General features: G+C 33.2%; 28 protein-coding genes, 2 long non-coding RNA genes and 1 other non-coding gene across 47 annotated transcripts; 14 read left to right on the plus strand and 17 right to left on the minus strand.

Moving 5' to 3' along the window:
* Window positions 1-713: 713 nt before the first annotated feature.
* On the minus strand, window positions 714-36,877 carry LOC124533990 (huntingtin-interacting protein 1). Of its 7 annotated transcripts, none has more exons than XM_047109586.1 (25): window positions 36,548-36,685; window positions 22,947-23,037; window positions 18,884-18,994; window positions 17,975-18,127; window positions 16,286-16,443; window positions 15,196-15,257; window positions 12,999-13,176; window positions 12,757-12,877; window positions 12,116-12,223; window positions 11,466-11,554; window positions 10,887-10,983; window positions 10,752-10,815; window positions 10,114-10,223; window positions 8,864-8,964; window positions 7,983-8,391; window positions 6,878-7,651; window positions 6,335-6,676; window positions 5,721-5,871; window positions 5,021-5,175; window positions 4,587-4,707; window positions 3,257-3,483; window positions 2,639-2,880; window positions 2,293-2,522; window positions 2,051-2,208; window positions 714-1,709 (listed from the first exon to the last, which is right to left on the minus strand). In XM_047109586.1, exons 2-25 carry the CDS (start codon window positions 22,980-22,982, stop codon window positions 1,680-1,682), a joined length of 4,227 nt encoding a protein of 1,408 aa, XP_046965542.1. In that variant the 5' UTR covers window positions 22,983-23,037; window positions 36,548-36,685; the 3' UTR covers window positions 714-1,679. The 7 variants fall into 7 exon arrangements, with proteins under 7 accessions (XP_046965542.1, XP_046965540.1, XP_046965543.1 ...); XM_047109584.1 differs by lacking the exon at window positions 36,548-36,685 and adding an exon at window positions 35,125-35,225; XM_047109587.1 differs by lacking the exon at window positions 36,548-36,685 and adding an exon at window positions 23,850-23,893.
* Window positions 36,878-39,287: 2,410 nt separating this feature from the next.
* LOC124534242 (FACT complex subunit Ssrp1) lies at window positions 39,288-47,537 on the plus strand. Of its 2 annotated transcripts, none has more exons than XM_047109976.1 (13): window positions 39,288-39,486; window positions 40,251-40,436; window positions 41,135-41,350; window positions 41,620-41,798; window positions 41,879-42,118; window positions 42,359-42,487; window positions 43,818-43,979; window positions 44,381-44,528; window positions 45,256-45,431; window positions 45,869-45,977; window positions 46,179-46,376; window positions 46,752-47,042; window positions 47,351-47,537. In XM_047109976.1, the coding sequence occupies exons 1-13, from the start codon at window positions 39,436-39,438 to the stop codon at window positions 47,444-47,446; spliced, it is 2,181 nt and encodes a 726-aa protein (XP_046965932.1). In that variant the 5' UTR covers window positions 39,288-39,435; the 3' UTR covers window positions 47,447-47,537. The 2 variants fall into 2 exon arrangements, with proteins under 2 accessions (XP_046965932.1, XP_046965933.1); XM_047109977.1 differs by having other exon boundaries at window positions 44,381-44,513.
* A 9,621-nt stretch (window positions 47,538-57,158) lies between these two features.
* On the plus strand, window positions 57,159-59,475 carry LOC124534262 (high mobility group protein D-like). The gene is made up of 4 exons (XM_047110011.1): window positions 57,159-57,315; window positions 57,959-58,121; window positions 58,224-58,367; window positions 58,494-59,475. Exons 2-4 carry the CDS (start codon window positions 57,972-57,974, stop codon window positions 58,563-58,565), a joined length of 366 nt encoding a protein of 121 aa, XP_046965967.1. The 5' UTR covers window positions 57,159-57,315; window positions 57,959-57,971; the 3' UTR covers window positions 58,566-59,475.
* Window positions 59,476-60,571: 1,096 nt separating this feature from the next.
* LOC124534430 (target of rapamycin complex subunit lst8) lies at window positions 60,572-64,708 on the plus strand. The gene is made up of 7 exons (XM_047110303.1): window positions 60,572-60,742; window positions 61,005-61,157; window positions 61,807-61,868; window positions 62,165-62,318; window positions 62,493-62,683; window positions 63,314-63,456; window positions 63,933-64,708. Exons 1-7 carry the CDS (start codon window positions 60,611-60,613, stop codon window positions 64,046-64,048), a joined length of 951 nt encoding a protein of 316 aa, XP_046966259.1. The 5' UTR covers window positions 60,572-60,610; the 3' UTR covers window positions 64,049-64,708.
* A 122-nt stretch (window positions 64,709-64,830) lies between these two features.
* LOC124534338 (ADP-ribosylation factor-binding protein GGA3) lies at window positions 64,831-70,232 on the minus strand. Its single transcript, XM_047110110.1, has 8 exons — window positions 70,072-70,232; window positions 69,695-69,993; window positions 69,339-69,608; window positions 68,118-68,328; window positions 67,498-67,779; window positions 66,915-67,041; window positions 65,997-66,591; window positions 64,831-65,576 (listed from the first exon to the last, which is right to left on the minus strand). Exons 1-8 carry the CDS (start codon window positions 70,106-70,108, stop codon window positions 65,364-65,366), a joined length of 2,034 nt encoding a protein of 677 aa, XP_046966066.1. The 5' UTR covers window positions 70,109-70,232; the 3' UTR covers window positions 64,831-65,363.
* A 258-nt stretch (window positions 70,233-70,490) lies between these two features.
* Window positions 70,491-71,322, plus strand: LOC124534447 (essential MCU regulator, mitochondrial). Its single transcript, XM_047110334.1, has one exon. It carries the CDS (start codon window positions 70,584-70,586, stop codon window positions 70,848-70,850), a length of 267 nt encoding a protein of 88 aa, XP_046966290.1. The 5' UTR covers window positions 70,491-70,583; the 3' UTR covers window positions 70,851-71,322.
* Window positions 70,947-93,463, minus strand: LOC124534448 (protein flightless-1). The gene is made up of 23 exons (XM_047110335.1): window positions 93,304-93,463; window positions 93,101-93,211; window positions 92,775-93,013; window positions 92,064-92,225; window positions 91,710-91,924; window positions 88,909-89,131; window positions 87,102-87,343; window positions 85,498-85,660; window positions 84,238-84,370; window positions 83,761-83,874; window positions 83,512-83,694; window positions 82,936-83,069; window positions 82,348-82,522; window positions 81,544-81,707; window positions 80,625-80,751; window positions 79,821-79,942; window positions 78,593-78,806; window positions 77,940-78,215; window positions 76,815-76,927; window positions 75,452-75,602; window positions 74,770-74,934; window positions 73,851-73,964; window positions 70,947-73,279 (listed from the first exon to the last, which is right to left on the minus strand). The coding sequence occupies exons 1-23, from the start codon at window positions 93,364-93,366 to the stop codon at window positions 73,145-73,147; spliced, it is 3,738 nt and encodes a 1,245-aa protein (XP_046966291.1). The 5' UTR covers window positions 93,367-93,463; the 3' UTR covers window positions 70,947-73,144.
* Window positions 93,464-95,852: 2,389 nt separating this feature from the next.
* LOC124534416 (mitochondrial import receptor subunit TOM22 homolog) lies at window positions 95,853-97,551 on the minus strand. Its single transcript, XM_047110283.1, has 5 exons — window positions 97,241-97,551; window positions 97,113-97,175; window positions 96,941-97,038; window positions 96,615-96,756; window positions 95,853-96,281 (listed from the first exon to the last, which is right to left on the minus strand). Exons 1-5 carry the CDS (start codon window positions 97,355-97,357, stop codon window positions 96,216-96,218), a joined length of 486 nt encoding a protein of 161 aa, XP_046966239.1. The 5' UTR covers window positions 97,358-97,551; the 3' UTR covers window positions 95,853-96,215.
* Window positions 97,552-99,354: 1,803 nt separating this feature from the next.
* Window positions 99,355-135,596, plus strand: LOC124534445 (inositol hexakisphosphate kinase 3). Of its 5 annotated transcripts, XM_047110327.1 has the most exons (9): window positions 99,355-99,722; window positions 111,651-111,727; window positions 125,559-125,726; window positions 129,202-129,328; window positions 131,927-132,050; window positions 132,407-132,483; window positions 132,761-132,936; window positions 133,047-133,255; window positions 133,340-135,596. In XM_047110327.1, exons 3-9 carry the CDS (start codon window positions 125,592-125,594, stop codon window positions 134,001-134,003), a joined length of 1,512 nt encoding a protein of 503 aa, XP_046966283.1. In that variant the 5' UTR covers window positions 99,355-99,722; window positions 111,651-111,727; window positions 125,559-125,591; the 3' UTR covers window positions 134,004-135,596. The 5 variants fall into 5 exon arrangements, with proteins under 5 accessions (XP_046966283.1, XP_046966284.1, XP_046966282.1 ...); XM_047110328.1 differs by lacking the exon at window positions 111,651-111,727; XM_047110326.1 differs by lacking the exons at window positions 99,355-99,722; window positions 111,651-111,727 and adding an exon at window positions 112,962-113,331.
* Window positions 135,597-136,183: 587 nt separating this feature from the next.
* Window positions 136,184-140,576, plus strand: LOC124534150. Its single transcript, XM_047109845.1, has 12 exons — window positions 136,184-136,298; window positions 136,520-136,646; window positions 137,142-137,700; window positions 138,026-138,243; window positions 138,344-138,668; window positions 138,733-138,816; window positions 138,922-138,957; window positions 139,141-139,368; window positions 139,562-139,765; window positions 139,819-139,960; window positions 140,179-140,280; window positions 140,374-140,576. The coding sequence occupies exons 1-12, from the start codon at window positions 136,202-136,204 to the stop codon at window positions 140,523-140,525; spliced, it is 2,274 nt and encodes a 757-aa protein (XP_046965801.1). The 5' UTR covers window positions 136,184-136,201; the 3' UTR covers window positions 140,526-140,576.
* Window positions 140,577-140,621: 45 nt separating this feature from the next.
* Window positions 140,622-141,710, minus strand: LOC124534375 (transmembrane protein 203-like). Of its 2 annotated transcripts, XM_047110179.1 has the most exons (3): window positions 141,514-141,710; window positions 141,267-141,435; window positions 140,811-141,183 (listed from the first exon to the last, which is right to left on the minus strand). In XM_047110179.1, the coding sequence occupies exons 1-3, from the start codon at window positions 141,661-141,663 to the stop codon at window positions 141,074-141,076; spliced, it is 429 nt and encodes a 142-aa protein (XP_046966135.1). In that variant the 5' UTR covers window positions 141,664-141,710; the 3' UTR covers window positions 140,811-141,073. The 2 variants fall into 2 exon arrangements, with proteins under 2 accessions (XP_046966136.1, XP_046966135.1); XM_047110180.1 differs by lacking the exon at window positions 141,514-141,710 and having other exon boundaries at window positions 140,622-141,183; window positions 141,267-141,441.
* A 959-nt stretch (window positions 141,711-142,669) lies between these two features.
* Window positions 142,670-143,756, plus strand: LOC124534489. Its single transcript, XM_047110390.1, has 3 exons — window positions 142,670-142,864; window positions 143,126-143,253; window positions 143,488-143,756. Exons 1-3 carry the CDS (start codon window positions 142,803-142,805, stop codon window positions 143,703-143,705), a joined length of 408 nt encoding a protein of 135 aa, XP_046966346.1. The 5' UTR covers window positions 142,670-142,802; the 3' UTR covers window positions 143,706-143,756.
* Window positions 143,757-144,053: 297 nt separating this feature from the next.
* On the minus strand, window positions 144,054-146,633 carry LOC124534412. Its single transcript, XM_047110277.1, has 6 exons — window positions 146,039-146,633; window positions 145,776-145,839; window positions 145,543-145,667; window positions 144,859-144,981; window positions 144,672-144,753; window positions 144,054-144,274 (listed from the first exon to the last, which is right to left on the minus strand). Exons 2-6 carry the CDS (start codon window positions 145,823-145,825, stop codon window positions 144,115-144,117), a joined length of 540 nt encoding a protein of 179 aa, XP_046966233.1. The 5' UTR covers window positions 145,826-145,839; window positions 146,039-146,633; the 3' UTR covers window positions 144,054-144,114.
* Window positions 146,634-148,592: 1,959 nt separating this feature from the next.
* Window positions 148,593-157,351, minus strand: LOC124534331. Its single transcript, XM_047110102.1, has 10 exons — window positions 157,092-157,351; window positions 156,920-157,017; window positions 156,652-156,837; window positions 155,193-155,307; window positions 154,593-154,665; window positions 152,445-152,592; window positions 151,411-151,546; window positions 150,810-150,962; window positions 150,129-150,289; window positions 148,593-148,811 (listed from the first exon to the last, which is right to left on the minus strand). The coding sequence occupies exons 1-10, from the start codon at window positions 157,179-157,181 to the stop codon at window positions 148,640-148,642; spliced, it is 1,332 nt and encodes a 443-aa protein (XP_046966058.1). The 5' UTR covers window positions 157,182-157,351; the 3' UTR covers window positions 148,593-148,639.
* A 453-nt stretch (window positions 157,352-157,804) lies between these two features.
* On the minus strand, window positions 157,805-168,363 carry LOC124534384. Its single transcript, XM_047110196.1, has 12 exons — window positions 168,201-168,363; window positions 167,367-167,440; window positions 166,307-166,431; window positions 165,701-165,889; window positions 165,286-165,400; window positions 164,644-164,695; window positions 163,431-163,533; window positions 162,873-163,011; window positions 160,149-160,283; window positions 159,849-160,006; window positions 158,932-159,071; window positions 157,805-158,360 (listed from the first exon to the last, which is right to left on the minus strand). The coding sequence occupies exons 1-12, from the start codon at window positions 168,340-168,342 to the stop codon at window positions 157,840-157,842; spliced, it is 1,893 nt and encodes a 630-aa protein (XP_046966152.1). The 5' UTR covers window positions 168,343-168,363; the 3' UTR covers window positions 157,805-157,839.
* Window positions 168,364-168,471: 108 nt separating this feature from the next.
* Window positions 168,472-178,427, plus strand: LOC124534439. Its single transcript, XM_047110317.1, has 11 exons — window positions 168,472-168,615; window positions 169,005-169,072; window positions 169,818-169,927; window positions 170,433-170,663; window positions 171,836-171,950; window positions 172,059-172,119; window positions 172,462-172,585; window positions 176,541-176,676; window positions 177,005-177,151; window positions 177,660-177,796; window positions 178,144-178,427. Exons 1-11 carry the CDS (start codon window positions 168,522-168,524, stop codon window positions 178,331-178,333), a joined length of 1,413 nt encoding a protein of 470 aa, XP_046966273.1. The 5' UTR covers window positions 168,472-168,521; the 3' UTR covers window positions 178,334-178,427.
* Window positions 178,428-178,783: 356 nt separating this feature from the next.
* Window positions 178,784-187,955, plus strand: LOC124534151. Its single transcript, XM_047109846.1, has 11 exons — window positions 178,784-178,877; window positions 180,485-180,552; window positions 180,958-181,067; window positions 181,736-181,966; window positions 183,112-183,226; window positions 184,166-184,232; window positions 184,303-184,426; window positions 184,941-185,076; window positions 185,288-185,434; window positions 186,125-186,261; window positions 187,605-187,955. The coding sequence occupies exons 1-11, from the start codon at window positions 178,784-178,786 to the stop codon at window positions 187,864-187,866; spliced, it is 1,491 nt and encodes a 496-aa protein (XP_046965802.1). The 3' UTR covers window positions 187,867-187,955.
* A 645-nt stretch (window positions 187,956-188,600) lies between these two features.
* LOC124534152 lies at window positions 188,601-196,311 on the minus strand. The gene is made up of 4 exons (XM_047109848.1): window positions 196,191-196,311; window positions 190,184-190,276; window positions 189,546-189,727; window positions 188,601-188,939 (listed from the first exon to the last, which is right to left on the minus strand). Exons 2-4 carry the CDS (start codon window positions 190,254-190,256, stop codon window positions 188,601-188,603), a joined length of 594 nt encoding a protein of 197 aa, XP_046965804.1. The 5' UTR covers window positions 190,257-190,276; window positions 196,191-196,311.
* A 10,133-nt stretch (window positions 196,312-206,444) lies between these two features.
* LOC124534320 lies at window positions 206,445-341,557 on the plus strand. The gene is made up of 4 exons (XM_047110091.1): window positions 206,445-206,608; window positions 305,761-306,024; window positions 338,564-338,782; window positions 339,180-341,557. The coding sequence occupies exons 2-4, from the start codon at window positions 305,890-305,892 to the stop codon at window positions 340,278-340,280; spliced, it is 1,455 nt and encodes a 484-aa protein (XP_046966047.1). The 5' UTR covers window positions 206,445-206,608; window positions 305,761-305,889; the 3' UTR covers window positions 340,281-341,557.
* On the plus strand, window positions 220,505-222,198 carry LOC124534153 (prostatic spermine-binding protein-like). Its single transcript, XM_047109849.1, has 2 exons — window positions 220,505-220,572; window positions 221,802-222,198. Exons 1-2 carry the CDS (start codon window positions 220,505-220,507, stop codon window positions 222,196-222,198), a joined length of 465 nt encoding a protein of 154 aa, XP_046965805.1.
* On the minus strand, window positions 318,166-329,185 carry LOC124534321. The gene is made up of 7 exons (XM_047110092.1): window positions 329,085-329,185; window positions 325,210-325,334; window positions 323,943-324,059; window positions 322,514-322,689; window positions 319,841-319,954; window positions 319,041-319,471; window positions 318,166-318,536 (listed from the first exon to the last, which is right to left on the minus strand). Exons 1-7 carry the CDS (start codon window positions 329,132-329,134, stop codon window positions 318,257-318,259), a joined length of 1,293 nt encoding a protein of 430 aa, XP_046966048.1. The 5' UTR covers window positions 329,135-329,185; the 3' UTR covers window positions 318,166-318,256.
* A 16,495-nt stretch (window positions 341,558-358,052) lies between the features above and the next one.
* LOC124534315 lies at window positions 358,053-366,042 on the minus strand. Its single transcript, XR_006966732.1, has 3 exons — window positions 365,886-366,042; window positions 363,922-364,040; window positions 358,053-358,140 (listed from the first exon to the last, which is right to left on the minus strand). It is a non-coding gene; the product is annotated as an uncharacterized LOC124534315 (long non-coding RNA).
* An 8,445-nt stretch (window positions 366,043-374,487) lies between these two features.
* LOC124534050 lies at window positions 374,488-378,356 on the minus strand. Its single transcript, XR_006966715.1, has 3 exons — window positions 378,247-378,356; window positions 376,058-376,227; window positions 374,488-374,538 (listed from the first exon to the last, which is right to left on the minus strand). It is a non-coding gene; the product is annotated as an uncharacterized LOC124534050 (long non-coding RNA).
* A 2,539-nt stretch (window positions 378,357-380,895) lies between these two features.
* On the minus strand, window positions 380,896-382,771 carry LOC124534154. The gene is made up of 3 exons (XM_047109850.1): window positions 382,713-382,771; window positions 381,767-381,897; window positions 380,896-381,324 (listed from the first exon to the last, which is right to left on the minus strand). Exons 1-3 carry the CDS (start codon window positions 382,769-382,771, stop codon window positions 381,119-381,121), a joined length of 396 nt encoding a protein of 131 aa, XP_046965806.1. The 3' UTR covers window positions 380,896-381,118.
* Window positions 382,772-390,775: 8,004 nt separating this feature from the next.
* Window positions 390,776-465,931, plus strand: LOC124534476 (glutathione hydrolase 1 proenzyme-like). Of its 3 annotated transcripts, XM_047110374.1 has the most exons (11): window positions 390,776-390,982; window positions 397,671-397,748; window positions 430,589-430,810; window positions 446,347-446,567; window positions 451,648-451,837; window positions 454,851-455,054; window positions 461,394-461,643; window positions 462,419-462,609; window positions 462,881-463,121; window positions 463,495-463,608; window positions 464,053-465,931. In XM_047110374.1, the coding sequence occupies exons 2-11, from the start codon at window positions 397,684-397,686 to the stop codon at window positions 464,200-464,202; spliced, it is 1,848 nt and encodes a 615-aa protein (XP_046966330.1). In that variant the 5' UTR covers window positions 390,776-390,982; window positions 397,671-397,683; the 3' UTR covers window positions 464,203-465,931. The 3 variants fall into 3 exon arrangements, with proteins under 3 accessions (XP_046966330.1, XP_046966329.1, XP_046966328.1); XM_047110373.1 differs by lacking the exons at window positions 390,776-390,982; window positions 397,671-397,748 and adding an exon at window positions 421,715-421,906; XM_047110372.1 differs by lacking the exons at window positions 390,776-390,982; window positions 397,671-397,748 and adding an exon at window positions 429,445-429,769.
* On the minus strand, window positions 401,602-401,674 carry Trnar-ucg. The gene has a single exon. It is a non-coding gene; the product is annotated as a tRNA-Arg (tRNA).
* Window positions 434,083-434,790, plus strand: LOC124534477 (nuclear protein 1). Its single transcript, XM_047110375.1, has one exon. The coding sequence runs from the start codon at window positions 434,182-434,184 to the stop codon at window positions 434,380-434,382; it is 201 nt and encodes a 66-aa protein (XP_046966331.1). The 5' UTR covers window positions 434,083-434,181; the 3' UTR covers window positions 434,383-434,790.
* Window positions 465,932-470,123: 4,192 nt separating the features above from the next.
* On the minus strand, window positions 470,124-479,818 carry LOC124534329 (sec1 family domain-containing protein 2-like). The gene is made up of 9 exons (XM_047110100.1): window positions 479,312-479,818; window positions 478,973-479,224; window positions 478,376-478,681; window positions 477,631-477,803; window positions 476,355-476,581; window positions 475,577-475,746; window positions 472,973-473,256; window positions 472,062-472,223; window positions 470,124-470,415 (listed from the first exon to the last, which is right to left on the minus strand). Exons 1-9 carry the CDS (start codon window positions 479,480-479,482, stop codon window positions 470,211-470,213), a joined length of 1,950 nt encoding a protein of 649 aa, XP_046966056.1. The 5' UTR covers window positions 479,483-479,818; the 3' UTR covers window positions 470,124-470,210.
* A 2,506-nt stretch (window positions 479,819-482,324) lies between these two features.
* LOC124534212 (cytochrome c oxidase subunit 6A1, mitochondrial-like) lies at window positions 482,325-484,356 on the minus strand. The gene is made up of 3 exons (XM_047109924.1): window positions 484,180-484,356; window positions 483,925-484,073; window positions 482,325-482,488 (listed from the first exon to the last, which is right to left on the minus strand). Exons 1-3 carry the CDS (start codon window positions 484,268-484,270, stop codon window positions 482,405-482,407), a joined length of 324 nt encoding a protein of 107 aa, XP_046965880.1. The 5' UTR covers window positions 484,271-484,356; the 3' UTR covers window positions 482,325-482,404.
* Window positions 484,357-486,268: 1,912 nt separating this feature from the next.
* On the minus strand, window positions 486,269-553,890 carry LOC124534347 (autophagy-related protein 101). 3 transcript variants are annotated; one of them, XM_047110135.1, is made up of 10 exons: window positions 553,705-553,890; window positions 553,371-553,483; window positions 551,487-551,715; window positions 546,087-546,210; window positions 541,479-541,586; window positions 540,985-541,143; window positions 536,149-536,237; window positions 487,416-487,513; window positions 487,111-487,306; window positions 486,269-486,642 (listed from the first exon to the last, which is right to left on the minus strand). In XM_047110135.1, exons 1-10 carry the CDS (start codon window positions 553,792-553,794, stop codon window positions 486,535-486,537), a joined length of 1,314 nt encoding a protein of 437 aa, XP_046966091.1. In that variant the 5' UTR covers window positions 553,795-553,890; the 3' UTR covers window positions 486,269-486,534. The 3 variants fall into 3 exon arrangements, with proteins under 3 accessions (XP_046966091.1, XP_046966093.1, XP_046966092.1); XM_047110136.1 differs by lacking the exons at window positions 486,269-486,642; window positions 487,111-487,306; window positions 487,416-487,513; window positions 536,149-536,237 and adding an exon at window positions 540,635-540,907; XM_047110137.1 differs by lacking the exons at window positions 486,269-486,642; window positions 487,111-487,306; window positions 487,416-487,513; ... (4 more) ...; window positions 553,371-553,483; window positions 553,705-553,890 and adding an exon at window positions 537,821-540,907 and having other exon boundaries at window positions 540,985-541,127.
* LOC124534348 (protein bangles and beads-like) lies at window positions 522,691-532,091 on the plus strand. The gene is made up of 2 exons (XM_047110138.1): window positions 522,691-522,859; window positions 530,529-532,091. Exon 2 carries the CDS (start codon window positions 530,530-530,532, stop codon window positions 531,817-531,819), a length of 1,290 nt encoding a protein of 429 aa, XP_046966094.1. The 5' UTR covers window positions 522,691-522,859; window position 530,529; the 3' UTR covers window positions 531,820-532,091.
* Window positions 553,891-560,745: the final 6,855 nt, after the last annotated feature.

Consider the following 560,745-nt stretch of genomic DNA (forward strand, 5'->3'; position numbering starts at 1 on the left):
AGATACTCATTAGTATGATTAACGTAATATAGTCAAAAGTAATCATTTATAACTCATTGTTATCGTAAATAAAATTATTATTTCTAACTGAACATGTGGACACTTAAAGAAAATTTCACATATCTCTCAATAATTATTTGCTCATATTGAGCGTTCAGTTTGTATATTTACTATAAATTATCAGGCAATAGTTGGCTAATGAGCTTGCCTCAATTGTTCGGAGACTGTCATAATAATTGATCAAGTAAAGATGTATGGTTCTGTGGTGTCAGTATAATAAGTTAACTATAAATTACTATTTAAATTAGAAAGAACGACGAAAACTACTAAAAAGAATATTTATCGCTTGTGAGTAAGCAATTTGTAACTTTATTTTAATGCCGCATCCATACATAGAGCAGGTTAAATACAAGAGTGCAATATTTCTATTTTTCTAATATATAAAATTTTTGTAAGTAATTTTTTTAAATAAAAATTTAAAGTTTACATTAAGAGTTACAAGCACTTATTTAATTTTCTTTGTTCTGCGATAAATTATTCAAACATCGTAAAAGTTTGATCAAATAAAACCGTCGCTATTTTTAGAGATAATAAACAAATTTAAAACACTTGCAACAATATGTTCGGATGTGAATTTTTTTTTATTTCAGATTTTTAATTCATGAATAGTCCATAGGTGAATATTTGGTACGGTAAATGAGTAAGAAAAATAATAATTTGTAGACATTTTATTAGTAAACACAATATGTATATAAATATTTAAAACACTTAAGGCTAGAATAATTCCATCAATGTCAATCACCATTCTCGTTACAAATACAAATGTAGATTTTCATAATATATTATTTAGTGAAGTTTTTAGGATTAAACAAGTTTCTCTGTAATTACATTGACATGTGGTGTTATCAACGAAAAGACACTGATAAAAACAATTATTTATATTTAGCAAGTAAGTTGTAATAATATCATACATAGGTATATAAAAAAAGTAATTTTCACATATTCTATAACTTAGTCTCATTCTTAAAGCTTAATCTGAAGACAAGGCAAGAACAAACTTAGAACACCACTAGCATATTTTTAATAGGTAACGATTTCATTTAATATTTAGTGGTTTGTTTTTAATTGTTATCGACATTCATAATAATTTATTGTCATTAATAATTAACGAGTCCGTTATTAATTTAATAAAAAGCAACTGTTTTTTTTTATTGTGATTTTTTTTTTAGTTTGTTCTAAGCCTGAACATTTACGTTCTTTTAAAATGCATTCGATATTCAAAATGTATTACTCATTTTTTTTAGTAAATTATAAAAATAAATAGCATTGATTTTATTTGGAATGGTATATTAAAAAAAAAACGATACTCTTAAATGTGATTAAGGATGATTTTAATCGTAAAGTTTTCGAAAGTGCTTTTAATGTATCTTTTTATTTAGTACCCTTTTCTAATTTAAATTGAGCCTTCTACAAACAGGAAGACATTCACTCTTGTTGTCAATAATTACATACTACGGTGAAATGTTATGAGCAGTTTGGTTTTATTTATTTTTTTGGTAAAAAAATCGTTGTAAACAGTTTAAATGCATCTTTAGAATGTTTGTCAAAATAAAGTGCTTTTCGTAAATCTTTAAATTTTGTCATGTACAAGTAAGTTTTATGTGTTTTTCATGGTATGTTCACTCTTCTCCATTTGTCACTTTCCCATTCTGAAATAAGAAAAACACAACGTTACCGGCTATTTGATGAAACTGACTGCTTGGCTGCACATTCATGCTATAAATCATTGCTCTGGACAAGAAAGGAAATCTTAACAAATAACAATCTCATAAATAATTGATTCCATGACATAGAGCTATAAATAGAATAGTTTTATGCTAATGTCAATATAACGAATATCATATCCGAGAACGCCGCAATAATAACTATCTAATCTAAAAAGCGGTAGATAAGATAATGGCTTAATGGGAAAATTATGTGTCTGCATAGTTAAATTATACAACTACTTTAAAAAATAGGTTCTAGTCGATCAAATGTAGCGCGAGGTCACCTCATGCAGCTGCGCGAGGTGGTAGTGCCGCTTGCGCAGCGCGGCGAGGCGGGCGCGCTCCGCGTCCAGCGCGCTCTCCAGCTCCAGCGCGCGCACCTTGCTCTCCATCTCCAGCCGCCGCGTGGCCGTCAGCGACAGCGCCGACGTGTCTAGCGCCTCTGCACGACACACAACCAACTAGCTCACTGGCACGCTACGACTAGGCGGGCGCGGGACACACGGGACACGCGGCCGGGACTCACCCTGGTCGCGCACGAGGGCGGAGGCGCCGCGCACCGAGGCGACGACGGCGCCGGCGGCGGCGGCCACGGCGCGCGACGCGGCGGTGAGGCTGGCGAGCGCGGGCGCGGCGGGCGGCGCCTTGGCGCGCGACGCCGCCACCAGCTGCGCCGTGCTGGCCGCCACCTCGTGCGCCGCCGCCGACACGCCCTCCACGCGCCCCGCCGCGCCCACCGCCTCGTCCGCCGACGTGCTGCCCGGAGAACATTCCGAACATAACACATCCGATCCCGTACGTTGATGGATATAGACTACAACTGCAACTCATCATTAAGAAGATATGATTTGTGTAAATAAAACTTTACTCACACCAGGAGTTTGGCAGCGAACACGACCGCTTTCGAGGCAGAGATGAGGCCCTCCGACCACTGCGGGTTTCGTCTGTACATTTTCTGGCGAGTCTTCGGATCGCCCAGCTCGTTCTGCAGCTTCCTGCTATCCTGGACGAGGATCTTGACTGCGGCCATCAGCGTAGTGCAAGCGTCCAGGATCTTCTCGTTCACCTCCAATTTAATGCCCGTGTCGCCGGCTCGACTGGCCGCCAACATTTTCTGTAAGGACACGAATGTTGCAGCACTTACTTGGTGGTAGGGCTTTGTGCGAGCCCGTCTGGGTAGGTACCACCCACTCATCAGTTATTCTACCGCCAAATAACAGTAGTCAGTATTGTTGTGTTCCGGTTTGAAGGGTGAGTGAGCCAGTGTAACTACAGGCACAAGGGACATAACATCTTTGTTCCCAAGGTTGGTTGACGATGAAAGGAATAGTTAATATTTCTCACAGCGTCATTGTCTATGGGTGATGGTGACCACTTACCATCAGGTGGCCCATATGCTCGTCCGCCAACCTATACCATAAAAAAAAAAAAAAACACGGATACATAGTAGACGAGGGGGCGGGGGGGGGAAATCTAATAGTGCGACTCGCCTCGATCTGCGCGGCGGCGGCCTCGATGGCGCGGTCCATGTCGGCGAGCTCGTCGTCGACGCAGCGCGCGCGCGCGGCGTGCGCGTCGGCCCCGCGCGCGGCGTGCAGCGCGCTGTGCACGGCGGCGCGCGCGTGCGCACAGCCCGCCGCGTCCACGGCGCCGCCCGCCAGCGCCTCGAGGCACAGCTTCGTCGACGTCAGCATGTCGCGGCACTCCGTGTTCAGTTCTAAGTACATACAATATATCTATATATAGTGGAAGTAGGTCCGAGTGGGCTCGCACTGTGCTGGACGTTCGATTCAGCAATAATTTTATTTAATTCTGATAATGTTTTGTGTATAATGTTCATGAATGTGTTCATGAATTAAGAAGACGATTTACCATTATTATTTATCATATTGCATATCAAAATCAAAAATAAAAATCAAAATAAACTTTATTCAAGTAGGCTTTTATAAGCACTTTTGAATCGTCATTTTACAATTAAGTGAAGCTACCACCGGTTCGGAAAGTAGATTCTACCGAGAAGAACCGGCAAGAAACTCAGTAGTTACTCTTTTTTTAACATTTAAAAAATACAGCGTCATGTTAATTAAATACAATTATTTCAATTAAAGTATCCTGCTTGGAAGTCAACAGGTATTAACTCCACGCTTTTTTATCATCTACAAAATCTTGTATCGAATAGTATGCTTTTTCTACCAATGTATTTTTAACAAACGATTTGAATTTACTAAACGGCAAAGTTAAAAATTTCTGCGGAATTTTATTATAGAAACGGATACCTTGCCCCAAGAAGGATCCATTGACTTTGCGGAGTCGGAAACTTGGCGTTATAAGTTTATCCTTACTTCTAGTGCATATACAATGATTATCACTGATTTTATCAAAGTGATCAATGTTACTGTGAATATACATGATATTGTTGTAAATATATTGCGACGCAACAGTAAGTATTCCTACTCTGTTAATATGTATCAGTTGCAACTGATACAAGGGTATGCTATTTTATAAATAGCATAAAGAAAAACAGACAAAGTTCATTTGTCTAGTAGTTTATTTATTAGACTGCAGATCCCAAAAAAAAAATTGTTGAAAAATTTATAAATAATGTATCTGCTAAAAAATTTATAAACGCATCTTTACCAGCATGTAACACCGTTTATCCTGCACGTGGAATCTCTCCCGTCAAATTAGCGATCTCATCGCGTCATAAGAAAAGCACATATTATGTACTTTTTAATAGTCCTACTCCGACTTATGATTGTATATAAATCGGCTAAAGGCACATTCTTATTTAAGAAGAATTTCTTTCGAAGAAACACTTACTGTCTGACAGCTCGATGTCTGTGGTGATGTTGGATAGGTCTGCGAGGTATGCGGAAAGCTTCGCCGCGTTGTGCGCTGCGAAAATTGCTGATTTTGCTACGACTTCTTCTTTGCCTTCCATCTGAAACATATCATGTGACATCAGCAGTTTTTTATGATATAAAAGCAAATAGTCCCCTTGGTAAGAAATGGTCACCAGCGCCCAATAATATCGGATTTGTGAAAAATGTAATCCTTACATCGCCAATTCGCCACCAACATTGGGAACTAAAATAACATGGCCTGTAGGCTAACCACTCGTAAAATTGAAACAACGACACCAAATATCAATATCAATATAATATTCAACGACCGTAGAATATCTCGTATGAGGGAATTTATTCAAATGGTGTATATATGTAGGTGAATAACAAAATTGATGTATAGGATCTAACCTTTGCGTTATCTGTGAGCTCCTCCAATGACTTAATAGCTAGTTCCGCGGCTAGGTTATTTGCATCTTGAGCATTCGAGTTTTCAAAAGCAGACAGCGCTCCGTTCATCACCTCTAATGCGGTTTCACTGGCGCATGAAACCAATTTAGACGTCTCTGAAAAGAACGAAAAAAACAAATGCAAGGTACATAAAAATAAAGTTCAGAGAAAAGTCAGAATCTTTGTAAAACACTCAATTACATTTGCTTTAACATACAACAACATCAGCCTGTAAATTCCCACTGCTGGGCTAAAGGCCTCCTCTCCCTTTGAGGAGAAGGTTTGGAACATACCACCACGCTGTTCCAATGCGGTTTGGTGGAATACACATATGGCAGAATTTCTATGAAATTTGTCACATGCAGGTTTCCTCACGATGTTTTCCTTCACCGCTGAGCACGAGATGAATTATAAAGACAAATTAAGCACATGAATCAGCGGTGCTTGCCTGGGTTTAAACCCGCAATCATCGGTTAAGATCCACGCGTTCTATCACTGGGCCATCTTGACTCGTTGCATAACATAAGTCGACAAAATTCAAAAACTATAACTGAATTATAAAGAAAAGAAATATTAATAATAACAGCAAAGAGTAATACGCTAAGTGTAATAAGACAGAGAGTCTGTTTGGTTTGTCTGTCTTACGAAAAAAACAACTCACGTTTCTTGATGGCTTGCTTCGCTTCCTCCAGCTGTATTTTGAGCGAGCCCATGTCTGCCTCCAGGATTGTATTTTGTTGCAACAAGTCCTGCAATTCACACTCGGCATTCAGTCGTTCGCTTTCCGTATGCTCTAATCTAGCTTCAATCAACTATATCATCGAGAATATACTTAACGTAGCGCCGTCGTAGTCCAGTCCGAAACGTACAATAATAGGGCACCAGAAGTATTCCACATGCAGATATTTGTAGAGATGCAGAGATAGAGCGAAGTCGGAAAATAAAACATGCCATTAGATATCATGCAACTAATTTCTAAGAAGACACATTGACACCACAATTAAGCTTAGACTACACTAGATATGACGAAAGGTTTATTATACAGAAGACAAAGTATTACATATTTCGAAGCAACGATCATTAAGATTAAGGTACTAAGATAAATTATTACCACCGAAATTGCAAAAGTTTTTTTTATTTTGTAAATTGTACACTTTTGTCTGTTTAAAATTAAAAAAAAGGTATCCATTTCGTAATTATAAATGTTCGTCCACCACCAAAGCATCTTGTTTGATAATAAAAACACAAAAAACACCAGTCACCAGTTAGTCTAACCTGAACTTTAGATTCTGTTTCAGAAATAGTACGCGTGTATTCTTCTCTTTCTTTCGTTCTTAATTGTTCAAGTTCCTCTATTTGTATTTTATATTTATTTATTTCTTCTGTTTGTGAAAGGCTTATCGTTTTAAAATTAACTTCATTACGTTCCAAATTCTCAGTTAATGTTTTTATTTCATTGTCTTTTTCAGAACTCGTACATTCATATTGTAATTTTATGTTTTCTATCTCTTGTTTAAACTTTTCTTCCAATTCAGTATTTGTTTTTAAAGCTTGTTCGATCTGATCACGTGACTTTTCTTGTGTATCCTTCAACTCCATCACAATATTTTCAAGATCCTGATAAAACGTTAGAATTATATAACAAATTTAATGCACACAATAAGTACTAGTTACTTTAAGAATGATGATTGGGTATATAATATATTTGATTTGACATTTATAAAGCAATCAGCATTGTTTGACAAATTGTACTTTAAACGATATTTATAGTTAAAGCCGGTAATTACTATTTGAGTATACAATTGAATGAACACAAACCTGCTTTTCAGATATTAACAAATCTCTCTCAGCTACTGTTTTCTCATTTTCAAGAGATAATTGTTCAAGTTGCGTTTCCAACGATTTTTTCTCATTCGAAAAATCATTTTTAATAGTATCAATTTCTATTAATTTTTCTTCAAATCTCGTAGTCAGTTCTTGATACTGTAATGTTAGTTTCTCAATTATATTATCCTTTGATTGAACAGACTCTTCCAGTTGTTCAACTCTTGTGAGCTGATCTTTTAATTCCTTATCTTTTAAATCTTCAATTTCTTTTATCAAAGTATCTTTATTACTAAGATTTTCTAATAAATTTTTGATTTTGTTTTCTAGTTCTGAGACCTCTGTATATCTCTCAGTTAAAACATTATTTAATTTTGTTTTCTCAAGATTTTCTTCTTCAAGTTTATTATTTAATGTCAAAATTTGTTTTTGGAAGTCTGCAATCAACTTTTCCGATATTGCTTCATTTTGCGTCAATACATCAATCATTGTTTTGAGACCATTGATCTCAACTGTTTGGTTACTGATTACTTCATCATTGTTACTTTTAATGCTTTCTATACTATTTTGTAATAACGTAAGTTTACTGACAGCCTCTTCAATTTCAATATCTTTTTTCTTTAAAATACTTTCAAACTCTTGATTTTTGTTGGACAACTCTTCATCTAATTTGTGACATTGCTGTTCGAAATTACTCTGCGATTCATTTAGCTTCATTTGAATAGTTTCTAAATCGGCTTGTAAATTGTTAGTATAATTAATTTGCTCCTATTGAAAATAAACCTTTTATCAAACATTAGAACATGCAGTGTAATCTCAATCAATTAATAAATTATTATTAATTGACGGGTTACTTTATTATATTAAGCATTTTTAGTAAACATGCATTAGCATAAATAACATCAGACCAGTAAATAGACTTTGCCGCTAGATACAACTACACTATTTAAAATAAATCTCTTCCCTAGTTTTAAAAACATACCATCCTTCCACGATAGTAATAATTTGGAATACATATATAAGAATTACTACAGACATTAATACTATGAAACCAATGCATGCATTTTGTGAACATTAAAAACATACGAAAATTACTGACCTGTTTCTCGTGTTGATACTGCTGTTGAAGTTCAGCGAGCTGTTTCAACGCATCCTCCCTCTCTTCGACCGCTTTTTTATATTCATCCCCACTCTTTTGCCGGAGACACATCAACTCATCTCTCACTTTACTGTACTCGGCGTCTTTTTCACTAATTTCTTGTTTGATTTTCTCATTGTTTTCCGTGACTTCCTTCAGTTCGTTGGTCACTGCTGTGAGTTTCACTTCAAGTTCGGTTGTTGTGGTCTTGTGTTCGATCTCTAGAGCTTCCATGGACGCTCTTAGAGACTCTAATTCGACTTCTTTCTGCCTGGCTTGTTCGAGTTCCGTTCTGAGGTTGGTCAGTTCTGATTTGTAAGCTTCGATTTCTTCGCTCGATGAAGCGCTCTGCTGGAGTAGTTCGACATCTCTAAAACAGTTAATTACTTTACAGAGAATCCTACATTTTCAAAAAAATGTTGTTTATTGAAGGACCTGTTTAATTGCCACATAAGATAATCGTTAAGTAAAAAAGGGGCCATTCATTTATTACGTGCGACTATTTTCACAAATTTTTGACCCCCTCCCTCTATTATAAGAGAAAATACGAATAGGGCGTACCCTGTATAATAATAATTATGTAAGAATCTAAGAAAAAAGTGAATAAATGTGTAGTTTATTTTACTTTAAATATCAAAGCAACATTTTTTAGAAATGTTTAATGGTAATTTCAAAGGTTCTTAAGGTATTCATTCGAGCGAACCTCGGCAATCGTGTGGTTTCCCGCTCTTTTTCAAAGAACAAAAATTTAGTTAGTTAAGAAAACATAAGACATGCTCCCCTCCCCCCTAGACCGTCTAATGTAATAAATGAATGCCCCCAAAGTAATGTTGGTAACGTACTTCATTCGATCATTCAGCTGTTGCTGCAACATTGTTTTCGCACTTTCGTGTTGCGCGGCGGCCGCTCTTAAGCTTGAAGCGTTTTTATCGACCTCGGCTTTCTACAGTAAAAAATATATATATTCATATACATGTATAGTACGACACAAATTAGATGTAGCATCGGAAAATGCAATGCAATGAAAATAAAACCGATTACTGCCGATTTACACAACCAATAGAAATAGCTCCCTATCGCGCCATTCGACGCTATTCGTCGCTATAGATTCACGCGTCAGAGAAAGCAAGTGCATGTAAATTGAGGAATATATTAGGTCATGTGATATTACAAGTTATTACGTTTGTGCAAAGATCATATTCGCATGAAAAAAAAATTAATAATTTAGTATCGCGTACTCAATTCGGATGTGATCGGATTTGCCGATGCGACGTTTAAGTTGTGTCGTACTATACACCATATTACAAAAAAATAAAGATATTATTTACAAACATATATAGGCACATTATGAGAAAATATTGTCTTCTTTCTGACTAGCGATTTTTATTAAACAATCTTTGAGTTAGATTATACTTGAAAATTGGAATAAGTTAGGTCGTATGACTTTTTACTTATATACGTCCACACATAACGATTGCTACATAGCAGTACGTAGTAATATAATAGGCTATTTGACAATGCGATAAATTGTGTATTATTGTAATCAGTGTATATTATGAGTTTAAAAATGGCTATTTACTAACGAAAGTCGAAAATAATACTTAATTTATTCAAAAATCCATAAATAAAAATGCATTTTTTCAAACGTTTGTCACGTGACACAAAACGCTCCTGACTGGCCGGACTTATGATGAAGTCACTTTCTTGTAAACTCTGCCTTTCTACTATATGTACCACAGATTAAATACAGGAAAGTGATGTCACCGACCCCATAGCAGCGCCATATTGTCCAAGTAGCATATATATTTAAATATGGAATTTTTAATATGATATTTTTCGGCAAATATGTACTAGTAATAAAAAACACAACTTTTACTGGGTTCCTTAACTTCTACTAAATAATTTAAAATGGATTTTAAAAACCAGTCAAATAGCCTATTGTATATAAAATATATTGATATATAATAAAATATATAATTAAAAATTGTGTAATTCTATATCGCTGAATGTTGACGAGATTAGCTAACTCTAAGCTGAAAAACTTAACCCCAACTTATGTATAGTGTGAATATTCATGAATCAAATCATTAACCTGTCTAATTAAGGCGATGTGTTCTTCACGTAGCTGAGTATAAGCACCCTTTAACTTCTGAAATTTCTCATCTAATATCTTCGCTTTTTCTTCAGTCTGTGTCAGTTTTTCTATGAAACATAACAATATGATATATTAAATAATGATAATAGCCAATAAATTATTTAACAATTTTTCATATTACATTTGTTTCTTTAATACTAAATTTCAATATTGGGCACAAGTTTGGCCAAGATGCTCTTGTTTCCAGGACACACAGTAACAGCCTGTAAATTTCCCACTGCTGGGCCTTCCCTCTTTTTGAGAAGGTTTATAACAGCATGTTGCTCCAATGCAGGTTGGTGGAATCAGACACATGCAGGTTTCCTCACGATGATTTCCTTCAACGCCGAGCACGAGTTGTAAATACAATTAAGCAAATTGTCTTCCTTTTCTTTTGTATTGTCTTGGATACCAGTCCTTGTTCCAGATTTTTATTATGTGTTAAGATAAGATTTATTATTGTTATATATTGTTTAAGTTACAGGCTACTGTCCTACTGCCTAAAGACAAAAAAAATAAAGGAATATTTTTGGAATAATTTTCTTTATGGAATATGACCGTGATTCATTTGACTATAAAATATATAATAAACATACTTTTAATTTCCGGCGTTTCGACTGATATAATATCCATTTTCTGTTTCTCCTCTTCAAGCTCGTTCTGAAACAATAACATTGTATTTAGTTGTGTGTGTGTGTGTGTGACGTCACGTTTAAATAGCGCAGTATTACTTTGGTCGCCCGCAGCTGTGACTCCATCCTCGTACAGTGCTCCCTCATAGATCCCAGCATCGTATTCCTCTCTTGTATTATCTGCGACACTTCTGACCTGTACATGCATTATTTTGATCACTAATGTTTCATCACAAGCTGTTAAGTAAGGCAAGATCGTTTACATATAACGTTTATATATTGTATGAATACAGATGAGACGGGACTTGGTGCTGAGCGAAGGGTTCTGGGCACACATCAAATCTGATATAATAGTATAAATATAATATAAATATGAGACAACATCACATACATTACTCTGATCCCAATGTAAGTAGCTGAAGCACTTGTGTTATGGAAATCAGAAGTAACGACGGCACCACAAACATCCAGACCCAAGACAACATAGAAAACTAATGGTAATCTACATCGACTCGGCCGGGGATCGAACCCGGGAACTCTGAGTGTCGTACCCATGAAAACCGGTGTACACACCACTCGACCATGGAGTTGACTACCTGCAGGTAGGCTAACGGGAGAATCGTCGACAAAAAAAATCAAGTTCCAAATTAAATACGACTTGGTATAAGTGGCACGAACCTCATCCTTTTGAGCTCGTTCTGCAAATGGTCGATGAGGCGATCGCGCTCCACGATGGGGTCGGGCTCCACACGCTCGGGGCTCGCCCGCTGCACACACACACAACACACACACACACACAGTTAACCTTTGGTATTTCTTGCACTAAACACTTTCATTGTATGTGTACTTGACATTAGTACTGAATCTGCTTCGTAAATCAGAAATAGTTAAAGGCCAATAAAGTGTTACTAAATTTTGCATACATAAAAAAATCATCCTTGATACCCGGCCGAATCGAACATATTGTATTTATAATATAATTTATCAGGTATATAATTGATGAAAAAAAAATTGTACCTAATTGAGAATAACATACATACCATGAATTAAACAATAGCATTAAAATAATGATATAAACATTTTTCAAATACGGGTTGCGATGTCAGTACTTATATTTCAAATTTTACATGCTAACTGTACAAATCACGTACAGTTAGCATGTAAAATTACTGTCACGAAGGTTGTAAATGAAAATGCATGTAAGTCCGTCCTTTGTACATGTTTGATCTGTGCAATAAAGAATAATATAAAAAAAAGGTTCATTATGAAACGTACGCGCTTGAATTGGTTTTTCTAGGGAATTAAAATAATATCGTCGTTTAAAATACCTGGCTTATAGTATCAGATGTGTCGATAAGGGATCCCACAGCATCCACTTCGTCCGGAGGCTGCTCTGGTATAGACACCACTGGGGTTACGTATGTACCGAAGTCGCTCTGGAATGGGATTATAGATTAATAAAAGATACTAATTAATTTTTAAATTATAAAACGTCTTAGGCACGAATGCTTACGAACTAGTATTATCTGTTGGAAAACTTTCCTGGGATAATTTTTAAACATAAATGAATCCCCTGTTAAGTGATTGGCATTCATTCACCTCGTGATTAGTAGCGAAAAAACGCACCGTCGGAACTTATCCGCGTGTTAAATCAAATACGCCATTGAAAAGCCATATCAGAATAAATTTCAATACAAGAGAGGAGGCGGATAAACGACCAAGCGTGATATATCATATTAGGACACAATATCAGAATTCATTTTACTGTATTTAATATTATATACTATATTAATAAAGAATTAAAAGGTAAATGCCAACAACCAGGCTAGTCTAAATCACGCAGTCTGTATTTGGAACTCTAATTTAAATGTTTTTAATTCATCTTCTTCTCAGCGGCGAAGGAAAACATTACGCACTCTATTCCCCTCATGAATTACAGGAGGCGGATGTACAAAGCGTATACTGTTACCTGGAGCAAGAAGTTAGGCGGATTTGAAGGCAGCACTGGCAGTGTCAATAAGTTCCGATAGTATTGCAGGCTACTGGCGTGTTTGTAGAAGGAGCTCAGCTTTTTGAACTGCTGCCGAAACCTGATCAAAGAGATGTGTTGTATTTAGTATCGTGTAGCATATAGGGGGGCGGAGGGGGGATTTTGCTCGTATTTAGTATCGTATAGTAGAGCGAAGGGGGGGCTGTTGTATAGGGCAGCACCTCTCACGGTGTCCGGCGAGCACGTCGGGCGGCAGCGCGGCGTGAAGTCGGAACAACAGGCGCACGTTGCAGTCGTAGATGTGCGAGGAGTCCTGCGCGCACGGGATGAGCGCGGCCAGGCGGCACTGCCCGCTCGCCGTCATCGAGTTGGCGCGCGCGTTGCCCAGGCTGTCGAACACTGCGCACGGCACGGATCATCACGAATGCGCATTAATGTATCAGATTAAACTGGTTCTAATTAATTTCCTCAATAGAAACTAATGAACAAAGGTCCATACTGATCGAGAGAAGGATATTATGAAGAAGTGGTACAGTCAGTCTGGGTAACTTTGGCCTTCAGTAAAACATTGGCCCACACTTAAACACTGCCAGTTTTAATTGATTTACCGCTACAAGGCATAGAATATGTATTTAATTTTTTATTTATTATATTCTTTAGCTATCTTCGTAAATGTTCACATTTATAACTTGACAAGTGTCATATCGACATTTCGTGTACAGACCAAAAAAATAAAATTGTTTTTGGCGCGCGTATTTCGAACCCTCGAAAAAGTTATCTCATGCGAGTGAAATAAATTATTTCCTGCGAGTTACTGACTTTGATCCCATTATTTTATGTTTCACTGAGGAGATGTATGTAAGTATTTTTTTGGTCATTTATTCAGTATTTCGGCGGAAATTTCATATTTTCGTTGGAACAAGGGATGAAATAGTTGTAAAAACGAATAAGCCTGATAATAAAGCCGAGAAACAAAGTAAAAAGAAGGCAATCAAAGATACAACCAAACAACAAGGTCAACAGGACAATGAATCTTTTTGTATTGTGAGTTACGAAGATTGTCTGTTTCCTGGTAAGGTCATCAAGAGCCTGGGACAGAACCTAAAGATTTCCGTAATGCAAAAAGCTTCAGATGGGTGGAAATGGCCATCTAAGCCTGATTTTCTGAATTGTAACAAAAAAGATGTTGTGAAGTATTTAGATCATGAGCAAATAGTTGTGAAAAGGGGATACTACGAAATACATGATGACTTTTTATACATGGAATGGGGAAATTAACCTATAAGTTTCAGCATCTTTCACAACTACTTTCTTATGTTATTTCCTGTTGATTAAGGTATTTGTTTTCTCCTGTTACTAAGATATTGTATTTCTAATTTTAGATTTAGGTTGATTTAAGCACATTTTTTTTTTATTAAAAAACCTTGTTTCTCAAGGATCAGTAAAAAAATACACTTATGTACATTTTTTAGTTAATTTTATGGCAACCCTAACCTTTCTGTTATGTTTTTATTGTCTATGGCGTAAGTTTGCTTCTTCCTAGCTCTAAATTACGAGGTTAGTTACCCATAATCCTGAAATTAAAACATACGTAGTGAAATCCAGATCCAGACATACATGGTACAAAGTTACCCAAGTATCCGCAAAACTTTGGCCCAGCCTAAAATCGCAAAATTTTCCTTGCCTGCTTTTAACTAAAATCAAAATCGGTTGCAAATTTTACACAGCAATGGTTCAATCCTACTGATATTATATTACTTGGAGAGCAGTATACAAATTAAAACGATTATTTTCTACAAAAAGTGTCCTGACTGGGCTAAAGTTACCCCGAGTGACTGTATCGCTCGCGGTGAGATCGATGAGCCATTAAGGGCAAGAACCGTCTTCAAATATTTCTCGATGAAAAAATAGGCCATTTGTAACGGTTCTACTAAGACAGTGAGTACCATAAACGGCATCTATCATCTATCTCACTCTTTTTGCTTCTAGATTTCATGACATTGCAAATTTGATATAATCTTATTTAAAACATAAGGTCACTCAATTTATCAAAACAATCAATGTTACTGTTGTTGAAAATAAACAATATGAATTCCCAGTTAGGATGAAAATTATAATTTTTTTATTTATGGTACTTTGTATTTATTTTCTATAGCGATGTCTATAAGAAATAAACACATCAAACAGTTTTTATACAGCGCAGGGCAGGTGTAAAAAGTCTAATAAATGATTGAATCTGAAATAGCAAAGTTGAAACGACGAAACTTTATCGAATCAAATTAAAGTCTATTCAAACATTCAAATAAACTAAACCGACAAAAAGCAACTCATGTTCACACGCTGTATAAATAATAATGAACTGTAAAATTTATAATCGATTTTACAACAACGAATAAAATGTTAATTGGTCACACTAACCTGCAGCTTGGAGACTGAGTATATCTTCCATATAATCGAACAACTCGACACATAGTTGGAAACTGAAAAAGTTTATTTATTTGATGATTACAGATTACACTCCACCACAATGATATTCTAATAAACAGATATGTTATACCCATACTAAACAACAGAAAAAAAAGTGTGCCGCGCCGGGGACCGTTTATTTTACATTTCGTTACAAGTAAAAAGGATAGCTTGATAAAAAACAGTAAAAGGGATAACTAGATGTTTTAATTACGCAAAACGTATTACTGCATAATTATGATGTATTATAACGTATTACTCGTCCCAATTATGACGTTTTCTAGTCTTCACTTTTTGCGCGTTAATGACATATCTGTTTACTAGAACATCATTGCTCCACTACAAAGATAACATACTATAGAAGAAAATAAGAATTATCTAATTGACGTTTAAAAATGTTCACTGTTATCTGTAAATGGTATGGGTATGTTATGCTGAAGAATGTGAATCATATTGTGAGGTCTTGAGCATGGATGTGGATGGATATAGAGGCAGGGAACGAGCAAAGATATGATGGATGGATTGTGTGAAAGACGATGTAGCTGGAAATAATGTTACTTGTGAGATGACATCAGACAGAAAAGTATGGTGGAAGACATGCTGCGCTGACCCCAAGTAAAATTGGGATGCATCCAACTATGTAATTACTATATCCTACGTTAATCTGATCTATATATTGTAAGTTACACCTGGTAGACAGGGCCGTATTTAGGGGAGGGCAACCGGGGCAACTGCCCTGGGGCCTCCACATTAGCGGGGGCCACAGTTTTCAGCAAGTTAACAAATACCGAGATATAGTCAAATTATAACAATATTACTACTAAATATTTTAAAAGTTACCGATACAAGAAAATAAATCATGGCTTACTGATTGAAATAAAAAAAGTAATAAATTCATGATAATATAATTATTAGGTTGTTTACGCTTCTGTTTGTCTGGGGCCCCCACTGCTTTGTGGCCCGGGGGCCTCCAGACCTTTAAATCCGACTCTGCTGGTAGACAAACCGTCTATCTATATTACGTCTAATTATTGTTACTCACTAATTGTTGACGTCGTTCTCAGCGATGGCATCCAATTCATCGGCCGTCAAGAGCATATTACCAGGAAATCGTGGATTACGCGCGTGGAACTTCAACTTGGTAACCAATAAGTTACTATACAAGTGTATTAATCTTCCGTAGCCTTCACGAAGATGAACCTACGAAAATCAAAAGTGAATTTATATTTTTGTCTATTATTACTTTTTAACCCCCGACGCAAAAACGACGGGGTGTTATAAGTTTGACGTGTCTGTGTGTGTGTGTGTGTGTGTGTCTGTCTGTACCACTCTAGCCGCCGAACGGATGGACCGATTTTGATTTAGTTTTTTTTGTTTGACAGTAGAAAATGTCGAGAGTGTTTTACGTAAGTTTGATGAAAATTGTTCCAAGATGGCCGCCGCCACAAAATGACAGATTAGATATTTTTTTTAAACTCCATCAATATGGGTATCAAATGAAAGGGCTTGACTAGTAGAATACTATTAGATATGACAAATTTAAAATACAAGATGGCTGCTTCTACAAAATGGTGCTTTACATTTTTTTATTACAACTTGATCAATATGGGTATCAAATGAAAGGGCTTGACTAGTGAAATACTATTAGGTATGAAAAATTTAAAATCTAAGATGGCTGCCTCGACAAAATGGCGCTTTATGGATATATTGATATCATTTGATATCCATATCCATATCCATCCATTTAGACTTATAGCGAAACTATAAGCATAAGAGGGGTGTTATAAGTTTGACGTGTCTGTCTGTCTGTCTGTCTGTCTGTCTGTCTGTCTGTGTGTCTGTCTGTCTGTGGCATCATAGCTCCCGAACGAATGAACCGATTTCAATTTAGTTTTTTTTGTATTATAGGTGTTTTACGGGCGAGTGTTCTTAGACATGTTTGATGAAAATCGGTTTAGCCGTTTTAAAGTTATGGGGGGTTAAAGTGGGGAAGAAAAACCGAATTTCTGCAAATATGCTCAATTCTGGTATCAAATGAAATGTTATGACTTGTACATCACAAAAAACATTAATTAATAATTAAATAAAATTATTAGATAAAAAAAATAATTAAGAAACAAAAAAAATTAATTAGTAACTAAAATAAAAAAGAACAAGATTGACCTTAAAATGTAATCTTAACTTATATGTTCTAAATCAACAAGAACCAACGTATTTACAACTTAACCAGATATATTATAGGGATGCTTACCTTTAAAAAGTATAAAATAAAAAATTAAATTAAAAATTTCAGAAACCCCCGCCACAAAAAACATAAGCTACCTTTAAAAAGTAAAAAATAATAAAAGAAAATTAATCCTAAAGTACCTATATGCATAAGTATGTATTAATATTAAAAAAAAAAAACTTCGCGTTGGGGGACCGCACCTAATTAATTAGTGTCACATGCTTACCTATCTCATCTTTTATATAACACTTAATATTATTTTGTACAATAGCGCTCGGTCCCCCAACGCGAAGTTTTTTTTTTTAATATTAATACATACTTATGCATATAGGTACTTTAGGATTAATTTTCTTTTATTATTTTTTACTTTTTAAAGGTAGCTTATGTTTTTTGTGGCGGGGGTTTCTGAAATTTTTAATTTAATTTTTTATAACATAAACTCACGAAACAAACAAATCCCGAGGTAGAATATTGAAAATATATAAATAAAAACAGTGATCGTACCCACAGTTTGCCAAGATTCTCGATCATCCCAATGTGACGCTGGGAGTCGTCGAGACATGTGGGGTGACCCTCTCGAAGCAGTTTGTGTGTCACGTGACAGAATTTCCACGACACGATCCTGTTGTCCTGCAGCGGCAGCCGAATCGCCACCATCTATCAAACCATACACTTTAATCATCATTGAACATTTGAATACCACAGCGTTATCAAACTCCGTAAGATGTGGCCAAACTCTATCACCTATAGACTTTCATAAATGTCATAGTCTGCCATCAACGTATCAATATCGACAGAGCCGTATTTAGTGGAGGGCAACCGGGGCAACTGCCCTGGGGCCTCCACATGAGAGGGACCCTCCACATGAGAGGGACCCTCCACATGAGAGGGGGCCACAGTTTTCAGCAAGTTAACAAATACTGAGATATAGTCAAATTATAATAATGTTACTATTTAATATTTTAAAAGTTACCGATACAAATACGAAACAATTCATAGCTTACTGATTGAAATAAAAAAAAACTAATTAATTCATAATAATATAATTATTAGGGTGTTCACGCTTCTGTTAGTCTAGGGCCCTCACTGCTTTGTGGCCCCGGGGCCTCCACACCTTTAAATACGACTCTGAATATCGAACCTAATCATTACAGACAAAAGACTAGAAAACGTTCAGACATATCAGATAATGAAATGTCCGTCATAAATAACTTTACTAACCCTTTTTCCTATAGGAAATATAATCAGGTCAACGTTCTTCAATCTTTTGTCTGCCCTGTCATATATAATAAGGGACCTTATAGACCTAAAAGAGATCAGTTAAGAGATATTTTCTAAGCAAAGTAGACCACGTCTTTATCTTCAGACCGAATGGTCGTCGAAAGTAAATCTAAATTAATAAAATAAACATACCCAGTAGGTGACCGCGCTTTGCTCTTGAAAAGTACCGATGATCGTGCTTCGTACATGTTTCTCTTTAACTGGGGTCTCGATCGAGTTTATGGCCTTCTGGATGGCTAATGTCTGGAATCATAATTAGTTTATATACTATATAATTACAGTGTGAAATTAACAATATACTTATAAGCAATAAAAGACTTTTTCGTACCATATAGTGAGCTAACAATATAAAAATATATACAAATAATCAAACTACAGACACATCTACCAACCCTAATTAACAAGCTTATAATAATTAATTTAATACATGGGTATATCAGGCGATTTTTAAATATGTAATAAAAGTAGCAACTGAAAGTTGAATTAGCAATTCTTGGTAAGTATCGTTTGCAATTAATAATTAAATAGTAATTTCCTATTTTATGTTTATCACAAAAGGCAAAAATATAAATGCAGTCTTAAAATACACGTATGCGATGAATCTTGGAATCAAAAATAAAACACGCACGTGTTTACTTCGCGTTGATCTTGGATCTTATTATTAATAACAGCACGGGAACAAAGATCTAAATAAAATCAATGTCAACACCCTCAGGCTGGTAAAAGGGCATAATGAATAACAATATTAAATATGAGACAACTTCACATACATTACTCTGATCCCAATGTAACAACATAGAAAACTAATGATAATCTACATGGACGCAGCCGGTAATCGAACCCAGGAACCTCGGAGGGGCGTACCCATGAAAACCGGTGTACACACCACTCGACCACGGAGGTCGTCGAGGAGGAGGTATTAAACAAACAACAGAAAATATAATGCAAAACATATATGTAACTTAAAATTAATTAAAAGTGTGAAACATATTCATTTTAATACGATATATTTTTTATTTTAAGGCATAGGCGCAAGGACGTATAGTCTACTTAATAGCAAGTATATATTATAACATTGCCAATAGATTGGACCGTAAAAAAAACTATTCCTTACATCGCCAATGGACCAAAAATCCTGGTAATTGAGAAGTTATGTGCCAGTTACAAGTACCCCGGGTCACTCACCCTTCCAACATTATAGTGGAATATCTACACTATACAAAATCTCTGTTTGAATTGACTTTAGTCAAATTTCGAATGCTTATAGTTTGGCTTCAAGACTACTACATTTATATTCATGCTGTCCACGTTATATTATTTGTTTAGTTACACATTTGAGAATCGAAATATTTACAATTATATCCATATTATTTAATTAAATGAAATAGACAATTTAAACATTACTGGATGCATGTTTGTACAATTGATTTGGTCGGTCCTTTTTGCATCTAATCGTAGGTATTGTATCTACAATTTAATATTATTTACGATGATTTATACATTGAACTTCATATCTTCGTAAAAGATAAGATCAATATTCAACTATAAATATTGATATGTCCCGTGCCTATATTCGAAGGAAATAATTCCTTGAAAAAATATTTCAAGTTGACTCATGTTATTATCTACAAAATAATTTTAAAAGATTAACAATTAACAATCATCTGTTTACCATTCTTATCGTATTATCTGGGCATCCACCTATTCGAACAACACACACAACCAATAAGCACATATGGATATATTATGTTAAAACCAAACGTTAATTTGCATTATCTATATAAATATTATATATGTGAAAGTAGCTCTGTCCGTCTGTCTGTCTGTCTGTAGCTCTTTCAAGATCAAACTGAACAGAATTTGATGAGATTTGTCATGAAGCAAACTTGAATTCCAGGTCATAGACTACTTCTTTGCTTACGTGACAATCTACAACACGAGCGGAGGCGCGGGAAACTACTAGTGTATCATACATTTCTATATAAGTACCAGTTACATATTCTACACTAATTAATGATTTGTATGACGTCATCAGCCACGTGTTTACGTGTAAGGAATACCTGCACCGTGCACGTTTACTAAGTGTGACCCACTAGACCTAATTAAATGCCGTGCTACACGCAAAGTATAACAATATAAAAATTTTAACAAAAAGAAAAACCGACTTTAAGCAAAACACTATTTTAAAATAAATAAATATGCACTAAAAATTAATAAAAATAATTGCTTATTCAACGTATTTTTTAGAGTGCTCCTAAGTAAAATGAAATGAAAAATATTAGACTACTTAAAAGTCGATTAACTATTATATAACGTAGTTAGAATCATCAAAATTTGTTGGCGATATTTTGGGTTATTCACCTATTTATCGCGCACATACATAATGCAAATTTAAGACTTATATCGTTTTCATATGGATACCATAATCAACATTGGACTTAAAAAAAGGACCACATGGGAAGCACTAGCTTACAAATAAATAAAAAAATCGGTCCTCCCAGTGAAAAGTTATGAGGTAACAAACATAGGAAAAAACACGACGAATCGATAACCTCCTCCTTTTTGAAGTCGGTTGAAAATTACAAGTGACAGGAATATTTACTTGCCATAGCAAAAAAAAAGTCACAGTCACGACACACGTCTTCAGTTTAAATGCTAAAATAAATAACTAGGTGTGTATGGCTCACACGGGTGTCACCGACGTTAAATTGGATTACACACGCCTGTTACGTTTACGTGATGAGTTGTATACAACAAAGTGCATCTTGTTACCGAAATACCAGTACGGATTGCCTGATTGATTGATGATTATGACACTATATCGCATCTTTGTAAGGTAAATAAGCAATCTAAAGCAAAACATTTATAATATCTAAATTAAACTAATACACAGTTTCTTAAATAAGGCGGCAATCTTCGAAATTTTTAAACTTTATATTTTTAAATAAAAAGTAAAAGTAAAGTAACAGCCTGTAAATTTCCCACTGCTGAGATAAGGCCTCCTCTTCCATTAAGGAGAGAGATTGGAACATATTCCACCACGCTGTTCCAATGCGGGTTGGTGGAATGCACATGTGACAGAATTTCGATGAAATTAGACACATGCAGGTTTCCTCACGATGTTTTCCTTCACCGCCGAGCACGAGATGAATTATAAACACAATTAAGCACATATATATAGTGGTGCTTGCCTGGGTTTGAACCCGCGATCATCGGTTAAGATGCACGCGTTCTAACCACTGGGCCATCTCAGCTCTTAATAATATAAGTGTAATTAACCAGCTCCGCCTCATGGGTCGTTTGGATATAGCTAATTGAAATAGCAGGAGTCAAAATAAATAAACAACTATGACCTTGAATTGACCTGACATATGACAATAATCTGTAGTATTATATGTATATTCATTCTAGATCGCTTAAATTCAATATATAATATAAAAAGAAAAGTTTTATAGTGAGATTTTATTTTACTTACATGCAAAACGTTTACATATACAAGGCTTCTAAAAGTGCAACGAAGATAAAATGAAACGAAGAATAAAGTCACGAGATCTTACAGGATTTATTGTCACCGGTTCAATTGATGAGTCAAACTTTTGATGTCAATTTTATTTATTTACACTCCAAGAAACAATGCAAAGTGAATCACTTATTAATAAGATGTTTGTTATTTTGTGAAAAGTTAATGTTAAGATTGGGGTATGAGTTAATTTAAAACACCATGAGGATTACACTGACATTGTTATGTTAATAAAAATTAAAATGTTCGTGAGGTATTTAGATATGAATGTTAATTCAAAAGAAATCGTCCAATACTCAAAACGTCTCGAAATTTAAACAAAAATATCGATATGTTAATTTCGACATCTGACTAAATCGATTGATGTCTACAATAATCAAGAAATAATTAGTTTTGCTTTTGTAAGATAAAATTGCCAACGAGTAGTAATTCAAAATGTATCGCATCCGATATATATACATACGTATATATTAGCAACTATACATATATAACCTCTATAGTTAGCTCATTGTAATTGTTCGTTGCTTAAAAATAATCAGTTACTAGACCAATAACGACAAATACGACCATTAATTCGGATAATTGGATAATTAAATTACACGGATGTTTCGACATTTGTTGATTTTACTACGTAGAGGTGGCGATCGTGAAATACATTAATGTTATTAAACTTACCAGCTGGTGGAAGCGTTTTTCTGTAGGATTGGCCATAGCAAGGTGTTAGTGCAACACGAACTCAGCATGCATTAGTAAGTGCTGTACCAGGCTGAAATGAGATTTGGCGAGGAGAGTTAGTCTAGTTAGTGTTAGGGCCATTACGCACAAATATATCCATCCTGACACCTTCCTATTTATGTTAGACTAGTAACTTGCCAACGATGAAATAAGTGACCACTAATAACTATTCATATTAATATTAATTTATGTATGTACAAAGTTACTTTTTTGTAATATTTGTTAGAGAATGAGCCCATACAACGTAACAATGTGCCACCAAAATTGTAAGCTAAGACTTTACGGCTTTTGTGTCTGTGACTTTGGCTCAATAAACCTAACCTAACAAACTAACCTGAACATAACAATACTAAGCATTGCAGTTTGGTGGTATAACATATGATGAGGGAGTGATAGCCTGACGGGGGCATACACAAAACCCAACCACTAAACAAAACAAAATAATATTCATATTGAAACATTTACTTTTTTAATATTTATTTTTCTTACATAGAGTCTATGCCCACTCAAATATCTATGGTGTCTTTGGACTTCTTTGTAAAGCGTAATGGCGTTATGTAAATAATGTAAAAAGTCTGACAGTTGCAGTTTTAATGAGAAAAATGAAATTAGTAAAATTAGGGATAATTCATTCATACGATTTAAAAATGATACGAGATTTGAATATCATGCATTACTTTTAAATATTTTAATACATTTCATCATGGTTGTGTTCATGTCATACGATATATGTAATCTATATTCTATATGTAAAGCAGTGAACCACGGCGGTCCCGTTATAGGTCAATGCGATTAATGTAATAACTGCATTTATGTAACGACGGAGCTAGAGAAACTGTTTACCTGATATTTATTACAATCTTACTTTAAATAGAAGCTTGTATTACCTGTAACAAAAAAAGATTTAATTATAATATGATATAAATAAAAAAAAAATATTTAAATATAAAAAATGACATATTTAGTCATTTGAATTACTACGATATTTTGTCAACATAATTATGTCCGTCCGCTTGTGGGTTCGTTTTTTGTCATAAATGGTCAAAATCACTATATTTTATTTCTACGTCACTTCAAGGACACACGCACATTTGATTATAAATTTAATATAATGTTCTTAGAATTTAAACGTTATCTATTCATCATATAATTCTTATAAATATTACATGTACTATAATTTATCGAGGAATACTCTTAAATTCCTGACAAGCACAAGGGCATAACATATTAGTTCCCAAGGTTAATATTTCGTACATCGCCATTGTCTATGGGTGGCCACGTACCATTAGTTAGCCCGTTTGCTCGTCCACCTGCCACTACCATAAGAAAGGCTATTTAGTAGCTATTTTTTTATTTTTTATTTGAGACATAGTTTAGCATTTAATAACAAAAAATATTATCATGGCATGAATGAAAAGTTTATCTTCTGTATAAAAAATGTAATCAACGTAAACAAAAGGTTTTTAATGAGTACTAGATACATTTAATTCATAGTACTCTGCGTCACGAACGGACGTACGGATTCATTATCTATAGCAGATATACATATATGATTCGAGGTTGATATTTACATAACATAAATTATTCGCGTAATAGTCATTACACAACTAAACTCTTGTCAACATTTTCATTAGTTAAAACTTTTTTTTAAAGAACTTCTTTGGCCAATGATATTAATCTCTATGCCTTAGCCATAGACTAAAGTAAGATTAAAAAAAAGCATATGATCAGATAGAACAATTCAAAAGTGACAATGTGCTTAAACTAGGTTCTCGTGTCGGCGGCCGACAGTTGCGATTAAATCCGGAAACATCACTTTACGATCTCATCCGTAGGCCGCGGGCCGTCACTCGTTTTGTTTATACACATGTTCAGTGTTGTAACAATTGCGTGTACTTTTATCTGACGAACATTTTATCTATATATAGAGTTTCCTGGATCGAATATATTATGTTATTCTTTTTTTAAATGTCGTTATTGTCTACATGCACAATATTCTGGCTGTGTTTTTGTCACAACGGCTGATTGAAAGCGATAAGTCACCTACAAGCATCCAATCGAAACAAAGTACAAACTAGCCTTTGATTTCATATTTCATGCGATTTGCTAATAGTTTTGCTTTATTGTGCACTACAAACAGAACTTGATTAATATTTCTCACAACAACTGACAAACTTTATTATAGATATAACTGTGTCGGTTTATTTAACTTCCAAAGTTCCTATAACATCTTCGTCGACATTCCAAATCAAAATCATTGATTATTCAAGCTCTCGATAACAAATAATATTGCATTCTCTCGATGTCAAATGTTGTCTTTTTATTTATCTTGGTTTGTAGATTAGAATATGTCATATGTACTCTTATTAAATTGTTAAATTATTAGGCTCATCCTGTTCTATGGTGCTGTTTTGTAAGCGTGTACAATAAAGTTCATAAAAAAATAAAATACTTAATTAGAGACGTGAGAAATGTAATGTGTGATAATTAAAATTAATGTTTACGTTTAAAATATTTTTGCAAATACGTATAAAACGGGCACAGCAACACCTAGAAGGTGTCACATCCGGTGCATTATTAATCCGGCGACAATGGCGCACATTACACAACTAACCTTTTGTTTCTCCTTGATTGTCTTTCAAACAAACGACTTCCACAGATATTACATTGCTTATTTTTGTAGATTTTAGCAATGATAGACACAAACCATGCTATTCAACATATTGTTATTGTGTTAATATACTCAGCTTGTAGGTTACATGCGTTTGCTACTCATGTTATTAAACTGCCGTTAGAACTTTACTGTTTCGTTCTGTACATTACATGGAAATTGCTTTCCATTTTCCCCTTTAACATTGAGATACTAATATTCCTATCATGGATTTTCGTAGCTAACGGCCAGTCTTAATAATTCTAGATCTATGTCATCTTGTAGCGCTCTTATGGTAGGAAATCTTTGGAGTAACACTCACACCGCGACGGATACCAAATTAAAAATATACACAAATAAGTTTTTGCCATTTGACAAAAGTTGTAGTGAAATTTCCAGATGTATAGTGGCACATCGTGAATTTGGTCATCTTGTTACAAATATCTTCCAAATATAAGTGATACCGTTTTACATAATTTTCTTTCTCCGCTCATTTGCGGGAACTTTTAAATAAAGAAATCTGATTGCCAAGGCAAATCAATTGCTTATAGAAGCATTTGGTGAAGCTCGAAGTAAGATAAGTCGTGAGTAATTTCAAGAATTCTTAAAGTGTAAGTTTGTTATAAAAGACAAAGAATGTAGAAGAAGGCCGAAAATATACGAAGACTCGGAATTGAAAGTATTATTGGAGGAAGATTCATACATGGTCTGTTTGACTTTACACCCATAGAATATTAAAAATATTGGGTCGATTCACTCATACGAAGAAAGGAACAAGCTAGTGTGTCGTTCTTTTAAAAAGAAAAAAGATTTCTAAAGAACAAATTCCTATTTCTTAATTTAAACGACGAACATTTTATTCGTAACCCACGTAAATATTCGCACGAACATGCGGTTAGCACGCGATTAGTGGCGATATATTTTATAATCTCATAATTTGTAGTAAAACCTACTATAGTTACATACACTAATAACGTTACTACTAAAAATATAAGCACCAAGCGTCAGCCACTTTTGACTTTATTCATGTCGACATACTTGAAGGAGACTTAACTATTTTTAGAACCCTATCAATGAGCCGTATAAGGAGACACGTGATAATAGCAAAATAGATCCACATCTATACTAATATTATACATGCGAAAGTATCTCTGTCCGTCTGTACGTCTATCGCTCTTACACAACTAAACCATTGAACTGAATTTGATGAAATTTAGTATACGCAAATTTGAACTCCGAGGGAGGACAGCAACAACAACAACAAAAACAGCCTGTAAATTCCCACTGCTGGGCTAAAGGCCTCATCTCCCTTTGAGGATAAAGTTTGGAACATATTCCACCACGCTGTTCCAATGCGGGTTGGTGGAATGCACATGTGGCTGAATTTCTTTGAAATTTGTCACAAGCAGGTTTCCTCACGAAGTTTTCCTTCACCGCTGAGCAAGAGATGAATTATAAAGACAAATTAAGCACATGAAACAGCTGTGCTTGCCTGGGTTTGAACCCGCAATCATCGGGACTCATGGGCTACTTTTTTTCCTAACACATGGCAACTAAACCCCTAAAACGAGAACGTAGCCGAGGGCGACAACTAGTAATCTATAATTATTTATTGAATTTTAATAAAATCCATTTAAAGCTTCTAAGGTTATACGCATTTATATGAAGGTTCAAATAATGAACACTGACAAGTTATGACTTAAAGAAATACCCTCAAATACGTACTGACCTAAATAAAGTAAGTACAGATTCGATGTTGCATACAAAAAACGCTAAGTGTAAGTAGGTCTTACAAATTCACTTGTCAAATACAAATTACGACCTCCATCTAATGTCATAAGATGTTTTTTTCTCGCCTTAGGTTATGACACCATTTTAGAAAAGTAAAAAAAAATTATGACTTATTTATATGAATGTTTTTTTTTTATCACGTAACTTATTTAGATTTGGATAATTTTGTTAATTATTTTAGTAAAATTGGAAATAACAAGGAAGTAAATAAATAAAACTGAAATAACATCAAAGTTTTTTTATTAATTATTAAATGTTAAATTCACGCCTTTTAAAATATTATCAATATATATTTTTTGTAATTTGCCATGAAAACTTTGTTTGCTGATCTAAACCCATAAATGACGTACACAAATATGGAGACCATATGTTTGCATGCTTCACCTTTAACATTAAATGGGGTTGCCTTCGTACTTTTCACGTCCTTGGTGTCAGGGTGAACACCAAGTTTCAATGCCTGTTCCAATCGAAGAAAGAATATAATAATAAACAAATCTCAGATTTACGTATTCTACGTTATTATTCTAATATCACGGCTATATGGTTTACTACTAACATTTCTTGATAAATGTTTTATTATTATATTTTATTTATTTATAATCTTGTCCGCTTAAATTTTACTTCTAAAGTTCCAATAACATCTTCACCGACCTTCAAGACGCTACTTTTTCAAAAATTCATGATATCATAGATTATTCAAACTCTAGATCTATAAAATCGTTAAATTTTTTGTCAAATGCTTTATATATAGAGTATGTCTCTTTGTATATAGAGTCGAGATGGCCCAGTGGTTAGAACGCGTGCATCTTAACCGATGATTGCGGGTTCAAACCCAGGCAGGCACCGCTGATTCATGTGCTTAATTTGCCTTTATAATTCATCTCGTGCTCAGCGGTGAAGGAAAACATCGTGAGGAAACCTGCATGTGACAAATTTCATCGAAATTCTGCCACATGTGTATTCCACCAACCCGCATTGGAACAGCGTGGTGGAATATGTTCCAAACCTTCTCCTCTTCTCCGGAGAGGAGGCCTTTAGCCCAGCAGTGGGAATTTACAGGCTGTTGTTGTTGTTGTTGCTTTATATATCTGTGATAGGCTTTATAAAATTACAAGAGCACAAACTAACAACTAACTCTGTTTTTAACCAAAAAAATACCTACAGACGTACCGTTGAAATATGATTTTTACACCGAAAAATAAGTATAGTTAAGTGAATGATGATCAATAAAATGTATAAAATACTACAGGAAAACTATTTAGACTTTATCAATGCGAAGAGGAAAACGTTGTCGAAAAGAAATCGTCGTATTGTATTCACACAATGCAGTCTAATCTTCCGTTATTGGTAAGGTAGCAATGAGCGAATTTAAGAATACTCAATGACATTGATAACGATCTTATTCAGTATCTATTAATAAAAAAGTTTATTTATCTAGGTAAATAATTAAATATCGAGCCACTTATAATGAGGCTGGATTGATTTTTATGACTTCGTTTGACTGGAAAATATTGGACAGCCAATCTGTATTCAGTATTCACGCATGCTATTTCATCATAACTAATTATTTAAAACAAATCTATCAAAATGTTTCTACTAAAACGCTTTCTAAGAAACGCTCGAACGGATTTCGGAAATAATGCCGTTCTTATCATTTTGATGATATAGACATCGGAACATACGGAACTAGTAATTAAACAAGAATTAATATTAATAACATTAAGGGCTTAAATATATACGAATATGAATTAAAGAATACTGTATAAATCTCGACCGCGTGGAATGGTGACTAGATTGCTAGCAGCATTTCCCCGTAAATAATACTTTATTAAAATAACAAAAATTACAGCATAAGACGCATAAAGCTTAAAAATAAACATAAAATATGTATAACTGAAAAAAATACTATGCGTTTTACGCACTGATTGTTCTTGTGTTGTATTATCGGTTACGTTCGACTGTTACAATGAAAAAAAAAAAAAAAAAACAGCAACGTTAAATTATGCGTTGCGACGTAACTGTCGATAAATAGTATCGATGGTAGGTAGTACCGATGATAGGCCTGTTTGCAAGACCGTGTTTGTTACAGGTAGGTTTGTACCTAATTATCAGTTATTTATTCTACAAGAATCAGTGTTATGGAAAAAAATACACAGGAGACACAAAACCTTAGTTCAAAATTATATCTCTAGAGCTAAACAATAAGAGCTCTCTCCTATGTGAGTACTTCTCATATGTCAGATACATTATACATTTTAAATCTCGTTTATACAGCGTGATCGGTAATTCGACGTATTCCCGTTAGAAGGTGATTACTACTATTTGCAATAATTTTGCAAAAAATGTACCATTTTGTAGTAATTAAGTTTTTTAGGTATTTCAAAATTTAAAAAATCTAAAAAACGCAATAACGCTAAAAAAAATTCACTGTGTATGTATGTATACTCATAAAAAAAAATTTTGAATTAAATTAATATAACATATAAATAATTATTCTTCGTCTTATTTTCCGTTTCAGTCAAAAATTTTAATCGTGTATAACTTTTTATTAGATCCATTATACTCGCTAGAATATCGATATCGATAATATTTGCGGTACAACACTACGAGATTCGCTTGGCAAGGCTATGATAAAAGTGTTTTTATACGTACAGTTTTACTTTTACGAAAAATGAATAAAAACATTTTGCAATGTACTCATATAAAAAAGAATACTCAAGAAATACGATTGAATTTTTCTCGTTAATGTCTACGATTCAAGTTATTAGATACAAATATATCCTCATACATTTTAAATACTATAAACTGTGTATTCTATATTCAAATTATTTGCCGCTTCATGTAAACTGTCAGAATTTTTGAACTACCCACGATTTATAAATAAATTATTTAAACAGCTACATCCAATAATACAATATTTTAAACAAATAGTCTTTCATAACGTACAATATGAAATAACGTAGTAATACAAGAAATATTTCTTTTTAAATGTAAGCTCAAAATTAGAAAAGTGAACGTATAAAAAAAATATTAACTTTATTTTATTTGTAGGTAATATCCAATTTAATTACAGTAAATGTATTGTATGCTTAATGGACCACGAGAGAGATGAGTGCGGACGAGGACGCAGCGGTGATTGCCCTTCGCATCATTTCCTATGCCCATCGTCCGGGAGATCTTAGGTCGGTAGTCACTAATCAAACTTGATGCGATTTGTAAACAACGAAAGTATTTATTTAAGGGAAACGCTTATGAAGTTAAATGAAATCCAGTATTAAAGAAAAAAAAACATAATTAACGAAAATAGATGAGGTAAATGTTACATCCATCGAAAGAATTATATGCATAGCTATTTTAAAAAGGATATTGTATAAGTAAATGATAATTATATCAGAATTAGTCAAGGTTTTCACTTAAAACTGCAACACAGATAATTTACGACCAAGATAACGATCATCATACGTAGTAAAATAGGAATATTCACTAATAAGGACATTCAGTACATAGGATAAAAAAGAGTACTTATGTGTTTTTTGAAAAACAATTTCCATGTGTTAATCCATGTGTTAATCCCTTAGAATATTAATTTTGAAAGTTAACCTACGTGCAATAAGGAATTCATGTGCCTGAATATCTTCTTCTCCTGAGCCCCTGGTTAAGGCTGTCCGATGAATATCAACGTATTTATAATATGTAGTTTTAAAGGGCAGAGGACAGAGAAATAACGAATTTCGTCACAAAATCCTGATTTACTTAAAACAACAACATACATATTTGAAATTTCATTATAATAATTTGTTTAATTATTACGGCAAACCATAAGTGTAAGCGACGCATTGAAATCATTTGCGTATAACGTAAAGAGGTTTCTACAGTAGTAAAAACTATCTAACCGACTTAGATCTTGAGTGACCAGTGAAATTGCAAACCATGGACCGTTCCATATTATCTCGAGATGGGCGAAACATTGACGAATGAATAAATGAATGGAGCAGTTTATATTTCTAGCAGTTTCAATTTGCTAGACTAGCTCTATTTCAATCATAGGAGGAGAAAAGCCAAATAAACAACAAATGACAGCAAATTTGCTACATAACATTGGTCGAACTTTGAATACGCGCAAAAGATAGCATTTTGAACGTTGACGAAACTGTTATCATAATTTTTGAAGTAAAATTTAAGTGTTAATCAATAGTTCAGTGTAATAGTGTTGGGTTAAGAATAAATACATATTAATCATATACCTAGTCTTGTTAGGGCACAATATAGCTGAGTTATTAGAGAATCGCATTAAATGAGTCAATCTAAGTTTTTTTTATATTTTTTCCGACTTCCATTGAAATAGGCTATATGCACATTTATATACTAATCTCGTTCTTAAAGATATCCACGTTACCTACCTCTTTTAGATTTTACATTTTCTTTTGACATTGTATAACTAAATTCATTGAATCAGCAAAATACATTGTAAACGAAAATGCGATGGAAAGTTACAGTTAGATGAGAAAACTGCGGCCAGTCGTTAAACGAGAACTGTAACGCATACACGGCACTTTCTTTTTTACCGTGGGAATAGCTTGCAATACGCCAAGGTCGGAAACCTTACGGAAATTATGCTAAACCACTTAAAGAATTGGGTTAAATCTCCGCTTAAGGAGGGTAGTGTTCAATTTCAAAACAATATGCATTTCCCTGTTTTAATTAATACTACGTAATTTATACGCTTAATAATAGTTAAAGTTTAAAATATCATTAGGGCTTATTCATAAGAACACTACCTTTTTAAATCGTTTTTTTATTTACAATATTTATAAAATATATTTTTTAAATTAATAATCTTTTAATTCAATTTAAACAATCTACCCCCATTGAATTTTATTTACGTTAAAACGTAAATAAAATGGTGTGAAAAAAATAAAAAATAACACTTGATAGTGATATCTTCGATGTGAACTTTCTTGTGCACTTTTATTTATTGTTACGCATTCAAAAAAAGATAAAGATACACATCAAATACTTCATATAACGCATATTTTTGTACGTGTGTTTGTTATGCATGAAAATACCAAGAAATAAACCCATTTACGGTACAGTGTTTACCATTCGGGTCAAATAACCGATTTTACGTTGCATTATCATAAAACTCACGTATACAAGTAAAGGAATGGTCTCACGACCTCATCATGAATGAAATATCAAAATAACAACTCTTATTATAAGGACACTTATTTAACTATGAAATGTACTGTTTATTTGGTCTTGCATAGACTATGTATCAACCAATACGTACAATGGTCGACACGTACTAGCAATCCTTCATATATAATGTTACATTATAATTATGTATAAATATCAATTACGAAAATATACTGTTTGTAAGTATAGCAGTTGAATTTGTTGATTTTTTGAAATCAAAGATAGGGCAACTGTAACGCATTGTGCGTTACAGTTGCCCTATCAATATACAGAGAAAACATACAATTATAAATATTCTCAGACTGCTCTGTGTCATAAAGACGTCAAAGTTTTTTTTTTTTAATGTTATGTTTAGACTGTTTCTGTTATTAATTTATTAGTGTGCAGTCAATGGGCACAAGATTTCTCAGTTCGCTCCGCCGATATTGTATACGATAATATTTAAATAAACAGTTACATTAATCAGAACTCAGCTATTAATTACAAGGTCCAGTAAATATCCGTCATGATAAATTATGCACATGCTTGGAACAATCGAGTTGTATCTGAATACCTCACGAGTCTAAATAAGATGCGTATTGTGACTCATGCGCAGGTGAACTAAGTACATAAATGTATGATGAACGAACGCTCAGAAACATAACAGTAATTACATAAGATAAACTACTGTTGCGATTCATTAATTTAATCATCTTTCATTAAGATAATCAATTCATCTTAACAGAAAAAGATTTCATATGTTGATAAAGATAGACAGATACCTAATAACAAAATAATATTTGCCTCAAGCTTTATGTTTATACGTAATTATATTATAAATATTACATGACATAAATGTTTTTTAAACCAACACTACAGACCAGTTTTTTTATTTACTATTTGTCGTTCTTTAATTAACTAACATATGTTTTATTGGTACCAGTAGTAGCTATTTGTAAAATAAAAACAATGATCAACCCACGAAGTCAATGTGTAGGTACTTCGTTTTACCATAAAAAAAAATTGCAGAACTAGTCTTTTATCTGGCTCTCTCGTCCTGATATAAATCTTCCCACGTAATTATAACACACGACAATATAATGCAGATCCAAATCATAATAAAATATATTAGGTAAGTAGCTAATTAGTACTTTAAAATAATGTAACTTATCTATCTTCCCGATATAAGACTATTATTGTGTATTATAACATTTTATCTATTGAAATAATATAAATTATGTAGGCTTATATTGAAGTGCCTGCATTTAGCACTTCAAGTATTTATCGTGATAAACTTGAAAGAGCGCTATGTACATACCCGAGGTAAAACAGAGTGCAAAATTACTTAATTAAATCTATACATATTTAGTATGTAATCAAAGTGTAAAAAGGAGACTTGGTGACGTATGTCAGTTTAGACCCAGGTCGGGTCTCCTAGGTTGGACAATTGTAAACTATGTAATTGAGTTTTAAATTTTATACAAATAATTGAAAGCTTTATTTGATTGTATTTTCAAATACGTATAATTGTATTCAAATAGGTATACAGTATTTATAAGTGACTTTGTTTTTGTCGTTTTAGTAAATAATATTTATTGACGCATGAATAATTTAAGATAAATACGTGACTGGAAATACTCAGTAAATTATTAACAATAATCATCAATGATGAACTTACACGTATCTTGGACTAAGTTGTGTCTTACGATACCAACTCTGCTCCAAGTGATGATTAAAAATTTGTTTCACCGTGATATAACATAACATCGCAAACTTACAACGGCCTCACCATAATATATAAGTATATATAAGTAGGTATGGAAATTATTATTAAGAATCTGGCATTCATAAATTCATTGAGCATGAAAACATAACGGGGGCAGATATAATAAATGAAGTGTTGTGGGCGGAAGATAACAATCTCGTCGTCTGACCAGTACCGGCTTTCCAACACAAAACTATATTTTCGAGCATACAAATGAAATGCAAATTATTAGAACGAAATTTGCATCGAATGTTGTTATATTTTCCAAATAAGCAACAATCTGCATCGTATCGGCATTAAGAAACTGCAAATATAAACTATACCTTACGCTATCTTTTCTTACATTTATTATAGATGACGTATTTAAAAAAAAAAACAATCGTAACTTACTTATTGATAGACAATTTTGACCACCAATGAAATAAAAAAAAATACAGACTAATTGATAACCTCCTCCTTTTGGAATCGGTTAAAAATAGAACACAGCGATATACTGGCGAAAGTAACTCTTGTTATTAGTATTATACTAAACATATTTTGTGAAAAATACATATATAAGACAGTTTTAATAATTGCGATAAAATAGGTAAGCATTAATGAAAGCTATTATGGAAATACGTAAGACTAAAATGCCATCATAGCAGAACAAAATTAATCTGAAGTAGAAAAAAGCACTCGTAATTTTCTCGCGGTTCATTCACACTATCCATGGGTTAAGCTATATTTAAAACACTCACCTAATTTTTAAAACAAACACTGAGCTTATAAAACTTCAACAAACGAATGTATTGTTAACATAGATGAATCACAACTGAGGTGAAACGGATAAAGCCCGATAGATAAGTTATCATGTGTTTCGTTTTCGCTATTATCTATTAAAAGATAAAGATATATGTAATCATACATCAAACTCGTAATCAACATACCGGCGAACTGTTCTACCTTTTATGTTTAGTCTTAGCCATATGTGTAACTAATTAACAAAATTAAATAGACTTTATGTCAGAATAAGAAATTGCTCTTAAATTAATTATTAATACAAAAAAAATATTTCGAAAATATGCTATTATAATGGAAAATACAATTTTAATCAACGCAAAACCTCAATTAATCGCTAAGCATACAAAGTAATGATCACAAGAGATAATAATTGTAAGACTATGTACAAAGTGTAGCCTGCCGATTATTTGTTTACATAAGCAGCTGGTAAACTACATTGTTTGTATACACAAGTGAGAATTAGATTGACGTAATGCAGTGTTGTAACAAAAGTAACTATGTCATGATATTGTTGCTACAATTGTATGAACACATTTTTATACCTTACCGAAAATATACTGACAGAAAATCATATGTAAATGACAAATAATTTATTTTTATAGGTTCCGTGGACAAAATTGGAATCCTTATAATTTAGTAATCGATGAAAAATATGTATGTTGACACACTTTTGTTAAAGTTTTCACACAAATACAGCGAAACCAAAACAAAGGTCATAAATTGTGTGTATGTTTTACCAATTAACAAGAATATACTTTAAATTGTGGTTTCCTTTAATAAATATGTTAGAATAACAAACTTTAGTCAATCAATGTGTTATATTATAAGTACATATTGCAATGATTTTAAAATTAATTTTATGTTACCTTGATTATTTCTTGCATGTTTCAAAGCCATTAAAAAAAATTTGAAACGAAATAAGCAGTATTCAATTAATAGAGAAATTTTGTAATATAAAGTCATCATTGTATTATGCAACCAAGTCTACTTCGCTTAATTAGACATCCTATTTACCATAAATACTTCCTTATTAATTTGTGTATATTATTAATATGAAGTAACAAAATATATAAAAATATGTTAATCAATGAATCAATCTATTAACAATTAAATACATATATGTATGACCCTGGTGAAATTCACATTAAATATAATAAAATATATGTGAAAGCTACCAGGCACTTATATTGATACATATAGTCCGTAAACTTTATATATGTAGATAATTAATGCCATATTAGTATATATATTATAAACGAGAATGTTATAGTTAATATAATAATAAACATTTTGTTCTAAAATGTATACTTTGCGAAACCGGAAAAGTATAAGCAACAATTTTAACAATTATATTTATACGACTTTACTAAGTTCTCTTACCTGAAACTTTTCGAACTGCTCACGCTCAGCATCCAAGCTGTTCTTCTTTAATTGTAGTACTCGTGGTAGTGATAATGACGCCATATGAACTGCACATGCAAAATACACCTACGAAATAGTTATAATCAAGGACCACAGATTTAGATTGAATGTTATTTTGTTTAAGTTACTGATAATTTTTAAATATTGAACACTGTGTACAGACAATCACTAAAAATGTACTATAAACCTAATTATTTATGTAGTATGTAGGTACTATTATTTTAAAAAACACGTATATTTGACAATTTTGAGGACAAGATAACTCCAAACGTCAATCCACAAAGAGTTACTAATATAAACTATTATTTAATTAATTATCGTACTCTGTGGCAGTGTTGTCAACAACGAATTCTCGATTACCCTGATTATACTATATACATAAATTTCTTTGATACAAAATCATCCATCTAAAAAGATATAAATATATACGAAACAAAATAATAAAAATTAATAGAAGTTAAATTTATATTATGGAATCATGAATTGACATATATCGTTTTACATTTACATGAAAAGCAATCTTCTTCTGCCTGTCATTTATTAATCCCGGTTATATCCAGGGCCTTCCAACTAAGTCTACTCCACTTGGCACGGTCTTTACTATCGTTCTGTGTGAGTCCATTGGCTCTCATGTCTTGCTTCACGACATTCAGCCATCGTTTCCTTGGGCACCCGGGAGGCCTAGTTCCAGGTACAAATATGTCATGGCACTTTCTCCCGATATGAGATAAGAGAATTGCACTTCTACTATATCCTGAGACAATCTAACTGAACATTTTCACATATCAAAATGACGCAAATTAAAATATTGCAAACTATCCAAAACCGATTTCTCCGCATTGCCATGGACTCGCCGTGGTACATCTGTAACGTCGATATACATAAGAACTTCGTCATCGATTCGATCGCGAAGCATCTGAAAATACTATCGAGGGCGTATTTTGAGAGAGCTAAACAACACATCAATCCACTGATTGTTCAATCGTGTCAGTACACCTCTCGCAGAGGTAACTTTCTAGATAGACTCAGGCGACCTATGCACGTCCTGAACGACGAAGACGATAGCTTCACTATCGTAAACGAGCCATTTGTAGGTAAAACCACCACACTACACAACCCACACTCACAGCGTTTACGACGGTGGAAACGAGGACCCAGATTAGCGACGTCTCGGAGGCGGCCGAGACGTCAGTAAATTCATTCACTCCCCACCGACTTTGTTCTGAGCCGAGGTGCGATCTCATAGGAGACACCCTCAGGATGAACTTTAAATTCGAGCCCCGCGCTCAACCTCAGGGCAGGGGACATTCGTTCTCGCCTGAAAGTCCGGCGACGCTGTAAGGCAGGGCCAGCAGCATAGTCCTTTGGTCGCCGCGACATGACCATCCCACCTCAGACGACGCTCTTGGAGCTTATCCGCTACGTCACGGACCCCGAGACTGCCTCTGACGAGTTTCAGTTACTTTTACGGAACTCATCCACCCCAGCATTTTCATTTCCATTCTATTTCGGTACCACAAACACCCAGACCCAAGACAACATAGAAAACTAATGGTAATCTACATCAACTCGGCCGGGAATCGAACCCGGGACCTCAGAGTGGTGTACCCATGAAAACCGGTATACACACCACTCGACCAAGGAGGTTGTCAAATAAATAATAATAATGTTATTAATAATGTCATAACGAACCTAATTATCGTTTTCAACATTTTGAATAGATTCTATGACTACTCCTGTGGATGTTTGCAGTTTAGATTACATCTCATAATAGCAATAAAAATATCCAATTCAGAAATACCGATGATTTCACAGGGGGAATGTAATGAATGTACCATAATAATCTGCAGCGTTAGTTTGGACCATCAAGGATTTATTCTTGGTCTATTACTCTTCGTCATTTATATAATTGACCTGTTACATGGTTTAGGCAATAAATACGAAATAGTATTGTGTGATAATGATTATTATAAAAGCTATTTTTTTTTTAATAAAAATAATCAATAGACGACGATAAGAACAATGGGCTTTCAAAAATAGTAATAGTAGTTTAGAGTTAATAAATTTCTTTTTATGTAATAGGTGGCAAATAAACAGGACACTCACTTGATCGAAAGTGACTTCCATCCCAAATTGATATCTGCAATATGAGATAGGCTTGAATTGGCGTTGCAAGCTCTATTATTTCATATTTACTATTAAAATTTAAAAAATATTAAATGCACTTCTCCGAAGATAGCATCTGTGAATACGAATAACGTACTTTTAAATGGGAAAGCGTTAGATCTTTAAAAGATCTAATGCTTTCAAAATTAAAAATTATAAACGACAAAATGTTGGCATTTCTATGCATTCTAAGCTCAAATGGGCCCTTTATATAAATAGATTAGCGAATTGAATGAAATTTGCATTTAAATATATGTAACATATATAAGTCATTTTGTGTACCTAAATAAATAGATAAAAATGGTGCAAAACTTGTGCAGACTGAACATGAAAAAGCGAAAACAAGAAAAACCTGAATGTCGTTGGGAAAGACCAATAACCACCAAGGCCATAACTTAAAAACTATAATGAAAAATAGTTTACATTAGCTGCGTGTTTAATTCCCTTTAGTTCGCTAAATCGTACAAAAAATTAATCGTACAATTTGATGTCTGTCAATACTTAAATCATAATGTCAGTGTCAAATGTCATTTTCTGTTGCTTGGTACCGATTTCCGCGCCCCGCGGACTGCGATTGAATTTGAGTCCGGCATCACATGTGCAAAACGTTGAATTTCATTTAACGTAAAACGTTTAATTGTTATAATATAAAAGTATATTTCGAAATAATTGTGTGAAAAATGGAGTTCTTAGAATATAATGATGTAACCGCTGAGATAAAGGGGACTATGGCAAGTAACAACACATTTTGTCATCGCTTGAGACAAACAACTGAAGAATTGAAATTCCTTATTTTTATTTTACTCGAGTTACATCTCATGATGTACTTTAATTATATCTTACATATGTATATTAAACTCATACTAAGTCATGATTGTCTAACTTGTATTTGTGTGTTGTCTATATTTGAAACATTTTTTTGAAATATGAAATTATTCATACAATTTTGATGTCGTATGTTTTAGTAGTTTGTCACTAGTTACTGACGTTTATTTAACATGATACATTTCTATAAAATATGTAGAAAAAAACCCTAAAATGTTACTCAACATTTAACAATCATAAGCTCATTTAATATAAATGTGACAGATGCAAGTATGTATTGTCAGGCATTAAGTAAAAGTCATAATTTATTATATAGATAATAGAATAAGAAATCTCAAGATGATAGGAAACATGATGCAAACTATATTCTAAATATGATTGTGAAATTAGCTCAGTTCAAAGTTCACTTAATTTTAATACCATAGGTACCATAGGTATTAAAATTAAGTGAACTTTATTTGTGAAAATTTACCAGATTCATACTAGAGAAAACTAAGAATAACTTAACACAACTCTCCAATGCTTGTACAGTCATAGAATTTATGTGACTTTAAAGTTCCACGAATAAATATCTCTTATGTTTTAATGAACTTGCTAAAATGACTGTTGAAATGAAATGAATGTTATTATAACATGTAACCTCAACATTCAATGAAAAATTATATTTCAGGTTCCCGGGAGGTTAAAAATGACAGATCAAAATATAATATTCAAAAATAGTAAAACAGGCAAAGTTGAACAGATTTCAGCCAATGATATTGAACTTGTTAATTTTCAAAAGTTCATAGGATCGTGGGGCTTAAGATTGTTTTTGAAAAATGGCACATTACACAGATATGGAGGCTTCAAGGATGGGGTAATGAGTATTTTTAGGCTATTTTCTTAACATTAAATCCTATTTCTATTTCACTATTAAATCATACTAAAACAAATCTTAATAAGAAACTTTAGTATTTGTTATAATAATTTATTATGCTCCATGCACATGTCAATAGACACTCTTCTTTGTTATAAGAAAAGCTATTTGGCATAATAGATTTATTATTTAAAACATTAAGCTCAGCATTTTTCTTTGTCTCACATATGTGTGTTTCTTTCACAATGTGATTCCAGGCTGTTTGACCTAATGTACCTTATGAAATAATGTCTTATATTAACATACACTGATAATGCAAATAACAGTACTCAGTATTGTTGTTTTCCGGTTTGAAGGGTGAGTGAGCCAGTGTAACTACAGGCACAAGGGACATAACAACTTAGTTCCCAAGGTTGGTGGCACATTGACAATGTAAGGAATAGTTAATATTTCTAAAAAAAAAAATGTTGGGCAACTCATCAACATGTTGATGTGATTGTGAGTGCTCATTTATAATAATTAGATACACTATCTTGAGGTAATTTTTCCTCCTTCCTCATGTAAATGACAAGACCCCTTGGTTAAATGTAATATAAAATAAATATAATATAAAATTTAATAGAAATAAATTTTCTCAAATGCTATTTTACTTATAGGTAATATAAATATAACACAAAAATAAACAATTACACTTCCAGGAACAAGAGAAGGTTGCAAAGTTTTTCAAGAGCAACTACCATAAAGATATGCTGGAAAAGGAACTTTCACTCAAGGGATGGAACTGGGGTACAGCTAAGTTCAATGGAGCTGTACTAAGTTTCAATGTCGGAACCAACACTGCCTTCGAAATACCTTTACACTATGTGTCACAATGCAATACTGGAAAAAATGAAGTAACACTTGAATTCCATCAGGTAAGAAAAGAATAACATATCATAAGCTTCATGGTTCATACACTACTTATCTTTTTTTATAAATATACTATAATAAATCTTTGCAGTGATATTAATCTATGATTTATTTATGGACATAACTAAAATATTTTAATAGATTTTTTCTTTCACTGGACCATAGTGAACAAATTTGCAAATTTTTGTATATAAATGAATTTTTCTTTTAAGAATGATGATACACCTGTCTCATTGATGGAAATTTTTGTATATAAATGAATTTTTCTTTTAAGAATGATGATACACCTGTCTCATTGATGGAAATGAGATTCCACATACCCACAAGTGAACTGGCAGGTGACATGGATGCTGTTGAAGCATTCCATCAGCAAGTCATGAATAAAGCAAGCGTTATCTCTGTCTCTGGGGATGCTATTGCCATCTTCAGGGAGTTGCAGTGTCTTACTCCTCGGTATGATTATTTTGCTTAAGGAACTATCAAACATATTGTATAAAAAGAAATACTCACATGTTTTATTTTTTTTTTTTCAGTGGTCGCTACGACATTAAAGTATTCCAAACATTTTTCCAACTTCACGGTAAAACGTTTGACTACAAGATCCCAATGTCGACAGTGTTACGACTATTCTTACTGCCGCACAAAGACACGAGACAAATGTTTTTCGTGGTATCACTGGACCCTCCCATCAAACAAGGTCAAACGAGATACCACTATTTAGTATTGTTGTTTGGTATTGAAGAGGAAACAAGTCTGGAGCTACCTTTTACAGAGTAAGTTTAGTTTTGTATATAAATTTCTTGTGTTGTAAGTATTATAAGTATACATTATTAATATAATAATAATAGATTTAAATGTTGAAGATGCTGAGTTATTGCAAAGTTTTGTAATCCTTTCTATAATAAATGATTTAGTGTTATGTTTTCTCTTTACTGTATTTATTTGAAAAAATATATGAAATTAATTCTATTAGATATATGTATGTATCTTTTTAAAAAGAAAATCGTTTTCAGGGAAGAATTGAAGGAGAAATATGAGGGGAAAATCACAAAAGAATTATCAGGACCAACTTATGAGGTGCTCGCTAAAATAATGAAAGTTATCATCAACAGAAGAGTCACAGGACCTGGAGACTTCTTAGGGTGACTCTCATATAAACTAATAGCCATTAAAAATTCTATATTTAAATATAACTTATAGTGCTATGGATATTTATATAATTTTTATAGAATCACTTGTATGTGTAAATGTAACTGAGTTCCTCAACATTTGCATTAACTTAGATGAAATTTTTGGATTGAATTTGGTAGGAGGCACATAATTTGGGAAGAAAATAGAACTATCATTTACTTGGACAAAGTTGGGGCGAGCACTATCATACTATTATAACTTCATATTATTATTTCACAATACTTTATAAGACAAATCAAAATAGTCCTTAGAACTAATTATTGCATGGTGTATTTCAGAACTAATTATATAATAGGGTAATTTGTACATGGTACACAGCTATAGTCTTAGACCAGCGATCGGCAACCTTTTGGTAGGCAAGGGCCACAAGGTGGCAAAATAAAGTATAGGCGGGCCGCAGTCATGATATTAACCTTAGAAGCCCAATATACCTACGCACAATTAGTGTTAATTAGTCATATTCCATAGATAAAAGATAAATGCTATTGAAAATTGTTAAAAGATACAGATTTTAAATCGTACACATAATACTAACATTATGTTGTTTGAGCAAAAATAAAAGAAATATAAAAAAATGAAAACTACAAACGACCTACGTAGGAAACTGACTTTACTCAAATTTTAGTGTGATGTCTGAGGTTGCATTTGAGATGCTATGTTTTGTATGTTTAATATAATTGTCAACTTTTTTAAAAAACATTCACGGGCCGACCGCTGACTTGATGGTAAATTGTATAAATAAATAAATAAATAAATATGAGACAACATCACATACATTACTCTGATCCCAATGTAAGTAGCTGAAGCACTTGTGTTATGGAAATCAGAAGTAACGACGGTACCACAAACACCCAGACCCAAGATAACATAGAAAACGAATGGTAATCTACATCGACTCGGCCGGGAATCGAACCCGGGACCTCAAAGTAGCGTACCCATGAAAACCGGTGTACACACCACTCGACCACAGAGGTCGTCAAATTGTATGATTTGAACATTTTTTTTTTCTGTTATATTATTTAGTTATAGTTATTATGTTTATAAACGACGAAAGCATAGGTCATTTTTTTTTTTTTAAATTGTATAATATGTATTGTATAATATATTTTCAACTTTAAACAAATATGTTGACACGATACACTATGAATGTTATGTACACTTGTAATCGATGTACATATCAGAAGTTGTTTTTCTTTTTTTGGATGTTGTGTAAGCCATCAATTAATATGTATATTGTTAGTGTACTTATTAAATAAATAAATAAATAAACATTATCCGCAGGCACCACAAGACGCCGGCCATAGCGTGCTCGTACAAGGCGGCGGCGGGCTACCTGTACCCGTTGGAGAAAGGCTTCATCTACGTGCACAAGCCGCCCGTGCACATTCGCTTCGAGGAGATCGCATCCGTCAACTTCGCCAGAGGCGGCGCGTCTTCAACCAAGTGAGAATCTTTTTTAGCAACAGCTTTCCTGCGAATTTGCTTTTATATTACATAGTCGTCCTTCCCGTGTGATGGCTGTGAAGAAAAACTGAAATTATAAGACGATTATTTTTTAAAGGGGGATTATGTGTACAAGAAAGGAAATTATAATAAATGGCGCTTAAAGTATTGAAATAAGTTTCAATTTTAAATTAAAATGATTTTTACTTATTTCTTGTATAAGAAATTAAAAATATCTTAAAGCTATATAAAAATTATAATAGCGTTATTGAAATCATTACTACCAAACACTTACACTTACTTGTGTAAGAACACACAAGATGACAATAATGGATAGTTAATTAGTTATTATTAATAATAATTATCGAAGTATTAAATAATAATTTTATATAATTGAACAGGTCCTTCGATTTCGAGATAGAACTGAAATCCGGCAGTATTCACACATTCAGCAGTATAGAGAAGGGAGAATACGACAAACTATTTGATTACATTACATCCAAGAAGCTCCATGTTAAGAACACTGGAAAGAATGTAAGTAAATTTACGGTACGTTACTTTTTTTACACTTTTTTTTATTTTATTTTTTTATTTCGTTATTTTTTTTATTTATTGGCACAATAACAACAAATAAAACTAATCTGTAAATAGTATAAAAAAATTGCTGTCTGTATCTTGATTATTCTATATATAAATGTTTTTATAATGGTTATCAATAATAGAAAAAATTATAAAGGAGAAATGTTTATGTGGAAAAATTTGTACTGTAACAGGAATTTTTAGAAAAAAAAAAAAAAAATTGTGTGGTTACTTTTCCAAGGTTGGCTAAATCTTAGGAGATAAATTAAAACAATAGATTAGAAAATTATAGACCTTAGAAGACCAACCATTACACCTACAAACAATACTATTTTAACCTAGATTAGTGAAAGATTAACACATGAAGTTTGTAAAGGCATTCTTACCAGTTTATTATTAATTCTTATTCACTTCATAAATAACTTACTTTTGGCATTTATTATTGTAATCTTTTACACTTTTTTAATAAATAAAAGAATGTAAACTTTATCCGAGGGCAATTTCTGATCTATTTTGATATTATTTATATTTTACATTACCTACTTAACATTTTCTTGAGAATGTCACCTTTTTTTATTATTATTTAATTGCACCCTTGTAATGGCGGGGAGTTCTAAATAAAATAAGGAAAATTTCTGAAGTAAACATTTAGTAGTGTAAAATGTCACAGTATCTAGTACCTAAAATACGGTTGCAGGACAAGGCGCTGTACGACGACGACTTCGGCGACTCGGACACGGAGAAGGAGCCCGACGCCTACCTCGAGCGCGTCAAGGCCGAGGCCAAGGAGCGGGAGTCCGACGACAGCGACGACGAGAGCACCGACGAGGACTTCAACCCCGACAAGGCCAAGGAGAGCGACGTCGCCGAGGAGTGAGTGCCGAGCCCAGGGCTCCAATGTCACAGCTCTGCTACATGTGAAAGCCGCATTGGAACAGCCTGGTGGAACATGTTCCAAAACATTGCAAAGGGAGAGGAGGATCTAGCCCATTATTGGGAAATTTACAGGCTGTTGTTGTTGTTGTATTGTTTTATATATTCTACCATAACTTCACCATCTGTTTATGACACCATCAAGTACAAATTTTAGTGCCTTACGGTCGTCTATTATTATAATATAAAATAGCGAGTACATATGTGAACTTTGTAATCATATCTCGTAAATTATGAAGGTATCCCAAAGTTAGTCTACTATTAATATGAATATAATGTAGATCATTTCAATTTTCAGATTTATCAAAAACAATTCCAAATTTAAATATTATACACGCAACAAATATATATAAACAAACATTTTATTTAAATCACAGGTACGACACGAATCCGTCATCATCCGAAGACTCTGACGCATCGGGTGCCTCTGCTGACAGCAAAAAAGAAAAGAAGAAAGAGAAAAAGCCTAAAAAGACCATCACCATTGTAAGTTTTATCATATATGAATAATAACCAAAGTAATTGCAAACATAAACTTTAGGCTATTTTTCGTTCATTAAAAGTTATCATAGTAACTATAATTAAAAACAATTTGTGATAATGGGTACCACAACCAACATAATTTTTAGACCCTATCTAGTATGATAAATAAAAAACCATATAATAACCTTACCTTTCAAAATGTAGTCGGAAGCTCCGCGCAAGCGTAAAGAAAAGTCCAAGAAGCGTGAAAAAGATGCGAACGCGCCGAAGCGGCCCTCGACCGCCTTCATGCTGTGGCTCAACGAGAACCGCAAGGGCATACTGGAGGACAACCCCGGCATCAAGGTCACGGAGATCGCTAAAAAGGGCGGCGAACTGTGGCGCGACCTCAAGGACAAGACTGTATGTATGCCTTGTGTATTGTAGCTAAAACATTGTATATCATATTATATACAAAACAGTCCTTTTAATGTACAGTCGGTAAGAAAAGCTTCGTCAGTTTAAATTCGTTACTTTATCAAATCATAAAATCTAAGTACCTTTGGAATCAAAACGTCAAAGTCATTCTCAATCGGTAACGCAGATTATCGCTCATACTGAGCACACGAAAATAGATCTTAGGTTACAAACTTTTTCTTACCCCGACTGTACAGTGACAATTCAATTATTATTTTAATAATTTGTCATGTATTTATTACCTTTACAATTATTTTGATACAATATACATTTTTTTTATTTAAAACGGAATATATTTTCTTTATTATGATTTGTCCTCAGGAATGGGAAGAAAAGGCTAATAAAGCAAAAGAAGAATACAATCAAGCAATGAAGAAGTACAAGGATAGTGGCGCGGCAGACGAGTTCAAACAGAAGAAGAAGCAAGCTGAGAAGGAACGTAAAGCTGCAGACAAAAAGACTAAAGCTCCAGCGAGTAAAAAAGTTAAAACTGTCGCTGCAAGCTCTAGTTCGGGGAAGTTTACCAGCAAAGAGTACATTGATGATGATGACAGCTCCTCTGACTCGGACAAGGAGAAAAAAGACAAGAAGGATAAAAAGGACAACAAAGAGGTTGGTACACCTATAATAGACATTATATATTTAAAGAAATATATGTCACTGTAAGATTACAAAATTCGTTAGATTACAATCTAACTCGTCAGATTGTAAACTGTCGAAATATTGTGAACTGTGAAATTAATTGCAATTTAAAGTATTATTTTTCGCTATATTGTAATCTATCGAAGTTAAAATGTTAGATTTCATCTGTCCCGCGTCAAATTGTCAACTGTCAAAAGCTCTTCCTAATTGGCCGGTCTTATTGTAAGAGGGAATTATTTTGTAAAAAAAACCATTGTTGATTTTCTTTTTTTTCACAGAGTAAAGAATCTAAGAAGGAAAAAGCTAAACATTCCTCATCGGAAGCTGCGTCGTCGGGTTCAGACGAGACCGGCAGCGGGAGCGATAGCGATTAATGTCTAACAGCAAAACCCCCCAATGCGATATCGTGATATGATTACCTAAGTTAAGTTTTTGTTATGTACGAATAAATGTATAATGAAAGAATGTAAATTTTAATAATCTAGTTATAGAAATAGTTTTTTTGGCTCCATTTAATCGTGACGAGTTAACCTGTTGTCCTTTTTCTTTGCAATACCTCTTTATTATAGGATGCGTATTTTTACACAATCTTTACAAAACTTTACACTTACTATTCAATATAAAAATAAAAGATGTTACTCCTGTTTGAAGTGAATTATTGTAACAATGTATTTCTACAATTTTATAGGAGGTAAATAATGCGTTTTAGCTATAGACATAATTGTAACTGTTATGACAAGAACCTTGATTTAAAAAACAAAAACAGTATGTTATGTTTAAAATTGAAATGATCACGAAACACGAAATTAATGATAAGTTATATTAAGTAATGCAGAATGTTGTAATAGGCTATTTGACTGGTTTTTAACATCCATTTTATATTATTTAGTAGAGGTTAAGGAACCCAGTAAACGTTGATTTTTTTATTTATTGTACATATTTGCCGAAAAATATCATATTAAAAATTCCATTTTTAAAAACGCGCGAAAACGCTACTTGGACAATATGGCGCTGCAATGGCGTCGGTGACGTCACTTATACTATAGTAATATACTACTATATTAGTAATATACTAATACTCACGTCACACTATAGTAGAAAAGCGAGGTTTACAAGAAAGTGACTTCATCATAAGCCCGGCCAATCAGGAGCGTTTAGTGTCATGTGACAAACGTTTGAAAAAATGCATTTTTATTTATTGATTTTGGAATAAATTAAGTATTATTTTCAAGTTTCGTTAGTAAATAACCATTTTTAAACTCATAATATACACTGATTATTATGCGATTCACATTGTCAAATAGCCTATTGTTGTCAGGATTTTATAGCTTTAGTATTTTTTTAGAATCTGATAGCATAGTCCGTTCGTAATATTATCATAATAAAATATGCCGTCTCGTATTTTGTCATTCAAATAGTTATCTACAATTCTTAAGCAAGACTTACTTTAATATATCATTACAATAAATATATTGGATAGTATCACATACATTACTCTGATCCCAATGCTAGCACAAACACCCGGACCCAAGGCAACATAGAAAACTAATGAGCATTTTTTTACATCGGCTTGGCCGGACATCAAACCCGGGACCTCGGAGTGGCGTACCCATGAAAACCGGTGTACACACTACTCGACCGCGGAGGTCGTTACAAGAACCAATAAATTATATTCAAAAAATATAAACTCCCAGTATTACCTTTTCCCAATGCTGTTAGTTTTTTACCATTATAGTGAAGCCGCAAAGGCTACATTTGCCTTTGAAATAATAATTAAAATCTATACGTCAGAATATTTATAAAACCACTAGAAGGGACCATTAAGGCAACCGCATTATTCCGAATGTATAGACTATTCACTAATAAAATATTAATAATTTATATATTCATTGTTCAATTTTTAACACAATTTCGTTACTATTGATTTATTATATACCTATAAAAATAGTAAGTTAGTAATAAAATCATTCTCATGTACATATAACAATTATTGTGTTTTAAATTATAAATGTACGTTTTTTTCTAATAAAAATAAAGTACTTAAGGTATTATTAACTTATTTAACTTCAAGCGTTAATATTGCACTTTTCTATTTTCGTTATTATTTTTTTGAATATTGGACATTCAACATCACAAAATGATGCGTTCGTATCCTAAAGTTTTTACTAAAGGCTTGGACGAACGAATCATTTTTAAATAAGGAGTCTCAATTAAACTTTTATATGAAGGAAAATAATAGAAAGTGTTTTTTTACGCCAATATCAATTGCGTACGCAGAATAATTCAACATGCATCTCAATCATATGATTGGTTTAGAAACGCCTAATATGAAGATCATTTTATGGATACTATAACATCATCAAACCAATTCTACATCGATAGATAGGCTGGATATCCCTTAAAAAACTTTTTTTTTATTTTTATGGTAAAGGTTGGCGGACGAGCATATTATGGGCCACCTGATGGAAAGTGGTCACCATCATCAATAGACAATGACGCTGTAAGAAATATTAACTATACCCTAAATCGTCAATGCGCCACCAACCTTGGGAACTACGATGTTATGTCCCTTGTGCCTGTAGTTACACTGGCTCACTAATACTTTAATTATTTACTTATTATTTGGATAACCAACAAAAGAAAACATTATTACATTCATTTCATTATCAAACTATTAACAATGACTTAAATGTCCTTTTAATTATAGGCTATCACATCATGCAAAATATAATATTATAGAATATCAAGATTTAAATTAAAAACAATAATAATAAATTACACGTGAAGTTACCCTTCAAACCGGAACTCAAATATTCTAAGCTTTGCTGAATAATCGAGGGCGGTACCTACCCAGGAGACTAGCACAAAACCAAACAAATAATGGTAAAACATGATTTCCAAACTTTTATTGCTCTAAATTGTCAATTAATCCATAAATATATTTACAATTCAGTCTCCACTAGAAGACAATAAATTATACGACTAATTAAGTAGACTAACGAAGAATAAGTAGGTATAACTTCGTCATAAATATATTCACCGCACTATATTTTCAAAATCTTTTAGTTTATGTGTCGACCTGTAAAATGGACACGATCTATCCTACAAGCATTTTTAGAATAAAATATGCTAATACTACATGTACATTCAGAAACAGTAGTTGCTATAACTTTATCTATTACAATTATTAGGATTTAAAAGAGTAACTATCTTCTGCAGCAAATATTGGTTTATAAAAAGAACAAAACATAAGACAAGTTTTGATGTTGTGTATTATTTTTTGTAGATAATTATAACTCAGAATAGAGCGTACTTGCTTTTTTTCGGACATATAAGTAATATTTTCAACCGACTTCCAAAAGGAGGAGGTTATCAATTCGTCTGTATTTTTTTTTTTTTTTTTTTTTTTTTTTATGTTTGTTACCTCATAACTTTTCACTGGGTGGACCGATTTTGATAATTTTTTTTTTGTTTGAAAGGTAGTGCTTCCCGTGGGGTCCCATTTTTTTTTAATTTTTTTCCGATGATGGTATCCATATGAAAACGACATAAGTCTTAAATTTGCATTATGTATATGCGCGACAAATAGGTGAATAACTGAAAATCACGTTAACCAATTTTGATAATTCTTTTTTTATTATAAAATATATACTTCAAGGGTAATTTGGTGAAAGTTTGGTAAGGTTCTGAGCACAGGATCCATGACAAAGTAACGGAACGGAAGGGAACGGAACAATTCTGAGGAGCACGTTAGCGATACTCGGTCGAATCTTTTATTTATAGGTTATTTGGATATTTGAGTCACCTTCCGTAATGTGGTTATGTTTATGTAATTATCATAGTCGAATATTATAATCAACTAGCTACCCACCCCGGCTTCGCACGGGTGCAATACTGATGGCTGACACCGACTCCAAATATACCAATAACTATAACTACATGATATAATCGATAATCGACTTTTAAGTAGTCTAATATTTTTCATTTCATTTAACTTAGGAAGACTAAAAAATATGTTGAATACGCGATTATTTTTATTTCTTTTTCGTGCATATTCATTTGTTTTAAAATAGTGTTTTGTTTGAAGTCGGTTTTTCTTTTTGTTATCTAAACAAACCGTGTATGCAATATACGATTCGAAATGTATTTATATAAACACCAACACACTGCATGTGGCAACACAAGTCTTTATCTGACTAAAGAATAATCTCTTCTGGTCTTTTTTTTTTTTTTTTTTTTTTTTTTTTTGGCATAGGTGGCAAACGAGCAGGAGGCTCACCTGATGGAAAGTGACTACCACCGCCCATGGACACCTGCAACACCAGGGGACTTGCAGGTGCGTTGCCGGCCTTTCAAAAAGGAGTACGCTCTTTTCTTGAAGGTTCCTATGTCGTATCGGTTCGGAAAAACCGCCGGCGAAAGCTGGTTCCACAAAGTGGTTGTGCGAGGCAGAAAATGTCTGAGAAATCGCGCTGTTGTGGATTTTCGGACATCAAGGTGGTGCGGGTGAAACTTAGAATTTTGGCGAGATGTCCGAAGGTGAAATTCAGCAGCCGGGATTAATCCGAACAATTCCTCGGAACATTCCCCGTGGAAAATTCGGTAGAAGATGCAGAGTGATCCGACATCTCTACGCAAAGCCAAAGGATCAAGGAGATCGGAAAGAGCTTGATCGTCGATAACTCGAGCCGCTCTACGTTGGATGCGGTCAAATGGAAGGAGCTGGTACTGGGGAGCACCCGAACAGAGGTGAGAGCAGTACTCCATGTGAGGCCGAATTTGCGCCTTGTAAAGTTTAAAGCGATGGGCCGACGTGAAATACTGCCTCGCCTTGCTGAGCACGCCCAGCTTTTTTGAAGCCAATTTGGCTTTGCCTTCCAATTGACCGCGGAACTGAACGAGGCTCGAAATATCAACGCCAAGTATTCCGATACTACCTGTAGCGGCTATCGGAATGTTCTCAAATCGTGGAGATACGACAAATGGTGTTTTTTTAGCGGTTAACGCGCAAACTTGCGTCTTTTTGGGGTTGAAATGGACTAGATTTAGCCGGCCCCAATTCGAGACTTCGTTTAATGAAGACTCGATTTCAGACACAAGTTTGTTCCGGTTCTCTTCGACGTTTTCCCGAGAAATATTAGCGCGGCCGGTGTATAAGGTGTCAACGGTACTGTCGTCTGCATAGCAATGAATGTTCTCGATTTGCAACAAATCATTGATATGCAGAAGAAACAGAGTGGGTGATAGAACGCAGCCTTGTGGAACACCAGCATTGACGTATTTTAAGTCAGAGCATGCACCGTCGACAACGACCTTGATGCTCCGATCTGCCAAAAAGCTGGTAATCCAATTGCATAATTTCCCGGGAAGCCCATAGGAAGGAAGCTTCGAAAGAAGCGCTTTGTGCCATACACGATCGAAGGCCTTCGCTATGTCCAAGCTGGCTGCTAATGCCTCCCCCTTGCTCTCAACTGCTTCAGCCCACCTGTGAGTAAGGTAAACTAGAAGATCACCGGCTGAGCGACCCCGACGGAAACCGTACTGGCGGTCACTAATCAGCTGATTCTCCTCTAGGTACCGCAGGAGCTGGCAGTTAATAAGGGACTCCATTACCTTGGAGAGCAAGGAGGTGATGGCTATAGGCCTATAATTGGACGGGTCTGAGCGGTTGCCTTTTTTAGGGATCGGATGCACCAAAGCTGTCTTCCAGGAATTCGGGACGACGCCTAATGTGTAGGATTGCCGGAAAAGACGCGTTAAGACCGGTGCCAACTCGGGAGCACATGTCCGTAGCACGATTGGAGGGATACCATCGGGTCCGCTCGACTTATGAATGTCCAAGGAAAGAAGTGCTTTACGAACTGCACTTTGCCGGAATTTAACCTCCGGCATCGTGGTATCACACCGCGGAATTGTTGGTGGAGACTTTCCTTGGTCATCCAGAGTCGAGTTCGACGCGAAGAGAGAGCCTAAAAGATCAGCTTTCTCTTTCGCGGTATGGGCCAATGACTCACCGTCTCTGTGCAGAGATGGAAAAGATGGCTGACAGAAATTCCCTAAGACAGCCTTAGCGAGAGACCAGAACGCTCGTGTTCCTGAAGGGAGACGCACCAGTCTCTCGCCAATTCTGCCAATGTACTCCGTCTTCGCCCTAGCAATCACGTTTTTGAGGGACCTAGAGGCAGAGTTGTATTCCTTTTTAAATGCGCTGGTATTTACATCACGAGACGCAGATGCATTAGCCCAGGTTTGATAGCGTTCCCACTTTCGGCGTGATGCCGTTTTGCAGAAGCGACCAAACCAAGGCTGGGACTTGCCACCGATGGGTACTGCAGAGTAAGGAATGAATAGTTCCATACCCTGAAGCACCACATCGGCAACAGAGTCAGCAGCAGCGTTCGGATCATCCGGCGAGAAACAAATCTGCCCCCATGGGTAAGATGCAAAAAAAGACCGCATCCCATCCCAATCCGCTGACTTGTAGTGCCATACTCGGCGGCACCCAACAAAGCGAGGCCGTGAGTACCGCACAACCGGCACTGTACTCCGGACGAGACAGTGGTCCGACGAGCCCAGAGGGGGATCGACGGTAACCTGATAGCCATCCGGATGCGAAGTCAGCAGAAGGTCCAACAGGGAAGGTGTATGATCCTCCACATCCGGTATTCGCGTTGGCGAGTTGACCAGTTGTGTCAGATCATATGCTAGAGCGAAGTCCAGAACAGATCTACCCGCATGATCGGTGGTGCGTGAGCCGAGCCATTCTGCGTGGTGAGCATTAAAGTCACCCAGAATAATGATCTCTGCGGATGGAACCTGCTGAAGCACGGAATCTGTAGCCATTTGGACGTGCTCAACCAGTCGGTCGGTTTCGGCATTACCGCTATGGGACCTATAAAGGCACGCATAGATTCGCGGATGGTCATCGCAGTCTACACGCAGCCAGATAATCGATAGGTCCTGTCCTTCAAGGCTGCCGAGGCGTCGAGAACAGATATCATCTCTGACGTAAACGCATACCCCAGCTCGTGGTATAAAGGAATGTTCCAATTTGTACCCAGGGTACGAGAGAAAAGTCGTATCAGCAGGAGAAGATATCTGGGTCTCGGTTAGAAAGAGCAAGGCCGGCTTCGCCGTTTCCAGATGGTAGTGAACGGCGTTGAGGTTGGAGTTGAGTCCCCTTATGTTGCAGAAGTCCACAGCGAGGGTGGTAGGGGTTGCCTTATGATGCCTGCTCCGCTTGCCCCGAACAGTGGCGAGCGCAAAATTGCCCCCCCCAGAATTCGGAGGGCAGCCTGGGCATCCCTGCTCAGGTGGTGTATGTCCTGAGCATGGATGCCCAGAGAGGGATTCTCCACCGCTGTCGCTGATGGTACCCTCCTGGGGTAATTTAACCAAATTCTGCACAACCATCAAGTTTTGGGGGGGAGGGGGATTGGGCCTCCGGAACTCTCACTTACCGGACGAAACGCGGTAGTATAACTACCACTTTACGCCGATTTTAAGTGAGAGAGTGGTACTTCCCCGGGCGTGCCGGCCCATTCGGCTGTAACCCGAAGGTATACAGCGTGGCACTACCACTTTAAATCTACTCTCTATCTTTTAGTCTACGCTCTACAACCACATCCAGCATATCACGATGCATAATCGCATAACGGAATGATTTACTTCACCAAACACCAGTCAAATTGATAAGATTCATATAAATTAAATGAATGAATGAAATATAATTTATTGTACACCACAAACAAAAAATAATAAAAATAGACGGCTATTATTAAAAAAAAAACTTCTATAACATTTCTCAGTAAAAAAATTAAAACAATCGCAAAGGACCTTTCTAAGTACAGTTAGGCAGAATCACAAAATGAATTATGATTAAGTTCATCTTTTGTACAAGGTTTTTGCAAAAAATAAAACGGTTAGGATGACTTGTAGACAATTTACTGCACTTACTGGGAGATTCACACAGTGTTCATTCTATGAGTAGAATAATTTTGTTCTACAGATGTGCGCGATGCAGATTAGGGTACCGTATTATATTTAGACCAAGACCAACTAAATATACGAATTGAAAATAATGGAAATTTCGGATTAACGCTATATATTGTAAAAGTTATATAAATAAATTCTCATACAAACTTTTACAAACAAATTTCAAAAATAATGAATATGATTCAAAAAGATTTCTTCAAACAAGGAAATTAAAATTAATTTCTATAACAAATAATACTTTATTTACCCAAACGCTAAAAGACTCGGCACACTTCGATTATTTTCAGCTAGAAGTTTACACTCTTAGTAAGAGTTATTATAGTTCACCGTCTTGGAATTTTTTTTGTTTGGAAATTTTAATTATTATACCGAACCCACGGTTCGTGTACTAAACTTGCCCTGGGGTTTTTTTTTCTAAAAACTAAAAACGCGCGAAATTCGCCTTACGCTAGCTCTCCCTTTTCAAAAGGGCTCGCATTAAATAACTTACAATAGCACAATAGTGCCTATTATTATTATAATGAGGAGCATTTAAAGTGTGATGCAGTTTAGTATTGCTTTACATACTTTTCTGTTATGGTGGGAAGCTTTAACGACTTCCTAGATGTCATAAACCCTTATTTTACACTTTTTTATTTATAATACTTTCTTGTAAATATTTTATAACTGTGTGTTATATAATTCTTGTAGGTTTGTTTTTTATTGAAAATTCAATACCTTGTTAAACACGATACATTATAAAGTAGGAATAAATATATATCACAAAGTTAGAAACAGTAAATTTACTTATAAAACAAACGTATGTTCATAATGTAATAAATGTAAATCGGGGTATTGATATCGTTCTACGAAATGAGTTAGTGGACAGCGCTTTTGTTTTGTTGTATACTACTAAAAAAAGCGATTTAACGATACCGTGGCGCAGCAATAGACCGTAGGATGTCAACTGACTCAACAAAAACTAAAATTAGAAAGTTTAACTTTAATTTGAAGAACTAATTCAAACTACAAAAATGAATCAAACGGGGACTAACTCATAACTTTAATTAAGTAATTTTAATTTAGTCATATTCTAAGTTAAAATAAATGTATTAAACATCATAGTTACCTAACTAGTACCTACTAACTCATTCCCTAACGTGTATTACGATTATTTCTGAAACAAATAAACCGTGCAACAAGACCAACAAATGTACTATTTTGTTAGAACTAATTAGAACATGACAGTATAATTTTGCTTTGTTATTGTTGAATTAAAACTGTCTCAATCTTCTATAATATTTTGTGAAATAAATAACTGACTTTCTTGTAAAGCTATATATATCTGTAATATCAAAATAACATCGTATTTACTGAACAAAATCATAGCTCATCCGAATAGGTATATTAGGTTAATACGTCAACCATTTGTTACAATACTTGTTGATGATGCTTAACAGTATATACAATGGATTAAAATACTATTAGAATATTCTAATAACTATGTAATGTATACTTTTATCCATGGTTCACTAACAACCGAAGATCTAGAATGTATTTTATTACTAACATCTTAAGTGCTACGCCCTTATATGTCAAGAAATAAAAACTATTTCTCAAGTTCCTTCAAAATATCAAATCGTAAACAAACGCGTTCACAAACGTTATGTTTTATTGGCGTCCCTTTCTTGCTCACGTTTGCCGCGCTTTTTACTTTTTCGAAATAAACGTTGGCGGCATTTAAAATCCGGCGCGAGGTATTTTGTTAGAGTCTCGTAAGGGAAACCTAAAAGAGGATTGGACCACATTTTGACATACTTATTAAATTAATTGCTCAAAAAGATGATTACAAAATATTTATTTATATATTAACCATTTCATGTATATGTTATTTGGTACAATTTCAAGTTATTTCCTTTAATTTAAGGCAAAAACATTAATTGATAATAATGTAAGGAATTGAAATATTCAATACAATCTATACTTAGTATCCTTGTAATAGAGTCTAATTTGTCATAACAAAATTATTCGGAGAGTCGCGGATATACGTAGTACAAGATGCTCGCCTAGTTTCTGAAAGTTGGCCCTATTGATTTTGTCAGCCAATAGCGAACGAGATAGATGGCGCTTCTGTAGCGACGCGAGACTAACCCAAGCTAGCTTGCACTGGGAACATTACTTCGAGCTCCATACATTTTCTTCTGGTTCTCTACGTCTGCAGTTTGGTTGTGTACCAGTTCAAAAATTATTTCAAAATTTTTGCCATCAGGTAAGTCTAATTAATTTTCTAACTATTCTTACGTGTTTTAGTATGCTTAATAGTGATTATCACAGTGCGTTTTAGTAAATTATGTTTTAATCCACGTTGGAATTCTGAGTCAAACATGGCTATAGGCTTCGTCGTACTTTCCTTAGTACGCGTGGGTATAAGAAAGGACGCCCTATTTTAAATAATTAATTTCTCGGATGTTTTCCATTGAACGACTGAAACAGTTCTTCTACAAATCGTAGTTAAATAGTTTTAGTATTATTTAGTAATTATGTCATCTAGAGATAATGCGTATTTTCAACACAATATGAGAAAACAAAATGGCTCGTTCGACTCTGTATAGGCCAGTGAACTCGTTGTAAGGGGCGATAACTAATTTCATCGATTTAATACATGAAACGTAATGGAAATTGCTTGTTTTAATTGGATTTGCATTAAATATTTATCGGAATTTATTATTTTTAATGCATTAAGCCGTAAATAGGTTTCCCGCCAAAATGTCTCCTAAGAACGCTTCATAGTCGCGTGGAAGCACGTTAGCACGAAAGATAGACCGTGCTTGAATCTTATAACCTATTTAACGTTTATTTGTTTATTATTTCTTAATAATTTCCTCTTAATTAAGTAATTTTATAACTTTCAGGAAAAAAGTTAAAATGTCGGACAAGCCGAAGCGTCCTATGTCAGCATATATGCTTTGGCTAAATAGCGCAAGAGAACAAATAAAAGCCGACAATCCAGGTCTTAAAGTCACTGAAATAGCTAAAAAAGGAGGTGAAATATGGAGGTCAATGAAAGACAAGAGTGTAAGTATATTTAATAACACATAAACTGGAATCTTTAATTTAGACTTTATCATTTTTAAATATTTTTAACATACGATTTTAATTTTTTTTTTATTTTCATAGGTTTGGGAGGAAAAGGCTGCCAAGGCAAAGGAGCAATACACAAAAGACCTAGAGTCATATAATGCTAATGGTGGTGGTGGTGAAGGAGGTGGCAAAAAGGCACAGAAGAGAGGAAAGAAGGGCAAGAAAGCAGCAGCACCAGCCGTAAGCAATATTAATTTATTCATTTTTAATCATAAACTTAATCATTTCTAACATATACAGGAAGATTTTGTCACTAATACAAATATTGTTTATTACTATGTTTAACTTTCTTATTATTTTTTATAGAAGACAAAGAAGAAGAAGGATGAATCAGACGATGAGGAAGGTGCTGAGGAGGAGGAGGAAGAAAGCGAATGATCTCCCAACCTATAGGCATTTCTGTTCATATTGAATAATTTACTTGGACTTAATTTATTACAAAGTAAAATGGGACTGACTTTCCAAAGTCTGTATTGCATTGTCTTAATTTTTTATACAAGTATTAGAGATATTTTTTAATTCAAAGAATAATTAATGACGCACTTTAATGTATTTATAAAATTTGGATCGACATAATGAAATTGTTGATTAATTGACAGGTGTTGTTTACTACTTATTTACCTTACTGTAGTATTGATTAGTTAATAGGTTTTAAGAGTGCAGAGTTTGGAAAGTTTCACCACAGGCTAAGGTCTCTAGGTTTCTAAGCCTTTTTAAAAAAAAATAATGTTTAAGTGTTAGCATGTATACACTGGGGAATTGTACAGTTAGCCCTCCCTCGTTAAGTTCGCTGTGACTACTGGATGCTCACCTTTGTAATGTACCTCAAATGGTTTTATCAAAACTGTATGTCTACATCAAACTCTATTTGCCGTAAAGCTGTGCTTTGATATGCCATAAGTATAATTTACGCTAATTTTTATTTGCCCTACAGACATGAGTTTTGGTTGAACTATGTCAATATGTAAAATTAGAGACGATTTCATGAATGATGTGTCGGCTTATTGTTAATTAAACCTACCTCTCATTGTAAATTTCAATGCTTATAATGGTACCAAACTCTAAGCTAAGAATGGACAGTTCGGGACTTAGCCCGCACTGAGCAATTTAAATTTAGGAAATTGATGTGTATGTTGTATTTTTAGTTAGTTATAGGTAGGTTTTCAATGTGATTAGTCTCTGAAATTTTACATTTGTGTTATTTTGTAAATGAGAATTAGCATTCCTCATGTCAATACGGATTTTACATGTTCAATAAAGTAATTTCATATAAGATTCTATTTTTCAATTTGTCTTTTCATTCTTCTATTCCTATCTTTTTCTATCGTTACACTTAAATTATTTTCTATCATAGAGCTTCGTCATACATTTTGTATTTGTTAACAAGACACGTTTCATAACCATTAATACGTCATAATCCTAAGCATTAATGACGTAACAAATTAGTATACAATAAGAAGTCTATAAATGAGGCATTTCTAGTTAATACAATAAAATTAACCATTATTTCGCAGCTTATGATTTAGATTCGCGTTGCAATAAACCCCTAAACATTATTTTTAGAAAAAGACATTTGTAGGCTAACGCATATTGAAGTCATTTTGATTTTAGTCCAGCATTCGTCAATGTCAAATTAAATAATGTTGCCTGTACTTTTTATGTTCGAATATTTATCGATGTTTGATATAATGGCGCAAATCCAATCTTGGTTTTATTTTGTTGCGTATTGTATTAATCTTTTTTAAATATAGAGGATTGCACCTGACATATAAGCATTATTTAAGATAGTAGCTTATAACAGAAAATTGAAAACAATATTTATATTTCCTAAACTAAAAACCCGCAAAAAATAAATAATGTAGTAGTTTTATATATTCAGTATTTTTAGATATCAATAACGACAGCTAGGATTTACAATTAAAGTTTAATTTTTGTCCTATGTAATGTATTGTAGCTTTTATTGTCAGGATTGCTGATATGATGAGCATTGTGCAATGTGCATCATAAAAATATGATAAGTGGTAACTTTACGCTCGAGCATTTGATAAATGCTCTAAAAAATAAAAGGTTTTGCTTGAATTTGGAGAAGAGAAACAAATAAAAATAATAACTATTCAGATAATTTTTTTATTAAGAATTACTTAAAATTGCTGTTATTTTAAACCGCTGTACCCCGCTCTAGTTGTTATTAATAATGTTAATCCTTATTTCTTGTCAAATGTCAAAGTCAAAGTGTAAGAAAGTGAGGTTATGTTACTAGAATAAACATTAAACAATAATAATATAAATATTATTCAAATAAAAATAAAGTCAATCTAAATATGTCTAAAACAATAAATTGAAAAAGTAGTATTGTTATAAATTGTTGCGTTACGTTAATATTTATTTTTTAATGTAAAACAAACAAACTTTGCTTCTTGAAAATGTCGGGTGAAGGAGCGAACGCCGGTGCTGGTTCCCAAGTGGCACTGGTAACTGGGGGATATGATCATACCATTAAATTATGGCAGGCTCACAGTGGCGTCTGTCTAAGGACTATGCAACACCCTGATTCGGTAAACTATAATAACAAATGTTTTATACCCGTATAAACGGCCTTTCAACCTTCCCTAGTCGGAGAGGTGCACAAAGATGAAGCATATATGAATATTTAAACAATTGCTTAAAACCTTCAAGGCGACTATATTCTGAATACTTACTTACCATGTAAAGCTGTATACAAAATATCCATATAAAAAATACAAAAATTAAATAATGTGTATAAAAAATCAAGTAGGTTTTTTGTTTTATCTTTGTAATCGTTATTATTTTTTTCAGCAAGTAAATGATTTAGAAATAAGCCCAAATGGACAAACGGTGGCTGCTTGTGGATATCAACATATTCGGACATATGATCTGGCCAGTGCTAATCCTGACCCTGTCTTGAATTATGAAGGTGTGGTGAAGAATGTGTCAAGGGTTGGGTTTCAGGTATATCACATTAGTATTTTTATTTTTCTGATTTATAAAAGGATTTGAGATGTTACAACTAGTGAAATACCAATAAATCACTATTCTTTGTTTTCTGTGTATTATATCAAATTACAAGGCATTATTATTCAATATAAATTTAAGAAATACGAGACTTGTGTAAGCCACAATCAACATAATCCCAATAATAAACGAAAATTATAGTAACAATTTTATTATTATGCTCTTTATATTGCCTTACACAACACATAAATGGTAACACTTAATACCAAAAGGTTTTTAAGGAAATTAAAGTTTGGTTATTGGTATAGTTTTTTTGTTCACTTCAACGTTTTTTTTAAAACATCTATTTACTACATTTTGAATTATGCTAGCTTATATTCGGAATCAGATGCTAAATAATAGATAAAATTAGTGAAATGATTATTCGTTTATTACATAAGGAAGGATACCTTTGAAATGATAATGTATATTTCTCTTCAACAGTATTAATAACAAAGGTTTAAATTTTGTTTTACACTCTTTTTTTAAATCAAAATGGGACTGTATTGTAAGGTGGTATACACTATAGCTGGTTATTTAGGGCATGAAAACATTTTCTATTATAAAAAAAAAAAAATGTTATTTATAATTAAAATTATTGTTTCAGGAAAATGGTCAATGGATGTACACAGGTGGAGAAGATTGCACAGCAAGGATATGGGATATAAGGTACTTTTGCTACTGATATACATAACAATTTAGTCCTTTTAGACAGTATTCTAAAATGCATACACTGGCACAGTGATTATAAAAATTATTACCAATGATCACTATTACATATTCCAATAAAGAGCTTGATAAATATTTCTGTAACCTATGTTCCTGTGTTTCTTTTTCCCTTTCACAGAGGTCTTACTGGGGGAGGAGTGAATTAAGCCTATAAATTTTATAAAAAAAATACTTGAAATTCTTTCCAATTCACTTTTAAGGTAATTGTATTGATTATTATGTGCTTTATATTTCAGAATTGGTCATCCATTTCAATGCCAGAGGATATTTCAAGTGCCAGCACCTGTGAATGCGGTGGTACTTCATCCAGACCAGTCTCAGATCATGGTTGGAGGGCAGAGTGGTATCATCCATATTTGGGACTTGAAGACTGATCATAATGAGCAACTAGTAATTAAAATTATGTTTTTTTTTTACATAAAGTCACATAAGATAATTTTAATTGAAATCATATCATGTATTATTCAACTGGTGGAAAAATAAAAATTCGAATGATGACTTTAATGATTCATAAGTGTTTATGGAGTCTACTTAATTTGTATATATTTTGTTTATTCAACAAAGATTCCGGAAGCGGAAACCAGCATCCAGGATATAGCCATCGACCCCGAGGGGAAGATGATGGCTGCGGTTAACAACAAAGGGAACTGCTACGTGTGGTCGCTTGGCGGGTCTCCCCCGCGACCTGTGCCGCGCAAACATCTGCAAGCCCACAAGAAGTACGCGCTGCGGTGTAAATTCAGCTATGATTCCACGTAAGTATGTTTAATATTACAGAAAATGCATACAAACTCGAGAAAAAAAACATTTAAAATATATTTATTGTAAAAGTATTTCAATTGTTTTTGTCTTGTTTGATATGATATAGCTTTTAAAAGTTGTAAAATAAATTGTAAGCAAAAGTTTTTATACTATATTTCAGTGGCAGTTAGAGATAACAAATTATTTTTTTCTATTTTTTATGCGATTTAATAATAGTTTGGTTATATTATCAAATCAAGTTCCATTATTCAGTGTAGAAGCATTACACTTATTCATTGTCAAATCAAACACAACCGATTTTACATAACAATTATATTTCATTTCAATAACTAGACCTTAACCAATATTTAATACTCCATGTTCTGAAGAATACCGAAGTTTTAAATAACGACCAAGCACGTTATATTAGTTCAAGGTCAAAGCAGTTTATTTTTCTAAAGATAAACATAGACAACATAGGAGTTTACTCCTATGTTGCCCCTGCCTTGTGTCTTACACTACGGACTTCAGCATACGGTACGTGGAGGCGTCATAGAGCATTCGGCATTTGCGACACATGGTATCACAGGCCCAGACTAGCAATAGATCGTTTTGCCTCTCTTCTAACCAGATATGTGTGTTAGGATGCTGGTGACGACGTCAGGCGACTGCTCGGCGCGCGTGTGGCGCACGAGCGACTGGTCGCTGATGCGTGAGCTGCGACACGAGACCCAGCGCTGGGTGTGGGACGCCGCCTTCACACTCGATTCGAGATATCTCTTTACCGGTAATATACGCCACACTATATACATTATTCGTCGCATCCACACGTTGAAAACAACAATAAGTTATAATGTTTACTTTTATTGAATATTCAATTAAAGGTCAATAACCTAATGCCTAAATTTCATGAATTACTCGAATTGCATGATGAGAAAAATTTAATTAATGTTAATTCTTTGCAAGATAATACAATTATTTTGCAAGGTAATAAATAAAAGGTATCTTCCTTTTATTAAATTATAGCGATAGTATCGATAGTATGTCGATAGCATTGTCACGTGCCAACACTATTGGTAATATCGATAGCTGCTTCTGAGCAATACTAGTGATACTATCGATAGTCAAGATATCGATAGTTCTACAGTGCAGTGTAAAGTTTAAGCATATTTGGTGAATCAGAGAACTATAGCATCATTTGTAATCTCGGTAATTGTTAACAAGTCAAATGGGCTTAATATTAATAATCCTCAATGCTTGCAGGCTCGTCCGACAGCTACGCCCGTCTGTGGGACCTGGAGAAGGGAACGCTGGAGCGCGAGTACTGCGGACACCAGAAACCGATAACCGCGCTCGCTTTCAGAGACCAAGCCGTATAAGATTTACAAATAATTGTATGTATGTGTTCAAATATTGAGTTCTAATATTTGAAATCTACACATTTGTAATCGAAGTGTGTTTCATGGGTGCGTTATTTAGGTTTCATACGTTGAAGAGTTAGTTGATGATGAAAAATATTTAATTAAATTAAGCTAAAGTTATCACCGCTTGAATCTTTTTCGCGCCAAATTAAGTTATAACAGACCCATTCACTCTGTTCACTTAAGTGTTTTTGTTTAGATTAGATAACTTCAAAGTTAGTTCACTCGAGTGAAAGAGCTGAATGAATGAAAAAGGAACTAAATGATTCCATATTTACAGTGTTAGTAAACATTCATCGATTTCTGCATGTATAATATAGGGCAAGTATTTGAGAATTATTTTGATATATGATATGTGTAAACTAAAAAACCTTTTGTCAAATAAAAATAATGTAACCTATATAACTTATCTTTAAAAACTGAAATATTTAATCAACAATAACGATTTCTGACAACACTGTACACTGACAATCAACGACTGATTTTGCCATCTCTTTTTCTGTTGTAAATATTAAATACTAGAAGAACATGTGTTCAATGCATTTACTGTGTAAATGATGTAGCCATACTTGTAAATATATTTTTTTAAATGAATAAATATCTACTTGAAGTACTGTGCTAGTTTTCATTTCTTTAATTTTTTTTACCTAATAAGTTTTGATATTCATGTATAAGGTTTAGTGTTTAAACACAAGCGCGTGCTTCATGTATAAAAAAAGCTTTCAAATTAAACATAGAACCAAGCGAATACCATTTATTCTTGCAATATAAATAATGTAAGTCATATAATTCTATTAAGTATCGTCTATTGCACATTGACCGAAATATAATCAAATATATTTTATACTTAGCAAAAATAATATACAAAATAAATGCTTTTTTGTGACATCTCTTTGACAATCGCACATCCGAATCGTCATAATACTGTTTTCAAATAAGTCAAATCTCAATTTTTTTTTATAAATTATAATAATAATATAGTTAATATCGGAATGTCGAGACTTAATCGCAGACTAGAATAATAGGTATAAATGCAAGCGGTTATACGTATAGAACTATTTGCAACGCTCAGTAGACTCGCAATGTTTAGACCGAGCGATACGTACGATACGTCCACTGACAGAAGATAACGTTCAGTGGACGACATCCATTACACAGACGTCGCCGCAGAGGTCGGTCCACTGACAGAAGATAGCGTTCAGTGGACGACATGCATTACACAGACGTCGCTCAGTGAACGCAGCCGACGTCCTGTGGCCGCAGAGGTCGCAGGTCAGTAGTCGCGGGCGTCCAGCGGCGGCAGCGCGGCCTCGCCCATCTCGGAGCACGCGTCGCCGGCGAGCGAGTAGGACAGCACGAAGCGCAGCGGCGGCGGCGCGGCGGGCGCGGCCAGCAGCAGCAGCTGCGTCAGCGCCGGCGGCGGCAGGAACGGGTTGTAGGCCGGCAGCGACGTGTGCGACGGCGACAGCAGGCGCACCTTGCAGCCCTGCGCAGCGCGAGACTTACACCAGTGCACATCAATGGCGTAGCTATCGTAGGGCACCGGCGCCCTGGAGTGTAGGGGGCCCTCTAAACTAAACCTTAAGCGTCTGAAGCTAGAAAAACACGACCCCGAGCACAAGATTTATTTGGTATCTATAATTTTAAAGGGTAATTATTAGTTAAAGAGGGATGGGAAAGAGGGGGTGCTGACCCGATTCTTTTTTATGCACCGGGGCCCTTACTCAACTAGCTACGCCACTGGACTGCACATACACAAGTTCAATAAATTCGACCACTTATTTATATCACCTTTTTTACATTATATTCGCAATTATATATAACCTCTTTTAGCATGGAAGATGACTAAAGCGATGAACAAATAATATTATAAATCAAATAACAATATAAACTTGTCTAAAGTTACCTTTGGGACGACCGCTTGGAACTTGTAATCTTCTATGGGCGAAGTATTTTTACTTGTCGTCGAGACTACGATAACGCTCACGTCCGGTCGCGGCTTGTCTTTACAGAAGTGCAGCACAACTGTGAGCCCGTCGTCCTCCTCGAAAACCGTCAGCGGAGGGATTTTACTCGGATGGACGCTCTGTAGAGTCAAGTTGATGTCGGTCAGAGGTTGCACGTTGTTAGTTTTGTTCATTGTAACTCCTTTCTCTTCAGTTGTTACATTTTCTACCGCCGTGGTGATGATTTTCGTGTCATTTTCCACAGGTAATCTCAAGTCCAGTATATTGTCTAGAGAGCTATCGGATTTTACTCCGAAATTGTTATTTAAAATATTCGGCGATGAAGATTTCTCATCGGAACTGATGTCAACCATGACGTCATCGTTGGGGGTCACTGACTTGGAAGACTGAGCCAGAGGTGACAACTTAGTTTGTTCTTCATTCCTCTTTGTAAAGAAATCCAAATCCAGCAGTGCGGTGTTGTTAGCTATTTGTACCTCGTGTTTCGGTGAAGATTTCTCCAGAGCATTCATTGGAATCTTTTTTGTATGTTTGCTAGAAAATATCAAATACCGAATTATTCAAATTTATTAACGAGTGTTAGGTGTTTAATCCTTTTGAATCATAAATATCTATAAGCATAAAATGAACTTAAAATATATAAAGATAAGATTTGTTTTCATATCATTTTCATACTTAAAAATGACTACTGCTTTGCTTGTTACTATTTTAACGTCAATTTGATTGAGCTCATACATTTTACGATGTCCCGCTCATAATGTTTATGTTTTTTGGATATATTGGCTAAGGTTGTATAAATATTATTGATTTTTTTGGTTATATAAACTGGTACTTATTTTAGGCATACTTTTGCTTACCTATTAAAATTGTCTAATCGTTTCAAATTATCCGGTAACGATTGTTTCAATAATTGTTCTCCGAGCGAGTCCAGTTCATGCCAACCTTCAATTTTTTTATTTTTTTCTCCTAATAAGTCTGCGTCCTCTGAAATAGATAGATTGTAAAACTTATGTAGATGTTATAAACGATGATATTTCGCAATAGGCTATTTGACTGGTTTTTGCCGATAAATATCGTAGTAAAAATTCCATATTTAAATAGCGCGCAAAAACGCTACTTGGACAATATGGCGCTGCTATGTGGTCGGTGACGTCACTTTCCTGTATTTTAATCGGTGGTACATATAGTAGAAAAGCAAGGTTTAGGTTAGTAGAAAAGAAAGTGACATCATCATAAGCCCGACCAATCAGGAGCGTATTGTGTCATGTGACAAACGTTTGAAAATTTGCATTTTTATTTATGGATTTTTGAATAAATGAAGTATTATTTTCGACTTTCGTTCGTAAATAACCATTTTTAAACTCATAATATACACTAATTACAATAATTCACAATTTATTTTTCGCATTGTCAAATAGCCTATTGGTGAGTCAATCTTACCAGTGGACATTAAATTAACGGGTTTCAAGGGTTCCGCTATATTATTGGCACTCTCATTGGAGAAAATATCTCCTAATTCATCTATCACAGTATTGTTTGCATTCTTTGGTTTGTCGCACTCATGTCTGTTAACGCTGGCTCCCGCAAAATCTAATAAGCTATCACTGTTTGTAGTTTGTACTTGCGTCTTGGATCCTTTAGATTTCACCTTCATATCACTAATAAATTTGTTATATTTATCAAACACTTCATCCAGCACATCACTAGCATGTAGTATGTCACCTGTAATTAAAAAAAGTGGTCTTGAAAATTTCTGAACAACGATTCTTTTTTTTTTAATGATATATATGAATTATAAGGGATAACTAGATGTTTTAATTACGCAAAACGTATTACTGCATAATTATGATGTATTATAACGTATTACTGGCATACATAATTATGATGAAAACGACTAAGGCAAACGTCCCAATTAGGACGTTTTCTAGTCTTCACTTTTTGCGTGTTAATGACATATCTGTTTACTAGAACATCATTGGTTTATCGGTTAAATTAATGAGCCGATATCATTCATTCCACAATAAAAGAACATTTACAATAAATTATTAAAAAAAATTTACTTAGATTTTCGGTTGGTGTGTCAGTGGAAGCCAGGTGTTGCAGCACTGGACGGAGTCTCGCGCAACTGGCATATAGCTCATGAATTAGTTGCTCTTCATCGGAAGATGCGTCCTCTGCGTGTTCCAACATATCTCTCAGGAGCCCCGCACTGTCCAATGCTGCACTCACTTCTTGAGCTCGGCGACTGTTAGCTTCAGAGCGACGTTCTTCCTGCCACCAAACTAGTGGATAAGCTATCCAACTCATAATATACTTTTGTTCAAAACTATGCTTACATCATAATTAATTATGTAATCATCAATGGTAAGGGTGTGAGAAGAGTGGAAGAAAAGACAGAGTGGAATTATAACTAAAAGTGAAACTTCATTGCTGAATTCATTGCAGAAATAATAAATTTAAAGTCAATGATTTCATTATGATTATGTTATACACAAATGAATTTGTAATTTTGACAGTTTATTTAAAGCAAAATTGACAAGGCATTAATTTACTCTTCTGTCAAAAATTAAAAAGAAAATCACTTTATCACACCACTTGTTGAAATTAATTGGTTACTAAAAACTATACCCTCACATACTTAGATCTTATAAAATATAATACACGGAAAATATATGTGTATGTGTGTAAGTTATGCTGCACCTTCACTAAATTTGAGATAACAATTTTTATTTTTTGCAGTTTAATTTTTACATAAGCACAATTAATTGTAAATTTTTTCTTTTATAATGAAAAGAATTTAATATTTTAATATTTGAATAGAGTTAAATGTAAGAGTCACTTTGGTAATAAATATGTTATACTACTGATCCTTCTTTTTGTAAATGGACATAGACAGAAATAATAATACCAGAAGACATGCATTTTCCTAACTCTGACCCAAATATGAAACAATATTTCAGAATTCATATGCACTAACTATAGAATCTGTAACATTGAAGCCTTGATTATATACAAATGAAAAAAATAATAAGAAATCACTGTACAAATTCAGGGACAGTGGCAAGAATGATAGCATCATCTCTAAGATTTTATATCAACATCATTTTACACAATACTGAATACAAATTAATAAACATAAGGAAAAAGTGAAATATATTAGTAATGTCTCATTAAATGGTAGAGATATTTTATTAATAGGTCTTATTATACATACTCATAGTTGAATAATGAATGATATCTGTTACAGATCCATACATATACAAAAGATGAAAAAAACTTACTTCTCGGACCATTGTTTTAATCAACCTATTTGCGTGCTGCAGATCTTCTGGTTTTTTACTCTGTAGAAGTTTTTGCAAGAGCTTAGATTTTTCTTCATCTTCAAATATAGCACTTTTAGTTCTTGGCTTAGACATCATGGTTGTGTCCTCGGGAGGCAAAGGTGGAGGAGTCTCTTTTATTACACCTTGATTTTTGAGCATATCGAATGCAACCTTAAACTTTGTTTCTTTTGGATATTCTATGGACCAGGCATGAAGCAGTTGCAGGACCTAAATAGATGATTTTTTTAGGTTACATAAGTCAAAGGTATTTATATAATTATAGCTTTAACAGTATTTATGCACATTCCACCTACCCTCGTCCGAACTTCGGGTGCTGTTCTATCTGCGAAATATTTGGGTGATACTAGCTTTATCATCTCATTTAAGAATCTAAATTTTCCAACTTCAGCGTGAAAGTTGGCATCACAGCGCCGCATGCATCTGTCGAGCATTGTGAGTGCCAAGAGGGCTTCCCGGGCATTTAATGAGTGAATACGAGCTGCTAGTGCCTGAGCAGCTAACTGAGGACCCTCTGCGGAATCCTGCATTACCACGCAAAAAGCTTCCACGGCCGCAGCATCGGGTTGTGGCAAAGTTTCATAAGTTGCTTTCACTAAAGAAAGATAAAACACATAATATGCATAACTTCGATGTAAAAATATAAAATGACGATAGGATATGACATACTTACAAATCAAAGCTTCCAAGCTAGTAAGCGTTACGTTCATTGTGTTTATAATTAAGTGAACCAAATAACCAATACCTATTTTTATTACTAGTTTTGTTTAAAATTTGTTATTAGGTAGATGTCATTATCCAGAAGCCATTGACATATTCGACATACTTCGGAAGTTCGGAGACCTATAATATGTAAACATTACCCATTATCAAAAGAGAAAACCGGTATTTGTTAAATATTTTGACATTTATTTTTTATTACTACTTTTTGAAAATTCGTCAAATCTTTTATTACAAAAAAATTGAGGTTTTTTTGTGATATAAAAGAAATGTACATAATAAGCTGACTTTAATTGAAAACTTTACAATATCTTGTCTTAATAAGATATAGTTGCTGACATAACTTTTACTCATTCTATCATAATCTAAGTCTGTCAATGTCAATTTGACATTTCGCATTTGTGACTATAAATTTGTTTCAGCTGCTAAAAATAATTTTACAATTTTTACAGAAGTCGCGCTAAAATGGCTATTTCTAGATTAACCCGACTTGTGGTACAATCTAAAAACATCTCAAAACATGAACAGGTTATACCACGAAGAACAGCCACTACCACTCCGACTGGTGCTATACTTCCAGAACCAGAAAAGACACCATTCGGACTCCTGAGTATTGTTTGTGCTGTCGTTCCAGGACTATTAATCGGAGCTGCGATAAGTAAAAGCATTGCCAATTTCCTGGAAGAGAATGAATTGTTTGTTCCTTCCGACGACGACGATGACGACGACTAAGTATTAACCAGGATGGATTGACAACGATGGTTGACGTGAAAGTATTTTATTTTTTAACTAATAGATCTAATGCGGGTATATGAATAATAAACAAGCTTGTTAAATACAAATTTATTGTGTTACAAAAACCACATTACGTATTTAATGACTTTGTGCTAAGTTATTAAATATAACTAACTTAATAATTAGGTGGTTACTCAAACATCATTTTAGTTGTTACAAAACTTTAAGTAATACTTATTTACAATGTAGATATAAGTACATATATTTATACATGATAAGCAAGCTATATACATTAATTTGAATTTCTATCATAAAAATCACAATATTCGTAAATATATCCCGGGTAACAAATTATACAGTCTGTGCTGAGCTAGTCAAATGTTACTCTCAATTTAGTTGTATTCAAAAATCTCATTGCACTTGTGCTTAATATTAAGAAAATGTGAATAAATGTCTTCTGAAAATGGCATATTCAGTCTTATTTTTTTTAATTCCCATTCATTCAAATCCTCTGATGGAAGACTTATTTAATATGAGTTTGTGGTACATAATATTTAACATTTATAAAGTTTCCATAATTCAATTGCATATTGATCAATTTCTGTTAAAAGAGGTTTTGCTTAAATATAAATGATAGTTTGGTCTTATCCTAAAAACATTTTCATTACTTTTTAAATAATATCTCCTTCATCAAACTTCAGACATGTATACTTGTCTGTGACTAAAAATGTATATATTTAAAATAATTAATTATTATCATGTCTAAAGATATAGTGTAGTTCAGAAAGGCGATACTGTTTGCTGTCAAATTTTTTAACTTATATAAATAGTAACTGATCAATGATTAGTCTCAGTTGAGTATGTACCTAGTAGTTGTCTAACCAAATATGTGTCGCAAAAAAAAAGTAGAAGATTGAAAATCTATTCCAAGTGTAGGAGTAAAGATAAATAAAAACGAAAATATTTATTTGTTATGAAATAATTGCAATAGATTATTATCTGTGGTACATAGAAAAAATCAATTTTGAATGTATTTTTTATAAGTAGTTATGTGGTACCGACATTTTATTAAAGATAGATTATATGATAGATAAACAGACAAGCTGTTTGTAGTGCATACTACAGCAGAGATATTAGCAAATAGCATGGAAGATGTTGATCTAAGGTTAATTTACCTTTACTCCTCCAGTCTTTGGATGTAAACATGTGTACAATTGAACAATAATTTTAATGTGGTATCACAAAAGTTATCTTCATAACTCGAAATCAAACATAATTTCTTTGAAAGTGTAATAAAAAGCACTGGTGCGGTTTTGGATAACTTTTTACTAGGTGGCACCTCTTTGGACTAATTTGCCAGTAATTATATATAATAGCAATGATGTTCTGTAGTCCTTAATATTGAGTATAAAAATACCAGGACTAGCGTGTAAGGAAAACCTCACAGTCCAAATGTTTATGCAGTGGCATTATTCAGGAAAAGATTGTCTATATTGTGATTTCTTAAATCAACTAACTAGATGTCAATTTACATTGATTATAAAAAAATAATACTTAAATGCAAAAAAGCAGTAGAATTTAAATGTATGTCAAATATTTAAATGTAAAAATTAAAAGGTATCATAATATAGTTTTATGACATGAGGATACAAAGATATATAGTTCTTAAGAATACATATTGCACACCAGCAACCTACTAGAAAATTTATTGAGAAAAGTAATTTGTTCCTGAAAGCACTTGTTATATTAACTTTATCACAAACAAATAAGTCTTATTGGTGTTTCTCAGTTTCAATAGTTGCAAGTAGTACAATTTGTTCTAATGGAGAAGATTTAAAGTGGGCAACTTTAAATCTTGGCCTCATGTTTAGTTTACAAATCAAGTATTTCATTTTTGGTTTATATATAAATTTTGAAAGAAATCATGATGATAATTTAGTAAGAGCAACAATGTGTAACGTCACAATGCGGCCAGTCAACAGTAAATATGAATATTAGCTGTTGCACAATATTTATGCTGAAGTACTATAATTGATTTTATATCTTTGGTGTCAAATTTCATAAATCATCATCAAAATGGTTTCGATTCTGTTATGTACGAATTACAAATTTAACAGGGAATTTCCCTGCTACATTTGCTGTTTATTTTGAGTCCAAATAAGGTATATCAATATTATTATGTCTGTAAATTTACAGATAAAGCAGACCAATAATATAATTACTTTTCCTTGTTTGTTTGATGTAAATATTTTAACATGGACTTTCATAAATAATGAGAATAATTTAGTGTGTTATTCAGGAGGTCTCTTGTGCTCTCCCCAACCGTGGAAGCACTTGGTGAACCGCCGCGACTCCTTGTCCTTCAGTGTGAGGAACAGTTTCCGCGTCCTGTCTGGTTGCATTGTCTTCATGTGTTGGATGTATACCTGTGATGTTTAATTGTAATATTAGTGATATAAAAGATGATATAGATAATAGTATATCCTAGGGAAACATTGATGAATAGAATTAAATGTTGGAATAATGCCATTGCAGTGACTAAAGCAATATTGTGTATGATATCCGTTTATAAATTTTTACCATTTTCAATTTATAACTTAATTAGATAGGTAAGATAGCTTAAGCTACAATGGGTTTGACATGTCGTCAGGGTAAAAACTATTTTGATATAGATAAAAAATATATGTTAATAACTATTGATACACAAGTTGTTTCAACTTTTTAAATGGAATACATTTTAATTTAATACTTTTTTGTATCAAGTAAAATAAAATGAATTTAATTGAATATATGGTCCCAATATAGTTTTTAATCACAAATTTAACATGATAAAAATAAAAACAGCTTACAGGCAATTAAGGAATTAAACTCAACAATACAAAACTGAACTAAAATAAGAATTTAGTCACTGTTAAAATATTCAATAATTTAATATTTGAAAGTGACCTATAGACCATGTTTTCATATATTACAATAATACATTTTTTATGTATTTACCTGAGCCGATTTGTATGCCAGTTTGATTTCAACCTCGGAACACCGCGCTCCAAGCCACAGAAACACTTGCTCTCCATTGTCCAAGATCATAATATCGTCATCTGCTAGGTCGTCCTTTTAAAACAAATAATATTATAATTTTGACATGATAAATAAAATTTTCAAATGAAAACTTTATAATATATGACAAAGCGCACTTATGTTTATAAACTCTCTTGCAGCATATTATCTTATGCGCTGTTTAGGCAACAGCCAGGTGTGTCCAGAGATATATAAGAAAACTTTCTGTTTAGGCAAATCCGAGACGATCTAAAACAGGTATATAAATACTTGTGCTTCGAGGTAAAAGGTATAAAAATCTCAATCAAAAGTGCTCGTATAAGCCTACTTTAATTATATTTTAATTTAATTTGATTCATTAACAGTCTCAAGGACTTGTTTCGGCATGACTTGGGGTTTTAACATAGAACCTCGGGCAGTTTAGCAAATATGTAATAATATATTTTCAACAAACTTGAAAGTCAGTAACAGAGATGGCCCAGTGATTAGAACGCGTGCATCTTAACCGATGATTGCGGGTTCAAACCTAGGCATGCACCACTATGTATATGTGCTTAATTTGTGTTTATAATTCATCTCGTGCTCGGCGGTGAAGGAAAACATCGTGAGGAAACCTGCATGCGTCTAATTTCATCGAAATTCTGTCACATGTGCATTCCACCAACCCGCATTTATACAGCGTTGTGGAATATGTTCCAAACTCTCTCCTTAACGGAAGAGGAGGCCTTATCCCAGCAGTGGGAAATTTACAGGCTGTCACTTTTACTTTAAACTTGAAAGGAACTGGACACCTATTGTTATTTTTAAGGTGGTTTTTATTTTAATGTAATAAAACTGTAATTCTATTCATACGGCATACCTGACAAAAATCTGTACATTTCTCGGATACAGTGAAGTATCCCTTCTCGTTGGAACATCGGAACAGACGGGTGAAGTTGAGGTAGTCGGCGTCCGAGTCGTAGGGCTTCCGTCCGCCCAGAGCGACCCAGAAGAAGTTGTCAGGCTCACTGCCTTCGGCTAGGACCTGTTAAAATCAAATATATTTAATTCTTTTTTTAATAATCATAACTTAACGTAATTACACGTAGGCAATGATGTTTTAGTAAACAGATATGTCATTAACGCGCAAAAAGTGAAGACTAGAAAACGTCCTAATTGAGACGTTTGCCTTTAGTCGTTTCATCATAATTATGTAGTAATACGTTTTGCGTAATTAAAACATCTAGTTATCCCTTTTACTTCTTGTTTTTATCAAGCTTTCCTTTTTACTTGTAACGAAATGTAAAATAAACGGTCCCCGGCGCGGCACACTTTTTTTTTAGTATGGGTATAACATATCTGTTTATTAGAATATCATTGCACGTAGGCTAATGTTAGTAGAAGAATAAATCATTAGTTAGTTAATGTACAATTGTCTATTTTAAATCAAATACCGCCATATGTATCCGTCAATCCACATTGGAGTAGGAATAGCTTTGAATAACTTTGTTCAGATGGACATAAATGAAAGTCATATTGTATTGTGTATTATTTTTACTTACTTGAAGGCTGACCCAGGGGTTATTGAACTTCTCGTCGGCGATTTGTTCGATGAGTCGCGCGGAGTCCGCGTCGCTCTTGCTGCCGATCCACGCGTACACGATCGCCGAGGATTGCTCCTTGGAGCCCTCTAGCGGCACGTTCAGGATGTAGCTACACGTAAATAATTTTGATATACTAATTGTTACATAAGTTGAAATATTTGTTAAGAAAAAGTATTTTCTTTAATTTGAATTCCACTTATGAACTGTCATCGAACGCATCATGACAACTAAATTTTTTTAGCTATGAAAAATATTAATATAGAAGCAATCTCAGAAAAGTAGAGAATTTGGTAATTTAGGAGAAGACATTGTTAATAGTAACATTAAATGTCGTTCTCTTACAGAGACATTTATTTTCTTTAATTTGAATTCCACGTATGAAATGTCATCGAACGCATCATGACAGCTAAATTTTGTTAGCTATGAAAAATATTAATATAGAAGCAATCTTAGAAAAGTAAAGAATTTGGTAATTTAGAAGAAGACATTGTTAATAGTAAAATTTAATGTCGTTTCTCTTACAGAGAAACTCAATTATGTTTCATTAACCGAGTTATTCTAATAAAAATAATAGAATCTTATTTATTTCCTTAATTATGATATGAAAAAAGACAATTATAGTACGACACAACTTAGATGTCGCATAGGCTAAATTCGTAAAACCGATCACATCCGAATTAAGTACGTTATCCCAAATTATCAATATTTATTCCTCATGCGAATATGATCTTTACACAAACGTAATAACTTGTAATATCATATGACCTAATATATCCGTCAATTTGACGCGTCGATATACATGCACTTGCTTTCATTGACGCGTGAATCTATATCGACGAATAGCGTCGAATGGCGCGATAGGGAGCTATTTCTATTGGTCGTGTAAATCGGCAGTAATCGGTTTTATTTTCATTCCATTGCATTTTCCGATGCTACAACTAATTTGCGTCGTACTATACGATGTTTGTGTAATATGTAATAGCTGAGAAATAGCTCCCTATCGCGCCATTCGACGCTATTCGTCGCTATAGATTAACGCGTCAGAGAAAGCAAGTGCATGTAAATCGACGCGTCAAATTGACGGATATATTAGGTCATTTGATATTACAAGTTATTACGTTTGTGCAAAGATCATATTCGCCTAAGAAATAAATATTGATGATTTGGGATAGCGTACTTAATTCGGATGTTATCGGTTTTACGAATTTTGCCGATGCGACATCTAAGTTGTGTCGTACTATATATAGATAAGGATATATGATATATGGCTAAATGTCATTGTAAGGGGGAGGATCTCTGACGTGATTGGTCGGGCGGTTACCAGAAGGCGCTGTTGAGGTTCGCGGCGTCTGCCTTGACCTGCACGAGGCGCGTGCACAGCGCCGAGCCGTTGCTGCGCAGCTCGAACAGCTCCACTGCTGGGCGCTCGCCCGTCTGCGCACACACACACACACACTGACGTCACACATAGGGCACATACGGCGTGCCGCCGTAGACTATGCTATTGGCTACTTTATTTCGTGACTTACAGGCATACAAGTTAGCCAATGAGTAAACAATAGTTACGTAAATCATTTGAAGAGCATGCACTCATCACTTTTTAAGAAATAGGGAAGATGCAATATTTTTATTTTTGTGTTTATTTTAAAGAACTCCATATAGCATAGACCACAACTATATTAAAAATCTAAAACACTGTAATTTAAGGCAAAGAATGAGGTTTCAAAATGTCAATTTAAATTTTCGCGCGAAAACGGCACTATATCTCGTATGACGTCACTGCTGTCTGTGAATGCCCTTTGATCGTACTTGTCCTCGCTGGCTTTCATTCTTATGTATTTTTCTCGACCTATGTGATACTTTTTTGTAAAAATTTAAAACGGGCTGTCGATACAACGCAAATAAGCTTTGTTGACATATGTTTGTGCCTATTTACTTGCATGAATTATTCAAATAAATGGTTTTTGACAGGACCTTCTGACACAAACAGAGATAAAAGTGGTTTCAAGCTGAAAAGAGGAATCTGGAGTCTGCTTTCACAAACCCAACTTCCATTTTAATTCGAAAAACGCAATTAATTTTCGTTTCAATGTTCATTTTTTTACAACTATAACCTCAAATACGTAGTCATCACAGGAGTGACGTCACTGAACGCTCTATTAGTGTTTTAAAATACGTTCCATTTCACGTTACTTTAATTCGTAATTATTGTTAAAAAACAAAACTATATCAATTATTAACCTTGCAGTGGCCCTTCTTTTATATTTTTTTAACATTTAGATAGCAATTCTTTCATGAATATTATATTTGCATGTTCCCTATTGAAGAATATCAAAGACATATTTTATTCATAAAACAAATTGAGATACTTAACCAAACGAACGTGAAGTTAATATTGAAAAAGGAGTAGTAGCGATTTGTGCACTCTTAGAGAACAGTATCTCACCGGCTTCTGATTCCTCTTCCCGTCTCGTATGATGAATCGTCTCCGGAAGTGCGCCATGAACTTGAGGCTCTCCTGCTGCTGGTGCGTGCGCACGACGTCGAGCCGGCGGCACAGCTGCTTGAACTTGCGCTCCAGGCCGAAGGTGAAAGTGAGCCAGCCCATGTTGGGCGCCCGCCGGCCCTGCCAGAAGTACACCACCCACGACGCGCTCTCCGCCTCCGCTTCCGCTTCCGCCTCCGCGTCCGCCGCGCCCGAGCCGGAGCTGTCGTCTTCCGCCTGCAGCGTCAAATGTTTAATGTTTCATGCCATTTTAAATCCAAATCCACAAATATTAATACGATAGATTTTATCATGTACTAACCATGCAAGCACGTTATTTATTCAAGAAAAAAAAGTGGGTATATTAATTTTACAAGAATTATTTATTTATTACTTTATATGGGTATATCATATTTGAGGAATATGATTAATAAAAATATAATAATAAATTTAATTTTTTATTGTTATAGAATAACAATAATTAATTTGTGAAAACATATACGTATATTTGGCACACTCTTGATAATAATTTATGAGAGGAATACCGAGGGGTCATCTATAAATTTTATGACCTATAGTATAGGTCCTATACTATAAGCATGATTTGAACAAACCTCGGCGGGCAGCACGTATCTACACAGGAACACGTAGCAGTCGCAGCTGTAGAAGATACCCAACTCCTGGTCGGGCAGGCGGACGAAATGCCGACCCTCCAGTACGAAAGCTTCCATAGCCTCCAGATCCTCGTTCCATTCATCAGCCAGGGTCTTAGCTTCCGTCGCTGACATCGCTGGCTGTCGGGGCGTGAACAGCGCTGACAGATCCGTCCTGTTTGAAACAAAAAAAGTAGAATTATGACATTTGACTAATCGAGCGGATCAATTCTAAAACCATTTTGTTGTAGATTCTCTTGCAGATAGAATGTACAGTCGGGGTAGGCAGGGGTGTATTTAGGGGAGGGCAACCGTGGCAACTGCCCTGGGGCCTCCACATGAGTGGGGGCCACATCAGTTTTCAACGAGTTAACAAATACCGAGATATAGTCAAATTATAATAATGTTACTACGTAATATTTTAAAAGTTACCGATACAAAGTAATTAGGTCATAGCTTACTGATTGAAATAAAAAAGTAATTAATTCATGATAATATAATTATTAGGTTATTCACGCTTCTGTTTGTCTAGGGCCCCCACTGCTTTGTGGCCCGACTTTAAATCCGACTGTAGGAAAAGGTTCGTCACCTTAAGGTCTATTTTCGTGTGCTCAGTATGAGCGATAAATTGCTTTACCGATCGAGAATGACATATTGTGTCGCAATGATTTGACGTTATTCAAAAGGTACTAGAGGTAAAGACTTGATAAGGGAATTAATTAGAAAACTGATGAAGGTTTTTTTTCGACTGTACATAACTAAACGATCAAAGCTTGCGTTTAATTAATTTCACGAAAAGAGAAAATACTAGTTAGCAACTTGAAAAAGTAAATAGCTGTTCTTACTTTTTTTTTAAATTGACTATTTAATTAATATGTGTTCTTATTTAAATAAAATATAAATAAATATGAGATAACATCACATACATTACTCTGATCCCAATGTAAGTAGCTGAAGCACTTGTGTTATGGAAATCAGAAGTAACGACGGTACCACAAACACCCAGACCCAAGACAACATAGAAAACTAATGGTAATCTACATTGACTCGGCCGGGAATCGAACCCGGGACCTCAGAGTGGCGTACCCATGAAAACCGGTGTACACAACACTCGGCCATGGAGGTCGTCAAAATTTAAAATTCGGTCATAAAATATCATTTCTTAAGATAAGTTTATAACAAGACCAACTTGGTCTCCTGTTGTTTAGCCCAGGAGGCGAGGTCGGCGCCCGTGCGAGCCACGGACTCCGCCGTGCGAGTGAAGTCCACAGCGATGACCTCCTCCCAGCCCAGGAAGTACGTCTTGAACACCTACACAACACGCAAGTATCAATTTCAGTAAACTAGACTACTGGTAGTGTTTTGTAGTATAAAGATTATTCCAACCATAAAGGGACAGAAGCCAAATAAACAATAGTTGACATTTACCGGTTCTTTGATAATCGATGGTCCTTATGGATTTGTAAAGACATGGGGTTTTGAATGACGATCGAGCTGTTATTGGAACTTTGGAAGTAAAATTAAAGCACATTAAGTGTATAAGTGCAATAGTGCTGTCTTTTAAATAAATATTAATCAAGAACTGTTAGTTGTGTACAATATATGAGCTTTAAGCAAGTCACATGGAATACGGAAATCTAAGGTTATTTTTCTTCCTTTCTTCTTCAATTGGTACAGTCTATATCGGTCGGCAACACGCGGCCCGCGAACACCTTCTTTGCGGCCCGTAAATGTTTTGTAAAAAAAGTTAACAAATATGACAGGTAACATACAAGGAATGGAATCGAGATGGCCCAGTGGTTAGAACGCGTGCATCTTAACCGATGTAGTATGAAGATAAATAAGGGCATGGTGTGTGCGCGTGTGCGTGTGAGTGTGCGCGTACGTGTGTGTGTGTGTGTGTGAGCGCGCGTGTATGTCTGCGTATGTATGTGTGTGTGCCTGCATGTGCTTGCGTGTGTGTGTGTGCGTGTGTGAGTGCGTGTGAGCGCACCTGCGTCTCGGTGCCCTCCTGCAGGCGCGTGACGAGCGCGTGCGGCAGGCGCGGCGCCATGCCGAACAGCTCCTGCGCCAGCTTCACGGCCGCCGCGCGCACCAGCCGCGACGACTTCTTGCCGAACCTGACACGATACAACACAATACCCAATGTATTTACAAAAGGGCTTTGAATGACATTTCTATTAATTGCTTGTGATCAATGATGTTTTAGTAAACAGATATGTTATTAACGCGCAAAAAGTGAAGATTAGAAAACGTCCTAATTGGGACGTTTGCCTTTAGTCGTTTTACGTAGTTATACGTTATAATACATCATAATTGGGTAGTAATACGGTTTGCGTAATTAAAACATCTAGTTATGCCTTTTACTTATTGTTTTTATCAAGCTGTCATTTTTACTTGTAACGAAATGTAAAGTAAACGGTCCCCGGCGCGGCACACTTTTTTCTGTTGTTTAGTATGGATATAACATATCTGTTTATTAGAATATCATTGCTTGTGATCCTAGGATTTCAGTGGTGGGTAAACCCGTCATGCCTTCGTTCGGTTGAACACAATTACATTCTCTAGCTGTTTGTCACTACTCAGTACTATTTTTTTTTTTTTTATGGTATAGGTTGGCGGACGAGCATATGGGCCACCTGATGGTAAGTGGTCACCATCACCCATAGACAATGACGCTGTAAGAAATATTAACTATTCCTCACATCGTCAATGCGCCACCAACCTTGGGAACCAAGATGTTATGTCCCTTGTGCCTGTAGTTACACTGGCTTACTCGCCCTTCAGACCGGAACACAACAATACTGAGTACTGTTATTTGGCGGTAGAATAACTGATGAGTGGGTGGTACCTACCCAGACGGGCTTGCACAGAGCCCTACCACCAAGAAAGCTAGCTCGAGGATACCTTACCATACGAACAAGTCCTGGTGCGCGTCGAGTATGTAGACGTTCCTGGTGGCGAGGATGTTCCGTTCCAGCACGCCGCCAGCCTGCGGCAGCTCCAGGTAACCCATGCCGAGCTCCACGCGGTACAGCCTCGGGGGCGACCACGTGAAATCTTCCGGCACGTGCTCCTGCGAAACGGATACTTATTGCTATGTGCTCATGGGACAACATCACATACATTACTCTGATCCCAATGTAAGTAGCTGAAGCACTTGTGTTATGGAAGATCAGAAGTAACGACGGTACCACAAACACCCTGTTATATGCTCATGGGACAACATCACATACATTACTCTGATCCCAATGTAAGTAGCTGAAGCACTTGTGTTATGGAAGATCAGAAGTAACGACGGTACCACAAACACCCTGTTATATGCTCATGGGACAACATCACATACATTACTCTGATCCCAATGTAAGTAGTTAAAGCACTTGTGTTATGGAAAATCAGAAGTAACGATACCACAAACACCCAGACCCAAAGACAAGATAGAAAACTAATGATTTTTCTACATCGACTAGGCCGGGAATCGAACCCGGGACCTCGGAGTGGCGTCCCCATGAAAACCGGTGTACAGACTACTCGACCACGGAGGTCGTCAAACGTCGACGTAATATGTGTTGGTACTTTAACAAATACTGTAATCGTTACAAAATATATTATATTATTTCATAATAACTTTTATCGTAACATGGTGTTATTTTTCGTCTATTTTAAATTTGGTCAAAAGTATATAATGATATAAAAATTGTCTTAATCATATGAACCTCGGCTACAAAAGGTGCTTCGTCCGTATATTCCAAAATCTGCAGGAATCCTTTTGATTCCTTGCCGGGCAGCTCCGATATTAACTCCGCCTTGTTTTTCCTCTCCTCCTTGTTTATCTTTTCCGCGAAAAGTCGCGCTTTCGATTTTAACGTGTTCTTTGCTTTTTTTCCGGTCCTGAAAGTTAATACACATGTAACACATGATTTTTTTTTAATTTGAATATGGTGTCAGGCTTAATAGCTGCGTATAGTAAGACACAAATTAGATGTAGCATCGGAAAATGCAATGGAAAACCGATTACTGCCGATTTATACAACCAATAGAAATAGCTCCCTATCGCGCCATTCGACGCTATTCGTCGCTATAGATTCCCGCGTCAGAGAAAGCAAGTGCATGTAAATTGACGCGTCAAATTGACGAATATATTAGGTCATATGATATTACAAGTTATTACGTTTGTGCAAAAATCATATTCGCGTAAGAAATAAATATTGATAATTTGGGATAGCGTACTCAATTCGGATGTGATCGGTTTTACGAATTTTGCCGATGCGACATCTAAGTTGTGTCGTACTATATAAACATACCACAAGTATATGACGAGGCCGGTGTCCAACACGAACACGTATCTGGGGTCGAGCGAGTCGGCGCGCACGGCGACTGGCTCCAGGTGTATGGAGCTGCCGGCGCCGTGCACGCGGTACAGGCGCGTCACGTAGTGCTGTGGGACACAAACCATATCAGTTCCAGCTGCAAACACTTAACGACAACTTTTACAAAATTCTTTGCAACTGTCCCAGCATAAGCCTGTATATGGCAGTACAGATAAAACATATATTTTTTCTAGTTGGGGAGATTGTCTCTTGACAAAATGAACAGCTGCTACTTCTGCCATAGTCAATGTCAATGGCAGCGGTAAATGTACATAAATAACAAACGTTTATCTCGAATAACCATGACAATATTTAGCTACTTCTAAAATAGTCTATGGTAATAGACAGAGTAATTGCCATTTTTAATAACGGATATAATAGACAATTTATGTTCGTTTATATACTATATAGTGTAATATATAATGTGAGCATGTAAATCTAAGGTCATGTTGATGGTCAGTCAGTCAGGTCAGTAGCACTGGGATACATTTCAGGTATGGGGTGTCTCACCGGGTCGTCGACGGTGAAGAATCCCGAGGGCGTCCGGCTGCCGTTGATGTAGACGGGCGGCGTGGGGAACAGCGCCAGGAACTCCGGCGACTCGTCGCTCTGCTCGTGGCGCTGCGTGCGCCTCGCGCCCAGCAGGTTGCGTAGGTTGACGGCGTGCATCGCCGCGCACGCGCCCTTGTCCAGCTGCGAACGCACTCACTGTTCAACGCTCCCACGAGTCAACGACGGGAACACGAGCGACACACTTACTGTTGCCTTGGAACCGATCCAGAAGTGTATGTCCCACGACAGCTGCCCCTGTTCTTCGATGGATGTCTTCAGAATAATGTAGCAATCGCCCTCAAAGAATTTTCCATGCGCGACCTGTTTTTATGGAACATTATTAAGATCTGTTATTCTAATTATTTGTAATACTTTTTTACTTTTTTATGGTATAGGACGAGCATATGGGCCACCTAATGGTAAGTGGTCACCATCACCCATAGACAATGACGCTGTAAGAAATATTAACTATTCCTTACATCGTCAACGTGCCACCAACCTTGGGAACTAAGATTTTATATCCCTTGTGCCTGTAGTTACACTGGCTCACTCACCCTTCAAACCGGAACGCAACAATACTGAGTAATGTTATTTGGCGGTAGAATGAGTGGGTGGTAACCTACCCAGACGGGCTTGCACAAAGCCCTACCACCAAGTAATACTTCTATTTTAGTAACAAATCACCTCATCGACGGGAGCCGGTATGAAGTTTTCGATTTCCCAGATCTGTAGCCCCGGCGTCTGTCCGGTGTCTTCGTCGAAGAATTCTGAATAGTCCAACGGAGGCTTCTCTAAGCTCTCGTCCCAGCGTTTTGGTCTGTTAAATAGAATACTCTAGAATAAATTTTATATGTACTAGTACAGGCATTATATCATTCCTCAATTGTATCGTTAACACTCGTGGAGTATTTGTAGTAGAATGTCATGCATCACCAAACGTAGTACTTACCAGTGCTATATTGATATTATTGATACAGCGGTGTTTTATGTTTAATAAACAGGCGGATGTGTATGTATATGTATATATTTTGGTTTGAATTTTTCAAATCATTACATTTTGATCTCAATTAAACAATTGACAATCGGCTCTGTGTGTTTTTCATTGGTCATACTTTGTAATTTAAAATATGTGTTTTTACAATAAAAATATCGTCATTGTATATTAGCAAAACAAATTCGCTCCCTACTGTCTGGCCCTATGTATGCTGAGATCTTTAAAATTACGCAACGGATTTTGATGCGGGTTTTTTTAATAGATAGAGTGATAGAGGAAGCTTGGTGTATATAATACATGGACAATATAATAAAGACACTGATAATTTTATATGTTTCAAAATTGATGTGACAATAAACAAATTCTTTAGAATGTTTGGTATCAGTCTTGCACCGGTGCGAAGCCGGGGCGGGTTGCTGGTACCATTTATATAACGTGCTTTGTTATTTCTGTTCATTAGCAGTATGAACGTAAGCTATGAATGGTTTATATGAGTTATTTGTGTGTTTAAAATAATTAAAAAATATCTCATGCATATTATTTATGACGACCTCCATGGTCGAGTGGTGTGTACACCGGTTTTCATGGGTACGCCACTCTGAGGTCCCGGGTTCGATTCCCGGCCGAGTCCATGTAGATTACCATTAGTTTTCTATGTTGTCTTGGGTCTGGGTGTTTGTGGTACCGTCGTTACTTCTGATTTCCATAACACAAGTGCTTCAGCTACTTACATTGGGATCAGAGTAATGTATGTGATGTTGTCTCATATTTATATTTATTTTTTTATTTAAATAAAATCAACTCCTTATATATACACATAAAAAAAGTCGTTTTTATTTGAAAATAGAATTTTGTTTTGAACGCTGGGTCCTATTTTGCCGATTTATGCAGTTGAGTAACTGGAATACCAAATGAGTGTATTTTAGACGAGGTATAAGTATGGCACTGACTTGAGCTCGCTGTGCGGCAGGTCGGCGTCGCGCGCGGCGTGCTGCGTGTTGGCCTGCTCCTGCATGCCGCGCAGGATGAGCGCCGAGTCACGCTGCTCGGGCTCCGCGCGCCCGCGACGCAGACGCAGCTTGCGCGCTATGGGGTCCGACTTCGAGCCCGACACTGAACGACACCGTCGTACACAACATGTTATACGATATAGGCTACGTGCAGGGCCGTATTTAGGGGGCAACCGGGGCAACTGCCAACTGCCCTGGGGCCTCCACATTAGCGGGGGCCACAGTTAACAAATACCGAGATATAGTCAAATTATAACAATATTACTACTATATATTTTAAAAGTTACCGACACAAGTAAATAAATCATAGCTTACTGATTGAAATTTAAAAAAAAAGAATTAATTCATAATAATATAATTATTAGGGTGTTCACGCTTCTGTTGGTCTAGGGCCTCCATTGCTTTGTGGCCTGAGGGCCTCCAAACCTTTAAATCCGACTCTGGCTACGTAATAAATGCAAGTGTGGCAGAATACAAATTGACGCTTTCGAGAACAGAATAGTGTAAACTATATATACCAATATATCTACCGTTAAGTATATGAAACATCATATGCTTCCATGGATCAATGTCATCGGATACAATCGGAATCTCTATAGGGATAAAACACGAACATTTTGTTTTTTTGGTAATGGTATAGCTTGCTAAAATTTACATTGCGTTAGGGGTTTGACCAGGTTTGTATCGGTACCACCCGCTCAATATTTAATATTGTTGAGTCCCGGTTTGAAGGGTGAATGAGCTAATATGACAGGCACAAGGGATATGACATCTCAGTACCCAAGGTTGGTGGCGCATTGGGCAGGTAAATATTTCCAACAGTGCCAATGACTATAGATAGCAAGGCTATGCCTACCTTTATCATAATAACTAAACGCATTGGCAGTTATCGCATTCTGCAACGCTCTGATAACTTTCAACTATAATGTTATCTGACATTCTTGAGACACCTTTTGTCTGTAATACACGTAAACACATTTTGAATACAAAACTAAAATATTTTCTATTTTCTCGCATATACTCAAATTTATTTCTACTTGGATAAGAGACAATTATTGAGATTTAAATTATTATGATAGGGATGACCGACATATTTCGATACGACGGTTCCCCCCATCCCATCAATCGTAATTGTGCGACAGTAAATAACGTGAATGTTACCGGAATAAATAAAAGCAATGGCCGTAAATACCTCGCAGTTGGACTGGGTTCGGAGCTTATTGCATCTTGCTGCCCGAATGCGGGTTGTCTCATTTTGTTTTCCCTCGCCACGAGCACGAAATGAAGTATAAAATCGAAATGCTTTATGGAAGCATTATACTTACTTATATATGTCACTAACATCCCTAACACTACTCTAAAAAGAGATGAAGTATCAAAATAAACACAGCGGGTTTTCGTTCTTCTTATATTTTTTACTCAAACATAAATTAATCAAATGAAAATCGAACCCGTAATCATCAATTGATATTAACGTGTTCCGACCACTAGGATGTTTCTGCTCACATCGGAATAGCTAAAGTTAAGTAATATTTGATACTTACAGCAGGGCGCCGAAAGCTCCGGCGTCGCAGCGCCCGCCAGCTGCAGCTGGGTTTGCAGAGAGAAGTCGATGTTGTAGTACTGCAGGCCGGCGCCGCGGGGCCGCTCCACGGGCTTCGGCGGCATGACGAGGTCGGGGTTGCCGTGCAGTTGTAAACTCTCAAGGTCGCTCAGTAAATGTATCGCGTCCGGTAACGTGATCAGCTTGTTACAACTCAGATTGAGTTTCTTTAAGGATCCGCATCTGTACAGACGGGTCATTTGATACAATATTGTTTTTAAACAATAAATAAAAATAAAAACCAAAAATACATATAATATAATCTAATAACATGTGTTTAGTCCGGTTTCTCGTATTGGAGCGTCTCGTGTTGCGTTTTTTCCGACATATTGACGGAGGGAAATTTGTGCTATATCAATAATAGAATCTAACCTTACCTACACATAAACTTTATATCAGCGATTGATAGTTCAACACCTATTATCAATACAAAAGTCACTCTCGGCTGTGTGTCTGTTGCTTCTTCTCGGCTAAACCTCAGAATCAATTTTCACGACATTTAGTATGAAGGAAGATTTAGGAATATGATCTTTATCCAAATCCGCAACAGATACTTGGTGGTAGGGCTTTGTGCAAGCCCGTCTGGGTAGGTACCACCCACTCATCAGTTATTCAACCGCCAAACAACAGTACTCGGTAGGAATACTTAATATTTCTTACAGCGTCATTGTCTATGTGTGATGGTGACCACTTACCATCAGGTGGCCCATATGCTCGTCCGTCAACTTATAACATAAAAAAAAAGATATTTGACAGCAACAGTTCCTATGCAACAAACGTAATAACACCACTGATCACTTGCGGAGTGTTTAATTTCATTGTTGTATTTGTTTTGAAACGGGTTCAGTTTTACGTTTATGTTATATTTTCTAGATAATTAGGACCCAGATGGATTCTCTGTCACATTATAAAAACTCGAAGTAGAGCAAGGGTAACGACACGTTATTATCAATCTTAGGTTACAACATCATTTTTGCCGTAACCAGGTTACGCTAGTCATTGAAGATCTTATATTAATAGCTTTAATCTATTTACGTATTATATATGTTTAATTATTATCAATAGCTGTCAATTACATTAAACACATATTGATAATTGATGTATATATTACGTGTATTATAACAGCGATTATATGTCTTTTAAGTAACATACTACACAACTCGAGTATCCTTAAACGGTTTCTCCGTTTCTCTATTAATAAAAAAAGCAATTAACTACATTTAATCTGTGAAATGAAAATATACAAAAGTAAGGACTATTTTATCTATAACTATACTATTGATGAAAGCTGTAGAGCTTGTTTGTTTATCACGCGAATATTAGCACCATCTCATCCCATTTATTGATAAAGATAATTAGATAACACCACGCTATGAGTGGAGTAGGAACGTTAAACGCCGATGAAACCATATAGTCAATACCTAGCTCTTATAATGATCTTAAATCAAACAAATTTACATTTTGGTTAAACATTTCAATTTTATAATCCATATTCATTTTATAAATGCGAAATTAACTGTCCGTCTGTCTTGCTTTCACGCCAATACTACTGGACTGATTTAAATGAAATTTCGTACACAAATAGTCTAGAACCTGAGAAATAAAATAGGCTACTTTTTTTGCAAACAAAGAGGACCTCTTTGTATATTAATCATCGAGGTAATATTTTAAGTTAATTTATAAATATATTCATATTCTACGCTAGCAAAGCCGTGGGTAAGAGTTAGTCGTTTCTAACAAGTACAAACCTGCACAGTCCTTCGGGTATCATTTCTAGAACATTATTAGCAGCTGAGAATACTTCCAAGTTCCCGAGCTTGCCTATACCGGAAGGTATGCCCTCGAAGTCGAGTTTGTTGTCATCCACGTGGAGTCGTCTTAAATTCTGTAGTTTGCACAACGAGGCTGGCAGTACGGTCAACTTATTTCGTGACAAATTAAAACTTTCGAGTTTTTGCCAAATATCCATCGCTGGAAGAGACATTACGTTGGTTTTTTAATGGATAAAGTTTTAATATTTGTTTATTGTCACGTTCATTCAAAATGCAGATGGCCCAGACACGATGATGGAGGATTCCAAATAAGCCTAACAACAGTTCTTCTTAAATGCAGTATAATATCACATACATGCAGCCACGGATCAAATTTTGCCACAATTCAAATCAAATTAAAACTTTCTTGATTCAAGTAGCTGTATGCTCATAATGCAAAAACACTTTTCAATCGCAGGTTACGGTTTTAAATTAAATACGAAGCTACAGAACATATTATCAACCAATTTGGGTGAAATTTACTAACAAAAGCTGTAATATAACACGTTTCTGTTCTTTGTATGAAAACAAATTCGACCACGAAACAAATAAACTCAGAGTGCGTAATACCTGAACTATACTGAGTGTATCTAGTATTCTACGAAGATAATAATCTGCTTTAATTATACAGAAAAGCGCAATAAATATACATAAGTGAAAACACTTTCGTAAGAAAAATTATTGTTTGGCAGCTTTAATGCTATTCATTGACTATTACATGCGTGAATGAATATCGAGCGAAATATAAGGCATAGTGTCCATTTTATGTATGGTATTTTAGTTTTGTTATTCTTGAGAGATAATTATAAAAAATCTTGTGTACGATAAACTTCAATTTTAATAGCGAGATTTTATTTATTCTTTTTTGGGGACTTTTTACCGGTAGTCTCATCGTTCCCTAAATAACATTTCCACCGACCGACAATAATAATGACCACAACTAATAATCATAGCTGATTTTAACTTAAGCTGGTAAATCATTATAGCCATATCCGAGTCGAGTAAAGACAATGCGCTTTGAAAAACGCCGACATCCTTTAAGTTGACGTAGAAACTTCGTCAAAACCTTATTTTTAATATTTGTAAAGGTGACTTTGAATAGAAAGAATGTCTTTATTCAATAACCATTTATCCTGCGATCAACGAATCAACGAATGCTAAGCCAATACATTTTATCATCTACATAGTTTTTAACGAGTATTATGCCTGGATTATACAATTTATTAATTGGTAAAGGTAGTAGATACATATATAGTTATTGTTCCAGAATAAAGTTCTGCAACATACAACGTGCAACTTGCCTTTCCTTAAAATATTTTATTGAAGCGTAAACTTTGCGTGTTACAATAATCAATAATATTAATTTCCATCGCAAATATCAGAACACTGCTCTGTGTCTGTCTCGTTAGTCTAGTGGCTAGACATAAGATCACACAATCCGGAGTCTTGGGTTCAAACTCCAGGTTCCGACCTAAAGAGAGGCATCCTACGTCTTCCCACTTTCCCGTCGTATTGATATTGTCATCCCATCGGATTATGGGGGCGAAGAAAAAAAAAGAGTACAACTGTATTTGCGCAATATATTGCGCAAATACAGTTGTACTCTTTTTTTTTCTTAAAATGTCTTGTAAGCACGTGAAAATTCAGTATTGCCTGGATTTTAATTCGCAATCATCGATAAGGATGCATGCGTTCTAACTACTGGACCCACTCAATGGAGTTGAAAATCGTATACAATATATTTCTATCTAGATTTATCTATCAGTATCAAAGCAAGAATTATTAAAATATATGCAACTCCAAATTAATCAAAGAATAATGAAACATTTGATAACTTCTATTTATAAAATACATTTAATAATATATATATTAAACGTTCAAAGTTTTAAATCACGTTTTAGTAGAGTAATATGAAACCTTGATCTAAACACGGCAAAGCAGGTTTTGAACGCAACTTGAAGAGGAAACCGTGCCAAAGGTAACTTTATATAGAAGAGAGAGCATGTTTAATGTTAATGTACCTTTTTGTCAGTTCAAATAATACGGGAGCAGTATCATGTTCTTTTGTTTAACTCGTTAATATAATCCTATGTAATATTATAAATACGAAACTTAAATACAGAATAGGGGACATAGAGTACATAACAACATTTGCAGGTGAAACCGCGGGCTTTCAGGATACTACAGCAATATAAACTAAATCTAATAAATGTCGCAGATTTTTGCATTATTTATAATGTTGAAATATTCGAACTTATCGCTGAACGCATGCTTTCCAATGCGAGTTTGAGTTTAAGAATATTAAGTGCATGTAGCAGATTCTTATTCAATAATAAGCACACAAAATTTCAGTTCTCTTCCGGATATGGTGACCAGACACATAGAAATTATGTAGGAAAAAAAAAATTACACGCAGTTAAATGAAATGTGGAAACAGATAAGATAAAAAGTAACGAAATTCTTAGTTTCAAATCAACTTTAAAATATTATTTGTTAATTAAAATATGCTTCAGGCTTTTTAAAATGAATATCGATATACATAATGACAATTTTATATCAAACTAACTGAATCTGATAGATCTCTTGACATATACATTTAAACTATTAAATACAAATCTTGTTATGATGATCGTTAAATGTTATGGTTGTATATGTACATAAGCACAATCAAGGATAACCATCTTTATGTTGGGTATAACATATTTACAAATGTCAGCTAAAAATTAATTGTTCCATACCTGTCGAAATTTCAGTGATTTCATTATCACTTAGATTGAGCCTTTTCAAATTCTGTAAGGAGTAGAGTGCGTCAGGTACTTTTGTCAATGCATTTTTAGATAAGTCCACATCGGACAAGTTGCAAAGAGTGTCCAGTGACGTTGGCAGATTAGCGAGAGTTCTCTGTGTATTTCTCATGTGGAGAGTTTCCAGACTTTGTAGTGATGGTAACTGCCTAACAAAATAAAAAAAAAAAATTATTGATATTTATTTAAAGGTTTTATATAAATCACATATTGTATATGTGACATGAATTTTTTGTAAATAATATAAATATAACAGTTCACATAATAGTAAATATAGATCATAGTTACCTCAACTGAAATAGTCCAAGTGGGTTGTCATTAAGTATAAGAGTCTGCAGGTTAGCCAGTCTTCTAGTTTGAGGAGGAAGAGTCTCCAGAGAATTATTAGAAAGATCTAGAAATAATAGATCTGTCAGCTGTACAAACAGTGTCGGTGGTATACTTTCAATTCTAAAACAAGTTATTGCAATCAGATCAAATTTACCAACACAAGAATTTTAATTGATATTTAAAATAAATAAGCATATTAAATATTCAACATTAATCAACATTTTATTGGATAACTTTTTGTAATATCAACGAGTAACTCTAGATATGACAAAGCATTCCTTACAAATATTTAATTTGATTATATTTTAATTTGTTTAATAAAAGTAAGAAGCAACTGTAACCATTTGATAATAAGTTGTCATCGCCTAAGTTAATGTATTAAGTATAAACTTGTTTGTACATTTAAATTTTAATGTTATGTCTATTGCTCATGTAGTTATAAAAACACACTTATCATTTCAAATCTACAACCATTAATAGAAGTATCAGTATTTGTGATAGCCCCCCAAAAAAGGTTGCACAAAGCCACCAATATATTTTTGTTTATTTAGTTTTAAATTATTTATCTATTAATTAAGCAAAATTGTTTATGCTCATTTGAAACAAAAAGAAAATAATGAAGAAATAACTATTGTTGTCCATTTTTATATTGAAAATGTTTATACTTACTTATTATTACTAAGGTTTAACACAAGAAGGGATTTGGCTTTTTCTAATCCTTCAGGTACTTCTTTTAGTCTATTATGTGATAGGTCTAAAGTTGTCAATTCTTCTAAACGAAACAATTCGGCAGGTATTCCTGAGCTTTTCACCTTGTTGTGCCTTACATTCAATGAACGCAAACATTTTAATTCTGTCAGTTCTCCAAATAACTTTTCCAAGTTATTCTTCTTCAATGATAAATTTTCCTACAACATTTTTACATTTTTAACACAGTAAAACAAAGTTTTTAAACAATGTCAATGTTGATAAAAGGTAAACAATATATTATTTACCAATTTCATAAGCTTTCCTAATTCCTCAGGAATTTCCTCTAAATTTGTTTTATCAAGTCTGAGCCATTGAAGCCCGGTCATGTAACGAATTGCATCGGGAAATTTGTCGCCCTGTAATTAAAGTAACATTTAGGCCACATAACATAGGAGGTTAGTGATGATATCATAACGAAAATAAAAGGCACTAATCGCCTCAAACTTACACTAAAGTCATTGCAAGTGAAATCAACACCACGCACAAAAGGCAATAAGCCTGTATTTGCCATGTTTATAACTATATTGAAATTTTAAAACATTGGTTTCGTCTGTGCTCCATGAAATACTCTGATTCAATGAAAAATAAGAAATGTCTATATGAAAATGACAATTGACAACGGCTGTCGTAGAATGATAGATGTAAGCTATGGCAGTTTAAATAACAGGTAATATAATTTTTTACCTCAAAAACCATGAACAAGGAAAATGTAGGATATTGTATTAGGTTTGTGGGTAAGGCAAAAGTTAAATATACTCCTTCCATTTATTTTTATCATATCATAATACATATCATTCTACTATTTACGGCTTAACAATAAATCAAATATTTTTTTAAATGGTATGCGAGGCTTAAATTTCAATAGAGATTATTAGATTATAATAGAAAGACAGCAAAATCATTGGTTAAATAAACATCTTTTCTAACCTAAACTAATAAATGAGGAGACTTAATTTTTATGCTGAAGAAAAAAGTAGCTGAACCTTACATTTATTATAACTCATTTCGGAATACTTAGTTACTTAATAGTAACTAAGAATACAGTATATAACATAAGCATCTGCATTTAAATGTACTCACCTTAAATTAAGAGAATTAATTGGGAAAGTACTCATATACTTGAACTTAAATTTCTTTTGAAAAATCTGAGTCATTACTTTAATTTTTTGTTAAGTACCCTTAACAGTATAGTTACAATTTTGGGCACAGGTTCACAAGTCTTATTTTATATGCAATATTAAAAAGATTGATGCATGCATGCAAGTATGAATTTACATTAGGCGTCGTCCCGAATTCCTGGAAGACAGCTTTGGTGCATCCGATCCCTAAAAAAGGCAACCGCTCAGATCCATCCAATTATAGGCCTATAGCCATCATATTCTTGTTCTCCAAGATAATGGAGTCCCTTATTAACTGCCAGCTCCAGCGGTATCTAGAGTAAAATCAGCTGATAAGTGACCGCCAGTACGGTTTCCGTCGGCGTCGCTCAATCGGTGATCTTCTAGTTTACCTTACTCACAGGTGGGCGGAAGCAGTAGAGAACAAGGGGGAAGCATTAGCAGCCAGTTTGAACATAGCGAAGGCTTTCGGTCGCGTGTGGCACAAAGCGCTTCTTTCGAAGCTTCCTTCCTATGGGCTTCCCGGGAAATTATGCAACTGGCTAACCAGCTTTTTGGCAGATCGGAGCATCAAGGTCGCTGTCGACGGTGCATGTTCTGACATGAAATTCGTCAATGCTGGTTTTCCACAAGGCTGCGTTCTATCACCCACTCTGTTTCTTCTGCATATCAATGATTTGTTGCAAATCAGTAACATTCACTGCTACACCACCTAGACACCGTATTCATCGGCCGGGCTAATATTTCTCGGGAAAACGTCGAAGAGAACCGGAACAAACTTGTGTGTGTGAAATCGAGTTTTCGTTAAACGAAGTCTCGAATTGGGGCCGGCTAAATCTAGTCATTTTAACCCCAAAAGCCCTAAAAAAACACCATTTGTCGTATCTCCAGGATTTGAGAACATCCCGATAGTCGCTACAGGTAGTATCGGAATACTTGGCGTTGATGTTTCGCGGTCAATTAGAAGGCAAATCCAAATTGACTTCAAAAAAGCTGGGTGTGCTCCAGCAAGGCGAGACAGTATTTCACGTAGGCCCATCGCCTAAAACTTTACAAGGCGCAAATTCGGCCTCACGTGGAGTACTGCTCTCACCTCTGGGCGGGTGGTCCCCAGTACCAGCTCCTTCCATTTCACCGTATCCAACGTAGAGTGGCTCGAGTTATCGACGATCAAGCCCTTTCCGATCTCCTTGATTCTTTGGCTTTGCGTAGAGATGTTCGATCACTCTGCATCTTCTACCGAATTTTTCACGGGGAATGTTCCGAGGAATTGTTCGGATTAATCCCGGCTGGTGAATTTCACCTTCGGACATCTCGTCAATATTCGAAGTTTCACCCACGACGCCTTGATGTCGGAAAATCCACAACAGTGCGATTTCTTAGACATTTTCTGCCTCGCACAACCACTTTGTGGGACCAGCTTCTGCCGGCGGTTTTTTCGAACCGATACGACATGGGAACGTTTAAGAAGAGAGCGTACTCCTTTCTTAAAGGTCGGCAACGCACCTGCAAGCCCCCTGGTGTTGCTGATGTCCAGGGGCGGGAGTAGTCACTTTCCATCAGGTGAGCCTACTGCTCGTTTGCCACCTATCTCATAAAAAAAGTATGAATGTGAAATGCATAAATATGCATGTAAATTGGCAAACGTCAAATTAAAATATTTAGTATTTTCATATTCAAAATTTGTAGACAGCAGAATCTAACAAAATATGATGTTAATACAAATTACATTCCAAAATATTTTTGGAAGTTAAAAGAAAATATGCATCATCAAATATAAAATGAATAAATCATGCCTAGGTAATGCAAAAATAATCATGACTTATTATGTATTATCAAATAAGAAATATGTATGTAAATAATTAAAAAAAAACTCCTATTATTTTTAACATTTATTTTCTCTATTAGATGTTTAACAAAACAATATCTACACTCTCAAAATAATATATATACTATCCAATTGCCATTCAAACTATACAAACCAATTATGTGACCAACATAAAATAGTAATTGATATTTAAATTTATTTTTTGTGTCATATATATATTATAGGTACTAATATAATTACATCTAAAAAAACGTAGAAATCGGAAATGCGAATAGATGCAGAAGGATGTAGTTGAAGAACCTATTTTTACCTAAACTAATATTAAAGCATTCAGGTTGACATTTGAAGAAAATACATACACATGTAAATTCAGATTACACAATATCTATAATAGTTTATTTGGTATATTTTTATTTATCGTGGCATTGGTGGCATGCCAGGTGCTGGCCCTGTCATAGCAGCATTTGTTCCCAGCAATACCTGTAAAATTCATGAATAAATTATTTTAAATTTTAATAGTAATTGATTTTAATTTTCTAATATATTTGAATTTGACAAGACTTATGCAATATTATTCAAAATAAGAAATAGAGCCTTTGCAAGAGTTCATAGTATTTATAAAACAATTAATTATATTTGAACTGAATACACATTATCTTTATTTGTATGTCAATCAACCTTATAATATGTTGAACCCATTGCATTGTAAACATACTCATTAGGTATATATTTAGTTTGGTAAAATCAACAAATAAAAGTTTGGGAAGACAGTTGCATCAAAATTATGGATTTTCATGGAAGATGTATACTTACTTGTTTTTGTTGTGATTTTTGCATGTCCTCAACCTGCGCTCTTTCAACCTCAAATATGACTGGTGCAAAAAGTATAACAGACGAACTAGCCACAACCCACATCACGGACCGTGATAATTGGTAAAGGTTTTTAACACCACTCCTAAAATATATTACATAATTTTAATATTAAAAACGAACTCCTTAATTAATTAATTAAATGCAAAACTGTGTTTATACTAATCTCAAGGTATATGTATAGATTTTGCTATGCATATGGTAGATATTTATAAGACATGTATCCTTGTTAGATAAGTATAACTATAAAAATAACAGCAATAGCCTACCATGTTTTTGTAGTAACTGTGTAGGTTCCATTGCGAACACATACAGGGAACATCTCTGTCAAACCCCATAGTCTTTCAGACAATGTTTCATCTGGTTCCTAAAATATTCAAACATATACAATAAAAGAATATATACCAATAAAATATATTACTAGAAAAATCTGATACGTACATCGTCATATTCTTTGAGAGTTAAAGAAGGTTGAGTATCAGCGCTGGGTGATGTTCCAACCACCTGAAATGAACGACTCTTAGCATTTAAATTGTCGAATATATTTTTTTATCAAACTAAAGTCTTACCACTGGCGTAATGAAAATATCTTCAGGTCTACGTTCTGGTGTATCGTCTTTGCTCGCGGTCAAAGACTCCATTCCGCTATCGTTTTGTTCGATTTCGTCAGGTAATTCCATAATCATGTTACCGACTTTATAGATACTTTATATATATTTAATAACTAATGTCTTTATCTTACGACAAAGACACCTCGTGTTTTGAAAACCAAGAAGAAATCTTCAAAAGGTTCTATCTCAAACCTCAACCTCACTTTTTAATTCCACAATTTTATTTCTACAGATAAATAATTTTGTAGTTCAATTGCCAGGATTTGAAACCAAAACTCCTTAATAATAATTAGAATTACAGATAAAAACAGCGAAACCACAGGCTATTAATGAATTTTAATGGATGCAAGAATTTTAATTTCGCTGAGATTAGATTATATTGAATAGTAGCTTTAGGTGTCTCAAAGAAATAATAAAATAATTTTAATTCCATATTTAACGACAGCTGCCGTCGTGCGATAGACAGTTTTTTTTCACTATTCCTTGGCATGAGATATTATCATTTTTTTTAAATCAATCAGCTAGTATTTCAGTTCTCAAGGCAGTACATGTAAAGACTACATGTTTTGTTGTGTTATTATTATTATTAATTCATTTGCATTGCATGCATTTCACTATATTATGTATTGCAAAAAATTTAATTAAAAAATATATCCAGTTATAAAACATTGGCAAAGTAATTATAATAATATCATTTTTAGTCAATTTACTTGGCATTCGTCAGGCGAGGAACAGCAACACGGAGTTTCTACAGGCATAATTCATATGCCATTTTCCATTTCTTGTTTTTGTTATCACTAAATAGCTTATTACAGCGTTTAGATTTTCATTATAAAAATATTTATGACAAATTTTTGACAATACGAAATTCTCAATTTAAAACGTGACAAATCACTAAAACTGTTGTATAATTATGTAAATATTTCAAAAGTAACCTCATTACATGCCCTATCTTTAACCTTCCGACACTTTTTAGATTGATTTCAAGAGGTTTTTTTTTTTAATATTTATCCATTGTAGCTCGTATTTAATGCCACACAAACATCTAGTATACCTCTTTACTTACTAAGTTAATTACAGGCATATTTTCATCCACCCGACACTAATTTACTACGTAAAGAAATAATTTTAGAAGCATGTCTTTATATTAACGTGTATCCTGGGGCACGGCAATCAATCATGTAAATATACGCTTCTTTTACTGAATTTGAATTGAATTGTTGTTGACTTTGGCTTTTAGAGTTAACAGGGTCGGGGGACATTGAATAGGATACTTTTGGTGATGAGATAAACGTTTTTTGCGGGAATAAAAAGGTTTAAATTGTAATTTCATTTTCGGGCAAGAAAATGTGTTTATTTTGCCAAAATATATTCTTGTGGCTATACAACATTTTGAAGTACTATTTTAAATACCGTTGAATACCCTAGTTCACTCATCTCGAGATCATATGTAAGAATTATAATAATTCGCATCGCAAGTTCGCATAATTCAATATTTGTCAGAGGGGCTTTGTGGAAGTCCTTTTCTGTAAGTACCACCCACTCATAATATATTCTACCGTTAAACATTAATATTTAGTATGGCTGTGTTATGGAGAGGTACAAGTCTTATTAATATTTTGGTTCCCAAGGTAGTCAAGTCTGGTAGTGGCATTGGCTTGAGTAAATCCCTACATACAAAAAATATATGAGATAATATATCTAAAATGAGAAACTTTTTAAAGTCGAAGCAATGTATTTATGTCAATCGTTGGATTCGCATAAATGCATTGAGCAAACGTTTATAAACTGCGTTTACTTGACTAACATTAGAATAATATTTGAAACTTATTGTTTTAAAAATGTGCTCACTATGTAATACGGCAGAGTGGCGAAACCTAAATGCAGATTTGATTTTTTTTTACAAATTTATTTTCCGTGTAAATGTGACTTCGAACATGTGTAATTATACTTAAAATATATTTCTTTTTTAACGATCAGCTTTGTTACTATAATGTAAAATTTTAGTATACCGGCAAATTGTATTGTGTAGAAGGAACTTAACTATCCATTTTTTTTCATTTTTGATTTTACTGTCTGACATTTAAGTGACAGTCTGTTAGGGTAGACATTTTAGATTTTAATAAATTCTTGAACGTTTTCATGGGATTTATTTTTGATCGACCCAATTATTTATGTAAGCCTTCATAAGTTCCGAAGTAATAAAATGCTTTTCGTGAATCTATGACAAAATTTCTAATGAAATTGCGGTTAACACTAATATCTGTTCTCTTGCTTCTTTAATGAAAATTACAAATCTTACCAGTGGTTTTTTTAATATTCAATGTTTTAAATTAAAGTAATAGTTTTACTTTTTGGGTGTAAACATTTATCTGCTAAAGACTTTCATGCTGAAATCATCCAAAGCCTCATATATTGACATCTAAATTCTTAGAGAAAGGTAAGTACTTTTGTATTTAATAATTTTTGCCTAATTCTCAAACTTGTCGATACTATTTTAAAAGTATTTTTATGTGTATGTTCTTTTAACCGTTTCAATGAATAATTATGTGAAGGTCACATTGTTATTATTTAGAAATATTTATTGTTATTTATGTATTGTATATGTATCAGATTGAACATAATTAAAGTCTTCTTCTATTATAATTATAGTCAATAATAGACTTCATTTAACTTAATAAATAAAGATCTACATAACCAACAGATTTAACATTTATTATTAAAGAGCATTCAATGCTATTGTTATTGTGGAAAAATTAAATAAGACAAAGTGCATCAGATATATATGTAATTAAAAAAAAAACAATATCTGGCAATGTTTTAATGCAGCTGTTTTCTGATGTTATTGATTAAGAGTTTCTATTTATATGGTCTTTCTTACCTTTGACATTTAATTTGATACATATTGTTGCATAATGGTATTCATTAATACCATATTGAACCCTATAGGTTGTCTGTAAGAGATCTTCACTGCATTTGTCTTTTTACATTTTATAATTTTAATTGATAATAAATTTATAACAATGTGAATATTTAATTCATGACTAAAATTGAGAGTAATATTTGAAACATACTTAAATATTTTTTGATATTTAAATCAATTAATTATACAAAGATATTTAACTAAAAGAAAAAGTATTAATAGGCAGTCTACATAATAGAGCATTATTGTAAACCATCATAACATTTTACACACATATAAAATTTATAGTTTATTAAAATATCACTTTATTTTCATAGAACCTGAGCAGTGTTTTTTAATTTTGGGTTACCGCAACATAATACTGTTCTATATGTTTGAAGTGTATGTGTTTGTTTGGTGGACTAACTTAATAAAATTCAAGCGCATTTTGTGTATGAAAGTGTGGATGAGTTATTGTAAACCAAATATATTCAGTATAATTTTTTTTATAATAAATATTTATAAAAAGTTTTGCACCTTGGATGCACAAGGCCCCTTAAGCCATGAAGCTGTAGGCCTAGGCAAACGTTGCACACATATTGTACTGCCTCTGATATAATATCCATTAATGAAAAGGCAAAAGTAAAAAGTAAATCTGTGTAAATCTACTACCGTTACATAGTTTTGATTCTTTTTGAGTCACATGGACAACTCATATGTAGTCATTGGCCCTTGGAGGTCAATAAAGATTACTTTGGGATGCATTTTTTTTATAATCTACTTTCAGCTACCTTTATTTCAGATCAAAGATAGTTATTGGTTATAGACTAATAAATTACATATTGTTTTATGCTATGCCCATGATGGGGCCATTTTAAGTATATGATGATGTTCTTATCCAACCTCTCTGACCTACCTACCTACCTAAAGTGTCTGACCTGCTCTTACCTATTTTGGCTACATCTGCCATTTGCAATATAGTCTACCCATCTGTGCATCTTCTATAGAACTAATAGTTGAAATGTTTTGCATAGGTGCGTAAACACTGCTAATTTAGTCTTTGAGCAAGTGTAAATTTATTGATATTAAATTTAAAAGAAAATTATTAAGATAATCCAGTATTTAAGCCCCAAAAATAGTAAAGCTTATGCCATACAGCTCATATAACACCTACATTAAGGCTTATGTTTATAAACATACGAGAGTAATACAATATTCCATTTACCTAACATTGTGTGTAAGTGTGATGTAATATCATGTGATCATAAATGATCATTATGTCACATGGAGTTGGGTAAAGTTTCTATTATGGGTAATTGAGTGTTATCAACTGACATTACAGGCCACGTGTAGTGATTGAGTTATGAAATGTTAATCTTTTCCACTATATCCAGTTCGCGTTAGTTTAATGATTAGAATTTTATTATCGTTGCAATTATTCGTAATTTAAGCTTTGATTATATTTTAATAGGGTAATTCCATATACTCAATGAACAAACAAAAACAAACAATTTTTGCAATTAATACTGTTTACTACATTTATTTCATTCATATATCATCATATCATATCAGAATATTGCTACAATATGGCGAAATATGGAATTTCATCAATTTGTATTTAAATAAAGTAATTTATCTAATTATATAAATTAAATACAGGCTAATTGAAAGATTTGACAAAGCGCAAACAAAGTGATGTTTACCATGATTCTTTGGACTGTCGTGGCAAAGTGCCAGAGTCCATGCATTCCTGGATCACTGTACTTATTATGGTCGGAGGAAGTAACTTTTGTGATTCACACAAACAAAATGACTGTTTATAATTCATTATTAGCTTTCTAGGTTAAGGTTAAGTTCATGCTATGAGTCATTCTAAATCTTAACGACGTAATATAATATATACAAAAGTGATTATCACATCAATTAGTCCCTTGTACTAGTTGAACAACCATTTCCTTGTGACCTCACTAACAAAGAGGAAAAGCGATTTCAAAGAAATCAATAGAGTCCTTGTCATGCTCTGATGCATCTTGTCATTAATCTTCATTGTGGAAGTGGACAACACCCGTTCTAACTGATTTGAGCTAAGTTGTTGAATAAAAAGTTTGTTTAGTTTGTTTCTTATGGTAGATAATGGATTTTAGCTTTTTTTTCGATAGTTCGCTTGTTGCCTATTTTGCTAAATGTTTGTAATAGTCGAACATTACAAAAAACCTCTTTAGATCATGAAACAATCATTGTTTTGTATACGCTTATTAAAAGATGCGTTACCGTACTTTATACAAGTACGTATATTTGAAACTAAAGCTAAATTATACAGCTTAACATTTGACCATCTTTCGCCGGCGGTTTTTCCGATCCGATACGACTTGGAAACCAAGAAAAGAGCGTAATCATTTCTTAAAGGCCGACTACGGACCTGCAGTCCTGCAGTCACCCGGTCTTGCGTATGTCCATGGGCGGTGGAAGCCACTTTCCATCAGACAAGCTTCCTGCTCCTTGCCACCTATAAAATAAACAATTTTCTTGACAAAAGCTGTATAACAATTTATATTTTTTCAATTGTAATGCATAATTTTATCTTTAGGTAGTACTAAGAAAAGAACAAACATTATAATCATTTATTTTAATAAGTAATTGTCCAGTAGTATGTCCAGAAGATTGATAACTTTTGTTATTGCTGAAGTACTAGGCTGGTTGTTAATTTTCCTTCAAGTTGATTGTGTTAACTTCGTGTTCATTAATTTCAATTTGTGTGAGGCGATACATTAAGAGACTCACAAGCTTTGTACTTTCTTGGAATTTAATACTTGGCACTAATAACGAAATATATTGTCGTAAAAAGTAAACCTTTATTATATTTCTTGTAATTGAGACATCATATCATTAAATGTAGATCTTTCGGTGATTTCTGAGTAAATTGAAGAATAGATTTTTTGTTCAATGTTTTGTTTTAATTTTCCTTGAAATCAGGAAATAAATTTAAACTGAATTTGATTTTACATATTACTAAAAAAGGATGTAAATAGCGTAAATATATAATATCGTATCTATTATTTCTGACATGTTCGTTATAACTAAAAATATTAAAAAAAAATAATTGGTATTGTTTCAATCTAAGCTAATTCATAGAAATAAAGTATTGGGTCAATATTTTTAAAAGGCGTTTATACCATTATCTGTGTATTACACTATTACTTCTCATGGTTTTAAGTTTATTTTGTGGGGATCTCGAATTGCTTGGAACTGTGGTAGACGAATAATTCTAAGAGAACACCATAAAATTTATTTTCCGTTGTTGGTTTATGTCTTTGCCCAATACATACAAAATTATAGTAAGATTTATTTTATGGTTTCAATAGTTGTTATATAATTATTTCTATAGGCAATTACTTTTGCCGCTTGAGTAGTCATGTGATGACAACTCTCCAAAGCTAATCGATACCGTGACGGTCAAAACTTCAAGTGAGGTTTTGTGTTTGAGGTCAGTAAAATAGTCATAATAAATACTTATAGTTTGAGTAATTATCTTGTGTAACTTTATATTTTATAAGTAATGAGGTTATTTTTTTTTCATATAAAAATTAACTTTAATATTCTGCAATACCATAGACATGGATTTATTAAGTGAAATATTTTATAAAATAATAAAAAGGTATATAAGCCTAATCACAAAGGCTATATACCTTTAAAAATGTTTTGGGTGCCCTTACTGTTGTTATTTACAATTACAATTACTTACAATTTACCTTGGTAAAACGTGATGTGATACAAATTGGATTTGAACTAAACAAATACTGTGTTTCAATTCCAATGTAGTTTTAGTTTCAGAGTCTGACTATGTTAAATAAAATAATCGCGAAAAATAGTATTTTGTTTTTATTGTCGTTGAATTTGAAGTGTTTTTTACCTTTTCAATGGAAAGTATTTTTGTTTATCGTTTTCAAAACGTTAATTCAGCGATTAAGTAAGATTAGTGTCACATTCACAATACGTCAAGCAAAAATAAATCCATTATTAATCGTACTATCGAACCGGCTGTCTGCATTTTTGAATAAATCTGTCGCTAGAAACAGGATATACAATCTTTTAAATTATAAAAAAAAAACTCTTATCTAATCAAAATGTACCAAAATATATTTCAGAGAAATTAACGTATTCAAAGAATTCAATACATTTTTTAGGTGTTACGCAGAAATAAGATGCTTGTTTTGTTGCCGGTACATTTATATTATGACATATATCACAAGGAAAACTATTTCTATGCTTAAATATAATTTATATGCGCATTTTAATGGCATACTGTCAACGCAAAGTTAATGAATTCCCTTTTTACGAAGACTCAGTTTAACACACATGTAAATGAAAAGGTAAACTCGAGTATTACTTTTAATACAAGGTTATTCTAAAGGTTTCAAAACTTCAAAACATGTGAATTGTTTGCATGTGATTAGTTAAACCAGTTCGAGAACAGCGATAGCAAATAATACCTTATCCTCTATTTGTAAGCGAGTTAACGTATTTATTTTCAGCTTTTCATTATTTACCATGAAACTTTGTATCAAAACCAGTACGATATTTTTGCATAGATAATTTAAATTTGATGTTAATGGACGATTCTTTACCTACTTCTGAATTTCTTCTATTATAGTTTATAGGTGAGTAATGCGTGGCATGCGTTCCAAAAACTCTCAATATATATGTATGTTTTCTTATAATATTGTAGGTCGTATAAACAATTTTATAAATAAAATACGAAGCCCCCTTTTGTAAGAGTTCACGGGTTGCGCTTCATGCCGATTATAACCATAACAATCATTTATGTATGGTACAGAATCGCGGTACAAATAAAATAAACATTGATATGTAAAGATTATAATAAAAAAAATCATGTTTCACTTTACTTAGCTGATTGGTTATATATCAATGTAACGAACTTAGTAAAATAATCTGATATCGTCAGATTATGTGTCTATTTATTTGTAATTTGGCCTTATATATTTTGATTAAATTGCATTCGGGAAGTTAAGTTCCTTGACTGATTAGCACAGCGGTCATTGTTGATAATTAGCGTTAGCGAACGTGTGTTAGTTTCCTGTGGTATTAATACACGGTGTGTTGCTATAGGCTAAAAAATTTAGATAAGCAAGATATTTCAGTTCAAAGTGTGTCTCTATTTAAATTATCTTGACTGAAATAACAACAACACATGACAGTTTTATCAAGTCTATTTGAAAAAAAAGTGTAGACGTTGAAGGCTCCGTAGTGCTAAATTATATTTTCGCCCGGAGTATGTCACTCATAAAACATGTTTTATAAATTCCGTGTCGTCCATTTAATTTTATTTTCGTGTGTCATACGCATCGGATTTTACCGAAAGTGCACTATTTCCGTCATTATCGCTTAGCGTTATATTGGCGAACTGGCGCCCGTGCTATTTATTACATTTCTTTGGATATGTGCCAGGTGCGGTTCGACAGAGATTCGATAGTGTGCCACACCAAAAGAAAGTCAAAGTTCGAAGCGATGATAGCTTGTGGAAAATCGAGAACTCTTATGTTTTATTCTATGTATATAAATACGTGTCGTCGTTGTTCACCTTTACAGGTCAAATACTTAAACGAAGGTTACATATTAATATTATGATGCAACATTTAAACGATAAATGTTACTATTCACGATAAACGAATATCTGTATATCTACAAGAGTTTTATTCAAGTGAATGTGACGTTACTCGTAGCGATTACATAAAGGAGTAGGTATGTGTGTTAAATTTTAAAGTCACTGTATCGGATATCAATAATATTTTGCAAGAACAGCTTTTGCTTAAAAATCAGACGACCGTCAAAGAAAAATATTTAATTAAACTTTGTGTCAAATGTATAAGAAACGTAAAACCGTCCCTGATCAAGTTAAATATCGGAATTCATAATATGAAAATAACTTTTGATTTTTAAATACACACAGGAGCTGTTAATTAATATGAATATTTTTAGAAGATTACTCGTTAGTAACACGTTGATTGATAAAAAGAGGCGAGGAAACTAAAAACAGTTTTCTAGCTTTTATATAATCATCCTTGGAATAGACCCAGTAGATACAAAAAAGCTCGCATATATAAAGTAACGTACAGCTCTTGATTTACTTGCAGTAAAATATTTGTTTATTTCTGCTAAAAATAATTTTAGTAATTGAAGTGTTCAGAATTTGTTTGCAGCCTATTCCAAATATTTGTCTGATGTTGAAACTACTGGTTGAAAATACAGTTTGCGTATATTTTTTGCTACATAGTAACCTGGTTTTATATTTATATTAAGTACTTAGATTGTGCGTTTATTTTATTATATAAGTAAAAAACTCTGTAAAGGTGCATTTTTTTCTAAGTTGTGAATTAGTACTAAATGATAAGTTATTATGTAATTATTCAAAACTTCTACTTATCAATCAAATGTTGTAATTATTGACGTAGTACAAATTGTACCTAAACAAGATACATAATATCTAAACAAGATTAACACCTGATATTTATGTTGTTTTTACAAAGACTAACCTAATTTTATTATTTATCAGATTTTTTTTTAGAAAAATCCGGTTTTCGACAATAACAACGACCTTTAATTCCGAAGAAAACACAGATCTCCAAAATCTAAGAACTAAGTTGGATTTTTTCAGAATAACTTATATAAATTTTACTTGAAATATTTTGTTCGACATTGTAATATGCCGAAAGAATGCTAATTGTTTTAACTGGAAAGTTAGTTAGTGGCGCCGTATAGTCTGATCGGCGAAAAATGTTTCATCGTAGACTTGTGGCCATTAAGCGGTGGGTGACGTAATCTACTGCGTGACGACCTACGCACTCCAAGGCCGGACTCGTACACCCTCTGCTACACTTGACATTGTATAGGTCTTTTGAATGTTGAATCAAATTATGATATAAATAATAGCATATCAACATGTACTTGTTCATATTTAATTTATAATACGAAGTCATACGACCAAATACAGTATCCAAGTGGTCGGTACTGCCGATGAAAATATTGGCACTGTAAGACATATTGACATTTCTTCACAGTGAATGTGCCGCCAACCATGGAAACTATGATGTTATGTAAGACATCGCATAGTTATACTAGCTCACCTTTCAAATCAAAACAACAATCCAAAGTCGTAGTTTTATAAAACAAATGTATTTAATACCATCTCAAGTTTTAAGACTCGACAACTACTGTTTTTTTTTTAACTACTTTCATTCATAGTTAGTTCTTTATACATGAAAAAATAATGATTCTATGTGAAGTTATTGAAGGACGCTTGTAAAATATAGTACCTACAAAGTCGACCTTCGGGCTTATATATCAGGAGACTGGAGAGGAGCAGATTACGCAATGCGGCACTTGTGAATCGTTGTCTTGGAACTGGTTTTAATTTATCCTTTAAAATTTGTTTTAGGACCTACAAACGGTTTCCCTTACATAATTTGAACGTTCGGAACTACAAATTCACTTGAATACTAAAATGATTTAGTGTTTTAATAGATATTCGAAAGCTCGTTGTCGTCATAGCCCCCATTCTTCGGAAAATAGTGTAGGTTGCATGGACGGTGTGTGGGCGTACTAGTGGGGTTTATTTGCTTTAAATGACGTAGGCAGGGTTGTATTAAATGTTAAGTCCTTTCAAACGTGGGATACTTTTGATTGAATCTTTTGACTATGTATGAAAGTTTTCAATTCATATGTATATTTTAATGCATATAATTTCGTCTCGAAATATTAAATTTAATATTTTTCGTTTTAAAATATATCAGTAAAATAAACTACTAGCTTCACAGTTGTCGCTGATTTATTAAACAACATCCAATGTCATAGTCATTAGAGTCTACTTTATAATGGACACTGTATATAATACCCAGCTCATGTATCTTAAAAGTTTAAAACCTTTAAAGTTTAAAGGGAGGCAAACTAGTGCTGGAACTTTGTCCAGTGGGTTGGCCTGCCTACGACACATCTTCCATTATTATAGTATCTTAAAAATCAACAACAGCGCGATGTTTACGACATTTTCTACCTCGCACAACCACTCTGTGGAACCATCTTTCGCCGGCGGTTTTCCCGAACCGATACGATTTGGAAACCTTCAAAAAAACAGCGTACTCCTTCCTTAAAGGCCGGCAACGCACCTGCAAGCCCCCCGATGTTGCAGATGTCCATGGGCGGTGGTGATCATTTATGGTGAGCCTTCTACTCGTTTGCCCCTTATAGCATAAAAAAAAAACAAAATCTATATCGATTACCGATTTTGGTTTTGCATCAATATGAATACTAGTATTATTAATGTGAAAGTGAATCGATGGTAAGGAAATTTGATATTAGGGTAGAATGCAATGTCGATCACAATATAGGCATATTTTTAGAAAATTATATAGTCAATATAGGTTATCACGGCTCTGTTGAGCCGTGATAACCTATATTGACTATTAATAATATTATGTTATTTTTGAGAGGAACAATACGTTACTGAAAGAGTGATAAGCATGAGCGAGAGAGGGGAAGAGGACGACCTAAGAAAATATGAATGGAGAGTGTGAGGACAGATATGAGAGAGGTGAATATGAACGATCAGATGATGAATAATGGATAAGAATGGGGGAAAGACATGCTGCGCCGACCCCAAATTGACTGTAACATGGAAATCCAAAAGAAATATTAATGTAATGTTGCAAGCTCAAAAAACTTGAATTTCAAAAACGTTTGAAGGTGATCTTTGAAATATATTTTTTGTAATGTATTTATCAGGGAGCGATCTTATTCTTTAAAAATAAAATGTTCTTATGTAAGGTGACATTTTTCACTCCTACTCACGACGGAAATGGAGAATAGCGTATAAAACATGCAAAAGGTTAGATGTCTTTTCCGTTATGAACCGCGGTGATAGACATTTAAATTTTGTCACATCATGCAGTATTTTAGTGACGAAAAAAACTTTAATTAACGTGTCTTTAATTGTAACACGACCCTATTTCACTTAACTAGTTACATCCACTTGAATTTTAATTTCAATGTTCCGATAGCAACTTTGTCGATATTTGGAACGCTATTTTTTTTCACGAACCATAGACTATTTTTTTAGAAGTCGACCAATGATGTCACGTCAATTCCAGGTCATAGTTGTTTATTTATCTTTACTCCTGCCATTGGAATATAAAATGAGTAAGTTTGTCTGTTACTTGACTTTTATTTGCAATTGAAACCTAATGTTATAATTGCACTGAAATAACTAATAGCAAAGTTGCGGGTTGGAATATATATCGTAATCTACTCGCATTACAATTTATAAATACTAAATTATTTAATAGTTTATAATATTTGTAATACTAATTAGATAATCCTATAGTTAATATTAGTGTGAGTGAAATTTTCTTGCATCATGAAGCAAGAAATTCAAATAATTCAAAATTCAAAGAATTTCAAATAAAAAATATAATAGGTATATATAAAGAAGTAATACGATTTATTAATGGAAAATTATGTTACTGAAACTATTTGAATTAGACTAAATCTCATATATTCAATGTCTCTATTTCGTAATCACGTTCATTAATAACAAAATACTTAAGTCGTATTTTGACTTGAATTAATATCGAATAGCTGATCTGCATGTATTTTAATATATCCGTCGTTAATGTTTTCTATTATAACTAACCTTCAATTATTTCGGTCGCACGTGGAACGTGAACGTTATCTATAGTTTAATATTATTTTAACTCTGCCGCTGAATCATATGCTTGAAGTTCTCTATGACTGTAATGTACGATGATTAATATTTTATCGTATGATCGTCATTTTGATTTAAAATAAGTCTTAAGTCTTCAATTGAAACAATTTGAAATTATTACGGCTATCGACGATTGAAAATATTTAAATTTAAGTTACAACAACAAAAAATATGTATATTAAACTCAGTTTTAATTTTATGTAAGTCGAAAAGTAATAACATTAAATTTTGTCGAAAAGAATTTCAGGTCAACGTTCTTGATATTACAACTTCGTCTATATGCAATAAACAGTTAGAATACGTTCATTTTAATGAAATTGTTTACTCGTAGACGATCAGTTTTCGACGAATTATATGATATGTGATATAATCATATTTTATTTTATTTGCCATACTAAAGGTGTTATGTGGAATTTAAAAATACCACATTTCATCATCTCCTGAGTATAGAGTGGTGTGATATATTATTGGAAGCCAATCAATCAATCAACCAATCAATCAATCAATAAGTTATAATACTTTAATAACTTACGATAAATTTTTGCCTGGTGTCACTTTTTGGAAATTATTGTCTTTAAACTAAGTGATCGTCAGTCGTCTCTGCAATTTCATTCTCATACATGTTAAGAATGGGTCATTCGCAGCATGGGTATACTTTAATTAGCACCAGAGCAAAATCTTTGGCTCCGTGCCAATAACATGCGTCGAAATTTGGTACGAGGATTTGACACTTATTAATTTTGATATTTTAATGTGTTATAACCGTATTTACTCATTAGTTATCGTGTAAACGTTTTCCTCAGGCATCGTTCACGTAAACATCAATAATCAAAGCATATAAAAATGGATTAGAAGTTTTGTTTTTAAAATATTGATGATTATTCGAATCGTAACGATAAGAATAATATATAAAACATTAATTTATTTCATATCGCAATGATAAGCTAGGTTTAGTTGGGCACGCGTTTTCAAATTTGGATTTCCTTTGATAAGGTGAAGGTTAAGCGCTGTTGTTTTAAATGATATCAAACAACAAAAAAAATCATTAGTTTTATCAGAGTGAAACTTCTTCGGTCGATTGGGTTTGTCTTTAAATAGAGCGTCAGTATTACGTTTATTGTTTTCACATTTGTTATTTGCGTTGTAATCTATTTTGCACGTGTGTGTGTGTTTTTTAATGTCTCTGATTTACAAAGGAACTTAATCAAATTCCCATAAAGTAAATCTTAGACACGTGTTGTCTGTTTGTAAGACCCGTACGTATACAGAATTGTACAAATAGACTAGAATATTATAAGTCGACTTTATTTAATACTAGTAGTCGCCCGCGGCTTGCTCGCGTTTTCGGGTGTTGGATGTCATGTGTTAGGCATAAAACTAGCCTATGTCCTTTTTTTAAGTCCAAGTTTGCTTCATACCAAATTTCAACATTCAAAATTCGGTGCAGCGGTTTGGTCAGACAGACAGATTTATTTCAACATTTATAATATTAATATAACATCCGTGATTTTTAATACTGAACAATTCTTTTGTATTATGTGTGGAGTCATCAATCAATACGTTGTAAATAAGGAGTTATAGAATTATCGTGGTTAATTGCAGTTTAGCACATCCAGCGGGCTTATCTTATCGATATATCTGTACGTTGCATAGTGCTAACAGTGGCTGATGTCAAACGATGTTGCTCTCAGGTGCGCGGCGCACGTCTCTGCCGACTCGTTCGGAGGTCGGCTTTGCGACCGAACCACTCGACACTGATATAGCTGAGGTACGATCTTCAAGAATTCTATATAAAATAGCTTTCTTACCAAAATTACAGTTTATTTAAATCTGATATGCTTCGTTTTGTAAACTGTGTTATCTTTTTTTCCTATTTTATATCTACAATCTTTTGTGACGTCATCGGAACGATTTGCTAATTGTTATGTTATAGAACTTCAAAGAAAAGTTAAAAATAAATAATGATTGTGTTTAATCTCTATGGAAAATCATTTTTTAACTTTTTATAAGTATGTGTATCATGTTATTTAAATCTAGAGATATAATTCGAGATTGTTATCGTACTTACGATACACGGTGACAAATCTTTCATTATTATCATATTTTTTTTTAAATATTAATAACCACCTCAATACAATAAAACACAATAATCTCTCGTAATCCCGAATTCATAATCTATTTTATAATTTGCTTTACGTCATATTACAATATAACCACTAAATATAGGTATATAATCAGAATTCGATAAAACTAAAAAATAAAAATATTAGTATGATGACTATTAAGTGTTTACAAGTTCCTATATCTTGTAATAAAATAAATTGCTTTTGCTTTATTAATTTATTGTTAAACGATTTAGGCTGTAATATTTAAATTCGAATAAATAAACATATTTAATACAATATCAGAATATGAACCACCAACTTAAAATGTAAGGTTTGCCAATGGTGGATACTTTACTATGAGTAAATTTTAAGTCATATACTCTATATATTTTTAAGCTGGTTGCTACTATACTTGTATATATCAAAAGGGTGACTTACTTGAAAAAACACAAAATAAATTTATTTTTGACTTTATTATTTGTATTAGCGTAATATGAGAAACTATTTTTTCTTAACTTTTGTATTTAAATGTTTTATATTTATCAGTACAGTTTGTCTCCAAGATCAATAAAATAACGTATGCTATATTTTGTATGGCCCTTTGAATTCAAACTTTACTTCTAAGTAGTTAAATCAGAAATCAGCCCAACTGGTCGCTACGTGTTTAAGGCAGTTATTTTATGCGTTGAGATACTAAAGCGAAACAAAAAGTAAATAAGGTGGAAGATATTTTGGGGTCATCGGGTTCATTCACGTCGTTTAAGGGACGACACAGTAATATCGGTCCAGGGTGCGTTTAAAGATGAGACGGTATCGCTGGCCGTCGGTTTGCCCCGGTGCGGGCGAGTGTGGCTCGCGCGCCTGTGTGCGTCGCGGCTCACAGACACGCCACACCACACAGCTGCACCGACATTGATTCGTGGTTCGCGACTCGTCTCAGTCACTAGTGCGCAACGCCAAGGGAAACAAGTGCTCTACGTTACGTATTGTAATTTTTATTTTTGAGTTCTTTCATTTCATGCATATTAAGAATTTAAAAGAGAAACTCGTTTTAAATTGCCCGTGTATTTACTTGTGAACGTGAACGTTTCGAACTATTGTTACGAAGTGTATTGTATCGCTCGACACTACCTAGTTTGATTCCTGTATTGAGCAATATTCTGTTAGTTGCAGTGCTTGTGCTTTTGATAGAAACGGACAATTTCGTCGCGAACGTGTTCCAGTTTGGGATTTCACCACGAACGGGCTCAAGGAAGTTTATAGTCAAGTGAGTTATGATGTCATGAATGAATTCGCTGTGATTTTCTTATGTCTGATGTTTTTGATATTGAGATTGTTATTTTAATATTGTTTGTTGTTTTTCCATATAAAAATATATACGTTTTTTTATATTTTTATATTGTAAGCGAGCGTTTTCAGATATTGTTTTACATTGTTATTTTCTTCCGTGTGTCCGTGTAGTTATACATATGTGCGCAGATCGGAGTGTTTGATTGTTGATAATATCGTACGATTTCGACGGTCTGCTACCACGTCACACGCGCTGCTGACTGACTTCGCCTCTTATCTACGCATACATTTCGAATTTAATTTGAATTTCAAATACACACTTATTTGTACACGTGCACGGAGATTTCATATTGTTTTTATGTTGTTTTTTTTTCGTAAATCCAAAGAGAGATTTATATAATTTATCACAATGTTATACGTACTTACATTGTTATGTTACTTTGTACATATATTGATAATTATTATGGCTATTTTATTGAATGCAATAAAATTACAAAGAAATACAATAAAATACGTGATACATTTTACGAGTATTACTCACATTTATTGTTCGATCATTGTAACTATTGTTTGTGAAATATTATCGATCATAATTGTTCGAGAGAAAAAAATCAAGTACAATAAATATAACATAGTTAGAATATGTAGCAATAGTTCTAGTCATTTTTTAAATATTGTTAAATTTTAACTCACACATATTTGAAAAGAATTTTGTTGTTTACTGTTACATCATTTTATATTTTTCGTTTATCTGAAAGAGACGCGTGTAAACGTGTCTCGATTAGCTAAACCATCTGTAAACTAATCTCGGAAAACTTTTAATCTAGCGTGATTTGTTATGTGAACACAATAACTCCGTTTACAAGGCCACAGTTTGCGTGAAACTGTTTACTCATCCTTTTATGTCTGCAATTGTTTGTCACTCGACCAGACAGCTAGTTTCCAACGCGTCCTCTTTGTTACTACCTAACAAATAACTTGACAACAATAATGCAATACATTGTTCTAGTATTTGTTCAAGGTTATCAATCGTGATTATCACACCCAATCGTTTTTAGGGCATGGCTGTTTGCAATCAACGCTGCATTTTTGCCTCTTGTTTCATACGTTTTTTGGAACAATTTTTAGAAGTGTAGGTTATATTTCAGGTAAAACTCTGTTCTATTTATACAAATCATTACTTTGGCTAAGCATATGTATATTCCAGGAAGAAGTTCTTGTATTAACGATATTCTTATTTTAATTTTATCATTTGTGCCAAATGACTATAGGTTTCCGGCATATTGTAAGAATGCTACTAAATTGATTGTAACTGGTTGTTCGTTACGTAGACACTCGAGTACCGACTTTACCTTAATGCAACCCTGATACCTGCGGAAGTGGCTAAGGTGAATGAGATAAAATTTGTTATACATCGAACTCATTGACCCGCTCCGTTTCATTCTATTCAAGGCTTTTGTCTGGATAATTGATATTCAGAAACAATCGCGTGGTTTCCGATATCGTATTTATAGAATCGATTGTCTTCTACACTTAATAGATTCTATTGAAACTCCACGATAAAAATATTCTCATCGATTAAACGGAGACGACGATATGAACTTTGCTGAATGGTACCAAGCGTAAGGTCATGACTGTTTTGCTCCGCTGTGCCATTTTGATTCACAATGCCTCAGCAGTGAAAGTCACGATGCAGACCTGACCTGCGTTATGTGGCCGAACAAAACATTACGCTGTTTCGTAAGATGCCTGGTCGAGGATTTCTAGAAAGCTCCGTGGAATATTCCATCGTTAACAGTGTTGTTCAGCTGTGATTCCGTAACCACGAGGATACAAGCTTATTTCCTGATAGGTGCTCATGTAGTAACTGTTTTTATCGTTCTACGTGTGTATTTACATCCGTAAATACGTGTTACATTAGAAGCACGTTTATGATAAATATATGACAAGGTTCTCCCCAATGATGAACAAGTAAAAGTCCTTGAAAAGACTTAGTACGTTATATGTTATATGACACAGAGCTCCATTCAACATTGTTAATAAATTAGACGTACAAGTATACTTCTAAGGGTTGCCACCGATAATACTTGCTCTAATATATCCACCGCTATAATTTGGGTCGAGACACATTTGGCATCATAGAGGACCACGTGCTATATTGCGTGATCTTACAAATGTGTGACTATTGATGTTATGTATCGCTTGTTAGTTCATGTGATTCCGGAAAAGTAAAACAGATTCATTTCATTCATGAATATTATCGACTATTTAAACATCTTTACCAACGATCCGTCAGTACAAGTAAAGCCTCATTGGCAACTGACAACCGAATCTAATCATTTGCCAAATTCCATTTTACGCTAAGCAGAAAACACGTCGAGCAATAATCAATATAAGTGATGAGCAAGCGAAAGATGACAAATGTTGTGACTTCCAACTCGTAACTAGTTGGGTAGGTATGAGTTGTAATCAAAATTGCAAACTGGCTGAACGTTCAAATTGTTACGTGCATATTTAAAATGCAAAGCGTCAAGGGTATTGAGGTTAAGAACAATTAAATGCCTATTTTTTATATATATAACCGTGAAGGTCATAAATTTGTTTAAGAAGAATCTTCTGTAATCAAATCTATTGTTTAAAGATCGAATTGATAATGTATGCAAATCTAACCTAAAAACTAGGTTAGAGCCGGTTTTCATAACTAGTCGCGGGGCTTACCGAAGGCTGATTTATTCATCAACCTGCCTTGAAAACGACGTTGCAATCGAGAGTCTTGCAGTTGCTATGCACTAGATTGGAATATGTAAGCGTTGTGTTGTACTCGAGGTAGTATCAAAGAACGTGCCACCACACCATTATGTCATAGTTTTTTACTGCGAGCATCGGCTTATTCCGAACAGAGTTCAAGCTCAAGGTAAAAATATATATTAAAAGAAGCGAGTTCGGGACTTTTTTTTCTACTTGACATTGAGATAAGTTACTCGCTCATTAGATAAGATGTGATTTGGCTCTGGTTGAAAGCTGTACACTATACAAACTGTCGTTAAAATCAATGTAGTATTTGCTTAAGCAAAACAACAAGGTTTTTGTACTACTCTACGTTATAAAAACGGTTTTATGAATACCTACTGTTTTTATTTATGGTTAGTTTATCACATCAATATTTACATCAAACTTTGTAATGGAAAATATTATTTGTAACGAAATATGGTAATACCCCAAGCTTACGTAACAAGTTTGTTTAACTTTAATCATGGTTTATTATTATTATGTTAGTGCTTAACTGGATTTTTTGTTACTAAGGAAAAATGGATATTGTATAGATTTTCTATGAATCGTTATTTTATTGACGCAAGTCGTTTACGTAATCACAATCTTACTAATATACATTTACTTAGTGGTAGGGCTTTGTGCGAGCCCGACAGGGCCAGGTTTCAACCACCCACTTTATTTTATCGCCAAACAGTTGTTGTCATCTGATTTGAAGGGAAAGTGACTGAGTTAAACTACAAGTACCATATCGCTTATTTGGCTATATAAGGCATGGTTAATATTTCTTACGGCATCAATGAGTATGAGCGGTATTGATCAGATACCACCCTTTGCCCGTCCGCCAGCCTGTATATAAAAAAATATAAATGTATACTGTTACGAGTTAATTTTGTTTGCTTTTCAGTTTCACACTGAAATGATTTGGATCAGATTATATTTATTATGTGGACATGTTATATAGTTATTTAAGATACAGCTCAATAATCCGTGATTTGTCGGTCCAGATGCTCTAAATCCTTATTTTACGCATGGGATTTAGTAATTGTTGTGGTTTGATATCTTTTAGAAGCGGGTAGTTTTAAAATGAAAGTAATTAAATATCATTAAGTAATAGAAATGATCGTAACAACGATTTTTAGAATGGTATCGGGATAGTGTAAATCTACGTATTACTACGTCGTAAACTGTAATAATAAATGATTACGGTATACGATGTTTGTGGATTTGCGCAGTTTTAGAATTTATGTTTTGTTTTTGCGTGCTTTACCGAAATACTATTCAATTGAATACGTTTTTAGCATGAATGAAAATTATGAGTCAATACTTGGCAGTCGTTTCTTTCTCATGTGCTCTAAACATTCTAATACATTAGGAAAATATTATTTTTAAAAGAATCGTGTCCTTAATACCAATATTTCGTTTGGTAGGTTTATGTTAATGTGATATGATAAAATGTTATTTATTATTTGTAATGATATTTGTATTGCCAGTCATAATGATATTTGTTCTTCTACTCAAAAGATCTTAGTATGTAATGTATGAACGTATAAACCGTCCTATCGAGGAGCCCATGCCACCGTGCTCCTCCACTGCGGGTTTATAGGTACGCATGAGGCGGATGTTCATTAATATTATCTTTTACCTCCGAGAGGTAGAATTGCAAACACAAACAAAATAAGGACGAAAAAATTCGGTGCTTGCTCGAGATGGTACGAAGAATTCCTTATTTAAATTTTTCGTTTTCAGATCTAGCCTATCTCGGCTGTTGGAACACTTGGAACTCGATAGAAGTTCCTGATTAAAGATTCGATTAAATTCTAGGAAGTTTTTCTTGTTCGAAATTTCTTGTGTGTTTAAAATTAATCTTATGTGATGAAGGTAGATCGTCAGGAAACCTTCATAAATTTTGAAGTCGTTATTCCGTATGTATATCGGGTTGGTGATTAACCTCTTTATCCTTCTCCTTGACAGATGAGACCTTTGCTCAGAAGTGGGTCATTCACTGTTACTTATTGATTTACTTCTCAATTTACAACATTTTAAGCGTCTCTGGACCAAACTAAGCAAAGTATTGCGAAAGATTAATGATAATACCTTAATCTCACTCATAAACAAAAGCTTTAGTCATGTAGTAAATGTTGTTTGTGTACGACTCATGTATTAATTTTATCGGCTAATTTTATAAATATACTTCTATAAATACCTCCCTCATTATCGTTTATTTGTAAGGGGGGAAATACCGTATCGTAGTTTATACATTATTATCGTTAATTTATTTCACTCATCAATGTATAGGTGTTTAAAACAATAGGTAAATTAACTTTCAAAATAATTAATCCAACAAAATACTATTCCCGCCTTGTGCTTTCCTCCCGGGAAATATGTAGGTAGTAGTAGTGCTAGGGGTCTTGTAGTCAGTATTAGGTTAGGCTAGCTCTAGTTTTAGTTCTCTCGGAGCCACGAGGAGAGCAAACATGGAAGTGTTATATTGAAACGCTTCTCTGATCCGTGGTGAAGACTGCTTTTCCGCATAAAACTGTTATTCCTAAGGATTCGGAAGATGTGTTAAAAAAGATTTCTTTAGTTATGTCTTTTTTGGTTGTACCAACCTAATACCTAAGAGCTAGTCTAACCTATACCTGACCCTTAGCACTACTACTACCTACATGTTTCACCCTGACAACGTCTATAAGAAAATCATGATAATCGGTTGAGTAGTTAAGAGATGAAAGCGTATCCAACTTACGAATAAATAAAGTCACTTTCGCATTTATAATATTAGTTCGGACGTTCAGTACTTCGATGGTACGTGAAAGTTTGAAATGCTAAGTCGAGGTAGCGTTGTCGAAGGTTTCTACTATATTTGAATTATTTCTATTATATTTATTTCTGCTGTAAGCTAGCTTTTTTTAACAAAGTGCGATTTTGTAAATGCACGGCAGTTGTCAGCGCTCTCGACCTATTGACCTAGTGTTAACCTATTTCCATGTTTACACACCTTAGTTCAACACGTTAACATTGACGAAAATTTTATGAGCTTTAATTATCATTTCAACGTTAATTAATTTGAGGCTAGCCGGTTTTTTTTTTTAATTTGGTTCTAACTATGACGCTTTTTGTACTTGCTTATCTTGAATTAGTCGCTCGTATCTCTCATGTAACACAAATAGGTCAAGGTATTAAGTTGCGAGAATTACGTACATAGTGTATTGGGTTAACTTTTAAATGTATCTAAAAATATCGAAGCCAAATATTTAAGATCTTTAATTTACTGTCTCGAAATGCCAGAGTTATCGTAAATAAGCTGTCTGCACGCAATATGTCAATGAGTTCCACCGAAATATTTTGAATGTCGAGAATTTTGTTTGTGGAAGGTTTTTTTTTATGTTTACAGCGCAGAGCAGTAACTGAAATTATTGTATAAAGAGATACATAACAATTTTATACCTTTAGAACGACTTACTACATAAAACAACATTCACTTCATTTTCGCTCAGTATCGTCCGACATTTTACTCGGCACCGATGTCCTTGATCAATCTGACTTTCAATATGGTTGTAAGCGGAGAATAAATCTTTCAATGTTCGTATAGAGGATACGCACTGTAACTATGTTCTGTTTTGTTCAGAATTAAATATATTTCTACTTGGTCTTGACGCTTTGTTGCAAGCTCGTATTATTTGGTATACTTATGCTACTGCTTAACACCAAGATTTAATACTGCTGTACAAGGCAAGTACAGGCATAAGTGACATAACATCTTAATTTTTAAATTCGGTGGTGGTTCTTATCTAATAATAAAACTCTGCTTTACACGTGGCAGCAGTTATATAATTAAATTTAACACGTAGCGAAATGTATTTCATGGAACTTAACAGCTCGGAATGTCTAATAATCATATCGCGATGATCCAGTTACATTTGATCTAACGCCAAGAAATTGTCCCAACTTGTGCAATGTTTCGTAAACGTTGGTATGACCGTCGTTTCAGATGACAAATAATTTCGGAATTCTTAGAAAATCACGCGTAAAGAAAGATCGCTGGAATAGATTAAACTCTATTTTTCTAGCTAAAGAAAATGTTGCATAAAATGTATTTGAATGAGTGTGCTTACTAAAATAACTGTTGTGTTAATAGTATCAGTCCTTGATATACCATTTAGCTAGATCCTTTGTTTCGTTATCAGCGTGGATTTATTGCGCATCTGTTTGTACAGACGTTAATGTTTGTGATTGGGTAAGTTGTTAACTTGTATCGACCCCCAGTATTCTTGCTTTGTCCCACAAAACATCCGCTGTTTGACTTTGTAAATTTTATCCAAAGGCCTGTAATTATTATTCTTATGTCAGCACACATGTCCCAGGCTACCTATTTGTCAAATTTCATTATGATCGCTTCAGTGGTTTAATCGTGATGATACAAACAGACTGTTACTTTCGCATACATTGTCCTGATTAATATTTAGGTGTTTTGAGTGCTCGGCGTTTATATTTTTCTTGTTACATATTTTTCGCTTTTTTGGGCTAGATACACTATCCTAAAAGATAATATCACTTGCATTTTCCTTATTTATACAGTATAAAATCAAAATAAAATATATTTATAATAATGATCGTTTTTAAATGGAAATATAGTCGTCGTTTAACTGATATAAATAATAATAACTCTTACTCAATTACTTATACTTTATAGCGCTAAAATAATAAAATATATTGTTATACAACGTGACGTTGGTTGGTACATAATAAATGATTGGAATGTACAAAGTCGCATTAGGTGCAAGACGGATCTTATTGTTAATGTTAAATAAGTCAATGTCTACCACTTACACACACACAATTGCACAATAAAACAATCTTTAATCGATAAAACACTTATGTAACATAAGTATCAAAAGTCCATCCAATTTTATATGATTATTTATTTACTTAAAATAGTATCGAATGGAGTTTACTTTAATGAATTGTTCTGAATATCGATTTTCGAGTTCAAGTTTGCTTCATACCAAATTCCATCCACAATCAGAGCTACTTTCGCAATAATAATGAGATATATCTATGAGAATAGATAAAAAGAAAGTTGTTGCAGTGTTGCTAGTTTTACCTGTCTAAATGATGCTAGATTTAGCCTACGTTTGGTTTACTAAGCGTTAGTATAATCAATTTATTAGCAGCGTCGAGTGTAGTGGGAAATTGGTATGTTTAAAATTCTGCGTTTACAAAACGTTCACATCTACAACGGAAGAAAATATTTATTTAGTAATATCCACTACAATGAATACAATTAATGTAATCATTGTTTATTTGTTTTTATATTTAAAATTATCAGAATAGTGGACGAGGATAATATTATAGTACTCATTTACAAGCATCGATAGCGTTAGTCGATATTTTTATTCGTTTCTAGTTTTAATTAGAATTAATTTTGCGTAAACTTTATAAAGTTGTGAAATTATTAATTACTTCATAGCTGTAGAGGACGATAAGTTCATTCGTCGAAACTACATTTGATGGTCTAAATGAAACCGGTTTTCGTTGGCTGTACACAAGTACGTGACCAGTTGCTACTATCTAATAATATTCAAACATTTGCGGTTCTCTGAGATAAATATACATATTGTGTTCGTAAAGGCATGTACATAATGTAATCTAATATTATTCTTTTAGTTTATGTTATTATCATGAATCAAATGACGCTTTCCTTTAGCTAAAAGGATTTGCAGAACGTGGTTTCTAGTGAATCAATAGAATTTTGAAAGCGACTTAAATTTTTCGCGACGTAAATGGTCTCACATGTATGTAGGTTAAGATTGATTGCGTCGATAAAACTTTGTATTTAAAATCCTCTACTTTCTTTTTGAGAACATATGTTGTTTTTTTTCTTTTGAAGTTGGCAAGTTATTGTATTTATTATTGGCAGTGCAATATAAATTTCAAATCTATTTCTGTTTATACTGTTATTTGTTATGACGTGTCGATGTCATGGAGTTATTTGTTTTGCTGAGATGACGGTAAGCGAAAATTGAAGGCGAGGCTTCGCGTCACAAATAAAACTTTAGAGAGCAGATCTGTTCACGGGTTCGCTTCTAATTTGGTGACGCTGCGGCCCAGTCTCGAGTCGCCACGCACTCGTGACTACGTAACATCCGTGCATATATAGACGTCTGCCTACGTCACAGGCATATGTTGATAGATCTCAAACGTCAATCCGTATTTGCGGCTGTTATTATAATAACCTTATTATTGTAATTCTTGCTTTTAATAGACAGCTTAAAATAGAATTGTCGATATTTTCGACTTCTGGTCGTAAACAAACTACATAAGGGTACATCTGTCCGTTATCTATTTATATCGAAGGTTAAAATTGGTGATTGTGAACGTATCGAAGTGGTGTTTATCGTTTCAAATTCATAGTGTCAATGACACGTAATAAGGTTTGAATCAATTTAGTGAATTGTACTTAAATACCCTTGCGTGCAGACGTGACCGCCTCGGGTCGAAAAGTTCCCTTTTTTATAATAACTGGTCGGTCGCCTGCCGTACGGCAGTGCACGCCGGTCACCCAGCCCGGTTCCCTGACCTGGCTTACGGTCGAATGGAACTAGTTATCGGCTGAATCTGTTAAACAAGTACTGAAAAACACTTTATTGAACAGTTGATGTGCGTTTATAAATTGTGATGATAAATATAGTCGCGCAATTCTCTCTCGTCTTGCGTCATTTAATATTTACTTATATAAAACATTTCTTTCGTACTTTGTTATGTTATTAATTAGACAAAATTTTCGCATGTGTCTGACGCAACATGCAAGTTGTGTTAAGTTTGTGTAGTCGGTTATTGGCCCGTTAATTTTTAATTACTTATATTCGTATTGTTTTTAAATGTGACTCGCGTGTGAACGTCTGAGATTATAATTGAAATGTTACAATGTAAGGCGGTATTGTTATCATATAAGTTTGTATATAAATACAATGAAGCATAAATTAAGTCTATATAAATGTAATTTTCTACTTTTATATCATACGACGAAGAGAGGCTTTGTCTGCGTGAAATTTATAAAACTTGATAGCTCATTTACCTTCAGCTGTTTAAATTAAGTATAAATCCACAGTGTAAAAAGAATATGTACTTGTTTATAAAACAATAAATCAATCATTAACAATGACTCAACTATAAATTATAGTTTAATTAGTTAATTAGTCCGTCATATACGAAGTCTAATAACTCTCGACTCGTGCCGTGGGCGTAAGCAGGTAAGGGAAGGGGTAGGCAAGACTCTATTAGGCAGGCAAGATTAAATTTTCACCAAAATGACAAAGGGATGACGTGAACGTTCGTACCATTTCAACTAAATTACGAACAAACCAATTTATTGATAGCTTCTCTGTTGAAATTTGGAATACTTTCCCACAATCGAAGTCTGGCTACGCCGATGATTTGTGTTTACATTATAATTAGAATTATCGCTATATGTATGTATTTAAGATAGTTCTAATATTGATTTAAGTATTTAAGTCGTATTCGTTCGTGATAATAAATAAACATTGATAGTAATGATTGGCGCCATGTCGTATATTGTTTTGTTTATATTTACAATCGGAACAATCTAGAGTGCAGTTGTAATTAGTGTGACTTTATCTAGATATCGTGTAGGGCAAAGACCTTTTCTACAAGTGAAAGGTTCATAAAACCTAAAATAACCAGTGGAAAGTCCTCTTCGTTAACTTTTGATGTGAATCGTAACTTTATAAATTTATGGGTTGATATAGTCGAATTAAATTTGCCGTTAGTTTAACTTAAGACACAAAGGGTTTTATTTCAATCGTCAGTTACTTGGTGGTAGGGCTCCTCTGTGTAGGTAGTAGGTATCACCATCTCATTAGATAGTTTTCCACCAAACAGCATTTATTGTTGTGTTCCGATTGGAAGAATGAATCAGCCAGGTTCAGGCACAAGGAGCTTAACACTTCAGTTTCAAAGCTTCGTCAATGGCAAATGTTAGGGTCTGGTTAATATTTCTGACAGCGCCAATGTCTACAGGTTTTGGTAACTTGCTACCAATATCAGAAAAAAATTAAGTTTATTATGATGTAGAAGGGGCAAAAAATCACTTGAGTTCAAATGTATTTATTTGTAAAATCCACGATGACAACGATGACAAAAATCAACGATACCTCGAACTTTTGGTGATGTAAATTATTCCCGATATCAGGTGATTAATGTAGGTACCTAAAGTACACTCTCATGACTTTTTATCACGTACGAAGTAAATATATTACAATGTCATGTTTTTCATTGTATTTGATCACATACGCAGCCGAACCGATGTTACATAACGACCATCCCGTTGATTGTCTCTCGTTTATCAAGATAAGGCATGCTTGTTAATTAATCAATGTTTTCATCTATTTTAGAGCCATCACTATTGTAGGGCGCGGTTCGGCACTCGTCCAGAAACTATAGATCGTTATGTGTATCATTTCCGAAATCAGATGATATATTGTTAAAAAAAATGGACTATCAGCGGTCGTAATTGATCACACTTGGATAAATCTAGACACTGTGAAATATTATTTCCTGATATACGAACGTATATAACTAGAACGCTTTCCAAGGGATTGTATTAAAATATGTTTGTGTTAAGATTTATATAAAATGTATTTGTTCAAGTTATCTAAGAATACCATGCAATCGTACATTAAAATACGATTTTCAATTGGCCAGCCTGAAGTTCGCTTTATAATGCAAGAGAATAAGTAAAAAGCAACGCCAAATCAACTATTAACTTATGTTAATCGCGCAATCTGCGCGTTCAAAACCCTCTCTTTTATACCTAAAATATATATTATATCTGCTCAGCCATTCGTTACTAATCACTGATCGGTCAACGCAGTTGTGTATTATAAACCATAACATAAGTTTATTAGCTTCGGTAGTTCTCATATTTTATGCATTCAATTTTAAATTTTCACAATTTGTTATGGATCGTGTTCAGTTTTCTGAAATAATAATTACATATAAGAAGGTATATTCTGTGCGCAAAATAGCATCAGCATATCTACAAAAATTGAACCAAATTTACCATATGTATGAATTTAAGTTAGATAAGGACGAAGTTTAAAGAATATGTAAATGAATATAATTTATTTATTTATTAAATGCCACACTGTATACATATCATTACAGGATTGTGCCCCAATTCGATATTACAGTACTTTAAAAAAACAAATTTAATACATCTATCCATGTTATAATAATATATATAATACTAAATTGTATATGATATATTCCAAGCAGCAATTATTGTGAGTTCACTCATACTGCAACAAAACAAATCAACTCTGTCTGCTATCGCATTGAGAGTACGTAATGTGCGCGTCAGTGGTGCTTCCTTGAGCAACTTTTTTTAATAATGTTTTTGTTTGATTGCAGGTGGACAGCGGCGGCGGTGGCTCGGCTGAAGTAATGGTGTACTCGCTCGGCTGGGGCATGGGGGAGCCGGAGCGGCGTGCGCTGGACCGCAAGCGTGCCCAGCCCGTCGCGCACACGCTCTCGCCCGACGATGGACACGAGGTCGACGTGCTGCCCCTCCACAATCAGGTGAGTACTAGTATAATGAGCATTATCATCCCATCGCGTAAAAATGAGGTAGTAAGTGACTATTTAAGATAATAACAATTATTAAGCGACTTCAAAAAAAGTGTTCTGAATTCGACTCGTATTTTTTTTTCATTAAAATGTAATGCATACATGTAATTATATTGATTAAACATTTGAGCTTTGACTTTGATAAAATAATTATTTTACGAAATGTACCACTTATTTATAAGGCGAGTATCTCTATAACATTCTAAAGACTATATCAATACATTATTAAATATCTAGACAAAATATTTTTCGCAATCATGAATATTGTGACGACTGATTGCATTACACGTATGTTGTTTTTAACGTATATATATTTATAGTTCATTTCAAATTATACACACTAGTTTTTTTAAATGTGTGTATGTATAAAATTAGTATTTTGCCAGAATTGGAACGGTTTCGTTGTAGACCCTGACACAGTGAAATTGTTATCAACTTAATAAAATTCTAACGCTCGCTGAGTGACTGACTAATCGACTGCTTGACAACTTATGTAGTTTTTCTAGAAGCATGAATTGTTGTATTTATATATTTTATGATTTTATTTTATGATGTAGTACAGCACTAAGTATTGAAGTAAATTCACACAGGGGTATTAAGTGGTGTAATAAGTGGTGCTAGGCTGTTACAATAATCCATATATTTTAATTTTAAATAAACTTTATTTGTGTGTTAGTATTTTAATAATGAATTCTTAATTACTGGGAAATGAACAATAAAACAGTTTGTCTTATCGATTCGCAAATAATAAGTCACGTCAGTAACGAATCGAATCATTGCATTCATACTATGTATTTGTTCTTAAAATACATGTATTACGAATAAGTAAATATTGCAATACATTGCTTATTTTTCTTCCTGATTTATTGTTTCCAAAATCATACATCATTAAGATACCTATTCAGTTTGTTTATCTATCTATTTAGGCAGTCCAAATCCAAAACGTCACCGTAACCACGATACGTGATTATATTTATGTCGTTTTAAATCGATCGCTGTAAGTGTTAATAGAAATTATATGTTATTTGCTTATCCGTTTCCCTTTATTTCAGCATTTCCTTTCTTATAAAGAATTTTGAAATTAATTAGTAGTAAAACAATGATTAATCTAGCTGACCTCATTGTTAGGTTCATTTCATTCCATTATCTAAATTTAAGATGATTTTGTTTTAATCTATTTATTTCCGAATATGGTAAATATTTTGAAATAAATAGATTAAGCACATGTTTATGTTTGATATTTATCACGATTTTTTAAGGATAAGCAATAATCTTTAATATTTTCCTCTTGCATTATATTTATGTATTATATGACATTCGTTAGTCACAAAAATATATCTGATATAAGATGATCTCTGTTCCGCGAAAACGTTCAGGTTCATTTTATTTTCGGCTATGATACAATATTTGTACTGAATTATGTTATGGTAGCGCGACTGACTATCATGTCTAATTTATTGGAATAGTGCAGAATTTACCACTGACCTCGATTTAAATGAGACTTATGGAAACATACGTTGAACTTAAACTGAAACAAGATTATATACAAATAAATATTTCAACGCCTTGATTTCCAGATGTTCAAACTCTATTTTTACTATATTCAATTTTCGTTCTGCGTTGTTTTTGCCTGAAGGAGGTAATTCACGTTAAGTGTGTAGGGTTAAAATATATTTATTTTAAATATCTGTCAGTATTCTACGCCTGGTAGTAAACAGTCAGCATTGCTGGCCTAAGCGCAAATAAACAGCCAGTGTTACTATTGGGCAAATGCTATGATGTGGGTTGATGGAAACTCACGATGTATGACAAAAATATAGCGTTGGGCCGTTTTTTAATTAGCAATCTTTGGTTTAAATGCTCATATTGTAACGAATAGGCTATGTGGCTGTTAATTATTCATTCACCTTCCTATGATATAACACAACAGTTCCGCAATCTTATGTTGATAGATATATCCATTTAATTGACTCTATATTTACAAAGCTAGTTACTAATGCATTTTGTATTCTTTGTTCTATTCGCTGACAATGATTAAATGTGTTAACTCGTGCAATGAGTGCAGTTTTAATTATAATGACGTGGCAGTTGAAATATGCAGCGATTGAATAAATTAATAAATAAAACAACCTTCATTGTTACCGACCTGTTACTGGCCACTAAAAGTGCACAGATAAAATATGTTATTTACCTACAAAATCTATAATGTTGCCAAGTAAAAAATAAATTTTGGTTAAGTTCATACGTTAATTAAAACTATAAATTAACTGGCAAGCGATCAACTATCAAAATAGTATATGGTGATCGAAGAGATATATATTATATAAATGTTGTTAGTTATAATGTATTTTAATTTTAGCACAACGTTGGATTAAAATAATTTTGTAATAAGAACGGTATCAAACAATTCTAAATATGAAATGAGACGAATTGTTTGGCATGAATTTTGCGTGGGAAATACTTGTGACATCAAGACTTCCGTTCAAAATTATTCAAGACGAATCTCAGTCGTAAACAAATATTGATTCCAGTTTAATATCGCGAACTTTAGACTCGTGTGATAATTTCGAGACCAAATCAAAAATAGTCGCTCGAGACGGTCAGAACATGTTTAATGTGCTGCTATAGGCCGGGTCAGCGAGGAGTGCTCAGGTGTAGACGCTTGCTCCGGGTCAACGGCATCAGCTAAACTTTTTTCACGGTCGTTTGTAATTTGATCGTTACAATACGACGCTAGTAGAGTGCGTTTCCACTGCATTGCCTCCCGTGTGTGCGTTACCCGTGTTCCGACCGCAGACACTAATAAGACAACGGATTATTTTTTTATTTTAAACCTCTGTCTCGTTCTCGCACAAATAAAGAGAAGGAGAAAGGTTCCAAGTAATTCTAAAAAAATGTGATGTCGGTGTTATCTTGAGAGGGGATTCCGGCTAAGCCCATTGTATTCATAAAGTATTCGGCTTAACATGGTTATGTTCGCAAAAAATAACATATTTACTGTAAAAATATTGTTGAATGCGTATCGTTACGTATATTTTCGGTCATCGTACGATTTTATATTTTTGTTTTTAAGTTTGTATAGATGCGTCATATATGTTGTATTTTTTATCGGATAACGCTAATTATGATAACGAGGTTGAAATAAAATAAATTCGAAGAACTTATGTAAACCCTTGTCTTTGATAAATATATGACATCATCGTCTGCTAAATAGTTAGGCTGTATTGAGCAACTTACATGTTGGTACATGTGTACTAAAAACAGGTTCTACGGTTTTTTTTGTTGTTGTAATAATTCAACTTTCATGGTCATTCTGTATTAGGAATAATTGAAACATATCGGGGAATCTTACCAGTTAAAAATATATAAGTATACATAAATATACTTACTTATATTGTAAGTTTTATGATTATGATCGTTGCTTTAGGTTGGCGGGCACACCAGACTCCTGGTCTTGAACGACAGTACAGTGATCAAGCCTCTGAACATACGCGAGCTGCATTTCTACCAAAACATTCCCGAAGACATCCAGAGCTTCGTTCCCCGATACAAAGGTGAGGATCGACATTTGACATTAGACGGAGTTAAGCGTTTGCTCGTTGCGCTTTTATGATTTCGCTGAATGCATCATTATCAGTCATTGCATCAAACATATCATTTTAATTTTAAATTTATCAATACATATATATTTATTCGATGTTTAGTTTTTCTTGTTCTTGTCTCCAAATAATTGTTTGTTGTTATGTTTTCGAGCACTAAGGGAGTTATCGCTTTCGATTATTTTTCGTTTGCAATCGACGCTATTTTATTTATTTTTTGAATGTTAATCGTATTGTATTCTGTGTATAATTATCGATTCGTGAATATGATTTGCGTCACAGTAAACAAGTACGGTTATTTCGACGCAATAGATCCGTTAACAATCTTATCTACGCACTCGATTATGTATCGACGCGTAAACCGTGAATGAGGGGGATAATGTGATTAATATGTTATTGGATTTAACTCCCCTTGCTGCTCACTTCACTTGGATGTGCGCGTGAGAGAGATGCCTGGGTGACGAAACAAACCCGCCGACCGCGAATAATATACTTACAATTGTTTTCTTTAGAAAACTATATATTAGATATTATTGTGAAAGTAACGGTTAACGCGTTACGCATGAAAACACGCGGAATTCTTAACTATGTTTTCCGTGAGTTTTAATGTTAAGACGTTTTATTATTTAGGCTGAGTTGTAAAGAATGGCTTCTCGCACAGATTTGATAATTTTTCTAACTTCTCTGCTTTAAGAATACTTTGATAAGTAACAGTCGCGAACGTATTGACTTTTTTTTAATTTAAATGAATACACATTCTTATTCAAATATTGAGGGCCGTTATGCAGTGTGATTCTCATTAAATAGTAAACTATTATATAGTTATATGAATATTTTATTGGTACACATAAAAAAAAACAAGCGATTTCAATTAAATAAATAACAATAACAATGGTAGCTAGTCTTATCAAATTACATTCAGTTCATCAAAGTTATTATTTGAGCTAAAACGATTAAATGTTAAAGATTGAATGCATCAGTGTTTGATGAAATTAAAAAGCTAATGTACCGCAATGAACCGAGAGCTGGCAGACACTTGGCCTAACGTAAGTCATCATTGTCTGGCAGGAGTCGCACGGTTGTGATATTACACAAATTGTCTTTAAAAATAATAAAACAATCTGGGCCTGCCGTGCATCTTGGCATTTGGATGATTTTATTTATATATTTTTAAATATAGAGAAACACACCTACAGATATCAGTCAGGCTAGCCAAAAGTTGGTAACAAGAGTATTAGTCCTGTTACATAGTTATACAAAGTTGACATTTGAAAGAAATATTCTTTGACATAGGTATTTTAAAATTTCTGGGTCAGCAAACGCCCATATACGGCATAACACCAACTTAGCTATTGTGTCATGTGTACCTACTGTCTCTTAAAGCTTTTAGAAATTGTATTGCCAGTTAGAACGACATTTAATTTTTTTTCACCTACTTATACTACCATCTTTGAATATGGCAATATTTAACTGACTTGGCGAGTATTTGTTTCCGAGATGATTATGTTTTTTTATATTTTATAATTGTATGCCAGTTCTCCTGCTATATTAAAAAAATCTTAATGCCACTAATTATACAGCTTACTTTATTTTTCTAACGGAATGCGTATTTTTTAATTAGAAAATTAAACATCTAAAATATAATTCAAATTTACATTTCTATGTATCCTAATAATAACTAAACTTATGTAATCAAATCGTTGTTTCATGTAAATCTCGTTTATGTGATATTTGGCTTCGACTATTTACTTTATAACTACTAAATTGGTCATAAAATAATAAGGCACGAGATAAAAGCAAACAAAGAAGCTGATCTGAAATGCGAATAATATGGCATTAGATGCTTAGTAGCATACTTTTGTTAGGGTCGAGCCGAGTGCTCGCGGGCGGGCGGAAGGCGGGTTTGAGTGCGAGAGCGGGAGCGGGTCAGGGGTCAGGAACACAATATTAGTTTCCTTGTTGTCGCAAGGGTTGCGGCGCTGCGGCTGGCGGAGCGACGCCGGCGGCTCACCACACAACCGCCCCTAATAGCGCCCTAGCGGTAATTTTACATTATGGGTTTGTAAACCTTTACTTAAACCTACATTCACCACACTTACATACAAGACAGCACGCAACACAACGTCGAAGTCCACACACCAACACACGACACAACACACATATTGTATACATTAACTTCACACGCACACAAATACAGCGACACATAACAAAAGATATACAAACCCTTATTAAAATTACGTACTTGATATATTATCACTTTTCATTTATATTAAAGCTGGATTTAGCAAAATAGTAAGTAAAAATATATATATACTATATTGAAGTATAGGAAATAGAATTTATGTACTCGTTGTTAAGATAGTCCACACATTTAATATCGATTGCGTTAAAATTATAAATTAGTATTTTCTATGTTTGCACAAAAAACTTATCAAAATTTATATTTTGTGCATAATTTTAGATATATATTGTTTTATAAAACTAGCCAAATGGTATTTCAAGTATTCGAATGGAGACGGAAAAAAGCAATGATTTTTTGGCCGTTTGTTGCAGGCGTGATGCAGGCCTCAAACACGGGAAGCATGAAATTGGACAAGCGGTACTCGCCATGTTTCCGCGACGAGAACGGGCGCAAGCAGTCGCTGGGCGGGAAGCGCAAGCGCGACGACGTATTCAAGTGCGTATCCGAGCGTGCTCGCTCGCACTCAAGCCGTACACTCCTCGACACTTGTCATGTGTCCTTTATCATATTTCAGAAACTATGACGTACGCCGGACCGGCTCCCGACGTCGCCATTAATTCATATCATCGCAATACTTAACTATCCCACTAATGCGTGAGCGATGCACGAACCACTCACACGGCGAGCCTCCGAATGTGACTTGCGTCGTGGAGTCGTGGTAATTTATACAGTTTGATTGAAATGTAACAATATAACAGATAACGCCAGCTCTGTGTTTCAATTAGCTCCTAATTGACGACGTAGCCTTACCCGCCGCGGCCTTACTTTACACCGACTTTTTCTTTTTACAGATTTAAAGTGCATCGAAACGGTAATGCGAGCGAAGTTCTAAAGAGCATTGCACACATGGACAACTCCAATAAGCAATGTGAGTCCAAAAAAAATTCTTAACACGTTTTGTACTGTTATGTTCAGCCATAGAGGCATCTTAAATTATTAAATCGACGTGCATAAACAAATATAATCAATATTTTTTTCTGAATTTATGCTTACATAAGTAATCTGAAGCACATTCAGTTCTGCTGTAAGCAGACGTCTCCTTCAACGTATGCGTGTATTTGCGAGTGAATTCAACTCGAATGTACGTCGATTGAATGAGATAATTACATATCCAATGTACGTCATGTTTGCTTTTCTATTGATAGATTTCTTAATGATGGAGAATATAACATCGTCGTACCGGCGGCCGTGCGTGCTCGACCTCAAGATGGGCACGCGGCAGCACGGCGACGACGCGACCGCGGAGAAACGCACCAAACAAATCGCCAAGTGCGCCGCCAGCACCTCCGCGTCGCTCGGAGTGCGTCTCTGCGGCATGCAGGTAAGCCTTCACACCACGAATGTAATAGAGTAGATGTGTGCCGCTGAATACTTGATTTTCGATTTTCTATCGCCATCGCTACATATTCTAAGTTTCCATAATCGCCTCAGGTATACGTGCCGGAGACGGGCGCCTGCGTGCGGCGGGACAAGTACTGGGGGCGCGCGCTGTCGGAGAGCGGGCTGCGCGAGGCGCTGCGGGACTTCTTCGCGGCGGGCGCCAGCGGCGTGCGCGCGCGCGTCGTGCGCCGCGTGCTGCGCGACCTGGACGCGCTGCGCCGCGCCATCGCCAAGCAGACCAGCTACCGGTTCTACTCCTGGTGAGTGACGCGCGTAGACGCGACTAGCTCGAACTCGACTACTCTTTCTCGGGCCGCTAGATTTGACTCGACCTTTTTTTTCAGCTCGCTTCTGATAGTATACGAGGGTGACGTGGCGAACGAGTTCGTCACGGACGAGACGAGCGGGGGCGCCTCTTCTGAGTACGAGGGCGACGCCTCAGCTGGCTCCTCGGAGTCGGCTCCCTCGCCGGGCCACTTCGACATGTCGACGTTGCACGACGAGATCTCGGGCGACGCGCGCGAGCCCTTCGTGCCACACTCGGAGGAGACGATGGGCGGCTACGAGGAGGGCGAGGTGAGCGCGCCGAGCGAGCCCGCGGAGGCGCGCTCGAGTCGCGGCCGCGGCTCGCCTCGCCTGCAGCCGCCCAGCCCGGACTCGGCCGACAGCTGGATGGCGTACTCGTCCACGAGCAGCGAGTCGTGGCGCCACGAGGGCGAGGCGGAGGCGGAGGCGGCGGACGCGGCCAGCAAGCGCGCGCGCACGCGGCCCGCGTGGCCCGCGCCGCCGCCCGCGCCGCCCGCGCCCCCCGCGCCGCCCGCGCCGCCCGACGAGCGCGTCGACATCCGCATGATCGACTTCGCGCACACGGCCTTCGCGGGCGCCGACGCCGAGTCGCCGCTGGCCACGGCCACGCCGCACCACGGGCCCGACTGCGGCTTCCTCACGGGCGTGGACTCGCTCAAGCGCCTGCTCACCGAGATCCTGCACCCGCAGCCCTACAGTTAATGAGGCCCCGTCCGCGCCGCGTCGGCGCACTCTAGACAAAACTTGCAATAATATAATCCCCTTTCGGTCGAAGTCGGAGAGGGCCGCGGTCGGTCCCGCCCCGGAGACCTCGGTGGGTACGGTCGGTACGTTCGGTGCGGTCGGCTCGCCCGCTTCGAGGTTCGACGTGACACATATTTGAAAGAGACTATTTCCTTAAAATTATAAATAAAATATTCGACTGAACGCTCCTATTGACCTTAGTTAAAGATACGAATCCGCCGGCCGATTACATCGAGCGGTTGTAAGCAGGGTATTTTCGCTTCGTCCGCCGTTCCTTGTACTTGTACGTAGACGTCTCCCTCGCCCGTGCGGCCGCCGAGCGGTCGTCGCACTTTCTCAAAGTTGGCGGTACAAATATAATTTAATAAATAATATTAAAATTATTATAATTTGAAGGGACCCAGTAGCTATTCTAAAGTGTATTTTTAAGTATTATTATTACGTATTTCCAGATTGACGTGCTTTTGTATCCTTCGGTTCGATAGTTACTTTTGGTTTTTGTATTATGGACAGCTTCGTAAAATATATATTTAGCCCAGATGTAGACATTCCCTAATAAATGTAACGTTAGGTAGTCAAAGTCGTAACCTTTGTGATGTTGCCCGACTGTTCTGCATTTTGATCCTAAATTGCGCATTTGTTATTAGTACTTTAATTAACAAAATACATGTAATTACAAAAATAAATAGAAGGATCTAGATTCGTGTCCAATTTGATCCTTTTTTAATTTGAAAAATTAAGCTAACTAAATGTAAATTAATTTGATTATAATAAATAAAAATCAGTACTATTTGTGAATAAAAATTATAAAAATTAAAATTTGTTAGTAGATTCCAGAGTTAATTGAAAAATAAAACACTATTTATGTACTACGAAAAAAAAAAGATAAAATATTATTTGTAAAACAAACAGTATTATTAGGACTTTGAACAGGAAGGAGTAAGTCGGTTTAGGTTTGGATTTCTGTTGTTTGGTTGGCATAGGTGCTAGAATATAAATTACACTGCCAAAGTGAATGAGTGGCATGGGTACTTGACCATAATTGTGTAAAGTGGTGAAGTGTTCACGAGAAATAAACAGTGCATAGAAGTTGAGACCTATTCTGAACAATTTTGTATAGAAATTGACTTTGCTTCTCTAAATATCAATGGTCAACGTGTGATTTGGAAGGCAGTGTGATTGTTTGATAAAAGTGAATGGTTTTTCGAAGAGAAATATATTGTTCAATTTAGATCTCAACGTCTACGGTCAGTGTTAACAAATAAATGAAGTCGTACACGAGACAGTGAATGCGAGTGACCATTAGCGTTAGCCGACATTCCTGCGTGCTGCATTCGTCATTTGTTTTATTTTACTTTTGTGGGATAAATTTATAAAAAGTACCTGGTTTATTTAGGATGCTAGGCTGTATTATAATATTATCATTTATGTCTGTTATTTTAAATAACTGTATGACACTATTTTGTTAAATAAATTTTAGGTATTAAATTTAACTTGTTTCATTTAATATAAGTACTATCTTGATGTAATAAAGAATATTTTCGTCGTGAATGGTTTTTTTTATTAACATATTCCTTACGACAAAACACACTATTACCTACGTGAGAAATTCTTTATAAAATTTTCCAGTGCAACTACAGGCATGAAGGACATTTTGTTTCCCGAGGTTAATGGCACATTATGAGGAATGATTAATATTTTTTTCTGTATATCTTCAGGTAGAGGGGAACACTAACCATCAAGTGCCACATTTTAACGTCTCTTTACACGATACAAAATAATTTGTACTAAACAAGTACCAAGTCATCCGCTCCTTTTAAGTTAGAAATATTGAACCACGTTGTTCTATTTTTGAAACCTGATGTTAGTTTCTATTAACACCATTAGATATTATCTATTCGTTTATAAGATCTTAAATATATAATATATTTGAGGTTAATAGATCAATAGACAAGGACCATATTCATTGGCAGTATGGCGTAGGTTCCAAAATTATTTTGAAAAAAAAAGCAATTTTACCCGCCAATTCTACTTTCAAAATTAAGAGAACTCTTATTATTCTTCATTTAACGTTAAGTAAACACTTAAAATATAATATTTATTTTTTTTAATATTGATTTAACCCGGTTATCGTTTTAAATAAACGAGAAAACAAAATGGCAGAATCAAATGATGTGCAAACATTAGAAAAAATATCTACTGAAGTGGATGAATCTCAATTTAAAATTATTCTATCGAGCCAATGCATTAAAGGTACGATACATGTTTAAAAATCAATACTTATACGAGTTACATAAATAAATGAAAAATGTTTTATAACAATATTGTAAAGTTAATAACAATGAGTTTTAATTTTATTACTATTTAATAGATTATTTTAAAAAATTACTAAAGTTAAATCTTTAAGTAAATATATAAAATAACCGGACGCAGAATCGAAAACAGTGTTGATTTATGTATACATGTTTGCCTAGCTCAAGCTTATTTGGTCGACAAATTGCGTAAACAATCCGAGCAACAGAAACAAGTGTGTAACTTTATTAATAATGGTAATTTAAAGTTGGAGACGGAAATAAAACTCGCTGAACAAGAAGTTAAAAGGCAAGTAGATCGATGGTTGGTCAAAACTCATAAAATAATCTGAACATAGGACTGAATCAATGATTAAAATAAACAGGTTATAGATAACGTTTATTTTTTGTTATTGTATGAGCCGCTTCTATTGGCAATGATATTCCGTTTGGGAGGCTAACTTTTCCTACTAATCCCATATGTTAAGATTAATTCCACCATTATATCTTATCTTTAGGAGGGAATTGGGGGAGTTGTATCAGTGCACCACACACAAACTGCACTCTGGAAAAAATATCTATTTTTTGTTCTCTCCTCTTTTTATAAAAGTCTAATACAACGAAAGTTGACAAAAGCACTAGGCTTTTTTAAAAAAAATGCTTAGGGTTATTTTATATAGTATATTTGTTGTACAACATAATAACTATCATATTTTTTTGTAGTAAAGATTATTTTTTTAATTTAAATTATTTTCGAACATAAACCGTCGTAAGAAAGACAGAAATATATGTTTAAATTTTTCAGCCTATTAAGTGCTGTTGATACTATTAAAATAGCAAATGTCGAACTTAAGAAAGATTTGTTGATGGCTAAGGAGAGGAAAATAGCTATAACAGAAAGGGTAAACAATGGGATTAAAAAATATGAAGATCTTTGGATTGCATCTAAAAAACGATACGAGAGCATTCCTTTTGTTCACAACTACATACAAACATTAAATAAAAGCAAAATACTAAAAGACAACATATTGAACCTTACCAGTGAAACAAAACAATTAACTCATGATATAAACAAAAGAAAAACCGAGTTGAGAAACTTAGACAAAAGGCATGTAATAGAAGTAGCAATGTACATGGTACACGAGCGACCAGCAATCCTACAAAGAATAAGAAATAAGAGTAACGAAGTTAAAGAATTACTTAATGATATACAAGAATTAACAAAGAAATGCGATGCAAACGCTATTAAAACGGCCAAATCAATTCCTGTAACGTTAGAACAAAATTGTGAAAAGGAACCAGTGGATATTTTCACTGAAGAGTCTTGGCCTAATTTGACTACAGACAGTGATAACACAATGGTGGTAGCTAAATATTTAACTTTAACTTTAGTTTTTAATTACAACAAAAAAATATATGGTCGAGTGGTGTGTATACCGGTTTTCAAGGGTACGCCACTCCGAGGTGCCGGGTTCGATTCCCGGCCGAGTCGATATAGATTATCATTAGTTTTCTATGTTGTCTTGGGTCTGGGTGTTTGTGGTACCTTCGTTACTTCTGATTTTCCATAACACAAGTTTAGCTAATTACATTGGGATCAGAGTATGTATGTGATGTTGTCTCATATTTATTTCTTATTTATTTATAGATTTAAAAATATATTAAAATTAGGCTAATGTTTTATTTTAGTTGCCCAAGCTGCAGCTGCGAAACATTGATTTAGATATTCTTTCTATCAAATTAGATCAGGTATTCGGTCAGTTGACTTTTAATAGCACAATTTTAGATTCGAAAGAATATATCTGTAATTTAATCGCTACTGTCAGTAGAAAAAGGCCAAATCGTAGAAAATTAGTGCTAAAACTAACGCTATACATATTTAGGGAACATTTCATTATAATTATGACGTAATTAGTTCATTGCTTTGTAAAGTACATGGCTTTTAAAATAATAAAAGCGTACATTTTTATAGATAAAGAAAGGAGATTCTGAAAATGTGTCTAAGAGATCTGAATCAGAACACATAGTACTAGAACAGACTCCTACTAAGAAGAAAAGATCAGATGAGATAGCTAGAGATGTATATGTTTCATCATACTTTCAATCTCCAACTGATTTTACTAAGGACAAAGAAGTTAATGAATATCAAACGAAGAATTATTCAGAAAATAAACTAATACACATTATAGAAGATATAAAATTGGATAGTGTTGAGACATATAAAATAGTATCTAATATTAAACCTAATTCCCTTGAAGATGTTAATATCATAAAGGCTGAAAAGGAACATCAGAAAGAAGTAATAGATACCAATAAATGTTCACAGGAAAAGGTAAAATGAGGTTTTTAATGGGATTATTAATAACGTATCAGATTATATAAATGCTATATTTCAGATTGACGAAACACTTGGGAGTGAGAAAATCGAAGAAACACCGAATATTTTAGTACCACCTACGCAATTCTTGGATCCTTCTCAGGTATATCATTAAAATATAACAATGAATGTATCCTTCCATACACGTACTTTAATATAATTTTTTTATGCGAAAATAAAAGTCAAAGTGTGACTCCCATTGTAACAGAGAGAAAGAGACCAATCGGACACGATTGGAAAGGAGGTACGTGAGGACCAAAGGCTTTACGTGAATTCCCAGTAATGAAAGTGTTTTACTGACAAATTCAAGTAGCTATTACAAATATTTTAGCTAAAAGCCCAATACACTCCTAAGATAAAATATATTTTGGCGGCTGCTATTGTAATCAGTTTCTTTTTTCGTATTAATTTTAATAATATTGCATAGAATTCTCAAGAGAAGAATGGCACACCTAACGCCAATCCAGAGTGCGTATTTGATGTAGAAAAGTCTCATGATGCTGATATGGTTGAAAAAGATGGTAAGAATAATGAATTAAATGCCAGTACTGCTAGTGAAGACAGCTACATACAAATGAAAGAAACTATACTCAAGAAACACAATTTGGACCTATCACCTCAATTTAAATATTCTAAAACATCATCCACCTCTAAGGTAAATATTAGCATTGGTACCAATTCTATTGTTAAAAATTCAATAAATTACTTCAATTGGGATTGAAACAGATTTATAAGTTTTTCACTCTAACAAGGCAGCACATTGTGTGCAATATAATTGGTATATTTGTTAAAATTTTATTTTAACACATTTATAGTATGTTTACATATTCTTATGGAAATATTCTTAGAGAGCTGAAACAAATATTGTGGCATCAAAATTTTTTCTTGAAAAGAATAATGTTTTTGATAATATAAACAAAGTTCAAGCGATGGAAGTTGAAGACGATTACACAGCTGACAAAATTACAAATCAATGTCATGGAGATCAAGATCAAAACCTGGGAGATAATGGCACTACATCCAATGAAAATGTAATGAACTTTTATGAGTATAATTAGGATAACATATTATTAAAAGTAATTGGTATGTATGTCGTCTATTCTAGAATAATAACAAGACACAGAAAGATACACCAGTAGCTGGATTATTATTCACACATGGATCTCAAAATATTCCTGATTCTTTGAATGTATCGATGAGTACCACTGGCTTTGACGAAGGAGATGGAGACTATCCTCCATGTATTGGTATCAAAATAACATCCATATAAATTTTATATAAATTGATTATAAAAATATAGTACATATAATATAAACTGTATTTTTATAATCATGTGAGATCCAGGCGCTTCACGAATGTAATTTTTTAATATTAGTTCACTGATATATTTTTATGAGATAACAGTCAGTCAGTAATAAAATTAAAGTGGAGTAGAAGATAAAATTGATTATAATTTTTTATTCAGATTCTAGCTTACTTTTATCTCCTAAAGCTGATGTTCCAATGACAGAAATAAATGATAATAATTCTGAAGTATTGTCTCAGGAGGTACCTAATTTCCTGTCAGGTATTAAGTAGTTTTTACATTATATAGTATTTTAATAGGTATTTTATACAATTTCAAAAATTATTATTTTATATTGTTTAAATTTATTTTAAGGAATTAGAAAAACAGGCTTTTCTTTTTTTGGAAAAAGTTCATCAGAAAATACATCAGATGCTATGGCTCAGAGTCAAAGCAATAAATTTACATTTTCATTTGGAGGTGACGAGAAAAAGAACAGAGGTGGTTTTTTCAGTATTTTTCATTAAATAAGTTATTTTTATTTTTCTTGCTCCTTTGTATTAATTAATAATATTATAATGTTCCTAGTAACTTTTAATAAACTCTGATAAGTAAAACATGTCTTTAATTCAAACATTTATTTAAGCAAAGTGGACAAATACTTTATTATTGGTGTAACTGACATGCTCTTACAGCTATCAATTGTAAAAGAATAAATAATGGTGCAAACACCTCACTATATTCTATGGCTGAATCACCTTGGAGCTTTCTACACAATAAGAACTTAAATACAAAAGTTAAGCCTAGAAATATACAACTCCATGATGCTCTATGTATTGATGCCTTATAAGAGTTTTCTAAAGTCATTCTTATGCATACTATACAACAAAAATATGCATTCATAGCATCACTCACAAATAAAGGGGCAAATATAGTCCACCAAGCACTATTCACCACACCATCAATCTTAAGCGCCAACAATGCAGAAAATATTGTTATTGTTATTAAGTTTATCCATATCTCGAAAACCGTAAGTCCAATCCACTGTACTATTTCACTTAATGTAAAGAACATTTTACGAGACTGCACCGAGTAATGCTGTCCTGAATATTCGAATATGAATGGACGATGTGTGTCGTATCTGCGCTCCAAAATCTACATCATCAGTCAGCGGTTCCAGATCATCTGTCAAAAATTTATTGTTGACATTACATTAACTTTCTTGATATGTCTATAAACTATACTACAACATTATAGAATGTACTTACCGATTACATCCACGGTTCCAGTGTTAACTTCTATTTGGCAAGTTCCTGAGAACAGTATTTCAAGTTGAAGAGCAAGGTTGCAACATCTTTGAATAGCAGCTCCTAATCCATGAAGTATGATCTCTTTTTCTCCTTTAGCAAGGAGATCACAGCATTTATCCAGTTGGGCCTGAAACAAAACAAATCAAGAAGAAAATGTTGAAGTTCGCAATTTTCCGTCAGCTACACCTTTCTTATTGTTGGTTACCTTAAAATTAGTCTTTTTAGTTACATATATCACATTGTCGCCTTCGATAGGTCTAACAGGTAATCGTTTTTTAATTGCATGTTTCTTGTTTGGAAAGCGCTTTGGATTTTTATGATCCTGTTTCTTTTTCGCAATGTTTTCATCTGCCATAATGATTGACACATGGAAACCGTGTTGCTGCACTTGTCGTCTGATAACAGATCTGTGTTGTTAGTATTATAAATTTATTAATTGTGATGATTTAACTGTATCATAATCTATTTATATTTAGTATAATAAACTTATTAACTATAACATTATGCTTCTGCATTATTTTGTATTTAATAATTGAAGGTCTTAAGTTATAAGAATACATAGAATAGGAAAAATAGGTATCCTTATTTGGAATATTTCAATTAGTATAAAAAATAAAAATATATATAAATAACTTTAAAACCTGTTATATACATAATTGCTAAACGATAGAAGTATAAATAGGCCAGTAAAAAATTAGCTTATTTTCAATCCAGACGGGCTTGTATCTAACTTATCCACGAAGTAAATAATTGAGATCAGGCTTGCACCTGCTTACATTCATCAAAAGTTCACAACTAAATATAATATTATATAAAAAGGAGCCTGTAATCACAAACAATATATAGAGCTGTTACGCACCGAACAGTAAATAATGAATAGGTGTTGTTTTTGAACTTCAATTATAATTTGCAAAATAAAAGTCTCTTAGGAATGAGGATGAGCTTTAGTATAGGACACTATATAATTAACGATGGAACGTGGATGAACCTTAGTCGGTATAGGTCACTATATTAACGGTAACATCCGTCTCATGTCAAGTAAAGGGCAAGAGCTGGAGCAGGCGCGAAAAGGCTGAACCGTACAAACGATTCAAATATCGTCACTTCAAAAGATTTCAACTAATTAGTGTCTTAATGCCACCCACTAGTTACATAAAGGCTGGACTTATACCACCCAAAAAATCGGAATTGCGATTATACGGGAAAATGCTGTGACCTTCTTGAACATATTCCATGCGTTTATGTACAGTAAATATTTGAATTTTTATTTGTATACATAATCCAGGCCTTAATGTAAATAAGTCTAATCATACATGACATGTAAATCTATATAAAGTTACATTAGTAGACATAACGTCAATTTGATTTGCAAATGTAAATTTTTAACATTGAATAAATCTGTACAAATTAGTAAATTACTCAGTCCATAATGTTTCGAGAAATTTAAAATCGTTTAGTTTAAATATTTCAAACAAATGACGTGAAATTCGCAAAATGGGTTGTGTGTGTTGTTCTTTAAGTTCATTTGTATCAATTGTCCTAGATGCTCTCGAAAGGTAACTTTTATTTTTGCGGAGAATATATTTATTCAAACTGATATATCGTATTCCTTAATATTATGATATATACTGGACATTATATAAAGTTTGTCTCATAAAATATATATTTAATTTAAAATTGATAGTTATAAGAGTAGATATAGATAAAGGTAAGGTTTGAGTTAAGTGGTAAAAATATAGGTAACATAATTTTACTTACCAATTCCTTTAGGTAATAACAGTCGAGAAGTAGATAACCTTAGAGTAACTCTGTTTCAGAATATCCCTATGTACGGTATGTGCAATGTTGACGTGCTGTCTAATGTTCACAATAATAATTGTAATGGTCCTTGGTGTTGGTATAGGATACCATTATTGTTTTGTACAAAATTCGGTGGAATCCATGGGTAAGTTCATATGCGCTGCATGCAGTTACTTGTCTGTATTTACTTTATACTGCATTATAATTTAGTCTGCAGTGTTATTATCTCTAAATACAGTCAGATAGAACAATTTGACTTTGTTTAAAATACCAAAAACTCACAGTATATAATATGATACAAATAACCGTTGAACATAATTTATGACTCATCAAAAACAAAAAAGGTTACATGTATTTTGAAATATTCCTCATATTACAGCAAAAGCCGCCGAAGCAGCGGGTGCATTGCGATCAGGTCCTACGAAAGATAAGGGTCATGTTATGCGTTCGGTTGACAAGGCAGTTCAGCGTGGGTTCGCACATCGTATCGCGCGCAGAGATATTGACGATCCTCCTTATTCGAACACGAAGGCAAACACAACCTCTACAATTATTGACATATTGACAACAAATACTACTAAATTTGCTGCAATTTGAAAAATGTTCTGTGCCATAGGTGTGTATAATTATAAGAAAATAAAGTGCATTTTCAGCTGCCATTTTGTTGTTTTTTAAATTTCTTTTAAATAAATATTATAATCGAATGTGTTGAAAATCTTTCAATAGTCTGTAAGTTTCACACAGCTGAAATAATATCCTTCTAATTATAAAATCGAAATGTGATCACACCACGAATTTTCTATTTAGGAATATGAAAAGTAGTATCTATTTATACGGAGTCCATGGTCTTATTTTTAAATACTTTAAATTATTCTTACAATACTAAATTCGTTTTGCTTAAAAATAAGTAAGGAGTAAGTCCTTACAGAGAAAAAAAAATCAATATCTTCAAAAATAGTTTATTTATAAAGATATAAAATCCTCCAAAATGAATGCTCCCTGTTGACTAGCCTGAGCTTCTTATTAGTATAGGAGGCTCCGTTGTGTTGAGGGGTCTTAAAAATGGTATTACTGTCGAAGTGTTGTTTCTCGATCGGCGAAAACGACCGATCAACCTCCGCGCCAACTCTCGTTCTTGTGAATTTAGTTTCGGTTGCCTTGGTGGGCTATTACACAATCAAATGATAATTTTTTGAGATTTTAATAAATAATTGCAAACCATTACACTTTTTAAATTACCTAGCAGCAGAACAATTACATCTAACAGGTTATATTAGGTTTTAGGAATGTTTCTTACTAGTTAATAAAAATAGTATTATCTATAGGATCCTCGTAATAAATATCTTTGATAATATTAATTCAACAGCTCATAGTACATAGCCGAATAAGGCAATAAATTTGTTACTAGATTTAAATGCTCCTTAATATATGACTATGCTCATAAATAATTATATGACAAGACTTCGTGTGATAATAACGAATTATATAGCTGTTAGCAATCGAACATGTAGGTATCTACGTATTGTTTGTATATTAAAAAAAAAAATGAAATACAAGTTATACCTTTCTGTTTCAAGAACTACGAATGGAGTTTCAGATGTCTCCAGAAATACGCGTTCTCCTGGTCTCTTGGTTTGATAGACCTCTGAAAACAATGTTAGTAGAAATATTGTATTCCAAGTGTACATCATTATTGTGTACATTATTGTGTCTATTTAATGACTACTTTTAAAAAAGATGATAAACCTACCGAGTATTGGTGCCGGAGCGTGTTCAACTTCTGTTCGGTTAACGGCCACCAGTCGCACAACTGGTCGCCCTTCTTGGCCAGAACGTCGCATGAGCGAAGGTTCTGTTGTAGATCTTGACGACACTAAAGAAAAAAAGCGAAACTTTGACATAAAACTAAACATACCCAACTGAAGCTGTACTATTTTGATCCTATTAAACATTATCCGCCCGATATGGCCCAGTGGATAAACCGCGTGCATCTCAACCGATGATTGCGGGTTCCGATCGAGACAAGCACCACTGAATTTTCGTGGGCTTAATTTTTGTTTATAATTCAACTCATATTCAGCGGTGAAGGAAAACATCATGAGGAAACCAGAATGTGTCTAATTTCAACGAAATGTGGTCACATGTATATCCCAGCAGTGGAAAATGAACAGACTGTTAATGTAAACATTTACAGCAGCTGTTGTCATTTTAATTATCCATAAATTTCTGTAATGTTCAATTACAGAAAAACAATATATGTTATTGTATGTGGCCTATAAATAGCCTTCTGACCAAATTCCATCACGGAATAAAACATTAGACTCTGTTTGAGTCTGTGAGAGACTCCAGGCTTTTTGTGACGAGGCATGGTTGTGTTACAAGGCTGCTGCTACTATCCTGATAGAAAAAAAATACGTTAAATACATCAGCTTACTTGCAAACGCAGCAAGTTCTTTCTGCGCGTAGTGATATCCAACTGATATGCCGTATATCATCAATATGATGATCGTGAACATGAGTAACATAAGCAAGAACGCGCAACACGTCCATGTCAGCACTCTATAGAAATTAAAAAGAATTAAAGCCTTATTTATAGTATTTGTCGTACTATATACTATTATTATATCTACTTATAACTGTGAATAAGCAAAAATGGAAAACAAATACCTTTCGACGCAGAAAATCATAGAACAAAATATCGATTGTATTAAGCCCATTGCTTTTTACCGAGCTGAAAAAAAATGTCATATGTATAAATTCTTGAATATAACATGTAGATACAAAGTAGTAAAGTTATCTATGTTTCCATTGTCTTTGATTAGATTAATATGTCGCAAGTTTGCAGACATCATGATTTCAAATTTCGTCAGTTTCTAAGTTTCAAGCAAACTTCAATATAAAATTAAATAATTATAGAGTGCAGTACTTACAAGAACTCCAAAAATACTCCTTGGGGTATGAACTTTATGATTTATTTTGTTAATAATTTATTAATATACCGTCTCACGAAGCAGTATACATTGTTTGTTTTTTTATTATTAAAAATTCACTACGATTGCTGTTAGATGTTTTCGGTTTATAGTTGGACATATGCATAAATATTGTTTAGGTTGTGAAGTAATAAATCTGTTTTCTTATACAATGCGGCTTTAATAAACGTTAATACATATAAATTATAAAAAAAAAGAATTAATCTTCAATATCAATAAAGGTGTGTATAAAATACATAATTGAATGTCATTGTCATTTTCGATTGGAAACTTTATGTAGAGGTTATCACAGAAGATACGTAAAATATGGCCAGTAGTAACTGACCAAGGAGGATTTATAATCTTCTGATCTTGAACAAAAAATGGCCTTGTCAACTGACAACTATATAAATTCCACGGTACACATATGACAAAGTTTGACACATTGTTATTTACTCACCACTAGCTGACTTGGGTTTTGTGCAACCCGGCTTGGGAGATACCACCCACTCAAAAAATATTCTGCCGCCAAGTCGCGATACTTGGTATTGTTGTATTCCGGTTTAAAGGATGCATGAGCCTCTGTAAATACAGGCACAAGGAACATAACATATTAGTTCCCAAGGTTGGTGTCTAACAGCGCCAATGTCTATGGGCGGTGGTACTTAACTGATACATAAAAAAAAGTCTCTTGACGATCATTTGTAGTATAGAAAAAAAATAAAAAATTAACACATTTTGGCTTTTATTAAACAACTGTATACATTATAACAAATCCAACAGTCTCAGAAAAAGGCACAACCTATATACATAAATTTACCAAACTTAATACATACATTATTTTTACATCAGCATTTTATACAGATATATAATTAGCGGTATATAAATTTAACAAAATTACAAACATGTGTTATTCAATAGAAAAAGTAAAAAATATATAGAAAAAAAAATGTGGTGCAAAAAATATGTCTAGTCAATATGAAGTTATTATTGCTTTTATTATTAGATATGTATTATAATGTAATTGTATTTCGCGTATTCACTTAATACTATAGTCGATTTTATGAGATAAATTATCCTAAGGTAACAAAATGTATTAAATAAGAATGATATAAAAATATTTTGTTTTTTTATTTTTAAATATAAAATTTCACCCAGACACAAACGTTGGCACATTGGGCAGTTTTTTTAAAATATATTTTTTAATAAAATAAATTCGTATTTCAAATTACTATTGCTTATTGTATTGTAACTGTTTCTACTATTCTATTTTCATACTTTGTTCACAAATTGGACTTATTATTATTTTTAGCTTAAATAATTACATCTTCCATTCGTGAACTGCTATCAACTTATATTTAATAATAAAAACATTAAACAAAAAAATAACAACAATTTATTTAGTAACATCGGATGGACACTTTAATACCAAGTTTTTACAACAGCAAGCATTAAAATTATAAAAAAAATATCAATATTATTGCTTTATTATTAAGATAAATTTTATTTCCTAATATTTCTGTCTTGAGAGACAATGTGATGTTATGATTATACTTTAAATAAAACAATTAATAAATTTACTTTAATCGGTACTTTTAGTTACGTAGGATAAAAGGAACACTTCTGCAATTAATTATAATTACTTATTAAACTCAATTGTCAGCCCGAATATTGTTTCGTTAAAATCACAGACAATAATTTATACAGAAGAATATTAAAGGGCTTAATTAAGTCTTTACATCAAAGTAATATATTCACTCACGAAAGTAACGCTCAACCTTACAATATGAGTTATTGTGCGCCATGCTCCCACTTCGTTAAAGTGTCAAAAATGCTGTTCACACTTTTATATATTATTCGTTTATATTATATTCCACCAACCCGCATTGGAACAGCGTGGTGGAATATGTTCCAAAACCTTCTCCTCAAAGGGAGATGAGGCCTTTAGCCCAGCAGTGGGAATTTACAGGCTGTTGTTGTTATATTATTAATAAAATATCATAAGCCTGCTTGTCGTAAAGTTACATGAGACGCTAAAGCGATCCAACGCGTATACACACATTTTCCTTTGAACTTTGCCAACGTAAAGTTTGCAGCGAGGTTTACACGTGACCGTGTGCGTTAAATATTGCATTTAAGAGGGGCGTGTGAACGTAGCTTTAGTGTGCCCGAGAAAATTAACACAAGAATAAAGAAAGCATAAAAAATACATATTGGATTATATAACTTAAACTTTGTTTTTAAGTTTACGGTGCTTCCTATGCAGAGGGGAGCTTTTCGTGAGTGAATAGATTTGAACGTTATTGCAATGTGATATGATGTTTGACGAACACATAACGAAGACACTGCGTAACAAAAACAAGTGCAAGTGTGAAGTGGCGGCGCTAGCTGGCTTGACCTTTGTTTTTAAGTTTGCGGTGCTTCCTATGTAGAGGGGGGCTTTTCGTGAGTGAATAGATTTGAATGATATTGCAATGTGATATGATGTTTCACATATTGTTTGACGAACACATAACGAAGACACAGCGTAACAAAATCAAGTGCAAGTGTGAAGTGGCGGCGCTAGCTGGCGCGCGCGAGGTCCCACAGCGCCAGCTCGGCGAGCGCGGTGCGCAGCTCGTGCTGCAGCTGCGCGCCCAGCGCGGAGCCCACGGGCGCGCCGCGCAGCCACGCGCGCAGGCTGGCGCCCAGCGCGCTCAGCGGGCCCAGACCGCTCGCGTGCATGTCCATGCCACTGCCGACCGGACACTGTTAGTTCGTGTGATGTGTTGATGTGTGTGTGTGGGATTCGCGTTTAAGCTGCACAAACTATAATGCTACTGCCAAATATAATATGTTGGGGAAAAAGTTTCTTCGTATTTTATATGAAAATTCAAAAAGTTTTTTTTTAGTTTATTTACATTTGACTAAAGTATGTAGGTGCCATTTTGTTCAATAACTTTTTGCCATCTTGTTGGTAGTGACATGATCCCATTGCTGTAAAAATTTTGGGGCTTCTGATCGAAAAACTGCGACAAGTGGTTTTGGCAGTCCTCTCGTGATGTTAACCTGACACTGCCTAAGGAATTCTGCAGAGACCGAAACAGATGAAAATCTGAAGGTGCAAGGTCAGGACTATACGGCGGATGCATTAATACCTCCCAGCCAAACTCTCGTAATTTTCGTTGAGTGGCTAAAGATGTGTGAGGTCTAGCGTTGTCATGGTGAAAAACCACACCCCTTCTGTTGATCAATTCTGGCCGCTTTCTCTCAATTTCTTGCTTCAATCTCATCAATTGTTCGCAATACAGTTCTAAATCGATGGTCCTGCCGGGCGGTAACAGCTCATAATGAATGATGCACCAATCCCACCATACACACAGCATTACCTTGTTGCGAGTTAATCCGGGTTTTGCCACAGTCTGTGAAGCTTAACCGGCCTTTGACCACGATCTTTTTCGCACGTTCTTGTCGTATGTGATCCACTTTTCATCACCAGTTATCAGCTTCTTCAAAAATGGTTCGGTTTCATTACGTTGTAATAAAGAATCACAAATGAGTACACGGTTCAATAATTTTTTTTCAGTGAGTTCATGAGGCACCCATATATCGAGCTTTTTTTGTGCACCCAGCTTTATTCAAATGAGTCAAAACCGTTTTGTGGTCAATTGCCAGTTCTTCAGCTACATCGTAACTACTAATATGCCGATCTTGCTCCACTTTTTCAAAAATGGTATCAATTTTGTCCGTAACAGGGCGACCAGAGCGAGATACATCTTTGATATCAAAATTTCCGGCTTGTAAACGCTTAAACCAAACTTGCGCTACTCTCACACATACTGCATTAGGTCCATAAACATCACAAATTTGTTTTCGCGGCGGCGGTGCGTGCGTGTGTGTGTGTGTGTGTGTGTGTGCGTGTGCGTGTGAGTGTGTGTGTGTGTGTGTGTGCGTGTGTGGGTGTACGTATTCGAGGCGCAGCAGACGCAGGTAACAAAATCTAGTTTTATGTGTGTGTGTGTGTGTGTGTGTGTGTGTGTGCGTGTGTGTGTGTGTGTGTGCGTGTACGTACTCGAGGCGCAGCAGGCGCAAGTCGTCGAGCTGCGCGTAGGGCTCCCAGCGCGCGAGCCCCACGCTGAGCGCGAGGCGCAGGCGGTTGTCGCGGAAGGCGGCCGCCACGCGCCCGCCGCACGACACGCCCAGCGCCTTCACGCGGTACTCCTCGTAGCCCACCTGCCTCCGACGTGCACATTAGACATAGACAATAGGCTATTTGACTGGTTTTTAAAATCCATTTTATATTATTTAGTAGAAGTTACGGAACCAAGTAAAAGTTGATTTTTTTATTTCTAGTACATATTTGCCGAAAAATATCATACATAAAATTCCATGATTAAATAGCGTGAAAAAACGTTACTTGGACAATATGGCGCTGCAATGGGGTCGGTGACGTCACTTTCCTGTATTTTAATCTACAGTACATATAGTAGAAAAACAGGTTAACAAGATAGTGACTTCATCATAAGCCCGGCCAATCAGGAGCGTTTCGTGTCACGTGACAAACGTTTGAAAAAATGCATTTTTATTTGTGGATTTTTGAATAAATTAAGAATTATTTTCGACTTTCGTTTTTAAATAACCATTTTTAAACTCATAATATACACCGATTACAATAATTCACAATTTATTTTTCGCATTGTCAAATAGCCTGTTTTACAGTACTTTTACTAATATATTTCTAAGTAGTAGTGACCTGTAAATCCTTTATGCTGAGGGTAACGTGGAACGTGGTCTTCAGCGGATCTGGTCTCGACACGCTCACGTCGTTGATCCTGTTGATGGTCGCCAAGTTCTTAATCCAGCCCGTGTCCGTTTCCAGTTTACCTATGAACGATGTTGAGCCTATCTGGAAACAAAAGAATATCGTAAAAAATCAGACATATGATCGATATATCGTAAAAATCGGATGTCGTCGGAACATCAGATGTCATCGATTTGATGATCACGAGTAACCGTTTTCATGACATCTAAAAAGTTTTGGTTTATCAAGAATTCAAAGGACGATAACATTAAACTCATGAAACATTCGCCTTGTCTCTCTTTAACTTTACAGTAACCAATCTGTGAGAAAGAGATGAAGCGAATGTAAAACCGATTTCGATATCACAACCCTTTCATCTCTTTCTCGCATGTCGTACAATGTTAAGTTAAACAAGGACAGGGAGATATCTGAAATCAGATGTTAACACCGATTATTGCAAATATCCGATACTCAACCGATATCACAAAATTCGGATATCGCCCATGCCTCAAAGTAATCCTTGAGAATTATGACCATCGTTATGTTACCTTACCTTATGCATAAAAGTGGCGTGCAGCGGTGGTAACTCGAGAACCTCTCGGCAGGTTTGCAGCAGCGTCCTCCTCATGTTGATTAACACCAGATCGACCACCCTGTTACCATTTTCCGCTATCCGGTCCACCATCGAGCTGGAGATCAAATTGAACACATCAATATAGTAATTAATATATTTGACTTTAAATTTTTTTATGGTATAGGTTGGCGCACGAGCATATGGGCCACCTGACGGTAAGAGGTCACCATCACCCATAGACAATGACGCTGTAAGAAATATTAATTATTCCTTACATCGCCCATGTGCCACCAACCTTGGGAACTAAGATGTTATGTCCCTTGAGTCTGTAGTAATTTTTTTTTAAGGACTGTTGCTGACTTTGATAAAAATAAAAAAATAAACCTATTTGAATCGGAATCGTACCAGGGGTTCCGTAGAAAATTGTTGGTATATAATGAGTAGTTTGATCACAAGTATTGGGATTATTTTTGTAATGTATGACAGTGAATCTATTCTTCACTTGTGCGACATGACATTAGTACCGTTATTAGCAAAGAGCTAAATATGCAACAGGCTAATAAAGTACATACTAAGAAACGTATTTTGATTACGTTAACAATAGATAATCTACCGCTAAACAACAGTACGCAGTATTGTTGTGTTCCGGTCTGAAGGGTGAGCGAGCCAATGTAACAACAGGCACAAGGGACATAGCATCTTAGTTCCTAAGGTTGGTGGCGCATTGACGATGTAAGGAATTGTAATATTTCTTACAGCGTCATTGTCTATGGGTGATGATCACTTACCATCAGGTGGCCCATATGCTCGTCCGCCAACCTATACTATAAAAAAAAGTAAATACACGCGTGTCAGACAAACAGTGATCTTAACAGAAAAATGAAAAATAAGTAATTCGAAAAGGGTATCGTTTTCTCTTTTAAGATACGAAATACGAAGCAACCAATCTCCATTACATATATATTCAAATTTATATTGTATATCATAATAATTCGTAATAAAATAGTTTTCACCTATACGCTTCCAGCAAACTTGGATTGCAGCACATCACTTCCGAGACGCTGGTGGCCTGCCGTAACACTTGTTTCAAGTGCCGTTGTAATTTGTGTCGGAGTAAGGCGAACAGGGGCAGAGATATTGCAGCGGTTAGAGGCAGGTCATCTGCAATTAAATATCATTTAACAATTCTTCCATTTAGATAAGTTATTTACCAAAAAATTCATTTTGGTCACTAAGATTTGTCAGGATTCTGTGAAAGCACGACTGCAATAACAAACCGAACCTTTAAAGATCAGTTGATAGTATAGTTAAGTTTTGGTTTGAATAATGAGTGAGCTAATGTAACAAGCATTAGGGAAATAAGATCTATGATCCCATAATTTGTCAGTGTCGGTGTGAAACCTATTGTTTATATGATATATTTTAAGATATTACTATATCTATACATTTTGGTGTTTAGGTAGGTACTATAAACGAATTAATCAATAGTTTGTAAGCTGTCTAGAATCGGCTAAATATTGATTCATAATTTAAGTTTAATATATTTACAATTTATATTGTAAATATGCGAAACGAGAGATAAGAGATACATAACAACAAACACATAAATATATATCTAAAAACAAATTGCAAAACCATGATTCTCAAAATATCAGAATGTTAAAATTTACGTCATAGCAAAACGAATGGCTGCCAATATAAAATACTTAGTATACTTAAAGTATACATAAATACACCATGGAAACATCTAGAAAAAAACTTTTAATTTAAAACATTGATCGTTCTCAAAACATCAACAACAAATTATTGAATAAATTAGGTACATTAACTTATCGGTATTAATGACCGGTGTTAAATTATACAGTAATAACTGATAACCAGTGCATATTGTGTTATCATAACAATATACTATTACTTATTTAAATTACGCAGAGATGAAATTATTATGAATAAATAACTATTGTTTCGTACGAGTGGCGGATAAACACTGCCTATGACTGTTGATGTTATTGCTGCATTATCTCGATAAAATAGTACGAAGGAGAAATCTACGTTACTATTATACAAACTTTTTTAAGTTTTCAAATTAAAAAAAAAAAAAACATTTTGTTGTGCAAATTGGTACCAAGTCCGCACAAGACTGACGCCTGGTAAATTTCAGTCTAATTTAAAACAAGATAGGTTAGATAAAGTATAGATTTTTTCGGACTCTTTCAGAAACAAAGGAGGCCTCAATAACTTTCGCATTGAATATTTTTTAGTTTCAAGTTACACAAAATACGAAATTCACTATAAACGAAAACAGATACTACATTGTTTTCGTTTTATTTCATAATATGAAGCAGATATAAATAGCTTCGTTGGAATGTTCTTTAAACATTAAATATTAATTAATTAGCGTTATATTCTTCAGGGGCTATTATGTAATAACAATTAAAATACATTACATGCTATTATTTGCACATAAATTAGGTCACTAGTAACAAACAAAATTAATGAGAGCCGAGATGGCCCAGTGGTTAGAACTCGTGTATCTTAACAGATGATTTCGGGTTCAAACCCTGGCAAGCACCACTATATTATACATATATTGTGTGCTTAATTTGTGTTTATAATTAATCTCGTACTCGGCGGTGAAGGAAAACATCATGAGGAAACCTGCATGTGTCTAATTTCCAAACCCTCTCCTTAATGGGAGAGGAGGCCATTAGCCCAGCAGTGGTAAATTGACAGGCTGTTACTAAATTAATTTAAAATAATTGAAGGTACACTTATCTATGGGCTGGTGGTAAAAGGGACCAATATCAATAACCTATTTGTAATCAGAATAGCATATAACATGTGGCCGTTTGCATAACATACTTAGTCTTAATAATGTTAAACTTTTTCCATTTTAGAACAAAAAAAAAAAATACACAATGAATATGTTATCTGTACTAATATTTACGTTCATGCAAGCATAAATAAATTATTATAATAAAGTTTCACTAAATGATTTAAATTGCCGTTTTTGGCACTGAGTTAGATATACATATATAACGGTAAATATAATCGTAGATTTAAGAAATGTACTATGTTTCATAAAATACTATAATTGCACAGTTATTATTGGATTACTTTCTCTAATGTTAGGTTATAATTTTTGTGTTTGTACTACATACCTATATGCTTAGCAAGCTGCTCTGTAGTTATAAATTCGTAGCCTCCGCTTCTCTGAGGCGACGGCCAGGATAACTATTTTAAATGAAAAGAAAATTTATGAAAATGTTAATAATAAAGAGCCGAGTGCGTTTCGTGGTTAGAACATATGAATCTTCAATGTATAATACAAATTTAAAACAGGATCTCTATAAATTATCATGAGCTTTATTAGGGTCGAGCATAATTTATCATGTATTTCTTTTTTTATTTTATTTTATTATAGGGAAACAAACAATAAGATAAACTTATGGGATATGAATATATAAAATTACATATATCAGCTAAGTTTCCACTGGTAATTAGACACATATTATTAAAATAAAAAAAAACTGACATACATAATATCAAATATTAAAAACGTATATTGACGAAAAATAATATGTTAGGTGATGAAGTTAATGAAAAATCCTAAGATGGATGAAAATCTTCCATTTTTCCCACAAACCTACATTAGAACAAGGTTGAGTAACTTATAAAACTTCTCCCATTGAGAGTCTGTAGCTGAGCTATGTTTAATAAATGGGCTGTTATTAAAATAAAATAATATATTCCAATATTACCTTAACAAGTACTTCATCGTGAGTGAATTCTATTCCAGGATTAATGAACGAATATGCGTCATCTTCAATCACCAAGCCCACATTAACATCTGCAGTCACATTCGACAATGATATACTGAAAGTACAATTTAACATTAAAAATCAAAAAACAACTAATATACATTTACTAAAAAACTATATGGACTATAAATCTATCAGTATACAAATACATGCATATTAAGTTATTATGGTTTCGCATTAGTGTGAGTGAGCAACACTTGTGGTTACACAATGTCTTAATTTGTGGTAAATCTAAGCGAGAGGGAGTGGAAAGTCAGGAGTGAATATATCGACAGTCTATTCCAATAGAAGTAGGAATAAAACTAAACCTTCCTGTTAAGTTGAAGTTCCTGAGTTAATACCTTTTGACTTCCAAGCAGGATATGTTAATTTAAATAATTATATTAACTAATATGACATTGTATTTTTTAATTGTTGAAAAAGAGTGACTACTGAGTTTCTTGCCGGTTCTTCTCAGTCGAATCTACATTCCGAAACGGTGGTAGCTTCACTTAATTGTAAAATGACGATTCAAAAGTGCAAAAGCCTACTTGATTAAAGTTGATTTTGATTTTTTGAAAAACCTTAGTTTTACATGTTTCGTGTGATTTGCTAATAACTCTACCATACTGTGCACTCCTAAGAGTTCATGATTAATATATCATTATTTTTAAAACAAAACTATCACATTTAACTACTTATTTTCCCTTTCATTTATTTTCCAAAACTCAGTCACCAGTTTCCAAATTCATAGTGAATATCATAGATTAACCAAATACTTTTTATTTGGCTTTTTTTCTATTATTGTTGGAATAGAGTATATACTATAACATTGCAGCAAGGTAACAACAGTAACAGTTCTTAGTCAATTGGAGAGCATCATAAGAAATTCGAGTTAAGTCTACCTATCAATAACATCAGAACTTAGCACCTTATTAACTCAAAGTGTTGGAAAACCATCAAAAGCATTATTAGGAAAGTAAATTGGCTATTATGCAGTTATATAGCACACTGCACTAACTCCAGTTGAAAAGGGGTAACTAGAGAATAATAATAACTGCTAGAATAAATATGTAATTATACAAACCCTTTTTCTATTCATAAGCAAGACCTATTGTAAAAAATAATTATTGTTTTATTAAGTTTATAGTAAGATCAGTCAGTCAGACAATAAAATCAAAACAATAAACAATTCAAGCACATATCGGCTTAAGTGACATAATATATAAATTATATAGATACAATGAAAATTAGAGTTATTTTATTTGATTTAATGATAAACACATAAACAAGAAAAGCACGAATGACATTTACAATTTAATTATTAATTTATTTTACTCAATTAAAAAACAGGCTAATCAGTAGGTTGTAAAATGTTTTTTGTTTATTTTTCATAATTAAATAAGTCAGAAAAACTCACAGAAAATGTCCTTCAGCCATGACTGGTATGAGGTTGTAGAGGTTCTCATTAAATGCATTATACAGTCCTTTTAAATTTACTTCTCCGAGGGAGCATCGTAAAGTTAACCCCATTGATTTCAGATCTAAGGATACGGCTTGCATGTGGAATGTCGGAGGCCTCAGTAACTCTAATCTCGTTAAATTCCTAAAATATTTTTTATTTTTAAATATATTTAGCATGAAACATAATAAATTTATGATTAAAAAATTATGATTATTTTACGTACACCTGTGTATTCTTGGCAAAATAGGAGACGTCTTCCAAAATATCTGGGCTAATTTGTTCCCCATTTTTAGTCTGTTGCAACGCGACATTCGTAAAACTCTGCAAGTACATCATTGGGTATTTTATCGGGTAATATAGGGTTTGGAGATTAGTAAAGAAAAAATAATATTTACTCTCTTAATAACGTCCTGAAGGTCCGGCTGTACTTTCGTCAAGAGTTCATCGAGCTCTTGCTCTATATCAATAGGTTTTTCTTCCGTCATAGTAACAAAAACATTACTTGTAATTTTTTACATTAACTAGATACCTATAATTTTAATAATTAACTCATAACTTTATGTAATTTCGAAACATATTGATGATAAATGCCACAACATCTAAACTTTTTATAGTGTACAGATGATTTCACTGACAGTTGCTTGCTTTGTTGATAACAGTCGCTTGTCACATAGCTCTGACATTGGCGATTGTCAAGTAGATTTAACTTTATATTATTATTTATTTATTCAATCAGCAATCTTTACAAACATTAACATTTATATTAAGTCATAGTAATTTGAGTATTAAATAAAAATAATTGAGAATTAGAGCAAATAAAATAAATAAGGTTTTACTTATAACACCTCAGTTGGTTTTTGAACGTTTTTACAGTGACGTCTCCGCCAATGGAATTTCCGTCGCATCTACCTATTCCAAATGTTTTATTATTAAAAGTCGACGGAGCTATACTTATTACTTGCTGAACCGAATAAATTCGAATGGTTGAACCTCAAGACCTTCGCTGTTTGATTTTTTTTAACGTAATTTGTACATTTAGTTTATAGCGATTAAGATAAAATTTCTTATATTTAATTTTATAGTAATAAAAAAACAGTGTTCAAGTTTATTACACACAACATTTATTTTGTACTATTATAATGATTACGTGTTTCGTTTTACCGATTTCTTAAAGTGGTTGACGCTTCTTTTTAATGGAATTACTTTTAACGGAATTCGTCTATGATAGTAATTAAAATTTCTCAGTGTATTTTCATTTTTGCTAGGTTCGTAAACACCTATCAATGTCTTATCACGTGTAGTATTACTTCCATGCAAAGCTGCTTCAAAAGAACTGCTTATATTGACCAACATATTATCCTCTCTGCCGTTGCTAGGATCTTCTTCGAATGACCCTTCATACATCGGAGTTGGAGAATCATCACGTGATAAATTACTTTTTTCCAAAGCGGCTTCAAAGAAATTGGTTATATTAACCAACATATTATCCTCTCTACTGTTAACAGGTTGTTGTTCGTCTGACCCTTCATAGGTGGGAAGTGGAGTATCATCACGTGATATATTGTCATCAATGTCACCAGTTGTGTTGACCAACATATTATCTTCTCTGTTTTCTTCTGAAGGATTCTGTTCAGTTTGTTCATTTATTGTTGGAAGTAACGGAACTGAAAAAAGCGACTATATTCGTATTGATTTAAGGATTATTTTGTGTTGAACTTAAGTAACGTATTTCGCATGATTTTTTTCAATAAATATATTTGGTGTCGGTATTTAATATATGGTATATAAAATAACGCAGCGATATGCATGTATTAATTTATATTCGTATAATTTGTAAAACGATATTTTTCCGGTTGAGTTAGTCACGAGCTTCTCTAAATTATTTTTGTTAAAACACTTATTTACTTTGGTAAAAGATGCTTTGAATGTTTTATTAAGCTCATTAAAAAACTACCAGTTCGATTTTAAAATCTAAATGATTTTAAAGATTCGAAAAGCACGGCAGACAGTCTTGTATAAATAAAATTGTATATATAATAACCGCAACAGCTGATTAACAGTTTTTGAGGAGGAGGTATTTGAAACCTATTCCATCATACTGCTCATATATATGTTTGTAAATACACATGTGGCAGATCATCAGACACATATACACTGCCAAATAATCAGATAAAACTGTTGAACATGTGTAAAACTTAATAAATATATGTTTATTAAAAATAATAAAAATCTTACCGCATTTGTCTAATGTTCCAAGCATATTAATATTATGCATCAATGTATTACTCATGATGGCAATTATATGGCGTTCAAGCAAATATTTGAAGTTCGATATCATCCTATTTGCTGGACCTTCCACGGTTAAAGTTTCTGGTCTAAAATAAAAAAATAAAAACGTGTTATTTAAAAAAAAAAACGTAACCAATAAAACGATGTTTTGTATTTATATTTAGAACGATTGTTTTTCTCATAAAGTTGAAGCGGTGAAACCCAAACATAAACGTACGTAGTTATGGGCCTTGAATGATATAGTTATATATATATATATATAGTTATGACTGGATCTGATCGTTTCGTATTTATCTCTATCGTTGTGATGCATGACAATATATACCGAAATTCACGGTAGCTCCGTAACACTATGCCTAGCTTTATCACCGCATCACAATTTGAAACCAAGCGATAACGATTTTGAACTTTATCGTCACCGAATATTGCGAAACCATGTGAAACGAAAATGATCCTGTTTGCGTGAGGTTTTCAGATTAGTAAAGATTGGTGTTTATGTAGTGCGATGTCGATCCAAAACCTATGACTTAAAATATGAAAGCAAAGTTTATTTGTTACCACACATTACAAAGTTACAATTGTGATGCTCAGTCAAATTTGCTGTTTCATTTTGTGTGCAATGACTACAGAAACAGATAAAATAGAGTTACAAAACAGATTTTAAAAATGCCGTAAGGTGTGTTATATATATAGATTCTACATAATAAAATAAAGAGCATTAAGATTCATTTAGTAAATCGAATTAAAAATAAAGTAAATATATTTTAGCCTATAGCCTTTTTCATGAGTTAATTGAAAGCGCCCGTGTCACTTCAGTGTTGTTTTTTAATTTATGTAATGTGGGAATAAAGTTTACAATTTACTTTGCTTGTTCCAAGAATCTAAAGCTCAAATCAGCTGTGTCTGGTGATTTGACCAAACGAAGTCCCATATGTGCAGTTAACTCGTCCGCCGTTAATATCAGAATACCAGTAACAGGGGGTAGGCCAGACTTGAGGATTGCGTCATATCTGTATATCAGCTGAAATTCAATAAGGGACTAATTAAAAGATATTGAAGAGCAAGATATTTTTGATCTTTAATAACTAAACTAATTTAAAAAAGCGTTTTCTCGTTCGAATTTCAAACATACAAATTTTTTGTTTGGCCAGCTTTTAACGTACCTTTAAATCACTGAAGCCGACTACAGTGTCCACTTTTCTAACATCTTCTAGTAATTTGTCCTTTGTGCCGGTAGCTATCGCCCGTCTGTAAATACTATCCAGGCCTCGTAATACTCCGTCTCTCAGTCGAACTTCCTATATAAACATCAATTATTTGCTACATAGTTAACGCTTCACTTTCATTCTATGGAATCACTAAAGTCAATTAGATGGCTATTTCTTTGATTTAACAAACAAATCCATATCACACTATAGTACAAATGTTAAACATTCTGTTATTTTCAAGGATTTAGTTATTTATAATGATAGGTTTTCATTCGTCACATAAACTAAATTTAAAGCGATGGAACTTAAAACATCCGAAATGCAATGCTATAATTTTTATGGATTTTTTGTAAAACTTTTTAAGATCTACAAAGTGTAGTATTTTGTATAGTTTGATTCATCCTGTTTCAGTTTCAGCCTGCGTTAAGAATGTGACCGCAAAAGATATTGTTTATTTCCGACATCACATTAGAAACCTCTTTGATTATCAGTGCTTTTCTACTATATTGTGCACGCATTATACTTACAAACCTCGTTCCTTAAAATACTATATCTATTAAAAAAAACAGCATCGAATTTAATAGTGTACTTTTAAAAATATAATCATAAATATATAGGAAGAACGGGAAGCGACTTTATTTTATATTATGCAATGTCTTTTGTCTTTTTATATTATATTACAAATTCATAGTATGCTTATATCTTTAAGATTATACAACGGATTTTCATGCGGTTTTTTATTACATACATCGATTGAAGAGGTTTATAGGTATAATACATGCACAATATAATGGAGTAAAACGGATTATATTATTTTAAAACTTCTGTTTTCAAGGCGATGTCTTAAATTTTTTTTGCGTTTTAATTGCAAATTGCACCGGTGCAAAGCCGGGTTTGCTAGTTTTCAACCGACTTCAAAAAGGAGGAGGTTATCAAATCGTCTGTATTTTTTTTTTTTTTTTTTTTTATGTTTGTTACCTCATAACTTTTTACTGGGTGGACCGATTTTGATAATTTTTTTTTTGTTTGAAAGGTAGTGTTTCCCGTGGGGTCCCATTTTTTTTTTATTTTTTTCCGATGATGGTATCCGTATGAAAACGACGTAAGTCTTAAATTTGCATTATGTATATGCGCGACAAATAGGTGAATAACTCAAAATCACGTTAACCAATTTTGATGATTGTTTTTTTTATTATAAAGGATATACTTTAAGGGTAGTTTGGTGAAAGTTTGGTAAGGTTCTGAGCACAGGATCCATGACAAATTAAGGGAACGGGAGGGAACGGAACAATTCTGAGGAGCACGTTAGCAATACTCGGTCGAATCTTTTATTTATGGGTTACTTGGATATTTGAATCACCTTCCGGAACGTGGTTATGTTCATGTAATTGTCATAATCGAATATTATAATCAACTAGCGACCCGCCCCGACTTCTCACGGGTGCAATACTGATACTAAATATACTAAAGAATTTGTTTATTTACGACATCACATTGCAAACTTCTAAAATTGTCAGTGTTTCTTTACTATATTGTTCATTTATTATATACACAAACCTTCCCCTTGAATTACACTATCTATTAAAAAAAACCGCATCAAAATCCGTTGCGTAGTTTTAAAGATATAGGGACAGAGAATGCGACTTTGTTTTATACTATGTATTGACGGAACTCCTAAACGGCTTACAGTTAGGGTGCGATTTGGGGCAGAATTTCTTTCTGTCTTTAATCAAATTTTGTGTATATGATGTACGACATAACAAACGAATAGCTCTTTTGCAAAGTTTTTTTACTGAGGTCGATTACAGCTCTTTCGAGAGTGGTACCTTGTAGTTTATGCGGCATGACGTATTAAAGCCGCATTTTCGAAAGTCTATTTTTGCTTTATTCGAAAGATTCTTTTGAAATTGTCCCTGAAGTAGTTTCTGATTCATATAATCGGCACGCTTAATCTATCCATATTAAGAAAAAAAATGTTAGTCTACATCAGCTTCACTTAAAATCAAAAAATAAATAAAATTTTAACAAAAAGAAAAACCGACTTCAAACAAAACAGTATTTTAAAACAAATTAAAATGCACTCAAAAGTAATAAAAATAATTGCATATTTAACACATTTTTGAGAGTCCTCCTAGGTAAAATGTAATGAAAAATATTAGACTACTTAAAAGTCGATTTACGATTATATAATGTAGTTATAATTATTGCTATATTTGGAGTCGGTGTCAGCCAACCCTGTACTATACCTACCAAAAAACAATACGAGAATACTTTAAGAAATGTTTCTTACAAATTACCTTTTATACGATATTATACTGGGTCAATCAAGAGGCTCGTATCGCTTCTTTCTTTTGATTGTTGAAGCGTGTGCCTGTGGCTGACACCGGCTCCAAATATAACAATAACTATAACTACGTTATATAATCGTAAATCGACTTTTAAGTAGTCTAATATTTTTCATTTCATTTTACCTAGGAGGACTCTCAAAAATGTGTTAAATATGCAATTATTTTTATTACTTTTGAGTGCATTTTAATTTGTTTTAAAATACTGTTTTGTTTGAAGTCGGTTTTTCTTTTTGTTAAAATTTTATTTATAAAAATAAAAATGACCGCTCAATAATGCTGCTGCCGTTTAAAACTTGTAATTGAAAAATATTGTTATAATGTTTTTATTTACCTTGTCGTTGGTAACGAATATTGTGAACGCGGGTAGTTTCACGGCATCCGCTTTTATATCGTGTATCCGTTTGATAATCGTGTTAATTGCATTATCTGTGAAATTGTTAAGGGCTAGTATCTTTTCTCGATTGTAATTCCTAAAATTATGATACAAATATTAATATTTTCATATTTTCTTTGCTAAATACATGTTTTAAAATAAATAGAAATGTTATTTAAAAATGTATCTGAAAAATTATCATTTTCATCGTATATACTTATTGTTTTGTGTGTCTCGTCGTTCTAATTACTAGCTTTGTACATAAATTTCAAGCTCCTAGCCAATGATAAAATATTTCATTTTAAGAATTTTTAGTAGTGATGTTTTAGTTCAGAGTCTAGAGATGGCTGTTTAGTGTTTACCACTGTGCTAGTGAAATCCACTGGTGCTGCGTCTGATTTCAATATCCCTTCAATCGGATTCTGACATTGAAAGAATTACGAGTGCACAGACTCACATGATTTTGCGCATTTATTTAGCCTGTGCAGATATATTATGTTAAAAACAACAGCTTACAAGAATTCCTCATCATCAGCAGCTACATAATACATGAGATAGTCGTTAAAGTAATCCTTAAGCCACTTGTCTAAGTCCACTTGTAATCTCTCGATGAAAACATCTGCGGGAATAAGTTTTATATGTAAAACGAAAGAGTCGCGATGGCCTAGTGGTTAGAACGCGTGCATCTTAACCGATGATTGCGGGTTCAAACCCAGGCAAGCACCGCTGATTCATGTGCTTAATTTGTCTTTATAATTCATCTCGTGCTCAGCGGTGAAAGAAAACATCGTGAGGAAACTTGCATGTGACAAATTTCATAGAAATTCTGTCACATGTGTATTCCACCAACCCGCATTGGAACAGCGTGGTGGAATATGTTCCAAACCTTCTCCTCGAAGGGAGAGGAGGCCTCTAGCCCAGCAGTTGGAATTTGCAGGCTGTTGTTGTTGTTGTTGTTGTTGTTGTTGTAAAACGATTATGTTAAATACAAATAATAATATTTATACATTGTTCTTTTATTTAGAAGCTATAAAAACCATATAACACATATATGCAATAAAAATTCTACAAGGATTAAAAATGTACTTAAGGTAAAATGAAATTTGAGAGCATTGTATTAAATGTTTGTCAGTGTGTGCGTGTGAGTTTGTTTATAAATGCGTGTGTGTAGGATTATGCATACGGGATTACATATGCTTACGGGATTATCTGTACATAAAGATGTGTTATTGAGTTAAGAGCGTTTTGTTATGAGTATTTCGAGTTTCAACTGAAGCAGGAATTTTTTATTTCATTTAGAATATTGTTTTTAGATATCATGTTAAGGTTTTTTTTAGTTTAGTGAGTTTAGTAAATTAATGTTATTCCAAAAAGATAAAACAGAAATATATGTTACAATTTTCTGACTAGTTAAACAAATAAACACGAGAATGAAAAGGTAACAAGTGCGAATTATTTAATGTTTTTGATAAAATTTTATAATTCGCATTTTGCAAAGATAAAAAAGGAACAATAAAAAGAAGCTCAAAAATAGAATTAAACCACGGAAAACTGCAAAGAAATCTTAAATATACTTAAGATATATATATATATATATATATATATATATATATATATATATATATATATATATATATATATAAGATTGTAAATTGATACGACAAGAAATCATATATAATTTTCTTTCAGATTTAAAAAGATTTATGATTAACGAGCAAAAAATTATTACTTATGTTTTTCCGATGCAGTTTAACTGATGACGTAGAGTTCTTAGTTTGGTACTGAAATGGAATATTTTTATTGATTATTGGCTTTTATAAAAGCTATAATGATTTTTAAGTGAAATAATGGCGACACCTATCGTTTTAGTTGTATTATAATTTATTGAATTAATTTAATTTGTTATTCATTATAAACGCAGCCATTAAAAAACTATAATTAGTTTAGAAATTTAAAAATACAATAGCATATCCTACAAACGCATTATCTGTCTGGACAATATCAAAAATCGAATTGGTTATATTATACTGTGTGACTCGTTTCTTTTGTCAAAAAACAAAAGAAAGGTCAGGCGGAGCGTAATTCATACAATTCATAGTATTTCTAATTACTGTAAGTATTTAGTAGTAAAAAATAAAATCAACTCAGTAATCGTGATCTATTCCTTACATCGTCAATGTCCCACCAACCTTGGGAACTAAGATGTTATGTCTCTTGTGCCACTGGCTCACTCACCCTTCGAACCGGAACACAACAATACTGAGTACTGTTATTTGGTGGTAGAATAACTGATAAGTGGGTGGTTGACTACCCAGACGGGCTTACACAAGGCTCTGCCAACAAGAATATTTAAAATACGTATAATGTTTACCATCATAAGTATGTCGTCTATTAACACTTCTGAAATGATCAATTCAATACTTAATTTATTCTTCAAGAATCGATAGCGTCCTTCCATTTTGTATCTTACATTTTTTAATAAAAGTCTGAAATCAAAAGAAGACTTTTATTGTTATTGTTTTAAGCAAGAGGTCGATATAGCTGCGTTCATGTTATTATACGTGTCAGTTTGAATAATTATTTTTTATTTATTTAAAAGTAGTAAATGTATAAAATTCAGCAGCATTTTATCGGTCTGTATATCTATAAAAGTACTCGAGCCCTTAGTGTACATAATTCTTAAATAATTTAAGTTAAACAAGAGTTTTTTGTCTCGGTTTGAGGCATGTTTTCTATAGTATAGTGGTTATGTGTGTCTTAATGTAATAATTTTTTTTTATACTTACTCCACTTGTCCGAAAGTAGGTTCATAGGCTAGGTATCCGGGCTTAGTGGCAATTGTCAAATCGTAAGAGCCAAAGAGGTGCAGATCGCTCAGGTTTATAGAGGCTCTCATTATCAGATTTGCGAAGTCATTGTTGATATCAGTAATACGAAAAACAGTGCTGTTGCGAAGTTTCATTCGATGGAAGAACCTCAAATACCATTCAATATAATAATTATTATTTGTACTAAATGGAAAGAATATATTTTTTAGGTATTTTATTAATTTTGAAATTAGAATGCGACAATCTTGACAGCCAGTTCGAAGAATTTTTCTTATTGATTTTTATAGTATTTTGCAATTAAATATTTATCCAATCAATTTATAACAATACATTCAGCCTAAATGTATATTTATACAAACAACGCATACACGAGCAATAATTACCAATATTTCACAAAATAACAGTGTTTACACTTCCGCACTTGAGGAAGCAGCTAAATCCGATGGTCCGCCGTCTGAATTATTTCCGGTCGTTCCGGATTCGCCATCCCATCGGATTATGAGAGAAAACGAATAGAGCGAGCACTTGTATAGTGTATTATGAACTCAAATTTGTAGGTCTTACAGGACAGCTTTAGGCATCTTCATCATACAGTATCCACCAAGGTTAATTCCAGCTGGAATCACATTCTGGTTTCCTTGCGCTTCATGGAGAGTGCGTTCAGCGATTCCACGGCTTTTTAACATTGCCTGTTGGATTTTATAAAACCAATAGTACAAAACGTGATGTCAGGTCCTAACAATATTTAACACCTTAAAAACTCCTTGGTAAAATTGTAATGTTCATAAGTTATTTTTTTTAATAATGGTAACAAATAAATTGAACAAAATAATCTTAATATAGTAGATTATCGTTTCTAAATAAAATCTTTTCTCAATTTTACTAATTAATACTTTGCTTAGACATAATAAATATTTTTTCTTTTATAATATATAGCTATTATTTTCAAAATAGTGTAATGTTTAGTTTCCATGATTTATAATAAAATACAATTAAATAAACTTATAAAAAGAAACTTCTCAGAAATGTAATACAACAACAGCCTGTAAATACTTACTGCTGGGCTAAAGGCCTCCTCTCCCTTTGAGGAGAAGGTTTTGGAACATATTCCACCACGCTGTTCCAATGCGGGTTGGTGTACATGTGGCAGATTTCTTTGAAATTTGTCACATGCAGGTTGCCTCATCACTATGTTTTTCTTCACCGCTGAGCACGAGATGAATTATAAAGACAAATTAAGCACATGAATCAGCGGTGCTTGCCTGGGTTTCAACCCGCAATCATCGGTTAAGGTGCACGCGTTCTAACCACTGGGCCATCTCGACTTGTATGTAAATGTAATACGTCATATAATATTACAGATATATATTATAGTTTCAACCGAACTGCACTACTTTAACGAATTTGGAAGAATCTGTAATTTTATTGAGGTAGTTAATTTTTATAGCCGTAGATAAAACGTCATTTATTTCAATAAATTCTGATCGCTCGCCATGATCGTCGGATAACTTAGATTTTTATGTTCACAATTTAATAGAAAACGTTTTAACAGACAATTTTGTTAGTATTTTTACGATCGTCGTAAGTTCAGTCTAGTCTAAACAAATGACATACTTAGACTTACCACGAGCATGTCATTGTCAAACTCTTGACCTCCAACGGTTCGCTGAAAATTTCTTCTAACTTTCTCGTAACGATCTGTTAATATTCAACATATATATATACAAATACTTGTCGCCAGCAGCTTCACTCGCGTTTTTAAGGGTGTTGATTGTCATGTGTTAGTTAAAAGTCATTCGTCACAGTCACAAAGGGTATCATTGAAAAATCAGCATTGGGTTTTAATCCAACATAAGAGCTGAATGATTCACCTTTTCGGGACACATCGCGATTGCAGACATCATAAGTTAATACTTTTATTGTTTATCTTTTTAGTTAATGTTGTTAGTTAATGATAAATGTTTCCTCTGGTTTTATTTTTTTGTGTTTTTATTTTTTTAATAATTATGTTTGTAATGTATGTTTATCCTGAATAAACAGTTTCTTATTCTTATTCTAAAGAAAGTAGCCTATGTCCTTTCTTGGTGGTGAAATGGCGACATACAGATGACAGATAGCCAACAGACAGTGTAAGTTAAAAACGACAAACAGACGACAGACAGACAACAGACAGTGTAAGTGGCTAAAGAACTTGTGAAAATCAGACGCAACGACAATGCTACAAACATCTAGACCCAAGACAATATAGAAAACTAATGAACTTTTTGTATATACTTGAGTCGAACCCTCGGAGTGGCGTACCCATGAAAACTGGTGTATTATTTAACTACTCGACCACGGATGATCACAATAATACTTAGTAAGAGCATTTTCATGTAAAACGTGTTAACTGTTTCTAGTTTAACTTCACATCGAATCAATGATTGTATATTCACTCAAATGTATCCAGATGATTTACCATCGAGTGCGTCCATGATCTTAAAGTGTTCCTTGGCATTGAAAGAAGTCCAGCAGTCATTTTTACATTGAACAACTACATTTATCGCAAAAACTCCGATCGCAAATAATACTCTATTTGAAATCATTGCTTTCCGTAACATTGTTTTGCAAAGAGTGATATTAAAAACGTTACTTTATCGAATAATTTCACAAATCATTGAAATAATGAATTTCTATTCCAATCAGTGACTTTGCTATTCCGTTTTTTTTTAATTAAAATTCCACGTTAAGGATATAAAGTAATCTCGTTTTCGACTTTCTCTACTGATTATAAACATAAATGTGCAAAATATTATTTTTTTGGTATTTAACATGTATATTAAGCGTGGAATCAGCAACATTGGATGGAAAAGTTCAGCAGTATTTTTCAAGTGGTAAGAAAAGATCCCAAATACTTTTAAGAAAAATTTGGGTACAATAATGATTTAAAGAATAACTAAATAAAGAGCATATTTAAAAAAAAGTTGAGTTTATATCTTTCTTAAACACAAATTTTAGTCTCGTTTTTAAAACGTTTTCACGCGGTTCTCCTCAAGTGAGGAATATGTGTGACACGAGACTCTGATCTAGAACTGGTAATGATGATGGAATCATTTACATGTAACGTGACGTTTCTTCCACATCATGGGCAAATGCTGTCTGACAGTACAGTTGTGTGACCAACGGGAGCTATTCTTTCCTCATATCTAGTAATATGATTACATATTTAATGTGTATAGAATAGTATGATTACATATTTGCACTATATTGATTTTACTTGTAGATGTACTTAGGGCTTTTCAAAAACAATGGCAGGAAAGCAGGAAATCGTTCGAAAACGCAATCGTATCGGTAAGTTAATGACAATAACACAACACAAACATGTACTTGGCATTAATTAATTTTTAAGTAACACATCATACGCTGATTCAAAAATCTAAATACGAGTAACTGGTGTTATGGCAATTTGGGCTCGGAAAAGCTAAGGTTACTGATCCAGAAGGGTAAGCAGAAACCGGGCCCGAGGTCGACAATAACTCAATATCAAGTACAGATACACTATTATCGTAGAGTCATGTTCATCATCATCATCATCATCATCAGCCCGTACCCGTCCACTGCTGAACATAGGCCTCTCCAAGTGCACGCCAATGTGGTCTTTCTCCGGCTACTCGCATCCAGCTCCTGCCTGCCGCCTTGCGTAAATCGTCACTCCACCGTGCCTGAGGACGTCCTAGAGACACGTTATTGACTGTCAATCATTATATAGTATAAAACAAAGTCACTTACTACCGTCTGTTCCTATGTATGCTTAGATCTTTAAAATACGGATCGGATTTTGATGCGGTTTTTTTGATAGATAGAGTGATTCGAGAAGAAGGTTTTTGTATATAATAATACATGGACAATTTAGTAAAGAGACACTGTAAATTTTAGAAGATGTTGTGAATAACAAATTCTAAAGTATATTTTGGTATAAATTTTCGTACCCGTATGAAGTCGGGGCAGGTCGCTAGTTTAAGATATGAGTCAATCGAAAATAGTGAGCAAACTTGTACGAAGAACTCTTGTTTACACAATATTGTTTGAATTTCAGGCATTAAAGGATACATATGGGTACAGAGGGATGAACGTATATGTGAGGCGAGCGGCGGATTCGCTTCGTTTGTCTAAAGGATTATTTTTAAACGACAATGTCGTTGATGTGTAAGTGGATTTTATATGACTGTCAATGAAATTTTTACTAACAAATTGAGGATGGCATACAACAAAGGCATAAATTCATACGTGCGCTATGTTTGTGTGAGTGCATTCTTATTGTATTTTATTTCATTTGTTTCTAGGGAAAGCACCTATTTACATCATATCTGTTATCTATTTGACCTACATTATTTTTCGCTCTAGTTTACATATTACATTACATTTATTATATAAACAAAAAAAAAAAAACTCAAAAAACCTATATATGTTAAATCAAAATCTAACAAACTAACAATCAGCATTGGAGCAATGCTTTGAGCTCCAAATATTATTCTCAAAATAGAGGCCTTTGTCCAACAATGAGACATTTTCTAGCTGTTGATTTACTTTTACTTATTTCCATCTTTTTTATTTTATAATTAATCAAACGAAAACTCAAAATATGTTCGGTTTCAATCAATATTCTTATTTTTTTAAATAATGGTGTTTAAATTTTGTTCGTCTATTGTAGGCTTTTATATGATATGTCCCTCTCGAGCATACCTCATCTCGACATGCCGGAGGTGACATTCGCGCTCGCTTCCAATGTCCTGAAGCTGGAGGCTGGTCTGAGCCAAATGATAGTGACCTCCTCATTCGTGGTGTTTAGGAATGAGTCTGATATTTTAAATAGCGAGCCTGAAAATCCATATGAAAAATCACCATTCACTTACGAGCAAGTTGGTAATACTGGAATGTTAGCGTAAGTTTGCAATTATATATTATATATAGGATTTTGATTAATTCCATCCCTAAGGGGATAAAGCACGAGATGAAAGTTTGTATGAATCTTCTTAAATTTTAGACTGATTAAAATGAAATTAAAGATTGGAGCTACCATAATCCCTTATTTTATCCCCCAAAATATATATATGTATATGTAAGATACTCCAAGAAAGGATAGGCTACTTTTTTGCCTAAAACATGACAACCAACACAGTCGAACATATAGTTAAAAAAATGTAAATAAATTACATAAAGCGATAAAATAAAACAAAAAAGTAACTATTCGAAAAGTTTACCATAATTCTTAACAATAGAATAAGCAATGAGATCTTTGCATTATCGAAACCTCCATTTTCTGACAATGGCGTAGAAGTCAAGGACTGTTGCAGTTACAAACACGGCTTCAGCTCTGCATAAATGTAACTGCTTCATTCAAAATCGATATTACTTTTACTTATTCTCATTGCAAAGTGACAACGCTACTTCATAAACATTATCCACAACGCTCTTTTACATATGGTAAAATCACTGGCAAAAAGCATCGAACACCTTTACCCCATTAGAGTAGCTGGCGAACATGTGTGCTACCATCTTAGTCCACACTGAGAGAACCCTGTGCTCGCCTCCCCTCTTCATAACTCGGTAGCCGGTTTATATCTTCTTTGAGAATATTATCCAAGTACATAAAAAATTTAAAGGCCTGAACAGAAAATTTAGTCTAAAATACTAGGAGAACCGTCACCGGAAAAATATTAAATGAGCATTTTTGTTTACACTACATTCTATTAGAGCTCTGATGTTTAATAAACTGGTAACAAAATTCAGCAGTTTTCTAGGTCTATTTACTTAGGCAAATTGACGAAAAAAGAAGACTTTGACGATTTTGACAGAAGAGATCTTGGTATATCTTTCTTTTTCAATAATAGCCGCTTGTTGATGTATGGACATACTAAAAAGGTCCGGTCAAGTAAGCCCTCATACGTAGTCAGTAGAGAATGCGTCACCCTTTTTCTCATAGTTATTCATATCAAAATCTCTATAAGTTTAGAACCTTGATAGCTATCTACCAGACGACCTGTTAAAAATATAATTAGTATTCAGCAACCAGTAGTAGAGTATTTATATATTTTATTTGTTATATTATTTTAGAATCGTTGCAGATGGTTGTAAATTGACTGGCTTTACATTGGCAAAAATGAGCGGCCAGTCGATTAACTTAGGGCATGATACCTTCCGAGTGAAAGACTGCACATTTAGCGTTGAGGTAAAACGTTTTTTTGATTGACTAATACTTTCATTCATTCATTCGGTTATTTTACAAAATAGCATTTCTAGTAACTGGTTATTATAGAATATCGTGTACTATTAACAGATATCTTCGCGTTATCAAGGAATAGCTCCAGTTATAGCGCCATATTTTTCGAAAAAGCAAGGTAATAAATTTTGACTTAATGTAATATGGACACCCGGACACGTTATGCTTTATTAAAGTTATTCATTTCGGGATATTTACCATGTTCTTTATTTTTGTTCGGTGGATATATCTCTATATTTCGACATTATCTACGAATGTGTTGTTCACGAGGCTGAAGTTTGCGGGTCGATGTTGATAATGTTAGAAGTGTACTTTCTACTACCTCTACTACCTACCTACTTTCTCGTATGCTTGCTACGTAAAACAATAATAAAAAGAGGTAAATATCCCGAAATGAATAACTTTAATAATAAAAATAACCATGTTAATTTAAAAACTTTATGCTTTATTAATTTTAAAGGTAAAGCGGTCGAGTTTATGCTGACGAAGCCGATACGCTCAGAGCTGATGCCGAAACTGCAAGCGGCCGTGTTTACTTATATCAATACATCGCTCATATTTGGTGATCACTTAGCCAAATTTCGGTAAATATTTACGTATGCTTTGCTAACTATGAATTATTATCAGGAACAAAATATTTAAAAAAAAGACTTCGAATTGTATTTTTTTTAATTCGAAATACCCAAAAATCAGCCTTGAAATTTTAAGGTTGTGTCTACATTAGTGGGTTTTTAATATTGTATAATATTGAAAGCACTGTTTCCTCTTTCATAACTTATATATTCTATCAATAGAAGTAAACATCTCATCTTGTTTGTTAACTTTTAGTGTCTGTAGTGGTATAACTAGATTATAAATTCAAAGATAATTGATCTGTTGTATTTTAACTGGTGTTCCACGGTTTATTTTTGAACGTAGCCGGAGTCTGCTTTATTTTCGGCCCTTGCCACAGCCGTGGTTCAAAATAAAAATGTATTTAAAACCAGTTTGTCTAGCCATCTGAAGTCTATAGAATAATCTATATTTAAAGATCGTATGGGTTAATTATTACTGGACACAATTAGGATAAGGGACTAAAACCTAACGTCATATTTTAGCTTAACTCGAACAAAATAAATATTAATACATTTTTCGTGCTTTTTAATCTTTAGTGTTGTCAAAGTCTTCATTTGATCTTCTCTAACATATGAATTTTTCTCATACTAGATTTTTTTTTCTGTGATTAGCTAATATGGGATGTAAGGGGGCGCAAATTACGTCTTAGCGCCCTAAGCCAACCTCACATCCATCCTGCCAACTAGCAAACGAGGCTCTGGCGACCGAATGATGGCGGTATAACCATCAAAATAAACGTAGCTAAATACCACAGGCCGATGATGGGCAGCAGCATCACCGGTGCGAGTAGCTACGTTCTGCGATCGCCAACACGCCTGCCCAGCGTGGCGATTATGGGCAATATCCTCTAAATGCAGCACTCACACAAGCCACGGCCCCCAGTTCCCGGCAGCCCCGCTATTCCTCGTCATGGTGGCGATGATGGTAACGGCGGGACGAGGGGTGCTAAGAATCACTGGGCTACGGGAGGCCACCACAAACGACTGACCCTTGCGACGTACAACGGACGCACGCTACGGCTTGACTCGCATCTAGCGCAACTTGAGGTAGAACTTGGGAAAATTAGGTGGCACATATTAGGGCTATGTGAAGTCCGGAGAGAGGGAGAGGACACCGTAACCCTCGATTCGGGCCACCTAATGTACTTCCGAGAGGGAGACCAACAATCCCAAGGTGGCGTTGGGTTTCTGGTAAATAAGTCCCTAGCTGACAACGTCGTGGAAATCTCCAGTGTGTCGAACAGGGTTGCGTACCTCATAATAAAGCTCACCGAGAGGTACAGCCTCAAGGTAGTGCAAGCGTACGCACCGACCTCGACACACTCGGACGATGAAGTGGAAGAATTCTTCGATGATATATCGAGGGCCCTCCACTTCACCACGAAAAACCCCTACAATGTTGTCATGGGGGACTTTAACGCTAAATTGGGAGTACAGAATTGCAGCGAATCGGTAGTAGGACCCCATGGATTTAGAAGTAGGAATCATAGGGGGCAAATGCTTGTCAACTTCCTCGAACGGGAGGGGTTCTTCTTGATGAACTCCTTCTTCAAGAAACAGCCCCAAAGGAAGTGGACGTGGCAAAGCCCCGACACTATGACCAAAAATGAGATAGACTTCATCATGACAGACAAGAGGCACATATTCAGAGACGTCTCTGTGATCAACAGGTTCAATACCGGTAGTGATCACCGACTTGTCCGAGGCTCTCTGAATATCGATTTTAGGGCCGAGCGCGTCCGTCTGATGAAGTCCACGCTCCGACCAAAGCTGCTCCAACCCATTGCGGGATCTGAAACGTTCCAGTCAAACCTGGAGAACCGATTCGCTGCCGTGAAAATCACAACAGACGTAAACCAGACCCTAGAAAATGTAGTTCGAATTCTCAGGGAAGAAGGTACAAGATTTTGTGGCATGCAGCGTAAGGGCAGGAAGTCCAAACTTTCAGAAGAGACTTTAGGGCTAATGAAGAAACGACGTGACGACGACGTGAAAACCCACCTGTCACTTCGTCAGAGAAGCGGCAACTAAACCGAGAGATCAGCAAGCGCGTACGACACGACCTCCGGTGCTCCAATACTCTTACGATTGAAAGAGCAATCGAGCAGAATCGGGGGTCTAAGGTGTTCGTACAATCTCCTGGAAGGAGCCACCTGACGAAGTTGACCACATCAAGTGGAGAAGTCATTTCTTCCAAGCCGGCAGTTCTTTCGGAAGTAGAGGACTTCTACGGCCAATTATACGCATCGCATGCACCTCGACCTGATCCCGAAAATGAGGATTCTAGAGCTACATTAACACGCCATTTCTCAGAAGACCTGCCTGAAGTCAGTGTCGGCGAAATCGAGATTGCTCTTAAACAGCTTAAAAATGGAAAAGCCCCTGGAGAGGACGGTATTACTATAGAGTTATTAAAAGCAGGAGGTAATCCGGTACTCAAGGAACTCCAAAAGCTTTTTAACTCTGTCCTCTTCGAAGGGAGAACTCCGGAGGCGTGGAGTAGGAGTGTGGTCGTCCTGTTCTTCAAAAAGTGAGACAAAACCCTGCTGAAGAACTATCGTCCCATATCCCTACTGAGTCACGTCTATAAGCTGTTTTCAAGAGTGATCACGAACCGTCTTGCGCGAAGATTTGACGAATTCCAACCCCCAAAACAGGCCGGGTCTCGGACCGGATACGCCACCATAGACCACATCCACACAGTGCGGCAGATTATACAGAAGTCCCAAGAGTATAATCGGCCCCTGTGTCTTGCATTCGTGGACTATGAGAAGGCCTTTGACTCGGTTGAAAACTGGGCTGTTCTGGAGTCCCTGCAGCGTTGCCAAGTTGATTGGCGATATATCCAAGTGATGAGATGTCTCTACGAAGCCGCCACCATGTCCGTCCGTCCGAGTACAGAATCAGCAAACAAATCCCATACCATTGCATCGAGGAGTGAGACAAGGGGACGTTATTTCCCCCAAATTGTTCACTAATGCAATGGAGGATATGTTCAAGACGCTGAACTGGAAAGGACGTGGCATCAAAATCAAAGGCGAATACATCTCTCACTTGAGATTCGCAGATGACATCGTCATCGTGGCAGAAACGCTGCAGGACCTACAACAAATGCTGAACGATCTGGCTGATTCTTCTATGCGTATCGGCCTACGGATGAACTTGGATAAAACCAAGGTCATGTTCATGATTGCGATACACGGTACCGTCCTCGAAGTTGTTCAAAAATATGTCTACCTTGGGCAGACTTTGCGATTTGGTAGAAACAACCTTGAGGACGAGGTGAATAGAAGAATTCAGCTAGGTTAGGCAGCGTTTGGAAAATTACGTCGAATCTTTACATCGTCGATCCCACAGTGCCTTAAGACGAAAGTCTTCAACCAGTGCGTCCTACCCGTCATGACATACGGAGCCGAAACGTGGACACTCACGGCAAGGCTGGTCCACCAGTTTAAAGTCGCTCAGCGTGCTATGGAAAGGGCAATGCTCGGCGTTTCTCTGTGGGATCGCATCAGAAATGAGGCGATCCGCCAGAGAACCAAAGTCATCGACATAGCCCACCGGATTAGTAAGCTGAAGTGGCAGTGGGCTGGCTATATTTGCCGCAGAACCGATAACCGTTGGGGGAAACGTGTTCTAGAGTGGAGACCGCGTCTCGGAAAACGTAGTGTAGGACGTTCTCGGGCACGGTGGAGTGACGACTTACGCAAGACGGCTGGCAGGAGCTGGATGCGAGTAGCCCAAAAACGATCTAAGTGGCGTGCAATTGGAGAGGCCTATGTCCAGCAGTGGACGGAAATGGGCTGATGGATTGGATTGGATTGGAAAGCTAATAGGCTACTATTAGACTAATCTCGGCAAAATTTGTATTGCTTTAATTTAGTGTCTGTGTTAAATAATTAATTGCTTTTGATTTCACACACAGTGAATACCAGAATAGTATATTTAAGGAGACGACAAAAAATACAACGAGATTTGTCAGCAATATCAATAATGTGACTTTAACATATCAAGAAGAATCGATAGAAATGGAGCCATTTGAGGTCTCGTATAATTACAAGGTAATGCAATAACTAATAATTGTAAAGTAATGTAAGGTAATAATGACATACCATAGTTGCATTACAAAAATATTTACCAAATGCTACAAGCAACCTAATAATATATATATATACACAATATACAGATATTGTAGTAGAAGTATTGTACATATATAACAATACTTCTACTACAATATCTGACTAGAAAAGACAAAATCACCTTTGCACCGTTTTTTTTTGTCTTAGTTTAAACAAATTTTGTTGTGCTTTTGCTAATTTCTAAACCTTTGTTAACTATAAGTGTACTTTATACTGAACGCAGCTGTTAGCTCTTTCATTCAAATTTCAGTGTCCAGATGGAATCTGCGAGCAAAGTATCTCAGTAAATGATGTCACACTAAGCGGCTTGGATACTCTGTATTCAGCACAGTCCGGTGGTCCATTCAAGTTTCAGACACCAATGATAGCTGAGGCCATTCGATTTCATTCAATAATGGTATGTTCACAAGTATCTTTCATACTTATACCAGAAAGGTAGACTAAAATAAGTGCACTAAGATAAGTGCTCATTTTCGTCCATATACACTGTTATAAATCTAATTTTATATGTTGATGAGTTCGATAGTGTTAGTCTCTTGATAACAGCTTTTTTACCTGAAGTATAGAGTGCCCCAATGTTTAAAATGGAGAGGGGATTTTGTATTTGAAGGGCCGACTTCCCTCCTTTCAGGTCTTTCTGCTGGATTACTGTCTTTCAATTAGGGCACCCGCTAATCGTTTATTCTACCACCAAGGACGTGTAGTTAGTATTGTGGTGAGCAGCCCTACGGGCACATGGGACATAACATCTCAGTTTTGACCAGTTGCCGATCCACCTGTCCACGCTAAATAGAGGAATACCAGCTTTACTAATGGGAAGAGGTTTTGCTGGCTGTCATAATATTCTACTTCGACAAAAATGTTTATTTCTATGTATTTGCTTTATAATTTTGTATCGTTGTCAGGTTAACGGACACATGTTATACAATAATCATAATTCAAAATTGGACCACGAATTTTTCGCTGAAATTAAAGATGCCACAGTTAATTTCCAAATCGATCTGACTAAGTACGAGCCAACTTTTAATTTTATGAACTGGAGGTAAAGTATAAGAAATATTTTAAATGATTCTCAATGATTTCAAATTTCCTTTCACAAACAACTTTATCTTGACCGAAATGATTAATAATTTAAATAGACCTTGAAGATATATTGTTATGTGCTCAACGTGTGTTTCCAAGACATCGAAAGCTCATCAGTGAAGTAAAACATGGAGAAAAAACCTGTAAGCAGTGTAAATAATTTGAGCAACATGGTGATATAAGCTACGATCTTCTCTTTAAATGAAAAAGAGGTCTTAGTCCACCAAAGAGAAATTTACAGGATTCTTCTTACTTCATAAAGGGAATATGGGCACTTTTTTTTTACACCAATATATTTGTTTTCAGAACAGTGGAAGGTTCGGTGATTGAGCGGAAAACTCATTTACACGACCGATTTGGGGCGAATGCATTCATGAATGGCTACTTAATAAACAAAGTACCTAGCGTTCTAGAACAGCATCTGCTAGATATGTACGTTAAGTTCAGAAATTCGACCGACCAAAAATTATCCAATGTTAATGTGCATTGTCATTAACAATGGGTGATTTTATACCTATTTTTATCATTAGCTGAAAGTTGTTTAATCCTATACAGTGCCTATTATTAATGATTAAAAATAAATTATTTTAAATGTTTATGGATATTTAATTATTAGTTACCAAAAATAAATAACTCAGTAACTCAAACGCACAACCAAAACTCATATAACATAGATTAATAATGTATGGGGAGGTGATTTTTGATGGCACGACTTTTCAATGACTATTCTTTGATGTTATTATGCAAATTAAATTTGAATTAGTTATTTTCCCCGGTTGAAAATGGGACGGATAGCTTTTGTTAACGAAAGTGACACTTAATAACGATACAAGTATTTGTTGTATTTTGTCATATATATGCACACCAATATATATATATATATCGTTGCAATATATGACTTTAATTCACAACTGCAGCCTTAATCGCTAGGCCACTTTTTCACGCAATGGAAACTTTTGAATGGGAGAACGGTCTCCTGAGGGGAAAACTGGCTTATGTAGGATCTCACCCCACCATAACCAATGAGATGGCCCTTATTGGTACGCACCCATGGCCCATTCCGAACAGGGTTTCTTATGGCTCGACGAAGCTCTTCTCAGGGTGATAGATTATTTCCAACGAAGCACTCAAAGTGTTGACTATTTTAGTATTGTCCGTGAGTCTCGAGAAACAGATTCGGCGATATGTCCAAAAATATTATTATTTGCACAAAAGCGGAATTTGGGCATAATTAGATCGCAAAGATAAAGATTACTTTTCGCAAAAAAAAAAATGAGAAGTCTCATACAAACAAAAAGTTAGTTTTAATCGTAGAATAATTGGTTTCGGTTTATACTCTAAAAATTACATTAAAACTCGTTTTTTTATATTTTTAAGTACATTGTATAATTTAACAAGTCAATGAAATTATGAATTTCTTTTCTAATCAGTAACTTTTTGTAGTTTTAATTAAAATTCCTCGATATCAATATTCACCATCTTGCTTGCTTTTCTTGTTCGTCAATGTTGAAAACGTTAATTTTGGTTTTGATAACATGCAGTCTCAGCGACTCTGCATCGATAAATGAAAAAATATCCAATTATTTTAAGAGTGGTAAGAAATCATCTTAAAAGATTATAGTGTAACCGATTTCCGAAAGGAGTTTTTATGTAACTTTTAGGAACAGCTTTTGATTATTCTTTTTTTTATTTTATGGAATAGGTTGGCGCACGAGCATATGGGCCACCTGATGGTAAGAGGTCACCATCACCCAAAGACAATGACGCTGTAAGAAATATTAACTATTCCTTACATCGTTAATGCGCAACCTTGGGAACTAAGATATTATGTCCCTTGTGCCTGTAGTTATATTGGCCCACTCACCCTTCAAACCGGAACACAACAATACTGCGTACTGTTTAGCGGTAGAATATCTGATGAGTGGGTACCTACCCAGGCGGGCTTGCACAAAGCCCTACCACCAAGTAATTGAATTTTTACATATTTTAAGAAGTATAAAACTTTAAATTTATGTGTCAATAACTGAAATATATTAACATGTTTATATGAATGAACCAAATTATGTTGATATATACTTAAACGAGAATCGGCAGCCTTATAAGCTTGATCAAACAGGCATACAAATTGATATTGGTCCATCCAAAGGCGTCAAACCGCCTCCAGCCACGACACCCTATGTGTTGTGACCCTTGTTATTTACACTGTCTCACTTAAGACTAAACCAGTGCAAAGCGATATAAAAATGAGATGATCGCATCCAATCTATTTTAAATCATAAATATATAATTATTGTGTGCAAACATTTATACATATAATAAAATTGGAATGTCTGTTTGTAATATTAATATAGCCCTTTTCACTCAATTCATATGTATGTATACACGCCACATATACCAAAATAACATTTTTTGTCTGTCTGTCTGTTTGGTCCGACTTATCTCTGGAACGGCTGGTCCGATTTTGACGGGACTTTAACTGGCAGATAACTGATAAAATAAGGAGTAACCTAGGCTACAATAATATTAAATTTAAACGCGTACAAAGTCGTGGGTACAGTTGGTTAACTTATAAAAAAAATTGAATATTGATAATATGTGTGTCAATGTATATATACATATATACTAAAATAGGTTTTTTCATTTGCAGATGTATTTAAGGCTTTTCAAAAAGAATGGCAAGCACATCGAAAATCCTTCGAAAATGCTTTACTCTTGGTTAGTTATAGAAGCACATTATGTTTTCGACATATTTGTCAGCGAGCATCAAATTAAGTCTATTCCTCAATGATGTTGTAGTAAACAGAATATGTTATTAACACGCAAAAAGTGAAGACTAGAAAACGTCCTAATTGGGACGTTTGTCTTTAGTTGTTTTACGTAGTAATACGTTATAATACATCATAATTACGTAGTAATACGTTTTGCTTAATTAAAACATCTTGTTATCCCTTTTACTTATTGTTTTTATCGTGCTATCCTTTTTACTTTTAACGAAATGTAAAAATAAACTAAAATAAACACACTTTTTTCTGTTGTTTAGTATGGATATAACATATCTGTTTATTAGAATATCGTTGCTATTCCTACTAATGATTTCATTCATTATTTTTTTACTTACAGACGTTGAAAGACAACTTTGGTCATAGAAGCATGAATGTATATGTGAGGCGATCAACGGACGCGCTTTGTATATCAAATGGTTTTTATTCAAACGACAATATAGTTCACTTGTGAGTTTACTCGCCAATTAAGGCAACGGCAAATTATTAAAAAAAAACTAGGTACTAGGACTAGGTAGGCAGACGAACAAATAGGTTTGATGTTAAAATATTACTATTGTCAAATCACTGGTACTGCAAGATAAGTAGGTATCACTTAACAATGAATACATCCAAATTTATTTAAGCCTATAACATCACAGCCATAGCCTATGATAATACTCAACTTTAAATTTAAATGCAAATACAAAACTTAATTTATTTGATAGTGTTGTTATTGCTATGAAGTATTTAACCAAAAAAGTAAGTACGGAGTCTCTAGTAACTAAAGTAAACTTATAAGTAGAATTGATTATTTTGATATAAACATTATATGCTCACGAGAATGAATAATCTTGTAACACCAAGTTTTCTTCGCAAAGTCAATATATACCCGCTGAGGTATAGATCTATACACAACAATAAGACAACTTTTATGATACATTAATTAATTTAAAAGTTATTATGTACTTTTTTTTTTGCTTTTACGTTTGATGTTGGTGTAGCCTCACGCACACGAATACAATTTTAAATTACGAGCGCCACTCACTCATACTTTGAATCTGCTTGGAATAATTTATTTGAACGAAAAATATTTACTGTATGCTATACTGAAGCCAACTATACTTTTTCTGTTTCAGGCTGTTACTTGAAATGACTCTCACTGCCTTACCTAACCTCATGATGCCGGAGGTTTCATTTGCGCTCGCGTCTAACGTCCTACGAGTGGAGGCTGGTCTTAGCAGGATGATAGTATTGTCTGATTATCTGGTATTCAGGAACGAATCAGATATTCAGAACACCAATGACCAAGATACACACCAAAGTTCACCCTTTGCTTTTAAGGGCGTAGACAACGAAGGTCGTTTGGCGTAAGTTAACGGTTCAACAAACAGATAATAAAATTAACTTTATACAAACGTATCTTTATAAATTTCATGTAGTCTAATATGCATATTAATATATTGTTTTATTTCGGTGAATTAACTTCTTATACAAACGAAATGATTATATTGATGATAAGTGGCAGGAATGTTTTAATGGCACTTTGTCAGAGAATATAGTATACGTTAGTATGAGTTCCATATAATATGGTATTAAAACATGAATTTGCGAAATATGTTAAGTATATATGGTCCAAGGTCTATTCCCAACTGTGGTATCTGTAATACAATTGAGGATCCATCATTTGTTGTTAGAATGGTCCCATTATGCGTGTTATTACGTACTTCGGAGCAAATTAAATATGTCGTTACAGCTTAGCAAATTCCACATGAGTATTTCGTAGGATATTAACAAAACTAGATTCTGAAGAAGCCTAATGTAATTTATATCGTTTATTCCCTTGCTTCGATTAATCGTTAATTAAATCCGGGCGATCCGTCGTAACTTGGCGTTGTTCGTAAACAAAACGATAGGACGGTCAGATCGAGTGCTCGTTGCCATCGAGCGTAATTAAATTATTTCGTTCTCACGCACGATATAATCTACAAATGGCAAGCAATCTTTTTTGTGTAAACGTGTTTGATTTGCTTCTTTGTTGACTATTTTATAAATGGCTCAACAAAGACATAAAGAGGTAAAAACTTAAAATAATGTTATTACAGAGGTATTTTCTAAATATTTAAAACAATTGTGGATTCTAAAATGTATATTTGTATGTATATCGTAAAACGCTTTCATTGCTAGTGAATGCACATACACATATAGTTATTGCTTAAGATGTACTGTTAATATACTGTTGACATATCCGTGACACAAACCCATTAAACAAATCAATTATCAATGACCCTAAATAAGTTTTCAAAAAATTTTAAATAGTATTAAGAATTTTAGTGTTTTTCTATTTTCAAATTATAATAACTTCCAACGTCGTTTTCGATTCATAATATCAATATGGATTATGATTTAACTTGTCGACAAATCGTCACGTGACATGCCGTGAAAGTAGTTTTTACGATCGCGGTCAAAATACGCATGACATTTTTAATGATATCTAATTTATATTTTCTTTCAGTATCGTAGCCGATGATTGTACACTAGTCGGATATACTTTAGCCAAATTGAGCGGTCAGTCGGTGACATTAGGTCACGACACGTTCCAAGTACGAGATTGCAAATTTAGCGTCGAGGTAAACTTAGTTTTAAGCGATCAATTACTCAAATCTATAGATTTATATGATGAACTTCGACAAAACCAAGATCATGTTCAATGAGCATGTCGTGCCGGGACCGATATCTGTCAACGGCATCGCCCTCGAGGTTGTGCAGGATTATATCTACCTTGGCCAGACTATCCAGCCACGCCGGCATAACTTCGAGAGGCTGATAGGAGGTTTCGGTTGGGCTGGTCAGCGTTAGGCAGGCTTCGTCGGGACTTTAAAAAACTAAAGTCTTTGAGCATTGCTTCCTACTGGTCATGACATATGGTGACGTGAAGTGACAGTGCTCCAGCGAACAGATGAGGCCTAGAGTGTAGACCGCGTCTCGGTAAGCGTAATGTAGGACGACCTCCGACCCGCTGGTCCAACGACATTCGCAGGATCGACGGTAGAAGTTGGATGAGGGACGCAGAGGACCGAGCAACGCGGCGCGCTCTGGGGGAGGTCCATGTTCAGCAGTGGACAGCAGTCAGCTAATGATTATAGATATTGCATTGTATTCCAACGACACAACAAGTTAAACTTAGATTTATTCCAAAACAAATATATTAACTTTATTTCTCTTCCAAAGTTCCAGTACCACCTTACTTCTTCTTCCTAGTCGTTTCCTCATTAATTAGGGCCACCATGCGTGTGGCTCTCCTCAACACTTCGCGCCACCGTCCTCTAGCCATTCCTATTCTGTGCTATTCGTAGGCAAGCACACCAACTTACTAGCTACGCTGAAATTTAAAACGTTTATTCAATAATACATAATTAATAACATAATTTTAAACTTCCATCAATAATATCATGTCAATTCAAGATCGAACATATGTACCTAGTTGTCTTAAGTCCTCCTATTTGAATAAAGACGAGTTTTGTTGTCATATCACATTTAGGAGATATTGATGTTGCAAATTATTTCAGATATCTCCTCTTCAATATACTTATGGGAAGGTTCCAGTAATAGCGCAATATTTTTCAAAGAGCCAGGGTATGTTTTGAGATATTTAGAAATTAGATTTACTGGGATCTCTTTAATAAATTTAATATACTTCTTCAAGGTAAACAATTGGAAATCTTGTTAACAAAGCCGATTCGTGAAGAATTGATGCCGAAACTTCAAGCAGCAATATTTTCTTATATAAATACATCACTTGTATTTGGCGATCGCTTAGAGAAATTTCGGTAATTGTTTTGTAGTTTGTTTATAATTAATGTTATTACTAGACTTTATCGTTCAAATTCTTTTATCAACTCTCACTTTCGTGAATAAGATCGTAAATTCGTAATTCGTTAAATCGTGTATTAGCTCTCTTTAAGATCAATTAGGTAATCTCTGATCTCCGCTACATCATTTAGTGTGGTCATATTAATATTATATACGTAATCTTACCAACCACACTAAGGTCTTGAGCATGAACGTGGATGGATATAGAGAAAGGGGATGATCAATGAAACGATGGATGAATTGTGTGAAAACTGATATTACAAGTAAATTTACTTGGGGTCGGCGCAGCACCTCGCCACCCATATTTCGGACGTCATCTCACAAGTACCAGTTCTTTCCAGCAATATCAGTTTTCACACAATTCATCCATCGTTTCATTGATCGTCCCCTTTCTCTATATAAATCCACGTTCCTGCTCAAGACCTTAGAGTGGTTCATCAAATGTTTAAAAAAATATATAATTATTTTTAGTGAATATCAAGATGATGTCTTCAAAATGGTGTTAAAAAATATGACAGAACTGGTTCGAAACCTTAACAATGTAACCATACATCTAAACGAGGAAACTGCTGATTTGGAGCCAGTAGAAATATCAAGAACCTATTCGGTACATATGTTATCTGTTATACGGTAAATTTTGTATCTTATTATACCATCTCTTTGGATTACGACTAGGTGATAATGCCATTCTGGACTTAAATTCCGGACAGGTTGGGAAAATATTAGTGTTATTACATATACGAGTACAGATATAAGTTGTAGACAGGTTATTATCATAACGAGGCTGAAATCGACATTAAACCGCATTTTTTTTTCAGTATAATAGGAAGTCACGCTCGGATCGAATTGTATTACATAGCATCACTTTACATGGCTTGGATACACTATATTCTTCACACACCGGTGGCCCTTTCAAGTTGCAGTCGCCGTTGATTGCAGAAGCTTTTCGATTTAATTCCATTACTGTAAGACATTAATTTATAATTTATGTATTCCATGAGCCGAGATGGTCCAGTGGTGAGAACGCGTACATCTTAACCGATGATTGAGAGATCAAATCCAGGCAAGCATTACTGAATTTGCTCGGCGGAGAGGAAAAAAATATTTTGGAAACCTACAAATGACTAGTGTAATTTCAGTAGTACGGGATGGCCAAAACAATATTATCGTTTTACAATGATGCTTCAATCTCTCTATCTTTTGTTAGAATGCCACGCTATCGTCCCATTGTTTTATAATGACAGCTCAATCATATTTAAAATAAGAAATAGTGTGACATGCCAGTATTAAATGCTATGCCATATAAAATAATATTAATTACAGAAGTCAATTCAATAGACCGCTGTAACATTAATAATATGTAATAATAATGTGATATGAATTATGGAATTGAATCAAATCTAGTTTTAACAAAATTCTGCCACATTGTGCAGCGTGGTGGAATATGCCCTAAACAATTTCTCTATAAAGGGAAAGGAGGCCTTAGCTCCACAGTGGGATATTTACAAGCTGTTAATGTAATGTATGATCTAATGGAGCTGAAATGGTTAAGAGATTGAGAACTGTGAATATTAATTGTAGTGGACTTGATTTTTAGAAGTGAGCCATTATTATTACTAAGATATTTTGATGTAAAGTATTAAGCCTGTTTACAGGTCAAAGGAAGCCTTTTCTTTGAAAACAACACTGTTAAAGGAGAACACGAATTTGCGGCTGAAATAATGGACACCACAGTTAATGTCGAAATCGACTTGGAGACATTCGAACCAATCTTTAAAGTTTTTTATTGGCGGTAAAGTATAAAGATAACATTTTGCAAATTTATTTCATGTATGTCTCATAAATATGGCCATAATAGCCTGGCGCTGAGATCTGAGAGCCAAGTCTACTATCTTACAGTGACGTAAACAGGGCGGTGCAATCGGTGCCCAGGCACAGGGCGTAGACTCTCGAGAGCGCAAGAATATACAGACTGGGCAGGACTATTGTTTTTTAGTTTTGCTCTTGTTAAGATTCCGCTGAGCCCCTAGTACTCGATTCCAATACAAACGTACTTACATGCTAGTATCATTAAAAACATACATCGCGCTCATTTTTTAGGCAGCGCACGAGCGTATTTGTGATTAGTGTTTATCGTTAATGGGCAACGCACTTGTCACGCGTAGTGAACCTGCGTTTAAGTTTTAGTGAGTGAGACAGTAAAATAGGAAAAGGGTCTGCTTAAATAGGGTGCTGTCATAGAAGCTCGCACAGGGCGCAGTTATAGAAGCCCGCACAAGGCCCAGAAAAGGCTATTTACGGCACTGCTATCTTATAACGGTTACAACATGTTTTCGATTCTATTTCGATCCAACTCCGAATCCTCACAGCATAAACCTTTGCTTAACTGTAACTGAGGAACAATTAACTTTTACATCAGTTACGATAGGATTTCGATTATATTCCGATTCAAATTCGACCGAACTTTAATAGAATAGACAAACGACTGCACGATAAAGTGACAATTTGTGTGTAGAATTGGCGCCCAGCTCCGTGATCGAATGGATGATGTAATTTTGAAGCGAAGAAATATTACTAACCTCTATTTTGTATAAAAATTTATCGTGAAAACTATGTTAACTTAGAATAAACGTTAAAAAAAACTAGCGACCCGCTTCGCCTTTACACGGGAGCAATGCTGATACTAAATATATTACAGAATGTTTTCAGAAAGTCCACGATGATAGACTAATGGTAGACTGTTTCGACTAATCTCTGGAACGGGTGGACCGATTTTGACGGGTCTTTCACAGGCAGATAACTGATATAATAGGAGCAACTTAGGCTACAATAATATTCTTTTTTGATGAATTTAAACGCATACGAGGTCGCGAGCACAGCTTGTTATATATAACACTGAAAAAAACCGCATCCAAATCCGTTGCGTAATTAAAAAGATCTAAGCATACATAGGGACAGACAGCGGTAAGCGACTTTGTTTGATACTGTATCCACATTTAATTGTAACAAGGTTACACCACTAGTAGTATGATCGAACTTTACCGACTTCGCTCTCATCTAATTATGAGACTTAATATTTTCAATAATTAATTTTCTGCATGTTATCTTTGTATTATTGTCATCATATACTTCCAGTAAAATGGAACTCTCCGTAGCTGAGCTGGAAAGGAATTTAAAGGACCGAAAAACAGCCAGTGCGTTCGTTAATGGTTATTTAACAAACAAATTACCTGAGGTTCTGAAAGAGCATTTGTCAAATACATTTGTTCAATACAAAAACTCAAATGTCCCGCTTAACTCTGTACAGAAAATGAGCGATGTTAATGTACATTGTCAATCTGGTGCACCAGCCCCAAACGGATTTGGGTATCCTGTTTTTCTCGGATGGTATGGTTAGCCGAAAAAAAGAGAGACATACAATCTTGTATATTAATATTGAATGATTTCTCACTCTCAGGACTTGTAAACCATTATCAATACTGGGTGAATAAATAAATTATATAAAATTGTTTTTTTCTTATTTTATTTCCCTCACGTCAAGAAAGAATAGGCGTGTGTAAGTGTTACAGTTAGGTATTGACATCGAGAGCCATCTTGCGTAGATTTGTGAATAAAAAGGGAAACTCGAATCGAGACAATGATTCACCAGAACACTCTGTTGTTCTTGTTGTCGATAGAAAGCGCTTATTCCATCAAGCAGGTTTGAGATGAGAAAATTATAAAAAAAAATCATTATGAAAAATAACTTTTTATTACATTTCTTATTTTAAACTGATTTGTATATAATTATATCTTCGTCGACATCTGTGGAATAATGCCATTTGGGTTTCGATGTTGTTGTCCAATATCTCATTTTCCTCGGTTCACTGTAATAAAAAAATAATTATTGATTTTTGCGTTTTATAATAAATAAATACTACGGATTTTAGATGACTTTTAAGATTATGGCACTTTCATATTGGTGCTAAAAAATTTACAACTACGTAAAGTAAATGTACTTTCTGTTGCTCTGCTCACAATGCTCAATAGAACGAAGTCTAAAAAACACTACAAAAAATTGTCAATTCGGACATTATAAATTAGTTTTTTTTTATTTTGTAATAGTCGCAATTAGTCGTCCATTATGTTCCATCAAAACAAAATTTTAAAAAGCCCATATAACCTTTTTAGACTATCTTCTGGTCGCAATTTTACATCCAGAGACTCGCCTACAGCACCGTCGTCTTCCGCTTCAGTTTTCTTTGGTTTCGCAAGTACACTACCGAGCGCTCTGTGCACTTTGCTATCGTAATATTTGTCTTCATTTGAATCTATTACTGGTCGCGGCACCGGGTCAAACATTCTCATTATGATCTCTGAAGTGCCACTTTGCCATATTTTCGTGGAAAACGTTGGATACGTCATAAACAGCTGCTGAGTTGGATGTAAACGATGTACACTTGGATAACTTGGTACAACGTAGTGTGGTTCCTATGAAAAAAACTGGATGAATGATAGTTTGAAAACTTCGGTTTTATATGACAACTTTATTATATTAATTTGGAAACGGACAGACTTTATTTGAAATTTAATTTATAGGTTAACTATCAAACTTTGCGAGTGAAACACTGGAGATTGTACTTATGTTTGCGTATCTTTTTGGAGAATTACCGCCATAGGCCAGATTGATAACGAGAACATAATTATGTTTTGTAGTATAGATATGTGGACGTCCAAATAGGCCAGCCATCTGGTAGTCACAATTGGCTACTGATTCCTTACATCGTCAATGCGCCATAAGTTTTGGGCACTAGGTTGTTATGTCCCTTATACCTGTAAGTCCTGGCTACTTTAATATTGGCTCATTCACCCTTCAAACCGAAACCAAAAATGATTAGTATTACTGTTCGGCGGTAGAACATGTGATGATGGGTTGGTACCTGCCCTAACTGGGGTGCATAAAGCATTACAACCATGCAAAACCGTAATGTATTAGTTACTTTCTAAGCTATTGGGATATCAGTGAGATATGTGCTAATACTGAACGATTGGTCGTTTCATCTTATGGCCATTCAACTACATTATATTGGAGCTTACCTTGGTCCTTCTAGCTGATTCTTGGTTCTCTTCGCTAAGTGTTCTAGGGCGCTCTATGTACTTTGTTAGTTTTTCAGCATACTTCTTTGTATCTTGGTCTTGCATCCACTTATCGGACAGTACTACTTCATCGTTTGATTGTACCTCTTGTTTATAGTCGTCAGTCAGGTTAAATGGAAATACTGTAATGTTGTTACATAATATTTACGATAAAGTATTACTGATACATATCTTTTGAAGATTTGCTACTAATAGTACAAAAGTAAATAAACAATTTTAAACCTCTGTAATTATAATTAATAAGTTTTATATAAATGTGGAGGTTTACATTGACGGTAAAATATTAAGCAATTTTTTGTACACGATATCACCACAGCAATGGATTTTGAATGGTAAGATTAGTTTCATCGATCTCCTGATATTATAAAAAAAAAGTACAATATATCTGACTATGAATTGAATTGGAAGAAAATACCTACATAATATTTGTCATTATTTTCAATGCCGTTCATGTTTAAAATGTTTATTTAAATTACGAACTTACTCGAGATACCAGAAATCACAAAATACTTATGTCGTTGCAACTTTTATGTAAAATATAATGAAATTGATTGGCTATTAAGTAATAATAGTATTACCATCTTCTTCATCACCCATTCTTCTTTTGGAGGGTGATAAATCTGGTTTGTCATGAAACTGCCCTCTTCGCATATAAACTTTTACATCGCCCTCTAAAAAAGGTCAGACCTGAGTTATATTTATAAATAAGTTTGAATACGTGAGTAAAATCAAATTAAGGCATAATAATCATAAATAAAAAGTTCGAAGATGGAAAATCTTTTGATTAAATACTCATATTTGCTAACAGAACAATGATAAGGTAGATTTAGGCATATAATTTGAATTAAGTCTGCAATAAACAAGCTAATTAAATACCGAAACAAATTCTTGGAATGATCTGAGACCTCTTGGCAAAAATAAAAGCCATATAAAAAAAATCTTGGAGAATGTAGGTGTTAAGTTACTAAGGATTTTTGTTTTATAGTATTAATCACAAAATTTTAATCCTGTGGTTTGTTTTGCACTTTGAATATAATCTGATGGGTAAACACGAATATTTATCATTCCAATTGACGAATTTGATAAAATGACGTAACTACAGAATAGGGAACTAAATATGAAAGTTTCGGAGTACTGTAGAGTAATACAGTGTTGAGGAGAGGAGTTTGATCGTAATAACTTGATAAAATCGTGGAATAGATTAAAAAAAATGTTATTTTTTTTATTTTGTCGATGTTCTAACAAAGATTTGTGAATAAAAAACGTCGAAATATAAACTTAATGTGGAATGGAATCCACAGTGGCTTCACAAACTCATTCAAAGTTCTCACTCCTCGCAGTTTGTTTAAATGAATGATGGATGAATAACTAAACAATATAATTGGCATTAGGTTTCATGTGGCGAAGCAGCTCAACGTAAGAATAAATTTCAAAATCAAATTGATGTAGGAATCACATTATTTATTATAAAATCACATTTTTTTTGTAACAGCCTGTACATTTCCCACTGCTGAGATAAGGCCTCCTCTTCTATTAAGGAGAGGGTTTGGAACATATTCCACCACGCTGTTCCAACGCGGGTTGGTGGAATGCACATGTGGCAGAATTTTGATGAAATTAGACACATGCAGGTTTCCTCACGATGTTTTCCTTCACCGCCGAACAAGAGATGAATTATAAACACAAATTAAGCACACATATACATATATATATACATATATACATACATATATACATATATATATATATATATATATATATATATATATATATATATATATATATATATATATATATATATATATATATAATATATATATATATATATATATATATATATATATATATATATATATATATTTATCCCGCAAACAATTGGCCGTCCACTGAAGGCGAAAATGCATTTAAACTGGCGTCCACCTGCTTTTGGCGTCCGTATACCGGACGCCACTTTTTTAGCCGGTGGCATTGAGGTCCTATTCATCCTAGCTAGCCGTAGTACAAAAATCGACGGAAGCTAAAAATCACTCTAAATAGTTGCAATAAAATATTGAAAAGTTCCCGAAGAAATCACCGCGCAGGTGAGGCGCTGCCGCAGCGCGTATATCGCACACTGTATATCGAGGGGAATTCCTGACTACGGATTCGCGTATTTGGCGTCCAAAATTGCGACGTTGCCATCTCGCTCATTACTTACGCGTTACATAATACCTATTCGGTGCTTGATTATTGTTTGTTTTACACCAGTCATTTAATGTTTATAAAATATATTAATAATGAATATATGAATCCCCGAGGACTTCGTGGAAGTTTTTTTTAAATATATTACAATAATTAATATTTATATTAATTATTCATAATAATAATATAAAGTATGTCTGTCTGTCTGTTATCTTTCTTTATACGCTTAAGCTGCTGAACCGTTTTAGATGAAATTTAGTATGGGGACTTTGTAGAAAAGAACATAGGATAATTTTGTCTCCAAAATTATACCCTAACGAGATAAAAAAGGAAAGTAGAAGTTTGTACAGGGAGTCTATATCCGATAAACTGATTTAAATTAAATTTAGTATGAAGATAGGATAGTTTCCATCCACGAAATCATCCTCTAAGGGTATAAAAGGGGGTGAAAGTTTGTACAACATCTATATCAATCCTGATTGGTATTTGTACTGTTAAATCTTCTGTTATCTGTGATTGGTAGTTTTTATTATTCGGTGTAAACAAACCGGCGTAAAGCTTAGTAACTTGGTACAGAGGCCAAATAGCCATATACGGACGCCCAATAGCTGTATACGGACGCCCAATAGCTGTATACGGACGCCCAATAGCTGTATACGGACGCCCAATAGCTGTATACGGACGCCCAATAGCTGTATACGGACGCCCAATAGCTGTATACGGACGCCCAATAGCTGTATACGGACGCCCAATAGCTGTATACGGACGCCTAATAGCTGTATACGGACGCCCAATAGCTTTATACGGACGCCTAATAGCTGCATACGGACGCTCAATCAAAAAAAAAAAAACAGAAATCAAAATAAAATTTATTCAAATAGGCTTTAACAAGCACTTTTGAATCGTCATTTTACAATTAAGTGAAACTACCACCGGTTCGGAAAGTAGATTCTACGGAGAAGAACCGGAAAAAAACTCAGTAGTTACTCTTTTTCAACACTTAAAAAATACAAAGTCATGTTAATTAAATACAATTATTTAAATGAATATATTCAGCTTGGAAGTCAACAGATACCTCCACGCTTTTTTATCATCTATTCAATCTTGTTTCGAATAATATGCCTTTTTTACCAAAATACGAAATGGCAAAGTTAAAAATTTCTGCCGAATTTTATTATAGAATCGGATACCTTGCCCCAAGAAGGATTTATTGACTTTGCGGAGTAGGAAACTTGGTGTTATAAGCTTATCCTTACTTTTAGTGCACAAACAATGATGATCACTGATTTTATCAAAGTGATCAATGTTACTGTGAATATACATAATATCGTTGTAAATATACTGAGACGCAACAGTGAGTATTCCTACTTTTTTAAAAACATCCCGAAGAGAGTATCTAGGTCCAAGATTATAAATAAACCGGATTGCTCTCTTTTGTAAAATAAAGACAGATTAAATACCTACAGCGTTACCTCAAAGTAATATGCCATATGACAAATACTGTGAAAAAAACCAAAATACACTAGACGAGCGGTATCAACCTCAGTTAGTTGTCTAACTTTTCTAAACGCGTATGTTGCAGAGCTGAGTCTTCCTGTTAGGGATGATAAATGAGGACTCCACTAAAGTTTGGAATCCAATTCTATTCCTGAGAACACCGTAGTATCGGCTACATCAAGACGGTCACCGTTTATAGATATCTTATAATTATGCTTTCTAACATTGGGTAGGATAAAAGCTAAACATTTTGTTTTTTGAGCAATCAAAACTAAATTATTTACTGTAAACCAATTGTGTATCTGTGATAATGCACCGTTCACATCGTCATAGTCAGTTTTTTTTGTCAACCCTAAAAATCAGTGAAGTATCGTCAGCAAACAACACTATATCACAAATACCTTTAACATAATAGGTTGGGGAAAAAGTTTCTTCGTATTTTATATGAAAATTCAAAAAGTTTTTTTTTTATAGTTTATTTACATTTGACTAAAGTATGTAGGTGCCATTTTGTTCCATAACTTTTTGCCATCTTGTGAGTAGTGACATGATCCCATTGCTGTAAAAATTTTGGGGCTTCTGATCGAAAAACTGCGACAAGTGGTTTTGGCAGTCCTCTCGTGATGTTAACCTGACACTGCCTAAGGAATTCTGCAGAGACCGAAACAGATGAAAATCTGAAGGTGCAAGGTCAGGACTATACGGCGGATGCATTAATACCTCCCAGCCAAACTCTCGTAATTTTTGTTGAGTGGCTAAAGATGTGTGAGGTCTAGCGTTGTCATGGTGAAAAACCACACCCCTTCTGTTGATCAATTCTGGCCGCTTTCTCTCAATTTCTTGCTTCAATCTCATCAATTTTTCGCAATACAGTTCTGAATCGATGGTCCTGCCGGGCGGTAACAGCTCATAATGAATGATGCCCTTCCAATCCCACCATACACACAACATTACCTTGTTGCGAGTTAATTCGGGTTTTGCCAGAGTCTGTTAAGCTTGACCGGCCTTTGACCACGATCTTTTTCGCACGTTCTTGTCGTATGTGATCCACTTTTCATCACCAGTTATCAGCTTCTTCAAAAATGGTTCGGTTTCATTACGTCGTAATAAAGAATCACAAATGAGTACACGGTTCATTAGGTTTCTTTCAGTGAGTTCATGAGGTACCCATATATCGAGCTTTTTTGTGTACCCAGCTTTATTCAAATGAGTCAAAACCGTTTTGTGGTCAATGGCCAGTTCTTCAGCTACATCGTAACTACTAATTTGCCGATCTTGCTCCACTTTTTCAAAAATGGCATCAATTTTGTCCGTAACAGGGCGACCAGAGCGAGATGCATCTTTGATATCAAAATTTCCGGCTTGAAAATGCTTAAATCAAACTTGCGCTACTCTCACAGATACTGCATTAGGTCCATAAACATCACAATTTTTTTTCGCGGCTTGAGTTGCATTTTTACCTTTTTTATAGTAAAATTTTAAAATGTATCGAATTTCTTCTTTAGATTCACTCATTTTAACAACAACAAAACAAATGAAAATCACACAAATTCCTAATTTGAATTTGGAAGTGCCTTCTTTAAAATTAAAACTTTTTAATGATACCAAAACCAGCCAGATACAAATGGTATAGCCAAAGAGATTTTATTACAAGTTCATACATACTATATGCGAAAAGACTTTTTCCCCAACCTAATAAAAAGGATCATTTATATATACCAGAAATAGAAAGGGACCCAAAATTGAACCTTGTACAATAGCCGATAGATCGTGATCTTGAAGCATACAGTACTATTTTAGGTGGTACTATGTGGCTGTATGCTACCAACTTTAAAATGAAAGCACTGTTCCCAGTAATTTCATTTTATTATAAATACTATCATTTTATTACCGTAAATATAAAATTTGGTAGGTAGATTTTTATGACATACAGGAAAAATAAAATACAGGCTATAACAAATGCAACAACAAAGTAATATGATAGAGAAGTCATAATTATTCCGATGAAGTTTTATGGGCAGAGCCACTTGTGCTAAGAGTGAAAATGAGAGACATCGAGATCATATTAGCGCAAACCAAATATGAATCTAATATAAAAAATTTGAAATCGCTCAAGTTTTTCGCTGATTCTCCGTGAGATCTGGATAACAGTCGTCGGCGTAAGCATGGGTTAAGTTAAAGTAAAAGATTCGTATTTACACATTATAACATATCGGACATCCGTATATGTATAAGCCTTACGAATATTGGAACAAAATAAACGTTGAACTGTTTGAACAGAACAGCGATAGGAAAAGAAAGAGACAACAAACCTAAAGCTGGCAACGTCGCACTTCCAAATACAGTCCATCCTGTGAGGACGCTAAATAATCGATGCCATAGGTAAATTATGATCAATATATCTAGGATACCTTAAATGTATCATCATGGTTAGGGGTTCAAAAGTGTTTGGGCCTGACTGAAAGACGAATATCGTGGAATTTTTTTATATCGGAAAACAACGTATCCCAAGGACCTGGAAATCAAAAAATTAAGCAGTATTCATTGAGACATGTTAAGTAAATTAAGGGGAACTTGGGGACGTGGTAATGATGCACCACGTGCATGACGCCAAAAAGGTTGTAGGATGTATATATATATATATATATATATATATATATATATATATATATATATATATATATATAGTGGTGCTTGCCTGAGTTTGAACCCGCAATCATCCGTTAAGATGCACGCGTTCTAACCACTGGTATTAACTGATGAAGCGCTGGCAATATTAGTAATATTCTTGCTGTATGTAAAATGTCGTATTTTAAAAGAACAGTTGATATTTTTGTAATGAGAGGGTCTACGAATGAATTCTTGAATGAAATCGTTCTCGTCAGTCATTATAAATAAAATAATTACTTTTAAGTGTAACGAACTCCGCCACGCAATAGTTGTAGCCGTAAGCGAGACCAGCAACGCTTGCAATAAGCAGTCCGCAGCACACAGTGAATGCCAGCCAACACGAGAGGCAGAATGTCAGCAACCTGATTTATACAATACATAACAATAAAGCGATAATCACTTTCTCAATATCTTCTACTGTTATAGTAATTTGTAAACTATTTACATTTTTATTACAATAAATAAAATCAGATGCTAAAATTAACCAATTTCAAATATAATTATAGAATTTATGCTTGCTGCTGAGTGCATCTAAACATATAATAAAATTGGAGTGTCTGTTTGTAATATTAAAAAAGCCCTTTTTTACTTAATGCATATGTATTTTTTATACACGGTACATATACCAAAATAACATTATTTACATTTTTTGTCGGTCTGTCTGTCTGTTTGTTCTAATCTCTAATCTCTGGAATGGCTAAGCCGATTTTGACGGGACTTTCACTGGCAGATAACTGATATAATAGGGAGTAACTAAAGGCTACAATAATATATATATTTTGTTAAATTCATACGTGTCCAAGGTCGCGGGCACAGATGTCTTCATTCACGAAGTCTAAGTATCTTTATTTATCTATTCTTATCTTTACAACTGCGATGGATGCCTCTTTTGAATATCTAAATGCAACAGCATGTTACCTTTGAAACAAATCCAAAGTCCAAGCAAAACAGTTACACACGTAGCACATAACCCAATCTTCATAAACAAATCTACAGGCGATAAGACGTCATAATATGATACACAATCACGACATCTGCATGATCACGATTATCTGAAATTATAAATAATGTACAATTACTGAGGAGGGCTTTGTGCTGGTTTCTCTGGAAAGGTATATAGTACGACATAACTTAGATGTAGCATCGGCAAAATTCATAAAAACCGATCACATCCAAATTAAGTACGCTATCGCAAATTATCAATATTTATTTCTTATGTGAATATGATCTTTACACAAACAATAATTTGTAATATAACATGATCTTATATATATTCGTCAATTTCACACGTCGATTTACATGCACTTGCTTTCTTCGAGATTCTATATCGACGAATAGCGTCGAATGGCGCGATAGGGAGCTATTTCTATTGGTTGTATAAATCGACAGTAATCGGTTTTATTGAATTGGCCGATGTCACATCTAAGTTGTGACGTACTACAATATTCTTTCATCAAACTTTTTGACACCAATAGCGGTATTTCAGGCTAGAATTATTGTGTTTAGGTTTGAAGGGTGCACTGCTCTATGTTATTAATGTATGATTAATATTTCTTACAGCGCTAATATGTATGAGCAATAGCACCTTACCACCTATATAGCCAATATCAGCTTACCTACGGGTTTATACCTTTAACAAAAAATAAAATTCATCTGAATCCTGTAATGTTTTAGACTATAGCACAGCTCCACTTGACCAATTTGAGTCACGACAGAAATTCACAAGTGAAAGATAGTATGGTAATATCACCCTAAGTAGGACTTAAATCAAAATAACTCCCAGAAAAATTCAATAAAAGACTTTTTTTTGTTTTTATATTTTTGAGATATGTATATTAGTATTGTGTTTATTTACTCTATTTTTTTATGGAATAGCTTGGCAGATGAGCATATGGGCCACCTGATGGTAAGTGGTCGCCATCACCCATAGACAATGACGCTGTAAGAAATATTAACTATTCCTTATATCGTCTCTGCGCCATCAAAATTGGGAACTAAGATGCTATGTCGCTTGTGCCTGTAGTTACACTGGCTCCCTCACCCTTCAAGCCGCAACACAACAATACTGCGTACTGTTGTTTAGCGGTAGAATATCTGATAAGTGGGTGGTATCTAACCAGGCGGGCTTGCACAAAGCGCTACCACAAAGTAACTATTGTTTTTGTTTCTATGTTCTTGTACATTTATCTACTAACAAGATTAAAAATAGTTTATTCACATTATTATAAGCGGTTTTACCATTAAAAAAAAAGAACAAAAAATAAGCTTGCTAACAATCTTACTTAGACGAAGAAGATAATTAAAACGATATAACAAACACTCTAATTACAGAACTTTTTTATAGCCTTATGAATTTATTCTGATATTATTAGGGCGGAACAATATTATGTAACTTGTCTTTCATATACATAACAAGTACTCCTGACGTCACACGTGAGTATTCATACGATAACTGTATCGATGGGCGCTGAGACTGTATACCGTATTATCGAGACGAGCAAAGCTTTGTACTAAGGCGTAATGTAATCCATATGGAAATTTTAACAGGCACTATATGTGTAAAACCAGTCGAGCGACACGTGAGATTGTCGAATCAATAAAACCCAAGAGTGGATAGCACGTGCTATCCATATATGGATTTGAATTTTTATAAAACAAAGGGATTTCAACATTCATGAACTTCATAACACCAAATGCTTGCTGTTTCAATGATTACATTTGTTGTAGCTTTTGAGAAGAAAACTTATTACGTCAAAAGGTCATCGATCTTTTGGATGAACAATTTCTTAGCCAATGACCAATGTCGTTTCTTCAAATGTAATTAATTAAATGATTTACAGACAGAGTTAAATTAATTGTCTTAAAAAAAAAAACAAATAAAAGTTATCTTACTCTTTTGTACTTTATCGTATTGCCAATAAATTGATTATATGCATCACCTTTTCAGGGAATTGATTTGAGTAAAAAATATAGTTCTCAGGAAAAATGAAAACCCTATAAAATTACATAAAAGTGTAGAAAGTTTTCTTCGTTAGATCCCATACAAATAATTTGAATAAATAATCTTTGGAGACCCACGTTCTCTAGCCGCCCTTCACGAGTGTTGCCATAACTTTATTAATAAATTGTGACTTTTGCAAAGAATTCATTATTAGTGCTTATTTTAATTCTAAAAAAACCGTTTGTTGTACATTTTAAACACAATAGTTTTTTTTTTAAGTTCTATTTTGTAATTCACTATATATATTTAAACTAATTTTGTAGTTGCGTTTTGGTTTTGCTTACGAGTTGTATTTAATATAACATGTTATTTATATAAGCTGTTTGATTACCAAATAAATAAATATTTGCACACAATTATAGTAAGGGCCAGGGCACATCTGAGGAACAAACGCAAAATTTTTCCTGAATTTCAGTTATTAAAAATATTGCATTTTTTAATAATCACTACATAGTATAAAACAAAGTCGCTTTCTCTGTCCCTATGTCCCTATGTATGCTTAAATCACTTTCAAAGTTTTTGTATGTAATACATGGACAATATAGTAAAGAAACACTGATAATTTTAGAAGTTTGTAATGTGATGTCGTAAATAAACAAATTCTGTAGTATATTAAGTATCAGTTTTGGACTCGTGCGAAGCCGGAGCGGGTCGCTAGTAAAATAATAAAAATAAATAAATATGTGTTAAAGCTGCGTAAAAATGCTCGGTGCTTTATTATGTATGTCAGCTCTATTAGAAGAACAGATTAGAAATAGGGAATTACTAATTGAACAAAAAAAAGCAACAAATAAAATCATTTAAATTTTGAATTATTTAATTTTTTATTTGTTACAATGGTTACCCGTCGTTATATTTTCAAATAATTCATTCTGTATGCAGCGGCACGTTGAACGAAATTGTTATACATATTTAAGCAGGTATACATACATAGCTTTATGTTTTTAGAGTACACATTGGCGACAAACTAAATTCAAATGATTAGAATTCACGTTTCTGTATGTAGATAAATAATTTACATTTGTTTTGTGGTAGTGATAGCATTGGCCGACTAAATTCTATTTCAATGGAAAATATTAGGAAAACAGTATATACAACATGAACAGTATTCAAAACACCTAACCTGGTTTGGTTGGTTACTTGGAGCAGCGTGGTGGAATAAGATCCGATTAGTCCTCAAAAATGTAGCAGGTTGAATTAATGAATGATTTATTATGTACCTTTTTTAAGATATAGGTTATGGACGAGCCAATAAGCTGACGATAAGTGGTCACCATCGCCCATAGACATTGGCGCTTTAAGCAATATTAATCATTGCTTACATCTGTAATGCGCCACCAATATTGGGAACTAAGATATGTTCTTTGTGCCTGTAGTTACACTTACTCACTCTCGTTTTAAACCAGAACATTGAAATACTGAGTATTATTGGTGGTATACTATCTAATGAGTGTGTGGTACCTACTGAGACGTATTTACATAAAGCGCCACCACCAAGTATTACTGTTGAAAAAACCGACACTGAAAAAGCAAATAAATCTAATAATATTTTCGATAAAGAAATCAAAGTAATAAAAATCTATACAGCTAGAATATAAAACGAACTTATTTCATTCTAATTATCGTTTATAAAGCGTTATTAATTGTGGTTTTATTGCGGTGGAAAATATAACTAAACTGAAATATTATGACGTAAGAAAATATGTTCAAATTATAAATTAATTCTGAATACACTACATAAATTTATGTTAGACTGTTTTATTAAAATAAAGAAAACATTAAATTAATTCTCTCTCGTAGAGGTGTAGCGGCTCGTAGCGTTGCAAATTAAAACTAGTTTGGAGACCGCTAACCATCAAAATTAAAATTAAAACTTAATCAAGTATTTTCATACAAGCGCTTTTAAATTATAACTATGAAAAGTAGTGTTTCTCTGATTGACAATATTCAATCACGATCATGGTTGAAAATTTCAGGAACTTACATGAATTTTCATCTTTCGATTTTTTTTTAAATTGATATCACATAAAGATCGCTACAAAATAAGTTAGTAGATAGAGGAGAATAAGGAACTAAAACTTTGTTGTTTTTTTTTCTATATAAATGTAATATTTATGTAAATGTATGTTTTTATTCTAGTTATTCGATTGTGGAAGTAGGATTGGATAGGTCATATTCTACCGCCAAATTGAACTACAATTTCACTCACTTTCTCAGTATTGTTGTGTTCCGGCTTGAAGGATGAGTGAGCCAATATAACTACAGGTACAAGGGGATATCTTGGTTCCCAAAGCTGATGGTACATTGGCGATGTAGTGTATGGTTAATATTTCTTACCATGCCATTATCTATGGGCGGTGGTGATCACTTACCATGACGTGGCCCATTTGCTCGTCCGACAACTATATCAAAAATTAAATATATTATATTTTAAGTAAATAAGAATGATACATTTAATAATAATATTCGAAATTTTAAATATATTCAAATAAAGGTAAGAAATATAGTGAATTAAAAAAATGAATAAACAACATATATGTATGAAACATAAATACTCGGATTTTATATTGCTATAAAAATTTGCATGAGAGTTAAAACATCTGGTATATTTTAATTCTTTTTGAGACTAACATAAAATAAACCCGTTTTGAAAACGTCAAATAAATATTTGTGGTCGCCACACACGTTGGACGGTTTATTTTGTTCTAAAAAATATAATAAAAGCCTTTGTCTCTTTATTTTAAACTAAACAAGTGACTGTTTATTTAAAAGCAGCTGGTCTTATTTTAATTTTTCACGCGCTATCAAAAGGGCTTATAATTGTCATGCCTTTGATGGCTCCAGTTTTTAGTTATCGTGAGAATTTATTCTATCACATGATATAACTATCACAATCTGAAAATATATGCTTCGATGGTCTAGACCAGCTTTTAAAGGCTACAGAACCCGAGGTCTTGAATTCACAATCTGATCCGAGCTCAATAAGAGTTCGTTTGTTAGAGGCTGACGGAATGTAATTCTACACTTTCCGTTCGTTTCAGATTAGTATCGCTTCGGATTTAGAGAATTATGGAAAAGAAAATGAACCTGTGCTTGAGTATTTGTGCAATATATCCTACACATTTCGTTACTCCTTGGTTAGTAAAGAGAAAGACTAGAGGATTGTCTTCCCGTAACTTAATGTTTAGTTCAAGAGAACATTTTTCTATCGTCTTTTAAAAGAAAACTTCTTATCAACTTTATTTAAAAGACCCAATAGATTATATAAGAGGGTTACCTTTATGTGTTTAACAATTGGGTTTGAAAATTCTGAGAGGAAGTTCGTGTTTCTTTATCACCGATGCAAAACCGTTCGCAATAGCATAGACTGTCTGGGCACGAATCAGAAGTAAAGCTTCGGGAATTGGAAACAATATACCTACCTCATGCTCACAATAATATTTATTTCGATGCTTAAGAATCAACGGCTTATTTTTATATATCCCATAATTAGAGTATATAGCAATTCGATTAAACAAATTTAAAACTCTGACCTACATAAATTAGCTCACCTTATTTTTGTAGAATTTCTGAAATGTATATAAAATGAATGGTGGAATAATAAAATGCAAGCACTTATCCAAAAATGTAGATATAAAATAAAATAATTTGACTTCACTGATTTGACGTGGCATTTTTTTTTCATTCACATAATATTTATTTTCCGGAAAAGGTATTCCACTATACAGCCTTGAAATATGCTAACCTTTTTAATATAGCATGGTAACGGTGAGATTAGATTAATCCTATTTTACGCATGTTGTATTTCGAAACAAATTAAAATTGGGACTATAACATACCATATAAACAATAGATCTATTTAATTGAAAATTTAAATCTTATATTGCTTTTCTTTCTACGTACTTACACAAACATTATTAAATAAAAATACTAAGATTTTTTAAATCTTTGATTTTCTGTTCGTGACTCTATGTAACAATAAAAAAAATAACTTCAATATTAATAGTAATTCTATAATGATTATAATAATATCATTCTTTGCAAATAGTAATTATGTATAAAAATAATAATAATAAGTGATTAATCAAGTGAATCATCCGTCTAATTATTTGTAGAAGAATAATAGATCAATATATTTATAATTATTGTTGCCAACATAGTCGATTAGACTTAAATGTTCATTTTATTCGTTTTATCATCCAGAAATTTCTATTTCTAAACCAAGCTGTATGCACATTATTAAATATTAAACTGCGAATTAAAACAAACGCAGCAAATAATGAAATAGTATTGCCAAATAGAACTAGATTTATTTTCTTGGCTTGAATGCTGAGTGAGTCAGTTAGTCATTGGTGAGATGATAACAACTTTACGAAGTAAACTACTTTATCTTCATAGACGTAAATAAAGCTATACTTTTTGTAAAACAAATTTCTTGTCAAGGTTACCTTGTAAACTCTTTATTCATAATAACAACTACTTTATTTATCGTTTTATTACAATAAACACAACAGCAGCCTGTAAATTCCCACTGCTGGGCTAAAGGCCTCCTCTCCCTTTAAGGAGAAGGTTTGGAACATATTCCACCACGCTGTTCCAATGCGGGTTGGTGGAATGCACATGTGGCAGAATTTCTATTAAATTTGTCACATGCAGGTTTCCTCACGATGTTTTCCTTCACCGCTGAGCACGAGATGAATTATAAAGACAAATTAAGCACATAAATCAGCGGTGCTTGCTTGGGTTTGAACCCGCAGTCATCGGTTACGATGCACGCGCTCTAACCACTGGGCCATCTCGACTATAATAAACAAAGTTAGTATTAAATAAATTATTGTTGTTAGATTTGTTTTAAAACAACACAATATCTGGTTTTGTTACAAAACAAAAAGTACATAATCATTATACGTCATAAAGCAGAAGCGGTCTCCGATACAATAACGCTAGAAACTACTAAACTAGATTTATCCGGTTCATCTGGTGGATTGATTGACTCTCGGAAAGGTTTTAGTGTGTAAGATGCTGATGTATGTATGCGGGAAAGTGATTACGTTAAGCACTACACGATCACTAGAATACAAAACATCTATTCTACGCTTAATCCACTCACATGCTCAGATATTTTACATATTATTTTGTTTATAGAAGTGATTCTATGTTTGTTTTAGTGAGATGATTTATGAAGAGATGGTAAGAGCCGAAATGGCCCAGTGGTTAGAACGCGTGCATCTTAATCAGGTGCATTTGGGTTCAAACCCAGGCATGCACCGCTATATACATATATGTGCTTGTGTTTTATAATTCATCTCGTGCTCTGCGGTGAAGGAAAACATCGTGAATCTCTGCCACATGTGAATTCCACCAAACCGCATTGGAACAGCGTGGTGCAATATGTTCCAAACCCTCTCCATAGTGGGAGAGGAGGTCCAGCAGTGGGAAATTTACAGGCTGTTGTTGTTGTTGTTGTTCAGAGAAAGGTTAGTAAACCGATATTCTGGAATGAGTAAATACAATTTGCGTTTAGTATTTATTACATTAAAAACTTGTTAAGGTGAAAACAAGTCACACTTGATCGACACTCCGTTTGTTTAACGAATGAATAATTATATACGAATAGCGTATTCGTGCTGTTTAATTTATTAACTCTTTTCAACAACAATTCAATACAAACACAATGATAACCATGAAAATATATGGAAATAGGCGTGACGTAACGAAATTTGAGCCGAGAAGGCAAAGTGGTTAGAACATTATATCCGATGATAACAGGTTCAAACTCAGGCAGGTGACACTGAATTTTCATGTGCTTAAAATTTGGTTATAATTCATCTCGTATTCGAAGTTAAAGAAAAATAGTAACAATGCTATTATTTTATAAGTAATATTTAGTCATAATTATTTCACAGTTCGTCACAACTTATATGATTATATATTCAATAAATTCGACAAAATACATTTTAACTTATGCACTTATATGTATATACTATAATTATTACATTGTATACATTTACAAAAAAAAAATTTAGTTTTCTGAATTTTGTCATAAAAATAAAAGTAAATTCATGATGATACATAATCGTCTACGTTATGATCATAAGTTTTATTGAATTGGATAGTGGATATTTTAAATGCGCCGGCTTTGGTAAGTAGTCCCCGCTGCCCATAGACAGACGTAAAGGAAACGCACCGTAGCCGAAAAATAAATTCTTACACCGCCAATCAACATTGGGAGCTGTGACAATATTCCCTGTACCTGTAGTAACACTCGGTCACTCACCCTTTAAACCGGAAGAACCCTTTTAACGGCGGCAGTTTATATAGATATGAGTCAAAGCCCTACCACTAACTCAACACTTACGTAAGGGCTGAAGGTATTAGGTTGGTTTTTTTATAAATAAATGAAACAACATCACATACATTACTCTAATCCCATGTAAGTAGCTGAAGCACTTGTGTTATGGAAATCAGAAGTAACGACGGTACCACAAACACATAGAAAATTACAAGAAAAAAACAAGACAACATAGAAAACTAATGGTAATCTACATCGACTCGGCCAGGAATCGAACCCGGGACCTCAGCGTGGCATACCCATTAAAACCGGTGTACACACCACTCGACCATGGAGGTCGTCAAAAGGAGGTTTTTTTGGGTTAAAAAAACCTAACCTATGCGCTATTACAGAGTATAATCTATCTCAGTCCCAAATTCCATCCGGCTCCGATTAGCTATTAAATAACAGACCATCCATCCAAACTTTTGCATTTATAATATGAATAAGAAGTCAATGTTAAAATACTCTTTCCATATTTTCCGTACATTAACAAGTGACACTTTTGTACCGTGATAAAATGATTTTAAAAATGTTACCACAGTTAACATATTTTGGACAAAATGTAATATGGAATGCCACGTTTAAAATTCTGAGCCGGCGAACGGTTCGATTTTTAAAATTGCGTTCTAAAACGGTTCCACGTAAATGAAACCAAATTTTCGAGATTCATCCATAATCCGCTTTCCGGTTTCCCTGGCAAAGGATTTGAAAATCGAACACGGAATTCTTTTAATTCTTTAAGAGTATAATAAAATACCATTGGATGTTATGCGAATTTAAAATTGTAGGTACGTATTCCGTTAAAATATGTATGGTTAAAAAACTTGTATGTAGTTTGGATTATAGTGTTTATTTCCATATATTTATAATTATATTGTTCTAATATTCCTGAAAATATATTTGACGCTACAGATTAAATAATCTTGGTGACATTATAAGATGTATTTCCTTAACTTGGCACATTAATATCTTAAAATGCATTTTAAAAATCACATCAAGACATTTGTGCCGATGCCAAGAATTTACACGTAATTGTCGCCAATTGTTTGTGTTTCGTGCTAAAAATTTACAAATCGAAACAATAGACAAACTACGAGTTGTGTACTACTAGCGTAGCAACTATTTGAGACGTTTCAGTCAGTCGCTGTGTGTCTAGGGAGGTGCACGCCCGCCCGCCCTCCAGCATACGCTCTCTCAATCGTATTTCAACTTTCATAGAACTGAAGTAACTTTGTGTATTAAGAATAAAAGTTCGTAGTGTAGTTCGTGTAATGTGCATTTAAAACAACTATTGACAAGGATTAAAAGGGTTTTTTTAAGGTAACTTTTTATATTATTAATTTTTCCTATTAACTTTTCTTCGATTTATAAACATGTGACAATATTATTAAAATGTTTTATTTAAAAAACTTCATAATGATTTTACTTTCGTTGTACCTCTAATCAGCTGCTCGTAGACACTACTGTGGTGTAAGTAATAACATTATCGTTAGTGATGTTTTTGTTTACAAAAAAATAACAGAAATAGTTTGATAATTTGAAGAAAACTTTAACGGAAACTTTATTTTTTATACAACAATTTATTTTCAAGTAAACCTATATAATCTACTTTCAAACTTGTATTAGGACTGTTATTAATGCAATTCTGCTATAAAACTACTTGAATTTTACGGAAAACATACAATAAATTAATTTCATTCATTTTGTATGAATGAAATATTATTAATGTTATATAGGTAAATATATTATATTTTTTATAATTCTTTTATTTCAAAACTAACGAGTAACGGAACTTATAAACTATTACCGTGACATACGATTTTTCAGTCGTATGTATGTATATGAATTAAAATTTTATATGCGACCTTTCTCACTAACAGAAGCAATTATATTTTATAACACATATTTTATTTTAGGCAGAGTGTGTGCTTCATTTGCAAAAAAAAAATACATAACCCTGCAAAAGATTTGTAAAGAGCATATTTCATACGTCATTTTTAACGTTAAATATGTTATTTCGTGTTGAAATTACTTTCGTGTTATGTAAAACTTCTTTTTAATTTAATACGTGCTTAGACAGACTTTATATGGAAGGTTACGGTACAAAACATTTAACATAAATACATACCGAATTGTTTAGGACCAGTTGTGGTTACCTAAAAAGGCATGCAGCTACCGAATTACATATTTTCGCGGCTGCTGATTTTTACGGTAGTTTTGTTTCAATTCACGTTATTCTAATAAACGTTTGCATAAATGTCATATTCTCTATTTATATTATTATTTAATTATATAAATAGAGTTTTCTTTGAATTATAATTGGTTAGTAAATTATAATTGGCGACTGGATTCAACCATTGGGCAGTATAATTGTGAGCATTTGCTTATAATACGTAGAAATTTTAAAAAGAAATTTAGTCAATTACTAATCATTTAGATTTGTTTTAAATGTACATGTTAAAAAGTACATTATTCATGAAGTAAAAACATATCGATTTAAATTCTAATGCTAGTTGAATTTAACATTTGGCATAGATTCAAATGTTATTTATCATATCTAAGGTCATCTTGAGAAGACAAATTATTTTCCTTTACATTAATTGTTACGTATTTTTTATTTATATCGTAATTGGTACTATCGTAGCTATCCATTTTCACTTCATAACAATGGAACAGTCGTTAACATCCTGGTCTAACGACTCCTCTGTTGGAGAAGGTGTGCGTGATATCCACCAAGATGGTTGAAAATCTGAATGGATGATGTTTGCGTGGCATTTCATCCAACAATTTATTTTTACATCCAGGATATTCTTTAGGCGTTCGAGAAAAGCGTTATTTTGTATTTACTATTGTTATTCTATGTAGACTTTTAAGTTGAGTTATCAAATTGTTAATTAAATATCTGTAACGTGTTGCTTGCGGACTTTAACCATCATATTCGGTTAAGATAATTATGTTCTAACCAATGGATCATCTCATATCATTCTGACTTCGATAGATAAATAGGGTACAATAAGGATACTTATTATCCTTATATACATTAATACCTTATAACACAATCAATATCTAGAAGAGATATCTTCGTCTCTATTGTGTTACCCGTAATATAATCTCACCTCACGCCCCACGTATTATGTAAAACAAATATATATTTAATATAATAAATGTGAAAGCAGCTGTGTCTGTCTGTTTGTCACTCTTTCACGACCAAACCGATGCACCGAATTTGATGAAGTTTCGTAAGTAACCTTTAACTTCAAGAAAGGACATTTATTAAGGTTATTTTTATGAACAGACTACATAATTGTCCAAATAATATTGGTTAGTGTGTGATGAAATTGTACAATAGAAAAGTAATGAAACTTCATCGTGAATAACAGGTGAGTATATACTTGTAATGATTTTATTTATATATTGTTTAATACGATTCGATAAATAAATTAAACGAAAGTAATAAAACAATATAAAGTTATTTTTATAGTCTGTGGTTAGTTATTTGTTCTTGTTTTTTTTAGCTGTGACATATGCTTACCGTAGCTGATTAGGCTTTTCAGAAGGCATTTAGGAATGTACAAAAACATGAAGACTTCGTTGACATAATGAGCAGGATCGGAGAAATACTTATCCCTTCTGAAATAGGCTATTTGACAATGCGAAAAATAAATTGTGAATTATTGTAATCAGTGTATATTATGAGTTTAAAAATGGTTATTTACTAACGAAAGTTAAAAATATACTTTATTTATTCAAAAATCCACAAATAAAAATGCATTTTTTCAAACGTTTGTTACGTGACACAAAACGTTCCTGATTGGCCGGACTTGTGATGAAGACACTTTCTTGTAAACTTTGCTTTTCTACTATATGTACCACAGATTAAAATACAGGAAAGTGACGCCACCGACCTCATTGCAGCGCCATATTGACCAAGTAGCGTTTTTGAGCGCTATTTAAATATGGAACTTTTAACATGATATTTTTCGGATATTTTTAATGGGTTTCTTATACTAAATAATATAAAATGGATTTTAAAAACCAGTCAAATAGCCTATTGTAAATAAACTGTAGGAAAAAGTAACATCAGTATAAGTAGAAGTTTTCATGAACAAAAAAATGGTTAACGAACGAAACATAGCAGTTTATAACATAAGTATATTGTACTACAATATTGTAATGTAACAAATATATATATTTTGAGACAAGACGATGACGGAGACGCTCTGAGATATTAATTAGAAAATAAACGCTTTAACGTTATTAAATTAGTACAACATGGCATTCCATTACGTTGCCAATATCTATTTATAATAATCGTAGTAATTCGTGTTCTATTTTTTTAATATTGCTTCCATAAAACGATCTATATACATATAATAAAATTGGAATGTCTGTTTGTAATATTAAAATAACTGCTTCTTATTAGTAAGCATAATTGTGTAATTCTACACGGTACATATACCAAAATATTTTTTCTCAATTTTTCTCGGTCTGTTTGTTTGTTCCGACTAAATGTTTGGAAATGCTGGATAGATTTTCACAGGAATTTTACTGGCAGATAGCTGATGTAATAACGAGTTAGCTAGGCTACAACAATAACTTTTTTGTCAGATACAAAAGCGCGCAAAGTTGCGATTTTTACAGCTAGTTGCACAGCTAGTTATACTAATATATTTGTATAAATACGAGTACTTGATAACTATATCCAAATGTCATAAGTAAGTCACCGATAAGTTTTTTTTATATTGCTGTAAAAATGTTATAATAATTTCTTGTGCGTTGTAATAGACATATATTTTGTGACTTTGTTTATTGTAAGCTGGCATTTTCATTTAAGATTTAGTACACCGTTGTCTCGTTCTATTTTACACGATTTGTATAGTCTTGACCTCCGATCATAATATCGTGCACATAACGCGTGCGGGAGACCGTTTGAAACGCTGTTTTTTTAGCGGTTTTGACAACCTGTCGTCAATTATAATTTGTAGTATTTATCAAACTAGACATGCATATTATTAATACTTTATTTAGATATGGTTTATTATGATCAGTAGTCGGTAAACACTTGTGGTCGTTTTGTTATTTTTCAAAATAGGATTATGTAATTAGATGATTATTTACTCGAAGAGCCTAAGACTTACCATCAGCAGCCCATGTTTGTCCACTGCTGGACATAGGCCTCTCAAAATGCATATCACCGTGGCCTTTCTTCGGCTATTCGCATCCATAGACTTATAGTTGGACGATTTAAAATTTAATCTATTGAGTTCAGTCCCATGAGGTGTACGGTAATTTCAATTCACTTGACTGATTTTTTATTTCTTTTGAAAGTAGGTGGATAGAGCCAGTTATAAACATAAAAATATAATGGTTATCTTCATAAACATTACTGCACAAATATTATTAATTTCTTCCTTTTGCCAGTATTACAGTGACTTACCCTTGAATGAAAAACGACAATATTAAATATTACTGTTTGAATATCTTGTGAGTGGGTGGTATCCCGACGGATTTGCCCAAAGCCCTACCAAGTAATTGTAAACGTATACTATATACAACAACAAAAGCCTGTAAATTACCCATTTCTGGGCTAAGGCCTACTCTCTCTTTGAGGAGAAGGTTTGGAGCATATTCCACCACGATACTCCAATGCGATTTCGCGGATTCACATGTGGTAGAATTTTGTTGATATTAGACACATGCAGCTTTCTTCATGACGTTTTCCTTCGCTGAGCTCAAGTTAAACACAAATAAACAACATAAAAATTCGTTGGTGATTGCCTGGGTTTGAACCCGCAATCGTCGGTCAAGATGCACGTGTTCTAACCAATGGGCTATCTCGACTTCTATCCTATATATTGGTAGGTTATTATTTTGTGTATTACAAGATTAGTTAGCAAACATATAAGAGGAAAACACGTACGACATACACAAAGACGCATATACAGAGAGATTGTTAATCCACTCGGTACCAAGTTAGAATTGCACTGCCGTTAAATGTTTTCACCTTACTAAGAGCGCACACTGGTTAATTACATTTGCTATAATAATGCACTTTGATTATATTACCAATAAACAGCTTTGTAAGTTCTTACGAACACTATTCTAAGCCTACATTGAAGTGGGTTTGAAAATGAAGTTAAGAAAGTACACAATTGCTTAAATAGAAAACTTATTTGGGCGTGTTGTGTTGTTAAATATCGGACATATCTTAGTAGAGTTATTTTCTTAGAACAAGTTAGAAACGTACTGATACGATCGTGAAGACTATCAGTCACTATTATTATAATATTTAAAGAATACGTACATTGAAATAGAGTATCAATATATATATATATATATATACCAGACAAGACCCAAGACAACATAGAAAACTAATGATAATAATCTACATCGACTCAGCCGGGAATCGAACCTCGGAGTGGCGTACCCATGAAAACCGGTGTACACACCACTCGACCGCGGAGGTCGAGTGATGGAGGAGATATATGTCGGGTTTCAAGAATTTAAAAGTGAGGTATTACTATATTTTCACAGTATCGCATTCAGATATTATGAATTTTTAGCCTCCCAATTCGTTTCATTATTTTTTTGAATATTTTTTTTTATTCGTGACGTATTGGTTAATAATTACATCGAGATAAAGTAATTAAAAGTATTTCGTGATAGCATTTTATTATTTATTAATTTAATGCTATGTAATATATACCTATTACCTTAGAAATTTTGGAGAAACCAAAACGCTAATAGTAATTGCGTAATCAGCAATTTAATGTTATCCTAACATAATATACATTTTATTTATTTATAGCCCTTTATTCCGAACAATTAAGTTATTTGTATGTATATAGTTGTGTTCTTGTTATAAAATGTCCCTCAGTTCGGTGTGTCTTTTGACATAGGCCTCCTCCAACTGCTTCCATTGTACTCTGTCTGTCGCTACTCTGGTCCAGTAAGGTCCCAAGGCAAAGCGAAAATCGTCTTCCCATCTTCTTGTTGGACGTCCCCGATGTCTACTTCCATCTCTTGGGTACCAGAGTGTTACCTGCTTGCTCCATTTTTCTGTCTTGCAGCGTAGCATGTGACCTGTCCAACGCCATTTCAATCGGTCCGTTCGGGTAACTATATCGGTGACTTTGGTTTTGTTCCTTACTTCTGCTGAGGTAATTCTGTCATTTAGTCTTATTTTTAACATACTTCTCTCCATTGCCCGTTGACATTTGGCTAGTTTTTCTCTGTGGTTCTGAGTGAGGGACCAGGTCTCACATCCGTATGTAATACAGGGGAGGATACAGGTATTAAAAGCTTTTCTTTTTATGGTCATACTTAGTTCTTCGCTTTTCATTATTTCCTTTAGCGACCAGTATTTTCGCCATCCACTTGCAATCCTCTTGTTTATTTCCCTTGACATTTGGTCTGTTGGAGCAATTATCTGACCCAAGTACACATACTCTTTTACATACTCAAGCTTTTTTCCGTCTAGTTCTATGTCGATCTCTGTTGAGTTGGTCATTAATTTTGTTTTAGTTTTATTAATTTGAAGCCCAACATCTTTGCTCTTTTTAGCCAGAGAATGTAGCATTGTTTGAATTCTGCTTGGGTCTTCTTCAAGCAAGATAAGATCATCTGCAAATCTCAAATGGTTAAGACGGCAGCCGTTGATGTTGAGCCCGTACTCATCCCAGTCTAGACTTCTGAAGATATTCTCCAACACTGCTGTAAACAAGTAAGGTGATAGTGGGTCTCCTTGTCTGACGCCTCTGTTTATGGGGAAAGGATCTCCAGTCGTTTCAAGTTTTATGCAGCCTTCGCTTATATTATAGATGTTTTTAATAATATGTATATAACTGCTGTGCACTCCTTGCTGTTTAAGGGTTGACCAGATGTAGTTGTGATTTAAGCTGTCAAATGCCTTAGAGTAGTCTATGAAGATCATATACACCGGCTTCTGGTATTCGTTGCTTTTTTCTAATATTTGCTTGATGGTATGAATATGGTCGATTGTACTATAATTTCTTCTAAATCCAGCCTGCTCTATAGACTGATTCTCATCTAATTGTTGAGCAATTCTTGCTAATATGACTTTTGCGAAAACTTTGTAGATGTTTGATATCAAGCTTATTGGCCTGTAATTATTAATGTCTTCCTTAGGTCCTTTCTTGTGTAGAAGAATAATGTTAGATTTACCCCACTGGTCTGGAATTGTACCTGTATTTAAAATATTATTGAAAAGACTTGTTAGTATCGGGCTCAATATTTCGACAGCGCCTCTTATAAGTTCGTTAGGTATGTTGTCAGGTCCTGGCGATTTTTCTGTCCTCTGGGAGTAAATGGCTTTCTGTATTTCTGCCTGAAGAAGGGGTGGTATGTCATTGTTTTCATTTCTTATCCCAATGTCGATTTCTGATTCTTGGTTTTTATCCATCTTCGAGTAAAGATTGCTGAAGTATTCCGTAGCTATTTTCTTTATTTCTTTTCGTTTTGTCTCAATGCCTGATTTATTGCTTTTCATCTTAGAAATCCACTCTTTTCCCTGGTCTCTTAGCTCTCTTAAAGCCTTTTTTGTACCGCCAGTTTTTTTAATTGAGTCTTCTAGTTTTTTTGTTCTCATTAGTTTCCTATCTTTTCTCATACTTTCCCGTATTTGTTTACTAAGTCGAGCTATATTTTTCCTGTCTTTTTTTTTATTTAATAATAGTTTTTGTCTTTCTTCTAGGAGCGTTAATGTTCTGTCACTGAATTTATTGTTGTTTTTGCTCATATTTGTTTTCTTCAGTTCAGTCAATTTTTGCTCTAGGTGATCATATTTTTCGCGGACACTCGCGTCCGAGTTTACAATTTCAAGAAGCAGTTCGATATCGGATGGGTTAATCATTTTAGCATACTCTTCTGGTGGCAAAGTTTTAGCGTTGGTTATAGTCTTTCTCGAGTTTTTAGTGGGTTGTATCCTAAGGCAGCTGCGCACCATACGATGATCAGTATTAAAGTTTAGATTCTGTATGACATGAGTGTCATTAAAGTGTTTGACTTTGTTAGTAATTATAAAATCAATTTCGTTTTCGTTTTTTCCGTCCGGGGATATCCAGGTCCATTTGCTTTTTTCCTTGTTCCTGTACATTGAATTGAGCAGTGCTAAGTTATTTTGTTGTAAAAAATCCATTAGTCGGTGTCCATTAGCACTCCTCACTCCATAGCTAAATTTTCCAAGTACATGTTCTTCCCCTGCTTCTCTAGTGCCGATTTGTGCGTTAAAGTCGCCCATAACAATGAGATTGTTACGATTGTATTTACTTGTTATGTCTGATAGCTTGTAGTAAAAATCCTCAATGTCTTGTTTTGCGGTTTTTTCGGTTGGGGCATAGACTTGAATAATTGTCCATAGATTCTTATATCCAGGCAGTTTAATGTTAAGTACTGCCAACCTGTCCGAAATGCCAATTAGTTCCAGTATGTTATCTTTAAGGGATTTTTTAATAAGGAAACCGACTCCTTTCTGGCCTGCGATAATTCCTTTTTGAAACAATATATGGCTCTCGCGTTCCTCTATCTTCTCGTCTAGCCTTCTCATTTCGCATAACCCTAAAATGTCATACTTTATCTTTACCAGTGATTTTTCTAGTTCCATTAAGCTTTCTTCCGATCTCAGAGTTCTGGTGTTAAGTGTTGCAATTCTGATTACTGTACGATTTTTTGTTGGAGGGGTATGGTCTAGTACTCCCGCGGGGACCAGCCGTGTTGGGAGACATTTGGTTTTTGGTGATATAAGTTTTACTATTCTTGTGTTTCCGGTTGCTGTTAATTTAGATTCCCTTGAAAGTGTTGTGTTTTTTATGGTTAAGTTACGGTTTTTGATGGCTTCTGTTAGTTTTTTGAAGACTCAGATAATGTCTGCGGGAACGAGCCGCTTCTGGGGCGAGACATAAGTTCAAACGCGTTCTTTGCAGCAATTTTCTTGGAATTAATTGCTGGTGGTGGATGATTCTCTGAGTTGGACCCCATGTTCCCCATGGGGGAAAAAGACGGTTCTCTCTTTCTTTTTTCACGGCCTAACTCATTTGGTTTTCGTACAATTACTTTGTCACCTCGAATGTAAGCGATGTTGCCTTTGTTTCTTTCTTCTTCTAGTTTAGGTTGCAAAGATTTTCTTATCTCCAACATTTGTTTCGTGAAGTCTTCTTTTACATATATTCCTGGAGGAAATTTATTTCTTTCTTTAAAAATTATATTTTTTCTCCAGTTTGTTGTGAAAGAGATAAGTATAGGTCTGCTTCCGGTACTTTTCTTGCTGCCAATTCGATGAGCTTTGTCGATTTCGAGCTCTTGAATGTTTATTGATAGATGGGTATTAATTTTTTCTTTCATAAATTGGATGATATTTGAGTCTTGTTCACTCCCTTCTTCTATGCCAAAGAAAATTAAATTGTTTTTCTTTTTCTGTGCCTCTAATCCTTTAATTTTCTCTTTTAGTTCCGAGACTTCGACACGTAGTTGTTGGTTTTGCTCATCTAATTTTTTGAAATTTTCGCCGATTTGCTGCATAATATTACGAGTAACAGCTTCAGTGATAGATATTGTTTGCTTCTCCATTTGTTCTTGAATTTTTTCTAATAATGTTTGCATTTGTGCATTCATTTTTTGATTCTTAATTTCCAACGAATTTGAATCTGGCGCGCTAGTGTTATTATGATGGTGGAAATTGAAATCTTTATATGGCAACACCTCTGCTGACAGATTTGGTTTTTGAGGTTGGTACAATTGTCAAATGTCAATGTTTTGCACTAACTTCACTCTGGTAGCTTTGTCAGTTAATTTATATGATATTTTATCAACAAAACAATCACTTCACAGCATTTAATCGTGCGTGATTTCTGTTTTACAGCACTTTCCGCCGCTTAATCTTAGTGGATGATCTAAAGTGATGTTATTACCGATGGTTTGAACACTGTTTTGGGATATTATTTTCACAAGTGATGTTTAACACGTCTGTTGTTTATTACGCCGGAAACGGAAACTCATAATATACATACGTTTCTTTTAATTCTTGTAACTGGTTGTTGCCTGCGGTTACACACTGTAGGAGTTTATATAGGTTTTAGATATAAAAGTCTTTTGTTCTTATTTGGTATTCCAACTTACTTCACACCCAACATAACCAACGCCTCATTAGTTCGATCCTGAAAGAGCAATAGACTTACAGATAAACAGTGTTCCTTCATATTTATTATAACATATTCCATTTATTTCATATAAGTACGCGGACTATATACACCATCTAATTGTAAGTGTTCTCATCCCATAAATATTAGCACTATAGGAAATATTAAGCATCCGTTACACAGGCAATGCGGCACTAACATTGGGATCACAGATTCTATATCAGAAAAACAACACGACTAAGCATTTATTAAAAGTGAATATATGATGAGAGGCTGGTACCAAGACAGTGCATAAAGTCTTACCATAAACTAACTTGCCTTATTAATTAAAATAACAATTCATTGTATTATATTTTTCTAAGCCAGCTTCAAGCTTTATGATTTGTATTGTATAAAGATGTATATCTCTAGTTTTATATGTAGATAAGGTCCTTCGCGTGTTCGTCAGCAATACCTTTATCGAAATCTGTGGATACATAAATTTAACATAATATTTACATCATCGATCAGCAATGGTTTGATTTTTATTGTTTTATTTAAAACAAACGAGTACGAACCGCTTCGAAGATGATAAATATTAATGCAGTAAGATAAATGTAAAATAGATTTCAAATAATGTATCAAATTATTACACGTATTTTTCAATAGTGAAACTTGATTCAGATTGTGATATCGACTTCATTGACTTCATCGGAATTTCATTTCGATTTAATGTATGCAACGCGATATTCATTGGTAAAGTTTTGCTATAACAGTTTGTAGCATAATTGTGCATAAACAGAATTATTTATGAGTAGCGGCCGATTGCAATGCATGCTTATTTCTGATAACGACACGATTTAAATACTCGTTGATATACAAAAGTAAAATGACATAAAAGTCTCTGAATACTGTTTTTTTAATTCCAAAAATCGACGTCGTCGTTATTAAAGCTGTTGAAATTTAATCTGTACATAGTAATAATAATGGAAAAGTTATCCCCCTGAGAAGGCTTAATAGCTTCTTCTATGATGTAGCTTGGATGTAGTTTAGTGGATCTATATTACACTAGTAGTCGCCTGCAGCTTTGCTCGCGTTTCAGGGCGTTGGTTGTCATGTGTCAGGCAAAAAAGTAGCCTGTGTCCTTTTATGTAGTTCAAGTTTGCTTCGTACCAATGGTCGTGAAAGAACGACAGACAGACATACAGTGTTACTTTCACATTTATAATATTAATATAGATAACACGTGCAACATGGCAGAATTTCATCCAACACATCCAGGTTACATTAAAGACATATATGAAAGTATATGCGTGTGTATTACAATGCTTGTGCTTTATAATACGTATATGTTAAGTAACCCTCTGCTGAAAAGGATGAATATCATACTATTAGAACGTGTTCGGTGCAAGTGACTTTACGATGACGTATAACAGATATAGGATGTTACTGGCGATAGTAAAGTAAAAGCCTCTCAAGGCTTTGAGAAGGTTTGGAGCTTTTTTAATTGTGCTGTTCCAATGCTGATTGGTTCATATGCGATTGCCATATTAATTGGACATATGCAGGTTAATTTATATGTTCTTTTTACAAGCTCGAGATTAATTACAAATGCAAATTAAGTACATGAAATTAAGTGGTACTTGCCTGGGTTTGAACCCGTAATCATCTGTTAAGATACAATTTATATAATCACTGGGCTATAAGGTAAAATATAAGGGACCGCAACATTCGTGATTTGGACAAATAAAATTAAAATTTTGAATGAAATTGTTTCCAAAATAAACATCAACATGTCACTATGTGAAATTCTTCAAAGGATTATACTTCAACTTTTGCAAAGTATGACGTGTACTTACAAATAGAATTCCACAATGTAGGAGCGACTTTTCAATCTCCACTTGTAAGTTTCTGGAGAATTCTTTGCAAATATAAAGAATTCGGAATTAAAAATATAAAATATATAGTAGATGTACATTTTTGTTTAGAATTGTTACTTTTTGGGATTCAATTTATTTTTATATATTTGTTCCCTTCATTAATAAATGAAACAAACAAGATAGCTTGTGTTCGCTCCGTGAACGAAATTTCACCATAATCAAACGAAACAACAACATCTAAATTTCCCACTGTTGGGCTAAGACCTCATTCAACTAAGGGCTAAGACCTAACATTTTTCTCAAAGGGAGAGCCCTTTGAGAAGAATGTTTGGAACGTATTCCACCACGCTATTCCAATGCTGGTTGGTGGTAAATTAGAAGAAATCATGAGAATTATGAAATTCCAAAAAAATGTTATTGAACCGTTTCGTCATTAATTTTACACAGCATACATTTACACATATATAGGTAATTAAATAACTTTTTAAGTCTTATTATAATCCTCTGTATTCAAAAACAATTCTCATCTTTTTACGAGTATATACTTATGTTATTATGATTCCTCTATTTTGAGTAACAAATAAACACACACACGAGTTCGAAATGAAAATGCTTGACTATAAAGTGCATACTTGTAAACGTTGAAGTAATGAAAACGGTTCATAGTTAAAAAAAAGAATAAACTATATTTCATTTTACAAATGCAAATGTTATCAGGTTTCTCTTTGTAGTGGTACAACACACACATACGTAAGAATAGATAACACCCTATACGAAAACACACAGGCATATCAAATAGATAATACCCTATTAACTGGCTCTGGTTAACCCAGTTTCATGGTTCCAGGATAAAAACCCGCACAAAAATATCTTAATAGAGTTTATGCCGCTTTTTAAGCTTTAAATTTATTTTATTATCTAATGACATATGATTGATATGATGACATTCTGTAGTATATTTAGTATGAGTATTGTACCCGTGCGAAGTCGGGGCGCGTGGCTAGTTATAAATAATACAAATCTCGACCTTGAATAACAATATCATCTCGATGAGTAGAGATATCTTAGATTTATGTACATATAACATGCGATTTGCTAATAGCTCTGCTATATATTCGTTACAGACAGTTCTTCATGAATATATCTTTATTTATAATATTACAGTATACCATTTGACTAATTATATCTACTTTAATTCTACTAGAAAATGTCGATAGCAATTTCAGCGATATTCAAAACGCATTTTTTTTCTAATAGAACCAATCCGTGATGGATATCGTGGGTTAGTCGTGTCGACCAATCGTGTTGTGTCAAACTTGTTTATTTGTCTTTATTGCTACCGTGATTGAAATAGGTTTATAGGTCTGTTTTTTCATTTATTCATTACGTGCTACACCGATACATCACCTTTGATGCGCTCCTAAAACCTGAAAAAGTCGTTATCGTCGGTATAAGTAGTTATGATAAAATGCTCTTTTTGAAATTATATTAGTGATATTATTATTTTTGTGTAAATGAATATTTAAATGACTTTGAACTTATTATCTTTTACAATAATTCTATTTACTACTAAATATAGTTTTAATAAAGTAAGAAATAAGAATACGATAGCTATCAATTGTAAAATATGCAAACGGCAAATCATAATCACATATATAATAATATCGGCAAGTTAACTGAAAAAATATCACATTAATACAAGTGAAACTTATACCAGGTGATGTAGCAGTTTCTCTCGCTTTTCCGACGTGACAAACAAATATTTAATGTTCTTGTAATAAAAAATTATTAAAATGCCATCATTAGTAAAAATTACACTATAAAATTTATTATTTTGAAATTTCAAATGTTTATTCATAATTCGTGTGGTTGATATTCTATTATTGTGAATTTATTCAATTTGGTAAATCACTATAAATTAACATGTATAGCTTATTGCATCTATTGAATTGTATTATTAAGTTATTTAAGTTTGATATCAAATAATCATCAAACGAAAATTCTTATAAACGTGTTTAGTTAAAAATGAAAGTAAAAGAAACCCGTATTTCTCTTTCTTTTATTATTGATTTGGCATATGTGAAAAAAGACAGTATTATTTAATTAATAAGCTCTTAAATAACATTTATTGATAAGTACATATCTATTTCATATTATAACATTATTTGTTTGAAGTCAATTAATTAGTTACGAAATGACAATTTATGAGTGGCATCAAATTAGACAGCGTGACGCCGAGGAAGCCAGACGAGTCTGAGCAGTATTCATTCAGGTACAAAGCGATTTTGTTATTCCAATACAGCAGCCATGTAAATGATTTATTAAATTTTCGTTTACAAAATTATTCCTATACTAATTCGTTATAAAGTTTCAGTTGAAAATATACATTGAAATGTAATTGCTTTTTTTAAATTATTGACTAATTTGAATTTTTCTTCTGATGTAAGTTAGATTCGTAATATTTTGAATAGGTATACTTTTTAATTGTAATACATTTTCATTCGTATAATTTATCTTAAAATCTGATTTTCAGGGTTTAAGTTCATTAGAATCAAACGAGTTATGTCCGATTCAGCATGCAAATATATAAGTAATATACTTTTAAATCTTATTTTATTCAAAATCTCGCGTGAGAGCCAAATAGCTGTGGTATTTTGGCATTTTGAAAAGTTGTTTACTTGGTGGTAGGGCTTTGTGCAAGCCCCTCTGGGTAGGTACCACCCACTCATTAGTTATTCTACCACCAAACAACAGTACTCAGTATCGTTGTGTTCTAGTTTGAAGGGGGAGTGAGCCAGTGTAACTACAGGCACAAGGGACATAATATCTTAGTTCCCAATAATATCTTAGTTCCTACGGTTAGTGGCGCATTGACGATTTATTGAATAGTTAATATTTCTTACAGCGTCATTGTCTATGGGTAACGGTGACCACTTACCATCAGGTGGCTCATAAGCCCGTCCGCCAACCCATACCATAAAAAAAGTTACACGTAAAAAAAGCAATGTATATATGTATATATGTATAGTAATAGAAGCGTATTTTCAAAAGTTATCGAATCGATAAGTCGCCTATAAAAGTACTTCATAAAATACTAAAATAGCATTAGTGAAGTCCCGCCTTAAAATGATGTAATTTCAATATATCAAGTACGCTTTAGATTCATGCATAGCATGTGGAAGAATTAGTAATGTCGTATGGTCGGTTAATATATGTATATTAAAATTAATTTCTTTGATAATATTCTATATTTGTTATAAAGACTCCATTTTGTTTACTGGCTAGGCATAAACCACACCGAAAATTAAACACTTTGAAATGAAAACCATATTAAGAATTCTAGAGCGACTCGGTACCTAAGTAAACTTTACCCGAGTTGTTCACACAATTATTAATGTACCTAATTCTTTGTATAAACAGCTTCGTAGCAAGTAATGAATCGAGAATAAGTAGACAGTTCTCGATAGGATAATAATATTATTTTAATGTCGATACCTATAGAATTGATTTTGGGATAAACGACGATGACGCTGACGATAAAGCTGACGGTGACGATGACTATGACGCTGACGATAATGATGACGATGATGTTGATGACGACGATGTCGATGACGACGACGATGATAATGACGATAGCGATGACGATGATGTTGATGAAGTCTACAACGTTGACGATAATGACGACCATGACGATGACGACGACGAAGATAATGACGATATCGATGATGACGACGAGAATGACGATGACGCTGACGATAACGATGACGACGACGATCAAGATAACGATGATGATGACGACCATGATTACGGTGACAATGACAATGACATTGACGATGACGATGATGGTCTTGTCCGCTTGACCGATTTCAGCCATTACAATACCATTACTTTGAAATGAACAGGGTGAAATGAGGCGTAGGAACTTCATCTTTACGTGCTTTCACGCCAAGGGAGTTTTTTATGCCAACACTGGCAACTATTTCCTTATTGCTCATAAAAATCCCTGAGAATACAATTACGAACTAAAAAATTCCTTGACCCAATAAGTTTTTATTGGCAGTGGAAGTTTCGTCGTCGATTGAAATGTAAAACGACTATTTAAAAGTGCTTGCAAGTGCTTGCCCACTCAACTAAAGTTTGTTTCAATTTTTATTGGCATATTTTTTATTTACTACGAAAAAAAATTATCTCAAAAAGTTTTTTTTACAAATGAGGTATTTCTTCAAGTTTTTGATCTTTTAATCGATTTTATAGTCCAAAGTTAAGGTCTTGGCACTTCATGGAATTGGATGTCGTGTTTTAATATATGACGTAGAACCAAAAAACATTATTCGACATTTTAACGGTAGAGTATATTTTCAACATTTTGAAGAGGGATATTTTAACTTATTACATAAAGTAGCTCACCACCAAAACGGTACGTATTAGTTTATATATGTAGAATTTTATTGGACGCATTTGGATTTCTCAAAGATGTTTTCAAACCGCCGCAAAGTGCCTTAGATAAATTGGAAATATAAATTAGGCAAGTGATTTTGGAGCTTTCTCGAATTGAAACGCGCGATATAAAATAATTTCCAATTTAATTAATTTGATGTATTAAATAAATATAGATACCGAAGTCCCATTTAAATACAACGAAATCGTGATTTTAATTATTTATCTTTAAACTTATTCTAAGTTATTTAGTTAACTTATTCTAAGTTATTTAGAAGGTTTATGGACTTAAATGTATTCCAAACTATAATTAATATTTAAGTGAAATTATCGGAAACGGCCGACAATACATTTATTTATAATAATTTATTCAGTAGACGTGAATTTTCGATAAGTAGTCAAAGTGGAAAAGAGAATTTCTCTACACCATTTGAATATTGATAAGTAGCATCGAGATGGCTTTAATTGAATAAATTTGAAGTCTCAAAAGATAGCTTAAAGTATTTTTAGCTCTAATAAATATATAATATTAAAATATATAAAAAGCGAATGCGTGTCCAAAATTTGAATTTGTCTGTGCTTAGATGCTTACAAATTTCATGAAATAATTCTTATATTTTAAATCAGTTCTGTACAGAATTCTTAAAATTCACTGTATGTAATTTTAGTGAAATGCCAAAAGTGAAGTAAAGTGAAGTGATACAGAATTTATATGCGACATTGACCACAATATGCTACACTTCCAAACGATTTCAGCCATGCGCTCATTCTTAAGAGAGACAAGTTCGTATATCTGACACGATTGGAAAGGATTTCAAGGAAGATTACTTAACGTGCTTCCCGAAACAAGAGAGTATATATTTCTGGTCTTTCGGCTCCTACTCATAATTTTTTGCATGGAAAAATCTTGTAAATTTTACGAAGTCTAACTCAGGTTTCTTTGCCACGATCTTGCCTTATGTCTTGCTAAAGCAGAGAAACAGTTAATCAGTATAACATCGTAACGATACGTGCATCAAAATGGCGTTTTACCCAAAGTTCGTTGTCAATATTTTATGGCTGAGATATGAAGCAAGTTCGTACAGAAAGCATTGCTGTATCGGGTTCTTAATAAAATATTGGTAACCTTGATACTTGTGTTTGAAACGTGACCTTCAATGTTATAACAGTTGCTCGAAATAAAACTGTAGATGCATTATCATGTAAATTTGAAGACGATACTTGCATATTAAATAAATATTCAATGTGACACGCAATTCATGGACTATATATTTTGGAAGGTTTATCGATAAGGCTATTTGCGGCTCGACCTTCAGACTATATTAATGAGTATTGATTGATTTACTGTTTCCTGTCGACGCGACCATTGTAGTCAGTTATAAAGAATGCTATAAAAATACACCATAAAATTATTCTATCAAAGCGTTGACTGAGTGATCGCTTTTTGAAAAGAATCGCACTGACGTACGCCAGGTGTAGTTGTCATCACCTCGTCTTTTGTGCCGTTTTGATTTGATTTTCATTATCTTTTTCAGGAGTAATGAAAAAAAAATCGACTGAAAATTTTATCAAAATTATTTATAATTAATCGATACTGAATACACAAATTTAGGTGCAAATAATCATAATTAATAATATCATTAATGTTATAAAAATTTAATCTGTAAAAAGGTGCACTACTTTTTTACCGATTAAATTGATACAAATAAATAATTTTTAAGTCTCCATGCAATTGTTTTGATAATCCTTTCGTGATTATAAATAAGTATTTTGTTAAATTGTTCAAAAAAAGAGCAGAGAGGGCCCATTGGTTAAAACGCGTGCATCTTAACCGTTGATTTCGGGTCCAAACCCAGGCAAGCACTACCATATATATGTGCTTATAATTTGTGTTCATAATTCATCTCATGCTCGGCGGTGAAGGAAAACATCGTGAGAAAGCCTGCATGTGTCTAATTTCATCGAAATTCTGCCACATGTGCATTCCATCAATCCGCATTGGAGGAGCGTGGTGAAATATGTTCCAAACCCTCACCTTAATTTGATAGGAGGCGTTAGCCCAGCAGTGGGTAATTTACAGGGTGTTACTTTACTTTAGTTTTTAAATGATGAATCGATTGTTTTTTTTAAAGGCATTCGTTCTACTGGTACTTTTTAAATATATTTTTGTTTCAAAATTAGGATTAACGTAGGATTAAAATTGATTTTCTGAGTATCTTATTTAATTTTCTGAATACTCATGGTAAATATATTTTGTATATCCGCCGTATATACAGCTGATGTGATTGGAAAGAAATGTTAAAAGATTACTTGCCTTATATATTAAATGAGTTCTAGAAATGAACCTGCTATGGAATATTCTAACAAGCTTATTGATATATTAATAATTATAAACTTGTAGCAAATAAGTCTCGCAAAGTTCAAGTAATTAATATTAAACACTCTTAATTTGACAATATGGTGTGGATCGAAACTGCGACTTTCTCTCTTTCAGTTTATAACTGACAGTAATATATAATTATATGTATATATTGATCATTGATTCGGCAATATTATATTATACTTGCTGATACTCGCACAAAGTGTCCTGTAGATACGTTATAAGATCAGATTGACCGATATAAAATGTGTTTTGAATCAGCGTCATCTAGCGGAGAATTAGAGCAAAAGGATATGAAATAAAAACTAAATAATAAAATTATCAAGTTACTTTTTTGTTCCATTCGCAGTCGAAACGCTTTGCCCTTGCAGTAGTGGTGCAAAAAGCTTCATCAAAAGTATAACAGCTCGCCTCATTGCCTCCGCTGGTGACAGGAGGGCTGGTTCGTTTTTTGCCCAGAGGATCGGATTTGCGATTCAACGAAGAAATGTTGCTAGCATTCTTGCCACGATTTCACGGTTAAGATTTATATAGTAACTAGTTTTAGTTCATATTTGTATTAAGCATTTAATATTATTACATAAGTAAAAAAAAAACAAAATACCCATCATGTGTCAATTTTCATGGTAAGCGATCAAACGTCTATTTATCATAAACGTATACATCAGCCTTGACATCATTTATATATAAGACGGTCACATATAGCACTTCTAAATTTTATAGAGGTTACCTAAGTTTCGAAGTAGTTTCCAACTTCCATCCTTAATTCAATTCGCGCACCAGCAGTTTGTGAACATTTTTATTTATCGTATCGGGAAGTCGAAACACAAGTTAAGTGTTAAGAAATTTTATGATATGATTTCGAAAAAGATTGAATAGAATGTTTTGGTACAAATAATTTATTAATGAGATGAGATTCGAGATGCTAGAGAAGTCCAAGAACAAATCTATGTTATCTATAATGTGAAAATAGCTCTGTATGTCTCTCTGTTCCTCTTTCACTACCAAAGCACTGAACAGATTTTGATAAAATTAAAAAAAAAAAATGGTATGAAGCAAACTTGAACTCCAAGGAAGGATTGACTAATTTTTTGCCAAATACATGACAACCAAACACTTAAGCGCAAACAATGGTTTAAAAAGATAATTCAACTTCAAAACTAACCCAATAGGTTTTGAAATTACTGGAGTTTATTTATTTATTTATTTGTTTATTGGGAAACAAACAGTATTACAGTCAATCAATTGAAAATAATTCATATAAAAATAAATACATAAACCAATTAAGTTTCCACCGATTACATGTTCATTTGGAGCTAAGAAGAATAAAACGTAGATATAAACACACGTTGGCCAAAATAGAAACCACAGATTAAAATTAAAATATAAAAATTGATGACATTGAGCAAAATAATAATATGATCAATGAAAATTAAGAAAATTATTCAAAAAAAAAAAAAATCATGAGTTAAACATAAATTATCAAAAATAAAATTAATTAATTACAATTACAATTTACAGGCATTACTAATTTCTTTTTTTAAACTTTTTTTTGTACACATTGTAAAATCTATATTGGAAAAACATTTATTATACTTATCACAGGCACGGAAAATAAAAGTATTTTGAGCATATTTGGTTTTTATGATAGGTAAATGAAAAAGGGACTGATGACGCGTATTAATTTTAGGACATCTAAAGCATACATTTTGTAACAGATAGGGTGAATCTACAAAATTTTGAAGTATCTTAAATAAAAACAATTGATCTCTTTCCATGCGACGGTATTCTAAAGATGGAATGTGTGAAATATTCTGATTATGCGGCAAAAACTTGTAACTCAAATGTTTAATAAATTTGCGCTGAATTTTCTCTAATTGCATAATATGGCATTTATAAAAGGGATTCCAAGCAGTTGAACAATATTCGAGGACCGATCTAACAAACGAATTATATAAAAGTATTAAAGTATTTGCGTTTTTAAAATCCCTACCTACTCTTAAAACAAATCCAAGCATTCGGAAAGCTTTAGCTGTAACGTAATCAATGTGGGACTTAAAAGTTAGTTTGCTATCAATGTAAATACCCAAGTCTCGCACCTCGGTAACTCGTGCAATAATATTGTTATCTAGATGGTAATTGAAGTTAATATCTTTAGTTTTACGAGTGAAAGAGATAACATTACATTTCTTTACATTTAAACACAAATAGTTGTCTGAGCAGTACTTACATAATCTGTCTAGGTCATTTTGTAGGAGTTTGCAATCAGAAGTTTGAGTTACTCGTCTAAAGATTTTCATGTCGTCAGCATATAGAAGAATATTTGAATTCTCGAAAACTATTTGTATATCATTAATAAATATATTAAACAGTAGAGGACCGAGGTGCGAACCCTGGGGTACACCGGAAGATATAGGCACGAAAGAAGAAGTATGTCCTTTAATTGTTACAGCTTGACTACGATTCTCAAGGTAAGAAGACAGCCATCGAAGTAGATCGCCATGTATACCTGATTTCTCAAGTTTATGTAGTAATAATGCATGTGGTATCTTATCAAATGCCTTAGAATAATCGGTATACACGACGTCTACTTGGTATCCTTGATCCATTCCAGTAGATATATGGTGGATAAATTCACATAGGTTGCTTTCCGTGGATTTTCTGTTTATAAACCCATGTTGCTGATTAATTAACATTGGCCTAAGACAAGGGTAAATTTGGTCATAAACAATTTTTTCGAAAAGCTTCGCTATAATTGACAATTTTGAAATTGGCCTATAATTTTCAATATTATGCTTGTCACCAGACTTATATATTGGTACAACATAAGAGCGTTTCCAAGCGTCGGGCATAATTCCAGAACTTAACGATTTAGAAAATAATATTAAAAGTGGATAAGCCAAAGATTCATAACATGATTTCAAAAAAATAGGCGGCAACCCATCAGGCCCCGAACCCTTGTCTATTTGTAACGTTTTCAAATATTTCTTAATGATGTTAGTACTCAGTGTAACAAAACCGATCGATAAATTACTGCAGCAAGAGGCATGATTACTCGATGTTATTCCGGGGGAGCCAAAGCTGGTAACAGGCTCTGCATAAACCGACTTAAAATAGTCATTAAATAACTGACATATTTTGTTACCATCATTACCCACCTCATTCCGAAAGAACATATGAGCAGGTATACCAGCAGCAGCCTTTTTCGACTTAACAAAAGTCCAGAAAAACTTACTGTTTTTATTAATTTTTATCTCAGATTGATATATGTATGTATCATAACAATCAATTTGCACTTGTTTTTGACGATCCCGTAAAAGACTGAACGTGTCGTAGTCTGATGATCGGCCATAGATCTTCCATCGCCTATGAAAGTGCAATTTGTTACGAATAATTTTGATTAATCCGCGAGAATACCAAAAGGGGAAATGTTTATCGCCTTTCATAACTTTTGTTGGAACATGTTGAGATATTATAGAATTAATAGTTTCATAAAACATATCAACGGCATCGGAAACATTACAAGCGTTCAATAAGTCATACCAATCGGTTCTGGCTATATTGTTATTTATTTCGTCATAGTTGGCTTTTTGAAATAAGCGAATTTTACGAGGAACTGAAAAGTTTTGGGTAGTATTGGAAAGATTTAATTGAATATTAAGTGTCGGATGGTGAGCGTCTTCATTAACGAGATAAAAGTCACTTGGGCATACTGTACAATGTGTGTTACAAATTACTAGATCTAAGTATCGTCCGTTAACATTAGGGACACAGTTAAACTGCTTTAAATCAGTAAAGTTTAAAAAATTAAATATAGAATCAATACCTGGGTCGTTATCATTAAAATTACGTAGATTCATAAATTTTCCAACTCTATCCCAAACAGCATTAGATATGTTAAAATCACCAACTACTAAATAAATATCATCAGGATACAATAATACTTCATTCGAAATAAGTTCAAAACAATCACAAAGACATTCACTATGGTAACTGCCATGAGGGAAATAACAACAATAAACATGAAATCGTTTTGATATGGGTTCTAAGTCAAGTGCGATAGAGACCTTAATTATCTCGGCTGCATGATTTTTAACCACAATTGATAATGATGAACGAACCGATATGTCAGACTTCACTGCAATTAAAACGCCACCACCCATATTATTACCGAGCTTATCATAGTTACGGTCATGTCGATACACTGAATATCTAGAATCAAAAAGTTCTTCACTAAAAATACCCTCACAAAGCCATGTTTCGCTTAAACAAACAATATCATAATCAACATTTATTATTTTCCTGAAAAAGGAATTAGTTTTAGTACGTAAGCCGCGTACATTTTGATATAAAATTGAATAATTTTTAATCACTGTAAACACAAAGAATAAATATCATGTTACTAATTTTTATAAATATATTCGCTGGAGAGAGCGTATTTAGGTATGTGTTAATTATTAAAATCAATAATTTTTTATGTCCAAAATCGTGTCCAAAATAGTAACATAAAATAATTTGACGTCCCATAGTTGAGCTCAAAATACTTGATTCCAAAAACAGAATTATTAACATATATAAAACAATATAAAATATTTGAGATAGACAAACAAAGCTACTTATACAATTTTTTTTAAATCACTAGACTTCACGAAATGCAAAACCGGACTTGTGTTAGAACGCCGGGCCATAATACTGCAGTTTTTGACCCACACGAACTCATAATTTTTTTCTTTTGCCGCTTTCTTCACAGATTGCATAAACAATCCTGTCGAATGGAGACTCCTCCTTCATTCAAGTTGGTTAAAAAAATGCTTACCATACATTTTATCATAGTTAGTATAAACCTCCTTCGTTCCAATACAAAAAAAAATAATTAAAGAAGTAACCCAGAGACATAAAAAAGTTTACATTTTTTTGGTATAGGTTGGCATATGGGCTACCTGATGATAAGTGGTCACCATCACCCATAGACAATGACGCTGTAAGAAATATTAACTATTCCTTATATCGTCTATTACTAAGTTGTTATGTCCCTTGTGCCTGTATTTACACTGGCTCACTCACCCTTCAAACCGGAACACAACAATACTGAGTACTGTTACTTGGCGATAGAATAACGGATGAGGGGGTGGTACCTACCCAAACGGGCTTGCACATAGCCCTACCACCAAGTAAACTACCACTAACAATGTTGTAATATAACTAATTAAACATATTATAATTAATGATTAAAGAAAAAACTTCAGTAAAAGACTCGTAGAAAGTTACTAAAATACGAGTAGATAATGTTAAGGTGGATTGCGAAAAAAAACCGCTCACCGAGTGGCCTCTTGCGTTTGACCTGTTTTATGACCCAGTTCAGATAAATGCGAAATAAAACGTAAAATTTAATTAAAAAACTTATCTGTTAACATACCTTAGAATTTTTCATAGCTTATAGTCAATTAATGTTCTGTATAATATAGCTCTTATATTGGGTAAAAATATTACTCTTTGGTACATCCAAATATATTTGTTTTTATTATAGGTAGGCGTACCGGAAAAAGAGTCTAGATGGCCCAGTGGTTAGAACGCGTGCATCTTAACGATTGCGAGTTCCAACCCAGACAAGCACAGCTGATTCATGTGCTTAATTTGTCTTTATAATTCATCTCGTGCTCAGTGGTGAAGGAAAACATAGTGAGGAAACCTGCATGTGACAAATTTCATAGAAATTCTGCCTCATGTATGTTCCACCAACCCACATCGGAACAGCGTGGCGGAATTTGTTCCAAACCTTCTCCTCAAAGGGAGAGGAGCCCAGCAGTGAGAATTTACAGGCTGTTGTTTTTGTTGTACTGGAAAATTATTGGACTACCTGATGGGAAGTGTTGACCACGACCCATAGTCATTGTCACTGTAAGCTAAAATATGAACTAGAAATGAAAAGTAAATTTTGGAATTTATTTCGATAGAAAATTGAGAAACTGCATCGACAGCGTTGTTAAAAGATTATGTGTGGGAAGCATACACGGACCAATTAATAGAAGCGTATTCCTCACTTACATAGCACAGTAACCTTCGCAACTGAATATATTATTATATATATATATTTAAAAAGCATAATTTTAAATTCATTAAAAATTTTATAATTAAGTACAGTACTATCTACTATTATATTTTTTTAAGGGATTACGTAAAAGAAGATTCCGCCTATTGTTTCAAAATGTATATTTAAAACTTCCTAAATAAAATTTACTGACTTAATTGCACACAGTGATAAATTATAAATTGAGTTACAAGTGTGCAAATTAATGTTATCTTAATCTAAAAGTTACTGATAATTGCATTCTCATAACAAAGGCAAATAATATACACGACGATAATTATTTACAAATCAAGTGTAATGTGTAGGAAATAAATATTTATGCTGTTGTAAGTAAACGTTATGTCGCACGAATGTATTGTTTTATAAATAAAAATTTTAACAAAAAGAAAATCGACTTCAAACAAAACACTATTTTAAAACAAATGAATATGCACGAAAAAGTAATAAAAATAATTGCGTATTCAACATATTTTTTAGAGTCTTCCTAAGTTAAATGAAATGAAAAATATTAGACTACTTAAAAGTCGATTAACGATTATATGATGAAGTTATAGGACCCCACGGGAAGCACTACCTTTCAAACAAAAAAAAAAATATCAAAATCGGTCCACCCAGTGAAAAGTTATGAGGTAACAAACATAAAAAAAAAAAAAAAAAATATTCAGACGAATTGATAACCTCCTCCTTTTGGAAGTCGGTTGAAAATTGTACCAGCCAGACTGAGTTCGAAGTTTACACTTTTTATAAATTAAAAATAACCATTCATTGTTAGGAAACATTTCTTTAATGAGTAAAATTGTTTATTTAAAAATAAACAATGCTTCGAAAATGTTGATATGAAATGTTCTGTTGAATACAGACAGAAACTAAGTTTAAATATATGCGTATAAATAAAAATTGCAGTTCCCCTCCGTCTGTATTTATACCTCCACTAATAAATTTATTATTTTAATAAATAAATGTATACATTTAAACTTATACACACATAAATATTTAAGTATACGGAAAGAAATATATAGATATAGATTATTTAATGAACTTTTTAGTATGTAATATTATTTCCACTGAATTTTAAGCTATTGCAGTAACCACTTTGGAATTTTTTTCGACGCATATTTAATTCTGATACCAAAATTAACTTTGTAGTACTTGCATAATAAATAAATATTATTACTCAAAACAATATTATATATATGTATAGATAAGAGAAAAGCGTGGTGTGAGTGTTTATCGTCTGAAAATCAGGACATCTGTATATATGATACTTTGAATGAAATAAATAAATTATTTTTTATTTTTATCTTCACATATTATAAAACAAAGTAGCTCACCGCTGTCTGTCTGTTTTTGTGTATGCTTAGATGCCTGTGCGTAAATTTGGACGTAATTTTACATGTTGTGCAGCTGTTTGTCTATATTATTTAATGATAATCTGTTCTCTTAAAACAGCATATATTTTAAATGAACATTTTGAAATATATTACAGGTTTTCAATGCAGGTACATAGAGTTTCGTATTATATATATATATTTTATATATATATATATATATATATATATTACTTGGTGGTAGGTCTTTGTGCAAGTCCGCCTGGGTAGGTTGTCTCATCAGATATTCTACCGCTAAACAATACGCAACAAAACAGTACGCAGTATTGTTGTGTCCGGACTGAAGGGTGAGTTAGCCTACAGTGTAATTACAGGCACAAGGGACATAGCATCTTAGCTCCCAAGGTTGGTGGCGCATTGACGATGTAAGGAATAGTTAATATATCTTACAGCGGCATTGTCTATGGGTGATGGTGACCACTTACTATTACGTGGCCCATACGCTCGTCCACCAACCCATATCATAAAAAAATATAATGATATTTTGTAGTATTTTTAGTATCAGTATTGCACCCGCGTGACGCCGGGGCGGGCGAAGGGTCGTTAGTTTTAAATAAATCAAATGACATTGCTTTGTGATTCAAATGTTTGTAAACAATAATTACTGAGCTTATTGTCGATTCTTCTCGGTAGAATAACATTATGTAATTCCTTAAATAGCTAAGATTATGTCAATATTTCTCCGGTGTCTATATTTGCTCTCACCTCCGCTACAAACCGGTAGGCGTAGACTATCTGACCTGGGTGGTAAGTCTTCCACTAAATTAGACAATAGAAGCTACAATAAATTCGAAATTTAAGTACTTTATATATGTATATATTAAGGTGTAGTATAATATTAGTAATTATAAATATAGCGAATTTTAAGACAAATTATAAAATCTTTTTAATACAAGGCTTCAAACTTAGACCGCAATCTTGTTTGCAGTCGTTTTTATTGTTCATATATTTTTTACGAACCAAAGGTGAATTTAGTTTTAAAATAGGCACAATAGTCAAAACGAGGCCGAGGTTAGGATCACCCTGAGATTCTGAGGTCGTGTCTCGACTTCACCACCTTTCAATTTAATTCCACAGATTCACATTTTAAATATTAATATATGTACATATAGAATATAATATGAAATATCTTAATATATATAAAAAAAACCTGATGTAAGAAATAATAAAAATAAACAAACCTTTTTTATGTGATAGGTGGCTAACGAGTAGGAGGCTTACCTGATGGAAAGTGACTACTACCGCCCATGGATATCTCCAGCACCAGTGGGCTTGCAGGTGCGTTGTCAGCCTTTAAGGAAGGAGTACGTTTTTTTCTTGAAGGATTCTATTTCGCATCGGTTCGGAAAAACCGCCGGCGAAAGCTGGTTCGACAAAGTAGTTGTGCGAGGCAGAAAATGTCTTAGAAATCACGCTGTTGTGGATTTTCGGACATCAAGGTGGTGCGGGTGAATCTTTGAATTATGACGAGATGTCCAAAGGTGAAATTGAAGGTGAAAAGCCGGGAATAATCCGAACAATTCCTCGGATAATTCCCCATAAAAAAATCGGTAGAACGTTAGATTTACATTTCTTGCAACTTTATAAAACTCGTAGCTTAACTATTTTGTACAAACGTACATACGACTTTATTTGTACATGTTTATTTAAAGAAAAATAACTCATTTAACTACATATAACAGCTTCATGAACGTTTAAAACGCTACCATTTACAAACACGAATAATATCATAGATTATTATTTAAGCTAGACGAATGATATCACACCAATTCTATTAAAAAACACTGTTTGACCCATAGAACCAACTAGGTAGGTACAAAGGTCTAACAGCGTCTTTAAATGTAGCCATAATAAGTTAAAAATTGTCACATATATGTATTTCTTCACATAAGAGGTTTTTATACAACTTTTCTTCTTATTATGCCTTAGTGTGCACGCTGCGCTTGAACACCTTTGTCAACTATAATGCCATTATTATTAGGAAAAAAAGTAATGAATTAAAATTTTAAATATGTGTCATTTATGAAAAAGGCGATAACCTTGCGTGTCTGAAAATCATACAAAAAAAAAAATACGCAACTTTCGTTGAATTTACCGTAACAGAACATTTCTCCTGCAGTGTCCTTACATCGGAATGGGACCTATTGTGGGATGCTAAGATGGGTTGTCACATTAGGTTCGACACATGTCAGGGAAACATATTAAGTGCGGGGTCTGCGACGGAAAATCCTTAAGGAAACAAGTGACACATAAGAGCCCTTTTCATTAAATTTCAAAGATTATCCTGATAGGTAATTTATTAAAATAAAGCTTTCATTCGCTCTGACTTTAATTACCAATAAACATGCATGAAAGCATACAAGATTATAGGAGCCCTTTTAAGAGATTAAAAGTTGATAGTTTCATTAGCTCAGATAGATTAATTGCGATTATCTGCTGGAACTCTCACAGAAAACAGTCAACAAATAAAATTATATTTTATCATACGTTAACAAAGTTCGTTTTTTTGGCATTCCTATTAGTCTTATTGGAATATCTTAGATTAAGTGGTCCATAAACTTAAATAAGTCGTGGTTTTGAATCCGAGTTTTTTTCATGTTCTTTGGAAATACTTTGGAAATCATCTCGTGTTTGCTGATAAAGAGACAGATGAAGATAAATTTTGAGAAGAAACCTACATCAGTAATGTACCTAATTTATTGTTAAAATATCTCTTAAATTAGAATTAAAACTAACAAGCGTTATCAAATTGTTGCAATTTGTATTGTACGGAAATTCAAATCATATAGACCAGTGAACAAAAAGAAGAAAGTATATACGGGCAGAAAAAGTAATATAATTTGAGAGACCAGCTCTAAATATTGGTAAATCTGTGGCATTCGTTAAGTCCCTGACATCGTCAGTACTTACCGTGAGAACGAACGGTTGTCACTCATCACGAGCTATAGGTAATAGCCCTATTACATGCAATAAACAATACATTCTATTTTTTTTAATCGTTTCTAATCTCAATTTGCCATAACAGTGTTCGGCCAGCGATATATATTTTCTGTTCGACGTAAGGTTGACTTTTTTTAATTGAATAAAATGCCTTAGTTTATTATCTACTTTTAGATAATGAGTAGAAATAATCTATTAGGTAAAATCTGGCATCGCAGACGCTGATCTAGTGTATCTCTAAAGTATGGGTAATAAAAAAGTAAAGTAAAGTAGCAGCCTGTACATTTCCCACTACTTAGTTATGCCTCCTCAAGGCCGTAGCCAGGATTTCATTTCGGGGGGGGTTCGTGCTCCAGGAAAAAAAGCAACAGGTTTTTTTTTAAAATAAGCATAAGTAGGTATATTAAAATTAGACATCATTTATACACATTTATTTAAAAGACAACCGATGGCTTATTTTATGTTAAAAGGGGCAAACGAGCATGAGGCTCACCTGATGGAAAGTGATTACCATCGCCCATGGACATCTGCGGGGCTTGCGTTACCGGCCTTTGAGGAAGGAATACGCTCTTTTTTTTAAGATTTCCAAACTGGTGCAACAGAATGGTTGTGCAAGGTAGAATAATGTCTTAAAAATCGTAATGTTGTGGTTTTTTGAACATTAAGGTGGTGCGGGTGAAACTTAGAATTTTGACGAGTTGTCCGAAGGTGAAATTCCGCAGCGGGGATTAATTCAAACAATGCGTCTGAACATTTTCTGTGAAATATTCCAAAGTAGAAGACGCAGAGTGATCTAACATCTCTCATCGCAAAGCTAAAGGATCAAGCAGTTCGAAAAGGGCTTGATCGTCGATAATTCGAGCCGCTCTGCGTTGGATACGGACAAATGGAAGAAGCTGGTATTGGGAAGCACCCGCCCAGAGTTGTGAGCAATATTCCACGTGGGGTTCACTTTGCTGTGGCGGCTATTGGAATCTTCTGAAATCGTGGAGATACGAGAAATGGTAATTTTTTAGCAGCTAACGCGCAAACTTGCCTCTTTTTGGGGTTGAAGTGGACTAATTTTAGCCAGGAGGTCCGAAACTACTAAGTGAGCCTAGGGACTACTCAATTATATATGGCCTGAGTTTAGCCAGCCCCAGTTAGAGACTTTGTTAAAGAAGACTCGATTTCAGACACAAGTTTGTTCCGGTTTTCTCCGATGTTTTCCCGAGAAATATTAGCCCGGCCGTTGTATGAGGTGTCTACAGTTCTATCATCTGCATAGCAGTGAATGTTACAGATTTGCAACAATTCACTGATATGCAGAAGAAACAGAGTAGGTGATAGAACGCAGCCTTGTGCGACACAGGAATTAACGAATTTTAAATCAGAGCATGCACCATATAACGACTTTAATGTTCTGATCTGCCAAAAAGCTGGTGATCCAATTGCATAATTTCCCGGTAAGCCCGTTGGAAGGGAGCTTCGAAAGAAGCGCTTTGTGCCATACGCTATCGAAGGCCTTCGCTATGTCCAGACTGGCCGCCAATGCCTCCCACTTGCTCTCAACTGCTTCCGCCCATGTATGACTAAGGTAATCTAGAAGATCACTGGTTGAACGACCCCGATGGAAACAAACAAGGAGGTGATGCCTGTAATTGGGAATTGCCTGCCATGCCTCTATTTAGGAATAGGATGCACCAAAGTAGTCTTCCAGGAGTTCGGCTGCTTTCGTAGTCGGCGACTATTCGGTAAAGAGCGTCGACTATCTGTTTTTTAATAATATAGTATGAGTATTCTCAATAAAATATACAGGGTTATTGGTAATTTGACGTATATCCGTTAGGAGGTGAGGATAGAATTCTGCATTATACACTGTAGAACATGCTGTGTGTGCTGTGCTCTTTTATAGAGAGTGTCTCGGATTCGATTATTAATACTTTATTTAAGATATATTACAAAATGTTATTTTTAGTTAATTTTGACGGAATTTTAAAGAGCGACCTTTAGTACGAATTCGTTCATGTTCGACTACGAATTCCACCAACGTCCTTTCTGATCATTTTATTTCGATTGATTTGAAATAATTTTCTTCTTTTTATAAATTTCTGGATAGCTGAGAAAACGGGTACGTTTTAAAATAATCTGCAGGCCAAGATTTATTATAATGATTTTTTTAGTTTCTAAGGCATTTTTGAGGAAAAAAAATCAAAAAAATATTGAAATAATTTCGTTTTCCGTCTCGCATTTTTAAATTTGGACCAATAATTATTGTTTAAATACTGACAAATATCCAGTGTTTAATCGTTTTTATAAAACAAAAGAAAAAAATTGATTTTAATTGATACTTTTTTAAATAAATTGAAAAAAGCTAAAAAAAAACATGATAACTCAAAAATGGTTTACATTTGGATTATGCAAATGGGGGTTAAAATCATTTCAAATAGTCACCTCCATCACCTCCTAACGGATATACGTCGAATTACCAATAACCCTGTATATGAAGAATGTATCAGAAATTTTACAATCTGTCTTACACATTTCAAAATGTAACGGCACTTTGTAAAAGGTTCATCTTCTTTAGTATTTAAAATTACTAACGTGACATTATGACATCAAAAATTAGTATCTTAATAAAATGTGAATAAGGGCATGATTAATATTGCCTCTAGTCTTTGCGTAAAATGATTCATTTTGTTTAGATTTATTGTAGTATCTAGACAAAACGGCTTAATTTTCTGAAGAAATCAATAAATACTTTGTTTTGTTTGTTTAATTAGCGCAAAATATTTTTTTGATAATACGATAGCGGTTAGCGAAAAAATTTCGGGGGGGGTTTGAACCCCCAAAACCCCCGCCTGCCTACGGCCATGTGCCTCCTCTTCCATTAAGGAGAGGGTTTGGAACATATTCCATCACGCTGTTCTAATGCGGGTTGGTGGAATGCACATGTGGCAGAATTTCGATGAAATTAGACACATGCAGGATGTTTTCCTTCACCGCCAAGCAGGAAATGAATTATAAACACAAATTAAACACATATGTATATATAGTGGTGCTTGCCTGGGTTTGAACCGGCAATCATCTGTTAAGATGCACGCGTTCTAACCACTGGGCCATCTCAGCTCAAAGTATGGGTATTGTTCTCGAAGTTAGTAGTCGTATATGGTCATCAAAGCCAATAATTCTGGTCAAGTCTTGATATTCTCTAACAAATCCGTAGTGTTATATAACCAATATCTTGATAGTATGCAATTCTACGTATACATATGTAAAAGGTATGATAAGAGGCTTGTTATAAACGATAATGAGATAATCTAATATCTACATGTTAATAGTGCGATTGCTGACCTGTAATACGGGTTCTTAATACCTATTACACTATCTATACGGGCTCATGTGCTTACCTAGTGGCTGAGATGTTCTTAATCGACAATGTACTTCGATTATTATAATACAAATAGTTTTATTTATAGTCTTTCCATTGGAAGTCAAGTTAAGTGTTTACACGTCCTGTGTTGTGGTCTCTAATTGTATATTTTTGTTAGTGGAATTCCACTAATTCGATTTTTGAAAAATAATGATATCAAAACATCTTAATATAATCCAGAGCAACATAGGATGATCGAAACGTAATTACGATTTAATTGAATTATATCTTTTAATTTAATTTATAACTAAAGAAGGAAGGTAAGAAGAAGAAGCGCAGGAAGCGAATGAGGTACTACTTCCTTTTTTTCCTGTCATTTCTGCTTTTGTGATGTTTGATTGAGTAATAAGCAAACACACACGCTCCCGCATTTCTAATATTAATTAGAATATAACTGCATATAAAAAAAATAAGTAAGAATTACGAATTGAGCGTCTAATAAAAAAGAAATATACATCACTTTTTTATACATAAATCATAAAATAAATAGAAATTTCTTATGAGATGTTTCTTATGATACCGTTGAAAATGTGTGTGTTTGCAACTATTTGCAATTTTACATAAATTCACCAAAAACTAATCAGCATTGCGATTCTACTATTCTACGGGGATATGCTGCTAGCATTCTTGCCACCATTCCACGCGGTCAAGATTTACCAAAAATTATATTTCATAATATTAATTGCTTTTAGCAATGGTACTTGCAGTCGCAAAACAAAAACAAAACGTGTGAAAACGCAAATTAGTTGGCAATAATAAATCTTCATGTAAAAACATGAAATTAAAAAATCCGACAAAAATCTCATTGGTTTTTCGTAGACATCGCTTTATGGATGTTAAAATGTATGAACAGCTACCTCACATGATTTCCTGTCTCCATTTGTCTGGTTAAAATGTCTTGTAGATAAATATAGTATATGTTAATATGTGATCGATGAGTCGTACCAAGGCCGTTAAGCCATGGCGTGCTGAAAGGGCACTCATACAAAAATTGCATGACACACTGGTTTCCGCTAAAGCTTATCTTTCCACTATAAAGCAGACGCAGGTAGCGCATGTTTTATTTCTTACGTTACTATAAACAGTGAATATTTAATTTAGTTAGGGACGATGTATATCATGTAGTAACACTACATGAGATACGTTTCTGACTATGGAAACATTTCATGGTGGCATTATTTGTAAAAATGAAACATAACACAAAATAAGCTACAAAAATGTTAGAACAAAATATTATATAAAAACCAACTGTACTTATAAATTATTAATACCTATATAAAGATAAATAAATAAATATGAGACAACAACGCATACATTACGCTGATCCCAAAGTAAGTAGCTAAAGCACTTGTGTTATGGGAAATCAGAAGTAACGACGGCACCCAGACCCAAGACAACATAGAAAACTAATGATGAGAATGCAATTTACATTGACTCGGCCGGGAAGCGAATTCGAGACTTCGGAGTGGCGCGGGCGTACCCATGAAAACCGGTGTACACACCACTCGCGGTTCGGTCTCAGTAGTAACTCTTTTCTGATAATAATTATACGCATATTGCTTAGTATGAATTACTTTAAGTATATTATACTATTTTCCATTAGGTTTTTGTACATGAAAGACGCTCAAGGAGACAAAGTCGGTGCAAAACTACATATTTTCGTTTAAACGTTGAAATTGGGTCTCTGATCATGCAATATTTCAGTATCGTCAAAGTGCTGATTGAGCGAGAAGTTGTACAGTGTAACTTCTCAAGTCTAACGATAAAAGCTAGTTTGACACATGTATAATTTATTACAAGAAAATGCAGCGCCGCGCGCCTCAGAATCAAAAACGGTTATTGACGAAAATGGTTCAAGGAGTAGTTTACAAACATTTATCTCCAAAAAGTTCAAAATATGAAATAGTAGACTTTGTGTATCTTTTTAAAAAAATAATTAAAAAAAAGTAAAGTAAAGTAACAGCCTGTAAATTTCCCACTGCTGGGCTAATGACCTCTCCCATCAAGGAGAGGGCTTGGAACATATTCCACCACGCTGTTCCAATGCGGGTTGGTGGAATGCACATGTGGCAGAATTTCGATGAAATTCTGCCAATGACACATGCAGGTTTCCTCGCGATGCTTTCCTTCACCGCCGAGCACGAGATAAATTATAAACACACACTAAGCGCATATATAGTGGTGCTTGCCTGGGTTTAAGCCCGAAATCATCGGTTAAGATACACGTCTTCTAATCATCAAAATGTGTTAGTTTAAATCACTTGAAGCCGTAACAGACAGATGGGCAGACATACTTCCTTTCGCTTTCATCATATTATTATATATGTATATAAGTACAGATAAATTGAATTAATTTATACTCGAACAACTTTTAAAGGTACCGTTCAAAGTTAGGTATCTTTCTTGATTAATTCTCATCTGAGTACCTCAAAGGTTGGCTGGCAGATCTTATATTATGATTAGTCCGCCTTTGTGTACTTTAAATTACTTTCGTTGTGTTTTCTGTTTATATTATTACTTTTGTCAAATACAACTTTAACTTTGACTCAATAGTACATATGGCTGACACTCACTCATTATGTTAGTACATACCCCTTAATAGCAATAATTAGTAATTGTGTGTTATGATTCAAAAATCAATATCAAAATAAACTTTATTCAAGTAGGCTTTTACAAGCACTTTGGAATCGTCATTTTACAATTAAGTGAAGCTACCACCGGTTCGGAAACTAGATTCTACCGAGAAGAACCGGCAAGAAACTCAGTAGTTACTCTTTTTAACGTTTAAAAAATACAAAGTCATGTTAATTAAATACAATTATTTAAATTAATATTAATGATAGGTGAGCCAGTGTAACAAGATGCACAAGGAATATAATATCAAAACTTAAGGGATCGTTTCATAAGCGATGTAAGGAATGGTCATTTTGTATATGGGAATTCTCTAAGTCTTATTGGGAGATTGATAAAATAAGCTAGAAACATTTCCTCAGGAGGATAGTTCGCTCCAGTAGCTGGACATTTACAGGTGGTGTCATCTAAATAATTCCTTATAAACTAGGTATAAATACCTGATTACAGAGAAACTGGCTCAGTGTCTATTCCGGTTCAGACAAATTAAACTAGCTACTGCAAAGCTAAACTAATTACATTGAATCTTAAAGTATTGCCATCACATTCAATCTCTTATATTAGACAGGGATAGCGTGGCAAACACGTGTTCAATTTGTAACATTAATTCTTTTATTACGACAGTAACATCAGCAGATAAAAAAACGCAATAACAACTCTTAAATGGCCACGTGTAATGCATAAGGCTACATTCAGCTACGTGAGTATCGTGTTAATGGCCGGGCATTGATTAGAGCCTTACGCGAGGACTGCGTCTAATTAGAAAGGTCATTTTCTAGTCACATGATACTCTGGAATTAGTTTCTTTAAGTCACGAACTGTTGAGTTATTGAGTATTTTAAATTATTGAAGTATACTGGATTGGAATCGAAATGATGATGAAATAATCCATTGAAACTAGCGAAAGAAAGACCACAGTTAATAAGATATATTTTCGTTTTATAATAATATGTCTATTTGAAGTTTATACCAATAGCGGTCCCTAATGACAGCAGACGGTTTTTCCAAGCGATCTCGTGACACTGCCCTAAAAGATGGAGGGGGTATCGTGATACCGTTTGGATTTTTAGTGAGTATATCGGTGTTGTTCCACACTGCGAAGTTCCACAATCACGTTAATGCATTATTCTAGCGAGAACAAAAATGTTCGAAAGTATGACCTAATAATCCTTGGTGGTAGGGCTTTGTGCAAGCTTGTCTGGGTAGGTACCATCCATTCATCAGTTATTTTACCGCCAAATAACAGTACTCAGTATTGTTGTGTTCCGGTTTGAAGGGTGAGTGAGCCAGTGTTACTACAGGCACAAGGGACATGACATCTTAGTTCCCAAGGTTGGTGGCACATTATCGATGTAAGGAATTGTAATATTTCTTGCAGCGTTATTGTCTATGGGTCGTGGTGAATACTTACACTTACTTAGGTGGCCCATAAGCTCGTCCGCCAACCTAGTCCATAAATAAAAATAATAATAATATAATATAGGAATATAATATATGCTTTAAATAAATTTGTATCTTTTAAAGTGAAAATGAAGTCCCCCCCTTACCATCTCCCCCTCAGACGTCCGCAACCACGGTTGCAAACTAGTAATTAATAACTCGTTTTAATAAAGTTCATTATCAAAGCTCAATACGTTTATAAATGCATATTAATAGTTACTGATATTTCAATATGCTGTTCGATATTAAAAAAAATCATTCAAACTGTATAATCATCAATATAGTTAGCCGGTGTGCACATATTTGTTTCATTGATCCCCATTGGATCGTAAACGCAGAAATACTGCCGGCTACAATCTACTTGATTATTATTGACACATACACATTCAACATCTAACTATGCAATATTCAAACTTCTCAGTATACCTACTGTGTATTTGGACTATTTATTTCGATAATTCCGTTCAGGTATGTTTATTTGTAAACTAGCTATCCGTTGGGCTTCACACAGTAACTCTGTCTGACTGTCGCTCTTTTACTACTAAACTACTGAATCGAATTTGATGAAACTTGGTATGAAGCAGAGATGGCCCAGTGGTTAGAACGCGTGCATCTTAACCGATGATTGCGGGTTCAAACCCAGGCAAGCACCGCTGGTTCATGGGCTTAATTTGTCTTTATAATTCATCTCGTGCTCAGCGGTGAAGGAAAACATCATGCAGGTTGCATGTGACAAATTTCGTAGAAATTCTGCCTCATGTGCGGTGTTTCATCCCTTTATGCGGGTTGGTGGAATAAAATTATAAATAAAGAATATGAATAAAAATAAATATGAATAAAGAGATAAAACCTTCAACCTTCAAACCTTCTCCATAAAGGGAAAGGAGGCCTTTAACCCAGCAGTGGGAATTAACAGGCTGTTGTTGTTGTGGTTGTTGTTCGTATGAAGAAAATTTGAACTCCGAGGAAGGACATTTGTTTTTCCTGACACTTCGCAACCAAACCCCTATAACGCGAGTGAAGCCGCGGGCGACAGCTAGTAAGTATTTATAAACAACTATAAGATTGAAGAAAACATAAATAAGAATCTAAACATTTTTTTATTTCCAGGAAAGTTAAAGTTCTCGGCTTTTTTCTACAACAATGCACAACAATGCTTGTATTATACGAAGAAGAAGATTTACACTTCTTTCATCATCTTGTTTATTGATTATAACTGCATTCAAATCCATTGCATATTTTTTAAAATTAAAATGTATAAATGTTGTATACGATACGTAGCGACACTTTTTTTTGTTATGAGGTATAAAAACCCGAAGAGTCTTTATAATCTGCTAAATTCCGTAAAGAGCAGAGTGGACAGATTTTTATTATTTCTAGAAAGTTGAGAGAACGTATTGATTTGGTGGTCGTAAGTCCGTCTGGGTTGGTACCATCGGTTCATAACAATATTCTACTACACAATTATTGTTTTCAGGTTTAAAGATTGAATAAGGCATTGTGACTACTGGCTTAAGGCACAAAACAAAGTTTCCAAGATTGTTGGCGCATTGGCATTGAATGAGCTGAGATGGCCCAGTGGTTACAACGCGTGCGTCTTAACTGATGATTTCGGGTTCAAACCCAGGCAAGCACCACTATATATATTTATGTGCTTAATTTGTGTTTATAATTCATCTCGTGCTCGGTGGTGAAGGAAAACATCGTGAGGAAACCTGCATGTGTTTAACTTCATCGAAATTCTGCCACATGTGCATTCCACCAACCCGCATTGGAACAGCGTGGTGGAATATGTTCCAAGCCCTCTCCTTAATGGAAGAGGAGGCCTTATCCCAGCAGTGGGAAATTTACAGGCTGTTACTGGCGCATTGGCAAAATGTAGTTTGATTAATATTTCGTTTAAGGGATGATCACTTACCGTCATGAATCATTGGATAAATGACGTAAAAAATAAGTTATTGATACCATAACCTTACCATTCGTTAATGAGATATGCCAGTCTAATTAATGATGACAATACGCCAGAGAAAATTTATTTCGTTCGCGTGATATTTCTCAATATATTCTGAATTGAACCTTATTCACTACCAGTCGGTGTCAGACGTGATGAAGATACTGCATTCGACTCATTCGAGTTCATTTCAAATCAGAATTTATATCCTAGTGACTTGAAGTATATCACTTTGTCGCGTTTTTATGGGTAGGGAGAGGCAGGTTGGAATAACACTTTCCAAATAGTACCTTTCCTATCTACACGTAAATATCATTCTTAAGGCCTATCAATAATATCCTCTTAATATTTAATAGTATCCTGGCCACACCTACCTCCAGAGAGGCTAGGCATTTATATAAATTAGTTAAGATTTATTTAGACAGAAGAGGTTGGTGTAGTTTGGAACGATGGGGGTGACATGGTCATTATTGATAAACCCCTCTTATAAATAAAGATTAAAATATATATATATCCTCTTATTTATTTGTGCTGATCTCATATAGAATATATGCAAACAAACCAAGCAATACTTAGCATTGATGCTGTTCTGGTCTGAAGGGTGACTTACCTAATTTAATGACGTAACGTTTTAATTCTCAAGGCTGTGGTGCATTGACAACGTAAGAAATAGTTATACCAATGTCTGTAATCGGTGGTAATTTACGATCACAACCCCTTTTTGAGGACAAATTAAATTCGAAATTAAAATTAAAAAAAAAGTTGTCCTTTCTAATTGGGAGACGAAGGTACACTTGGCTAACAAGAGCCCACAATTCACTTTACAATAGACATTCTCAATGGAAAACAACCAAATTTGTATACGATATTCTAAAATATTATCTGATATACTGGCCAGTATCAATTGCACGGTACAAAGCAGGTTCCATGCAAAAAAAAACTTTATACGAAATCTTTGATAAAAATCTCATTTTTAAGAATTCGTAACGGAAAGGTCGTATAAATATATACACAAACAAGTAGCATACACTTAACATGGTACACATCATATATTATGCGGCTAATTTCCAAGATAGTTTGTGTTGTGATGTAGTAAATGTAATTACCTCTACATGAGACAAAGCGACCAAACAATGTGTGTGTGAAACAGCTCTAAGTGCACTCGTAATGTGAGCAATTGAGCATTGATGCAAAAAATATAATAACATTGTTTTGAATAATGCGTAATTATATATATAAAGAAATATCCTTATTTGTGTCTAATTGCATTGCAGAAGAACTGGGATGTTATTATGGGCTATTTACTTTTATTAATGCTAAATGGATGGCATTCAGTTACGCAATTTTTCTTCTTTATTTATTTAAATAATTTATTGACACCATACAAAAGGCGGATTCAATACCTGAAAGCATTGTCTGCCTCGATATCTTTAAGTCAAACAGAAAACCATGAAGACGCTTATTAGGAAATGACTTGAATTTAATTAAAACAATAAAAAACATACATACACATATAGTATTCCCAATAACTATATGTTATCTGTAGTAAAAACATATAAAATAATAATGGTGCATATAGAAATCATGGAAACTAGGGGCTTTCTGACAGTATGTGCTCACTTAGGCGAAACATGAAAGATAATTTAGAGGTAGCTTTATTTAATGTTTGTTTAAAATTCAAAATAAAATATCATTTTTTCTTAACTTATTATTAAACAAAAAGACGAGTCGCCTTATTTTAAATTAAATATATAAATTTTAAGCAAATAAATCTATATGCGTCTATTTGGAACTGCTTCTAAATGAAATATGTTCTAATTAAAGTACTTAAGATTAAAGATATTAAGATATTTTCAGTTGGACGTACGAACCGTAACATAAAATGGTGCACTCTATTACACATACGGAGAAAAATATGCAATGGGTATCATAAGCCTAGGATCCGTCAACGACAGAGTACAAAATGCGAGAAAAATCACAAAAAAATAACGCGGTTTAGCCCATTACACAGTTAGCCACACGTTTTTGACATTGTCAGACGGCCACGAGTGACGTCCATTTTGATTGGATACATGGATTTTAATCTGTAACGTTTATGAAATAGTGTATCGTCAGTGGCTAGCTTTAATCGCCTCAAGCACATATTATAATGAATCACCCTGAAATTTTAATTAAATTTTTCTTATCTATTCTTTTGTAATATTATAAATGTGAAAGTAACTCTGTTAGTCAGTACTTGCGGCATATGATAGGTCCCTAGCTCCTAAGAAAGTCTTTGTATGCTTATCCTGCGATATAAACGTTCTATGTAGAATCTTATTGTACCTGTGCAACGGACGTATAGCCAGTATAGGTAGTATATAATTAAATCAAGTATCACTACTACTTTTCATTGTGTGAAAAAGTGCCCACAAATGTATGTTTGGCACTCATTCACCGCGCTGCTCAAATGCGTGTTGGTTTATTATCATACTGAATTTTGCCTGAAACATCAAAGCTTCCCGTCGATGTTTTCCTACACTGATACACGAAATTAATTACAAATACAATTTAAGCCCTTGAAAATTGGGTTATTTTATGGGTTGAACCCGCAATCATCGCTTATAAAGAGTCACGTGTTCTAGTTAGAGGAGTAATAATAAATCACAACTGTGCCAGTAAGCATTTAAATAAAATATTACGTAACAACTATAATATGAACTTGACCTCGCATCAATTATGGATAAGCTAATCAAAAGGTTCAGCGGCATGTAAAGACTTCTTAAGTTATTAAAGTTAGCGATTTCAGGTAAGTTTATATACTAAGAGCTCCGAAGCCACGACCTTTGGTCACGCTTGCCGGCTCAATGGTCGGCATGCAAAATTCAAGCGACAATGTCACGCTAACCGCTGATACATGACGTAACGAAATGTTGGAGGAGGTTACGGGGGGTTTCTTATTTCGTATTTTTTTTTAATTTATTACTTTAGCGATGTTTCAAGGAAAACAGTGTTAAAATTGTAATTACTAGTTGTCGCCCGAGGCTTCGCTCGCGTTTTAGAGGTTGGTTGTTATGTGTTAGGCAGAAAAATAGCCTAGCCTAGTAGTATGTCCTTTTTTGAATTCAAGGTTGCTGCATAACAAATTTCACGAAATACGGTTCAGCGGTTTGGTCGTGAAAGAACGACAGACAGAGAGATAGACGGAGATAGTTTCACGTATATTATATTAATATAGATTCAATATTTAATAATGGATAGGTATATTATTATTAACACTCATGTTTAACTAAAAGTTATATCACATACACAAACTTTTCTGCCTACCTACCTGCCTATAGTAAGACACAAATTAGATGTAGCATCGGAAAATGCAATGACATGAAAATAAAATCGATTACTGCCGATTTACACAACCAATAAAAATAGCTCCCTATCGCGCCATTTGACACTATTCGTCGCTAAAGATTCCCGCGTCAGTTCAACCCAAGAAAACAAGTGCATGAAAATCGGCGTGTCAAATTGACGAATTTATTAGTTCATACGATATTACAAGTTATTACGGTTGTGTAAAGATCATATTCACATAAGAAATAAATATTGATAATTTGGGATGGCATACTCAATTCGGATGTGATCGGTTTTACGAATTTTGCCGATGCTACATCTAAGTTGTGTCGTACTATACCTACTTACTTTTTCCTAGATTAATTAGTTTTTTAGAAAAATATTAAATATTTAAATACCGAAAAAGGCCGATAAAAAAAGTTAGTCAACGAAAGCAGAAGATCAATAAGAAATGTCCGCGGTTTATTTCTGACATCAATAACTTGTATGCTTATTGATTCCGGTTACCGGTATAGAATATTTCTGAAAGGTGAAGCGCAAGGCGTTGGTACAGAAAATATTTTAATTTTATACTTTCAGAATAAAAAAAGGTTTTATTTTCAAATTTTATTCGTTATTAGTCACACAGGATTAAGTTAAAATACTTGGTCCTTACGTCAGATTCCATTACATAACTAACAGTCTGATATGAAAAAAAAACCTTCGTTGATAAAAAGTGTGTTATAATATTTATATAAAAATGTTACCTTCACGAAGTCATCAGACCGGAAACATCGAAATTGATGGAATATATATAAAGTAAAATAAATAGAGTTACGTTGATAACAATAATATATTTTTCTTAAAAGCGAAGTCCACACACAAGGCTTTCAACTTGAGGGTTACGACTCATCATCCCTCAGGAGACGGCCGTTAGGGTCAGCGTTCATATACCGAACAAAAAATAAACTAGGGAGTTAGATCAGTGATGGATTGGACTTCAAACGTCTAATCACACCGTCGTGCCTTTTGCCGACAAAGTATCTATCTGGCTTTAAAATACTTTATAACCTAGCCTTTTAATTCTCGCGCACTTTGTTTATACTTTTTAGGAACTAGCACGGGATCTCGCCTCGTAGTATGCTCTGGATAACGACTCTAACTTTGGGCTTCGAGAATCCAGGTTTAAGTAAGACACTTGTTACATTTTGATTGTATAAGGGCTGATGCGTTTTTTGAAGTATTTAGTATTATTACGACTCGTACAGAGTCAAGGTTTGAATATTTTGAAGGTTTGTTATGTTTGAATTTGTTATTTTTGAGTCAATGTTAGTATGTTTGAATGAATAATAAAATAACAGTCGTTAAAGCATACCTAATTTTCTAACAAAGTGAACTAACTAAATTTTGGAGACAGATTATTCTTTTCGCGACTGTGTTATTTTTTATTACAAAGATGTCAGTAATTTTAATTACGAAAGAAATGCTTCGCTTAATTTTAATTATTTGATAATAAACAACTACAAATTGGAAGGTAATGGAAAGAAAATAGGATTACCTAAAAAAAATTTCGGTGACGCGAAAAATAATTTGATCAAACAAAAAAAAAAAACTAAAAACTTTATTCAATTATATTTTGAATGGTTATTCATCTTTGATTTGCCTTACCTTATTTTGCTGAGCTTAAAACTTGTGACGGAAATGTCATTCCTAATAGTTTTTAAGTTTTTGTTGTCTGACTTCGTACGAGAAAATTTCCCACAATTTTTTTTTATGGTATACGTGCATATGGGCCACCTGATGGTAAGTGGTAAGTCACCATCATCCATAGACAATGAAGCTGTAAGAAATATTAACTATTCCTTATATCATCATTGTGCCACCAACCTTGGGACCTAAGATGTTATGTCCCTTGTGCCAGTAGTTACACTGGCTCACTCATCCTTCAAACCGTAACACAACAATACTGAGTACTGTTGAGTGGGTGGTGGTTTAGTAATTGGTCTACTCGTATTTATCCTTAAATAGATCTACTATTTTTGAAATATTTATTTGTATATAACAAATACTAACATCAAAGCCTTAAGTATTTATATTAAAAAAATGCTACTTTACTAATTAATGGTGACAAGAAAGTTAGCAGTATTTTCCATTTGAATCGCAATTCTGATTTTCAACCGACTTCCAAAAGGAGGAGGTTATCAATTCGTCTGTATTTTTTTTTTTTTTTTTTTTTTTTTTTTTTTATGTTTGTTACCTCATAACTTTTTACTGGGTGGACCGATTTTGATAATTTTTTTTTTGTTTGAAAGGTAGTGCTTCCCGTGGAGTCCCATTTTTTTTATTTTTTTTTCCGATGATGGTATCCATGTGAAAACGACATAAGTCTTAAATTTGCCTTATGTATATGCGCGACAAATAGGTGAATAACTGAAAATCACGTTAATCAATTTTGAAAATTCTTTTTTTATTATAAAATATATACTTCTAGGGTAATTTGGTGAAAGTTTGGTAAGGTTCTGAGCACAGGATCCATGACAAAGTAACGGAACGGAAGGGAACGGAACAATTCTGAGGAGCACGTTAGCGATACTCGGTCGAATCTTTTATTTATAGGTTATTTGGATATTTGAGTCACCTTCCGTAATGTGGTTATGTTTATGTAATTATCATAGTCGAATATTATAATCAACTAGCTACCCACCCCGGCTTCGCACGGGTGCAATACTGATACTAAATATACTACAGAATTTGTTTATATACGACATCACATCGCAAACTTCTAAAATTATCAGTGTTTCTTTACTATATTGTTCATGTTTTATATACACAAACCTTCCCCTTGAATCACACTATCTTTAAAAAAAAACCGCATCAAAATCCGTTGCGTAGATTTAAAGATATAGGGACAGAGAAAGCGACTTTGTTTTATACTATGTAGTGATGGAACTCCTATACGGCTCGCAGTTAGGGTGCGATATGGGGCAGAATTTCTTACTATCTTTAATCAAATTTTGTGTATGTGATGTGATGTCATATGATGTACGAAATATAGATGGTCTTTTTCAAAGTTTTTTTGCTGATTTCGATTACAGCTCTTTCGAGGGATCCTTGTAGTTTACGCCGCGCGACGTATTAAATCCGCATTTTCGAAAGTCTATTTTTGCTTTATTCGCAAGTTTCCTTTGAAATTGTCCTCGAAGTAGATTCTGACTCATATAAACGGAACGTTTAATCTATCCATATTAAAAAAAAATAGTTAGTCAACATCAGCTTCACTTAAAATAAAAAAATAAATAAAATTTTAACAAAAAGAAAAACCGACTTCAAACAAAACACTATTTTAAAACAAATGAATATGCACGAAAAAGTAATAAAAATAATTGCGTATTCAACATATTTTTTAGAGTCTTCCTAAGTTAAATGAAATGAAAAATATTAGACTACTTAAAAGTCGATTAACGATTATATCATGTAGTTATAATTATTGTTATATTTGGAGTCGGTGTCAGCCAATAAAACCCTACAGTATCTATCAAAAAAACAATACGAGAATACTTTAACAAATATGTTTTTTACAAATTACCTTTTACACAATAATATACTGGATCAATCAAGGGGCTCGTATCGCTTCTTTCTTTTGATTGTTGGGGCAAGGGCACCGTGGCTGACACCGGCTCCAAATATACCAATAACTATAACTACATGATATAATCGTTAATCGACTTTTAAGTAGTCTAATATTTTTCATTTCATTTAACTTAGGAAGACTCTAAAAAATATGTTGAATACGCAATTATTTTTATTACTTTTTCGTGCATATTCATTTGTTTTAAAATAGTGTTTTGTTTGAAGTCGGTTTTTCTTTTTGTTAAAATTTTATATGGAAAAAAATCGAACATTCAAACAATCGAGCCTTCCTGTTTCTAGATTGTTCGAATTTTGTTTTACTAAATGTAATAATTCGAATGAAGTACCGAATGAAAATCAATCCTTAAAAGCCTTCTTCTTTCGAAAATTGTCTATTATACAAAGTACTTGATGGCGTAAGATATCACGGTAACATTAGCTATTTTCTTCGACCTTGCGATGACCAAGAGTCAGAATGGTCGTATTAAATTTTATAGACATCGACTACTTAAGGGCGAATCGATCATAGCAGCTTTATTTCAATGATGCCTATAAAAGTACTCTGCTTTTAGTAACGCTTAATATATACGTATAATAAAATTGGAGTGTCTGTTTCTAATATTTAAATAGCGCTTTTTTCTCCAATGCATATGTAAGTATACACGGTACATATACCAAAATAAAATTTTTAGTAAGTACGTATGTTTGTTCCGGCTAATCTCTGGAACGGCCGATTTTAACGGGACTTTCACTGGCAGATAACTGATATAATAAGGAAAAAAATTGGCTACAATATTATTATTTTTTTTGTTAAATTCAAACGCGTACAAGGTCGCAGGCACAGCTAGTTATTTATATAAAAAGTCAAGTGTTCTCCTTAATTAACATTGATTACGATTGGCATTTACATACCCTTCCTCATTGTATTTTAGTATTTATCGATTTGTATTTCTTAACTGATAAACTGATTAATCTATATATAAGAAGTACTTACGTCGTTTATAAAATGACAATAGTTTTTAGCTAATTTTTGACGATTTAAAAATCGAATATTTAGTCTTTTTTTTTATTACTTTATGTTTTTTTCTGTTCTTGGATAAAATAGTAGTATTGTATGATATTACTTTTGATTACATAAGAGGTATGGTTATGTTACAGGGTCGACTAGCCGCCTTACGTCCATTAAGCAAGAACCAAGGTGTGTTTTATAGCATCAGTGCCATTTCATTTCCGCTCGAATATAACGTCTTGTAGTATGTAGTAAATGGTATTGCTGTTCAAAAGCTCTTTGGCTATCAATAAGAAGAGTATGTCATTTTATACAAGCTTTATTTACTGAATTGGTTAGTGCACTAGTGATTAGTTTTGCAATCTCGAAATTCACATCAGAAAACGGTTGTCAAATATGAGAGCATGAAATGAGAATGAACTATAATAACTATAACATCTAAGGATGTTATTATAGATTTATTTACAGACGATTTCACTAACCAAGAACGTTTCAGAGACAAATAAAATAAAAATTATAGTGAATATTTTGTTATGTAATTTGATATTTTGATAAGAACTGTTCATGGTGAGCAATACAATAATTTTGCTTTGTGATTAAAATTACAATCATTTGAAACGAGGTCCATTGAACGGATGGCCAAGCATCATAGCCCAGTAAATTTCCTTCTTACTTATCTGTTACTAAATCCTTACTTATCCTCGTTTTTATTTTAAGAAGATTGATTCGAGTTGTATTTTATTCAGTACTTGTTTTGCAAAAGGTGATAGTTTAACAATTGGTAATTTCATTTTAAGACATCTTCTAATATTTATTGTTTGCTGGTGCAAGATAATAGACCATGCTTTACATTAATGTATTTTTTTGGGTTTACCATTATGCTGCATTACAGTAGGTATAGCTAACAATGGACAACACATGTGTGCGTATTGTATACTTTTGAAGTTATTGTATCACTTTCTCTGTACATACTTATTCGCCTTTCAATTGTAGAAGGGTTTTGTGACACAAAACTTTTTAATAAGAATATTAAAAATGTGCGACATTTAATATATTAGTGGTGCTAACATTAGGATGTTATTGACGATTTTAGAATATGTTTGTCATAAATTCGCTTGTTTGTCGTTAAACGAAGGGAAGTTATAAAATATACATAAAACATGATTAAAAATAATACCTGACAGCTTTCAAGGGCAAAATAATTTAATGATACCACGTCAATATAAAAATAAAAGTTCTTTTTTTAAACATGTTCATTTCAAAGCCAAAATTTTTATTCAAAATACTCGAAGTCAGCGTTTATCATCATCATCTTAGTCCACTGCTGGACATAGGCCTCTTTAAATATAAGCCACTGTGGCAGCGTTGCCAATCATAATTTTTTTCCCTTTATTTCTATGTGGGGAATTTGTGGGGAATTGGGACATTTTTTTCCCCAATTTGGGGAATTTCGCTAAGATTTTTGGGGAATTAGGTGAATAGGTATTGGCAACCCTGCACTGTGGTCTTTCTTCGGCTACTTGCAACCAGCTCCTGCCTGCTTCGAGCTCGAGCTTCGAAATGTACTATATTAGTTTCATTAATCTTTTATTTCTAGAACATATAATGCTTACCACTTTGTAGTACAATCATTTTACGTCTTACGTTTGAAGCGGAGAGTTCAATACATTTAGTATTTTCTTATTTCAAAGAGAGAGCATTGTTTACATTTTCAATCTTATTTTTTATACTTGCGTCAGACAATAGTATCTAGAATTTGTTATATAAAAATAAAAGACAAGAAACGGACTGAAAACAGATCCTTGGGGGATCTTTTCTTCCATTTACATCAATATCTCGAATTCGATTGATCAGATAAGACATCAGAAGATTAATTGCAACTTCGCTTACAGCGCAGTCACGTATTTACTTGAACAAGTTCCTTATGTCATGTCCGTTTGGACCTTGGCCAAGAGTTTAATTAATAGAAAACTTCACATTGTGTCAAAAGTAAGCCAATGTACTGGTATTATGAAATTTATTAGAAATATGATCATTAATCGTGGTTTCTTCTCACCGAACATGAAATTTAAGTGAAAAAGATCTAAAATAAAAAAATATGCAATCGTTACATGATTCATATATTTTCTTTTTTCCATATTATCTAATTTCAAGAAAATTGTATCACTGAGATAAGAGATCATTAACTGGTATTTTTTCTTAATCTTATAAACGCCACGTGTTTATGATATTACGCTAAGTTGGGATAATAATTCTTCTCCATCATGGTATAACAGTCTCTGAATCTGAAACCGCCAGTGTTACACTAACTGACAAATGTAATGAAGAAGAATATTAAGTACATCTAATAATTGTGACCAATTGTGACTCAACCCCATAGTGGCGAGGAGCCCACCTTTACCAATGATTTCTAATCTGGTTTGTGACTTTCGCAAATCCTTTCCACGTAGTTTACACTACATCGTTGTTTACACTACATCGTAGTTTACACTACGCCGACGTAATAAATGGGAGAAAGTTAAGATAATCATGAAGTTTTCGTATCTAAGGTGAAACTATGTTTAATTTAATACAAACTTTTGTCCTGATAATTGTTTTAGAATCAAGTTTAGTTTCCCTTAAAAGTTATGGGCCTAAGAATGTGTTACACTATTGTTATGAAAGTGATCAGAGTTATTATGATAAACATATGTTAAATTTCTGCATAAAGTTATTTTGTTTTAATTTGTTTAAAAGGTAAAAAAGATAAATAGTAAAAGGTAAGTTTAGTTAGTAGTAAGTAGTAAGTTTGGTAAGTTATGTTAAAAGTAATTTTGATCTGTTGCCTCAGAGCATTTTTGGGTATATTTAAAAAAAATTGCCAAATTAACTAACTAAACATTACTCAGAACATAAGTTCAATGATTCTATTCTTATATATAAAAGTATGGGTTATTCGAAGTATCTTTTGAAGTATTTCTCAGATAAAGTACTTTTTAAATATAGTTTCCTCTGTATGTGATGAATGTGAATGATTAGTCCACACGATGTAATTCGTTTTGGTAAAATTCGATAATGTGAACACTTCCTAACTATCAGTCCAACGAGAAGGAAATCTCACCGAGCGTTCAACTTTAAATTACTACGTTCAACGTCTCATCCACGCTGTTCTCTGTGGCATTCGTTAATTATTTCCCTTCAAATTTACTTTGTTAGAAGAAAGAAGACACATTTTTTTCTAAAATAAAAGTTTCCTTTAAATTATCTCGTGCAATTTACTTCTGTCTGGTTAGGTAGCTGATATTCTTTTATGGAACAATGTATTTGCTTTTACGGTATCACTACAAAACGTTTATAGTAATGGTTCGTGAATATTCCAACGCTGGACTAATGCCATTTTACCGACTATGGAGAATGCTTGGAGATTATTCCACGAAGCTGCTACACTTTTGATCGGTGGTACAATTTTGTCCTGATATGCCCTCGGAACATCTCGAGGGCATATCAGGACCCTTTACTATTGAGAAGGAGATGATTTATAAACACAAACAATAACGCTTTGACGAAGGTTCGGAATAACTGCTGAGTTTGAGTTTGAGAATCTGCTTTCCGAACCGGTGGTAGCTTCACTTAATTATTAAATGACGATTCAAAAGTGCTTGTAAAAGCCTCCTTGAATAAAGTTTATTTTGATTTGATATTATGGAATTAGTGGCGATCAGTATTACAAGAAAGAATATTTATTCTGTGTTATACTAACTATCGGAGTGAGTAGAATAAGGGCCCTCATAAATTTTGATATTGAAAGACAAAAATACAAAGAAAATATCTTGTTTTTCTTTGTTTTAGGAACTTAACGGGCGTAAACGTAACGACCCGTCTTTTCATAACAATCAGATCAATGGCATTGGAACGAATATAAATAAATAATCAAACATAGAAATATTAATTTTTATTTAGAAGAAGATAAGATTGAAGCTGGCACTACCGAATTCATTTAAATGAAACGAAAATTGTGAATTGTCACGACCACCTAGAAAATAATAAAATTGCTTTGTTTCTTTCATCTGTTCTTTTGAAACATGAAGTTCTTTTGTTTTCTTCAATCGTACGTTTAGTCTGTCAATAATATGCCACAGATGCATAATATCGTTGATATTTTTAATTGCTTGCGGACGAGCATATGAGTCACCTGAAGGTAAATGGTCACTATCTCCCGTAGACTTTGGCGCTGTTAGAAGTATTGACAATTTCTTACATCTCCAAAGTGCCACCAACCTTGGAAACTAAGATATTATGTCCCTTGTGCCTGTAGTTACACTGGCTCACTCACCTTTCAAACCCGAACAAAACAATACTAAGTATTAGAATATCTGATGAGGGGTTGCACAAAGCCCCATGTTACTAAATTTATTAAAATGTAAACCGTCGGAGTAATAGTTATCATGTTTTTGTTTAATACTCTAAGCCTCACGTTCGCTATAAAATCAGTTATTTTACGAATGAAAATAAATTGAGTCATCGTCCGTAATCGTCTATTACATAGTGATGGATGGCTCGTGGCGATCTATTTGAGCGTATTTTGGATTTATAAGTTTCTTGACAGATTTATTCGCCGCTCTTTTTATTTAAATCATATTTAAAGATGAACGTTGATATGTCATGGTTTTAAGAAAGGGATATTACTTCTTGGAAATTGCTATAAAGATGAGACTTCTTAAGACCTACAACTCAATTAAAAAAATTATTAATAAATTAATTTCTTTTGTACATATTTTAGTCGGCGAAAAGTATGTAATGAATGCGAAAATAAAATAAGATATAATAGATTTTAATATGAATTCAGTAGTCCATTGGTCCGTCTATTTATGCCAGAAATAAGAGATGTATTGAATTTTTATTTCAATCAAAACCGAATTATATATTCAAGATTGTCCGTATACTTCAATCACTGGTAATTTTCTTTTTGGAACTTACAAATGCCACATAATTTTGTTTTGATAAAAATAAAAAACAAATTGGTTTTCTTCAAAGCCGATCTGTTTGTCTGTTTAGGATGTGGGCCAGTCGGAATGGCTGTTAGTTCGTTGGTTTTAATGCCATCATATTATAATATTGAGTGTATTTCAAATTGGTTTTATTCAGACCATCAGATCTCAGGCCTCTGTTCGTTCCTTAATCCAAAAAACAAGCACACATTATTATAATTGGGTTTGTCTAAATATAACTTTATACGTGTAATTGCGTATTGGTTGTATTAATAAATGAACGCAAACTTTACAAGTGGCTAACGTAGAAATAGTATCGTATCGACAGCTGCCAGAAAATTATAAAATTAGAATTTTGATGGCTTTTTTACGTTCAGTATCTGTCGTCTTGTCGCCTCTCATTGACTTTAATTCAGTGAATATACTAAAAAATCGATGTATTTTATATTAGTGACCTCAAATTTACAAATTATAGGTTTGTTTTTTATGTTGATTTGACAGATATATCGTTCAGAATATTTTATCGTGATGTGAAAGCGACTTTTTTTTCTTTTAATATAAAATTTTCATAATTAGAGCATGGTTTGTTTTAATTTATTTATCACATCAAATGGAAAATGATTAACATTTTAGAAACCTTTGAGCATTTATTTACCTATATAGGATTTTTTTAGATTAAACATACAATTAATACAGGCGAGAATTTCAATGTTCTTAGAATAAGATACGTTTTATATTATTCAATCCTATCTACATGTTTCACTAATGCTAATTATTTCGAAATAATGCTATTTTTAACGTAGTAGTGGTATATTTTTTGACTATCAATAAGAAAATGTAATACTATTTTGAATAAAGGTTTTTGACTTTGACTTTGACTTTAATCAGAAACAACGAAATAAGACCAGAAATCGGAACGAGAGTCAAACGATGCCAATAACCATTATATGATATCGTAATATTAGTATAATTTTAAAGTGTAAAATCAACAGCTCCTTAGTAATTTTCTACTGGTTCTCTTCTCATAAAGGGACCTTGAAACTAATTACATCATGCTCTAATAATACAAATGTGTCTGAATTTAATACAGCATGCTACTCACTTCCCTTCGTCGCCGAGTACGAGATGAATTGCAAAGACAAATTATCTTATATTTAGTAATACTCCCAAGAGACTCTTTTGGGTGTTGTGAGACGCGCGTTATTCGCGATAAGAATTAATGTATTAGAAGTAGCTTTATCTTCTTGTTGAGCTGAGATGGCCCAGTGGTTAGAACGCGTGCATCTTAACCGATGATTGCGGGTTCAAGCTCAGGCAAGCACCACTATATATATGTGCTGGGCGAAGAAGAAAAACATCGTGAGGAAACCTGCATGTGTCTAATTTCATCGAAATTCTGCCACATGTGCATTCCACCAACCCGCATTGGAACAGCGTGTCGGAATATGTTCCATACCCTCTTAATGAAAGAGGAGGCCTTATCTCAGCAGAGGAAATGTAAAGGCTATTACTTTACTTTTACCTTTTTATCTCCTTACTTTCTTTTGTGAGTCCAATCACCATCACGTCTACACAAAGTCTAGGTTTCATATCATTATCTTCAATTGCCTTTTCAAAGTTTTCTGAGCATATGAATTTATTGGGTGAACTGGCTCCGCTCCAGGCTTATAGAAGTGCGATAGCTTCATCATCCCCACGGACACTTTAATAAAGTATTAGGAATACTATTCCATATCTTTTCTAAAAATAAATGTTCAATTTTGTTCAATCTGTAAGTCGAATGTTCATTCGGCTTAACACTAAAATATCAAACATTAATTACATGGATCGTTTCGATAAACTTCTATTTTCGTTTGGAACTAATACTTCGATAATTTTTGTGTATGGCAATTTTATTAGAGTTGGAGAGATATGGTAAATAGTCTTGATATTTTAATGTTAAATTGACTGTACTCTCGACTTGAAACACTGTTGAAGTGGTAGTACTAGTTTGGAGCACTGATTTTTCGTGAATTTATAAAGGTTGCCACACCTTGGCAGTAGAGGTAAATATATAGTAGAGATACTTTAGCGTGTTGAATGAAGATCTGTCACAGATGATTTAAATCAGTAGACGACATTAAAATTACAGGACTTAACCAATCTGTGGCATTGACAGGTTACTTTTACTTTTCAATACAATCACTGCAAATATTTAATCTCAAACTAATATTTAATTTGAATTCATGTGATTTGTTTTAATCGAAGACTCAAATAAAGCGAAAGAATTTACACTGAGTGCCGGAGATTTTATTAGCTCCTGTCTATAAAAGGAACGTTTATTGGGCAGTTACTGAGATTCAATAGAAAAATATATCGGTATCTTTTATTTCATTTACAGCCGCGACAAGCCAACTTCTTTAATAATGGATATTGTGGGATTCCTTTTGTAATTTATTGTATTTATTGTGTTAGAAATGTTATATTCGACTCAGTATTTTTGACATACGCTCTTTCATTTTGGTCGATAAATATTTATCGAAGAAAAAGATTTTACCCGAATATAAATGAATAACATACATTAAATTTGAAATTAATAGACTCATATTATTTTACTTATTAGTAGGTACATCACCACCCACCTTATATTCTATGACGTATCCTACACCGTTGGTTGCCTGGAAGAGATCGCTATGTAGCGATAAGGACGCCTATATTGTACTCCTTGTGGCCAAATCTTTGTTATATTTATTTTTATTTCTCTGTGTGGTGTACAATAAAATAATAAACTGAAACTGAAAGTAAATTAGTTGTCGAAACGCTTGGCCCTATGAATAGTGGTGCAAAAAGCTTCATCAAAAGTATAACACCTCGCCTCACTAGTGTTCGTTTCGGTTGGTTTTTTGCCCAGAGGATCGGAATTGCGATTTAACGGGGCAATACTGCTAGCATTTTTGCCACCAAGATTTAAACAGTAACTAGTTTTAGTTCTTGTTTGTGTATATTTATATAATGTAAACATTTAATGTTACTAATTCTTATGTTAAAAAAATTTTTAATCACATACATACTTGTCTAAAATAATATTTATTGTTGGCTATTGATTAATGATGTAAAAAAAAATAACTAGCAAACGTGACGGAAAATTATTTCGGACCTAGCTACACCCATATACTTATCTGTATAAGTGGGACTCAGCTAGCCCACTAGTACTACAAGATCCAAACGTTTTAAATGTAAACTGATTTAATTTTATAATCATTAAGACAAAATATAAAGTCTGTATATTATCTATAATCACTTCATAGTATAAAACAAAGTCGCTTTCTATGTCCCCATATCCCTGTACGCATAAATCTTTAAAACTACGCAACGGATTTTGATGCGTTTTTTTATTTTAATGGATAATGTGATTCGAAAGGATGGTTTTTGTACATAATACATGGACAATATAGTAAAGAAACACTGATAATTTTAGAAATTGGTAATGTGATGTCTTAAAAAAACAATTTCTGTAGTATAATATTTAGTATCAGTATTGCACCCATGCGAAGCCGGGCGGGTTGCTAGTATATTTATAAATCTTTTAAAATAAATAATTATTTGTACTCGAGTGTACTTTAATTTAAAAGCGTACAATATATTAGACGTAAGAAAGTCGTTTAGCAAATTAATTAAAGCTTCATTATTAAAGATTGAATTTAATTTAACTGTCGAGTCTCTATGATTAATTTCATTATGATAGTTAACGAACCTAAAACAACTGTTCGAATGTAGTAACAGTTTAATTGGTATAGTTAAAATAAATATCAATTTAATGCTTTTGCTAGCTAACCCGACTTTACACTGATACGGTTCAGGTTATATATTGTGGGCGAAAGTGCTATATGAAATTAATAGCCCAAAAATAGTTCAATTCTGTAAAGCCTCCTTCTGTTAAATAGGACGCTTGTGGTTAAATAAATAATCTTATATCAATTTTATAAATTTTACTCCATATTTATTAAAAAGGTTTTACTTCGATTATAAATTATTTCATTTCATTTCGATGTTTCACATCTGCCAAAATTTTCTTCTGTCTGTGCTTTTCACCACATAATTTCATAACGACAAATATGTAAGTAGACTATTCCATATTTTTTTACAAACGAAAAAAAAATGCAGAAAAAATTTCGGATTCGCGTTTTTTGTCTACGGGGTCATCTCTGGTATTTCTTTACTTCGTGCTTTTTTTATAAATAAAATAATATACGATTAGAATACACATAGCCATAATAGTATCGATACGCCGTTTGTACAACGTGTGAAGTACAATGTACTCTGTGCTAATAAATAATACCTTATTATTAGACCACGTTTTATGTGAAAAACTTATTGGCGCGTTTGGGTTACTACTTCCCTCCAACCTATAACAGTGGGCAAAGGGCATGACACTCTCTTATGCTGTCATACTATCTCTTCGGCCGCTTTCAAATCTCTTGTGTGAGTGCATCATGAGTATACAATATACTTTGATACAAAAATATGTAGTTTGTATTTATGTTACTCCTAATATATATATTGGTATCTTTGAAACTTTGTACTACGCTTCCATATAATGTTTTATTAAATTCGTCGCTACTCGTATGTTTGCCGAACGCAAATAGAATATTTTAATATAAATATTTTTGAGTGTCTTTTGACGACGTTCAGAAATTCAATTTTGAGGAATGGATATCAGGTAATAGTATCACATATCTTAGACATTGGGATGTAGGCCGTTATGTCTACTTAAGGAAGGAAAATGACAAGGTGTTGTTTTGTTTATCATGAAGCATTAATTCGTATAAACACTTCGAACTACATACCTAATGTAGTTCGAAGTGTTGGGGTAGTGCTGGTGAATAGATCGGTTGACAAATATTTATTTATCTCATTAGTTAAATATCACAATATCACGGTCGAAATCCTTGTTTCGGAACGGATAACTTATAGTCCATTAAGTAAAAAAATTAACTTTTGTTATTTTATAATTATATTTCAAAATAATACAGATCTAAAAAAATATTCTAGTTTCAGAGTATCATATACGCCTCAGTTTTTATGGATTGTTAGAAATTCCTATGTTCTAATATATAAAGAAGCAAATTAAATCCTTTTATAACATTTATTATGAATTATAAATAAGGCCTTATTTTGTAATGTTTAATTGAACTACTAATCCAATCTACATTAAAATCGTACCAAAACATGCACCGCGTTTCGAAGAATCAAAATCAAAATAACCGTTTTAAATCTAGACGACTGACGTCATAAACTTGTATTTAAAATTTAAAAACACTCGTTCATTATTTTCTCTGTATTAAACCAATGTTGAAACGAGTTCTATGTCAACGATTTCATCTCCATACCGGAAAATACAATACTGTTGTTTTAATAGAATATTCATTGTATGTATATCTACATAAGCTTGCATTAAACCGCAACATCAATCAATTATATTATTATTACGCAAATTAGTTTCAAATAAATTAATTAAATTATCTACGATGGACAGCCGCATGTCATAGTCTCTGGTTGGATGGACAAAGCACAGTTACTATTTTTGATAAAGATTCGCTTCGTTTATGGAAAGGAGAAATATCTAATTTACGTTAAAGAATTTATTGCAACGCTAGGATTCTATTAACACCATATATGTACATATACCAGCGTCCCGCACCGATACTGATACTGATACAAAGTATACTACAGAATCTGTTTATTAATGTTTCACATTAGAAACTCCTAAAATTATTATTATAGTACTTACCTTCAAGATACGTAGTGTAGGACGTCCTCAGGCACAGTGAAGTGACGATATACGCAAGACAGCAGGCAGGAGCTGGATGCGAGTAGCCGGAGAAAGACCACAGTGGCGTCCACTTCTGGCCTGGCGTGGCGTATATACAAAAACCTTAGAAAGATTTAAAGATCTAAGCATACGTAGGGACAGATAGTGGAAAGCGACTTTGTTTTATACTATGTAAAGATACATATTCTGATCCATTATTTGTAACTTTTTGATTAGTTGTAAGAAATTAAGATCTTTAGTGTTTGTCTCGTATACTAACACAGTATCAGTAACCTAAATTAATATTAATCAAAGGTTACCATTCCAAATCTAAGCAAGCGTAACTGATTTTTGATGTGTCTAATTTGTGTTTGTAATTCATCTCGTGCTCGGCGGTTAAGGAAAACATCGCTTAGAAACTTACGTGTGTCTAATTCAGGGTTGCCTATTCACCTAATTCCCCAAAAATCTTAGCGAAATTTCCCAAATTGGGGAAAAGATTTATCCCAATTCCCCACATAGAAATAAAGGAAAAAAATCATGTTATTCTATGTTTGTTTTTCATTTCCTAACAATAAAATCAAATTTTCGAGGTAAATTTCGTTAAATCAGACTAGTCATGGTTACTGACGACACATTGGCAACCCTGGTCTAATTTCACTGCAATGCTGTCACGTATGTATCCACCAATCCACAGCGTAATCAGCAAGGCAGAAGAAGAAAAACTTAATAAGCTTAGCCCAGCAGTGGGATAATGACACACAGATTTATTCCTTTTATTTTATATCTTCGAAATGTTATGCACCTTCTAAGGTATAGAAAAATATTCTACTCATTATTTAATATAAATTGGTTTATTTTTTTCAATAGACTTGACCTTTTTGATTTTCCTTTTTGTATTATATATCGATCTCCAAATTCTATATATGGTGTATGTGTTGTACTTGTTGATCAGAAATTCACAACAGCTCGATTTTTAAGGCATGCTCTCTGTGGAACCAACTTTTACTAGTTGTCTTTGCAAATCAATATGACTTGAGAACCTCCAAGGGGCAAGCCCATTCCTTAAAGGAGTAAGATTTAAGTAGGCTTGGGATTGTTCCAGAGTGAAACTTACTCATTAAAGGCAGTCAATCATCACACAGGGTGTTCGCCGTTTACGATCTTTTGACAGTTTACATCCTCGCGATATCTTTATTATTTACATAGTATAAAACAAAGTAATTAAAAGTATTTAACTTTGATGTGGATTTTTTTATAGATAGATTGATTCAAGAGCATGCTTTTTGTTTATAATAAATGAACTGTATAGTAAAAATTCACTGATAATTTTAGACGTTCCTAATGTGATATCGAAAATAAGCACATTAAATGCACTTACGTATTTCAAAATTCAGGAATACATAAGAAATATATCTATGACTAAAGTTAGCACATGTTTGTATGAGTATGCGCTAACTTTAACAGTGATCGATCACGAATTGTACAAGTACATATTTCTAAGTTAAATTATAAATACGAAAGTAGTTCTGTATATTCGTCTGTTCTGTCTGATGTCTAAATCAAACCACAGAATTTTATGGGTATGAATCTAGTTCAGTGGGATAGGATCTAGTGGGATTATTCTCTAGGGCCGTTAAAAACAAGAAAACTATTCAGGTTTGCCATAGAGTTTTCGTTTGAATATATGACTTCATATGCAATATTTGATCGTATTTTAGGCGCAGCTAATGGTATATCGATTTAATGAGCCACAAATTTTACGTCAGGAATACTAATACGTTTGTTCTAATATGAACTTTACACTAATACAAATAAGATACAAAATCGTACATTTAACAATTTAATAGTAATATTAGTGTTGTTTAATATAATGTTGTCTTAAATTTTCGCGATTATTACACATTTAAATAAAACTAATTATAACGGATGAATCGCGTATATTAATTATTTTTAAACATCCCGACGTTTCGAGCACTTTGCAGTGTTCGTGGTCACGGGTAGACTAAGATGACATTTGTCTATTTGAAGAACAAAGGAAATATTATTAACAACTACCGCCAACGATTTCTCAATTGATATCTAGTTTTATTTAAAAGTGTTGTTTAAGTTACCCAATTTGGTTACTCCTACATTGTTGTTCATGGTAAATCTATTTTATTATTGTATCGGTATATAGTCGGTTTAGTCATGAAATCAATTGCCTTACACAGCTTCTTCGATTTATCGCATAGAGTATTGTCTATTATAGAATTTGATCAATCAAGATTGCTTAACGAAAGGCAGGCTGCTTTGATGACTACTGCCAAAAAATATTAAGTCAAACTACACAGACGCAAAGACTCATTGGGAAAAAAAATATATACCTAATGACAGCTAACGTCCGCCATCTTTGAAGGCTAATAATGTCACAAACTTATTGTAGTTTGTAATTGTCATAATTGTGTTAAGTTACATTATAAACTAACGTATTTCATGTATATATAATTAGTAGATATAAGTAGAAGCTTATAGAATTTGCGTTTCATGTATCCAATTAAATTAAGCCTTGTTACATGTTCCTTACATGCTTGACCAATTACCCGATCCGATCGTATAACGCAACATTGGTAACCAGTACGACAGATGGCTCTTATTATTTCATTTGGCATTTAAAAATGGAACACACGTGCCCATCGTTGAGTGTTGGACTGAAAGTTTGGTTTAATTCCTTACGACAGAAGTTTTACAGGAAAAGATTATTGCTATTGTGGAATAGGTGTCTTGAGATGACCCATTGGTTAGAGCGCGTATATATTAACCGGTGATTGCGGGCTCAAACCCAGGCAAGCACCACTAAATTTTCATGTGCTTAATTTGTGTATATAATTCATCTCGAACTCGGCGATGAAGTAAAACAACGTGTGGAAAACTGTATGTGTCTAATTTTAACGAAATTCTGACGGGTGAACCCACTAAAGCGCATTGGAATAGCGTGGTGGAATTTGTACCTAACCCTTCCAAATGAACACACTTCATCCACTGTCACCAAGATACAAACTAGTATTCCTGACAAGCTTGACCAAACGTCCAATCCGGTTGCCTAGTTCTATGGGTACCAATAAAACAGATGGCTTTAATTATTATTTCCTTTGGGGTAAAAGTACAATTTATTACTGGTGTTTCGTCGACGTGTCGTGGACTCACTTGATAAACAGGTATCTGACCTTAACAAAGAAATCTTCGTAAGTATTACCTAGAGAATATTAAAGTAGTAGATAACTAACAAGTGTGACCTAAGCTTTATAACCACATTTTTTGATAGCTGAATAAGACCAACTGGTGTAATTAGTTATTCTTTGTTTATTAACAGTGAATTGCGTTTTTAAAATTTAGAACACTTTTATTTTTACGTGAACTTCAATACGGTATGGATGGATGTTAGAATATAGTATACTTTCCTTCTGGACGACAAGATAAGAGTTGTGAGTTTTTCCGAAGATATTGGAATTATATCCAGATAATAATTGAATGTTTAGTGATTGGCGGCGATTAAATTCGTCGAGGAATATACGCGAAAATCAACAGGGATTAGAAGATATTGTATACTAATATTTAAGTCTCATAGTGAATAGTCATAAGTAGTTACGGGGTTAAAAAATAATCCCGTAACTACTTATGACTATTGAGCCGCTTATAGCCGGAACCATAAAAGTATACTGGTTAGCATATGAAACGTATTGATGGCAAACTTTCACACCTGTCTTTCCTCTCAGTAATGACCTTCAATAGTTTTTGGTTATCGTAACCAATATATATCGATGCATGCTCAGATAAAATTAATTATGTAGGTAAATCATATTTAGTTTAAAATATTCCTGGAGAAAAAAATATCCTAAAGGGAAATTACTTTTATTCCTAATAAACGAAGGTGACATTAAATATTGATAATGAATAAAAAAATCAAACATTTTAATCATTTCTAAAAGCAATAAATTGCGCACTTTTCGATAAGTTACAACTTGACGATAAGTTTTTGAGTCATTTATAGAATTCCATAAAGTTTCCCAGTTAGGTATCTTATCTGATAAATGTTTCCCTTTCAGGAATCTTTGAGCGTTATCATTTTGAACTTTAATATAATTCAAATGCCAATTGTAACAACTGAGGAAATATTATTTAAGGGTCTGGCATGGACAGTGATAAAATATATTTAACCTACGGCTATTTAAAAAAAAATGGTCATTGAGATTATATGGATTTTTTGATTTAATGTTCTACATTAGACCATCAAACTATTAGACGCATGATAAAAGTGTAGATTTGGGAACCCTTGAGAGTTTGGCAATTATGAAATACGAAGGATGCAAAATAATGCGTCATGGTGACAATTCGTCAGGTTGCGTGATAATATGGTACAGGAGTATTTCAGAAGAATTTCAGAACCCAAAATTTGGAGTCTGTTTAGGGTTAGACAATCTCGCCAATAGTTCTATGAAACCTTTTTGTTGCGTAGGATTTGAGAAGAAGTACCAGCCACTTAGACTTTTCCTGAAATGACAAATAGCGAAAATATTCCAATATATCACGAAAAACAGTGAATTTGTGACTAACAATATAATACTAATACCTTTGTGGGAGTGGACACTTTGAGGTAATAAAAACAAAAACAATTAAATAGGCTCAGATTCACCAAAATTGTGTATTGATTTCTTGTTTCTTCTTTTAGACATTAGTTAATTAAAAGTCAAATATTATGCTACTGTTAGTTTTTGGAAGTGTACCTAATATTATAAAAAAAAAACTTTTTAATGAGGAACCCCTGAATCATCCTTTGTTCTACATTTTAAAAATAGTTACTTGATAAACTATAAAGGAATACTGAAGCTAAAAGTTTACGTAGTTTTGTTACAGTGTCCAGTATAAGGGCAGATCCCCAAATCAGAAAGTTCTTATTTATTCTAAGTAGTTACCCGATGTTTAAACTTCAAGAAACAATGACTTCATTTATAACAATTATTTCAAGATAACTTTGATATTAACTTACAAAATTTTAATAAGCACGAGAGGTAAGAACAGACTTGTAGCAACAAGTTTCTGACGCTGTTAAGTCTTGTTTGGGTCCTCACTGGTTTTACCGTACATTGAACTTTAAATGCAACTCATTACGTTAAACATGAATTTTAATTTGTGCTCCCAAAGGGTCTTTGTCTGTCTAGACGTGATAAACTCGAAAACTACCAACGAATTTTCTTACTGTTCTCAAATGTACGGAAAGATTCATGAGAAAGGTTCAGGTGTATAATTCATTTTGGTTTTGCGGTATTGGCGTACGCCACTCAAATCAATAAGGTTGTATGTATTATGATTTAGATGTAATATTTAGACCTTTATTCTATTCGTACGAAGTCGCAACTGATAATTTCATGGCATTCTATTTTAAAAAATTACCAATATTGAAATTGTTTCAGCATTTTTCCATATATTTGGGTTGTACTGTTTGTCAATTACTATGATTGATACGCGAAATTGAATACCTATAGGTGACCTAATTTATTTAATAAATAGCCCTTAGTGTGTCCAGAACGACAATATTTTGTCTCTACCCTTGACCTGAAACCGTTTATCACTCTGCGAATGTTTTTATTATATCGTTCTAGTTTTTATAATTCCACGGTTTTACCTATAAATGTTGTTGGTTTTAATAGTTATGTCTTCTTCGTTCCAACAAAGAAACAATGATGTCCGAAAGAGAGAGAATGATAGGTATCCATATATATAGACGTATGTGGTAAGGTTAATGATTTTTAAATAATCTACATATTTTATTAATGTTAACATTTTTTGTTTAATATACTTTGTCACATGAGGCGAAGTGAGCTAATGTTAAATTAACATGAATTCCAATAGAAATTGATACTCTAAATATGTACGTAATTACATTGGTTTATGTACCCTTAAACTGGAAGGAAAAAAATATGTTATTTTATTAAATACTACTTATTGCCCGCTTCTTCGGTCGCATTTTAGGGGTTTAATTTTCATGTCTCAACAAAAGTAGCCTATGTCCTTTCTTAGAGTTTAAGTTTGCTTCATTCCAAATTTCATCAAAATCGGTTCATTGGTTTGGTCGTGAAAGAGCGGCAGACAGAGTTACTTTCACAACAACAACAACAGCCTGTAAATTCCCACTGCTGGGCTAAAGGCCTCCTCTTCCTTTGAGGAGAAGGTTTGGAACATATTCCACCATGCTGTTCCACGATGTCACACGATGTTATCCTTCACTGCCGAGTACGAGATGAATTATAAAGACAAATTAAGCACATGAATCAGCGGTGCTTGCCTGGGTTTGAACTCGCAATCATCGGTTAAGATGCACGTGTTCTAACCACTGGGCCATCTCGTCTCATACTGGGCCATCTCGACTCATACTTACTTTCACATTCATAATATAAAAAAATGTTTAGATATGTTTAGATAGTAAGCGCATAGAAAAACGAGCTATTTCATGTTAAGTGGTCACGGTCCGTAGACGTAGTCGCTGTAAGGATTTGTTTACGGTATTTTGCCGCTGGACTTGACTTGATGTACTACGGTACGTAAGCGGGCTTAACTATGTGTGAAAGTTTTCAATGTTCTATCTCAACATTGAATGACCATGCCTCGCTATTACGTGGATAGTTCAACGCACTAACGTACTTATACTACCTTATCCCCAATTGGATTTTCCGTGTCGTACCCACCTCTCGTTAAAATTGCTATGTAGTTATTACAAATCTTTATTAATATTATAAATGTAAAAATACAGACAGATAGATAGAGTATCTATCTGTCCCTCTTTCACGAGCAAACCGCTGAACCGAAATTAATGAAATTTGGTATGAAGCAAACTTGAATTCCAAGGAAGGACCATAAGCTATCACATGTCAACTAGTTCTTATATGAAAATATTTTGTTTTATATAACGTCTCTATAAATAAGAATGAGCCGCTTTAACCATTCATCATTCTGTATTGATGGTTCATTCGTGGACTATTCTGCGTACTTGCGGCACACACAGAAAGACTAGTTTTTTTTATCTCGACCGAAGCCGCGAAGCGACTAGTGACTACTCAACAACAACAACAACAGCCTGTAAATTCCTACTGCTGGGCTAAAGGCCTCCTCTCCCTTTAAGGAGAAGGTTTCGAACATATTCCATTTATTTAAAACGAGTAGAGTGACTTCTCGTTTTAAATAAATAACTAAATGAATAGGTGATACATAAGTAATGCCAAAAACCATTATAAAATAATAAATTAATATAACTATAAATTAAAATAGTTAGGATTTTTAATCAATTTGTTACCTACTAGAATTACAAGTTACTATGTATACAAGTACCTTCTCAAACAGAGGTAACATATACACAGAAGCTGACGCTCAGATCGCTTTAGAATTTTGTAAATTTCTCGTTATATTGAAATTAGTATACTTTAACGGTATTTCTTTTGAAGTGGAAAAGTGAAATTGTTTACCGTTACAAGTAAATTCCTTTCAAAGCTTATGCTATGTCAATTTTAGAACTTACTACGTTTATATTGAGACCAGAATTATATATTAACTATTATTATATTAACTAAGCAACTTTGTCGATAAGGAAGAAAAGATTACAGAATCTACTGCTAAACTTTAAATTAATGGTACACTAATGTATAGGTTTGTTTGCTTGTCCCAACTTTTAACCATTTTTAACCATTGACGTATAAATATTCGCCCACGAGTCTTTCGAACTACACTTATTTTTATGTACATAAAACATTTTCAAATAAATAAGTGTAATAAAAATACTCACATAACATTAATTTATGTCACTATGTAACTTTACCAATTGGTACATATATTATTTATCCGCTTATTGTATATTAATTATGTTATTTTACCGCCCAACGCCGAATCTAGTTTTCTTCCGAACTCCCGTTCAAAATCAACCGCCTTTTGTTTTTCTTGTGCCAGGCAATACCAGCTCGTCACACCACGCCACGAGAGCAAGTGACGGGAGTCCCACAATACGGTGTCGATAACTAAATCAATAATCATACTAATAAATGTTATTACAATTAAGAAAACAAATTTTAAAATTAAAACCGTACTAAATATTATTATTCCAATTAAAATTATACAAGCATTTTTAAAAATCATGACATAAGTAAAATTTTCAAAGTCATATTTCTTATTTTATTTAAAAAGTCACAATAGGCTATTTGACTGATTTATAAAATCTATTTTATAATATTTAGTAGAGGTTAAGGAACCCAGCAAATGTTGATTTTTTTATTTCTAGTACATATTTGCCGAAAAATATCATTAAAAATTCCATATTTAAATAACGCGCGAAAACGCTAATTGGACAATATGGCTCTGCAAAGGGGTCGGTAACGTCAATTTGCTGTAATTTAATCTGTGGTACATATAGTAGAAAAGCAAGATTTACAAGAAAGTGACTTCATCATAAGCCCGGCCAATCCGGAGCGTTTTGTGTCACGTGGCAAAGGTTTGAAAAAATACATTTTTATTTATTGATTTTTGAATAAATAAAATATTATTTTCAAGTTTCGTTAGTAAATAACCATTTTTAACTCATAATATACAGTGATTACAATAATTCACAATTTATTTTTCGCATTGTCAAATAGCCAATTACCTACTTCGAAATCAAAACCAACACTTCTTACAACGGGTTACGTTCTCTGACAGCTGGCTAATGTCAACTACTTATAAAAAATAAATCCTCTAGTAAGGTGTAGTTACATATATACATTAAATAAAAAATTAACTCAACTATTTTAATATGCCACATATACATATACCAATGTTTGTTAAATAGCAAATAAATTAAATAATTACAATATAACAATTATGTGGTTTGATAATACATTAATTATTTTTTCATTAGCCTGTCATAGTCACTTAGAAATACAAATATTCACAATTTAAATTTGTAATTAAATAAACATCGTTAAATTAAGATTAATTACGAGTTGCCTTATTGTCGAGCAACTTGACACTTATTCAATATTAAAATTAAGTTAAAGTTGTATTTGTGTCATTACTAAATTATATAAAAAAGTATAACTTCAACAATGTATACTTTGTAACAATTAACGCTATTCAATTACGGTAAATGTTATTATTATTTTTTAACTATAAAAATACGCTGCAAAGTTATATATAAAATATAATAATTATGTTATATTGTTAGTAGGATCCGTCGCAAATTGTTATATTATAGGCATTCCGTATTTGACTGTCAGGTAACAATTAAAGATTCGATTTTGAGCATATACAATAGTTTCATTACAGATTACGCATTGTAATTTAAATTAACTGTTAAAATATTATAATTCTACGCTATTCCATCCACTTGGGCAAATTGGCGCGATATCATTGGTTGAGAGCTGGATAAATCAATGCTGTTCATTATGGATTTGCAAATAATGCTGCTTTGAAAGTCGATGAATCTGTTATAGGAAGTTTGGAAGTAAAGTTAACCCACCAAAAACATTGAATGTAAAAAAATGCCAAGACTCTCGCTGCAGTGTTTCCATCGTAAAAAGTTTTGAGATCTCATAGAAGCCAAGTCCTATTCAAATTATAATGAAGTTATAAGAAACAGCCGCGAATCGCTTCGAGAAAAGATGGTACGGCCGTGCCCGTTTTGCTCGAGACTTGGCTGTCGTGCCCCCAGATAGAAATATATGGTAATAGTATAATATTATAAATAAAGATATATTGATCATAACTCTTAGTAGTGTACAATAATTATAGTTGAGTTATTAGCAAACTGCATGACATAGGTTAATCTGTTTATTTATCTTTTTTCCTACTTCCATTGGAATATACTAGAGGCGAGTATTCATGGGACATTGTTTTGTCAGGTGATTATTTGTTTATGTAATAGGTAGGCTGATTGACAAATGGGAGTCCTAGTACCCTGGGAATCCCCCCTAGGTGTTGGAGGCTCGTACAGGCGGGCCGACCATCAGGGCATCACGGTAGCATGCGTAAGCGACCTCGAGGGGTACTGCTGGTTTTTTAGTGGGTAAACCCGACGTGCTTGGGCGCACTCGGCGCCCAGGGCTCCTTCCTGGGAGTATACTTTCCATCACGTGAGGGAAGCGCGTAATGCGTTTTTCCAGCGAGAAAAAAAGGCTGATTGACAAATAAACCACCGGATTGCAACTGTATACTACCACTCATCGATATTGGCTTTGAAATAAATATTAACCATTATTTTTATCCAAAAAGATTCAGGATTTTATAATTAAGCACGTTCTAAACAATATCATATATAATGTTACGGTTTCAGTGAAAGCGGCCTTATTTATCGTCGTTGAAAATAAAAATTCTTTGGCATTAAATGCAGAATTATTATACATTTTGTATTACACTTTGTGCTGATTTCATGAGATACATCGAATCGCTGAATTGGCAACGAAACGAGTGTTTTGGCTCCAGCGAGGCGCACGATATGACAATACGAGCTTCATAAATGTTTTCGATATTGAAAAAAAGAATTAAGCCGCAACAATTTGGACTATTTTGTTCTGAGGCCGGACAAAAATATTCATTTTTATTAAATTTGTTATATTTTTATTAATCATTTTAGTCTTACATACGAAGATACTTATACTGTTTTTATATGAAAGCGTTTAAAAGTCCGACAGTCGGGTAAATTAATTAATCGGATTAATTTATTTTTAAGTTCATTCGATTATCGGGCTACTAAAACAATTTCGTATCGAAATATCTAATCGTCCGAATAGAAATAAATCATGCGTCCGATTATTCGTCCACTAATCTACACAGAATTAATTTAAGTATTAATGATTGATGATGGACACGACTTTAATTTGTGTATTTACTACAATTAATTATTTTTTAAACAAACATATAATTGTTATGAGTAAGCCGTGCTTAGAAATATAATTTCGATCTAAATTGTGAAGTCCGTAATTCTGATTGTATTGTTTCTATAAATATGAATAAATAAATAAAAAGCGATTATCACATTATATTACAGATTTATTTATTACAGACTTAAACTTTACTATATTTATATTTTATTAAAGTAAAAAAATGAGCAGTTACTGTATAATATCTCAAATTTTATACGTGTTATTATTATGAGCCTTGGAAGGTAGAAGCAACTAAAAAAAACTAATGACAGCCTAATTTTGTCCGTACTATTTTAGATATTAAGAGAACATGATATTTGCTATACTCGTCTTTATAACAAATGATCGTCAGGATAATATCAGAATCAGTACACACTCATCCAAAGAGAAACGCGGCTTGTCCTCTCGTTACAGCCAAAAGCACAACTTCCGTAGAATAACGAGATGTGAACAAAATGTATTACGATCCAATCACGATCGATCCAAGCGGACCATTCGCTTATGCAGCGCTAATTCATTTTACGGAACGTCCCTTGAAACCAGAACTGATGAAATTGTTCCAAAATTACTTTTAAAGTAAAAAGTAGAAATTTGAATAAAATATGAATCCGTTCGCTGCGGCATATTTTTTTTTGTTTTCCATTCCTGCGGCATGGGGCCTTTAAGACCTCGTATGAAAACTATCATAATACTTGTACGGGGCTTATTAGACCCAGTAACGTTTAAGAAACTAAAACTCGATGTGATGTGATGCGTGCGTACGTACGTGGTCAAAGAGACCCCGTATTAAGATACACTATACATTCTGTTTTCAAGAGGCATATAAATATATTTATTAGTTTCCTAAAATATATCAAATAAACGTTACGGCCTCCGCACGACCGATAATTAATTCTATGTATGTTTTTTTAGCCGTACCGCAAGGGATATACATACGAGGCGTATCAAACCTCGCTTCGAATTGAACATGTTAAAAGAAAAGCACCAGCAAACACTGACAATGAATACTTATTAAGAACGTGTATTTATCAAAATAAGCGAAATTAAGCGATCCCACAATTACGATACGGATTTATCCCTCATTCTTTCTCTGCGAGAAAGGAATGTGTTCCCGCAGAACCATATTAAAAATCTTATTAAGTTAAGTAGCTCGCGTAACTGTTAGGTGTGTAATTTACTGTATGAATAAGTGGAAAGAAGTAATTTAATGGACTAGACGTTGGTTTATATGCATTGTACATTTATTTATGTTCCCCTTTACTTGTAATAATATTAAGGTAATATTATTTTCCTTGATGTTATCGAGGATTATACGGTTCGTAGTCAAATTTAATCTGGTTAAGTATGTTTAGTTAGCCCGTTTTAGTTGTTCCATTACAATTAGATAAAGGCTTTGATTTGCTTAAACAAATCGTGGCTTCGCATAATTGGTTATGAAATATCTAGTTTATTTGTTTGCGTCACATTGAATTTTCTCTTTCCGGAAAAAGGCTTGAAGAAAGCCGGAAGATTTTTGTTTACTGTTTGTTTTTAATTAATTTATGGAATTATAAATTTAATCATATCGATCGCTGTAAATGCTTAGTGACTTTTACGTATGACGTCTTCCTTTTCCAAAAACTAAACGTGATGTTCTTTTGTTAAATCTTGTATAATTTAAATGACGAATGCGAAATAATTACTGTATTATATATAATGAGTTTCAAATTCTATGAACGACATTAAGCGTCGTAGCGTTGAGTTGCAACATTATGTACGAAGACTTTGCAAAAGCGGAAACTGCTTAATTAGTAGTGAATATTATAATAATTTTATTTACAGTAATTTTAGTCTTATCTTTGACAAATGATGATTTCATTACAGGAGAATGTACGATCGAACGAATGGTTATTTATGTACTTTAACGTTTCATTAAATATATGAACTAGACATACACATAGCCGTAGGCGGGGAGGGGGTTGGATGTGTTTGGGGGTTCAAACCTCCCCCAAACATTTTTTGTATGTCACATACATAAGTCATAGTAATCTTTAGCAGCCCAAGTTTGTCCACTGCTGGACATAGGGACAAATGCACAAAACTGTGGTCTTTCTGCGGCTACTTGCATCCAACTCCTGCCTGCCGTCTTGCGTAAATCGTCGTACAAGAAAACGTAAAATACATAAGTAATTCAAGGTTAAATAATATTGATGGGTAAATAAGATATATTCTTAATCTTGAGTTTTAGCAAAGTCATGGTGTTTCTGCTCAGAGAATATTGCGATTTTGCAGCGTCACACATAAAGATACGTTGTAGCGAGTTATATTATCTCTGATAGTATTTCTTTAGTTCCATTGCACTCTTAAATAACAAGTAGTTTTTTAACTTCTAGATCTTATCTATTATATGTTATAATTATATATTATCTTCTTAGATAGAAACTTGTTGTAATAATATAATAAATCTCAACTATGTATTTAATACGTTGAAATATATTTTTTATCCTTTGTCTTAAATTATATAAATGATACTTTTATACGTAATTTTTTCTTCTTAAACAAATCTCATTTTACTGTGAAAATCAAATCTTATTTTATTGAGTTCAATGTCTGCATAACAATAATATGTATAATAATGAATTCCGTATAAACAGCGGTTGGTGATGTTAAATTAAAAAAACAGCACTAAAATATCTACTATTTGAAAATTAAACCTTTCACAAATTCTCTCAATAGGTGCTTAATTGAAAATCTCAGCTTTGAACGCAGCTTGACAGAACTGTAAAATTAGACTCATCTGCAATGGAAATTAATTAAGGAGACCGTGTATGGAGCACAGTGAGGGAGAATTTTAATATCTGACACTTATGAGAGTTGTTCAAATTAAGATTTCTTATATAAGTCGTATTTGTACAAGCTATTGTCTAACTTGTTTGTTTGTGTGGGTTAAATCACACATTCAAACGATTGAGCTGCCTCATATACTGTAGGAGTAAATGACTGGATTTTATAAATAATATAAATTCGCTTCATAATATACATACGAGATGGTAGCGTTGTATTATTTTGCGTTCTTGCCCACGAGACCGATTCATCTCACGATTTTGGCTAAAATTAAGTGGTATTGTTATATATTTTGTACGCATTTTCACATTACGAACATTTCTTTTCTCCCATAGGAATTTATGAATTTAGGATTTTCGTTTAATGGAAGCCTAAAGTAAAAATATAGCTTGTTAATGTTCAAATGCTGGGCAAGACGTTCCTATTCCCTCTAAGGAGACGTTTTAGAGCTTACTAACCTGCCCTCTATAAATGTTGGCTGGTGGATTCTCGTTCAGATTTTTATCCACTACATGAAGGTTTCCTCGTGATGTTTTCCTTCACTGCCGAGTTATTATACAATAATACAAATTAAACATATAAATTCAGTGGTGTCTAAATCGAGTTTGAACTTAAGATCATGGTCAAGATTTACGTCTTATAACCACTGGGTCATCACGGCGGATTCTCGGCTCGCTAAAGACCAGAAAGTCTACATTTTTGTCAATATTTTAATGTTGGCTTGGCAATGTAATATATAAGCTTTTTCCAGATCTGGGCAACCGCCTCTTTTCGAGAAAATGGTTTGAAACACAATCCATCATGTTACTTTATTTGCATGTTGGCGTATACACTTATCACTGAATATCATTCGACAAAGGCAGATTTTTTGTGTAAAAGAGCAAAAGTCACTTCACGGTTTAAAAGATAAGATAATCATACCATTAGCTATGTAATTATACTTCGAAATAAGAGACAGTTGCAAAAAGCGTAGCGACGGATACTTGTGAAATTCGACAACGGCATTTTCCACCAGAGCCTTAAATAAACGAACAATCCGAGTTAATGGACCAAATCCGGAAAATCACCGCTAATGGCCTCGATAAAGACTTAGCTGTTGTAAAATGCTGACTAACTAATAGTAAGAGAAAGTTAAACTGTAATAGCTTTGAAAATTCTGCCTCTTGCCCGATTTAAATCTTATTGCAGTTTGTAGTGTTCATTAAAGTTTCACGTAACTTCGGCCGTGATGCCAATAGCAAACACGTTTATTAAGAACTAAATAAATTACTTTATAATTTTATTTATTTCATGACCAATTTCTGGCCGATATAAGCCGCGTTAATGGTATGTGTGTTGCAAGCGTATGATTTTCATGACGATCGGTTGAAACGTTGAAACGTTAATGTGTAAGAAACATATAAATAAACTTAAGCATTTATAATATCAGGATAGTTGGTGTATAGCATTCTAAATGTTGAGATGGGTCAATGACCGTAGTCCCGTATCCAAGTAGGGAAAGAAGTTCTAAGTTTAAACATGTTCAACGTGGAATTGGATGTATGTCCCTGAATTGCTCCCAAAATATTCATGACTCATCTTTTATGTATTTTAACTTAACTCCTCTCAACTACAAAGCGCCGTGTGAGACAAAAAACAGAAGTCAAGTAAGTACATTTTTAAAATTTAATGTAATTATCCGTGAAAAACGTAAAATTTTATATAATTGTTTCGGATTAAACATTTTTATGGATATTTTGCAAATAACTTTATTTATAGTTACTAACAGGTTGTTTCAAATCTTAGATATCCATACCTACCCTTAACACGCTTGCGATGCCCATATTATATCTTACTCTAAATCATTTAAACCAATCGACGGATTTTCATACGCCACTACTAAAAAGGGCGAGAAACTTTTTTTGTACGAAATAGTTGTAGCATGAATCCGGAATTTATCAAAAAAAAAAATTTCATATTATCTCAAGATGAATACGTTCTTAAAAATTGTATGTTTTTAAAAAGGCTGCATTTTTATGATAAACTCATAATAATTTGCAAGACAATTTTCTCCAATAAATTATTAGTACTCAATTCGATAAACGTATTACTTTCCTTACATTTAATATATGAATCTAATTTATTGTCTATACTGATTCTATTGGAATGAATACTTGGTGGTAGGGCTTTTTGTAAGCCGTCTGGGTAGGTACCACCCACTCATCAGTTATTCTACCGCCAAATAACAGTACTCAGTATTGCTGTGTTCCGGTTTGAAGAGTGAGTGAGCCAAGACAACAAGCCAGTGTAACTACAGGCACAAGGGACATAGCATCTTAGTTCCCAAGGTTGATGGCGCATTGACGATGTAAGGAATAGTTAATATTTCTTACAGCTTCATTGTCTATAGGTGATGGTGACCACTTACCATCCGATGTCCCATATGCTCGACGGCAAACTATACCATAAAAAATGAATACTTCAGAAAAAAATCATCGATTTAAAACGTGCAATGAAAAAAGTATTTTCTAGTCCAACAAGTGATCATATACTTACTGTATAGATAGATACGGCTATAATAATAAATATTGAGCTTGACATAATGAGTAATGACCGAAACTCAAATCTTCTACAACTCAAATACGTAATTAATAATTCTCACTTATAAATATAAATACAAGTTATTAAATCAATTCATCTTTTTAATATTTCAATATTGCTCAATATTGAAACGTACTTCTCATTTCCTCGTTAATCAATTGCCGTGATAAGCCGGTTTGGGTCGCTTGTAAACGAATTATTTAGATACTCTATAATAGCTTAAGTTCTTAAGTTAAGCTGGCGTATAACGTATGAAAACAATTTTGTATTATTTTTAGAATTAAAGTATTAGAGAATGTTACTTTCCAAATTATTTTGACACATACTTTTTCTATTTTGTTATTCTAGGTCAATTACTCTAAAGTAATTTAAATAAAATGTGCTCTGTAGGTAGAACATATCCTTAAAATTTAAGTAGTACATTGATTTATGATTTTTACATCGTAAAAAAAACAAGAAGTTAATTTACGCCTAGCTTACACAGGTTCAAATCTAAGCTCCATCGTACTCTGCCAAATGTCACAAAATGTCCTTGTCAATCAAAAACGACTTAATAATTCACTTTCCCAACAAAAAAAAAATATAAAATTGTCGGGGTAATAACATAACAGATCCTAAAAAAGGCTTTATTCCCAAGGGTGGGAGCGACACGTAGCCCAAAGTATATTATAGTTTCTCTATGCTCGCTTCGCACGAAAGCGTAAAACGTGACAACTCATACGAGTTGCTAATAAATAATTTATTTCTAAGAACGTTCATAGGATTAAAATATAACATGCGCAACTAACACCGGCATTGTATCGTAAAATCTCTCTCTAGTATTAAATAACTAAGCCCATATATAAGAGCTTAGTGCAAACAGAATGTGCTTCGTTTGGGTAACTTTATCGATACAAACATTTTACAATTAATATGACCCAGTAATTTTTTAACTGCCGAACAAAGAACTCATATTCTGTAAAGGGATTGCTGGTTGATAAACGCTTACGTACGTCAAGATACTGTCGCTTCAGAGCACGAGATGAATTTTGAGCTCAAAGCCAAAGGCCGGTTCCGATTAGATCGACATTGGTCGAGTTTTCGTTATCTATCCTTGATGTGATCTGAATTCAACTTCCGCAAACAATTGATCGGCCTTTTTGCGATTGGCAGCGTTCACCTTAGAGTCAAAGCTTTGATTTTCTTTGAAGCCTCTTATTAAATAGAGAAAAAAAGTATTTAATATTGAAACAGATAATATATATATTTAAAATCTACTGTGTCTATGAAAACTTTTCGTATATATCTTTTGTTTACGTGTTTATTTTATTATGAAGGAATATATAATGTTACCATGACAAAATACTTATTTAAATATACATAATATCGTAATGAATAGCTTATATATCTTGATTGCGAACCTCAACTTTCCCGTGAAATTGCATCTCCGAGTCACTGGGCACGAAATGAATCAGCAATCTTGTCACCAGTGGAGGCAATAAGTCGGAATGTGACTTCCAGTTTTAATAACATTGCGTTGCGATGCACGAGGAATATCGATTTACTTATAGTGTTCAAATGATTTAAACCCAACTATTTTTATTTAAATATTATAATAGGCGGACAAGAAATATTAACTATTCCCTACACCAGAAATGAGCCCTTGTTTGTGTTGTTTTGACTCACTCAACCTTTAAACTGGAACACAAAACTAATGAGTATTGCTGTTGGGATATCTGATGAGTGGGCGGTACCTATACAGATGGACTTGCACAATATAAAGTAAAAAAATATATTTGAAGCAAATGCAACCATTTTTAAAGTATTCTTTCTAGGTCAGACATTTTCTAAATATGCCGAATTATAAATAATTTCTTAAACACGTAACAATAAAATAGATATTCTATCAGAGTCATTTTTGGCATCTGCAACAGTAAGAGTAACTCAAGTCGCATAAATATTTCGCAGTTACATTACAAATGTATTTAATTGAAGTCATATTAATTGGCTTGTTTCCATAATTGTACTGAGGAGACACTCATATCATATGTCCTTCAGAGTATTATTATTCCAGAAACACAAGTTAAACAAGGCACTTTACTAGGATCCTACAAGTGGCTATGGAGACACAAGTTAAACGAATTAACCACAGCGCGGCTTCGCTAATTACATTACCGTGGTTACTTGCCTCTTGCCATCTGTTACCAGCTACCATTAAGGGACCTTTGTGATATCAGAAACAGCCTGTTTAACTAAAGAGTATTATTAGACGTTGATAACTTTTGCTGTTTACCACTCTGATTGACCTTTAAACAACTGTAAGTTGTTTAAATTTATTTTCAGTACAGCGTACACATAATCAAAATAAAAATTATTCAAGTGGCCTTTTACAAGCACTTTTGAATCGTCATTTAACAATTAAGTGAAGCTACCACCGGTTCGGAAAGTAGATTCTACAGAACCGGCAAGAAACTCAGTAGTTACTCTTTTTCAAGATTTAAAAAATACAATCATATTAGTTAAATACAATTATATATGTATGTAATGTATCCTGCCTGGAAGTCAACAGGTATTAATTCCACGCTTTTTTATCATCTGCAAAATCTTGTATCAAATAATATGCCTTTTTTACCAATGTTTTTCTTTTAAAACGATTTGAATTTACGAAACGGTAAAGTTAAAAATGTCTGCAAAGAGGTTATTATATATGTATATTATAATGTCCTAAAATAATATATTTTAATATTATGTATGCGATAGTGACTCGGTCTTTCGGTCTGTTTGTCTGTCTGAACCGAATTTGATAAAATTTGGGATGAAGCAAGTTTGAACTCCCAGTAAGGACAAAGCTTTTTTATGCCTAACATCTGATGAGTAACTATTAAAACGCAAGTAAAGCCACTATCAAGAACTAGTCATTTATCCCACACGTCATAAAAATATCTTATATATTAATAGTGCGAGCTGTTTTTTGTCCCAGTTATTATATGACATTAGCTGTACATAATCAGTTATGGTATCATACTGAAGAGCTCATATTGCAATTAAATAAATTGTTACGATTAAGTAATAATTATTTTTAGAAGATGTAAACGTTACAATGATTAAACAGCAGTATTACGGCTTATCATTTATCAATAAATTGCAATTCTAATTGAACTAATGTGGACTATTTGACATTAAAAATTCCATTTAAAAAATGGTTTCATCATTTTGGCGTCAACTGCAGACAAGTGACTTACAGATTACAATAAAATTAAATAGCTCTTGAAATTTCTAAACATTTTTGAATATACACGAAGCTTCTCGTGCGACCCACTTGTTATCATTATCATGCATTTGCTCTTAATTTCATTTATTTGGGTTTAATGCAGTGTGTGTAATAGGTTTTGGCAGATTTTCTTACAGTCGCTTGCTGTCGCCAATTCTCATTGGAAGGGTTAGATGCTGCGCTTAAATTTTTAATGTGATGTTCACTCAACCGCTTTAAATCAACACAGCTATTCTCAAGGGTGACTAGCATTGTGACGCAATCACAAATGACTTCTATATTCCCTCTTTCTAACATTTTAAAAGAACACGGAACAGAAGATTCAAGTTGACCGAACAGGGACCAGTGACTTTACGTGCTTCCCGAGGCACGGAAGAGTAACCACTGCCAATATCGAAAATCCAGGCTGCTACTTGTGGTTCGAAACCAGAAAGTAGGAATGCGTGGGCGTTGCTATGTTAGTTTTAACAAAAACAACAACAGCCTATAAATTTCCCACTCCTGGGCTAAGACCTCCTCTAACTTTGGGGAGAAGATTTGGAACATATTCCACCACTCTGTATCAATGCGGGTTGGTGGAATACACATGGCAGAATTTCGAAGAAATTAGACACATGCAGGTTTCCTCGCGATGATTTCCTTCACCGCCGAGCATGAGATGAATTATTAACACAAATTAAGCACATGAATATTCAGTGGTGCTTTCTTGGGTTTGAACCTGTAGTCATTGGTTAAGAGGCACGCATGTAATCACTGGGTCATCGGGGCTCTTGTAAGTTTCATGAGATTAAAAAAATATAATCATTGTTTACAAATTGAATAATTGTTAAAAAAAAAATAAGATGCCTGTATAAGCGTTCATTTTATTATTCACATTTGTAAGAAAAACCTAACAAGAGAGTTTCCGACTTGTGAACTTCTTCAACGTAAAGTTGGAAACAATGGCTTAAAAATTATATTCACTTGTGAGCTCAAAGTATTAGTTTTTGCTCAGTTTAATCCTAAGCTCGCTTTTAATTTAACCAGAGGCTCAATGTTAACTTTCCTTTGATCCCTGTCTGTGTACCGTCTGTTTATTACAATACCGGGAGTTCTTTGAGAAAGTACGTGACATTTCACTGAATAGTCATATACAATACTTTGAAATAATGTTAGACATTATTTGAAAGTATTGTACTCGGTGGTAGGGCTTTGTGCAAGCCCATCTGGGTAGGTACCACCCACCCATCAGTTATTCTACTGCAAAATAACAGTACTCAGTATTGTTGTGTTCCAGTTTGAAGGGTGAGTGAGCCAGTGTAACTACAGGCACAAGGGACATAACATCTTAGTTCCCAAGGTTGATGGCTTATTGACGATGTAAGGAATAGTTAATAATTCTTACAGCTTCATTGTCTATAGGTGATGGTGACCACTTACCATCAGATGGCCCATATGCTCGACTGCCAACCTATACCATAAAAAAGACATCTTTATATACATTTTTTTCTGAACGTGTGTATGTCATTCACCTGTATACTTCTGGACGGTTGAACTTTGACGATTTTTGATCAAATTTATAATTTTTAACTCCTGATATTAGTTATTTTTATTAGACTATAATATTTTTAAATTTACATTCGCTCTTTTTACACCCGTCTTATATTATTTACCTAAGTAAATTATTACGTAAGCTTGCGGTTTCCAGCAACTCTTATATCTCGTGTGCTTAATAATATGTGTTTGTAATAATTCATCTCGTGCTCGGCGGAAACGTAAAATATTGTGAGAAAACCTGCATGTATCAAAAATATCTTGGAAGGCGTGTATCCAATCGTATTGGCCTTGAGAAGAAGATTGGTCGTGGTCAGTCCGTGGAACGCTTACAGGCCGAAATGCTATTCGTCATTTACCCAACTATATAGCAGCTGAAACTCAACTTAATATAATACCTTAAGAATTAGGCTTAAAACGAGTTTGCTTGTTTATTTTAATATACAATTAATGAGTTTATGATCGATAGCACACCTTGGGAATGAAACGATCGCCTCCTGGCTATTTCATTTCATAATAAATTGTTTATATAATATATGAGATAAAAAATATAATAAAAAAACCTGCTGAGTTTCTTTCGCCGGTTCTTCTCAGGTTGGGATATTTTCTTTTTCGAACTAGTGGTACTGTTTCAATTGATCATCAATAAGAAAGTGTAATACTTCTATATTGAATTAAGTTATTTGAGTTGAGTTGAGTAATAGAGTCGCTGAGTCAGTGCCAACATTGGTAACCAGGTTTAGAGATTTTCGTGATAAAGACAACATTAAAACCAAATTGACAACTTGTATGACGGAATCTCATTGTTTCAGGGTTGTTCCTTTCTTAATACTATTTTACGTACTAAAACGGAGATAAAGAAAAATTCAATATCGAGATATAAAACACAATACGTTTTTTGATCCATTTTACCTTTTATAAAGATGAAACTTTTCCATAATAGATTTATCCATTCCCTCGGAAATGCTTATGATGTCGATTCAGACAATACTACCTATATGGACGTACCTTCGTGAAATTTGTTCCTTTTTGACTCGTTATTCGTATTGAGATCGTTTCTTTTTCTGTTACACCCTTGGTAAAACGCAATTACATAATACTATTTTACTTTATTTTCATAAACTTGAGTTATTAATAAATCAGTAAAGTAATTATAATAAAAAGATATAAGGACATAACATGTTAATATAACATTATTGGTTACTTAATATTGTTCAAAAGTTTTATTTTGACAAAATATCGAAATTAAATTGAATTTGTTCGATTTAACATTTAAAAAATAAAGAAATAAATTTTAATATTAATATCATTCAAATTACCATTGGTGATTTATATTTCTGCCGTCGCCATAATGATATGCAAAATATTAAAAAAGAAACAAAAGACATCTTTTTTCGAGAAGACGGTATGATTAGTTTCCAAATTTAAAATTTAAAAATAGTGAATCGAGATATTGTAAACCTAGATGACATTCATTTAATTTAGTATATTTTGATTAAATTTTATTATATAGATACTCTAGTTAAAATAAATTCCCTATAATGCAATTCTGTATGAATTCATTTTCATTTTCACTTGTAAAAAGTTAACAATCAACTTACCGTGATACGTTTGATACGTATGTATATCCTTTAAGTTTTTTACTGTTTGTAGTCAATCTCGTACATCGCATTCTAACAATTCATGTTCTTGTTCTGAGATGAGTTTCGAGTTCCGTCTCACAGAATAGCTCTGCTGTTTATTTGCTATATGTGAAGGTATAGTGCACTGTTGCAAGCATAACCATTAGATCCAACGACACTTAAAACTATTCAACAGGTTCAAAGCATCTCCTACCCTCTATGTATAACAACGTAATTCTAAAACTAGGTCAAGTAAATGTCTTTCTTTCCAAACATTATATAGACATAGATATATACATATTATATACTAGTTTTCGCCGGAGTCTTCGGGGTTCATATTATTTGCATAAATTTAATTCATTGCTAATGAAATATTAAATTTGTTGGTTCGAAATATATTTAGGCTCAACAGGACGATACCTTGTTGTTATTACAATAAAAAATTGAAATGTCAAACAAATGTTTCTTTTTTTTAATTTTATTTGTGCCAAAAAGGCACAGATTATTTTGCCAATGTCACGTGCGATGGATAAGACACGATAGAGATTGATCGGTGCGGTCGAGATTACAGGCTCAAATTAAATTTGTGTGGTTCCGTTCGAACAAATAACAACATAAAATCAAAGTTTAAAATGACGTGTGTTGTCTGTGGTGGTATGACCGAAAAGTATGAATGTAACATATGAAATATTATGCAGATAAATGTGTGTGTTCAACGGATGGTTGTGTGTGTCATATTAATTTTAATTATTTTAATGTATTTGTAATGTATATTTCATAAAAAATACTAGCCCTCTACACGTCTCCTCCAAATAAATTTTAATAGTGCCCACTTTCATACAACTCCTTCTGGTAAAAGAGCTACAAAGTTATTGCTCCTCGCATTAATATATGTATATTTAATATGCCTTTATAAATGGTTAATCGATAAGAGTCGTAATACTTTGTTTTAAATTTAATTTAACGACAATTGAAAGTTATAAGAGCTCACTTGAATAAAAAATATACTAATTTCGATGTTTGTGTTTAATCTTTGTAGACTTAATACAACTGAGGTTGTCCTCAACTTTACCCGAGGGGAGCTTATGATTTTAATTAATATTTAGTTTTATTTTAATAAAATATAAAACCTCTTTAAGATAAAGATTTAAAGCATATCAAATTATTAGGAAAGAACAGAATAAAAAAAATACAGAAGAATTTGAAATAATTTTAAAGTTCATATTTATTTAATTATGAAAAAAATAAAATAAAACAGTTCATGCCTTTTTTAAACATATAAGATAAGTCATATTAAAGATTTCGTCTGTTACATTGTTTTCCTGATTCGAGAACCACTGCGAAATATTGAATAGGGTTCGTATATTTGTGCCGTTTGCAGTCAATTTCGATCAATAAGATTGTACAAAATCCATTGTCATAGAGATTTTTGTAGAGGCGCCTAGTTAAACCCCTCTTAACACAACTGCCGCTAAGTAGGAACGTGTTGTGTTCCAGTTTCAAAGTAATGAACCAGTGTAAATATCGGCGTAAAAGTATCTTAGTTCCTAAGGTTGGTGACATTTATACTTTTTTTTTGACAACATCACATACATTACTCTGACCCTAATGTAAGTAGCTAAAGCACTTGTGTTATGGAAAATCAAAAGATATGACCGTACCACAGACACCCAGACCCAAGACAACATAGAATACTAATCATAATCTGTGGCGTACCCTTGAAAACCGGTGTACTCACCACTCGACCACGGAGGTCGTCAAAACATTGTTTATGTAGATTTTGACCAACATGTATTGGGTCCATTTACCATCCCGCTTTCCTATAAATAATAAAAAAGTCCCGTAACTCCGACGAGACAATTCGCTTGCGATTCACGAACGTGGTATTTTTCCCACGATATGTACGGAAAGTTAAATGGGTCTTACTTCGTTAGGCTTCTTTAAATTGTCTAACGTATTAAATATAGTTTATGACGTGTATATTAATATATAAAAGTTTTATTTTATAGGTACCTCAAAATAACAATTGAAAATCGCAATATATGATTTGACTTTAAGAGTTATTAGTTACATTTTACTCTCTTCTTGTGATTAGAACATGGTTGCGGTTAAATCCGTACAAAAACAATTGAATTTTCTGTATATTATTTTGATAAGACCTGCATCTTTCACTACCATCACGCAAAATCAATATAAAAAAATACTTTATTTAAGGAAGCTTTGACAAGCACTTTTGAATCGTCATTTAACAAAATATATTAAGTGAAGTGAATTAGATTCTGCGGAGAAGAACCGGCATTTATATCTAAAAATACAGAGTCATGTTAGTTAAATACAAATATATTTGTATGTATACATTATTTATCCTGTGTGGAAGTCAACATGCCTCTCCTCAATGTACTATAGATATTGGAATTTAATATAGAGTAAAATGTACCATATACAAAATAGTTGTGGTTCGCATTTTCGGAGTTGTAATTCATGTAATAAATATAATTAAGTACTGTATGTCTTTCCTGGAGCCGAGATGGTCTAGTGGTTAGAACGCGTGCATCTTAATCGATGATTTTGGGGTTCAAACCCAGGCATGCACCAATATATACATATATGTGCTTAATTTGTGTTTATAAGTCATCTCGTGCTCGGTGGTGAAGAAAAATATCGTGAGGAAACCAGCATGTGTCTAATTTCATCGAAATTCTGCCACATGTGCATTCCACCAACCCGCATTGGAACAGTGGAATATGTTCCAAACCCTCTCCTTAATGGGAGAAGAGGCCTTAGCACAGCAGTGGGTAATTTACAGGCTGTTACTTTACTTTTTACTTTTATGACATTCCTTGGAGTTCAAGCTTATTTGGTCGTGAAACAGTACCAGACAGAGTGACTTTCACATTTAAAATATAAGTATAAATATATTTGTCTCGTATTCTTTACTTTATACACGGCAAAAATTCAAGAAACAAAAGTTAATCGAAATATAACAATTTCTATTATTGAATAATAAATTAGAATTTTAAATGGGTTGCGTAGGCATTCCAATTTTTGTCTAATATTAAGTTACGTTCGTGTTTTGTTTCGAATGAAAACAGATTTATGATTGAATTTGCTGTTTCTGTTATCGTCTGCCCGCTGTAACCGAAACGTCGACTCTTTCAAGCAATATTATTATAATAATATTATTATTTCATACGATGTCTGTCAAAATAATTAAATAGGATCCTCGGTATACTCAATTATTGCTATTATGAGTTTCAGCTCGATTTTGCTCCAAGCTATTTTAATATCAATATATATTAAATTAATGTTATTGTATACTTATACGTTTTTGTATGTAAATAAATTGTTTTAATGCTTGGTAATTTTATTGTTTCTAAGTTATAGCGCAGATATGGTCCAGCGGTTAGATAGAACAAGTGAGTCTTAACCGATAATCACGGGTTCAAACCCAAGCAAGAATCACTGACCTTTTGAGCTTTTCACTGTTATGAGCAATGTGGAAATCTCCACCTGTGTCTGAACAAAATCTGAAAAACCACCCTTTGTTTACAATATTATGATAAATATACTTGTACATAACAACAACAACAGCCTGTAAATTTCCCACTACTGGGTTAAGGTCTCCTCTTCCTTTGAGGAGAAGGTTTTGGAACATATTCTTCCACGTTGTTCCAATGCGGGTTAGTGGAATACAAATATTGCAAAATTTCTATGAAAATAGAAACATGCAGGTTTCCTCACGATGTTTTCCTTCACCACCGAGCTCGAGATGAATTATAAACACAAATTAAGCACATGAATGTTCAGTGATGTTCGCCTGGATTTGAACCCGCAATCATCAGTGAAGATGCACGCGTTCTAACCACTGGACCATCTCGCCTCTACTTTTACACAAATGACAGAAAACTTGTTCAAAGATTACGTAAATAAATTAGTCTCACATAATAGAAACAGAACAAAAAGGTTGAACGTAATTTACGAAGGAAAGTAACTGTTAGAATAGATTGGAATTTCTCCCCAGGTGTTACTTAAGTTGTAGACAACTGTAGGTAAAGAATTTAAATGTGTCATTTCTAGAACTTTCTATATTCAGGAGCAAACGATAGAAAAGGTTTTCGATTCGTTTTTTAGAAACTTTCTATAGGCGAATTATAAGATTATGCTGGCTTGGAATACTAATGTTTGATTTCAAGAATAAGAAATAAAAAAAAAAATCTATAGACTTCGCAACAGAGATTTATCTTATTTATGATTTCGGGGTTACACGTACCTACTTGATTCTGATATCTTCCACTGACAGTCCTTCTTACAATTACGACATCTATGAGATAAATTATATATCCAGATCTATATTTGGATATATTATTAAAGTTATTAATTTCGGGATATTTACCATGTTTTTTATTTTTGTTCGGTGGAGCTCGATATTTCGACATTGTCTACGAATGTCTTGTTCACGAGACTGAAGTGTGCGGGTAGATGCTGATAATGTTAGAGGTGTCCGTATCGAACTACCTCCTTTCTTGTACGTTTGCTACGTAAACACCGGTCACCACTACTATTGTCACTTTCACCCCTACCATTGTCACTAGTCGAATTTATTTTATGTACACTCGACACTCGATCCCGTGTTTTGCAGACGAAACTCACCTTCACTTTGGATATATTACTATTAATGTTACCTATTGTGGTTTTTTCGAGCGACTGGCAGATCTTTAATAGTAGTCTATTTCAAATATAAATTTATTTTTAAGTAGCAATTTCATTTTTCTAAATGAAAAGTTATTAAATAAATATGAGACAACATCACATACATTATTCTGATCCCAATGTAAGTAGCTAAAGCACTTGTGTTATGGAAAATCAGAAGTAACGACGGTACCACAAACACCCAGACCCAAGACAACATAGAAAACTAATGATAATCTATGTCGACTCGGCCGGGAATCGAACCCAGGACCTCGGAGTGGCGTACCCTTGAAAACCGGTGTACAAACCACTCGACCACGGAGGTCGTCAAAATTATGTAAAAGTTCTATCATGTCCATAATTTATGCTTTATTTTTTGACGAAATTTATTTCATAATTATAGCAATAGGTCATCTAAATCGTTCAAATTTTTTGTGAGATAGTGAAAGCACAACGTAATATTAAATTTGTGGTAGGGCTTTGTGCAAACTCGCCTGCGTAGGAACCATCCACTCATATATACTACCGCCAAGCAGCAATATTTTTTATTGTTGAGTTCCAATTTTAAAGCTGAGTAAGCCAATGTAACTAAAGCCATAGGGCTTAAGACGTCTTAGATCCTAAGATGATTGGTGACGGATTGGCGATGTAAGGAATGGTTAATATGACAACATCTTGCTTTATGTCATAGAAAAATAAAATAAACATACATGCCTCCTTATTTATGTTAGTTAAAAATGAGCTGTCCGGGATAATTATGTTTGTGAAGCTCGAGACTCCCTTCGGGATGTTACTAACGACGTAAGAGTACTAACAGTTGTGTTACAATATATCTACTAACAAGAATATTATGTATGTTCACAAAAGTATTTTTTATAGAATCAGTCAAAAACAATTGTAAAAACCATGAGAAATAAAGATAAACTTATAACTCCAAGACAATTCATTTCAGTAATTAACTATGAAACATAATTGTTTGAAAACATTAAATACTTTTTTGTTGGTTATCCTCGTTTAAATTTTTTTTTATGTTATAGGTTGGTAGACGATCATATGGGTCACCTGATGATAAGTGGGCACCATCACCCATAGACAACGAAGCTGTAAGAAATATTAACTATTCCTTACATCGTCAATATACCCCCAACCTTGGGAACTAAAATGTTATGTCCCTTGTGCCTGTAGATACACTGTCTCACTCACCCTTCAAAAAGGAACACAACAATACTGAGTATTGAACAATATTGTTATTTGGTGGTAGAATAGCTAATGAGTGGGTGGTACCTACACCCAGTCGGGCTTGCACAAAGTCCTACCACCAAGAAAATTTAACATTGTCTTTTAAATAATGATTCAAAAGTGTTTCTCTTGAAGACTTGCTAGTAGTCCTACTACTACTAGTTCTATGTAGCTTTGATAGTGTATCTTTTCCGGTACGAATTTACAACTACGAGCTATTGACAGATTCATAAATTCCACATAAATGCGTTGTAACCAAAAGATATAAAACTGGTATTCAAATAAGGTTTCCCTTATGTGGGAGGACAGATATTTAAAGGTACATCCTTTCTTTCCCCTGACAGGATTTATGCAAATTTTCACGATGTATTCTTGTCAAGTACTTGTAAGTACTTACAATATTAGTTAGGATTGACATACGTGTTTTGATTGTTGAAAGTATTTATTGACAAATAAAAGAAAACATATTTTAGTGAGTTAGAGTATTTATATTATTCATTATAAATAAATATATTTAACATTTACAATAATCCGAAAATTAATTTATTAACATAAGAATTAACAACATTAAATGCTTAAATAAAGAAATCTCAAATATGAACTAAAACTAAAAAACTAAATCTTGACCGCGTGGAATGGTGGCAAGAATGCTAGCAGCATTTCCCCGTTGAATCGCAATTCCGATCCTCTGGGCAAAAAACGAACCAGCCCTCCTGTCACCAGTAGAGGTAATGAGTTGAGGTGTTATACTTTTGATGAAAAATGATGATATAAAAATAAAAATGACACAAATCGTTTAAAATTGAATTTGATTCGCCTCTCTGAATCCGGTGTACTTGCTTTCATTCATATTAGACTGGTTTTCAACCACGGTTTCGCTTGCGTATTCGGTAGGTTAGATAAACAATTAAGAATTTAGATTTGGACTTGATTTGGAGTTTAAGCATGCAACATATCGAATTTTATCAAATTAGGTTCAGTAGCTTAGTCGTGAAAGTGTAATAGTCATACAAACAGACAAAGCTACTTTCGCATTTATAATATTAATTGGGATTTCTTAACATTCGTAGATTTATCTGAATACCTCTTCAATTTCGAGATATTTTAAATTATATTTTATAAAGTATTCTTAATATAGAATACCAATAAATAAAACTTTCCTTATTCTTGGAAAGCCTTATGATTCTTTCCTTCTTTTTATTTTTAATTACTTTTTTTTTAAGTTATGAGTTAACTTTGAATCGAAGTCTGTATTGAATTATTCAAAATATTACCTAAAAAGATAGTTATGAAAAAATGAAAATAATGAGATGTTGACTTGGGTTAACCTTCTCATCGACCTTTCTCAAACTCAAACTCAAATAACTTTATTCAATATAGAAGCATTACACTTTCTTATTGATGGTCAATTGAAACACTACCACCGGTTCGGAGAAAAATTTACCCTGACCTGAGAAGAACCGGCGAAAGAAACTCAGCGGGTAAAAAACATCGATAAATCAGTAAATATTTTACAATGTCTTTTTTCACTTAAGGGTTCATTGTTAATTGCATCGATACCATTAGGCTTTTGTCAGTTCTTTTTAAAACTAAATGACAATCTCACAGTACTACTAAAAACTACTATTAATATTTGACAAGCATTATGTTAATGGATATCCATAGGGATAAACCGCGTCCTAATTACCTATTGTCCAACCAACAATTTGAGGTTGGCAGTGACTTGGCAAAATGTCCTTAATTGCTATTGTTGCTAATTAATGTCCACCGCGGTAAGACCTCTAGATTATTGTAATGTCAATGATTTAATAGGTGATAATAACTGGACAATGGTATGCCAATAAAATTTGAACTAGTAATTCACTATTCAATTGCATATCCAATTTGTTCTGTTAATTAATTATTACTTATTTTGTAGTGTTCATATTTTGGCAATGTGTTAGTGCATGGTGACACTACATTTAGCAGAACATTAGCCAAAACATAAAAAATAAATTATGCCTAAGAACTAGCGGGTACTGGTAGGTAACTTTTGTCATGGTGACTGTTTCGTCACTCTTGTCGAGTCCATGAATATGTATGGAGGAGCGCGCACATTACGAGATATGACGTGACATTTGTGTCTGCATCTGTACATATTCACGGATTTGACAAGAGTGACGAAACAGTCACCGTGACAAAAGTTACCAAAAAGATTAAAGATAAAGTTAAGTAAAGTTAAGTTAGTGTGCGCTAGTTCTTTCCGGCTGCACGTACTTTTTATTTTCAATCAAAACATTCGTTCTTAATTTGAATTTAAAAGCGTCGCGGAAATCATACAACATTATACTTATAAAATGTGACTTTATCAGTATACAGCAGAACTACTGAATCTGGAGATATGGCATTTGAGACAGAAGTTTATTTTACAATTCGCTAAAAAATTATTTTGACATTTTCTAATTAAAAATTAACTTTATTTGTATGAATTTACACGTGTGAAGTCATAAAGGGTAGCTAGTATGTTTCATAAACCTAGGCGCTCTTTATAAACTACTTTATACACAAAAAAGTTTGAGTTCAAAATTAAGAAATCATTAGGTACATAGTTTAAAACAAAGTCACTTACCGCTGTATATCCCTGTGTTTGCTTACATTTTTAAAATTACCCTACGAACCCTACGAGATAGATCAAAATAATATACGAGAGTATTAGACATATTAAAAGGTCTTCAAAACAACTGCAATAGAGTTAGATATTATAAAAGGCGTCAACACGAAAAATACACGAACGCACCAAGTTTTGTGGTAATCAATTCTGAAGAAAATTTATCCGAAAAAGATATAACCCTATCTATTTATAATTGCAAATGCATAAATTATTTCAGAGTTAACACTCATGCCTAACTCAAAATTAACACTTACATTAACCCTTAACCACCTACCTGCGGTCTCTGAGACCGCAAAGTATTTTTAAATTCAAATATTGTGATCCATGTGTGTCGTACGAGAGTGCGCGTCTATATACCTTTTCTACACATCCATGAGTACCGCGCTTGCGCTCGGCGAGTGTAGATGTGCGCGCGTTTGGCCAGGGTAAATAAAAATATTTCGTCAGCGGTCTCTGTGACCGCTTGTAGGTGGTTACGTGATTTCTTTTTCACCCAACGATTTTATTTGTTTGAGTGAAAAATGGATAAAAGAGACGAAATTATGTATGGATGGTTGCAACAGGAGATGTCAGACGAAGAGATTATGCTAAACGAAGATTGTAGTGACGTGGAACCCCATTCGGTCGAGTATGCTGCTCAGGTTGAAGACTGTGAATCCGAATCTGAGATTGAGGGTGATGATGATGAAATTTCGATGCAAGACAATTTATCTCAGCCTGAACCAACATGTACAGTCTCTTCAAGACCAAGATCTTCATCTAGGGTCTCGAATGAACCTGATTCTTCAGATGAAAATATTCCGCTGGCCGAAAAAAATATGCTGCAACTGCCGCGAGAAATTGTAAAACTTTGGTGGTTGCAATTTTGTTGAATTTTGTAATTAATATTTAGTATTTTTATTTAATTACATAGTTAAGGCCCTAAGCTCTTAGGAATAAATCCAAAGAAGTAGATTTTTAATGTTCCTTATGTTTTAGATCTCATTATTTAAGAAGATAATATTTTTGTGTTAAAACTATTTGTCTTTAAAAGGTTATAACAGATCTTAAGATTTTATTAAAGTTTATATTATTTAAAAGTCTACAATAAAAGTCTAAAGTATAAACAAGTATTTTACTCATTTAAATCCTTTGTTAATGCTATAGAACTCGAATTTAGGGTGGTTATATATGAGCGGTCTCCAAGACCGCGCGTAGGTGGTTAAGTTACAGAAATAGGTGGTAGGTGGTCAAGGGTTAAGGGACAAATAGGGTTAACGTTTAAAAGGCCGACATTATATTTTAAAGTATTCGGGAAAAATGTAAAATGTGTGAAAATTTTTACAATTAAATGACGATACTGTCACGTTAAGTACTGTAAGGGTCACGAGATAAGGGCCTTTGTATACTTTGTAATAATATGACCTCTTTAACTTATTCAGGTTTAAATGTTTTTAGACAGACGTCACGGGAAGTGACCTAAAGTGTAAAAGTGTTGTAGTTATGACAAACGACCCGCACCAACTTCACACAAGTGGGTACAATTAAAATTTACTGACGAGATATTCCCTTGTAAAAATATTTATATATACTACATAAAAACGTTACCTTGTAAATCTTCTTTTGAACATCATTTTTAACTCTGAATATACAATAATAAAATACTTCTTAAATAGCAACAGCAGCAACAACAACAGCCTGTAAATTCACACTGCTGGGCTAAAGGCTTCCTCTCCCTTTGAGGAGAAGGTTTGGAACATATTCCACCACGCTGTTCCAATGCGGGTTGGTGGAATACACATGTGGCAGAATTTCTATGAAATTTATCACATGCAGGTTTCCTCACGATGTTTTCCTTCACCGCTGAGCACGAGATTAATTATAAAGACAAATTAAGCACATGAATCAGCGGTGCTTGCCTGGGTTTGAACCCGCAATCATCGGTTAAGATGCACGCGTTTCTTACCACTGGGCCATCTCAGCTCATTCTTCTTAAATAGGCAGCTATGCAATTATATTTAATACGAATAATGAAATTAATAATAATAATGCTACCCTAAAGATCACTAAGGCAGTACGGGCTAACTAAGACTAGAGGACGTAAAAGTCCAAGGAAAGTAAATATAAAAATTAAATAGATTGGTATTAAAAAAATCTTTTTAAAATACGAATATAATATGAGCGCATGCTTTCCGATTTTAAATCTGTTATAACATTTGACTCGCATACAAACGGTTAATAAAGAAAACATTATAAAATCCTAATAACAGTATTAATATATGTATGTGTAATTAAAATAGAAGTTGCTATAATAGACAACAGATGGAATATTAAATGATAAAAAAAAACCTAAAACAATTTATTTGTATTGTAAATGTTTCTAATGTTTTTTTTTTTTTTATTTTTTTGTTGTTGTATGCCTAACAAAGGCGCATAATATTCTGCCAATGTCACATAATTTTTGAAATATTAAATATAAATATTTGTTTGTTATTATTGCATACGCATTTCGTTTAGATTTAATATAACTTACTAATGGGTACACCATATTCAATCTGATGCACTTCTGAGTTCTGACCTCGTTCCTCCTATACGTCGAATATAAATTTATTCTATTCAATAAAGTAATGTCTGGAAATCCTTACATTTTCCAAATTACTCTTTATAATATAATATATCCAACAAATATTGTAAGTAATATTAAATTATTATATGTTGCCTCATTTTATTACAAGCCAAGGATATTCCTAATATGTAACGCTCGCTTATTATAATAGATTATTTCATCCGGGAATATCACAAAACGTCAAATTTAATTACAAATTAAAGTGATATAACAATGCCTTTCCTAATTATCCTTATTCCTAATTATTTATTGTGTATAAAAATATATTTTAAGAATATCCAGAAGACTTTGATAAGATTAATATATGATATTAAAAAAATACCTACGTATCCCATAACTAGGCAAGTCATCCATAGAAGATGGCTTACATTCAGTCAAGCTGTACAACTGCTAATTTGTAGCAATAGGTAAAGATATATATTTTTTGTGATGTAGCGGACGGGCAATTGGGTCGCCTGAAGGTAAGTGGGCACCATCGCAATAGACAATGGCACTGTAAGAAATATTAATCATTCCCTACATCGCCAATTTGCGCCACGAGCCTGGGAAACTAAGATGTTATGTTTATTGCTTGCAGTTTAACTCAGACACTGTCCCTTCAAAACGGATGACAACTATTTGGCACTAGAATATCTGATATGTGGGTGGTGCCAACGCAAACAGATTTGCACCAAGCCCTACCACCATGTATCACGGTAGAAATTTTAGTTTTATTTCACCTTGACAGCTTAACACGACATGAATTATAAATTCACACATATGATAATTCAGAGTTATACCAGCTAATATTATATTAATTAATTTTAATTAAAACCAACATATTCAAGATAAAACAATTGAATTAGGGAACAATGAACCCAATTTATATCTATGATAGTATTCATTAGAAAAACAGAGTTTTATTATTCACGGACAGGCGAACACTACCTTTTTATATCCATAATATAATAAAAGAATGTTGAAATAGCTTTTCAGAAGTGGTTCTTTGAAACATACAAAATGGTTATAGTTTGAATATTTTATAAAACGTCGGTCTAATTGTGGCTCAGGTCCTTGAACTTTACGTCTAACCTCGGCCAAGACACAAACAATTGTGATTGTTTACGTTCAATTGGCTCCTGGCTAACAGGCCTTTGAATCTATAATAATGAATGGCTTTTTGAGCTGTCATTCATTGGTTAATTTCCTCCTAAGTATCCATTTATGTTATTTATGCCTCATTAAAAACACAAAACAACAACAACGGCCTGTAAATTTCCCACAGCTGGGCTAAGGCCTCCTCTCCCTTTGAGGATAAGGTTGTGGCAGAATTTCAATGAAATTAGACACATGTAGGTTTCCTCACGATATTTTCCTTCGCCGCGAGCACGAGCACGATGAAATTATAAACACAAATATAGCAGCACATGAATATTCAGTGGTGCTTGCCTGGGTTTGAACCCACAATTATCGGTTAAGATGTGTTCTAACCACTTGGCTATCTCGGCTCTCAGACGCAAGATAACCTCTATTATAAAAGTTTGTCTTTAGTCTGATGGTGGATGCGTCTATGTCGTCTAACTCATAGAACAAAAACATGTAAAAATACAAACACATTCATACATTTTTTAGAAGATATACAAACTTCTTGCTAAGTTATTATTTAACAAAATCAGATCGTCTATTTTAAAATAATGACTAATATACACCTTTTCCTTCCCAATAACGTATCGTTAAAGTAAAGTTTCTTCAGAGCATCTGCATAAATAAATAAACGTCGTAAGAGCCGAGTAAAGAAATCCACCTGTGCTAGGGCTTTGTGGAAGCCCGTTTGTGTGGTAACAGTAATTATATATTCTATCATACATATATCAGCCATAGCTTCTAGTGTTGTTGTGTTCAAGTTTAAAGGTAAGCCATTCTTGCCACAGGCATAAGGTATACTTATAACATCTTAGTTCTCAAGATTGGTTGGTGGTTTGGATTTATTAACGTCGTGAGTAATGATATTTCGTACATTCTCAATATTTGTAGGCAGTATGTGCACGTACCGTTAGGTGTACCATATATTTCTTATATAAAAAAATGGAAAATGAAGACTATGAATATGTGTCAATATATAGTATAAAACAAAGTCGCTTACCGCTGTCTCCCTATGTATGCTTAGGTCTTTAAAATTACGCAACGGAATTTGATGCGGTTTTTTTTAATGAATATATTGATTCAAGAAGAAGTTTTATATATATAAGACATGTACAACGTAGAAGAAAAACACTGATAATTTTAGAGGTTTCTGAATTGATATTATAAGTAAATATTATTTGCGTTTACATTGCAATATATTTAGAATCAGCATTGAAATCGTGCGAAGCCGGGGCAGGTCGCTTGTATTTTTATAATCGATAACCAATCTTCCATTTATTTTGATTAAAATGTTATATACCTAACACATGCAATTATATTCGTTATACCCGTGGATCGCTGTATTTTACTTATGTTATTCTCCAAATAACAAGAATCCGTATAAAACTTATAGGAAGTTTCAAATACTAAGTTACATTTTACTTCGAAATTCCCGCCAAGTTTTTGGAGTTAAGGCGCAGTAATTTGGTGCATGATTTAAAGTTATGTGAAGTCAAATGTTTTATCTTCCTATTTGGCTATGTAATAAAATCCAAGTTTGGTTGTGTGTGTGTGTTACTGAGTAAGCAATTGCCACTTTAGATTTAGTTAGGGTATAAACTCAGTTGGACTAAATATATTTTCTATAATACTTTATATATTCATAGTAACAATGGTTTATTTGTTAGAAATTAGAATCATTGTATAAATACGAAACGTAAGGATAAACTTATAACGCCAAGTGTCCGAATCCGCAAAGCATATAAATCCTTTTTGAAGCAAGTTATTAGTTTCTGTACTAAAATTCCGCACATATTTTTAACTTTGCCGATTGATAAAGTCGTTGGATTTTTATGATATATCTAGATAACACTAGAAACGTAATTCAGATTTCAAATTATTGAACACCACTCACCTTCAAGCCACCCGATGTTGCAGATGTCCATGGGCGGTTGTAATCACTTTCCATCATGTGAGCCTTCTTCTCGCCCCCTATATCATAAAATAAAATTTGGGATATTTTAACAAAGTTCATATTTTTCAACCACGTATAAACTTATTATTGATTTTGGATAAAGCATCAGTGAACAATACATAAAATAACGAAAACCTTATAACACCAAGTCGCCATTCGCATAATGTTTATTTATTCTACGTACAAATGTTCGCTTATGCAATGAATTTCCGCAAATACCTTTAGTTTTATTCGATAAATTAATTTAAATCTGAATATTACGATCAAACATTTTTATAAATGAGGCGTTTTATTTGATAAAATTACTTTACCTATATTGTATATATGAAGTTCTATTTGTGGAAAATTATAAAAACTGCGTTTTTTCGAATCACTCGGTGGGATCTACATTCCGAGCCGTTGATAACTTAGTATTTTATTAACATAAGAATTAACAACATTAAATGCTTAAATATATACAAATATGAACTAAAACTAGTTACTGTATAAATCTTGACCGCGTGGAATGGTAGCAAGAATGCTAGCAGCATTTCCCCGTTGAATCGCAATAGGTTATTTGACTGGTTTTTAAAATCCATTTTATATTATTTAGTAGAAGTTAAGAAACCCAGTAAAAGTTGTGTCTTTTATTTCTAGTACATATTTGCCGAAAATTATCATATTAAAAATTCCATATTTAAATAACATAATAAAGTGACTTCATCATAAGCTCGGCCAATCAGGAGCGTTTTGTGTCACGGGACAAACGTTTGAAAAATTTGCATTTTTATTTATGGATTTTTTAATAAATTAAGTTATACTTTCAACTTTCATTAGTAAATAACCATTTTTAAACTCATAATATACACTGATTACAATAATTCAAAATTTATTTTTCGCATTGTCAAAAAGCCTATTCCGATCCTCTGGGCAAAAAACGAACCAGCCCTCCCGTCACCAGTGGAGGCAATGAGGCGAGGTTATACTTTTGATGAAGCTTTTTGCACCACTACTCCAAGGGCCAAGTGTTTCGACAGCAAATGGAACAAAAAAGTAATTAGATATAATAAAAGTCGATAACTTAAAATAAAATTTAATCTTTAAAGACGATTCAAGAATTCTCGTAATAGCTTACTTGAATGCACTATATTTTCAATACAACGAGATTGAATAGAAACTACGTCAGAATCAACTAGAATCTTGATTAACTCTGTATACGTTTATCCCAAGGGTGGCGTTAGAAGAACGACAATATACTTTATGAATAAAACGTTTGCGATCATAAATAATATTGATAAGATAACGTACTTGCATATATTATTTTTTATATTTCAAACCGAGTTATCATTGAGTTTATTATTAATTGATAAAGATAAAATAATATGCATAAAACCTTTTTTATATTTAATAGTTTAACGTTTATTAAAATCATGAAATATTGGAATGAAAAAAAAATATATATTGTTGTTATTGTTGATTGTTTTTTTATAGACAGTATCACTGTTCTATCACATAAAAACGAATGTTTTTACATTCAATAGTTTTCTAAAAAATATGTTGTTGTTTGCCTAATAACAAAGCCTACTAAACTTTTTAAGAAATGTCTTGTACTTCAAATAATTGTTAATGGCTGATGGTATGTTTTATCAAATTAACTAAATATAATATAGTACAAATTGTCAATGTTGAGACTACAATAATAATGATTAATTTAGTTTTCTGACAAACTGATAATATTTGCCAACAGCATTTGTCCGTTATGGCATTCTTATTTTAAACAAATTTTATTTTAGAATTAATCAAGGATAAAGCGTATAAATCTTTGGCATTAAAATCGACTGTCAAATGGGTGAAACTTTCAAATTATTTTGAATGCCAGAAAAAAAAGAGGAAAAGTTAATTCCGCTACATTTGGGTCATAAATATAGGTCAAGCACTTACAGTACAAGTCATAAAAGCATTCTTAAATGCGCCTATCTCAGAGAGATTTACTTAACGTCCGGATTTTTTACGATACCAACCATGATAAGTAAACGTATTGATATTCTTTTCACAGGTTTTAACAACCGTACAAAACATTAATGTGCGCAATCATTCATTATTCATTATAGTACGACACAACTTAGATATAGCATCGGCAAAATTCGTAAAATCGATCGCATCCGAATTAAGTTCGCTATACTAAATTATCAATATTTATTTTTATATCAATATGATCTTTACACTAACGTAATAACCTATATACCATATGATCTAATATATTCGTCACTTTGACACGTCAATTGACATGCACTTGCTTTCTAGTGTTGAACTGACGCGAGAATCTATAGCGACGAATGGCGTCGAATTCCGCGATAGCAGCTAATTCTTTTGGCTATGTAAATCGGCAGTAATTGGTTTTATAGAATTGCAGATTCTACATCTAATTTATGTCGTACTAAAAGTCACTACTACATCTATCATAACAGTTCAGACTTTTCAAGGGAGTATAAGAAGTGCAATTGCGAAACAATTTTTCGAAAGATAAGGTTTTTCTTAATAACTTCTAATTGGCCTGACCAGAAGTTTTCGGATCTGCCATATAAGCACGTCACTAGAACCGTCTTGTTCAGCAGATCGAAATATCACGGTTCTAAACGTAACATACATATTTGAAATCAGCTCAGATATATTCCCGTCTTTATTAGCTTCTCTATACTTGGCTAATAACTCATTCGAGCGGAAGTCGGGAAGTCGGTCACATTATTAATTAAGTTTGGGGGTATTATAATACGAATTATTATAGTTTGTGGCCTAGTTAAACATAAGTTTAAACTACTCTAGCATGCTGCCAAGTTCCTATTTAGTCGTATCTCAGCCATTATTGTATGCATGTAATATCTGAATGCCTCGTTCCTCTAGTAGCTAGATATAAGGCCGCATATTCCGAGGCCATGAGTTTAAATTCCATGTCGAGTCGATGGAATTTTATTGAGGTCTTCAGTCAAAATAATTTCAGTACGATCTTCGAGCTTGGAGTCTAGAAGTTGGAAGTACATACATATGTACACTCTCGTGCCTCGAATAGCACGTGTAACTGTTGGTCCTCATCGTTATCATCATGTTTGTAAACATGTCTAATAAAATTCGTACATTTGAGATTTGTCTATGGGAAATATTTAATTTTGCTCGATGTAAGCAATGATTTTTGTTTAAAACAATTTCGTTCTTTGTTTGTATCGTAAGTGTTTGCCGTAATAGTTAAAGTGGCTTGTTAGGATCGGAGTTGTATCTTTGATATTGATAAGCGACTCAAACCTCTACCTTAACTTAATTTTCTTTTTTCATCAGTTGTTGATAAACACGGCATGGATAATGTTTCTTCAAACTTCTAAGCATAAAATAAAATGAAATACAAAAAAAATCTACAAAAATGCAAAGACAAAACTGTTTATTACAATTATAGATTTTTTATTGATTAAGTATACTACTGATTATACTACAAGTATATTATTATTATATTGTTAAATTATTGTAATGTCATTGTTATATAACAATTGCACTACAGTTACTAAGCTAAGAACTCGATGTTCTTACAAAATATCGCAGACGAAACGTAATTTAAATAATCATCAGTGTGTTAAAGGTAAACAAGATATACTCGTATAAAGAAATCTGAATAAGTACAATATAATTTTTCTTCCTAGTCGTTTCCTCATTACTGAGGGTCGTGACCACCATGCGTGTGTCTCTCCTGAACACTTCATACCACCTTCCTCTAGCCATTCCTATTCTGTGCCATTCGTAGGTAAGCCTGGGCACAAGGTCCTGTGGCTGTCTTTACCGTGTCTATCCACCGACGATATAATTATCCATGTTAAATACTCTTATTATTAAATTCAATGAGAACATCAATTTTAATAGCACCAACGGTACAGTAAAACAAATTTATTAGTTATATACAATAATGTTCTAGTAAACAGATATGTCATTAACGCGCAAAAAGTGAAGACTAGAAAACGTCCTATTTGGGACGTTTTCCTTTAGTTGTTTTACGTAGTAATACGTTTTGCGTAATTAAAACATCTAGTTATCCCTTTTATTATATCCCTTATATATTGTTTTTATCAAGCTATCCTTTTTACTTGTAACGAAATGTAAAATAAACGGTCCCCGGCGCGGCACACCTTTTTCTTTTGTTTAGTATGGGTATAACATATCTGTTTATTAGAATATCATTGGTTATATATTATATACTGAGTCACTGTAAATCACAGTAATGGTCTAATTGACATAAAAATATTATTTTATTATTCTCCCCATTAAGCTGTATTCCACTACGAAAAATTTGGATTGAATTTGTGGTGGTTTCGAGTTTGACAAACCATACGCGTTTTTGATATGCTGGCACCAACATTATTGAATTCAAGCCAACACCCCACTGGAACTTTATTTACGATGACATGAAAGTTAGTACCAGTAGTTAGGTCAATAGTCAGGTACAACTACTGTTATCGTAAAACAACACACATAAATGTTTTGATATTAGGTATAGTCATTAATATATAGGATAAATAAGAGTGGATCTAAAATGCTACCTAGAGGAATTCCGACTATGTAAGTTTGGAGATTTATTAGTTGTTATTATTTTTATGTAAATTTAATACAATTCCGTGAAGTAATCATTTAATTAGTATTGTTCATTTTAATACAAGTTCATTTAAGAGCTGGTTCTCTAATAATATATTCTATGATATTTTTTAACGAATAAATTCAAATGCCTTTGACATGTCAGAAAAACATTGATATCGGTTTCCATTTTATTTTAAATATATTCTTTTTTTGTTTTCATGAGCAAGCGACTGCCTTGTAAGTTTATATTTTTCTTCTTTGTTTCGCATAAGATTTATTTAAATTGACGACAACCTCATATTTATCAGGAAAAAAATTACCCTTTAATTGTTTATGTTTAAGCAAATTTACAATTGTCAAATATTTGTAACATTACTTATTGTGTTTCTTCACACTTTAGTATTTTATCTGAATATTAAATATTACTATAGGAGTGCAATTCTGTAATATTCTTTTAGTTTTGTGTTTTACTTCTCTTTTGTTCCAATTAAAATTAAATTTACGCCATTCTTTGCAGATAGCGAGGATTCGAAATGCGATGGAACGCGGCAGCCGCTGTGAGGTGATGGGATCAAATATAACAGACCATTACCACACGACATGGAGTAGCTAGGAAGTTAGACAAAGACAGAGATAGTCGGCTGTGATGGAGATGAACGGGACGGAAGCTCGAGGCGAGGAAGCGGTGACGCTCGCTTTGAGTGTGGCCGTCACCGTCATCTCCGCCATTGGGTTACTCCTTAACGCCTACATACTGTTCGTCATTGTCATAACTAAACAGGTAACTCAAAATACATGCATTTTATTCACAAGTATATTATGTCAGAAAGTTGTCAAAGAGATCAGAGCAATTACATATTACCTTAGCATTTTTGTTAATAACTTAAGAAATAATGAAATTCCTCATTCAGATGAAATCAGGTGTTCCATACACAAAGTTTTAAATAATAATTTTTCATACATGATGATAAAGAAATAAATAAAAATAAAGAATAATTTAGTGTGTATAATTTGTATATGCGTCGGCACAGAGCAAGTTAAAAAATATTTAATGTACTCTTAAATACAATTAACGATTTATTCGATATCGCCCTTGATATTCGACTGAAATTTACTTCATTATCTCATCTCATTTTATTAACTGTATGTTACGATTCACAATCTTTCGACAGTTCACAATCTCGCGAGATAGATTAACGATAGATTTGAGATAGATTAATATTAATTATTAATATCTAACGGAATTTTCAATTTTACAGTGACAGGACCAGATGAATACACAGATAGATTGCTAAAATTATCCTTTTCGCTTCGCTTTGGTCGGGAAAAAATAGCGCGAAGTGAGTGCAAGGTGTGACTGTAGCAAGAAATGTTTCTAGCGATATTTGTATCCAATTTGACTGTTTGTTTCCAAATAATTTATAATTCAAATGTAACATAGAAATGCTAGATATAAAATTGATGTAAATGGAAACATCAAATCCTGAATACACAATTTTGCATAAAGAGAAATAATTTATATTTTTCTTAATATTTATAGAACTTCTCTTCTTGTTTCTTTATTTGTGTTTATTTAAAACTTGAGCGATATTTAAACGTTTTTTTGTACAGAATTAATCTGCACAGCGTAATATCAGGTCACTGGCTCAGCGACGTTCGCTCAGACGGTACTAATTTTTAATTAGTTTCTTAATTATTCAATATTTTTTTTATTTAGTAATAAATTTTTAAATGGCTACCACTGCTCATGTAAATTAGCACTGTAAGACCTTTATATCGTTAATAATCCACCAACCATGAGAACTAAATGTGGTGTGTCTTGATTATACATATACATATATATATATGCTAGTTGACTTATCATTGAAACCCATAACAATACCAAGTTTTGCTATTCTGGGGAAGGATACACCCTGACCATACCAAGTAGATAATTTCAAGAGAGCTTACTAATAGAGTTTTTAATAAATATTACTGAATTAATTTGAAAACAATGTCAAGAAGACTTGATCCATAAAACACTCTCATCTAGCGGTATTATAATAAATTGATTAATTTGTATTAAATATTTTAAAAGGGAAAAAAAAATGTTTGATGGAACATGCTAATCTTAGCAAATAACAACTTGATTTGTCTTTTTTGCTTTGAAGCGCGCGAAATCGCCTCTTTATTATAAATTTAATGTAATTGCTATTCGGATTACGAGCTAATACGGTTAACGATTAAATGATAGCATCGACGCAAATAAGCGAGTTAAATTTAATTATATACTTGTTATGTACACGGCTTGCCTAATATTCAGGTCATCAGCTTGTATGTCGGGAGCTCTATTAGTTTATTATATCTATTTGTCTATGAATTCATTAATAACACCACGTTTTCATTATATTGGCTCCGACTAATCAATTAAAACAGATTCGATTTTTATATCCGCTTAGCTCGAAATGTATCATCTGTTTTATTTCATTAAGTTTCCATGCAACGAGTGACGTGTAATATTAAGAGTCAAATTGGTTCAGTACTGTTGTCTTAAATTTTCGCGATGATTACACATTTAAATAAAACTATTTATAACGGATGAATCGCGTATATTAATTATTTTTAAACATCCCGACGTTTCGAGCACTTTGCAGTGTTCGTGGTCACGGGCAGACTAAGATGACATTTGTCTATTTGAAGAACAAAGGAAATATTATTAACAACTACCGCCAACGATTTCTCAATTGATATCTTGAGTAACGTTCCGGTTGCACGCAGAAGGCACTAACTGTATCTTTAGGTCTTGCAGTCTGTTGGATTTGGGATTTTAAATTTTTAATAAGTGGATCCCAGGTGTTAGAAAGTCTCCAACCATCTTCTCTATTGAAGTTCGGATGTTTTTGAATTTCAATAGCCTCGCGTATCATTCTAGGAATGAATCTGTGTTCTCTAGCGAGGATCTGTGGTTTATCAAATCGGATAAAATGGTTAGGTTTATCCAGAGCATGTTCACAGACTGCAGACTTAGAAGAACGCCTATTTTTGACATCTCCTATATGTTCCTTGACCCTGGTACCGATACTTCTCTTTGTTTGGCCTATGTAAGATAAACCACACTCACATTCGAGTTTATATACTCCTGCAGTTTGTAAAGGAATATTACTCTTGATAGGTCTCAAGAACTGGCTCACTTTCTTATGAGGCTTGTAAACGGTTTTAATTGAAGCTCGCTTCAAGATGTTGCCAATCCTGTCTGTAACTCCCTTCACATATGGTAGAAATGCAGGTTGTCGCTCAACTGTGGGTGGCTTGATACGGCTTCTGCGATGCTGACGAGGCACGGGCAGCTTGTTCTGGTGGAGTGCAAGCTTGACCTGACGTAGCTCGTCCTCTAGGTGTTCAGCATCGCAGAGATGGTGGGCTCTCTGAAACAAAGATTTGCCAACGGTAGCTAACTGGCTAGGGTGGTGGTGCGAGTCACCATTGAGGTATTTGTTGGTGTGTGTGGGTTTCCTATAAACTGTGTGACTTAATGTATTGTCAGGATTCTTGATAATAAGGCTGTCAAGGAAAGCTAAAGAATTATTTGCCTCTAATTCCATAGTAAATTGAATGTTTTTATTTATAGAATTAAGATGTACTAAAAATGCAGATGTCAGATCACTAGGTAATATTGTGAAAGTGTCATCTACGTACCGTTTATAAAACCTAGGTGTTATAGGTCCGGAGCGAAGAGCCCTCTCCTCCAGGTCTTCCATGAATAAATCGGCGACCACGGGGGATACTGGAGAACCCATGACTACCCCGTCAACTTGTACATAGAATTCATCATTCCACAATAAATAACCAGATGTGAGGCAGTGATGTAACAGCTCTGCATATTCAATAGGCATGTTGTGTGTCTGTAGTTTCCTCTTGACAATTTCGATGCAGTCTTGTATGGGTAAGCAGGTAAACAATGACTGGACATCAAAACTAACCATTGTCTCGTTGTTGGTTAATTTAAGGTCTTTGATTTCACCAACAAACTGGTAAGAATCCTTGACATACGCCGCAGTGTGTCCTCGGAGGGGTGATAGTGTCCTTGCTATGTGTTGAGCCAATCTATATGTTGGTGTATCGATTTGGCTTACAATAGGACGCAGCGGAGCACCAGTTTTGTGGATCTTAGGTAACCCATACAGTTTTGGAGGCTTTGCACATGTAGGCACGAGTGATTTTTTTTTTTTTTTTTTTTTCTTTCTTTCTCCGGACCTATAACACCTAGGTTTTATAAACGGTACGTAGATGACACTTTCACAATATTACCTAGTGATCTGACATCTGCATTTTTAGTACATCTTAATTCTATAAATAAAAACATTCAATTTACTATGGAATTAGAGGCAAATAATTCTTTAGCTTTCCTTGACAGCCTTATTATCAAGAATCCTGACAATACATTAAGTCACACAGTTTATAGGAAACCCACACACACCAACAAATACCTCAATGGTGACTCGCACCACCACCCTAGCCAGTTAGCTACCGTTGGCAAATCTTTGTTTCAGAGAGCCCACCATCTCTGCGATGCTGAACATCTAGAGGACGAGCTACGTCAGGTCAAGCTTGCACTCCACCAGAACAAGCTGCCCGTGCCTCGCCAGCATCGCAGAAGCCGTATCAAGCCACCCACAGTTGAGCGGCAACCTGCATTTCTACCATATGTGAAGGGAGTTACAGACAGGATTGGCAACATCTTGAAGCGAGCTTCAATTAAAACCGTTTACAAGCCTCATAAGAAAGTGAGCCAGTTCTTGAGACCTATCAAGAGTAATATTCCTTTACAAACTGCAGGAGTATATAAACTCGAATGTGAGTGTGGTTTATCTTACATAGGCCAAACAAAGAGAAGTATCGGTACCAGGGTCAAGGAACATATAGGAGATGTCAAAAATAGGCGTTCTTCTAAGTCTGCAGTCTGTGAACATGCTCTGGATAAACCTAACCATTTTATCCGATTTGATAAACCACAGATCCTCGCTAGAGAACACAGATTCATTCCTAGAATGATACGCGAGGCTATTGAAATTCAAAAACATCCGAACTTCAATAGAGAAGATGGTTGGAGACTTTCTAACACCTGGGATCCACTTATTAAAAATTTAAAATCCCAAATCCAACAGACTGCAAGACCTAAAGATACAGTTAGTGCCTTCTGCGTGCAACCGGAACGTTACTCAAGATATCAATTGAGAAATCGTTGGCGGTAGTTGTTAATAATATTTCCTTTGTTCTTCAAATAGACAAATGTCATCTTAGTCTGCCCGTGACCACGAACACTGCAAAGTGCTCGAAACGTCGGGATGTTTAAAAATAACTAATATACGCGATTCATCCGTTATAAATAGTTTTATTTAAATGGTTCAGTACTGTTGAGTTTTCATCTCCTCTGAGTTGTTTTATATATATCGACGATCGTGTATTGTGTATACCGGTTTTCATGGGTACGTCACTCCGAGGTCCCGGGTTCGATTTCCGGCCGAGACGATGTAGAAAAAATTCATTATTTTCTATGTATCTTGGCGTCTTGGTGTTTGTGGTACCGTTGTTACTTCTGATTTTGCGTATATTTTGCTTTAGCTACATACATTGGGATCAGAGTAATGTATGTGAATTGTCAAATATTCATTATTTTATAGTGAGCGGCGATACGGAAAAAAAAATCGTGTAGAATCCGAAAATATGCCACATGCTCGCTATAACAGTGGTTGAATAATAAAAAAACTGGGCGTAAAATAATAAAATTTAAATGATTTTATTCTCTTTGATGTCATAACGTTTGAATCAAATGTTACGTTGTTAAATTCATAAAGCTTTGAATAGCGTCTGAGATTTCTTTCGGTTCAAAATTGTCCTTGTTATATAAAACTGGAACTGGTAAAACGAAGTGGGCGAAAGTTCAGCGTTACAAAGCCAAATTTAATTGCCTGTCTTATATTATCGTACTAGGGTTTGGAATAAAAAAAAAAACAAAATTTGAAAGGGGCTTTGTCAGAATACGTAATAGGAGAAACATAATTAATAGTTCCAAATTTGCTGTAATTTTCCATGTATGTATATTGATAAATTCATTGCTATAAAACATAATTAAATATCTATTATACAAAAAAATTTTGTAGAAGTATGTAAAAATTTCCTGTATTGGTAAAAATCTTGAAAGAATATAAAGTTGTTGCTTTTAAGGTACATTTTAAATTTCGAACTTTTTATAATATTTATTTAGTATTCATTTGACATTAATTAGTACTAATCTTAATTAAAGCTAACGGTTATCGTCACATAATCACAACGAAGTTTCTAATTATCAATAATATTATTAAAAAGCAAATGGTTGAAAACTAAATGTTGCTAAGTTGGATTGTGATTGGTTAAACAATGCCATGTCTTCTTTCGAAAATCATCAATACAATAGAAATCAATCAATATAAAACTTTGATTGAATGCGTTAAATATTTTACACACAGGGAAACACTATTTAGAAATTTTTCTATCACAGAAATGTGCTTATATAAATATTCTTAATGATACTTAGAGTTTCTAAGTTTCACTAGATATCATAAAATGTGTACCAAAAATTGTGTCCAAAATTTAGCTCCGCAATTTGCGTAATATTCCATACCTACTTACGAAAAATTGCAAATAATCTGAGTACGTTAAATCTGTAAAGAATTCTTGTTCTATCTCGTCCATCTAAAGACGCCATCTTTTTTTCATCCTTAGCCTCTTAATAATTAAGAGAATTTGTTTTTAATTAATTTTAGAACGAACATATGAATATTTTTATTTAATCAGAATTGTTTTGATTTATTTATTTATTTAAATAGGTGTATTAACAAAAAAGACACCTGACGGTCCTAACCGCTTATAGTTATTGCGATATACAAATATTAAGCATCCTTTATAACGCCAAACCACAGCCAGTCTTGGAAAGATATTATGTCCCTTGTAGCTGTTATTTACAAAAACACTTACCGTTGAAACACCACAAAACCAAGAAGAGCTTTGGAATAATCGGATAACCTTGACCAAGGACATACTAAATATGGTTTGAAACTTATGTGAGGGTGTTTCATTTATTAAAGTATCCTTGTATCTTACGAAACAGAAACATTATAAAGCACTATAATAATCTGTATTCCTAAGTTAATCTGTTCAGAACCCTTAACATTTCACCCCTCAAAGCGACACTAAGTTATTGTTGAAAATAATTAATTTTACGACAATGCTCTGAGCATGTCAAGACATATATCACTTCTAAGGAATGCTATTGACAAATTCAGACGTAGTTAAGTAATAATGGAACTCTGAAATGTAACCTACATCTTGTGACTGGATTAAAATATTTTTCAATAACGACACAACTTAGATGTAGCATCGGCATAAATACCGATCACATCCGAATGAAGTACGCTATTCCAAATTATCAATATATGTTTCTAATGTGAATATGATCTTTACAAAAACGTAATAACTTGTTATATCATATGATCTAATATATTCGACAATTTGACACGTCGATTGACATGAACTTGCTTTCTCCGGTTGAACTAACGTGAGAATCTATAGCGACGAATAGCGCGATAGGGAGCTATTTCTATTGGTTGTGTGATTCGGCAGTAATCGATTTTATTGAATTTGCCGGTGCTACATCTAAGTTGTGTCGTATTATAAGTAGATGCATGTTTCCTACCCTATCGAAGTATGAAATTTTGCATTTGTAACATATTTCCTGCATGTATAATATACTTGCACGAGTTATTGAATTATATCCATATTAAAAGTATTTTCCCGTACACTCACTTTGAGAGATTTCTCGTTTGAATGCGCGCTCAATAGGCAATATCTCTTTCATTCCTCACGTCAAATGATTTACGTCTTATCATATTGAAATAATACTCAAAAGTACAGTGATATACAGAATATAAAGGGTATGTTCTTAATAAAACTGTAACACTCTCGTCAATATTGTTTGTTGACTGAATATATTTTTGCCTTTTTCATTGTGTAGGTTACTGGTAAATAGACCAATGGATAATAAGTGGTCATTACCACTCGTATATACTGTCACTTTAAGATATTAACCATCTCGTGAGTTAAGATGTTTATTCATTTGTATTTGTCCGTATTATTCATTAAAAGAGTACTTTTTGGAAAGAAATGCCTGGAGTTAGGCTAGGGTTCCATGATAGGACACTAATTACTGTAAATAACAGCATTGTAAATTTGTTTATATGAAAAGAGCAACTATGCGAGTTTCTTGTCGTTTCTTCTCGCTAGAAGCTGCTTTCCGAAAAAGGTGGTAGTGTTTAATTATTGACGATTAAAAAACGCTTCATTGTTAAGTTTACTTGAATAAAATTGATTTGATTTGATTTGGCTTACTCACCCTTCAAACCGGGATACAACAATACTGCCTTTTTGTCGTAAAATGTCTGATGATTCTGATGTTTTTAGCAGTAATTATTTGGCAAGATTTTGTGTTAGCCAGTCTTTATAGGTACTTCTCACTCAAGAGATATTCTACCAACAAGATTGTAAAATTATAGTAAGAATAAAAAAGGAAATTTGCTTGGAAATTCTTTATTTAAGTAACACAAATTAGTGCTTTATATAGAAGTTTCAGTTTAACAAATATATTGTTTGTAAGATAGTTTTTAGTTAGGAACTTAACTATAATCACGATCCAAGGATAATAAAGGGTCACCAGCCACAGTACTCAAAGTCTCAATATATAAAATACATGCTTAAAATCCGATAGCTATGATGAAGGGTCAAATTCTTATAAGATATTCTTATACGGAATTAGGGGCGTATTAAATAAATTAAATAAATAAATATGAGACAACATCACATACATTACTCTGATCCCAATGTAAGTAGCTGAAGCACTTGTGTTATGGAAATCAGAAGTAACGACGGTACCACAAACACCCAGACCCAAGACAACATAGAAAACTAATGGTAATCTACATCGACTCGGCCGGGGATCGAACCCGAGACCTCAGAGTGGCGTACCCATGAAAACCGGTGTACACACCACTCGACCATGGAGGTAGTTATCGTATTGAAACAAAACATGAAATTACGAACATACATGAAGTTACTAACTATTCGTTTTAAACATAAAATAATTCCAAATTCAAAATGTTCCTATTTTAAATATCGGTTAAATTTTGTGTAATTTTATTAGTAGGTCTGACGATATAAAATTCCAATGAGGTTTTAAAAATTGCTGTTACAAATATATAACTTTTGTTTCCTTTATGTGTCACTTGTAATGAATAGCCGTTCAAAACAAATGTACGCGATCCAACGGTTGAAAATGTTTAAAAAACTGTAAACGATTTCAAATGGGGACAAGATGTTTTATATACCAACTGGTCCCAAAGGTATCTGTTTCAAAGGAAACTTATATAGGATTTAGTTCGTGCGTTCGCTTTGGTATAGACTATTGCAATCGAAGAAGGAATATCGCTAAACAAACCATGTACAGTGAAACTTGGTTAATTGGGACCTGGATAAGTGAAATACCTCCATAACTGGAACTTATGCTGCGGTCCCATCACTTTGGCATTGATGAAGCAAACCTCTATAACTGGGATTTTTTATTTTGTTTTATCATTACAATAACCTCTATGAATAAATAATTTTATACATAAACTTCTGTAACTGAGATAATATTGTTTTGTGTTTATGTATATAAACAGTGCAACAACAGGCATAAGGGTCATAACAGCTTAACTCCCAAGGTTGGTGGCGTAATGAATCTATATTTGTATTATAAATGTGATAGTAACTCTGTTTGTCTGTCTTTGTTTGTCCCTCTTTCACTACCAAATGAATCGATTTTGATGGAATTTAGTAAGCATAGGCTACTTTTGCGAAAAAGCGAAGCTGCGTGCGACAACTAGTAGTTCATATGTATTTCTTACAGCGCTAATGTCTATAGGCCTTGGCGACCACTTACTCTCACGTGGCCTATATATATCCGTCCAGCTACCTATACCACAAGAATACCTGAGATATGTCAATTTCATACGATTTGCTATAATTAACTTTAAAAAATAAATAAAACCGACTTCAAATGCGTGAACACAAAAAAAAATCTTACAAATTGGTTTATAAACGGCGGAGATATTGTGTATAAAAGAAGTTCATCCCCAATTTTCCACGCTTGGGGGTTGTTTTTTTTTATTATTAATTTAAATGAGACCACCCTTGAGGTATTACCTATATGCCGAAAAAAGATTTGTTCAAATCGGTTCATATTTGGCGGAGTTATCGCGTAACAAACATAGAAAAAAAAATATACGGGTCGTATTGAGAACCTCCTCCTTTTTTTGAAGTCGGTTGAAAAGCTCAGTTAAAGTATGATCAAATACGCTACTACCACTACCACCGTTTCGGAAAATAAATAACCTAACCTGGGAAGAACCGGCGAACAAGGTACAGTCTTTATAGTGATTATTTATTATTAGAAAAAGTTTCGATCAAATTGAAGGACAAATATTTTGATACTACGATGGGAATTAAATACATCGACAAACGATTTTGTATAATTTGTTAGATATCAATCGTTTATACTTGGCTACTATAATTTTATTGTAGCCAAGCACCAATCAGTTAGATTTTATTTTATATTTATTTATATTATTAAACGAGAATGATTACGCAATATTGATTATGATAAAAGCTATGGCGAAGAAAATATTGTGAAATTAAATTACCCAGATATCACCGTATCCATGCTATGTCAAAAAGGTTTTAGAATATTGCCTGGAAACTTGATGCACTATAAAAGTTTTTGAAACAATAGGAAATACAAAACTTATGCGATACATTTTGACCCATTTTAGATTTCGAGATTTCGTTTTAAAAACTGAAGTGAATAAAGAAATCTCAACTTCATTCGAAAATACATTTGACGATAATACCGACAGTACGAATAAACTAAAAAATTGATATACAGCGAGAATAAATAAACTTGACTACTATTTTAAGTAAGTATTATAGTTTTAACTGTGCTTTTGTGGGATAATGAATTTAACAAAACGTTATTGTTCAGTTTACATATTTTACTTTAACTTAATTATTTAGTCCCTATTAGGCTGCTTTTGTGATATTAAGTCGTTAATGTGAGGCACCTGATAGAGCAGAGACAGAGTGGTGCTACGTGCGAGGTCTACGCGCGGTACTGGACAGTATTTGGACATAGCAACGTGACTTAATTATTATTTGATATAATTCTAGAATAAAGGTACCCTAAGTTACTCCTTATTACGTACGTTATCTGGTAGTGAATGTCCCGTCAAAATCGGTCTTGCCGTTCTAATGATTACCGACAAACAGACAGTTACTTTCGCATTCACAGTTTTAGTGACATTATCAGGAAATATATCCATCTACTTCTAAGATTCTATATCAAAATATGTAGCTGTTAGTAATTTATTCTTGACGACGAAATACTTAATATATCAAAGTAGGCGAGCGCAAGGGATAAGTCGGTGTTAAGCCGCGATTAGTGGTCCGAAATAGGGAGGATAACGAACATCTCGACTTCGACGTAGAGATTACGTGTAGTATTTATTGACACTTTGCAGTTAAACGCTTACAATTTATTCTTCCGATTTAAGACAAGAGAGGATTTATTACGGTATCGATAATGTAAGCGATAAGCGAATGGGAATTCGAATCTGATTTCGGGATGGGAATCGGAATTTAAATCCCACATCAGACAACATTACAGAGACAATGGTAACATTTTTTCTTAATTAAACTTTCACTTGAACCAAAAAGGTTCTAAGCTTCGAGCTTGCAGTGTTAAACCCAAGCTACTTGGTGGTTGGGATTTGTACAAGCTTGCCTGGGTAGGTATAACTCACCCCGAAAATCCCCCCTAGGTGTTGGAGGCCCGCATAGACGGGCAGACCGTCAGGGCTTCACGGTAGGATGCGTAAACGTTCCCGTGGCGCCCGCCGAAAGACGGAAAGTGTACTGCTGGTTTTTTAGTTTGTAAACCCAATGGACCTGGGTGCACTCGGCGTCCAGGAAACTGGGGAGTACCCCCCCCCCCCCCCCCACCTTACATCACGTGGGGGAAGTGTGTAGAGCGTTTTTCCAGTGAAAAAAGGGTAGGTATAGCTCACTCATTAGATATTTAACGCCAAACAGCAGTTCTTAACTGTGTTTCTGTTTGAAGATCGTGTATGCCATTATAGCCAGGTTGGTTTCATATAAGGAATGGTTAATATTTTTACAAACCCAATGTCTATAGGTGGAGGTGACCACTACCTACTGTGGTGGTGTGTGGTGGCTACTACTACTACCTGTGGTGCTATTTCGTTTATAGCAAAGCAACTGTTCCTATCAAGTATTTAATGCGAGTGATGTAAAAAAAAAACAAAGACATATGAATCAGTATTATGGACCTATGTAGTGGAATAATCTCAGTAATTGGTTTATCGACTGCAAAATATATCCACAATAAATATTTGATAGATGATGTGACCACAATAACCCTGCAGGTGACCAATTTATCTGTCAATAAAGAATTCGTACTAAATAAAATTTATTATTAATTCAAAGTTGGAAACTTAATCTAAACTAGAAGAAATATAATAAGAGTGGCTTGAATAGTTTTCTTAAATTTTACGGCAACGCTTGGCTGGGTGAGCTAGTTTTTTATATATAATAGAGAGTCTAACTCCATTATTTCTAAAATAAGTAAGTAAGCAAGTACATATATTTTTTTATAAAAAAACATACCAGGGAAATAGACACTCGTTTAACTTTGTACGAATGGTCGGAGGGTGTATAAAACGCACATTCATGTCTAATTATGCATCGACTACATGTAAAGATATTAAATAAAATAAATTTATTGAAATGTAATTTTTTTAATTTTTGTGATATAGTAACGCACAAAGGACAAACACACGATTTAATAAACCAAACTTAAGACAATCACAGATGTTTCGACAAACAAAATTAAGTCAAGAAATTATTGAAGAAACCAGTAGTTTCATAAGAGTCTCCTGTGAAGATACTCTTAGAGTTGTAGAAACTAAATTTTCTTGCGTTTGGTCTCTGCTCCCAACAACAATGTCTTCCTTATTTTCGTTTGTAATTTTATGTCTTGATTTATTACTGGTGAATATCAGATCATGGCTTCTCTTCCTTCTTAGTGGAACACCTTTGATGTCTTCCTCGTAATCATCTTCTGATTTCTTTGCACCTGTTCTTATTTTTTTCAAAAATTCATCGTCACTCAGCCTAAAAGACACATAGAAATATAAAACAAATGTAAAATTAAGTAACAACCCATAAACGTCTCATTGCTGGGCAAAGAATTTCTCTTCATTTGAGGAAAAGGTTTGTTGCTTATACCACCAATAATTGCACTTGGAGGTAGGGTTATGGGCAAGCCCATCTGGGTACTCACCCACCCATAATAATTCTACCGCCAAAAAACATTACTTAGTATTATTGTGATCCGGCTTACAGAGTGAATGATTGTAAATATTGGCAATAAGGATAAAATATCTCATTTCCCAAGGTGGGTTCCCCATTGGCAATGCCAATATCTATGGGCAGTGGTGACTACTTACCTTACTTATTAGATGGATCATTGCCAGTCCGCCCGCCTATGCTATAAAAATGCACTTCTTCATTTGGGGAAAGATTATTGGGATACGTATACAATACATGTGTGGCGAAATTACTTTTGACACATGAGCATTTCGCAAGAGATGAGAAAACCAATAGTTTTTGGCTTACCCTATATTGTCCAATTTGTTTACGTTAAATTTATCTTTGTAGGATTCCATTTCTTCATCGATCGATTTAGGTAAATTTGGCTCGGCACTTCTTGAAGGAACTTGTGTTTTTGTTGTGGTATGTGTCGGTCTTATTCTGGGTGTTTGTTTCGGTCTAGTCGGCCTAACAGGACCGGCTCTTGGGGTGACTGGAGCTGGATATGTAGGGCTCATATAATCATCTACATAAAGCGTATCCTTCGGAATTTTATCATAGGGTATTTTTGGTAACAGCCATTTCGCTGGATTGTTTATACTACTATCTGGAACGGCTTGACGGAGCGAATTTATTGTAGAAGGGCCTTGAAATGGTGGAACATCAAACTTCATAGCACGCCTACTATTCATATCCCTCAAATCTTGTGGCTGGGATTGCTCATTCTGCAATGGCATCTGGAAGTTGACATTTTAAGAAATATAAATAATAACGAACTCATTTTCTTTATCTAGCATTAAAAACTCTTTTTCTTTATTAACTTTCATCATTATAAACATAAGGTAGATTATTTCTATCTCCATTGTAGTACATTGAGATGCAGGAGATTCTCATTCGATTATAGCCTCTACATTACTACGCACTTAGAAAGGATTTTCCGCTATCCATAGCGCTGAACTTTTTAAATCTTCAACTTAATCCAGCTGACCCGTATAAAGTATTGCCTTTTTAACAAAATCAGAGCAAATAAATGTGGTCCTATATATAACGAAAACTTATTAATACATTTTATTTATCTCTGTACAAGGTTTTGTTACTAAGTTTACCTTTTGCATTTTGTCGTTCATTCGACGAGCTAAAGCCGCAGCTTTTCTCATATTAATGGCGCTTTGAACAGCTTTAAGCTGATCGAGCGACCCCACCGAATAGTCCTTTATTAGCTGAAATATTTATAATATTATTGACACATTGTTAACAGAAAACGACTTACATTTTAGACATAAAAAAATACAGCATTTATTTAAAAAAATGATTTATTTATTAATTCATCCTTAAACTTAATCCATACTAGAATATTCAAGTCAAGTGTCAATAGCGCAATGTTTTACGGGCCACCTACCCATGGAAAAAGTATCAGGATCCTGACCCCCTGGGCTATCGTCGCCCCTACTAATAACTCAAGAGATTAGTTTAAAAGGAGGAGTAAGTAGGAATATTAGTAATTCTTAAGCGAAATTGGGATATTATCAATATTCTTTTAAACAAAATTTAACAACAATTTCACAAGTCACAATTTTCAAGGCATGACTTTTAAGTAATAAATAAAATATTATTTTAATGTTGTCTAATAAATGGCGCAGTAAATAGAATAGATTCAAATAACAAATGCTGCCTCCGCTCACGGCATCATTGCCCCATGCGACAAATTTGCGCATATGATTTGTCTGGTATTCAAAGGAAGTCGGCATATATATTTTATCTCGTGTTTAAAACATGTTGTGATGATTATTAATATCAAATATTAATATAAAGTAAGAGCCTATATGTATATGTCAAGCGTTTGAGCAAAGGCCTCTCATCTTTAAGAAGGTTTTTGAAGTTTATTCAAGCGTTGTGCTCTAAGGCCGATTGATTGATACATATGTTCAAGATTTGCGTCTGAGATGCAAACTTTTCAACCGACTTCCAAAAGGAGGAGGTTATCAATTCGTCTGTATTTTTTTTTTTTTGTATGTTTGTTACCTCATAACTTTTCACTGGATGGACCGATTTTGATAATTTTTTTTTGTTTGAAAGGTAGTGCTTCCCGTGGGGTCCCATTTTTTTTATTTTTTTTTCCGATGATGTTATCCATGTGAAAACGACATAAGTCTTGCATTTGCATTATGTATATGCGCGACAAATAGGTGAATAACTGAAAATTACGTTAACCAATTTTGATAATTCTTTTTTTATTATAAAATATATACTACAAGGGTAATTTGGTGAAAGTTTGGTAAGGTTCTGAGCACAGGATCCATGACAAAGTAACGGAACGGAAGGGAACGGAACAATTCTGAGGAGCACGTTAGCGATACTCGGTCGAATCTTTTATTTATAGGTTATTTGGATATTTGAGTCACCTTCCGTAATGTGGTTATGTTTATGTAATTATCGTAGTCGAATATTATAATCAACTAGCTACCCACCCCGGCTTCGCACGGGTGCAATACTGATACTAAATATACTACAGAATTTGTTTATATACGACATCACATCGCAAACTTCTAAAATTATCAGTGTTTCTTTACTATATTGTTCATGTATTATATACACAAACCTTCCCCTTGAATCACACTATCTTTTAAAAAAACCGCATCAAAATCCGTTGCGTAGATTTAAAGATATAGGGACAGAGAAAGCGACTTTGTTTTATACTATGTAGTGATGGAACTCCTATACGGCTCGCAGTTAGGGTGCGATATGGGGCAGAATTTCTTACTATCTAATCAAATTTTGTGTATGTTATGTGATGTCATATGATGTACGAAATATAGTTGGTCTTTTTTCAAAGTTTTTTTGCTGAGTTCGATTACAGCTCTTTCGAGGGATCCTTGTAGTTTACGCCGCGTGACGTATTAAATCCGCATTTTCGAAAGTCTATTTTTGCTTTATTCGCAAGTTTCCTTTGAAATTGTCCTCGAAGTAGTTTCTGACTCATATAAACGGAACGCTTAATCTATCCATATTAAAAAAAAATAGTTAGTCAACATCAGCTTCACTTAAAATCAAAAAATAAATAAAATTTTAACAAAAAGAAAAACCGACTTCAAACAAAACACTATTTTAAAACAAATGAATATGCACGAAAAAGTAATAAAAATAATTGCGTATTCAACATATTTTTTAGAGTCTTCCTAAGTTAAATGAAATGAAAAATATTAGACTACTTAAAAGTCGATTAACGATTATATCATGTAGTTATAATTATTGTTATATTTGGAGTCGGTGTCAGCCAATAAAAACCTACAGTATATCTATCAAAAAACAATACGAGAATACTTTAACAAATATGTTTTTTACAAATTACCTTTTACACAATAATATACTGGATCAATCAAGGGGCTCGTATCGCTTCTTTCTTTTGATTGTTGGGGCAAGGGGACCGTGGCTGACACCGGCTCCAAATATACCAATAACTATAACTACATGATATAATCGTTAATCGACTTTTAAGTAGTCTAATATTTTTCATTTCATTTAACTTAGGAAGACTGTAAAAAATATGTTGAATACGCAATTATTTTTATTACTTTTTCGTGCATATTCATTTGTTTTAAAATAGTGTTTTGTTTGAAGTCGGTTTTTCTTTTTGTTAAAATTTTATTTATTCATGATATTTTCCGTTACCGAGTACGAGATAAATTATAAACAAGAATTAAGCAGAATAAATTGTAATCCGCCTTCAATTATTACAATTTTTGCTGGTAAAATTTAGACGAGAATAAATTGGTAATTACCTCGCTTAGTGGCACTTCAGATGATCCAGCCTCTGAAGGGCTCGGATCGGGAGCTTTCGCTGTCAGTCTCATTAATGAACCCTCAAAATTGTTTCGATCATTAGACTCATATATTGATTCATCCAGTCGTCTCCCTGACCTCAAGGTAGTCGTTTCGTCATTGGGACCGGTTATGACTGGAAAATGACGTCATTAAGAAATATGACCTAATCTGGACAGGATCCAAGTTTATTGAGAAATAATATATCGCGGGAACTAATGTGGCATTTTTTTGTAAATCTTTTACGTTACTTGTCTCTATTATTGAGAGTATTTTTTTAACAAATAAAACGTGGCACTTTATTAAACAACTAACTCATCCTGCGGCTATACCCCCGAAAATTTATAAAACACAAACTTCCAACCCTCGTTTTATCCTCTTTGGGTTAAACTCTTGTAAAATCTGTTCTTGGCTGATGTTTAAACCCTATTAGGAACCTGCTAAATTACAAGTTCATAGGTGTCATAGTTGCTGAAACTTCATGATTAATCAGTAAGCGGTATTTCGCTTTTATATAGATTACATATAAACATATAGTATTATACAATGTGGCTTTTATGTATTTTTATAATATAGAACTGAGTTAAAACGAAATTGCAATATCAATTCATCATATTCATTTATATTTGATATTGTTTTATTATTATGTTTATATCTATAAAATACCTATAGTTTTTACATTGTTTTTAGGCTTTTGGTCTTGAGTCTGTGAGATTACCTTTAATAAAGAAAATTGAAATATCCTCGGTGAGATTATTTCGTTAGTCGCTGATGTTGATTTAATAGTCAATATATACACGAAGGCGACCATTATACGGTAACTTTCGATCTTAGTTTTATCACGTTTTACGGCTGTCAGGCAACCCACTCGTGTAGTAATTACAGAAAGTGTTAAGATAGATAGATAGATGTCTATTCAGTATATTTTGTTTTTTAATTTGAAACATCTAGCCTGAGAGTAAGATCAACTCACCGCTTTCTGCGTTCTCAAGTGTGCGTAGGACGTATACTACACACTTCGTTCATATTTATTTATTGATTACATTCTTAATTATAAATTAATTAACATCTACCGAGCGTCCTGAGATGGACAGTTTTCGTTTTATTTTTAAATTTATAAAAAGCGTATCTACACATATAGAAATAATATATAAAAATGAATGTACGTCTAATGGAATACTTCATGACATATATGTAACACTATTAAAAGTACATAATAAAATATATCTTAATATTTATTATTAAATCCTACGCGATTCTCATAAGTTCCAATGTATGACATTATAATATAAGGAGCGTCGTTTTCCAATTTCAAATTGTGTCCATTAATGTTACCAGCGTTTATGAAATACAGTCTTGTATTATAGTAAAAGAAAAATATTCACTAACGGTTATTTTCTCCTATATGACCCGCCACAGGTTGGTGTCCGCTGCGTCTCCAGTCCATATCATCAGCGATATCATCGTCGAAAATACCACGCTTCAGATAAACAGAGACATTCGTTTCTGAAATAAAGATTAATTAAGTTACTTGATGCTCCTAGCTGTATTAAAAAACTATTTTTAAATATATTTTTATAAAAGTAGTTTTGACCAAAAAGGTTTTATAACAGTTTCATTTTAATTCTTTATTTATTTATATTAAAAACGGATTAAGCTATAGTTTTTTTGATTAAAAGATACAGTAATAGTAACCATGTAACTAATACATTGCTTAAAAAATATATCCATCGTTAGGTATAGGTTGGCGGACGAGCATATGGGCCACCTGATGGTAAGTGGTCACCATCACCCATAGACAATGACGCTGTAAGAAATATTAACTATTCCTTACATCGTCAATGTGCCACCAACCTTGGGAACTAAGATGTTATGTCCCTTGTGCCTGTAGTTACACTGGCTCACTCACCCTTCAAACCAGAACACAACAATACTGAGTTCTGTTATTTGGCGGTAGAATAACTGATGAGTGGGTGGTACCTACCCAGACGGGCATGCACAAAGCCCTAATGTATTCCATAAATGTAAACTTATTTTGTATTACAAATATTATAGTGTTAGAATTTATACAAACGATAATAAATTGTTCCCGTTCGTGGTTTAGCGATAAATGTGACAAGGTTTTAATTAATTTGTTGCAAGATGCGCTTTATATCCTAAGTTTAAAACGTTAGTCAAAATGTATTACTATTGTTTAATGTCATCGTTAATTTGAATTTCGAATCTTATATACATGACCTGGTGATAAAAGCGAGGAACCTTGAACAGGAAGCTCCTTTGGAGCATATTTCACCATAATCTTTTTTATACTCTTAAGTTTTCTACTTAGTGTAGTTATAATAATAGTTCTCAAGAGTAATAAAAAGTGGCGTTAATGAAAATTAATCGCACAAATTCATATTTAAGTTTTGGTGTATACATATGAATAAATTTGTATCATTTATGCCTAGTTTTTATTTTAAATAATTCAAAAAACTTTTTATATTTTTATGTTAAAGATAGATTTGCCATAATATGTATATACTTTCACAAATGTATATAGCGTCTCCATGAATACAGTTTTAAATATAAAACACACAAAAGGAAATTTAAAGTACTAAAGTACCTTAGGTAAGGTAAACATAGGTAATTTAATATTGTTTTATTAAAATAATACCTTTTAAATCGATGTACTCAGCTAGAGAGTAATTGTACCCGAGGGCGACGCCCGACATGGACGCGGTTAGCAGAGAACAACAGACCGCTGAGCTGATACAACAAGACATCGTAAACGTCCATAGTCTGAAATGAGAGTAATTTGCAACAGTGCATTGAATCATTATTGGTAATTCTTATATTTCAGACTGAAATTAATTAAACAAAACTAAATATGTATTGAATCAAACTAATAATACTTTTTTTTAATTTTGATGACCTCCATGGTCGAGTGGTGGTGGTACACCGGTTTTCATGGGTACGCCACTCTGAGGTCCCGGGTTCGATTCCCGGCCGAATCGATGTAGATTACCAATAGTTTTCTATGTTGTCGTTACTTCTGATTTCCATAACACAAGTGCTTCGGCTACTTACATTGGTACTCAGAGTAATGTATGTGATGTTGTCTCATATTTATTTATTTATTTGTGATAAAGCAATGGTAAGAACATGTTAATCTTAGGGTGGACCCTCACTGGCAATATTCAGCTGTAATTTAACAATGTAAGACTAATACTATTTTAAGCATTCGGCTTGTAGTAACTTGTTTTCACACTATCATGCAATCTTCTCTTCCATTGAAGTAACGCTATAAGTTTTATCATTGCAAGCTGTTCACTACAATGCTCAGTTCTAGTCACTTACTTACGTAATGCACGAATCTGAGCTGTTACAATACGTGCGAAAGCTCCCAGTGAGTAATCGCCCTTAACCGAATTCGAATTAAATCCGAGCAACAGCGCTGAGTTTCCGTGTGCTTAATTTTGTGCTTAAAATTCAACCCGTGTTCGCGGAAAATCTCGTGAGAAAATTTACACGTGTCGGATAAATATCAGCCACACGTGTATATAGCGAAGCCGATAAGCTAAAAAAATACTTGTCTATGCTATATGCAGTTGTAATGCCAACATACAATACTATGAAATATTCTTAAGAAATTATCAATTAATCTGTTAAAAAAATTCGAATACAGAACATTTCTATCTTTTTTAATTTGTGCCATGCCAGTGACACTGCTTAATCGAATTTTAATTATAAGAGTCATTTTTTATCTCAGATTTACCTGGGAAATTTTAAGAGTAAAATATACTTAGAATAATTTAAAATAAAACGGCATACTTTCATTATTTTTCGAGGATTTACTTGACATGATTCAAGACGTTTACGACCATCATTATGGAGCGGACGCATCTAAATCACGTTGCCGTCTCCTATATCGATTTCTCGATAAATAACGAACATAGAACGTCAATGTCTGAACGACTCGGAATACATGGTAAATAAATGTATAACTAATTATATAGTAGGTTATTAATAATATTAAATTCACGGTCATCATGCGGCGAAGAGCCACTACGTATTGAAGAAGATTTTAATATACAACTATCATCATCCTCCTGTCCTTATCACAGTTTTACTTGGTGTCGGCGCATCATGTCTTCTTCTTCCATACTTCTCTATCAGACGTCATCTTACAAGTAACATTATTTCTGTTGTCTTAAATTTTCGCGATTATTACACATTGAAATAAAACTAGTTATAACGGATTTGAATCGCGTATATCAATTATTTTGAGTCTACCCGTGACCACGAACGCTGTAAAGTGCTCGAAACGTCGGGATGTTAAAAATAAAATAATTAGTTTGTTTATTAATTTTGCATTTCGTACACATAATATACATTATTATTGATGCACAATTATTCATATAATTTAACTGTTTTGTATTTAACTTTCTTAAACCTTGAATTAATAATGAAAGTTAATCCTAATTATAGAAGAGGAAGGTCATATTTCCATCAATTACTGGACTCGAGTCAAAATGCGTCCATGTACTGTACTTATATACTATATTTATAAATGTGATAGAAGTTACGAGGAGTCAAGTCACAGAAAGTCAAGATCAAGAATAGAAGGAGTTTCTAGACTATGAGCCATATTCCTGTTCTAAGAAGAATATATTAAGGCAGTTCTATCATCTCGGAAAAGCAATTTTCTTCCCAATATTATTTATTTACTAGATGAATCGCAAACAAAATTTATAATTTAAGACCGCGAAGTAGTTTCCTTCTGTATACGAGCTATTCAATTTAAAACCGGTTGCAATTTCGGCACGAAATGTTGGTTCTGGTGACAATACAAACTTTTGTAAATATCCGTTTGGATTAATTATTACTTAAACCTTCTGATACTATTGTGATAAAGCCGGTTAGATGGTACTATCGATTTATTTTATGATCTAGGTAGTGGTCGGATGAATGAGTGACCTGATGGTAAAAGGTCATAACCGCCCATAAAAGTCTAATAAATAATAGTAATATTGACTATTTTGGACATCGCCAATGCACCAACTTTGCCAGCTATTTACTTTGTGCCTGCAGTTACAATGTCTCACTCGTGGTAGAATATATGATGTATGGATGGTACCTAGCCAGGTGGTCTTGCACCAAACCCTATCACCTAGTAAACTTTGAACTTGCACTCGATTTTTATCTTTTTGACAATAACGTAAAGAATAGACTAGTGAAAATTAACAAAGAAAATAGCGATAAGCTGAAAATTAGTACACATCTCAGGTATAATATTAAAAATGAAATCTTTATTGTGATCGGATATGCAGCTACACAACTTATGAAAATATGACATCTAGCTCCAAAGTTTTTCCTTAAGGTGATAGGAAACCTTAGTCCTAAAGTAGTAGATTATACATAGTCTTCTAAAATCTTAAAATTGAAAACTGTACAATTTTTTGTGGTAACTTACCAAATTAGTTCGTTTGTTTTGAAAATTCCAACAAAATTTCCCTCAAAAAAAAAAATACACGAATATTATTGATACTAAATGAAATTTCCAAACCGGAATCATTTGAAGAATCACCGAAGTGACTCGTTCATCACAATCAAATTAATATTTGTTTTTGTTCGTATTTTATCACGAGCATCAGTCATTTGGTTACTAAACTCGTAACGTTGCTTTCGGCACGTGCATGAGGATTTCTGACGTGATACCATTAGTTAGTGCATGCAAGTAATTGCTTAAAAAATACGAATATAAAATACAACTTATTTCAACTGTTATTGACTGTGATTTTTGTTTAAATTTTTCAATCTTTCGTCATGACTAGCACTCGACTAGTTTTAAAAACATAATCGACAAAAATCACATTAATGCAAGCACAACCTACATATTTATGTATCTGCAAATTAACAATAAATTAATATGCCTACTTCTGGGCACAGGCGACTTCTTCTCTTAAGGAAGTACTTTTGCAGTTTGATCACATTATATCGTGAAAATATAATCTACAGAATGTCATCCTACATTATAATTCTACGTACATATATTATACCTTACGCCCGATATAATGAACTGTTTACACACAATTACGTATTTCATATCACCCTTAATACATTTAATGTTGTGAATATTTAATAAAAGGTTGCTTTGATTGATTTTAGTTTATTATATATTTAGTTTTATATATATTAGTGTTTTTATTTTAATTAAATTATTATTATAATTCCACTTATATTTTGTATGTCTATAATAAATGTACAACCACTATTATCGGTCAAATTTTTCAAATGTATTTTATTTTTTTTTATTTTAATCGATTAAACAATGCCGTTTGTTTCTAAAATAAATAACTACAGTAAATATGAGGTTCCTTGATGAAGATTTTCTGCTTCACCGCCGTGGACGATTCGAATTATTAACACAAATTCAGCACATGACATACGGTTAGGAATCATATCGACTGTGTATTAATTTAATTTCTTTCTATGCACTTGATGTTCTGAAGTACTAAGTTTTTATCAAATTATTCTCAACATACTTACCTCTGTATAAGATCGACCATCCACCCACAGCACGTGAATATACAACACATGGTGAACTATACTCGATTCAATTTATCATCAAATATCAACTGAACTGAAATTTAATTAATGTATATAAACAAATGTACATACTAGCTACTTTCACTGTTAAAGTTCGGAGAAACACTTGGATTTTAACTGAACATGTCTTGATCAATTCTGAGCACGTATCACTGTGTTTATAATAAATTCATCGCTGAAATAAAACATAGTGAAGAGAATCTGTATGTTGTCGGATTAAATTCTGCAACATCAACGAACTCTCGGAGCAACGTGTCAGATTAAGCTCAAAACTGAAGGCTGTTAATGAGCTTCAGTTCAATTTGTTGAAATGTGAAATGAATTTTATTTTCTTTTCAATTATTCTTTAACATTTCCTGGAACACTTATAGACATAACAATTAACAACATTTCAGATTAGATTCTAATTTCATTATGATTTCTATTGGTAATATGTTTATAATTTAATATATAATTAATGTCAGTATAAAGGTTCGTGTGGGATTAACTTACATTTAGCATGACTTATACGAGAGTCGTTTTATTATTTCGACTCTGTAATTTTCGAATGAACAAATATTTCACGCATAATTATGATTTAATTTTGCTTCTTAACTAAATAACTTATTTAAAAATGTAACTACATTTCTATACAAGTTGTGATTTGTCACTATTCGTATTCACGGTGAGTAAAATGTCATGTCATAAATTGTACGTCGGTGTTGCATCCTATTGATCGAACACAATATAAGACCTCTTTATCTTTCACGGATATTTTAGGAATCTCGATGCCCTACATAAGTGGCCTGGTGCTTCAATAACCGTTACGTTTGGCAATCAGAATAGATACAATGAATAGATGTTGGCTTCTATATATAACATGTATTTTTATAATATCATTTATATAGGTAATGCATTATGCCGTTTTAGCAACAGTATATGTTTTTTAGCACCGGATCACAGATATCAAATAAAATGATACTTGATACACAGATAGTGCTAAAATATCACAGATTAAAAATAATAATAGATAAAACAATCGTCGTTCGTATGCTTCAAAGATAAGCTTTTATTCTGAATATTATTAATTGAAAAAAATAAATAAACTATTCTTATCCTAAAATTATCACGTATACGTTCGAAATTTAAAATAATTGTATAATGGTATACATACAATTGGAATTGTATTTTCGATTTATAGTTGTTTCTTTTAAAAAGATTAAGAAACGCAACGAGAATATTTCTTTGTATTCGATTAACACAACAATAATAACGTCATATATCAGAAATATAAAATATATCAATTTATTTCTCAAATCTGGGCTAACGGAAACTGACAGCGGAAAGTTCCATTGCTTACGGAAACTACTAACGCTCTTATATCCGGAACAGGTGCAACCTTTTATATTATTTATAGAAGAATATTAAATATTTGTCATATTAATATCGTCAACGGTTATAAAAGTATTGTCTCCTTTTGTCTCTATAATGAGAATTTTCTTTTCCTTTTTGGTTAAAAATAATACAATAATAATTAAAAATTGATTTCGGAATATTTAACATGTTTTTTATTTTTGTTCGGTGCAGCTTGATATTTCGACATTATCTACGAATGTCTTGTTCACGATAATAATGATTATATTCATTCGATTTTGAGGTTATCCTTAAATGCTTTACTGTTTTTGTAACTTCAAAAACGACTGGAATTTCGACTTTTTTTCTGGAGATTTAGTACCTATTAACGACATTTATATTTACATTTTTGTAAATATTAATTGTTACGACAAGAATATGTCATACAATACATACAAGTAATTATTTTAAACAGAATTCACCTAAAAACACGTAATAATCTCAGCTCCGTATGTTGGTTTTCTGAGGACATGTTTTCATCATCGAGAAACGAATCTCTCAGCTTTTCCGAGCTTATTTAAAACATTTACTGGTGTTGAGGATTACTTTCAATACGTTGCAGTATCCTTTCATATTTTCTCTTACATTCCTGTCAATATTATAAAATTTAATCCCAATGAATATGCCTTTGGTAACAGCTCTACTATATCAAAGAATATTTTTATGTGCTTAACTTTAATTTCCTTATTATGCATCAATATTTACATAAATTTCGGTAATACTTATATTGTAGAGAAAAGTATCCAAGATTTTCGGTTTTTGAATCCGATTTTTTTATTTATTTGACTGTTCGAATTATAATTAACTAAATCTGACAACATATATAAGGCTTTATAGATGTTGGTACGTATGAAAATGCTTAATTGATGGATGTGCAAATTATAATAAGAAACTCTTTAATGTGACATATGAATAGATTAATTTTACAAATTTATAGATTTTAGATATATTTAATTTTCAAAAACTTATTTAGGCTGCAGTTTTACTCCCGATAATAGATTATTGATTGGCAAAATGTTCGATATAATTCGTTTCGATTCGATTTGAATATTTGCCATTTCTCCTACAAACCAACCTAACTACATATGTATATTTGTTAATTCATTCATTCATTCATTGGTCACCTATTAAAGTCGTTGAACATCATAGGATAGAGTCATGTCTGCCTCAATTGATTTGACCAAACGCTAAGAAAATAGTTCATTATAAGTTATATTATGAGCTGAGATGGCCCAGTGGTTAGAACACGTGCATCTTAACCGATGATTGCGGGTTCAAACCCAGGCAAGCACCATTATATATATGTGCTTAATTTGTGCTTATAACTCATCGACTGCTTTACCGCAATAAAGGAAAACATCGTGAGGAAACCTGCATGTGTCTAATTTCATCGAAATTCTGCTACATGTGCATTCCACCAACCCGCATTGGAACAGCGTGGTGGAATATGTTCCAAATCCTCTCCTTAATGGAAGAGGAGGCCTCATCCCAATAGTGGGAAATTTACAGGCTGTTACTTTACTTTTCTACTTTATAAGGTGTATTAGACTTTGATTTTGTTGTTTTTTAATTATCACTGTGTTTGTAAAATTAAGGGTAGATCGTAAATATCACTGCTGGAGAAAGTCTTTATCATTTTGAGAAGATTAGAGATAGTTCCACGACGCTACTATAATGCGATTTTTGGATACACAGGCATCACGTTTTCATTCAACACACACAGCTTCCAATGTTTTTATTAAACACCGTCTATGAGATGAATCTTTAACAAAAATAAGGTACACGATAATTGACGGTGCTTGTCAAGACATGTATCCATTATGAAATAAATAATATGAGACAACATAACATACATTACTCTGATCTCAATGTAAATCACTTGTGTGATGGAAAATCAGAAGTAACGACGGTACCGCAAACATCCAGACCCAAGACAACATAGAAAACTAATGATAATCTACATCGACTCAGCCGGCAATCGAACCCAGGACCTCGGAGTAGAGAACCCATGTAAACCGGTGTACACACCACTCGACTACGTTATGTTTGGTTATGATTCGGGTATACGCACCATTGAGCCATTTCGGCTTTACTATTTCTAATATAAAAATCACATTGATCACATCACACAGCTTTAAGTAGTACATAGTTGTTAAAGATACTAAATTAAAAAAAAAAGCACAATCGTAAAATAAAACGAATGATTTACTTGGCGGTAGGGCTTTGTGCCAGCCCGTCTGGTTAGGTACCACCCACTCATCAGTTACTCTTCCGCCAAATAACTGTACTCAGTATTGTTGTGTTCCGGTTTGAAGGTTGAGTGAGCCAGTGTAACTACAAGCATAAGGAACATAACATCTTAGTTCCCAAGGTTGGTGGCACATTGATGATGTAAAGAATAGTTAATATTTCTTACAGCGTCATTGTCTATGGGTGATGGTGAGCAATTACCATCAGGTGACCCATATGCTCGTCCGCAAACCTATACCATAAAAAAGAAAGATAAACTATATCGTAGAATAAAAATGGTCGTTGGTTTTCACGTTCTCGGAGATTTAGAGTGCATTGAAATGGCATGTTTGTATGGACGATAACTTCAATAACACCACGTTGATACGTACAAATGGACAGGTGAGCTGAATTTCAATCTACTTTGAAATTCATAAATGGAATGTCATTTTAAAAACAGTTTTTTTTATACACTTGGGCATATTTTGCTTCATGGTATTGAAACTGATAGAAGACCCATCTTACAGCTAATTTTCAAAATAAGTTAATGACAAAAAATAGAGTTTTGCACGTGATTATATGCCACCTTATTACATATATATCTAAGAAACATAAACAATTGTCATAATATAATAATTAACAACATTAAATGCTTATTTATATATACCAATATGAACTAAAACTAGTTACTGTATAAATATTGACCGCGTGGAATGGTGGCAAGAATGCTAGCAGCATTTCCCCGTTGAATCGCAATTCCGATCCTCTGGGCAAAAAACGAACCAGCCCTCCAGTGAACCAGTGGAGGCAATGAGGCGAGGTGTTATACTTTTGATGAAGCTTTTTGCACACATAAACAATTAATATTTTATTTATTAAGCATACAATGTCGTGGAAGGTAAATGAGTGATCGCGTGGTTCTAACCCAGTCCGGCCAACATAGCTCTACCTCATCACTATATCAATAGATTCCATACATTTATATAGATATACATATTTAGTAAAAACTATATCAGTTTCAATTACTTTAATATACATATTGTAATACACTCGTTAATATTGAGATAATTTAGGTAAAAATGGACGTTGCGTCGACATTTTTCTCATGACTATTAGATTAAACTATTTAGATCTTTCATTTTTTTTTCTATTGTCGTAATATTATTATTTATTATTTTTTTAATAATATTATTTTGATAAATAATAATGTATTTGAGTAAAACTTGAATGGAAGATCACTCTAAAATATATAATAATAATTGATAAAGGATAACACAAACCGACACATATAGTAGGGGAGGATGGGGGAATTACGGACGCGGGGTAAATACGCCCCCCTCCCCCGCGGCAGCCTGGTGCTGTCATCTGTTTCGTTCCGCTATTTTAGTACCACGCAAAAACTTACGACAGACGATTGCGCACAGTTCTAAAGGTAGGTAAAATAAAATAAAAAAGTGTATTTTGATCTTATTTTTAGTGTTTTTTTAATTCGAGTGACAGGTCTGTATACGGATACGGCTTGCGGGTAAACACGGACGTCCGCAATTACCCCTAATTCGATAAACTATTATGAAATTAATCAATAACTGCTCATTTTTAGATGCCTCGGAACTATATAAGAAAAACAGAACAATCATACACCAACGAATCATTACAAAAAGCTGTGCAAGAAATAAAAGACCAGAAGATAACTTTTCGTCAGGCGGAAGAAAAATATGGTATTCCCAGATCTAGTTTGTTTGATCAAATGAAAAAAGGCAGATTTCTACGATACCAAAAAAAGGTGAAAATCTGTTTTTAACGAAATACAAGAAAAGGAACTGGTTGAATTTATTTTAAGTCATGTAAGGCTTTCTTTGGGATAACAATACCTACTCTGAGAAAGATAGCTTTCGATTTTGCCACCGCAAACAATACAAAACATAATTTCAATAAAGAAACTGGTATGGCCGGGAGGGATTGGTATTATAATTTAGTGGCTAGACATCCAAACATATCACTTCGAATGCCTGATGCTACATCCATAAATAGAATTACCGCATTTAATGAAGAAGAAACCGATTTATTTTTTGTGAATCTGAAAGCTCTCATGATTAAATACAAATTTAAATCTGATTCAATTTACAATAAAGATGAAACTGGGATTAGTACGGTACAACGCAAATCCAAGATTCTTGCACCAAAGGGACTAAAACAGGTTGGAAAATGTACCAGTACAGAACGTGGTTCTTTAACAGTTGTGAATTGCTTTAATACTGGAGGTTCGTACATTCCACCATTTTTTAAATAAAATAAATGAGAATAGTGCTATGAGTGAAGCTGATTTAAACCAAAGTTCGACAAGTCAAACATGTCAATTTTCATCAGTACCGCTTAGTGATTTAATAATGGTCCCAACTATACAAATTCATCGTAGCAAACGGTCAGTAAACAAAAAGCAAACCATCATTTTTACCAGCACACCGAAAAAAAGAATCTAGAAGAAAAGGAACAAAAGCTCAAAAAAAAAAGAAAATGAAACTACATCTAAAAAGATAAAAAAGTCAAAACATGAAAAAGATCAAAGGGTATAAAAGATCTGAATAATTTTGAAAGTGAAGGAAATGCTGATTGCTATTGCGTTTATTGTCAGGAAAAGTACAATGATCCACCCGCCGAAGACTGGATTATGTGTTCAAAGTGTAAAAAGTGGGCTCATGAGAACTGTACTTTACTTGTGATTTTTGTCTATGATTTAGACCGACTCCGAATTTACCCCTATGATTTAGAGGGTCAGTCCGAATTTACCCCGAGCGCTACGAGTAATTACGGACAGATAAGGTTTTGTTTTTGCTAAATATAGTCCATTTGTTAATTGATCTCGTTTAATAGTCTATTATTGTTTTTGTAGATCTAAAGATTAATAATTAATAAAGACAGACTGATTATTACTAATAGTACGAATCTTGTGCGTTATTACTCTTCAGCGTCCGCAATTCCCCAATTCCCCAATTTCCTCCCCTACATATAATACTCAATACTAGTAAAAGTAGTAACAATGATATGCATGAGCCCCCCCCCCCCCCGTCCCGTCCCGTACGGGAAGGGGACGACCTATATATGAGAGAGATGGATGGATGATCAGATAATGAATAGTACAGGGGAAATTGAAGGGCCAATTTGAGACAAGGGCTGGGAAAATATACTGTATCGTCATTGTGGACATCACTAATATATACGAAAAAAAATAAAGCAACTAAAAATGTATATCAAGGACAAGAACTTAGGTATATATGCCATGAGTCTCAATGTCGAATCCAAGTCAACTGCAAGCGATTACTTGCCTATTTCCCCAATTTAAAATATTAAATTACTACACAAACTATTCGTGATAGAATATCGTGTTTTGAAACGATATCACGAAATGCTGCTCTTTTTAAAAATTCTCATTCGTAAATGTTTCCAAGAAATGACATCAACAGTTTATTTATTTTTTTCAAGTGTCGGATAATACTTGGACACGACGTGGATACTAGTGACGATTTTAGAAGTCTAAAGTTGTTGTCGATATTTAATAGACGTTGTCGGTCTTAAATTAAAGACAGGATAAAATTTGATATATTCATAGTTCAGAAATCTATGAAACATTGTGATAAAATGAAAAATGTTTCTACGAATAAGAATTCTAAACTAAAAAAAAGAAAGATCTGTTATTAAAGATTTTCTGCCCAAATCTATTTAAAAAAGACAGGTAATAGATATAAATATGCAGGTTACCCTCTGAATTTGTCAGTATTACCTTCTTTCATCTAAGCGAGCTATCACGTTGGAATATTAAGTAACACAATACTGGAGAATCTGTGGTTAAAATTTTGCAAGTTTTAAATATTAAGATTTTTTTCGTAATCGATACGCGGTAATCGCAAAGCAACCTCTGTGTCATCTTATAAATAAGTGTGTTGAGATGTTATACAGAATTGACATGTGACATTTTACTCCGTAAATGCAGAGCACAGGAGATACGAGAATCGCACAATCTCAATCTCAAAATGTCAGAAGAATACCCAAAAATTGACGATTTCTTGGTTTTCAATTTATTGTTCTAACTACTACAGTTATCTGTAAAGCTATGTTCATCTTGTCATCATTTAAGTTAATAGATTAAATTTGAATCAATTTACTATCATTTTTATTATAATACAAATAGCGTCGGTAAAGTGTTTTACAAATCTTGACTATTTCGAGACATTTTCGACACTTTCTTTTTTCTTATCGTTGTTAACCAAATTATGATTTTTTTTATATTGCTTCTGGTTTTAAACATGTTATAAATTGTGTAGGTATTATATAATTTAACTTAAATTAACCTGTTATATATAAAAACAATACGAATTGTTAAACGGTTGAAAATGTATGAAATGTTTTCACTGTAAATTAGTATGAAGTGGCTGGATTATGAATCATTTAGCTTGCCTCTATATGTGTAGAGTAAAAATATAACGCTTTAATTTTTGGAACTATTACTAGACCTAATTTTTTATTAGTTTACCTGTCCTTTATTAATATATCTTACTTATTTTTCACCGGTAACAATATATATAAACCTGAGCTAATAGACACTTGCACCCCATAATATTTTAATTAACGAAATTTTAATGAAAGTTAAATGTGATTGAATTTTAATTTTAAATAAGTAAGATTGTACAATTTTCGATTTCAGTTGCACAATAAAGTCATTAAAATTATAATTCTTATTAAGAACATGAAACTGTTCATTGAACGTTTCGAGTTAAACGCGAACAGGTCCATTTAAATAAGAGGTATGAATGAATTAAACTGGCAAGGGAAGTTTAATTGGAAGAAAATATAAATATAATTTTTAACAAATAATAAAACAAGTCAAATAATTGAAGGTTATACATGAAACTTAAATATTTCCTTTTATATTCCTAAGAACGAATAATTTTATTCCGTAAAATATGAAAATAAGAAATGGCCGCTACATTTTGTACAAATAGTTTCCACCAACCTTTCTCTTGGGCTCGTTGAATATTTGATACAATTTGGCCTTTACACATAACCTCATTTTGACTTCTATTTACCTTACTTACATAGCTTTATTAATTAAAGCATGGATACAAGAGACCCCTAGGGACGGTTGCTGTTCTTAATTAAAAATTTAAGTTTTATAAAGAACATTTGCAAGACAGTCGCATTTCTTTAACATTTATATTTCAGTTTTCATGGTCATATATATTTTTAATTGTAATGTGCCTTGATTCGAAATTTAAAAATCTTTTTTTTTTTTATTATGTACAAGACATTAAAGAAGTTCCATTAAAACCGCGAGTTATGTTTTGATTTAGAAAAGTGAAGCCTTGGACAATGAAATTCCGCAGAAGCGCTTAATTGCGTAGATAAACTTTTTATGGAAAACAATTAAGAGCAATGTTTGAATGCTGTTGTCGAAAGTTATTGAGCCATATACGTTGCAAATTGAAATAGGAAAAGGACTTAGTTCTTTATTTATTTAAAATATATGAAATGACGTTTCTATGATTTTTTTTTATTTTTATTTTTTGTATTGAACCCTATTTGTTTATTGTCATAAAGTTACTTTAATGTAATAGTAACCTATAGAAATAATTACTTAATTAAAACGTATGTACACAGTACTTCCAGAATTTTCGGTATAATAATGATTAAACCAGTCACTAAAATTAAACCAGTAACAGGTGCAAAAATTTAAATATAAATAACCTTACAAATGTAATTACACACAAAAATATAATATCGATTTTTTGTGATTATGCCCACAGCCAGCCTCAGCTTCGTCCGTGCTTTTGGTACACCTGGGAGCAGTAGGCGCGCTGGCCAGCGGAGCGGCGCTCTGCAGTGGAGGAGCTACATGCGCTTGCGGAGCACTGCTCCAAGCACTGCACCCGCTCCAGCTGTGGACTGTATGCGGGCTACACGCTGATCGTGCGGCCGCTATTGCGGCACCATTGCACTATGCAGCGATTGTTTCTGCGAAAAAGGTACCTATATCGTTGATTCTTTATCTATTTCTTGTTACTAGAGATAGTCATGTCGCTTAGATTATGATGTAAAAGATTACATTTATGATTTATAAAAAAAAGGTTGTTATCGGATTAAATGGAAAGTTGTAAAATAACATTTGAATAAATCTTTTTTGTAACATGATTACATAGTCAAATTTTGTAACTTTTATATTTGGAAAACAATCTACATAATGGTTTAAATGCAAAAGTTTCGATGGATGGATCAAAGCGGCTGAACGGGTCTGAATAAAATTTGTCACATAGATATATTATAGTCTGGAAGAACACGTAGATTACTTTTTATCGCTAATACTTGCACTCCACCTCACGCGGCAGTGGGACCTAGTGTTTTATATAAGCTGTTCATTTACAGGTAATCATTTGCGTTGCTAGTGGTTGGATCGCTCTCGCTGCTCTTCTAGCCCCGCTGGCAGTGGCTCAGCCGCCGTTGGTCTACAGCATCGGTCTCGGAAGTTGTACTCCTGATTGTGGCGCTGGACCCGCCGCTTTGGGATTCTGTCTTGTCTACGCGTCATTAACTCTGTTATTACCCACCGCTCTCGTTGTCCTATGCAGCCTTAAAATCTTACGTATCGCCCGCTATCACCGGCATAGAATTGCAGCAGCAATATATGAAGTAACATTATCCGCACAAGTCACGGTAACCCATCAACGTAACCCGTTCTCTCCTCCACCGCCTCCACGCAGACGGGCTTTATCAGCAGTTCTACAACCTCTCGGATCATTAGCAATCTTGTACTTCCCATATTATTGCGTATTAATATGGCCAGCTATCGCGGTACCACCACAATCATTGGCTGCTATATCAGCTGCTCTTTTAGCTGCAGCTCCACCCGTCAACGGGATTTTATACGGTATTCGAAGTCGAGCTTTCAAAGATTCCCTACGCAATTATCGAAGAAAACGACTGACAAAAAGTGAGGTCACCCAGGAGATACAAGCAAGAACACCAAGTGCTTGTGGATCTAGACGACCGTCTTTATCCGCTGGTTCGGGTTGTATACGACCGCCGACAACTAGACGATTGTCTGATGCAGCAGCAATGGGGTCCAGAGGGTCGGAGAGACCGGCACAACGAGCAGCGTCTTGTAATATGCTCCAAGATTCTCAAGAAGATGAAGTTCATAAGCCTCGGACTTCTGCCATTCCTTTGATAAGGGCACCACCACATATCGTTCTCGGCCGAGCGCTAGGTCTCGAAGAAGGTGTTAGTAGGGAACGCAGGCGACGCCAGTCACCTCGAATCACAGTGACTAGGGCAATGTCTGACGAATGTGAGTCACCATCTCGTCGCCCGCTTTGTAGACAGCATTCCCGATCGAGTGGTGCTCTTTTAGGCACCATGACTTGTTCACCTGCCCTCTCAGAGAACGTAGGCGACAACGCTGCAGACGAACAGCTCCTTCTCTCTTGGCCTCAACGATCACACGGCATCAGACATGATGTTCTATAAAACGGGTCCTTTTTTATTATATATAACGCTATGTAAATTGTTATGTGTAGAAGACAATAAATGTGCGTGCGGTTTCGCTGTCGAGTTTCGCTGTTACTAAATTAAATTATTTTTAAAAGAGTTCTGTTAACACTCGACCTTTCCGACCAAACTGTGACCAACTGTTGTTTCCTATCTCTACTTATTACTCTATCGTAGACGTAATGATTTATCCTACAGGGTTCCTCCATATCGTTAGCTTTATTACAAACCGAAGTATTAATTTAGTGCGTACTTCTATAAAGTTTTCTGTAGTATTCCTTAGGTTTAGAAAGATGTATAAGATTGTTGGATATATTTTTTGTTATTTATTTCCTTATAGATTTCTATGAAGATTGTTATCGCAGAGGCTTAAAGATATCACTATAATGTTTAGACGAAATGAGATTTGCACAGAACTAGTCACTACTGTATAAAATGTTACGTTATGTTAGGAGAAACACAATATGCAACGCTTTTATACATTGCCGCCGTCCAAAAGTTGGATTCTACGCCTTTAGTGTAGTGCGTAAAGCTTAAGTAGACATTGGAAAGTGATAATAGCATTACGTCCTCCTCGATGTGAGGGGTTTGGTGATCTCATTATTAAAACGACACATTTATAAAAATATACTATCTATCCAAAATACTAGGAGACATTTTGAAAAAAATACTCGAAAAATAAATAAAAAAATTAGGAGAAATATTATTGTACGAAGACTTATATGAGCTTCAGTAATTATTTTTACGTGAATATATTACATTCCAAACGAACATAAATATTGAAATAAAAACATTGCTTATAATAAGAATAGAACATCGTATCTTCATTGTATTTAAATACTCCGATATTTTGATGACATTTTAAAATGTAAATAATTTGAAAACGCTTGTTTTTTTCTTATAAATGAAGATGTATTTTATTTATAACAGATATAATAATAAAAAAGATTTAGAAAGAATTTTAGTCAAAAGGCTATTCTAGCTGGAAGCACTTTTGATGTATTTATATTGAAAATTTAAATAGATTATTGTGAAATATTTTGATCGTAGAGTTTATTAATTGTACTTAATTGAAACTTAGATTATTTATATATCTAGATGGAGTGTTGCACTGCAAATGAACTAAAGTTAACGAGCCCAAATTATTTTATTGTGTGCGTGTCAGATACGCTTGTGATCCCACAAACGTCATACCTCTTTATAGTACGACACAACTTAGATGTTGCATCGGCAATATTTGTAAAACCGATCGCATTTGAATTAAGTTCGGTTTCCCAAATTATCAATATTTATTTCTTATGTGAATATGATCTTTACACAAACGTAATAACTTTTAATATCGTCTAACCTAATATATTCGTCAATTTGACACGTCGATTGACATGCACTTGCTTTCTCGGGTTGAACTGACACGAGAATCTATAGCGACAAATAGCGTTTAATAACGCGATAGGGAGCTATTTCTATTGTTTGTGTAAATCGGCAGTAATCGGTTGTATTGAATTTGCCGGTACTATATCTAAGTTTTGTCGTTTTATACTTGTGTGCATGTTCTTGTGGCCAACCGTTCCCGACGCGTTCTGAATTTTGTCAGTCTATCTAGACATATAAATGACCAAAGCTATAAAATATAACTGTCGTTGTTTAATCTCAGATGTTTAAGGTACTTATCAAAAATTGTTATTCTAGTCAAAAAGCTGTTGTGTTAAAATAAGGTCTATGAGATTAAATAAAAGACGCTGAAACATTTTGATATTTTATTTTATTATCCCGATTAGAAATGAAATCATAGGAATCTTATTTTTATTTTTCATAACTAGTTAAATTATCATTGACGAAATATTACATACAATAAACGCATTTATTGAATGAATAATAACAATTTTATCTATAGCGACTATCTTGATACTTTAATCCAAATTACCTATTAATGTATGTTTAATTAACTAAGACGTTAAACCTAGTACGAAGTTCGTTTTTGATGTCAAAACTGCATTTCTTTTTTTGAAAAGTGTCCTATGTAATGAAAAATGATAATCATTACTTATTATCAAATGAATTGACGTTAGCACTCTAAAAATATAACTATCCTTTGCATTTTCAATGCGATACCAACAGTGGAACCAATTATAGTATTCTCTTGTTCACTCACCCTTCAAAATGGAAAACGAGAGTATTTAGTATTGATATTTGGCAGTTCTGTAAATGATGAATGTTTGCATACAAAAATGGCCTAACATAAAGCCCTATCGGATTACCCGCCATCTTTAAATATGTACGAGTATATTGAACAATTCACTGGGGCATGGAGGATTGTATTGACATCACCCATGGCCCTGTCACACATACATATATTGTTTGTAAATAAATTAGTTAAACAATAATACAGAATCAAATTTTATTACTGCAATCCTAATGAAGTGATAAAACATAGTTTACATAACAGACTCAAATTTGCGATACGTCTCGTGTATCGTGTATGTTGGCAGAGTTCCTACTGAGCTCGTAAATCCAATTTACTTCGACCTAAAATGTCACACGTAAGCTTATAAAGGGAAAAATTATATAACATGAATGGAATGCACAGGGTATAAACTGATTTAGGTATGTGCTTTCTTAATTATATTGTAAAGAAAGAAAAAGTGTACTGATTTGTTTGATAGCTTGTAACTACAACACAAAACACTTTCTCAGCGGAACAAAGAAGGCCATATGGTACCCAACAGCAGTGCCCACTGAAACCGCCGCAAAGTGTGTGGGAATTTAAATTATAATTGTTACATAGCTGAAAAATCGATGATTTAATTACTATTTTAAATATCTGCCCTTAATTTTATTTTCTATGAAAAGATTATTAGGATCGACTTTAAATTTAATAGGTATTGTAAAAATTGAGTCTCAGTGTATTTTTATTTATAATTATGACGATTATTAATATATTTTTCTGTTTCATGACTCCCTCATCTCAACTCAAAAAAAAATAATAGCCAGCGAATGTCCTATTGCGTGGCAATTTTTCTTTAAATTTCCACCTGGTATTGATACCTTAAGAAAGTTTAACCATTCATTAGATCACCAATGCGCCACCAACAACGGGAACTGAGACAATCCCTGATGCTTAGTAGTTACACTGGCTAACGTGCCACTACGACACCAGTCTTTACGTTGTAATTGACACTTTACAAAAGTTCGCATCTGACTTAAATCTTTATAGATAATTACGTATCTAGATTAATTATTGCTAGGCCTATGCGGTACTAAATTTTGTTATAATTCTTCATTACTTTTAGCATTATTTCTTGTGAAATGTTCAAGTAGTTCTAATGTAGAAAGTTCCGTACGAGTCACTTTAACTGAATTCACTTAATTATCAGTTTTGTCGCCTCTCTTGGCAATCTTCAACGTACGGACCTTTGACTGTTCATCTAATACAATGTACATTGAACGTCCAATGTTTAATAGAGTTTTGTCTAAGTAAGTGACGAAAGCAGATGTATGGTAAGTGGTACACCGTTTATTGAAATGAGGACTGTAAGATGTTAAGATAAAGGTTCATTTTTGCAAATCGATAACCTGTAATTAAAATTATGTGTCAATTTCCTTAGGCCTACAATTGTATTAACTCACTTATTGACAATTGATAATTTTATTTTTCAGAAAAAGAGTAAGAATTGCAGTTGTAGCGGCTCCATGGAATCTATATTCAGAATCGAATGTAGCTTTCGATTCATTTTAATCATTTTAGTAAGTAATCTATATATAGAATATAATTAGGCTCCTACTAAAATTAACTTTATATTAATTAAATATCTATAGTACAAATTTGTTTGATGTTATTTTACTAAAAGTTTAAAAATATAAAAAAAAAACTTCAGCTTGTCCCTTCATTTACGTTTGCAAAAGAATGCTTACAACAAGTTAGGTTAAGGACCGCATAATGAATATACAAAAAACATTCATTTCAATTTATTATTATTAGAAGTAATATATAAATATATGTATGATAATGACCTCATACATGTAATTACACACGTCACACGTTATACATGGGTCAGTATGTTTAGTGGGAATTTATTTTAATAATCATGTACATAGATATCACTTGGGACCTTAATTATAAAACGCTTAATTAGTGTCGAACTAAAGGATGATTAATATGTCTTATAGTGTCAAAGTCTATTGGCTGAGGTGACCAAGTGGTCACCTTATGGTAAGTACAAAAAATTGGCCTATTTGTTAGTCTGCCCTCATATTTCAAAGGTCGTGCAAACGAAACAAACAGTCCGGTAAAAATAGTAAAAAAGTATGCATATTGAAATAAAACTAGTTATAACGGATTTGAATCGCGTATATTAATTATTTTTGACATCCCGACGTTTCGAGCACTTTACAGCATTCGTGGTCACGGATAGACCCGTAGACTTAGTCTAAAAATAATTAATATACGCGATTCAAATCCGTTATAACTATTTTTATTTCAATGTGTAATAGTCGCGAAAATTTAAGACAACATTAATGTTTTAATTATGCATATTTTAATTGCGTGACTCATTTAATCTGTGGTATTATAATTTACTTCCTTGACAGCAACTTATACTAAAATTGTAACTATTAAAGTAACTCAGTCCGATAATCACGCTGAACCGGATTAGATGAAATTTGGAATAGCGATAATTTGAGACCCGAAAATGACATAAGCTTTTTTAATTCACCCCTCCAGGGGTATAAAATGGGGGATACGTTTCTTATGCTATTTATATGTGTATATAGTTTTATAAATTTCGCGTGAGTAAAGCTGCAGGCGCGACTAGTAAATCATTTTGTATCCTCGTTAAATTTCATGTAAATATGGCATGGACAAGAAAATTTAATGAGGATTATGGTAACACTCCCCCGGGAACTTTAAGTAGCTTATTATTATTTAATTCGAAAATATGTATAATAGATACTTTGGCAACTTAATTAAAAGATAACATCTTTCCCAGGTGGATACAAGTAAACATGCGTTTTGTTTTTTTTTTTATATTTTAGATGTCATTTTCATGTAGTATTTCTATTACCACGTTTTCTTTGATGAAACAAATAATTTATCCTCAAAAATGGTAATACTATCAGAACAATAAGAGTTGTATGCCTTTGTGCAAGCCCGTCTGGGTAGGCAACACCCACCCATCAGATATTCTACCGAAAAACAGACGTTCTCAGTATTGTTATATGTGAACTGGTTTTAATGTTAAATGAACCAGTATAACTACAGCTAAAAGAGAGATAACATTTTAGTTCCTCAGATCGGTGGCGCATTAGTGATGTTAATATTTAAATATGTGAGTTGTTAATATTTCTTACAGCGTCATTGTCTAAGGGCGATGGTGATCACTTTTTTATGTTATAGGTTGGCGGACAAGCATATGGGCCACCTGATGGTAAGTGGTCACCATCACCCATAGACAATGACGTTGTAAGAAATATTAACTATTCCTTACATCGTCAATGTGCCACCAACCTTGGGAACTAAGATGGTATGTCCCTTGTGCCTGCCCTGTAGTTACACTGGCTCACTCACCCTTCAAACCGAAACACAACAATACTGAGTACTGTTATTTGGCAGAAGAATAACTGATGAGTGGGTGGTACCTAGCCAGACGGGCTAGCACAAAACCCTACCACCAAGAAAACCACTAGGTAGCACATTAGCTCCTACGTCTACCGTCTATCATACTTATATCATAAAAAATAAAGGCGTACGAGTATATTCCAGTATATTGGATAACGGTTTAGTTGAAACCGAGAAACTTTAATGCATGCATGAACGGCAGTCGCAACGCATAGTTATGACCTTTTCGACACATGTCGATTCAACAACAAAAGCCGAAGCTCTGGAGTTAAATTAACTGGCTGCAAAATAACGAGCGCCCGCCGTATTTACAGTCGCCCAGATCAAAGGTGCTGTAAATATTGCGGTACAGCGATGAAACACAACATTTAAGCGAAATAGTAATTCTAATCCACGATTTACAAATTTCTTCGAATTTAGAATATACTAGCTAACCGTCCCGGCTTCGCATGGCTGCAATGCTGATAATATACTACAGAATGTCTTCCAATGTTCATAGTTTTTCGGTCGATATCAGTGTTTCTTTTCTATATTTTCTATTTATTATATATAAAAAAGCTTTCTCTTGAATTACTCTATCTAAAAAAAAACGCATTAAAATCCGTTGAGTAATTAAAAAAAAACTAAGAGCATACATAGGGACAGACTTTGTTTTATACTGTGTAATGATGCATTAAACGAATGTTGTTTACAAGATATTTTGTACTGTACTGACAATTTAAAATAATTAATATTTATCTTACTAACTACGTTCGGAAAACTATTTTATAATTTTCATGATACAAGATTAATTTTAATTTACAGCTTGCACTGATTGAATTAACAGATTCTCTAAGTACCTATGCAGTTTCTAGTCCGTTCCATCGATCAAAAATACTCATTAGTAAGGTTTCGTAAACATGCTAGTAATGAATCGACATGCTTCATTTTGCTAATCAATTTCGCACACGAAGGGAAAAGAGAAAAAGGAAGAAAGGGAAAACCGGGAAAATGTCATGTCTGTTATATGGCAGCCCTTAAATATTTATATTATTCAGTTATTAGTATAGTTGTTATAGCAGCAACAAAAATTAATCAATCATCTGGTAAAAAAATTGAAGTTGCTTTACTACAATTATTGCCATACTTTATTGAATACGAATTAATTTAGATAGATAAGCAATCGAATATCCAACAAAATACCCACAACGAAGGGCTTAACAATCCTTCTTTAAGATGCGAAGAGCATAATTATCATTTCCATAAAGCTAATTTGAGCGACGTTTTGAATAATATTATCTTCAGTGGGCGATAGACGTGTCTTGACTTTAATTTTATTTTCCACTCGCATCAACGTCAAAAATAGTCTTATCATTTATTTACATGTCAATACTTTGTAAAATAAGTTTCTTTACAAATAACTCCTGATATTTTATCTTTGAAATATATATTGTAATTTTATTGAATGTTACTTGAATCATCGAAATTAATATTACTTTTTAATATAAAAGCAAAAAAAACTGAAATTGATTATCGGCGTAGCAGCTTAGCATGTGAGAGAGTAATTGGCTATAGTCCCATTTGGTATAAATCCATAGTCATGATTGATACACAACAAATATTGAGTTAAGGCATTATCAAAATAAAATTAATCCCTAACATACAAAGGATTAACACCTCATAATATAAGTCACACTTAATGAATAAAGTTTATTTTCCCTTACGTAACATCATATAATTATTTTTATTTTTAGTTTATTTCTTTTTACACTCAATTCATTATACAAAATGTATTCTTAGTCGTCCGATTAAGCTTAAACTGCGCTTTATTTAAAATTAAACGAAATAAATATGAAGCCGGCGGCTGACCTATAAAGCCTACAGAGCAAATTTAAACAAGGAAACAGGCTAGTGGGGCATCCAATATTACTGGACTTACAACGTAGACGGTAGCAAAAATCAACCTTACTTGATTTCATTCAAAAATATTCTCTATTAGTAATAGTAACAACGATTAATGCAATATTATAATAATTAGTTGATTTCCAAATCGAATTTGGAAATCAACAGTTTGATTTGCCTAGGAAGGCGACATTTGGTGAAGGTGAATTACTGTTTGTCTTCAGTTTTTTAATTTGGCTCTTATTAGTATCGAGGGGGCACAGATTATTTCGCCAATGTCACGTGCGACATTACATACATATACATGAAAATGACATTTAAATTACATAACACCGATCACACAATCTTATCAATAATAGAATTTGTGCCACAGCACACTTTCAATAATATTAACTATTATAAATCACACAAGGTATCAAATGACAGTGCTATAATGATATGTCGAAAAGCCACAACCCTCACTGTAGCATGGTGGAAAAGGAGAGGAGGCCTGTGGTCAGATATTTAAAAGTGATTAGGTACTTAATAACTTGAGAGAACCTACAATATAAAAAAAACCTTTAAAATCAGATAAATAACTCTGATACCCCAAATAATGGAGATTCCTTGTCCTAATTGGATACTAAGCACTGACCACATGCTCCGTCTCGCCTGAGCAGTTAAATTTCACTGTCCAAACTTTACAAAAGACGGAACACGTAATAGAGGTCCAACAGTACAAGTACCTCCCGCAAAACTCATTAAATTTTGAGAGCTGTGGTGTTCACGCCAGTCGTATTTCCAAAATACTTTAAAATAGAAGAACTTTTTTATTAGGAATAATATTTTGTCTCAAACAACGCTGAAGAGGCTTTTATCTAATTATAACTGAACTCTAAGATACATCATAATATTTTGTCATCTAGTAAATATTCTAGATTTATATGAGGTTGGATTTTCCGTTTAACAGACAGAACAACAATAGAAGTCTAGAACTGTGCAAACTTATCAACAGGAGGACGGCGACGCGGCGCTTATGAACGTGCGCAAACTACAGTTTTGCCGTTATCACGCGCTTGCCTGCGCAAACTGTTTTGAACAGGTGTATTTTTTTAACTAGTAACATTATTACTTAGTATTATTAAATTTAGCGTCAATTTAGTAAATAAGCATATGTCTTTAAAGATGTTAATTCTTGATAATGTCAACTTATTTTCATCTTGTTTATAGCACCAATGATACTATAATTCTCTCACAAATACCATATTTATTTAAGATCTAAATTAGATTTTTAATTGTATTTTGAAATTTTTAATTCGCAAGTATTCTTTTGAGTAGGGCGAAAACGACCTTACGAACAGATGTAGGTTAAAATTTGTAAAATAATTTCAACATGCAGATTCAAATTAAACGGTGTTTAAACCTCACCTGATTTCATTAAAGATAAAAAACATTTCCGTATCCCAATTACCTGTAAAGCTTATCAAATATGTGACAACTGCCCTCTATTAGCTGCGCGCCTCGAATGTCGTTACGTAACCGCATTTAGGTAATGGCACTCAATATTGGGTTACTTTTCAATGTTGACGATACCTTCCTGCACAGATATAGCCTCAGATTACATTGTTGGACGAAAATAATTATTATGAACGTAGTAGATTTTTCAATACTTTTCTTGGAAATTTAATTTTTTTTTGTCTTGCCCTGAAAAACAAAGAATTGATTGCCAGTATTAGTATATTAAAAAATAAACTTGTGTAACAATATCGAAAATAATTAGTATGGACATAGTAGATTTTTCAATGTTTTTCTTGGAAATTTGAATTTTTTACCTTGCCCTGAATCAAAAAGATTTGATTGCCAATTTTAATCTATATATAAAAAAAAATCTTGTATAAAATTATCGAAAATAATTAGTATGGACCTAGCAGATTATTCAACATTTTTCTTGCCCTGAATCACCAAGAATTAATAGCCAGTATTAATATATAAATAAAAAACTTGAGTAAAAATATTGAAAATAATAGTTAATATTTTTTGCCAAACAAAGATTTGATTGCCAGTATTAATATCTTAAAAAAAACTTGTGTAATCTGGAAGAATGGTAACATTATTCATCACGTAAGCGGTCATAATTGTGGGTTCGAATGAAGCCAGCACCACAGAGGTTTCAGAAACTATTCCAAGTTCGTATAGAAAATGTTTAGACTGTTAGGACTATGCGAGTAAGTTGACGTAATTCTATTATTTTATATACTCGCTCCCTTGTTGAATGTCAATATTGCTAGTTTTACCCTAAGGGAATTTAAATGTCAAGGTTATTAAACAATCCATTTATTTGTAATACATTTTATACATTTAATTATTATGTAATATTAAAAATAACCTAAATTCTAGACTATCAAATATCTTTTTAATTTGTTTTATTAAAACAACCAAGTTTTTTTCAGTCATATTAATATTGAAACAAATACAAATAAACTTTAGGTAAGACAACCTGTATATAAGGTTTTACTAATAATAAACCCGGGCGAATCAAAGGAATATTTATTATATATGTATATATAAATATTTATATACTAAGATTTATGTACAACTAGCCCGTGTCCGCGACCTTGTATAACTTTGAATATAACAAAAATATATTATTGTAGCCTAATTTACTACCTATTATATAATTTATCTGCCAGTTAAAGACCCGTCAAAATCGGTCCAACCGTTCCAGAGACTAGCCGGAACAAACAGACAGACAGACCGACAAAAATTGTAAAAAAGTTTTTTTGGTATATGTACTGTGTATACATATGCAATAGCAATTAGTACAAATAGACACTCAAACTCAAATAACTTTATTCAATATAGAAGCATTACACTTTCTTATTGATGCTCAATTCAAACACTACCACCGATTTGGAAAAGAAAATACCCTGACCTGAGAAGAATAAGCGAAAGAAACTCAGCAGCTTTTTTTTGTTGTTGTTTGTCTCATATACTATATGTATGTTTATACATGTTATACTCCAATGTTATTATATGTATCTAAAATAGATATATCTGTTTATGATCACGACATTTCTGTTGTGATTAATGTTCTAAGGATTAATAAAAGAGTCGCGTCGACGGCGTGAAAACAAAGTGTTTAATTTAAAACTGTCGCGTAATTATATTTACCATCTGATCCAATTACTTGCTTGTTAGTTGCTTCAAAAATTGATTACGCCATCGCCGCTGAGAATAAATTATTGTTAACGGCGGTCTTGAGGAGAAAATACAGAATGATAATTTATAGCTATGAATACGTAAAACCTTTGTAATACACATGAAGGCGTTATAACAATACATACAACCTATTCTAATCACTTTTTTTAGGGTAAAAGTTGGCGGACGAGCATATGGGCCACCTGATGGTAAGTGGTCACCATCACCCATAGACAATGACGCTGTAAAAAATATTAACTATTCCTTACATCCTCAATGTGCCACTAACCTTGGGAACTAAGATGTTCTTTGTGCCTGTAGTTACACTGGCTCACTCACCCTTCAAACGGGAACACAACAATACTGACTACTGTTATTTGGCGGTAGAATAACTGATGAGTGGGTGGTACCTACGGTCTTGCGCAAAGCCCTACCACCAAGTAAACTTCAGAATTTAAGGCAAATACTAGTTTAAATCTTAAATATTTGATATTCATTAAGTGTAATTCAAAAAAATGGTAACATTAATATGGATATAAGTAGTTACGTTTCACCTCTTTACGCTTATAATTATAATAATTGAGTGAGAGTGGAGTGCTAGGACAGAATAAATAAGGATGAAGGTTTTTTTTTTCTAATTCAGCGCTCGAGAGGGTAAGTTAGGCATAATGGTTTGTTTGCTAAAGGTAAGGTAAGTTTTATAAACTCATCGCCAGTAAACAGATTCAACTAGTTATAAATAAATATATATAGCGAATAATAAATGAAACTGCAAAGAAAATATAAATCTAAAGTTTTTTTATCTTAACTACTGCTTCAATTAGAATAACATTACATAAACGAACCGCAGGTCCAAATCAACAAGCCCCACTGACATTTTATTAACTGATTTCGATACAAATCTGAATTGACTGAAAACTGATTACAATACAAAGACAACAAGACATGTCCTTTTTGTATCATGGAGTTACTAGAATACTGTATAGAGTATACTCTCTCCCTACCCCATATATATATATACATATATATATATATATATATATATATATATATATATATATATATATATATATAACAAATGGTTTTGAGAAATTATCGTAAATTAAATTTTTAAATAGTTCATTTCTTCCGTTAAAGAAGATAAGCCTTCATCGCTCATGAGCTACGATGCCTTACATACACACAGACTTTACTCACGATTCAAAACGCCTTCCTTATAAATGATAACACATATAAGAACAGGATAAGCTTGAAATAACTCACACAATGAATCTAAATCAAGTAGATCTCGACCGAATTGGAGATTCATTAGTAGCCATTAAGTACTTTTTCCAACTTGGTTATCAGTCGGGTAGTGTAACGCATAATTACATTAACATACGGGACGTTCACTCAAATATCAAATGGTCATAGCTACCAAGTAATAATGCATTACGTTGGTAGCTATGAGTAATTAAAACTAATTTACTAGATATACGAAAGGCACGACAGCGCGATTTTTAAAACATTATTTTATGAGGAGGTTCATTTTTATGAGTCCTTTAAGCACCACTACTTTATTTTATCGAATTATTAAAATTATTATTATATTAAAATTTTCCTGTAATGTGGTCGATATGTGCGGTCATATGCAGATATAAAAAATGAAAAAAAAATCTTTTGCAATTTTACTAGAAAAAAAAATTTAGAAAATCGGCACATATACTGGGCACATTTCAGCACACTTTTATTAATAGAAATTAAAAAATTGCGGTGTCATCATAATGGACATCCTAAAGGCCGGTAACGCACCTGTCAGCCCCGCGATGAGATTGCAGATGACCATGGACGGTCCATCGGGTGAGCCTCCTGCTCGCTTGCCTCTTATCACATAAAAATTACATTAATTTTACAGATGTTCACCAAGCATGTTTGTTTTTTAACTTGAAAAAAGTTCGATTTTAATGATTTGATATTTTAAGGAGAAAAATATACCACTGCAGACTTGTGGTCCACACTAGCGCTGTTAGAAATATTAGACATTTCTTACATCGCTTTCGTCTAGCCGTTTTTGCTAGAGGCTACTTCTCTAAAAGTCATTGTAGTTTAAATTTTGAGGTTGCTTGCTTTAAATGAGACTAGAGAGTTACCTTCTATAAAATACATTTGGTTTGACAGTGACGTGTACAGTGGAAAATTATGGGATAAAATTCGCGGATAGCTACGATAAAAATAAGTGTCTGACCTTTCGAATACATTTTCGTATTTAATTATGACTTCATTAGCGCACCTGTTTAAATATGAAGCATGTTTACGATTCCCGACGAAAGCTTATAGCGTATAACTCATGAAAAATAAGTCGTTACTAAAGCCGCGAAAAGCATTTTAACATCTTGTACCCACGAGCGTGTCGTAATGTTACACATCTTATGATAATACGTCAGCTTCCTGTGGTATCGACCACAGACTTAAAATGTCTTAAAACTAAAAATACATTGACTGGTAAAAGTTCAACAAGATTCAGCCAAAGCATACAAACTCTTTATAAGCTACAAAATGTTTTTAGTAATAAAAACGTAATTATAATTTTTATTTATTTTTAATTTATTGATTGTTGGAGAAGAAATTAAATATCTAATTTTAAAATACTTCAAATAGTTCTATTGAGTATTCTGCTGTGAAACCTATTTCTAGTGACATTTTCGCTCGACAAAAATGAAATAGACCTTTCAACTGTGTTTCCCGCCGTTTTTGTAATTGGAACACGTCACTAGAACGATGTGTTTTGAATTTGGAACTATTATAAGAGGAAATTGATACGTATTTATACAGACACACTCGGCTGTTTTTGTTTGACAGCACCTAGCATATTCAGCATTCAATCAATTTGTTTTCATGCAAATCAATTAATATTCTACGTTGAACAGAAGGCAATTTTGTCGTATGTGTTTATAGATAAACATATACATATATAAAAATATATTTTTTTTTGTGATGTGTTACAAAATGGATACTAAGTTTAATTTTTCTACAAATTAATAAATATATTTTGTGACTTTAATTATAAGTCTCAATTATAAGAAATCATACATAAGGACTTTTCGTAATATTTATTTATGAGTTTACTTTTTTTAGAGAATTAGTGGCCGAACGCGTAAAGGGGTCACCTGGTGGTATGTAGTCACTACCACCCTTAGACATTGGTGCCGTATTTAAACTCAAATCCAGTGTAACTACAGGCACAAGGGACATAACATCTTAGTTCCCAAGGTTGGTGGCACATTGACGATGTAAGGAGTAGTTAATATTTCTTACAGCCTCATTGTCTATGGGTGATGGTGACCACTTACCATCAGGTGGCCCATGTACTCGTCCGCCAACCTTGGGAACTGAGATGTTATGTTCTAAGTGACAATAATCACATTCTAACTCAATCAAACTGAACAACAACAGTACTCTAAGTGTGACTGCTTGGCGCAAAAATATAGGGTGGTACTCAATCAGGTTTTCGCAAAGCCCTACCACAAAGTAACAACTAAAATAAAAGATCACATACGATATTAACACAAAATGTTTTTGGGAGGTATTTAATGTAGTATTTTTTGTATATTACTGTCACTAAGAAGTCCAGCCGATCCAGAGATTAGTCGGAACAAACGAACGGACACAGAGACAAAAAAATGATATATTTTAGCTAAATGGTTTGCCTTTAAAAGCGTTATAGACAGACATAAAGAGTTACTATCCCATTTTTAATATTAGCTAGTGATCAATTGAAGCTTGTTTTTATTTAAACTAAATTAGTAGATTGGCTAACTAAATGGTTTAAAAAAAGAATCTCAAAACTCAAGAATAATAGTATCGTGACGGGACTTTTTTTAGAGAATATATTGACGGGAAAGATTGGAATGATTTCAGCGTAAGTACGTTGTACTTTTGTATTTAAATTAATATTGGTTTTAAGGATGAAGTTTTGCCAATAGTATGGGTGGGTATAAACAATATACAGCTATGTATATATATTTGTTTTGAATAAATTGTAAAGTTATGCAAATAAAGTTTTGCAATTATTGAATCTCAAGAAGTTGAATATTGACAAAGTTTAGACTTTCATTTGTTTTCTGTACTTCTACCTCAAATTTAAATTGTCTGTTTTATAAATAAGGAATTCTCAGTCGAAAATTAATTATTATAAATTTCTGAAAGCTATATTAAAACTTAAATTATAACATGATAATAAGCCAATACGGACTAAGATTACACTAGTTCGTATTGCTGTATAAAGTATGATAAGTGGGTTGAACAGGGAGGCTTGTACAAAGTTTACAAAGTCCTATCATCATCACCAATAGGGCAACAACCAGATGTCGACATGGTTCAATGGTTAAAGCGCGTGAAGCTTAACCGATGATTGCGGAGTCAAACCCAGGCGAGCAGAAGTATTTCCATGTACTTAATCTGTGTGTTGTGAGGAAACCTGCATGTGAGTGCAATATCAATGAAATGAAAATGATTGTCACATGTGATCTGCCGCATTTGAGCAGCGTGGTGGAATATGCTCCAAACCTACTCCTCAAAGGAAGGACTTAGTCCAGCATTATAAGAAAAAAAAAATTGAACCAAGACAGTTCCATTAACAGGTTGAATTAAAATTGAATCTTTTAACCTTTTCAATAAGTTTTATATTTAATCAAAGGGTTATTACAATTTAATAAGATATCAAATGTTTATGTGCTAGGTATCACGTATATCATTCAATATTAACGTGAGGCAAAACAGTCGTCGAGAGTGGGCAGAAGATTTACTCTCTCTCTAGAGAAATTAGATAGCTGGATTTTTTTATCCAATTCAAGCAGTAAATAGCTTTTTTTTAAGTTTACCCTGACTTTATTCTATTGAAATCTATCTAATAATAGAAAGCAATTTTTCCTGTATGCAAACAATTATATTTAAAATTCAACTTTTTTCCGATATTAAATTTCTTTTTTGACCCCGAGAGAGACCTCTGAAGACATCACGAAGATAGCCATAGAGTGAGCAAAGTAAAAAATAATTTACGTGATTTCTTCTCTTTGGCTATTATGGGGGCTTTGTACCTTTGGGTCACCACTCACTCATCAGTTATTCTACCGCCAAATAACAGTACTCAGTATTGTTGTGTTTCGGTTTGTAGGGTGAGTGAGCCAGTGTAACTACAGGCACAAAGGACACATCTTAGTTTACACAGTTAGTGGCGCATTGGCGATGTATGGAATGATTAATATTTCTTACAGCGTCATTGTCTGCCCGATGGCGACCACTTACCATCAGGTGGCAAAAAAAATTCAAAGTTGACATTTCAATAAAAAAATGACATGACTATATTACATACTTATTGCATTTATATTTTTCGTAAGCAAATTGTCTTCTGTAGAAAATGATTCTTTTACGACGTTTTGAAGGAACGTTTTCAAGATTCTTTTGTAAGATGTTCAACGGAAGATGTCTCTTACAGAAAGATTATACCTTTGTTGAGATTGCGTTTGCAATTATTGATTTCTTTTGTTTTTATATACTCGTATACCTACGCTTCACAATTCAAGGCAGATATTTTTACATTGTTCTTTAGTTTCATCACTACTTTTTAAAACTCTCGTTGTCTATTTGGAGAGAAGGCTTACCGAGTATTCGCGTACAAAATTCCGAAACGAGAAATACATTTGCAAATATTTAAGTCAAACATTGCAGTATATGCATAATATTTCTACTAAGTCGAATAAGTGTAAACATTAGGTCTTGTAAACACTGTAATATTTATTGAAATAGAATACTTTCAAAACCTCTTTTATTTACTATCGAAAAGCAAAGAAAGTTGGTAGTATTGGATGTTTATGATTGATTTACTTGCGAGTTTATGGCAACGTATTAAGTGTAGAGACCCGGAGTAGCTGTTTGTCTCCACGCCCATACCTCGATACCCAACCCGATCTAGGTAAAAAGACCTAACTACTGATGAATTAGTATTGCTTGCTAGCTTGAATTGACTTGAGGAACTGGGGTAACTGGATAATATCAGACATAGGTTGATAGAAACCAAAAATGCAATAAATTTTCATTCACTTTAAAAAGAGTAATAATATTAATTTAATTTCAAATCTGATAATGATGGATTCATTTACCCCCCTAAATACATTACAATACACAATATACAATACAAAATATGTCGAATTTGCTAGTCTATATCTACTACTATGTACATAGAATACATAAAAAAGTCGTTTACCGCTGTATTCCGCTATGTATGCTTATCTTTACAATTACATAACGGATTTTGATGCAATTATTGTTAATAAGTAGATTGATTCAATAATAAATTAATAGAGAAAATATATATCTTTATCCATATAAGTAATTTACGAAATTTTTACGTTAAATATAGATCAATGTGGTCCTTTACAGCGTGTAATTTAAAAGAAAATTTTCGACGATATCACAGATTTAAAATATAGGGCCATTGAGGTTCGTATTGTCTAATGTCAAAAAAGCTGTAAATTTTTTAAAACATTCTGTAGTAAATTTAGTATTAGCATTGCACTCGTGCGAAGCCGGAGTGGATCGTTAGTACTAATATATAACAAAGAAAATTCTAAATTTATATTTGCTCAGAATCTTATTTACCGTACATTACGTTTGCAAAAAAGGGTATTTATTGAAACACTGATTGTATAGAAATGCTATAATATCCTCGTCATTGCGGAATAAACCTACCGGTGTAGGTAATAGGTGTTTTTTTACATTAAAGATCGTGGAACAAAATCAGGCAAGCACTGAATATTTCAGGAATGATATTTATGTTTACAATCCATCTTATGCTCGACGGTAAAGGAAGGAAATGTAAAGAAAATCGTGAGGAAACCTCGTCTATTGGAAAGCAACTCAAGGTAACTATGCAACTGTATATTAAACTGTCACAAATTCAGATGATTCAAATTTTCTGAGCAAGTGACATTTTCAGCAGTGAGATATTTGCGAGTCATTGTTTCACTCACTAGAAGCTTTATTGACTAAATTAAAAAGCTATGTATTTTTAAATAAATTTATTACAAGTAAATATACTTTTAAAACTATTCACATTATATCGCTTATTACATAATGTCTGTAAATACGCCGAGTATTAGCAGGAAAATCTCACTTCATGCATCATTTCATCTGCAATAGAACGGTAATTAATGTAAAAACTGCGTTCACTTGGGTTGAGTATAAGCTATTCCTGCTTAAACTAAATCCACAGACTATATACGGCACGACTGAGCAGAATACTCTTCTCCTTTAAAAGATATAAGTTTTGTACTGACGGTTGGTACACATGTAAGGGAATCCAGCATATGCAGGCTTTTGGATAAAGATTTTCATCATATGCGCGTGATAAATTGAAAATGAATATAAAGCACTTGATCATAATCATTGTCGATTGAGAGAAATCAGATATGACACCAGCATGAATTTGTATTCTTGTGAACATAGTCTATTTATTATTTAGGAAAGGCGGTATGATTTTATACGTTTGTATCGTAACTATAGAATTGAGTTTCATCAGATGTTTTTCAACAATTCTCTCTAAGATAATCTCTACTATTTAGTGCCTTAGCGATTAATGAAAATGAAAGAGAATTTTAATATCAAAAACATTTTAAAAAACTTCTATTAGTCAACGTATGTTTTGATTTTTATCGAGTTTAACATATTAAATCAGGGGGCACGGCAGCGCCCCAGACAAAACTCGATCGAAACGGGCACGGCCGTACCATCTTTTCTCGAAGCAATTCGTGGCTGTTTCGCACCACCTATATCTTCGACGTGGACAAAGCTAGGAGCTTGGGTTTAGGTTACTAATAGTTATTATAATTAGAACAAGCTTAAGTCCGAAATAACATGCCAATTGAATTAATAGTTTAGGATTTACGGTCGATCAAAGTTACACCATTTTGTCACTCACTGACTCACTGACCGATCATCAAAAATCTAAGGTACTTCTAGCAGACTTAGAAACTTCAAATTTTGCATCAAGATAGGTCATTAGCCACATATAAAGGAAAAATTATAAAAATAGAGAGTAGTAAGACTAATTATTGTTTTACCACATCTTCTCGTCAGGATCTACATTCCGAACTGGTAAAATTTTCTGAATAAAGTTAACCTACTAAAATGAAGTTGTAAAGACTGACGTGAATAAAATAAAAACTTAGTATCGCTAAATGAAGATACATGAATAAAGTATTTTGAATGTAAATTTTAAACACATTTATTTCTATGAGATTTTCTCCTAAATACATAAGTTGAATTTTTTAAATTAAATACCAGTGTTACATTTATTAATTAAATCTAGTGTCTGTCAAATATCATCAAATTAAAAGAGATCGGATATTAATTTGCAAAAGCAGAATAGCAGCGCTAAATGCTAGCCTCAAAAGACTAGGCTCCTGGGGCTAGACTAGCTAGACTCTTCATGGACTATTCATAAGCACACATTAACTTGGCTATTTTAATTACCCGTCAAAATATACATCAGAGAATTGTATGCAAATAAGAGGTCGAGTGAAGCAAGTTGATGCGGTGTTAAATGTTTAATCGTTTTCTGACTATGGAGAAATAAAGCTGTTGAAACTAATTTTTAAGTAGGTATTTCGTCTTCGAAGTTATTGGACTTTTCGATAAAAAATTCTCAGATGCGGCTATAAGTTTACAAATACACGTGCTAAATTATATCCAAAAGGAGATAGGTTTTGTTTAAATATTTCTGCCGGCCTAGATTTTTTACTGTAATAAGTGACAGCCTGTAAATTTCCCACTGCTGGGCTAATGGCCTCCTCTCCCATTAAGGAGAGGGCTTGGAACATATTCCACCACACTGTTCCAATGCGGGTTGGTGGAATGCACGTGTGGCAGAATTTCTATGAAATATAGTCACATGCAGGTTTCCTCACAATGTATATAAAGTCGTGCTTGCCTGGGTTTGAACTCGAAATCACCGGTTAAGATGCTCACGTTCTAACCACTGGGCTGGGTCATTACATTTTACTGTAAATTCAATCGATAAATTAGAATCGCAATTACCCAACGAAACGAGATAAATTAAAGCAATTGTCACAAAGAGGATATATTGCGTAACGTTACGGATGTGCGCTGAGAGCGCTTGAAGTACATTGATTGATTGTTTAGCACAAAAACTTCCCGAGCTCCACAGAACGTAGTTTGATGTTAATGCTAAAAGAACGTGAGATAATTTATTACTCCTTAACGTATCATAATTATATAAAACAAATCACTATTAACTAAGCTTGAAGATATGATAATATGTTATTAGTGTTACATTATACGTTTTAAAAATGAATAGAATAAAAAAATATTATTCGCTCAATCCATTTACCGTGTGTATATTCAATTATACAAAAATATATACATTCTTGATCTACCAATTTTATATAACAATTGTTGAAATCAATTTATTACGATTCCTATTCAAATTATTACGTAGTTATAAATCAACATTTAGTAATTTTTTTTCTACTTTATTGTTAAGGGTTTTTTATCCATCTGGCATGTCAAACCCATCATAACTTAAGCTATATACACATCCACTTATATTTAAGTAATTAATTTCCAGAATTTAAATTATTGATGAATAGACAACATCTTGCATATTGCATATTGCATTTAGTAATTGTATCAATAGTTTTCTTTATATTATAATTATAGTGACTTGACAATGAGCACAAATTAAAAGCTGTTTAATCGGCCCCGAAGTATATATCGAACTTCTGTTTGATATACACTTTGGAGTCGACTATATTCAGCCATTGCTGTCTCCTGAGCCCGAGCGCGCATACAATATTTATCGCTATACAATGGAGCTTTAAAATTTAAAGAATTATGAACTTTATATTGTATTAATTATAGTTTGTGTGTTACATTTATATTATTATTTTCTATTCTATGTATGCATTCATCCAATTGAATACTTAAACAACGAACAAAGTTAACAATGCAGTTAAAATACATACATGCTCTTGCCAAACCGCAAATATAAAATTGTTTTTATGGTATATTATTTTTTAATGTTTTTATAATTTTTCCTTTATATGTGGCTAATAACCTATGCACAAGTGTGTACGCAAACACTAGTGTTAGTGTACTCTCGGTTCATTTACTTTCATAAAGCGATGGCCCCTAAGGTATTCTTAATTATTGTATTGGAGCATGTAGTCGTTAGTAACCATCATGATTCACACATAACAAATAATCTGATAACAGGTCTCGTCAGTAACATTTGTACATAATTCCATCAATAATTGACATCAAATATACAATTATATTTATGCATCATATATGAAAATCAACCAATACCAACTTAAATCTCAAGCTGCAATATAAACCTCGTTTATTAATATTGTATTATCATGGCTTATATATTTATTGATTTTAAATGTTTAAATTAAATAAAATAAGTGACTAGTTTCATTTAATGTTGTCTTCGATTTTCGCGATAATTACACATTGAAATAAAACGGTCACCGGTAGACCACGAACGCTGTAAAGTGCTCGAAACGTGGGAATGATAAAAATAATTAATATACGCGATTTAAATCCGTCAAAAGTAGTTTTATTTCAATGTTTAATAATCGCGAAAATCTAAGACAACATTATGTGAACCAGTACGGACTGGAAACATCAAATAAAATTCGGCGCTTGGAGTCTACCCGTGACCACGAACGCTGTAAAGTGCTCGTCGGGGTGATAAAAACAATTAATATACGCGATTTAAATCCGTTAAAACTAGTTTTATTTCAGAGTTTCATTTAATACCCTTGAATAATTGGTAGGGTATTAAATGAAACTCTGTTTTATCTAGTGAGGTCTAGCGCTAGTGGATATCAACACTGTCTGGGGATATTTTGAATTTACTCAATTATTTCAAAATGTATTAAAGATAACATGTGTATATTTTTATAAAGCCCATTTATCTTTTTTTTTCTAGCTGGAAAAAAGCATTACGCGCTTCCCCCACGTGATGGAAAGTGGGGGGGTGTGTGGGACTCCCCGGAGCCCTGAACGCCGAGTGCGCCCAAGCACACCGGGTTTACCCACTAAAAAACCAGCGGTACCCGCTCCGTCTTTCGGCGGACGTCACGGGATCGCTTACGCGTGCTACCGTGGCGCCCTAACGGTCGGCCCGCCTATACAGGCCTCCAACAGCTAGGGGGGATTCCCAGGGTACTGGGACCCCCCCTGGTCCCTACGGCGCCTATTGAGGCGGAGGGAGAAGGTGCGCGTAGCGGTTTTCCTTCTCCCCGGTCGTCTTCTGCGGAGCGAGTCAGCGGCGGCATTCTTTTCCCGCTCCCGCTCCGCTGCTTCCTTCTGCGACATGACACTTTCGCAGAAGGAGCGCATCTCCGACCAACACACCTCGCTACCGAGCATGGCGTTGATAACGCTCGGCAGCGAGAGGTCTCCGTCCAAAGCCCATTTATCTGACTTTACTCCAGAATAAACAAAAAACCTTATTATTTTGCATAAACCATTTTTTTATTTAAATAAAGATAAAATGTAAAATTATGGTAAAACTAACAATTAATGTTTGTGTCAAGAAAATGTGAAAAATATAGAAGAGTTATTGTTTTTTGCAGTTATATGAAAAATCAGTCGTCTGTAAAACCACCCATGACATTTATAACGGTCCTGCAACAATTTTTCATACTTTGGATCAAGTTATCCAAGTCTATTGCGGTATATTGTCCCAGGTCCGACTAAGATGCAAAAAAAGTTGCTCACAATATTTGCAGGAAAATTCCTCAAAGCCTTCTTTGATGTCTTTCAGTCACTTCACCAGTAGCACGGCAGCATCACCATAACCTAGATATACCGTTTTGTCTTGTTCCAATCTCCTCAACATTACTCCGTTGAGTAATGTTGAGGAGAGCTTGGAGCATGCCTACTGCCCTTAGCATTTCTTCTCTCCTTAAAAGGCGCCGCCTTTTAATGTACACAATAGACTTAACTCCAAATTAATCGATAACTTGTTATAAAACTTAAATTTGACGCAAAAAATATCTCAATATTACTGTAGGTATACGAAACTTACGGACTTTCGTTATGTCGCGTAAATATTTATTTTTCATTAATTTTTTTTAAATTCAAATTTAGAATCGTCCAAAAAGGTTTGCTAAATAGTCTTTCTTTAAAGATTTTAAAACTGGTTAAGATTTTTTGAGTTTAAGAACTTTATACAAAATGTCTATACGGTGTTGATGTGTATATTTCGTTTATTTAACTAGCTAACATGTTCTGTGTTTCTGATTTTATGTATTCTATTTTGTAGTATGCCTTTGTGCAGGTCTCATCTAATACTCTAGTACTGCTGTTTAGCGGTAGACTGCTAAACAGCGGTACTCAGTACTGTTGTATTTCGGTTTAAAGGGTGAATAAGCCACTATAGGCACACGGGATGTAACATCTTAGTTCCCAAAATTGGAGTCCATTGGCTACGTAAGCAATTGTTATATCTGTAGTCTCCACTTACTAGCTATCAGTCAGCCTATTTGCCCATCTGCCTACTAACACCTTAAAATTGCTTATTATACGGTTTAATTCATTTCATACATAGCGGTGAAGAATAACGAGTAATATGTCGGTTAAAACACAATTTGCCATGTGTCTATAAGAAATAGCCTTCATCGAGGAAGCGTTATGCAGTAATTTCTCCTTAAAATGGCGGAGACCCAGCAATATATTTACGAGCTGTTGCCTAGAATATTGTATAGAAATCCTCGTTTTTCGTTTTTCATAAACATTGAATGCAGTTCGCTTTTAATTTATTTAAATTTCGTTGTTTGTTTGTTAATCGGAATAAATTACACACTTTATTCTATCTATCTTTCTTACTTAATTATTCACTTCAAAAAAAAAAAGAAAACAAAAAATAATAATGCTTACCTTACGGCAACGATGTATATTTAGCCTTTACATAGTTATAATAAGTAAAACCAACATAAACTCCGACAACTATTGGTACCATGCAGCATAATAATTTACAACAATTCACTGCAAAGCAGCTGAAAAAAAAAACGTAAATAATTAATAAGTAGTTGGTGGTTGGTTTTTATATGTAAATAGGTACCACCTGAATAGATACCACCCTCTGGACCAATTTTTGAAAGAATTAAAGGAATATTTTAGATCCCAAGGTTGGTCCCAAGGTTGGTTCCAATACTATAATGATTGCTACGTGATGGATACAATTTTTATTTTATTGAGCGAAGCTGACTTCACTAGTCCTGAGACTAATATGTCCCATATTATATAATTATATAAGAAATATAATGTTATGATATATCCCCAAGTTGCAGGCGAAATAGAAGAAGTTTATCAAATTTGAACAATCAGATTTAGACACAAATAAGACGAGTATTTCGAAGATTCAAATCACATTATTACAAGAGACTGAATATCTGGGACAAATCGCAAATTATATAAACTATTATTGGGATGTTTTCTTCGTCAATTCCAGGAATAAGATCACGTTGAACATGTCTTGACGAGTTAGATCCGATATCCAGTAATTCTATACTTTATTAATAAAACATATAAATTACCAGCCTTATATGTGTATTTTTAACGCTAAATAACGTTTTTACTTATAAGCATAATCCAATATACCAGACCCAGATTCCTAACATACTATAATAGACTTCATTCAAACTATCATCTCTAGTATCACTCTCTTAGACGAAAATTCTTCGCAAATTTTCCTCCTATTAACAAAAGCCTAAATATCGATTTCAAAATTTGCAATATCGCATGAATGTAGATGGAAATAGAGGTAGAGGACGAACAAAGAAACGATGGATGGATTGTGTGAAAGACAATATGGCTGGAAAGAAAGTTACATACAGACAGAGAAATATGTAAGACTGAATAGTTTCTTATTACAAATGATACAAAGCAATAAGGACAAGACACAGCAACCAGTCCTGAATTTGCTATCAAGGCAATCCAGGAGGCCAAAATTAGGAGGATGTGAAATCATATAATAAATCATGCCGTAGACACCGCTACGTATAGCCAATCATCCCCTCTCACATATCTGATACCTCACTCCCCGCGGATTCCAATTGACACTTGATTTAGTCCAGAATATATTGCGTTTTATTGCATGTGATTTGTTTTTGTGTTAGTTTGCAGTCACTTTTTTTACTAATTGTATTAAATATTATATTCATCGAGATGGAAGATATGGGTTATGTTTTATTTCTTATGTATTAATAAAATCACACATACAATGCAAGAAACACCTGTTTCCAACAATTTATCGAAATTGACTGCAATATTTCACCTGGTGACCACATGCTATCAGAAGAGCTATTTGTGTTCTCGCCTTCGAGCTAATCGATTGTAAATAAAAGCTATTGGAGGTGAAATTGCAGGAAGATTAACTGTTTGAATTTAAAATATACTTCAGCACAATATTTATATGATATTCTACGTATACAACATTTAAATTTGCTATACCTACATATTCTAGTTTCTACTGGCATTTCATTTTATGTGTAGCACATCTAATTTATTATCGTCTAAACGTAATAAATAAATGTATTATTTATTAAAATAGCCTTTTAAAAGGAAAGTTAATTCGTAATGTTGCAATATAATTAAATTGAAACTACCATTTGTTCAGAACATACAAACTAGCAAGAACTACCGCTAAGAAACTCAGTTCCTCCTTTTCAATATTTAAAATACAAAGCAATGTTAGCCAAACACAATTACAAATTATAAATGTATTTAATATAATAACTCAGTTATACTATTTTATAATTCAATAATTTTGTCCAATATGAATCATATTAAATACATAACGTTAAGTTATAAAATTGATATGAGATAAGATTAAATTTTACCACATTGTATGAAAGGCGAACTGAAATAGTTTTCTCTAAGTTTCCACATTCACTTCGACAAATATGTTTCACACAAATGACTTTTACGACAAAAGTCCTCTATGACAATGTCATATTAAATGCATATTGGAACTTTTATGGTAGAAGATTGACATTAAGAGCGGACAGATTTGCAATCATGTTGCAATCAAACGTTATGTCATTTTTATCTTTGGCCAAACATTTACAAACTCTTTTAATGTATTTTATTCTATATATCATTACTAATAAATAAAATAATTAATAAAAAAATAATCTGTCTTCTTGTCTGACTGTTGATTTTTCACGGCTAAATTACACTAGCAGATCAAATTTATTTTAGAGTAAGCTTGAATTCCAAAGAAGTATATAAGCTTCTTTATACAACAACTGACACCTGCCGCTTAAAATACGAAGTTACATATTATAAGAGATATAAGATAAAGAAAGATAAAAAAAGAAAGCAGAAATGGCCGATTGTTCAATGCGTATCGTATCCAAAGATGGGGTTCAAACCCGTTCATTCATTCATATGAATGCTTAGCAATGAAGGAAAGCATCGTGTGAATGGAAAGTGAATGAAAATCTGCCACATACGCGTATATTAATTCGCATCGAAGCAGCGTGGTAGACGTAGATCTACCTTCTCAGCTCAGTAGTAAAATATTTACATACTGTGCTGTGTTCACTGTTACTTACTAGAGTAAGAATTATAATTTTCATATTATTTCCTTCAGTAATAAACTGCATCCCGCGACGCTGAGCGGATCGCAAGTCAGCTAATAAAAGTTTTAACGTGTTAAAATATTACAATTTCCTTTAAATTATCGTTAAAATATTGACCGCTTAATAGAGAAGCGTTGTTACTATATTGATTACGTGTTGCGAATTAGTACAGATAAAACAAGTCAGGCGTGACTTATCAAAGGCACGAGGGATTATTTGAGTCCGAGGTTCATGGCAATGGTACTCATTTAACTGTCTAAATTCTATAATTTTGATCGACGATTAATTGTTAAATTCCCCTTTTCTACACATAACGATCGCTGTTAGACATTAGAAATGTTTATTATTTTAGACAGGCACGTTTAGAATTTGATATTTAATGTACATACGTTGCCTTTCTGCTTAATATGTACATATATCTGATTTAGTTATATGTATCTTACATTAGTAAGTATAAAAAATTGTAATATATATTTTAAAGAAATTTCTAATATTCTTATTTATTCATTTAATTAAAATTAAAGTTTGTGCTAGGGGTGGGGTTGACAATTAGGAATCAATTTATTGTGCTGTGCTGTTTTAATTGTTATTTCAGTACATGGAAATTTAGATGTATGAATATCGCATAGTTAAATTCGTAAATTCTTAAACTATAGAAGTAATGACAAAAATATTTTTACAGTTCGTACGTATTGAAATAACGATTAAAACGGCACAGCAGTCGAAAAATATGAAAAAAATACATAACGACTTTTGCAGGAGGAGCGACGATATACAACTACAAATGTAACACTAAAAAATATGTTTCCTTCATAATGGTTTAAGGGGGCCGTCCTTACGGAACGCTAAAATAGCACTTACTAGTTTTTAAATATCTGAAAACTGGAGCATCGAATATAGATAAAAAATTACATGCAGTATCTTAATAGATATGTCTCAAGTTTCACATCATAATATATGTAAAATATACATCAATAACCTAGCATATTCATCGCCAACATCACTCCAAACACTGAAATCGACCTTTTTTATTTAGCTTTACTGAGCTATTTAGCTGCTAGTTTATTCATGTATTTTTGCTTAAAAAGGGTCTTAAAAGTATAAATAATAAGTGTACCACATTAAATTTTTATTATATTACACAATGTTTTAGTATTTTTTATTTAAATATTGCTTATTTTTTTGCATTCGTCGTCCATACATTTTAGTATGGAGAAAATCATTTGACGGTTTTGATTTTTTATTCGACATCGCTGTCAATAAATCTTCAGTCCCTCCCCAGAGCTCAAGGTGAGAGCACGTCAATTTTATTTCGAGCCGAACATTATAATTACGCGAAACGTCTACGCACACATAGACAAGCGAACATAAGGGTGGGGCCCGAGTGTCGTGGGACGCAATTGTTAATTTTTACTTTTCAAGGAATCAGATGAACTGAGCAAGTATGATTGCTAATCGGTTAATGTTTTACTTATCGTTGCTTATTAGTGCAGTCATTTCGTCGAAAAAAAGGCAAATAAATGACAATGAAAGGCCATGAATTCCGGGGCGCTAAGGCCGCCATCTTGAAAAAATGGTTAAATTTGTTCCTGGCAATATCTCGGCAATCAGATTCGAAAATTTTTACCAGAACCTTTTTTGTACCTTTTTTTGTGCTCTACAAAGATATCTTAATCATTTTCGCGTTCGTCGTTATCGTCATCATCGTCGTCATCGTTATGAAAATGTCGATCAAAAAAGTCAGAAACTCAGCAACAATTTTTGTTTTAATTTTTATTTTTGGTCATAAATATCGAAAAAATTGTAAGATGCAACGCCTAGCTCGATCGCCCGTTCGCTGGAATGGATATTCTAGTTGTGGAGATCATGTTGCACAAGTCTCGTGATTTTGTAGTTTGTCTGAGCCCTATCTGATGAATCCTCTCTCTTAATATCTCGTCGCTCCTGCATGAGCTGCAGAGTCTCTGCTGAAGGAATTTCTTGCCTTCATCTCGCAGAATTCCTACCACTTGTTCAAGTTTCTGGTCAACGTCGTTTGTGGCTTCCAAGGCAGCGAATCGGTTGCTATCTCGGGCTTGAAGCATGTTAGGTCTAAACGTAGACTTCATTAAATAGGCACGTTCGAGCTTGAAACGAATATCCAGAGTGCCTCGTACGAGTTGGTGATTACTTCCGGTATTAAACCCGGTGACCAAAGAGACATCTCTTAGTATCCGTCGCTTGTCCATTATGATGAAATCTATCTAATTTTTGGTCATTGCATCGGGGCTTTGCCCTGTTCACTTTTGTTGGGCTGTTTCTTAAAGAATTAATTGCTCCTCTTTTTCTAGGAAGTTCCACTCCTGATATGCATTGGTACATATTTTCCTCTTCATCATCTGAAGGTGTCTTGTTGGGTGCGTAACCTGTACAACTTTGAAGAAGTACGCAACCCCTGTCAACTCACTGGAGATTTCGACAACGTTATTAATGAGATTTAAAATTAACATGGCTATTTTTATCATGAGATATGGAGCTGCATCTAATAAACATAAAAAATATGGTAAATATCCCATTTGTATTGAAGTTATTAATGAGGTCCTTATGCACCAGAAACCCGGTCTCGCCTTGAGATTGTTGGTTTCCCTCCCTGAAGTTCATAAGAGGACCCAAATCTAAGTGATTTTGTCCTCTCCCTCTCTTCGGACTTCGCAGAGACCTCAAAGGTATTATCTTATATATTTCAGTTCCTCTTCCAGTTGCACCAGATGTTCATCAAACCTAATCGTTTATTAATTGTACGTCACTAGTTTAGTTCAGTCGAGATGGCCCAGTAATTAGAACGCGTGCATCTTAACCGATGATTGCGGGTTCAAACCCAGCAAGCACCGCTGATTCATGAGCTTAATTTGTCTTTATAATTTATCGCGTGCTCTGCGGTGAAGGTAAACATCGTGAGGAAACCGAAGAACAGCGTGGTGGAATATGTTCCAAACCTTCTCCTCAAGGGGAGAGGAGGCCTTTAGCCCAGCAGTGGGAATTTACTGGCTGTTGTTGTTGTTGTTGTTGTAGGGTTAGTTTGTTTGTGGGGCCGTTCGTAACACGGAGTTTCTTGGCAGAGCCACTACACACAGGCACTGTTACTGTGGCCATCGCAGTAATCAAGAATAGTAGTGTTGCCGTGGACTGGGGCCGTGGACATTTTGGTCCTTCTTTTGGGGTAAAAGCTATACTACTATATATACTACTATTCGGGCTAGAAATCGCAGAGCGTTCACGCATAGGTGACTATGTCTGTATCACTTATTTACGCTGTTTTAGATTTTCATACCACCATCAATCGGTCGCTGGATGACTTGGGGCACTGAGATAAAGTTGCGCCCCTTTAGGTACACTTTTACGAGCATTTACGGAAAATCACAAATCGCAATTCGGCATTTGGATAAATGATTTCAAGCATCTTCAACTTTTAAAAGAAAAAAAAGGATTTGCATTCTGAATTTACCTCTGAAAATCTTAAATATTAATGTGCAAAATTTGTAATGTCGAATTAGAAATACAAAATTGTGAGGATGAAAATTGTGGAAACCTGAATATAAATGAGACTGCTGTGTCTGGTTTTATGTCGAAAGGTACTGGTTATGCTGGATTAAAACAGGTTTCTGCTTATCTTGCAATACCCTGTAAGTCTAAAAACCTATACGATTAATGTTATACATGGAATGGAAGAAGCTGCATAGGAATTTGATTTAGTGTTACTAGACGTCGCAGTAGACATTAACGGAATACAGTAAATATCCCATTTTATTAAAGTTATCACAGTAGTAGCTGATGCATGCTGGTCTAACAGATCATATAGAAAAAACTACACGGCTCTATCATTTAATCAAAGTCACTCTATCGTCATATATTTTTAAAATTATGTTCCAAAGTATTATTATATTTCTCGGTTGACTTAACTGGAGAGTTTTACTGCTTTGGAGCTGCTGTTTTGTGGAGGATTTGCTGCCTCACAGTTGCCTAATTTTTTTTTCTAAATTCTAAATTTAAAACGAACGGTAACTCATACCATTGCTCATTATGTTGATGACGTTAGTCTGCTTAATTCTTAAATATTTAACTGCTTTATTAATACATTAGTTAGTACATAGTGCTAAACAAAAATGTTGATATACATTCCTCTGTGTATTGATGCTTAGTACCTTTTATGAGCAGATCCCGTCAACGGCCCAACCCCTTTATTTTTATATACCTAATATAAAATAATTTTAATTGAATTATTTCATAAAAAACATTTTCTTGTGTCATTCACTTGTTTAACCAAGACAAAGATTTTTTATCCCCCATAACACCAAACAATTTTTTTTATTTTTTTGTAAATGTATGATTAGTTTTTTCTGCTTCTGATTGTAATTTATATAAAAAAAATGTGTTAGATATTTTTTTCATATCGCTGTTATCGTAATAATTGTCAAATTGTAATATTTTTTGTGTTTATTTAATAATAAATAATAAATAAATAATAATAAATATGAGACAACATCACATACATTACTCTGATCCCAATGTAAGTAGCTGAAGCACTTGTGTTATGAAAATCAGAAGTAACGACGGTACCACAAACACCCAGACCCAAGACAACATAGAAAACTAATGGTAATCTACATCGACTCGGCCGGGAATCGAACCCGGGACCTCAGAGTGGCGTACCCATGAAAACCGGTGTACACACTACTCGACCATGGAGGTCGTCAAATTAATTATAAGATTATTAATTATAATTAATTAATAGATTTTAGTGAAATTTAAAAATATATATATAATTAATACATGCTTCCGTTATTTTTATTTATTAAATATTAGTAAGTGATTATTTAATATGTCTAAAATATTCTCAAAATAATAATTATTTATTTAGAAGCAACAAAAGCAGTTGAAAATCTAAAAATCATTAGGTATATTAATTAGGCATCTTATTGCACTCGGACCGCACCCTTTGCTAACAAACAATTTAAAATTGATTTTGCGAGTGACAACCTCATAGCTAATTACATTGCTCGTATTTAAATGTATTTTTATAAATTCTACGTTGTGAATGCGCAATGAAAATATAATTTATTCGTTGCATCGACAAAAAGCAACTAAGTATTTCAGGGGATGCGTACGATACACCGAAAAATGCAAATGTATTATTGTAAAATACCTATGTGTGTGTTCGAAAATAAATTCCCACGCTTACAGACTGCGCTCTTAAGATAACGTCTGGTTATAAGTCTCATCGCAGCGTCTCCAGGAGACGCTATCAAGACTTATAACTATAGAGTTATTTTGTAAGCATGAACTCTAATTTAATCGTAGAAGAAAATCTATAAAGTCACAGCTTTATAATTATAACATTGACTTCAATAACTATAACATATTTTGAAGGCCTGTATCTTATAAATTAGTAGTGTAACCCGATTTTATCCCAGTGATTATGGGATGGCTACACATAGAATGAAATAGAATAAATTCGTTATGGTATCATTTGAAAGAGCTCTAGCCATACATTTGTAGAAAATATAAAGAGGATTCTTAAGTGCATTTCACTAGACTGTTGTGATTTAACAAAGATTCAATATTAGAGAGCGGAAGATAGTTATTGGCCGGTTCGAGAGCGGTACAACGGCTGTATACGAAAACAAAATTAATGAAAATTGGTATCAACAAAATCCAATTGTTTTGAATTAACGCGAATTTTCGCAGGAGACACACTAGTGACAGCTTGGATAAGCCAGTTTTTAATAATTCACGATTGATATGGACGCCATTTCTACAGATTATTGCTACAGTATAGCATACACAATTCGAAAAACTATATATCCTCTTAAAGACCTACAATGAAAAAATCATTGAGAACTCTGTTGTAAAATTTGATTTAATTTAAAAACATGTACAATATTACGGGCACTGTCGACGTCTAGAGATTCAAGTTTATCAACGTGAACACCCGCGGGCCGATCACGTTCTAGAAACAGAACGTAATCCATTCCATCTTTTACTCCCACGTTACTTTGAAAACTTGTTAAAATTCTTCGAAAATTTCTCCTCATTCTTACAGCTACTGACATTCTGGAATAGAACAAAAAATAATCATATAAATATCGATACATTAATATCCTCGAGGTTAAATTATATTTTAGTTTTGATTTCTCACTTAATGTTATAAATAGACTAACGAACAGCCCCGGCTTCGCACGTGTCCAATACTGATACTAAATATACTACAGAATTTATTTATTTACGACATCACATCAGAAACTTCTAAAATTATTAGTATTACTTTACCATATTGTCCATGTATACCTTCATTTCGAATCACTCTACCTTTAAAAAAAAAACACATCAAAATTCGTTGCGTAATTTAAAAAATCTAAGCGTAAATAGGGACAGACAGCTGTAATCGACTTTGTTTTGTACTAAAGAATGATTGAAACGAGACATTCTGGATATCGCGTAGTATAAAAGTTCTGAAAAGTTTATTTAACTCATTTTTCTTTTTAAATTACCCCAGTACTTTATAAGAATTTTTCTAAAGTCAATTTATGAAAGTAGCTAATTAGATACTACTTCACAATTCTAGGGACAGTACACTAGACATAATAGCTAAGTAATTGTTATGACTTCTGAGAGCGTTTACTGTCCTGGAAAATGTTCATTTCAACAAATTAAGCGTTTGATGTCGCGTCATAATTGGTATGACAACGGGCCTAAAACGATCCTCTTTGTTGAGAAAGTCAAAAATAAAATATTAAATTAAATATGAAAATAGTAACGAAACAATCTGTAGTATATTTAGTATCAGCATTGCACCCGTGCAAAACCCGGGGCGGATCGCTAGCTACTAATAATTAACCATAGTCGTAGCCACGTGAAACAAGTGTGCACGGAAAATTTGATGTAGCCACAAAAAAAACTAACTAATATTATATCTAATACATAGAATAAAATAGAACAGATAGATGATGTATAGCAATGCCGAAAAAAAATGGTAAAATAAAAAAAAATATATCAGAGTTATTAACAAAATCAATTCTAGTGTTTTCGAGGTCGTACTTGAAAGAATATTCTGTCCACATTGAAGTTAGTCTGCCTCTTAAATCAAACCAATGTCGGCATCGTTGCCATTTAGATATGTCAAATGTCCTGCCTAAAATACCGCCTGATAAGGACTCTTAAGACTCACAGATTATGTCTGCAGCAATCAAGAACAGTAAAATGAGTAGTCCCACGACGCACACAATAATACATATCGCTGCCTGTGCTGCGAAGCTCAACGCATCGTCGCTTATAAAAACATTACGCCAGCTGCAAAAGTACATTTATATACTTTAATAATAAATAAATACATATATCCACTACAAACTTCGAAATAACTTAACAAATACATCAGATATTTACGTTGGGGAGTTAAGAAATATTAGATAATATTGTGTATTTCTTCGAGTAGAGATACGGTACACGCCTTTGTTACATGCTTTCTAATATTTATATAATATATTTCGGTCTGGCTCAAAACCTGTCTGAATGTTGTCAGTGAGTTATTGGTTCCAGATTCCACAATATAAATAAATAAAATCTAAAAGATGCTTTCCTACAAACTTACAATATTAAGAAATCTAACATAGAATTAAAATACTACGCAATTTTTACTATTAAAAATAAACAATATTAATAACAAATAAATTAACGAACGTTAATATTTACCACATAACTTAATACCAAAATAAGCATATTTTCAATTATATTCAAAATTATGTTACAGTTCTGACAAGCAATGACAGAATAAACACAGACAAAATAAACTTAAACCTTTTTAAATAGAATTCTTAAAATCACTCACCATATGCAAATATCCAAGTTAAATTTCTCGGTACGTATAGTCATGTGCCTGCGTAAAAAATATAAAAAAATATATAATTCAAACCAAAATATACTTTATTGGAAGTCATTTAAGAGCACTTTTACTTGGTGATAGGGCTTTGTCCTAGCCCGTCTGGGTAGGTACCACCCACTCATCAGTTATTCTTCCGCCAAATAACAGTACTCTGTATTCTTGTGTTCCGGTTTGAAGGGTGAGTGAGTCAGTGTAACTACAGGCATAAGGAACATAACATCTTAGTTCCCAAGGTTGTCGATGTAAAGAATAGTTCATATTTCTTACAGCGACATTGTCTATGGGTGATGGTGACCACTTACCATCAGGTGGCCCATATGCTCGTCCGCCAACCTATACCATAAAAAAAGCATTTTTGTATCAACATTTTACAGATTTGTATAGATTTGGTCTGTTAGGACTTGTGTAGCTGTATGTATTCTTATTGTCATCTCATACACATTGAGACATGTTTTAAGCACGAGTACACTAATGCTCTATATGCGAAAATGTCGCTAATTGAGCGTGGAAAGCCGCTAAATGATAAATCTTAAATGTTACATTGCTAGTTCCGATTTTATAATGTAACGACGTGAACCAGAAATAAACTCTGTAGTTACCGTTTTCCATAAAATTAGATAAAATTAAATTAATATAATATACCTGCCTAAGAGTCACATATTTTATCATCATTATAAACTTGTGTCTGATATATTAATTATTATTTTTAACTAAGGATTGAATGTATTGATTTTGAATGTGTTTTGAGAAAATGATAACTGTCTTAAAAAAATTACAACCATATTTTGCAGTAGCAGTTGAAAGCTGATTGATATAAAAATGCGTCAATATTTAATTACAAATAACATTGATTACAAGACAACAATACCAACAGCCTGTAAATTTCTCACTGCTGAGCTAAGACCTCGTCTCCCTTTGAGGATAAGGTTCGGAATATATTCTTGACATCTTTGATCCAATAGTAAAACTTTAATCGTGTAAATAATACTGTTATTAGCACTGTATTATTAACTAATTCTTATGGTAGGTTCACGACACAGACTTGGTACAAACTTTTGTCGTACACACATCTGAACAGACTTATAAGTCTGAATATTATATGTCTTACGACAAAAAGTCTTGGCAGACTTCTTAATACCTCCGACTTTTAGTTTTGAAGACGCAGAATTTTTCAAACAATTTTCTTAGCAGTTAAAATAATATACAGACTTTCAACTTTCATGAATAGAGATACGACTTTCTCAAGCAAATCTTAGACTATTTCCAAAACACCGACTTTTTCGCACTGCTAAGTTTCACAGACAAAATTCAATAGAAGTGTGGCAAGTCTGTGTCATGTGGACTTACCATTACTTTCATCAACTGACCACATACTTTGGGAACTAACATGTTATGACCCTAGTAAGAAGTTACACAACAGTTCTAATATTGCTTTTTGGCTGTGGTGTGATGTTTAATCAAGTTTGAGTATCTATCCAGATTTTCAATGAAATATTATATTAGGAATACTCACACAACGCTTCCGCTAGTAGGAATACTCCTCCAACGACAAGTCCCACGATGAGGAGACAACACAACAATTTACAGCACAACTCCGCGCAGCACCGACAACAACACGCGCACGGATTCGGTATAGGGATACAGCAACCACCGCCACCGCTTCCGATTATAATGTTGCGAAAACTGATTCATATGAAAAACACTTTAATTCAAGGAAAATATTATAACGATAAAAGAACAGGCATATCATAAAGGTAAGTGTCATAACGGAGCTCTTCCGTGGAGTATCATCCTTGGAACAAGATAAACATATGGCAGAATTTAATCCGATACAACCAGATTCTCAGGAACCTAAAGATGATTTCCTTAATACGTAGAGCACAAGATTATAAACACCAATACTGTAAGTTACCTTGCCTTTGAATTTATCCGCTTGTGTATCAAAAACTTAAGCCGGATTTCAACTATGAACTTTGAGTTCCGAACAATTATAAGCTAACCGGAAGATCAACGAATTTACAAACATTCTGATGTTGATTGAGAGCTGAGATGGCCCAGTGGTTAGGTTAGTGAGTAGATGAGTTCGGGTTCAAATCCAGGCAAGCATCACTATACATATGTGCTTAATTTGTGTTTATAATTAATCTGGTGCTCGGCGGTGAAGGAAAACATCGTGAGGAAACCTGCATGTGTCTAATGTCATTGAAATTCAGCCGCATTGGAATAGCTTCGTGGAATATGTTCCAAACCCTCTCGTCAATGGAAGAGGAGGCCTTAGCCCAGCTGTGGGAAATTTACAGGCTGTTACTTTACTTTACATTCTGATGTTGATTAAATAATTCAAAATAACTTTACTATAACACATGTATTGGGAGCAAAACTGTCAAATGTAAGAGAAAGTTGACAATGAAAATATCGATTTAAAGTTCATCCTCTTATCAGTAACGGAGGGTAAATACGATCAGTAACGTTCGAGAGGACCGTGAAAGCGTCTCTGAACGTGAACCGATGATTAAGTTTACATTCATAACATCAGAGAAAAATACACCGGCATTGAAATGAAAACCTTTGTAAATAAAGTTGTCAATGAAACTTCAGTAGTGCCGAAAGATTTTATTGTGCTTCTTTTAAATAGAAGGCGTTGAAACCTTATAATATTTTTATATCTAGACATGAAAACTTGCACAGAACAAAAAATAAATATTATGCAAATAACTTTGCTATATGGATGTATGGATTCATTTTTAAATAAAAAAAAGCACTAGTTTTCGCCCGAGGCTTCGCTTGCCTGTAAGGGGCCGGTCGTAGGTTGGAGATATGAAAACCCTTACAAGATTGAATCCCAAGAACATCTCTTTGGGATTCAAACTTTCTGTATATGACATTTCATCAAATTTGTTTCAGTAATCTAACCGCAAAGGACAGATACACAGACTGTCAGGTAACAAAGTTGGTTTCGGAGACTTACGTATTAACGCCGTTGTAGCAAAAATAAAAACTGCAAATGCGCTAATATAGAAAAACCTATACCGTTATATTTATATTTATAGGGTTATCCCAATAAATATGTTATAGGATTTATTATATAAGCGTAGATTGTCCTATTCAAAATAAATAATATAAAGTTAAATAAACAGTGTATATGTCCCACAGGTAAGCTAAAGCCTTCTTTCTATTAGAGGCTTCTTAAGATGAATCTTGTTCCATCAGATTGTCCCAATTCGGGTTGTTGGTGACACATGTTCTAGAAGTTTAGTTAACAAACATGCCGGTTTCTAAACAAGGTTTTTCACACCATGAGACAAAAAATATGAAGCAAAGGAAAATTTAGTACTTGCATTCCATAAAAAAAATCCGTGCAAAATTTCATCCTGTCCGCCACCGGATTAGACCCTGCCTTCACGTCAATCATTCGGTAAAAGCAAAGTGTCGTTGTTTATATCAAATATGAATTGACATCAAAGTAAGCGAGGAAATTCCAAAACACCAAAATAAACGAGTTAACATAACACCAATTTGCATTTTAAAAACGTATTAAGTATTAATTTTCCACGCGAATAAATTTATTCAAATAAGAGCTATATATTAGACAGACACTCATGTATTTAACGTTCATCTTTTAAATATATAAGGTTAAAATAATAAGTTAAAATAAAAGAAGTATTTAGGATATACATAATAACAATACGTTATATTACTTACCACATAATTTATTTAAAATAGGATTTTGTTGTTTTGTATTGTAATGCATTCATCGCTACATGTTTTTGAATTATGTTTGTCAATTTTGAAGTATATAACAAAGATTGATTGAAGTGGCATGTCAATAATAAAACCAAAATCTATGACAAATTATAATTTAATAAACTATTTTGACTCTGTAATATATTTTATAATACAGAGTCAAAATTAATTATATTAATTTATGATAAAAAGTATTTATTACAATTGAAAAACATGTCTCTTAAGGCTTGAGGCTTCTAAATATTACTTTTGCCAGCAGTTTATTTATAAAACTTCTTAATTAGCTCATATACCTTTTTCTGTATCTCCGCTCATTTCATCTTAACTACTCAATAAATTTTGTTACGGTTTTCGCAAAATGAAAGAGTGATAAACATTGAAAGTTTATATATATAATTTGTGAATCTTTTCCACAAAATGCCTAAACTTTGACAGTTTTTCGTTAATTCTTATGAGATACCATATTTACAACATGCTTCTACAAATTAGTTTTAAAAATGCCTTTAGAAAAGACCACGACAGCATATTATGTGCCATACCCAAAACCAGCAAGAAGGATTTTAAATAGTTATATCTATTATTAGAATAAACAAGCAACATCTGCGTCATGTAACACAACTTCCCTTAAAAAAAAGGCGGGAGTTTGCGAGCGACACATTGAATCGCCATTACGATTATTACTGTGTAATATGGATTATTTAAGGTTATTGTTGGTGTTGTTTCCTAAATGGTTTTCTTTTGTGGAGGTTGATTGTTATTGTAAATTAAAGATAATTGTTTTAGAGGTTAACCTACTTCCTACTTCTGGTTCTAAAACTATAGATAAGTAATAATAACCAATTAACTAATAATTACTTTCATTTATAATACTTTATGCGCATTTTAAGTAGTTGCTGCTTGGCACTGATTCACGTTCAATGCTACTGCACCGCCTCCCTTGGTTGTTATGTAATATTTTGTGGTCTGTAACTCAAAAAACTATCTAACGAAAACATATTTCTTTAAATCGGAATGGCAGATCCCGAGATTTTTTCAGCTTTTTTTTATTTATAATAATAATACGTATCTATAAAAATAATAGTCTGTTTTTGTGGAGCTAGCCCTTAAAAATAATCTCGAAACTAACCGCAGCACACGAGCGTAAATTATTAGAATGAGATATTGGCTGTAACTAGCACTTCCCGGCTTCGCACGGATAGACATGTCTTTTTTTTATATTCTTACCTCTTATTTATAAACATATTTTTGCTGCTCTTATCCATATTTAGCAAATATTGTTCTACTCCAAATTATTTATACACAAACCTTCATAAATACACCTGAACTTTCCTTATGAATGCCTCTATCTATTAGAAAAAGCGCATGAAAATTGGTTCAGTAGCTTAGGAATTCACTCGAGCATACAGACAGACGCGGTCAGAAGACTTTGTTTTATAATATGTAATGATAATATTCTTAGAGGATACACGTATTATTGTAACTCAATTGTCAACATTTCACGATTAAGCTATGAAGTGAAGTGAATTCCTACAGAATCACACTTTCAGAAAATTTACCTCCACTTAAGAAGAAGATTTGTTGTACCTCATCCTAAAATGCTCTGGTGCATGTTTCTGGATAAATTATTAGACCGAACTTTATTCATGCAGGTCTCCTTCCGATTTTACCTCTTCACGAATTACGAAATGAATTATGAACAAAAATTAACTGGGTCATCTCGACTCTCGGAAGTATGTGTGTATTAAAAACTTAAGTGCTCTTTAAATATAAATTACATTATTTCGAGAAGGACAGACTCACGAAGTTTACATTGAAATTAAATATACATTTATGTTATTTAAAGTTTTTATGTGTTTGAAAAATTTCTCAAGCAATACTTTTTAGCTTCAGTTTTAAATATTAACTGACCTTTAGATGTATGTGTACGTTTAGAATTCACATTTCGGAGGGACGGCTCTTAGTCTATACTAATATTATAAATACTAAAGTAACTCTGGTCTCTCTGTCTGTCTCGTTTTCACGCCAAAACTAATGGACCGATTAAAATGAAATTTGAGAAAAAAGGCATAGGATTTTTTGGAAATAAAGAGGTATACATAGAGACCTCTATGTATACCAATCATCGACGTAATATTTTAAGTTAATTTGTGAATATATTCATAATCTACGCGAGCAAAATCGTGGACAACAACTAGTAATCAAATTAAACTAAATTATCAAAGAAATTAAAAATACATTCAAAATTTTTATACTTTAATGAAAAAACATTTGTACTTGTTAATGCTGTAATTAATTTCTTCATTAATTTTATTTCTATACACAGCAGAAGTATCTTCAAGCACAAACCAAGACAACTATCAGTAAAGCCTTCGAAACGTAGCTAGTAACAAATGAACTTGTACCAAAAATTCTTAGGTTCATATTGTAATGAATCTTTAGTAATAAGAACTTATTCAGGTTCAAATACAATCGTGCTCTAAAATATGCTATATAATCTGTCTGTGTTTATCAGATTATCAGTCAGACTATGATCTACATATTAAGTGGATCAGTACATACGTCACTAGATTCGCACAGAACAAAAAACATATTCATTATTAAGTCTTGTCAGAGAAGTAACATTACTCTAAATTCGCTAACAATATGCTCGAAAAGATCTTCTTTTAATAAAGATCACCGAGAAAAGATACAGACTTTGACCTTATCATTTGTATAATCCAGCTTGTTATTAGATGTAATCCTTTATAAAAACAGATATTTTCCCTCATCCGTTATAAAATATACGTAAAAAACCCATAGTCATTAGTCTATGTTCTTTGATATGTATTTGTTAAACGATCAGGTGTAATGTTGCATTCTGTTTGCTTTCCCTGATCTTCTGAATGAGATACGTGAAATCGATGCCAACGTTGAGAGGCGCAATCATAGTGGAGTCGATCTTTATTGGCAGAGGAGTGACTGTCGGATGTACAACAACAATGTCACTTGCACTTTTCGGTGCGTGCCCTGGACCTGGTTTTTCTAAAAGATATTCATCTGAAAAAGACAAAATAACATCATTATTTATTATTCATTATAATTTGATACTGTGAAACTGTTCAAACAGACATGTTCTTCGTGCCATGGATGTATCCTTATTATCCACATATTATTTTCTTTTTTATGTTTGTTAACTGAACTGATGTGTGAAACGATTTTAATATTAATTTTCTTTTGAAAGCTAGTGCTTCCTATGTGGTTCCATATTAATTTTGGTCCAGGGTTTTTTTTGCTAACACCGGCTCCAAATATAACAATAATTGCAAGTACTTTGTATAATCGTAAATCGACTTTTAATTAGTCTAATATTCATATTCATTTGTTTTAAATAGTGTTTTCCTTAAAATCGATTTTTCTTTTTGTTATTTTTTTTATTATGTTTTTATAGCGTGGCAACACCATAGCTCGTAGATTGTTCTTGATAAATTAACATCCTTACCGGTTAAATCTTCAGTACTCATATGAATATAGCAGTAGTTGTATCCGAGTCCGATGCCGAGAGCCAGCATTATAAGGAGCGTCAAAACTATGCACGTAATAACGGACGTAAAGGCACAACATGACGCTAACCTACAAAAAACATATATTTATTTAAAACAATAGTAGAAAAAAGAAGTAGATTGTTCAGAAATTCCACTGAGGTGGTACCATTATCACCAGTTCTATCGCTAAAATTATCTACTTAGTGTTCTTTTAGAGTAGAGATGGCCCAGTGGTTAGAACGCGTGCATCTTAACCGATGATTGCGGGTTCAAACCCAGGCTAGCACCGCTGTTTCATTTGCTTAATTTGTCTTTATAATTCATCTCGTGCTCAGCGGTGAAGGAAAACATCGTGAGGAAACCTGCATGTGACAAATTTCATAGAAATTCTGCCACATGTGCATTCCACCAACCCGCATTGGAACAGCGTGGTGGAATATGTTCCAAACCTTCTCCTCAAAGGGAGAGGAAGCGTTTAGCTCAGAAGTGGGAATTTACAGGCTGTTGTTGTTGTAGTGTTCTTTTGTTCTAGTTTGATAGGCGAGTGAGCCAGCAAACAAGCACAATATGAATAACATCCTAAATCACAAGAAACGTATTGAAGATGTAAGGAAGAATTAATTTTAAATACATTTTGCAAGTGTCTAGAAAGGTAGTGATCATTTACCATCTGATGTGACTTTTTTGACAGTCCGTCTGCTTTCAAGATATTAAAAAGGAACTTGATCATCAGAAGTCTCGACGTTGAGATTTGAACCCATGACCCAGTATATTACTTTAGACATATTTTGATAATATCATATAAATGTAAATTTGCCTTTTATGTAACTCAATTATTATTTGATTCTATTGTCAAAAAATCACAAATAACCTATTTAAAAAATAATTTCGCAAAAAACGTACCTTTCAAATATATAAATCAAATTACCGAGACAATATGTTAATTTACTGCAATTGCACATTTCGTATGTATACAATACGTATAATAATAATAAATATATAAAACACAAATGTAAAAATATAAAAACGATAGACTAAATCAATCTTATTTGAAGTATATAAAATAAAATGGCAGATTATGTAAAAGAGGAATGATGGAAATTTTTGCACATTTATCCAAAATAAAATAGTATATAATATTGTTATATAAATATATTACCTTCGTTCTATACAAAATAAATGTTAATTATCGCAGATATTTTTATTAAAAATTGTATATTTTTTTATTATTTATATTCACGCCAAAGGTAACCGTTATAAATCTTTACAAAATAAAAAGTCAATACTTTCATCAAATTGTCAGAATATTTTTACTTTATTTTTACATTTTGTTTTATAAAACGAGAAATGAGTGGTTATACAATATTAAGAAACGAAAATGTCTCTAAGATTTTGAAAAAGTAAGTTATATATCTTGCGCCAACACACCTAAAAAAATAGAAATAGAAAAGCACACAGGTCACTTAAAAACTGCCCAAAGATGTTGACAGAATGAATTCAGAGTATTGTTGTTTAGCGGTAGAATATATATGGTGTGTCTTCTGGGTAGGTACCCCTACCCAGAAGACCCAAACATCAAGTAAATTTCTACAAATCAAATTCCTTGATGAAAAATCATCATCAAAATTTGATGATAGAAATTCCTTTTAGAATAACTTTCATACATTAAATATTTTTTCAGAATACTAATATGATATACTTTATGACTTGATTCATTTAGTTATTAATGAATTTTGCATTTAAAATCATAATACAAATTAAATATGGCTAAATATTTTTCACAATATGTTTTCCGATGGTTTAACAAACAAATCTCTACAGGCGTTCAGAAATTGAATGGTCATTTCATACAAATTGAGCTTTATTCATAAGAACTACTTTTCAGAATATTCATTTACATATATATTTATATAATCGCGTGTGTGATCATTTCTTTCATTATGACAAATCGTATAAAGAGGTATACATTCGTCACAATATATTTTCATATTGTTAAATATTTAAATACCTTTGTATTTTTTTATCATTAGTATGTAGTCTTAGTACTGCATATACGTGTTGCTATACAATGAAGCTTAGAACCTATTCATCAAAGATACGTTTAAGAAGAAATCCTAACATTTAGTACTTAATATTTCATTGAATACAATGTGTTCTACATGTCACTTTAATTCAATTTCCCAGTAAGCCGAGATGGGTGATTTGCATAGCCTGCACAATAAGTCTGATCCTCCTAACGCTGTCCGCAATCTCTGTCGGCATCCTCATTGGCTACACGTATTGTTACGTCGAAAACAGAAGTGGTTTTAAAACAGGTACACAGATTATAAATACAATATTTGTTATTGACAGATGAGGTAACAAAAAGGTTGTGTGTTTATTTATTTATTTTTAGTGAATTCCAGGAAGTTTTTAAAGAATTATTGAATTATGTTATTAGACTAAATAACTCATATAATAAGCAACTCCTATTAATTTTTTGAGATCTGAAATGGCCCAGTGGTTAGAACGCAGGAATCTTAACCGATGATTGCGGGAGCAAACCCAAGCAAGCACCACTATATATATGTGCTTAATTTGTGTTTATAATTCATCTCGTGCTCGGCAGTGAAGGAAAACATCGTGAGGAAACCTGCATGTGTCTAATGTCATCGAAATTCAGCCACATATGCATACCACCAACCCGCATTGGAACAGCGTGATGGAATATTTTCCAAACCCTCTTCTTAATGGGAGAGGAGGAATTAGCCCAACAGTGGGAAATTTACCAGGCTGTTACTTTACTTTTTATAAACACATAGAAATAACGAACATTAGACATTTATTAGAACATTTATTTCAGTATCAAAGTTGTGTATGTGTTTTATACTCTTGAATTATTTTATATTGATTAATTATTATACTTCCCTAGCTAACAGCACACAAGCGAAAGGATTGCAACTATATCAAGGAAGTGTCACTGAATCTTCGAAAGTAAATGAAAAGAAGTCAATAAATGAAGCGATTTATTCTCTAGTACAAATTTTTTTTAAATTCGGACACAATTTATGGATGCCATGGATGCATGAGAAAAAAAAAGTTTGAAACGAAATATAAATCAACCTTCCAAAAAATAAATCTTTCATTAATTTTTATTTAAATGATTATAATTTGCGGCTTGGATTATCCATAGGGTTTATAGTTCGATTCGTTAAACCAAAACCATTCAATCGAAATCGACATTTAATTAAATGACCTGTATTGCTTATGCCGTTCAAATCAAATCAATTTTATTCAAGTAAACTTTACAATGAAGGGTTTTTGAATCGTCAACAATTAAACACTACCACCATTTCGGAAAGCAGCTTCTAGCGAGAAGAAACGGCAAGAAACTCTCAAAGTTGCTCTTTTCATATAAACAAATTTACAATGCTGTTATTTACAGTAATTAGTGCCCTATCATGGAGCCCGAGCCTAACTCCGGGAGTTTCTTTCCAAAATATACTCTTTTAATGAATAATACGATTTAATCTTATTAATATAAATGTGATGGTAGCCATCTTTTCTTGTTTAAGAGGTATGGACACTGCCAATAGGCTATTTGACAATGCAAAAAAATAAATTGTGAATTATTGTAATCAATGTATATTATGAGTTTAAAAATAGTTATTAACTAACGAAAGTTGATATACTAATAATATTTAATTTATTCAAAAATCCATAAATAAAAATGCATTTTTTCAAACGTTTGTCACGTCACACAAAACGCTCCCGATTAGCCGGGCTTATGATGAAGTCACTTTCTTGTAAACTTTGCTTTTCTACTATATGTACCACAGATTAAAATACAGCAAAGTGACGTCACCAATCCCATTGCAGCGCCATATTATCCAAGTAGCGTTTTTGCGCGCTATTTAAATATGGAATTTTTAATATGATATTTTTCGGCAAGCATGTACTAGAAATAAAAAACACAACTTTTACTGGGTTCCTTAACTTCTACTAAATAATATAAAATGGATTTTAAAAACCAGTCAAATAGCCTATTATAGTACGTATACAATCAACACAAACCATAAACTGGAATGGTACTGTTAAAAATTTTAACAAAAAGAAAAACCGACTTCAAACAAAACACTATTTTAAAACAAATGAATATGCACGAAAAAGTAATAAAAGTAATTGCGTATTTAACATATTTTTTAGAGTCTTCCTAAGTTAAATGAAATGAAAAATATTAGACTACTTAAAAGTCGATTAACGATTATATCATGTAGTTATAGTTATTGGTATATTTGGAGCCGGTGTCAGCCACGGTGCCCTTGCCCCAACAATCAAAAGAAAGAAGCGATACGAGCCCCTTGATTGATCCAGTATATTATAGTGTAAAAGGTAATTTGTAAAAAACATATTTGTTAAAGTATTCTCGTATTGTTTTTTGATAGATATACTGTAGGGTTTTATTGGCTGACACCGACTCCAAATATAACAATAATTATAACTACATGATATAATTGTTAATCGACTTTTAAGTAGTCTAATATTTTTCATTTCATTTAACTTAGGAAGACTCTAAAAAATATGTTAAATACGCAATTACTTTTATTACTTTTTCGTGCATATTCATTTGTTTTAAAATAGTGTTTTGTTTGAAGTCGGTTTTTCTTTTTGTTAAAATTTTATTTATTTTTTGATTTTAAGTGACACTGATGTTGAGTAACTAATTTTTTTTAATATGGATAGATTAAGCGTTCCGTTTATATGAGTCAGAAATTACTTCGAAGACAATTTCAAAGGAAACTTGCGAATAAAGCAAAAATAGACTTTCGAAAATGCGGATTTAATACGTCACGCGGCGTGAACTACAAGGATCCCTCGAAAGAGCTTTAATCGAACTCAGCAAAAAAACTTTGAAAAAGACCAACTACATTTCGTACATCATATGACATCACATCACATACACAAAAATTGATTAAAGATAGTAAGAAATTCTGCCCCATATCGCACCCTAACTGCGAGCCGTATAGGAGTTCCATCACTACATAGTATAAAACAAAGTCGCTTTCTCTGTCCCTATATCTTTAAATCTACGCAACGGATTTTGATGCGGTTTTTTTTTAAAAGATAGTGTGATTCAAGGGGAAGGTTTTTGTATATAATACATGAACAATATAGTAAAGAAACACTGATAATTTTAGAAGTTTGCGATGTGATGTCGTATATAAACAAATTCTGTAGTATATTTAGTATCAGTATTGCACCCGTGCGAAGCCGGGGTGGGTAGCTAGTTGATTATAATATTCGACTATGATAATTACATAAACATAACCACATTACGGAAGGTGACTCAAATATCCAAATAACCTATAAATAAAAGATTCGACCGAGTATCGCTAACGTGCTCCTCAGAATTGTTCCGTTTCCTTTCGTTAAGTCACTTTGTCATGGATCCTGTGCTCAGAACCTTACCAAACTTTCACCAAATTACCCTTGAAGTATATATTTTATAATAAAAAAATAATTATCAAAATTGGTTAACGTGATTTTGAGTTATTCACCTATTTGTCGCGCATATACATAACGCAAATTTAAGACTTATGTCGTTTTCACATGGATACCATCATCGGAAAAAAAAATAAAAAAAATGGGACCCCACGGGAAGCACTACCTTTCGAACAAAAAAAAATTATCAAAATCGGTCCACCCAGTGAAAAGTTATGAGGTAACAAACATAAAAAAAAAAAAAAAAAAAAAAAAAAAAAAAAAAATACAGACGAATTGATAACCTCCTCCTTTTGGAAGTCGGTTGAAAAACATACCCATCTTTTACATCGCCAATGCGCCACCAACATTGGTAACCAATATTATAAGGCCCTTGCTTGTAGGCTAGTAGTAAGTGTATTGTGTCTTCTGGTTGGTGCTGTTTGACTGATGAGTGTTACTACCTAGACGGACTATACACAGAAACGTGCCACGAATTAAGATTAATGGGTCTTGTTCCTTCTCTTGTTCTCATTACATTCTCCTAAACTTAGTGGTATTGAAATTTGCCATTGAAGTAGCGTCAAAACTATATAAGGAAATAGTTATTTATAGTATTTCATGTATCCATGAAATATACCCGTGAAATAATATAAATAACTATTTCCTTATATGTGATTTTATTACTCTTTATTATAACACTACGATTGTACCATACCTTCTGGTTTACAATACAAATAAGTATAATTTACGTACGTTATTCATTTTTGATTATTAATCATGCAAATTTTAGCACTTTTTTATAGTGTGTAATCTAATTTGCATATGATTATTAAATATAATATAAGACGATTTAATACCTAAGCTTATTTACAAATACGATTTGACCTTTAATAAACATTTGTTAAAACTAATCAAGTCATTATCATTCAATATTCCGTAGATTGAATAATAATGGTGTCCGAATTTTCCAATACAAGATAACACCAAATTCTTTCTAAGATTATTCTCTCATTTTATCGTAATAATATCATAAATCCGAAAGTTTGCTGAGATGGGACGTGCGCTTGGACAGGATACGAATAAAACTTGCTGCTCAGTAGTATCCTGGATTAGAATAAAAGGATACTTTTTGGCCCATTTAAAAGCAGATTATATGTTTCGATCACCAAACACATCGCATAAATGGAAACTTGTCTAGAAATTTAATTTAAATGACTGTAATGCTAAACTTAATTATTTAGATAAGATAGTCAGTTTAAACTATAACCGCTCTCCTAAATGTTTATATCGGAATCTAGACTAAGAAGGACATAATAGTTTAATAACACATATTAAAACCGCCAAATAACAGTACTCAGTATTGTTGTGTTCCGCTTTGATAGGTGAGTGAGCCAGTGTAACTACAGGCACAAGGGACATAACATCTTAGTTCTCAAGGTTGGTAGCACATTGATGATGTAAGGAATAGTTAATATTTCTTACAGCGTCATTATCTATGGGCGATGGTGACCACTTGCCATCAGGTGGCCCATATGCTCGTCCGTCAACCTATACCATAAAAAAAAAATATCGGATAATGAGGAATAATGGAAAAAGTCCAACTATGATAAATCTTTGTGACTAAACCCAAATGGACGTTCACAGATACTACAAAACTTATTATTTAATACACTCTTATGTATTGTTACTTGTTTTTTTGCATACCAGATTACAAGCCATTATTATTAAATAATATGATTTGTAAGGACCTTATTATAATTATACTCGATTATAAATAAATTAACTGGTTTAGTTAGTCGAAACAGTAGTTACATTGTGTGGGCTTGGGGCCGGCCTCAAACAGTTTAGTAATTACACATAAATATTTTCAATTCAAGCAATATATATTTTATCATGTTTGAATTGATTTCATGCGTATTACGACGGCATGTTTGTTAATCTGTCTGTACGTCGGTGTTCTTTGTCATTTAAGGCAATTAATATTAATTTAGATAGCAATGAAATTTGAGATCTATTAATTGTAATAGAATCATTGATTTAAAAAGACAATTAAGGCATTCAATTTAAAAAAACAAAAAATATTTAACTATTTTACAAAATAAAATGAACAAGTGAAACAAACGACAGTCGGTAAGAAACTTAGTAGTTGTCCAGCGAAATTATGTCAACTAGGTATATGCATACGTTTTAATACATAATCTGCTTGGAAATCGTAAATTTATTATCTGTTTAATCTTACATTGAGTAGTTCTTTATTTATTAATATATGTATATAAGATAAGGATTATGTTTTGCAACCTATTTAATCTTCAATTGAAATCAAGTTCAATTATTATTATTTTATATTTATAACTACTCTTCCCGGCTACTAAGAATGAGAGTCTACATAAAACGTTTATATACGAAGGAGAAACATACAAAGCATGAGCCGAGATGGCCCAGTGGTTAGAACACGTGCAACTTAACCAATGATTTCGGGTTCAAACCCAGGCAAGCACCGCCATATATATGTGCTTAATTTGTCTTTGTAATTCATCTCGGAAAACATCGAGAGCCGAAACCCGCATTGGAACAGCGTGGTTGAATATGTTCCAAGCCCTCTTAATGAGAGAGGAGGCCATTAGCCCAACAGTGGAAAATTTACTGGCTGTCATTTTATACAAAGCATTGATTTTGCTTTTAATTGGTATGCACGCAGCACACCTTACCAAATTTTAATCACTATCGGAAGTTTGAAAACAAAACACTTATAATCCATTTGAAGATCCTTGTTCTGTGTAAATAAAAAAAAAAGTTAGATTCAGTACTTTTCTAAACAATATTGTTCCAGCACAGATTTCCGAGAAGTCGTAAGTAACAGAACGTGTGACGTCGTTTTTGTGTTTTGTAAATATTTGCGAAGTCTTGCGCATTTTTTTATCGTTTGTGTCGTCCATCGATAATGTCGAACACTCGTAAAGAGGGTCTTATACTATTATATAAGAAAAAAAGGTTATATTCAATGAAAGAAATAAAAATGTATAGTGTGAAGGACTAGCAACTTGATTATGCATACTAATATAAATGCTCTACAAGAATAAAAAAAATATTGCAAAACCAATAAGGAAAAATGTTATGATTGCTATTCAGCTTCTAAAAATTTGTAGTAAAAAACGTCAAAAAAAAAATAGCTCAGCTCTGTTATAATTTACTCACAACATTGTTTTGTTCTCTGCTTTCAAAAAAAAAATGTTGGGAAACGTCCTAAATGAAGGTCGTATGATTTAGTGTGTATTTTTCCTTTATTTCATTCATTATTAAATATAACACGCTTATGATATACAACTTGAGTAACATTTCTCATATCCCATAAATATCAGTACAAAATTCAAAAATAACGGCAGAGCTGAGATCCGTTCGATATACCGCCCTTAGTTTTTTACTTCGGAACGGGTTATACATCAGTTTCGATTCCATCATCTCTAAAAGGCCGGACACGAAACGTCTTACCAGCAACCAATCAACGTTCCGTCTCATCAGACAAATTGTAGAGCCCGAGCGTGCGCATGCATGTTCACTCGCGAGGATTCGCTTAAAACTCATAACAATTGTGTAATATTTAGTGTTATATCGATACTGTGATATCTATTGTGTATATAATAAGCAAGTGTGTTTTGTGTTGTGTTAATTTATAACTAAGTATTTGTTGCGTTTTAGCACCTGCTGATAAGGTAAGCGTGTGTGCCTTGAGATTTTATACATGTATGGACATTACTCATTTTCGTCTTTACAAATAAAACTATGATTGTGTTCTTATATAAATTTGTCCACTAAAGCGTCGCTTAATTTTTTTGAACTTATTGACTTTAACGACGTTGATAATATCGTGTACATACACAATATTTTTTAATATAAAAATTGATCTCATATAGATATATTACTCAATGATGATAAAGAGATTCAATGAACAGTCAATACAACTAATATTAGTTAGTAAATATAAGAAGTAAAAAAACTGTCTATAAATAAAGATAAATCCATTTGTGATACAATGCTAACCTACTTTCTCATCAGATCACAATGCTTTCATTATTCTTGTTGCGATTGAAAAAGCATGAGGAAACGAACTGTAGTTAACTGCTAAACAAACTAAATATATCTAATAAAACATATTATATATCTTTACATATATATAACTGCTCAAGAATTTGTTTTGTTTGCGCGCTAATCTGAGACACCAGTGTTATTTACGTAAAATATTTTTGTATAGCCCATTCAATAGATTTAGTCAATCAATAGATATAATCAATATTTAAATATAATAAACTATATTACTCTTGGGAGCGGGGTACGTACTAAGGTTTAAGCGTAAAACTGCATTGTGTGTTATTCTTATGAAATAGATTTTGACAGAATTTTCATCGTATAATAATAAAAAATAAATTTACAATTATTATTAGTCGAAAAAGAAAAACAATTTTTTGATTATATTCCTTTATTTATCATCCTTAATGTTGATTCCTTACCAGTAAATCGCGATAAAATTTATATTGGAATATTACCACCACCACCGCCTTACCACCGGGTAGCTTCTGTAATATAACTATACAAAACTCGGATATCATACTTAATAATTTTATTTTTATATATTAATACAATAGTTTTTAAATTTCTTTTTAAAAACTATAAGTATACAATATACTGGAATGTTAAATCATATATTAGTCTATCGTCTTAAATTGTAATTGAGTTTTATTTCAATAAGCTTTAGTAAAAATAACATAATATGTTGTTCGAAATGCGACTCCTTATAACCCAATCATTTATATTTATATTATAAATAAAATTTTTAACAAAAAGAAAAACCGACTTCAAACAAAACACTATTTTAAAACAAATAAATATGCACTAAAAAGTAATAAAAATATTTACGTATTCAACATATTTTTTAGAGTCCTCCAAAGTTAAATGAAATGAAAAATATTAGACTACTTAAAAGTCGATTTACGATTATATAAAGTAGTTATTGTTATATTTGGAGCCTCAGCTCTTTTCTACCTCTTCACGCTTAAAACGCTGAAGCACTTAAGATGAAATTTGGTCTAGCGATAGTTTGAGTCCCCAGAAAGAATGTCGTTACTTTTTTTTATTTACCCTTCGAGGGTTAAATTTGGTTTGACAATTTATGTGCTACAGGTGAAATTTCGCTCGGTTGAAGTAACAAATTTAATTATAATAATACATAATTATTTCCGAATAATTTATTTTATATGTAACAATTTTGCTAACATAACCATGAATAAAATTTAACATTTAGCAATTCCTAATTGTCATAGAACTTAGATAATTATTCTGGTATAACATTTCGTGTTAAATTATTATAACACAATGGGGAAATACGACAAACATATTTAAGTTAAGGAAAAACACAGCAATTACTATCAAAATAACTCTTTTCAATGAAAATACAAATATTCTGAATATTCCCATGAATCACATAATATATTTACCTTACACAAACTGAACCCTAAGGGTATTATTACGGAAGGAAATAATAATTTATATATAATTATTCTTAAATAAGTTTTTAATAGTTAAATTTTAATGTAAAATATCAACTGTCGCGATTCGAATGACATGACGACAAACGGCGTGACGCTCTTACGTATCGTGTACATTGAAATTGAAAAAAAAAAATCCTCACTCTATGTTTTATTAATTTACTTAAAACTAAGTTATTATCGCTTTTCCTTTGAATAAAAAAAAAAACTTTCGTGACCACATTTTTTGTGTACTGTACTTTGTCCCATTTGCTGTCGAAACTTTTGATCCTTGGAAAAGTGGTGCACACTTCGCCTTATTGCCTCCAGTGATGACAGGAAACGTTTTTCGCCTAGAAGATCGGAATTACAATTCTAATAAATTATTAAGACATACAATTAATAATTAACGAAATGAAAAACCCTTATGTCGTTAATACGTAGGCCATTCATCGCGTAAGTATCTTAAATAAAATTAGCATATTTTTTATTCAGAACATGTAATAAACATATTTACATAACAGCGCACACATCATTAATAGCCTGCTTGACGGCAATAACTTGTTAAACAATTATTCAGAATCACATTACTCTCAAATACAAGAAACTAATCATATTCGAAACACATAATATTGTCAGGACTTCCCCTTGAGACATTTTCTCCACGTGAAATCTCATCTGTCAGATATTGTTCACCTTCATAAAATCTTCAGTTAAGATTGACGTGCTCTAACTGGATGGATGCCTGGCTCAAAAATTTTTATAACTTAAACTTAATCTTAGAAATTAAATACCGATAACACTGTTTGAAGAAATTAATTAGTAATCTTATAAATCAATTTATTCGAATTATCGTATGTATACTCGTGTGTCTTGTGACATTTATTTAAAAAAAACAATTCAATATTAGGTACACTTTATTCAAATAAGTACTTTCAGAATTGCAAAATTTCTTATCATCTACACAATCTTATTTTTATTTATACGCTGCGTTTTTCAATAATTTAACAAGATTTTTATAAATATGGAGCCACAATACGTAATAAATGAACATAGTACAAACAATTTGAATTATTTTTAATTAAATAAACGTTGATAAATTGAATGTTTCCTGCACTGAGATGAACGTTCGCTTGCTCTCTTAGTTGAGTCTCATAATTCAATACAATTGTATTCGTAAAGTGTAAATAAAAATATGAGCACCTTGGTAATGCCCCACTGTTGGGCGAAGATCAAAGGAATTTAATAAAGTTGGAATTTAATTCTGATACGAAAGACTTTTTGCTTAAATTATATATTTCTAATATTTCAGTTTTTTCACGTGAAATTCTAAATGAACATGGTTATTTTTATTATTTTATTTTAGTTATTCAAAACGGAATATTAATACCGGTTGACTTCCAAGCAGGATATATTAATTTAAATTATTGTATTTAACTAACATGATTTTGTATTTTTAAATGTTAAAAAAGAGTAACTGCTGAGTTCCTTGACGATTCTTCTCGGTAGAATCTACTTTCCGAACCGGTGGTAGCTTCACTTAATTGTAAAATGACGATTTAAAAGTGCTTGTAAACGCGTACTTGAATAAAGTTTATTTTGATTTGATTTGATTTGTTTTGATGAATGTCTTGTTCACTAAGACTGTCTCTTGAACAAGAAATACGTAGCTAATGTCGAAATATCGAGCGCCATCAAATAGAAATAAAAAAGCATGGTAAATATCCCATTTTTAATAACTGTCACTTGAATTTAGTTACACGAGTTTTTTATTTAGAATGCTAGTCTTATATAGCTTGCTTTTGTTTTGTGAAATTCGCTTGTTACGCATTCTTACGAACAAGTGTCAGGAAAACAGATTACGGTGTATCAAAATCAACATCTCAAGTTACATTATTTACTATGCAATATACACGAGGCATAGAAAATAATATCGTCCATTTCATAACTGTCTTGTCGACAATAATTCATACGAATAAACTAACTCCGCGTCCCGACTTCTAGCCGGTAGATTAAACTATGATAACTAGATATACATTGTTCGTAATGTGCTAATACTAATATTTTCGATAAATATTTCAGAGACGTATCACATAAATAATCCAAATAAACTATGCCCATATGAATTAGATTAGATCGATAGATATGAGTGCGTAGAGAATAAATAAATAAATTTGTACCTCTGTATAATATTACCACATACTATAAAACAAAGTCGCTTACCGTTGTCTGTATACTTAAATCTTTAAAACTCCGTAAAGGATTTTAATATAGTTGTTTTAATAGATAAAGTGATTCAATTCGAAAAAAGGAAGGTTTTTATGTATTATACTCATAATAAAATAGAATAACACTGATAACTTTAGAAGCTTCTAATGTGATGTTGTTAGGTTTGGTCGTGAAAGAGTGACAGACAGACAGAGGAAAAGAGTTACTATCACATTTATAATATTAGTATAGAAGTTTAGGATCTAAGGCGTTGTACCTAAAATCACATTAAAATGACAACAATATTTGTACATATTTATTTACACAACACAGCCAGGTAAACTGCCAAAAGGGCAAATTGACAGTAAGTGGTAAACACCGTCTATCAAAAAATGACATTGTTTTAACAATCTTCCACATTTTCATTGCACTACCACGCTTTAGTAGTAATTGTGATGTCCCTTATCCAGTTAGTTAGACTGACACCTCAAACAAGAACAACACTATTAAGTATTGTTTTGCGGTTCAATATGATTGATTTGAGATTGAGTGGTGGTGACTCACCGCGTACTTGCACATAGCATTATAAATATCCCCGGGGTAAGACCTCCTCCTTTTTAAGGAGGTTTGGTTTTTTCCACTACGCTGCTTCAGTGTGGAAACATGTAGGGGAATTTAATTGAAATTAGGCACAATACATGCATGTTTCCTCATGATATTTTCCTCAACCGCCGAACATGAGATGAATTATTTTATAAAGACAAATTAAGCACATGACAATTCAATGCTTGTCTGGGTTTAAATCCTGGGTTATGATGATGTAATTGTAACTTAATAATTCCATAATACCTATTTCACGTAAATTAACATTTATTTTTAATTTTTCAGATGACAATATCATGACTAAATTTAAGTTTTTTCCGTAACAAAAAATAATCACAGTATTACAAAAGCATACATAACGGATACAAAATAAAATTGTATATATCCGTAAACTTTAACCAGATAAACCGTAGTTGCAATTTATATAAATATTAAGCTTCGGCTTAACGGGCAGCTTAAACCAATTATATCAATATTTTTGCAACGAACCTTTTTGATCTATTTGTATCATACCTATGATAAATACAATATTATTATAAAATATTGAATGTGGTAGACATTCATTTTTCTAAAAAGCAGTAAAAATATGACCGTTAGTTATTTAAGTTAGAAAAAATAAAATAAATGTATATATTTTTAAACATATTCATACGTCACATATTGACACATATTTGAGCTTTGACGAATTAAAAAAAAAAATAGTTACTGTTACAAATCATGACCGCGTATTCTGTAGAATACTAGCAACATTTTCCCGCCGATTCGCAATTCCGATCCTCTGGGCAAAAAATAAACCAGCCCTGTCACTAGTGGAAGCAATAAGGCGAGGTGTTACACTTTTAATGAAAGTTTTTGCACCACTACTCAAAGGGTTACGGGCTTGAACTGCAAATGTTACAAAGACATAATTTGGGTTGAGAAATGAATATTTATTGCACTACAATGAAAGTATATTTTTGTAAGCGTAATAATTATCAGTTTTGTACATTACCGCTAATATTAGATAATTCAATACGATTTACGTTAATTAGTAATAAATAACTAAAACGTAACTTAATTCCACGTAACGGTTATATATATTACAGATTATGTATATATTATTTTATAATAAAAAAAAAGAAAAAAGTCAGTGTGGGCAACGTCTCCCAAGAAGACGACAAGAATGAAATCCAGCGAAGATCTGCTGATGTTTAGTAAAAATATATAATATAAGACACCAAAATGTTTAATGTAAAATGTAAAACGGGCAACTGTGAGCCCGTGGATATTGTAAATTCAATAAAAAAAAGGTTACGATTCGTACTCGACTCCATTTCGATCAAACTTCGATCGACCCGCAACTCGATGTTGTGTTTGTAGAAATTCTTCCGTGTTTCCTTTCGTTTTTTGATAACGTCACATTGTCTAATAAAGGTACTGGGATACCTCCAGGCAACTATCCATTCATCAAAATGTCAAAAGCTGTTACGTTGTTCAAACACCTGGCAACACATGTGGACAAAATAAACATGGTTAATATACTTTCAATCTAGCTCGGGTCACTTTGATAAAGTTGTAAATTAAGGAGCTCGTAATGGGATATTCACGGGATGTTACTTTGTTACAATAAATTACATTACATAAATGATTGAGGAGAAACGCTAAAATAAAATCTAGGTATGTATGGCCTTAACCTCAACTCACGACCTTAACTCAATTTGTTATGTATATGATTTATTTTGGCTTTTATTTTGCCATTGGGCCAAAGTAAGTTAATTCTGTACACGGTTCAATTTTCGGTGCTACGCAGAATTTACGTGATTTCATTTATAATGTTAAATGAAATTATATTTATAAGTGAGTTATATCGCTATCTTTCAATGATGGCTCGTATTACAGCATTCCTTTTTTAAGCCTGAAAAAAACATTAATTAACTTGGTAATATTCTTAGAAAATGAAACTATAAAGTGATTCAAAGTTCAAAAATATATAATGTTTTATCAAGTCATCATTTATTTTGGCCGCTTATGGTCCATCTGTCTTGTCCACACTAAGGAGAATAATCGTTAATAATCTATATTGTTTCAGTAATCAGAAAAACATGACGATTCAGAGTATGACAGTAACTGACGCCCGCGACGCTACTTCTAAGAACTGGTGCCAAAGGTACGTTTCACATTATATTACTAATTCGTGACGTAATCATTGACGTATAAATGACTTATTTAACAAACTGTCTTCTTACTTCTGTGTGCTTCTTTCCCGCAATCTGTGGGAGTAATTTTTTTAAAGGGTCGGAAGTGTGTAACAGGAAGCGGGATAAGCGCGCGTTACTAGATTTGACCAGTCAGCGCAGTTGCTAAAGCTCATTCGAAAGTAACTCTATGAGATATGACTCTATCAGATAGAGCTTAGCCGTAAGGTTAGCCAAGCCGAGTTTGAGATTCAGCAAGATCGTACCCGATAGAAGGACATAGGCCTATGAAATATCTTGTATAATTACAAAAACAAAAATTATAATTACCTTTATACAGTTTTGTAAATCTGATGAAATAAATATATTTTAAGAAAATACTTTCCGCCGCAAATTGAGTTTCAATCCGGTCCACTTTGAGGAATTTTCGAACTCAGGTAAACAATAATACCCTGTTCTAATAATAACATTGAGGATCGACGAACGCTCTTGTTGCCGTGCAAACAATCAAAGCTTCGCTCCCTTTTCAGATCTTTAATAGTGAAGTGTCCTTCCCTCCACATTCACTCTCAACAACAACAACAGCCTGTAAATTTTCCACAGCGGGGCTAAGGCCTCCTCTCCCTTTGAGTAGTAGTAGGTAGTACATATTCCAAAACGCTGTTCCAAAGCTGGTTGGTGGAATACACATATGGCAGAATTTCTATGAAATTAAATACATGCAGGTTTTCTCACGATGTTTTCACAACACGACATGAACTTTAAACTCAAATTAAGCTCATGAATATTCAGTGGTGCTTGCTTGGGTTTAAACCCGCAATCACCGGTTCTAACCACTTGGCCATCTCGGCACCTTTTCATTCATTCACTCTCAGCTAAGATTATTCTCAAGGAAGTTAGCCAGCTGAACAAGACATATTATAGTCCAGTATTTTACTCTCATAATCCGATGGAATAGCAAATTACACAAGACAGAAAATGGGATTGAGGTTGTGGATCAACGGCTTTACTTGCTTTGAGAAACCGGAGTAAGCCCTGCCAACTTCCAATTTCCGGAAAGCTATGGAAAGTATATTTACAGAAAAAAAAACCTTAACTGTTTACTGGATATATATTGTTTCGGATTTTAGAATTTTAGCTTAACTGGCTGAGCTAGGATAATTAGACGAAAGTTGTTTTTCAACCGACTTCAAACAGGAGGAGGTTATCAATTCGTCTGTATTTTTTTGATTTGTGATTCTGACATATTTTTCTTAACTAATTTAAACTTGAAAGATTGTTTCGAAACTAAGAAGACGTTCATATTTTATTTTATTGAAAGTATTATTACAGTTAGTAGTATTTAAATTATAGGATGATGCCTTTGTTATAATATCTTATACCTGTTGGCAATGCATTGAGATATGTTTTATGAGCAAAAGAGCCAGCGGATTACCTGATGCTTAGTAATCACTGCCCATCACTGCCTATGGACACTTTCAGAACTAATTGTCGATACATTTGTGGCCTTTGATTCATCAATTTATTACCTCTTGGATTTTTTTTAGAGTATAGGTTGGTGGCTCACGCACCCTTCAAACCAGAACACAACAATAGTGAGTACTGTTATTTGGCGGTGAGTGGGTGGTACACAGACGGGCTTGCTCCTTTGAGCAAGCCCGTCTGGGTAGGGCCCGTCTGGGGCCCCTACCACCAAGCCTCTTGGATAGTCAATTATTTCAATTATTTAGAAAAGCCATGAATGTTGATTTGTGGATGGTAAATTGCTGTGGTCACAAATGACGACTTATAAACAGTTGTCCATTTATCAATCTTCCATTGATTCATTACAAAAATATTAGATATTTTATATGTTCAATACATTTAACAAATAACTCACAGTCAAGTTCATGAAATATATGATGCAGAGCCATCTAGCGGCAAATGATAACAATATAAACAGTATAAATATCATTTCAGAAAACTTAAATTCAATGTTAATTGACTTCAGTCGCTTGTCATAAGTCAAGGCTTAATGTTTCTTACATAAGTGTAGGGATAGGCATAGGGATGTATCCTTCATACTTTATTTTCATTCAACATATGACTCATTTTGTTGACAAACTATGTAATATTTCAAAGAGACGTTTACATAAAAATAAACTATTCAATATGGCTGAGTTATAATAATATGATACGGAAACGAAATTTTATAACACAAATTTGATAAATTAAACTTGCGTACAAAAATCGTTTAACGTTTTAAATGTATTTAAAGGTTATCATGAACTCAATTTGACGTCGAACCTCAGCTAATAGCATTAAGACGATCAATTCTCTTGTGAAATTCGAAGAATTATCTTTTTTAATTATATGAAAGAAATGCTTTATGCTTACCAAGAAATGCGTACAACAAAATGATATTTAATCTTAATTTCATATAAATTGCGCTCAAGATCTACAAGATATTTATAACTAGAGACCCGGCTTTGCACGGGAGTCTTTACACACAACATACACATCTAATATCTTCAAAAATATTCATTTAAATTCCATGCTGCAATGCGCCATATTGATCTACATTAAATGTACAATGTATTTCAGGTACTTAATAGGATAAAGATTGATGCTGTATTACTTAAAATCACTTCGTAAATAAATCATCATTTCCCATAAAAAGTATAGGATTTTTTTTTCGGGATATTCGTAAGAGGTATATATGTATACCATTACAGATTTGTTGTAGACTTCTTAAGAGGTACAATCTGTAGTACATTATTTTGATCTATTACGTAGGTACGTAATGCTAAACAGCATTTTCTATGTCAAAAAAATATTTACGACATTACATTAGAAAACTTTAAAATTATCAGTGTTTCTCTTTTATATTATGCATGTAACGCACGATAACATTCGTCTTGAATAACTATATCTACTAAAAAAACACATGAAAATCCTGTGCATAATTTTAAAGATCTAAGCGCACACAAGGACAGACATTTCGGGAAGCGACTTTGTTTTATACTATTTTGTACGTTTCCAATAATCGTAATATCGGTGGGTCTTAAAGGCCGTGGGTTGTATCAGTTAAAAGGCCTATCAGAATTTTAGCTAGTACGGCACTTCAGGACTTATTAACTGCGTAGGATCATTAAGCTTCTTAAGTTCACAAACACAGCTGAGAACAGTTCTATAAGAATATCTCGGTGTCTGATCTAATGGGTACGCAATCTGACACGTCCGGAAAGATCAGATGTAGGACTAGGATGCATTCTGAGCCACCAACTGGGTTGTAGCACTACCAACTCCTTTGCGGTCGGTCGGTTTGCTATCTTGTACGAAATCCGTACAAAATAATAAAATATGAATGATATAGAATCTTTATAAGGAGCTAAAGGATAATAATTTATTTCAATCAATCATATACCTGAAATTCAATTTATTTGGAAAATAATTAGGATCATCTGTTAGTCCCAGGGCTCAGCGATCTCTAATTTCAGACCTGGCTTAAATTTGTTTTCAAGTTTTTGTTTGTCAGAAGTTCAAAAAGACTATACACACAAACATTCATATATATATTTACGGTACGATAGACAATTTAAACAACTGTGCTTGGAAATTATATTGATAGCGCATAGTATATAAAATTAAAACAATAAAAAAGACGATAAAAATAGTGAATAATTATTAGAAAACATTGTACGAATTGAATAAATTACTCTATAAAACACGTATATTATTGACCTTTCGTTAATAATTACACGATGTATTTATCTACAATATCCATAGCAAAATATTTAATCATTTTTAAAAACAAAAATAATTCTATCATAAAAATACATCATTCGACCGTGACAGGACTCGAACCTGCAGTCTTCGGATCCGAAGTCCGACGCCTTATCCATTAGGCCACACGGTCCTTGATAGGGATGGCGAAATTTCTAATGTGGTTTATCTCTGGATTTGTATTAAAACATTTTATACAGCCTTTTAAATTAGTAAGTTTACTATTTACGAACATATGAAGTTTCCTTAAAGCAGAGGCGGTATGTCGTTGACAAGGTCAATTATGCCAAAACCTGTCATATACAAAAAATCTATGATTAATTGTCGCAGCAGACACAATAATCATATGACATTGAAGCCGCATATTTATTTTACACTAGATGTGCCCGCGACTTCGTGCGCCTTTGAATTTAACAAAAAAGTTAATGTTGTAGTCTAAGTTACTCATTATTACATCAGCTATCTGACAGTGGAAGTCCCGTCAAAATAGATGTGGTCGTTCCAGAGATTAGCCGAATTAAACATCGGACAAATTTAAAAAAAAGCTTTTTTTTATATATGTCCCGTATACACGTACATATGTATTTCGTATAAAGCGGTTTTTTAAATAATACAAACAGATACTTCAATTCAGTGATATCAATCATTGATACATGACAATGAATCATCCTATTTCATGACTACGATGCCGGCAAAAATAGAATTATTTGAGCCGGTGGTACATAGGTGGCGGGACTTGAATGGCGAAAATCTCGAACCATAAGCCGCTCGAATGTTTTTAATTGTTTGTTTTAAATTGAAATATACGTAACCCGTTTATGTTAATTTTTGTTAACTGTTCTAGTTGCAAGGAGTAAGTATAATGTAAGGATTAGAGGTAGGCTTGTAGGTACTTACCTCGGCCGGTTAATTGCAAATTTAGTTTCACAACAGATTTTGTTTAAAGTTCTTATAAAGTTCTGCTTATAGCACTGATGACACCTTTTATATGTCCTGGTAACACTTTCACTAGGCCTTTTGTGTATTTTGAGGTTTTAGTATTGTTTTAGAAGAATTTTAATTAAGTTTTTTAACGCGCGCGCGCTGTAATGGCGGCGGATTAGCTTCGTCGCTCGATGAAGTCTCAGTAGCGCCGCTCGCGTCACTCGGTGGTACTAAACGCTGCGATGGCCGAGGGAATAACAGCGGAAAAGGGATATGGGATTAATATTGGCGGGAAAATAGGAAAGCAAGCTAGAACATTCCCCCCCACTTGAAATCACTCCAGGGATTTCAAAAATATGACATTAAGTTTTATGAAAAGAATAAGAAATAGATAATTAAATGTAGTGCTGAGTTCAAATGAATCTGATGCGAGAATAATGTTTTTACATGTTAAAATTATTATAGAAAGACTGAATTAAAAAAAAAAAAAAGAAATAGGTAATTAATATATTGATGAGCTAAGAATTGACCGGTAAAGGACAAATTTTTACGACGGGCCTGCGAAGTAACCCATTTGCTGTACGTAACGTAACTACTCGCACTATGCCGTCAGTGCCAGGATGAAGCGCAGTCACACGACCGAAACGCCATTCTAATGGTGGTAGGTTTTGTTCAACAATTACAACTACATCATCTATTTTAACATTAGGCTGCCTCTCGAACCATTTGCATCTTTGCTGCAGGGTGTGTAGATAAGAGTTTCGCCACACCTTCCAAAACGATTGAGTTAGTCTTTGTAACATCTGCCAACGCTCTCGAGGCGGCAAATAAACTTCCGTAAGCGGCATCTCGGGTAATGAAACCAACGGCCCTCCAGTGAGAAAGTGTCCCGGTGTTAAGACATCCACTTCAGAAGGGTCACTAGATAACGCGCACAACGGCCTAGAATTTAACACAGCTTCAATTTTATTAATGACAGTTAGAAGCTCTTCAAATGTTAGCACTTGTAAACCAATGACTCTTTTTAAATGATATTTCATTGACTTGACACCACTTTCAAAAATCCCTCCAAAATGACTACCCGTAGGTGGGTTGTGATGCCAAATAATGTTTCGTTTCGAAAGCTCTACATTCAGATCAGGTTGTCTAGTTAAGAGGAACTGTTGCACTTCAGTTAAATAACGTTTAGCGCCAACAAAATTAGTACCGCAATCCGAAATTATCAATTTGCAAAGACCGCGACGTGATACAAATCTATCGAAAGCAGCTATGAATGCCTGTGTTGACAAGTCTGTTACCAGTTCTAGGTGTATTGCCTTTACTGCTAAACACACCATCACGCAAATATACACCTTGTAAGTGCGAGCATTACGCCTTTTGCTTTCTTTAATCACAAAGGGACCTGCAAAATCTACACCAATATTTTGAAAGCAACGTGTACCTTGTACTCTAGGTTCTGGTAAATTTCCCATAATAGGGGTAATGGGTGTAGGTTTTACTCTACAACAGGTAACACATTTAGCGAGGCGCGATCTTATGAGATTTCGTATTCCTAAAATCCAGAACTTTCGCTGAATTATCGATTGTAAAGTTCGTGGTCCGCAATGAAGATGTAGTCGATGGTAGTAATCTATAATTAGAACAGAAACTCGAGAAGTTTTAGGTAACAATAAGGGATAAATCGCGGACAGTGGCAGCTGCGCATTTTCCAAACGCCCCCCCACTCGCAAGAGCCCTGCCTGATCGATGAAGGGATTTAGTTTTTGAATGGACCGTGAATATGATTTGTTATCTTTAATTGATTTAATTTCTTCACCAAAATGATTTGTTTGTTCATGTTTCACTAGCACGAATAGGGAGGATTCCAGCTCTTCTGTGATTAAACCTTCAAAATTCTTGTTGAGTTTTCTTGATTTAGAAATAAATCTTAAACACCATGCTACTATTCGCTGCACTTTAGATAATGATGAGTAATCTTTTAATATTTTTGCTATAGGATTTTCGTTACAGTGATTGGATTCAACAGTATGTACTAAATGAGGTAACGGTTTTAGCTCCGGTAGATTTTCAGATGATGTATATGAATATTTTGATATAGGCCAGTCAGACGATTCTAATACGAGCCACGCTGGACCAGCCCACCACAACGGAGACGAGATTAATTTGGAGCATGTAAGCCCACGACTACTGTGATCCGCAGGATTGTCATTCGTAGATACGTGGTGCCAATTTTTTGTTCCTATAGTGTCAGCAATTTTTACTACGCGATGAGATACAAATGTCTTTAGTTTGTAAGGTTCAGTATTAATCCAGGATAGCACTGTACTACTGTCCGTTAGTGCGATTACGTTTCTAATTTTGATATGTGACTGAAGTAAATCGTTCATATGTTTCAAAACTCGAGCTAGAAGCACTGCACCAAGAAGTTCAAGACGGTTTATAGTAATCGGTTTAATCGGCGATACTCGCGACTTAGCAATAATTAGATTTATCGATGCTTTATTTTGATTTATAGACTTTAAGTATACGCAACATCCATAAGCTTTAGAAGAACCATCACAGAAACCAATAAGATCGCATACCGTTGAAGTTGAAGCTAAAATGAAACGTGGAATTTTTATTTTATTTAAATTACTTAATTCAGCAACAAATTCTTTCCATTGTTCTACAATATCTTCTGGAATTGGATCATCCCAGTTCAACTGGAGCCGCCACAGGTCTTGAATTATAAGTTTTGCTTGCAGAACCATGGGCGTAAGCCAGCCTAGAGGGTCATAAATTCGTGCTACGTTGGATAGAATTGAACGTTTAGTGCATTTAGGGTTTAGCTCTGATTGAGAGTACGTAAAATTATCTTCAATTGGGTCCCATTGAACTCCCAATATTTTTAAAGTCTGTTGATTTTTATCGTCACAAAAGGATTTTGGGACTTGACAATGCTCCGTAGGCAGTTGTGCGAGAAATTCAGGTGAGTTACTACTCCATTTTCTCAACTCAAATTTACCGCAATCTAGTAAGTTTATTAATTGATTTTTCAGATCTAGTGCACAAGTTAAGTTGGGTGCACCAGCAGTAATGTCATCCATGAAAACATCTTCACGCAGTATGCTAGCAGCTTCAGGCCACTGTTCTCCATGATCCTTTGCTAGCTGATGTAGCGTTCGAATTGCTAAATAAGGAGAACTGCTAACGCCATAAGTGACAGTTTTAAGTTCGTATTCAAGGACTTCTTCGGTAGATGAATTTCGCCATAATATATGTTGATATTTGCGATCCTCGGGTCGTAAATCTATATTTCGATACATTTTTGAAATATCAGCTGTAAATACCAATGGATGTAAACGAAACTTAGTAATTATGTCTACTATGTCATTTAAGAGTTTGGGGCCCGTGTATACGATGTCATTCAAAGAGTGTCCAGTAGTAGTCTTTGCGCTGGCGTCAAACACTACTCTTAGTTTAGTTGTTGCACTGTCGGGTCGCAGTACGCAGTGATGTGGAATGACATACCTAGAATCTTTGTCAGACATTTTGACAACTTCCATGTGATTTAGGTCTTCATACTCCTTCATGAATTTGCAATATTCGTTTTTTAATTCAGCATGACGACGAAAGCGTTTTTCCAAATTGTATAACCTGGATAATGATCCGTGGAAAGAATCACCTAACTCCTCTCGCTCTTCCTTAAGTAGTATCGGTACTACATATCTGCCGTCTTCGTTACGACGAACAAGGTCTGTATATAACTTTTCGCAATTTTCATTTTCTGGATTTGTAACTCTCGCCTTCGGTGGCTCTTCTACTTCCCAGAATTGCTTGACGATATTGTCTAAGTCAAGTGTGGATGCTACCAGTGCTGTAGTACATGCTGGTGTTTGATATTCAGGGTCAAACCTTCCCGTGATAACCCAGCCGAACACGCTATGCAGCGCTACCGGTAAGCCCGGGCCTACGTCTAGTCGTTGACCATCATAAATGTTATGGAAAAGTTCCGCTCCTATTAAAAGATCAATATCACCTGATTTATCAAAATTGTTATCCGCCAAAACTAAATGTCTATAATTTGTTTTTACTATTTGCGGAATTTGAACAGAAGGCATTTTATGAGTTATTGACTTCATAACGATCGCTTGTATATTAAATTTAGGTTGATCCGAATTTTGGGGTTGTATAGTGAATGACGTCATTCCTTTGACTTCATGTATCGGGTTCTGACCTAGACCGGCTACGGTTATGTTACAACGACGTAGCGGTAAGCCTAAAAGTTGTACACATTCTGACGTCACAAAACTGTCCTGCGCACCACTATCAATAAGTGCACGAATATTAAAAACACCGTTAGGGCCTCGCGCCCGTACAACACACGTACCTAATAACACAAACGAACGACCATGTTCTAAATTGGCACTAGAGTTGACAGAATTAATCGGTACAAATGATTCGCTATCAGCCGAACCTTGAGGAGGCACGGATGACACCGCGGGGCACGCCGCAGTACTATCCCGATCTCTATGAAGAAGCGTATGGTGACGGCTGTTACACTTCGTACAACACGTCTTTGAAAAACATTTATCCGCAGTATGATTTAATCGTAAACAGTTTACACATAATTTTTTTGTTTTAACAACAGTTTCCCTATCTTGAACGGTTTTGTCATAAAATACAGGACACTTATAAATTGAGTGGTTAGAATTTCCGCAACAGGCACACTCAAGGTATTTATTCGAAGTAGCGTGAGCATAAACATCGATATTAGAACATAAATTATAATTTTCCCTTTTATAATAATTATTCGTTAAAAATTCTTTTTCAGAGTACGGCCCTGTATTTTCAAATTCTTCGCAATGTACGGGAAATGAAACGGATCTGTTATAGTTGTTATTATTATTATTTTTACGTAAATGAGATTGCATATTATATTTTAAAAACGAGCCGGTGGGTTCACTAGCCTCGAGTACCTTTATATAACCGTGTAAATATATTAAAAGGTCATTAAAAGTAGGTATTTGATTATTATTTTGTAACTCGAAACGTTTACGTGTATCGGAATCTAATTTACGAGACGATAAGTAAAACAAAATAAATTCACCCAGATTATCGATCTTTATTGACTTGAGAGCATTAACAGATTCTTGTAATAGACTTGTAAGTTTACGTAAATCATTAATATTACATGTTTTTAATGACGAATAGTTACAAATTTTTTCCAAATAATTCACAGCTAATATTCGTTTATTTTGATATCGATCGATAAGTGTGTCAAAAACTATTTGATAATTATCTGCGGTAATAGGTATCCCCTTTGCTATGGATAAAGCGGAACCCACGAGACACGACATTAAATAATGAAATTTTTCGATATTACTAATGTTATTATTAGTATGCACCAAAGACAGAAATGTATCGTAGAAGGTTTGCCAATGTTCAATATTTCCATCGAATTTGATTAACTCGATTTTTGGTAAACGAGCTCGTGAAATAGGTTTTTGATTATTATAATCCGTCGTATTTGATGCGGCCCCCGCGAGTGGCATGGCGGCGCTTTCATCCGACAACGACGGCAATAATGCCTCGGCGACTTCCATTATCGCATAATACATTGTATCGAAAGAATCTAATGATTGCATATCAATATTTTCACTAGGATTCAACATAAGTTTTATCGAATTAATTTCATTTGTAAAATCTATGAATTCTTGACGTAAATCATTAATTCGTTTGTATCTACATTTAAAAGAACCGAGTTTACTTTTATCGTTCGTAACTATACAAGACAAATCGTATAATATTTGTATTTCTCGAAAAACATATTCTCTTTTATTAATAAGCAGTTTTAATTTTATTTCAAGTTCCATTTTTATAAGTTTTAAAAGTTATTATATTATATCAAAAATTAGTACCTAGGTATTCGTAGGTAAGCCGACGCTATAACCCGACTAAATTAAAAAGTTATTTCTGAACAAAGTTTTTAGAAATTATGCAATTTTGTTTTATTGATAAATAGTTTACGTCCTTATAATTTGTTTTAAATTATATATGGACTAATCTGGAGTATCTATTCAGAAGATTTGAACCCAGCACAACATAGGAGTTTCGTGGAAAATTTGGCTCGATAGACCACTAATAATGGCGGGACTTGAATGGCGAAAATCTCGAACCATAAGCCGCTCGAATGTTTTTAATTGTTTGTTTTAAATTGAAATATACGTAACCCGTTTATGTTAATTTTTGTTAACTGTTCTAGTTGCAAGGAGTAAGTATAATGTAAGGATTAGAGGTAGGCTTGTAGGTACTTACCTCGGCCGGTTAATTGCAAATTTAGTTTCACAACAGATTTTGTTTAAAGTTCTTATAAAGTTCTGCTTATAGCACTGATGACACCTTTTATATGTCCTGGTAACACTTTCACTAGGCCTTTTGTGTATTTTGAGGTTTTAGTATTGTTTTAGAAGAATTTTAATTAAGTTTTTTAACGCGCGCGCGCTGTAATGGCGGCGGATTAGCTTCGTCGCTCGATGAAGTCTCAGTAGCGCCGCTCGCGTCACTCGGTGGTACTAAACGCTGCGATGGCCGAGGGAATAACAGCGGAAAAGGGATATGGGATTAATATTGGCGGGAAAATAGGAAAGCAAGCTAGAACAATAGGTATTAATTCTAGCCGAAACATTTCGATGTGCACAAATTACAAAATAAATATCAATTTACTTCCGAGTAAATAAATATATGCACTAATATTGTGTTAACTAAATGTTTGCGTTCATATACTAAAATAATATATATTTAATCTATAAGCTCGTTGTGATTTTTTGGACTCTAAATTTAGAGACAATACATTCACTGTGAGAGGTCTGCCCTTAATCCTTTGCTTTAGTTTTCGCTGCTAATCACTCAGTTTTTTTTATTTTTTTGTTTAAAGAGAGCCAAGTATAAAAATGTTTATATTTCACTATCTGTAAGCCTCTATAGAAGCATTAACAAAGCTTCTAAATATTCTTCCTATTGTTATAGGGGCTCAAATAGAAACCGAGTCTATAGTTATGACACTTTCTCTTTCATTTGTTAGTTCGTGCTATTTAATTTAACAAGCTTTTATTTTAGGTCTATTTCCGTTCAAAAAAGGTTTGAAGCTTGTTTATACTATTATAAAGAAAATTAGTGTGACTTTCCGAACGTCATGCGCCAAGCTGTCAGATGGCTTTTAAAATCATCCTCTTTTTGGCGGGAAGCAGTGTGAAATACGGTCAGGCGTATCATTGTTTTACTGTTTTTGTTATAATATTAGAAAACCAGAAATTGATTGAAGTATGTTGAGTTTTTATTAATGATTATTATTTTATATCCTTGCAATAAATTTTTTAAAAGTAATTTTGTTTTCTTAATACTATATTATAAAAACGGATGTAAATATACTCTACTTTTGCGTGAAATGAGATATATGTAGATTATGCTGAGGTAAAAGAGATCTTTCAAAATGACTCTTAAAATACATTATATTCTTCGAGGCTAATACAGTTTGCATACTATAATACCCAAGCGTATGTGCAAACAGAAAGTGCATACTCTATTTTCTGACTCGTACAAACCGACGCCAATGCTTTATGAGCTTTCCAAGGCACAGGAATGGAATCATTTGCAACTGCCAAAATCCGGAGGCTACTGAAAATTTGTCGAACGAAAATCCCAATAACTTATGACTGGCCTGTTATTTAAACCTCAGAATCTGCTGCATGATAGGCGGACTACTCGACCTGCGATTCAATCAATGATAATTTATAATTATTTTGACAATGTAAATGCTAATTGGACTTTTTATTTATAGTATACATAAGTAAAAGTAAATAAAGTAAAGTAACAGCCTGTAAATTTCCCACTACTGGTGACCTCCTCTCCCATTAAGGAGAGGATTTGGGATACATTCCACCACGCTTCTCCACTGCGGGTTGCTGGATTTTATTTATTGATTTAATATAATTTTTAGATAAAACAAAAGAAACTAGTATTTGATTATTTTTTACACATGCTATAGTTTTTGGTTATTCTTTAATATCGGCAGATAATACGTGATTGATAAAATTGACCTTAACAAGTTTAGTCATACAAATGACTAAACCTCCGTCAAGTATTAAGAATTTATAGTAAATATTATAATGTGATAAATAAGGCCATATAAATAAAAAAGCAATTTATCGTTTGTAAATAACGCAGTCAGCATGCAAAGATTAAAACAAGGCATCTCATTCAAAATTTATCAATTCAATTATCGCTACTTAATTATTCATTGCAAATATAATTACTATAACGCATACTTCGTTGAAATATTTAATGAATACCTACTTGAAATAAATCAGGATGCTATTTTGTACTCACTCACCGAAAAGTTTAACCAATGATACTTATATAACAGCTCAAAATAGTTTTTTAGGTCTTTAACTAATATCGCTCAATATTGGACTGATATGGATTCAAATCCTCTCCTAAATTATAATATACGAAACTTCTCGAGAAGCTAAAGTGAAAATGATTTCTTTGAAGTCACTACTGAAAGAAACTTTAAATCTTAGGCTATAAATGGTATGAATAGTCTCCGTCTGTAGAACAACGATTGTATGAATAGCCCTTTAGCTTACTCTTAATTAATATGTATTGACGATGAATGCGTATAATGTCCTATTTTCCGTGAAATTAACTAAAAAATATAATTCCAGCCGATTATTGGAAAACAATATTATATCATGTTTGTTCTCATCGATGGGGTAAGTCGTTTATGTAAATGAGGAAGAGAAAAGGACTAAAGGTTAACCCTTGTAAGAACCCTTTCTTTACTAAGGCTCCAAAAATATTCTTCGTTTGAATTTTATTCTTTATGTGATAAGTTGAAATTACCTTTGAATTTTATTCTTTATGTGATAAGTTGAAATAAGGTTCGATTATGCTCTTACAACAAAGTATTTTATTTTTTAAGTGTCTCAATATCCCAAATTTTATATGTAATGACCGCGTCGCTTATATTGTTCTTCTATGATCATAGAGCTAGTTCTAAGCTAATTGTAAGTAATATAAGCTTTTCTTTATACTAAAGGATTGTAGTAGGAGTAGAAGTCCTATGATTTAGTCTAAAGTTGTTGCTACAGGTTATTTCTGGCCAACTTTGTATTAGATTTGAATTCAAGATTAACCTGTTTTATTAGATCAAGAAAAGGAACGCGTGTTATGTATTCACGTAAAATAATTATTAAATAAGTTGCAAAAATGGTCAATGATTTTAATATTATTTACGAAATAATTTGGCAAAAAATTATAATACATAAATGATCAGCTGTTATCTATGATACACTAGTGTTACTTAACCAATAACCAGAAAAATAATTGCAGAAGGTTTCAACAAAATGCAATAAAAGATATAAATTTTAGATATAATATGTTACTAACGTCATCAACAGAACATAATCCACCTTCTTATTATTTATTTACGTCAATCTACATAATAATAAATGCAATTGATGCATAAAAGTATTGATCTTAATATTTGTGAATACTTATTTTATGCAGGTTGCTAGTAGATTAGATTTTAAACGAAAGTCGACGTCATGACAGCTTGGATAAAATTATAGAATATTTTTATCATCACATTCAACGTTTACGAGGAGGTCGAAGAGGACTTAAGCACCTTCATAAAAATATTGATGTTTCATACGAATATAGGTCATTTTTTAACAGTTACGCATTGATGATATAAGGTTGGATAATGTTTTTGAAGAGCTAATGTCTATTGGTACCACTTACCATCAAATGGCCAGAAGCAAACCTACTTTGAATACACCTTACATACACATACGTACATTGATATATGTACTTTAAATATTTTTATCTATATACAACTTTGTTATCATTATCCACATACTTGTAGATGCCATCAACGATTTTATTCTCAGTATTTCATGGCAATGAGGAAAATCATTATGTTACAATTTTACCTCTAGAAATATTGATTGCAAATCGTAAGTCAATATAATATATATATTTTTTTTGTAATCAGCTATATAATATAGATATTGAAACGTGTTATGTTATATCTCCAAGTATCTGTTGTCCGTGCCTTTATTGTATCTAATTATGAATTAATGAATTATACTTTATTGCACACCACAAACAAAAAGAAAAAAAGAAAGTAACACAAAATTAATAAAATACAAAAAAAAAGAAGTAAGTACATTAAAAGTGTTGTACATCGGGCGGACTTATGCCTTATTAGCCATCTCTTCCAGACAACCCAATCAAAGGGTGATTTCAAAACCAAATAAATATAAAAGTAATTAATTTATTTTTAATATTTATTTATTTACAATAACACTGTTCAATATTTAGTGTTGCTTAATAAACATTAGTCTTCGGGAATTGCACAATTCTTTTCATATAATTACAACATCATGTAGAACGAAGAATGTACATTATGTACATGTGATTTCATTATTTCAGTGTTTCTGCTGTCAGACACTATCACAGCCTAAATTTACGGTTCTTCATTGTCTCTGAATGTCTTGAACAGATGTACTCCTTGATGTATTGGTTGGTAATGCTGTAATGGCTTTAAGCCAAGAATAATAATTATTATAAAGTAACCTAGCAACAAAATTGGTAATAGTTATTATCAGCTTCTCGATCTCTTGTGTAGATTTAGCTCATTTTCTGACTTTCAAGAACTAGAAATATATAATTTGCGTTAATATTTTCCTATACATTTACTGATGTGAACACTACATATATTTTGTCAGAAAATCGGTAACCTTTTATTAAACTTTTTTTATTGAAATAACAATACTAGACAGACAAATAGGACATATGATGGTACAGAAATTGGTACCGTAAGAAATATCAACCATCCCTTTCAAGAATTTCCAAAAGAGTTACGAAGTTAGTTACTGAATGCCCTGCCTTTACTAATAGATTTAACAAAGGCAATATCATTTCAAATTCTAATGCTTCAATTTGTATAACATTCTATAAATAATTTTACATGACCATTACAAGCTCACTCCATGTTTGACATCGTAATTGCTCGCCAGTTGACAAAAGGACACAGGTGTACGTGAAACGGTACACAATGATTAAATATGTTAATATAATGCCTCCCGAATGTCTGGGCCAAATGCCCAATTAGGACATTCATCTTATATATTGATAGCATGAGACGATTTTTGTCCCAGTGATTATGGTACTAATGTTGCACATAAAAATCGGTAATAGTTATGTTTTTAAAATAGAAATCCAGCCGCGAGCGTGCACAAAATTATTTTTATTTATCATTATTATGACTAAGCAAATAATATTTTTTTGAAATTAGGTCCGGTGCGCTTACTCTCAGTACTTCAGCGGGCTCTAACCAAATTCTTCGACTACAACTACGTCTGCCACTCACCTATACAGTGACGCTATAGAGGCTACTATAGCCAACAGCTACAAAGAATATGTTGTAAATAAACTGGCCAAATGCGAGTCAGACTTGTCCGTGCATGGTTGCGTACCATGATCAATAAAAACAAGCAAACCACTTTCCTAGCTTCATTCACAATTTGAATTTCATTCGGTATAAACAATTATGTACCAGTCAACTGCCCTGGAAGTGTTAATTAATAGTGGAAATAAATAAGAAACGAATGAAAATAGTTTTAATGCATTTTTACTATATTATTCTACATGTTTGTAAATTGTTATTATTCTTTTTAAAAGGTACATTTTACCTTTTAAAGAATCCATATTTTTGAATAAAACAAATATTAAGTATTATAATAAAAATAAGAACATCCTAAGTGAACAGAAAAAAATACCTTTTTTTTCTAATTTTCCTATTTCCTATAAGTTTCCTAAAGTTCTTTTGGAAAACATCGAAAGAAAAAATCTGCCACGAATGTATCCGATTGGATTATCCGATTGGATTATCCGATGGCATTGGAGGAGCATTATGGAATAAACTCCTGTTCCACAAACCACAACTACGCATTTAATAAATTAAACTCATTCAGAAATTCGAATGAGCCGATGCCCAGTCGTTAGAACGCCTTCAACTTGACTGATGATTGAGAGTCCAAACCGACGCAAACCCCTAATGAATTCATGTCCTAAATTTGTATTTATAATTCATGTCGTGCTCGGTTGTGGAGAATCCTACATGTCCAATTTCAACAAAATTCTGCTATATGCGAATCCAATGCAACCACGGGTTGGTTGATCCTATGTTTGATCCTATGTTTCTCCTCAAAAATGGAGCAGAGGCCTTGGCACAGCAGAGGGAAACTTAGAGGCTGAACATATTGACAAATAGATCCATATATTAACGTACTTAATATAATATACCGAGGAAGTTTTAAAATTTGATGACCACGATTACTCAAGTGCTTTAGGCGTCAAATAACAGAGACTTTTTTCGAAGTTTAACACCAAAGGGGATTAAGGAGGCTTCGATTTTTCTCAGAAAATCTCTTTTAGCACAAATCCTGTCACGTACTCGTATTTCAGATTTTTTGAATAAGCTCTTAAACCAGGGATTATCATTTCTAAACGGATAAAGAGTTTATGATAATATTTGATAGTCAGTGCCCGCGGTTTCGCTCGTGATTTAGAGGCTGGTCATGTTAGGAATGAAAAAGTACTTACTAGTGATGTAGTACTAGCGAAGTTTTTGGAACATATTCCATACCTTCGCTGTTCCAATGCTGGTTGGTGTAATAAGTTACTCAATCGGCTGCAATTATTATCTAAACTACTTGAACCGCAAGATTTATAAATTCACGTGATTTTTGCAATGTTTTTTTGATCGTTCGGCGCGTGATCTCCACGGTTATTAGCTTGGAAACTCATAATATTTTAAATTCTTATTCCTCGGTTAGTAGATTCTTAAAACTTGATGGTTTAACTCGTATTTTACAGTGTTGATTAAATTAGTCGAACGGATCGTAAAACCTCATATCGATTATTAGTAAAGATATAAAAACTTTATTGTGAGTCGTAATACGTTACAAGTTTCGATATTGTTTCTTTGGTGGATCTGTTCACTATCCCGTTCTATTCTATGACGGAACCCTATCTGACGTGTGCGACAAAAAATAACTTAATATCTAAGAACTGAAAATACAAGTGATTTAAAAGTTAATTAAACCAATGAAATAAACTCAGGAGAATACATTGAACTAATTTAAATTATATCAACTGTGAATTATTTCCTACAAATGTATGTAGTAATTAATGTTATTTTTATTTGAATTTTAAAATAAATCCCATTTCATATCGATATTAACCAAGCTCACCTGTTCACACGTGTTCCTTTCCTGTTATAACATCTTCTGGGAGGCATCTTGCGGGCCGGCATGGCGAGGGTGACTAGTACAGCTTATTCTTGCAGTCCGTACTAGTCGTCTTCGCGTTTGGACTTCACTTCCACTTATCATAAGGTGTAGTGGAGTATATGTCTACCCGGATAATATAAAAAATAGGTGTAGTGGAGGCCTAACCGGATAATATAAAAAAAAAAATGTAACATTTTCAAAAGCCATTCATAATTAAGATATATTTATCGAAAAACACTTCCAGAGACAAAAAAGAATAGTTTAGCACTTTTATGCACGATATAAAAAAATTAATCGTGTTTCTATAAGTAGTATTTCTTGCGGCGACGATGACATTAACATCTTAAACGTTAAGATGCGCGGTGTCTTCCAAGTGGTCATTGCAGAATATCTGTCATTAAATCCCATATACGATACAATAGTGCTTGCATTGGGGCATTTTGTGAGAAATGCCTAACATACAGAGATAAAGCCAGTGGCGGATTTACAAATCTGCCGCTATTAAATTTTTACCAACCCTACTTTTTTTTTGCTAAATTTATGATTTGTGTTCTATCGTCCTCATTACATCGGTTTTTTTCCGTTATTAGTATAATTATAAACTAGGTGATATCTTTGTCAGTTACTCGTATAGATTATTCTTCCAACTCCCTATGTAGTGACGAGTATACGGATGATGGACGTAATGTGTATACATATAATTATTAGATTTTTTTTTTTATTTCTGTAAGATAATAACAAATTTGGTCTAAATTTACTTGGTGGTAGGGCTTTGTGCAAGCCCGTCTGGATAGGCACCACCCTCTCATCAGTTATTCGACCTCCAAATAACAGCACTCAGTATTGCTGTGTTCCGGTCTGAAGGGTGAGTGAAACAGTGCAACTACAGGCACAAGGGACATAACATCTTAGTTCCCAAGGTTGGTGGCACATTAACGATGTAAGGAATAGTTAATATTTCTTACAGCGTCATTGTCTATTGGCGATGGTGACCACTTACCATTAGGTGCTCCATATGCTCGTCCGCGAACATAAAAAAAGAAAAAAAAAAAATTGCCGCCCCTCTAAATCTGCCTCCCTTGGCTCCAGCCTACTTAGCCCTTAATAGGCTAGTAAAATAAAGTCTCCCAAATCATCTCACACGGCTCGATAATTTTAGCGGAACGCAATCCTTTCTGATAAAGTTAGACTACTAAAAGGCTCCTTAATCTCATAGGTAGTCAGAAAGTCTGCCCAGGAATCTCGCAAGCTGAATATCTGTAGCAATTGTAAATAAGCAAATGCATTTTTTCATTCGAATATTAGTAAGCAGACAATACAATGCTTACGACATAATAATTATTATTAATAAAGCATCCATTGTATGGCAGTTACCGACACTTTTGATTTATTAATCGCGATAGTAGTATGATGTATTATACCGTATTCATATAATTAGACCGGCTTTACGCTTTATGAAATATAAATTCATCACCGACTCGACTCAGAGCTCCTATTGTTTGTTTGTTATGAAAATTCATACAACGGAAATAATGAAGTACTCAGATATATAACCGTCTTTAATTATTCATGCATAATAACTTAAGCCCAGTTGCTATATTTAAAACTATTCGTTTTGCTTACGGTAAAACTGATGTTAAATTTTTTTTTATTGGAACATCATTATAACGACCTCTGTGGTCGAATAGTATGAACGCCGGTTTTCATGGGAGCACCACTCCAAGGTCCAAGGGTTCGATTTCCGGTAGCAACTGTTAATTACTTTTCTATGATGTTTTGGGTCTGACTGTTTGCAGTAGCGTCATTTATTTACTTCTGATTTTTGTGCTTTAGCTACTTGCATTGGGACCAGACTAATGTATGTAAAGTTGTCCAATATTTATAATTTATAATTATTAGCCGTCTTAATACTTTCTGATTAGACTCATTATGGTCACTATATTCAAAAAGAGATCTGCATATGTGGAGTAGAAATCACTAAAATGTTTAAGCTATTCTGAGGGAGAGTTCAGTCGCAGGAACAGCTTGTATGAGCTTTATGAAGAGCGAAAACAACTGGAAATTTCGAAAGTTATAAGTATAGTATCCAGTATACTATAATAGTCTCAATCTGTAATCACAGGACTACTTAGGCACTACTGTATATAATAAGGAGAGACAAATATATATTATTAGGATTTTCAGAACAGTAATTTAGTAGTCTAAAGCCTTTGCTAATTTAATTTAACATCCGTCTGTTAGGGTTATTTGTTTATAACATTTGTGAACCTGTGAGAAATTACTCAATTCCTGAACAAATTCTTAGTATGGGAGAGAACCACTACAGCCAGAACCACGGAGTTTTAACTAGTAGGTATATTTTTCTTTCCGATGCACAAAATTCTCAAAGAAACCGTCAAGTGATGAAACTCTATCACATTCAAACCCTAATTGAAGCAGCATTGCAATAAGCTTCTTCCAATATCCATTCTAAAAAAAATAAGACGTTGAGCAGCTTTAAGACATTTACGATTTACCTTTAATAGTAACAGCCTGAAAATTACCCACTGCTGGGCTAAGGCCGTCTCTCCCGTTATGGAGACATTCACCACGTTGGTGGAATACACATGTGGCAGAATTTCGATGAAATTAGAGACATGCAGGTTTCCTCACGAATTTTTCCTCCACCGCCGAGCAAGAGATGAATTATAAACACAAATTTAGCACATATATATATAGTGGTGCTTGCCTGTGTTTGAACCCGAAATCATCGGTTAAGATGCACGCGTTCCAACCACTGGGCCATCTCAGCTCAACCTTAACTTAAATAATGTCAGATTAATAAAGTTAAATCGATACCCGTGGCCGATATATACCTATGACGACCTCTGTAGTCAAGTAGTGTGTACACCGGTTTTCATGGGTACGCCAATCCGAAGTCCCGTGTTCGATTCCCGGCGGAGTGGATGTAGAAAATGTGTATTAATTTTCTATATTATATTGGGTCTGAGCGTTTGTGGCACGTTCGTTGCTTCTGATTTTCCATAACACAAGTGCTTTAGCCACTTACATTGGGATCGGAGTAATGTGTATGATGCTGTCCAATATTCAAAAAAATATATATTTAAAAAAAGATACCCATGACCCTTAGTTCATATTAAAAAATCTTTATATTAAATAACAAGGCTATAAAGATAAACGTCAATCCATTTAAGGACTTAAATTGTAAAGCGGTTGGCAACACACGACAGATATGATAATTGCGGTAATAAAACTCGTAACACCTCGCTATTATTTTTTTATAAATCGTTTGAGTAAATATTTTCGTATAACTTCATTAAATTACGTTCAGAATATTTACGTTGATTTGTTAAATAATAGTTTATATTTTAAAATATTTTTCCGTGAACTATTCTGCTTTTATACCTTTAAACGGACTAAAAATATTATATATATACTTCAATTAATTATAATTATAAATTTACAGTTATGTTACCTATCATTTCCTCACCCCTCTTCACAAGGGGGTGAAACCGCTGGATACTTAAGTAATAACCCAATCACACCAAAAATCTATAAGGCTTATGATTAAAACCTTCGTAAAATTTAATGTATATGAATATTTTAAAATAATTTTCCGTGAACTATTTTGCTATAATATATTTAAATAAACCTAAAATATCGCTATCTTTCAATTAAGAAACATCATTTATTTTGCAGTTATATTACCTAGTATAACGCCAATACACACTGGTCAAGCCGCGGGCTAATTAAGTTATAACCCAATCACACCAAAGATCGATAAGGCCTACCACTACTTAAACCCGTGGCCTTCGTAATATTCTTGTTCTGTCTGTTCACACTTAATTTCCAAAATTTAAATAACCATGCCTTTTTAATGGTGCTGATGACTTGGTTTCCTATTAACAACAACAACAACAGCCTGTAAATTCCCACTGCTGGGCCAAAGGCCTTCTCTCCCTTTGAGGAGGAAGTTTTGGAACATATTCCACCACGCTGTTCCAATGCGGGTTGGTGGAATACACATGTGGCAGAATTTCTATGAAATTTGTCACATGCAGGTTTGCTCACGATGTTTTCCTTCAGCGCTGAGCACGAGATGAATTATAAAGACAAATTAAGCACATGAATCAGCGGTGCTTGCCTGGGTTTGAACCCGCAATCATCGGTTAAGATGCACGCGTGCTAACTGGGCCATCTCGACTCTCTTGGTTTCCTATTCACCAGTTTATATCCGAGAATACAATCGATACAAATTAGTTTGATAAACCATTCAACATTTTTGTGATAAGATCGGCAAAATTCACAAATATCTGTCAATTAAATCTTTATCCAGTTTTAATAAGTGTGCTAACAAAAGTCGTCGGTTAAGACACGTCCACAATGGTTTCTACTATTTTAATTACAGGAAAATTGAAAATAAATATAGAAGTTTTCGTTTACCATTTAGTTTAAAATAAGAGAGATCCATTACAAGAACTACTTAATTGAAGTAATATATGAAAAGAAGTATTTTTTTGTCTTGTGGATCATAATTGCGATTCAACGGGAAATGCTGCTAGCATTCTTGCCACCATTCCACGCGGTCAAGATTTCTACAGTAACTAGTTTTAGTTCATATTTGTATGTATTCAAGCATTTAATGTTATTAATTCTTATGTTAATTATTTATAAATATTTTGTATGGTTATTATTAAATCATAAAAGTTAAAATCACGAAACAAATCTAAGTAAATCCGGGATTTAGGTTACGTTGATATAAAACAACGAATAATTAATTTCATATAAAACGATCATTTAAAGTATTTTTCTCAGAATCCTTATATAAAAACGACTACGTGATTTCATGACGCAATAAATTTCACAACAAACAAATCATTTTATTAAAGTGCAAGTCATCTAACATTGCAAAAATATAATACTTATTTGTACTTGTAATCACTACAAAAAAGCGTATTGATTTTTGCTATCAAAAAGAAAACTATACACGTTCAAAGTACATAAGACCTTTTTGATAATAGTGTAAAATCTACCATTTTCCATTGCAAATAAATTGTTTTATTACAAGAATCTGTCTCAGCGGAAAATGTAAACGCTATGACGCGATTGGAATCGCAATTACTTTATCAACCATCACCTAATTAATTCGTCTCAATCGTCTGAGCGTACATCCATGACCACACTTTTCAAAATACTTTAATGAAAATCATTAAATAAATCTAAAACTATTAGTTAAACACCACATGTTTTAGTTACATTAATATACTATTCTAAATTAGTAACTATAACTGTGTCCCGCAGTTTTACCTACTGTGTGTTCTTAACACTAAAAAATAATACTGATATATAAAATATTACAAATGACTCATCACCACCCCTCGTCATACACCCTCTTAGACTCAAGACCTCTCTTAGATTTAAATGTACGTAATCCATAACCTAACTCAATAAACAAGCTATCAAACGCTAAAAGTGTTTCTCGAATCAAATCGATACCATCGAGATAAGACTATTCAAACGTACACTCTCTAGTTTAATAATAATGTTGATCAGAATCCAAAAAATAATAATATATGTAATAATTGATTCTAGAGTTCGTGTATAGGTTATGTATAATCTATATTAATGTTATAAATGTGAAAGTAACCCTATCTGTCTGTGTGTCACTCTTTTACGAACAAACCGCTGAACCGAATTTCATGAGATTTGGTATGTAAAGAGCTTCAAAAAAGGACATAGGCTACTTTTTTGACTAATACATAGCAACGAATATCTAAAAAAATATAATGTGTGAAAATTTTATTATTCGATGGAATTTTAATGTTTTTTTATTTTGTAAAACATTGAATTATGAACAGGCCTTTGGCTGTGACGTACGAGGTCACATCATATTCGTGGACCGCTGTATGCGGCTCAGTCATTCCGCTGTAAGCCTTGCTTCCTATAGAGGACGTGTCGTGTTCCGTGTCAGTAGTGATGTGTGATCGAACCGATCAAGAGCTATTACGTGAGAGTTCTCTTAAGAAACCGGACCGGAATGGCAGCGTCAAACGAAAGAACCGGCACGTCTTAATCAGGCTACCGGACTCGGATCGCAACAGGTGGGTTCCTTTTGTAATTCGAATCTGGATCGTTTCGAGGGAATAAAGTAAGGTACTACTTACGGTATTCTAACTGAAAAGTCTCGTAATACTAAAAATAGACTGAGATGAATTGTAGGGTAATATGAATAAGGCTGTGTTTTACCTTAAAACAGTTTTTAAAACAAAATATATTTTTAACGATAATCTATGGTCAATCATGATAAGAGAATGTTATCAACAAGCTACTTAAGGTAATAATAATTAATTAATTACCTATAAGACATAAATCGCTATTACTAAAACCATTATTTTAATTTACAAAGAATAAAATTACATAAGAAATATCATGGGTTGTTCGGTGAATATTTATTTAATAAATAACGTGGTAGCGATCTTCCGTATCGAATCAAAAATACATTTATTCAATATTAGTCATTATTACTATAGTAGTAAGTTAAATATTAGTTTATCATATGATATTAAATAAGCTGTTCTTGTATATACTCGTTTGTAATGTATATAGGAAACGATTTGACTCAAATTTTGTATTAGAGTTTGATTTTTTCTTGCCTATCTAGATGTATGTTCTACCAAAAGATAATATCAAAAGATATGTCTCAGTAAGAAATCCACCCAAATCTCCGTCTTCTCCGGACATATTTTCTTGTCCTGTTATTATTGTTATTAATAAATATAATGTATATTTAAATTTCTTCGCCAATTTTATTCAGAAAGTGTTGTTTATATCAAATTATCGATGAAGTGGTCCTTATGAATACAAATATCTATTTTAATTAATTCTAATCTATTTTCTCGAAAGTACTTTAATGACTGAAAGGAAATTTATGAAATTTGCCAATTATGGTCTTTGGAAACCTTGTAAAAGGAATTACGTAAATAATGTGCAATATTCCTGGGAGTTTTTTTATGATAGGACTTAAACATTTTTTTTTATGGTATAGGTTGGTGGACGAGCATAAGGGCCACCTGATGGTAAGTGATCACCATTGCCCATAGACAATGACGCTGTAAGAAATATTAACTATTCCTTACACCGTCAATGTGCCACCAACCTTGGGAACTAAGGTGTTATGTCCCTTGTGCCTGTAGTTACACTGACTCACTCACCCTTCAAACCGGAACACAACAATACTGAGTACTGTTATTTGGCGGTAGAATAACTGATGAGTGGGTGGTACCTACCCAGACGGGCTTCCACAAAGCCCTACCACCATGTAAATTGAACATTGAACCTTTATTTAACCTATACCGGAATTACTACTATGCTTGCGTTAAAACACCAAGAAACCCATATAGTATCATAGTAATTATATATTATGAATAATTATACACTATTTTTCTTTTATTACAAGACAGTAATGAACAGTAAAGTTCAATAGTAATTGAACTAGTTGTTATTTAATAAGGCTGCATTTTTTTTATGGTATAGGTTGGCGGACGAGCATATGGGCCACCTGATGGTAATTGGTCACCAACGCTAATAGACAATGACGCTGTAAGAAATATTATCTATTCCTTACATCGTCAATGTGCCACCAACCTTGCGAACTAAGATGTTATGTCCTTTGTGCCTGTAGTTACACTGGCTCACTCACCCTTCAGACCGGAACACAACAGTACTGAGTATACTGTTATTTGGCGGAAGAATAACTGATGATTGGTTGGTACCTACCCAGACGGGCTTCCACAAAGCCCTACCACCAAATGAAATATTCCAAAGACCTGTATTCAAATTCAAGCTATGTTCAATGACAATTCGTAGGAAGATATTATGCATTTCTAGTTCATGAATGACATTAGGCCCTCGTCAATCGTGTTAGTTTACGTTCAATCGAATTATAATAGGGAATAGAGAGTGAACAACATATTCGTTAATCTGTAGATTTGATTAGTCAGCCATGGTCATAGGTTCAGGCTACCACATTACTATGTATTAGCTGTGTCGGCGACTTTATGGGCGTATGGATTTAACTAAAAATTTATTGTGATAGCCCAAGTTACTCCTTATTACATCAGCTATCTAACAGTGAAAGTCCCATCAAAATCGATCCAGCCGTTCCTAAGATTGAGTGGAACAAACGGAAAGATAGGTATGTGTACTGTATATATAATATATAACTATGTATTAAAAAAGGGTTATTATTAAGGTACAAACAGACCATCCAATTTTATTATATAGATAGATATCATATGTAACTTTTGATATGATTATCCTTAATATATGTAGGTATCCTTAATGTGGCTGGATCAGTTTCATTGATAATACAAGAGTTCGTTATTAACAGAAGAAAGACCAATTTTTGTGAAGCTCTTGCAGATGATTGAGACTTTGGTTAACAATATAGATTAATTAGAAGATAAATCTTTAAATATATTTTTCCGACCCCATAATAGAGAATAATAAAAAATGTAAAATTGAGCAAATTAATTTTTTTTAATATATAAAATACTGTTGTATAACATTACAAAATATAAAACCTGTTTGTTTAAAGAATTTCTTTTTAAAAAAACATTTCTTAAAAAAACACAAGAGGGTGGAATTTTGTACTAATAAAAGTAAGTGGACTGGCTAATAGATCCTCGGATAGTGGTGACCAATGCCTATAGAGATTGTCGTTGTTAATAACATTTAGTATTCCTTATGTAACCAGACGAGCTTGCATAAAGACCGTCAACCAAGTCAAGGTATTACTCGCTAATCACAATGTATTCTACTGATAAACAGCAATAGAGACATAACATCTACAAAGCTTGCGATGGTCGTAAGGAATACTCTTTTACTTGGTGGTAGGACTCTGTACATGTATGTGTAAGTACCAACTAGTCACATACTCTACCGCCATACAATAATACTTGGGATGGTTGAGTGCCGCTTTTGAAGTATGAGTGAGCGAGTGCTATTACAGGCACAAAGGATACAACATCTCATTTCTCATGATGATCTTTTTGGCAATGTAAGGAATCTTTAGGCCGCCAATGTCTAACTGGCAATGGTCCACCATTAAGTGACGCATTTCCCAACTTATTTTATAAACAAAAATTACTTAACATTTCTTAGAGTGCCATTTACGATTAGACAATTTGCTAGATTTCGTAGTTTAAAAAAATAAAAAAAAAACAACTCAATATCGTGTTAAGTACATTCAATCATTATTATATTTCTCACTCGAAGTCACTCGACTCGGCAGGCGAGAACTGTCTAGGTGGGTTTTGAACTGCCACTGTTTACTGTCAATTTAAGACATTAGAGAAAATTACTCTTCAACTCCTTTACGCAGCTTATTACAAGGAAACAGGTCAATCTAATTTCATTCATTGAAAAACTTACCCACTCTACTTTGTAGTAAGTTTATCACAATGTAACAATTATCATTCCGGAGCTCCCACTGAACTCTAGAAGGTACGGAACATATATTTTCTTTTAAAATACTCAAAGCTAAGAGAAAACAATATTATGTAGATATCCCACTGCTGGATATATAGCCTTTTGAGGAAGAGGTTTAAAACTCTTATAACGTTTTAATATGGATAATGGTACTGATATGGCAGTTTTAATCTGAAATATGCAGGTTTCCTCATAATGTTTTGGCAACGTATATGCAACCTGCCGGTGTTACATATGTCTATGGGCGGTGATACTTTTGCCACTTATTACTTTTGACACTTCCTACTACTACTACTTTTGATTACTTTTGACATCATCAGATTCAGTTGAACCTCCTATACAAACACATGACATAACACCAAGTAAACACATAATCGTTTAATAGTACTTGTCCGGATTCGAACCCGGATCTCTAGGTAAAATGACCTGTTCTGACTATTCTTAGCTAATTAAAACTAATAAATCTTCTTAGCTCCTAATTACATTTAAACGAAGTCTAAAGATTTAATTATCGAAAATCAAAAATGAATTTAATATTTTCAATATAGCTTCCAATCAATTAGATAACGTATATCAAAAAATGTTTTTAAATTTGCAAGTTTTGTTTAAAAATATACATAAAACAAAATTTAGAAACAAGCTTTTTAATGGATCCTTATAGTGTAAGTGTATCTGTGCTTGATATAGTGCTGTCAACAATATCAAATGTGTACCATCTATATACAGCTCAATCGGTTATTTGAAACTAAAAATATAGCTGAAAGATTTTACACACACACCTTTAAAAGCGAATATTTTGTTTTAAATAATTAAGTACGAATTATCACACAAAGTCTATTCCAATCAAAAAAGGGTGTTTATAAAAAAAAACTTCAGTTTTAGGTATTACATGCGATTTACTAATAACTCTGATTATTATGCACTACAAGTAGTTCTTGATTTATATGTATAATCATCATTACATGGTATGAAACAAAGTCCCTTACCACTGTCTGTCCCTATCTTGTTTAGATCTTTTAAATTACTTAACAGATTTTGATGCGGTCTCTTTTGATAGATACAATGATTCAAGAGGAAGGTTTATATGTATAATACATAGACAGTAAAGTAGTATTAACATTTTTTGCAATATAGATCAATATGTTCATTAACAGTTTGAAATTAAAATGCAGAAATATAGCGGACATAAAAGCTCTGAACATTGAAATTGATTCTGAGCTAGGTATATCTAGTATACGCCTGTGCAAAGCTGAGGCTAGTCGCTAGTGTGTGTATATAATATATGTCACATAATAAATTTAAATATCCACATTTAAATTTACTACCAAAGTTGCGATAACAACATCGCTGGCATTCTAAGCGCGATTTTTCCGCGAATCCATTATGAATATCGTAGAATTTATTAGTCAAGAATTTGACCAATGATGACGAGACAGTTCAAGGTCAACGTTTTTTGTCTTTACACCTTTTGTTAGAACAAAAAAAAGCTATGCCCGCTACTTGAATTTTAAGAAAAGTGTTATTGTTCAGTTCATAGATTCTACTTTAACTTAATAATCCTCTATCGACGTGTCTGCGGAGTGGTGGCTTGGGTGAGGGTAGCCCGCTATGCTTGACAAAGTTGGTCTATCCGGTCCCGAGATTAGCCAAAAGCGACAAACATACAGACAGAAAAACAAACAGATGGACAAAAATTGTAAAATGATTTTTTTTTTTATGTACCGTGTGAACATATGTACATATGCATTTAGTAAAAAGTAGTTATTTGAATATTACAAAGAGAAACTCCGAATTTTTTGTATGTATAGATAGGCGATCTAATTTTTTCACTTGTTTGTCTTTCTATAACAAGCTTTACAGTGTAATCGGTGGCTAAAATAGTTATTATGATATGCAGACGGAATTTGTGTTAGGAATATGCTCAATTAATTATTAAACAATAATTATCTAAAAGATTCTCTTTAAATAGCCAGAGGGCTATATACGAGTAGGGTCTACGCCGGATACCCTTACAATAGTCAATATTTATATAGAGTATTATTACATAATAGAGGCTGCAGGCTAAGAGTAATAGTAATCAATAGTACACGTGGTGAAAGTGAAATGTTCTCTGACGAACTTATTTTCCCATTTTTTCAAAAATGCGCCACCAACCTTGAGTAGGTACTGTGATGTATGTCCAACGTTTCTTTTTTTTCTTTATATTTTTCTCGCTGGAAAAACTCATTGCGCGCTTCCCCCGTGTGATGGACAGTGGAGGGGACTCCCCGGTTCCCTGGACGTAGAGTGCGCCACGGTCCACCGGGTTTACCCACTCAAAAACCAGCGTTACCCTCTCCGTCTTTCGGCAGGCGCCACGGGATCGCTTACGCATGCCGTGACTATGCCCATCGTTCCTGCAGTAACACTGGCTCATACAACCTTCCACGCACAAGCCTTTAAATAGAAACACAACAGTACTAAGTATTGCTGATTAGTGATCACGCAGATCTCAGATTAGTGACTGAAAGTTCAGGATGACTATGATATTCATTCATTCATTGTCGCAAATTCATATTTGTTTCAATTGATAGATTTTCGAAATACCTACCAACGGCATATTTATAAACTATTAAGTAAAATTACTACTTGTACTATGTGATACACTTAAAAAATTAATACTCCTGCGTTAATGTGTCTTTAAAATAAAAACAAATACATTAACAACAATATGAGCGATCGATCTCTATCGCACCTGACATTTATTATAATTGGCGATATAATCTTTGCCTTTTGGCACAAATAAAACCCACCAAGAAAAAAAAACAACAATGTGAAAGAACTACCTACTACAATGCATAAATCTATTTAACTTATTTTATAATAGCAAGCTAAAATTACACGAAGATGTTCATTGCTTTTTAATATTGCCCCATAGATAATATAAAGTCTTTCCAGTTTTGACGCATAAAAAACGAAAGACGGTTTTTTATAATAGAATACACATATCATTGACAATATTGTACGCGTGCTTTACAAATGTGCAAAGTATTGACATTAAAAAATTAAGATTCTGCAATCAAGGCTTCGAACAACTTGGAGGTGAACGTCTTTTGTCAGGAAATCTAATTTTATGCTTTCTAGAATTGTCTGATAGAATAACGCTAAAGGTCCTTGTTTTTATAAAATAAAAAAAAAACTACGAATCCCATAAATATAATGCTTGTTCTTTAGCTAATTGATTTATTTTATTGATTAACTTTTAAGGACATTTTTAGTTTTTATATAAAGTTAATTATTATTATTATACATAAATGAAGTCGGAACAAGCAGCTAGCGTTATAAATAATAAAATACCGGAAGGCTTAGTTATAAATAGGGTATTCCGGATATCCCTACAGTGATTAACTTTTATAAATAATAATTTACAATAACGATAATATCAATAATGATTACGTAATAATACATAAAATGTTATTGTATGCGTTTTAATGAATAACAATTTTTATCTTTGTTTTTCTGTTTGTTAAGTTTTCACAACAAATCCGCTGAACAGATATTAAATTTAGTTGGTACAAACCTTGAAACTCGAAAAAGAACATAGGCACCTTTTTGCACCTAAAATTTAAGACCGTAATCACGACCGTAGACACCAGTTAGTATTATATAAAATATACCTAAAATAAGCTATAAAAATATCAAATCCGAAGGTCACAATTAATAGTTTTACGTACTTTAACATGATTAATCGAACAATTATAATACGAATAATAAATTAATAACATGAGCACCTTATTATAAAAGTAACAAATGTTCTAATAATTAATAATTTCATGTAAAAAAATATTTACACACAAATACTTTTATTTGTACCCTGATCATTTTTACTGAGCAAAATGTATAACTTACATATTTAGTAACCTTTTTTATCTCAATCTAAAACATTAGTATAAAATAAATTAAAAAAGGGTAGGTAAGTAATTAATTGCTTCCCGAGTCCAATTTCTTAGTCTCTTACAAAGAATTATAACCACGCCATCTATCGAAAATGTAGGAGAATTAGAAAGCGCTAGCTAGTACTACAGACAACAAGGAACCGGCATGAACAGCTGTTTCTCGTATCGATTTTCCCGCACTCGCAAACAAGTTCACTGCATTAAGCCTGCACTTACGTATTTGTCATATCGAGATCTTTAATAACAAATCTATTTATAAACGTTAAATGAACGTCAAAAACGGAAATAGAAACGTTTCGATGGACTTTCTCCGAAGATCACGTTTTTAGGTTATGTTGTTATTGTGCTCGAACGAACTGTCAGGTGTTGTGATAAGGATAAAAACATGGAGCAATCAATACGGAGTGGATTGCACCGGCGACACTTCATAAGCACTCATGTCGAGGATATACCAATGGACACTATTCGATTAGTGTCACCGATAAACAGATTCGCTATTTTACAAGGAAATTTTAATAATGACGATGATTTCCCTGAAAAGTGAGTAGTTGCGTCACTGTTTTGCTGGTTTAATTCAATGTCACGCGTGTATAATATTAACAAATTATATAAATCGAAAATGCATCGAGATGAAGAATGTTACATAATTTATGACGAATGTATTGAAACTATATCTAGCTAATAATGTCGAACCAATAAGACCACGTACTATACTATGCTACATTACTGCCACGTACTATACGATACTATATTTTTTTGATATCACACAAGACAATATTATCCTTAATTTTAAAACTGGCTGGCACAAAAAAAAATAGTTAAGTACGTATTAATAAAACTGAAATCGAGTAGGTATATCGTCTCTTAGGAATGGCAAAACTACTTCCCAAGTTAAAATTACATTGTCTATTTAAAAAAAAAAACCCTAGTTTTACTATACAATTATTTATTGTTTTGCTTGGTATAAAAAGGTACTTATAACAGCCATGACCTAACTTAATGTAAGTGTATAGCAATAAACAATTATATTATTAAAATATATTCACGTTCACATTTAAATTATAAATACCTACGCCATGTTGAATTAATAAAGTTAATACGATTACATACATAAGTATACATGTATGACTAATTACTAGTAATAACGGTCAGAAAAAACACGAGTCACAATAAAAAAAGCCTTATGATTACAAAGCGAGAGAAGTTTCTAGAAATTGTGAAACCTTTTATTGTGACTATGATAGCTATCTGTTTCTTACTATTCCACACGAGATGGCGTTACCATACTAGTTGTAAATAAAACCGTAACCTTGACCCAGAAAGGCTAATATTTAAAGTATTTAATTTATCTTGTTTCAGGCCTTACAAATTGAAAACGAAGATCATAATATCAGCTCTAATAACTTTAGTCCTGGTATCAGCGTTAAGTGGTTACCTCATTGGTAAAGCGGAATATAATGCAAGGAAATTGTCAGCGCCTCCGGATCCAGTAAATCCTCTGCCACCGTCACCGTCATGGCTCCATGTGTTCAAGAAGGCAGCGGTTTGCACAGATGCACCGCACTGCTCGGAAATTGGCAGGTAGGTCAACAGGGTAGAATAACAAAAAAATGAACACAATATACTTAATTGATTTATTTTAAAAAAACTTGTATAAAAAAAATTAAATGAGTTTAAATAATCTTCGAGGTAATTTTGATCTAAATTAAAACAGAATTAGATTGTGTAGTCGAAGTCCATACCCCATTTTTTACAAAGTGACCTGATGGTAAAATACCCACCTACCCACCACGAGCTCACACAAAGCCCTACCCAAGTAAAAATAATAATATTAAAAACAGCTTATTTTATTGCAGAAGATAATTAATATTGCTACTAAAACACAATACTATATTTAAGTAGACTTTTACAAGCAATCGTCATTTTACAAAACTGTATTAAATGTAAAGCTACCCCAGTTCGGAATGTAGATTCTACTGACAAGACCCGGCATAAAAACACCTTAGCTATAGAGATTAATAGAAATTATTAAAACATTTCTTGGTGGTTTGTGCAAGCCCGTCTGGGTAGGTACCACCCAATCATCAGTTATTCTACCGCCAAATAACAGTACCCAGTATTGTTGTGTTCCGGTCTGAAAGGTGAGTGAGCTAGTGTAACTACAGGCACAAGGGACATAACATCTTAGTTCCCAAGGTTGGTGGCACATTGACGATGTAAGAAATAGTTAATATTTCTTCCAGCGTCATTGTCTATGGGCGATGGTGACCACTTACCATCAGGTGGCCCATATGCTAGTCCGCCAACCTATACCATAAAAAAAAATCTGGAAAGAAAAGAGATATCTAAAGAAATAATTCTCAATTATCCGTATTTTTATATTATCACAACCCTGATAATATAGAATGATGGCCTGAAACAAGAGCGTGAAGTGTGAGAATGTGACATTGACTATAAACATTATAAAATTAAAATACACTTATCGAAATTACGTATCATCGCGTCTCATGACGTATATCCATTGTCAACTTTCGCAAGTGAGATACAAATAAGCACAGCGGTTGATACAAGCACTTCTGAAATATCATGTGCTTAATTTGTGTTTATAATTCGCATAAAGCTCGGCGGTGAAGGAAGACATCGTAAGGAAACCTGCACATGTCTAATTTCCACGAAATTGTGCCATATGTATATCCACCAACCCAAATTGGAGCGTTGTGGAATATGCTCAAACCTTCTACTGAATCGGAGGGGAGGCCTTAGCCTAACAGTGAGAAATTCTCAGGCTGTTAGCGCAGTATGTATGTTGTGGTTACATTGGTATTGAATGATAAATTAATACTAGTTATATTTATTCAAAGTAACTGGTCATAAGAAAACAAAAACAAAAATTGTTTATCCTACAGTTAATATATGTAATAGTACAAATTGTTTCGGTAATCTTACTTGTCAAATCCATCTTCAGGTCGCATACCCCAAGATATAATATTTTGTTTACATTATAATCTCTTATAACATTAATATTATAAAAAAAATCTTTAGCAATATATATAGAGTCGAGTCCAGAAAGGGTACTTGAGCATAATTTAGAACGATTTAAATATATTACAATATACGACTATTGAGTCGAGATGGCCCAGTGGTTAGAACGCGTGCATCTTAACAGATGATAGCGGGTTCAAACCCAGGCAAGCACCGCTTTTCATGTGCTTAATTTGTCTCTATAATTCATATGGTGCTCAGCGGTGAAGGAAAACATCGTGAGGAAACCTGCATGTGACAAATTTTATAGAAATTCTGCCACATGTGCATTCCCCCAAACCGCATTGGAACAGCGTGATGGAATATGTTCCAAACCTTCTGCTCAAAGGGAGAAGAGGCTTTTAGCCCAGCAGTGGGAATTTACAGGCTGTTGTTGTTGTTGTTGTACGACTATTTGAAATAATGAATCAGTTCATTATGATACATAACTTCATTAGTTTATTGTAAACATTATATACTGACGCTGCAGCGCTATTCTGTGAATTTACGTATCTTACAAGTGAAATGTTGAATACCGATTAACGATGATACTTACGTCATTTGGGTACGTGTATCTTTTTTTAAATATTATAGCTAATGCAAATTTGGTTTCGAGATTCTTCTTATACAATAGCTCTACTGTTAAAGATGCTACTGTGCCATACAATATACAGTAGGTAAAGATTTTACTAATTATTATTATTAACAAAATGTAGGGAAAGAATAAATTTAATTAGCATTTAATAAATGGTAAGGAGATTATCGATTTTCATATTTTTGAAATACTTGTCACACAACACTATTTAAATGTGTGTATTATATAGACAAAATGTAGCTCGTATCGAGGCATAACTATTGTACATAATATATTGTATTTCCAATTCTCGCCAACTTCTTTTGTATGCCTTATTTTTTAATAAAAGACGTTGTAACATAAAATATTTACGGTTAATATTCAGTCAATTATTATTTATAATGTTAATATCAAATTATAAAAGTCTCCGTACCACACTTGCAAATAGCAACTCAATAACGCTATTCAGCGATAGATGGCGTTCTTGTACTTTGCCACTCCTAAACTAACAGTATCAATTTTGAACAATACGAATGGAAACAATAAAAAAACCATATGTACTAATTGAAACTATTTTTCAATATAACTAATGTATAAAAACTCAGTAATTATACGCAAGGAGTATAAAGCACATATATACATTTTGTAAACACGCTGTTCCATATCTTTGTTGTGTTTGTATTGTACAAATATGTAGTTATGTTGTTCTGCACTGTTGACAATGTTGCCAGCACATGAAAATTATACCATTTAGTTCGTAGAGAAAAAGTTATTCATAATATTACAAAAAAGTAACTATCTGCTAGATAGCCAACAGAATTTAATTATTGTATTAAAATATAAGATAAAACTGCTGATACCGACTAATTCATTTCATAAATGAATTCGGATAGAATTTTCTTTTTTCAGTATAATAATAATGATCAAATTTTTTTATAATAAATTCAACCATAAAAAATGCAATCATCGTAAATTTCAGATAATAATTAGGAGATAAATCCTTCAAAGATATATTTTTGGTAAGCGGAAATAAAATTTAATTGCAATAAATAACGAAATTGATAGAATAATTTTAATGCGTATAGTTGTTTATACCATTTTGTTATGGTAGCCCAAACCGGCTTACTCACACATTTGAACGAGAAACATCCTTCATAATCGGGTCGCTGCTGTTTCGCTAACCAATCACGTATCGAGAATATTATCGACGCGCATGCGGTCACTGACGTGTCTGCCTCGGCCTATAAAAGCGGTACTCCACTCGATTCGACGTACATTTGTAAAACAAATCTCTAGTGACACCGTCACCGCAATTAATAAGTGTTTCTTTATTTGTGAATTAATACTAGTCATAAATATGTCTGAGGCTTTCTTTGATGAATACGATTACTACAACTTCGACCACGACAAGCACATTTTCTCCGGACACAGCGGCAAACAGCGCACAAAGAAGGAAGTAAACGAGCACACAAACCACTTCGATCCTTCTGGACATTCGAGAAAGATCGTTACGAAGTTGATCAATACGGAGAACAATAAAAAAGTAAATAAACATTAAATGAATTGACTAAATAACTGACGACTAATGGCTTGTAAATGGAACGTCGATTTAATGCCGAGCGAACGGAGGACATTATGGCGGATACCCGAAGAAAGCACGGGTCGCTCGTCGTTGAGATCAGTGGAACAGCCGCGATTGTTTCTGCTGACGCAGAGCTTTTATTATGCACACTATAGTGGAAGATCACGCTGGCGGAGCCGGCGTGCATCCTAGCCGCACCGGTCAACGCCGGGGTGAATCTATTTCGAACAACACCGTTCCAATGACTGATCTCATCTCTACTGGGCTTGTTGTAAAGCCCAAAATCTCTGTGTTATTAATTTCTAGATAGATTACGTTATTGTATCATTTCGTGGTACGCATGTGACTGTAATTAATTTAAGGTAAATAAAATAATTTAATGAATTCGTTTTTTTCTTTCAATATTTGTTTACGAAGCGGAATAATTGATACGAGGTTGTTGGCTTGGTAGCGAGAAGCGATTGGCGCTACATTAAATGTTTATACACAAAAAGAACCTTGAGCGAGGCAGACTGGACTGACTCACATGACCTTGTTCAATATTATCTATTCGATTTTCCAGTTCTTTTGCGTCTTAAAAACTAAATACTTCTATACAAATGTTTTTAGTCTTAAACTTGTACTAGTTACCTCGGCACAATTTTGAACTAATTCATTATTATTATATAATGTCTGTATATACATAAAATAATTCTGAGAATATGCCTAGTACGGAAGGTAGGTACTTGTTGGTAAAGTGTAGATCCTTAAATGTGTTTATTTTTTTTCTTGAATTCAAATAATTCAGATTCATTAAAGATAATTTTAGTACAGTTAACTTCTCTCTTAATTACGTGAACCAAACAATGAATGCGTGTCGAAAAAAAAACTTTCTAGTTATATCAAATATATATTACTGCGTGCTATTAATATATTTGGTATTTACTATAGTGAACCAGTTTAACTGGTATTTGTATACAATACATAAAATAGTTCACGAAAGCATATTTTTGTTATGTAATCAATCTGGATATCACGTGCGTTTCTAAAAATTTTTTGGGGTTTGGTCACCAGGTGATCATATTGTAATCCCTGTAAGAATTTTACTATACAAAATATAAGCTATACATCCGAATGTTTACGATTGATCGTATTATTACGAGTTTATTTACGAGATTTATATAGTCATGAAAATCGAGTTTCTTTCCGGACACATTCTATCATTATGTCAATCACGTCTTATCGCGTGTTTTGGAATATATAACAAAGCAGTTTGTAAACAAAGAATATTTGTAGAATTTATTTTTTCTTTAAAAAACTCAAGTTAATTAGGAGTTCCTTTTTATTTATTTTTTTACTCTGATTAATGACGACTTTTATTCGACATTGAAAACAAGAAACGAAATAGTTCAATATTGTTTTTATTTATATTCATACAAGTGGCTTCTTTCTTCTACTCGTAAAATATAAGTAGGTATATCGGATACATTGTATATTTTTAAGAATTCGCTCCTACATATATTTACTTTGTAATGGTATTTAAAAAATAACTAAATATCTAGTATGACATACCCTCATTTCATAGGAATATAGTTCAGTTGACCGGAAAAAAAAATTGCGTACCTTATTATTATAACATACATAATTACATATATCTAATGAATAACAAATATTATTTTAAAATTTTCTCATCATCATTCGTCTATCTCTCCAATTTATTTGGGCTCACAGTACATTCTTCTTTTTCATTAATTCATACTATCCATAAAATAAAATTATAAATGTGAAAGTAACTCTGTCTGTCTGTCTATCTCGCTTTCACGCCAAAACTTTTGGACTGATTTAAATTAAATTTGGTACACAAATAGTCTAGAACCTGAGAAAGGACATAGGCTACTTTTTTGGAAACAAAGAGGGTACCTCCTTGTAAATCAATCATAAACGTAATATTTTAAACTAATTCATATTATACGCGAGCAAAGCTGTGAGTAACAGCTACTTATTAATATTTCTAATCATAACTAACTTCAATTTGTATCCTTAAATAAGTAGCTCATGTCGTTAATTCAACTTTTCAACCGACTTCAAAAAGGAGGAGGTTATCAATTCGTCTGTATTTTTTTTTATCTGTCCTTTGTCTGCAAGACGATTTATTGAAGCTGTTTTATTGTTTTCCAAAAAGAAATTAATGTCTGCCTAAATAATAATAGAATTTTATCACGAAAGTTGCTTAAATGAACATCTTCACGGTTAAGTTTATACGAAAAACTATGAAACTCTTTTGGAAAATTCTTAGTGTAGAAATTATAATCCACTTCATCACTCTGATCTAAAAGTTACTAAAAATTTGATCAGAACCCCTAGTGATATAATTGCCAATCGTATAATACCTCACATTGATAAAGTTCAAGGCGTTGAGATGATAAAGATATTCAAATTATGTGACAGTGTGCCAATACTTATGAAATAGGTATTATGTAATATTATGTTATGTAAATATTTATTTATTTATTTATTTATTTATTTAAAAGACACACCATCGGCATACACACAATAAAATAGTAGTTAAGAAAAGAACATCAGACTTATTCTGTATGGTACACCATTGCAGGCGTGTACGACACTTGCTACAATAAGAATACAAAAATGAAAACAAACATAAATTAAACACAAATTTTAACGAAAATTACAGCTAACTAATCACACTAAAATAAACTTAAGAAAATATAAAAAAAAAAAAAAAAAAAAAAACATACAATTGAATTAAAAAAACTAAATGAGATAAAATTTAAATTAGACTAAGACTAAATAACAGAAATAATTTTTTTCTTAAACTTAGGTAATGTATCGTGGAAGATGTCAACATCATTTGTAGTACCAATTTCATTGTAGGTATTTACTATACGGTTTATAGGTGAACATTTGCCAACATTTGTTCTAACTCTTCTCATTGAAAATGGTTTGGAAATAGGGAAACGGGGGTTAGTACGCGGCACAGATAGGCAAACTTCTGACAATATATCCGGTGCATCTAAAGATCCATGTAAGAGTTTATAAAGTATCAATAAATCTAAATAATGACGACGACTTTCCAGTGATTTTAATTTAAAGTGAGATAGGCATATTTCATAGCTAGCACGATATGGACATTCCCTATCTTTAAACGCTAGAAAACGACAAAATTTGCGCTGTATTTTTTCCAATCTATTGATGTTTACTTTGTAACTGGGATTCCAAGCTGGGGTAGAATATTCAAGAAGACTCCGTATTAAAAAATTATAAACTGTTAAAATAGTTTGAGTATTTTTAAACTGTTTACAATGGCGTTTTACGAAACCGAGCATTTTCCAGGATTTCTCAGAGATACTATTTATATGTTTATTAAACGTTAGTTTACTGTCCATAATAACTCCTAAATCTCGGACTTCGGAAACTTCGGTTAAAGATACACCATTTATTAAATAAATGGAAGAAATATGATTTCTTTTCTTGGTAAATTTTATATGGATACATTTATTCACATTTAAAATCATTTTATTATCTTTACACCAACTATTTACAGCGTCTAAATCACTTTGGAGTAGTTTAACATCATCAACACTTAATATTTGCTTATATATTTTCAGGTCATCAGCAAACATTAAACACTTGCTATGCAAAATTTTATCTGTAATATCATTTATGAATATTAGAAATAGAATAGGACCAAGATGGGAACCCTGCGGCACACCTGAACTGGCTACAAATGGACTAGAGCTAAAACCATTGACAATTACTCTTTGCACTCTATTATTAAGATAAGACTCAAACCATTTTAATAGAATGCCATGAATACCATAACTTTGTAATTTTGATTTTAAAATAATGTGATCTACCCTATCGAATGCGTTACTAAAGTCTGTATATATGGCGTCTACTTGTGTCCCATCATCTACATATTTTGAGATATCTGAAACATAACTAACAAGGTTGCTTACTGTCGACCTATTCCTACAGAACCCATGTTGTTTATTTGCTATCATTTTATTTACGAAGAGGGTGAGCTTGTCGCATATAACTTGTTCAAATATTTTTGAAAAATGATTTAAAATGGAAATTGGCCGATAATTACTGACTAAATTCCTATCCCCTTTCTTATAAATTGGTACTACATGCGCCTCTTTCCATTCGGTAGGAAAAGTACCAGTAATTAGGGATCTATCAAAAATTAGTTTTAATGGTAAGGTTAGATATTTATAAACTTGTTTTATGAAGTATGGGGGTATGCCATCCGGACCGGCTCCTTTGCTTGCGTCAATAGATTTTAGGATCTTTGATAATGTACGTTCTGTAACATGAATAGAACCCATTGAAAATTGAGGAAAAATATCATCTTTATTGAGCAAAGAAGGTGAGTGCACGGTATCGTCTGTTGATTTTGTGAAAATAGATGAAAACCTATTTGCAAACAAACTACATACACCATCACCGGTATTAGATTTATTGTTATTATCATCAATCAATTCACTAGGAATTGTCGACGAACCTCCTCGCATAGTTTTTACATAAGAAAAAAACTTTTTTGGATTGGATTTTACTGCAGTTTCAACCCCACTTATATAACGAGAATAACAAGATTTCATGACTCTATCTACACGATCATTTAAAATGTCCAATTCAATCGAGTCTCTAGGATTGTTATACTTTTTAAATCTATATCTTATTTTCTCTTTCTCAGTTATAATTTTGATCAGGGCTCGTGAAAACCATAAGGGATATTTTATATTTCTTTTAATACTTTTTGGTACAGTTGAGTCTATAATAGATCGAAGTGTGTGATAAAAAATTGAAACCATGATATTGACATCCCCCTTAGCCGACTTAAATTCTGACTGCCAGTTTACTTGGCTTAATTTAGAATTCACAATATAGTAATCTGCCTTTTTGTAATTATATGTGACAAAGCGTTTAGTTTTAAGTGAAATAATTTTTTCAAAATTAACATGAATATCTAGTGCAGGATGGTGAGGATCGAGTTTACTCAGTATATTAGACGATTTTTTAGCTGATATGTTTGAACAATTGCTGAGAACTAAATCTAATATTCTATTATTATTATTACTTATATTGTTAAATTGTAATAAATTATTTAAAGACATAAAATCGACTAAAGAAACACCCAGATTATTGTTATAGTTTAACGGTATTAAGTGATTGTCCTTTTGAGAAAAATTCCAATCGATAAATCCTAGATTAAAATCTCCTAAAATTATTATATCGAAAGAGTTCGATTCCATTACAGTACTTATATTATTTAAAAGAAGATCGATCGCTTTACAGGTTACAGGTGGTGGCAAGTATAACACACAAAATACAATGTCCTTTGTCAAACCATTTTCCTTTACTTTCACTGACACCCACAAGTCCTCGAAAATACTTTCAAAGTGTTTGATTCGTTTAGACTGTATTTTATTTGACACAGCTATAAGAACTCCTCCACCATTTTTACCAGACAGTGCAGTTGTACACCGATCTCTTCTGTATATTGTGTAGTCAGTAGTAAAAAGCTCGTTGTCGTGAATAGAATCATCTAACCAGGTTTCCGTTGCTATTATAATATCAAAGTTATTTTTGTAAGTCTCTAACTGAATATCATGCAACTTAGTCTTCATACCGCGAAAATTTTGGTAGTAAATATTGAATTTTAAAGTTATTTTTTACGTAATACTACTCAGAGGTCTATTGAATTAACTTTACATGTTCTGTAATGACTCCTGGCACTTTATTTGTTTAGCCGGAGATGTGTCGTTTTTTCGCACAAAAATATGTCCGTTCCGTATCCACACAAATCTGTACTGTTTTTCGCGAGCCACTTATATTAATGTTTTGTTTGTTATATACGATTGAGATTAATATATTCTTATTTTATTATTCTCCTGATTCAATATTTTATTAAAATTTATCTTGTTTATCAAAGATTTAATGTTGCCATTTTGAAATTTAAATGTCTTGAGACCTTGATGATTATTTTTAAGACGTGCGCTGAGCACGTATGTGTTAGTTTGTGTTATAGCATTATTCTTTAAAAGGATGTGCGTATTTATGTTTGTATGTATGTAAATACAAATGATACGAATGTGTTTAAGTTCCTCTTAAGAATAAAGTATGATATCAACGTGTAATAGTGTAAAAAACTGATGAAGTTTTAATGATATTTTTTGTCACATTCAATGACACGTTCGTGTAATAAATGAAAACTCCTGACAAAATACGATAGTCACACGGTTTATGTATGTTAGGAGGCACCTACATTTTTATATTAGTAATGTAAACTTAAAATAATTAAATTATTTATTAATGCGCCTTTAAATTACGAATGACAAGTTTTCTTCCACATCTGTATTATTAATTTATAAATTATATATTTTAAAAATTGTCTTCTACACCATGTTATTTTACAGAATGAGAATACTATTAATATTTTTAAAAAAAATAATGTACTGTTGTACCTGTACTTATAATGTTTTTCGCGTTGCTATTAGAGGATATTATTCATTATAACACCTAGTTTCCAACGCTTAACAATGGCTACTTATACAATAGAAAATTGCTGACAATAAGAGTCATTTTCACAAAATTAAATATCAATAAATTTATTTAATAACCTCAAGTATTGAACAAAATTAATAACTTTGATAATCTGAAAATGTATTTTTGTACCTATCATTATTAACACTAAAGCCTTCATAACACATTAATATAAATTAAAATAGTTACTGTACAAATCATGATCGCGTACAATGCTTGCATTTCCAAGATTTATTATTATGTACTAATTATACAATTGCACAAAATGTCGCTGATAGAAAGACCGAAATGTTATGCCAATAATAATAAAAGTTCTTGTTTTTGATGTTCTATAAATCAAAACAAGAACTTTCTTTATAAAAACAAGCTGAACACGTATTGCAGTGATAGCGGTATATATTTATAACAAACTGTGTGGTTCATACAGTTTATCTGAAGTTTATACGGCGAACATATTGGTACCTACTACCTACGTCAATGTTATCGATTACATGAAAATAAAATAATATTATTTTTTCAGAGTTGTTTATTTTTAAATGAACTCGATTCGACACCGATGCCTTTATTACGTTATTAGTTACGTTTGATAACAGAATTAATAAATAAAATAAATCTTTAGAAATGTTTTATATGTTCGCATTTCTAAATAATATAATTTTCAATTATCACAACAGGAAAAAAAATATATTATCAAATTTAAATTAGGAATGGCATTGCTTCCAGCTGTACTATTCTGTAAGGTCCATTCGTTTCTCACTCGCGAAAAATTTATAAACGATCGAAATTGAATATTGACAAACGATCTTCTTTTCCCTGCCCATGTTACATTCAAAATACACAGTCTATTTGGGGTGGGAGCCGAGTCTTTACTCCCCCTTTTCCTCAATTATTCATCTGATGGTTCACATGCATCCATTGGGGGTAACGATTTGTGAGCTATAGGCGAAATTTGATTAGTATATATGTATGTAAGAAAAATGCCGCTGATTGTGTCATTTCGATAATTCTGAAGCCATAGGACCGATTGACATAAAATTTAGCATAGTTCTTTCACAATGTATCGTCTAAACCACTCGAAGAAAGGATTTTTGGAAATTATGACTTGAAGGCGGAAGTCGGAGACGACACTTGGTATAATTTTTATCAGTACGAAGTCGGAACGGATAACTACAAGTTATTTCATATATTTCGAATAAAAACATTACGATTGCACTTACCTAATATTCTACTTGTAAAGCATTCATCATCAAATTAAAATGCAATTCAAATATCGTTCGATGCCAAGTAGGAAGTTACAGCATTAAAGATGTATGTTCTATCGTAGGAATTTTTTAGTAGTTTAACAGTTCGTTGCTATTAGTAAAATTGACAAGCTAGAGAATCTATGACACCAATTATTTTGTTTGTTTAAACGTGCTAACCTTAAATATTAATTCAGAAGGGCAGTTTTGAAAAAGCCTTTACGATATATGTATAATCTATTTATTGAAGAATATTATAGACTACACACTACAACCCTTATTATCTGCAGTGATAAGTCACAGATTAACGTTTAAAATTTGAATCCTCGTGGAGCAGCTAGTCATATAATATACCTATAATCATTAAATAGTTTATCGCTGACTACCCCTATGTATGCTTTGATCTTTAAAATTACGCAACGGATTTAGACGAGGTTTTTTATTAATAGATAGATTAAATTCGAGAAGTAGGTTCTTTAAATAAAACTAATTATAACGGATGAATCGCGTATATTAACACAAATTCTGTGCTATAAAATCTACCTACCCGGGACCACGAACACTGCAAAGTGCTCGAAACGTCGGGATGTTTAAAAATAATTAATATACGCGATTCATCCGTTATAATTAGTTTTATTTAAATGTGTAATAATCGCGAAAATTTAAGACAACATTAAGTAGGTTCTTGTATATAATACATTGATAATATAGTAAGGGAACACTGATAATTTTAGAAATGTCTAATGTGATGTCGTTAATAAACAAATGCTGTAGTATATTCAGTATCAGCATTGCACCCGTGTAAAGTCGGGGCAAGTCGCTCTTTCGTCGTTTTTTATTATTATATTTACGTCCGTTTTATAGAACAGAATTTGTGATATCAATATAGTTTTTTCAGAATCAGTTTCAAAAGTAAATAATGTATAATGTATTATCATCCATATCTCACACGACTTGCAACGTGAGCGACACACGTGATTCTCTCGCCTTGAGCTAACTAATGCTCTTTATTTCTTATACCTATGTCCAAAGTAACCTTATAAGTGTCGGAATTAAATTACAATATCTACAAAATGCATAACAAAAAGTACACTCCTGAGTCGTATTACAATATTTTTTCTAAACGTAAATTGAGACTTAATTTATTCGGGTTACCTACATATATAGATAGTGTTTTAATGACACACCTATACATACATTGCTGTCAAACATAGAACGATTCTCGTCTAGCTATATGTTAAGAATTAAGTATTTAAGTATCTGGGGCACTGTTCCGATAATCCAACAATAAATTAAAAGGTGAAATTACTAAAAATGTTAATATGTGCGCATCAACTTCAATCAGACTAATTGATGTCCACCTGGCCGATTTGTGAAACAGCGACCATTCTCGAATGATACTAAATACCTTTGCAAAGCATATAGTATGCTTGTTATTATATTATATAACTAGCTATACCTGCCCGCTTTGCTGGGTATTAGTCGCAGAAAAAAAATATGTTTTTTTCATTTTAGTAATTAATTACTGATCATCAACAATCTACAAATAATAAAGAAACATGTGAGATCTAATTAAATTCTTAAAAAAATATATTTAATAATCGTCATCTATTTCATCTTCTTCAATGATGTTCACGATAGGCTGCAGATTGGTTCTATAGTCTGTAAAAGTTTGCATCAAACCAACACGTCCTCTTTTATCCGGTTCTATCGAATATCGATGTTATTACATCTACAACCTTGTCAATACTTGCGAACGTACGTCAAAGCATCCTGAGCATATTCGTACATATGCACGAAGATCTTTGTCCAATATCAGCATCTACTTTATCATTCGTTATTATATCTCGTAAATAAATGTACTCTTTGGCTCAGAGTTTTGATTGGTCGTATCGAATGTAATTTAACCGTTTGTTCTCGACCATAGCGTACATGTCAACAATGAATTGTTAAAATGTTGACGACACTTCAGAATATGGTTAGGTTGATTATCTCTAATCATTATACGATACGTATAAAAATTCATATAACTAACTCTTCGACGTCACAGAGCCTGTCGTGAGAATATTTTGATACAGTCCGAGATGATATCCATCTTCTGCTCGCATAAACATAATTTGATAATCGTAATAATTGTCATACGATTGATGTGTTTCAGCGATACCTTGATTGTTTTTGTGTCGCTTAGTGATAACAATACCTCGTTTTGTAATTTCTGTACCGACAACTACAGCTGTGACTTCAGGAGCTACTTTCATGCTCTGCATTCAATGGCGTTCTATCTTCATTGATAATGACTTTGAATCATTTGTTGTTTCAACTTCTAGAGCAGTTTTAAAATCTTTAACTAAACATTTATTTTCATGAAGCATAATCCTAAATTTAGCGATGATTTCTCGATTCGTTGTAATGCTGAACATGCATCGAATATCAATCTTTTTCTACGTTGTCCATGAAATAAATGTCCAGAAACTGGCGATTTTATTTAGATACTGGAAGAAGTGAACCAATCATATGATACACTTTAAACGTAGGCGCGAAATTATTGTATCGTACAATATTTGTTGCTCCAAATGATGTCATTTCAAAGCAAGTAAGGGCCATCTGTTGGTTACCTGGTGGCGAGTTACATCAATGGGGATAGCATAATCTCTTTATTCATTTAATCTTAATGTTCGACCAAATACTTTCTGAGTTTATCGATGACACACATACAAACACATCCACTTTTGTATATAGATATCCTATCATTTGCGCAAGCACATGTTTTTCCTGTATACCAATTTTTATAAAGACGCACGGTGCATCTGTTCTCGAGTTATAGCAGAACATAAAGACAGACAAAAATGTCTAAAATGGTAAAAATTATGTCAGTCAATCATGAAAAGAATACTTATGACGAATTACGACAAAAATAAGTGTACAGACTCTAGAGATTTATATAGTAGTATAGATTTAGTATTCACGTGCGATAGCTTTATTATTAGCGTATTTCATGTATAACTTTGGTATTTCTAGACCGATTTCTATGCTTCTTTTTTATGGAATAGTTAATACTGTTAATTTTTTTTTTATTTGGGATGATTGGGAGTGTTATAAACGCAGGAATAGACAAATATAATAAGAAAGCTTCGAACTACTAAGCTATCGGGAGTGACACGTGTTATTGTGAGTCAACCATAAAAGATAGACAAAGGCTGTCATGGGATATTTTTTATATAATTTTAAGGAGAATATTTCCGTAATACATCATTTCCATGTAGGTTTAACCATTAAGGTTGTACACGCGATGGAAGCTTAAAATTTGGTGTAACTTTTCCCCCTTTTTTCCGACATTTCCCTTCACTACTCTGCTCCTATTGACTGTAGCGTGATAAAAGTATACTATAACCAGCTCAGGAGTATGAAAAATAATTGTACCAAGTTTCGTTAAAATCCATCGAGTAGTTTTTGTTTCTATAACGGTTATACGGGCAGACAGACAGACAGACAAAAATTTTACTGATTGCATTTTTGACATCAGTATCGACCCCTTTTCAACCTCTAATAGTTGTTTTGGAAAAATTTTTCATGTACAGAATTGACCTCCCTACAGATTTATTATAAGTATAGATATGCACAGGTGTGTGTGCAAACGTGTCTATTACTTCTCTTTCATAATGCGACGAATCAGCAAATCCGACGAGATCGGAAATAATTCAGCTACACGATAAATTGCGTTACATGCTTAACAAGGCATGTGGGTTAATACTACCCATTTCAAGACATTTGTTTATAATGAGAACTGGGGTTGAAGACTGGAGTTTCGGATGTACAAGCCTTATAAGCAAGCTCCTCCAATTGTTCCTCTTGGCTATGAACTACCATATTTTTACGATGTTGGGAATATACCCATATAACTGCATCCTTGAATTCCTGGAGTATATTTAAAAAAATTATATTAAAAAAAATTATATGTATGAGACATCATCACGTGCATTACACTGATCCTAATGTATGTTGCTAAAGCACTTGTGTTATGGAAAATCAGAAGTAACGACGGTACCACAAACACCCAGACCCACGACAACATAAAAAACGGCCGCTCGACCACGTAGGTCGTCAATTATGACGATGAAAATTATGACGATGTTAAAAAAAAATTTGTTTTCAGACACATACTTTCAATCAATGGCTCAGCAGTGGATGCGACTATCGCGGCGATGTTCTGCAATGGACTCCTCAACCAGCAGAGCATGGGTCTTGGAGGAGGGTTCTTTATGACAGTTTACATCAAGGAGGAGGAGAAGGCGTACACGGTTATCGCTAGGGAGAAGGCCCCCGAAGCTGCTAACCGGGATATGTTCAACGGAAACTTCGATAAAGCTTCGAAAGGTCAGTATTCTATGAAATTTTACGATTAAAATAGTACCAACGAGCTGAGCCGATTTCAAATTGGAAAAACACTTCCGTGGCATAATTTCCATTTGTAATTTATTTCGTGTTCGACATAGACCTAACATACGTTAATAACATTATTATTATATATTATTATACATATAATCAATTAATATGCCACTCGTTTTGTCTTCTACAAACAGAAGCTAGATATTAAAACATTAAACAATTGAAAAAAACTAATAAAAATGATTATACTTTTAGCAACCAGAAGCGAGGTAACACATAACATAATGAAATCAAAATGGTTTACGTGACCTTAAACATGACCAACACTCCTTGTCACCATTTCAAGCAAATGTGACGTCAGTTTTGAGTCAGGTTTTCGTCGGGTGGATAATAAGGATGCATGAAAACCCCTTATGACCCCTTATTTCATGTATCTGTAAGGAGTTTTCATGCATTTCATTACTCCTTACCGTTATACTGTATCAACTCTTTGCTGTATCAAATCTGTCAAAAAAGTTAATTAAGTTAAACTACCAGCTTGCAATGCCGGTCCGAGCAAACATGTCTCCATTGGTAAAAAAAAAACATGACACCCTCAAGTAAAAAAATCACTTACTTATTATAAATTTCTTGTTTTTAAACGCTAACGATCTCACTTAGAAATAAAATCAATTATTTATTTCGAAAGATGATTGACTTTTCCGGCTTTCAAATTCAATGACATTCAGTTTGGCGTCGCAAACGTGTATTCCTGTATATATAGATACATAAAGCTATATTAAATACCTCAAGACTAGAAATCCTTGAAATAATAAATTGTTTTTTTTTTTAATTGTATTTTCCTAAAAAATCAGCTCAACTCTTTATTACACCTGTTGACTTAGAAAAATATAAGGGTGTCATATGAAAATTAGTCATATGTTAGTTATGTACAAACGTATATGTACAAGCTAATATTAAATACATAGATACTTAGTAAGTACTAGAGACGTATTAGTAAATTATTATAGCAACATTTTTATCGTATTTGCTTTTATAGCTAACTAAATTTAGCTCAGAAATTTAGAACAAACCAAGAATATCAAGCCGATTTATTATATTTCAGTATCTTAAGCCAACCCAGATTGCACAGATAAATTAAAAAGTTATATAAACTCTTTCGTTGTTATTGCGTACGAAAATAAATAAAAAATAAATTACGTGACAAAAGATCGTTATCAGAAGATTTGATTACACACGATCCTAACGTTACAAACGTGACTACCATTTTAACGATTAAATAATAACATTTGTAATAAATTGATATATAGATAATAATGTATGTTAAAGTAGTTGCAATAGGTACGTCTTATTATTTTTTATTAATGTAAATGTAATAAAAAATAAAATTTTAAGATGCTTAGTGGGTTTACAGTTACGAGTAGAACAGGTCTCGTTAATAAAGGAAAACATTTCGAGGAAATCATTTTGTCGCATGTATGTACATATATCTAACCCGCATCATATCCTGGTAGATTGAAATTGTAGATAGAAGAAACTTTTGCCTTTGCCTTTAAGACATCTTTATTTTGTTACTTTTTATAAGTAAAAATTTTATAAAAAAAATGTCTTGTCCTATTCTAGAACACTGGTAACTGCACAAGTTTCATCTATACATATAATAAAATTGGAGTGTCTGTTTGTAACGTTAAAATAGCCCTTTTTTACTTAATGCATATGTATGTATACACGGTACATATACCAAAATAACATTTTTTACAATTTTTCTCTGTCTGTCTGTCTGTTCCGGCTAATCTCTGGAACGGCTGAACCGATATTAACGGGACTTTCACTAGCAGACAACTGATATAATAAATATTCTATATACTATTATAATATATTATTACTTAGACAACAATAATATTTTTTGTTCAATTCAAACGCGTACAAGGTCGCGGGTACAGCTAGTTTGAAATATATTAGTTCTTTTTCATGATGAGTAACATACGCACAATTTTATCAATGGACAAATTCGCATTTATAATATCAGAAACATGACTGATACTTTGGGTAATATAATTAGTCATGTAACTTATAATAGAATTTCCATATACATCTGACACAGAAGAATAACTGTCAGTTACAAACAAAAATCACTATTTCAGTCTTTAAAGCTAGCCATCGATATATTTAAATATGATCTTAAACAAAGATGTAAAAAAAAATGCAATGACTATTTGTTAATTGAATGTCAGATCAATATTAAAATAGTAAATATTTCTTAAACATAATTATTTAAACTGCTATATAAAGTATGTTCAGAAGTTCCTCACAGTTCTTCTTTTTAATCATTAGGTATCGATGGTATTTAATTTATGATTTTTTTATGGTATAGGTTGGCGGAGCATACGGGCCACCTGATGGTAAGTGGTCACCAACACCCATAGACAATGATGCTGTAATAAATATTAACTATTCCTTACATCGTCAATATGCGACCAACCCTGGGAACTAAGATGTTATGTCCCTTGTGCCTGTAGTTACACTGGCTCACTCACCCTTCAGACCGGAACACAACAATACTGAGTACTGTTAATTAGCGGTAGAATAACTGATATGATATGAATGAATTGATGGTTTTTAATTCATTCATTCATTTATTCCACACAAAAATGCTTGAATTTCGAATATTTTAATTGACATTCGAAAGACAAAATCTTGTGCAACTGGGATATCATTTCTTAGTATAGGGTTTAAACAAGGTTAATAATTGTCGTAAGATAAATATGATCACATTCGAAAATACTAAGAATGTTGGCGAAACAATAAACGAAGTGATAACAGAATGTATCATTATTAATCAATGTAGGTGATGTTATTTATCGCCTGAATTAATACAATCTATTGAATGAAACAATTGTTTAAATAGGTATTAAGGTTTTTGTTCATAACAAAAACATTGTGAAACAATGGTTTACAATTAAAATTCAGTTCGACGACCGTAATTAAGGTTATATTAATTAAAAATGATAGAACGAAAAGCATTAATCGATTTCGTCTTACGTGGCCTTTATTTAAACGATAAGCAGAAATTTTAGAATGATTACATGAAGCAATATTAACAAAAAACATAGAAGTGCTGATACATCATTTTTTATTTGTAAAATGAGAAATATTGTATTCTTCAAAATGGCTACCAATTCATACATCGCGTTTTTGAGAGAATGATTTTACAACCCTTTATCATCATCAACATTTCGTAACCCAGTCTTCAAGCGCTGAGCACCTCCTCCCGTCTTCGGTTTTAGACAAGACATATAGTTAGTTTTTATAAATTTCCTTGTAATATCGCGAAATCGAAATATCGATATATCGAAACATATGTACAATTCCTAGAAAATACAAGCATTTCATAGGAAATGTTCGTTTGAATGAATGTTTCAAACAATATTATATCTAAGTAGATTCAGAATTGTATTTCCTAGGAGTTGTGAGGATTTCCTAGGTATCACACATATCCGGTAACATAAACACTAAGCTTTGCTTTCCTTAGTTTTGTACTTAAAAAAATACCTTTATAATGTAATAAACGTGTTCAGTTGTTCGTTAAACTTAGTCTATTTACAAATGCTATATTAATTACTAGTCGTCGCCCGCGGCTTCTCTAGTATTTTAGGGTGATGGTTGTCATGTGTCAGGCAATATGCCTATTATTTATTATTTATTGGAGTTTAAGTTTGCTTCATTACAAATTTCATCAAATTCGGTTCAGCGGTTTGGTCGTGAAAGAGTGACAAACAGACAGACAAATTACTTTTACATTTATAATATCAATACATTTTTATGTTATAGATTGGCTGACGACCATATGGGTCACCTGATGGTAAGTGGTCTCCATAGCCCATAGACAATGACGCTATAAGAAATATTAACTATTCCTTACCTCGTCAATGTGCCACCAACCTTGAGAACTAAGATGTTATGTCGCTTGTGCCTGTAGTTACACTGGCTCACTCACCCTTCAAACCAGAACACAACAATACTGAGTACTGTTATTTGGCGGTAGAATAACTGATGAGTGGGACGACCCAGACGGGCTTGCACAAAGCCCTACCACCAATAAATTATATATATATTACACAGAGAGAAAACAATATATTACTTAACAATTTACTGAAAAAACAAATATAATTCCAAGGATCAAGTAGTATTGGTTAAGTAAAAGTCAAAGGACGTTATAATGGGAGCCCTCATTAAATCTTGTGTCAATAAAACTTTTATTAAACTTTCGATCGAGCTTAAAACTAACTGGATGTCGAATTCGCATAACTTTCGTGCAAGTTTCTCCCGGAGCTTTCACTCATTCTGGTTCGTTCGAACATGTGGACGGTTTCTCTAATGTTCAGTGATAGTGAAGACTTATATTTTGAATTATTAATAAAATTTGTATTCATAATCATGACAATACATTAGCTATTGATTTTTAGTAATAATTCAATTTAAAATTAAGAAATTAAGTGTTAGGAATGGGTCAATATAACGACAATAGCTCAAGGGGTCAGAGTCTACCCTGATACTTTTCACACATTGATTACTTTTCATTACTAGGCGGCCCGTAAGCCATTGCGTTAATGACGCTCATAGTGAAACTATTTCAATCTATATTTAATATTATAAATATAAAAGTAACACTGACTGTCTGCCTATCTGTCGCTCTTTCACTACCAAATAATTGAACAGACGAATTTGATGAAATTTGGTATGAATCAAATTTGAACTCCAACGAAGAGACATTTTATATACCTTTATACATTCTTTGGTCGAGTTTAGTTATTACAGATCAATCAACTCTTATGATAAATATTTGAAATTAAAAGCTGGAAAAAGAAATCCAATAGTGTTGAGCGATATAATAAAATATACAAAATATTTTGAATATTTTGTTTATATTATGTGTAAATGTAAAACGAAAATGCATTGACCTAATATGAATGAATAAAATAATGTTTAACTAGTATATTTCTTGAAATTTGAATAGTTTTAAGAGTGAGATTTAGTGAGATTTACGAAGCTACTTTTTGCCCAATAGGTCCTTTGGCGGTTGGCGTGCCAGGCGAGCTTCGTGGTATGTGGGCGGCTCATAAGCGATGGGGCAAGCTGCCTTGGGAGAAACTAGTGACACCAACCCTCGAATTTTGCAAATACGGGTTCACGATATCGAAGGCTTTGTACGACGGCCTCGAAACTGCACCATATATTAAAAACGACCCACATTTAAGGTAAGTCAACAACTAATGGCTTTTACATATTTAAATTTTATTTGAAGAGTGATCGGTATAACTCGTGCTGTCTTTCTCTTTCTAATGTCACATCAATGGTGCAAGAGGGAAAGAAGTGTTAATTTATACACGCAAAGCAACGTCTATAATATACCTATTTATATATCAAGAGCATAAAAGTAAATTTTATAACAATACTATAACTTAATAAAAGAATACACGAACTTGTATTGTTGATAATCGTATATTGAGCAACCAAAATTTATAAAATACCAGCATCCTGACACCAGCTTTACATAGTTGCAATTTGTTTTAATATAATGATAAGATATAAATATTATTTTAATACTCAGTTGAACGTAGGTTTTTCTTTAAAAATGTATATAAATAGTTCCGCAGATTATATGATACATTCCTTAAGGATAAGTATATTCGTTAATATTGATCTTTTTATAATATGTAGTATATTATAAAAAAAAAACCCTTACTGCGTCTCTTTTTCTGTCTATCTGAACTGAACGCGATACAACTATCGAAAGGAATTTCATTCGTTTTTCACCAATGAACGGAGTGATTCCTAAGGTTTTGGTGTGTGAACTGTGATTTAGTATGTTTTTTTTAATGTATTGGCTGAAATACGTTATATTTCGATTGTTGAAGATGAAAGACCATGCCTCCTAGACCGCTTTCAATAAACTTATTGTAATTAAATGTAAAGATTAAATCTTCTTAAGTGGATACGTGCAAAGTGGGCTGATAGCTAGTACCTACTGAAAACCATCACTTATATACATATATTATATACATATACAGATATTGTATTTTATAAAGTATCACGTAGTTTGATTATGATTATGAGTAAACAATACAAACTGGCCATTGATATCAGGAAATATGTAAAGGAAAACCTTGGACGCTTCCTTGTCAGTTAGCTGGCGTTCCGTTGAACAAAAAAAAATGTCACATGACTTAGTTTAGATATCTGTTATAATGATATGGTTAAGAATATAAACATGTATGTATGAAGACACGGACATCATGTCTGTAAACATACAAATAACACAAAAAAATAATGAAATTATTTCTTATGTGTAAGATATGAAACTGTTAAAAACCGGTTTAATTATTATGGAGACTAAGATCTTAATTCATTTTTAGGTTTCCTCACCACCAAGAACATCATAATTCGCTCCTAACTATATTACTAGTTATTTGATTTCAACGACCTTTATCTATAAACCTCGTGTTATATACATATATAAATGTATGTTTTTTTATAAGTTTGAGGTTTTAGAGACTTGAGCAATAATATATATTTATAACGGAGATATAATCGATGGTTTTGGACTACCGATAAATAATCAGTATAAGAATTTTGAAAAGAAGATCAAATTTTTCGATAATGTTCCTTGAATCGAGAGCCTGCTTTGTCATTGATTTTTTTTTAAGTTGGCACCAAAATGAAACTTATTAAAAAATAGTGTCGTTACTTAGCCTACAAATAATTTATCTTGAGAGAGTAATACTATTGTAAAATCAACTGGTTATCGATAGCATAAAACCGTATCGATAGTTTAAGTCAAAAGAAATGGTTTTTGCAATACTAATAATCAATAGAATTGGGAAGCTGCCGAAACTATCGATACTATACTATACCAATAGTGGACTAACGATATGCAATACTATTCTATAGTGTGCTATTCAAGCAATTGCCATGAAAATTATAATGCGTTTGAGTAAGGTGAATGTTGTAGCCGAATTCATATCGAATAAAAGATTGCGTATAAACTTACAGTCATTAGTACTAACTGTATTATAAAACGTTACTTCCAATGTAATTATAGTAATTTAATTAAAATGGAAATGTTAAATTAAAACCGACGTGACGTAGAATTCATTCGCTAATATATAACTATAGTACGACACAACTTAGATGGAGCATCGGCAAAATTCGTAAAACTTACACATCCGTATTAAGTTCGCTGTACCAAGTTATCAATATTTATTTCTTATATGAATATAATCTTTCCACAAACCTAATATATGAATATATCATATGACCATATAATATATTCGTCAATTTGACACGTCGATTTACATGCACTTGCTTTCTCGGGTTGAACTGACGGGTGAGACTAAGAGCGAGAAATTATAGTGACGAATAGCGTCGAATAGGGAGCTATTTCTATTAGTTGTATAAATAGACAGTAATCGGTTTTATTGAATTTGCCGATGCTACATCTAAGTTGTGTCATACTATACACCGTTCTACGCATCAATAAGTTCATACATATGTGTAACTGAATACTATTAATTATAATTATTCTACTAGATACTTCTACTGCACTTCGTAATTAGAAAATTCGTTTAATCCGCTAGAAGCTTTAAATTCTGTTCAATATTATCTTCGCGATTCTGTAACTCTTATATTTTATAATTAACTTATCTTGCGCATGCAATACATTAGTAATACGGTTTTCCTTTCAGTATTGTCAAATAAGAATATAAAAATGAAGAATTGTTTACATCTTAAATATTTTTTCAATATTATTTTCCATATATTAATTTAATAAAAATATACAACTTGTCTAATGGATATATCTCGTATAAATTTACTAACGGTATGTACTTTGTAGAAAAAATACATAAGTATATAATTTTTTATCTTATTATATAGGTAAATCACCGTGTTTCTCGAAGATTAGTCTATTCAAAAGTAATTAAAATATTTTGATTGATTGACGATAAAATACAATTTGAGTAATTTGTATTAACTATCAACACAAACTCAGACAACTGGGACTAAACAGCTGCAACAATACTTTGAAATAAAGGGTCATTATAACATAAGCATCCGTTGTATAAGAAAGGATTTTTGGAAATTTCAAAATTGCCTCAAAAAATGAATAGGTATTCAGTTGTATCAATTGTACCAAGTCCCCAAGTCGGCATAAAAAACCTGGTAAAAAAAGTCGGTTAGCTCATTAAAAATATACGTTTAATTTTGTTACAGGAAAATGTACTTTAACAGTTCGAAGAACAAATTCCACAAGCCAGGCACACTTGTGAAGCCTAGCGAGGCTCTCTGCAACACGCTGCGAGTGATAGCCGAGAAGGGCGGGGACGAGCTGTACAACGGTACTTTGGCCGTCGAATTCTTGGAAGATCTTAACAGAGTTGGCAGCATCATTAGCGCTGATGATTTGAAGAATTACCAGTGAGTTGTTTTCCATTATTTTTAATAAATTATTTGTTATGTAATGATCATAATTAATATACTTTCGAAAGAAGTTTTTTATGGGTGTTCCCGTAGATAGAACTAGCAGAAGTTGTGACGTAAGGAAAGACGTTTTCCCCTTCTAGGCCACCTATTCCTCTCTTTCTCTCTGACTCTTTCTATTATCTACGGTTTTTTATATTTTTAATTTTTTATTAAAATTTTTTTTTACTTATTTTTTTAATAAACACGGAATTGTAAAAATAACATCATCGAATTATTTCAAACGTTAATATTATTTGTACTTATATATAAAGTTTCAATTTTTTAACGGTGATTTTGGATTTCTTAGCTCAAATACGGAATAGCCTATAATACACATTGATTTCGATTCATGACCAGTGTCAATTATGTTTTGCTGAAAGGATATTCGATTCTTAAATTAATAAATTTGAAAATTATAATTAAAAAAGCAATGTTGCAGAACATTCTTTAAGAAAAATATAATTGTATTTTTCAATGAACAATAGGAAATTCAGTACATATATAATTAAACTAGAAATATAAAATTTAAAAACGATCGATCGATCAAACCGGGAGAGAATTTTTTGAAATCTACCGACTGTGAATACATAAAAAGATTTTTACACCAATGTTTGTAAATAAATTCATATCAATTATATATAAATATAATTTTAAATGGTAGGTATTCATTCCTATTTATCGTTTTATTAACCGTCTAGTCCATTTAATCGTTATCAATTCAAAACAAGACTTATCTTTCAATGTACAAGATAATACATATACACAACAAGAACATAAATAAACAAACACGTAATCTGATTAGTAAATTATTTTTAATCTGTATTTTTATTTGTAAATTTGAGGCGACTACTATTTTTTAAGCATTTCAATTATTTTTTAAATTACTTTAATTAGATTAGATTACTTTAAACGTAGTTTCCAAATTTTATTATATAATATACTAACTGTGCCTGCGACCTTGTACGCGTTTTTAATTTAACAAAAATAATATATAATATAATATATATCTCAGTTATCTGCCCGTTATAAAATAGCCCTTTTTTACTCAATGCATATGTATTTAATACATATGCATTGAGTAAAAAAGGGCTATTTTAATATTACAATCAGACACTCCAATTTTATTATACGTATACCTACACGGTACATAAACCAGCATAACATTTTTTACAATTTTTGTCTGTCTGTCTGTCTGTCTGTCTGTCTGTCTGTTTGTTCCGGCTAATCTCCGGAAGGGCTGGTCCCTTTTTGGCGGGACTTTCACTGGCAGATAACTGAGATATTATATTATATATTATTTTTGTTAAATTAAAAACGCGTACAAGGTCGCAGGTCGTATTATACATACATATGCATTGAGTAAAATGGGGTTATTTTAATATTACAAACAGACACTCTAATTTTATTATACGTATAGATATAAAATATAATATTTTAAAGCTTGACTCTTTACATTGAGGTTCAATTAGATATGAATAAGCTAAACAAAACTAACATCGTTCGACACGTCGCAAAAAGTTCGATGATAATGTAAACTAAATAAAAAAAAACATTAAAAAATAATAAACTAATAGTTTTCGTCAATGTTGTTGCTTTTTGTATTAAATTGATTGAATGGAAAAAAATTAAAAAAAAATGTAAATGTACGCTGATATCCTGATATTACAAATTTGTAAAAAAAAAATCGGATAATATTTATTTTACTTGTCGATATATGTCTAACTAGTTGTAGATAGAAAAATATTGGCTGATGATAAATAAATAATGATTGAGATGTTTACTTCGAACATTAGATAATAAAACACGACCATGGATAACGTCAACCTTGATTTCAAATATTTTAGGTAAACAAGGCGTTACCATTTAGTACAATACAGTAGTCACCTGTGGCTCCGCTCGGGTTTTAGGACTTGATCGATAACTGTTAGATATAAGTCTATATCCAATATCCTATGTCTGGAGGCCCCCAGGCCACAAAGCAGTGAGGGCCCTAGACAAACAGAAGCGTTAACAACCTAATAATTATATTATCATGAATTTATTACTTTTTTTATTTCAATCAGTAAGCTATGTTTTATTTACTTGTATCGGTAACTTTTAAAATATTAAACAATAACATTATTATAATTTGACTATATCTCGGTATTTGTTAACTTGCTGAAAACTGTGGCCCCCACTAATGTGGGGGCCCCAGGGCAGTTGCCCCGCCCTCCCCTAAATACGGCCCTGTCTATATCCTTCCCTGGAGTTTCAGCTTGGTTAATATCAAATTTGATTCAGTGATTTGGCCATCAATAATCAACAAACTTACATTCGCATTTATAATATTAGTATAGGAGCATAGATATTAATATACATTATGTAGTTTACTTTACTTTCAACGTAAACGTAACATTCCGTAAATGTCGCACACAGCAAAGTCTCGTGCTGGTGCAGTTATTGTACAAGAATTTTAAAAGCAACACAAGTAAAATATACTCTTACAATTTTTTTGATTAGTTTTTGTTTAGATATCTGTTTCTTTAAAAAAATAAAAACAGGTTTGAAAATAAGTATCGGTTTTGTTATTCAAAACCGGTTACGTATGACAAAGACAGCGATAATTAATATTTTTTTGTGTTTGGAAGCTGTGCATAACAATCGGCGCCGTTGCTATTAGTTTAAAGTGTAAAACAGATTTAGCCGCGAATAATAAGCCATTAACGCCATCTCTACGCCGTATCCATAAAACTAAACAATCTACGTTACAGTCATTTGTTCGCTTGATTTACATTCCTCGCCGATAAGGATTTATTAGTAATGTTTGCTACATTTTACCTTTAAAGCATAAAACTATTATTTTATCGGAGATTTTTAATTTTTTTTTGCGAGGTAATTTACCTAAATCTGTCTGGTATATACTTTTGATAATTTGAACTCTCGAGATATACTTTAGTTGAAGACGTAAAGATCTATTTATAGTGCTCAATATAGCTGTACCTATAGCTTTAGCTATTAGCTAATCGTGAGGGAAATGTAAATCTAAGATTCGTTTATCTTATTCTTCGATTAAAACAGGTGACTTCCAGGGCAGGATAATTACATACATATATAATTGTATTTAACTAATGTGACTGTATTTTTAAATGTTGACAAAGAGTTGAGTGCCAGTTTTCGGTAGAATCTACTTTCCGAACCGGTGGTAGCTTCACTTAATTGTTAAATGACGATTCAAAAGTGCTTGAATAAAGTTTATTTTGATTTTGATTGGATTGGGCTTAGGAAGGCTTTGGGTAGCGAAATAAACAATACAGTGCACTCATTCTTGTATGGCTGATATGAGGTCATCATAATTTCTCATATTAATTTTATTGTGTTCTAGAGTCATTAATATGTTTACATGATAACAGCTGTTTATATAAGTAGAAAAATAAACGAATTCTATGACTCATGAACGAATGTTTTTCTTGAATGTTAAGCGATAGTGATGAAATAGTTGCTATAACTTGAATCATAAAAAATGTAAACACATTTTGCGCGTTAGGAAGAAAAAATTTTCTTACATTGTTTACAAGTTCTTCCAAAAGTCAGAAAGAGTTATAAAAAAAATATATGAAACTAGTACTATATATTTACTTGATTTTCAGCTCGCTTCATACCAACTTTCATTTTTTTTTTTCATTCTATGGGTTCGCTGTCGAAGAGCCACAAACTAACATATATACTTACTTTCGCATTTATAATATAAGTATAGAAGTACCATCTATTTTTAAAAATGTAATCTCAATTAATTGAATTGAAATCCAGCTCTCAAAATATATTTTGAAAAAAAAAAGTAACTCCCAAGTACCGTTATAGATGCACTTTTAACTTTATCTATGTGGTGACAGTTTATGGAGGAGGAATTACTATGTTATTTTTATATAAGTACTTTGTTATTTTGAGAATGAGTAATTTTAAATCTAAAATATGCTTTATTTGATATATGATTGAAGTGATCGTTCAAATAAATGTTATATTTTTTAATGTGTACGAAATACGAATAGCATTACGAATTTTATACATTATGCATGCATAATTCCATAGCTGTATAGGTATTTCTTGACTATTATTATTGTATACTTATAGAGAATATGAGCTCGGAACATTATTAAACATCGTATTATCAATAAAATTAGTCGTAGATGGGAGTAGCAGCTGAATGTTTATGGTGTTACTCAAATAAATACTTTTACAAAAAGGACGACACAATATTGAGTGTAAGAGCTTATTTAAAGAAGACACATACACACACATAGTCAATACAAAAACTAATTGATTAAAAAAATCCTGCAAAAGTTTCGGAGTTCGAAGTTTAAAAAAATACAGACGAATTGATAACCTCCTCCTTTTTGAAGTCGGTTGAAAATAAGGCGATGTTATGATTTCATTTATTAATTTTTCTGATCTTAAATATAGTTATAATATAATGCCTATATAATTTGAAATATCAAACTAAAACTTCACGAGTAGCTTCATCTTCTTCTTCATCTTGACGAGACGTCCAATTTTTCTCTCGGTGAAAAAAGTACAAGACTTTCGATTGCCAAACTAATTACGGGAAAATATATATTCCTGTTTTTGTATTTTAGGCAAATATTGGACCGGAGCCAAAGATTGGGTATTTGACGTTAACTTCGTGGTCTTTATCAACATAGATTTTTATGTATAGGTAACTACCGAAAATCTTTGAAGGGTAAAGTCTCACATCTATTTTAATTTAAGACTAAATTAATAAATAAATCATATTAATTATTAAAATAGTACTTTTTAGAAAGAACGCCTGGAGTTAGGCTCGGGTTCCATCATAGGACACTAATTACTGTAAATAACAGCATTGTAAATGTGTTTATTTGAAAAGAGCAACTATGCGAGTCTTTTGCCTCTAGAAGCCACTTTCCGAAACGGTGGTAGTATTTAATTATTGACGATTCAAAAACGCTTCTTGTGAAGTTTACTTGAATAAAATTGATTTGATTTGATTTAATAGAAGCTACTCGTAAAGTTTCAGATGGGTATTATTTTTATGAAGAAAAAATATTAAGTACCTACATTTAAGATAAGTAAAATTCAATAAAAATATATCAGAACGTAGTATCACATTATTTTAGGTAATATGTTTAAAACTGTCTAGGCGAGCTTGGTGATGAACATTGTACGAGTATATGTAATTCGCATTCGCTTCGCTCGTTCGCGACGATGTGTTAATACTTTAATATACGTTGTCATAGGTTCGATGTAAATAAATAGAACATTGTAATAATCAAGAACATACATTAGTCGTAGACAGGGGTCAATAGTTATCACAATTTAATCGCATTATATATCGCGTGACATTGTAATTGTCGGTCGACCATTTAAAAACAAAAACAATTAGTATTTAATTTAAATGTATATATAGAGGAGCCGAAGTGTTACAGTGACTGGGTCATTTGAATGTTGACTGAAGATGGCGGGTACAATCCGACTAATTACTGAGTTTTTATGTATTTAAAATTTATAGCATCCTAGCGGTGATGAAAGCATCGGGAACCAGTATTTATAGCATGAAAGTCCTATGTATATAGTAAGAAATGTACAAAACGTGTTACGTATGTTAATTGGTTTATAAATAAAATAGCGAAGATCATTAGTTAGAAGTATCGACCTAGATCCAAGAAGTAGATCAATCTAAATATTTAGTCAAAACTATACAAGTGGTGTCTTAATTTTATATATAATGAAACAGCTGCGGATTTATCAATATCACATTTATACTTTAGACTTTTTCAATGTCTACTCTTGGGCTTTGTGCCCACCAGAACAGCTACCACCTACTTATCATTTATAATTCTACCGCCAAACAGTAATATGTACTTTATATAGATTTGTTGCGATTTGAAGTGAGAAATAGCGTAGTTACAGGCACAAGGGATTCAAAATCTCAGTTCCCAAAGTTAGTGGCGCATAGCCAATGTAAGAATGGTTAAAAATTCTAACAAAACCATTAATTATGGGCAGTCGTGACAACCTACCATTAGATGGTCTATTTGCCTGACCAAAGGAAATATATAAAACACTTACTTATATATCAAAAATGCTCAAATGGCGGCCAAAGAACATATTTTCATTTTTGGAATATTCTAAATTTGCGCATAAAAAACCCATAAAACATTTTTCTGTCATACTGACCTAAAAATATACTTGTCTCAGTTACAACAAATCTACGTAAACAATATAATGTACAAAATGAATACATAACTTCTCTTGTAATAGTTCCTAATGTTTTACTTTCAGGGCAAAGATCACAGACCCAATTTCCGTATCATTGAGTAACGGAGATGTCCTATATACCCCCCCACCGCCCAGCAGCGGGGCTATTTTGGTCAACATTCTAAACATCCTCAGCAGCTACAACTTTACAAACGAAAGTATAAATGGGACGGATAATAAAATACTCACTTATCACAGAATATTAGAAGCCTTTAAATACGCTTATGCGGCTAGGACTAAACTAGGAGATGAGGATTTCTTAGATTTGAATGACGTAAGTATTTAATTCAATCGTTTTATAATTCATCTCGTGCTCGGCGGTGAAGAAAAACATCGTGAGGAAATCTGCATGTGTCTAATTTCATTGAAGTTCTGCCACATGTGCATTCTACCAACCCGCAATGGTACAGCGTGGTGGAATATGTTCCGAGCCCTCTCCTTAATGAGAGAGGAGGCCTTTAGCCCAGCAATGGGAAATTTAAAGGCTGTTACTTTACTTTACTTTTTAAAGTATTTAATTAATATCATTTCAGTACGAGTAACAGAAGCGATGTAAAAGCTGTTGTCATACAATTTTGTTAGAAATCGGAACACATATATTAAACAAAATCATGGAATTTAATATTTCATCGATTTCTGAAAGTATTTTTTAACAATGAATCTCAGTTCAACTTGCCAGAATATCTTAAGAAAGCGTAAATCTTTCAAAATAAATTATACCTAGGCAAAATTTGTCCTGCTATAGAGCACTTACTTTACTTTTTAATACTGACCACCTCTAATTAATGACATAAAATGCCCATCGCTTTTTGTATAAACTAGTTACTTCCCATTTATTGGCTTAGAGTAATTCTAGTAGTAGTAAATTTAATGCAAGGCTGTTACGTAAAATATGTTCAAGATGGTTAAGAAAATTGTTTTCGAATCGAAAATACCTTGATCATAAAGATCTTAAGAGTTTAAAGAACAAAACGAGCAAAACTAGTTACAGTAATAAGAATTAAAATCACTAATCAAATGTTATACAATCATAATTATTTTTATTCTAGTTCTTGCACAATATAACAGCACCAGAATACGGTAATGGAGTTCGGCTCCAAATTAACGATACTATGACAAGTAACGACACTAATCATTATGGAGCCACCGAGTACCACAAATCTGATTCTGGAACTGCCCACATATCGGTATTAGCGGAAAACGGCGATGCTGTATCATTGACCAGCTCGATAAACTTTTAGTAAGTATTTTGCCAGTTTGCCATCCTGAAAGTTGTTGATTTTCAAAGAATTTGGAAGATCAATTTACGTCGTTATCTATTTAAATTATAATATAATTATTCCGTCTGCGTTATAGGTCTTACTATCATTTAAATATTTCCAAAATATTATTTCCATTGGAGAACATATCAGCAATATTAATGTTTAGGAAATTACTGATTAATTTATTTACTCGCATTAGTATACCCTATACGGTTTTGCCTCATACTCATCAACTGTCCCGATTTACAGCTATGGCGCTGGGTTCTCGACTCTCAACACCGGCATAATTATGAACAACGTTATGGACGACTTCTCTTCCCCTGGCATCACGAATTACTTTGGCATTAAGCCATCACCAGCCAACTTCATCGCGCCTGGCAAGAGACCACTGTCATCGATGAGTCCCAGCATTATCGTTGATAGGAATGGAAACGCGAAACTTATTATTGGTGCATCTGGTGGAACGAAGATTGTGACTGCTATTGCATTGGTATGTGGTTACAATACTAATCATTAATTTATTTAAGATGTCCTTATAACTCAACTTCGCTCAGTGACCAACTGACAATAAGAAGAAACAGAGGTATTCTGTATCAAAGTAATCGAAGAAAATGTGATCTTCCCATAGACATTTTAGAACTTTTTAATGAGTTGACATATTCCTAACAGGATGATTTAAAATGTCGATAAGAGTAACTACTGAGTTTCTTACCGGTTCTTCTCGGTAGAATCTACTTTCCGAATCGGTGGTAGCTTCACTTAATTGTTAAATGACGATTCAAAAGTGCTCGCAAAAGTCCACTTGAATAAAGTTTATTTTGATTTTGATTGATGCTTGATTTTGTAACCTTGATTTTTTTCAGGTAACAATGCGTAAGTTATGGTTCGGACAGAACATCAAAGAAGCGGTAGATGAAGCTCGTATTCACCATCAAATATTCCCGATGTACGCTCAATACGAATATGGCATAATAGAGGTAACTGTCAAGTCATATCATATTTCATACATTCATTAAAGTTTCTCATAAAAAGCTCCATAAGTAATTCAGTTCATCAAATATTTTAAATTAGATTAGCTTTAGAATAATTTGGAACAAAATTATAATATTTTATGAATATTAAATAATGAATAGCAACCCTTAAGACAATTAAAAAATATATATATTTCTAGAACCAGAAGCAGGAAGTAGGTTAATCTCTAAAACAATTATCTTTAATTTAAAATAACAATCAATCTACCACAAAAGAAAAACATTTAGTCTACAACACAAATAACCAACAATAATCACATTACACCGTAATAATTATATTCGCGATCTCAATGTATCAGCCACGAATCTCTCGCCTTTTTTTAAGGGAAGTTGTGTGACTTGACGGAGATGTTGTTTGTTTATTCCAACAATATGTATTTCTTATTTCAGGATATAGTCAAGGGTCTACAGGCAAAGGGTCATGGTATGGAGCGATATGGTGGCAGGGGTTCCATTGTGTGTGCGCTATTCAGGAACCAGACAGCAATATATGCCAATGCAGATTTTAGAAAGGGGGGCGATGTCGCTGGAATTGATTAAAATATCAATGCTAATATTGTGCTATTTTAAATTATAAAAATCAAAAGACTTTTACTTCACTAACACAAGCGTGATTTTAATGCCGTGTATTTGTTTTGAGATGCAACATTTTAATGTCACATTATTTTTTTCTAAATTGCAACTCTGTATATAGCTGTTACTTATAATTTCCACTTATTTAGATTATTCCATTAAGTCCCAGTGATATATTAATTAAATCTTGATAATTAGATATTTGCTCACTAAGTATTATTGTTGTTTTCATATTATGTTCTTAGGTACCATAGTAAGGTATATCGTCTGATAACTAAATACTTCATAAGCATTATGTACTTTACTAACAACAAACGCCCATAGTACTATAATTACAATAATATATTTTTTTAAGGCTGCAACTATGATCCAAGCTTCTAGAATAATTAAATATTTATTTATACAAAATATGCATATTTTAAATAACCTCCTATTAATTACGGTCTAATAAAAATAATCAAACTACAGTATTTAAATACTTCTCAATTCTCATTATGTGAAATAAAATAACAGATTAGAATACAAACATCGTCCTTTAATTTAGTAGCCAATAACAATTTATTTTTTGCATTTCCCCATAGGTGTTGCTATATAAAAAAAAACTAAAACATTATTGAGTGTATTAAAAAACAAGAATGAAATGAATGACAATAAGTAGAAAATGTGCTCGAGAACATAACATTTAAAGGACTTTTTAAACGTGTCACTAAAACATTTAATTATTTTATTTAATTAATGTTTAACACGCGTTTTAATTTAATTAAATATTTGAAGGTAACAAAGACCATTATTGTTATTTATTTCATTAAAAGGGCCGATTGTAACGTTGCTTTAAATTTGACTGTAAAGTGGCAAAATGGCACAACTGTGTATTGTACAAAATACATAAATATTTATCTATGTATGAATAGTATATTAATAAAATGGATATTTAATATATTTAAGGATGAATAATGAGTACCGGATGTGACTATGAAAACCTTTACCGTGAAATTATATTAGATATTACCATATTTTCGGATATTGAATACGAAATCTCATGACAAATTTTCCATCGAAGGCACAAAAAAAAATCTCATGACATTGACAGAATACTTTACGCTGAAGTCATACGTCATAACAGAAAAAAAACTCCAATATTTCATATCTTTATTATACCTCATTTTTTCAAGCAAAAAAACATTCCTTAAACAGCATTTAATTATATAGCTCACAAGCAGTATTAATTGATGTTTAGATTCTAGTTTACTTAATAAACGCTTAGCCAGTACGGGATATCATATTTATATTAACTCAAATCATTTGAGTGATTGATTAATTCATACAATCTTACTTATAAACATTGTATAACAGGTTTAAAACACAATGCTGCGTCTCCTTCTTTCGAATGTCAAATCAATAGAGATAGAAAGAGAGGAATCAGTGTTACCCTAAACAACCACTAAGCAATATTTATATACTTTTTACTATATCTCATTATATTAGTTTTTTTTTAAATAAAAAAAACACTTTGTTCTCAAATTACATTTATAAAGTATTTATGTTTTAAGTTACAATATTTAAATGTATTGCTTTTGATACTTGTAAATAAGTTTCAATTCTACAGTTGAACTTTGTAAATATATAGTTGAAAGTGAAATTGTCTTCAATAAAAATGAGCTAAGTTATAAACTGAAAATAAAATTATACAAGTTGATGTTTGTTCTTTTTTTAATTTGTTGTATTTTACACATTATATGTTTGTCCTACCGCTCTTATAGTATTTTTTTAAAATCGAATATACAGGGTTTTTGGTAATTCGACGTATATCCGTTTGGATGTGATAGGGGTGACTATTTGCAATAGTTTTAACTCCCATATGCATAATCTAAAAGTGAACCATTTTTGAGTTATCACGTTTTTTAGTTTTTTTTTTTAAAAATTGTCAAAAGTACGACTTCAAAAATTTATTTAAAAAAAGTTCCAATTAAAATCTATTTTTTTCTTTTTTTTATAAAAACGATTAAACAGCGGATATTTGTCAATATTTAAACAATAATTATCGGTCCAAATTTAAAAATGAATACGGAAAACGAATTTAATTCAATTTTTTTTTGATTTTTTTTCATCAAAAGTGCCTCAAAAACTAAAAATTTCATTATTATTAATTATAAAAATGTTCTAACTGACAAACCTCAAATCAAAAAAAAACCTAACAAATCCTCTGTCGTAAACTAGACGAAATAACAAAATAATAATAAATATATATAGACTTCTAAATTTAAATTATTTATAAGTCTCCCCTACACGCTTAACTTAACGGTGCCTTGCACATTTTACCATAACAATAACAAATTAACCGAAATGAAAATATTTTTAACCAAAATCCATTAAATGCGAAGCGAAGCTATAACAAAACGAATCAAATTATTTTCTCATCTATACCAAACATCCATGTACAATATCATTATAGTCATAATTTGCATTGTAATTGCATTGCACTATATTACTTATAACTAAACTACATATATATTTGATATTTATATGACACTAATATTTACAAACATTTTTATATCGTCGCTACTCCTGCAAAAGTCGCTATGGGCGAACTTAACGCTATAACAGCATTTTCTGCCAGCCAACCAAGAATAGTGTAGGAGAGTAGTCAGTAGGGTGTGCACAGAAGTTAAAGAAAAATTTAAAATATATACATACCCTATTTAAACTTTTCTTCATCAGCTCTGGACTGGTTCTCCTCATATCTTCGCGGCCGCCAGCAAGCGGTCAGGCTGGATCAATCTCTTTCCGGGTGGCTTGATCTATCTGCTGGTGTGCCGCAAGGTGGCATCCTTTCTCCTATTATTTTTTCTATTTTTATAAATTTTCTTACTTATAACATCGACTGTTCTTACCATTTCTACGCCGATGATCTGCAACTCTATATTCATACTAAGTTGGAGGATATCGATTCAGCTGTAAATAAAATTAATCGAAACCTTACTTATATATATGACTGGTCTAATAAATATGGTATCATGGTAAATCCAGCTAAGTGTCAGGCGATCATTGTTGGTAGTTCGCGTATCATTTCCAAGTGTTCTTCTTTGCCAAATATCGTGTTTAATAACAATATCATACCTTACTCTCAAAATGTTAAAGATCTCGGACTGCACATTGATTCAACTTTGAGCTGGAAGGTGCACATTAATGAAGTTAGTCGCTCTGTCACCGCTACCTTAAGGTGTCTCAATAGATTTAGAAATTTTCTCCCTATTAAAACCAAAGTTTTGCTAGTGCAAGCCCTTATATATCCGATCATCGATTACGCTGATGTGTGTTATGTCGATCTCAACGAAATTTTTTTAAATAAACTCGATCGCCTCATAAATAATTCCCTGCGTTTCATCTTCTGCCTTCGAAAATTCGACCACATTTCCCATTGTCGAGCCGAACTCAAATGGCTCCCTATCCGCCAACGCAGGGATTTACGGCTACTGTGTACTCTTTTTTCTATTCTTTTTGACCCTCTTTCCCCTGATTACTTAAAAGATAAATTCAAATTTCTCTCTGACAATCACGATCGACAGCTACGCTCTATTGATTCTCTCATTCTCTCTTTTCCCTGTCACTTCTCTGGTTTCGTAACTAACGCTTTCTCTGTCCAAGCTGTCAGATTATGGAATAAACTTCCGGTAGAAATTAGAAAGGCTCCTACTAAGACATTCTTCAAGCGTCGTTTACAGGATCATCTTATTAAAAACCTCTCTTAATTTTCTCTTTTTTTTTCTCACTACGCTGTGTTTTTATAATTTCTATTACAACTCTGTTATTTTATATCATGTATGTATATATAGTTATAAATGTGTATTCTTATGCATATATACAATATTACCTCTATGTTCTTGTTTTATTATTATTACTATCGTATTTATTATAAAATTTATTGTTACCGCCTTCATGACTTTCTGTTTGGCCTAAAGGTTGACTGGTAGAGAATGCCTTCAGGCATTAAGTCCGCCTTTTGTCACAACTTATGTTGTTGGTCAATAAAGAATTTTAAATAAAAAATAAATAAATAAATACCCATAGATGCCTATAAATATATATAATAATAATAAAATACATTTCGATGTTATATATAATATATAATACATAAATATACATATACACAATAGACATAAATATGCACAAACATATACATATATGAGTACATAAATACTCAACATTTATGCATAAATATATATATACACATCCTACAACCTATATAATAGTATTGATGAAAAGACATCACATAGTGTTGACAGACGACAGATAAAATTCTTTTACTTTGGCTTCTTTTTTCATATTTTTCGACTGCTGTGCCGTTTTAGTCATTATTTCAATACGCACGAACTGTAAAAAGATTTTAGTCATTACTTCTATAGTTTTACAAATTTGACTATGCGATATTCATACATCGAAATTTCCATATATTGAAATAACAATTAAAACAGCACAGCAGTCGAAAAATATGAAAAAAACACACAGCGACTTTTGCAGGAGCAGCGACACTATAATATAAGTTTAAAGTCTATAGTAATAGAGTTGAAATTTGATCAACCTCAAGCAAAATGCAAGTGATAAAACTTACGTGTCAATTTCTTAATATTTTAAAAATTAGAATTAATACACATGAATTATTTTAAAGAAGTAAGTTGTAGGAAACATAATATAACTTCTAGTTACGGGTGATATAAGTATTAGTCCATTTGCATTGTTAAATAAATAGCCATAAAAAATTGCATACATGAATTATATTGCTGTATTTATATTTAATTACTGTATATACAAATATAATTCGAAAAAATTATTCAAATAAAAATAGTTTTAATATATTCAACATTCAACAAGGAACATAAATTAATACAATGATGATAACGAATAAACTGTTTGAAGCTACAGAAAATACAGGATATTTTTTACCGTTGAATAAAAAATTTCCTTCCTTACTCAAAGATTTTATTACATTTTTTTTTATAGAAAAGCCCAAAAGTTTTAAATAGTCTAGCGCATATTGGAACCCTGGAATTTGGAATCCGTATTCGCATACCATAACGAGTAATTAATTTTCTTTACAACACAAACATACAAACAACAACAACATTACAGAACTATATTTCTTAAACATAATTAAAAAAACATATTAATAAGTTAATAACAATGATAATGGGGACTATGTCAAACCATTTTCAAAATCAACCAATAGCAGGAGAGACGGCGGACGAATGAAAGAATTTGACATTCAATTGACACGACGTCATTGGTCGAAATCTAAATAATAATAAATAATTATGGATACGTTAAAAAATGGCTGTTTTGGATGTCAAAATTGTTACAAGTAAAATTAAAGTTGTATTATGAACATGAGATACTAAAATACTAAAATTTTGTTTATTTGCGACATCACATTACAAACTTCTAAAATTATCAATTTTTGTTTACTATATTATCTATGTATTATATACAAAGACCTTCCTCTCGAATCAATCTATCAATTAAAAAAAAACCGCATCAAAATCCGTAGCGTCATTTTAAAGATCTAAGTATACATAGGGACAGACAGCGACATTATGGAGATAAAATCATGAACTGTTTGTAGCGTATATATAAGATCACCAACATCGTTAGATTACAAACTGAAATTTACTTCGATAAATTGAAACTACCAAATAATAACGGTGACATATGATTGGTCGCTCTTACAATAAGACCGGCCAATCAGGAAGAGCTTTCGACAGTTGACAATTTGACGCGGGACAGATTGTAATCTAACAGTCTAACTTCGATAGATTACAATCTGTACATCTATAGCGAAAAATAATGCGTTAAATTACAATCATATTCCACGGTTCAACGATGATGATATATATAGCAGAGTTGTCAGTATGCTCATCTAACGATTTACCTTTCATCCTCCTGCCATTGAAATAAACTTACTTATTAGTGACATCACTTCGCTATAAATTGAAGACATCCCTCATAGCCTCGACGGGCGTTACGAATTTAGTGGAACCGATGAGGACGACGTTGTCGACTCCACTGGTGATCACACTACGATGTAGCTGCTTGCACTCCTCCGCTGTGATCCCTCCGACCACAAACAGTATCACCGTGGAGTTGTCCAGTGGATGCTTTGGAGCTTTCTTCTTGCTTGTCAAAATGCTGAAAAATTTTTAAATTATTTTAAATGATATATTTTTTTTTATTTAAAATACTCTATTGACCAACAACATAAGTTGTGATAAAAGGCGGACTTAATGCCTGAAGGCTCTACCAGTCAACCTTTAGGCCAAACAGAAAGTCATGATGGCGGTAACAATAAATTTTACCATAAATACGATAGTAATAATAATAAAACATAAACATAGATAAAATATTATATATATGCATGAGAATAATAATTTAAATGTTAAATTATAAATTGTATCCGTGTAAATTACTTTATGTTTGTGTTATATGTAATTTTAAAGGATTATATATCTATTCCAATAATAGACTATCTTGACTGAAGTTCAACGCACGCTTAAAATTAATCTAGAAAGTTGACATTTATAAAAAGAGTTTATTTATAATGTCAACATTCATAACATTGTTGAGAATATATTTTAGGAAATTTCAACTGTAAGGAGGAACGTAGGAACAAAACTTTAATGAATAATACACCAAAGCCTCCCTAAAATATTGGTATAATTATGAGTGAAACACAAAAATATTATTTTTGATTCGGCGGAAGATCTTTCTGGTTATAATATCAAGAGATTTACTAAAATAAGTCATTATCGACCTCTGTGGTCGAGTAGTGCGAACAGCGGTTTACATGGGTACGCCACTCCGAGGTCCCAGGTTCAATGGTAGCTTCACTTAATTGTAAAATGATGATTCACAAGTACTTGTAAAAGCCTACTTGAATAAAGTTTATTTTGATTTGTTTCGAGGCCGAGTCGATGTAGAACACTCATTAGTTTTCTATGTTGTCTTGGGTCTGTGTGTTTGTGGTATAGTCGTTACTTCTGATTTCCATAACACAAGTGCTTTAGCTACTTACATTGGGATCAGAGTAATGTATGTAATGTCCAATATTTATTTACTTATTTACTATAATAGGTTCAAAATGGGCAAAGATATAAAGTATACGAAGAAAAAATGGTATATCAGTCCTTTTTTACATAAATACCTTTTCTTAAGAATAGGCAATAATATAATAAACAACTTAAACGCATTTAATTAATCAAATCATCAAATAGCAGTACTCAGTATTGTTTTGTTCCGGTTTGAATGGTGAGTGAGCCAGTGTAACTACAGGCACAAGGGACATAACATCTCAGTTTCCAACGTTGGTGGCACATTGACGATGTAAGGAATAGTTAATATTTCTTACAGCGTCATTGTATATAGGTGATGGTGACCACTGACCATCAGGTGGCCCTTTTGCTCGTCCGCCAAGCTATACCATAAAATAAAAAATAAATACAACAACAACAACAGCCTGTAAATTCCCACTGCTGGGCTAAAGGCCTCCTCTTTCTTTGAGGAGAAGGTTTGGAACATATTCCACCACGCTGTTCCAATGCTGGTTGGTGGAATACACATGTGGCAGAATTTCTATGAAATTTGTCACATGGAGGTTTCCTCACGATGTTTTCCTTCACCGCAGCGCACGAGATGAATTATAAAGATAAATTAAGCAAATGAAACAGAGGTGCTTGCCTGGGTTTGAACCCGCAATCATCGGTTAAGATGTACGCGTTCTAACCACAGGGCCATCTCGACTCGAAAATAAATAAAATTCATAGTAAACATTGTCTCACTTTAGACCACTTCGTAATAGATCCTTGATTCCCTCGTTGCGATGACGCAAGTCCGTCAGTTCCGGACGATCGGTGTCCACTAGGTCGTCGACAAGCTGTTGCAGCACTCCGCGGTATTCATGCCCTGTTCCCGTCTCACACGGTTTCAATACTGAATTGTACCTAGAAAGAGATAGAAACAGAGGTCTAGTTAAGGTGGTTGTACATTATTTATGAAATAATATTATGAGTCAAATTCAGATCCTTTCCTCTAAATATGTCCTCTCTATATGTTTTAGGCTTTAGTTTTTAGGTTTTGCCTTATTCTGACACCTTATTCTATCACAATAAGGTTAGTAAATATACAAGTTCATGAATTACATCAGACTAGTAGGTTTCCTCACAATAATTTCTATCACAGCCACTTTTCATCACAGAGAATACATACAATACAAAACAGAGAATACAGAGAATAGACGAAATAGAAACTCAATATAAATACGAGATACGCTTTATATGTGTATAAGAGATTTTACTGGGTGGTAGGGCTTTGTGCAAGCCCGTCTGGGTAGGTACCACCCAGTCATCAGTTATTCTACCGTCAAATAACAGTACTTAGTATTGTTGTGTTCCCGTCTGAAGGGTGATTGAGCCAGTGTAACTACAGGCACAAGGGATATAATTATGATATTAAAAAAAATTATGCGATGGCTCATCTTTTACAAGACCGATAATCTAAGCTGATCTGATGCAAGACACAGTATATCGCAGGCTTAGTCTCGCTCTTGTTCAAATCTTGTCCGATCACTCTTGGTCTTGGTCTTGCTAAAATTTAGCAGTCTTGGTCATAATATTGGCCTAACAAATCAATACTGCAAGACCAAGATTGACTTTGCGCAACACTGGCTGTTATTTTTATAAGTGAAACTTACTTTTGCAATATCTTCCTCATCTGGGAAACATCTTTCAAACGCCCCATTATTTTATTCGAAATCTCTTCACATTCCTCGGGAGTCACGATATGTCCGAAATCGCTCGGAAACAAGCTCTTATGGTCTTCAAATATGGCAACACTGAGCGCTTCCTGCACGCTCTCCTCGTGCTGTTTGTTAAACATCACCTCTGTGCCCATGAGGGAATACACGTGTATCAACAGAGCTAGGAGATTCTCGAGAGGAAGACCACGATCTTTCCTCGTCTTGATCAGATGGCTCATCTGTAATTCAATAGGATTATAATATAATACTAATTATATTAGTTTCGTATTCTAATATCTACTTTAAATCACACAGGAATTAAGGAGAATAAAACCTTTTTAGAAAAGAAGTCAGGATCATTGTATACATTTTTAGGTGGTAGAATAAATGGTAATATATAAGATTTTAAATTAACACGGTTATTTTTATAACTAAAGTTATTAAGTGCGGGATATTTACCATGTTTTTTTATTTTTAGTCTCGTGAACAAGACATTCGTAGATAATGTCGAAATATACCACCGAATAAAAATAAAAAACATGGCAAATATCGGGATATTCGCAATTAATAACTTTAGTAAATGGTAATATGTTTTATACCTACCAGTACCAGATGGTAACTATGATTACATACTTAGAAACTCGTAGGTTCTTTTCTATATAGATTTTATATGCAAATATATTTATAAATACAAACGATTGGCTTGAAATACTTTTATAACATGCCAATGCCACTGACAATTATTTATTATTATAGACAAAAATAATGCATAAGATATATATGTAAATGTGTGAAGTATTTATGTAAAATTTTAAATTATCCATTCCCCATATACGTAAACCGTACCGCGATTGATTCTTTGACAATGTAATTTAAAATGCTATTTATAATAATAAATTTAATAATAGAATATTATTAGGGCTCTCATTTTAACGTACCCGAAGTTGATGTTACCTGATAGTGAAGTACATATAGCCAGTGACTGCCTCCACTAATTAAGAAATATTAGATACCGGTGTGATGAGAGTAGGGAGGTGACTCAAGTTCCAGGCTAATTATCACAGATTTAGAGTAGGCTAGGCTATCACAAATCGTCCGACCAAGTGTGTTGGAAGTTTGCGTTACACAAACTTAACGCGCAACTATTTTAGTTTGTGCAGTTACACATAGTAGAGCTGTGTAATATAAACAATGTCATAAGGCATTGGGTCTTACAAAATGACTTATCAATAAATAGGTCTTTAATAATGTAAACTGGCTATATAGTTTTTCGTTTTTTTTCCTTTGTGTGTCTAACGAGTTTACTTGTATTCTAGAATAGTCTCGAATAAGTTAGTACGACAATAAAATCCTTTGACATCGTTACATTTTCTTTGCTTTTCCACATTAATCTATCAACACACTGTAAAAACTCTTCTTGAGTAGTGAATCGAGGCAATGGACATATTCCCTACAATCGATAGGTAATTTGCCCAAACAGCTGTTAATAATTTTATATTATGATGTGTGAAGTTAACTGGGGTGACGTCATATTTCATATAAGAAATAAAACACGATCGGTTTTCATACTATCTAATAAACATGCTGTATCTAGCCTTCTCTATAGATATAGTCTGTGGCAATGATAAAGATCTGTCGCCCATGCACGAACCCAGTGGCGTAGTTACACAGGGCGGGAAAATATTTTATCGTTATCTGATGCGATATTTATATATTATTATTTTCTTTTGCTAAATATTATTTTTGAGTTTAAACGAATATAAAATCAAAATGAACTTTATTCAAGTAGGCTTTTACAAGCACTTTTGAATCGTCATTTTATAATTAAGTGAAGCTACCACCGGTTCGGAAAGTAGATTCTACCGAGAAGAACCGGCAAGAAACTCAGTAGTTACTCTTTTTCGTATTTTCATAAATATTTAAATCAGATGAAATGTAAGAGTAAACGGTCTAATTTTTGGTAACACCGCACTTTATTATCCACCTAGCTAAGACAATGCAGAAGCCTCTTTGGCCATTGCGTAAATACACAACTGCGTGTGGCCATTGGTCCAAAGACACTTCGGTCGAATAGAATAGACGGAGAATAGGAAACCAGACAGAACATCTATTTACACATTAATGTAAGCATTATATTGGAGGTGCCTCATCTCTTTTGAGAACGACCGCAGTGACCGAAATTAGTCAAAGGATTTTTTTTTGGAATTGGATATTATATATGTATATAGAATAGATCGGACGAGCATATAGGCCATCTAATGGTAAATGGTCAACATCACCGATAGACAATAGTCACCATCACTGATAGACAATGACGCTGTAAGAAATATTAACTATTCCTTACATCGTCAATACGCCACCCACCTTGGGAACTAAGATGTTATGTCCCTTGTGCCTGTAGTTACACTGGCTCACTCACTCTTCAAACCGGAACACAACAATACTGCGTACTGTTGTTTAGCGGTAGAAAATCTGATGAGTGGGTGGTACCTACCCACGCGGACTTGCACAAAGATCTACCACCAAGTGATATTAAAATTAAATGTTTATAGTTGGTACCTGGTGTAGTACACTAGTCGACTCTCTGCTAGTTGCAAGATTCTGTAATACTTGTCGTTCTAAGCTCATCATTAGTTCTAATTGAACTCGCTTCGGCGACTTCAGAGTTTGTACCACGCCAAGGGCTTGCTGTAGAATGCCAAGATGTTTGCCGATAATGTCATAATTACCTAGAAAGTAGGGTAGGTAAAGTCAATTATTATAATAAACTTCTCTAAACTAACAGGATGCCTGTTTAAAAGGCGCGGGCAATAATATACTAAATCCTATAGTTTGCAATGTATTGTACCGTGCGATTTTCGCGAAGGAAATATAAACTGTATACAGTTTATATTTCTTGTAATCCAATGTCTTTAGTCAACTATTAAATTTGACATCTAATTAATATTCATGTGTGATTTTAAATTGTGAAATAATCGAATAGATTAAAAATATATTATTTATGTGAAGACACAATAAAAAAATGTAAAAAAAACCACAAAAATGAAAATGTATGAAATAAATAATTTGACGACCTCCGTGGTCGAGTGGTGAGTACACCGGTTTTCATGGGTACGCAACTCTGAGGTCCCGGATTCGATTCCCGGCCGAGTCGATGTAGATTACCATTAGTTTTCTATGTTTTCTTGGGTCTGGGTGTTTGTGGTACCGTCGTTACTTCTGATTTTCCATAACACAAGTGCTTCAGCTACTTACATTGGGATCAGAGTAATGTATGTGATGTTGTCTCATATTTATTAAATAAAATATGAAAAATACACATAAAATTAAAAATTACCTTTTGATGCTGAAATGATCTTTTCTACACTCTGCGGTGTGACCTTCAAAAGTGTTTTCGGTCCTGGTGACTTCTGGACGTCGAGTTTGGACAACTTGTTGTAAAGGTCAAACATAACCTCCTTCTGTGACTTATTGATCATGTGGTCATATGTTTGGGCGCAGGAATCGTCATTCCCATGGTATAAGCAACCAGGACATAGCTGTATGTCATCCGGGTGGGAAATGCTAAAAAATATTAATACAAATATATATTTTTGGACACGTGTAATTATAAAAAAATACATATCTGAAATATAATGACTTTAAAATAAGGTGCTTTACAACTTTAATATTGGTATTTATAATGTATGATAATGAAATTGCAGTATATAAAATATTTTGAATATATTGAGAACTTAATGTTGCGTCGCAATATATTTACAACAATATTATGTATATTCACAGTAGCATTGATCACTTTAATAAAATCAGTGATAATCATTGTATATGCACTAGAAGTAAGGATAAGCTTATATCGCCAAGTTTCCGACTCCGCAAAGTCAATAAATCTTTCTTGGGGCAAGGTATCCGTTTCTATAATAAAATTCCGCAGACATTTTTAACTTTGCCTCTTCGTAAATTCTAATCGTTTATAAAAAATACATTGGTAAAAAAGGCGTATTACTCGATACAAGAGTTTGTAGATGATAAAAAGCGTGGAATTAGTACCTGTTGACTTCCACGCAAGATATGTTAATTTAAATAATTGTATTAAATAACATGACTTTGTATTTTTAATTAAATGTTGAAAAAGAGTAACTACTGAGTTTCTTGCCGGTTCTTCTCGGTAGAATCTACTTTCCGAACCGGTGGTAGCTTCACTTAATTGTTAATTGACGATTCAAAAGTGCTTGTAAAAGCCCACTTGAATAAAGATTTTTTGATTTTGATTTTGATTTTTTGAATGTAACTTTATGATTATTTGTTTAATAATTACACATAATAAAAGTGTCAAATTGATCAAAGTAAACTAACACATCAAAATTACACAGCAACAACATCAATAATGTTCTCTTTAAATATGTTATTATACTTAGTGGCATATAGCCAATATCTATTATGATTTTACACTATGGTCATTTCACTCTACTCTATGCTATATATCATGTAACTAAAAAATCTCTATGCCTATTAAATAAAGTATCCCATAATTTTTACTGATAAATTACACTTAACTAATATAACAATTAATAAACCCAATAATTTCAACCAAGTCTATTCACTATAGTACTTACACATTAGCCTCACAGAGTGGTGACATGTCTACAGCGACATCATTGGAATGTCCCGGAAACTTTGGAAGTACTGCCATTACTTTATCAAGAACAGATTCCATTGAGTGACTTGTTACACCGCACAAGTCTAAAGTCCGATCAACAATTATCAATGAAACTGGCTGTGAACAATTCTGAAAAAAAAAACAGAAACATTTTTATAAGTTATAAATATTCTAATATGTTGCATTATTGCAAATACTTAACATTCAAATTTATGTAACATTTTCTGATATTTCTTTCTTTTCATACAAAATTGTTCTATGATACTGATAATTAATTTAATATCATTGATTTCATAAAGTTAATGCCCTGTTTGGCCCAATGCAGCAATAACAAGATTGACACGATAAAATAAACAGTGCAGAAACCTAAACAGATACTATATAACTGCACCATATGTATCCATTGCATCCTCATTTAGATAAGTGGCTTTCGCCCTGTAGTGGGCCAGGTACAAGCTGCATTCTCAGATGATATATTAAACAAGGCCCAGCCTTTACTTGTACATAATAATATATTTTTACTAACATACACATTACAAGAAAATGTTATTATGTATAGTTTAATTGTGAAACATATTAATATTTTCCAATATTAAAATATAAATGAAATGGAATTCTCAATCAATTAAGATATTTATTTCTGAGCTGGGACACAGTTATTTTTCTATTTGCTCATTTTTCAGTGTGTTAAAACATCTTACCTTTCTCCTTGAAACACAAACTGGGGAATTCTCCAAGACACCAGCAATTAGAGAGCTGAAGGCGCCCATGTAATACAGATCCTCTTTCATATTCATTGAGTCAAGCATACTATTAAGTCCACTGGCCAATCTTCTTACTAATGACCGTTCTTCGCTTGTTATAGTGTACAAGTCCACAGATGGTGAGTTTGGGATCAATTTCCCATCATATGTCGGATACACCTTGTGATATGGTGGTGTCAAGAAGACTACATTTGTTGGAGATATTGTGAAAATAGGCGTGAAAACTACATCTACCATACATTGCTGAAAAAATATACATGTACTTTTTTTTGTCCTGAATATTATCCTATGGTCAAACGAATTATTCTATTTACTTATTTTTTACATAATTCTATAAAATGTGAACATACAGTTACACTATTTTTTTCAAAGAATAGACAATAAAAAGTATCTTATATTCAGCATTTCCATAATTCCTTCTGTTTGACACAAATAGTAGCAATAAACTACTTTACAAGCCTACTTCATCCTTTTTCTCGTAATTATAGACTTAGTCTGAAATATTATATTATAAAAAGCAATGAATAAACATACTTTTTTTCCAATCCATTCAAGAAGCATATTCTCCAATAGTTTAGTAGCTTCGGCTTGAGCTTTTCCAGAAGACACCAAATCATTAACATCTTTACCATCATTGAGTTCCAAATAAACAACGTCCAAGCTGACACAGGATAAGAGTATACAATGAGTGAAGTCACTGTTGCGAATTATCTCGCTAATTGTACGCAGCTGAGTACTTGTTGTTTGTGTTATGAATACAGCTTTCCTTTGTTCCTTTTTTGCACTCTGTGGGTTACATAAATTTATATTAACAAAATATGTATGAGGTATATAAACCAAATATACACGATAAAATATATGTGATAAATGTACCTCAAAGGGCGACAGGCTTTTCACAGCAACTGCACCGTTATTAATAAGATTGAATAGACCCCCATCCCAATGCAAACATTCAGCGCTGTTGTCGTCTATAAATACTACAGCGCCAATAATACGATTGTATACTTCTGACCACCATTCCTTACTAAATTCCCTTATAGACATTATTGCGAATAAAACGAACAATAATAAATGAACTAGATAATTTTTCTTCGGAACAAATTTAATATAAGTATAGTTTACGTTTTTTTTTTAATGCTGCACAGAAATCCAAATTTAATCATCTATACCAACCCGTAAATAATTGAAAAACATATATAATTAATAACAAATTATTCACTTCATTATATTGTTATAATAGTAAAAAACTAAGCTGTGAGTAGCTATTTTATAAATACAAGTATTATTATTTATTACTACGTATTACAAACTATTGATTGTAATTTACGAATCGTCAATCGTGTTTACTATGAGTTGTCAATTGTGACACTGATTAAGTGATTATATCACACTGACAAGTGACATGTGTGCTACTCGTGTCATCAGTACACACTAAATTTAAAATGAAGAAATATATTGCAATGTTACTATTCTTATTTACAAAAGAATTATTGACATAAAGTTCTTAAATATATACAGATAGGTTAAGCGTTTCTAAAGGAAATAGGACAAAAGAGGAATTTTACATGAGACAAGAATATTTGAATCACTTTTTTGCTTTTACCGAAGCGGTACCGGCTCTTAAAATTGGTTCGCGGATATGAGACAACATATGTAGCATTCCTCACATGGGCCCCTCCTCTTCGTGTCTCTTCGCGTCGTGGCAAGAGTTTGCCCATGGTGTATCGGAAACCAATTGATATGCGGAAACATTCATTATCTAAAAGTGTCCCACGATTTTAAGAGCTTAATAAATTCAACCAGGAACTTGACTCTTTAGTTGATAATGCTATAAGCCTAAAATTTAAGCAGTTAAATTTTAAAAAGTTCCCAAAACTATCCAACTTGTTAAATTTTGTGTGTTGTTTAACGTGGACCAATGATGAATACTAAACTTTGTAACTTCCTAAGCGATATCACCATTAGAGCAGTTTGTTTTCTAGGTCCCTATCGGCTCAGTAATACGTGTACATAGTACAGAAGAGAGAGAGAGAGGGGCCGAAGGCGAACACTTGAACACGCCGATGCCACCAAATGGAATAGAAAGTATAGTTTCGAGTCCAAGAATACTCATCATGATATAAATTTGGAATTTGTTCTTAATTTTTTTTTAAATATGCCATCGATTTGATTGCTAAGGCTAGGGTATTTGCAGATTGGACTCGAGGGTAGAATATACATTAATTTTGGAACAAAAGTTAGCATAAGCTATATGAGAATTTAAAGTGCCCAATTTGTCGATATTGTCCGAAAATATTTTAATTTTATCACTGAGAATATCACAGGCTCTATTCTTTGTATTATTAGATGATAAAAATTATAAAATAAAATATTTACAGGTTTGGCAACCCTGTCCCAGTCTGTCTAAGGTCAATAAAAGTAGTTATTAAATATAAAACTAATAAAAGTGTTCGAGAATCAAACAACTACTATATAAATAATACGTACATAATTACTATTGTATTATTCGTCAATTATCTCTTACAATACGGTTTTAAACAGTACCAAAATAACATTTAAAATTACGACAAGTTCTACGAGTACTGAATAAGTTACTATCATGTGTACGTAAAGGAGATAGAAAATAACATATTTCATCTTAAATTATTTGTGATTACTATTTAAGATTTCTTCCATTATAGTAGTAGAAAACATCGCATATGAAAATGTCCGCACATAATCCAAAGCTAGCCCTTAAAAGACATGTCATATCATTGGAACAAAAAATACAAATTTTAGATCGTCTTAAAAATGAGAAGTCATCAGATGTTGCAAAGTCATTAGGTTTTAATGAAGCCACAGTCCGGACCATACAAAGAAATGAACAAAAAATACGAGCTTCAGTTACTTCTGGTTCATTGCTTTCTGCAAATAAGAGAGCTCGTTCCAGAGCACCAATCATTGAAAAAATGGAAAAATCTCTTAATATTTGGATTCAAGACTGTTCAAAAAAACGTACTCGAATAGATTCTACTATCATTAAACAAAGAGCACTAAGAATATACAATTTCTTAAAAGAGAATGAGGAACCCGATACTGATGCCAATTTCGTTGCTAGCCGGGGTTGGTTTGAACGTTTCCGAAAGCGATTTTCTTTGCACAATATTACAATAGAAGGGAAGAATGGTTATGCTGTTCATGTAACCCCTAAAACTTACCCTAAGGAACTAGAAAAAATTATGAACAGGGTGGATTTACACATCAAGATAGTTAATAAAAATGGTTTTAAAACTAAAGTAAGATAAGATATTAAAAAAAAAGTCAAACTATTGGAGCCTGTAGCCCAAAAGTGATATTATAATTAAACCAGCTCTCTTTAAATAGAGGAGTGTTATTATTGAAGGTATCAATATATAACTTGGGATAGAGTGGAAGAAGATATTTTACAACCTGGTGTCAGATTCAGAACCTGGTAGTACTAAGAATGTAAGACTAATAGTGGTAACAACACTCGTTTCTGAAGATTATGTATTTTTTTCACTGTACTTTCTGGAAGATGATACTTGAACTAAATTATGATTTTAATTTTATGAAAAACCTTTGAATGCTTACTAGCCTTATTTGCTTTGCTTAGGCATTAAAAATAGGCAAAACAAATTTATTCCAGCTAAAGTATGCTAAAAGTAGTTATTGTTATTGTTAAGTTATAGTTGTTCAATAAAAATAGTAGTTTTTGAACTTTTAAACCAAACTGGTTATCATGCTGAACTCTCCATAATGTTTTTAAACAAAATCATCAAATAATTATTTAATTTACATATTTTTTATTTAAGGAACCAATTATATTTATGTAATTATTATCTGACAATTGTATGCTTATTTATTCATTGTAAATAAAACTATTTGCTTTGAAATTTCAATTTTTTTATTGTATTAGGTACTTATCACATTTTTAAACTAAATACTTCAAGAAATTTAACAAGGAAGTTAATGATCTTCGTAGCCACTGGGCAAGGCGTTGACATGGGGATTGTGGAAGAGAGACTTCACACCATCACCCCATGGGAAACGCTGAAAATAAAATTTATATATTATTTCAAATACCAAAACCTATCTCTTAATACATATATAAAGTATATTTTAAGATAATGGAAATGTCACAGACATTTATTTAAAAGTTACTATATATTACTAAGGGACTAAACCTTAAACCGTATAATATGTAGTCAATATTATATGGTCAAAAACCTCTATTACATATTGTATGAATTTACATATTAGACATGAGCAAGATATATGTGAATTAAAAGATTAGTTTATAAGCTTTAACATAGAATATGGCTTTACATTTGATTAATACAAAAATAATAATGTTCAAAATCAATCAATTTTGCCGCATTGGAATCAATTTCTGCAACAATGTTCCTACAGTTGTTATATAGGCAAACAAACATTAAGAAATCCTAGACAAATGACTAACAACAACAACTACTACTACTAATAAACAACAAAACTGTTTATATTTGACAATATTGATCCTATCCTTATTGAAGATTTTATCATTCAGTAAATTCAGTGTTTATCAAACTCAGTTTAAAAATATTGCACTAATCTAGGATGAAATACCAAGAATAATCTCTTAAAATAATCATTGTGCTAACATATTTGCCACAATTTCCTTATTAGCTTATTTCTTATAATTTTAATAATTAGGAAAGAAATTCACATAGAATAATAATGCATACTGGTAACATTTCATTGTATTTAGACATTGTTCAACTCTTTACTGAAGCTTTAACCATTTAGATTCTATAAAATATACTGCATAATACTCAAATAATATTCAAAATCATAATATTACAAGTAACACAAGAGACATTAGGACACCTAATTTTCATGCCTTATACTCTTAGGGGTTTTAGCAAAATTAATTCACAATCAGGGAAGATATAGAGTAACATTTATAACTTCATATTCTAAAAAATGGATCTGTATTCACACCCTTTAAAACATTCAATTGTCTATGTACTACTAACACTTGCTTTATGTGACCGATTAAGCAAGAGTAAAGATAAATTTGATATCTTTCAGAGAGATATCTAACTTACTACTTTATAACTATCCCAAATATAAAAGATTAATATCATGCAATACCTCCTTAATTGGTAAGTATTCTATCAAAACAAAAATAGTAAAAGAAGTCTGAATTAAGTAAAATAAGTGGCCACACCTTAAAATTTGCCTATTACTATTAAATATATCATACTGGTGTCAATACAACAATAATTTTCATTGATAATCAAGATTTAGAAACAGGAGAACCATATATTTAATAAGCAGTAAATTTAAATCTGTTTTTAGGAATCATAAAATACATTATTTTATTTTAGTGCATGTTTAGCTAATTGTTTACCTTATCAAAAACAAACTATATACATATATTAATTATATATCTATTTAAAACAATTAAATATATTATTTGATATTTTAACTGTCTTAGGCATTACCTTTGTGCGGACACGCATATATTCATAGGCAACGAATGGGGGACGCTCATGGCCAGACTCCTGGTGACCTAAATAGGCATTCAGCATTCCCAAGCCCACAGCTGGGAATCCGACGAAGAAGGACAGCTTCTTCCACAATTTCCAGCCACCTGGTCACGCAGAGTTAAATAAGACAGTAACATAAATAGAGATAAGATTGGACTAAGGTTATATGATTACATAATTGTACAAGAATTGAAAAAAAAATTTACTCACCTCCATGTCCGCCAGCGGTTGCAGCATGGGAAGCAAGGCGAACATTTTTCTTAACATATAAATTTGCAGCTCGCTGTATGTAGGATGCCATTTTCACGGTCTGAAATATTTTATCCGAATGTCCTAAACTCAAGTTCGAATTGTCAATGTTATTCGAACTGTCAAAATTATTTAATCGATTTTGTTGACTATGGAATAAATCCTGCTTCGAACTCTTACATAAAAAACAATTGTTGTAAAGATAACCTTTTTAAAAATATAAGAAAACATTTTAATTAAAATTGCGTTTTAAAGTCGATTTGTTATACTTTTTCTTTATTTATTTAAAATTTAATTGTATATTATTTTAGATATAATAAGTTTTTTAAGCATCTTATCATAATAATAAATATATAGCATATTATTTCATGACACTCTCAATTTAAATTTAAAGAAAAAATAGGTATATTCTGAGGATGATAAGCGATTAAACTAATAATGTTGTCTTAAATTTTCGCGATTATTACACATTTAAATAAAACTAATTATAACGGATGAATCGCGTATATTAATTATTTTTAAACATCCCGACGTTTCGAGCACTTTGCAGTGTTCGTGGTCACGGGTAGACATCTGCATTTTTAGTACATCTTAATTCTATAAATAAAAACATTCAATTTACTATGGAATTAGAGGCAAATAATTCTTTAGCTTTCCTTGACATCCTTATTATCAAGAATCCTGACAATACATTAAGTCACACAGTTTATAGGAAACCCACACACACCAACAAATACCTCAATGGTGACTCGCACCACCACCCTAGCCAGTTAGCTACCGTTGGCAAATCTTTGTTTCAGAGAGCCCACCATCTCTGCGATGCTGAACACCTAGAGGACGAGCTATGTCAGGTCAAGCTTGCACTCCACCAGAACAAGCTGCCCGTGCCTCGCCAGCATCGCAGAAGCCGTATCAAGCCACCCACAGTTGAGCGACAACCTGCATTTCTACCATATGTGAAGGGAGTTACAGACAGGATTGGCAACATCTTGAAGCGAGCTTCAATTAAAACCGTTTACAAGCCTCATAAGAAAGTGAGCCAGTTCTTGAGACCTATCAAGAGTAATATTCCCTTACAAACTGCAGGAGTATATAAACTCGAATGTGAGTGTGGTTTATCTTACATAGGCCAAACAAAGAGAAGTATCGGTACCAGGGTCAAGGAACATATAGGAGATGTCAAAAATAGGCGTTCTTCTAAGTCTGCAGTCTGTGAACATGCTCTGGATAAACCTAACCATTTTATCCGATTTGATAACCCACAGATCCTCGCTAGAGAACACAGATTCATTCCTAGAATGATACGCGAGGCTATTGAAATTCAAAAACATCCGAACTTCAATAGAGAAGATGGTTGGAGACTTTCTAACACCTGGGATCCACTTATTAAAAATTTGAAATCCCAAATCCAACAGACTGCAAGACCTAAAGATACAGTTAGTGCCTCCTGCGTGCAACCGGAACGTTACTCAAGATATCAATTGAGAAATCGTTGGCGGTAGTTGTTAATAATATTTCCTTTGTTCTTCAAATAGACAAATGTCATCTTGTCTACCCGTGACCACGAACACTGCAAAGTGCTCGAAACGTCGGGATGTTTAAAAATAATTAATATACGCGATTCATCCGTTATAATTAGTTTTATTTAAAGCGATTAAACTAGAAAAAGGTATTGACTAATTTGGAATGTTTGTAAAAGCCTACTTGAAAAAATTCTTTTTCTTTAGAAATAATAATTCATAAAAAAATTACCAATGATAATAGCTCAAAGTGTTGGTTCGTCCCAATCGTCCTAGTAAAAGATAGTTGAGCCTTAATTATCTGTCATTGGCTTATGAAAATGAGGGAATTGTGATATACGTTGTGAAAGTCTACGGCTGATCTCCACAACTAGTGCTGCCAAGTATTTATCCTAAGCGAGTGTTGTATAAATTTTGAAAAGTATGAGTATGAAATGGGTATACCCATATATACATAAATTTATTTATATATGGGTATAAGTTAATAGGAAATTTAAAAGCCATTTTTTATTGAAATTATTTATTTATTTCTGCTCTAATATTAGGATCACCTATCATATAACAATATATTTGCGCGAGATATTTTGTCAATCATTGTCAGATCATTGTTGTCTTAATTGAGAAAAGAAATTAAATACCTAAACAATCAGGTATTAGCAACTTCGTTAATTCATAGTATATACTTATAATATCTATTTTACATCCGACATATTAATTAAAATCTACACTATGATGGCACCATGACAAATTAAGATTCTAGTATAGTGTTACCACATTTTTAAAGTGGTAGGTTATCTTAAATTAACATAGGTTGATCGAACTGTTGGAAATTTCGATTACCACCGTTTTGCGATGAACCCCGAGTTTGAATTGGTTGATTTTCCAAAATGCATCTAGGCGAGATCTGTAACGAAAAGGATATTTTTTTTAAAAACATTACCCATCTTTTAAGGTGATTATAGAGTAAAGTAAAGTAAAGTAACAGCCTGTAAATTTCTCACTGCTGAGCTAAGGCCTCCCCACCCTTTGAGAAGAAGATTTGGAACATATTCCACCACGCTGTTCCAATTTGGGTTGGTGGAATAAACATGTGTCAGAATTTCTATGAAATTAGACACATACAGATTTCCTCACGATGTTTCCCTTCAACGCCGAGCTCGACATGATTTGTAAACACAAATTAAGCTTACGAGTATTCAGTGGTGCTTGCCTGGGTTTGAACCCGCAATCATCGGTTAAGATGCACGCGTTCTAACCACTGGGCCATCTCAACTCGTCATAGAGTACCTAACAAAAATTTTAATAAGTAAATTGAAGTGTAATTTATTATTATTTTAATGACTTCTATAGGCAAAGTGGGTAATAAGATAACCTTCTTAGCTTTGACGTGCTCGAAGTTAAATCTCATATAAAATGCTGTTTGTTGCAGCTGCCGCAAGTTTCGTAAGCGAACTTTGGGATCCATGTCAAGTAATCTCAGAAGCAAAGACTTAGCTGCGTTTGACAGCTCACTTGCACAACTGGGTAAAGACCCAGGCTTCGGCTGAATAGTTTTTTCTTGCTTATCACTGTAAAGAAAAAAAGTAAAATTACTTTTATTATTTATTAATGCAACTATGTTTATATTATTATTCTTATTTATTGTTATTGGTCAATGGTATTTATCATTATTATTACCTGTTATTTTCGCTACTGACTGCGTTCGTTGAAGAACTTGCGAGCTTATGTTCTGAAGCGTCATTTGTTGCTGACACGTTAACGGCAGGCGCTGGGAACTAAAAGATAATAAATACATTACATTATTATTTTATAGACAATAACAAAGATAGATAAATATTTTAAAAGCATTATATTACCAAAGGATAGTTCCTTTGGTAATGTAATGTATATGTTCGTCCAATCGTATCTCAATCATAATCATTATTGATTTTTTTTGGAAAAAATAGAGTGGATAGTTGTTACTATTGGATAATTTAATTTCAAATAATTAGAGAAAATTGGAAGTTAGTAAAAAGGTCTCAAATTCAAAAATTTTAAAAGCATATTCACATTTCTTTTTCTAATTAGAAAAAAAAACGTATTTTTTTATTATATTAAAGCATTATGACGCAAAAATTACTATGATGGTTTCCTATTCGGACCACCGACTCTGTCTAGATCAATTGCCATCAATAACTAGACTCTCCTTCTCATTGGGCCCTTTAGGCAAGTGCCCAGGGCCCATCGATCTATGGGAGGCCCTCACATCAAATAAATTAGTAATTTATAAATATGTGATTGTTAATAAAAGTAAATTTAAAGCCTTGTTTATTTACTTTCTTTGTCTAACAAAATAGTGTTCTATGAAAGTCATATGGGGCTCCATTCTCCTATTATGTTCAGCGTCTCCAATAGGTAAAGACGGCCGTGTCAATAGTCTTAGAAGATTTTGTCTATGGGTTCATTGAAGGAAGCAGAGGGGCGATTTTAATGAAAATAAAACCAAATGTAACAATTTTCAAGTCAGTCAGGGAAACCAGAAAATCTACCTACTAAAAGTCGCCAGTCTATTAATTATATTGTAACTAAAGCAGCGAAAACAATACAAACAAAAGTAATACTTTTTTCTAAAACAAGATTATAATTAAGCATAGTTTTAGAAACACAAGTAATTAAGTTCATATTTACTAATTGGTCTTCAATATTTAACCTTTTCTATCTTCTTTCGCTAATTAAACATGACTAATATTACTGAGATGTTGAATATTATCAAATACTAACAGTGCCTGCAACTTCGTCGGCATTCGAGTTTACCAAAAAGTTATTGTTGTAGAATATATTGTAAGGTTAATTAGCCAATATATTATATTATGATGTATTTATTTAATACTATGTAATATATACACTAATAAGTTTTTAAATTCATGAGTTATAACGGGCCATAGTCACATAATGACTTTAATTATGTAACTATGGCAACGGAAAAATAAAGGAGAGAAGACTGGACATTCTTTGGTGGAATATATTTTTAAGTTGAATTGTGAATAATAAAATTTTCATAACAAAAATAATCGAATTTACTTGGAGATAATCTTAGATCCTTTTAATATTATTTCTTAATACACCAGCTACCAGCTGAAAGTCGCGTCAAAATTGGTCCAGCCGTTCCAGAGATTAGTTAGAAAAACAGACAGACAGACAAAATTTGAAAAAAAAGTACTATGTACTAAATAGGAAAAAAAAGCGGTTATTTTAATATTATAAACACACATTCCAATTTTATTATACGTATAAAGATTTTGAAAATAATCAATATTAATGCAAACAAACTTGATTTTAGCACCGGAATTATGTTTGCAATGTTGAATTCAGAGCGAATATTTAGAGCTGGTGGTTCAATTAGATTCGATTCCAGTAAATACATCGGATCGGTGTTGGATAATATGTATCAACTTAAGCCCTATGACGTCTTATTTCCCTTAACTTTGAAACGACCTCTTTGTTACCAGCAGTTACGCTTCTTTCGACGTATTATCGTCCTCTTTTCGACAATCTATATCCAGTAAATAAACGAAATTGGGATTTCAGAAATCTCCGTGATTGGTCCGGTCCAATCAACGAACCCAACATGGGTCCACTGATAGCAATCTTATCATATACATTTATAAAACGTCTCATTGAAACATATTTTAAATCAACATAATAAACAAAAATTCAATGTACCTAACTACAAATAAAAATAGAAGCCTTAAGAGACTTCAAACTAACTTGACTTGTGAATATTTATACCGAAAAGGTGCAAAACATGATGACATACGTCATTTCTTCTATCATATCTGTTGGCATATAAGAACGCAACCTACTTTGTTTAGTAGTTGACAAGTCTTCTTAGTTTAAAAATATTTTCAATTGATATGTAAGCTTGTACAACTATATTGTATAGACTGTCAAGTATAAGTTGGCGTACCTGTGGCAGCACCTGCTACACCTTTGTTTTGCCACTTTTTTGTTTATTTTATCAATATCTCCCTAGAAAATAATTCTCTACGTCTCATTTTTAATAGATTTTGGGTAAATTTTCTTAATAAGGGTAGATAAAACAAATAATATATTAAATGAACAAAAAAAATTAGTACATGTTTTTGCCACACGCCAACTTACACTTGACGCGCTATAGCAATATACGACGTTGCATTTTTTTTTTATTTATTTCCACCGAAATATCAACAATATCTAAAACTGCGCTGATATTAAAGGGATTGACCGGGGATGACATTGGAAGCTTGAGAATGGTCGGTTTAATGATCGAATGGCTTTCGAAATTTTGTCGTATATCCAAACTTTATTAAATTCATAATACTAAATCTAATCAATAGTTGCAAACGTAAAAACAATGTTTGAAAGACTACAGAAATATAGTCTACAAACATTTTAGGAGTATAATATCACAGCATCAATTATTACAGTCTAGTGATACACAGTCTGAAATATGTTCATTGACTCTACAAGAACATAAAAAAAAAAACATTAATGTGCAGTCTTATGAGTAATTATATAATTGTGAATCCTACCAGTTCGTATACACGGCCCTGAAAAGGACATTCATAATTGTTATACCTGTATAAATTACTTGTTACCGCTACATCGAACTCCGCAATAAGTAACCCGTAACTCAACATAATCGCCCACTCACACCAATGAACTTACCCCATTAATATTCGATCAAGTGTCCCATACAAGCATGAATGTATGTAGATTCATGTTTCTTACTTGTTTTATACCTTGCACCTTCATGTTAATTATAAAATACTAACTTTACATTGAGCGTTTTTTTGTCATGCCTAACTGAAAAAACTGCTAAACGAATATACATAAAATGGAACAAGAATGCATCGTATAAGGTTTTCACATATAATATTATTACACAAGTCGCATTCGCAGTTTCACCTGTTTTAAATTTAGATGTGTCAAGTCTGGATTTAATCTTGTCTTATTATAAATTAAAAGACGCGTCACTATATCTAGTTTCATATTATCTATGTTAATTTATTGGACGACGTGCTAATATTAATATACCATATAACAATTATCGATGGCAACTTTCTAATTGAATTTGTTTATGCAGTGTGCTTAATATATACGACGAATATTCGTTAAATGTGCTGATTATTTCTTAAAACTAAGTATAAAGCGAATCTTCGCCGTAATTATAAAAAAAAAAACTTGTGAAGTATGCAAGAAACTTTCGTCATATTTAGATCTAATAAAATAATATTTTATCTGTAGTCGTATATATAGCACGCGTATTATGTTAACGATCATCGAACGTGTGATATAACGCCGCGTCTAAGTAGCACACATGCAATTTCCCTAAGACGTGTCTACACAGCCCCGGTCTCACAACCCGTCTCGTCTCGCTTTACAGAAGAAAAAAGCAAACTTCATCGTCTAAAAATAGGGAGCCAGCCCCTTAATTGCACACTTGGAATTTACAGCACGTTTTAACGATTGCGAGTTCAACGAGATAAATGCACCTTAACGCGAGGGCGAGCTAATGGTCCGCAGATTGTGACGGTAGTTAGTATTACATATTAAAATAAAACAGTGAATATGTTAAAAAATTCAACCACGTACGTCGCTCATCTATCCATAGTGAATTTTAAAGCAAAAACATTTGAATTTAGCGCGACATCAATGTGACCGACCGATTATATGTGAGTTGTTATAGGGAATGTGCTTTATTAGAGGCAAATGTGATGCATTTTGCATCTCATCAGTATATGTTAGCCGCTCGAGAGCATAAACAACCAAATTTATGTGCACGTTGATTTGTTAAGCAGCTATGTAATGTTTTTTTATAGCTACCGACAAAACGTACGGCGCATGGTCAACTGAAGTAGTCAGAGTGTAGATAAATTAAAAAGTAATATACCGTTAGTATTAACGATCAGACTACTAATCAATTCTTATCTTTATCTTTGTCGAAGTGACCGCAGCCGCAGCAAACGCTTATACACGGGGCTGGTCACGACTCGGCCGCATTTGTGAATGAGAATTAATTTTTGTTGCACAGATACAAAATTACTTTTCCTATTTTACAAACTAGTTCAATTAAATATTTTAATCTGAATGTAACTCTAAAATAAACATTACTTACCAGCTATACATACTTCTATTAATTTATGAAGATTTTCCTCAACAGTAACGATATCGTATTAGTTATATACCTAACCACAGACTTTGTTTATTATTAATAATTACTATCAAACACAAAATAAAATTTAAGTATGTTAAAAACATGTTGTCTCAAAAAAGGACAACTACGAAATTAAAAATGTATTTAAAACCATAATTAACTGTAAAAATATTAAGAAGCGAACTGGATTTGTAATGAAATTATTCATATCCTGTAGTTAAATATTATCCTGTAGGTAAACAGCGAAAAAAAAAACGAAAAAATTAACAAGAAATGATTAAAGCAATCTCAAAATCATCAGACATCAGAGGAAGTCAATATGAGTAAACGCTACAAGAAGTTGGTATTTCAATGCTTAGAAACTAAATGAGTCAATCTGATAGTTTTTATTCGTAAAAAAACTTCCGTATTATAACGTTGTAATTAAATTCCATTCTTCAGTACACAGGATGAGCTAGACATGTCTTACATCATTGCGTTGATCAAATCTCTGGCAAGGTTAGGTTTTAAATTTAGTTAAAAACGTTTCATTCCATCATTAAACGTTTTCGTGATTTTTGAAAGGTCATTTTTTTATTTACATATTTTAACGGGAATTTATTTTTAGCCTTTCGAATGGCCAATTAAGAACATTGTGATTTGATAATGACATTTGAAAAAAAGTTAGACCTTATACTATTGTAAGATAATACACGTTTCTGGTTTATACCGAGGTTTTATTTCATTGTAAATTTAATAGTGGATCTGTTACAATTTATGTTTAAAAACAAAACAATTTTTTTTAATAATTATTCGTGAATCGTAAAAACATGAAGTAGCATTTGTAAGTATTTTTTAACTGGCAATTATATTCCTTTTATTGATTTAATTGCTTTTTTTCGGTTTCGATAAACATCCTAATAAAATATATTTGTCGGTCGCTCTTAGATATTAATCTGATATAATTTAAATATTTTATCAAATAATAAATAAAAATATCGAATAACGAATTCCAGTTGGTCTGACATGAACTTCGTCTTGATTTTAATCTGTGTTTGTTTCTGAACTATATCACTCTACCAATTTGTGATAAATTACGAAACGGCCAAGTTAGACCACGCTTATAATTAGGTATTACTAATGAATATAGGATATTTTTTTATCACGTAACTAAGCTACAGTTGGAATAAAAAATAAAACTGTATCTTCTTTTGTGTCAAGGTAATAATGGAATTTGATTTTTTAAATGTTACCTTGATCATGGCACTTATTTGTATACCATATCTAAATTTAAACAAGTTGGCGCTAATAAAACTGGCTGTTATTACACGTATGTCAGGTTATGTCGCAAAAACGATAAAATGGTTCTGCATATTTAATTTAACGTCGTTTTAAAAATAAAACGCTTATTATAGAAATACATACCTGTGGGAATAATTCTAAGAGTCCTGTAGAGAGGCTATATTCATTTTGGTTTTTCGTAAAAAAATTGATTGAAATTGACCTCTAAATATATTCACCAGAAGTATTGTGATTTAATGGAGATAGTTAATTACAGTACAACACAACTTAGATGTAGCATCGGCAAAATTCGTAAAACCGATCACATCCGAATTCAGTGCGCTATCAAAAATTATCAATATTTATGTCTTATGCGAATTTGATCTAACTTGAAATATCATATAACCTAATATATTCGTCAATTTGACACATCGATTAACATGCATTGCTTTCTCGGGTTGAACTGACGCGAGAATCTACAGCGACGAGTAGCGTCGATTGGCGCGAGGGGAGTTATTTCTATTGGTTGTATAAATCGGCAGTAATCTGTCTTATTGAATTTGCCGATGCTATATGTATGTTGTGTCGTAGTATAAACATCTATTTACCGCGCGATTGCGTGTCAGATTGTATGACAGTCACTACTATCGTCCCATACAAAATCTGCGGCCTTGGCTTGATCGATGATGTCTCTGTGCGGTTAGTATTGGGCAATTATTGAAAAAAGTAATAATACACGTACATGCCAATTACAAAGAGACCTCCGCAGAAGCGGCGCCAGACACTATAATAAGAATCGAATCGAGATTGTATTCTGTGTTATTGTTAGAAAATATTCCAAAACAACAAAGTATCATTACAAAATAGGTATTTGAGATTTTCAGCAGCGACATTTTAATATTAAACTTTTACGTAAACTTACTACTTATTCGTTTTATTTATTAACTATTTGATTATGTACAAAAATATATAAACAAAATATATCCAGATATATTAGCATATTTTTTATATTAAAAATTTACGGTATATTCGGTATCATATGATTGATTGTATAAAAATATCAGATCAGTAGGGTTAAAATAAAATCCAAAATATTTTTAAACGCACATGGATGTTTGTCGAATATCAAAGACCAAAAACTATCAAAAACAAAAAAAAAAATGGTTTTACAAAGAAAGAAACAGATGATTTGCGAATGTATCACGAAAGCCTTTTGAAGTCATTGACTCGGTGGATTCATTAAAATTTAATGGACATTTTATATATCTATAGCTACTGAATGAAAACACATTAGCGTTATCTAAAATCTTTCTTATTAATAGATACATGATTGACAAGAAATTAATAGGAATTCGTTTTATAATGGCGCCAACTACGTAGAGGTAAATCGGTAAACTGGCACAAGTTAATATATTATGCTTATTTCGATATGTATTTTTTAAATTACATGTAAGCACTACTTTTGCTATAATATATAATATTTATTGATCATTTATTTAACTAAAAAGTTTTTTGTGTTAAAATCATTAGATAAAATGAGTTATCACAAACTATTTTTTGTTTTCGCTTTTTGCTTTCCTTAGAGGGAAAAGGTAAAGGTATTACACCGTACAGCTAAGTCTTTTGTAATTTTTATTCATATTCAATTAAATTGTAAGGCAAAAAGCCATGTCTTCCGTTTAATTATCACAAACAATCTCGAATAATGGAGATTGGTTTGTTTAAGAAAAAAAATCTTTGTTTATGGTAAAGTTTAACACAATGAAGCAAGTTATGCTCAAGAAGTGTCCGTTAAAAGCACGGGTAACATTCGATTCGGATAATATTAATCGGTAAACTAAATAGATCTTATTAAAATATAATAAAATATACTTCTGATGGAATAATTACAAGAAGAATGTGTGGAAAACGCCTTTAGTGTTTCTTGCGGATAAATATATCATTCATCCTATTTCCAATTAACACGTAATATTAAAATGAGTAATATGCTACGTTATGTGTGATGTATTTGACATATTAAGATAAAATTATGACTGGAATGTGCGATGTTATTTTTCTAGATAATCTTCAATAATTAATCCTCGATAAAAAATAATACAGGTCTTATAAATAAAAAAAAAAAAAAACAATTTTTAATTTTTTTCTCTTTGCGATCATTTATGTAAGAAAAGCATAGGAAAATAAATAAGTAAGTCAAATGATAAAGTGGGAAGAGGAAAAGGCCGCGTATTTTAGATACACCAGCGGAGCTTGCTGCAAGCTGCCCAGACCGCGGTCAATGGCCTTGACATTGTACCCGTTTCTGTTTACATAAATTTTATATTCTTCTTCTACTCTCGAAAATTATGTGAACTCCATATATATTTTTTATAAAACGGGACTTTTTAATATGTTAATTTTAAATGTTCATAGAAATTATCGAGGTATAATTAAGGCGTTATTTATTTTAGAGTTCTTCTGATACTTATCATTTTGAAATGTTTCCTTTATGTCAATTTGCCATACATATAAATTACGTCAATTAAAATTCGTCGTCTTGCTGACAATTTAACGTTATACAAATAAGAAATCATACAAATACATATTTCAGAATAAAAGTCTTAGTATTATAATATTAACAATACAAGATTTTAAATTAATTTAAAATGTTTATTTTTTTTACTATTTTTTATGTGGTCTCGTGAACAAGACATTCGTAGATAATGTCGAAATATCCATTAAAAAAAATGTAAAACATGGTAAATGTCCCGTTTTAAATGTAATTAACAATGTTTCGAAGACGAGACTAAAACTTACGAAGACTTAGGAAACAATTATCAGTAAAGTGTGAAAATAATGTGAAAAGGACATTTAATACGTGTAAAATTTACCAAACCCTATTACCTTAACAAAAAGCGCAGTAAAAACAAAAACATTGTGTTCCTCGTCATTTCGCCATATAAATTTTAACGATGCGGAAACAACCTTCCTGTTATTACATACGGTTAAGTCAGAGAACGATTAGCAGTAACAAGTGTGTGGGGTAGATTGTCTTGTTTCTCGTAACACTTTAGTCTCGCTAAAACACTTATGTACCTCGCTCATACTTACTTGATTTTAGATCGTTTCATATCATTCAAATATTAGTTCTTTATAACACGGTATTAAAATATTATTATCTGTTTATAATTGTTAGCAACAAAAAGTAAAATGAGTATATTTTTTTTATATAAAATAAACACTTATTTATTTACTACGATGAAGAAACCCTACAGTCTAAAGTGTACTTCTGATATCTGATATTTAAATCAATAAGGTTGTATCTCTAGACTATTCTATTTATTTGTAAACTAGCTGAGCCCGCGACTTTGTACGCGTTTGAATTTAACAAAAAAATAATAATATTGTAGCCTAATTTACTCCCTATTATATCAGTTATCTGCCAGTGAATTTCCCATCAAAATCGGTCCAGCCGTTCCAGAGATTAGCCGGAACAAACAGACAGACAGCTAGACCGACAAAAATTGAAAAAAGGGGCTATTTTAATATTACAAACAGACACTGCTTTTTATTATATGTATTGATAAAACACGTTTGTCCAAGCATCAACAAAGTGAATAAAAATAACATCTCATACACCCCGGTTTCTTTACAAGTAGGAGTAGGAGGTTCGAAATCATCAGAGCATGAATTGATCGTCTTGCCTCGTTGCGACGGGGCGCCAGCAGCTCGGCAGAGGCGACACGAAACACCGTTTTATATGCAAAACCTGAACTAGCCTGTACCTAGGTAATTTTACAGTTTAAATTCATACTGTTCGCTCTTTGGAAAGAAATATTTGACATTTGACACTCTTTAAATACTTATCGTACATGTTAATAGACGTATTGAATCCCAAACGAGGCAGATTTTTTTATCTTAAACATGTTTCGTACTCTAAATTTAGTTTTTATTATTATTTTTTAGTATAGGAAAACGGATGACTGAGGCGGCCGTCACCTTGGCCTGCTGACATTACGGCTGTAAGAAATATAAACTATTCCTTAACTGTTTGGATATAACCCGTCTAACTTAAGCTATGTCTATCTCCCAGTATGTCATATATAAGATACATATATATTTATACTTATATAGACCAAAAACGACAATTCATAATATTGTTTTTAACTATAAAATAGTAAGGACCCGGCTTTGCTAGATGTTATATAAAGAAAATTCTGTGTTATAAATATAATTTATATTCTATAGCACCAGAAAATATAGTTCCTTTCTACGAGTATTTTTTAAAGGGACAAACGACACGTAATAAAGACAAAAAGAGTTACTTCTACATGTATAATATTAGTATAGTTATTTTATTCGTTTTTGGTTGCAGTTTACTTTCTAATAATCAAAATATCTAGGATACATTTTTAATTTATCAGAATAATACATCTTATATTATCTGTAGTCACAGAATAAATAAAATAATTCACTATTATACATTATCTATCTTCATAAAGACTTAGTCATAGTTCTTGTATCGTCCTTAAAATTTCATGGATGTCTTTATGAAATATTTGTTTCCTGGTATTTAACTCTTATATTTAAATTTTGAAGTCACGATCAGTAAAATAATGTTGATAACGATGATTATCATTTCCTTCCGTCGTACTTAGCAGCCGCTAATGGTATTAAGAGGTCGAATTACTAAATTTAGATTCCATTATTACCTTTATATACATATTTATTTCTCTCTGTTAATGAAATTGTGTGACATTTTAATCATTTAATTAATATATAAAGAATGAAAAAAATATTATATCGAATACAAAAAAAACAGACAATAAAAAAAGTAAAATAACTCAAATGAGTTTTTATTACAAAAAAGTTTTTATATTTTCTATAAAACTGTCTGAGCTCTGTGCCAATCACTTGAAGATTATAAACATTCGATATAATTTATGTAAAATATTTATTTTTCCCTTGTTGAATAATAAATTGACCTTATTTTCTGTATATGCGTTCATCGTGGCAATGTTATTTATACAGGCCCAATCTTCTGTGGTACATCACAACAAATACAATCTCTGAAAAATAGTATAAAAGTAAGTTAAATTATTTCATTAACATATTAGGCTGTATATTTCCTACACTTGGTCAAGTTTCCTTTTCTCTCGAGGAGAAAGATTTAAGCCTATTTTACTTCGCAACGTACTAGCACTCTGAGCACAACACAATATAATCACAAATTAGTATATATAATTATTATAGTATAACATTTTCGCGGTCAGAGCTATTATATACGAGGTGATTCTCTAATAAATAAATATAAGAAATAATTTATATTTTGTTATATTTCAATCTATATTAATATTATTAATGGGAAAGTAGCTCTTTGTCAGCCTGATTGTTGAACTCCAAAGAAGAACATAGGCTACTTTTTATGTCCAACATTATAGACTAACCCCAAAAATGCAAGCAAAGTCGAGTGCGATAAATAGTAATAAATAACATTCGCATCAATCTAAAACAGTACTTTATAATTGTGCTTTTAAATACGATAGCATCCTAAGAGGTCAGTGTCGAACAACCACTTTCACGTCGACCCAAATACAACACAGAGCTTCGAATCATTTCAAGTCACTGCATTGCTCGTTGTAAAAAAAAAGTATATCGAGAAAGTAACAAAGGTTTATACTCCTGACATTATCGATATCAGACGGAAATCATAAGAATGCAATTTATTATATCGCAACAGAATGCAGGTACTTATATATAAAGACTACACATTATTATTAAGATAATTTTTAATATATGGTTTTTCCTTGTGATAGTAAATAAAATTTAATAGAGGCAGAACCATTTTATGATCGTTCACTTAGTTAAGAAATAAACCATAATATTAAGGTTTGAATAGCATTATATAAAGTTTTATACCGTCTGATTTAGTCGTGTTGTAGATGAGATGATGTAAATTTAAAAAATATTTTTAATATATTTAGGAGTTATTTTGTTTGACAATTTGTTACATATAAGATTACACCGGTTTTGATGAGGTTTTTTGTCACTTATATAAGGAGATTGTATATTATTTGGAAACTATGTGTACCCATTAATTCATTGGTTCTGATTTTATGATTAGATTAAAAACATAGTATTATATTTTATTAAAGGAACTTGGGGTGATCTTAAAGGTAAAAAGACCCATTAACCACATCGCAATCCCAGGATGTAGTATTTTCAAAACATATTTACAGAGGATGTCTCTATTCTGTATGTAATTCTTACTAGACTTACATTGATGCGTTAATTTGACGCGTATCCTTTAAATGTTAAGATTATTATGTATAAGTAAATGTCGCATATCAATTTGAATATAATTGATTCTTATGTAAGTAAACTATTTGATTTCTGACATTTCACGATTATATGCTGAGGCGAGCTTCAAGTTGGCTTATAGAATAGCTCTACATACTATGTACAAATATATTCCCTTCCAAGGCTGTTTGTGGGAGTTTGAGTTAACCAAAATGAACCAACCATTACTAAATATAAATAAACATATTTATGTGTTTGTTTATATATCAAAACAAAAGGCAATCGATTGTTAAAATGACAACGAATATACTTTCATTTTTATAAAACATATGGGGATTCTAAATTATTATACTGATTATCATTTAACTAGAGGTAAACAGGAAGAAGAATTGTGTGTTAATGTCAATATGCAAAGGCTTTCAACCAGAATTGTGTTTATTCATGTATTTTATTACGACATGTTAAAAATCATAGAAGTAATTATTTCTATACCGTTCAGAGAAATATAAAATTAGCGACGTCAAACTAATATGTTTAATAATTATTCGATGCTTGTTTAGTAATCTTTCATTGTTTTATTTGTTAATAATTAAAGGTAATACTGACATCAAATTAGGTTAGAGAAACGTGCGTTATAGTCAGTCAGGACAAACGATTTCGTAATAAAAGAAATATTAGTTGTAATTCGTAGTTTAAAGTGTTAAGTAATTAATTTTATTCAATAGAAATTTAATAGAACATGTCATGATAATGTTATTTTTTTTTGTGGAAATTTAACATTTCTCAAATATTTTTCGACAGAAGTGGCTTTCCTAGTAATATTTAAATAAGAAGAGATGTTCTTTAATTCAAAATTTTCACAAAACACGATCGTGAAATGTGAGATCATCAAAATTGTGTACGTGTCTTTTTAAACATTTCACGAGCATGTATTTTCTCTCACAGAATAGTACTGCAAGTAGATATTTTCAAATTATTTGTGTTTAAACGTTCGTTACGTCACAAAGAATTTATATTATTGAACAGGAAAGTTTCAACTTTATTTAAAAAAGAATATTACTCGATATCCTTGTATGAATAAATATGAAATATAAATTTTAATGAAATATTTAAATAATTCATATATTATCGAATTTCATTCATATAGGTGTGTATGCGAAAAATAATTTTGGGTTTATTTTTAACATATGTTATTGCTCTAGCAATAACGAATAGTTAAACTATTAATTTACCAAATACGTTTAATTGAATTGAATGAAGTGACTTATACTGATATTTTACTAATAAAACAAATGATTCATCTTCTGTAAGGAAAACAAACACCACAAATGTTTTTGGTCAAATGCAATAGACCATAAAACCTGTCCTTAAACCTGCAGACATAACAAAAAAACTAAATAAAAACTGTTTGTAATTAAACAAACATCTTATTTATAACTACTTATTGATTACTACTTTATCATGTATCCTCGTGAAAAGAAAAAAATGCAAAAGAAAAGATGGAAGTAGAAAAGGCATGCACTTATTTATTAAATAAAAAAAAATATTATATTTTCAACAGTTATCAAAAAACGATATAACAAAAACTTTGAAGATATTTCTTCCAGTACAGCAAGTATACTTGGTGGTAGGGCTTTGTGCAAGCCCGTCTAGATAGGTACCACCCACTCGTCAGTTATTCTGCCGCCAAATAACAGTATTGTTGTGTTCCAGTTTGAAGGGTGAGTGAGCCAGTGTAACTGCAGGCTCAAGGGACATACCATCTTAGTTCCCAAGGTTGGTGGCAAATTGCCGATGTAAGGAATAGTTAATAATTCTTACAGCGTCATTGTCTAGGGGTGATGGTCTTCACTTACCATCAGGTGGAGCATATGCTCGTCCGCCAACTTAAACCATAAAAAAATACTTCGCAAATATATCAGGATAGATAAATAAAGATAGATATTAATGCTTTAGGCACGTATGTACATCATTCGAAATATAAATTAGAATGTGCAGTTTGTAACCTCAATTATATACTCGTAGTTCTAAACACTTTCATGTATGTAACATGATCGAAACGATCAATGTGATAAGTGAATATATTCGTAACGGATCACGGGACTCGAGCTGTCATGTTCTCACATAGAATAACGATTTACAAAGGTTGAGATCGTTACAGGGAACTACATTTGCAAGTGTCCCAATTAGCATTCCGAGGTGATGTATTAGGCGCAGAGCGGGGCACGGGCCGCGGTGCATCGCGAATGCAGATCGGACGGACGCGGTGCGTATATGTGCGAACATTTTTTTGGAAGCCGACGAAGCATGTAGATTAATTATAATTCGCTATGCGTGCTATCCTAAAACCTTATACAGAACCCATTGATAATTTATTAATATGATATAACAAACAACAACAGCCTGTAAATTTACCACTGCTGGGCTAAGGCCTCCTCTCCCTTTGAGGAGGTTTTGGAACACGCTGTTCCAATGCGGGTTGGTGGAATACAAATATGGCAGACTTTCTATGAAATTAGTCACATGCCGGTTTCCTCACGATGTTTTTCTCCAATCAATCCTCAATCATCGGTTAAGATGCTCGCGTTCTAACCATGGGCCATCTCGGTTCATAAGAAAATATTCTTTATTTATTTATTTATTTAAGGACCGAGTTCATTATTAACACCTTTACCTTCGATCGTCGAGAGATATTGAGTCCTTCAGCCGTTATGCTTTGCGAACTAAAATTTATATAAATTGTTTGTAACTTCACTGGTCATTGGAACACAGAGTATAATTGTTGTTTTGTTAGGATAATTGTTGCCCTACACCACAGATAAAATATATTATTACATATTGAAAAATCAAAATGATATAAGTCTAATAAGAATTTATGCAGCGTAGCAAAACGGTAATTCGTAACGGAAGCGAAGAAGTATGAAATAAACATTTGTAATAATTAATTAAAATTTAGGGAAATAATTTATAGCTAATAAGTTATAAGTAAGATAATGTAACATTCATTTGTACACACTATGTTTGTGTTGGGTGTATTGAGTGCTCAGAGAGAACACTTTCGAAAAGAGGTCACTTGGATTGCTTTATACCGAACTAGCGGTACCTTTCGGTTTCATCCGAATAACAGATCATTAACTAGATTCATCGCTGAGAGTTTTAAATTTATAATAACCAATGCTAAAGTGTATTATATTTTACACATGATAGTTTATGTTAAATTTGCTAACAATATACGTATAGACATGGCCGTAGGCAGGCGGAGGTTTTGGGGGTTCAAACCCCCCCCGAAATTTTTTCGCTAACCGCTATCGTATAAACAAAAAATATTTTGCGCCAATTAAACAAACAATTTAAGCATTTATAGGGTTTTTTCAGAAAATTAAGCCGTTTGCTCTAGATACGACAATAAATCTAAACAAAATGAATCATTTTACGCAAAGGCAATAATAATCATACCGTTATTCACATTTTATTAAGATACTAATTTTTTATGTCAAAATGTTATGTTAGTAATTTTAGATACTAAAGAGGATAAACCTTTTACAGAGTGCCATTACATTTTGAAATGTGTAAGACAGATTGTAAAATTTCTGATACATTCCATATATGTATATTTTATTGAGAATTTACAAACTATATTATTAAAAAAAACGGAGAGTCGGCGCTCTTTAACGAATAGTCGCCGACTACGAAAGCAGCCCAACTCCTGGAAGACTACTTTGGTACATCTTAACCCTAAAAAGAGCAACCGCCCAAACCTGTCCCATTATAGGCCATTAGCCATCAGGACCAGAGAACAAGACTTATTCATCTCCGACGCGGGGTGAGACAGGAGACATGTAATATCTCCCAAAACTATTCATCAACGCGATGGAGGACGTTTTCAAGACTCTGGATTGGACTGCAACAGGCGTCAACGTCAATGGAGAGCGCATCTTCGTTTCGCAGACGATATAGTCATCTTTGCAGAGACGCTGGAAGAGCTTCGCGGAATGTTGGACGACCTAAATGGGTCCTCCCGGCGGGTCGATCTAGGCACGAACTTGGACAAAACCAAGATCAATAAACAGGTCGTGCCGGGACCGATATCTGTCGACGGCATCCCCCTCGAAGTTGTGCGGGATAACCTTGGCCAGACAGATTGATAGGAGGATTCGGTTGGGCTGGGCACCGTTCGGCAGGCTCCGTCGGGTCTTTACGTAGGCGATTCCACAATGCTTGAAATCGAAAGTTTTTGAGCATTGCGTCCTACCGATGATGACGTAGGGTGCCGAGACGTGGACACTAACGGTGAGGCTAGTCCACAAATTAAAGTTCGCGCAGCGGGCGATGGAGCGACTTATGTTAGGTGTCTCTCTCGTAGATAAAATCAGAAATTAGGTTATCCGTGAGAGAACTAAAGTAACAGACATAGCTAGGAGGATCAGCGAGCAGAAGTGGCAGTGGGCTGACCATATCTGTCGTAGGACCAATAGCCGCTGGAGCAGACGAGTCCTAGAGTGGAGACCGCGTCGCGGTAAGCGTAATGTAGGACGACCTTCGACCTGCTGGTCCAACGACATTCGCAGGAACGCGCGATGGACGCTGGATGAGGGAGGCAGAGGACCGAGCAGCGTGGCGCGCTCTGGGGGAGCTCTCTCTGTCCTATTATCAACAGTGGATAGCAAATATGTAACATTCACTGCTATGCGGACGACAGTACTGTAGACACCTCATACACGGGCCGGGCTAATATTTCTCGGGAAAACGTCGGAGAAAACCGGAAGAAACTTGTGTCTGAAATCGAGTCTTCATTAAACAAAGTCTCGAACTGGGACCGGCTAAACTTTGTCCATATATGATTCCTATTTTGCTATTAAAATATCTGATGGCGGGGAAGTACTCTCCCTTGGTAATCCCTTAGCTCACTTAGAAGGTTCGGACCCCCCGGCTGAAATTAGTCCACTTCAACCCCAAAAAGAGGCAAGTTTGCGTCTTAGCCGCTAAAAAAATACCATTTTTCGTATCTCCATGAATTCAGAAGATTCCAATAGCTACCACAGCTAGTATCGAATTACTTGGCGTGGATATTTCGAGGCTCGTTCAGTTCCGTGGTCAATTGGAACACAAAGACAAATTTGCATCAAAAAAGCTCGGTGTGCTCAGCAAGCCAAGACAGTATTTCACGCCGGCCCATCGCCTAAAACTATACAAGGCGCAAATTGAACCTCATATGGAATATTGCTCACACCTCTGGGCGGGTGTTCCCCAGTACCAGCTCCTTCCATTTGACCGTATCCAACGCAGAGCTGCTCAAATTATCAACGATCAAGCCCTTTTCGACCTGCTTGATCATTTGGCTTTGCGATGTTAGATCACTCTGCATCTTATACCGAATATTTCATGGAAAATATTCGGAGGCGTTGTTCGGATTAATCCCGGCTACTGAATTTCACCTTCGGACATCTCGTCAAAATTCAAAGTTTCACCCGCACCACCTTAATGTTCAAAAATCCACAAAATCGATTTTTAAGATATTTTCTTGCTTGCAAAACCACTCTGTTGAAGCAGCTTTCACCGACGCTTTTTCCGAACCGATACGACTTTGGAACCTTAAAAAAAAAGAGCGTACTCCTTCTTTAAAGGCCGGTAACGCACCTGCAAGCCCCGCAGATGTCCATGGGCGGTGGTAATCACTTTCCATCGGATGAGCATCGTGCTCGTTTGCCCCCTATAATATAAAAGAAGTCGTCGGTTGTCTCTTAAATAAATGTGCATAAATGATGTATAATTTTAATTTATTTACGCTTATTTTATCTTAAAATATACCTATTGTGTTTTTCCTGGAGCACGAACCCCCCCCGAAATGAAATGCTACGGCCCTGCGTAACAGCTTGATACAAAATTATAAAAATGTACCTCCAGTACATCAGGTCACCGGGACCTCAACAATTGATATAATATTATTTTTACGACGAAAATTTTAAATATCATAGTTGAATATCGTAGAGATATTGATTACAAAGGTTATATGTTAAGTATTATTATAATTTTTTCATTAAAGTATTTATATTGGTTCGGCAGAGTCCACTTGTCAATTGATTAATGTATATTTTAATTCATAATTATTATTTTAATTCTGTTAACATATAATTAAAAATAGTTTAAAATTTCTTTATTGTAAAGAAATCTGTTTTAAGAATCTTTTTAACTCAAAATTCATTAGTAAAAATTATATTTATTAGTAGGTACTTCCACTCATAGGACATATTTTATTTTATTAGGTACTATGAAATTTGGCACATTTTTGAGACTAGTACATTCAAACATACAACATATCTATCTGACGGTATTAGATAATACTGAAGTTATATGTTAATTGTCGAAAGGAGACGTGTTTAGTTATGAGATGACTTGATTGGCCACTTAAACATTATTGATCTGTACCTAAGTTTATACTTTGTATCTTACCAAGTCCTTAACTAATATATAACTAGAAAGTATTTGTTGATAACCACATTAGATTAAAACACCAATTGTATTGCCATTACTATGTAATTATGAAGTTGGAAAGAGTAATTACGGAGTTTCTTGCCGGTTCCTCTCGGTAGAATCAGCATTTCCAACCAGTTAATACAATTTGTAAAGTGACGATTCAAGGGTACTTATAAATGATAGTTTGATTGTTTATAATTCATCTCGTGGTCCGTGGTGAAAGAAAACATCGTGAGGAAACCTGCATATGTCTAATTTCAACGAAATTGTGCCACATATGAATCGACCAACCGGCGTTGGAGCAGCGAGGTGGAATATGCAGGGGTATATAGCATCCCATTTTTAGGTTAGGGAGCCTTCTCAAAGGGACAGTAGGCTTTATCCCAGTAGTAGGATATTTACAGACTTAATGTAGCAAATCAAGTTGAATAAATAAAATATGTAAATGTAAGGTTTGCTAATCCTCACTCCTGCTGCCATTGGAATATACAATTCGCCGCCAATGCGCCGCCAACCATGGGAACTGAGATGTTATTATGTCCCTGCCTGTAATCACACTAACGCTCGCCCTTAAAACCGGAACACAGTCAATTTACATATTATTTAATAAATATTAGCCACATATCTCGACTTATGACTTTAACTATATCTTCGCATATCCACGATATTATAATGAATGTTAATACTTACAAAAAAATGAATGGACGCCTTATAAACAACCAGCTACCATACAATCCAATACATTTCACCACATTAGGTAAGTACTTTCAAATGTCTTTCATAATCATTTGTTTTTTTAGTTTGTTTAAAAAAAAACAACATAATTCGTACGTATAAACTTAGATGATCCTTTCGTAAGTGCAAAATCTTAACCTAAGTTTGCCGACAACGATTACATTCGCGTGTGACGACAAAAGAACATAGAATGAGGAAAACTGCTTTATGTGGATAAAAACCACATGTGTATAACCTTATAATATCTTCAACTGACTTTTTATAATTTATTAAAAAATAAAATGTACTATATATATAATGTATCTTAATTATAGTAAAGAGGATGAGGGACACGATAGTAGTAAAACATACCGACATACTTATAATATACCAACCGCGTAAAATTCTTCAATGATTTGTCACCAGCTTTAGTTATATAGAACGATAACATTTAACACATTATATGCTAATGATACGATCGCAGATCCCGAGACCTTGGGTTCGAAGTCCAGGGCGGGGCGGTTAACATTTGATGGGTTTTTGGATCGACATTCTCATTAGAAATTCGTAGCCTGGAAGTGTGTAACCGTGTCTCGAAAAAACCTAGGGTCCTTGTTTCTGCGCCTGAACTCTATCATGTCCTATATGCCGTCTAGAATTGAATAGTTATTTGGCTAAGCTTATCCTTAGATGGTCAGTCATCCATGAGATTAGCCGTCATGTACGAAATCCGTCAGGAGGGCATCATGGTCATTTGTATAATACATATAAACTAAAGTATTAACGTAAGCAAGACAAGGCTTCTTTTCTATTCTGTATAACGATTTTATAATTACATACGTGTGCGCCAAATTGTTAAATACACAAATAAATATATAAACAGGATATTTAATAAAAACTAAATGGTTCTTTGAAATACTCCCCTATAATAATACCCTATTATAATTACATTTACCTGTTTTGAGAATTACCCGAACAAATAGACCGATAAAAAATTGTGGTTGTTTTCGTGGTAACTTCCAAAGAACTATATTAGACCTATACCTACTTTTAAATTGCAGTGATCAGACATTTCAATTTGATACTATAACAGTTGGAACCCATTTTAATAGATTTTTTTTTTAATAAAATTGGCTTAAATATTCTATTATTTTGATTTTATGTTTTTTTTTTAATGTATAGTGTTCAAATTATTATTAAAGTTATTAAGTACAGTTTCGCTAAAAACTTCAGTCTCGTGAACAAGACATTTATAGATAATGTCGAAATATTGAACTTCGTATTGTTCGAATAATAAAACAAAAGATGTTCTACTATAAACTACAAAATTGACTCATTCGACCTCTCGTACCAACGTGGCTGCTGAGTACGACGGAAGGAAAACGTAATCATGATTATCAACATTATTTTACCGATCGTGACTTTAAGACGTAAGTCTTTGAGTTAAATACCAGGAAATAAAAACATCATAAAAAATCACAAATATTTAAGGACGATACAGGAACTATACCTCTGTCTACAAAAAATGCATCACTTTGAGCTGGTAATGTATCTTAGATTATAAACAAAAAGCATGGAGCGTTCAAAGCGCTGTAGTGAAATAACAAAAGCGAATACAATTTCTAAGTATTGCAAAGCGATGTTACCATAGTAATGATACTTCAATCATATTAATACTAGTTGGACTCCAACGAACGCCGAATTCGTTTAAAATATTTGGAATTTGTCGATAACAATTTTCTATAGGTTTTTCCGTTTTTCATTTTTTTTTCTTATGCAGCCGTAGTACCTCTTTCTAGCCGGCCAGTAACTTTTTTCCGGTCTCTAATAATGTTTATTAAATCGCAAAAAAATCAAAAGCCCAATCTCAACCTGTAATTATACACTTTTAGTACTATTGAGTTTGGCAACAAAGGAAATTGATTATAATTTTTAGATTCGAAATGGACAAGGGCAAGAAACCATACCTAGTTGCCTCTTTAGCCGTCGATGTTCCTTTCATAATTAATTTCATTCTAGGCGATGAGGAAACATGTATCGGATGTATGTATATGCCACATTTCACCAACACGTAGTGGAACAGCGAATAATAAGTATTAATTTCAAAATACATATATCAAAAACGAAGATTTGTGATAAGACATATTAATTTATTTTTATTTATTTTCGTCATTATTCATCGTTATTATGTATCACATTTATTTTAAACTTTAGGTCAAATTCGTCACCTTCTTTTATTTTAAGCTTGATAAGAAACCTACATCTGAAACAATATCACATACATTACTCTTGTCCCAATGTAAGTAGCTAAAGCACTTGTGTTATGGAAAATCAGAAGTAACGTCGGTACCACAAACACGCAGATCCAAGACAACATAGAAAACCAATGATAATCTACATCGACTCAGCTGACAATCGAACCCAGGACCTCGGAGTGGCGTACCCATGAAAATCGGTGTACACACCACTCGACCACGGAGCTCGTCAAAATATGTAAATGATTTAATTTTTCTTGAAATTTGTATACAGACGATATTTTCTCTAATTACAAATCTCAATATAATTATCATAGTTAATTGTAATACTTTCAACTTGATTTTTATAATTTTTAAAAAATAAAATATACTTTTTTTATCTTAATCATGCTAAAGAGGATGAGGGACACGATAGTCGTCATACCGACAGATACCGACAGACATATATTCATATATGCATATATAGTCTGTCGGTATGTTTTACGACTAATATCTCTATAACTCTAATTACAAAACTCAATATAATTATTATAGTCTATAGTGTGTTGACAATCAGCCAGCCAAAACAATGCCATAAATATTTATAGACTTTAGATACAGTATCTCATTCGATAACGTAACCCTAAAAATAAAACTAACCTAACTAACCACATTAGAATTACCGCTATTTAAACAGGTTCCCAAGATGTTCCCGCCCACGGCTAGGCGATATTTTATAAGGATATTAAATGTTGTAATAAAAATTAAACATGCAATATAGATGGAGGTAATTCCACTGATTAATTATGAGATTGTAAACTCGGATCGTAAGTGGAAATTATAATGATGTGCAATGCTTAATGCGTAAGCTATATATTTGTTATAATAAATAAATAATAGAATAAAAAAATACATAAGCTTTCACGTGGCGTCCATTTTTTTTTGTCGCTAGCTCGAAAAGTGAGTGCGACTTTTTAACTCGTTTCGATTAAGTGCATCTAGATCAAAAATCCGTTGTGTGATTTCAGCCATTCATAATATTTAAATGAAAAATATTACTCACCGAAGCGACTTTACCTGTGTTTTTATATGAAGCGTGTAGTAAATACGCGCTGCAAGTAAAAACTTAACAATGTCCATTGCTAATTGACTTGGGGTTGATCACCTTATTCAGTACTACACCGAACCCAATACGGAAATAACTATAAAAAAGAATTCATAAGGAAAAATGTTATATCAGAATATACTTATAACCCTAACCCTTGTTTTTGAGAGCCGGTTTTATAACTCTTTTTAATAAAATAAAAAAATACGCCATTAAAATACCGTCACGAACTTTCTAACATGAGTTCTGTTCGCAATAAAATAATATTATTCTTCTTCTTTGTTTTTCTAAACAGTTCTTTATTAAAAAAAAATAACAGATGGCTATTTTATTCATAAATCGAATGGATTACTGTTATTGATTATAATGTTAGATAAAATGTTAGGTAAAAATTAAATATTTTAGTTAAAAAAGTATAAGTGAATATTTTTTTTATAATAACTCACAACGAATAATAATAAAATAAAAAACAACATACAATTAAAAATTAAATTAATTAATTATTAATCATTTAGTAATTTAACTTAAAGCAATGGTATCACTGGCAACACTAGCAATCAATTTCGGAAAACTTTATATAAATATTGACTTAGGCCCGTTGTACAGATAAAATTTATTATTGAAAAAAAAATTCGAGTGATACACTTCTCAAAATGTAACTCACAAATTCGTTATTTCTAAAACTTTTCGAAAAAAGAAACAAAAGTCTGACGGTATTTGAATATTTTCGTTCAGTAATGTTTTATTTATTTTCCGTACACCATTCGTATCAAGTTTGACAAGTTTACTTGTGCTGTGAATTTTAAGGTAAGGTTATTTACACGTCTGTGAAAAGAGTTCTTAAATACTATTTGAAGTATTTTCGTTTAAAATAACATTTTTAAAAACATTTAATTTCATTATTATATTTCAAAGTGGGTTATTAATAATAAATTATTTAGAGAAGTTCTGTGGTAGAGTGAGATAAAATTCCGCCAAAGCCAAGTTTAACCAATAATCTTGACTTATTATTGGGATTTTTTGTTAAATAATTACATGAAGCGAGCGCGCTTCATCTAGTGCGTATCACTTTTTGCCTGATACCAAGAAGGTAAGTAGGTAGGTCGTAAGCTGATCTTTTTTTTTATTTATCAAAACAGGCATTATTAGGCATAAAACAGTAATACCTTGTTCTGCTGTTTGACTTTATAATAATAATACTCAACCAGATTTACATATAGCACTTTAGATACAGCCACAAAGGCCTCAAAAACCATTCCATAACACACACCGTCCCTAGATAATTGGGAGCCAAATTAATAAATATAAGTTATATTTATGATAACAATAATGTCTTACCTTACTTAAATTATTAGCGTTGTTTAACGTTTACTTAAAACAATAACTCACATTCAGTTATTTACTGACAAAAGAAAAACACTTAAAATTATTTAGTGCACCCTCTCTGAATCTAAGCTATATAAGACATTTGAGCTCTTGCATATATGTTTATGTATTTAAGGAAATAGAAAAAGGCTGAATATAAATAACTTAACAAAATTTATAATTATTCATAATACGCAAATTAGCTAAAATTCTTACATATTTTTTGCACGATGCAACGTATATTATTTTGACCTCTATAGTTTTATTACAAGAAATTTCCTCAACATTTTAACCAATTAGCTTTCCACATAAATTATATAAAAAGCATTAGTCTCAAAGAATCGACAATTAATTCGCGGAATCACATTTACTTTATTTTTATTATTTATAAACATCTATGTCATCTGTATGTACTTATTTATTTAAAAAAACTAGGTACCTACGTATATACTATACAATAAGTATAATTAAATCAAATTGTGAGTAATGTGTATGCATATTGTCGAGATTTGTGCATTAAAAATACATTTTCTCTTTTATATTTAGCTGATTTCCGGATGAACCTTCTATTATTATACCTTTATACTAGATGCTATGTATAGTATTTAATGAGTAGACTGACTGTGTGATAGTTACAGAAGCTGTCTCATTAAGGAAATCCCGAATATTGATATAGACCAGTCAAATACTTAAAAAAAAAACGGATGTTTCCGTTAAGAAATCTACTTTTCTTGGAAAACTCTTAGAACCTGTGGTCCTAGAACCTTAAGTCTGCCTGTTCGTGTCGGGATTACATGTATATCAGATGCATAAAGCTAGGCAAGCATATCACTTGCAAACACCTACTTGGTGTTAGGGCTTTGTGCAAGCCCAGCTAAGTAGGTACTACCCATTCATCAGATATTCTACCGCCAAACCACAGTACTTAGTATTGTTGTGTTCCGGTTTGAAAGGGTGAGTGCGCTAGTGTAACTACACAAACACCAAAAGGGACTTATTAAGGATCATCTTAGTTCCCAAGGAGGGCGCATGAGCGATGTAACGAATGGTTGATGTTTCTTGCAGTGCCAGTGGTGACCACTTACCATCAGGTGGCCCATATGCTCGCCCGCCAAACTAAAGCACAAAAAAAATATTATAATACATTATCAATGGTGTCTAAGTTAGATGTTATTATGTAAAACAATAATTACATAATATCATAATGTTGCACAGTTCGTTGCATCCAGTTAATTGTTTTTCGGTGCGACAATGAACACAAATTAGTTACTGCACGTACAACGTAAATACATACGAATAAATGATTGACTCATTGTATTTTTATATACAATTGAAAATATGTTAATATTTTTCATTCCAATTATATTTGCTCTTATTTTATTGTGTCTAAATTATTCTGACATTTGAATACTTTAAAAAAAGATTAACGTAACGAATCGATTATATTAATAATTGTAAAAAAAGTTTAAATAAATAGGCACGTTCATTTTAAAATCTCCAAAGACAGCCGTACTTATAGAACAACCGGTTTTTCAAACAGAGATTTTGGGATGGCAACTTATATCAAATTGTAATGATAAATAGTATGAAATACGCATGATTTTGGAAAATATTTAATGTAGATAGACGAATACAAAAACTAGAATTAATGCATTCGTTAGGCATAAATATGTTTACATTCGCGATGGAGATTATCATTGGGGTATCCAAGGTTTTGTTAAAGAAGATACCATGATTGTAAAAACTTTGTTTTGGATAAAATTATGCTATACTAGTTTTTTCCAGGAATCACTAAAATTACACGGAGGTTCTGTCTAATATACCTGGCAAAACCTAAGGATAATATTGAAGGTTATCATTACCTATAGAGCTACAAGTTTAATCTTGTTTATTTCCTGTAATATAACATCAGCCGTTGCACGTGGTTTCTCCCGCGTTAATTGGTTCTGCTCCACCTTAGTGAGCGGAAGCGTGTAGTTTTCGTGAAGCCTTTCCCAAGAATAAGACCCAATTTTTTTCTATCATTTAACCTTTTCGTCGATACAAACTTTTTACTTTTATTATATTAGTGTATATAATAATATCCTCTTGGACATATTATGTGCTAATAATTAGATTATCAGTCTCTCTGGGGGACGTTACAAGATCGCTCCCACATACCACCATCTCGCACCACCTAAAACTTACCTAACCTAACTCTTCATATATTATGAATACGTAGTATAAAACAAAGTCGCTTAACGCTGTCTGTATTCTTAGATCTTTAAAATTACACAACGGATTTTGATGCGGTTTTTTCAGTACATAGAGTGTTTCGAGGGGATTTTTTTCTTATATAAAACATGGACAATATAATAAAGAAACGTTGAAAATTTTAGAAGTTTCTAATCTGATGTACGGGTTGCTAGTACGTGATAAATTGATTCTATAACCATTCTCAGTTCATCAAAGGCGGCTGACCTGAGCAATAAGCATGTGACTAGAACGTCGTCAGCCGTGAAAAAGACAACTTTTTGCGCATTTACTTAAACAATGAGAAGTGACGCTATTACGTAGAATTAAATACGCGAAGCTAAAACACGCCGTCAAAATATGCCTGTTAAAAGTGTCAGTGTCAGGTCCGAACGACGAACTGCGCCTGAGTTTGAATTATTACTTTATCTCATGATATTTTAAAGAATTACCTACATGCTAGTTATGATATAACTTCGTACGGGTAATATTCATACAATGCTGTCATTGTATATCTATAATGCCGTTATCTACCTAAATTCAATTACGAGCTATGAGCAAAAAATGCGGTACAAATGTAACTCTATGTTAATTATGGATGATAAGACCGTAAAATTATTACCAAAAGTAATTAAGATGTCAAAAAAACCGCGTATATATGTAGACAGAGAATCATTTTCTTACCAATATGCCATTAAAAATGAAAATGGATCAGGTATCATTAACGGAATTAAGATACCACTGGAGAATATTATCTGAAACAATTCTTCCTATTAACCTTAAAATTTCCATCCATATAAATAACCGACGCGTACCGAACATACACGAATAAGTTGTTTGCGTATTCGTAGTCTGTTCTGCGGGATTCGACGACAATACAACGACAGAACAATACAAGCAACGAATTCGACAAATTTAATTAGGTTCAAGTATATCTCTTACCTATACTTGTCTCACCAGGAAATATTATCCTTTCGTTACAAATTTTATAACCTCCTGAATTCGTGGTACCCAGGAGACCTCTATCACTTAGTTTTTATCATTGTTGCGAGGTGAATACGTGAAAAATTTTCAACCCTAAGTCATCCAAGGGAATGAGACATCATAAGCTGGCATGCAGCAAAATTCGTCAGAGTAGCATGCGAAAGCGATCCTGTGGAAAGACCGCTGAAAGGGTTGACCGCTGGTTTTTTAGTGGGTATTCCAGTGTGTCAGGGCACACTCAAATATTTTCTGGGCACCGGCGAGTAGCACATACCCCACCTTTTCGTGGGGGAAACGCGAAGTGCGTTTTTCCAGTGGGAAAAAGGCAAGTAGCGAAACGCCATTGAGTTTGTTTACTTCTAAACCATACCCAATAAGGCATAATTCACACATTCACATGTTCGAATATTATTTACGTTTTGTATTATTAAATATAAAACAATATTGCAATTTGCCTCTAATTTGTTGAATAAATATTACGAGAGCAAATAATACCGAACTAGCGACCCGAAAATTGTACGAAAACACTAAGTAGATAAACATGGTATTGCGAAATTATATTCAGAACAGTTTGAATTATTGACGCGTATAATTTTTTTCCAAGAGAGTTTCCATTTCGTCTGTTAAGAAACTCTACAGTTATTATGCAATTAATATATTTAAGAATACAATGTAGTATTCAATACAAAAGTGAAAACATCAATATAATACAATCTTCTGGGCATAAAAATTAGGTGAAATAGCAAACATAATTTGTGTTTATAATTCATCAACGGTCGTGAAGGAAGCAATTGCGAGGAAACCTGTCAAATTATGACACATGTCAATCCATCAATTAAAAGCCACAAATGAAAGCCATAAAAAAAAAGAGAATAGTCAACAACAGAACATATAAGTAAGTGCTCTTCTAAATTTAATCTGTGCTTCTAGCTTTATAGACGTATCAATTGAAGTACAGGAATAAACTACTCGTCAGAAAATCTTAAAATAATATTTCAATGATAAGCAAAAAATTGGGGTAACGGAACATAATTAGTAACCGCCTTATAATACCTAATAATCCAAATTAAAATGATTTCTGGAGTCATCACGGTTGCAGGCTAAGCTGTGTTTAGTTACAATTACAAAGTAAAAGCACTCAAACTAATGCTGACTGACTGGACTAAGCTAACACAAGGTAAAAATTACTACACCGAGAAGTCTAGTATTATTAAATCAATTTAATAAGATTACGTCTGACGTACGCTCCCCTTATAAACTGTATTATATAAATATACTTAAACTATCACAATAAATGTTTTCCGACATTTATTTGTTTAATATAATTTATTTAAAAGGATACAATTTACAACAAGAAATTATTGAAGTATTCAATTGAAGTTCACGTCGTATTTCTTAATAGACGGTAAAGATAGTAAATTTTAAGTATCTACGACTTCAATTTTGCTGGTTTTGTTATGGTTTCTGTGCCGCTCGGGTTCACTAAGTTCATATAGACGAAAGAGAGATAAAACATATAGAACAGTATAGTGCAGCCACTAAAGCAAATACAAACGTCTGTTAGTACGTTACCAAGTGTCTCGTGATCACATACTTGACAAGTACTCTCGATTTGTTTATTTATAAAGTCTGGAGTCTACAAATATTCTATAACATGTTCCCAAAAGTTTAAAACTGTGAAGAATTATTATCACACTTATTTACTACATATGTATGATTAGAGACAGTTTTGTACGTATTATTTATTACAAATGACAAGGAACACAAACCTTATTAAAAGAATATATGTAGGTAAAACATTTTTATTGTTACCAAGCAATCTATTATTATTAATTGGTAATAATAAGGTTCAAAATATTATATTCTAGTCAAAGACAGATCTTAATCTCTAATCTTAGATCTTAAAGTATGAATTGTTGTGCTAGTAAAATAATTTGAATTGAAATTGATAATTAGAAATTGGTATTTTGGGAGTGACCCAGTGCCCAAGGAAAACATCGTGAGGAAGCCTTCATGTGTCTAATTTCATCGAAATTCTGCCACATGTGCATTCCACCAACCCGCATTGGAACAGCGTAGTGGAATATGTTCCAAAACCTCTCTTTACTGGAAAAGGAGGCCTTATCCCAGCAGTGGGAAATTTACAGGCTGTTACTTTACTTCATCTCGGGAGTCGTTTGATCTTTTTTGAAATTAAAAATATGTGTACATATACGGCAATTTTTTTGTATGAAGACCATTAAGTCTATACCTACGTCTGTATTTCTTTAACGAAACTACGCAGGAATCGGAGTGACTGTTACAACAACAAACAACAACAACAGCCTGTAAATTCCCACTGCTGGGCTAAAGGCCTCCTCTCCCTTTGAGGAGAAGGTTTGGAACATATTCCACCACGCTGTTCCAATGCGGGTTGGTGGAATACACATGTGGCAGAATTTCTATGAAATTTGTCACATGCAGGTTTCCTCACGATGTTTTCCTTCACCGCTGAGCACGAGATGAATTATAAAGACAAATTAAGCACATGAATCAGCGGTGCTTGCCTGGGTTTGAACCCGCAATCATCGGTTAAGATGCACGCGTTCTAACCACTGGGCCATCTCGACTCTTAATGACTGTTAATTATAACGTTATAGTCAAAACATTTAAATATAGCTATTGTCATTGTCGCTTATAACTTTTTCAAATTCTACGATCGTGTTTTGGGGTGTGTTTTGAATTTGCTCTTAGAGAATATTCATCAGAGTTAAAATATTTAAATAAAAACTATATTTTACTCAATTATACTTCCAAAGCGGCAGCGTACAATATTTAATCAAATTTAAAGTCAACACTGGCACGGCATATGGCTATACTAAGTCACTCAATAATTTGTTGCTCGTCTATCCTTCTATACCGAAGTTATATATTATGTCTGTCTGTTGCGCTTTCGCGTTTGAATGCAATTTGTTATGAGGCAAACTTGATCTTGCACCAAAGAATACCTGGAGATCAAATTAGCGTCATACCTCATCATAGCCTATAGTTTTTAAGACCTGGCCTAGCCTATAACTTTTAGCCCAACGAACAGATCCTAAACGAGCGACGCCGCGCGTAAAAACTAGTATACGATTAAATAAAAATTATACTTATTCTATTAATACATGTCCGATCTCGTATGAGATATTTAATATCCATATAACGCTCCAACGCCGCACTTGCGTCGCCCGTGGATGACCGTTGTACTCGTTTCAAGTAATTACTTGGATTTAGTTTATCAGATTTACGTTTATGGTCAGCTCCATTTAGAAGCTTGAAGAGGTATACCTCCTCACCATAGTTACATTAGACCATCTATATTATATTATAAATTGAAAGTAACTCTGTCCGTCTGTATGTCGCTCCTTCACGACCAAACCACTGAACCGATTTAGATGAAATTTGGTGTGATGCAAATTTGAACTCTAAGAAAAGACATAGCCTTATACTTTTTTGTCCTCCATCCTAAAACGATCAAAGACGCAGACGACTACTAGTTTGTTGATCAAATCAAATGAATTTTATTCAAGTAAAATTCACAATGAAGCGTTTTTGAATCGTCAACAATTAAATACTACCACCGTTTTGGAAAGCGGCTTCTAGCAAGAAGAAACGGCAAGGAACTCGCAATTTGATAAAGCTTAGTGGTAGTTAGGGATTATGGAAATTAAAAGATTTATTAAAAAACAAGGACTAATGGATTTTTCTTGGTGGTAGGGCTTTGTGCAAGCTCGTCTGGATAAGTTACCACCCACTCATCAGTTATTCTACCGCCAAATAACAGTACTCACAGTATTGTTGTGTTCCGGTTTGAAGGGTGAGTGAGCCAGTGTAACTACAGGCACAAAGGACATAACATCTTAGTTTACAAGGTTGGTGGCACATTGACGATATAAAGAATAGTTAATATTTCTTACAGCGTCATTGTCTATGGGTGATGGTGACCACTAACCATCAGGTGGCCCATATGCACGTCCGCCAACCTATACCATAAAAAAATAGAATAAGTACTTTATAACATGTATTACCGTTGCTATGTTTTGATTTATTAGTAAAAACGCATATTACGTATTTATTGCTTTTTTATCAAGACATCATATATGTACACGTAGTAGAGCCAGAGAAACAATGCATTAGTATATTGAGACAGTAAATTGGTACGATTAACAGTTCATTGTATAAGTAGTTAACTGGAAGTAATGTCTCCATATATGTATATATGCGTTTAAATATAAGTATATAGATATTTACTTTATATTGTTTTATTAATACATAATTAGCGGTTATAATTACGTTAAACTTATAGTAAATAAATATTAAAGGGAAACATATATAAAGAGAAAGGTAACAATTAATAATAAGATCCAAATAAAAAAAAACAATAAGCCCAAAAATATTTTCAAAAATCAAAAATGAACAATCGTTTTTATTTATGTAAATAAATACCCAATTAATGCATAAGGCCTTTATATATATTTCGTAAAAACACAGGTGCAAATTTATGCATATATCGTATGTTACTCAATATTGTTTAGGGTCTTTTGCATAATGTGTTTGTGTCCTTGAAATGTTGAATTTGCACCAAAAAATTTAATAATTAACAAAATGATTCATCTGCATGACGGCTAGTCAACATTTTATAACAAATATTTGATTTGTATGTATTGTATTTAATTTTATTTAATACTAGTTCATGCCCGCGGCTTTGCTCTCGTTTTAAAGGTTTAGTTGTCATGTGTTTGACAACAAAATTAGTCTATGCCCTTCCTTGGACTCCAAATTTGCTTCTCATCAAATTCGGTTTAGTGGTTTGGCAGTGAAAATGCGACAGACAGACAAGAGTTACTTTCACATTTATAATATTACTATAGATTATTATTAAAGAAGGATATGCCGCTTGTATGCTTGTAGGCAACGTAGCCGCTCGCTGTATTCATCAAGTAAAGTAAAGTAACAGCCTGTAAATTTCCCACTGCTGAGATGAGGCCTCCTCTTCCATCAAGGAGAGGGTTTGGAACATATTCCACCACGCTGTTCCAATGCGGTGGAATGCACATGTGGCAGATTTTTGATGAAATTAGACACATACAGGTTTCCTCACGATGTTTTCCTTCACCGCCGAGCACGAGATTAATTATAAACACAAATTAAGTACATAATATATATATATATATATATATATATATATATAGTGGTGCTTGCCTGGTTTTGAAGCCGCAATCATCGGTTAAGATGCACGCGTTCTAACCACTGGGCCATCTCGGCTGTATTCATCAATCAAAGTTAATTCTGGCAATTTAAAGCTAACGTTTCTTTTTATGACTGATATGAGCTATGGGTAAAATTATTTTACCACACATTGAAAAAAGTGACAACATAAAATAAAGTGACACATATAGACACCTACCTGTAGCCATAGGAACTGTATTAAAATTATAATCCATGAATGCGTTGCCCTACACGATTTAAGATGTTATGTCCCTTGTGTGCAACGCTCGCCCTCTTAACCGGAAAATGGCAATAAAAAGTATTGACGTTTGGCGGTATTCTAACCGACTGATTTGTTGGTATCCAGACGAGCTTTTACAAAGTATATGTATTACTGATATTTATACAAACTGATAAACAAGCATTATACACGATTAAGAACAACGTGAACAGGTCAAGAAATTAGTAATTTCACTTCACTACATAATATAAAACAAAGTCACTTTATCTCTCCCTATATGTGCTGAAATCTTTAAAATTACGCGACGGATTTTGATGCAGTATTTTTAATAGATAGAGTGATTCGAGAGAAAAGTATTTGTATAATACCTGGACAATATAATAGAGAAACACTGATAATTTTAGAAGATTCTAATGTGATGTCGTAAATAAACAAATTCTTTAGTATATTCAGTATCAGTATCGCTCCCGTGCGAAGCCGGGGCGGGTTGCTAGTTAATAAAATAATACTTATCTATAAGTTTAAACAAACCGAAGTTATAACTAATGGATTTCATTATGTCTACTTCGATACAAAACTATCCAACGCCATAAAACGTAGATAAAACCTGAAGTATATAACTGTATATTAATATCCCGTCGTGTTGTGAAATGTTGACAGTTTTCGTATATCCGATGGCATTCGAAGTATGTTCCGACATTCTTTAATCAAGCAACTTTTGTCTGTTAAATGTAAACATCGATTTATGATTATTATTATTTTATAAAAATCGATTCTAATTCGATTTAGGTCTATTTGTTTTTTTTTTTTTTATTGTACGGGTTTTTCGGCCATGAATTTTGTTTTAGATTAAGTAAGCAATCAATATCAAAGAACAGTTGAATAGTTTTCGTAAAGGCATTCTTTGAACAATAGAACCTTTCATGTTAATTAACGCTTAAATTAAACCTAGATATTTATTTTCTTGAAGGTACTAAATGCTGTATATTTTCTAATCGTTTAAAGTAAACAAAAATCTGAATACTAGATTTTTTTTATATCAGCATGGTTATTTTTATTATTAAAGTTATTAATTTCGGGATATTTCCTATGTCTTGCGAACAAGACATTCGTAGATAATGTCGAAATATCGAGTTCCACTTAACAAAAATAAAAAAACATGGTAAATATCCCGAAATTAATAAATTTAATTGTACGAAAATGTTGTTTAATATTGTGTTATGATTATACACCTCCAAAAGCGCCTTGGAATAGCCAGTTTACAAATTTAATTAAAAGTTTAAGACTAATGATTTAATATCATTATTTTCGAATGTCCATTTAATTTCTATCTATAGAAAAAACAGCAAGTAATTTTTCGGTAAACTGAAATTCACACACTAAAAAAATATGTTTCTTATAATATATCTAAAGTCATTTTAAAAAATATCTCGAGTATTAAATGCGTCACCATATTCAACAGTTAATTATGAAATGAATAAAATGTTATGGCGTCTTACGAAAATTTGTCTAATGAAAAACTAGCAATTTAATGGACAATGGCTATATGGAAAACCCGATCTCAATATGGTAATTGCGCTATGACTTATTCTTTATGTAAATAACGTAGTTAAGACTTATTCACGTTTACAATTCCGCTAACTTTTTCCATGGAATTAATCAAATATGACACAAAATACATAACTCTTTTTATTTATGTAATATTTGTTTAGTCATGTCAAATTACGTTTTAATTGTTTTTTGTTTTTACTCAAAGACGAACTCCAATATTTTTTTTCATAGACAAAGGCCACATGCAAATTAAGACATAAAATTTTTAACATCTTTAAAACTCTATTCGAATAAAATGGATTAAAGTAACAATAAAATCTCAGGCTCATCACTAGTTAATTAATCTCAAATTTGTACAATATGTACACAGACATCATTATTCAATACATTTACATAATATGAAACTAACTTAAACTTTTGCTCTTGTAAACGCATATGCTTTTTTATGATAAGACTAAACACGATAAATATACCCTAATGGAATCTCCGTTTAGAATGATAAACGACGAAAACTTGAATATTTTAAAAACCTTTCACTTAATTATTAACGTTACTCTTATCTGTGGTAAGCTCTTCCGTGATAACTCATAAGTAAATAGTCTATGGTTATACAATTAAAAAAAACATTTTTTTATATTTACGATTATTCTATTTTTAAACTAGCATATGTCTTCCGTTTCATTAATTAGCTAAGTTTGGTGCAGATAGTAAAATGCGATTACTTTAGTTATATTTAATTTAATGAATAAGTTATTTTTATACGTTTTTGTATGTAAAGTGCAATCAACTGACTCTTATTACTAAGTAGATAAATCTTTTCTAAATAACAGAAGATAGAATTACGATTGTTTTTTTAAGTTAAATGAAAAAAAAAGAAGAAAAATGAAAAATGTAAAAAAGTTTTAGTTATTAAATTTCTATTTTAGTATCATATACTTTACTTTTAATGGAATGACCCTTGCTGCTGTTATTATGACTAGAACGAGTACTGCTAATTAGTTTAAAAACTTTATTAAACTTGAAATATACAATGGCTATAACTCGATACAAAGCTGATGCGCTCAAAGCTTCATATAAAAGATGTACAGACCACTTGCAGTGTCGAGTCAGACATTGCTATATAAACGGTGGAATTGTCAAACTACCACCAATACTTTGCCGGCCGTTCCAGCGCACGCACACAAGAAAAAAAAATCGGAAGTTTTTTTTTAAATTGTGTCAGTGGTCAACATCTTCAATTATTCATCTTGTATTGACTTGGAATCCGTAATAATCAAGGTAAGCTTTTAATATTTTTTTATATTTAAAAAAATAAATTAAACTAGGAATATGTTAGAAAAATTTTTAGCATTAATATGTTATTATTTAATATTTTTATTGATAGTTTTTCTATCCATAGAGGTTTTATTTAATTTTTTTTATTTGTTGAATAATCGATAAAAGCAATTAGAACAATAATAAATAATTAAAATTATTTTTTATATAGACGTGATTTATTTGCAAATATAAGTTCGACTAATATGTATCAATAAAAGAACAACAATAATATCAATTATATATTCCTTTATTAAGCGAGTCAAGCACGATTAGTTTGATCTTACGCTCCAATGGTTTCCAAACACGAGTTTAACAAAAGCGGTGTTTACTGCCTTGCCTCAATTTAATATTAGGTCATTTCCCAAAATTATTTTCAAACTTTTAAAAATACATTTTTAGGCTCAATGATTAACACTTTCGACAAATAAAGAATAAACAAAAAAAAAAAATATTTTTTTTTAATTAATAAATTAAAGCATAGTATTTATCGTAACATCCTACATAGTGTAAATCAGCAACTAAACTTGTTAAAAAATTTAAACAGTTATCAAATAGATAAAATCTTTTAATTTTCAAAGAATTATTTACGCCTCAGTCGGTTTAATATGTTATGTATAAAATCGTAAGCGAAGAAGACTTACTCGTATACAGCAGTTCTACGTCTTCGTAAGGATTACATTTTCTTTCGTCACAGCGTATTGAATAAGTACAATCGACCTTTATAGATTCGAATCGTTTTAGCTGAACGTAATTCATATGTCGAATATAAAATAAAACTTACGAACGATACATCGATACATCGGGTTACAGTACTTTTAACAAGCATTTAATAATAAAAAAAACAACCTTTGTGGTTCAATAAATAAGGTCTATTAGAATATTGTTGCATCTCTTTTTGTATATTCGATTTGCAACAAAAAAATTCTTCGTAAATAGTTAATAAAAACACAAAAACAAACTGACATCATTCTTATAAAGCAGTGGTTTAAAATAACATAATGTCCAAGGCTCTATTATTATACCCAGCCTGCCAGGGCCACCTGCAAATAGTCGACCGTATCTTAAAATCTTAAATACCTACAATCCTTCGTGGAGCCTTTACGTTATTGAAGAATAGTATAATCAATCTTATGTTTATTTTATAACTCAAATGACTAAACGTTTTAATAATATCAAAATCGTAATTAAGATTTTTGTAAAATTATTATTAAATACTTTTCGAATTTCAAGATTATATAAAATTAAAATAACAAATTAAAAAAAAAAACTTAAACAATGTTAATGATGTAAACACAAGTATTCAAACTGCAATGAATAAAGAATGGCAATTAAAATTAGCTACAATATGGAGCACAACAATCACTGTTAGTCACAAATATTAATCTGCTGCTATAATGATTTTGTTGATTAGTTACACTGGTGTAAGCCGTGTAAGGCAAGTCTTTGTAATTTTCAATCAATTCTTTCAGCACGTGTGACTCATAGACTCTACATATCCTGAATTGATCGTTATCTCGACGGGTAATACTAAAATGTTCGAATAAAGGTCATATTTAATTGCTAAATAAATTTAATGGTATAAAATCTCTCTCGATAACTCGATAACTCGGTTTCTGCTCGATAACATATTTTCTTTTTGCAAGAACATCTAAAAGCGGTTGTATAGGGGTAGTTGATGTTAAATTCACTGCAAGTTTTAGAAATACTGGCCAGTTACATTTTCTTCCAAGCTTATAATACATAATTTAAAAAACTAAACTATATATTCGATAGCAAGAGGCAGATGTTAAACAACTAAGAGGACTATGTTAATTATTTTCTATTAGAAAGAAGTTGATAATTGAACTTTGCGATAGCTAGTGAATAGAGAGATTTAAATGAAAATATTAACATTGCTTACTTGAGTGCTGTAAAGACCAATTATTTTCATTTAAAAAAAGAAAGAGTAAAATGCCAATAATCGTATTAATCTCGAAGATTGATACTACGATTTTAGTGTCGTATAAATCATTCACTTGCATGTATTTCTGTCAATAATATGACGCATTTGCCATATATTTGCGCAGTACATTTCCGCGTGTATGTGACATGGGCCCATAATGTTTCACATTGATTTATACATACTAAACAAAAATTGTGGACATCACAATCAAAGTGACTAGTCTATTCGTGATGTTATCTTTACTAAAGAATATTTAATATTACTGCAAAGTTTTAACTTTGGTTTTTTATTCAAACTGAAATTGAAATTTGAAAACCCATGGACTCAATACAAATATTATAAATTTAACGATCTTTTAAAGTCCTCTCTGAATCCTAAACAAAAGAGGACCATGAGATCTGACAGAAGTCAGTTGATGCTGAGATGATCTCCATTCAAGTGGACTTACCGCATCAATTGTTCGACATAATTATAATTTTCACGGATCGTCAACAATTAGTCATGCTCAAAACTATGCATGGAAATGTTTTCGGACAAACAAGGTCGTTATTTAAATAAATATGTAATTGTTTTAAAAATCTTATCCATCAATCGGTATGAAGTTTTTCCGTGTAGCATTAACTAAGACTTTTCCTCGTATATGCTTAATGCATCAATTATTGTTCAGGTTAAAAATATATCACATAAATATTTAAGTTTGATTTTTTAAGTGATTATTTTTACACGAATTTGTAATTGAGGATAATTAATATGAATATGATTAGTAGAATTTATTAAAGATGTAAAAGCAATTGCGGTAAAATACTGCCTAATTATTAAGTATTTTCTACTGTTAGACGTTGGACGCAATTTTTTATTTGAATGCTATAAAAGGTGCTTTAACTTTGATTTGTAGGTATGTATCAGTATATATCAATAAGTAAATGATTTATATACGTTTTATATAACTTGTCGGTTCTTCTCGGTAGAATCTACATTCTAAGCGAGTGATATCTTCACATGCAACTTGAATCAAGAATACTGTGATTTTATACAGATTAAAAAAACGTTTGAGAAATTTAGATAGTATTAATTACACTTTACTTTTATATTGATAAAAATTCTACATTAAAAAAATATTATCTACAAGAACGAAACTTGAGTTTTCTTAAATTAAGTTAGTTAGACGTAGAAATGTCTAGGAATAATTTTTATGTTATATAAAATATAAAAGATTACGCGAGACGAGGAATATTTAACCTTAATTACTTTTGAAACATCAGTTACGGAAAAGTAACATTTTTTTGTTTGTAAATGTGCAATAAATGTTAAGGTTCAAATATTATGCAAGTCGATTACAGAATTGAGTACACTTATTGACATTTAACTTGCAATGTGTGGCGTTACGCCTGCAAAGCGCTCTTCCGCTGGCATTGACCTATGATTCTAGACCAGAAATCGCTAACGACTTTTATATACTATCTATTTATCAAGATTTACCGTTGCTGTGTTTCGCCGGTTCTTTGGAATTATAATTTTAAAAAAAAACTTGTTTCATTCCAAGTTTAAATATTTATAAAGGACGCTTTTTATTATCTGTTGTACTTCGATTATTGCTTATAGCGTATCTCTCTCATTATGAAAGAAAATTCCGCACCCATAATGCAATAGACGACGTTGATGGGCTTTCATATTGCTAGTGTTGCAGAAGCCGAAGCGAAGCCCCGTCATTGCCGACGATTTGATTTATTCCGAACGAGATAATAGGATCGATCAGCGTCCCAATGCGTCGACAACTCGACAATGAACCGTGGGTCGAATATTGCACAATCACTCGAATAACGGGTTTCGACATGCGACAACGAACCTCACGCTGCAGGAACACTATAATGTAATACCGAGAATACTAAAATTAGGCCTACCGTTTATAGCGTATCAATCTACTGTTCGAATTTGCCGATTTGTAAATAAACTTCAGTCGTTCGCACTTCTGCGGGAATAATTGAGCTCTGTAATAAGCAAAAAGTTTCTAGTGCTCCGAAATCTACGCGTAATATTACGCAGCAACCAATCTTATAATAATACTTGTAATATCTAGATATTAATAAGGTTTTTATTGATTGACAATTTATACAATTGAAAGTAGCCCAGTCAAACAAAGGAAGAAGTAGACCGGCAAATCGGTTTTTGTGTGAAAACGTGTACAACGAAAAAAACTCATGTCTGGGTCACAGATCCAGACGGTCGCGCCTTAAATTTTAATAATTTCGTACTCCGCGTGCGTCCAGCAAACGTGCCGAGTTTAATGACAATCCGTGTCCAATTTAATGTAAGTTATACATGAGTAAGTTCCATACATCCGAACCATGATGCAACGACACTTTTATGCAAATGGAGACCATTGAGTTTCCCAAGAACGTGAATACAAGCTGCCGATGAGAGATGAACCTGTTTTGTGTCATTTGATTTAAATGTTATTCATTTATACGCTCGAAGAGGTATTTGAACAAAATTTAAGATAATGGACAGTATTTAAAGTTATACGCTTCTCCCAATAGCATTTACGAGAATTAATTACTTAGATTTATATAGTTACGAAATATATGTTGATTTATACGTTAAAGTGTTTTGAGAAAACACAGTATTATAAGTTAGAAGCGTTCCATGGGATGACATTTTGCGAAAAACGCCTCATAATACGTGTCTGTCGTACAAGATATTATCTTACCTTATAACATTATACATGGTCGTTTAAATAAGTTTATTTGAGACGTAGTAACGTATAACTGGACCATCAAATGATCACGACACACATTAGAGTTACAGTAATTGCTAATTATATATATTTTTTTTCATATAAGACTAATGTTTGGTGTACATAAGTAGTCATATCTGTTAGTTGCTTTTTTTCTACATATTTATTCCACGTTTAGATGTAATTCTAAGACGGTACTCAACCAAATGGGGTGTATAAGTTTTTGTACTAAATAAGTTGAATCGAATGAATATTTTAATAGAGAAGCAAAGGTATAAAAGAGACATCTGCCATTTTTTCCAATGAAGGATGGAAAAACTGTAAAATTCAGGGATTCATAAAATCATTCCTAGTTAATATAATCGCTGGCGTGTAAATTATGTTGCAACTTAGGTCTGAGACGAAATTTTACAAGGCCTACTAAATAAGGTTGCACCTAGTGATCAAGTAGAAAGTCTGTTCGAACTAGACAAATTGTAACACGTCTATAAACAATATAATGTTCAAATTGCTTGACATACTTACTTATTCTTCGGTCAATGTCATAACATAAAATACATATTTTGGTAAGTTATATGAATATTATTATTTGTAATCATAAAAGCGAGCATAAAACACCGAAATGTAATAAAAACACATCGACATTATTATCCCTATATACAAATAGCCGTGGTCCGTTTGAGTGCCGGCATATTTTTTGATTGGCGCAATAAGCCGGCATGCGCTGGGATTCAATTGAAAGATTGCGCCGATGTGTGGGAAGACGACAATGCTTGCCCTCAGTCCACCGAGGATATCCTTCCAGAAAATAACTAACTAACAATCACATAAATCATACGAGCTACGTTAAAAAAGAATACAAATGAAACGCACACATGCAAGATGTTCTTGATATTTTGACGTTCAATTTATTGCTTGTCATTTTTTCGACCATTTAAGTCATATGTATGAATCGATATAAAATAATATACTCTATTATTATCAATACATATTAACGAGAAAAAAGGCACACAGTGATTCGTAATCTAGACATAATTATATGACTGCAGCAAGGGTTTTGTGATATATAATTTGAGGTTTCGTGGAGAGTATGTTTATAATATACTCTCAGACAAACTGGTTCATGCATCACAAGAAAAACACTGGCTAGTTTTTCATCGATCCTGTTGTTAGTTACCCCGTAAAATAAAACTTCCAATGATATATAGTCACACAAACATGTGCAATAATGTTTTTTTTTTGTAGACTATTGAATTTAATGACTAAAAAAGAAAACAATAAAGTCTATGATTACGTATTAATTACGATCGATGGTGCCATTGCCCTCGACGGATTGTGGAACCTGTTCGCTGTGTTGATGTATCTTATTTTTTTAATCTTATTATTTTTAAGTGCAGGCGATGCAATGTTGTTATGTGGCCAGTGTTGTTTTTTAGTTATTTAGATATAATGAATAAAAAAGGTTGTATAGCATGATTAATTGTTATACGTTACTCAAGAGTTTCTTGTGTGCAAAAGAAAGGAGACTTAGCGATTTACTTTTATTTTACACATTTTTCTTAAATCAAACTAAACTATCTTATAGAATACCGTGGTACGATAAATAATAATATATAGGGCAATGGACGACTACTAGGGCATATTTGATTTTTGATTAGAATTCCTTATAAACTTGATTGAACAAAGAACTTTTAAAACGAAATATCACCTATCGTTGAAAAATGCATATATTTTTATATTAGATATTTGTTCTTTTTTACACATTTATAGATGTTAAATATTGAATTCATAGTAATTAAAAATATAAATTATAAACATGAATAATATTTTATCTGTTCCAAGAAAGAAGTCTACTTATAAATCTGTTTAAAAGTTATCGTTGATAGAGTGAATCATACATGCGATAGCATCTCTGCATTCTAGTTGCCGATTCTATTCAATGAGTCGATTAAAATTCAGATAATGTGTGATGGTCTCGCCGGATCATCCATATTACTGACGCGCGTGTAGCATCCTGCCCACAGCACGCAGTAGGAAGTGTCCATCATGTGCCAACTTACTTCATTCATTTCGCAGAAAAAGTAACAATAGGATTTTATGGCATATTAATATATCGTACCGAACACAATTGGCCAATTTGATAAGTTTTTGCCATATTTTTGGGACGAGGCTTAAATTATCACAATATATTTATTACGTCAAATGAATAGTGAAAAAAAATATCGTTAAAATATCAAGGGCACGTTAAAGTAAATCGGTCATTAAATACGAAAATGTATGACTTTTATATAACTTATCGTAGCGTATCCGTAATATATAGTTATTATGTAAATCTGATGAACGACATTGTGAACGAGGGATTATTACAGTCGCCAATTATTGTAACGCTGCTATAATTCCAGAGCAAAACAAGTTGGTTTTTAAAATAACTACCCCGTTCGAAGTGGAATTCTATTTGTAGAACGGCGCCAAACCGCATTCCAACAGGACCTAGGATGTCGAGTTAATATCTTTGTCTTCCCTTTAACTAGCTTGGGTATTAATAGAACGCGGACCAACAACCTCTTATAGTTATTACGTCCATCAATAACACGATAGTTATGTCAAATTATAAAATATATTGCACACTTTTTTTAAACATTATTAGATACTATTTGGAAATTGTCAAAAGTTAAAAGAGATATTTCATAGCCCACTTTCACAAATAGTTTACATCCTACTTATTCATATTAGCTTTAATTTAATATGACTAGAAGATAGGCAGCCGTCCCCAGCGTATCGGGCCCTTAGATGATTCAACCTTAATAGGAAAATTGCTTTGGACGTTGGTGCCGGCCGGCGGCGCGTAACATTGGCCTTACCGCACTCACGACTTGCAGACGTGCATTTGAATTCTACGCAATCTCGCGATCATTATTCCGTCAAACCACTAATTACATAATTTGTCTTTTCAGGATGAAGGTCTTACTACTTTGCATGGCCTTTGCGGCTGTGAGCTTGGCGATGCCGGTAGCTGAGGAGAAACAAGATGTGCCCGTCGTACCTGCATCAGTCCCTGAAGTCAAAAGTGAAGATGCCATCAAGCCTGAAATCGAAAAAGAAGCTGTCCCCGTAGAAGAAAAAAAGTCTGACGTTGCGCCTGCACCAGAAACTAAAGCCGCTGATAAACCAGTGGAACCTGAAGCCAAAAGCGCTGATAAGCCCATAGATGCTACCCCTGAGGTGCAACCCGAGGCCAAGGTTGAGGCTGTTCCCGAAGTTAAGAAAGAAATTATTCCTGAAATTAAGGAATCAGCTCCAGTTAGTACTGAACCTGAACTAAAACCGGAAATAAGCCAAGCAGTGGAACCTAAACCGGAGGAAAAGAGTGCACAACCCGAAACAAAGACAGCACCCGTAGAAGAATCTAAACCGGAAGAAAGCCAAGCCAAGGTTGAAGAGATCACTGCACCAGTAGCAAAATCAGCTATTCCTGACGTAGTCATTGACGTAGTCAACGCAGTGAAAAACCCTGCTGCAATCGCTGATGATGTAGTTGACCCTGCTGCTATCAGCCCTAGTTCTGACCCGCAACCGATTGTTTCTGGTAAGAGCGCTAACCCTGAAGACAACAAAGAGGACAAGCAAGTCAAGGCCGCTGCCCCTGAGTCTAGTGCTGTTGATGCTAGCGAGAAGAAGTTATCGGTAGAACCAAAATCAGAAGAAAAGCCAGCTGAAATTGCAACGCCTTCAGATGCATCTGCTGCCCCTAAAACCGCCGCTGTATCAGATGACTCTACCCGTGTTATTCGTGACGCAGTTGAAGAGAAAAAGGACTCAGAAACGCCACAAGCCGAAGCTAAAACTGTAGCCGAAGCTATCAAAGATGAAGTAAAGCCTGCTGAAGTACAAGTAGATGCTAAATCTGCAAAACCTACTGAAGATGTTCAAGCTCTTAAAGAAAATGAGCCCGAATCTCCTAAAGTAGAACAGCCAACCGACGCTGCTAAAGATGTCAAATCCATTGAAATACCAAAGGACAAAGAAGACAAGGAGGTCGTACCTCTTGCGCAACCCATCGATGCCGTGAAGGAAGATGCCAAACCTGAGGTCAAATCAGAAGAAACAATCTTGAATGACGCTCCAGCAAAAGCAAAGAACAGTTCCGAAGAAAGCGCCGAGAGCTCAGAAAAGAATGAAAGTACAGAGAAGGACTCTTCGGAAGAGAGCGGCGAAAAATCAAAGGAGAACGCTCCTAAGCCTTAGATAAGTTATATTAAGTTCATAGGCGGTAGGCGTGTGTCGACTTGCGCCCTCGACACGCGCCCTCCGCCCGCGCAGCGCAGTGCGTTTGTGATCAGCATCCTCGCGCGATGTGACCCCGCCTGGTCATCACGTCCGCGTGTATATCTGACTATTCATTAGTACTAGAGACTTATTTAAATAGTGGAAACGAAAAATTACCTACGTTGTAATTATTTTCAAGTAAATTATCGAAATCACTGTACTATAAGTAATAATAAATACGTTTTTTATAACAAATATTTCATTTTTCCTACAACGTTTAAAACCCACTTGAGACATATGACATACTAGTATTTGAACTGATTAATAAGAAGCTAAAATAATAATAAAATCGTTTCAAATTTTCTGATAATATAAGTATACAAAAATACTGACAATGATATTATCGTTTTCAGAAATAAGCTGCTATATTTTTCGTTTGAATATTTTCTTTGATATTAAGAACAATATTTTAGTTTCTATTTACATACTTATTAATATAATAAATTATATTACTTACATTCATTATGAATTATTTAAATTTGAGAATATAAACTGTATATACTTGTGATCATGGCTTGTGATCACCGTTATATTACATACAAATAAAATTTCAAATCGAAAAGTACTTTTAAATATAACTTTGAAATATTACTGAACATAAATTTACAGATTAAAATAAATTTAATATATATGTCGGCGCGGAACCACGAATTTAAGAAAAACACGTGTCCAGAAATGATTATTTTAATAATTTAAAACTATTTCATTGTTAAATGAATAATTTTTAGTGAATTTTGAAATGTTAAATTACTCTGAAAAATTTAATGTTTGTAAACAACTGTTATCTTGAGTGAATAAGTCTACCCACCTATTTTTGTTATAAAAGATCAAGCGACCGCCGGTTTCGACAGACTTGGTCGAGCCGTCGGAGCGAACGGACAGTCTCATATTGGAATAAATCAGAGAGGATTATTTCCTGACTTTTATTTCATACCACCGAAGATGGTTAAAGATCGAAACTCTGACACTCGTGACGTCAGCTATGCTGACGTCATGTTTTTTAAAAAAACGCGCTCGGACGTGCTTGCTCCGTTATCAGAAGTGGGATTGGAACAAGCTCCGATCTCTGCTACGTCCTCATCAGCTTCGGTTCCACCTGTCATATAAGGATCGCTACAAGACAGAACCATATTGCGAAGTGATAAGAAGATCTCTAAGCGCAGTGCTTAAACTTACTGCCTGGTGTAATGGGGCCTATCTATGTGGGAGGACCGCAAACCACGAATCCAATAAATCATTCATCAGCTCCTAGGCCGACTAGTGCGGGAGTACCCACTTCATCAACACTTGAGGCGGCTACTTCTTACAATTAAGAACAATATGCTTCAAGGGCATCCTCATTTGCCATGCTGTTCATATGTGTGGAACATCTTAATTGAAAAATCAACAACTGACCATGTGGATCACGGAGAACATGGATATCACAGGGAAATGAGACGCTAAGATAAACAACACGTCAGGAAACAGCCGAGCAAATGGCTATTTGGAAAAAGTCATTACTACCCTCAAAAACGAGTTAATAATAATCAAGAACTACGAGACCGAACAGTGCATCTACTATATGAAGTTGCACCACTCTATTATTACACAAAGGAAACATCGCATACCACCTGAACTTCTTAAACCTGATCGGCATTAATAACAAAGGGGACTTTGCAGCACTAACAACACGACAACAGCAACGAGTGACTTTTGTGCGGAATAAAACAGTCATCGCTTCTATTCTCAGAAAACTAAAATCATTATTTTCAGCATAAAGATTAATGAGTCCACGTAACCACCATTACTTGATGTGATTAATTAATTGTGTCTTTCGAGATTTACAGGTTTCATAAGAACGCATCGCATCGCGAAGGTGGTCGGCAGAGGGCGCTCGTGATCAGCTTCGTCGTGCACCGCAGCCGGGCGACCAAGAAATGCGACTGGTGCAGAGCACGCACCATCCCGCAGAATGTCACTAATAACACAACTACAGCAACGAATGACCCTTGTTCGAAATATAACAGTCATCTTTTTATTCTCAGAAAACTAAAATTAATTATTTTCAACATAAAGACTAAGAGTCCACGTAACCACTATTACATGATATGACTAATTAAGTGTGTCTTTCGAGATTTACAGGTTTCATAAAAATTAAGACAGTGGAGAAGGTGGTCGGCAGAGGGCGTTCGTGATCAGCTTGGCAGAGGGCGCTCGTGATCAGCTTCGCCGAGCACCACAACCAGAAACGCGACCGGTGCAGAGCGCGCACCGTCCCGCAGAATGGCCGTGACAGTGGGAGTTGTCGTCCATATCACGAGCTGGTCAGTCAGTGCGAGTGGTCAGCATCGACGAGAACTAATCATCGCATAAAACTGTGAGGCAAAATTTACTTATCTTACCTCTTAAAATCTAAAGAAATAAAAAAGAGCAATAACAAAAAAGAAAAAAAAAAAAAAAAAAAAAATTTTGAATATTAATTACCATTGAGATTCCTCATGCAACCATAACTACACACGTACACTCTCGTTTGAGAGTGATACCTCTGAGCTAACCACGTGTTACCCTCGTATTACTCACGGATCCTTGATGTATCCAAAAGTGAACCATGAGATACCGTTGGGAGGCGTTGTGGAGCCGTGGTAGCCATTTATATACCGTAATCTGGAGAGTGATACCTCTGAGCTAACCACGTGTTACCCTTGAGCTACCCGCGGATCCTTGATGTATCCACAGAGAACCATGAGATACCGTAGGGAGACCTTGTGGACCGTGGTTAGACATGTATACACCACAGATCTACGAGAACCTTTAGTAGCCATGTATATACCATAGTCTGGAGAGTGATACCTCTGAGCTAACCACGTGTTACCCTTGAGCTACCCGCGGATCCTTGATGTATCCACAGAGAACCATGAGATACCGTAGGGAGACCTTGTGGACCGTGGTATAGACATGTATACACCACAGATCTACGAGAACCTTTAACAGTTATGAGCATAGTATGCGTAAAATCTGCCCACATTTATTATAATAAAGGTGCATGAGAGATTTCTTTGTGTACTGTTTTACAAAACAATTATCAAAGGTCAACATGATGTGTTGCTTACAGATACCTGCTTCAAAAATGTTTTTTGATTCGCAGATTTCCAATCGCACAACTTAGGCAGGTGCAGAGCGCGCACCGCCTGTCAGAATGGCCGTGTCGGCGCGGAACCACGAATTTAAGAAAAACACGTGTCCAGAAATGATTATTTTAATAATTTAAAACTATTTCATTGTTAAATGAATAATTTTTAGTGAATTTTGAAATGTTAAATTACTCTGAAAAATTTAATGTTTGTAAACAACTGTTATCTTGAGTGAATAAGTCTACCCACCTATTTTTGTTATAAAAGATCAAGCGACCGCCGGTTTCGACAGACTTGGTCGAGCCGTCGGAGCGAACGGACAGTCTCATATTGGAATAAATCAGAGAGGATTATTTCCTGACTTTTATTTCATACCACCGAAGATGGTTAAAGATCGAAACTCTGACACTCGTGACGTCAGCTATGCTGACGTCATGTTTTTTAAAAAAACGCGCTCGGACGTGCTTGCTCCGTTATATAGTATAACCAGCATTAGACCGAAGAGAATTTATTACTAGTCAAGTTAATCATATTTAATCAACCATTATTAACTTTTAAAAATTTTACCACTGATATGAAAAGAAAAACACTTTTGGCCGTCCATACGCTTAGATCTTTTAAGTACTCAACGGAATTTCATATGGTTTTCGTCAATTAACATAGTTAAATAGATTTTTCATTTTGTGTTTCAATGTTCTTCAACCTAAGAAAGATTGTATACCCATGCTATTCCTGTGTGAAGCCGGGACAGGTAGCTAGTATATATATTAGGAATAAAGTATGAGACAACATCACATACATTACTCTGATCCCAATGTAAGTAGCTGAAGCACTTGTGTTATGGAAATCAGAAGTTACGATGGTACCACAAACACCCAGACCCAAAACAACGTAGAAAATTAATGGTAATCTACATCGAACCTGGGACCTCGGAATGGTATACCCATGAAAACCGGTGTGCATACCACTCGACCACGGAGGTCGTCGGATCCATTCTAACTTAGAATAAGTCTAAGCGTCTACAATCCTAATTTATATTTATGTTTTTTTTTTTTTTATGTGAGTATACTTTTATCTGTATTGGAATCTACATTGAAATTAGATACTGGCAATTGTTTTAGATAAAATAAAAATAAACCTCTCCAGTCAGCATGCGGCAGGAGATTACTCCGAGAGACCACCAATCCACGGCGTGGCCGTATGGCTCCCGATGCAGCACTTCTGGCGCTATAAATAAAAATAATAATAAATTACTAAACATTCAAAAACAGGAATATGTATATTATGGGCAGTAGATGTACGGCTTAGCTTTTCATTAAATTCAATAATGCAACATGACAATTCAAAAGGGCTACTATTTACTCCAATTTTTTTTATGTGAACAAACATTTAAAAACGAGGTAATATATTACGGTTCAATACATACATGTATATATAGCATAGATTTCTGGACAAGATAATAATAACCCTTTTTAGATTTTACAGTAAAGCAACCATTCACACTTCTTGTGCTCTACGCAACTCACATTCCCCCATTCACACTGAAGCAACATATTATGTAAAATAAACGATTATGTATATTTACTTCGATGGAAGGAATCTCGATGTCGTGTAGCACACGAAGTCCTGATGTCACATTTGATGCACTTGCAGTTTTATTTTTCAATGACAGTGAAAATCGTACAAAATAATTACGACCATACTTATAAATGCTTTTGAGGGTAATAATATAATAATAATGCTGTCTTCTTCTTGCAAATGATAATTCAATAGTGAAAGAGAGAAAACACTAACCCCCTCTAACGCAACATTTATACGTGAAACCGTAAATGGTTCCATTTTATTTGCAATTAAATCGATTTTCTAAAAAATACTGATTCTTAGACTATACGATTTCTTCGATATTAATTCTACTGTAACTTTATAAAATTATTAATCATAATATCATAATAATAAACAAACAGTTAATCGATATTATTTTTATACGATGAACTAGTTTTCACACGATCGACATTAAATTTTAAAAAAAGTCAAAGGACCAACTACGGAAAATTCCGCCTCGATTGTTTTGTACATAGTTATATACCGTTCGGTAATTCTCAATATTTAAAAATCATTTAAATAATGCACCTAAATACACAGTATTAAAAGAATTTAATTATGGTTTAAATAATAAAATAGTCAAACGTATAATATCATTAAAGGTAGGTACAATAAAAAATAAAAAAAATATTAATACTCCATCATTTATTCACATTTTTATATAAATTATCACAAGACTAAGATTTTTGTTTATTTTTGAACTCATAAATCACAACATATACTAACTTTCATCATACACTAACATGTAACAGCCATCCACATTAAGATATATTCATCTTTCAAATAAGGCCATAGCAAGTGCAATTTTATTAAAATTTACAGTGCCCAAAGTAACATTAAGAACGAGGCACACCATTAAGGTAATGTTTAGATAATATTGTCGTAACACTGGATTACTGTTAAACGATCCAGTCGGGAGAATCAACGAGGTACTAGCTGATATGGAAACGATACGGGCACAATAAATAACTACAGCCTATCGCAATTGCAGGAGTAAAGAGGAATAGACAACTGTGACCTTGAATTGATTTGACATCATTGGCCGATCCAAAATTATCTATGGTATACATTGTGATGTGTGAAATATAATCGCTTTTTTAATATCGGCGAAGTTTTAGTAAAACAAAACTTAAGTAAATATAATTGGAATACAGTTATCATGTATTTTAAATGGAAAAATATTAATCAATAACTGTTTTTGGAGCCTGCAAGTTATTAGCAAATCGCTTGTGATGGTAAGTGTGATTTTTCATGTCCACTCCTGCCATTGCAATATAGCATACAATCGTCATAATACATAAGTTATTGTAAAATTTGAATAATCAATCAGCAATTGCAATGTACAGCCTCATCTTTGGCGACGAAATTATATTTTTAATTATAGTTACATATAGGAAACTATTTTTCCAATAGAGATGCGATCACGCTAAAGCTAGAGTCACAAAATGAGGTAGGAAAGTAAATAATTAGAAGTTTAATCATGGATGGATTCATTCCTCCGCCCAGATGTTAGAGAACATTTAGAGACAACGAAAACAAACGGAACACCAAGGTCTACTATGGCGCGATGACTGTAAACAACTAGGTTTGACATCTAATGTTATGTGTCAATCCTGACACGTGTAGTGCGAGCTCTTTTATCTTATTACAAATCATTCATTCCAAAACATTCTTCACATTTTTTTGTATTCTTGTACAGATTAAACAGGTAACTTGACAATTAAAGAGCAATTTTTCAACTTCTTAGGCTGTAATATCTATATAATATAATCTGTTTTCAAATAAACAGATTTTCATTTGTTTTACGCGATTACTATCTGATGTTTACGATTGGACCGACGTGATATTACAGCCTCAGTTAAGGAGGAACTCAATTATAGATTAACGTGCCTTGATATATGATAGTTCATAATTACAGTTAAGAGGGCGATACATTGTATTATTTAGTGACATCTGATACACAATAGACTGCTATAATATAAAAAAATGAATAGTTCTCTATACGCTAAAAATATTCTATTTCAATAGAATTTTTTATCTGTGTAAGAATATATCGAGGTGAAGAATCAGACCTATGGTTGTTTTATATGTTATAACACTAAACACTACTTAATTTATAACATGGAAATTTTGTTTTATTGTTTAGTTAAACGGAAGGCGAAATAATTTGTTACCTACATAAATACATACTATGATATCTCATGCACCTTTCTATGTGGGACGATTTCCAGAATCCAAAAGCGACGTAATAAATATTTGATACCGACCAATCCGCGCTTCGGAATCGTGGAAATAATATACCATTAACTAAGCATTAGTTTCATAAAGCTCTCAATGTTGAAATAAATTCACTATATGATGAAAAATATTAAATGAGAAAATTTGTAATATTCTCCTATACATTTAAATATATACAACACTTATGTTATAGAATTAATATCTTCGATACGACGATCTAATCTAAAAAACGTTGACACACAAAATAATATATCATATACATATATATCTATACAACGACGAAAATCGGCGAATGTTTCATGCAAATATCACAAAGCATTTTTTTTTTTCTTTTAATATAAAACACCCAATAGTCAATAGACTATACTATATTACACCGAGCGTGAACTCAGTCGTTAATCTTAAAATTATCGATGTTCATAAAAATCTAAAATTAATTTTAATAACAATTTGAATTTTCGCCACGAACACGTATAACACAAAAAAAAAATCTACGTGTCAGAATTTGATAAGTGACGTTACGGCTACAACTTAAACCTCGCTATAATATAATTCGTCTTATATTAAACCTATGACTGTAAACCTAACATACAGGGTGTTACTTATTATAAAATTTCACTCAGAATGCGTTAATACGAAAAATAACTAGGATATAATAGAAAGAAAACATTTGTCAAATCTTAAAAAAAAATTAAATGGACACTTCAACCAGCTTATCGAGCCAGAGCTCCGTTTATTATCATTATAATTGATATTACGACTAATTATATAGAAACGAAAAGTTTTATTATTAACATTACGCAAAAGCGACTTAAACAATTATTAGTCCGCGTGAAATAATAAAATAATAAATAATTACATTTCGATAGTGCGAAATATTAGCATAAGTACATTATTGCAGTTACAACATTGCGAATAATATTATATATTATAGTTATATATAAATATAGGTACGATATAATTTTAATTATTTACATTCTCCCTCGTTCACAATAATATAATTGCACTTCTGATGAATAAAACTCTAACTAAAGTCCAACGAAATCAAACGCGTGCGGCGTCACGCTCGAGACGAAAGGGTCCAAAATAATAACTCACGGACCCCTCCTCGCGTAGACCAGCTCCCAAACGATATCACAAAACTTCAAGACCAGCAACCCAAATATATAGAGGGATCCGTACACGTCCCGGCTCAGAGAGTACAGAGCGCAGCAGGTCAGCATGCATCACAAGGACAGCGTGTCGCGGATGAGCTTGCGGACCGTGTTGCCGACCGACGTGGGCGGCGCGCCCGACAGGTTGTAGTGGATCTTGAACAGGTACGGCTGGATGTCGGCGTACGTCGTGTCGAAGATGAGGTCGGCGTCCGACCGGCTCGGCATCTTCGGCACGTACTCGTGCCGGTTGATGATCTCCGTGATGAAGACGATCTTGTCCTGCAGCATCTCGACGACGCTCTCGTGCTTGGCGTGCATGTCCTGCTCGTTGCGCGACTCGGTGAGCTCGCAGCAGACGGTCCACACCTCCCAGGGCACGCACTCGGGCTGGAAGGGCCAGCGCGCGCGGCGCTTCTGGAAGAACTCGAGGCTGATGGAGCCGCGCGGGCTGCAGCCGTCGGCGCCGCGCAGCAGCTCCGAGAAGTCCGACACCTCGCGCCGCACCAGCCGGCCCAGCGCCTCCGACTCGCAGCACACGTACGTGAAGTCGATGAAGTCGCAGTCCACGTCCACGTAGCTGACCGTCCGGATCGAGTAGCTCTCCTCGTTGTTGTACGTGAACTTGCCGCTCGACCGGTGGAAGAGCACCGTGTGGAAGATGCTGGCGACCACCTCGTCCACTTGCCTACCCTCCATGGACATTTCGAACTCTATGCTGCGTGCGTTCATCTCGCCCGTCACTGGCAAGTCGCGCGCGCACTCGCCTCGAATACTGACATAATCGCCCAATAATATATCGATTACAGACTTCCGATGACTTTCAGTGGGGTATCGGAAAGGTCGTGTGCGACGTGTTGCGCCATTTCCGAGTTTAAAATAAGCAACGCATCGAGTCCCACACTGAAACGGAAAATGGCCGTTTTAGTCCGTCGACATACTTGAAGGAGTCGACACACTCGCCAGTGAGCGAGACTTACCCATGTATTTGAGTGTGCCGCAGAGCGTCGTAGTCCGCGAGCCGACGGACAACCACTTGGACAGCCCGAAGTCCACCAGCTGTACGTGGAGGTCGGAATCTAAGAGAATGTTTTCTGGTTTGAGATCACGATATATCACACCAGCGTTGTGCAGGAAGTCTGTAAGAAAACATTTCAATCATTTCGTATATTGATTCGAGTATAACTACTTATCGTAACGTTTGTTTCAACTAATACTATTTAGTTATATTAGAACTATTGCACTTTTCTTTTATGAATCTGATGAAATTTTAGTTAAATGCATTTTTATATTCCATTTTATACATATTTTGTCTCATAACTAAGTAAGAGCGTCACATATAACTAATATGTATTTACAATTTTTGGACAAAGGTAGATTTCTCACATTTACCCGCTACAAGAGTTATTCACACAGAATATGCGGCAGCATATTCTGTGTGGGAATTAATATATTATTAATGCCTTATACTCACCGATAGCTATGGCAATTTCTGCTACAAATATCTTCACAAGCTCCTCTGGTAACTTTGTGTACTTCTCTAGTAAAGCTAACAACTCGCCGCCGGGAATGTACTCTGAAACTAGAGAGACATTTCTTTATTTAATAACGCTTAAACTACTCTATATCTATCCATACATCATTTCATTCATTCATTCATTCCTTTAAATTTTAAAGGAACAACTTGAAATGAATAAAGTAGCACCGTCGTTTAAATCTTGACAAAGTGCGAGTAGATGTGATCGTAATTGGATTTTATGTATGTATATCATTATCGTTATCACTAATTATGTTGGCTTCCCTACAGCATTAAAATTTTATATATAGTCCACAAAAATACATGTAGACGCGTTTCGAATATGAACACGCGTCATAAATATAAACGTGTAACATATTAAATTGTTAAGAGTGACGTTTTGTTATCAACTATTTTGCGTCATTCCATATTTAAATTTTCTCCTTCTATTCATTCTTAAATAAATTATCATAGGTACAACGTGGTAACTTTATTTTTAATTATTTTCTGTAGGCAAATTTAGCAATTTAAAGTAAGTGGGCACATATTGGCACTGGCACTTCAGAACCTACCTATAATTGAATCACCAATTGGAAGAAGGGAATAAACGCCACTTTTCGACATATTAACTTTTATACACTCTTACTTTCTTTAGGCGTAGGGCTAAATATTATACATTTAAGGGAGGTCTGTCGGTGAATAAATCAGGATTGATATTTTCTTAATAGTCATTGATGTCCTATAAGTTTATAAGTTGAAAGCAAAAAGTTATGAAGTTTTTTTATTGTCTCCGTTTCTATTTTTTGGATTTATTCCCTTCTTCCAATTGGTGGTTCAATTGTTATACACGTATTAAAAAAAGATTACGACCGTCTCGTGACCTGATGGTTTTAGAACAGAACAGAACCAGATACACACGATGGAATCTCCACAATTATTAAGTGCACGGTTACGATACTCACTTTCGCCTCGAATAGTACGAGAGACGAGGAAGATATCTGAATCCCGAGTTTCTGTATTAACAATATTTATAAATATTATTTACACATTGTCTAGTTCCTCTCAAAGTAAATTATGTCATCTACGTAATGAGTAAGATAGCTTAGACATACATTATGAGTGATAAGACCATCTACGCATTTTCGATTTACTTTCTTAGTCCACGCTTTAAATTTGTAACGGAAAAAATGCACCCATTCAAAGCCGGCATATTTCGCTAGTATATGTACTTACTCAGAGCCCAAATTTTAAAACTTACTTAATATTATATTATGTATATATATTGTATAGATACTAAGATTGTTTGAAGTGTTTACCACTAGGTTGTGTACCTGTGTGTGGTAGGGCTTTGTGCCGTGTGGGTAGGTAACGCACACTCATCAGTTATTCTACCGTCAAATAACAGTACTCAGTATTGTCGTGTTCCGGTTTGAAGGGTGAGTGAGCCAGTGTAACTACAGGCACAAGGGACATAACATCTTAGTTCCCAAGGTTGGTGGCACATTGACGATGTAAGGAATAGTTAATATTTCTTACAGCGTCATTGTCTATGGGTGATGGTGACCACTTACCACCACGTGGCCTATGTGCTCGTCCGCCAATACCATAAAAAAGTCAAATGTCTTGTCTATCTTAGACATAAATAAATATTTTAATTTTGGGTATTAGACAGACGTCAGCACCCTTAGTCATTAACATAGACAAAGCCACGTGGTATTAACATATATTGATATATGTATATATAATTACTTATACCGATATCGTATCGGATAATGTAAAAGCGCTCTTAGGGTAAATAACAATGACCTTTAAACAAACTAGTTAGAGATAGAACCGTATTCATGTTCCATGTGAAACATTACATGTTATTTTAGTAAACAAATGAGTAATGTCTAGTCGGTCTGATAGTGATAAGGTGATAAGAGCAGTCGAGGAAGCACCAAAACAATCGGGTCAAGACATTCATTAATTCACTCTAAAAATACACGAAAATCAAAATCATTAACAATGAAGTACTTCAAGAGAATATTTCATATTTCAGATATTTTGGTAACCAATGTACCCTCCCATATATTTCTTTGTTTATGATAACAAAAGACAGTTTCACAAATGTAATCAAATATTTCATGAAACGTACTAACTAGTAGTTATAATGAGTCCAGTGGCTGACTAGACGGTTATCGGCATCAAATTAATATCGCCGCGAGAAAGCTACAACTGCAAGATCCATCTAGTATCTGTAATACCACAATAACAGCGGAGACACGTATCAGCCAGTGTCTTCAAGCAGTGATGGCAAAAATCTATCAGACGGAGAGACAGATATCACACATTTATGGAAAGTCTGCAGTAGTCCAGTGTCTATATGTAAGAAGTTTTAATAGTCTCATACTTTGGAAAGCACATCAAGCCAATAACTCTGCTCATAAACTCTTTCACGTCGTGTCAGATTTGTACTCGCTTCGCATCATGAGCATAATTGAATAACATCGATTGCTTTCGTGTGTTTCAAACATACTTATGCACTTAATAATATTATAAATGCAAAATAGAAAATAGAACTCACAATCCATCGGTCTGTTGATCGTTTACGAACAAACCACAGAACCAAATTTCTTATAAGATAAGCTTGGAATACAAGAAAGGACATAGGTTCCTTCGTTGCCTAAACCCAAAGCCAATCCCTAAAATTCCTCCTTTCTATGAGACTTTCTTTTATAAATACGCAAAAAATCGCAATAAGTACATAACTCGTATAAAATATTGTTATTGAATTTGATACATAATTGAGTGTTGTTAGTTTTAGTTTTACTCATTAATTTCAATTATTTATTTCCCGATATGTAGTCAATAAAATAATATACATTCATAAATAACATCGGGTAAATATAAATTCGAAAACACATACGAACCAAGTATATGAAAATAGATTGAGTTACCCCGCGTATTTCAGATAAGGTGATCACCAAACATTCGAGTGACTATCACGGCCCTACGAAGTGTACTCTGGCAATAAATACACTCAATAAACAACGTTCACGCATAATTATACATTTAGGATGGACAACACTCATTAATACCTATCTGTTGTTTTATTCTTGGTACTTATATTGACAGAACGGTTATTATTATTTTGAATTATATTTAACTAGAGGAAATAGATCTTTAGATTATTTATTGTTCTTTTTTTTTTCAATATTAAAAGTATGATTGTTTTTTATAACATTGGCAGCAAGATCAGTCATCAGTCAGTCTCGTTAACAAGACATTCGTAGATAATGTCGAAATATCGAGCTCCACCGAACAAAAATAAAAAACATGGTAAATATCCCGAAATTAATAACTTTTATAATTGGCAGCAAGGTCAGCCATAGGTAAAATGGTTTCTTTGTGCCTGTAATTATGTCGATTCATTCACTAACCACATATAATTCATTCACCAACCAACCCGCATTGGAGCAGTGTGGTGGATGCTCCAACCTTCTCCTTAAAGGGAGAGGAGTCCTTAGCCCAGCAGTGGGTATTGAATAAATGATTAATTTATATCGAGTACGAAAATTAACTTTTGAATCGTCATTTTACAAGATTTTTCAACCGTCAGGAAACTCGGTCAATGAAAAGACAGGTATGTAACTAAAATAGAGTTCAATTTATATATTTATTTTGGAATGGTTCCATTCCAGCCAGTCTTCTTTAAGCCCTACCATCAGTAAATAAAGCGTGATAATGATAACGCCATTCAATAAATTGACTATGCAATCAATTGAATTTTATGATGCAATTAAATAGCAAAGCTACTTCAGTGAAGATCGTATAAATTAGACGTAGATAACAATTGTAGCGTCGCGGAGAGTAACGAACGCAAAACTAGGACTAGATTTGGTTAATGAGGTTTTTATGGTTTAAATTATTACATTACTATTAGGTAATAAGTATAGTATAGACCAGAGAGAACTGGACTAACTGATAGTTTGTTTATTCTATAAATTTAAAAATCATTTGTTTTAATTATAATAGCTTGGGTTAGCTATTATAACTTAATGCTATTTTTAGGTACAGTGTTTTTAAAATATGAATTAAATTGTGTGTAAATTATGAAAAAAATAATTATGTGATTTAACTTATGATATATCGAAATCGATAGTTATCTGAGCATTCGCACATTTAAGACCTATTACTAAGTAAACAAGGGTAAATTTTTTGTTTGTTTCACTTTTACTCCTCAACTACTGAACCAATCACGATAAAATTTTGCATACACCTTAACATGACAAGAATATATATTAGTTTACAAACTAGCAGCCAATACTCCTCATCAGCTACCCCGATGAGGGCAGACACCACGATTATGATCTTTATTAATAATATAGTAAGTAGTACATAATTACTACCAGCAATCAACATATTTTTTTTGTTTTATTTTTGTTATACAGCGTTGACTTATTTATTACTCGAGATACTATTTTCAAAAGTTACTTAATGTTTCAGTTTCATAAAATCATTTTTTGCCATTCTAAATGTTTGTCAAAGGCGTAATTATTTATTTTGTCACGTGAATTGACTCACCTATATACAGTCTTTTCTTGGTTTGCCAGCGAGACACAGCACCCGCTATGAACGAGTGGTGACCGACCGCTGCTTGAATGCGCGCCTCTTCTTTTACTTGCCTTACCGCATTTTCACTTACAATCTAATAACAAACAAACACTTTAACATAAATTATGTCAATATCTATCTACGCATGAATGTATTTAATACAATTACAGTATAATTAAATTTTTTCTTTCTAGTAACCGTATTCTATTACAATACAGCAGGTAATATGTTTTAAACGTTTTCTGAAATCGTGTTTTAAAACTATATAGTTTACGTAACAGCAATTGATTGCTTTGTCCAAAATAAGTGTTAATTATTAATTGATAAGTGTTTCCATCTGACAGCTTTGAATCACGGCGATTTCAGGGACTATCTGCGAGGGACATATCAATATGCACATCTCTGTGTGTGGTGTACACTGCTATGGAAAAGGATATCCAATGCGACTGGAAAAGTATTAAGCGGGTTTTACGATGCGTAGGAGTGTAAACATTGCTAACTTCAAGTCTCCGAGCTGGCACTTAGAAATGCTCTACTAAACATTGGCCTTAAATAGAGTTGGAACACAAAACTTTTGGGAATCGAGGATTATAAGTGAATGAATTAATTAATGAATTAATCGAAGCAGTAAATAGATGTCGAATAACGTTAATCATAAGAAAACTCTATAAATATTGTTTATATATTCATAAAGTTGAATAAAAGTCTTGTAGTTCTTGAAATGTAACTTATAACAAAGAGTAGTTGACCCTGCAGTATAGCAGTTTATAATCCAATATTTCTGCGTAGTTTAAGCCGATGACAAAATGCTATTTTGAAGGTTTACGTCACCCTAATTTTAATATCCTTTGTGTTATACGTACTGACTGATTTGTGAGATCTCTTAGTAAATTAAAATGTGTTCATAAGTTTATTTGAACTTTCATCCTCCATTCGTTACAGCAATTCAACAGATCGTGATGGAACTAGTGAATTGTTCTGCTTACATTCAAAATGGTACATTTTTTTTCTAACTTGCAGACTCTTAGTGTATCCGTGCGAAGGCATATCGGATAGCCTATACACAGCAGTAGCCAATGCACATTATAATCTATCGTTAATTCTAGATATTATTCATCTTAAGAAGTGAGTTAAATTTGTTAAGGAAATGCACTTGATACAATGACTTTCCTAAATTTTTATCAAGAAGAGATTCTTTCAAACAATAACAAGGCAAACATATCATTGTATACCTTATTGAGATAAGACAAACGCGACGCATTATTTGTTGGTACTCATACGACGATCACGCTTTTTTTATGTATACATATATTTTATGTGACGAGCCTCTTGTTCATTTACTTCTCCTGTAATCCATTACAGTAGAAGTAAATGGACGTACCTCCACCACACACTCAGAATATCACAAGACGTAGCGACTTGTAAATTTTTATGCTTCAAGTTATCTGACCCATTATAAAAAAACGCGATTGTAATTCGACTGAAAATTTAATTTAAATATATACATATATACCTTAGCCACTGCGTTATATCAAAAGTAATTTATCATAAATCAAAAAGACATAAGCGACGTCGAAATAGTAATAACAATTTAACCTTTCGTATTAAAATTTTCAAGGACCGAATATATTAATAAATAAACGATCGTACTGATATGAATACATGCATTCAAATAAACGATATAAATGAATTATGATGCCTTAATCTTCAACACCATTGACCTACTGAGCTACATCTATATCAATACATATATTAAAATCACATCGGACGGCGTAAAGTTGATGAAATAGGTATCATATGAAATTATATTTGTGAAGAATTTATCTGTTAGTATGCGTGCGGTAGGTACTATTGTTTAGACATTACATGGGAAAATATTCATCTAAGGGATTGTTAATTTTTATCACGCAATGCAATTAATTCCTGTTGCTAGCACAGGAATTAGTTAATAATATTATGCGACTCGTATCACTCTGACAGTTTTTCAATTTTAATTAATTTCATCATTTATCAATCAATCAAAAATTTGTATTGGAGATAATTTAAAGACAGTTTTATCACGAAGTAGCGTCAATGACTCTCGACATTATCGATATTATTAGGAGTATCATACTTCGTTTTAAATTGAAATCGAATTCCTAAAAAATAGGTAAAACGTAATAAATTTCGTATATTACTCAATGCATGAAACCTGACACTTTGATAGATTATAATCTTTGGCTAAATAATCTGTGCCCTCTTGGCACAAATAAAAGCCAAAATTAAAAACAATAAACAATCTGAAATGGCCCGTAGGTTACTCTTTATCCCGGAACCTACCTCACACCTGTAACACATCAAACTCCGCCAACACTCGCGTGAGGAAACTAGTAATTAATAATTATCTAAAAAAAGTTAATCCGGTAACTAAACGGATCGGGATGTATTTATAAATAATAGTTAATCGTATGTCATATCACTTTAAATGCAAAAGTGATATGACATACGCTTATAATTATAAGCTTTAACTTAAAACTTTAAAGATGCCTAATACTATAGTCTTTTTTTTGTTACTTCATGTTCTAATAGTTGTATTATATATAATTTAAAGGAACAGAAAATAAAATATCTACATAATTTACCTACTTACTATTTTAATAAAAATAAATCTATTTTTTGTGTATGCTGTAGATATGAATAATAATAAAGATCTTATGGTTGTTAAAACAGAAACAGTCAATCTACCAAGCACTATAATATTTTATAATACAATATTTCATCGTAGTTTACTAAGCCGATGACTAATCTAATATTCTGTAACTTTACGTCATAAATTGTAAGAAAAAAAGCAGCGTTTACGCCACTGCGAAGTATACATAATTATAGAGCATAAATACGGCATAAACTACCTAATGTTAAAGGCATTTTGATTACTGTTCAGATTGATTTTCATATACATACTCTAGATTATTTGTTTTACAATTAATTTAATAGTGAAATCTCTTGTTTCTCCTATATCACCTAGATAAGAAATGGACTGCTATATTCCTGTCAAATAATTTTGCATTTCAAGCGTGTGTTCCTGTTTTTATTTAAAAAGTATTTATAATGTATGTAAACAAAAAAAATATTGAATAGATAGTCTTACAGACCAGACACTAAAGTAAGTCGATGAATGTCCCAATACTAGGCAAAGATAATCTTTCCTATTAAAGATAAAGTTTAAAATTTATATCATTACACTACCACGTACCACGTGGAGTTTTAAAACGTATTTCGATACATTCAGGCTTTTTCACGTCATTTTCGTTCAATGCCGAGCATTTGTTTAAATTACAAACATAAATTAAAATACTCGGTACTGTTCTAATTTAGTACTGAACGGATTTAAACTCGCAAACGTTAAGAACCAAGGTTCTTAGTGGTCAGGTGAAATAAGCCCCAAAACCTTCTCCTCAAAGGGAGAGTAGGCTTTAGCCCAGCAAGGAAGCATTAACAGGTTGTTCCTTCATTACTAAGTATTAAGATCCACCTTTTTTATCCATAGTTCTATCTAGGGACATATTTTTACTGACATTAAGATATATTTCAACATATTAATATCACAATACTTCAGTTCTATCAACAACAGTTTTTAACAAAAGTATACCCACATTGTGCTCATTTTAAATAACTTTAAACAATCACATTCTTTAGTATTCATAATTATACGAAACGAGAGTCCCTTTATCGTCCCTTTATCATTTAAGTACATGGTTGAATACATTGATTTAATTAGGTCAGCGAGATAAACCTCACACAGATAAAGTTAATGCACTATAAATTCAAAAGCATAAGCACATGAGCAAGTGAAAATTGAAGCCATTAAAAAGAACTAGCGACCCGCCCTGGCTTCACACTGGTGTAATTTATTAATAAAGAATATGAGAAATACCTTCAACAAAAATTAACTAGGTGTATTCATTTTATCGAATGATGTTGTAGTAAACAGATATGTTATTAACGCGCAAATAGTAAAGACTAGAAAACGTCCTAATTGGGACGTTTACCTTTAGTTGTTTTATGCAGTAATACGTTATAATGAATCATAATTACGTAGTAATACGTTTTGCGTAATTAAAACATCGAGTTATCCCTTTTACTTATTGTTTTTATCAAGCTAACCTTTTTACTTTTAACGAAAAGTAAAAATAAATTAAAATAAACGGTCCCTGGCGCGGCACACTTTTTTCTGTTGTTTAGTATGGATATAACATATCTTTTTAATATTAGAATATCATTGATTTTATCTTAAATCGTTTTTTATTTACTTTTTAGCTTATCATGAGACATATGGATGGTTTACAAATGATTTTGAGTCCAATATTATTGTGAGACATAGCCCAGAAGTTGTTTGCCGACTTATAGGTTCAAGTTTGGATTATTATTACAGGTCAATTTATTTTTAGTGCCATGTTGTCTGACCACGCTTTTCGTAGCGAACAATTTTGTTGCACGTATTTTGAAATATGTCATATCTTCGAAAGTATCAACCGAATGTTATATTGAAAGACATTTATTTGAAAAAGGATTAATCATTTTTTGGGGGAAATTACGTCGCATAAAATATTTTTTTTTACTAATCTAAGATTATATTCTGGCGTAAGTTGTATCTATGTCGGTTAATTCTTATATTTAATAAATAATGGTTTGTAAGACACTAAAATGTATTAATGTATTATATATAAATATACATTAGTATATATGTACTTAAATCCACAAAGGTTAATGCAATTTTGTTTCAGACAGTTTATAATTTACATAAATGTACAACAATTATTAATCAATGGCCTTCTTTTGTTCTTTTTTCATTTATCCCATTTTGTCATTATTAGTTTCACATTTGAAGATACAGTTATATCTAAACGTAATAAATGCACCCTTTTAACTCACTTATATAGAAACAATTAAATGGATATCACCATGAGAATCTAAAATTTAATCACAGTTTGTTTGTCATTATTCACATCAAATTATGAATTTTGCATTTATTGATAAATATATGTACAACTGTCAGTGAAGACACCAATAGACATACATAGGCTATTGATATTTTCATTTTGGTATTTTATGAGTCACAACTCATTCCCAATCATAACCATAATTCAACAAAAGACTGGTAAAGCTAAGGTAGACATCTAATGTTATTAAAAAAAAACCTTAGTTGGCTTTACAAATGTTTATTTATTTATATGATATAAATATAATCTGTACCCTATAGCACTTAGGTATGTCTATCCATGAGTTATAAATATTTAAATTTGGATCATTAATTCCAGAGATATATAATATATACAACCTTCTTCTTCACAAATGAATATTAATTAAAAAAAAAACAGAAATCATACGCACCTGTGCTTTATTCAATACTTTTAGTGCATATTCCTTATTTTCACTGTATTTATTAACTTTATACACTTCCCCAAAAGCACCTTTGGCTATGGTTTCAACTATTTCAAAGTCCCTTTGCAGGAGATCTGTTGTTATTGGGTACTCTGGTAGGAATATTGACTCTTTGTGGGCGACTGGCCACGCTGTTTTACTCGCTTCAAGTGGATTTTTTAATGTTGAATCATTCCACCTGAAATTAAAAATAATTTAATCAGTATTAAAATAAAGTCAGTATCAAAAATATTGTTGCAAGTCATAGTATGATTTCATCAAATAATAAATAATATGTTATATACATAATATTTACGATCTTATGTCTGTTTGGAATTTATTTACTTGAACAGGGTTATATTTAGCATACATTTTTTGATATGGAGGTCTTTATACTATTCATTTTGTTGTAAATCAGTACTAGATGGGTCCTCAACACATCAACTTTTATACCCTTCAATCACCATGACAACACCTACTGGGGACAGATATTATTGCTTCTTCTGGATTTTAGTTTAGTGATTTCCTACATTACTAATTGGGTTTTGTACTTTGCTAAAATGCTTGATAGTTTTTTCAATATATCAACATATATGTGGGTAGAGTGCAAGTATTTTTTTTTATATTATGATAGGTATGAGGAAATCCTAATGAGCTACCCTATGTAAAGTAACCAATGCCTATAAACATTGGGGCTGTAATAAATATTAAACTTTCCTAACATTGCCAATCAACCATTGGTAGCACATCTTTTATGTTAAGAATGTACGTGGTTGGCCTTGAGAGCTAACATATCCCTTGTCCATAGTTACGCTGGCTCACTCACCCTTCAAACTTGAAGCCAATAATACTGAGTACTGCTGTTTGGAAGTAGAATAAAGGATTAGTGTGTGGTCTACCCAGACCGGCTTCCACAGAGCCCTAACACCAAGTAAAAACTATACCGATATTACTACAATATGAACAATTTTTGTTTATAATTTTCTTAATGTAATTTAAAAATGTTTATTTCATATTACAATTATTATATAAAAAAACTAAAGAATTCCCAAAAACAGTACTATCATTTGTATAAGGTTTTATTTTTACATTACCATTAAACCTCTTTCGTAATTGACTTATAAGATTTTTAATTACTTGTTGATAGATGGATAAATAAAAACTTTATATGCAAATTTTAAAACTATAAATAAAAGCTATAAAACATTATCCATACTTAAAAAAATGAATACTTTATAATATACAAAGACAAAACCTTCAAATATTATTTAAGTTATTTCATACTCTACTTTTAATGACTTACTGTAGGATATATCTTATATATATTTATTTGGAATTTTTGTGAATAGAGTATAATCTGTAAATGTATTTAGTATTATAATTTAATAGTTGTCAATTACAAAATTCACAAATAGTGTCCTTGCTTGTAAGTGATGCAACCATACATATATTAATATTGATAGTCACTTTAAAATGTTGTGGCATATTATTTAAACAATTAAAACACTACAAGTACCATTTGTAAATCACATGAATTGAGAAGTTTTAATAAAACTTTACTTCACTATTTCATAATAAAAAAAAATAACATGTCATGTTATTAATTAAAAGAAAAATAATGTTATAATAAAATTAAAATAATGTTATAATAGCATAATGTTATAAGTAGGATGTTATAATATGGTGGTACTTATCTTGTTTTAATTTAAGTAGCATGTGGTATTAAAATTTATAAATATCAACCAAAATATTATGTTTCGAACAATATGTTATTATATAAATATAAACAGATCAGGTTGTGATACAGGTGTGTTTTGTTTCTAAATAGTGGCTTACAAAGCTAGATTCACTGACCTTCGTCTAGAAACACGAGACCAAGGCCGTGATGCGCTGTATACTGACTGGCTGCTTGTTACACTAACGAAGGAGCGCCCGCTGAGGTTACCGACGAAATGGAACAAACTAAACTGTATACAAAACAATCATCAAACACTAATAATCTTATATTACAATTCAGTACAAGAATATCATGGATATCTCATAAAACATACAACTAATAACAATTTACGAAAATATAAACTGCAAGTCAACAAGAACGACAGTTATTCTGCGAGTAACAAAGCATTTGATTGTTACGTATGTTCAGCTGAGAATGACATTTGCAAGTTTTCATTTGATCGCAAATTACCTGACTCGTAAATGATTGACCGTCACGGGTAGAATGCAAGGGATGCTTTTGGTTTCTACGTTCACTGCCTTTATTTTGAGTATTTCCCATTAAATTTATGTAATGTTTCTATTTATCAATAGTTATAATCACAGTTAAATTTATAAACTACACTTCTCTGTTTAACCATCATTCACCCATAAACAAATTAAGTAATATAGAATTTTATGGCATATAGATTATAGATTAAACAAGACAAATACAGATTATTTAAATTTTTTATCAATGTGTTAACTGTCATAGATTGTCTTTTAAATTATTTCACGTCTGTTAGCCAAAAACATAATAATAAACAAAAACTTAAAGATAAAATTAACCTCATTTTGCAATGGGGAAGTAATCAAAATTAGTAATCTTAAATACTATTAATGAGCCGATGCCTCATATCTGTACAAAATGAATTCACTACGATTTCAGGGATTAATACATTTTTTCTCCATACTCGAGAAAAATATAAAAAATTCAACTGAACGGAATTTTTCACAATTAAAGGGGTAATATATGCATTTAAAATAATGAAAGAATAGTTTACCTATTTTATAGCTTATGATGTTATATAAATGTCGAATGTGATGTCGAAATAGATAAAGGTTATCTATAATGAAATAGTGACATCGATTTACTTTAAATTACTTTTATTCGAAATAAGTCTATAAAATTTTATAATCAATCTTTATTCTGGTACTAGAAATTGGAATTCCCAAACTATTTGTATATTCATCCAAATCTATACCTATCGTTATTCAAAATCTCTTTTTAAAATCGCTCATTCTAAACCGATTAATTCTTCTAATATTTTTTATGTTATAAAACACTGTACATAATATATTGAATGATGAACACTGTAAAGTATATTTAAATTAAATATAAATTCTTATATTTTATAATTTATTGAACAAATGTCTTAAAAGGAATATATAGACTAATTTTAAATGATCATGATGTTTTATAGCATTTTTTAATTTATAGTATTTCTTGAGATAGGAATGGGAATAAAAGCTGTCCGTACAATAATTATCTAAAATATGAATGCAACCATTTATTACTATAAATTTAATTAAAAACTACAGCTTTTTAGTATTTTGAATTTATGATAAGACTAAAACTGACGTTGACGCTTGAGTTTAATTGACCTCTTTCAGAAGGCACAAGTATGGCGGTTTGACGCATCCCGTACACTTTTGCTCATGCCATAAGCCCATTGTAATGTTCACATCTTCAAATCTTAACTTTGCGTATACTTGTGACCTTACGTAAGAATTATCAAGACTCACTCCCACGCTCTTGTAAGAAGCCTTTGAAAAAACGAGGATCGACTCCTTCCCCATTCATGATTAAATGATGCTGCGGAGATTACAGTAATTTTCTGAATCAATTATTAAGAAATCTTCATTAATATCAAATATTATCCACTTTATTCAACTAAATTTATTTATTTTCACTTTACATTGTGTAGTGTACACAGATCTTTAATAATATAATAAATATTATTGGACTTATATTGTATATAGATATATATATTATCTGTGTATTTAAGTATCTGTCCCCTCGAGTGACACACAGACACACATCGCGGAAAGCGCGGGAATATAAAATATATGATTTGGGCGCGGGTGAAGACGGTGTGTGTGCACGGCGAGTGGATATTTAAATATAATATATATTTATATGTAACTTGTAAAACGATCTTACAAGTATATATGTGAACATTACATGTGGCGACGAGGATAATTGTGAGTTATTTTTTTTGTTCTTAATTATAGGAAAGGAGATTCCCAGGCAGATTTATTCACTTTACTGAAAAATTTTAACTGTATCATACTTATTTATTTAGTTATATTGATGCTCAAAATATACTAAAATAAACTTTAATACAATTAAAGATGAGAGAAAATCAAATTATTAACTTTTAGTAAATGGTTCAATATATTGGCTATTGGAAAACTCTAATAGATAATTATCTTACTGAAAATTGGATATAGACATTGCATTATAATCATAAAAGAGACTTATTGTTATTAAATAAAAATAAAAAACAAATTTGATTCCCAACAGAGGTAGTTCAAGTTAAGAGCCACCTAGGGTAGGCAATAGAATCTTGTAGTAAATGGTCGATGTTAATTTAAGATTTTATTTCCAAGATTTTAAGCCGATTACGAATACATAGAACAGAGGTTAATAATAAAGTTAGTCCATCATTACGAATAACGCTAGTTACTTAAATATAATTGATAAACATTTTTTTTTAAGTTAGTTTTAATAATAATTGTTCAGTGTTAATTCCCTTAATATATGAATGTGTAAAATAATGAGTTTCAAGTTTATCATAGGTGATATATGGGTAAGAGACATATGAGCAGTAAAATGCGAAATATGTGTTATATTATAAGTTCTGATTTTTATGTTATAATTAACTTAGCTAGTCATTTTGCATTAAACTGCGTTAGATATTGTAGTATTAAATTGAGTTGGATATTTGAGCATTAAATTGCGTTGGTTACTTGTGCATTAAATTGCGATGAGCATTAAATTGCGTTGGTTATCTGGCATTAAATTGCGATGAGCATTAAATTGCGTTGGTTATCTGGCATTAAATTGCGATGAGCATTAAATTGCGTTGGTTATTTAGCATTAAATTGCGATTAGCATTAAATTGCGTTGGTTATTTGGCATTAAATTGCGATGAGAATTAAATTGCGTTGGTTATCTGGCATTAAATTGCGATGAGCATTAAATTGCGTTAGTTACCTGGCATTAAATTGCGATGAGCATTAAATTGCGATGAGCATTAAATTGCGATGTGCATTCAATAAAAACATGTTTGCGCATTCAATAGGATGTGTATAACATCAGTATTAAATTGCTAAATTCGGGTACTTCATTGATTGTACTCAAAGTTGTAATCGACAGCATAAGGTTATTTGTCTACAGGTAACATCAATGGCGCAATATACCTTAGAAAAATTCGAGTGTGAGGGAGATGTAGGATCGGTTTCTATAAGATGGGAGAGATGGAAGCGGAGCCTATATATTTATATTGAGGCAGCCGGTATCGATACAGAATTAAAGAAAAGAGCAAGTCTATTGCACTTTGGAGGATGCGAGTTACAAGAAATATTTTACAGTATACCTGGAGCCAATATTAATGACGGTGATTTATTTAATATAGCTATTCAAAAGTTGGATGAGTATTTTGCTCCAAAGCAAAGCAAAGTGTATGAGCGTCATTTATTCAGACTATTAAAGCAAGAGACTGATGAAAAGTTTGAGAAGTTTCTAGTAAGGTTAAGACATCAAGCTTCTAAATGTCAGTTCGCGGATCAAGAAGACCACATTATTGACCAAATAGTAGAAAAAGGTAGATCAGACGATTTAAGAAAGAAAATTTTGAAAGCAGGAGACAAGATAACTTTAGACGAAATAGTAATAGAAGCTAATGTATTAGAAGCCATAGACAGACAGTTGGAAAACTTTGGACAAAAAGTACCTGACAACTCATCGATTAACAGAATAAGTATAGACCATGGCAAAAGTAAAGCTGCAAAACTAATATATGAACAATGTAGCAGGTGTGGAAGCAAAAAGCATTTTTCACGTGATAAAATTTGTCCTGCAAGAGGGAAGACCTGTTTAAAATGTGGAATTGTAGGTCACTTTAGACTACAATGTCGAACTAGAGACCATAAAAAGAGGAAGTTAGATGAAGAAAGAATTGATAAGAATGGAAACAAAAGATTAAAAAGTTCTTATACGACTGAAACAGCAAATAATATAACGAGTAATGAAAATAAAATTGATTACATTTTTAATGTGGAAGATGATATAAAGATAACATGTAACATTGGTGGAACAAGAGTGAACATGCTTATTGACTCTGGCTGTAGGCATAATTTAATTAAAATTTAAACACGGCAGACCTGGGAAGTTATGAAACAAAATAAAGCTCAAGTAACAAATATAAACCAAAATCCTATCAAAACGTTTATAGCTTATGGTAGTGCAGTACCGCTAGAGCTTTTGGGATCATTTCAAGCCAATATTCAATTTAAGGGAGTTTCAGAGAATACGACTTTCTATGTGGTAGCAAGTGGGTCCCGAAATTTGCTAGGGCGGCTAACCGCAATGTCATTAGGTGTACTGCAAATTAATGTGAATCAAATTGAAACCAAGATATTTCCTAAGTTTAAAGATGTGTTAGTAGTTATCCCGATCGATGATTCAGTAAAACCTATAGTACAACCTTATCGCCGGATTCCAATTCCGCTTGAGGAAAAAGTGCAATCCAAACTTAATGAGTTGCTACAAAAAGATATAATAGAAGAAGTCAATGGCCCATCTAGTTGGGTATCACCTATAGTTCCTGTTGTAAAAGAAAATGGTGACATTCGTATATGTATAGATATGCGTCGAGCAAATACAGCTATCAAACGTGAAAATCATCCATTGCCGACTATGGATCAATTATTACCGCGAGTCAAAGATGCGACCATATTTAGCAAATTAGATATTCAAGATGCTTTTCATCATATAGAACTCCACCCAGACTCAAGACACATTACTACGTTTATAACCAGCAAAGGACTTTTTAGATATAAAAGAATGATGTTTGGAATAACATGTGCACCAGAAATTTTTCAAAAAACATTGGAAAGGATACTCTTAGGATGCGAAGGTGTTATTAATTTTATAGATGACATTTTAATATTTGGAGATGATTTAGAACAACATGATCATCGATTAAAAAAAGTTATGGAAGTGTTGAACGAGCATCATGTTGTACTTAGAAAGGAAAAATGTACATTTAGAGTTAATGTGATTCATTTTCTGGGCCATGAACTTTCAGAAATAGGAGTCAAACCTCTTGACAGATATATATCCACTATAAAAGATTTCAGAGCCCCTGAAACAATTTCCGAGTTACAGAGTTTTATGGGCTTAGTAAATTTTGTTGGGAAATGGGTTCCTCATTTAGCAACTATAACAGAACCACTAAAAGAAATACTACGACAGAAATTGGTAAGGAATGCAGATATTCGGAAGTACTGGAGAGAATCTCAACAAAAATGCTTTAATGATCTTAAATCGGCTCTCATTAATGTTCCAACATTAGGTTATTACGACCCTTCTGATAAGACTTTGGTTATAGCCGATGCCAGCCCGGTAGGTTTAGGTGCTGTGCTTGTGCAAATAAAAAAAGATGGACCAAGAATTATTGCATTCGGTAATAAGACTTTAAGCTCATGCGAACGACGCTATTGTCAAACCGAAAAAGAAGCGTTAGCGCTTGTATGGGCAGTAGAACATTTTGATATGTTCCTTTATGGCAAAAAATTTGAACTTATTACAGATCATAAACCATTAGAGGTAATATTTAGTCCAAAATCAAAGCCATGTGCCAGAATTGAACGATGGGTTTTAAGGCTACAATCGTATGATTTTGAGGTCAAATACAGACCAGGTAAAACAAATATAGCAGATCCACTTTCTAGACTTTGCAAATTGGCTATAAATCCGAAAGCAATTTACGATGACTACGTCTCGAGTATAACTGAGATGGCCAGACCAGTCGCGATACCACTACAGGAAATCTCGGAGTGTTCTCGTCAGGATTCAGAGATACAAAAAGTAAAAGAAGGACTTTATAAAAATATTTGGGATGAAAGTATTAACACTTATAAGATATTCCAAAACGAACTTTGTTTTCAAGGGGACATCCTTTTGAGAGGAACAAAGATCGTAATTCCAACCAATTTAAGAAGCCGAGTATTAGGATCTGCACATGAAGGGCATCCTGGTATCGTTGCAATGAAGAGTAGATTAAGAACTAAAGTCTGGTGGCCGAAGTGCGACAAAGATGCTGAAAATTGTTGCAAATCCTGTAAGGGATGCACCTTGGTCTCTGCTCCGAACCCCCCGAACCCTTTAAAGCGGCGGGAGTTGCCAACTGAACCATGGATTGACACAGCAATCGATTTAATGGGTCCATTGCCGCGTGGGGAATACCTATTAGTACTGGTAGACTACTATTCTAGGTATAAAGAAGTTAAAATATGCCGAGTAATAACGAGCGCAGAAATAATTAACCATTTAAAAGATATTTTTAGCAGGCTTGGTAACCCTGTCTCTATAACTGCAGATAATGGTCGGCAGTTTACAAGTGAAGAGTTTAAAACTTTTTGCTCTGATAGGAATATCACAATTTTTAACACCATACCCTACTGGCCTCAACAGAATGGGGAGGTCGAACGCCAAAACAGAGATATACTCAAACGTCTCAAAATTTCCCAAGTTGAACATAAGGACTGGAAGGAAGCTCTAAGGGAATATATGACAATGTACAATAGTACACCACACTCCATAACAGGAAAGACTCCCGCAGAGTTATTCTTCCGTCGTCATTTTCGTGATAAATTACCTATGATTCAAGATATGACATATGCCGGAGATCAGGAAGTGAGGGACAGGGACAGGCAACAGAAAGAGAAGGGAAAAGAATACGCAGATAAAAAGAGAAAATCTTCAGACAGTGAACTAGAAGTAGGGGATAAGGTATACGTCAAAAACATGACAAAGAGTAATAAGTTGAGTTTAAATTATGACCCAGCTCCTCACACTGTAGAATCGAGTAAGGGCGGGGACGTAATAGTGCGCAATGATGAGACGGGTCAACAAATTAGGCGAAATGTAGTACACCTAAAAAGGATGGAAGGACAATGGCGTGTATTAAAGGATAACGATAATGGTGATTCCGATGAAAAGCCGATTAAAGACTGATGCGGAGTTATAAATTAATATTAGCCATTTAAGGCGAATAGCGGTCACTAAAATTGTTTCATGTTGTTTACTTGCTTGCATAATAAAGTTATTGTAGAAAATGAAGTTTATTATTCATCCCATTTTCTATATTATTTTATATTTACAACAAAGGAGGGATGTAGTGTACACAGATCTTTAATAATATAATAAATATTATTGGACTTATATTGTATATAGATATATATA

Source organism: Vanessa cardui, chromosome 12 (assembly GCF_905220365.1).
Source record: "Vanessa cardui chromosome 12, ilVanCard2.1, whole genome shotgun sequence".
In the NCBI taxonomy this organism is placed as follows: Eukaryota; Metazoa; Arthropoda; class Insecta; order Lepidoptera; family Nymphalidae; genus Vanessa; species Vanessa cardui.

What these genes read in the sequence shown, in the direction of transcription:
- LOC124534348 (XM_047110138.1), top strand. Translation starts at nt 530,530, where the DNA reads ATGAAGGTCTTACTACTTTGCATGGCCTTTGCGGCTGTGAGCTTGGCG.
- LOC124534489 (XM_047110390.1), top strand. Translation starts at nt 142,803, where the DNA reads ATGGGTTGTGTGTGTTGTTCTTTAAGTTCATTTGTATCAATTGTCCTA. An exon ending in GTCCTAGATGCTCTCGAAAG is followed by an intron (nt 142,865 to 143,125) that starts GTAACTTTTATT and finishes ACTCTGTTTCAG; the next exon opens with AATATCCCTATGTACGGTAT. An exon ending in AAATTCGGTGGAATCCATGG is followed by an intron (nt 143,254 to 143,487) that starts GTAAGTTCATAT and finishes CTCATATTACAG; the next exon opens with CAAAAGCCGCCGAAGCAGCG.
- LOC124534416 (XM_047110283.1), bottom strand. Translation starts at nt 97,357, where the DNA reads ATGATTATGGAATTACCTGACGAAATCGAACAAAACGATAGCGGAATG. An exon ending in ACAGTTACTACAAAAACATG is followed by an intron (nt 96,757 to 96,940) that starts GTAGGCTATTGC and finishes AATATATTTTAG; the next exon opens with GAGTGGTGTTAAAAACCTTT. An exon ending in AAAAATCACAACAAAAACAA is followed by an intron (nt 96,282 to 96,614) that starts GTAAGTATACAT and finishes TGAATTTTACAG; the next exon opens with GTATTGCTGGGAACAAATGC.
- LOC124534412 (XM_047110277.1), bottom strand. Translation starts at nt 145,825, where the DNA reads ATGGGCTTAATACAATCGATATTTTGTTCTATGATTTTCTGCGTCGAA. An exon ending in ATGATTTTCTGCGTCGAAAG is followed by an intron (nt 145,668 to 145,775) that starts GTATTTGTTTTC and finishes TAATTTCTATAG; the next exon opens with AGTGCTGACATGGACGTGTT. An exon ending in CGCTCCGGCACCAATACTCG is followed by an intron (nt 144,754 to 144,858) that starts GTAGGTTTATCA and finishes CATTGTTTTCAG; the next exon opens with AGGTCTATCAAACCAAGAGA.
- LOC124534430 (XM_047110303.1), top strand. Translation starts at nt 60,611, where the DNA reads ATGTCGGGTGAAGGAGCGAACGCCGGTGCTGGTTCCCAAGTGGCACTG. An exon ending in GCAAGGATATGGGATATAAG is followed by an intron (nt 61,869 to 62,164) that starts GTACTTTTGCTA and finishes TTTATATTTCAG; the next exon opens with AATTGGTCATCCATTTCAAT. An exon ending in AAATTCAGCTATGATTCCAC is followed by an intron (nt 62,684 to 63,313) that starts GTAAGTATGTTT and finishes TATGTGTGTTAG; the next exon opens with GATGCTGGTGACGACGTCAG.
- LOC124533990 (XM_047109583.1), bottom strand. Translation starts at nt 36,631, where the DNA reads ATGGCGTCATTATCACTACCACGAGTACTACAATTAAAGAAGAACAGC. An exon ending in AGAATCTTGGCAAACTGTGG is followed by an intron (nt 16,444 to 17,974) that starts GTACGATCACTG and finishes TGATTTTCGTAG; the next exon opens with GTTCATCTTCGTGAAGGCTA. An exon ending in AACGAGCTCAAAAGGATGAG is followed by an intron (nt 10,984 to 11,465) that starts GTTCGTGCCACT and finishes ATGCATGTACAG; the next exon opens with GTCAGAAGTGTCGCAGATAA.
- LOC124534375 (XM_047110179.1), bottom strand. Translation starts at nt 141,663, where the DNA reads ATGGCAGATGAAAACATTGCGAAAAAGAAACAGGATCATAAAAATCCA. An exon ending in CTAAAAAGACTAATTTTAAG is followed by an intron (nt 141,436 to 141,513) that starts GTAACCAACAAT and finishes GTTTTGTTTCAG; the next exon opens with GCCCAACTGGATAAATGCTG. An exon ending in TGGAACCGTGGATGTAATCG is followed by an intron (nt 141,184 to 141,266) that starts GTAAGTACATTC and finishes AATTTTTGACAG; the next exon opens with ATGATCTGGAACCGCTGACT.
- LOC124534242 (XM_047109976.1), top strand. Translation starts at nt 39,436, where the DNA reads ATGGAGTTCTTAGAATATAATGATGTAACCGCTGAGATAAAGGGGACT. An exon ending in ATGGAGGCTTCAAGGATGGG is followed by an intron (nt 40,437 to 41,134) that starts GTAATGAGTATT and finishes TTACACTTCCAG; the next exon opens with GAACAAGAGAAGGTTGCAAA. An exon ending in GGCGGCGCGTCTTCAACCAA is followed by an intron (nt 43,980 to 44,380) that starts GTGAGAATCTTT and finishes ATAATTGAACAG; the next exon opens with GTCCTTCGATTTCGAGATAG.
- LOC124534338 (XM_047110110.1), bottom strand. Translation starts at nt 70,108, where the DNA reads ATGAACGTAACGCTTACTAGCTTGGAAGCTTTGATTT. An exon ending in TAGCTTGGAAGCTTTGATTT is followed by an intron (nt 69,994 to 70,071) that starts GTAAGTATGTCA and finishes ATCTTTCTTTAG; the next exon opens with TGAAAGCAACTTATGAAACT. An exon ending in CGTTAATTTAATGTCCACTG is followed by an intron (nt 67,042 to 67,497) that starts GTAAGATTGACT and finishes TATCTATTTCAG; the next exon opens with AGGACGCAGACTTATTAGGA.
- LOC124534439 (XM_047110317.1), top strand. Translation starts at nt 168,522, where the DNA reads ATGTGCAAAATATTATTTTTTTGGTATTTAACATGTATATTAAGCGTG. An exon ending in GGTAATACTGGAATGTTAGC is followed by an intron (nt 170,664 to 171,835) that starts GTAAGTTTGCAA and finishes ATATTATTTTAG; the next exon opens with AATCGTTGCAGATGGTTGTA. An exon ending in ACTGCACATTTAGCGTTGAG is followed by an intron (nt 171,951 to 172,058) that starts GTAAAACGTTTT and finishes TACTATTAACAG; the next exon opens with ATATCTTCGCGTTATCAAGG.
- LOC124534445 (XM_047110327.1), top strand. Translation starts at nt 125,592, where the DNA reads ATGGTGTACTCGCTCGGCTGGGGCATGGGGGAGCCGGAGCGGCGTGCG. An exon ending in GGACAACTCCAATAAGCAAT is followed by an intron (nt 132,484 to 132,760) that starts GTGAGTCCAAAA and finishes TTCTATTGATAG; the next exon opens with ATTTCTTAATGATGGAGAAT. An exon ending in TGCGTCTCTGCGGCATGCAG is followed by an intron (nt 132,937 to 133,046) that starts GTAAGCCTTCAC and finishes TAATCGCCTCAG; the next exon opens with GTATACGTGCCGGAGACGGG.
- LOC124534212 (XM_047109924.1), bottom strand. Translation starts at nt 484,270, where the DNA reads ATGGCATCCTACATACAGCGAGCTGCAAATTTATATGTTAAGAAAAAT. An exon ending in AACCGCTGGCGGACATGGAG is followed by an intron (nt 484,074 to 484,179) that starts GTGAGTAAATTT and finishes CTGCGTGACCAG; the next exon opens with GTGGCTGGAAATTGTGGAAG. An exon ending in ATATGCGTGTCCGCACAAAG is followed by an intron (nt 482,489 to 483,924) that starts GTAATGCCTAAG and finishes TTTTATTTTCAG; the next exon opens with CGTTTCCCATGGGGTGATGG.
- LOC124534152 (XM_047109848.1), bottom strand. Translation starts at nt 190,256, where the DNA reads ATGCGAAGAGGGCAGTTTCATGACAAACCAGATTTATCACCCTCCAAA. An exon ending in AATGGGTGATGAAGAAGATG is followed by an intron (nt 189,728 to 190,183) that starts GTAATACTATTA and finishes ACAACATTACAG; the next exon opens with TATTTCCATTTAACCTGACT. An exon ending in AATCAGCTAGAAGGACCAAG is followed by an intron (nt 188,940 to 189,545) that starts GTAAGCTCCAAT and finishes TTTTTTTCATAG; the next exon opens with GAACCACACTACGTTGTACC.
- LOC124534476 (XM_047110372.1), top strand. Translation starts at nt 429,615, where the DNA reads ATGGAGCAATCAATACGGAGTGGATTGCACCGGCGACACTTCATAAGC. An exon ending in GACGATGATTTCCCTGAAAA is followed by an intron (nt 429,770 to 430,588) that starts GTGAGTAGTTGC and finishes ATCTTGTTTCAG; the next exon opens with GCCTTACAAATTGAAAACGA. An exon ending in CACTGCTCGGAAATTGGCAG is followed by an intron (nt 430,811 to 446,346) that starts GTAGGTCAACAG and finishes ATTTGTTTTCAG; the next exon opens with ACACATACTTTCAATCAATG.
- LOC124534321 (XM_047110092.1), bottom strand. Translation starts at nt 329,134, where the DNA reads ATGTGTTGTATATTCACGTGCTGTGGGTGGATGGTCGATCTTATACAG. An exon ending in CTGAAGTGCCACTAAGCGAG is followed by an intron (nt 319,955 to 322,513) that starts GTAATTACCAAT and finishes TAAATATTTCAG; the next exon opens with CTAATAAAGGACTATTCGGT. An exon ending in AACAAATTGGACAATATAGG is followed by an intron (nt 318,537 to 319,040) that starts GTAAGCCAAAAA and finishes TGTGTCTTTTAG; the next exon opens with GCTGAGTGACGATGAATTTT.
- LOC124534384 (XM_047110196.1), bottom strand. Translation starts at nt 168,342, where the DNA reads ATGTTACGGAAAGCAATGATTTCAAATAGAGTATTATTTGCGATCGGA. An exon ending in TAGACGACATACTTATGATG is followed by an intron (nt 164,696 to 165,285) that starts GTAAACATTATA and finishes ATTCCATTTCAG; the next exon opens with TACCAAACTAAGAACTCTAC. An exon ending in GCTGATGATGAGGAATTCTT is followed by an intron (nt 163,012 to 163,430) that starts GTAAGCTGTTGT and finishes TCATAATTTTAG; the next exon opens with GAATTACAATCGAGAAAAGA.
- LOC124534447 (XM_047110334.1), top strand. Translation starts at nt 70,584, where the DNA reads ATGGCTATTTCTAGATTAACCCGACTTGTGGTACAATCTAAAAACATC.
- LOC124534262 (XM_047110011.1), top strand. Translation starts at nt 57,972, where the DNA reads ATGTCGGACAAGCCGAAGCGTCCTATGTCAGCATATATGCTTTGGCTA. An exon ending in GGTCAATGAAAGACAAGAGT is followed by an intron (nt 58,122 to 58,223) that starts GTAAGTATATTT and finishes TTATTTTCATAG; the next exon opens with GTTTGGGAGGAAAAGGCTGC. An exon ending in AGAAAGCAGCAGCACCAGCC is followed by an intron (nt 58,368 to 58,493) that starts GTAAGCAATATT and finishes TATTTTTTATAG; the next exon opens with AAGACAAAGAAGAAGAAGGA.
- LOC124534448 (XM_047110335.1), bottom strand. Translation starts at nt 93,366, where the DNA reads ATGGCAAATACAGGCTTATTGCCTTTTGTGCGTGGTGTTGATTTCACT. An exon ending in CTTGGACTATTTCAGTTGAG is followed by an intron (nt 91,925 to 92,063) that starts GTAACTATGATC and finishes TTATTTTGTTAG; the next exon opens with GCAGTTACCATCACTACAAA. An exon ending in AAGCACCTTTTGTAGCCGAG is followed by an intron (nt 81,708 to 82,347) that starts GTTCATATGATT and finishes TCCGTTTCGCAG; the next exon opens with GAGCACGTGCCGGAAGATTT.
- LOC124534320 (XM_047110091.1), top strand. Translation starts at nt 305,890, where the DNA reads ATGGAGATGAACGGGACGGAAGCTCGAGGCGAGGAAGCGGTGACGCTC. An exon ending in TCATTGTCATAACTAAACAG is followed by an intron (nt 306,025 to 338,563) that starts GTAACTCAAAAT and finishes TTATGCCCACAG; the next exon opens with CCAGCCTCAGCTTCGTCCGT. An exon ending in CGATTGTTTCTGCGAAAAAG is followed by an intron (nt 338,783 to 339,179) that starts GTACCTATATCG and finishes GTTCATTTACAG; the next exon opens with GTAATCATTTGCGTTGCTAG.
- LOC124534331 (XM_047110102.1), bottom strand. Translation starts at nt 157,181, where the DNA reads ATGACGGAAGAAAAACCTATTGATATAGAGCAAGAGCTCGATGAACTC. An exon ending in TTTGCCAAGAATACACAGGT is followed by an intron (nt 156,838 to 156,919) that starts GTACGTAAAATA and finishes AAAATATTTTAG; the next exon opens with GAATTTAACGAGATTAGAGT. An exon ending in ACGATGAAGTACTTGTTAAG is followed by an intron (nt 154,666 to 155,192) that starts GTAATATTGGAA and finishes CATTTAAAATAG; the next exon opens with TTATCCTGGCCGTCGCCTCA.
- LOC124534150 (XM_047109845.1), top strand. Translation starts at nt 136,202, where the DNA reads ATGGCAGAATCAAATGATGTGCAAACATTAGAAAAAATATCTACTGAA. An exon ending in ACAGTGATAACACAATGGTG is followed by an intron (nt 137,701 to 138,025) that starts GTAGCTAAATAT and finishes GTTTTATTTTAG; the next exon opens with TTGCCCAAGCTGCAGCTGCG. An exon ending in TAATGAACTTTTATGAGTAT is followed by an intron (nt 139,766 to 139,818) that starts AATTAGGATAAC and finishes CGTCTATTCTAG; the next exon opens with AATAATAACAAGACACAGAA.
- LOC124534477 (XM_047110375.1), top strand. Translation starts at nt 434,182, where the DNA reads ATGTCTGAGGCTTTCTTTGATGAATACGATTACTACAACTTCGACCAC.
- LOC124534347 (XM_047110135.1), bottom strand. Translation starts at nt 553,794, where the DNA reads ATGGGAAATACTCAAAATAAAGGCAGTGAACGTAGAAACCAAAAGCAT. An exon ending in GTCAATCATTTACGAGTCAG is followed by an intron (nt 553,484 to 553,704) that starts GTAATTTGCGAT and finishes TTTTGTATACAG; the next exon opens with TTTAGTTTGTTCCATTTCGT. An exon ending in CGGCACACTCAAATACATGG is followed by an intron (nt 536,238 to 540,984) that starts GTAAGTCTCGCT and finishes TTTTATTTATAG; the next exon opens with CGCCAGAAGTGCTGCATCGG.
- LOC124534329 (XM_047110100.1), bottom strand. Translation starts at nt 479,482, where the DNA reads ATGTCTATAAGGGAATTTAGTAAGGAATGGTGGTCAGAAGTATACAAT. An exon ending in CCACTCTGTGAGGCTAATGT is followed by an intron (nt 476,582 to 477,630) that starts GTAAGTACTATA and finishes AATATTTTTTAG; the next exon opens with CATTTCCCACCCGGATGACA. An exon ending in GATCATTTCAGCATCAAAAG is followed by an intron (nt 475,747 to 476,354) that starts GTAATTTTTAAT and finishes CCTACTTTCTAG; the next exon opens with GTAATTATGACATTATCGGC.
- LOC124534151 (XM_047109846.1), top strand. Translation starts at nt 178,784, where the DNA reads ATGGAAACTTTTGAATGGGAGAACGGTCTCCTGAGGGGAAAACTGGCT. An exon ending in GACAACGAAGGTCGTTTGGC is followed by an intron (nt 181,967 to 183,111) that starts GTAAGTTAACGG and finishes ATTTTCTTTCAG; the next exon opens with TATCGTAGCCGATGATTGTA. An exon ending in GATCGCTTAGAGAAATTTCG is followed by an intron (nt 184,427 to 184,940) that starts GTAATTGTTTTG and finishes AATTATTTTTAG; the next exon opens with TGAATATCAAGATGATGTCT.
- LOC124534153 (XM_047109849.1), top strand. Translation starts at nt 220,505, where the DNA reads ATGAGTGGCATCAAATTAGACAGCGTGACGCCGAGGAAGCCAGACGAG. An exon ending in TCTGAGCAGTATTCATTCAG is followed by an intron (nt 220,573 to 221,801) that starts GTACAAAGCGAT and finishes CGATACCTATAG; the next exon opens with AATTGATTTTGGGATAAACG.
- LOC124534154 (XM_047109850.1), bottom strand. Translation starts at nt 382,771, where the DNA reads ATGTGCAATTGCAGTAAATTAACATATTGTCTCGGTAATTTGATTTAT. An exon ending in TTGATTTATATATTTGAAAG is followed by an intron (nt 381,898 to 382,712) that starts GTACGTTTTTTG and finishes TGTTTTTTGTAG; the next exon opens with GTTAGCGTCATGTTGTGCCT. An exon ending in GAGTACTGAAGATTTAACCG is followed by an intron (nt 381,325 to 381,766) that starts GTAAGGATGTTA and finishes TGTCTTTTTCAG; the next exon opens with ATGAATATCTTTTAGAAAAA.